Source organism: Pelodiscus sinensis, chromosome 1, assembly GCF_052426305.1.
Source record: "Pelodiscus sinensis isolate ZL-2025 chromosome 1, ASM5242630v1, whole genome shotgun sequence".
NCBI lineage: Eukaryota > Metazoa > Chordata > Testudines > Trionychidae > Pelodiscus > Pelodiscus sinensis.
This window is the reverse complement of record NC_143052.1, coordinates 346935373-347503249: the sequence shown is the minus strand read 5'-3', so window position 1 is coordinate 347503249 and position 567877 is coordinate 346935373. Positions and strand designations below refer to the sequence as shown.

At 54.4% G+C, this 567877-nt stretch overlaps 3 protein-coding genes and 1 long non-coding RNA gene across 5 annotated transcripts; 3 read left to right on the top strand and 1 right to left on the bottom strand.

The window, feature by feature from the left end:
- The first annotated feature begins 111493 nt into the window (after nt 1–111493).
- PDE2A (phosphodiesterase 2A) lies at nt 111494–460057 on the top strand. 2 transcript variants are annotated; one of them, XM_075919627.2, is made up of 31 exons: nt 111494–111695; nt 222037–222097; nt 344643–344732; nt 361248–361336; nt 389519–389628; nt 390538–390593; nt 401404–401463; nt 409729–409888; nt 410706–410758; nt 417770–417844; nt 418960–419001; nt 419949–420017; nt 428236–428366; nt 429605–429716; nt 434732–434771; nt 438428–438491; nt 440631–440709; nt 441591–441768; nt 444168–444280; nt 444826–444903; nt 445199–445321; nt 445817–445887; nt 447022–447144; nt 447733–447820; nt 450242–450289; nt 450716–450790; nt 451516–451615; nt 452304–452416; nt 455228–455266; nt 455757–455863; nt 459512–460057. In XM_075919627.2, exons 1-31 carry the CDS (start codon nt 111628–111630, stop codon nt 459738–459740), a joined length of 2844 nt encoding a protein of 947 aa, XP_075775742.1. In that variant the 5' UTR covers nt 111494–111627; the 3' UTR covers nt 459741–460057. The 2 variants fall into 2 exon arrangements, with proteins under 2 accessions (XP_075775742.1, XP_075775743.1); XM_075919628.2 differs by lacking the exons at nt 111494–111695; nt 222037–222097 and adding an exon at nt 224082–227915.
- On the top strand, nt 281588–288936 carry LOC149525999 (uncharacterized). Its single transcript, XM_089775807.1, has one exon. It carries the CDS (start codon nt 284764–284766, stop codon nt 285898–285900), a length of 1137 nt encoding a protein of 378 aa, XP_089631933.1. The 5' UTR covers nt 281588–284763; the 3' UTR covers nt 285901–288936.
- A 20799-nt stretch (nt 460058–480856) lies between the features above and the next one.
- ATG16L2 (autophagy related 16 like 2) lies at nt 480857–536499 on the top strand. The gene is made up of 18 exons (XM_075919626.2): nt 480857–481004; nt 492628–492712; nt 494730–494850; nt 497286–497359; nt 498913–499155; nt 500857–500922; nt 506761–506856; nt 509907–509969; nt 510139–510247; nt 513245–513350; nt 514719–514789; nt 516368–516439; nt 517284–517404; nt 519727–519832; nt 520951–521100; nt 521795–521842; nt 531261–531362; nt 533497–536499. The coding sequence occupies exons 1-18, from the start codon at nt 480893–480895 to the stop codon at nt 533582–533584; spliced, it is 1833 nt and encodes a 610-aa protein (XP_075775741.2). The 5' UTR covers nt 480857–480892; the 3' UTR covers nt 533585–536499.
- Nucleotides 536500–541034: 4535 nt separating this feature from the next.
- LOC149525998 (uncharacterized) lies at nt 541035–544732 on the bottom strand. The gene is made up of 2 exons (XR_016348577.1): nt 544555–544732; nt 541035–541255 (listed from the first exon to the last, which is right to left on the bottom strand). It is a non-coding gene; the product is annotated as an uncharacterized LOC149525998 (long non-coding RNA).
- Between the last annotated feature and the right edge of the window lie 23145 nt (nt 544733–567877).

Genomic DNA, 567877 nt, shown 5'->3' with positions numbered 1-567877 from the left:
GTTCCCAGGGGGAGAGACAAAGGGAGAGAGGTGGAGACTAACAGGAGGCTTCGGGGGATGGGGCAGTGGCTGGCTGGGGAACAGGAGGGAGTCAGCCTAAACTAAGGGCTGGAGGTCTAGGAGGGTGATGGACCCCCTAATCCAAGGGATCTGAGGCATACTGGCCCAGACTCCTGTAGCCACATCACATCTATGCTGTGCTGTATCCTGGAGGAGCAATAAACCCCCTCTATTCTCTGGCTGGCGGAGTCTGTTCTTGCTGCTAGGGGGCTGCAGGATTTGGGGGAACCCCGACTTGGAGTCACAGCATCCCTCAGCTGGGCAGGGTCACACAAGCAGGGGACTTAGGGGGGGCGTCACTCCTTCCTCTGAAGCAGCCAGCACTGGCTGCTGGTGTAGACAGGGTGCCAGCGTAAACTGGCTATTGCCTTGTTCCGGCAGGACCACGCTGCAGAGTCAAGCTGGAATGTCAATTACTTTCCCGCAGTGACCAGGGCATGAAGGTTTCTCAGAGAACAGAGGATTTACCAGCAATCCGGACCTGGCAGGAGGCTCATCTGCCTTCAGAGCCCTGCCAGCCTCACGTTTCGGTGGCCACTGCACAGTGATTTCCAGAGACGTGGCTCATCCAGTCCAGCACAACCCCCAGGCGAGCCTCCCCACTGGGCCCAGAAGCACTCGCAAGCTTCCTGACGGACCTGAGCCGTGTTTCCTGGGAAACGGGCCCTGTCTTGTGTTCTGTGGCAAACGCTGGTGCAGAGCCGGGTTTGACGGCCCTCAGGCATCACGGGCTACGGCTACACGGCCGCTTTTTTGCAGAAGAGGAGATGCAAATCGCGCTCGTATTTGCATCTCTTCTTCTGGCTCTTTTTGAGGACACTGTTTTGCTGATAAAAAGCCCTGTGTAGATGGGGCCATTTGTCAGAACCCGCCTCCTCTTCCACAAGATCCCTTATGGCTCCCAAGTCGAGGTTTACAGGATCGTGCAAAAGAGGAGTTTGTCTGACCAATGGCCCCGTCTACACGGGGCTTTTTATCAGCAAAACCTCTTCTGCAAAAAGAACCGGAAGACGATATGCAAATGCGAGCGTGATTTGCATATCCTCTTCTGCAAAAAAGCCACTGTGTAGCCATAGCCACAGTATTAGAGCAGGGCAGGAGCACTCTAGGGAGCGGCTGCTAGTTTTCCTAGCAGCAGGCACTTAACATAAGGTGATATGACCCCCCTGTGACGGACCGGGCCAGGTCTGGGCGCAGCTGAGGGCATCCGCTCAGGGCAAATTGCTCAAATTCGGGGATTCTTACAGCCCCCAGGCTGGAGGCCTTTCCAAATAGGCCACAGACCAGTCCCACAGAGTGGTTCAGCCACCTGCCTGAAGCCTCACGAGCAAAACCCCTCTGACACTCCAGCAATATCCGTGCCCCAGATGGCCCCGGGCCTCATACACAGGTGGGGGGTCCTAGCACCCAATCCCACCTACCCCGAACAAGTTCTGTCCGGTTCCAAGAAACCAGCTACAGTTCCCAGGTCAATTTACACTTTGTATCTTACCCACAAATCACGCTGGGCCAATCCTTTAGAATCTATATCTAAAGGTTTATTACTACAAGGAAGAAAAACCTGAGAGTAAGGTTGTTAAAGTATCACACATTACATCGTCGACTCTCCCAGTTCTAGATGCAGGCTCTAGCAGAGATGTTATAGCTGCTGGCTTAAAAGTCCTTGGTGCACATCCTATTCCAGGATGGGTCCACAGTTCTTCCTGGCTCGTGAATCCCTGGGAGGCTGCATCTGGGGTCAGGAGCAGACCAACATGGAGTCGACCACATGGCATATTTATCCCTCCTTCCTGGTTTCTTTCAAGCTGGCTAGAGTCACATGGCCAGTGGCCAGGCGTGTCTTTGGCCTCCAGAGAGCCATTGTTCCCTGGAGACTTGCTCATTAGCATGTCCATAGGCCAACATTCCCGGCCCATTACTCAACCACATATAGAGAAACTTCCAGTCTCCATACAGAGTACATATTCATAACTCCATGCACAGGCATTATACAGAAATATGAAGAGCATATACAGAACCAGTAGAAAGCAAGCTTTTTTTTGACACCTGTCACGTTGCTGAATTGGAGGGAAGCAGCCAGATCGCTGCTGCACCCCTAGGTGGGGATGTTGGCCCCAGAAATTGGTATGGGGGGAGCCATGTGGGGTATTGAATGGGAGATTATTGTTTGTTAATCTTATGTACACTATTTATGTGAGTATAGAATGTCTGGGTGTGTAGGTAGGAATCTGTAATCTGTGTAGAAGCTGAATATTTCTGTGAATGTGGTTAAGCATGGCTATGGACAGGCTGAGTAGCAAAGCCCTGTGGAACAACGGCTCTCAATAGGCTATGGACACACCCAAAGAATGGGATTTGTCACCTGAGGGCAGCCAGCAGGAAACATAGAGTTTGGCCTCTGACCAGGTGACTTGCTGCATACAAGAAGAGGCCAGGAAGGGAATAAAAGGGGCCATGTGGTCGAGGCCATTTTGTTCTCAGCTCAGCACTTCATCCCAGAGGCAGCACTGCAGGGATTGAAGAGCCCGGAAGACCTGTGAACCCATCCTGATCGTAGGATGTGCAATAAGGACTTTTAACCAGCAGCTGCAACATCTCTGCTAGAGCCTGCATCGAGGACTGGGAGATTCGGTGCATGTAACGTACTGTACTTTAATAACCTTACTCTCATGCTTTTCTTTCTTGTGTTAATAAACCTTTAGTTTTAGATTCTAAAGGATTGGCCCAGCGTGATTTGTGGTAAGGTCCAGAGGGTAAATTGACCAGGGATCTGTGGCTGGTTTCTTGGAACCGGACAGAACTTGTTCGGGGTAGGTGGGATTGGGTGCTAGGACCCCCCACCTGTGTATAGGCCCGGGGCCATCTGGGGCACGGATATTGCTGGGGTGTCGGAGGGGTTTTGCTCGGGAGGCTTCAGGCAGGCTGCTGAAGCGCTCTGTGAGACTGGTTTGTGGCCTGTTTGGAGAGGTCGCCAGTCAGGGGGACTGTAAAGAGCCCCGGATTTGAGCAATTCGCCCTGAGCGGACGCCCTAAGCTGTGCCCAGACACGGCCCGGTCCGTCACAGTGGCGTAGTCGGCAGGATCCACAGATCTTGGTCAATTGAGCTTTGGGATCAGGACCCCACGCTGTCTAAATTTGATTTTTGGTGTTGAGAGTTTGGTTGATTAAAGAGCCGCTGCGATGATCCCGGAATTATATGAGAGTCTGAGCAAAAGTGCTCTGAAGGATTTGTGCTTGGGGAGAGGCATTGCCTTTAGGAAAAGGGCCTCTAAACTAGATCTGGTAGTGTTGTTACTAACCAGAGATGTGGATGAAAGGGATCAGAAGCAAGCCAAGGAAGCTGCTGAAAGAAGGCAGAAGGCAGATGAAGAAATTGCTAAGAGACAGAAGGAGCTGGATCGGGAACTTGAGATGAGAAAAGCAGAACTTGAGGAGAAAAAGGCAGAATATGCTGAGAGACAGCGGAGGGAAGAGGTAGAGCATGCAAAGAAGATGGCCCTAGCCAAGGAGGAAAATGCTAGACTTGACCTCCAGCTTAAGAGACTAAAAGAACAAGAGAGACTGTATCCTCCTGAAGGTTCAATGTGTAACTCTGTGGGTATGCGGTGTGCTTATGATATGGCAGACGTATTTTACCCAGCTGATGTGATGACCCAACCCCAAAGCATGTGTGAATGCAAACCTTTTGTGTTACCTGTAGCTAACGGGGAGGTTTGGGAAGGGGGTGCATGTGGGTATGGAAAGTTTCCTGGAGCTGGTCAGACTCCCTGTAACCAAGGGGAAAGTGTCTCTATATGTGAGCCTGTGGGTGAGGGCCCGTCTGATGCCTCAGAGGTGAGGCTGGAATCAGAACCAGGGCAGGAAGAGCCCAGAAGTCAGGGAAATGTTTCTCTGGGGCAGCCTGGAGTGGCTGGCCAGAGTGAAGTTTTAGTTGAGGAGTTGGTGGCTGGTGAGGTCTGTGGAATCGAACCTGCACAAGCTGAAATTGAGTCGTGTGAAGCACAGTGTGTGCAAGCTGGCAATTTGGCTGGTGGAAGTAGCAGTGGGGCAGTGAAGGAAGCTGTCCCAGTGGCTAGCAGTATGCCTGAAATTAGCCAGGAGTGTGGGGACAAGGGAGAAACTGTCTCTGGTTGTCTGTCTGTGTGTGGGGAAGAGTTTCTTCCTTTGTCTGAGGAAAGTGCCCCACAGCCTGTGAAGGCTGAGAGCAGTGTTGTTGTCCCAGAGTTGGGTCTGGATATGGCTAAGGCCCAGGAAGGGGGTGGCCCAAGGTTTGTGTCTGCTGGGGAGAGGGATGAGGTGACTCAGGTAGAGACAGTAAGTGTTTTACCAGAACCCCAGAGACCAGACAGTGGTGACCCTGATATTGTGCCTGATGCTGCTGTGTTGCTGGCAGAGGGGGGAGCTACTCGGTGGGAGCAGGGAGACCCCTTAGCCCGGGCACAAGGAGAGAATGAGGGTGTGTTAACTCTGGTGCCTAATGATGGTGTGGACGTTTACAGCCATCTAGAGAGCTGCACAGGGAGTGAAGATGCCTCTGACCCTGTCTCTTGTGGGTCTGTCTGTGTGCCTGAGAGGGGATTATCTGTGAATCCACCTGAGGGGCCAGAGATAACTCAGGGAGTAAGGGAAGTGCAGGAGGAATTGGTTGGGGCTCAGCAGGGCAATGCTACTGCAGAGCCAGGGAAGGGTGAACTGCTGCTTAAGGAAGCTCATAGGGAGGAGAGTCCTGGCAGTGCTTGTAGCAAGCAGTTTGCTGTGACTGAGGGAGGTGACAGGGCCTTGCTGGGAGAAGGCATTCAGGAGAAAGCTCTGCCTGTAAAAGGCAGCAGCTTGTTGTGTGAAGCACTTGTTTTGGTGCCTGACAGACAGAAGTTGTCTGTTAACAGTGACTCCACTGACTTGGGTTTAGGGAAACCCAGTGTGGATGGTGGTGGAGAGGTCTCAGAGGGACTGAGGGTTGTTCCAGATGAGGCAGGAACATCCAGAGAACTGGAGCAGGCTGCTAACCCAGTGACTGTGTGTGACCAGCTTGCTGGGAAGTCAGTGTGTGTGGGACAGGATTGTTCCCAGGTGGATGAGGAGAGTGGGAAGTTAGTGTCTCAGATTCAGGAGAAGGGCTGGGTAGCCAAGTATGCAGAGCAGAACAGCTGTGTGGTCACTCTCACTAGGATGCAGGAGATGGCAGTTATGCTCCCATCTCTGGACACTGTGGACACTCATAATCAATCAGGGAGGTTGATATCTGGTTCCATGTGGAAACAGAGGTTAGAGAGGGACAGAGGAGAGACTTGGGAGTCTACAGCTCACTGCTGTTACCCCACTGAGTGGGGGAAGGAGGAGAATTCCAGGGCCATTGTGAGCCAGGGAGTCACACCCAGCCAGCCCATTGTCTTGGTCTGGCCAGAGGTTTCAGGCCTGGAGCCCAGAGGACAAGAGGGAGGGGCAGGACTTGCTTTGGCCAAGAAGATTTGCAGTTTAAACCTGAAGGGCCAAAACTGCAATGGTGTGGGGCCAGAGAAGGGGCCTGACGGAGAATTTCAGTATACACCTGAGATAGGATTGTTCTTGTTACTGATGTTAATTCTTGTAACCAATGTATTATTGTTGCAGAGAATTGTAACGGTATACAGTGTGCATGAGCTTATGAAAATACCATGTGATCTGTCTGGAGATGTACCAAACGACAGACGGTATGTAAGGGGACATTGTGATGTTACTATTTCGTGGTTAACACTTGTAACTGGTCTTGGAACTTCTTACAGGACAAAAAGGGTTCCAGCCAGAAGGTCCTGTGTAAGAAGGGAAACTGAGGCACGCCACCATTTTGTTGGGGGAGGCCTGTGATGCCCTCAGTGATGTTACTGGCATCACTTCCTGCATCAATTTTGCGTTGGGGGTGTCACGTTGCTGAATTGGAGGGAAGCAGCCAGATCGCTGCTGCACCCCTAGGTGGGGATGTTGGCCCCAGAAATTGGTATGGGGGGAGCCATGTGGGGTATTGAATGGGAGATTATTGTTTGTTAATCTTATGTACACTATTTATGTGAGTATAGAATGTCTGGGTGTGTAGGTAGGAATCTGTAATCTGTGTAGAAGCTGAATATTTCTGTGAATGTGGTTAAGCATGGCTATGGACAGGCTGAGTAGCAAAGCCCTGTGGAACAACGGCTCTCAATAGGCTATGGACACACCCAAAGAATGGGATTTGTCACCTGAGGGCAGCCAGCAGGAAACATAGAGTTTGGCCTCTGACCAGGTGACTTGCTGCATACAAGAAGAGGCCAGGAAGGGAATAAAAGGGGCCATGTGGTCGAGGCCATTTTGTTCTCAGCTCAGCACTTCATCCCAGAGGCAGCACTGCAGGGATTGAAGAGCCCGGAAGACCTGTGAACCCATCCTGATCGTAGGATGTGCAATAAGGACTTTTAACCAGCAGCTGCAACATCTCTGCTAGAGCCTGCATCGAGGACTGGGAGATTCGGTGCATGTAACGTACTGTACTTTAATAACCTTACTCTCATGCTTTTCTTTCTTGTGTTAATAAACCTTTAGTTTTAGATTCTAAAGGATTGGCCCAGCGTGATTTGTGGTAAGGTCCAGAGGGTAAATTGACCAGGGATCTGTGGCTGGTTTCTTGGAACCGGACAGAACTTGTTCGGGGTAGGTGGGATTGGGTGCTAGGACCCCCCACCTGTGTATAGGCCCGGGGCCATCTGGGGCACGGATATTGCTGGGGTGTCGGAGGGGTTTTGCTCGGGAGGCTTCAGGCAGGCTGCTGAAGCGCTCTGTGAGACTGGTTTGTGGCCTGTTTGGAGAGGTCGCCAGTCAGGGGGACTGTAAAGAGCCCCGGATTTGAGCAATTCGCCCTGAGCGGACGCCCTAAGCTGTGCCCAGACACGGCCCGGTCCGTCACAACACCTCACATGGCCCCCTTTGTACCAACTTTTGGGGCAAACACCCCCCCCCATGGGTGCAGCAGTGACCTGGCTGCTCCCCTCAAAATCCAATAATGTGACACCCCCCCCCACACACTGGATGGAGGGTTTACTAAAGACTGAGAGATGATGCCTGGTTTCTGCAGTCGTGATGGAGCTGGTGCTGCACAGATACAGACACCAGGGTCCATCAGTGGAAATGGAACCTGGGACCTTCAGTACTAAAAACTCCACTGGGAGGGCCTCGATTCGGTGACGGGAGCAGTAGGCGCTCTCTGCAACTGTGGGGCCAGCCACCAGGGGGAGACACATGCACGTCGATCTCAGGGACAAATTCTGATGAGGCAACCCCCCATCCGTAATAGACACAGGCATCAAGGCCAAGGCCGGCACCGTGAGCAAAGGCCTCCTAGATACCAGGACACCCCAAGGGGAGCCTTGATTGTCCTGATGGCGCCTGACCAGACCACCCTGCGATCTCCTGGGTGGCTCGCCGGGGGCTGTGCTCAGTTACCCACATCGGGCCAGGGGGCACTTTTCTGGGAGCGGCACGGGGCCTGGTGATGTACGGCACGTTCCCAGCACACGAGGCAGCTCCCTTCCCAGATGGGCGGCAGAGAAAGCCAGAACTCAGGCCACGCCGACACGGCACCTTCCTTACACCTGCAGCAGCCCCCATCAATGCAGTGCTGCCTGCAGAGCCAGTGCCGAGGCCCCCGAGCTCTGCTGATTGCGGTCACGCCCTGTTACCACCTCCAGGCTCCTCGCCCAGCCCTGCCCAGGGCTCCTCAAGCCCGACCTGCAGTCCCCCCAGGCCTGTCCTAGCCCATTCACCTCAGCCCCACTATTGCTGATCCAGCTAAACCCTGCTCCACGGCTCTCACCCATGGGCTCCCCTCACAGTGCTGCCTAGGCCCCTCAGTCCTGCCCCTAGTCCCCTGCTCTACCAGCCTCTCCCCGCCCCCCCGCCGCCACTGCTCTGCTGATGTCCTCAGTCCCGACCCACAGCACCCTGCTCTGCCAGCCCTTCCCCTTACGGTCCTGCCGATGCCCCCTTGCTCCTGACCCACAGCCTCGGGCTAGGCCAGCCCTGGGCTTCCCCTTACGGCCCTGCCAATGCCCCCTCAGTCCCAGCCCTGGGCATCCCCTTACGGCCCTGCCAATGCCCCCTCAGTCCCAGCCCAGGGCTTCCCCTTACGGCCCTGCCAATGCCCCCTCAGTTCCAGCCCTGGGCTTCCCCTTACGGTCCTGCCAATGCCCCCTCAGTCCCAGCCCTGGGCTTCCCCTTACGGCCCTGCCAATGCCCCCTCAGTTCCAGCCCTGGGCTTCCCCTTACGGTCCTGCCAATGCCCCCTCAGTCCCAGCCCAGGGCTTCCCCTTATGGCCCTGCCGATGCCCCTTCAGTCCTGACCCACAGTCTCAGGCTCTGCCAGCTCAGGGCTTCCCCTTACAGACCTGCCAATGCCCTCTTGGTCCCAGCCCAGGGCTTCCCCTTATGGCCCTGCCAATGCCCTCTTGGTCCCAGCCCAGGGCTTCCCCTTACAGCTCTTCCAACACATCCCAGGGCTTCTTACTGGAAAGGGCTATTAAACATTTACATCCCAGTAGCCAAGCTGTGACAGACCGGGCCTTGTCTGGGCACAGCTGAGTGCGTCCGCTCAGGGCGAATTGCTCAAATCCGGGGTTCCTTACAGCCCCCGACTGGCGACCTCTCCACACAGGCCAAAAACCAGTCTCACAGAGCGCTTCAGCAGCCTGCCTGAAGCCTCCCGAGCAAAACCCCTCTGACACCCCAGCAATATCCGTGCCCCAGATGGCCCCGGGCCTATACACAGGTGGGGGGTCCTAGCACCCAATCCCACCTACCCCGAACAAGTCCTGTCCGGTTCCAAGAAACCAGCCACAGATCCCTGGTCAATTTACCCTCTGGATCTTACCCACAACTCACGCTGGGCCAATCCTTTAGAATCTAAAACTAAAGGTTTATTAACACAAGAAAGAAAATCATGAGAGTAAGGTTATTAAAGTACAGTACGTTACATGCACCGAATCTCCCAGTTCTCGATGCAGGCTCTAGCAGAGATGTTACAGCTGCTGGTTTAAAAGTTCTTATTGCACATCCTGAGATCAGGATGGGTTCACAGGTCTTCCGGGCTCTTCAATCCCTGCAGTGCTGCCTCTGGGATGAAGTGCTGAGCTGAGAACCAAATGGCCTCGACCACATGGCCCCTTTATACTCCTTCCTGGCCTCTTCTTGTATGCAGCCAGTCACCTGGTCAGAGGCCAATCTCTATGTTTCCTGCTGGCTGCCCTCAGGTGACAAATCCCATTCTTTGGGTGTGTCCATAGCCTATTGAGAGTCATTGTTCCACAGGGCTTTGCTACTCAGCCTGTCCATAGCCATGCTTAACCACATTCACAGAAATATTCAGCTTCTACACAGATTACAGATCTACACACACAGACATTATATATTCACATAAACAGTGTACACAGGATCAGAAAACAACAAGCTCCCATTCAATACCCCACATGGCTCCCTTTCATACAGATTTCTGGGGCCAACACCCCCACCTAGGGGTGCAGCAGCGATCTGGCTGCTTCCCTCCAATTTGGTAATGTGACACCCCCAACGCAAAATTGATGCAGGAAGTGATGCCAGTAACATCACTGAGGGCATCACAGGCCTCCCCAACCAAAATGGTGGTGTGCCTCAGTTTCCCTTCTTACACAGGACCTTCTGGCTGGAACCCTTTTTGTCCTGTAAGAAGTTCCAAGACCAGTTACAAGTGTTAACCACGAAATAGCAACATCACAATGTCCCCTTACATACCGTCTGTCGTTTGGTACATCTCCAGACAGATTACATGGTATTTTCATAAGCTCATGCACACTGTATACCGTTACAATTCTCTGCAACAATAATCCATTGGTTACAAGAATTAACATCAGTAACAAGAACAATCCTATATCAGGTGTATACTGAAATTCTCCCTCAGGCCCCTTCTCTGGCCCCACACCATTGCAGTTTTGGCCCTTCAGGTTTAAACTGCAAATCTTCTTGGCCAAAACAAGTCCTGCCCCTCCCCCTTGTCCTCTGGGCTCCAGGCCTGAAACCTCTGGCCTGACCGAGACAAAGGGCTGGCTGGGCGTGACTCCCTGGCTCACAATGGCCCTGGAATTCTCCCCCTTCCCCCACTCAGTGGGGTAACAGCAGTAAGCTGTAGACTCCCAAGTCTCTCCTCTGTCCACCTCCAACCTCTGTTTCCACATGGAACCAGATATCAACCTCCCTGATTGAGTATGAGTGTCCACCGTGTCCAGAGATGGGAGCGTAACTGCCATCTCCTGCATCCTAGGGAGAGTGACCACACAGCTGTTCTGCTCTGCATACTTAGCTACCCAGCCCTTCTCCTGACTCTGAGACACTAACTTCCCACTCTCCTCATTCACCTGGGAACAATCCTGTCCCACACACACTGACTTCCCAGCAAGCTGGTCACCCACAGTCACTGGGTTAACCGCCTGCTCCAGTTCTCTGGCTGTTCCTGCCTCCTCTGGAACAACCCTCAGTCCCTCCTCTTCACCACCATCCACACTGGGTTTCCCTAAACCCAAGTCAGTGGAGTCACTGTTAACAGACAAGTTCTGTCTGTCAGGCACTGCAACAAGGGCCTCACACAAGAAGCTGCTGCCTTTTACAGGCAGAGCTTTCTCCTGAATGCCTTCTCCCAGCAAAGCACCGTCACCTCCCTCAGTCACAGCAAACTGCTTGCTACAAGCACTGCCAGGACTCTCCTCCCTATGAGCTTCCTTAAGCAGCAGTTCACCCTTCCCTGGCTCTGCAGTAGCATTGCCCTGCTGAGCCCCAACCAATTCCTCCTGCACTTCCCTTACTCCCTGAGTTATCTCTGGCCCCTCAGGTGGATTCACAGATAATCCCCTCTCAGGCACACAGACAGACTCACAAGAGACAGGGTCAGAGGCATCTTCACTCCCTGTGCAGCTCTCTAGATGGCTGTAAACGTCCACACCATCATTAGGCACCAGAGTTAACACACCCTCATTCTCTCCTTGTGCCCGGGCTAAGGGGTCTCCCTGCTCCCACCGAGTAGCTCCCCCCTCTGCCAGCAACACAGCAGCATCAGGCACAATATCAGGGTCACCACTGTCTGGTCTCTGGGGTTCTGGTAAAACACTGACTGACTCTACCTGAGTCACCTCATCCCTCTCCCCAGCAGACACAAACCTTGGGCCACCCCCTTCCTGGGCCTTAGCCATATCCAGACCCAACTCTGGGACAACAACACTGCTCTCAGCCTTCACAGGCTGTGGGGCACCTTCCTCAGATAAAGGAAGAAACTCTTCCCCACACACAGCCAGACAACCAGAGACAGCTTCTCCCTTGTCCCAACACCCCTGGCTAATCTCAGTCATACAGCTAGCCACTGGGACAGCTTCCTTTACTGCCCCCTTGCTACTTCCACCAGCCAAATTGCCAGCTTGCACACACTGTGCTTCTTCACACAAATCACTTTCAGCTTGTGCAGGTTCAATTCCACAAACCTCACCAGCCACCAACTCCTCAACTAAAACTTCACTCTGGCCAGCCACTCCAGGCTGCCTCAGAGAAACATTTCCCTGATTTCTGGGCTCTTCCTGCCCTGGTTCTGATTCCAGCCTCACCTCTGAGGCATCAGACGGGCCCTCACCCACAGGCTCACATATAGAGACACTTTCCCCTTGGTTACAGGGAGTCTGACCAGCTCCAGGAAACTTTCCATACCCACATGCACCCCCTTCCCAAACCTCCCTGTTAGCTACAGGTAACACAAAAGGTTTGCATTTACACATGCTTTTGGGTCGGGTCATCACATCAGCTGGGTAAAATACGTCTGCCATATCATAAGCATACCCCATACCCACAGAGTTATACATTGAACCTTCAGGAGGATACAGTCTCTCTTGTTCTTTTAGTCTCTTAAGCTGGAGGTCAAGTCTAGCATTTTCCTCCTTGGCTAGGGCCATCTTCTTTGCATGCTCTGCCTCTTCCCTCCTCTGTCTCTCAGCATATTCTGCCTTTTTCTCCTCAAGTTCCCGATCCATCTCCTTCTGTCTCTTAGCAATTTCTTCATCTGCCTTCCGCCTTCTTTCAGCAGCCTCCTTGGCTTGCTTCTGCTCCTTTTCATCCACATCTCTGGTTAATAACAACACTACCAGATCTAGTTTAGAGGCCCTTTTCCTAAAGGCAATGCCTCTCCCCAAGCACAAATCCTTCAGAGCACTTTTGCTCAGACTCTCATATAGTTCCGGGATCATCGCAGCGGCTCTTTAATCAACCAAACTCTCAACACCAAGAATCAAATTTAGACAGCATGGGGTCCTGATCCCAAAGCTCAATTGACCAAGATCTGTGGATCCTGCCGACTACGCCACTGTGACGGACCGGGCCTTGTCTGGGCACAGCTGAGTGCATCCGCTCAGGGCGAATTGCTCAAATCCGGGGTTCCTTACAGCCCCCGACTGGCGACCTCTCCACACAGGCCAAAAACCAGTCTCACAGAGCGCTTCAGCAGCCTGCCTGAAGCCTCCCGAGCAAAACCCCTCTGACACCCCAGCAATATCCGTGCCCCAGATGGCCCCGGGCCTATACACAGGTGGGGGGTCCTAGCACCCAATCCCACCTACCCCGAACAAGTCCTGTCCGGTTCCAAGAAACCAGCCACAGATCCCTGGTCAATTTACCCTCTGGATCTTACCCACAACTCACGCTGGGCCAATCCTTTAGAATCTAAAACTAAAGGTTTATTAACACAAGAAAGAAAATCATGAGAGTAAGGTTATTAAAGTACAGTACGTTACATGCACCGAATCTCCCAGTTCTCGATGCAGGCTCTAGCAGAGATGTTGCAGCTGCTGGTTTAAAAGTTCTTATTGCACATCCTGAGATCAGGATGGGTTCACAGGTCTTCCGGGCTCTTCAATCCCTGCAGTGCTGCCTCTGGGATGAAGTGCTGAGCTGAGAACCAAATGGCCTCGACCACATGGCCCCTTTATACTCCTTCCTGGCCTCTTCTTGTATGCAGCCAGTCACCTGGTCAGAGGCCAATCTCTATGTTTCCTGCTGGCTGCCCTCAGGTGACAAATCCCATTCTTTGGGTGTGTCCATAGCCTATTGAGAGTCATTGTTCCACAGGGCTTTGCTACTCAGCCTGTCCATAGCCATGCTTAACCACATTCACAGAAATATTCAGCTTCCACACAGATTACAGATTCCTACCTACACACACAGACATTATACACTCACATAAATAGTGTACATAAGATCAACAAACAATAAGCTCCCATTCAATACCCCACATGGCTCCCTTTCATACAGATTTCTGGGGCCAACACCCCCACCTAGGGGTGCAGCAGCGATCTGGCTGCTTCCCTCCAATTTGGTAATGTGACAACCTCTTGGTCCCAGCCCAGGGCTTCCCCTTACAGCTCTTCCAACACATCCCAGGGCTTCTTACTGGAAAGGGCTATTAAACATTTACATCCCAGTAGCCAAGCAAACGGCAAGGAAGCGGGCGGGGGAAGGTGTCCGTGGGGCTCTCTCTTCCCAGCAAGGAGACAGCTGCGAGAATCCACAACTGAAGTGGAAAAGCCGAGTGAGTCTCCTTCTCCTTCTCCCCGTGCTGCAGGGCAAAGCTGGCCTCGTTCTGCTCCCCTGCTGCTTTTACACCCAACAGGCTGCCGATGGCTAAGGCTCCCCTCCCCAGTTCCCGCCACAGCGCGGGAGAGTGGAATCCAGCCCAGGCGTCTGGGCCGGAAGGAGATGTGCCCAGAAGAGAGACGCGACCCTCATTTGGGGATCCATCCCGGGGCCTTCAGTGGCCCCTGACACTCATATCTCCGCACCTCATGGCACTCAGCGTATTTATCCCTCTAGCAGCCTGGAGCCCACCCCCTCACCCTGGGCTTTTCCAACCCTCTGAATCATTGGCAGCCCTCCCCAGGGGTGACTTCCACCCCCCTGCTGAGGGACAACTTAGGGAGCTGGCACCAGCATGAGCTTCAGCCCCATGAAGAGAGCTTGCAGGCTCGGATGCTTCACTGGGAGCCTGCTCGGGGGTGTGTGTGTAATGCCAAAAGGCAGACTCAAACCCAGGACCTCAGGGCATGAGCCCCTACAGCTTGAGCGCAAAGCTGCTCCCAAAGGCTACAGAGCAAACTCCTCCTTCTCTCCATACCCGGCCTCGGTGCCGCTAGCCCAGACAATGTACTGCGCCCAGCAGGCGTGTGGGTTACATACGTGCTTCTGCAACCCCACTGATAGGAACACGCCGTGTTCACAGCCCACAGACGTAGGATCGCTTCACTGGTCCCTGCTGAATGGCCCAGACACTCAGATCTTCCACTTGGCCCCTGCTCCTGCTCCAAACCCCAGGCTGCTATCCTTTGGCAGCAGCATGCATTGGTGCCATATAAGGCCTAGGACACACAGCAGAGCCGCTCGGATTCCACCCAGCAGCAGTGCGCAGGAACGGCAGGCATTCCAGTTGGATGCTGATAACACTGGCACATGAAAGACTGCCATTGGGGAGTCAGTGAACTGTTGGGAGAGCCAACCCCCCAGTGGGCAGCCAGCAGCATGGCTTTGTGTGGCTTGGAACCTACCAGGGCTACAAAAGGCCAGTGCAAGTCAGGCTCACATACCACAGTGGCAGCATGAGCTGGCTGCTCTATGAACGCTGGGCTACCAGGTGATCTGTGTGCTGGGCGCACTCTGCTTTTGTGGGTGAGCTGCTCCAGGCCGACACCCCAATAAAATAAGATGCAGGAGAAGGGGGAGGGGAAGTTTTTGGTCCCGCTCTGTGACACAAACTGCTAGGCTATGTCTACACTGGCATGATTTTCCAGAAATACTTACAACGGAACAGTTTTCTGTTATGAGTATTTCTGGAAAAAGCGTGTCTATGTAGACGCGCTTTTCTGCAAAAAAGCCCTGATCGTCATTTTCACGATCAGGGCTTTTTTGCGGAAAAGAAATCTGTGCTGTCTACACTGGCCCTTTTCTGGAACAGTTTTCCGGAAAAGGACTTTTGCCCGAATGGGAGCAGCATAGTTTTTCCGGAAAAGCACTGATGATTTTACAGTAGATCGTCAGTGCTTTTCCGGAAATTCAAGGGGCCACTGCAGACAGCTGGCAAGTTATTCCGGAAAAGCGGCTGATTGTCCGGAATAAGTGGCCAATGTAGACACAGCCCTACAGGCGTGGCAGAGAGCTCTTCCTATTCACAACAGCACCAGGCAGAATTGTTGCTGAGTTCCATCGGCTGTTGACGTCCAAGTTTTACAGTTACATCCAAGTTTACGAAACAAACCTGTGCGCAAGAAGAGAAGATGGCAGGTAGAAGAGAGGCAGGACTGCCAGTCCCTATTTGATGGTGGGGAAACCGAGGCACAGGGCAATTAATAATTTTCTGCCCTGGTCTTGGGTATTTAAACATTTTAGAGCAGTGTGTGTGTGTGTGTGTGTGTGTGTGTGTGTGTACAGCGCCTAGCACAATGGGGAGTCCTTGATCTGAGTTGGGGCTGTTGGCTGCTTGTCATGTATTCAGTGATCATGTGCTTGCGGGAGCTGGGCTCGGTTAACAAACAGGACTGGTCCATTGCTAGATTCTAGGGGTCTGAGTTGTCCCATGTCACAGCGTCCGTCATCATTTGCACCTGTGCAAAGTGCGCCTGATAGTGTCTGCGTGTGTTGTGTAAGGCACAGGGCAAGGAGCCAAAAAACTGGGTTCTAGCCCCAGCTCTGCCACCGGCTAGCTGTGTAAACACTGGCAGGTCATGATGCTGCTCTGTGCCTCAGTTTCCCTCTTGCCCATTTATGGGAAACCTTTTCTGGGTCAGGGGCCACTGACCCAAAGAAAAATCTATGAGGGGCCCAGGGTAGTAGATTTTGTGTGCTCCAGCCCCTTATGGAGCATGGGCTCCCCAGTGCTGTGGGGGGAGCCTCGAGGGCCAGATCAATGCAAGCCAGGGGCTGCATCCAGCTCCTGGGCCTTAGGTTCCCCACCTCTGCTGTAAGCTTTTGGGGGCAGAGACTGGCTCTGACAAAGTGGATGTGCACCACCTGACACCATGGAACACTGAGTCCAGCTGGACCGCTGGCTGCTACTGCCACGTGAATCACAAGCGTAATTGACAACACAAGCTCTGAGGCATAGTGCAGTGAGGACTAGCCCCTTTCTGATTCAGTGTGCACAGAAGAGGAGCCTTCCCCGTGGACTCGAGATCAGTTCAAAAGGGCAGAACTACTGGGAACCTGCCAAGCCCCATAAGAGGGTGTATTTTATTTTTTTGCCCAAAGATAGTCTTTTTTAAAGATGAAACTTTTCACCCTCAGTTGTCAACACTTAGCAACAGTATCTGCATTTCACAGTATGTTCCAAGATATTTTTATCTGAAAATTGTATTGAGAAATTGGTCCAGAAATGTTTCTTTTACCAAAAGCTTGGCGTGCAGCTTAAAAAAAATGCAGTTATGGGTGCACAAGACTGATTTAGACAAAAAGTCCACAGAAACGTCATGAATACCAGAACATAAATTCCTTTCAAACCCTCTTTAACAGAAAGGATTGTGAACTTGTTCATAAAATTCTTTGTCACAGCTTCACAGATTTTTACTAAAAAAAACAACCCTCGATCGCTTCCTCGCAGTGCCTGTAAATCATAGACCATTACATTTCCTGTAGGGTTGTCAATTAACGCACGTTAATGCCTGCAATTAAGGCAGGGAAGAATTAATGTGTTAATTTTTTTAACATGCATTAATCACAGGCATTTCCACACGGCGCTGCCCCTTTAAAACACTGCTGTGGAGTTTCAATGGGGCAGCACAAAGCTGAGACGGGGTCAGTTGGAGTCCTCAGTTGACCCTGGGCTCTATGCAGCACTACCCCTTTGAAATGCCGCTGCGGTGTTTCAAAGGAGCAGTGCGAGCGGAGCCTGGGATCAGCTGTGCAGCGCTGCCCCTTTGAAATGCCACAGCGGCGTTTCAGAGGGACAGTGCTGCATGGAGTCCAGGGTCAACTGGAGTCTTATTATTGTTTAACAGCATGATTAATGCCCGATTCATCGCAATAATTTTTTTAATCCTGTGATTAATTGCGATTCATTTTTTTTATCACTTGACAGCCCTAATTTCTCCCCTTTACATCTATATTGAAACCCAAGACTTGTGTTTGGCAAAGCTCGTATTCCAGAAAGGCCCTGAAAACATCAAATGATGGAGAAGCGATCACTTTCCTTGGTAACTTGTTCCAACAATGACTTGCCCTCAGCGTTGGAAACGTGCTCCGTGCACAATGTGTTTGAATGTCAGGTTTCAGCTTCCAGCCGCTGGAGCTGGTTGGGCCTTTCTGTGCTAGAGCCCTTTCTAGAAATTAATTTTCAACCAGCCCTAGGGGTGGAAAATTTGCCTGAATTTGATCATGCCCAACATTGGCACAGGTGGCGAGAGGTTTCCGGGCTGGGGGACTGGTTCAATCTCAATGCTGGGGAAACAAGGAATTCGGCACAGCCCGCTTTGCATTCCCATCAAGATTGCAGCAGGCCGTGCGCGATTCCAAGCTAATTGGCACCGGCATTAACTCATGGCCATCAGTGATGTTCCTCCTGGGGCTGGGTTCCTAATACTTGTTGCTGAGCTCTGAAATCCACCGGATGCAAGAAGCCGCCTGCAAATCAACTGAGAGCAGCCTCCGACCTAGCGAACGTGGCCGGGAATGAAAAGCAGATGACAATGCCCCAGCTTCATTTGGCATTTCCAATTTGCTTCTCTTGACTGGGCGCTTAGTTTTTAATTTGATTTCTGCACTTTCTGTTTATTTCCTTGGGTCCCAGAGCAGCTGTGCAGGCGTCTGATTTATGGTGGCTTTGCCCTCCCGCCCACGATGGGCCCCGACCCATTTATTGCCAGTGACAGAAAACAAGGGCATTAATAACAATCCAGGGAGACATAGCTTTCACGTGTCAATTTCAGCAGCCACCTAACATGAGAGGGGGGGTCGGTCCCTGCTGGGGAACAGGGGGAGGGGAGCTTCGCTTTTCTTCCCTGTAGTAATTTGTTCTTGTATGGATATGATCCTGCCCGGCACAAACACAGAACATGCAGTTAGAAGGTTCTGGGCAGGAGGTGGAGACCTTGCTGCTGAGTTATTGGGTGCGCTGCTGATCAGAGTGGAGCAGGTGGAAGGAGGCCTTATAAAGCACTGGACGGGTGCTGGTTTAGGCACTGGGTTATCAAGTAACCCCCTGCTTCCTCTTGCATGAGAGAAGTCTGTAAAATCATGATTGGTTGAAATGGATGGATGAGAGAGGAAATGAAATGGATGAATGGAGAAAGTGAGCAAGGAAAATTATTGACTTGTTCCCATAACACAACAACTAGGGGTCACCAAATGAAATGAATAGGCAGCAGATTTAAAACAAACAAAAGGACTTTTTTCTTCACACAGAGCACAGTCAACCTGTGGAACTCCTTGCCAGAGGATGTTGTGAAGACCAAGACATTAACAAGGTTAAAAAAAAGAACAAGATACATTTGTGGAGGTTAGGTCCATCAGTACTGATTAGCCAAGATGGGTAGGAATGGTGTTCTGAGCCTCAGTTTGTCAGGGGCTGGAAATGGGTGACGGGGGAGGGGTCACTTGATGTTTCCTCTGTTCTGTTCACTCCTTCTGGGGCACCTGGTATTGGCCACTGTCGGCAGACAGGGTACTGGGCTAGATGGACCTTTGGCCTGACCCAGTCTGGCCGTTCTTATGCACACAGAGTGAGGGAGAGACATGCACCGGGCACAGAGTGTACACTCAGCAGGTCATTTTATCCCCTGTGTTGGCTCCACTCCTGTGTACAACAGGTTGAAAGCCTCTTCCAGTGCCCTGGGAAAGGCCTAGCACAGCATAGGGCCACCCCCCTGGCTGGGGGCAAACAAAGTGGGATGAGGAAGGAGCCAGGGAGAGAGACCACTGCAGCTTGACATGGCCAGGATGGACTTTGGCCTGACTCGGGCCTCCCTGTGCGAACCCGGGGGCGTGCGGATTCTGCGGCTGGTTTGGAACAACTGACTGTGTCCCCGCAAACGCTCTGCGGGGGCAGCGCACAGGTCTCTCCTGGGACGCTGGCTGGGCTGCAGTCACTGCAGGGAGCTGCAGAGACCGACGGGGATGGCTGAATGACTGGGATCTTCATATTGAACCAAGAGAGAGAGTGAAGTGTGCTTTACAGGCTTAGCTGAGTAGCACCTGGCTCTTAGCTCATCAGGTTTTCAGTCCCCAAGGTTGCAGGTTCAATCCCCCCTGCAAATGAGTAGGCTAGATTGGTTTTACAATACCTCCAAGCCTTTTTGTACATTCCTTGAGGCAGGGAGCAGGGGGGCTTAGGAGTGGGTATTTGGGGATGGGAGGTGGGATCACAGGATCGGAAAGACCCTCTGTTCAGTCAAAATGATACAAAATGATGGGGTTTAAAAGATGTTACCATTCAAGAAAGATCTTGGAGTCAGTGTGCTTAGCTCTCTTTAAACATCCGTTCAATCTGCAGCGGCAGTCAGAAAAGCTACCAGAATATCAGGAATCATTAGGGATAGATAAGAACACAGAAAATACCATAATGCCTCTAGAGAAGTTCACGGTACGCCCACATCTTGAAATATTGCGTACAGTCCTCCTGGTCACCCCATCTCAAAACAGATACATTAGAACTGGAAAAGGGGCAGAGAAAGGCAACAAAAACGATTCAGGCTTAGGAAGAGTGTTCCTAGGGGGAGAGATTTAGATAAAATGAGGTTTTTTCAGCTGGGAAAAGGGATGACTAAAAGGTGATTGAGTTTGGAGAATGTGAGTAAGAAAGTATTATTTACTCTTTCATGTAACACAAGAACAGTGCGGGGCAGAGGGGGGTTGCCCAATGACTCATAGACTCATAGACTCTAAGGTCAGAAGGGACCATTATGATCATCTAGTCCGACCCCCTGCACAGTGCAGGCCACAGAATCTCACCCACCCCTCTTAGACTAAATGACATTAATCAGCAGTGGGTTGAAAACAAACGCAAGGAAGTACTTCACACAGTGCACGGTCAACTTGTGGAACTCCTTGCCTGGGGATGTTGGGAAGGCTAAAACTGTAATGGGGATCAAAAAAGAACTAGATGAGTCCATGGAGGACAGGTCCATCAGTGGCTATTAACCAAGATGCATTGGGATGCAATCCCATCCTTTGGTGTCTCTGACCACCCGAAGCTGGGAGTGGATGACAGGGGATGGATCACTTGGTAATTGCCCTGTTCCGGTCATTCCCTCTGGAGCCCCTGGCACTGGTCACTGTCAGAAGCCAGGACACTGGGTGAGAGGAACCATTGGTCTGACACAACTCGGCTGTTCCTATGTCCCCTGCTATTACAGGGAAAAACTAACAGGTGCCACCCATCTCTGCACTCAGTGTGTGACCCATGACCCCATGGAAGCTCTACTCCCCAAGCAGGTGACCCCTGGGGATCAGGCAGGCCTTGGGAGAAGGCGGGCGGGCTACCGTGTGCAGACAAGGAGCCCAGAGACAAATCAATGCTGGGAACGCGCTGAGAGTGCTCACTGGCTCTTAGTCATGACTAATGAGATTCTAAGCAAAACGACTTTGAGCGGCCGTGTCAGCCGGCCTCTCCAGGAAAGGAAAGAGCCCAGCATTCAGTGCCAATCAATACGCAGGCAATGCTATTATTTAATTACTGCAAGCAGGCGCCTTTGTGAACTGTGCCACTTTCCTGACGTGTCGAGGCAATTATCGGAGCCCACCCAGCCAGCACGTGAGCCTGCGTGTGGCTGGAATAATGAAAGCCGAGCCCTCCGGATGCCTTCACTGGACAACATACAAGAGACATGGATCGTCATAAACCGTGTGCCCGACTCGCGGGTCGTTACGAACCGAAATAAGTAAATGCTGGGGGGCATTGCTGCTCATCTTCGCTGGTTCCACTTAGTTGGCGTATTTGGCCCATCCCTTTCCTGCTGAGAGAACAGTGAGTTCATCAGAGCACTGAGATGGACCTGCCTTGGGCCGATGGTGGTTTATGAGACTCCGGTAGGAACTCTTTCAAGGGCTGATGACCTGCCGGGGTGCGCATGGCGTTCTGTGTTTTAAAAGCCAGGCAAAGCAGCAGCAGGCCACTCCTGCACCCAACCTCCTACCCTTAACCTGCTTCTGCACCCAACCTCCCACCCAGACCCCCACTCTCAGCCTGCTCCTGCACCCAACTTCCCAGCCAGACCCTGTCCCCACTTGGGTGGTGGTCCGTGGAGAGGTCTGTGTTGAGCGGGGTGGGCCGTGGGCCAAAATGTTTGAGAACCCTTGCTCTAGACACATGCTCTTTCTCTTCTCTCTCTGAATCCAGATGCATGTGATCTCCGGGGAGGGGGCCCTTGCACAGGCGAGTGATCAATCGCATGGGCGTGCAATAAACAAACCGATCACCTTCTTGTGCATTTTAGCACCTGCCCATGTGACCACATCACCCTGCCGCCAAGCCATTCCCCCTGGGGCTACTATTGACCTTTCTAACCCCTCCACCACTTCAAACAGCTTGACTGTAAATCAAGCAAACTCAACCTCCTGAAAGGCAAACTTCCCCAGCAAGTGGCCCTGGCGGCCTCAGACTGCCATGGCTTGAAAGCGCATGTAATCCCTGCTGGGGTGGGGAGATTGATCTCATACCTGGGGGACCTGAGAAAGTTAGTGGCTTGGCCAGCGGAATGCGAGGGTCCTTTTGATGCCAGGCACTAGAGAACGACGGGCATGTTGGGATTAATACTTCTGTTCATTGATTACACGGACGAAGTAAATGCCAAGGAATAGCCATTCATGTTCAAGGTAATGTAAAGTGAGCGCAAGTAATTGTATTACTTAATACCCGCCACTAAAAAGGACAGAGGAACCACAGGCTTCAGTGTGGTTTGGATTAGGCACTCTTTGAACAGGCTGTTAGCAAAAGCAGAAGGCAGTGCTGTCTTGTGGTTAGAGCAGAGGATCAGCTGTCAAGTCTCCTCAGTTCCATATGCAGCTCTGTCTCCCTGCTTTTTGCATCAGTTAGTCGCCGCACTGCTCTGTGCCTCAGTTTCCCCATTGGACAAATGGGGGATTAATCCTCCCTTCCCATACTGAAGGGTTCTGAGGCTTAACTGAGTTTATACAGGGCTTTGAGGTCCCTTGTAATGGGGAGGAAACAATGAAGCTGTTAAGATACAACATACTCAGTGCCTCAGTTTCCCCATCATGAGAATAACAATCCTCACCCATGTGGGGTGCCATGAGTTATAAATTCACAGATGTCTCCATGGTGCTTTGGGACCCGGCAGGTGCTGGAGGTAAAGGCTGTATTATTAGTGACTGGTCTGGGAGCTGTGCAGAAGGAGCCTGGAATAGCCTAACAGAGTCATGCCAAACTGGGTCGCATGTGGCCCGATCACATTTTTTTGCAGCCCGCAACTACATCTTTATCAATTATCTAAGTGCGGCCACCCGGTTACATTGTGTATAACAGGGGTGGCCCGCCCGCGGCTCTCGAGCCTCATGGTGGCTCTTTGATTAAGGAAATGCTCCTCCTGCAGCCCAGGTTCTGCTCACAGCCAGTCGCTCTGGGCACGCGCCCCAGCGCCTGGAGGGAGAACCATGCGGTGGCAGTGGATCTGGGACCCAGGCATTAGGTTAGAGCGGAGAGAGGAGAGGAGGGGAGGGGGAAGGCTGGGGGTGCCTGGCTCTGGGAGAAGGAGGAGATTGGGTTAGAGCAGGGAGGCTGGGAGCAGGGAGGCTCTCAATAGGCTTTGAGTTTGACATGCCTGGCCTAACATGACCCAAGAGCTCCTTCCTCTACATTACATGTGGGAAGTAGAGGGGTGTGTGTGTGTATGTGTGGTGGGGGGGGGGGGGGGGGGTGCTGCAGCACTTCCTCACACCTGGGGGCTGGTGAGGCCGCCTGAGGTCCTGCCAACCCCACACGCTGTGCTGGCCCCTGGGGTCCTGCTGCTGTGGGTTTTGCCCGGCCCACCAGTCCTTTGGGTTCTATCACCTGTAAGCCCCCACAGGCCCTGCCAACCCTCAAGATCCTGCTGCCTGCTGGCCCTGCCACGGCCTCCACAGCCCGCCGGCCCCACTAGTCCTGGGATCCTTCTGCCGGCCCAGGGCTCTGCAGCTGCCCCCCGCTGCGGCCGCAGCCTGGGCAGTGCGGGTTGCCAGCTCTCCCAGACTGGACACCATTTTTAATCATGGAGTCCGGTCCAGGAGACTTGGCAACCCGATCTCAACAGGTCTAAAGGGATGGGGGGGGGGTGCAGCTCAGCACCCGCATCCTAAAAATAGTTCCAGCGCCGCCGCCCCTTGCTCTGAGGGACCCCACGGACGCAGCCGTTGGGTTAATGAGCCCCGTGTGCGCCGCTTGCAGCCGGCGGCTCCTCCCCGCGGACGTTTAGCGCCGGAGTTCCCCGCCCCCCAGCCTGATTATGCCACTTTAATTGGCTTGCCGGCACAGAGGCGCCCCCTCAGAGAGGGAGCAGGGCAGCCGGGCCTTTGGTCCCTCGCCTGTAAGCATGGCAGCAGCCGGTGCTCCCCCTCTAAGCCCCCGCAGCCCGCGTCCCCCCGCGATTACACCAACCAAAGGGTCAGGGCGTGAGCGCCTCATGCTGCCAGAGCTTTAACGAGAAGCTGCTGAGGGAGGAGGTCCCGGCGTCCTGGAATCTGCTGCAAGGGCCCAGCTAACAGGCTGCTCCGCGGAATCCGAGCGGCCACCGTGTGAGCATCCTGCGCCCACATGGGAGTCCAGCTGATCTTCAGCCTAGCGAGGGGAGAGAGGGACTCTGCCGCACGGGCTGAAGGCAGGGAGAGAGGCTGCTGTTTGGGAAACAGCCTCTGCAAGGGGCCTTTATTCAGCCGTCTTCGCCCACAAGCAAATCGTCGGGCTTCCCCATGCAGGATCACTACGGGGGGAAGATTGCTCTTGGGATGAGTTATAAGGCCATTTGGCATTTCCCTAGCACCTCCTACCCCCAAACCCAATTCATCCTGCCAGGGAACTGTCACTGTCCCCATTGTACAGGTGGGGAAACTGAGGCACACATTGACATCACTTGTGTGGTCCTGGACAAGACAGTGAGATAATCTGGAGTCATGGGTGATGGGTGAAGATAGAGCTGGAGGAAGCAAGCCCACCCCATCCCAGCCCCATTCCTTCTGCGCAGGCCCAGCCCCAGCACCACGGGGAGGTGGAGCAGCATGTGGCCCCAGACTTCCTGGCTTTGGGGCACAGGCAGGGCAGGGAGCATAAGAACATAAGAATGGCCACACTGGGTCAGACCAAAGGTCCATCTAGCCCAGTACCCTGTCTACTGACAGTGGTCAATGCCAGATATCCCAGAGGGAGGGAATGAACAGGTACTGATCAAGCGATCTCTCTCCTGCCATCCCTCTCCACCCTCTGACAAACAGAAGCTAGGGCCACCATTCCTACCCATACAGGCTAATAATGGATGTAACCTCCATGAATGTATCTAGTTCTCTTTTAAACCCTGTTATAGTCCTGGCCTTCACAACCTCCTCAGGCAAGGAGTTCCACAGATAGACTATGCGCTGCGGCTATGTAAAGAAGAACTTCCTTTAATTTGTTCTAAACCTTCTGCCCATTAGTTTAATTTGGTGGCCCCTAGTTTCATTTGGTGGCACATGGCCCTAGCCTCTCTGTCCCCAGTAGGCATTCTAGGGGCGGAGTATGAGTGGGGCCAGGCTGGAAGTTTGGGAAGGCAGTGCCGTCCCTGCCTAGCATATCCGCTGCCCCTGTGACTGATTTTCAGGGGGAAAATTGGCACCTCCGACTCCTAGGAGATCCAGGCCTTTTTTGTCAGATTCTCTGTAGTCCAATGGGGCTTGTCCATTACAATGTCGTAGCCTCTTACCGCCAGCCAGCCGGCGAGAAAAGCGCAGAGGGGCATTACCTGGAGAGATGAATAAGGCTGCCCCCCTAGGACAGGCCATGAGAACTTTTGCTGGTACTGAGTACTTGGAAGCTGATGACCCCTTATCACTGAATTGAGGAATGGAAAATGAAGACCCAGCAAAAAGTCGCCTCAGGACCATTGTAACCAGGGTCTGGATTGTCCAGCGCTGGGCTGTTATTTGCTGCTTGAAAGGCATTCACACAAGGATGGAGCAGCACTGACTCCCCATCGCCCAGGTAGAAATCAGGCAGAGCCACAGTGAAGTCAATGGAGTAGCTACACTCTCTTAGACCCTCTGTGTTTGCTGTGACAATCAAATGGCATAAGACTCAACCCCCTAGTCATGGCCCATTGGGGCAGGAAGCTGGATTGAGAAAAAAGAGGCAAATAGGAACAGTTGGGAAGCATCTCTCAGGCTACAGGACAGAGTTTTTGTGCAAAAAAGTCGAAAGAGCGAAGGTTTTTTTGCGCAATAGGTATTCCTCGTTCTACGAGGAATTACTGCTTTTTGAGCAAGAGCTCTTGCACAAAAAGGTGTGTGTGGACGGGAAACAGGGGGGTTTTGCACAAAAAGAGGCAACCAGAAAAAGCACAGGCGCCCTGGTGGCCATTCTGTCCATAGCAATCAGTCTCCTTTCAAGAGAACGTCCATGCAGTGTGGACGTTCTCTTGCACAAAAGCACATTGCTTTTTTGATGCGCTTTTCCAGTGTGGACACGCTCTTGCGCAAGAAGCCTGCAGTCTAGACGAGGCCTCAGTGACCATGGCAGCAGGGATCACAAACACCATGGTAACCAAGCTAGCCTGTGCAACACCTACTCCCCCTATTATCATAATGATACATAATTTACTATCTGTTCAAAAGAGTTTGTCTGTGTGGTTGTCTCTCTTCAAGAACTCCTCCTAAATGGTAAGAGCTAGGACCACCAAATTCGGGAGGCAGCTTCCTCTTACCAAACCTAAAACAAGGTCGGGGTTTGATTGTGCCAGGACAATGGGACGTGCCTGGAATGGGATTGCTTCTAAGAAAACCAGACAGAAAAGAGACAGAATCACCAGGCAGGTGAAAGAGACTGGCTGGGGTCCTCCCTTGCGCCCCCTGTCCAGGACAGCTTCAGCCCTGAGCCTTCCACTTCCTCAGGTACCCTTTGGGGGGGGCGGGGGGGGGGCTGAAGCTGAGCCAGGCAATGCTAGGTAAACCTTCTCCTTAAATAAAATTAATCTTAACCTTTGCCGAGACGGCCTCACCTCGGTGCCCTAATTTCCTTCATGATAATAAGACAGCAGCTCAGAGTTAGTACCAAATAAGGCATTGCTGCTAAAGTTTCTACTCTGTCTGAGCCCATTGACTAATATATTTGGGTATCCAACGTTGCCCGGCGTATACCCCGTCATGTGCTGAGTGACGGGAGCCATCTAACACACATTGCTATGCACAAAGAACAAGGAAATGCCAGCCTCATGGGGCTGCCTGGAAGCAAGCGATCATTATTCAGAGGAGGCAGATGCATTTTCAGTTTCCTCCTTTCCTCCCTGGGAGGAACCAAAGAGTTTCTGGTGCCCACAAGCTTTCTTGCACAGGGGCTGCCACCGTTAAATGGTCCCTTCTACCACTCTTGTCATGTCGGGGGGCGTCAAAGTGGTTAACCCTCACCAACCTGAGGATACGGTGATGTGATCCCTGCTTTACAAATGGAGAAACTGAGGCTGGGAGAGGGGGATGTGGAAGTGGCTACAGCAATAGACTAGGCCTGAGAAGACCTGCATGCTAGTCCTGCTTCTGCTGCAGGCTTGCTGGGTAACCATAGTGGCATAGGCGAGTGTTGGCCCTGCTCCGTGCCTCAGTTTCCCCATCTGTGAAATGGGAATGAAAATGCTGGCCACCTTTGTAAAGTGCTTTGAGATCTGTGGATGAAAAGAGTGAGGTATGTAAGGATCACACTCCCGAGTGAAACACCACGGCATCTTTACATCATTGCCGGAGCACCATGCAGCACACTCCGTGTGGCTCTTAGGGCCAGGGTGGAGTGTGGAACCGCACCATGCGGTGCACTCTGGGCAGCTCTTAGGGCTTACTGGAGATGTGGGGGTGCTGCACAGTGCTCTGGGCAGCTCTAAGGGCTGGGGGGAGGGGAACGCCACAGTTCAGGCACTGCTGAGGGCTGGATGCCCCAGCCCCACCCCTTCTGCCTGAGGCCCTGCCCCTTCCAGGAGCATGGAGCCCCCGGGGGGCTGTTGTCTCCCGTGGGGCCACATAGAGACGTCTCTTTGTTCAGGCAATACCGCCCCGTGTTCCTGTGAACAAACAATGCCGCACATAAAGCTGGCTGCTTCCCTTGCGTGTCCCTTTGTAGTTACCCATAAGTAGCCAGGGGAAACCAAGCAGGGATATTTTTTAAAAAGTTATAGGTGTCTAACTCCCAAAGCTCAAAGGAACCATTCATGTCCCCAAAATGATTCCAAGAGCGGCACTTTTAGAAAACCAGCCCATCTTGATTTTAAAGTGGTCAGTGATGGAGAATGCGTCATGACCCTTAATACATTGTTCCAGGGGTTAATTACCCCACCGTTAAAAAAAAGGTGTGCTTTATTTCCAGTCCAAGTGTGTCTAGCGTTCACGTCCAGCCATTGGAGCCAGTTCTGCCTTTGTCTGCGAGTTCTGAAGAGCCCGTTATTAAACATGTAGATACTTACACCCCATGATCTTGTCACCCCTTCGCCTTCTCTTTGTTAAGCTAAATAGAGGGAGCTATTTGAGTTTATCGCTGGAAAGCAGGCTTTCTAATCCTTCCGTCAGACTCATGCCACTTCTCTGATCCCCTCCTACGTATCAACTTCCTGCTTGAGCTGCAGTCCCCAGATGTGGACCTGCAATTCCAGCAACGGTTGCACCAATTCCAAATTTAGAGGTGAAAGAACCTGTCCGCTCCTATTTGGGATTCCCCCGTCTATGCATCCCAGGATCGCATTTGTTCTTTTGGCCACAGCATCCCAGGGGGAGCTCTTGCTCAGCTGATTATCCACAGCAAACCCTGAAATCTTTTTTCAGAGTCTCTGCTTCCTAAGATAGCGTCCCCCAGCCTGTCAATACAGCCCGTCTTTGTTCCTAGATGCATATATTTACATTGAGCCATCTTCAAACTCATTTTCCTTGCTTGCACCCAGTGCAGGTTTCTCTGACTCATGGTGCATCTACACTGCACCCATTGGTTGAAATAATTAACGCAATTTGAGCTACACAAATTGCGTGCCTTATTTCGATCTCATTTCGAATAGCTTATTTCAAAATTTGGCGCTGTCTATACAGTGCTAAATTTCAAAATAAACTGCTATTCCGAAACATCCCTTAACCCTCGTAGAACGAGGGTTACAGGGTCGTCGGAATAGCAAGCCCATTATTTCACAATCTATTTTGAAATAATAGGCTGGTTCAAAAGACCTCCAGTATCCCGAAATAGTGCGGCAGTCTAGACATACCCCTAGTGACCTGTCTGCTTCTGATTTATGGTTTCTTCTAAGTCATTGATAAAAACGTTGAATAGCATTGCGGCAAGGACCAAGCCCAGTTCAGCCAACCTAGAACACATCCACTTAATGATGATTCACTGTTTACAATTACATTTTTGAGCTCTATCAGTTAGCAAGTTTATAATCCATTTAATGTGTGACGTGTTAATTTTGTATTGGTCTAATTTTTTAATCCAAATGTTTTGAGGTACCAAGTTACCTGCCATACAGAAGTCTAGCTATATCATGGCAACACTATTGCCTTTATGAACTAAACTTATAAACTCATCAGAAAAATATGTCATGTTAGTCTGACGGGATCTATTTTCCAAAAACCTTTATTTGATTTGCATTAATTACATTGTGCTCCTCTAATTCTTAATTAATTAATTGATTCCCATGTCAACTGCTCAATTGTTTTGCCTAGGTTCAATGTCAGGCTGATAGGTCTATAATTAACTGGGTCAACCTGTTTATACTTTTTTATACTTGGCACAACAACATTAGTGGTCTTTCTGTGTTTGGGAACTTCTCCGGTGTTCCAAGACTTATTGAAAAATCAACATTAATGGTCCCAGTGAATTCCTCAGCCAACTCTTTAAAAACTCCTGCGTGCAACGGCAAAATGTCTGAGCCTGCTTATTTAAAAATGTCTGAGTTTTATAGCTTCTGTTTAACATCCTCCAAGGACAGTAGTGGAATGGAAAGAGTGTTACCATCATTATATGATGGGACTGGATCATCTGTATTTCTCTCCTAATAGGGTGCGTCTACACAGTAGTGCATACCTTGAACTAAGCTACGCAAATTTGAGTAACGCAAATTGCGTATCTTGTTTCCAAATATCTTATTTCAAAATGTGGCGCTGTCTACACAGTGCTAATTTCAAAATAAATCGTTATTCCGGCATCTTCCTTAATCCTTGTGCAACGAGGTTTACAGGAAGCCGGAATAAGAAGCCCACTATTTTGAATGTATTTCGAAATAACAGGAATGATGTTAAGAAGTGCAGAATGCTATTTCAGAGTAACAGCCGTTATCCCGAAATAGCACCACTTTGTAGACATACCCATACAGAACATAAATATTTATTGAACATTTCAGCCTTTTCTGCATTGTAGAATCATAGAAATGCAAGTCTGATAAGGACCTTAATAGGTCATTTATTCCAGTCCCCTGTGCTGAAACAGGACTAAATATTAACTACACTACCCCTGACAGGTGTTTGTCTAACCTGTTCTTTAAAATTCTCCAGAGATGGAAATTCTACAACCTCTTTTGATAATTTGTTCTGGTGCTTAACTACCTTGATAGCTAGAAGCTTTTTCTGAAGTCCAATCTAAACCTTCCTTGATGCAGTTTAAGCCCATTGCTCCATGGATAAGAACAATTCATTGCCCGATTCTTTATAACATATCTTTTACATACTTGAAGACTGTCTTCAATCCTGTCTTGGTTTTCTCTTTTCTAGACCAAATAAGACCATTTTTTCAGTCTTCCATCGGAGGTAATGTTTTCTAGATTTTTAATCATTTTTGTTGCTTATCTCTGGACTTCTTGAAACGTGGCACCCAAAAATGGACACAATATTCCAGACGAGGCCTAATCAGCACAGAGCAGAGTGGAAGAATGACTTCTTGTGTCTTGCTTCCAATTTCACTTCTGCTAATACATCCCAGAATGACTTTTGCTTTATTTTTGCAACAGTATTACATTGCTGATTAATGTTTAGTGTGAGATCCACTAACCTCCGCCCCTCCCAGTCCTTTCTGCAGTACTCCTTCCTGGGCAGTCATTGTCCATGTTTTAGGTGTGCAACTGATTGTTCCTTCCTAAGTGGAAACTTTTGCATTTGTCCTATTTAATTCAGAGCATTTCTTCTGGTTGCCAAGTGTCCTTTGAATTCGAATCCCAGCCTTCAGCATGCTTGCAACACCTCCCAGCTTGGCATCATTTGCAAACATTGTAAGTGGTCTCTCTATGTCATTAGCTGGATCATTTTTGGAGTTATTGAACAGAATTGAGCACAGGACTGATCCCACTCGATATGCCCTTCCAGCGGGATCGTGAATCATTGCGAGTATGTCTACACTGGCGGGTTGTTGCGCCAGAAGTATGCAAATGAGGCTAAGCGTGGAATATCACGGAGCCTCATTTGCATACCTAATGAGCCGCCATTTTTGCGGAAGAGGCTTTTGCGCTAGAAGGAGCTGTCTACACTGCTCTTCTTGCGCAAGAAAAACCTTCTTGTGCAATGCTGTTATTCCCGAAAATAATCAGCATAGCGACATTGTGCAAGAGGGGTTTTCTTGTGCAAGAAGGGGCAGTGTAGACAGCTCCTTCTGGCGCAACAGCCTCTTCCACAAAAATGGGGTCTCATTAGGTATGCAAATGAGGCTCGGCGATATTTCATGCTTAGCCTCATTTGCATACTTCTGGCGCAACAGCCAGCTAGTGTAGACATAGCCTCAGAGTAGGGTTTTTCAACTCTCATGTGCACCCACCCTACAGTAGGTTAATCTGGGCTGTATCTCCCTCGTTTGCTTATGGGAAGGTCATGTGAGACAGTATCAAAAGCCTTGCTAACGCTGAGATATGCCACATCTACTATTTCCCTCTGTGATGCTGGCAGCTCGGATGCCAGCTCCTGCCACGGACCCCATGCCAGAATGGAAAGCTGACAGATGCTGAATTAGAATCAGTCTGGCTCACCCGGTTACTAATGTTGCTAAAACAGGAACTTGAATGATAAAAATGTGTTTCGTATTTACACTCGGGCAGTTGATTAATCACAGTTTACTCATGCGATTAACTCAAAAAACTAATCGCAATTTGAATTGCACTGGTAAACAACTAAAAATGTATTAATATTTTGGATGGCTTTCTACATTGTCATAGAATCATAGAATGGAAGGGACCTCAAGAGGTTATTGAATCCAGTCCCCTGCCCTCATGGCAGGACCAAGCACCATCTAGATCATCCCTGATAGATGTCTGTCCAACCTGCTCTTACATATTTCCAGTGATGGAGATTCTACAACACAATTAGGCAATTTATTCCAGTGTTTAACCCCCCTGACGGTTAGGAAGTTTTCCCTAATGTCCAATCTAAACCTCCCTTGCTGCAGTTTAAGCCCATTGCTTCTTGTCCTGTCCTCAGAGGCCAAGTGCGCATTGTATTCCGTGTTATAGTTGAACTGAAAGTGTATATTACGTTTATTACAAATATTTGCACTGTCAACATGATAAACAAAAAATGGTATTTTCCAATTCCTCTCACACATGCCAGGTAGTACAATCCCTTTGTTCTGAAAGTGCAACTGCCGTGTGTATTTTTGTTGTTGTTATGTAACGGCACTCAAAAACAAAACAATGTAAAACTTCAGAGCCGACAAGTCCACTCAGCTAATCGCAAAGACAAACACGTTTGTTTACATTTGCAGGCGATAACGCTGCCTCTTCTTATTTACAATGTCAGGAGAAAGCGAGAACAAGCGTTCACATGGTAACTGCCATTGAAAGGTATTTACAACATTCGTACGCCCCTTTCTGCTCCGGCCACCATTCAAGAGGACATGCTTCCACCTCGTTAAAAACCAATGTGCTAATTAAATGTGTGATTGAATTCCTTGGGGAAGGATTGTGTGTTTCCTGCTCTGTTTGACCCACATTGTACCATAGATTTCATGCTAACGCAGTCTCGGGTGATGCTCCAGGACATGGTCATTTTAAGAACACTTTCACTGCAGATTGGACAGACCACAAAGAAGGGACCCTGGTGAGATTTCTAAAGACAGTTCCAGCACTCGCACCAGTGTTTAAGAATCTGAAGTGCCTTCCAAAATCTGAGAGGGATGGGGTGTGGAGCATGTTTTCAGAAGTCTCAAAAAACACAAGACTCTGATGTGGAAATGGCAGAACCCGAACCACTAAAAAAGGAAAATCAAGCTGCTGGTGGCATCTGACTCAGGTGATGAAAATGAACGTGCATCAGTCCACACTGATTTGGATCGTTATTGAGCAGAACCCGTCATCCACATGGACGCCTGTCCCCTGGGATGGTGGTTGAAGCATGAAGAGACCCATGAATCTTTAGCACCTCCGACATGTCACTATCTTGCAACACCAGCTACAGCAGTGTCAGTGCCTGTTCTCACTTTCAGATGACATTGTAAACTAGAAGCAACAGCATTCTCTCCTGTAAATGGAAACAAATTTATTTGCCTGAGCAATTGGCTGGCCAAGAAGTGGGACTGAGGGAACTTTCCGGCTGTAAAATTTCACATTGTTTTGCTTTGAATGCAGGTTTTTTGGATATAATTCTACATTTGCAACTTCAGCTTTTGGGATAAAGAAATTGTACTGCAGTGTGTCTATTAAGGCAAATTGAAAAATACTAATTTTTAATATTTTTTTACAGTGCAAATACTTGCAATCAAAATAAAAGGTGAAGAGAGAATTGTACACTTTTGAGTCTCACTTGTAACTGAAATCAATGTATTTTTAATGCAGAAACCCCCCCAAATAGTTGAATAAATGATGTTCTATTATTGTTTAACTATGCAATTAATCACATGATTAATCATGATTACTTTTTAATCACTTGTCAGCCCTAGTTTACACTTTATTGAATGCTAGTGAATTGCTGTCTGCATTAATTTCTCTTCAGGGGGTTATACTGTACCCTTTTGTGACTATGGCCATGCCTACACTACAAAATGAAGTCACCTTAACTTACACGGGCATACAGCTGACACGGTGATTACACTGTCAGCCGTCACGTCCTCACCAGGAGTATCTGTATTGTGTGCACCATCAGTGGGGTCATAGGCACCAACTCTGTGTGTTCTCCAGCGCTGGAGTAGCTAAAAAAAAAAAATAGTAAGAGTTCATATTCACTAGTCACAGCTGTTCGGCTGTGCCACTGATCAGCTATTTGGCAGCTGGCAAGAAGCTCTCAAGGAGGAGGTGGAGAAGAGGCAGAAAGACACGGAGGGAGGGTGGGGTCTTGGGGAAGGGGCGGAGCAGGGGTGGGAAGAGGTGGAGCTGGGGCAGGGCCTCAAGGGAAGGGCGGGAGGTGGAGCCCTCACCAAGAAAAACAAAAGTCAGTGCCTATGAGTGGGGGACATTGTGGGACAGCTCCTGAAAACCAGCAGCTGTTGACAGAAGCAATGCAGAGCCTGCACTGATGCTGCATTGAGTTAACGGCATAAGTCTGGACTCTGTGCTGCCTGTGGAGGTGGAGTTAGGAAGTTGGTAATGCGGAGCAGTTATATCAGCAGGAGTGAAATTTAAGTGTGGGCACTTCCATAGCTAGGTCAATGTAAGCTGCTTTGCATTGAATAGCCATATAGTGTAGGCCAAGACCATGTAAATTACTAGCCAGGAGAGAGACGGTAAGGAATGTGAAGAGCTGATCTTCAGTGGAAGGTGTTACATCCTGCCCAATCAAGGAGGTTCATCAACACTGGATGGACTATTGTGGGACGATAGAGAGGACAAAAGACTTTATTGCTCTGCTCTTCCCACACAAGTCTCCCATCCACTGAGTTGTCAGCTCAGAGCACATGGCCAGGGTAGGAGATATTCTCCCCAAATAGAAGTTATTGATTATCTCTCTGCTGCTTGGACAGTGAAGGGCAAAATTTGCTAGGCCTAAGCGAGACACCCCAGGGCATAGCCTGCATGAGCCCTAACAGCCATATAGAGTTTGCTGATCATAGCCTACTTTTTAAAACTTAAAGTTGTAACTCGTTTGTGTTTATAGGTTTACCTGCTTTAACCTTGTAAATAACTCTCCTATTGCCTTTTTGTAGCTAATAAATCTTAAGATGGTTTATTATAGGACTGGTGACAGGGCCTTTGGTGTATGATCTAGGATGCAATTCACCTGGGGACTGGTGTTTTAGGATGGGGATAACATGAATATTGCTGTGATCTTTGGCATAAAGGATCATCTGTCACAAAGACAGGCTCCCCTAGGTGATGGGACAGACCAAAGGAAGTGCCCAAGGGGACTCCATGGCAGGGATGTTGTATTTCCTGAAGAGTTGACGCTTGATAACTGGTTAGTAAAACCATCATTGTAAGGGGTCTCAGATGAACAAGCCTCCCCCTTCCAGAGCTGAGTGAACTGAGTTGGGGGGAAAGGGCTTGAGCCAGCCTGCTTCATGCCTGCCAGGTGTGAGCTGTAAGACTGGTTCAACCTGCTTCTCCCCCCTGTTTTAAGGATAGCCCTAACTTAAAGCAGACTCTATCAGGAGTCTTTTTGTTATTCCAGTGAAAGCTGGAATCTTTTGCCAGCTTAGGTGGTGGCTAAAGAGTTGAAATCACTAAGAGCTGAAGTCACCAGTTTGGCCTGGAGCCAGACCCATTGCGGCCTGCAGAGTGGCTGGTTGGAGCAACCGGTGGGTGGCCGGTAGGAGCAGAGGCAGGCGGCCAGGAGAGCGGCTGGTGGGAGCAACTGGCAGGTGGCCGGTAGGGGAAGCAGCAGGCCACCAGCAGGGGGCTGGCAGGAGCAACCTGCCAGCAGGGGCATCACATCAGTCTCTATGAGGGACGTCCTCAGGGTGATGTGTCTGGGTCCGCACTGACCGGACAGAGCTGTAAGTGGGGCGTTTGAAGTGGCGTATGGAGAAAGTTTCGGTAGGTGAATGGGACCCTCACATTGTTGGATTAGTGAGCCTAAGAGGGAAAGGACATTGCTCAATTCATTTGAGCTGGAATGGTTCCTCGTGGGTTGCTTATGAACTCTGGTGATGGTATTTTCCAAAGCTAATGCCACGTGACTTCTCTTGCTCTTTCATTAAAAGTTCTTTTCTATGCTCAGACTCTGTGCTTGCGAGTGGGGAAGCATTGCCTCCCAGAGGTGCCCAAGGATGTGTGAATTTCCCAGACTACTGGGTGGGAGCTCGAGCCGGTTGTGTGTGAGATGGATGAAAAGGGACCCCTAGATATTGAACCCAGCTCTGGCTGCTGCCGGCACTACCTGGTAGAAGAGTTGCATATAGAACCTGCAGCCAGTTTGGGGATTGTGGCCTAGTTCTTAAGCAGCCTGCCCAGAAGCTGGTGCTTCCACCCCTGAGTCACTACAAGCAGCATTACACCCACCTCTCCACAAAGCCTGTTCCACTGTCCGAGGACATTCAACTGGTCGGACGCAATCTGTTCTTGACAAATCCATGTTGACTGTTGCTTAGCACCTCCTTGCTGTCTAGGTGCTGACAGATCGATTGTTTGGCTCTCTGCTTCATTATTTTTCCACCTAGTGAAGTTAAACTGCCTGGTCTATAATTCTCGGGTCGTCCTTATTCCCCTTTTCATAGCTCGATACTGTATTTGTCCTTTTCCAGTCCTTTGGGATCCTTTCCATCCTCCATGAGTCCTCAAAGGTCATCGCTAACAACTCAGCCAGTTCCTTCAGGAGGAAGTATTTTGTCTGATATCTAACTTGTCCAACTTGTTCTGTCTCTGTTTTGGCCTCAGATCTGACCCATTTGCATTGATGTTCTGGGTTAGTCGTCCGATACCGGCTGATCTTTGGTGAAAACTGAAGCACAAAGCCATTTAGCCCTTCGGCTTCTGCAGTGGTTTTCTACCCTTGCCTTTCCCTCCCCCTTATTCTTGTTCCACTCTGTGTCACTCGCTGGTTGAATCTTAGGGTACTATGTTTGCACTGCAAGGCTATTTTGGGATGCCAGAAGTATCTCGAAATAGCTACCCCGCATCTTTTAACATGTCCGCTATTGCAAAATATAGTGGACGTGCTATTTCGGCATCCCTGTAAACCTCGTTCCACGAGGGATAAGGAATGTCTCTAAATAGTGTGCTATTTCAAAATGTGGCGCAGTGTAGACATGCCACATTTTGAAATAGCCTATTTCAAAATAAGATACACAATTTGCATAGCTCAACTTGCATATCTTATTTCAAGCTAAGGGTTCAGTGTAGACACCCCCTTATTTTATGCTTTGGCCATTCTAATTTTGTCCTTGTGTTGCTTTTTATGGTCATCCTTTATCATTACCTGGTCATTCTACCTTTTCCAGCTGGCAACACATGGATTCTGATGGCTATAGGTTAGAAACTCCCAGCAGGGTGTCAGCCAGATGATCTGAGCAGCACCTAGAAGATTTAGCCAGCACCCTTGTGTTGTATGCACAGCTAGTGAGAGACTGCAACTGTTAACTTTCAAGGCAGTGGCAAAGGGGCTTCCTCAGGGAAGACAGCAGCACAGCTCAGCCTAGAACCCCAGTCTTGGGAGAAGAGAAAGGGTCCTCACTTAGCACTCTACCCACTGGTCCACACTGCCACTGCTCAGAGGCTTGCTAACCCACGCTCATCTGGATTGATGTCCCATAGCTGCACTGGGGACGGTGCCCAGTCCTGACAGAGGGGCGTGATAATGGAGCACCCCATGCAATAACCCTCACTCTAGTGCGAGCATGTGCCCAGTCTGGGGGTGGGAGCTACATTGTAATGCCAAGAGGGTGTCAGAGGAAATTGTAGGGGAGGCCTTGATAAGCCCCCACAAAGGGCTCGGTCATTGCATCACCGCTTGATGGGAGCCCTCACAATGGGAGGGTCACTCTCCTTCTGTCTGTGGGGTGTTGCTTCCATTGGCACATGAGCATGTGGGGTGCAGGCCCAGAACCTGGCATCCCCCTCCTGAGTATTTTTTTCTGCCCTGCCGCCCCAGTATGACAGCTGGGCTGGTGGCAAAGAGCCATAGGACCGTAGGACATGTGTAGGGACACAGGAGCATTCTGAGGCTGGGCGGGGCATAGGAAGGAGGGGGCGTGGCCAAGGCAGACTTGCTCATTGGCAGTCGTGCACGGCCAGAGGCCACGGAAGAAGGGATGCCAGCCAGATTCTGCGCCCACTCCCCCTCCCCTCTCCTCCATCCCGATGCTCTGCCTTCAAACACCTGCATGAGAAGGGGCATGTTCACGTTGCAAATTGCCAGCCGTGCGGAGGCTCTGAGATCAGCTGAGCTAATGGCAACCCGTAGCCCCCCTTCAATCAAGTTCATCCAGGGGGAAAAATGCACATGCCCCAGGTAAAACTGCTATTTCCCCCTGCAACATGGTAATAAACTCAGCAGCTCACTAGCGACCTAGATTGAATAGATGCACAGCCACGCTCTGGCAGACTTTAAAACAGTCATTATTTCATCAGCAGCCCCATTAAACTGTCATGTGCTTTTGCAATTGCTTTTCCCATTGCAGCAAGTTCTCCCAGGCGCCGACGCTGCCGAGTTCAGGCATGAAGCACCGGGCCACCTACGCCACGGACACAGAGCTGGTGCTAGCCTGGTGCTCGGTGCCAGGGCTCTGTTCTGGCTGGATGCACTTAGCTACTCTCTGATTGGCTTCTTTGCAGGGTGCAGCTGTTTGCAGAGCATGGCCTAGTGGTCAGCGTAGAAATCAGGCTTCCTCAGGCTGACATTCTATGAGGATTTGGACAAGTTCCGCACCCCCACACACATGCGCATGCACACACAGGCTCCGTGCCTCAGTTTCCCCACCTGTAAAATGGGGATAACACTGACCTACCTGGAATAATAAGCCTATGATGATAACGGTGGCATTCCAGTCACTTTTGAAGTTGTACTGCATAGAGAGGCAGCAAAGTCACCTCTGACAGCAAGGAAAAAGAAGGGGAGGTTGCTTTGGATTATAAGCAGTCTAGGGAATATGACACACTGTGGAGCAGGTCTGGATCTGTCCAGCCGAGGGCCGTTGTACACTTGCACACTCCTCTGAGCTTATCAAAATCTGCCTTCCTGAAATCCATTACCTCAATTGTGCTGGTCTCCCTTCTACCTTTCCTTAAGATCATGAACTCTATTATTTCATGATCACTGTCCCCCATAATGTCTTCCACTTTCAAGTTCTCAACTAGTTCCTCCCTATTTGTTAAAACCAAATCCAGAACAGCTTCTCCTCTGGTAGCTTTTTCAACCTTCTGAAACAGAAAGTTGTCTCCAATGCAGTCCAGAAACTTATTGGATAGCCTGTGCCCCGCTGTGTTAGTTTCCCAACATATGTCTGGATAGTTGAAGTCCCCCATCACCACCAAATCTTGGGCTTTGGATAGTTTTGTTAATTGTTTAAAAAAGGCCTCATCCACCTCTTCCACCTGGCTAGGTGGCCTGTAGTAGACTCCTAGCATGATATCACCCTCGTTTTTTACCCCTTTTAGCTTAACCCAGAGACTCTCTACACAGCTATCTCCTACGTTCATCTCCACTTCAGTCCAAGTGTGTACATTTTTAATATACAAGGCAACCCCTCCTCCCTTTTTTCCCTGTCTGTCCTTCCTGAGCAAGCCGTACCCTTCCATACCAACATTCCAATCATGCGTCCCATCCCACCAGGTTTGTGTAATACCAATGATATCATAGTTGTATTTATTGGTTAGCAATTCCAGTTCTTCCTGCTTATTACCTATACTTCTCGCATTTGTATATAGGCATCTAAGATACTGATTTGATCTTGCCTCTCTGTTGTGCCCTGACCCTCCTTTCTCCTTGCCATTATAGGCCGTAGTCCCCCCCATTTCCAACCCATCTCCCAGTCCCGCACATTCAGCACTTACCTGTGGGCTTTGCTCACCTGTCCCCGTCGAACCTAGTTTAAAGCCCTCCTATCCTTTTTGCGAGGCCATTTGTCAGAAAAAAACCCTTTTGCGCAAGATCCCGTATTCCTCAAAAACCGAGATTTACAGGATCTTGCACAAAAGGGTTTTTTTTCCGACAAATGGTGCCGTCTACACGGGGCTTTTTAATGGCAAAACCTCTTCCGCAAAAAGAATTGGAAGAAGATATGCAAACGATCATGCAAGATATGCAAATGAGCATGCAATTTGCATATCCTCTTCTGCAAAAAAACCCGCAGTGTGGATGGAGCCTGAGAGGAGTTCTTCCTCCAGACCTGACCCGTCCCAACCTGCAGATTCCAAACCTGGCAAAGTGTTGGTGGGGGCACTCTGGGGGCATGGGAGGCAGAATGCCACGGAGCCACTGCTGCTCTCTTTTGCCCTCCTTGCCCCAGTGTGGTCACTCCTGCTGCCCTCTGCTAACAGAACTGGAGGGAGCGGGGGACCCATACAGTAGTATGCAGCATGTGACTCTCTCCTGAACCTAGGTACCTGGTGACTTTGTTTCTGTGCTGTCCAGAAGCATTGGGAATCTCCCCTGTTCTCCTGAGATTTCTAGTCCTGATTCAGCAGGCTCAAGAGGTTTTCCCCGTCCCAAATACATTCCCCTCCAGCTCTCAGTCCCTTACCTTCTAACTGGCCTGTGCGTCAAGCGTTCTTTGGTCTCTCCATGACACTCATTGTCGCCTTCTCTCCCTGTGCATCGAAGTGGTCCGATAGCAAGCAGCATGAGATTCCTGCAGAGAAACCAGAGAGCTCTTTCTGTGGGCCATGACCCGGCCACAAACTTGCACATTAGCCCCACTGACCCTTTGGGTGTGTGACGTTGAGGGGTCTGTCCACTTTTGTGGCCCTGGATTCTGTCTGGTTTTGCATTCCCTGGTTGCTGTGCTGGGCTGTGTGTGACCCCTTGTGACGGGGCACCTTTGCCCCGCACTGCGAGTCCCGCCGAGCAGGCGCTGCTCGGCACCGGGAGGGAGGCAGCCTGGTGATGCACGGCATGTTCCCGTGCCGCACCGTGGCTTGCCGACCCGGCTGACCAGCAGGCGGTGGGCTGGGAGCACGGTGGCGGGAGCGGGGGCGACGCGGGGGGGTATTCCCCCGCCCTGTGATTCTGGTGCGGTGCGCACGCCGGCGTGGAGGCATGATAGCCTCGCCCTCCCCCTTTATTGATGACGTCAGGGAGGGTGCAAGCGGCACGGCGTTTAAAAATGCTGCCGCCATATCCTGAAGGGGGGGAAGGGAGAGTAGAGCCGGGTGGAAGGCTCAGAGACACCCCAGGGAGAGGCCCTGGGGAACAGCTGCGAAGCTGATAGGGCGCTAGGGGCCGGCGATTCCGGTTCGCTGACCCTGCTTTCTGCATCGGCAGACTGTTGGTCAAAGGCAAGGTGAGCCGTCAGGCGCCGTGAAGCCGGAGGTGGGGAAAGGAAGCAGCCCAGGGAAGAGCCCAGTTGGGCTGATGTGTTAGGGCAGGATGCCCCGTCAGCCGGACTGGATCTAGACTGATCTGCGTCCTTAGGGCCCTGGGCTGGGGCCCGTGAGTGAGGGCAGGCCCGGGCCCCCCTTTCCCCCACCCCCGCAGCCGTGGGGAAGATGCTGGCCTTTAAGCGTCAAGGAGAGTGTCGTAGCTGAGGCAGGGGGAACCGTCCTAACGACCCCCAGCAAATGCGCACAAACGATGTTAGGACCCCCCCAAACGGGGGGGGGGCATAGGGTACCGTCGGGCGAGACTGGTACACCCCTACTGCTCTATGCTAGTCTGCAGAGACTGTGCGTGTCTGTGAGCTCTGCCCAGCGGGGAGTGGTCCCTGAGGGGAGGCACGTAGGCCATGGCCTAGCAACTTCACACCTGGCCAGGGGAATGTCATGTTACTGGAATTTGAGGGAAGCAGCCAGATCATGGCTGCACCCATAGGTGGGGGTGCTGGCCCCAACAATGGTATAATAGGGGGCCATATGGGGTGCTGAATACAAGCTTATTATCTGATAATCCTCTGTAAGCTATTTATGTGGTTGTGTAATGTCTGTGTGTGTAGTTAGGAATCTGTAGTCTGTGTGGATACTGAATACTTCTCTGCAAGTGGCTGAGCAGTGGGCAGAGCCTGGCCTATGGACATGCGAATTAGCGAGGACCTGTGGGACAATGGCACTCAATGGGCCAAGGACACACCTAAAGCATGAGGGCGGACACCTAAGAGCGGCCAGCAGAGAGAGGCTGAAGGCCAGGTGACCTGCTGCATACCAGAAGAGGCCAGGAAGGGGGTATAAAGAGGCCATGTTGTCGATGCCATTTTGTTCTCAGCTCAGCACTTCATCCCAGAGGCAGCATTGCAGGGATTGAAGAGCCCGGAAGACCTGTGAACCCATCCTGACCCTAGGATGTGCAACAAGACCTTTTAAACCAGCAGCTGTAACGTCTCTGCTATAGCCTGCATTGAGGACTGGGAGATTCGGTGCATGTAACGTACTGTTCCTTTAACAGCCTTACTCTCATGCTTTTCTTTCTTGTAATAATAAACCTTTAGATATAGATGCTAAGGGATTGGCTCAGCGTGATTTGTGGGTAAGATCCAGAGTGTAAATTGACCAGGGATCTGTGGCTGGTTTCTTGGAACCGGACAGAACTTGTTCAGGGTAGGTGGGATTGGGTTCTAAGACCCCCCACCTGTGTATGAGGCCCGGGGCCATCTGGGGCACGGATATTGCTGGGGTGTCGGAGGGGTTTTGCTCATGAGGCTTCAGGCAGGCAGCTGAAGCGCTCTGAGACTGGTTTGTGGCCTGTTTGGAGAGGTCACCAGTCTGGGGGCTGTAAGGAGCCCCGGATTTGAGCAATTCACCCTGAGCGGACGCCCTCAGCTGTACCCAGACATGGCCCGGTCCGTCACAGGGAGGCAGGTCTTCCTCTGCTCCAAAGGAAGGAGCGTGGCTACCCGGGGGGAAGAGTGATCTGTGGCTGGGAGAAGGAGCAGTCTTGGCTGAGGGAAGCATGAAAGAAGCAGACTAAGTCCAGGACAGGGGAATTCAGGGGCCTGAATTTCCCCCAGGGGAATTAAGGCTGACTGCCCCGGTTCCTATGTCAACGCCGAGCCTATGCTGCGCTGTATCTCCGAGAAGCAAATAAACCGTCTATTCTACGGCCTGACTGAGAGTCACATCTGGCTGCGGATGGGGGAGCAGAATTAGGGACTCCCAGATGCATTGTCACAGGGTGGAGATGCAGCTGCTGATATGAATGTTCCTGGTCTTTCTATATAGTAACTCTGATTCCTTTTGGCTCGGGACAGGCCTACCCATCACCTGTGGGAATGTCTGACATCTGAACCCATTTTTAGCTACACATTTTGCATATGGCCTCCACAGTCATGCTGTACACTAGAATCAAAGCCCATCCAAAACAGCAGCTGATAATAAAAGTAAGCAGTCACACACTGTAGACACAAAAACAGGCTTCCACACAGCTTGAGTGCCAGCTTTGCTTCCTTTATTAACCAGGGACCATACTCTGTCTAAACTTCCAGACATAGAGCGGCTGAATCAGATACTGCGATTAAACATATAATTGCATGCCCAGATTTTATGATGAGTTGAACAAAAGCCAGAGATCCAAGCACCACCAAGACCTGGGTCATTCTAAACCCAAATCCACATTTTTTTTCCTCTTGAGCCCAATCTCTGCTACCAGTTGCAGAGTTAAATTTGAAACCTTTCAGTTTGACAATTCACGGGGGTTTCTGTTCCCCGCCCCCTGCTATTATGTTTCTCCAAAAACAAAGAGAAAATCTGTCTTTAAAATAATTGTCTTTTAGATGAAGAGGACAACACATGCAGAGAGAGCAAATGCAAAGTCTCCTGCTGTCTCACCTCCAACAGTCTGTAGGGACCAACACAACATGTCTGCGTGGCATTGCAAACAGCCGTTTCCTTAGCAATGTGAAGATGCACTATATAGAACACAATATAGAACCGACATTGCAAAGCTAAAGTCAACCTGCACAACATGGTGGTTTCGATCAGGTGTGGGGATTCTCAGGCCCCTGGCTTGCCTGGACCCAGCCCTTAAGCCTTGGGGCTTCCCACTGAGCATTTGAGTTTAGGGTTTGGTTTTTTTTTGCTTCTCACTTGTGTGCGGCCCCCGACAGATTTTTCTGTGGGGCAGTGGCCTCCGGACCCAAAAAAGCTTCTTCACCCCGATGTAGACAAATTCCCATCATCCAAAATGAAAGCAGTAAGTGTCTGAGAATTAGCCGTGCCCGTAGATGCCAGCTCCCCCTTCCATCCAGCTAACTGAGGTTTTGCATCAGTCCACAGGTATAAGGGCATAAGAACAGCCAGACGGAGTCAGACCAAAGGTCCGTCTAGCCCAGTGTCCTGTCTCCAGGTGCTCCAGAGGGAACGAACAAAACAGGGGCCGGAGTCTGTAGCATGATCACAGGCATAGAGGCAGTGCCACCTTCTGACTCACTATAATCGCTCGCTGTGTGCCCTTGAGTGGCATCTGCTCATGGCGGTACCTGCACTTACCGTTTGCTCTGCCGAGCGGGTGCAGCGATGGGAGAGCAAGCTGAATTCTGTTCTGTCACGTAGAATGCTAGGGCTGGAACAGACCTCAGGTCATTGAGTCCAGCCCCCTGCCCAAAGCAGGACCAATCCCAACTCAATCATCCCCAACCAGGGATTTGTCAAGCCAAGACTTAAAAACCTCTAGGGATGGAGATTTCACCCCCTCCCTAGGGAACCCATCCCAGTGCTTCACCACCCTCCTAGGGAAATAGTTTTTCCTAATATCCAACCTAGACCTCCCCCACTGCAACTTGAGACCATTGCTCCTTGTTCTGCCATCTGTCACCACTGAGAACAGCCTCTCTCCCTCCTCTTTGGAACCCCCCTTCAGGTAGTAGAAGGCTGCTATCAAATCCCCCCTCACTCTTCTCTTCTGCAGTCTAAACAAGCCCAAATCCCTCAGCCTCTCCTCATGCTCCAGCCCCCTAATCATTTTGGATGCATACACATCCCTTTTGTAATGGGAAGCCCAGAATTGGAGGCAATACTCCAGATGTGGCCTCATCAGTGCCGAATACAGGGGAAGGATCGCTTCCCTCGATTGGCTGGCAGTACTCTTCCTAATGCATCTACTGGCAGTGCTTCTCCTAATGCAGCCCAATAAGCCGTTAGCCTTCAATAAGCCTCTGCAGCAAGGATCGGACAAGCCGACAGGCAGTGGAATTAGAGAGCTGCACAGCGGTGGGTGCCAAGTAACGCCGAAGATGCCAGTCGGGCGATTTTGATTCGTGGCGTCTTTGTCAGCTGCTCCATAGTAAAAGTGGCAGGATGAGATCAGAAATTTGAAGGTTCATAGCCAAAGCCAGAAACAGCTGCCATCAGCACTGGCTTGGCTTCCAGCAGTAGCTTTTTTCATACGGACTTATCACCTGGGAGGAAGACGAATGACTTCCAAAGCCAAGAAGCGCCATTACACAGCAGGGGCTCGCATGGGCGCCAAAGCTCTGACTAGCTCGCCAGTGATGAGCATGGACGGAGCATCCAGACAGCCCACCTGAAGGACCTTGCTAGAGATGGGTCTTGGTGGTGTTTGGTCTGCAAGGAGCATACCTCCCTTTGGGGTTTGCTCGGATGCACTTAAGCAATGAGCAGCCCTCATCCCCAGAGTGAACCACCCGGGACACAGGACAGAATAAGAATAGCCATACCAGGTCAGACCAAAGGTCTGTCTAGCCCAGTGTCCTGTCTTCCCACAGCGGCCAATGCCAGGTGCCCCAGAGGGAGTGAACGGAACAGGGAATCAACTGATCCCTCCCCTGTCATCTATTCCCAGCCCCTGACAAATAGAAGCTCGGGACACCATTCCCACCCATCCTGGCTAATAAGTATTGATGGACCTAACCTCCATGAATTTATCTAACTCTTTTTTGAACCCTGTTAAAGTCCTGATTTTCACAACATCCTGTGGCAAGGAGTTCTACAAAGTTTGATCAGAAAAAGGTATGCAAATTGCTCTCCGCAATGTGTGTACCTTTTTCCCATAGTTTTGTCGGAAGAAGCTTTTCTGAAACTTGGCCTGTCTACACTGGGCCAAATTTCAGAAAAACCTCCTCTTTTGGAAGAGCCCTTCTTCCTCGTGGCACGAGGAAGACAGGGCTTACGAAAGAGCACATCTGCTCTTCCACAAAAAATGTTGGAAGAGCAGACGCATTCCCTGGACGCAGCAGAGTTTTTCTGGGAGGAAAAACTCCGTAGTCTAGACGTAACCTGAGTGTGTGCTGCGGGAAGAAAAACTTCCTTTTGTTTGTTTTAAACCTGCTGCCGATTCATTTCATTTAGTGGCCCCTAGTTCTTATGTTATGGGAACAAGTCAATAACTTTTCCTTATTCACTTTTTCCACGCCAGTCATGATTTTATAGACCTTTATCGTATCCCCCCTTAGTCTCCTCTTTTCTAAGCTGAAAAGTCCCAGCCTTTTAAATCTCTCTTCATATAGGACCTGTTCTAAACCCCTAATCAATGGGAATGAAGGGGAATATTGGATCGGACTGAAAACACATATGGAAATTATAGCGAACGGCTGCTCTGGCAGATGGGCCCATGGAAGAGGTACCCAGAGTAACAAGGAAAGTGCCTATTGCTGGATTGAAAGCTTCAGACCCCCTAGAGCATCCACATGTCTCTAGTAGGTCTGTAGCCATGCACCACACATGCGCCTAATGCTGCTTAGCTTGTGAGAACCACAGAGGAGCAGCACAGGAACCTAGGGTTGCACAGGGACCTAGGGTTGCTGGCTGGAAACTGAGGCTCCAGCATTGTTAATTTCAAGCCTCATTAAAGCAAAGTGGGTGGGGATCAAAATGGATTGTTTACAGGGGAATAAAAGCCACTTGGAAGCTTTTAAGAGCAAGCAACCTTGCATGTGACGCCCCTTACGAATCCACAGGCACGATTCCCCGCTCCCCCCGCCCAGTGCCATTCTCTTCTCTCCTTCTCCATTAGCCGCCCACATGTCATTTTTATTCTTTAAGAAATGCAAATTGAATGGAGTGTTGGTGAAAGGTGCCGGAGTGACAGCTCTATTTATCCCCCCCGAGCAGAAATAGCATGTAGGCCGCCCCCAGAGGGCCTTGCTTGCTGGTATGCCTCACCCTGACCCGGACTGACTCCCGCTGGGGGGTGGAAATGTACTCCCCATCGCGCCCCTCTGCCTCTCCTGATGGATTGCGGCCATGTGGGGTCGCTGGAGGGAGGCCTGTCGCCTCCTGGCACGGCAGCTGGCGGTGACTCTCTGGGACACCTACACGAGATGATTGGCAGCTCGCTTGTCACAAACGCGGCTGAGCCAGGGCCAACAAATGCCGCTGAGTTGTGCCCACGCAATTATCGTTAATTAACTGCATGACAGTAGGGTGGAAAAGGCCCCACATGTAGGGGCTGCACGTACAAGCTAGGAAGGGGTAACGCCTTTTGTGAAGCTACAGCAGCGGTTCGGGATCTAAGGCCCGATGCTGGGTGCGGCCCCCGGCTAGCTTGGATCCAGCCCCTGAGGCTCCCAGGAGGGGAGGCCCCTACTGCCCCATTGATTAGCCTGCTCCCCCTCTAGACTCTGGTGTTTTTCTCCTTCTCGTTCGGGGCCACGACAGTGAGATGGGTTTGGTTTGATTCTTTTTTGCTTCTCACATGTGTGCGGCTCCCGACAGTGACCCCCCAGACCCAAAAAAGGTTCCCCGGCCCTGGTCTAAAGAGACAGGGAAATGAAGTACAAGGATCTCAGGCCAGCTCACACAGTGGTTGAGTCAGGGCCCCAATGGCCTGATTCACAATCCAAGAGGCCCTGGCAGGAGCACTGGAATGGGGGGGCCATGGCACCACCATTTCCCCCAGCAGCAAGGGGGAGGGGCAGGTGAGGAGTGAGCTGGGAGCGGGGACTTGGAGGAAGAAGTGGGGTGGGGGCGAAGAGGCAGGGCTACGGGAAGAGGCAGCGTTGGGAGTGGAGCCTTGTGGGGAAGCGGGGGGTAGGGAGTTGGTGGCAGGGCCAAGGTCCAGGCTGCCGGTGTCCGCCCCCCACTTTTAGGGAGCTTCTGCCACTCCTGGACCATGGCCAGCAGGCGTTGAGCAGCCAGCAGCCCCGCTGCCCAGCCATTGGTCGAAGTGCATGCTGGGTAAATCCTAGAAAGCCCAGAGGGCCCGCACCCAGAGCATCATGGAAAGCAATGCATTGTGGGAGCTAGAAGGACCATCTGACTCTGTCGGCTGTGAGGCTACAGTGTGTCAGCCGAGCCACACAGTCAGCTGCCACCGTTAGGGAGCCACCGCAGGCGCGAGCCCTGTTGATAGTAACTATCTGGTCACAAGCTGAGGTGCCGACACACTGTCCGTCGCTGCTTCCCCATGGCAAGCGCTGCTGACGCAGGATTCTAGGGATCAGCCAGAATTACCCCGCACAAGCAACTGGGGTCACAGCCTTTGGGGCTAATTATCGTCAGAGTTAACCTCACAGGCCCGTCCAGCTAAATACAACCGGCGCGACTGTCCTTCTGCCAAGATGGAGCAGGTCCACTTTGCTCGAGCGCCCCATGGACTCCAACGGAGCGATGCCATGTGACACCAGCTGAGGCTGTGACCCCAACTCTTTGCAGTTGCTCGTGTCTGGGTAGTGTAGGCGGATCTCTGGAGTAAACCACAAACCTCTGGAGCATGGCACCAAGGTGGGGGCGTGGCCACGCTACACTGTACACACATACTCACTGCCTTGAGTGGGCTAGAGGTCGAGTAGCTAAGGGTAGAAATGCCAGTGGAGATGTGTGATCCATGCACTCATGACCTCTGAGCGTGATGTCTCCACTGCATGCAGAATAGACACACCTGGACAAATTCTGATCTGTCACTGCCAGGCCCTGCTCCTGACAAGCAGGCCTAGTGGTTGGAACGTGGGTCACAGCCAGGTGTCTGTAACCCTTCTGGCAGGTGGAGTCAGCAGTCAAAGGGCCGGGTTCAATATCTAGGGCTTTCTTTTAAATAATGCAATACAAAACTGGCTCGAGTCTCCAGGGGAGACTGGTGAAAAGGGGGCAGAAGGGGCCACCAGCCATGTGACCCCCCATCCTAGGGGAGGGTCAGTACAACCCCCCTCTACCCCAAGCCCCTCCTCACCGCCCTGCCTCTTCCCCCTCCCCCAAGACATGGTCCTTGGAGAAAGGAAGACTGACGTGGTGCTTGCAGATATAAATGGCTGTTTGTCAGTTCTGGGCAGCGCTAAGATGGGTGGGTATGGTGCAAAGAGCCAGGCCAAGTGCAGGGACGAGAAGAGACCCAGTGGCTTGGAGAGGCAGGCCTTTCTTTGCTTCTTTCTCTGGACCAACCTGCTTTGCAGCCCGTGGTCACCTCTGTCTTAGGGCAGCTCGTTTAGACACGTTCCAGACTCCCGGAGCCACTTTAGGGACACAGGGACCATGTCCTGATCTTTCTGACCTGGACTGCAGCCAGGTAGCAGGGCTCTGCCATCCTTGGTGCTTTGGCTCTTAGTTGTTCCTTGGCAGCAGCTGCTGCTGAGAAGTTCTTTATGCTTGGGCTCCCCTTACAGACAGCAGTCCGGCAATCAGCCAGCGCGCCAACCCCTTCCTGGCTCTCCTTCCGCTCTGCAACCCTGCCATGCTGAGCACTGCTTTCCTCTCGTCTTCACTGGGGTTATCAGGGTAACCGTTCTGCCAGGGAGCACCAGCAGCAGCTGGGGCTGGGTTCAATATCCAGGGTTCCTTTTCATCCATCCCACTAAGAGTAGGCTCAAGCCCCCATCCAGGAACCTGGGAAATCCACACACCACCACTGGGCGCCTCTGGGAGTCAATGCTCCCCCCCCCCCCGTCTGCCCCCCACCAGCACAGAGTCTGAGAGTAGAAAAGAAACTTTTAACAAAAGGAAGTAACTTGGCATTCCTTTGGGGAAACCCCACAAACAGAGCTCATAACCAAACCCGTGAGTAACAGTCCCGTCCCAAGTAGGTTCTTAAGTCCAGCAATGTAAACGTCCCTTTCACATGCCCAACTCTTCTCTGCACCCCACTCCCAGGGCTGCCCTCGGTCAGGGCAGACCCAGAGTTCACAGGTGCCTCCACAGAGTTCACCTTCCCTTCTGGGTGGGGGGGAGGTAAAGTGGCACCTTCCTCATGCCGCTGGTCACACGCCATCCGCCTGCTCGCTGCTCTCCGCCATCGTCCTGCTGGCCGCTCGGCACATCTCTCTACTGGCCACCCTGCCAGCGGTCCACTCACTGCTCCCGCCTGCTTGTGGGGGAATTGGCTGGGGGCGAAAACCCGCGGTTTTCAGCTCTTGGACCAAAGCACGATCCAGCCACAAGAAATGTCAGCATCTACTGGAGTCAATTTAAAATAATAAATGAGCCAATTTTAGCTCCATGCCTGGAGGGCGTGTAGCCTGCTGATGGAGATCCCTGCCCTCCCCTTTTATCCTCACAGAACCCTGGCCTTGGAGCCCTGGTCCATCCAAGGTCCTTAACACTGACAGTGTTTCTCTGGTTATGTTGACTTTCTCCTCAGACCCTATGCTACCCGCATTCCTAGCTGCCTTCAAGACACCACCGACTTCCTGAGGAAACGACTGAGCATCAGTCATCTTCCTGAAAACACCATCCTGGCCAGCGGGGGGGTAGAAGCGCTTTACACCAACACACCGCACAATGATGGATTACTGGCCCTCAGAAACACCATCCCTGATGCCACCACTGCACACCTGGTTACTGAGCTCTGTGACTGTGTCCTCACCCACAATGATTTCCAATTTGGAGACAATTTATACCTTCAAGTCAGCAGCACACCATTGGATACCTGCATGGCTCCACAACATGCCGACGTCTTTATGGCTGACCTCGAACGTTTCCTCAGTTAAGCCCCTTCCTCTACTTATGCTACATTGTTGACACTGACACTACAGGGATTTCAGCAACTTCCACCCCACCATCAACCTTAGCCTGGACCAGCCCACACAACAGATCCACTTCCTTGACACTACAGCAGGAGCGGCCCGAGGCCGACTGCAGCAGCTAGCGCCCTAGGCAGGGTGCCAAGTGCGGCGCCCCTGCCTGCATGACCATCAGTGGCCATGATGTCATCACAGGGTGCCCCGGCACCCCATGATGTCATCAGTGGGTGCCCTGGCCAGCGGCTCCCTATGCAGCTGCCTAGCTTGCCTAAGCTCACGGGCTGCCCCTGCACTACAGTACAATTAAATGATGGCCACATTACTACCACCCTATACCAGAAACCATATAACCATAGTCAGAGAGTTGTTGTTAACGGTGCTAAACCCTTCTGGAAAGGGATAACAAGTGGAGTTCCGCAAGGGTCTGTTTTGGGACCCGTACTGTTCAATATCTTCATCAATGATGTAGATATTGGGATAGAGAGTACGCTTATTAAGTTTGCAGATGATACCAAACTGGGTGGGGTTGCGACTTCTTTGGAGGATAGGGACATAATTCAAAATGACCTTAGCAAGTTAGAGAAATGGTCAGAGGTAAACAGGATGAGGTTTAATAAAGAGAAATGCAAAGTGCTCCACTTAGGAAGGAACAATCAGTTCCATACATACAAGATGGGAAGCGACTGTCTAGGAAGGAGCATGGCGGAAAGGGATCTAGGGGTCATAGTGGACCACAAGTTGAATATGAGGCAACAGTGTGATGCTGTTGCAAAAAAAGCAAATATGATTCTAAGTTGTATCAACAAGTGTGTTGTAAGCAAAACTCGTGAAGTCATTCTGCCGCTCTACTCTGCACTAGTTAGGCCTCAGCTGGAGTACTGTGTCCAGTTCTGGGCGCCACATTTCAAGAAAGATGTGGAGAAATTGGAAAGGGTGCAGAGAAGAGCGACAAGAATGATTAAAGGCCTAGAGAACATGACCTATGAAGCCAGGCTTCATGAACTGGGCTTGTTTAGTTTGGAAAAAAGAAGATTAAGGGGGGGACATGATAGCGGTTTTCAAATATCTAAAAGGGTGTCACAAGGAGGAAGGAGAAAATTTGTTCCTCTTGGTTACTGAGGACAGGACAAGGAGTAATGGGCTTAAAGTGCAGCAGGGGAGGTTTAGATTGGACATTAGGAAAAAATTCCTAACTGTCAGGGTGGTCAAATATTGGAATAAATTGCCAAGGGAGGTGGTGGAATCTCCCTCTCTGGAGATATTTAAGAACAGGTTAGATAGACATCTGTCAGGGATGGTGTAGACGGAGCTTGGTCCTGCCTTAAGGGTGGGGGGCTGGACTCGATGACCTCTCGAGGTCCTTTCCAGTCCTATTATTCTATGATTCTATGATTCTAGATATATTTTTGATAGGCTCTAAGGGCGTGTCTATACAGCAAAGGTATTTCAGGATAATGGCTGTTATTCTGAAATAACTATGCGAGCGTCTACACAGCAATTCTGTTATTTCAAAATAATTTCGAAATAACGGACAGCTCATTCCGACTTCTGTAAACCTCATTCTATGAAGAATAACGCCTATTCCAAAATAGCTATTTCAGAATAGGGGCTACGTAGATGCTCCACTTCTGCTATTTCAAAATAAGACTTCACCAGGGCCATTCTAAGGTATTCCTCCTGTGGCTCTAAATCGATATAGTGTGTCTACCTTAAGGAAGCCTGCCTCAGACTAATTCTGAGGCTTCCCTGCAGTGTAGACGTGCTATTTCGAAATAAGCCATTTTGGAATATCTATTCTGGAATATCTTATTCCGAAATAACTGTGCAGTGTAGACATAGTCTTAGGTGCCACAGACTCATTGTTTTTAAAATTGCAGACCAACATGGCTACCCCTCTGAGACTTCTGAACTGGGTCAAACCCAGTCTGACTTTCCTGCGTTCCCACAATAACTGCAAGCCTTGGTGATCATATTTCACAATTCCTGCATTTAGTATTAACATAATTTGTGACCCCACAACACCCAAATTGATTACAATGGGCAAAATACCCTAATACATTTGTTAGTGTTTGAAGAGCCATTGGACTCCGTGTTGTTTTTACTGTATCAGCTGAGAATCTAGCAAAGCTAAGCAAAGAGGAGGGAACTGTAGTTACAAGCCCACGTCCAGAATCTCAGTCTTTTAACTGTGAGTGTTTCCTTCTTTTGAGACAGAAGAAGGAGAGTCTTTGTTTTCAGTATTCCCTCAATAATTACAGACATTGCAATTAGTATGAACACCATTTGTGACCCAACACCAGCCACGTTGATTACAATGAACAAAACACCACTCCCTCACTGGAATATTTAATGCACCTAAGCAAAGCGGCAGCAAACTGTGTTTACACAGGGACACCCAGGGACTCTCTCTCTCCGCTTCCAGCTCACTGGAAGAGACACATTCCTTCCAATCTTGCTTATATCACTTTCCTTTGCAAGCGACTCCCCAGTCCTGCACCTTGTGCTCCGTCATACAAGGAGAGGGCTCTTTGGAGACAGGGACTGTAAGGAAAAAACAACAACCCCGAGACCTTGAGGTTTCCATGGTTCCACCATGCATCACTTGCTGTTCTCTGAACACCCAGCTTCTTGTTCAATATTAACCCTGGCTGTGCCGTAACTGTGGAGCCATCATTACTGTGTATGAGTCAGTAATCTCGAAAACATATGAAACCCAAACTGCAGACCAGCCTGGCTCCACCGATCCCACCCCATGCTCAAATCATCAGCAAAGTTTGAAGCCGCAGCCTGCAAATCTACAGGGCAGCTACCTTGACCTAAACGTTTAGTCTCCATTAAGTGGCAGGTGTAGGAGGCTATTATCTAGAGAGGACCTGGGGCCGGAAGGGGATATCACACATTCTGCTGGCACAGGTTACACTCGGTGTTTAAAAGACAAAGAGAGAGAAGACAGCCCAAAAGTCAACACATATTTTTAATGTATGTATTGGTTCATTTCCTGTGGCGTCACAGAAGTGGATTCTGGGTAATGCTGTCCCACAGACATTTCCTGTACAAAGTAACACGTTATATAGATTTACCACTAGAGGGCATTCAAAACTCTTGTGTGTCACTATTGGCTACCTCCCCTCAACTCAACAGCTCTTCAAAGAGATGACCTGTCCACACTTATTTAGTCCCACACAGAGAGGAAAGAGGGGCCCTAGGCAAAGCTTCCCATCCCATAGCACACACCTACAGCAGCAAAGTCTCCCACCCAAAGACCGAACAACCCTGATCAGGCTGAGCTTGTAGAAGCTGGGAGGCCCGTAATGCAAAGTGTTTACTCTGCTAAGCCTCCTGCTACATCCCTGGTGATTAATGTGACAGACAATGCCATGAGAGCTGAGCTATTCCAGGGGCATATTGCGGAAGCCGTTTTGTTTGGAGTGGACACTTCTGCTGGTTTTGCAGGAGTATGTACTGACCCAGAAAAGCAGGTGCTTCATTAAACGGCTTGACATAAAATCCATGCGGGTCAGGGAGAACGAAGCAGCCAACAGGCTTTGATTTGGAAAATCGTTCCACTTCAGAGGGAGGAGAGTGGCAATTATTAGGCCAAATGAAAACTCCGAATGTCGTTTCTCGTTGACATGCACACGGAAGCTGATCGCAAGCACGTGTGTGGCCCGGGGGAGGGGTGACGTGCCGCTCCCTTAGTCCCTTGTTTGGAGCTGACGGAACAAGCTGGCTTTGGTGACGGAGCCTTTTCAAAGCAAGGAGTTTCTGAAAAGCTGTTTTAAGTGAACACATGAGGATTGACAGCCTCCGATGGATCACAGATTCACAGAGCCCAAAGCCGGAGAGGCTTGCTGCGATCACGTGGGTCTGATCTCCTGTCCAAAACAGATCACAGAATTTCCCTAGAGTAATTTCTAGAGCATATATACCAGGCCTGAGTCCACTACTATTCAGTGTGTTCATTAATGGCTTGGATAATGGAGGGGAGAGGATGCTTACACAATTCGCAGATGACACCAAGCTGGGAAGGGGTTGCAAGCACTTTGGAGGACAGCATTAAAATTCAGAAGGATCTTGACAGGCTGGAGAATTGGTCTCAGTTCAACCAGATGAAAGTCAATAAAAACAAGTGCAAAGTACGTCACTTAGGAAGGAAACTATCAAAGGCACCGCTACGAACTGGGGAGCAAATGGGCAGGTGGTAGCACTTCTGAAAAGATCCCTGAGATTAGAGCGGATCTTTAACTGAACATGAGTCAACAAGTGATGCAGGTGTGGAAAAGGCCGATATAGTTCTGAGGTGTTTAACAAACGTTTACCTCTTCTTAACCTGTCATGACAGGACAAGAAGCAATGGGCTTAAACTGCAGCAAGGGAGGTTTGGGTTGGACATTAGGAAAAACGTCCCCACTGCCAGATTGGTTAAACACTGGAATAAGTTTGTCTAGGGAGGCTGTGGACTCTCCAACATGGGAGATATTTAAGAGCAGGTTGGACAAACACCTGCCAGGGATGATCTAGACCAGGGGTCTCCAAACTACGGCCCGCGGGCCGGATGCGGCCCGCGAGGCCCTCTCATCCGGCCCGTGGAGACTGTGACGGGGAAGAAACTCCCCGCACTAACAGCCCCTCCCCTGGAGAAGCGCCGAGCGGCGCAGCGCCGCGGAGCTTGGGCGGGGAAGAAACTCCCCACACTGACAGCCCCTCCCCCGGAGAAGTGCCGAGCGGCGCGGCGGAGCGGAGCCCAGGGGAAAGCCCACGGGGAGGGGAGCGCGGGCGCACAGCCGCAGGCACGCCCCGTGCGTGCCGGCTCAAAAGGGGGAGGGGCCGGAAGGACAGGGGCGGCCGGCACTCACTTTCTTTTGGGCAGGCAGCCAGGAGAGGGAAGCCGGAGGAGCCAGCGGGACGGAGGAGGGACTCTGGACCCGCGCAGCCCTTGCCCTGGGCAGCGAGACTCCCCGGCCGGGGGTGTGGGGGATCGGAGCCGCCAACGGACGGCCACACGCCCTGCAGACCGACGGCCGAGCCCGGGCTCTGCGCGTCCCTCACAGCAAGAGGGGTTGGGACTTGGCGTGGACAATTGCTCCCTATTGGCCAGTGCGTTCTTATCCTATTGGCTAGCTCTCTCATGAGGTCACTAGTGGGCTGGGCTCTATTTTGGCATCCAGGAAACAATTTCACCATTCACACTAATACAGGTGTTCATGTGTAGTGTATCAATGTGTTATTAAATAATAACTGAATAAAATAATATTAAATAAATAATTAAAAACAACATCCATGTTTTGATTGTTTTTTATTTGGACCTCAAGTGTGTAGTCGGCCCCCGAACTGCTGTTTGATAGTTAATGCGGCCCTCGGGCAGAAAAGTTTGGAGACCCCTGATCTAGACGGTGCTTGGTCCTGCTGTGAGGGCAGGGACTAGACACGATGACCTCTAGGTCCCTTCCACTTCTAGTGTTCTAGGATTCAGTGATTCTAAGTGTTGTTTATAGGACACAGGAGGTTATTGTCCTGCTCTATTCAGCACTGGTAAAGCCTCAACTGGACAAACCAGAGAGTCAGAGAAGAGCGACAAAAATGATCAAAGAATTAGGCAACCTGACCTGTGCAGAAAGGTTGAAAAAATGGGCATGTCTAGTCTTGAGATAAGACTGGTGAGGGAGAGCTGATAGCCACTTTCAGATCGGTTAAGTAGTTCAAGCAGGGACTGATAGTTCTCCATGCTCACGGAAAGCAGGACAAGAAGCAATGGGCTCCGTTAGGAACAAGGGAGATATTAGGACAAACTTTTTAACTCCCAAGGGAGTTAAGCTCTCCAAGAGGCTCCCAAGACAGCTTGTGGAACCCCATCATCGGACTCAGGACACTCCCCTGTCAGGGCTGGTCTCGGTTTACCTGGCCCTGTGCCAGTGAAGGAGCCTAGAGTAGTTGACTTCTTGAGGTCCTTTCCAGCCTGGCATTTCTTGAGGCTGCAGTGTGGTAGGTGTGGTACAGTCAGAGTAAGAGATGGTCCCTTCCCTAGCTCACATGGGGAACCTGTGATGCAGCGAGGTGTCCAGCTTCTATTACTCAAGGGCTAGTGTCAGCCAAGACCCTCCACCGAGTAGAATGTTTTTACAAAGCATATAAACACAGCCACCAGGTCAACCAGGGGTGGAGGCAAACCTGATGCTAACTAGTGAGGGAGAAGACAGTGAGGGGAAGCCCAGGCTAGTGAGTAGGCCAGGACCACATGAGTGGTCCTCCTTCATCTCATTGTCATCCCCGAGACAGTCTCCCGGGAGAGGGTAGTTTTGCTCCCTGCGCTTGTGCGCCTAGAATTTGCGGGGGGTGCTGCTTGAACCGTAGCAGCGCTATGATTGGCTGCAGAGGGAGTGCACGGCTCTCACAAAGTTGTGTGCGATCGGCACACCCCTCACTTCACGTGCCCTGGCTTTACGTGCCTGTCACTGTAGCAATGGCAGTAGGGAAAAACCTACCCCGATGAAAACCAGCAGAATCGGGAAACCCTGTGGGCCACGGCCAAAAAAGTGTCTCACGTGGGCCACACACGGTACCCCAAAGGGCCACATGTGGTCCTCAGGCCACAGGCTGCCCACCACTGGCATAGCGCCTATACCCCAGCAGGAGAGAGAGGCTTGGTCCAGGCTTTGCTTTTCAGAAGAACCCATTTCAAAGGTTTTCTGGGCATGTAATGACCCTCAAGCGATGAGCAATCGAATCAGCTGATTGTGAGTGAAGACTTTTCTGAAAGCCAATGACACCCTGGTGATTAAAATCGTTGTGACATGTCTGTATTACACAACAGGCAACATGGATACCTAACGACATTCAAATACCATGGATACCTGACGACATTCGAATACCATGGATACCCAACGACAAAGAGAAGAAGAGGGGACATGAGAGCAGTTTTCAAGTACCTAAAAGAATGTTATAAGGAGGGGGGAGAAAATTTTTCTCCTTGGCCTCTGAGGATAGGACAAGAAGCAATGGGCTTAAAATGCAGCAAGGGAGGTTTAGGTTGGACATTAGGAAAAACTTTCTGTCCGGGTGGTTAAGCACTGGAATAAGTTGCCTCCGGAAGTTGTGGAATCTCCATCACAGGAGCTATTTAAGAGCAGGTTAGATAGCTAGGGTGGGACTGGAGACAGGCTGCTAGAGGCAGAGCTGCTGACCCAGGGCTGCCCAGTACACAGACACACACGACCTCCATGCGAGTAGGCTGGCTGTGAGCCACCCAAATTGGGAGCTATAGTGGCAGGGCATTGTGAGGTACCCAGCGATACATGGCGGGTGGTGACACAGATTCTCCCTGGGCTGGATTGTACTCTGAATTGCCATCCTGGAGGGAAAGGCACTATGATAGAGATCCTGGAGGAAAGGATTTGCCTGCATGCTGGCTGACCACCTCTGTTCCAAGACCAGTGCACATAATGTACATAACCTAGCTGCAGAAAATGCCCAGACTCTGCCTCACAGATTTCTTCTTCATCAGGGAACAGACATGCGGGTCTCTGAGACCTACTGCTTGGGAAACAGGGGCCTGATATTCAATTGTGCTCCTGGGCAGTGACAAGGCTCTGGCCAGGGTCCGACTCGGTCTGTAGAGCCCAGTCCAGAAGAGGTTGCAGAAGAAGCAACCCAACAGGGATCAGTGCTCAAGGTAAGAACGAATAACAGGATATATCCTGAGAAGTGAGTTCAAGGGACATTAGTGGAGAATGAAGATAGATAAGCGGCTGCAGAGGCAAATCTTGCGGCTGCCCAAGTCTTGCCATTGTTTTTGCCAGAGTCATGATATTCCAACCCTCCCAAAGAGAAGTAGCCGTCGGCTGGCTTCAGAATCATGACATGGGATTGGTGGGAGGGCTAGGTGCCTCAGGAAAGTACGATATGTGCACAGGTGCAAACATAGCCCAAGTGAGTGGCAAAAGGATAATACTAAGGATATTTGGTGACCTGTGTCAACGAGGTTGGTGCATCTCAGCCTGGTTGCTAATATATTAGGGTAACACTCCAAAACAGTGTAACCCTCACACCTGCTGGGTGTGGGGCACTGTCCCTTTCAGTAACACTTAGAGCACATACAGCGAGCGAGAGAGAGAGAGAGTGAGTTTGCTCTACAGCCCTAGCTGAGCACCAGCTGGCTTCTATCTCTGGCAGAAGAAGTGCCTGCACTGAGTTCCAGAGGTCCCACTTTTGGTTCTGCCTGTCGGTGTTAGAATAGCAGCTGAGATCAGGCTCTCCTTATGCTAACTGCTTGGGACAGGACTATTGCATTGAAAAGCCAGGTGGCACGAGATTAAGTAGTTCCCCCGTGGAGGCTGGGGCGGAGCCAGAATTTGAGCCAACAGCTCTCCTGGGCCCAGCTGCCACCCTGACACCAGCTCATCCCTGACTGTCAGGCCAGATGTTTGACACAACTGGCAGTATGAAGAGAGAGGAATCAACAGGCCCTGGTGGTTGATAGGTCCTTGAAGTCAGAGCTGGGGTTTGCTTATGAGTGGCTAGGGGGGAGCTTTCAAGACTGCTATCCTTCTACAGCCTGGGTCTGAAGATGGGGAGAACAGCAGTCCCTCCAGCTGAGCCACGTGGAAGCGAGAGGAGAATGGGGGTGTCAAACCTGCACACCGATACAGTTGAGGGGTTTTCATGCCTGGTACATGCAGTAGGATTAACAGGGCCCCATCAGCAGTTACTACGTGGTTCGTTCTTTCTCCGCTCCTCTCTGTGGGAGCCACTTTTACCCCCACTCAACAAACCCGGGAGATGTCTCGGGCCGGGTTGTCTTTCTCCATTATAGCAATGCCGATCTGCATTAATTTTATGATAACAGAGAGCTGAAATTGACATGGAATTTTTGGTGAGCTTCAATAACCAGGGACTTAGGAAGAATGGGAAAGCCATGATCACTATTAATTGTCTGCACTATAGCAGCACCGGAAGTCTAGTGAAAACAAGCCCCCAATCATAACTGGTATTCTAGGGACACATAAGAAAAGAACAATACCTGCCCTAAAGAGCTTTCAGTCTACATAGACCAGACAGCTGAGGAAAGACCATTACCCCCCATAGAAGAAATGCAGAATTAAGGCATGGAGAGATTAAGGGACTTACCCAAGGTCACACAGAGCATCAGTTGCAGAAGCAAGAATTGACCACCCCTCTTCAAAATCCATACCCAAGTTTTAGCAATGAGACAAGACCACCTGTCTCTCGCTGGGAAAGTTTAGGTGTAGTTCCAACATCTATGGCTCAAACTTTGTTGCTATTTTCTAAGGTCATCAGCATTGCTGACTACAGCCAGGAAAGCAGAGGTAACTCACTCCCATTTGAACAGCACCTAATCTTTGTTCCCTGCTAGTGACTAGTCTACGTAAGATGTTTAGGAGTGCAGCTGGCTGGAAAATGGTTACTTCCCCCTCTCCACATAGACATTTTTGACTTTTCATCATTCATTGAAAACAAAGTTTTTAGCCAAAGTCTGAAAGTTTTGATAACTTTTGTTATCAAATGTTCCTGCAGTGCCTCATGGGAAATGTTGTTCATGTGTCTCATGCCCTCATTCTCCCTGTCATCCAGCCTGCCTGCCTGGACTACATCACCCATGAGACACCACAGTCTCTCCTCTTGCTGAGCTACCGTGTGGCAGCATCCCTGGCAGTGGTGCATCATGGGACATGTAGGCAGGCTGAGGAAGAGAATGGCACTTTGAAGCACCTGGACTAAAATTCCCACCAATGTGGCATTTCTGCATTGAATTGTTTTGTATTTTACATGTTTGATTTTTGATAACTGGACATTTTCAGCCAAAAATCAGACAGTTTGCAATATCACTGCTTAGTCATAAACCCCAATTTTCTGTCCCAAACCTGTTTAGATGGAAAATCTCTCACCAGCCATAGTTAGGAGTCTCAGACATCTCCCTACCTAATTGGCTTAGCCCTTAGCTCTGGCAAGAGACCCTGGTGGGAAAGGTCCCACATTCAATCGTCTTGTAAGCCTTGAATTCTGGTAGACTGCAGCCACGCAGGAGATGCTTTGCAAGTGGTGGAAGAGTGAGCTGCTGTCAGCCTGAGACGGATCAACAGCCCTGTCCCAGATGAAAAGGCAGAAGAGTTTACAAAGCTGGTTAAAATCTTTGCAATCCAGCTGGTGAGAGGCTACGGTGATGGATTGATATTCTATTGTGTGCTGCAGTGTGGGTTTGAATCCCACCTTTGTTGCTTGTCTAGGTTGGGGGGGAGGCATGTTGGCGGCATAGCGGTTAGCATGGCTGTCTTCCAAGTAGTCAGTCTGGGCTCAATTTACAGCCAACACTAGCTTTGACTCAACTGTTTGCATAGCAGATGAGGTGGCGAGAGGTTGCAGTAATATACTGCTAGTTTGTTGTGTAATACATGCAGGGGTTCAAATCACCTTCCCCACTTGCCTACCTTTTTTATGGTTTAGGTTGGACATTGGAAAAAACTTCCTACCTGTCAGAGTGGTTAAACACTGGAATAAATTGCCTAGGGAGGTTGTAGAAACTCCATCACTGGAGGTATCTGAGAGCAAGTTGGACAGACATCTATCAGGGATGGTGCTTGGTCCTGCCATGAGGGCAGAGGACTGGACTTGATGACCTCTCGAGGTCCCTTCCAGTGCTAGTGTTCTAGGATTCACTGCTCTGTTATGGAAATGGGCTTCTCTCTGGCAGCTGAGTGAGGAGGCTACCTATGTACGTCCTTTTGATAATAGAAAATGATGCCACAATATCGCCAGAGATTAAAGAGTGAGAAACTAAATAAAGCATAAAAGGACGAGGGAAGAGTATTGTTTGGAGGAAATTAAAAGAAGCAAAAGTGCATCCCAGGTCATAAATCACTCCCCCCCCTTAATTGGAGATGGGTGGGAAAAAAGCAGCATCAAGGTACTTTCGAAAAGCGGGGATATCTCTGTGCCCCTGACAGCTGTACAGACACCTCGGGGAGATAGAGATGCCTCGGCGGAAGCATTGCGGTGGCTCATGTTTGGCTTTCTTTCGGTCCCTTCGTTCATGAATGGCCAATCAACCATTCCACGGAGAACAAGATTGCTCACAGGATAAAATAAAGGGACAAAGATCTTATCCGCCATGCCTCAGGGCTCCAGCTGACCGCAGAGGACAGCCCATGGGGTCCTGCTGCCCCCGCTCGCCAGGTTAGGCTGAACCCAGTGCGGGATTCTTTTCAAAAGGTGCAGAGTGTGGCTGCTCCCCTTTAACTGGGATCCAATTTTGCAGGTGTTGCCAGGACAGGAGGGGTTGCAAATGCACAGCAGCAGTGAAGCAAGTGGCCAAGTGACCCAGGATGAGCAGAAGAAAGGGGGATGCATGCATAGGGTTGCCAGGTGTCTGGTATTCACCCGGACAGTCCGGTATTTTTGCCTTCTGTCTGGTAAAAAATTCAGAAGATACCTGACACCTAAGATGTCCAGTATTTTCTGATTTTTTTCCCCATCCAGGAAGTGAAAATGCCAGGCACCTGGCAACCCTACAAACACTCAGCGCCCAGCCTCCTCCTGACCCCAGGCTCCATGCTTACCTGGTTTCGCAAGGCTGCTGGGACAAAATGGCTGCCGGCAAAAAGACCAAGGAGAAGCAATAACTCCCCCGGGTCTTAGTGCTCAACTTCTCCTGGGGACATGCTGTTTTAACACAGTTTAATTTTAATTTTTTTTGCTTAATAAGTCTTGGAGGTCTTTTTTTTTTTTTTTTTTTGCTCAACAACTTTGATCTCCTCCCCTTTTTTATTCTTCAACAGAATTACAGATTTTTTTCCCGGTGGTTTTTTTTGGGGGGGGGGGGGGACAGGTGTTTGGTATTTTTGTTTCAACCATCTGGCAACCCTATCCATGCAGAAGGGATCACCAGCCAAGCAGTAAGTCCTATGATCTGGAGATGGTCAGGCTGGGAGTTCCCCAAGAAAATCTGTGTGCGGAGGTAAGGCTGCAAGCTCTGGCTATAGGCCAGGGGTGGGCAATCATTTTCACAGGGAGGCACTTAATGAATTTTGGTCTGTGGTCATGGGCTGGCTCCACCCTGGAAGGGTCGGGGCCTGGGACACAAAGGGCAGGCATGGGGACTAGCCTCCCCCCAGAGCCGCTTGGGCCAGAGGCTTTGAATTAAAAACATAGCAAATGGTTCACAGCATCCAGCCCTGCCCCTGCCGCATTGCCTGGCAGCCGCCTGGGGCTGTTGTGGCTATTTAAAGGGCTCACAGCTCCGGCCCCTGGCAGAGTAGTGCCAGACCAGGATCCAGCCTGATTCACTGCCTGGAAATTCAGTGGCACAGGCAGCAGTATGTGTCTGATTAGAAAGGAGCCAGATGCAGTACGAGGGCTGGATCAAAGTGTTAGGTGGGCCGCATCTTGTCCAGCCCTGCTATAGGCCAGGGGCCTGATTCTCTGCTTGCTGATATGTCCATCAGACAGGCAGAGCTCAGGTGAAGCCAATGGAATTACATTAGCTCCAATCTGACTTTCTGTTGAGAGGCAGTGTGGTCTAAAGGCTAGGGATTCAGGAGAGCTTGAGAGCCTGGATTTGTCTCATCCTGCTGGGTGACCTTGGACAAGTCACGGGGCCGCTCCCTGCCTCAGTTTCCCCTCTCACCCTTTGTCTATTTTGGCTGTGAACTCTTTGGGGCAGGGACTGGCCCTCACTGTGAATCTGTGTGGCATCCTGTGCAATAGGGCCCTGATTTCCCTTGGATCCTCTGTGCACTATTGTAATATAAATAGTATTTTCGGGTGATCAGCACTCAGTCCCAGCAAAACCAATGGCAAAACTCCCCTGAGCCAAGTTCTCCCCTACCTCCCACTGGCTGTCACTCCAGCTTCTGGCCTGGCTGGTAGGCAGGCTCAGAGGGGGTGGAGAGGAGAGGCCAGGGCCCAGGCCTGTCCACTTTCAAAAGTGGGAGGCCCCCCCCTTCCCCGCTGTTCTGGTGCCCCTGGCATGGATGCAGATCCTGAAGACATGGACACACTCATATGAAGAGGCACGTGTGCAAACACATGCGGGGACATGCACATGCACCAAGAGAGTGCACACATTTTCCTTCCTCTGACAGAACCAACCCAGGACAGCTCCTCGTGTCTGTTCCCCTCCCAATCAACTCTTTTGTTTCTTTCCTTTCGTTTCTTTTCACAAGGCAATGCAGCGACTCATTGTTCTGCCACATTTTCCAAACCTTGAATTAGAAAAAAAGAAAGCTGGAAAGATGAGGGATTTCATCAGAAAAGCCCTTCCCAGAGAATCACTTTGGATTGGCTACTTAGCGGCGCAGCATCCCGTAGAGAGGTTTCCATGGCTACCTGTGAGGCCTCGGCAACCAGGCCCAGTGCTGAGAGGGGAGCAGGGCTGCAGTGAGCCCCATGTATTGCAAATGTGTCAGAACCATAATAGCAATAAATCTTCACAGCACTGTAGCACCTGCTGTCTGAGCATGTGGCAGAAGGGTCGTGAATTTAGCCACTCAACCTCCATAGGGATGGGGATGCATCATTATCCCAACCAGGCCTGGGGGGAAACTGAGGCACAGAGCCAGGAAGTGGCTTGCAATCAGTGGCAGAGACTCTGTGGGGGTAGGGGGTTGCCCTTCCTCTGCAGCATGGGGCATGCCTCACTTTTTGGCTTGGATGAGACTACAGGGTGGATTCTCTGCAACTTGAAGTCTTTAAATCAAGATTTGAGGACTGCACCGGCCCTATGCTCCGTGAGATTGCCTGGTTCCTCAGATCCCTGCTCGAACCACCAGTCTATGTGTAGCACCCCCAGGCTCTTACATACAGGTGCCGTGAATCACGAGCCCGATGGAATTGGGGACCTTCAGCACTGATCAGCCAGCAGCTCTCTAGAGCCTGAGCTAAGACAGAGCTGGAGTGGATGTAAACAGGAAGCTGCTGTGACCCTGGGAGCCATCTGCGAGCTGGCAAGGTGAGCGCAGTGTCCCTCAGCCTGTTAGAGACCAGGGACTGCCTTCCCAAACTGTGTCAGGGACGTCTGAGGGACTGGCGCCAGCCCAGGGACTGGTCATTCAGAAACACGGCTCCCTTGGATGGGGGAGGACTCGAAAGACCTGAACTGGAACAGCTAGCTCAGGGAGTGGGGAGGAGAGTCAGGCGCTAGCCATGCTGGGTTCAGTGCTGGGGGACCTCATCTTTGTGCAGCAGAAGGATGCTGTGGGAAAAGCGGAGCGGCCCTTGGTGGGGAGGGGGCTTGTCATATGAAGTTCATAGACACCTCTGAAATTGCAGGGATCTGGGGATGTCTTGGGAGGGTCTGCCAGCTGGAGACAGCACCAGCCCGCAGGCCTCCTGCTCCAAGAGCTGGGAGCAGCGGTGCTAACGCAAGAGTCCTGAGTCAGGATCCATGTTCCCTCTAATCTTTTCCATCCATATGCGGCTTTTTTTCCATCCATGTGTGGAATAAAGTTTTCTACATGCACCACGATACAAACAAATGTGCACCACCAGTAGAAACAAAAAATCCAACTGTGGGCATTTTGCTAATCAGCGGGGTGCCATTTGAATCTCTCCTGGTGGTGGCCCAAGTATTCAGCTTGCAGGGAACACGAGCCATGAACTGTACACACCAGCTCCCATGCACTGCCAGCCACTGGCTCCTAGCATGGGCCAGCCACTGCTACTACCTAGCTCAGTCAATGGTGCCAGGCAGTGGGGCCGACAGCCACGGTGGGCCTTGGGACAAGGTATGTGGGGGGCCCACTCCTGCCCCCTGGAAGGGGAGGGGCTTCAGGTGGAAGGGGCGGGGCTGGGGCAGCCAGCCTTCAGCACTGCCTGGACCATGGTTCCCACTTCCCCCCAGCCCTCAGAGAGCCCTGGGCCCCTTGGAATCCCTTGAGGCAACTGGCCCCCACGTGGGCGGGCCTGGGGCCAGAAACAGTTGCTGGTGCCAGCCGCTGGAGGCAGACAGGACGGGGCTCAAGGCTGCAGGCCCCTCCACGAGCGAGTTCAGTCTGGAAGCCCACTTGGTCCTGACTCTCCAGAGGGGGGAGGGCCGGGCTGCCTTGGGGAAATGGCCTGAGGTTCCCTACACGCCGGATCCTGAGGTTCCCTACAGGCTGGATCCTGCCTAACTCCTTTCACAGAGTGCACTGGCCGGCCTGCTGCCGCATAGAGGAGATTGGGTCCAGCCCGGGCTGGATTCATGGCAGCAGCCTCGCTCTGTGTTCCCCGGCCATCCCGCCTGACCCCCCTGCAGAAGCCCAGGGTCACATGCGGAAGGGCTAGACACATGCCCAGGGACCCGCTGCAGCATGTGTCTCTCCGCAGGGCCCCGGAGGCAAGGAGCCTGGCCGAGTGCTTCACCCCTGGAAGTCGCTCTTCTCATCCCTTCCATTAGGCGGAGATTTAAAGCCAGTGAGGGGAGCTGGAGGAGTGTGGCAATCCAGGAGCACGAACTTTAATCCCCACTATGCTCCACAGCCCTGGGCAAGGTAGGAACGGAAGGAGAGTGTAGTGCTGGCTTTGTGACTCGGGCGACTTGCGTCCTCTGCCCTGCCTCAGTTTCCCCATTTTTCGGATGAAAGCTGCTGCAGCTCTCTGGGGTGCAAAAAATCCAGGCATGAGCCCCATGAAGTGGGGAGCTACTAACAGACAGGTTGATTCATCAGTTAGCAATGGGAAGGCTGCAGGGGAAGGCGGAAGGGTCACATTGCCGCTGCCAGTTTAACTCCGGATCCGTGGAGACAGAGCATAGCCCTTCACATGAGGGGATCCCCAAGCACATCTCCACCAAGGGGCACCATTTCAGAATTTGGTGGGAGGCGGGGACTGACTGTGCATTCCCTGAGGGGAGGGTGAAGAGAGTGAGAGTATGGAGGGAGGGGGTAGACTGTGGACAGCGGCTTCAGCAGTGTTACTAAGCATGCTCAGTACAAGCCAACCAGCAAATTGCAGGGGAGAGAGGGGAAAAATTCCATTCACCTTCCCCCCCACATACCTATCACCTCTTCTAGGGCTACTAACACCTCTAGGGCAGATATCTTAGCAAATAGCTGACAGGAGCACTGTACCTAATTCCTATATGAAAGAAAGAAAACGTAAATAACTATAAGACCCAGTCAGCTCTAATATTAAGATGCTGACAACTTGTGGCAAAACACTTAAGAGACATTTTGGTTAGCCTTAAAATTTTAATATATATTCTTACCAATTGCAGAGAGAGTGAGAGAGAGAGAGAGAGAGAAGCTGAAAAGCCCCTGTCTGGTTAATTGCTCCTCATATGGAAGCTGTTCTTTACCCCTAATCATTTTGGTTGCCCTTTCTGCACCTTTTCCAAATTCATTAGATCTTTTTTTTTTTAGATGGGGTGACCAAATCTGCACACAGTAATCAAGAGGTGGGCATACAATGACTTTAGATAGAGACAATATGATATTCTCTGTCTTATCTATTCCTTTCCTAATGATTCCCAATATTGTTAGTGTTTTCATTTTTAGGCTGCTACTGCACATTGAACAGATGTTTTTGGGCAACTGTCCACAAGGATTCCAAGATCTCTTTCTTGAATTGGAACAGCTATTTTAGACCCCATAATTTGTGTATGAATAGTTGGGATGATATTTTTCCACGTGCATTACTTTGCACTTATCAGCACTGAATTCCATCTGCCCTTGTGTTGCCCACTCACCCAGTTTTGTGAGATCCCTTTGTAGCTCTTTTGCAGTCAGCTTTGGACTTAACTATTTTGAGTAATTTTGTAGTATCTGGAAATGTTGCCACCTCACTATTTACCCCTTTTTCAAGAACATTTATAAGTTTAACATTTATAAGTCCAAATTGCTTCAAGAAAAGTGTCAGGAGCAAACCCTATCTCTGGACATAGCTTTTATTGATATAACTAAAGCCTTTGGGTATGTCTACACTACAAGTTTTCTTGGTAAAAAATATGCAAATGAGGGACTCATTTGCATGAGTCGCGATCTCATTTACATATTTTCTGCCGATACGTTTTTGTGCTCGGGGTTTTTGTACAACAACAAGCAGTGTGGACATTTCCTTTTTGCACAAAAACCCCTTTTTCCGCAAGATTGGTACACCTTTTTTGGGGAATAAGTATCTTGGGAAAAAAGGGTTTTTTGCATAAAAAGAAAACATCCACACTGCTTGTTTTTGTGCAAAAACCCCTAGTGCAAAAACGGATCGGCAGAAAATATGCAAATGAGATTGTGACTCTTACAAATGAGTCCCTCATTTGCATAATTTTGCCACAAAAACTCGTAATGTAGACATAGCCTAAGACTCAGAGAATTTCGGGGCTCTTTGGACTGTACTTTCGAAGATGGGATGTCCTGATAAATACATCAGTGTCCTCAAGTTGCTTCATGACAACATGAAAGTGACTGTTCTGAGCAGCACTGGGTCCCAGAGTGAACCTTTCAAAATACAAACAGGAGTCAAAGGCTACATCTACATTGCATCTACATTGTCGAGGATCTCAAAATAGCTATCCCGCCTCTTCACATCAAGTCCGTTATTTCGAAATCTAATGGGCTCGCTATTCTGGCCTCCCTGTAACCCTCATTCCACAAGGAGTCAGGGACGTTTTGGTATAGCGGGTTATTTCGAAATTTGGCTCTGTGTAGACAGTGCCAAATGACAAAATAAGCTATTTTGAAATAAGATACACCATTTGCGTAGCTCAAATTGCGTATCTTATTTCGAGCTATGGTGCAGTGTAGACACACCCAAATGAGGCTGTATCATCGCCCTAACCATGTTCGTGGTCTTTATTGCCGTCCTTTTTTACTGAACTGCTGAGAAGCTCCCAGCTGGTGCTGAAAACCTCTACAGAATGGATGGGAAGCTGTTCAGGCTTAGCAGGTCTATCGTGGAATTTCAGTATGCTGATGACAATGCAGTTTTTGCCCATTCTGAGAAAGATCTTCAAACTATCTTGAATGTGTTTGTTGGTGCTTACACATGTCTTTGTCTCACCCTCAATATCAAGAAGACCAAAGTGCTTCATCAGCCCTCTCCAAAAGAGGTACCACATACCGCATGTATAAAAATCAACAGAGAGGCCCTGGGGAATGTTGATAATTTTCTCTACTTTAGATGTTATCATTCATCCAAGGCAGATATCGATATAGAAATCCAACATTGTCTGAACTATTCCAGAGCAGCCTTTGCTCATTCATGGCACAGGGTTTGGGAAGATCCCAACATTCGAACAGACGTCAAGCTACTTGTCTATCAAACTGTCATTCCCCCAACACTATTGCATGGGTATGAAACCTGGACAACCTACAGGAACCACCTAGAAGTCCTTGAAATATATCACTCACACTGCCTCTGCCAGTTCTTGAAGATCAAATGGGGAGACAGGCTCACTAACATCAATGTTCTGGAAGCGGTAAAGACCACCAGTATTGAGACAATGATCAACTGTTAGCGACTTCACTGGACTGGTCACGTTGTTCGGATGCCAGACCTTCGCCTCCCAAAACAGGTCCTGTTTTCTCAGCTACCTAACTGCTGGGAAGCTCCCAGCTGGTGCTGAAATCCTCTACAAAATGGATGGGAAGCGTGGGAGGACAACAGAAGCATTCTAAGGACTTGCTGAAGAAGCACAACATTAACATTGATACTTGGGAGACGCTCGCTCAAAATGGAGACCAGTCCCACGTGATGGCTCCCTGCGTTTCGAACTTGCCTGCCGACACGCTGAGGAGAAGAAGAGGTGCAGGAGGAAGGGGAGACTGGCGTCTAGTCATGGTCAACGGCCTCCTGCTGTAAACATCTGTCCTCGCTGTAACAGAACTTGTGGTTCAAGGATCGGCCTTATCAGCCACCTGAGGGTCTACAACTCCCATGGAAGATGACGCAAGGCTCTAGTACAATCCAAGGCCCTGGAACTGACATGCTGGGATACATCCAAGGGCTTGGTTGGAGATGATTTCAGAGTGCAGGTTTCCCAAGCTGCTGTCCAGCGAGTGCAGCGGCTGGGAGGACGGAGCTGTCACGTTGCCCCGTGGGGACAGCCAGCTGGTCGGTGTTGTTACGGCCCTGCCTTCCCAGCAGGGAGGGAATATGGATCTGAATGTGTTGCCATGGCAGAGAAAATAACGAGGCCATTAGAAGGCAGGCGCTGCTGGGCTCCCCTCCCTCGCGGCACAACGGGTAAGGCCAAGAGATGCACAAACGAAGCCGGCTGGGCTAGGAAGGACCATGGGGGGCTCAGCCCTGCCTAGCCACCCTCACCACCCTATTCGTTCCCACCCCTCACTGCTCCTTAGACTGGGATTGGGGCAGGGACTGCTCCTTGAAGGTCTGGACAGGGGTCTTGGCACCACCCTCCAGGAATAGGTGCCCATCGCCTGCTGATCCCTCCTGACTGCTGCCCCCGTGGTATTGGGCAGGAGGGGTGGGGCTTCTGCCCACGCTATGTGCCAGCAGCACCCATCCGCTGTCCTCTGCAATGGATGGAGGAGTGCTCGGCGTAAGGCCCGGAGGGTCCCACTTCGCCCCTTTTGCTCATGCTGATTAGGGCCGTACCCCCTGTGTCATCCCCCGGGGAAGGCAAGACAGCCCCAGTTCTGGGATCTGAGCTGCCCATTGGAAAGCTGGTTTACATGGCTACTTGTGAACGCCTTCCGTGTATCCCGCGTGGCACTGTATCCGCTACAAGCCACGCCCTCTTCCTGCCAATGCTGGGTCCAGGGGTGTGGCTAGTGAAAAGAGGGCATGGCCTGAATGCCTTTGCAGTCTAGCTCTTCTGACCTGCTGAAAGGACTCCTTTGTGGCAAGGTGGCTAGGAACAAATGAATGCCCAGGGGCCACTGGGTCTGACACTGGGCCACGTGTGTGTGGATGCAGATTAGGTCTTGGCCACTCCCAGAAATCTGTGGGGCTGCAACCCTTCCTCCCCGACACAAGCTGTGCCATTGAATCAAACCAGGGTGCAAGCTTTCTTTCTTCCGTTCTTGTAATGTCACTTTCCTCTCCGAACTCATTGGAGACCCCAGACCCAGTGCTGCCGGCTCTCCCCATGCCCTTCCTGTCCCATGACAGACTGGGGAGAGAGCAGGGCAGCTGCCAGGGCTGGAGAAACAAGCACGTCACCCCGGTGTCAGGCGTGATGAACTGCGGACTTCCCTGCCGCGAGTGACTGACAGCTGCACTGGGCTCTCCTGGGCAGGCAGATTGCGGCAGGCAATCCTCAAGCAACGTGCAGCTCTCTGGGAAGGCAGCATCCATGGCTGGGGGTGTCACCACTGTCCTGCCCCTGTACCAGACGCGGCCAGGCTGCGGAGCTTGCCAATACACACTCAAGTGTGTGTTCATTGTGATCCTTTATGGCTCTGCCACGCCTGGCTGGGGTTCTTTCGATAAGAAGGCACTTCACGCACAGGGACACCTAGCACAGAACAGTGCCATTCCAATTCCATCTGCCCCGTAAAGTTCTGCACGCCTGCTCTGGACGGTGTTTACATGGTTACGCTGCCTTTGAAGTTCAGCACGGGTCTGTCTGTTCAGCATCACTGCATTATGCTGGTTTTCTCACTAGACGACCTGAATTTGTAATGACTTGGTCCTCAGGCTGCTCCAACAGCTGCAATGACGGGGTGCTTGGAACGTCGTCTCGTTCTGCATCCACCGACAGGTGAGCCTGGGCCACGGATGGGTCCTTCTGCAGAGCAAAGTGTCAACGCCGACAGCTTCTGTTCCACCCCCCGTGGTCCATCAACCTAGGACGTGAGTGCTGGGTATGTTTTCTTCTACCAGCGCTGCTGCCGTTCGTCTCCTTTCTCCGTGCCATTTGCCATGGACACAGTCACCAGGTTCTAGAGCTGGCTGTTCTCTGAGGCTATGTCTACACTACGGGGTTTTTCCGGGATACTGGAGGTACCCCAGAAAAACCCCACCACATCCAGGAAACGTGCTCTTTCGGGGAGCTCTGTATTCCACGAGGAATAAGGGCTCCTCTGAAAGAGGAGGCTTTGCCAAAATTTGGCCCAGTTCAGATGGAGCAAATTTCGGAAAAGCCTCTTCCGAAAAAAAAAATCGGAAAAAGCTATGCAAAATGCAGAGCACCTTTTGGGTAGCGTTTTCCAAAAAAGGGGGGCAGGGTAGACGTAGCCTGAGTGACATCTGTTGTGAAAGGGCTCGTCAGGTCCTTTAGCTTTTTCACCCAGTTTGGCAACTCTGTTTGTAGAACCACAGAAGATGATAGTTCGGAGATGCCTCAGGAGACCATCTAGTCCCACCCCTGCCCAAAGCAGGACCAGCCCCAACTCAATCATCCCAGCCAGGGCTTTGTCAAGCCAGGACTTAAAAAAACTTCTAGGGATGGAGATTCCACCCCCTCCCTAGGGAACCCATCCCAGTGTTTCACCACCCTGCTAGGGAAATAGTTTTTCCTAATATCCAACCTAGACCTCCCCAAATGCAACTTGAGACCGTTGCTCCTCATTCTGTCATCCGTCACCTCTGATCCATCCTCACAGCCTCTCTCCATCCTCTTTGGAACCCCCTTCAGGTAGTTGAAGGCTGCTATTAAAAATCCCCTCTAGCTCTTCTATTCTGTAGACTTAAATAAGTCCAAGTCCCTCAGCCTCTCCTTGTAAGTCACATTTTAACGACCCTCCACTGGACTCTCTTCAACGTGTCCACATCCATTCACATCTGGCCACTTCGGAGACAGGTTCTTTTCTAAACAGGAAGAGTAATTCTGAGCAGTGTTTTCTGTGAGCTAAGCAGTTGGGTGGCCAGACAGAAGAGATTCCAGTGCTGCCCAGCTGATTGGCAGAGTGCCCACAGCCTTCCACAGCTGGCTGCATGTGTTTCTATTTGTGGTGCACATCTGCACATGCCTGGGTGCACATCACAAAATTTATTCCACATATGGGTGGACAAAATTAGAGGGAATTGGTTCTGAGTTGTCTTCCCATCAGGAAGTTGTGCTGGACTCTATCCAGTAGCTGCTACTGATGTTGCGCTATAACTCAGCAAAGCCAGGAATGGCTCGTCTAGTTGAAGGATTTTCTGGGCTGTTTGCATAGCTCTCTCAGCCTCCTCATTCCCTTGTGGGCAACTTAGCTTGTCAAAATGATACGGCTCGGAGAAGGACTTAAATTCTGCAGCAGTGAATTGCAGTCCATTGTCCATCACTCTGAAGGCAAGCCGCAGAGCCGAAGGTGCATTTGCAATATGATCCTGCTATTCCCCAGGCGTGTTAAAATACAAGATGATTATCTGAGCTGCTCATGTAGCGCATCGTCTAATCACTTCCACACAAGAGCCGCCTTTGCTGGCTGGCATTGATTTCATACAAATCCATTACTGCCTTTTGCACATCTCCTTGATGGCTGCTCGTGGCGTCAGCGCTACATTCTTTTGTGCAAGGCCACACAAAAGAACAACTTGGTAATTCTGCTAATTTCAGAGAGACTCTGTCTGGCTGGTTGGGTTTTTTTTCCTTTCTAGTTCTTTTTGGCGGCCCATGGTCTGATGAGCCCATTAGTGTTTGCTTCATTGCACATGGCATATTAGACCTCTAACAACTCTGTAATTGCAAAGTAACATGAAACCATGGAAGTGTCCTGCCTTTAGTGTGGCTGTAGGTTTAGACAAACCCCAGTGACATGCTATGCCTCAGAATGGTAGCCTGTAACCCCCCATATCATCATTCATATGTGCTATTTCATACAGTGCATGCCCTGTAAGGTATCATATCAAAGGCTACGATCTGCTGAAACCTGCTGTTTGGACCAAATATGTGTATCCTTATACCAGGTCGATACTAGACCCGGAAGGTCAGCTTACAGTACACAACTCCAGTTATGCTAATAACGTAGCTGGAGTCAACGTATCTTAAGCAAGTTTGGCCACCACGGGAGGTTGACAGAAGTAAATACTCTTGTCCTCTTCCCTTATGCCTCATGAATCAAGGAGTACTGATGCCTATGGGGACGCATCTCTGAGTTCGATTTAGCAGGTCCTTACTAGACCTGCTAAATCGAACACCAGAAGATTGTTCTGCAGCACGGCAAGTGGAGACATGGCTTTAGTGTGTATGAAGTCATGAGATTTTGCTGTATGAGTGTTACTGAAATGCACTGTAGTGCAGGGACATTATAACCAAGGGTATGTCTACACTACCACCCTAGTTTGAACTAGGGTGGTAATGTAGGCAACCGGAGTTGCAAATGAAACCCGGGATTTGAATTTCCCGGGCTTCATTTGCATGTTGCTGGGTGCCGCCATTTTTAAATGTCCGCTAGTTCGGACTCTGTGCCCGCGGCTACACGCGGAACGAACTAGGTAGTTCGGATTAGGCTTCCTATTCCGAACTACCTGTACACCTCGTTCCACAAAGGTCCATCTAGCCCAGTATCCTGACAAAGGTCCATCTAGCCCAGTATCCTGTCTACCGACAGTGGCCAATACCAGATGCCCCAAAGGAGGGAACACAACAGGTAGTCCTCATGTGACCCCTACCCTGTCACCCATTTCCAGAGAAATAGAGACTAGGGATACCATTCCTACCCATCCTGGCTAATAGCCATTAATGGACCTAACCTCCATGAATCTATCAAGCTCTTTTTTTTTTTTTGAACCCTGTTAAAGTCCTAGCCTTCACCGCATCCTCTGGCAAGGAGTTCCACAAGTTGCCTGTGCGCGGAGTGAAGAAAAACTTCCCTTTGTTTGTTTTAAACCTGCTGCCTATTAATTTCATTTGGTGACCCCAATGTAATTTGGAATCCAAGATCTCTTTGAGCGGTTACAGTTAATTTAGACCCATCCGTTTATACATATAGTTGGGAGTATGTTTTCCAGTGCACCTTACTTTGCCTAACCCTCCAAATGCTAGAAGTGGGGAATGGATCACTTGAAATTCCCTCTGATGGGTCTGTCAGTACCCACTGTCAGCAGACAGGATATTGGTCTCAGGAGCCCATTGGTCTGGCCGAGTGTGGCCGTTCTTATGTGATTTTTTTTATACTCAATTTGGTCCTTTTGGAACTGCATCCATTGATTAAATTTAGCTAGAATCTCTCCTATCTTCCCATCTTGGACTCTCCTTCTCTTTGCTTACAGAAGGCGAGTCCATTCCTCATGGCTCCATGTGTTTGGCCTGCAGGGGTGGGAGAGCCTAGAAAGCAAAAAGGAAGAGCTTATTATTGTCTGACTATGATAAAAAATAATCACATTTTCCACTCTATCAAAGGGGCTGCTTTCATTCAAAGTCAAACAATTATACTTTGGAGTCACACACACAAGCTCTCTCAGGGGAAGAATGAGGATTAGAACCTACTTCTCCCAAAACAGAGCTCTTGGCCTGAGCTGGAAATTGAATCCAGGCCCCCCCTGAGTGCTAGGTATGGGCCCCAACTATTCCTCTTTTCTCAACATTGCATCACATAGACACCCCAAAAATCACTGCCCTGGGTCTGCTGCACCATGTGTAGACTTAGCAAAGGAGAGTCCCACTGCAGTTTTGATTGGAGAAATCATTCCTCACTTTTACTCCTAAAAATTGCTTCTTAGCATGGCTGGCATGTTCCGCCCCAGAGGTGGCTGCATTTTGGTACAGGGCAAGTGATCTCTATGCAACACACTGAACCAAGATGCTGCAGACCTCTCCCCCTCATCATGGAGCGATCAAAAAGCCAGCCTGAGGGGGAATGAAAAAAATCAACACATGGTCTGGTAGCACCTTAGAGACTAACAAAACATGTAGATGGGATCATGAGCTTTCGTGGGCACAGCCCACTTCTTCAGATGACCGGAGTTATGAGTTTGGGATGTGAACACTTGAAATAAATAGGAAAGGGGAAGGGGGGGGGGGGAGAATAAAGGAAGGGAGACAGAGCATCAGTAAGTATCTGGAGAATGGGTACTTAAACCTCAGCAGATAAGAATCAAAGTCAATAGATGGATTCCTAAGACAGGAAGGATACTACTCAGAGAGCTGTTAGCACCTTCAGTGGCTGTTAAATTGGTAACGTTCCAACAACCCATCTGGCCAGGACACTGGTTAACGGTGGCACGTGGCAAGCCCTCAGACAGTCACTAACACAATGACTTTTCTCTAGGTTGGCTTTTAATTTTCAGAGCCTTTGTATCTTTTCCCAGTGACTGAAATTCAAGGCGTCCTGGAGCTGGCAGGACAAATCCTTGACTGGCTGCAGTGAAGGTGAGTTCCAGAAATGCTCCTCTCTTGGCCCCTGGGCCCACGGCTCCGTAGAATTGCTGTTCAGGGAGAAAGGAAGTCGGGGGACAAAGTTTGTTCTGTAGGGAATGTCAGGGCGTCAAATCCACAATTCTCCTGATTTGTGCCCAGATCTGCAGGGAGCCCATGGAGATTAACGACCTCACAGGCACCGACTGCCTCGCTTCCACATGAGGTGCTGTGCCCCCTGCTCCACCCCAGACCCGGCACCTCTCCAGCCCTTCCCTCAAGCTCCATCCTGCCCTACTTCTTCCCACTTCCATTCCACCGCATCCCAATACTCTCTCAATACACCCCTTCCTCCTAGACCCCACCCCTGCTCCCCTGCCTCGTTCCACCCCTTCCCACAGAGTGCTGGGAGGGAGGGCCAGAAATGAATTGTTGGGACTGTGGGTAGACTAGAGGCGCTGGGGGATGGGGGAGGGACTTGGCTGCAGGCGATGTTCAGCTGAAGATCCACTATGACCCCCAAATCTTTTTTCAGCATCGCTGCTTCCCAAGACAGAGTTCCCTCGTCCTGGAAGTGTGGCCTACCGATGTACAAAATTGTTCACTAGTGCAAGGCCAAGAATCAATCGATCCCTGCAGGACCCACCTCCCCCGGAGCCATTCCTGATGATGATGATTCGGTTTACAAATTCCATTCTGAGACCTGTCAGTCAGCCAGTTTTCGATCCGTTTAACGTGCACCGTGCTGATTTTATATCGTTCTAGCGTTTTAATCAAAATGTCTTGTGCTCCCATGTCAAACGCCATGCAGAAATCTAACTATATTACATCCACGCTATTAGCTTCATCAATCAAACTTGGAATCTCATAAAAAATGTCAAGTAAGTCTGATAAGATGTGTTTTCTATAAACCCCTCTTGATTTGCATTAATTACATTACCCTCCATTCATTTTTTATTAATGGAGTCCTGTTTCAGCCTCTCCATTATCTAGTCCAGGGTTGTCGGTGATGGGCAACAGTATAAAACCTTAAGATCATAGAATCATAGAACTGAAGGGACATCGAGAGTTCGAGTCCTGTCCCCTGCCCTCATGGCAGGACCAAACACCATCTAGAGCATCCCTGACAGGTGTGTATCGAACCTGGTCTTAAATATCTCCAATGATGGAGATTCTACAACCCCCCCTAGGCAATTTATTCCAGTGTTTAACCACCCTGTCAGGTAGGAAGTTTTTCCTAATGTCCAACCTAAACCTCACTTGCTGCAAATTAAGCCCATCGCGTCTTGTTCTATCCTCAGAGGCCAAGGAGAACAATTTTTCTCCCTCCTCAGCGTAACACCTTTTGAGATACTTGAAAACTGCTGCTATGTCCCCTCTCAGTCTTTTTTCCAAACTAAACAAGCCCAATTCCTTCAGTCTTCCCTCAGCTCATGTTTTCTAGAACTTTAATCTTTTTTGTTGTGCTTCTTTGGACCTTCTCCAATTTTTCCACATCTTTCTTGAAATGTGGCAACCAGAACCGGACAGAATACTTCAGTTGAGGCCTAATCAGAACAGAGTAGAGTGGAAGAATGGCTTCTCGTGTCTTGCTCCCAACAGTCCTGTTAGTACACCCCAGATGGAACAATTTTCTGGCCTGCAGTACAAAAGAGGTCAGACTAGATGATCGCAGTGGTCCCTTCTGGTCTTAGATTTTCTGAACATAGGTTTTGGCTTTGCTCCCAGTCCATGCCAGGGAGGCTTAGAGCACTGCATGAACAAACACTGAGCAGAGAGAAGATAGTGATACATTTCACACTAACAGGGTGCAATAAACTCTGGGGCCATCTAGGACTGTACAATAGTCTTTTTGCTGCACAATTTGAATGTAGAATGCTCCAGAGCACAAATATCTGACACTTGAGCAACAGGAGAATCCCCATTGGGTCTTGACAGTCTGGGGCATAGGATACACACAGTGTTGCCAACTGCAAATATTCAGGAGTCATGAGTGAGGCCTTCTGAAATTATAAGAATGAGTTAGAAAGCAGGAGATTTTGTAAAAATGAATATCTTTTGGATCCTTCTGGTGGTTAACCTGTAGAGTGCTCTTGGGTCACATTTTCTCTTGCAAAAGGATGAGAACTAGAAATTCACTTGATGAAAAGGAAAGCTGACAGCCTCGTGTTTTCTCAGGAATGTGGGAGCTGGAGCTTTAATATTTGCCAAGAGTTAGCAACACTGCATACAGTAGAGCAGTTCAGACTCTACCCGGCAGAGGATAGTTGTGTACACACACACACAACCTCAACTCATCTCACAGATACAAAATACACATACATAATAGAGGATAGTTGTGTACACACACACACACACACAAGAACATAAGAATGGCGGTACTGGGTCAGACCAAAGGTCCATCTAGCCCAGTATCCTGTCTGCTGACAGTGGCCAGCACCAGGTGCCCCAGAGAGGGTGGACTGAAGACAATGATCAAGCGATTTGTCTCCTGCCATCCCTCTCCAGCCTCTGACAAACAGAGGCCAAGGACACCATTTTATCCCCTGGCTAATAACCTTTTATGGAGCTAACCTCCATGAATGTATCCAGCTTCTCTTTAAACTCTATTATAGTCCTAGCCTTCACAGCTTCCTCTGGCAAGGAGTTCCACAGGTTGACTACGCGCTGTGTGAAGAAGAACTTTCTTTTATTAGTTTTAAACCTGCTACCCATTAATTTCATTTGGTGTCCTCTAGTTCTTCTATTATGGGAACTAATAAATAACTTTTCTTTATCAGCCCTCTCCACACCACTCATGATTTTATAGACCTCTATCATATCCCCCCTCAGTCTCCTCTTTTCTAAACTGAAAAGTCCCAGTCTCTTTAACCTCTCCTCATATGGGACCCGTTCCAAACCCCTCATCATTTTAGTTGCCCTTTTCTGAACCCTTTCCAAGGCCAAAATATCTTTTTTGAGGTGAGGAGACCACATCTGTACACAGTATTCAAGATGTGGGCGTACCATAGTTTTATACAGGGGCAGTAAGATATTCTGGGTCTTATTTTCTATCCCTTTCCTAATAATTCTTGGAGGACGTGTCAGATGTATCCGGGCCATCCCGGCATTGGCTGTGCATTCGAAGCCTGTTTGGACAAGGCAGCAGCCCTCCTTCAAGCATGGTGGGGCACCTCCAAGGCTAGCGAGTGACGGATTTCATGGCGGCTCACGACGCTGTGGTTGGAGATGCTGAGGGAACTGAATGGGAGTGGGGCCATTCGCTGCAGAAGGGTGTTAAAATCAGTTCAGCTCCCTGCTTCCCTTCCTCCTGGAAGCCAATTGCTATAGAGCCCACAGCTGGATTGCAGCATCTCAATGCTTTGTCTCTTTAATGATGCAGCCCCACTTAATCTGCAGAACATCCATTATAGGGACAGGCGTCCAAATGGCCCGGAATGATGCATGGCTTATAAAATTAACTCCAGCCATGTTGCCTCTTGTTCAGGAGTGTCCCCTGCGGGGCAGCAGAGACGCACACAGCTGCAATCAATGCACAGGGGATTCTTTAGGGCGGCTGTTGTGATTCTTCCTGACTCTGGACAGATGCAGTCCCGGCCCTGGCTCCCCTCTGCCTCAGTTCCCCCCCTGTGGACAATGTGCTTCCCTCCCACGTGGTTTAGATGGCAAGTTCTTTGGGCCAGGGCTGCCTGATTTCTAGCCCTGATTTTGTTGCTGTGTTATAGGACAGTGCCCCGAAGAGCTTATTGTTGGAATAGACACAAGTGGGAGGAAAAACAGATGCAGAGAAAAGGGAAATGACAGATCTGAGGTCACACAGGAAGAGCTGGGACTAGACTGCAGGTCCCCTGTCTTCCAGGCCAGTACACCTCCCACTAGACCACACTGTCTCCTGATGAAAAGCCCACTGGGGCATGTGCAGTCATACTCACCACAAGCTGTGCAGGGTCTGACATGAGACACCCAGCCCAAGCTGTAACCCCCCCAGAGAAGGCAGCAGCAAGGAGGCTGGGAGATTAAACATCAGGACTTCAGTTTGAAAGGACCACCCGGAGCAGAGGGGGAAATCGGAGGCTTTCTGCAGGCGCCTGTCTTGACAAGACAGCTGAGTCTAGTTAGGTGCAAGGGGGCTGGGAGAAAACAGCTGGGGTTTATCTGCAAGGGGAAAGGCGTAAGAGGACTCATTGAGTACTGCCAGCTCAATGCCAAGGTCCCCACACAAATACCGAGATGGAAGCCATTGGGTGCTAAGCAGGTATTAGATTTCTAAGAATGTGGTCGGTGTTTAGGCTTGATTGACTGCCTGTGAGTTGCTGCCCACTTTCATCTGACTTACGGCCTCTGGAAGCCCTACTGCCAGGTAATGTCTGAGCAGCTGTCCAGGAAGCCTCTGTGGCTGCGTCAGTCGCGGACAGGGGAGAGCCAGGGACGGGGGTGAAGTGCAGCTCCGCAAGCCAAGGTGTCACGTCCTGCCCCACAAGAGAAGTCCATGATGGGTGGACTGTGATGGGAGGATGAAGAGGACAAAAGACATTTGCTGTTTTGTCCTTCCCTCGTCAGATGGATTCCTTCTGCCAGCTGAGCTTGCAGCCCTGCAAGGGAGCAGGTGAAGAAAACCCCTTAGCGAGAAAGACAACGGATCTTTGGGCTGCTTGGACTCTGGGGGAGGGGGGACAAGAGTGGAGGACAAGTTTGCTAGGCATAAGCAAGGAATCTCCAGTTGCTTGCCTTGACTTAGCCCTAACCATCACACTTATTGCAGAAGCTCCTATAGCATCTCCAAAACCCGGGACTCTTTGGTCCGGCAACATCCATGGTCTGGCAAGGACCCGGATGTTGTTGGCCAGAGAGTACTGGCAGCTGGGAATAGGGCCTGCTGGGAGCCTAGTAGCAGGAGGACTGGTGGGTCAGCTGCAGCAGGGCCAGTGCCAGGGGGCTGGGAAGCCCTGGCCCAAGGTGGCTGTGGAGGGGCTGGGGCTGAACGGGCTGCGGAGGGAGCAGCGGTGGCTGGGAAGTCCTGGGCCGAATCAGCTGCAGGGGAGCCCCAGTCAGGCCAGCGGCTGCGGGGTGGGGGGGAAGGGGCAAGGTGGGAAGCTGCAGCCGGGAGCCTGGCCAAGCTGGAAGGTGCAACCCCAGTGGAGGAAAAGGGAAGGCAACGGCCGTGAGCCCTGCTGAACAGGGGTGGAGCCCACAGCAGGACTGACAGCCAGCAGGGGAGATCTGACCTCTCCTGGTCCCACAAACTCTGGTTCAGAATCACTCCGGTCGTGAGGGTGCCGGGCCAGGGAGGTCCAACCTATAGTAGCTTTTTGTAACTCACCTGTGTATCTATCTGTACCCGCTTTCACCTTGGCAATAACCCCTTTGTTTCCTTTTCTGATTTAATAAATCTGCATACAGTTTCTTATATGGGTTGGCTACCAGTACTGCTTCTGGTGTGAGATCCAAGGTGCAATGGACCTGGGTTAAGTGATTGGCCCCTTGGGACTGGAAGTAACCTGAATATAGCTGTGATCGTTGGTATAAAAGACTATCCAGGACAAAGGCAGCTTTACCGGGTGATGGGGCACCCTAGAGGATGGTGTGTGACTCCGTGGCAAGGCTGGGCCCGAGGAGTTTACACAGGGCAACGGGTTGGCGAAAGCTACGTACAGAATTTACAGCCAGTTTCGGGGGCGGGTTCCCATGCTCTCGACTTCGCTGTTGGTACCAAACCTCTGAAAACCCAAGCGCTGCCCTGCTAACCCTCCGCTGGTGTCAGTGGGCCCTGCAGTCAGTGGAACGGAGCTGATTCAGTCCAGCTTTTGACCTGGGCTAGTGGGTTTTTTAGGAGTATAAACTCGTCCAGCTGCAGGCCAGGCATGCGGCCAGAGATGCCAAGCAGATGCTTTCGCGCTGACATTTCCAGCCAAGATGCTGAGGAGGTGGCAGCCTGTGCTCATTTCATAATCACCGGGGCAAGGAGAATTGGCAGTAGCTTAATCACATTCTCCTGCTCCGGGATGTCAGATTAATTGGACCCGATTCTGCTTTCGAGCCTTAAGTTAGGTGTAAACCAGGAATAACGGCCTGGGAAGCAAATGTCAAGTTGTGACTCCTGGCTCAGGGGACCTATTCTGGGGTTGCTCTGGCATTGCTCAGAGCAGCCTTGGGGCTGCTCTAAAATCTGCTGGCTGACTGTGGTCCCCAATGTGCCAGCTGAGGCTAGCCAGGGTCTTGTAAGTGAGCTATCCTCGCAGGCCCTGAGCACACCGGTTCTATTCCAGCTGGGGACTCTATGGCTCCAGTAGGATAGATACCGAGACGCTTACATTTGATGTGGGGGTGATCTTACTGTTCTCAGATGGTCTCTCCCATGGACTGGCAAGGACTTCTGGATGAGGGACTCTCCAGCAGATCATGAGTCCTGGGCTCATGAGTGAGCACCTGTGTGACAAAGTGCCTACCACAGGAAACATTCTCCTTTGTGCTGACACCTTCCCTCGTTAGTTGGGGGTATTTTGTTGAAATGTAAATGGTGTGTGTTTGCCTTTGACAACAGAACGCCCAAGCATTTCCAGCTGGAGGGAGTTGTCAAATGATCATTTGAAGCTTAAAAAAAAAAGGGAAAATTCCAACCCGCTGGCTGTGTCTACATTGGCATCCCTTTCCGGAAAAGGGATGCTAATGAGACACTTCGGAATTGCAAATCCGCGGGGGATTTAAATATCCCCCGCGGCATTTGCATTTACATGGCTGTCGCTTTTTTCCGGCTCGGGGTTTTTGCCGGAGAAAAGCGCCCGTCTAGACGCGATTTTCCGGAAAATAAGCCCTTTTCCGGAAGATCCCTTATTCCTACTTTCAAGTAGGATCTTCCTGAAAATAAGGGATCTTCCAGAAAAGGGCTTATTTTCCGGAAAATCACGTCTAGATGGGCGCTTTTCTCCAGAAAAAAGCGGCAGCCATGTAAATGCAAATGCCGCAGGGGATATTTAAATTCCCCGCGGATTTGCAATTCCGAAGTGTCTCATTAGCATCCCTTTTCCGGAAAGGGATGCCAATGTAGACGCAGCCGCTGTGACTAGAAAGGCTAATTAGCTTGTTGGGGTCATTAGGCTTGAGGAGTCTGGCTCCAATGATTCTCCCCACCCCGGCTGACACACCTGCAGGGCTGTTCCCCACCTACACCCTGACCCGAACTGTGCTCCATGCAGCCCCCTCCTGCAAATCCAGCCCGTGCTGAGCTGAGCCCATCGGGGCCAGTGGGATGGTCAGGGTGGGGGTGATCCCCAATCCGCTGTGCTCTCTGTCCCCCACACACAGAGCCTGCCATCCCCAGAAGAAGCAGCCACCTGCAGCAGGCCCAGATCACCCGGCAACTCCTGGCAGCTAGCACATGCTGGAATTGAGCCGGGTTGCTCAGGCTGCCCTGGGGAGGGCCAGGCAGTAGCCAGCTCAGGCCAGGGCTGGACTGGACCGGACTGGACCATGCTCCCGCCTGCCAGGCACTGGGCACTGTGAGATGCCACCCGGAGAGCGCAGACCTCACCCAGCCAGCAGTGAGCTCGCATCCCTGCCGAGGCTCGTCCCACACTGGCCGGCCACCCAGCCCGATCTGGGCCCCGGCTCTGCATCTGGCCCCTGTGCACCTTGGGAGTTCACCTTCCCACTTGGCCTGGACAGCATCAGCTGACCCAGCAGACCATGACCCAGGAAGGAGGGAAAGTTCTTTCTGGGCCAGCTGATCACCTCTGCTGCTGGTGGATTCCGGAAGACAAGAGAGGTTGCTAGGAAGGGCCCGGACAGGTGTCCGCATCATGCTGAGCTTTCTTGGCAGCCAAAACTTGAGTGAAGCTCGTCTGGGCTGGAGGCGACTGTCTGCAGCAAAGCCGCTGGAATGGGGGCAAAGCCGAGAGTGCACACAGAGTTGTAGACTTTTTTTTTTTAATCGAGTCTGACCGCTTGTGCATAGCCACGACACACGGCCTGAAGCAGGCATAAGGCCGGGCCTGGAACACAACCGAGGGTTTCACTGAACCCTGGGGGCATCCTCAAGGGGGGCGGACCCCTTCTCTCATCCTTACTGTCTCCTCCTCCACATCCCAGGGAGAATGGCTTGCCATGCTACAGCCAGGAAGGTCCTAGAAATACCCTGACGGGTAGGTTCATTGATTCCAAGGCCAGCAGGCAAGTGATGATCCAATCAGACCTGCATAACACCGGCCCCAAATTCCAGATTGAGCAAAACCAGCCCGTCTTGATTTAAAAACGGCCAGCGATGGAGAATCCGCCAGGAGTTGCTCCCCCTGTTAAAATGTTATGCCTCATTTCCAGGTGGCATTTGTCTAGCTTTAGTTAGGTCAAACTCACAGAGCCCAGTCCTCAGCCTGCAGGATCAAACCTGGGACCTCCGGAGCCTCTGCTACATGAGCTAGAAGCCACATGGCCCTTAGCTCAGGCTGCAGCTGATGCCTCAATTTTTCACTGGTCTGGGTGCGATGAAAGGGGGACAGAGCATCACACCCGGGCGGTGTGTGTGTTACAGAGACTCAAGATCATCTCTCCCGCTCCCCCACCCCGCTGCCATACACTTTCCCTTCCAGATACCGGTAGGACTGCCTGGATTCTTCCTTCCTCTGTGCAGACATCCAGGGAGTCCACGGAGGTTCCTTTAAGAGGGTTCCTGAGCCTGGGCCTTGAGGTGCCAAGGGATATCTACCCTGGTCTGTAGGGCCTGGGCTCGTGCCCTTGGCGTCTGAGCATCCACATTGCATTGCAAGCCTGGGATTACAGCGGCTGAACCCAGGTCCCACAGCCATGGGCGGCAGATGAAGGCCCAGCTGGGGAAGTCAAGCCCCACCTCTTCTGTTTGAGGCCCTGCCCTTGGGGCCAAGCCCCGCCCACCCCAGCCCGATCCTTCCTGGCCACCTGGAAGGCTGGGGCTGCTATGTGGAGGCACCAGCCCTCCCCAATGGTTGGGGAAGCCGGGCTGCCATGCCTCAACCCCAGCCTTCCTGGTGGCCAGGGTGGGTAGGCAATTTGGGGACGGCTGTGCCTCCCCTTGCCTCCATCACTGGCCTCCCATGCTTACAGCCGTGATAGCGCGTCCACATTGCACTGTGCAGACCTGCTGGCTCCTGCCTGTGGCTTGGGCAGAGCCCATGCTGCAAAATGCCCAGGCTCGGAGGACTCGAGTGTGTGATGGGGACCGACCCGTCTTCTAGACCTGAAGACGTTCCTAAGCCTTCCCCGATCCTGTCGGATTCTTTGTGTGTGCGGTCCAGCTGAGTGGCTTTTTTTCCCGGGGGGCGGGGAGGGGGGACTATTTTCCTTCCTGCGTGCCCAGAAGCTGAGCTCATATGAACATGGCTTCTGTCCTCCAGCTCCTGTTTGAGCTGATGGGAGCGCTGCCTTTCTAGCTTCCGTTTGCCCCCGGCCCAGCTGCATCCATTTTTGGCTGCATACAGGGCCGGCTTCTCCTCCCACTGCTGCAGCCCTGGTGCCCTCTGTGAACGTGGCTGGACCCTGCCGTTGTTTCTGTTGCTGGCCGGATCCTATGAGAAAAGTTCTCCTCTCTGCTGGCTTTCCCCCGGGACAGCAGAAGAGTTATGCGAACTATGTGGCCTGGCTGCTTTCTGCGAAACTTAGCAGATGGTGCCTTGCTCATCTGGCCCCAGCTTCCGCTCTGCATCCCTCACCCAAACTAGGCCACCGGCAACCAGCCAGGACTGACCCCAAACTGCCGAATCGCCACTCGCTTGAAACGAGTGTCCAAGGGTGGAAAGTGTAACCCGCAAGCTGGGTGTCAGTCCCACTGTGACTTTTTGGGGTGCAGGGAGGGGCAAGCAGGGTGTCCCTAGCTGCTGTGCTAGAAGCTGGGAACAGCCGACAGGGACTGGATCATCTGATAGTTCCTTGTTCTGTTCACTCCCTCTGCGGCACCTGGCATTGGTCACTGTGGGCAGACAGGACACTGGGCTAGGGAGACTGTCGGTCTGACCCAGTGTGGCTGTTCTTATGGCCACCCTGCAGCTCTGGGTGTCTTCAGTGCTGTGCTCCTACGGTTCACAGTCCGGACACCAGCAGACAAGCATGCAGGGCTTTCCGGGTCCCGTTACTGTGTGCTGAGCACCCCCCGCCTGGAATCCCCCCCCACACACTCTCCTGCAGTGTCCTGCCACACTCCCCAAAGTGAGTGAGTCCGTGGCGCTGTGAAAGAGGCAGAAGCAGCTGCGTGTTAACGGGACGGGCATGACCCGTCCCTTCTGTTCAATCGCAGCACTGGGACGGTTGAGATCAAAAGTAAAACCAGGGTATTTAATGGCAAAGAGCGAAGCTGGAAGTGAGGCAAGCCCAGGGTACAAGCGTAGGAAAGGCTGCCAATGAATCAAAGCGAAAATACACTTCCCAATGGCTAAGACCTAACCCAACCAGGCATGGTCTGTCCAAGGGAGGTTCCTCACCAATCTTTCCTAGACCGGCTTTTAGTCCAGGTCGCCGCAGTGTCCCCAGTGCTGGTTTTCCTTGTCCCCTCAGGTGAAGGGCAACTTAGGGGTTGTCTATCTCTCTTCTTACCACCCAGTGAACTTTTCAAATCTCACTCTCCAAGATACTTGACTCTGCTCCAAGAGGCAGGAAGGCTTCCTGGGGTGCTGCCTCCAGGCCCCACAGAGATGATGAAGTGATCGCTTTCCCCCACTTGCTCTCTTGATGGCTTTGTTTGCCTGCTATGCAAATGGGCTTTTCTTTGGCGTGGACTCTGTTCACATGGGAGACACATTCAAGCAAACGAGAATTGCTGTTCCTCGTCTGGAAAAGAAAAGTTTTGATCAGCTGTGCCGGCATGCCTGGATTGGCCACCATTCCAGAGTTTTGCTACCATCTGTGACGTAGTGGGGGGTAACTTGCTAACTCTCTGGCTGCTGTCTGTAGCACCACCGAGCAGACAAGCGATGAGTCACTATGCAAAGAGGGTATCCCAACTGGTTTGGCCAGCTGACCCCCATGGAGAGGAACAAAGGAATGCTGCCCTGGCTGGGGGGCAGGGCTGGAGGAGAGTGAGTGAGTTCGTGGCTGGAAAGCAGGGAAGAAGGAACTGGGGAGGGGGCTGGGATCCCCCCATCTCAAGAGGGCACTGAGGCCTCTTAGCCCCAGTTCCTGTAACCAGATTACATCTGTGCTATGCTGTATCCTGGAGGAGCAATAAACCACCCTCAAGTCTACTGGCTGGTGGAGTCTGTTTGTGCCATCTTGGGGTGCAGGAGACAGGGGACCCCCAACGCGCCGTCACACCATCCTCTGTGCGTTGACTGTGCATACATCTTGCAAGAATATTAAGGATCAGCAAGTGACTTGTCCAATGGCATATTGCACAACACCTTTTAGATACAGATAATAACAACGAGGGGGGGGGGGGCTGATTTGGTCAGTCCTCCTGCCACTCACTGCCTTTTGCCTATTGACACAGGGATGTTGTTAGAAAAGGGTGGGCAAGATACGGCCCATGGGCCACATCTGGCCCGCCAAGCCGTTTGATCTGGCCCACAGTCCAACCTGCCACACCCCCGCTCCCAGGCCAATGGAGATCCAGGAGCAGAGAAGCATGTGAAGACTCCTTCCTGCAGCGGGGCAGGTTCAAAACAGCTGGCGGTTCCCTCTGGATGCTGCATGGCCCTGGCAGGAGTGGGGCCATGGGTGAGAGACCTCACATGCTTCCCTGCCCCATGGGGGAGTGCAGCAAAGTCTTCCCCCCTGCCTGGGACATGCCCCTTCTGCCTGAAACCCCACCCCTTCTGCCTAAGGCCCCGACCCTTCCGGGGTCAGCCCAAAATCAGCTCCACGTCTCTGCTTGACTCTGACTTGGACCCACACCCCTAGCAGGGTCGTACAATGTAACTTCTGAGTGCATGCTGACCTGAGTCTGAGTTGTGTGTGGACAGAAGCAGGATTTGGGTTCCAGTTCGAGCCAGAGCCTGGGCTTAGCGTGCAGTGTAGACATACTGGAGGGGCCCTTTTCTCCAGCTGTTCGGCTCGGGGTGGGATTGGCCTTCCGATTCGCAATCCGAGACACGGCTGCAGGGAAGGGGTCCCACGGGAGAGCCAGATCCAGCTGCGGTTGTGTTGGGAACCACTCCTGGGACGTAAAACACAAGGCAGAGAGCGAACACTCCTGCTGTGAAGAGCTGCACACACCCCTCTCATTTCTGCTGTTAGGAGAAGGGACAGGGTTGTGCTGCAGAGAAAGTGTCGTATTTACCCAGCAGTTGCTGGGAGCCAGCGTGGCTGCTTGCGGCGAAAGGGGAGGAATGAATCAAAAGGCAATTGTTCCCTCCTCACTGCACTCTGGACTGGTGGCTTTTCATTACTAAATGCAGGCTGGTTAGTAGCTCCTGGTGAGTTTTGTTTTAATTTCCTTCACTATCTGCTTAAAGGATCTTTTCATTAGCAGCTTCCTCCAAGGGCTGCCAACCCTCTTCTTCCTCCAGCTCCCAAACATGTTAATTACCTGCCAAGGATAAAGAGCAATAAAACACTCAACGTGTTATTTACTGTCTGGGTTCTCCCTCTGCTCATAGGAAATGCCTGTGCAGGAGCAGGCCATGTAATTTCCAACTCAGGTAGATGAATGTGCACCAGCTGTGATTGATTTAACAGGACAGGGATCCGTTCTGGGGCCAGTTCTGTTCAATATCTTCATCAGTGATTTAGATAATGGTGTAGAGAGTACCCGGATAAAATTGGTGGATGATACCAAGCTGGGAAGGGTTGCAACTGCTTTGGAGGACAGGGCTGAAATTCAAAATGATCTGGACACACTGGAGAAACGGTTTGAACGAAACATAATGAAGTTAAATAAGGACAAATGCAAAGTTCCTCTACTTAGGGAGAGGAACAATCCATTTCACACCTACAGAATGGGAAGTGACTGTCTAGGAAGAACAGCAGAAAGGGATCTAGGGGTTATAGTGGACCACAAGCTAAATACCAGTCAACAGTGTGACACTGTTGCAAAAAAGAGCAAACATGATTCTGGGAGGCATTAACAGGAGTGTTATGAGCAAGGCATGAGAAGTAATTTTTTGCTCTGCTGCGCACTGATTAGGCAGAATAGTGTGTCCAGTCCCGGGTTTCACATTTCAGGAAAGTTGTGAAGAAACTGGAAAAAGCCCAAAGAAGAGCAATGAAAACGATTAAAAGTCTAGAAAACGTGAGCTATGGGGGAAGATTATAAAAACTGGATTTGTTTTTTAATGTGAAGAAAAGAAAACTGTGAGGATAGAATAACAGTTTTCAAGTACATAAAAGGTTGTTATAAGGAGGAGAGGAAAAATTATTCTCCTTAACTTCCGAGGATAGGACAAAAAGCAATGGGCTAAAACTGCAGCAGGGGAGCTTTAGGTTGGATATAAGAAAAATGTTCCTGTCAGGGTGGTTAAGCATGGGAATAAATTGCCTTGGGAAGTTGTGGAATCTCCATCACTGAAGATTTTTAAGAGCAGTTAGACAAACCCCTGTCAGGGATGGTTAAGATAAGGTCCCTTCCAATCCTATGAGTCTATGCTAAAAATTGCCCAGTAGCCCTGGCGTGGGATGGGCTAGCAGTCCAAGACCATGTACTTGGGACAGATGTCCCATCCGGCCACCTGTGCTGCCGCACTGCAATTTTTAGTGCGCTATCTCAGATATGTTGGCCCTGCTAGAAATTACATCTGAGGGCTGAGGGCATGTTCTTTTGGATAATGGATGATCTTCTGGTTAAGGCAGCTGCCTAATTCTTAGGAGCCCTGGGTTCAGTTCCCACCTTTGCTACAGATTTCCTTTGTAGCCTTAGGAAAGGTACTTAATGTAGCCAGTGCTTCAGTTTCTCTTCTGTAGAAAGGTCAAACTAACATTTCTTTAACTTATAGGGATATTGCAAGTGTAAATGCACTAATCTCTGTTTTGTGTACACTTATGGTCACATCATTTCAGAGATCATTCTCACACATTTATCCTCACAGGACTCCTATAAGTTGCTCTTGTCCCCATTGAACAAAATGAAGACACAGAAAGACCACAGTGGCTAAGTGACTTACCCAAGGCCACACAGGAAGTATGTAGCAGAGCAAAGAATTGTATATGGGTTTCTCAAGTCATAGGCTGGTAGCCTAACCACTGGACATCCCTGAATGCAAGGCGCTCAGGTCCTATGGTGTTGGGATCCCAGATATAAAACAAGATGGAGTTCTCCATATCTCGTCCACACTGCCATTAAAATTGTCCTAACCACAGCCTGGAAACATAGTTTTCCTGATCACCTAGGCATTGATTTTGTTTTTGAGAACAGTGTTGGACCAATCATGTTATAAAGGCCATGCTCTGGCTTTCTCTGTGGGTGGTTTTATAGCAGAGATGGGCAGGGAAGGATTTTTATTCCCATAACACATTTGATAAAAACTGAAGCTTTTCTTTTTCACCACATTTTTTTTCCTGCAAAAATGTTGAGGTTTTGCTAGAATCTCCACCCCTCTCTCAGTCTTCAGTTTCTGGTAATAAAAACATCCAAAAAGTTTAATGAAAGTGGACGTTTCCCACAGAAATTTCCTTTATGACAAAAATAAAAATGTGTTTCGAAAAAAAAAAGTCCAATGCAGAATTTTGAGACTTGACCAGTTCTGAGTTTTTTTAACCCATTCTCACGAAAAGCAGTCTATTGAGGCCGCTGGCGGAATGCACCTTGCTGAGAGATCGCTGTTGCTACCATGGTTCTAGCTGTCACATAAAGCAGGCCAAAAAGTGGAGTAAGATTTTGGCTACCTGGGGGCTTCCCCCTTTGTTTCGGGCTGGCAGAGCTGTCGGATCCAGGATCTACCTCGTCCATACACCTGTTGGAAGATCTCTGCTTAGACTGTAGCCATGTCTAACTGCCCCACCTGCTGGGGAAAGCCATTCATGGTCTGACTTTCGCAACAAAGCATCGGAATGATGGAAACACTAAAGAAGCTGCAGGCTGGATCCCTCTGTGTGAGTGGGGGCGGGGGAGAGGGGGTGTTTGTCTGTGCATTCTCGGTGCATGGTTATCTGTGTCTCCATCACATAAAGTTGCACAGTTTCAAGCTCCTGGATGCTGAGGCTCTCCAGGGTAGCAGATGAGGCCAAGAGCACAGCCATATGAGTGCTGCTGCATGCACATGTCGCATGTCTATATGCAACTTTGGTGGCCTCCTATTTCTCTCCTAGCTAGTGGCATTCCTGGCCCCAGAGCCCCTGTGAGATTTACCTCCAGGCTGGGTATTACCGGCAGTAGAGGCTGCCCTGGAAAAGAGTGTGTCTGTGGCTCTCATGTCTGCTGGGTGTATTCTGTAAATGACCTGGCTGCTGTATATGTTTCCACTGCCCTCTAGTGGATGGAGTCGGAGTTGCTCAGCTGTGTTTCATAGGCCCTGTACTTCTAGCTTGTGTCCTGCCTGGGAAAAGTAATCCAAGCCAAAGGCTAGACGCTTCCCTTCTGAGTACACAGAGTGTATCCCCAGCTAGTGTCCCCTCCTGGGATGATGCAGAGGAGGTCAGGATATTTGGGGAAGCAGGGTCATCTACAGACCATGCATGTCATGGTCCTTCCACTGGAGCCTAGAGCGGTTGCTCATGTACCCCAGCGGCCAGTGAGCAGGTGTTAATGGGTCTGATCCACAGAGGGTCTAGACAACCATTAGCTATGTCACCTGGCCCTGGAGGTCAGTGCTCACTCCCAAGATGGTGGCTGTTCCATGTGCTGGGGGCAAAAAGGGCTCAGGAGACAGACAGAGGGGGGAGGACAGGAGAGGAGAGGGAGGCAAATACTGAGCAATACCTCCCCACGCTATACTCCGTGCAGGAAGCCTACCAGCAATGTCTCACTCACCCGGAAAGGGCTTGGCTCCGTCACATTTTTTCCGACAGACCATTTAGCTTTGGTTACTTGGTAAGCGTGGGAGAGTCCTGGACAAACCACGTAAGCAAGGCAGGGAGGTGGCATTTCCTTGGCAGACAACCAGATTGAAGGCAAACTGGCGCCAGTGCCAAACAACAGGAGAGAGCTCCCACATGCCCCTTTTAGCTGCTTGCTGTTGCATTTGCTTCACCAGGAGCTGTGTTCATTTGCCTCCCTAGAGCAGAAATGCTCCCCCCCAGGCAAGGGTGAATTTCAGCCCTCGTGAATCCCAGCTAACGCCAGGAATTAATTTCCTACTATCACATGCATGATGACAAACCTCTGCTTGCCTGATTGCTCCCCAAAAGTGCATTGGAGGCAGAAATTGCTCCAGACTCCTAGTTCTGTGCTGGGGTTCTGTTCCTGCCACTGACCGTCTCTGTGACCTTGGGCAAATCACTTTGCCCTTTGTTTTTCTTCCTACCCTGTGTCACTCTTGTCTACTTAATTTGTAAGCTCTCCAGATCAGAGAGATGGGTCTGAGCAGCACTTTGCACAGTGGGGGTCCAGTTTTGAGTGGGACTTTTAGGAACGATTATTATACACAGAAATATACCCCTCTTGTAAATCTTTGAATAATTTCCCCACTAGCTGGCTAGCTCAAAAGCAGCATTTTAAAAATTTATATATACATGATATTCCATGATCGAGGGCTGTATGGACCAGCTGATGGATGCGAGGCTGACTTCACACTTGGCTGAGAGATGTGTATTTGGGGAATGACTTGATTCCTCAGGAAAAGAAAGGTCAATATGGGGAGTGGGGCATGACCACGTGAAGTGCCACAGAGTGCTGTCTGCACCGGAATTCAAGTCAGAGGCATTTGTACAGCCAGTGAAACTGGGCTGATACAGAGGGGGTCTGAGACTCCAGCAGAGACTACTGATCTGGTTGCCCAAAGCAGAGGTAAAATCTGACCAGCAAAGTTTCTCAGGCCGAAGGGCCTTGATTCAGCAAAGCACTTAAGCATGTGCTTCCCTTCAAGCCTGTGAACCATCCCAGGACTACTCGCGCTTAACGTTAAGCACATGCATCAAGTCCGAGGGGGGAGATTGGATCGGATGCGGCGGAGATCACGAAGCGAGCACGTGCCTGGCATCTGTGAGCAATATGAGAAAATAAGTTGTTTTCCGAAGGCATGTGGCAGCAGGGAGCCAAGCGCGCCCAGGCGCTCCGAGAACGGCCAGGCAGCGATGCGGATCTCTTTGTAAGCACAGCGGCTGCAGAACAAATTGCCTCCCCTCCGCAAACATCTCTCCATTCATAATGGAATTGATATCCCGGGCGCTGGCTGTTCAAAATTCAGACCCTAAGAGCCGCTGCAGAACTCGGGGTGCCATAGTCAGGATGCAGAACCCCAGCCGCACTTAACCTTCCCCATGGGAAATACGGGTGGACAGGCCGGGGTCACACGGAACGCACCAGGTACTGCACGTGGACAAAAGAAGCATGTTTGCTCTCTGTGATGGGTGGGGAATGGGGGCAGAGTCCTGAACTCAGAGGGGCAGGAGGTAGAGCGGTTTTAAGCTCCCTTTGACCTCTCACACTCTCCAGCTGTCCTGTGTGTAACATACATCAGGCTCTGCAGTGTGATGTGCCATAGCTCCACTTCGATGCTCTCCATGCACCCGGGCTCGTCAAACGCCTGGCGCAGCTGTCTTCCACGGAGACGGTCTGGCTGAATCCTCCCCCCGTTACCCTGGCTTTGAGGCGTGTGTTATCCCAGAAGGCGAGCAAGCTAATGGCAGCCAAACTATGTGCAATCAGTCACCACGAATTCATAAACCAGAGCACCGCCTTGTCAAGGTTTAGGCTGGACAAGCAGGGCTTTCAGAGAAAAGATCAAATGCTAGCTAGCGGCAGGCTTGCAGTGTCTGCGAATCAGAAAGGGAGGAGGGGAAAAAAGATTCAACACAGCATGAGACTGAAAGGAAAGAAGAGGGTGGAGACCTGGAGTTTGGGCTAGGGATGTTAAATAGCGGTTAATTGAATAGCTGATTAACCTCATGAATTCTCATCGGTTTCTTGGGGAATTCTTATAGTACTCGGGGGTGGGGCCAGCAGCAGCGTGGGGTGCCAGGCAGGAGCTAGTCCGCCAAGGGAGTCAGTTAAAAAAACAGCTCCCCTCACAAACTGCCTGTCTCCTTGCGCTGCTGCCTCTGATACAGAGGCAGCAGTATGGGGTGGCAGCAGCCCCTGTCTGGGGCGGGGAGGCAGATGTCTGAGCTCCAGACCCAGCGCAAGCCAGAACTGAGCTAGGCTGCCTGCCCACCCAGCTCCCAATATGCTTTAAATGCAGAGCCACAGCAGTTAGGTCCCAGACCCATTGCAAGCCAGGACTGAGCCGCACTGCTGGCCAGCCTGCTGAAAAGTGTACTGGCGGAGGGAGGAGAGAAATGTGTGTAGTCTGTAGCAGTCTATAAAGTAACTATTTTTAAAAAAATTATAAGTACCCGCTTTAAAAAAATAAGTACCCCCAGTACCAACAGTTTTCAGATTCATGATTTTTTTTCTACCATTGCAACACATTTGTTTGAACAACTTAATTGTGGCCAGGCGGGCGATGAAATTTTTGGGTATAAAAAGTACAAAAATAATAAAGCGCTGTAAAGCTTAAAACAAAAAATCAGTTTTCTCCAAATTTCAGTTGTGTTGATGTTCCTTCCAAACTTCTCTCAAGTACCCTTGAGGGTACTCGTACGACTGGTTGAGTAACACTGGTCTATAGCATTAACCTAGACGCTTTTGCTTATGGGTTAATCGGTTAATTGACTACACTATTACACCCCTCGTTTGGGCACCTTTGGCAGAGGGGTTTATTGCGGCTCGGCTTGTTCGGCAGGCCTGTTGATAAGAAGTCGATTGAAGTTAGGAGAGGTGACGACCCAGCAGGGGTCACTATGAGCCGTGTGTTTTGTGAAAATTCATTCTGAAAAGACTACGTAGTAGAGTGTACGAGGCAGCTGTTCTCTGAAGCTGTCCTGAGAGTTGTTTCCCTGGCAGGGAAGCGGGGAAGGGGACACCCTTCTCCCTGGCGGGGGCCAGCAACCAATCACTCCAGGCCATTGCAGATTTTAGATCAGTGCTTGGGAAGTTCTAACCCAGGGGTTTTCGAACTTCACTGTGCCATGTTCCCTCTTCTACCAACAAAAGCTACGACAAGATCCCAGGAGGGGAGGATGAAGCCAGAGCTCACCTGAGTCCTGCACCCTACCCCGGGGGCCAAAAATGAACCTCGGTGAGGAAGGGATCTAACCTGAACCCTGCTGCCTAGGGCTGAAGCCCTTGTGTTTTGGTCCGGAGGAAGTGGGACTCTGTCTTTGGACCTGGGCCCCAGCCAGTCTAACACCAGTCCTGGCAACCCCACTCAAATGGTCTCTCCCTATTGCTTGTGTTCGTGCTTCAATGTAGGAAGCAATAGGTTTAGATAAGAGCACGCTGACACGTGTCAACCCTTCATCAACCGGAAGAGCTGGGTCCCCACTGATGTATTCCATCTGGCGTGTCTAAGGTCATCTGTACAGAGCACACCCACCCCTGGGACAGCGAGTCTCGGAGTCTCAACTGACGCAGGCTGGCGCTACAAAGCTAAAAACAGCAGGGGAAACGTTCAGGGGCCAAGTTCCTCTCCGCACTGCCCAGGAGCCTGCCTGAACGTCTACACTGCTGTTTTAATCCAGTTCAGGTGACCCCAAATCTGAGCTTCATCACCAGGGGCCTTCCATTGTCGCTTGTCTGTGTGGAGGTAAAAGACCCACTGCACAAGCTAAGAACTGCAGCACTGGGGCTCTGAATTCCTGTTTGGAGGAAGGTCTGTGACCCCTGGCCTGAATGTCAGCACTACAGTGTGCAGCCTTGTAGCTCATGTCCCCGGGACAGGACTCTGAGACACAGGGCTGTGGGCTTTTGGTGCAGTGTAGATGCACTCTTAGGGTATGTCTAAACTACATGCTTTCGTCGACGGAGGCATGTAGATTAGACAGATCGGCAGAGGGAAATGAAGCCGCGATTAAAATAATCGCGGCTTCATTTAAATTTAAATGGCTGCCCCGCTCTGCCGATCTGCTGTTTGTCGGCAGATCGGGGCAGTCTGGACGCGCCGCGTCAACAAAGAAGCCTTTCTTCATCGGCACAGGTATGCCTCGTGAAACCAGGTTTACCTGTGCCGATCAAGAAAGGCTTCTTTGTCGACGCGGCGCGTCCAGACTGCCCCGATCTGCAGACAAACAGCTGATCGGCAGAGCGGGACAGCCATTTAAATTTAAATGAAGCCGCGATTATTCTAATCGCGGCTTCATTTCCCTCTGCCGATCTGTCTAATCTACATGCCTCGGTCGACGGAGGCATGTAGTCTAGACACACCCTTAGTGATTTGCTCCAGGTCACGCGAAGAGGTGATGAAAGAGATGGCAATTGAACCTGCACTTCTGAGTCTTTGGCCAGCAGATTAACCACTAGGCCACACTGCCCTCTCTTGCTCCAGTGCAAGAGTTACTCATTTTTTGCTCATGGCACAGGCCACATCTTAGTGCAGAGAGTGTCTCGTGCCCATGCCCCCTCCCATTCAACATCACAAAACTGCCCCCGGATGCTGACAGCCACAGCTAGGGTGGGCTGGGCTGGGCCCCCAGAGAACCAGACACTGGGTAGTGGTATGACCCCATCCCTGCAGGTTATGCCGCACAGAGGGTGCCCACGTGAGCTGGTGTGATCAGACTGGTGCGCTCCTCGGAATAGCAAACGTCATGTGTGGGTGCAGACCAAACAACGGCTGGTTTTGTCTCCAGGCCGCACAGCAGACAAAACTTAGAGCTGTCCGGCCCTAGGATAGTTCAGAGCAGCTCCCCTTCCCCCCCACACCCTACACTTTGGGGGTCTCCATGGCAGCTGCCCCCCCCCCCCCATCTTATGAATGGGATGGTCCTTCATTTTGAGCTTCGGAGGAGCAGGGTTTCTCCATAGCGAGGTTAGCCTGCAAGCCCCAGGGCAGCCTCGGGGATGACCTGTGGGGTGGGGGCAAAGCTGGAGAGGGGCTTGGAGGAAGAGGTGGATGGGGACAAGGTGGGAGCAAAGCAGGGGCAGGAAGTGGGGGGCGGGGCCTAGGGCAGGAGGGTGTTTCTCCAACCCTCTCCCCACAATAAAACCACATAAAAGAGAACCGCTCAGCTTCAGAGTAGGCGATTGGACTGCCACCCCACAGCCCACACAGAAAAACAAGGCTAGGGAAGAACTAAGTGCATTTGAGCTGGCGTGTTGTGCAGTCGATTAACTGGAAACGAGGCGAAGGGGCCCAGGACATGTGACTAGCCAGCCGTTCATGCAGTTGGACCCCTGAGTCCCAGCTGCCCGGCTCAGAAAGGATGAAGTGGGGTTATAGCCCTAAACATCTGGGAGGGGTTTAGATATGATGCGAGTGGGAGCTATCGGAGAACGTGGAGAGAATGCTTTGCCCTCTAAGAAATGGAAAGTGGTCACCTAACTTGCCAAGGGATGGAAGAAAGGTTCTTACATCATTGTCACTCTTCTGTTTTCTGCCACTGATGAAAGCTCAAAGACAAGAGCAGGGCAAACACCCTCCACAGAGGCTGATAACATGGGAGTACCCAGCCCCTAACCAAGAGAAAACTCACTTAATCCAGGATATCATATTACATGGACACAGCAATCTGGAAAAGCAAGGAGTTACTGGAGAGGCAGCACCAGCAAGAGGCTGCATTGGTGTGACGGTTGCACCAAAAAGCCAAATAAAGTATAGATATGCATTGATCATGGGAATTTAAATAGAGTCGTTAAATGGGAACATTGTATTATGAAAACTGCTGAAGCAGCAGCTAAGCGCTCCGAAGCAAAAAATTATTCTCTGTATTAGATGCAGGACATGAATTCTAGCAAGTAAAGGTGGCTGAGTTAACTCTAAGCTAATGACTTAATACACCATTTGGATATTATGAATGTAAGAGAATGCAGTTTGGTGTTAGCTCTGCTCCCAAGGCATTTCAACACATAATTGCACAGACCTTTGAGGGATTACAAGATGTTGAATTTATAATGGATGAGGTTTTAATCCAGGCTAAGGACCTTAAACAACATAATGAATTGCATAGGCAAGTGTTAGCAGAGAACAAGAGAGAGGCACTTAATTCCAAACTTAAGAGTCCAAAATTGGCTTATCAGAAGTTATCTCTGTGGGTCATAAACCTACAGTTCAGTTGCTGAGGCAGGTTGAACAAAGCCAAGGCCTGGAATTCCCATCTTCCAGTGAAAAGTAGAGCCAGAGGACAAGCCAGCTATCCAGCAAAATCCCTTCTATGGTCACAATTGCTGGAAAATGCCGTGGTGGACATTGAGAAAATGGACAGACACAGGCATCTGAGCAGTCATTTTGCACCACCCATCTTAACATGGGATTGTTCAACAAAGTCAAATGCTTTCTCGGTGCACCTTCTACAGGGCTGCATGCATTTTATGGGAATGAATTCCAGGAAGTCCAATGGACTGTGCTACAAATTCCAAGGCCAGAAGGTCTCAGAGGGGTAGCCGTGTTAGTCTGTAACTTTAAAAATAATAGTAATCCCGTGGCACCTTAGAGACTAACAAAAATATAAACAGGTTGAACCTCTCTAGTCCAGCACAATCGAGACTTGACCGGTTCCGAACGAGAGAATTTTCCAGACCACGGGAGGTCAATATTATCCAGCAGCATTACCAAGACTTCCACTACTTACTGGGCTTTTAGAGAACATGGAGGGCTAAATTAGAACTAACTAACAGCTCAGAATACTGAGAGCTGGGACTGGTGGCTGTAAACAAACTTTATGGGACTGTGGGAAACTTGGCCACACCCATGAAAAGTGGACATCCGGCTAACTCGAATCATTCCAGACAATGGTTGTTTCTGGACCAGAGAGTTCTGGACTAGAGAGGTTCAGCCTGTAGTATCAAGAGCTTTTATGGGCAAAACTCTCCCATTACTTCTTGTGCTACCTTCGGTGGACATGGAGAACAATTGATCATTGTCCTCTTCAGAACAGTCCTTCACTCATGGATTTTGCCCATGACAGCTCATGATACTATATAGTTTTGTTAGTCTCTAAGGTGTCACTGGACTACTCATTTTTAAGGCAAGAAGGGACCATTGTAAACAGCTAATCTTTCAGGAGCTCAGACTAGATCACAATCGTTCTGCATTGCCTAATCTATGAATCTATGAGCTGATTGTATGGGTGGGAACATTTATTTAGAGAGCCCTGACCAAGACATAAAGAAACTATTCCAAGATGTAGAAGGGTACTAAGAGGCTTGTGGATCATTTGAGCATTATTTTGATGCATAAGTCTGTGCTGACTTTCTGTAGTGGGTTTCACTTTGATTGAAAAGAAGGTGCTTGGTTAACTCAAGTAACACACGCACGCACACCCAGCTCACAGACACGTATGCCTGGAATGGACTGCAAGAGGTCATCTACTCCAGCCTCCTGTGCTGAAGCAAGGCCAAGTAAATCCAGACCAGTCCTGACAGATGTTTGTCCAGCACAGCCTCTCTTGGAAGGCTGTTCCAGAGCTTCACGAGGCTTAGAGTTCGAAAGTTTTCCCCAATATCTAATCTAATTCCCCCTTGTTGGTGATCAAGACCATTACTACCTGTGCTACCTTGAGAGGACATGGAGAACAATTGATCATTGTCCTCTTTAGAACAGCCCTTTACTTTGCAGACTCTTTTCTCAAGACTGAACATGACCAGGTATTTTTAAATCTTTCCTCAGAGGTCAGATTTTCTAAACTTCTGATCACTTTTGTTGGCTCTCCTCTGGACTCTCGCCAATTATTCCACACCTTTCCGAAAGTGCCGCACCTAGAACTGGACACAGACCCCAGCTGGGACCTCACCAGGGCTTAGTAGAGAAGGACAATTATCTTCTAACATATGACACTCTGATTAACACACCTACTCCTCGGGGAATTCTGCATCACTGTGCAATAAGGAATTTGTGCAGAATTAATGTTCTGCACAGAATTTCCCTTTCCCCACAGAACTTGGCGCAGCAGAGCTGCTAGCTGCCACGAGGGGCTGCTGGACCCAGCAGAACCCAGCTCCTCAGCTTGCAAGTAAAAGATGTTTGGGAGGGAGATGAGTTGGAGGGTTCCTAGCAGCTGCAGTTGCCAGAATCTCAGCACACTCTGTAGGAAGCAGGCAGTGTGCACTGCAGGAAACTCCATACAAGCTCGGGACCCAGCATTAAACTATTTCTCTCTCTCTCTCTGGTCCCTAGATGAGGTGAGGGGGAGGGACACAAGTGTCTGGGCTGGGAGGTGTCCCATATCTGGGCTCTGGGAGGACTAGGAAGTGTGGGGTGTCCTGGCTGGGGTGCTACACGTCTGGGAGAGAGGGTGTCAGTGTTTGGTCCCCTGGCTGGGCTGGGCTGGGAGGGGAAGGAGGCAGAGAAAGAGGAACTGGGTTGCCATAGGGGTTTCTTTACCTCTCTTTAGGGATTTTTTTTTGCTTGTTACAGTAATAGAGTTTGTAATAGGTATTTTGAAATCAATTTCCAAAACAATTGAAACTAGCATGAATATGTAGTACTATTTTGACAAATAAAATCTGCAGAATTGTGTGGCATTTTAAAATATTGTGTGCAGAATTTTTTAAATTTTTGTGGTGCAGAATTCCCCCAGAGGACATGCCCCAGAATGAGATTTGTCTTTTTCACAATGGCCTTCGGATTGTTGATTCATATGCAATTTGTGATCACCTGTAACTCCCACACCCTCTCCAGGAGTACGGTAGGACCTCCAAGAGAGGTAGGAACTGACCAGTCAACCACATAACCTCAATTGGAACTGGAAGGACACACTCTGGAAGCAGCAGAGAGAAATCCATGTGACTAACAAATGCGTTAAATGTAAGCTACTAACAAATAAAGGAAAAGGAGCTTTTTTTCTTCTGCATAGTAAAGTTTCAAAACTGTATTAAGTCAGTTGTGAACATTTGAAAGAACAGCCATAAAGTTTTGTTCAGAAATGTGAACATTTTCTCTATTATGAATAACCTCCATTTCTGAAGTGACTGTAACTCCGAGAGCCTTCTGTACCTATGTCTTGCCAGTTATTCCCCATTTTGTAGCTTTGCCTTTGTTTTCTCCTTTCTACGTGAAGTATTTTGCACTCGTCTTTTTTGAATTTCATTTTGTTGATTTCAGACCAATTCTCTACTTTGTTTTGTCAAGGACATTTTGAATTCTATTCTTGTCATTAACAAAAACAATGAATAGCTCTAGACCTAGGATTGATCACTGTGGGTACATCTACACAGAAATAACTAGCGTTATTTCGAAATAATGTTTCTGTGTAGATGTACCCACAGTGATCAATCCTAGGTCTAGAGCTATTCATTGTTTTTGTTAATGACAAGAATAGAATTCAAAATGTCCTTGACAAAACAAAGTAGAGAATTGGTCTGAAATCAACAAAATGAAATTCAAAAAAGACGAGTGCAAAATAACTAGTGTTATTTCAAAATAGTGTTGAAATACTGTCAAGCTGGAGGACTTCTTACTCCAACTCCTATAACCCTGTATGAGGAGTAAGGGAAATCGGGGGAAGAGCGCTCTATTTCTAAATAAGTGCTGTATAGACGTTCCCAATTTCAATTTCAAAATAAGCTACGCAATTGACGTAGCTCAATTTGTGTAGCTTATTTCTGTGTAGACGCACTCTGTGGGGCCATAGTAGACATGCCCTCTCTGTTTGATTGTGTACCATTGATAATCACTCTTTGGTGTTTGCATGATGAGAGCAGAAACCTGGAAACTGATCACAAACAATGCAAGAGTTTGAAAAATAAAGGCGGTGGCATTTAACTGTGCACATTAACTGATGAGCCCAGGCTCATTGGTTAACCATGTCCATGGATCCACTTTCACATCCCTAGAAGAAATCTAGGAACATAACTGCTCCCAATGCTGTTTGGAAAAAGCCCAGAGCTGCACGGATGCAATGAGTCACTAGGGAAGTAATGTAAGCCAGAATAATCAGTGTGTGCGTGAACACGCTTTTTTTGCTAGGGTAATTCCCAATTAGAGTTCATGAGGAAATACATGTCCACCCCCTCCCATATCTTACAAGACAAGGCCTTCATGTTCACTACTTCCTCGGAGGCATGATTGGATGTTTGCAAGCGTGCCAGATACAAATGTGGCTAAAGCTGGCTGAGAGTTGCTGTATATTTTGGATGAAAAGTTTTCCAAATATTTCACACCCACCAACTTTAAAAAAAAAACTCCACTGTTTTGTTTTCAAAACTTTTTCGCTGGCTGTGAATTGGGTGATTGCCCATATCAAAGAGCTGCCAAAAATGCTTTCTAGGGAGCCATGCACAGTACAGAGCTCAGTCTGTCAGAGAGGTGTCTTGATTGTGGCAGGTAAGTTCCTTCACAAGGAGAAAACAGCAGGTGCTCTCTCGTTTAGGGGAGGAAGGCATAACAAAAGCTGAAGCTAAAGCTAGGTTTTTCACAGGGTGGATAATTAATCACTGGGACAAATTACCAAGGGAAGTGGTGGAACTTCTGTCACTTTGATGTCTTCAGTTCCAGACAAGGTGTCTTTCTGGAGACATGTGTTTCCCAAACACAATTACAGGGTTCCAGAGAGGGGAAACTGGTTTGAAATTCTCTGGTCTGTGTTATGCGGGAGTTTGGACTAGAAGAGCTAATGGACCACTTGGGCCTTATAATCTATGACATTAAAACATGACAGGCATGGTCTACGGTGGGTTCTGGCTTCTGACAGCAGACTACAGGCAGTCCCCGGGTTACGTACAAGATAGGGACTGTAGGTTTGTTCTTAAGTTGAATTTGTATGTAAGTCGGAACTGGTACATATTATAGGGGAAACTCTAGCCAAACATTTCTCCAGAGCTCAGTTTTATTCTCCCACACCTCACTTCCCTCAGTCCTTTATTCTCAAGCTGAGGTGTCTGCTGAAAAAAGTCGCTCCGCGTCTCCCTGGTCTGCTGGGGGGGGGGGCACTAGCTTCGCGTCTCCCTGGTCTGCTGGGGGGAAGCAGCTAGTGCGGGGTTGCCTCACCCTGTTTGTAAGTAGGGATCCGTTGTAAGTCGGATCCATGTAACCCGGGGACTGCCTGTACTGTCGCCAGGTGGAAGATTTCAGATTCTCAACTGCAGGGCGTTGGTGCCCACAGTTCAAGAAGGATGTTGATACATTGAAGAGGGTTCAGAAAAAAGCCACAAGAATGATTAAAGATTAGATAACCTGCCATATAGTGATAGGCTCAGGCTACATGCATGCTACTGCAAAAAGTAAACCTAAGATATGCAACTCCAGCTACATGAATAACATAGCTGCAGTTGACGTACTTGAAATCAAGTTACCGTGGGGGTCTACATGGCAGGGGATCGACGTAAGAAACTCTCCCCGACTTCCCTTACTCTTCTTTTCTGGGGTACAGTAGCAGGATCAACCGGAGAGTGATCTGCGGTCAATTTGTCAGGTCTTCACTAGACCCACTACATCGACAGCTGCAGGATCGATCTCAGAACGTTGATCCCTGCAGTAGATGTAGCCTCAAGGAGCTCAATCTATTTCACTTGGCAGAGAGAAGGTTAAGGGGTGAGTTGGTTACAGTACCCACCTGGGGTACGAATATTTAACAATGGGCTAGTCAATCTAGCAGACGCAGGTCTAACCTGATCCAATGGCTTAAAGCTGAAACTAGGCAAATTTCCAGTTAGAAGCAAGGTGTGACATTTTTAACGCTGAGAGTACTTAAGTACTGGAACAGTTTAACCAAGGTGGTGGATTCTCTAGACAGGCGGATGGGGGAGTTGTCCTGTGAAAATCACAAGATTTTTATCGAGGCGAAGACCACTGGACCTTAGTAATAGGAAGGCCAGCTTCCTCATTGCAGCTGCTCAATGCGCAGATAAACCAGGCCTTTATTTCCCACCAGAACACAGCTGCTCAAACGCCAGACATTGCATGCCATGCGGACCCATGTTGTCCCACTGTTGTGCTCTCCTATGGATCCCTATCCATCTATTGACTCACGCTTTGATTGGAAGCTCTTTGGGGCAGGGGCCATCTCTTTGTTTTGGGTTTGGACAGCATCTAGCACAATGCGCTTTTGACTAGGTCTCTTAGGCACTACGGTAACTCATAAGAACTGACCACACTGGGTCAGACCAAATGCCAGTGCGGTCAGTTCTTTCAACAGTGGCCAATGCCAGGTGCCCCAGAGGGAATGAACAGAACATGGAATTATCAAGTGATACATCCCCTTTCCCAGCTTCTGGCAAACAGAGGCTTAGGGACACCATCCCTGCCCATCCTGGCTTATAGCCATTAATGGACCTACCCTCCATGAATTTATCTCACTCTTTTTTGAACCCTGTTATATTTTGGGCCTTCACAACATCCTCTGGCAAGGAGTTCCACAGATTGACTGTGTGTTACATGAAGAAATGCATCCTTTTGTTTGTTTTAAACCTGCTACCTATGAATTACATCTTATGACCCCCTAGTTCTTCTGTTATGGGAAGAAGTAAATAACTTCTTTATTCACTTTTTCCACACCAGTCATGATTGTATAGACCTCTCTAATATATCCCCCTTTATTCATCTTTTCCAAGCTGAAAAGTCCCAGTCTTATTAATCTCTCCTCATTCCAAACACCTTATCATTTCGGTTGCCCATTTCTTTTTTCCAAACAATAAGTACTAATGCCTAACCGGAGAAGAGGAGTGTGCCCAACGACAGCACAATCATTGTAGAAACAGTGCGAAGGGAGAAACTGTCAAGGTGTCCCTGTCCCCCAACATCTGTTTGACACAGCAGAGCAGTTCTGCACCATGAGGAATCTGTATCTGTACTGGCTGAATCATTAGAGGCACCAGCATACATGAGGTCACCATCACGATGAATGGGAGCATGGCTAAGGTTGCCCAAGCCCAAATCGCAGCAGGTGGAAGCCACCTGATCAGCCTAGCACTGTTGGAAGATCCAATATGGAAATTAAGTATAAATGGCCGGCCTGGAGTCCGAGCTAGCGTCTCTTGGATGAAAGGCCTTCAGGAGTGATGGTTTCAGAAACAAAAGATCTTGTTTTAGAGGAGCGAGAGGCAGGATGTCGGGTTATTACACCATTGGCGTGGCGCAGAAGGAAACGGAGGCTGCTCTTGTGGTTCTAAGCTCTCTTCGTCCAGCTCCTGGCTTCTCTACGGACAGCTCATTTCATACCTCAGTACCTTGCCTGCACCCGGTGGATAGTAGCCCCAGCTCCCACCACTTGTCAGTCCTTCTCTGGGGCAGAATCTGTTACCTGCTCAGCAGCTACAGCACAGCCAGCCCTTGTGGTTCAATTCCACACCTCCCCTGATCTTTGGTGTTCTGCGTAACATCCAGCTGCCGCCTTCAATCAACGGATTCCACGAGCATCTCAGGCAGCTTTTTTAAAGTATGTTTCTCGCCCGCATAGCTGAGGAGAAAAGTGTCAACGTGCAATTCCCTGCAGGCTCCAAAGCCAGGCGGCCAATGAAAATCTTCCAGAATGGATTGAACACACACACCCACCCCCGGGGTAAACAGCTCATGATTTTTGAATACAACACCTGGCACAACAGGACTCTGGGCTGGGGAGGTAGATGCTGCCATAGAATTAATAAATAATAATAATAATTAATAATAATAAAGGAGTGACCGTGTTAAGCCTCTGATGACTCCCCCCTGGGTAGGCCCAATGGGTGAAATACATCCCTGCACAGAAGGCCCATGGAAGGCCAGGGTACCAATGGGGGAGGGGTGGAAGGGAAGGAGCAGCTGCCCACTGATTTAAAAGGGTCTGTGGCTTGTGGCCGCCACCACTGTTACCTTGGCAGTGGCAGTGACTGGAGCCTCAGGCAGCTCACGCCAGGCACCTCTGAAGGGCTGGCTGCGGGAGGGCAGCCCCAGCCCCGCCTCTCCCACTTGAAGCCACGCCCCTTCTGGGCCCTCTCATACCTTGCCCAGGGTCCTGGCATGATGACCCTTGTGCAAGACTCGCATTAGAATGGATACATCCAGGAGCCTGAGCAGACTTGGGCTGAGCCGCGTGCTTCCGGGGACGATAGCGCTGGCAAACCGAGTTCCAGCACCGACACTGGGCACAGCAGGCTGGCTCCTCAGATCCTGCAAACTGGAAAGGCCCCCTGGCTGCGATCTCAGCTGCTTATAATATACCAGCAGGTGCTGGCTGCTTCGCGCCACTCCCGTTAACTTTCAGGGAGACAGGTTTCAAAGTGCCTGTCTAGTTCCCTTAGCTCTTGCAACACTGAACGGAGGACAAATAAATACCAGGCACTAGACTCTCCGGCCTAGATTCCCCAAGGTATTTAGGCACTGCGAAAAGTCTGAGGACCCGTGCCTCAGTTTCCCACCTGGCCAACGGGGACAATAGCAGTGTCCCACCTGCCAGGACTATTGTGGGGTGTGACGGACCGGGCCGTGTCTGGGCACAGCTGAGGGCGTCCGCTCAGGGCGAATAGCTCAAATCTGGGGTTCCTTACTGCCCCCAGACTGGTGACCTCTCCAAACAGGCCACAAACCAGTCCCACAGAGCGCTTCAGCAGCCTGCCTGAAGCCTCATGAGTAAAACCCCTCCGACACCCCAGCCATATCCGTGCCCCAGATGGCCCCGGGCCTATACACAGGTGGGGGGGTCCTATCACCCAAGCCCACCTACCCCGAACAAGTTCTGTCCAGTCCCAAGAAACCAGCCACAGATCCCTGGTCAATTTACCCTCTGGATCTTACCCACAAATCACGCTGGGCCAATCCTTTAGAATCTACATCTAAAGGTTTATTATCACAAGAAAGAAAAGCATGAGGGTAAGGTTGTTAAAGGAATAGTACGTTACATGCATCGAATCTCCCAGTCCTCGATGCAGGCTCTAGCAGAGATGTTACAGCTGCTGGTTTAAAAGTTCTTGTTGCACATCCTAGCATCAGGATGGGTTCACACGTCTTCCGGGCTCTTCGATCCCTGCAATGCTGCCTCTGGGATGAAGTGCTGAGCTGAGAACCAAAATGGCATCGACCACATGGCCTCTTTATACCTCCTCCCTGGCCTCTTCTTGTATGCAGCAGGTCACCTGGTCCTCAGCCTCTCTCTGCTGGCAGCTCTTAGGTCTCCGCCCTCATGCTTTAGGTGTGTCCTTGGCCCATCAAGTGCCATTGTCCCACAGGGCCTGGCTAGTCAGCCTGTCCATAGCAATGCTCAATCACATTCAGAGAAATATTCAGCTTCCACACAGATTACAGATTCCTACCTACACACACAGACATTATACACTCACATAAATAGCGTACACAGGATCAGCAAACAATAAGCTCCCATTCAATACCTCACATGGCCCCCTTCTATACCATTTTTGGGGCCAACACCCCCACCTATGGGTGCAGCAGCGATCTGGCTGCTCCCCTCAAATTTGGTAACATGACATGGGGATAAATGCATTCAAGATTGTAAGGGGCTGAGACACTACAGGGAGTGGGGTGGATAAGAACCATGGATGGGGAACAGAGCAGGACTATGTCACATGACAGAGGCCGATCCGGACACAGCAAGGTGTTTAAGCAGATGTGCAGTGCCCGGTAATGTCTTACGCCGGGGCAGCTGCAGTGGGCCAGATCTGTGGCTGTCCCTGGACGTTAATGGAGCGACATTGATCGGCACCAGCTGGGTGTCTGGCTCGGGGACAGCCAGGCCCGAAGTCGGAGGCGCCTTTGCTTTGTCTGACACTTTTTGCTGATGCTTTCCTAGCTACTCCCTCCCACCCTCTCTGCTTGTAAGTTACACTGGCTTTACGCGCCAGATCGGAAGTGAAACGCCCCTCCCACCGGCTTTCTTTGACCAGCTGCCATGCAATGAAAGGGGCAAAGAGTGGGAGGTGACATCTTGATTGGACTGACTTCTGCTGGGGACAGAGACAAGCTCTCAAGTGCCAGGAGCACTTCTTCAGATCTTCTGAGGCGCTCAGATTCTTCAGCCATGAGTCCTATATAAGAAATGCCCTCCTCCACCTTGCATGTCTTATAACCGGAGACCCACACGGCTACACCACCACCGTGCGGGACACAAGAAGCCGTCGGAACCGGGTGCAGCCACGCCAAAAACAAAGAATCTCAATGGTCGTTTACACCGAGCTGCCCTAATACCATTCTGGCAGGGCAAAGGGGCTTTCGTGGGCATTCGGAATCAAGCCCAAGGAGCAAAGAAAAAAAAGTCACTAAAACGGCTCAGCGAGTGACTCCAGTCACCACTACAATCATTAGAAGATGTCAGTCTCTATTTCACAGGTGTAAATCTGAAGTGACTCAGCTAAAGTCAATGGGCCAAAAACCTCAGCTGGTGCAAATCATTGTGATGCCACAGAGCTGCCTTGATTTACATCAACTAAGGAGCAGGCCTGGTGGATTTTACGCTGGTTTTCACCCGTCTCATGGGAGAGCAGAATCTTGTTTACCCTCCCCTAGATTAATGGTTCTCAAGCAGGGAACACGTGTACCCCTGGGGGTATGCAGAGATCTTCTAGGGCATGGGTTCCCAAACTGGGGGGGGGGGAATGAAGAAATTCCACGGGGGGGGGGGCATGAGGTGACCCCTTCCCCATCAAGTTTTGCTGCCCTGGTCAGTTCCTTTTTTTTGGCTCCACAAATTTTGCTGCTATAGTTTTGCTGCTATTTTTTGGAGGGGTGGGGGCGTAAGGGTTTTTCAAAAATCAAAAAGAGGGCGTGATACCGAAAATTTTGGGAACCACTTTTCTAGGGGAACATCAGCTCATGTATTTACCTAATGTTACAACAGGTTTTGTAAAGAGCACTAGCGAAGTGAGTACAAACTAAACTTTCCTACAGACGACTTGTTTATACTGCTCTCTTGCTGATCTGCTGCCACATAAGTATAATATTTATATTCCCATTGATTGATTATAGAACTAGATGGTAAAAATGTAAAAGGCAGCAATTTTTCCGTAACTGTCTGCTGTGACCCCTTTTGCATTATGATGTCTGGTTTTGTAAGCATAAGAACATAAGAACATAAGAACGGCCGTACTGGGTCAGACCAAAGGTCCTTCTAGCCCAGTATCCTGTCTGCCGACAGTGGCCAGCACCAGGTGCCCCAGAGAGGGTTGACCAAAGACACAATCAAGCGATTTGTCTTCTGCCATCCCTCTTCAGCCTCTGACAAACAGAGGCCAAGGACACCATTTTATCCCTTGGCTAATAGCCTTTTATGGTCCTAACCTCCATGAAATTATCCAGCTTCTCTTTAAACTCTATTATAGTCCTAGCCTTCACAGCCTCCTCTGGCAAGGAGTTCCACAGGTTGTTTTTAAGCGAGGTGAAACTTGGGGTGCAAGGAGAGTACAGAGTGAACCTCTCTAGTCCGACACTCTCTGCTCCAGCAATATCTGGGGTCTGGAATGATTTGATTTAGCCGGATGTCCACTTATCTGGGTGTGGCCAAGTTTTCCGCAGTCCCATAAAGTTTGTTTACAGCCCCCAGTTCTGGCTCTCGGTGTTCTGTGCTGTTATTTAGCTCTAATTTCCCCCTAATGTCTTCTAAGAGCCCAGTGGAAGTCGTGGTGATGCTGCTAGGCAATACTGTCCTCCGGTGGTATGGCAAACTCTCTGGTTCAGCTCTGATCATGTCCCAAGAGGTTCAAGCTGTACACTGGACGTATCAGACTCCAGAAAGGGGCACCGCAGTCTGGAAGAGAACCACTGTCCTAGACTACCAATGGCAAATTACCACATCCATGACTGTGGTTTAATATTTAGATGATGGTCTTGCCTAGAGGCCAGTCAGGTCAAACCCTTTTGCGCTAGGTGCTGTACATAACTATAGTCACTGGCAGGGCCAGCCCCAGAGAGCTGGCAGTCAAAGGTGTGTCTACATGGGGATCAGAAGTGTGCCTGCAGCACATGCAGACACACCCAGACTAGCCATGACCTAGCTAGCATGAGGAACAACAGCATGATGCCGTGGCGGCACGGCTAGACACTTGAGAATGTCGGGCGGGGGCGAGGGGAAGCACAGGAAGCCCCAGTAGGAGGTCGGCACCATTCTGCAAAGGCACTTGGGTGACTTGGCACTAGCACAGCTCAGTGCCGGGCAGGGGGCCCAGGTTTGATGATGGAGGCCCGTGTCTGCCCCAAAGCCGGGCCCCACATGAAGTTGTTCACCTAGCCTTTCTGGCTTTCTCTCCCCTTGGCAGGTGGACGGACAAGAGATGAGGAAGCAGTCAGATGAGATCATGGCCATTCTCAAGATGCGGATCGCTGGCTCGGCCAGCGGCACCCAGGTTGCTGGCCTGGCCACCCGTGGGCAAGGCTGGGCACGGGGCAGGGAGGGGGAGAGAGTGGAGTAGGTCTCCCCTGCACACGCTCGCTCGGGTCTAAGATGTCTCTTTGGAGCTCCACTGAGAAGCTGAGCCCTGCGGAGGCGGCTTGCAGTGCTGCCACACACATGGTGCAGCGGCGCTCTGTGTGTTGGTGCACCGGGGCAGTTTGCACAGGTGCCTCCCTTGCACGTGTCACACCCGCTGGCTAGATCGCAGCTAGCTGGTGTGTCTGCCTGTGCTGCAAACACCCCTCTGACTGCGGCGGAGCCATATGCTGTCAGACACAGCATGGCAGATGGAGGAGACGAACAGCAGGATGTGTGCGTGTGGGAGAAGGGGTAACAGCACTAGTAGGACATACACTATTCTTAGCCCGTCAGGACCACTGATCACAAATCCACCAGGGGGAAGCCAGTGGAGGGTTAATTGGGCTCCAGGGTGCTAAGTATAAAGCTATGCATGCACACCAGCCAGGCAGGGTAGATGGCTGGAGGCTGGGCCTGCTCCAACTGGGGGGGGAGGGGGAGGGTGTGACCAAAGAGGCAGAGGATGGCTCAGTTTGGGCCTCCCAGCCCCGCAGTGACCGCAGCCCCGCACTGCATGCACAGAGATGACACGCCCAGCCTGCTGTAACAATGCAGCCAGGCTCCCCAAACCACATGGATTACATTACTCACATGCACCCGGCTAATAATAGCAGGAGCGATCTCAGTGGCAGAAGAGCAGCGCCCGTATCGACTGGCTCGCGCCTGACTGCCATCCAGGGCGCTCGGAGGCTGGCCAGAGCCGGGCCCAAAGCAGAGGGCGAGACACTGCTTGTGGGGAGCTCTTGGGCTGGGTTCCAGCATCACCCCACTGGAGTCTGTGGTCCAGCGCCCCCTCCCCTGACCTACGCAGGCTGGGATCCTCCAGCCCAAGCAATGTGTGTAGATTTTACACTAACAGCCGTGTGTGTGTGTGTGTGTGTGTGTGTGTGTGTGTGTGTAGATCTCTCACACACTGACAGCTGCATACGATCTGGCCCAGAGTGTGAGTCTGGATTTTATTTTTACATACACACATACACACACAAACCTAGGATCTGCCTTCCCCCGCCCCCTTGGCCCAGTATGTGGGTTTTACTTTTACACACACACATACCAGCCTAGGATCTCTCTCTCTCACACACACACACACACCCTGCTTGCCACCCTCACAACCTAGACTCACCCCCCCCGCTTGCCACACACACAGAGCCTAGACACACACACACACACACAGCCTAGACACACACACTTGCCACATGCGCACGCACACACAGCCTAGACTCACACACACTCCAGACTCACACACACATAGCCTAGACTCACACACACCCCAGACTCACACACACATACCCCTCTTGCCACACACACACACACCCCAGACTCACACCCCCCTCTTGCCACATACACACACACAGTCTAGACTCACACACACCCCTCTTGTCACACACACACACCCCAGACTCACACACACACCCCTCTTGCAACACACACACACACACAGCCTAGACTTACACCCCCCAGACTCACACACTCCTCTTGCCACACACACACACACACACAGCCTAGACTCACACACACACACACACAGACTCACACACACACACACACACACAGCCTAGATTCACCCCCCCCCCCCGCGCTTGCCCCAGTTCAACCAAGGCGCCTCCTCCCCGCCCCTGCCGCCCCCCGCGGCCTCGCACCTGGCCAGCCCCCCGGGGCGCTGCTGCAGCGGCTGCGGGCGCGGCGCGGGGCAGCCCGAGCGGGCGCGTCTCTCGCTCCCTCCCTGCGCCCGCCCACCCCGCGTGCTCCAGCGAGCGGCGCTCGGCTCCGCTCCGCACTCCCGCCCCGAGCCAGAGCCCGCGCGGTGGCCGCCGCAGCCCGGGCCGGCCGGGGGAGAAGGGCGCCGGGAGCTCCGGCCAGCAGCCCCCGCCCTCGCCGCTCCTCCTGGCCGGGCGGGCGAGAGGATGAGGCGCGATGGGCCAGGCTTGCGGCCACTCCATCCTGTGCCGGAGCCAGCCCTACCAGCCGGCCGCGTCTGACCTGTGAGTGCGGCGCCGGCCGGTCGGGGGGACGGGCGCACGGAGCATGGACCGGGGGGGGGGGGGATCTTCCTGCCCCAGAGCCGAGGAAGAAGGGGGAGAGACGCCCCCGGGCACCTGTCCTAGCTGGAGCGGTGGCTGCTACCCCCTGGGTGCCAGGGCTTGGTCCTCCAGCGCTGCCCTCGGACATTTCCCCAGCGCCGCGCTGAGCGGGTGGCAACAGGCGACTGGGCAGATCCAGGGGAGAGCTGGCTTCCCGGGCTGCCCGCTCAGGCCTGCAGGCAGCAACTGAGGCACCCAGCGGGGCAGCAGGTCCGGTTGCCCCTTGCCTCAGTTTCCCTTGAATGGCGTTAGCCTTGCGGTTTGCAGCTCAGCCTTGTGGGGAAGGCGGGGAAGCCGGGTTATGCCAGGCTGGCACAGGGGAGTCGTTGCCCAGGGAGCAGCTAGAGAAAGGTCAGGCTCATTTTGTAAAGGGCTCTGTGTGTGTGTGTGTGTGTGTGTGTGTGTATTTTGCACAACTCTTATTCTATCGCCAGCATGGGACACATTGTCGTTTCCAAGCAGTAAGAAGGTTGATGCTGGCACGGTTGTACCTGTCAGGTCCCACCCTGGGAGGGGCTGTGTTCTGCGTCTGGATTCAGGTCACCCCTCCTGTGACTCCCCCGATGGTACCGCAGGGTGCACTTGGCCGGGTGTGGGGAGTGTTTCCCAGAAGGGAGGCTCAGGCGCTGTGCCGGTCGGCTGTACCCGAACTGTTTGCAATCTTAGCAAAGGTGCAACGTGCCTCATTTGGCATGTGACCAGGGGTTGTCACTGAATTTGGTTGGAGCGTTAGCCTGGGCCAGGCAGTGACGTGGTGTGCGGTGGAACTGGAGGTTGCAAAGCTGCTCCTGTCAAACCAGGGAGGAGGCGGAGGGCTGTAAATTGCTTGCTGCCTGCTTCACACTGCCATCACTGGGCAGGGTCAGCGGAGGGCCTGCCGGATCCTCGGGCAGTCTCTCCGCGGCCCTGTGCCAGGAGAAGGCGGCGAGCATCCCACATGGTGCCAAGGGGAGGCAGGGACACTGTGGTGTTTGGCTTCCTTTGTTTGCCCGTGGAAGTCACCCGTGTTCAGACAACAGTTGAACAGTGTCGGCCCGGGCAGCCAGGCCCGCTCAAGAGCTGCTTGTTACCAGGCAGCAGCATCTTGCTTGGAAGCGGTTGCCCCGAACATCCCCCTCTCCGAGTGAAATCCCTTTGGCCAGCTGCCGCTGGCTCCAGCCCTGCTTTTAACCCCGCTGGCTCTGGGGGAGGCGGGGTGTCATTTGTCCAGCCGGTCCCCTGATGCCCTGGTCGCCGGGTGTTTCCTGCCCACCCACAAGTGCGCCCGGGGGAGAGGACCGTTGCTAGGTCTCACCGATGTTGCAAGTGGGAGGAAACGGAGAAGGGAAACCACCGCATGTGGCAGGAAGCTGCCCGGCTCCCCTCTTTCCCCCCCGATCTGATCTGCATCTGAAAGCGAGCGGCTGCGGCGGGGTGCTGCTCCCAGTGAGCCCGGCTCTTGGAGCAGCGCCCGGCGAGCTGTGGGCTCCGAGGTGTGGTTTTCGTACAGGGGACGGACGCACAAAGCAGCTCTCCTCCGGCCCTGCCGCTGTGTGCAGCAGGTGAGCCCTTTCACTGTCCTTTCCACCCGGGCAGCAGCTCCAGCTGTAGCGAGTCCAGGAAATGAGGGGCACCCTCCAAGGCAGCCTGCAGCAGCGGGGGGTCTGGGTTCAGCTGCTTCTCCAGCAGGGAAGGCCGTCCTGGTGAGATCCCTGGCTACTGCTGGGGGATGGCTGGTGAGCTGCCTGCCCTGGCCAGGAGCACAGCCCTCCCTTTAGGAGGCAACAGGGGCTTGCTCCGTGCCCCGCTGGCCCATCCCATTCACCCCCAGCCTGTCAGGTGGAGCAGAGGCTGGGATCCAGGGATCCGGTCAGCTCCTGGTGCAGCAGGGCGACGGGCAAGGCTAGGGGGCAGAGCACTGGGAGCACCCCTCGTTGGGCAGCACAAAGTACGGTGAGTGCCCTGGTGGGGCCTGTGAATATACGGACATGGCCTGCCCCACCCATAGCCAGCCCTAGGCTCTATTGCAGGTGACTCTCCTTCCACATGGACAGGCAATGGTGCCCGCGCACCTGCTCCCACCCCACAGGCGCACTGGGCATGGGTGAGTGGCTTAAGAGCTGACACTTTCCCTCCTGATCCCTGCAGGAAAAGGAGCAACCCCACTAACTTTCATCCCACAACCTCAAACAGAAGCAAGTGTCAACACCCCTGTGCTAGTGATGGGGAAACGGAGGCACGGGGCATGAAGTGCCCTGCCCTAGGTTGCTCAGCAGAGCTAGGACCAGAGCTCATGTCTCCTGTCCGGGACCTTCTCCCTACACTCCAACCATGGGCACAGGCACTGGGTTGGGGCTGGGTCATGGGGTGCCACCAGGCGTCATGGGGGCACCTCAGTGGCATGATGTGCTGACCGACAGAGAGTTGCTTTGGGCTTGGACCACAGGCCCAGACATCAGGGCTCCTGGGTCTGGCCTGGGGTAAGTCAAAATGATCACAAAGTGGCTCCTGATTTGTGGATGTTCAACCTGAGACACTTTGGGTCTAGTTTTTCGAGGGGCTGGTTCCCACTGATGCCAGCCAATGCTGGGTGCACTCAGTGCCCTCAAACGTCAGGCATTTGAAACCGGGCATTGTCCTGAGCAATCCTGCTTGAGAACACAGGCCTCAGTTTCCCTGTGCCTCTGGATCACCAGGACGGTGCTGCTGGCCTTCCTGCAGGGATGAGGAGGGCTTAGTAAGTCTAGTAATGGGAGTACCGTGAGCCTCTTACTTGGGGGTGTTATGGAAGGCTTGTTAGTGCTGGCAGAAGGGGTCCCACAGAGAAGCTTTATATGATGGAGCCAATGCAGGGCAGAGAAACGGGGGCAGAAAAAAGGAGGCTTAAGTGTATTAATGTTCCTCGATGCAAACAGGGCTGGACTCAGGCACCGCGGTCATAGATACACAGTTCCAGGGCTAGCATTAAGAATAACCCAGGGCTTTGGCTTTGTGACCTCCCTGGCTGGGGAAAATGGATGGGGAAGGATTAGAGAGGGTTAGCCATTGCCTCAGAGCATTCGCTCCGCACAGCCTTATGGCACTGGTAGGGAAACTGAGGCAAAGAAGCGAAGTGACTTGCTCAAGGCGGCCCAGTGAGGCGGTGGCGGAATCTGGGGGAGAGCTCAGTTCTCTTGGCTTCCAAACCCAGCTTCATGTATTCGGAAGGCGCAGGGCCAGACACCAGGGGGAGCCCACCGACGGAACAGAGTCGGAGCTTTTTAAGGCAAAAGTACATTGTGCCCTCTGCTCTGACCCCTGCACAGCCACGGGCCAGACACCATCGCACCAGCCCGGGGTTGGGCACAACAGCTTCTGGCTCAGAGCTAACGGGAAATCTTGATTTACAGTCTGCCTGGGAGGGAGACTCAGCCATGCCCCTGAGGGCGCAGTTAGTCTCCAGCTGTGGCACAAGGACCCTCTGAAGGACAAATGATTTGGGGGGGGGAGGTTCTGTTTAGGAAAGCAGCCTCCCTTCTCTGGTCTCAGGGCAGTGAGCCTGACTTCCCCCGTTGCCTGGCACTTTGGACCGGGCAGTGTCACCGTTCTGATGAGGGTAAGTGATCACACCAGACTCTGCCACCTGTCTCTGGAGAAGTCTAGCTGCGGTTCAGGTAAGACAGTGTGGCTGGTGCTATGCTGTTATTAAAGGGAGGTTGTTATGTTTGGTCTCACTGACAAGTAGACACATTTAGATGAGGCTGTTCGTTACAGCCCATCTATGCTACTTGCATGGGCCTGACCAACACCTCACAGTCTGTAATGTCTTTATCCTCACCCCACCTCCCCAACCGGGAGGCAGGGTTCTTATCCCCATTGCACAGAGAGGAAACTGAGGCACAGAGCCATTCAGTGATTTGCCTAATATCATGCAGGAAGCATGTGGCAAAGCCCTGAATGCAGGTCTCCCAAGTCCTAGGCAAGTGCTCTAACCACTGTACAATTCTGCCTCTCTGAGAGCGAGGCCCAGTGGGGGACTTTCATTCCCGGAGAGATGATACAGCCTCTGCTGTCATTTGTCCTTGTGCCGATCCGGAGTCCCACCATTGTGTTCAGTGGAGTTACAGTGCACGGGCATCGAAGATGCAAAGCCCAGGCTGGCCCTGTGGATCTAGAATTAAAACTGCAGTGGAAAACTATGTTTCCCCCTCGTGGAGTTTTTCGGGCTCCTCCCGGGAGCGCTGAAGAGCAGACACGGAATAACTAACGGCGCAGAGAATGCCCCAAGCTTTGGAGTTGAAACACAAAGGCTGTGTCAACAAAATACTTCCACCTCAACGAGCAGCATCCGCATTGTCGGGCAGCATTTGTGGTGTCGGCAGGAGTGACAACCGTGCTGCTCACACGGGCACTTGTTGCTGCAAAATGTTCATCTTTCAGCAGGGAAGGGAAGGGCTAACCCCTCGGAATGACAACCGTTTTGTCATTCGATTACCAGAGGAGACAGACCCAAAGTGCGTCAGGAGCAGCTTGGGATTAGGATGCTCAAGGCCCGGTTCTTCTCCGCTCTGCACCAGGTGCGGGCGTTTACACTCGGGCTAAAGGACTGCCCTGTACTCCAGATCCCAGTGCCTTCATGCAGTTTCCTATTGCAGACACCTCCAACTGTCCCCAGGGCCGCGGGGGAGGGGGACCTGTCAGTCGAGAGCTGTGCACACACCACAGCATGACTGGCACATCTAGCCCTCCATGTCGCAAGGGGTTTTTAGAAAAGCCCAGCGTGCAAATCCGCTGCAGGCCAGTGGGAAAAAGCTGCAGCATTTCCTGGAACTGAACCAGCCCTCTTCCCTCTGGGCAAACCTTTCCAGTCTGGGTGGCATGAGCGAGCCAGACATATCCGGGCAGCGTAGAGCTCAGGGGGCCCTGTCCATTAACTCAGAACGTGGCAGAGAACTCAGCTTACCCTGCAAGCCAAGCTTTCCTCTCTCCTGTGCTGGGCGAGACATCCTGTGATGTAGTGGGGGGTGCCTTGCTGGTTGTTATGCTGGGCAGTGGGCTGTGAGTGACCTCCGCTGTCTGCTGGCTGTAGCACGGCCCAGCAGGGCAGGGGATGAGTCATTATGCAAGGGGGCTCTGAACCTGTCCGACCAGTTATCTCCCAGGGAGCGGAACATGGGAAGAAGGCGGAGTGGAGCCCTGGCTGGGAGGCAGGGCTGGAAGAGAGTGGTAGTTTCAGTCTGGGAAGCAGGGGAGAAGGAGCTAGGGAGGGGGGCTGGGATTGTAGGGCCCAGCCACCCCCCATCTCAAGGGGGGCTTCCTAGCCCAGTTCCTGTAACCAGATTACATCTGTGCTGTGCTGTATCCTGAAGAAGCAATAAACTCCCTCTATTCTACTGGCTGGTGGAGTCTGTTTGTGCCACGATGGGGGTGCAGGAAGATGGGGGACCCCGACGCACCACCATAAATCCCAAATCGACCTCCGCTCTGAGACCCTTTGCAGAGAAACCCTAGGCAGAGCCCTCTCCCCCGCCACATCCCTGCCAGGGCAGGGGTGGCCCAGTGGGGCTTCTTGCAGGACTTAGAGCAGTCAGTTTGGGAACGTCTCATCCCATCATTCTGTGCTGCTTGCCTCAGCTGAAAGGCGGGAGGGGACAGCTGCTCAGCTGTACCCCTGCCCCAGAGTCTATACATTCCCTTCTCAAACCCCGGAGCTGCCGGGGGATGATCCAGCCTCTGGTAAACTTAAAAAACAACACATGGTCTGGTAGCACTTTAAAGACTAACAAACATGTAGATGGGATCGTGAGCTTTCATGGGCACAGCCCACTTCTTCAGGTGTGTGTTAGAGCAGCCTCGGGGGTATTCTAACTGATGCTGGCTGGTAAAGGCTACTTCTGATTTGTCACCACCCTGTGGGGCTAGGAATGAGAGCTGATACCACTAGATAAGGGAACTGTCCATCTTTCCAGAGTCACAGTGCTTGCTTCCTGCTCTGGATGCAGCCAGATTTAAAGTCTCTTCTGCCTAGGAAAGCTACGCTGGGTGGGTGCTTTCTCAGATTCTTCAGGGCTGGCCACAGGGATCCAGCTAGATATGTGGCATCACTTCTGTCTCCCCCACCATCCTGAGCACAGAGTTGGCGCCTGGCAAATGACTGGAGAGTCAGAAGAATGATCAAATGTAGGACGTTAAAGGAATTAATCCCATTGCGTCTGCCGGCTGCAGGCCAGACGCTACAGCAGATGCTGTCGGTTAGTCCGGGCTCTGCTCCATCGGCCATGATTACATCCTGCAGCCAGCACTCAATCAGGGAGGGAAACTTTAGCACCTGAGCCAAAAAAGGCCCTTCCTCTGGATAACCTGGTAAGAAATATGCTAAAACTGGACACGGCTTCCCCACACAGGGCAGCATCCGTGGTGTAAGCATAACATAAAGGCAAAGTGCATTGTTATGTGCCCCAGCTAAGAGCTGTTCCAGAGGAGAACAGCTTACTACGGCTGGTTGCCGAGGGAGCTGCTTCGTTGGCTTAAGCGGTGGAGGGCAATGCGTTCATGCGGGGAATCCAAACCTTGCTGCTGACTTTTGCTGGGAACTGGTTTGTGAGCACATGGCTGAGGAGGCCAAAGTCTCCCAGGGGAATTTTTCTTGGGAAGCGATGCAAGATCTAAATGCATTTCCAGGAATGCCCGCTGTTTCTCAAGCCAATCTCTCCCTCGCCTCTCGCTCTTTCGCTATTGCTAGACTTTCGCCTCTTTCCCGGCTCCCACGTGGCTTGCTGATAGCTGTGCTGGTCGTCAGCCAGAAACATGGGCATGCCATAGCATGAAGGAGGAAGCTGTCCTGGGACTCTGTAGCAGTCTGGCTCTCCCCTGCAAAGGGCTGAGCTGTGCTACTTAATGGACGGGGCTGCTAAAAGATGGGGGAAGGAGCGAACTCTGAGGATCGCTTTTCCCACCAGGGCTGGGACTGGCCATGCTGCTACATCCACAGAGGAAACAGAAGCGCGTCCCTTCACCCAAGCAAAGCAAGGACTGGGTCACTTCAAGAGAGACCAGAGAAAACACTGGACGGGATGCCCCAGATCACAGCACCCTCGCTCTGTGGGAATCAGAGGCGGAAATAGGAATGCCCCTCCCTCCATTACATTGTGGGGTTCTTTGTTCTCCTTCCAGACAACAGCATCTTAATTTAGAACAGGCTGACCCAAAGCCCAGGACCTAGGTCTGTTGGGGTGTTTGAAATCCAGATCCAAAATTTTGCCCCTTGAGCTCATGTTTAAACAACGTGGCGCCTGTGTCTTCCCTAGATAAAACACACTCACATACACACACTCTGTCTCTTATGGGAAGCAGGGCCGGGCACCAGCTGAGGAAGTAGGAGGCCTGCGGGTAAGGAAGGCTAGTGGATGCAAATTGACTAGAGCCACATGTGTCCTACAACACACCCACCTAGTTCTCACTAGAGAACGCATGACGGCTGCAGAAGAGGTAAAGCCAGCTCTGGAAAACCATCCGGGCTACAGCTGCAATGCCACCACCTGTGCATGTAGCAGCCTGTGGTGGATCTGTACTTCAAATGTCCCCGTGATTTCAGACCTCACCTCTCACCCGAAAGCTGGCGTTGTTCTGGATGGTTTAAACCAGGGTGGCTATGGGACAAAGCATAGAATGAGTAGGTGGAGAGAAACGGTTCATGCCCCTGTGGATCTCAGCTTTCCACTACCACTCGTTTCTGTCTCTCTAGATTTTCATATTGGCATCCCTTGCTGTGGTGTCTCATCCTAAAGACACAAGAAGCAAACACCACACTCGGGTTCTGTCTTTCACTCTGACCCGGTGGGTGACTTTGGGCAAACCATCGCCCTACCCTGTGCCTCAGTTTCCCCTTTAGCTTATCTGATGAGACTGCAAGCTCCTTTGGGCAGGGGCTATCTTTTATTAAGGGCTTGTCTCCCCAGGAAACACTAGGGCTATGTCTATACTGCGCTCTCGTGCACAAGAAAATATGCAAATGAGGCGAAGCGGTGAATATCATGGTGCCTCATTTGCATACTTAATGAGCCACCATTTTGCGCAAGGGGCTTTTGCGCAAAAAGGAGCTGTCTTGCCTCTTGCGCAAAAATGGTGGCTCATTAAGTATGCAAACGAGGCACAGCGATATTCACCGCTTTGCCTCATTTGCATATTTTCTTGCGCAAGAGAGCGCAGTATAGACGTAGCCTAGGTGCTCACTGTGGTGATGGAAGGGGCTCTTCTGTTGATCTAGCAGCGTTTTCTTTGGGTGTAGGTCGGCTTCCCTAGGTCGCACAGGGCAGGATGTTTTTCACAGCCCAGAGCGACACGGTCGTGTCGACTAGACCTGTACGTCCGTGTCTCGCATGCTGGGGCCCTGAGCGGAGCTGCAGCCTCTAGGTGCTATTGCAATATCTGTAATAATAGCCAATCTTATCACATCACCCTCCCCACCCCACTCAAGCGGAGGACTTCTCAAGCAAGTACAGTGCAGCCAAATAGCAACGCGCCCTAAACAGTCCGTTATTAGCCTGCACTTTTCAGCTGGGTGACTCAGAAGACACCAGGGAGTTATTTATAATGAACAGCTGAAATGCTAAGAACTGCTTAAGAGTTTTATTTTTCTGGGGCTGTTATAAGCGACAGGCCAAATTCTGCTGCACTGACTCCTACCCAGGCTGAATTTGGTGCTACGATGACTTTCTCGTGCACATAATAGCCCCTTTCATCCAGAGAGCACCACGTGCTCTACAGAGGAGGTAGCTCATTAGCCCCATGTTGCAGCTAGAGAAACTAGCTCACCCGGCAGCGAGTGGCCAAGCCAGGAATAAAACCATCAGTGTCCTGAGTCCTACCCTGGTACACTAGCCACTAGCTGTACATGCCGAAAGAGTGGCCTCTGCACCTGATCTGGATCCCAGTATTCCTCTTAAAATCCGTGGTTTTCCAGCCAAGGTCCCCCACTGGCTTTGCTTGGAGTTAGAAAGCAACGTGGGGATGGGGTTAGAAAGCAGCATGAGGACAGGGCAACGGGGCCAGGCTGGCAGGGAGATGCTGCAGTTTGAGACTATCCCACTGCTTCAAATGGATCAAAGGAAGTGTACAGAACCCCCTCCTTGTCCTCTGGAACTCACTGCCACAAGATATCACTGAGGCCAAGAGCTTAGTAAGAGTAAAAAAAAGGATTGAATGTTGTTGTGGATAATCCAAACACCCACAGCGGTGTTAGCCAGGTGTACAAAACAGCTGGAAGGGTAGAAACCTTAAAGTGTCAGTGAATACAGTAGGGATGTTAGATAGCAGGTAATAGAATAGTCGAGTAACTGTATGAGTTCTTATCAGTTACGTGACTATTCTATAGTGCCTGAGGGCGGGGCTGGCAGCCAGTGAGCTCCCGGCCCCAATCCCGGGGAGCCCCCTGCCACTCCACGCTGCTGCCTCTGTGCCAGGCGGGAGCCAGTTTGCGAGGGGATCCGGTTTAAAAACCAGCTTCCCAAAGACAGAGCCTGTTGTAGGGAAGGGAGGGAGAGGGAAGGGGTGGAGGGAAACAGCCTCTGTCCGTGGCAGCCTGGGCTGGTTGCGGACAGAGGCTGGTCCAGTAGCAGCCCATCCGTGGGGGGTCTGAGCTCCCTGTGGACAGAGGCTGCTCTAGCCTGTCCATGGGGAACTCAGACCCCCCACAGACAGGGACTCCTACCACAAAGCTGCCTCTTCCTGCAGCCGGCCTAGTCTCGCCGTGAACAGAGGCTGCTCCACAGGATGCAGGGGCAGCCTCTGTCCACGGGGAGCTCGGACTGCCGTGGGCAGAGGCTGCTTCGCAGCAGCCTTCTCTTCCCCCCGCCACGCTGCTATCTCTGGGTATGTCTACACTAGCTCGTTAATTCGAGCTAGGTAGGCAAATCAGGCAACCGGAGTTGCAAATGAAGCCCGGGATTTAAATATCCCGGGCTTTATTTGCATATTCCTGTCTGGCCGCCATTTTTAAACCCCCTTAGTTCGAACCAACTGCCCGCGGCTACACAGGCGGTTTAAAGTTAATCCGAATTAAGTCCTTAGTTCAGATTAACTGTTACTCCTCGTGGAATGAGGTGTAACAGTTAATCCGAACTAAGGACTTAGTTCGGATTAACTTTAAACCGCCTGTGTAGCTGCGGGCAGTTGGTTTGAACTAAGGGGGGGTTTAAAAATGGCGGCCGGCCGGGAACATGCAAATAAAGCCCGGGATATTTAAATCCCGGGCTCATTTGCAACTCTAGTTGCCTGATTTGCCTACCTAGCTCGAATTAACGAGCTAGTGTAGACATACCCTCTGATAGAGGCAGCAGTGTGGGGGGAGGGGTAAGGTGGCACCATGGAGCAGGTGCTGGGGGGAACAGGCTGTTAAGTCGGCTCCCCACCAGCACCGATTCCTGCTTCCCCTGCTTGCTGCCTCTGACACAGAGGCAGCAAGGAGGGGGAATGCAAGCAGTCATGAAGAATAAGCAATAAGCCTCGGCTGATCGGTTAATCTTATACTTGACTACTCATTTACATCTCTAGTATAAAACATCCTCTGATTGCTGGGGGGGGGGGGGGGTCACAAGGGTCACAGGGCTGGTGTTCTTGACCCTTGGTGCCAGCCTTCTTGGGGTCACACTGTCACTAGGGCAAGCCCCTCAGCTGTGCCACTTCCTGGGACCCAACCTCAGGGCCCACAGTACAGCCTGAGCTGTCAGCCGCAAAGCCACCTGGATTGGGCACCCGAGGGAGACGTGTAGCCGCAAAGGGAGCAGTGCAGCCCCACCCTCCTCAGTCTGGAGTGACTCTCAGCCAGCAGTGTAAAGGAAGGGGGGTTGTTAGATGTCTTCGGCCCGGCGCTTCGGGGTCAGTCCCTCTGAGCCCCTCTTTAGCCTGTGTCTCTGCCTCCAGCAGCTCACGCTTACCCACCCCACATGCCCCCTCCCCTGCCCTTTGTGCTCCAGCTGGGCACACCCACCTGGCTTCCCCTGGGGGATGTGCAGTTAAGGGTCTGCTGTTGCCAGGTGCCAAATGTCCGGGCAGTTGGATTGGCCATTGAGTTCAGGGCATCTCCATGGGTATGGGCCCCCAGGCAACTAGGTTTCCACCGTCTGAGTCGCCATGAGCGAACAACCCTTTCACCAAGTGGGGAAACTGAGGCACACGCTCTTCATACAAAATACTCTTCCCCTTTTTCACATGGGGTTCGGGAGATACCACCCCATGGGCAGGTGCCTGTCACGGATCGCTAAGGGGCTGCTGGTGCTTTTCGTTGACGCGCCTGGGACAGAGCACCACCCTGACAGGCCCTGCATCATGGGCGGTGGGTGCAGGCCCCGCTGGGGAAGGCAAGCCCCAAGCCCGCCCCCTTCCGCACAAGGCCCCGCCCCTTCAGCAACCTTCCAGTGCCCCTCCCACTCATGGAGCCAAGCCCCGCCCACCCCTAGCCTGATCCATCCTGGCCACCTGAAGGGACGGGGCTGCTGTGTCGCAGCCCCAGCCTTCTCCGCTGGCTGGGGAGCCGGGCTGCCATGCTGCAGCCACAGACCTCTCCAGCGGCCAAGGAGCCGGGCTGCTGGGTCATGGCCGCAGCCTCTCCCGGCAGGCGGGGAGCGTAGGCAGTTTTGGGAAGGCAATGCCTCCCCTTGCCTGCATTCCCTGCCGCCCTGTCCTGCAATGACCAATGCATCGGCCCTCCGGGGAGATAGGACCTCCCTAGCTCTGCTGCAGTCAGGGGGCACACAGATCACGCTGGCTACGGTGTCAGCCCTCCTTAGCAGACTGTTCCGCCTCCTGACAGCCCTCACCATTAGGCAGTGCTTCCTTTAGAGACAGGGCCCTGAGCTGTGAGGTCCACATCAAAGATCCCCACCTTCTGCCTGTTGGCAGTCAGACCCATGGGCCAGAGTGGTCTCTCGCCAAGCTTTCTGTTGCTCTGGCAGTACTCAGAGCACTCCTCCCCCCCCCCACCCCGACTCGCCCCCCTGCCCAGAGCAATGCCCCTTCTTCCCTGCCGCTGCCTCCCTCTGCCCGCCCCGTGTCGATGCCTATCAGAACCACCCCCCCCCCCATGGAGGCCAACCCGTTGAATTTAAACAACAGCGCAGCATCAGCGTGTTTGCCGCCCCGGCCCAAGGCAAGAGAAACGCAAGGATTAGATCAAGGAAATGAGGCCAGTTGCAAACAAACTGCTCACATGGGATTAGTCATGGGGCTTGTCGCAGAATTACCGTTTCGAGGCCCGTGGACGCAGGCAGGAGACGGTGGGAGGAGAGGGGGAAGGGTGATGGGTTTGGGGGACACACAAGCCTGACAGCTAAAGGGGAGCTGGCAGGATGGTTGTATGGAGCAGGCTGGGTCATAGGCCAGCTGGATTGAATTCCTGGCTCTTCTGCTTATCGGAGAGCTGACTAGTCACTGACATCCCGAGGTGTCCCTGGCCTCTGTTTGTCAGAGGCTGGGAGTGGGTGACAGGAGAGGGGTCGCTTGAGGATTCCCTGTTCTGTTCCCTCCCTCTGGGGCATGTGGCACTGGCCACTATCGGAAGACAGGACAGTGGGCTAGATGGAACTTTGATCGACCAAGTCTGGTCGTTCTTATTCGAGGGCCGTCTGACACTGCAGCTGGGGCTGTAATTTCCAGCTTTAACAGACCTGTGCTCACATCGATTGAGCTGGCATCGAACCACAGTAGATGAGGGTTGGAAGAGACCTCCGGAGGCCATCTCGTCCCACCCCTTGCTCAAAGTGAGGCCAACCCCAGCGAAGTCATCCCAGCCAGGGCGTTGTGAAGCCGGAACCTAAAAACCTCTAGGGATGGAGATTCCACCACCTCCCTGGGGAACCCATCCCAGTGCTTCCCCACCCCGCTAAGGAAACAGTTTTTCCTGATATTCAATCTATAATGCTAAAAAGATCAGCAGCAAGGCCTGGCTATGCTGGGTACAGCTCTGCCTCCTGGCCCCTGGGTGTAGTGGGATGGTCAGCTCATGCAGACACGGCTACCCTGCTATTATCAGTATGCCCACCCAGCTGAGCTCGCACTGGGTACCTGCCCTTGTGCTGTGAATTATATCCCCTGCTGCAGTGTAGACATAGCCGTAGTGTCCGTGCCTCAGTTTCCCAAGTGTTCTGTGGGACAACAGCCCTTCCCAGGGAGCTGCACGTTGACATGCACGAAGGACTCCACAGCGTCGGGCATTAGCAAAGGCCGTATAGGTACCTGGAGGAAACATGAAACAGGCAGATGCCGGTGTCCGATCTTTCTGCGTGGTTGTGATGAATGTGTTTTAAACGCTATTGAAAACCTCCCGGCGGCAGCCTCCTTTTAAGTGGAAGAAGCCGGGGGGACGGAGGTTGCCTTTGCTGAAAAACTCACGGCTCGCAGGACTCCTCCGGCAGTTCAGGAGGAGGCCGACTTCAGAAAAGGCTTTCATCTCCTTGTTCATGCTGAGTGCTGACTCGTCACCTCATTAGTTGATTATCAGTCACACGAGGGGAGACATTGTGTCTGGGCACTGTCGCCGCCCGTGCGCGGCCCCGGTTCGCTGGCCTCGGTTCAGAGCCGCGGGTGCGGGTTTGCTTTGTTGGCATCATCTTCAGCGGGAGCTGAGGACCTTTCGGCATCAGACCCGCCCTCCACCTGTCCTTTGCTTGGGAGGTCGGGGGCACAGACCAGTGCCCTAGGGTGGAGACTGGCAGCAGCGGGGGCAAGTCAGACAGCTGCCCACGCTGTACCGCCCGTGAATTGTTAGCCCATGTACTCTGCCCCTCTCTGGCGGCTGCGGGGTATTTATGGAGGTGCCGGCAGGAAACCTGGAGCCTTCAGCTCCAGTACCACTGGATAGACAGCTGGCTACCCCTCTATTAGACGGCAGGATGAGACCTTATTGGGGGAAGATTGTCTCACCTCTGTCTAACAGGGGGTTTCTCTGTACCAGCTGGCACCAGTCAGTGATGGAGATGGATACGGCTCTGCTCCAGGCCCACCCTTCCTCGGAGCAGACAGGGCAGACTGGCTGGCCCACTCTTTAACCCCCCCGTAATCACGTTAGGCTTTTATCTTCTTTGCAGACCAGCCACCAGCGGGAGACAGTCACAGTCACTGGAGAAACACAGGGAGGCCCAGGCAGGCTGGGATGGGGTGTAACCCACACACCTACTGCGTGTGGGGCACTGTCCCCTGGAGTGGCACGGAGACCACTTACAGAGAGGGAGAATGAGTTTGTTCTACAGCCGGAGCTGAGCACCAGCTGGCTTTTAGCTCAGGCTCTAAATCAGTGTTTCTTAAACTTTTTAAGACCGAGAAACAACAAACAATAATTTTTTTATGAAGAACACCAAGGATTTTTTGTTGAGCAAAAAAAAAGGGGGGGGGATAAAAAAGGGGTCGGGGGGAAGTTATTGAACAAAAAAAAAGTCGCCTGCCTCTTTAAGGGCGACCATTTTCAACTCTGCTGTTCTCCGTGGCACGACTGCCTCGTAGCACACCGCTGTGCCACAGAACACAGTTTAAGAAACACTGCTATAGTGCCTCATGCACTAAGCTCCAGAGGTCCTAGGTTTGGTTCCTCCTGTTGGTGCGACAATGGCGCTGGCCTCCCACCTTTGCCACTGACTCTCTGCATGACCTCAGGCAAGTCACTTTATCTCGCTGGGCCTTGACAAGGAGTGGTGGGGTGGTGAAAAATGATTCTGTCATGTCTGTTCAGCCTGCCAGCTGTTTGGGGCAGGTACTGGCCCTCACCAGAGGTTTCTACAGCGCCTAGCACAACAGGCCAGTAGGGAGTATAAATACCTTGTATTTACATACATCAGGCCTTTCAGTGGTACTTCCCTGGCCCCCAGCACAGTCGTGGCACTGTTGTTAATGTGTTTAGCCTGACAACAGCCCTGCGAGGTGATCATGCAGGAGATCAGGGGCACAGGAAAGAATAGAAGCCAGTTCTCCCAAGTCCTAATCTAGAGCCCGAACCTTGGGCTGTCGGTCCTTGCACACCACATACCGCGGGCTGGCTCACAATTGGAGGAGGTTAGGCCAGGTCCTAGGGTCGAGGCAGTCGCCCAGTCTAGGCACAGACAGAGCTTGGAGGATGGGGGGGGCGGCAGGGCCAGGATGCGTCTTTCAGAGGGGACAGGTAGGAGCTGTGTGGACAAGCACAGGCCGGTGTGCTTTGTGTCAGGCCTGCGGAAGAGGCACAGGGGTGACTGTGAGAGAACTGCCGGGTGTGCAGGCAAAGCTGGGAGTGCCAGGGCAGCAGAGAAGAGAGGCCGGAGGGAGCAGAGGAGAAATAGGAGGGCAGTGTCCATACAGCTTTGAGGCCAGTGACAAGGAGTTTAAATCTGACGTAAGAGCAGGGAGCCGTAACGCCGAAGCTGGCTTCTGGCCTCCCTGCTGTGGGTTTGTTTCTCCCTCCTGGTGATAAAAATCTTCCATGAGCACCACCCGATAGCATCCTGCGGGGGTTGTTTTTCGTGTCACGGACCCCGCTGGCTGAGAGGTGCATGGAACTAGGATTTTGACGGGGGTTTGTCGGTGGCTGGCTGCTCCGTGCTCCTCGCTAGCTCATTCCCATTTCCGAACGATGAGCCGAACCCCGTAGAGAACCCCTCTCTATAAAATCATCACTTGGCTCCTAGCCTGCAATTTGCCGGCTAGCCCAGCAAGAGAGGCACACCCTTCCCTTGCAAGAACAAGGCCTTCGAGGGGCTAACTTGAAGATCCGTGGGACACATCGGAGGATCTCAGCCACATGCCCAGCATTGGATAGGGAGCCAGGGGGTTTGGGCTCTAGCCCTAGCTCTGTCTCTGACCTGCGGGAAGCATGTTCATTGCCTCCCCCAGGGGAAATTGATGGTTGTCCTCTGTGCCGGGGAGCTGGCCTGATTTCCCCATACTGGCTCCTGCGTGTAGTAGTGGGTTTGTCCTCCCACCACTCCCGCAAGCTAGGGGAAGGCTATTGCACGAGTTTTGCAGCTGGGGAAACTGAGGCACAGATTAACAACACATCTGGATTTTCAGACCAGCTTGCCTTCCCCTTTAAGCACCAGAAAAAGCAGCCAGATTTCAACCGCCAAAGAGTCTGGGGTAAAAGAGCCAGGCTCAGTCCAGGGCTGCAGCCACCAGGCCACAGGAAGAGGGACTGTTGCATCTAATAACGTAGGCCTGTAGTGGCTTAAATTGAGGCGTTGTGGGAGCCAGGATCAGGGCTACTAGGAAAATCCTGATCCAGATTTGAAGTCCAGCTGGTGTCTGGAGTTTGGGGCTGTTGCGTTCCAGAGCCCAGCCGGGTAAGGAGCCTTAGGAAGAAGAGGAGACAGGCTCTGGTCCTAACTTCCACGCCGCTCTAAATCAAAACACGCCTGTTCTTTCCAGCCTGCTAAGGCTGCAACTCCTCCGATGGAGCCTGACGCTGCATTAACTACCTCCGTGGTTCCCAACCGCTGGGCCGCGGACCAGTGCCGGGCCGCGAACCGCTGGCTGCCTGGCTGCGGCACGCTGCCCGGCCACGCCCGTGCCTTGATGATTGGCTTGGCGGGACTCTGGAGCAAAGCCCAGTCTGCCCAGAAACCCCCCGTCTCCTCTCCCCGGGATTTTCCCTTCTCCCTGTGCCCAGCGCTGCGTTGGCTTCTCTTCTTGGTGTGGGGGACGCTGCCCGAGCCCGGGGTGGAAGGGCCACCAGGGCCATGGGCAGGTGCACAGTGGGTTGCTCAGTAAGACCCAGTAGCAGCGGGCAGGAGCTCCGGGAGCCAGGGCTGGGCTCGTCCCCGGCAGCAGGAAGCGACTCGCAGCCGCTGCTCGTGGTGACCCTGGGGCCAGGCTCTGGGCTGGATCCCCGAGTCCTGATGGGGGCTGCTGCGGGCCCCCGTGTCCGGGCTGCAGCCGGGAGGGGGAATCTCCGGCAGGGCCAGTCCCGCTGCTCCCTCCCCAGGAGCCTCTCCCAGGGCTCTGCCCCAGGGCAGGCAGCGCTTGGGCGGCAGGTAAGAGAGATCCCCCTCCCCGCCAGGAGCAATGCCCTGGGTGCCCCGGGGCTGCAGGGGGAGGGTTTGGCCCTCAGCTGCTCTGCAATCCCTGCCTGGGGCCCAGGAAAACTGCCACCAGCTCCCAGTGTGGGTGGAAGGGGGCAGGGGGAGAAGAGCCAGCCCCGGGAGGGTCCGGAAGGGAATTGAAGGGGGTGGGGGCAGATAAGGCAGATGAGGGGGAACAAGGATGTGTGAGGTGGGGGAGGAGGGGGATACAGGAGGTACTGAAGGGAGATTGTGGGGGTTCAGGGGAGACTTATGGGGTGGATGGGAGCAGGGGTGCAATGGAGGGAAACTCTGAGGGGGGGGCCACAGGGAAAGGGGGGATGTGGGGAGATTGAGGGAGCTAGAGCAGCCTGGCTGGGGAAGGGAGAGACACAGGGGTCTGTACAGAAGGAGACAGGGGAGATACAATGGCAGCCCCCCTCCATGGGGCAGGAGTTGGGAGGGCAGAGGTGACTGGTGGTAGCACTTGGGGGCACCAGCTCCTATGCCCCTGACAACATTTCAGTTGCTAAATAGGGTGCCCCACTCCCAGCGTGCCCCCTGCCCCTGTGGGTGCCCCTCCCTCTGCAGGCCCCAGTGGCCCCTGCGGGAGGGGCTGCCCCACTCAGCAGCCGGAGGGGAATTCTTTCTGTGAAGTTTGTTAGTGCTGCAGATCTCTGCAAACTCTGATCCATTACGAGATGTATTGTGAGCGCGCACAGATGCGATACAAAATAACAGGTGACCTCTTCACATTAATTACCATATTGAATATGCAAATCAACTGTTACCAGCCCGCCAAAAGATTGTGAATGGGTTTGCCAGCCCATGGTGTCAAAAAGGTTGAGAACCGCAGAACTGCATGGTCCTTAGGGACGCAGTCTCGTCAGCTTCCATGGCATTACTTGATCACACTCGTGGCATTTCCACCCATGTCCTCTCCTCCCTTCGCTCCCCACCCACCCCTGCCGGTAACAGCTGCTTTGCCTCCGGGTACTTGGCCCCTGACCATAGAACTAAAGACTGAGCTTACGTGGGAATGGAATTCTCAGAGCAGCTGGAATGCTGGTTTTCACCTGGGGCCACTTGAAACGGGTCCTCTCCCCTCCGGCCGAGTGCCTTTGCCTGCACTGTCTCTTTAAACGCCCTTTGGGCTCCTCAGCTGAGTACTCTCCAGTGTGAAATCCTCAACTTCCCGCCCGCTGCCCCCTGTGGCGTCTCTCAGTTCAGGCCCATCTCTGAGTCTGTTTCCCCCACTCAGTAGGAGAGTGGTTGCCTCCAGGGCTTCTCCTCCTGGAGACAATGTTCTCAACAGCTTCCCCACTCTGAGCTGTCCTTGGTTCTGCCAGCCACCTGCCCCTGACCTGACCCTTCCAGGTCCAGGCTGCAACTGAGCTGCAGCTAGTCCTGCAGCTTCTTCTATAGTCCCCCCTGGCCTCTCATTGGCTGGTTTCTTCCTAGCCACTCTAGCCCCCTGGGGGACTTCTTTATGACCCTTTTGGCCTTAGGGCTTAGCCCCATTACAGGGAGCCACAGAGCTGTAATGAGTAGCCACTTAGGCTACGGCTACACTGTAGCCTTCTTCCAGAAAAGCTTATGCAAATGAAGCACGGAGTGGAATATCGCCGCACTTCATTTGCTTAATTAATTAGCAGCCGCGTTTGTGCAAGAGGCTTTTGCGTAAAAACGAGCTGTGTAGAGGGCTCCTTTTTGCGCAAAACCCCTCTCTTGCATAAGAGCCGTTCTTCCTCATTTTTTTCGAGAACGGCTCTTGCGCAAGAGGGTTTTTTTGCGCAAAAAGAAGCCGTCTACCCAGCTCCTTTTTGCGCAAAAGCCGCTTGCGCAAAAGTGGCTGCTCATTCATTATGCAAATGAAGCGTGGCGATATTCCACGCCACGCTTCATTTGCATAAGCTTTTCTGGAAGAAGGCTACAATGTAGCCGTAGCGTGTACAGAGCTCCAAGTAGCAAGGTGTGCCATCTGCCAGGGTAGCGGGCACCAGCTGTACCCGTGGAAGATGTCGATAGATCTCGTTTTGGCAAGGCTTTTGACACTGGCCTCAGGGCATTCACATAAGCAATCTAGGGAAATGCGGTCTATGTGAAATTACTATCAGGTGGGTGCCCGCCTGGTTGTCAGTGGTCACTGTCAGACTGGCATGGTGGATCCAGAGGGGTCCTTCAGGACTCATTTTGGGGTCTGGTGCTGTTCAGTATTTCCATTAAAGACTGGGCGAATGGAGTGGAGAGGCTGCTTTGCAGATGACATCAAGCTGGGAGGGGTCACAAACACATGGGGAGGACGAGGTTGGAATTCAAAAACACCTTGACAAATAGGAGAACTGGCTGGAAATCAGCCAGATGAAACTCAGTAAAGACAAGCACAACGTACTATATGTGGGAAGGAAAAATCAGAAGCACAGCGACAAACGGGTGGCCAACTGGCTAGACGGCAGTACTGCTGTAAAAGGCCTGAGGGTTACAGTGGATCTCAAACTGAACCCAAGTCAGCAAGGAAAGGAAGTTGTGGAAATGGCTTTGGGAAAGATGGGGGGAAATTGGAGAGTCCAGAGGAGAGCAACAAAGAGGATCAAAATCTGAGAAAACCTGACTGGGGGGGGAGGGGGAGTTAAAAAACCTGGGTGTGTGTAGCCTTGAGAAAAGAAGGCTAAGGGGAGACCTGCAAAAAGGCTTCAAACTTTTAAGCAGGAGTGGGGAACCTCAGGCCTGAGAGCCTGACACAACCCCCAGCTTGCCTGGATCTGGCCCCCGAGGCTCAAGGATCCCCCCACATTGGGGAACCCGTGCTGGTGCTCCAGCCCCCCTGCCACTTACCCCCAGTGGGGAGTGTCTTTTTCCTCCTCAGTCAGGGGCTTCTCACTTGTGTGCAGCCCCCGAATTATTTTTCTGTAGGTCAGAGGCCCCCGACCCAAAACAGTTCCCCATCCCTGCTTTAAAGTCTGTTCCAGAAGGGACGGGGATCAATTGTTCTCTGTGTCCACTGAAGGGAGGACAAAGAAGCAAGGGGCTTAATCTCAGCAGGGGAGATTTAGAGCAGATAGTCGGACAAACTTTCTAACTCTCAGGATAGTTAAATTCATGAGGTTTCCCATGGGGGTTGTGGAATTGGAGGCTTTAAGACCAGGTTGCACAAACCCTTATTTGGCCCTGCCTCAGCACAGGGGGCTGGATTTAGGGACCTTTCGAGGTCCCTCCAGCCCAGCATTTCACTGAGTCTATCCGATGCCAGAACCCCTGTGGCAGGCAGTGATGGAACAGCTGGTTCCTTTCCTAACCTCCTGAATTTGCCCCCATGCCGTAAAGCTTGAGGCTGAACTCCCGACCAACACCTCTGTGTGTCCATAAGAACATCCCAAGAACGGCCATCCCGGGTATGACCAAAGGTCCATCTAGCCCAGTGTCCTGTCGTCCGACAGTGGCCAATGCCAGAGGGAATGAACAGAACACGCAGTCTCTGAGTGATCCATTTCCAGTGGCTAAGGAACCCAGAGCATGGCTAACAGCCATTGATGGACCGATCTGCCATGCACTGAGCTGATTATTTTTTAAACCCTGGTGTAGTTTTGGCTTTGATGTCTTCCCCTGGAAATCAGCCCCACAGGCTGACTGTGCGCTGTGTGAAGAAATCCTTCCTTTTGTTTGCTTTAAACCTGCTGCCTATTCATTTCCTGGGGTGACCCCTGGTTCTTGTGTTATGGGAAGGAGTTAATAATTCTTCCTTATCTATTTTCACCACACCATTCACGATTTGATCATGTCCCCTTTTAGTCATTTCTTTTCCAAGCTGAAAAGTCCCTGTCTTGTTAATCTCTCCTTATATGGAAGCTTCTTCATTCCCTTAATCGTTTTTGTTGCCCGTATCTACTTTTCCCCATTCGACTGTAGAGATGCGGTGGCCAGATCTTCATGCAGTATTCCAGGTGTGGCAGACCCTGGATTTACACAGTGACATTCTGTTTTCTATCGTCTTATCTGTCCCTTGCACTGTAGTCCTGAGACATGCTGCTCTCCAGTCAGAATCTTGATGATTGGCGGCTCAGTAATATAGAAGGGGCCCCAGGTGAGATCAGGGCTTTGTCATGACTGCATAGGAAAGATGGAAAGTATGGCAGGAGAGCACTTTGGATCGACCAGGAGATCTTACATGATCAAAAAGGAGTTATAAAAAGTGGAAACTAGGTCACATGACAAAGGATGAATATAAGCAAACAACACAGGTATGCAGGGGCAAGATTAGAAAGGCAAAGGCACAAAACGAGTTAAATCTAGCTAGAGACATAAATGGTAACAAGAAGACATTCTACAAAAATATCTGAAGCAAGAGGAAGACCAAGGTCAGGGTAGACCCATTGCTCAGTAAAGAGGGAGAAAAAATAACAGGAAATTTGGAAATGGCAGAGGTGCGTAATAACTTTTCTCTTCGTTTTTACCAAGAAAATTGATGGTGACTGGATGCCTAACATAGGGAATGCTAGTGGAAATGTGTAGGTTTAGAAATTAAAATAAAAAAAAAAACAAGTTAAAAATTACTTAGAAAAGCTAGATGTCTTCCCGCTGAAATCCACCCTAGAATACTCAAGAAGCTGATAGAGGAGGTATCTGAGCCTTTAGCTATCATCTTGAAAAAGCCATGGAAGTCAGGAGAGATTCCAGAAGACTGGAAAAGGACAAATCTAGTACCCATCTATAAAAAGGGAAATAAGAACAACCCAGGAAACTACAGACCAGTCAGCTTAACTTCTGTTCCAGGGAAGATAATGGAGCAAGTAATTAAGAAATCCATCTGCAAACATCTGGAATAAGATGATAGGGAATAGCCAGCATGGATTTGTAAAGAACAAATCATGTCAAACCAATCTGATAGCTTTCTTTGATAGGATATCAAGCCTTGTAGATAAGGGAGAAGCAGTGGACGAAGTATACCTAGACTTTAGTAAGGCATTAGCTATGGTCTTGCATGACCTTCTTATCAATAAACTAGGGAAATACAACCTAGATGGGGCTACTGTAAGGTGGGTACATAATTGGCTGGATAACCATTCTTAGAGAGTAGTTATTAATGTTTCACAGTCATGCTGGAAGGGCATAACAAGTGGGGTTCTGCAGGGGTCTGTTTTGGGACTGGTTCTGTTCAGTATCTTCATCAATGATCTAGATATTGGCATAGAGAGTACGCTTATTGTTTGCAGATGATACCAAGTTGGGAGGGGTTGCAAGTGCTTTGGAGGACAGGGTCCTAATTCAAAATGATCTGGACAGACTGTAGAAATGGTTTGAGGTAACAGGATGAAGTTTAATAAGGACAAATGCAAAGTACTCCACTTAGGGAGGAACAATCTGTTTCACATCTACAGAATGGGAAGTGACTGTCTAGGAAGGAGTACTGCAGAAAGGGATCTAGGGGTCATAGTGGACCAGAAGCTAAATATGAGTCAACAGTGTGACACTGTTGCAAAAAAAAGCAAACATGATTCTGGGCTGCATTAACAGGAGTGTTGTGAGCAAGACACGAGAAGTCATTCTTCCGCTCTACTCTGCACTGAGTAGGCCTTAATTGGAATATTGTGTCCAGTTCTGGGCACCGCATTTCAAGAAAGATGTGGAGAAATTGGAGAAGGTCCAGAGAAGAGCAATAAAAATGATTAAAGATTTAGAAAACATGACCTATGAGGGAATATTGAAAGAATTGGGCTTGTTTAGTTTAGAAAAGGGAAGACAGAGAGGGGACATGATAGCGGTTTTCAAGTATCTAAAAGGATGTTACAAGGAAGAGGGAGAAAAATTGTTCTCCTTGACCTCTGAGGATAGGACAAGAAGCAATGGGCTTAAACTGCAGCAAGGGAGGTTTAGGTTGGACATTAGGAAAAAGTTCCTAACTGTCAGGGTAGTCAAACACTGGAATAAATTGCCAGGGAGGTTGTGGAATCTCCATCTCTGGAGATATTTAAGAGCAGGTTGGATAGATACCTGTTAGGGATGATCTAGACCAGTGTTTCTTAAACTGTGTTCCGTGATACACAGATGTGCTGCAAGGCAGTTGGAGGTGTGCTGTGGAGAACAACACAGTTCAAAATGGCTGCTCTTAATCGGTCAGGTAACTTTTTTTTTTTTTTTGCTCAACAAAAAATCTTTGGTGTTCCTCATTAAAAAAAATATTGTTTGGTGTTCCTCAGTGTTCAAAAGTTTAAGAAACTGATCTAGACTGTGCTTGGTATTGCCATGTGGGCAGGGGCCTGGATTCAATTATGTCTCGAGTTCCCTTCCAGTTCCAGCGTTCTATGATTCTGTGACAGGGACTGGACACACCCAGAGCGAGACAGTCTAACAACACAAAGGGTGGGAGGGGATACTGAGGCACAGAGCATGGAAGGGACTTTCCAAGGTGTCGAACAGGTCTGTGGCCGGATTGAGAATTTAGCAAGACTCCACCTGGGATTGGACATTTAGATGGTGAATATATCTAGGGTTAGAACAGCTGATGTTACCAAAATTTTTGGAGAGGCTATACCACCTCATACTCTAATTCAAGGGCAGGATGAGACCTGATTGGGGGACAGACTATCTCACCTCTGTCTAACAGGGGTTTTCTTTGAACCAGCCAGCACCAGTCAGAGTTGGAGATGGATACGGCTCTGCACCAGGCCCACCCTCCCTTGGTAGACAGGAGCAGAACACAAATCTGATTTTTAGGCAGGGGCAGACCAACTGGCCCACATTCTAACCCACCCCCTCGGTAATAAAACACGGCGTCTGAGCTTTGCAGCGTGGGGCTGTCCAGGAGGACATGCTCCTTGGATACCATGGTGCTGGCTTCTGGCTTAGCAGTGCCACCCATTCCCAGCCACACTACGACAAACTGAGACGTACCCTCTACATTCTGGGGTGGAGTGGGTGGTTGCTTTGCCTCTCATGACGGAGTGAGGTAGCCTGGTCTACATGGAGAATTTAGGCTGACATAACTGCAGAGCTCAGGGGCAATGTGCCCTCTATATTTTCCCATTTTTGTGTTGAATAATTTTTTTTCTGTGCACTAGGGCGTGGGCATAGGTGCACCACAGATAGAAACACAATCTATGGGCATTGTGGCTGCTCTGCTAATCAGCTGGGTGGCATTTGAATGTTCTTGGTGGCCACCCAAGTGCTCAGCTTACAGGGAGCACTGCCAGGGGTGTGGAAGCCACTCCTCTGAGAGCCATCACCATGCCGACCTAAGCCCTGGTATAGGCCCAACTTGGTTCGAGGATGAATCCATGAACCTTGCTGGTGATGCTCGGGGAGGCGGTGTTCCTGCAGCGATGGACAAGCCCCTTCCACGGTTGTAAGCTGCGTCTGCACTACACAGTTATGCCAGCATGGCCATGACGTCGGCACTGGGCCCCTGTAGTCCCCTCCACACATTGCTGAAAGTTGATGATGTCTCCGGTTTTGGAGAGCAGGCCCGTGTGCTGAGCTGAACTCTTCCGGGGTCTCCCTGGGTGACTAGCCATTTCCCACAGCTCCACAAATGAGTCAGTCGCTCTCGCGACCCGAGGGGGAAACGTTACAGCAGATACAGAAAGGCAGTGGCAGGGCATGTAGGACCCAGTCCGGTGAAGTGCAGAGCTCCGTCAGCACCCCCCACCAATGTCGGCTTTGCAGGAACTGCCCAGCACCCTGTGTCTAACTTCTCCCCACCTGGCGCCTCGGGGACTTTTTTCGGAGCCTCTGCCTTCTGGGACAAGCCTCCTTTCCCATTCCCCACTACCCTCCCCAGAATCCCTCACCTTTCTGGCCATCAGCCCATGTTCAGGGCCAGATGAATTTCCCAAGCTGATCCCAAGTCAGCTCAGTGCCTGCTTTTTGCTGCTTGTTACAGGAAAGGTCTGGTATGTAGGTTAACTCTGGGGGGTAGGAAGAGAGAAGGTGTTAGAAGCCCCGCGAGGCTGCATCGGAGCCTCTAAGGCTGGTGTGAATGACACACGCCCAGGCACTGGGAAACGAGAATCCAACCTTCTCCTCCTGCCCGGGAACAAAATAACTCCAGGGCCTGATCCTGCTGGGAGCTGAACATCACTAGGACATGCTCCATCTCTTCTGAGCAAGAGGCATTTCCCTGCACTTTGGTCCTCTCCGCAGGAGCTGAAGCCTTTCTTGTAACAACCCTTCCATCTCTCCATCAGCAGCCTTGTACCCAGCCCCAGGGCAGTGGTCAGCAGTCACTGATCATCACCAGGAGATGGTCTGGCCCAGCTCCTAGCAGGCAGTTCTTCCTAGCCTAGCACAAGCGCCACCAACACCTCGGGCCAGATTCTGCCCTGGCACAAGAGCAGAGAGAGCGAGCCTCTATTCAGGGTGTGTGTTTGGGCAGCTCTCAGTCACACCCGTGTTTTGGGGCTTTGCACAAGTGCAGAATCACCAGGGGGCTTGACACCCACTCACCCCTGATCTAACCATGCCTGAATGCTCACTGTATCTAGGGCTGCGTGGAGGTGATGCAGAGAAGGCACTCAGCACCCAGGCCTGCACTGCCCTGGGGGATAGCCCAGGGGAGGGGAATGATGGAGACAGGAGTGGGATGTTTCTGTCTCTTTTTCTTGCATATTTAGTTTATGAGGATGAGGCAGCATATGGTGAAACAAAATGATGATGCATTGAAACTGGAGAAAAAAAATACTTCCTCTCACCCCTGCCATCTCAGGTTAACCTGTGCAACTCACTGCTGCAGGATTTTACCCAGGTAAAGACCTGAGCAACAGCCATAGTGACCCAGGAACAGGTTTATGAATTAAAAGCGGGTGGGAAACCTTTTTTGGATCGGGGACCGCTGACCCACAGAATAAATAAACCCCACAGAAGAATGTACTGCAGGCCATAAGCTGATCACCAGCTGGAGACACAGAAGGAAGGCTCCCTTACTACGTGGCACAGTGCTACACAACTCAGTGCATGATGCAAAATTTAATGCCTTGTTCTGAAGCACCAGCTTTGGCTGCAGCCACCGACCGCCCCAGGATCCTTGCGCCGTAGGGGCTGCTGGTCACCGCTGCATTTGGCCTCTTGTCAGCCATCTCAGCAGACAGGCCAAGGACTGAGTGGCCTAGGGGGATTCAACTGGTCTGTCGCCCCTAAGGGAGGTCCCTGCAGGGCAGGGCTGAGGTGGTGTAGGGTGGGTGCAGCCTATCCAGCCAGGCGTCCTGAAGCCTGTTGCAAACTGGGGGAGGACATGAGCCGTCAGCGGCAAACAGAACCCAGATTCCGCAGCAACCCTCCCCCGAGGGAAGTTCACACTCCCCGTTCTCATTATTTGTGGGTGCCCAGCCCCGGCGGAGTCCCAAGAGATTTAGAAATGTTAGCCAAAATGATTATGTGTCTGTAAATTTGGACGGGGGAATTTCTTTGCTGTTGACCATCCTGAGGAAAGCATTTCCATCCTTATCAGGCAGCGGAGAAAATGCTATGGGTCTCGGGCAACCACGCCCATATCAGAATGTACATACTTGGTTTAAAGCAGATTCCTGTGGAACTCCTTGCCACAGGATGTTGTGAGGACCAGGACTTCAACAGGGTTCAAAAAAGAATTACATACATTCATGGAGGTTAGGTCCAGTAGGATGGATAGGAATGGTGTCCCTAGCCTCTGTTTCACAGGGCTGGGAATGGGAGACAGGGGAGGGATCACTTGAAGAGTCCCTGTTCAGTTCACTCTCTCTGGGGCACCTGGTGCTGGCCACTGTTGGCAGACAGGATACTGGGCTAGATGGGCCTTTGATCTGACCCAGTATGGCCGTTCTTATGTGCTCTGGGAGCTCCTGCCAGGGAAGTTACCACTGCAAACACTTCCATAAAGGATTTCAAATAACAAAGAGGCACAGGGGCTTCCAGGTCACAACGCCTGTGCCCCGGGTAGCATGTGCGCCTGATGCTCCAACACCGTAGCCGTTCTTCCCAGCGGGTGAACTGAGAACTTTCGGCTTCGAGGAGGACAGAGTTCAGTGAGGGAGCAATTTACTAACCAGAGCAGGGCTAAGTTCTCAGGAGATATGATTCATAATTAAAAGCCTGACCAGCTCTAAGGATTGTACGAATACTAATGCACACGAGCCCTGAAAGGGAACCGAGAGGCTTCATTAAGCTTGCGGTAGCTGTGCTGGGTTATTCTCAAGTCAAGCCACTGTGTGCTGCAGCCAGGAAAGATCTCCTGCTAGGGGAGACTAGACTGTCAGCTTCAGTGTCCTGGACGTGCTCCCATCCAGGGGCTGGTATGTAGGTTAACTCCTGGGGGGTAGGAAGAGAGAGAAGGTGTTAGAAGCCCCGCGAGGCTGCACTGGAGCCTCAAAGGCTGGTGTGAATGACACACTCCCAGGCACTGGGAAACTAGAATCCAGCCTTCTCCTGCCGGGGATCAAAATAACTCCAGGGCCTGATCCTGCCGGGAACTGAGCACCTCTTGTGATGTGCTAGGAGATTAGACCTGTGTGGCATCAGCCGCATTCCCTCCTCCTGTACGTTTCACTGACCACACCAGGCATGATCCCTAGCTGGTGAACTCCCCGGTGGAACCAGGCCAGTTGCTACCGGCTGAGCCGCATTCTCCTCTCCTGGATGGGGGGTGGGCAGACACAGTGTGCATTGGCAGATGTCTCATTTTCTTCTTTTTCCCTCCCTTTTTGTCCCTCTTTCACCATCTTGGTGGAGTGGCCGTCCCTTTGTTGGCCCTAAAAGGCTATCTGGGGGTGTTTCCCCCCCTCACACCGTATTTCAGTACTGCACACCGAGTAACGCTCCATAACGTCACAAGCAATGACAGCACATACAGCTTCACAGGATGTGAAGGGTCAGCACATCAAGACTCTTAAAATGATGCCTCAGAAAACAGGAGTGGTACAAAACGCATCATGATCATACGACAGTGGTGAACAGCGCAGGGGTCCCAAGGTGCTACATTGAATACAGAGGGTCATGTTGCCATCTCAGCTAGCACTTTGCAGTGGGAACTAGGAAACCTTGAGAGCTAAAAGCTGGAGTTACCAGCTTGAGCAGAGGAGACAGGAATCATTAATTAGTGCTGTAACAAACTCATATCCTCCACGAACTCCAGCCATACGCTACAGGTTGAACCTCTGTCGTTCGGCACTCTCTGGTCTGGAACCATCCGTGGTGTGGCATGATTTTAGTTAGCCGGATGTCCACTTATCATGGGTGTGGTTAACTTTCCTACTGTCGCATTAAGTTTGTTTGCAGCCACCAGGCCTGGCTCTCAGTGTTCTGTGCTGTTATTTAGCTCTAATTTCTCCCTAAATGTCTCTAAGGCTATGTCTACACAGCACCGTTATTTCGGAATAACAGGCGTTATTCTAAAATAACATAGTGCATGTCTACACAGCAATCCCCTTATTTTGAAATAAATTCAAAATAACGGGCTTCTTACTCCAGCTTCTGTAAACCTCATTGCATGGGGAGTAAGGGAAGTTGGGGAAAGAGTGCTCTGTTTTGAAGTAGTGCTGTGTAGACAGCGCCAGAAGTCAAAATAAGCTTCTTCAACTGAAGCTAGGCAAGTAGTGTAGCTCAAGTTGCACAGCGTATTTCCAGTAGAAGTACCCTAAGGCTGTGTCTACACTACATGCCTCTGTCGGCAGAGGCATGTAGATTAGGATTGTAGGCAAAGGTAAATGAAGCCGTGATTTAAATGATCGCGGCTTCATTTACATTTACATGGCTGGTGGACATCAAAGCCCTTTGTCGGCAGCCCCGTTATTCCTCGTGGAATGAGGTTTACCGGGGCTGCCGACAAAGGGCTTTGATGTCGACAGAGGGAACGTCCAGACTAGCGGCGAGCCGACAAACAGCTGATCAGCTGTTTGTCGGTTCAGCGCGGCAGCCATGTAAATGTAAATGAAGCCGCGATCATTTAAATCGCGGCTTCATTTACCTTTGCTGAATAAACAAATCTACATGCCTCTGCCGACAGAGGCATGTAGTGTAGACGTACCCTAAGAGTCCAGCAAGCAGTGGAAGTGTTGGTAATGCTGCTGAACAATATTGACCTCCCGTGGTTTGGAAAGTTCTCTGGTTCGGCACCGGTCAGGTCCCAAGGGTGCTGGACTAGAGAGATCCCAAGGGCGCTGGACTACAGAGGTTCAACCTATAGTCATGGGTCACCTCAACCCAGCCAAGCAAAGTCTAAAGGTGACCTCAAAGATGGCAAGTGTCTCTGCAGATCAACACAACCCCTGATTCAATGGAAATGGTGCAATATTCACTGATAAAATGTACTGCTAAAATTCAAGACAATTTACTCCCCTCCCTCCATCCCGCCCTGCCTCTGACTTGGTAGTTGCCAGAGTTGCTGGCAGTTCCAAGAGAGTGAGCAAGAGAGGAGGGATAAGAAAATGCTTTTCTTAGTCAGTGATTCAATTGAAGTCCTGCAGAAAATACAGGCAGTCCCCGGGTTACGTACAAGATAGGGACTGTAGGTTTGTTCTTAAGTTGAATTTGTATGTAAGTCGGAACTGGTACATATTGTAGGGGAAACTCTAGCCAAACATTTCTCCAGAGCTCAGTTTTATTCTCTCAAACCTCACTTCCCTCAGTCCTTTATTCTCAAGCTGAGGTGTCTGCTGAGAAAAGCCGCTCCGCGTCTCCCTGGTCTGCTGGGGAGGGGGGGCGCTAGCTTCGTGTCTCCCTGGTCTGCTGAGGGGAAGCAGCTAGTGCGGGTTTGCCTCACCCCGTTTGTAAGTAGGGATCCGATGTAAGTCGGATCCATGTAACCCGGGGACTGCCTGTAAAGCAAGACTGGGTCAAACTCTCAGCTCTCGCTTCCTTTTCCTCTTTCAATTTGCTGCCCCTTCATGAACTGGATGGACTAAGATGTTCAATGCAGGGACTGTATCCATTTCAATCCGTGCATAATGTCTGTCCCTTTATACTCCCCTGTACTGAAAGTACAGCAACGGAGCAGGTCAAGGCACAAGGTGGTAGAAACCACTACAATGGGGGGGGGGGTATACGGAAAGAGCCTCATTCTCTATGACTTTAAAGGTACGTCTACACACCACATCATTTCAAAATAACTAGTGCTATTCCGAAATAACTGTGACGGCGTGTTGGGTTTTTCCTGTCTTCTGCACCCCCATAATGGCATGGACAGACTCCACCAGCCAGTAGAACAGAGGGAGTTTATTGCTTCTCCAGGATACAGCACAGCACAGATGTAATCTGGTTACAGGGCAGGCCTAGGATGCCTCAGCCCCCCTTGAGATGGGGGAGACTGGGCCCCTAAATCCCAGCCCCTCTCCTCCATGCTCCCAGACAGAAACTAACCAACTCTCTTCCAGCCCTGTCCCCCAGCCAGGGGCAGCATTCCACCTTTCTTTGTTTCTCTCCCTGGGGGGTAGCTGGTCGGGCAGGTTGAGAGACTCTTTTTGCATAATGACTCGTCCCCTGCCCTGCTGGGCCGTGCTACAGACAGCAGCCAGTGGAGGTCACTCACAACCCACGGCCCCAGCATAGCAACCAGCAAGATACCCCCCACTAAGTCACGATAACGTAGTCCATGTCTACACTACAAGCAGCTATTTTGAAATAACATTGCAATACTGTCAAGCTGGAGGACGTTTTACTCCAACTCCTGTAACCCGCATTGCACGAGGAGTAAGGGAAGTCAGAGGAAGAGGGCTCGATTTCGAAATAAGTGCTGTGTAGATGCTCCCAATTTCTCCCAGCCCTCCCCATCAGTTCCTTTTTTTTTTCTCAACAAGTATTTTTTTTGGGGGGGGGGGGAGTGAGAAGCGTGATGCTGAAAAGTTTGGGAACCACTGAGCTATGCCATTGACGTAGCTCAATTTGCATCGCTTATTTCGAGTAGACGCACCCCAAGAGATATTTCTATGGAACCTCTTAAGTGTCAACCCTCTTGTATTCCAGAGAGCTCTCCCTCCCGTGAAAGCCACCAATGGAGCTGATCAGCTGAGAGCTCAAGGAGCCAATGGGCTGTGGCGAGACAGCATGACCGCATCACAGGGCAGGAGCACAGGGGGAAGGCACTGGCCCTGGAGAGGCGGCACACAGTGGGCTGTGGAGGGAGCCAGCTGGCTCCTGTCACGTGGGTGTGTCTGATTTCAGGGGTGGGCTGTAGTTCAAGGGCACCATCTTCATGCACAAGACGGAAACTGCTCCCTTGCATTCTCCAGCCCCCCGGCTTCAGGCCACAGGCGGGCGTCGGCGGTGACACTTTTGATGTGTCGGTTTCACATCTTCAAAACGAAGGATGCTAACGAGAGAGGCTGCACGCCGGCATCAGGACAGGCGCTTGTGTCTCGTGTTGAGAGCTATTGGCCTCAAAGCACAGAGCGATCAGTGGCATATTAAACCCTGGACTCCAATTCGCTACCTGATGTTGCAAGCGTCCGCCTCCTGGCCATGCTGTGCACATGAGATGACTTCCTGGCACAGCCGGGTTACCCCGGCACAAGCATAGCCCGCGCCTCCTCTCCAGCATGGCCTGACTCCCCTGCGGGTGGAATGTCTGGCTTATGGGACATCCCTGCCCTTTCGCCAGCTGTTGTGTTTGCGTGACACCGTTGCACTGCAGTGACGGCATTGGGGAGCGGATTAGAGATCTGGCCCTAGAGCCACGAAGGGAGATTCTCCCCTTGCTCAAGCAACAGGGATGCGGAAAAGAAGCATCGTGCTCCCCCATGGCTACCAAGTCCATGCAGCAGAGCTGCTTTGTGCCAGTCTGAGAGCAGGAGGGACTCTGGCTTTGCAGCGTGGGTGAAAACGTGCCTTGGAAGGCTTCCTGAATCATTGGGACACCATGGCTGCTCTGAAGGAGCTGGGCAGAGGGTAGGATGTGCACCAGTGATCCCGCTCATCTTCCATCCACACAGAGATGTTTCCATACCTGTGCAGAATAATTGTTGTGCACCACTTCTAGGACAGCATATGAATCTCTCCTGACCAGCTGTACAGGCACCCAGCTTACAGGGAATGCTGGTGTGCACCCCATGAACCTAATTGCACTGAAGCTGACCCAATGCCATTCTACAGGGTCAGGTCCAGCCAGCAGCTTTCTGTTCTCCCTAGTGGGAATCCGCCAGGATACAATGGCTGCGGGTGCTTATTTCAATTGAGCAATGGCCTATTGGTCCTGCACCAAAAGGTCCCAGGTTTGGTTCCACCTCTTGGCTCTACAAAAACATCACTGAGCTGTGCTACTTCAGTGAGGTTGAAAGTATGTTTGGACTTTGGCGTCTCAGCTTGTAGTGATGATGTTAATAAGAATTATGTGGCCATCACTGGAGGGCTGCATCTACACTGGCGTTATTTTGCGCAAATACTTTTAACAGAAGTTTTTGCATTAAACGTATTTGCGCAAAAGAGCATCTACACTGGCATGGATGCTTTTGTGCAAAAAGTGCTTTGGCGCAAAAGCATCCATGCCAGTGTAGACGCTCTCTTGCGCAAGAAAGCTCCGGCGGCCATTTTCGCCATCGAGGCTTTCTTGGGCAAGAAATTCCTGTCCCTGTCTACACTGCCCTCTTGTGCAAGAAGACTTGCGCAAGTGGGTTTTTTCCCGAACGGGAGCATCAGTGTTCTTGTGCAAGAACTCGTGGCCAGTTTAGACAGCTGGCAAGATTTTGCCAGTCTAGATGCACCCAATGGCTGTGTCTACACTGGCCACTTATTCTGGAAAATCAGCCGCTTTTCCGGAATAACTTGCCAACTGTCTACACTGGCCCCTTGAATTTCCAGAAAAGCACTGACGATCTACTGTAAGAAATCAGCTGCTTTTCCGGAAATACTATGCTGCTCCCGTTTGGGCAAAAGTCTTTTTTCCGGAAATCTGTTCCAGAAAAGGGCCAGTGTAAACAGCACAGTAGTGTTTTCCGCAAAAAAGCCCCGATCGCGAAAATGACGATCGGGGCTTTTTTGCGGAAAAGCGCGTCTACATTAGCACGGACGCTTTTTCGCAAAAAGTGCTTTTCCGGAAAAGCATCCTGCCAATGTAGACGCGCTTTTTCCAGAAATACTTATAATGGAAAACTTCCGTTGTAGGCATTTCCGGAAAATCATGCCAGTGTAGACGTAGCCAAGGTGTTTAGCAATAGGTTGGTCCTGCCTGGGCAGGTCTTGGTTAATTGGCCTTGCCTCAATGCAGGGACGTGAGTGGCATGACTGCTCGTGGCCTCTTCCTGCCCCACATCTCTGTCTTTCTAGCAGGTGCTAGGCTATTCACACAACCCTGTCACTGGATGGAAATGGAGCCACTTCCGTGACGTCATCTGGATATTTCTGAAACCATTATTTTTTTCGAAATGCCATTTGGGGGACAGAGGAGCTGGAACAATTTTTAGGGTGGGGGTGCTGCTGAGCTGTGCTCCCCTCCCCCCGCTTTGCCCCATCCACAGCCTCTTTGTCCCAGGCTGGGGCAACAGCTGGTGGCGGCTGCAGAGGCCCTGGCCTGGGGCTTGGGGCTTGCAGTGGAGTCCCTGAGCCCAATGGCTAGGACCCCGGGCAGCAGTGCAGCCTGCAGGGCTGGCACCTGGGGCACCTAGAGGCAGTGGGGTCGAGGCACATTTTGGTTCTTTTCTGCGCCGAGGCAGGATGAAAGGAAAGGGGAAATGTTGGACTTTCCTGTGGAACAGAAGCTCCAAGTTTTGCCCAGCTCTGCTTAGAGCTCCAGCCAGCCGCCTGCTTTTCATATCAAAGCCCCGAAGCTCGTGAGCTGAGTGAGGGGAAGAGTCACCGGCCTAATCCTGTTCTTATGCCCAGGGCATGTTGCCTAGTGGTTATAGCATGGAACTCAGAATCAGCAACGCTGCTACTGAATTACTGTGCTCTCTGGAGCAAGTCGGTTAACTTTTCAGTGCCTCAGTTTCCCGTGCCTGCCAGCATCTCCAAACAAACCCCCAGCAGATTGTATTTTACATACATTTGCTAAATGCATTAATTCCCTCATGAGTCACTCGTTTGTCCTACTCACCCCCGCCCCGTCAATTCACTCCACCCCTGCCTCGACTGCATGCTCATTATGCACGGCTCCCTCCCCCGCCTCGTGCCCCACGTGCCCTTCCTTCCCCGCTCCCTCTGTGTTCACACGCCCACACTCTGAACCCGTCTGCACAGCCGTGCCGATGCTTCCAGGCCTGGCTCCCTGAGCCAGGACACAAAGGAAAGCACCTCCAACTCCCCAGCACCCACACACCCACGCCACCCCCCTTCTCAGCTCTCCCAGGCAGCTTTTCCTTCCCCCCCCTCCCCTCCCCCAGAAAGTCTCTGGTCTCTTCCAGTGAGCTCAGTGGTAGGGATAAGGTCCCCAAGTCCTTATCCGAGGGGACCCCCCTGCTGAGCCCCCGCTACCCTGTGCGCCTCTGCCCCACAGTGCCTCCATGTGCCCATGACCCAACCCTCGCTCCTGCCCCATGTGCCCAGCCGGCCCTGCAGTCCAGGGGCTCTGTGCCTCACTAGCTCAGCGGTTGGCTCGCCTCGTTGGGAGCCAGGAGTCCGAATATTGCCTGATATGACCGAGTGCCCCATAGCCAGTGTAGCAGCTCTCATTGGCTCATCCTCCCCCGGAGGCGGGTCCATGGGAAAAGACACCCCATCAGGTATGGGGGGGTTCTCCATAGATCCTTAGCAGTGATGAATGGGGAAAGCACTGGAAGGTTTATTTCCTCCCTCCAGAAAAGGGAGTTAACGATCTGAACTGACCTGCCCAGAGGTTGGAGAAGGTTAAACCATCGTGACTTAGGAAATCACCACAGCTGGCCCTGAGCTGCCAGAGTCACGCCCAGCATAAGTGGTCGGATCTTTGGGGAAGCCAGATCCAGGCGGGTGAAGAGGGTCTGGAGAATGCCGTCACGGGAACCAGCCACCAAAGGTGCATGGCATCCTAGAACAGGGGTTACTGGGCGTTCCTAAGGAGACGTCAGAAGAGAAGGGACTTTAATTCTGCTTTGGGAATGCAGCAGGCCCATGGGAGCCCAGTATTTTTGGCTGAAATCGGTGCCACTTCCTGGGGGCTGACAGGGCTGCGGATTCAGCCAGGAGCGCCGTTGGCTCCCCCTGGTTGGAGACCACGACTTTGCAAGTGAAACACTGGGCTCGGCTTGACAAGATGTGTTTTTAACCAGAGAAGTGTGGCTCTTGTGATGTAGTGGGGGGTACCTTGCTGGTTGCTATGCTGGACAGTGGGTTGTGAGTGACCTCCGCTGGCTGCTGTCTGCAGCTCGGCCCAGCAGGGCAGGGGATGAGTCATTATGCAAGGGGGCTCCGAACCTGTCTGACGAGTTATCTCCCAGGGAACGGAACAATGGGAAGAAGGGGAGTGGAACTCTGGCTGGGGGCAGGGCTGGGAGTGAGTTAGTTTCTATCTGGGATCATGGAGGAAGCAGCCTAGGCAACGGGTTGGGATTTTGGGGCCCAGGCTCCCCCATCTCAAGGGGGGCTGAGGCATCCTAGGCCTGCCCTGTAACCAGATGACATCTGTGCTGTGCTGTATCCCGGAGAAGTAATAAACTCCCTCTGTTCTACTTGCTGGTGGAGTCTGTCCGTGCCATTATGGGGGTGCAGGAGACGGGAAAACCCCAACGCGCCGTCACAGCTCTAAATGACTCTCATTTTAACGAGCCGCCGAAGGCCAGGAGTCTTTTCACTCAGGCGCTCTCTTGCGAATAATAATCATCTTCGGAGTTCGCATTCACATGGCGCACTTTTTTTGGATCTGGACTTCTAATACTCTGATCATCTGAAGAAGTGGAAAGCTCATGATCCCGTCTACATGTTTTGTTAGTCTGTAAAGTGCTACCAGACTATTTGTTGCTTTTTAAGTTTTTCTTCCCAACAGACGGTAACGAGTGGGGCAGGCAATATAGAGCGCGCTCCGCAGCGCCACTGAAATGCAGCCACTTCTGGAGTGGATCCACCAAGAGTCTCTTTGTTGTCCATAGTAGGGTGGCGCTGGAAGGCCTCAGACAGCAGGCTGGGTGCTGCACATGAGACAGTCCATGCTCCAAGGAGAAAGATGAATCACTGGAGCATTGACTTCTAGAGGCGCAGGAGCAAGCCCTAAGCTAGTGGTTCTCAAACGTTTTCTTTTTATGACCCAGTTGAAGAAAATCGTTGGTGCCTGCGACCCAGCATCATTTGATTGGTGCACAGGCTCCGGGATGGGGCTAAGGAGGAGAGCTGTGGGGTGCAGGAAGAGGTTTTGGCTTTGTGGGGGTCAGGGCTGGGACAGGAGGGGCTTACCTCAAGAGGCTCTCGGTCAGAGGTGCAGCGGGGGGCTTCCTGCCTCTCCTGGCATGCAGACCATGCTGTGCCCCAGAAGCAGCCGGCAGTCAGTTCCCAGCCAATGGGAGTACAGGGCTAGTGCTCGGGGTAGGGGCAGTGCACAGAGCCCGGTGTGGTCCCCCCTGCCCAATCTAGGAGCCAGGCCTGCTGTGCAGCCTGCAGTGCCAGACAGGCAGGGAGCTGCCTTAGCGCCCCCACAGGTCACCTGCTCCCCCTGCGGCAAAGAGGCCCAGCGCCCGACATTCCACGCCCAGTCCTGGGTTGCACCCCGTCACTTGAAAACCGCTGGCCTAAGCGATCTCTGTCAAGCCCCATGGAGAGTCTGTGGCAGATCCAAGAACTGAATTCGTATCGTCGGATCCCTGCCCAGTGCTTTCATTACAAGATCTCCACCCTCTCTTCAACAAGAGGCATATGGAACCAGGACTGTAGGGCAAAAGCCCACGTGTGCCAATCACGCCACTGGGTCACTGCTGCAGCCACGTGTGCCTGCCACCTTCTGGACTGACCCCACGAGAACAGAACCAGGGACCCCCCGAGCGAAAAATGACAGGTAGTGTCAAAGACCCGGGGCCGTAACAGCTCTGCGCGGCCTCCAAGCAGCACGTGGGTTACGTGTGCCTGAGCAAACCTCATTTTTTAAGCTCACAGCGTTTAGGGTGATTATTCCATGCTCCGAAACATACACTAGAACAACAGAGTCTGATGCAGGGACTTAGTCCAGCTCTCCTGACAGCTAACAAACCCTCCTCTTTTTCCCTCCCAGCCCATAAGTCGTCTTGAGTAGAGCAGGTGAAGACAAATCTTAACCCCAATGGGGTTGTAGCTCAGGGAGGAACCAGGCTGAAAGAAGGGAAGGGGAGAGCCGCGGGCGAAGCAGGAGAGACTTTGTATACGGCGGCCGAAGAACAAAGAAGCCGAAAGATAAAGAAGGAACATGTAACCAAATGCCCTCTTCCTCATTAGAAAACAAATCCATTAATTGAAAGACGAGCTGGCAATTTTTTAATGCTGTATTTATTAAACCACAACACCCAGCAGGGAGGGGAAGATTAAAGTTAATCATGCGTCTCCATTATCCCTCCGTGAGTCCTTCATTATGCCTGCCTGCTGCATATTTCTCTCACACCAGCGGAAAGTCGTGGCTCTTTTCTTTCCCCCGCTTGTATTTATATATTTATTTCAGCGCCTTCATTCAAATGAATCAAAGGTGGTTAAGTCCCCCCCCCCCCATTTAATTCCTTTCATCCCCACAGCTCTGTTTTGAATTGTCCTTCTGGAGAGGGGGTGGGTGAATAGCATTACAGCTCCAGGAGGCTGAGATCTCAGGCCATGGCCGCCTGAATGGCAGTGCTTTGTTAGCATCAAGCAGCCAACGAATCAAGCATAAGTTAATTTAGCCTCTAGTGTCTAGAGTGCCCCGGGCTACTCTGCCTTTCAGGAAGTGTGTCATTTTTGAGATGCCTTTTAGTTGTGCTAGACATTGGCACTGTGCGTGTTAATCCTTCTCTACTGGCTGGGCTTTTAGAGGCTAACAACCTACTACGGGTGGCAGCTAATGGAATTCCTCCCGTAGCTCAGCTAGCAGAGCTCAGTGCTGCAGGCTTTGGGCCATTGTGTTATCAGGGGCAGAGATGGGGAATTAGAGAGGGGACCAGGGAGCTACATCCATGCTCCCTCGCCTTTGTTGTGGGTGTTTTATCTGCCCTGGGCAAGCGAAGCGTTCACACTGTGCTCAGGCTTTCCCCAGAAGCAGAGCAGTGCCTGGCAAGGGTGCCCTGGATTCACCACCCCAAGCACTGCGAGCAGGTTTAGTGTCTCTGGGGCTGTGCAGGGCTAGAGTCGTCTTAACCTCATACCTGGGGCGGTGAGCTCAGGTGTCCCAAATCAAGCAGGCTCCAGTGAGGCCGGTACTAGGATGGGAGACCGGACACCTCTCTGGATCAGTGCTCCCAACCCGCACCCCCACCTGCTATATGCCCCCGGGATGGATTCCCTCTGGTGCAAGGGAGAGGCGGAACTAGCCCCAGCTGCTATTGTTCTCTCTGTTATGGTGGGGCACCAGGGTCCTCAGCAGAGCCCCATTGTGCAGGGGGCTGTACAAGACGCAAACCCTGCTTTGAAACTGTACCATGTAATAACACTCTAGGGACACGCACCAGTTCAATGGGGTGGGGACAGAACTGGTGGGAAACTAATGGAAAATTACAGCCAACAGAAAACACCGATTTGTTGGGATCTAAATATTCTGTCAGGTCAAGGCTCAGAATCGGGGCTCCCACAGTCCCCAGCAATGTTCTTGCCAATCTTTTCCAACCGTGGGAAGATTTGTTTCCACCCATGTGTGGAATAAAAATGTTGTGTGCACCAAGGCATGGGCCAATGTGCACCACCAACAGAAACACAAAATGCCGCTGTGGGCACTCTGCTAATCAGGGTGGCACTGGAATCTCTCCTGAGTAGCCACACGTGCTCCACTTACAGGGGACGCTGGTCCCCAGCTTTGTGGCACCTTGCCTGGTGGACTGTCCCCGAGTGAATGCTCCCATGCACCCTGGGTCCTCAGGCAGGAATGTTTTGGAAAGATCCAAGCCTCATTTTAATGTCCTCCTGCCCCCCCATGAATTTTGGAATTCGCATGCCGAGCGACACTTTTAAATGTCATTGTTTAGCCCTGGGATGGCCAACCCATTACAAAGAGCCAAAATAGTGGTGGATACAGCGCAAAGAGCCAAGGAGAAAAAGTTGTTGAGAAAAAAAAAACCCGGCTGCCATTTGGTTGAGCAAAAAAAAATGGGAAGGCGGAGGTTGGCTGCAGGGCCAAATTCTCAGCTGACATAGAACCACTGACAGCAGAGATGACAGAACTTTCCTGGGACTTCAGAAAAGGGGGTTCAATTCCCAATACTGCTATGTGTTTTCTGTAGATCCTTGGGCAAGTCACCTAATCTAGCTGTACCTCAGTTTTCCATCTGTGAAATGGGGCCCGGGATTTGTGAAGATACATACAGTAGCCTGAGAGGCTCAGGTACTTTGGTGATGGGGTCCAGAAAAAAAAAGCACCTTAATATGCAAGCAAAACACAGTCCTTCAGTGCAGTCACCAAGGAAGGTGATGACAACCCTCCCAGAGCCACCAACAATTCTCTAGTCCCGGCCAATGAAATTTCACACCAATAATTGGTGCTATCATCAGGAAACATCTCCAAATTAAATCCCAGCCCTTCGTTCCCTCGCCAGGAGCCCCCAGCCCCACTTCTTCAAAGCCACGGCTTGCTTTCAGCAACATCCCTGCACCAAGGCCCAGCCCCCACGCCTTCAGAATTAAACAGTGAGAAAGGGCTGGCAATTAACACAACCCTTGCAGTTTGTCCCTCAGATTGACACAGCATAAATCAACTGGTTTCTGGCTCCGTAATGGAGGGAAACAGGCGCTTTTCTTTCACTGCCTGTGGCAGAACAAAATCAAACACATCTCCCCAGAAATCAGCACGCAGAGTTTTTTTTCCAGATCCCTTTTGCCGTTGGTCGCTGGGCTTCTGCCGAGGTTGTCTTCAGGGATTTCAGGAGCCTGTTGTCACATTGCCCCCCCCCCCCCCCATCTCACACTTTGTGGAGCTACGTCTGCTTCTGTGTTATGCCCCTTAGAATCATCAGGTTGGCAGTGACCGCAGGAGGCCATCGAGTCCAACCCCCGGCTCAAAGCAGGACCAACCCCAACTCAATCATCCCAGCCAGGGCTTTGTCAAGCTGAGACTTAAAAACCTCTCGGGGTGGAGAGTCCACCGCTGCTTATTTAAATGGGAAACGCTTTAGGGGAAGGACTATTTGCTATTCTGGATTTACACAGAGTCAAGCACAACCGGGCCCTGTAACCGTGTGGCTTGCCGCAGGGTCTGGAGGGCCTGGGACCAAGCCAGCACTTGGGTTGAACCAGCTGGTCCCTGGATAAAAACAGCAGGAAGATACAGCAAAGGGGGTGAAATCTAGCAGGGTTGGATTTACACCTTATGTGCTTCCTGCCCCTACATTTGACCTTTGTGTAGCATATAGTTTTAGAGACAACGAGCAGTCCTGTGGCACCTTAAAGACTCACAAAAATATATAGAATCATGATCTTTCATGGGTAAAACCCACTTCATTAGATGAATTGGAGTGGACATAACAGAAAACAAGATATATATGACAGCAAAAGAAGTACCTGTCAATTGCAGGAACCGTGTTAATGTGGCTAATTAAGTGGGCTGGATGGGTCCTATTCATAGCTTTTGATGTGAAAATGTGGATGTTAGAGGCAGGGAAAATTGGCTTTGTAATGCACCAACCAGTTAATGTCTTTATTCAAGCCCAGGGTAACAGTGTCAAATTTGAAGATGAATTCCCGTTCTGCAGACACTCTCTGTAAGGGTGCATCTACACAGCACCCTAAACTTGAAATAAGTACGCATGCAATTTGCATGATGCAAATGGCATATCTTATTTCGATTGTATTTTGAAATAGTTTATTTAGAAATTTGGCGCATCTTCACAGCGCCAAATTTCAAAATAATGCGCTATTTTGACACATCCCTTAGCCCTCATGGAATGAGGGTTACAGAGATGCCAAAAATAGTGCACCCCTTATTTCAAAAATATTTAGAAATAACAGACGCATTTAAAAGACGTGGGGTAGCAGGTTTAAAACAAACAAAAGGAAGTTTGTCTTCACGCAGTGCACAGTCAACCTGCGGAACTCCTTGCCAAAGGATGTTGTGAAGACCGGGACTTTAACAGGGTTCAAAAGAGAGCTAGATAAATCTCACGGAGGTTAGGTCCATCAATGGCTATTAGACTGGATAGGTATGAACGGTGTACCTCTGATTATCAGAGGCTGGAAATGGGTGACAGGGGAGGGATCACTTGATGATACCTGTTCTGTTCACTCCTTCTGGGGCATTTGGTATTGGCCACTGCTGGCAGACAGGATACTGGGCTGGATGGACCTTTGGTCTGACCCAGTATGGCCGTTTTTACGTTCTTATGCCTTTGGCACCACAACCTCAGCTGCTGGAGCAAGAGAAGTATCTCCTTTAAATAGTAGCTTTTCTCCTTTTCCATAGAATAGCTATTAGAGGGGAGCAAACCCCACGGCGCTTGTACCGGTTACATATAGCCCCCTAAGCTGTTCCCTTCAATTCAGTATCACTCAGATTCCACCACAGGATCATTGGTCCTAATCCTACAGCCCTTCCTCATGTCCAGAGTAGCTCCATCAAAATCAGCGCTACTCTAGTGAGACAGCATTACTCGGGGGAGTAAGCATTGTGGGATGGGGTTCCCTGCTTTTGCTCAGAGTAGCAGTGGTAGGAAGGGGATGCGTACAGCGCTGACTTCATGATTCCCATAAGTCACTAGAGCATGTACGCGTATGGGCCACACTAAGTGCTGTAATTACAGCTAAGCTTTAATTAACATAATTACATTTCTGCGCAAATAAAACATTCAGCGTAGTAATTCCTAGCCTGCAAATTCAAACTGGCAGGTTTTCCTCCAACTCTAGCGCTACCGGCATTCCCCGAGCAAAACACATCTTGTCACGGGGCGCCAGTGAATGAAACGGACCTGCTCTGTGCCCCCACCTGCCCTCTAGTGGATTGAACTGGAGCTGCAGGTCATAAGCCCTATACTGCTGGAAGTCATCCTGCTTTAGCCCAGGCAGGAGGGACATGAGTTTCCGGGGTCTTTATCTCACCCCCATCATGATTGTATCTGAGCACCTCAGGTGCCACCATCACATCTGGCAGCAGGGCAATTTGCCCACAAGAGCACCCTGGAGTTCTCTGCTGTGCAGAGGTAAAATCAAGGAAGCCATCACCGTTATCATAGCTTTGTCAATATTGCATAGACCACAGATCCATCGTGGGCCTCACACCTGTGACCCCCGGGGTGGAATAAACCCAGGGCATTTGTGCCAAGAAGCCACAGGTCAGGAGTGACAGTGGATCAAATTCTCAGTCGCTCTTCTTCCCCTGGAACCTGTCCCAGGAAGGTCTTGGTGCTGCGCTCTGTGTTTATTGCCTCTGCTGCGCTTGGAGGAAGAGTTGCACCACAGTGGCTCGGCGGGGTCGTGTGCACACCCTGTTGTATTTCACAGGCTTTCCTTGTACCACTGACACGGAGCAGGCAGCGGGAATAGCGCACTGGTGCGGCCTCGCCCTCACTCGCTGCAAAATGTGTCTGCGGTGGCAAGGCCGGCGCCTGAGGATGGTGCCTCGGGTGGTGGAGCAAGTGCAGGATGAGGCATGAAACGGCCATGCTGGGCAGACAGATGCAGCTTCCACCGTCTGGGGCTTGTCATCTTAACACAGCACACCGGGGGGGTGCCCAAGCCTCAGCCTCTACACTGAGGTCTGGTAGCCCCAGCCCTGCGAGCCAAGTCAGGTGACCCAACCTCTGAGATTCAGTGCTGTGAGGTTTTCTATAGGCGCTCCCTGGGTAATTCCTGAGGACAGGCGGGCGCAGCTGTTTACTCCAGCCAGTCCCTCCTGGTGGGTAGGAGAGGGGGCGGTGGCACAGCTGTTGGCATGGCAACTCTGGGCCTAGCTGCTGCTGCTCCCGGCTAGTGGTGGGGTAGCCAGGAAAAGCTGCCTTTGAAAACTCAGCACCTCCAATGGCTGCCTAGGTGCCCTGCCCCTAACAGCAGCCCTGCCCCTGTCCTTGGCCCCTGGGTCACAGTGTTCCCTGTAAACTGAGCGCTTGGGCGGCCAGCAGAAGAGATTCAAATGCTGCCCAGAGCCAACAGCATGTTTCTACTGGTGGTGCACAGGCCTCAGTGCAGATAAGAAAAATTATTCTGCACACAGGCAGAAAAAAATAGAGGGAATATTGGTCAAGAGTACCAGCAAGTTCCTTGTGGGTACTTCTTGAACTGTGAACCCCTTTGCCCACCAGTCCAGCTCCTGGGGGAATCTCCTGAAGCCACCCAGGAGTGGGTGGGCAGCTGCATCTAGGTACCTTGCTGCCTCTAGTGGACACAACTCAAGAAAGTGGAAGATTAGTCAGACTAAAAAGCCTTTAGAATTCAGCATTATATCTCTTCCTCCCCCTGCCCTTTGAATGAATGTGTTTTGATTTGCTTTGCATATCAGGTCTTGGCACAAGATTTATCTCCTCCAGAGCACCAGCAACTCTGGTTCTTGTATTCTCCAGGAAAAAACCCAATCACATGCCACCAGGCGCCCTAGTGCTCGAAGGCTGGGCTGTCCTGTTATCACATATTAAAAGGCTTTTCTGGGATGTGTGCACAGGTTACGGGAGAAAATAGATGGAGTTTGCCACCTCTTGCTCTCTTCCTCGCCGCTGTGTCTGCCATTAGGGGAGTGTTTCTGTTGTCAGAGTGACTGGCGCTGATGCTCTCCCCAACCAAAGGCCAGCCACACCTCTGCCAAGGCCCCAAGGAGCACGTTGTCATAGCAGGGAGTAGGTTGTTACCACCCACCTCTTCCACTTAGGAAGGAACAATCAGTTGCACACATACAGAATGGGAAGCGACTGTCTAGGAAGGAGTAGGGCAGAAAGGAATCTAGGGGTTAGAGTGGACCACAAGCTGAATATGAGTCAGCAGTGTGATGCTGTTGCAAAAAAAAGCAAACATGATTCTGGGACGCATTAACAGGTGTGTTATGAGCAAGACACGCGAAGTCATTCTTCCGCTCTACTCAGCGCTGGTTAGGCCTCAGTTGGAGTATTGTGTCCAATCCTGGGCACCGCCTTTCAAGAAAGATGTGGAGAAATTGGAGAGGGTCCAGAGAAGACTGAAAAAAACTGTTTCGGAAAAAAGCAGCGGCCATGTTTATGCTAATGTAGCACAGGGTATTTAAATCCCTGCTTCATTAGCAATTTCTATGTGCTTGATTTGCATCCCTCTGTTGGTAGAGGGATGCAGTCTAGATGTAGCCCCAGTATGCACCACATGGCAACACCACTCACTCAAATTTGGCCCAGATGCCTCTCCATCATGGCCCAATTAGTGTGGCATGGAGAGCCTGTGCGAAAGGTTGCCAGGCCACCCACTCAAATATGGCCCAGCTTGCTGCTGTGTCTTTTTCCCCGTCCATAGACTGATACAAGCCATTGCTGGACCAGGGAGGTGGTTGGTCACGAGGGGTGTCAAACATGGAAGTTCCTTGCAGTGCCATGCGCTGGTACCAGGGCACTACGGTGGGGAGTGCAAGGGTTACGTTCAGACAGCTCTCAGGAGAGCGAGGGGTGAATGGCACCTGAGAAATCTTCCCCAAGGAGTCCTGGAGGGTTCGCTGTCTCCCGCGGGCCAAGACAAGGCCTCTGAGAAGGTTCAGCCTGTCCTCGTTAAGCACCCGACAGGCGATGTTGGAGTGGAAGGATGGTGCCATGCCTAAGGGGCCCCATCATGGGATTTAGTCCCTGCTCTTCTACTGATAAGTCATTTAGTCTGTGTGCTTCCATTCCCAGCCGTCCTATGGGGATAACAGCACGGCCCTGCCTCATAAGGCATTGTGAAGATCAGTCAGAGGCTGGCTGCCACCCCCAGTTTTCCAGTTCATCCCTCTTTGTTCTTGTGCCAACATTTGTCCTATCCCATCAATAGCTCTTCTCCTTCCCCCGTTTTCACCCCCTTTTCTAGAGAAGTTAGAAGGTTTCTAACTATCTGAAGAGAGGGGTTTGGGACCAGCCTCCCAGTAGCGGGGTAAGAAGCATGATAAATTTGTGACGGTTTTTCTGGGCTTTTCCACGAGGCCCCTATGTTCTTAAATGGACATTTACATGAAAAGTTTGTTTCCTTTCTAAGTTGCAGATAGAGCAAACACTTTAATTTCCATTCCTATTTTTCCTTGTTTGGCTTTTCCTCTCTCCCCTCCCTCCCTTCTGCCCCCACCCTTTATGTGGACAAGAAGCAGGAAATCCCTCCCAAAGAAAACCAAGGTGTGCATTTTTTAATTTTTTTATATTTGAGTGGAAGCAAAATGAAAATGTTCACTTCAGCATGAAACACACGCTGCATTCCATCAAAGCTCACCTTTGTTACAAACTTTTCCTGGGAACTGCTTGCCAGTTTTGAACCAGCCTTTGATTTAACATTCCCCAGGGAGCGAGAGGGGCAAAGATGGACATGGGCTATGATGAGGCCACAGTTAATTAATTTAGGACAATGTAAGTCTGAGTGGGTCAAATGTCACTTTTAATGTTTTTTTAATTGTGTATTTTTTGTGGGCATCACTGCAGGAGTGGGACTTCGTGATCAGAGTGCAGGGAACCAATGCACAAACCCCTGTACATCTTATGCCAGCGGTATTCAAACTTTTTTTCTCGTGACCCGATTGTGACATAGTGTGGGTATCTTGCTAGTTGCTAGGCTTGGGTTGTGAGTGACCTCCAACTGGCTGCTGTCTGCAGCACGGCCCAGCAGGGCAGGAGATGAGTCATTATGCAAGGGGGCTTTGAACCTGTCTGACCAGTTATCTCCCATGGAGCGGAACAATGGGAAGAAGGGGAGTGGAGCCCTGGCTGGGGGCAGGGCTGGAAGTGAGGGAGTGGGGTTTCTGGCTGGTATCATGGAGGAAGCAGCCTAGGCAACGGGCTGGGATTTAGGGGCCCAGGCTCCCCCATCTCAAGGGGGGCTGAGGCATCCTAGACCTGCCCTGTAACCAGATTACATCTGTGCTGTGCTGTATCCTGGAGAAGCAATAAACTCCCTCTGTTCTACTGGCTGGTGGAGTCTGTCCGTGCCACTACCGGGGTGCAGGAGACGGGAAAACCCCAATGCGCTGTCACACTGGTTGAAGAAAATCATTGGTGCCTGCAACCCAACATAATTTGACCGGGGTGGGGCTGAGGAGGAGAGCTTTGGGGTGCAGGAGGGGGCTTTGGCTTTGGGGGTGGGTAAGGGCTGGGGCTGAAAGGGCTTAGCTTAAGCAGCTCCCGGTCAGGGGTGCAGCAGGGAGCTAAGGCAGCTTCCTGCTTCTTGTGGCCCCGCAGGCCATGCTGCGCCCCAGAAGCAGCCGGCAGCAGGTTCCCAGCTAATGGGAGTAAGGAGCTAGAGCTCGGGGCAGGAGCAGCGTGTAGAGCCCAGTGCTCTTTCCTCTCCCACCCAGGAACTGGGCCTGCTGTCGGCTGCTTCTGGGGTGCAGCACAGTTTGTGGTGCGAGGACAGGCAGAGAGCTGCCTTAGCTCCCCTGCTGCTCATCTGATCCCCCTGCAGCAACGTGGCCCCGTACCCGATTTTCCACCACACAGTCCTGGGTCATGACCCGTCGTTTGAAAACCACCTGTTACCCCAAAGGAGAGGGATCTGTTTGCCGCCACTACTAAAATGCAGCCACCTTGGGTGTGGAGCGCAGCCAGCTGGTTGACCGCACTTGGGAACACCCTGCAGCAGTTTAAGACAGAAAACAAAGACTGTCGCAATGAGACCAGGCAATGGTGTCAATTATTGGCCTTTGGAAGGCATCGCAGAGTATTGGTCAAGGGGCTGTCGAGTGAAATTATTATTGCAGTCGTGCATAAAAGCCCTAGTCAGGATCAGGGCGCTGCTGCGCTAGATGCTGACCATGCCAAGGTCATCCCAGTCTCAGTGTGAGACAAGAGGGCACAAGCAGCTGTAACAGACAGGGCGGGCACCAGGGAGTGAAGTGATAGTGATTAGTGTAATAAGCAGTGGTCGCAGCACCCCGCTGCCTAGCTACTGATGACTGGGTTCTGTAGACCACATGGGAGAGGTGGATTCACACGAGAACAGTGAGGTGCCCTTGCCGGTATTTACAGGAGGACTTGATTCCCAGGCAAAGAAAAGCAGTATGGCTGAAAAAACAGAGGTGGAGTAAACACTTGATCTGTCACAGATTTGCTATCCTCTCTCCAGTGTGGCTAATACAAGTTGAACCTCTCTAGTCCAGCACTCTTTGGTCTGGCAACATCCATGGTCCGGCATGATTTTGGTTTGCCAGCTGTCCACTTATCATGGGTGTGGCCAAGTTTCCTGTGGTCCCATCAAGTTTGTTTACAGGCTCTCGGTCTTCTGTGCTGTTACTTAGCTCTAATTTACCCCTAAATGTCTTCTCAGAGCCCAGTAAGCAGTGGAAAGTGTTGGTCATGCTGCTAGACAATAGTGACCTCCCATAGTTCGGCAAATTCTCTCGTTCGGCACCGGTCAGGTCTGAAGGGTGCCAGATTAGAGAGGTTCAACCTGTCCCAGATCCTTTAGAGACAGTAGGTCCTCTCTCATGGCTCCAACGTACCCAGGTAATTTATACAATGCTGTTGGTATGGGCGACTTCCTGGTTCTTAGTGTATGAGCAAGGTTTTAGTATTGAAAGAAAATGCTGTGTTGATTGGCTTTTGATGCAGGTTCTTTGGGGTAGCTGTGGCATGCAACAAGAGGCTTGGGATTCTGTTTCAGCCTCTATCTTCTCTGCTAAGCAGTTCTTGGAACAGAGTTGATCTCGGGGACCCAAGCATTGCTAAAAAAGGGGATTGCCTGGGTACCTTTAGACACATTGTTTCAGGATAGCAGTTGAGAGCACAGAATAAACTCATTGCACTAAGAATATACCCAAAAACTGTGCTGGATTCCTCTCACAGTGGGAAACCAACCTGCAGAACTGTGACATCTGCTGTTACTTGGCACGGGGACAACATTATGTACCCAAGGAAATAAATTCCTTCCTGACCTCAGCAGCGATCACCAAAGCCACTCCTGGAGCATGAGATCTGGCTAGCCCTTACCTTTGCCAGAGTAACTTCAAGTCAAAGGCTATGTCTACACTGCACAGCTATTTTGCAATAAGCTATTCCGGCATAGTTATTCCAAAATAGCTTATTTTGAAATAGCACGTCTACACTGCAGGGAAGCCTCAAAATTAGTCTGAGGCAGGCTTCCCTAGTGTAGACACGCTATCTCGATGTAGAGCCCCAGGAGGAATAATTTAGAATGGCCCTGGTGAGGGGCTATTTCAAAACCGCAGAAGTGGAACATCTACACACACCTTATTTCGAAATAGCTATTTTGGAATAGGCATCATTCTTCATAGAATGAGGTTTACAGATATCGGAATAAGCTGTCTGTTATTTTGAAATTATTTTGAAATAATGGAATTGCTGTGGAGACACTTGCATAGTTATTTTGGAATAACGGCTATTATTCCGAAATAAATTTGCTATGTAGATGCACCAGAGTCATCAGCAAACTCAGCATCCCTTGTTCTAGCCAGTGGATCAGACAGAGCAGTCAGCACTGAGCCCTCGTTCCAAAAAACATTAACTCTCAGTCAAATAAAAGTTGGGGAAATGTGTAATTATGATTTTAATTTAGAATTTCCTAAATGTCCTTTTTCCTTTCGTAGCTCCTTTTCTCGCTAGTGCTGAATATTGAAGCAATTATGTAACTAGCAGTCAATTGCTTAAAAGGGATGACTCATTAGAGCAAGTACAGAGAAGTCACGGCATATTTTTGGATCTCACACACACACTACACCCTATCTGGTGTTAACCCTTGAGTGGGAATGGGAGGCATTGCTTAGATATAGCCTGGTCTGGCGTGTTTTCCCATGCCTTCACTCCATGCATCCAATAGTCAATAGGGCCCCCCTTTCTCCCTTCCCCTCAATAGTGCAGGGCAGAGCTGGGAGGATGGGGGGGGTCCTGGGATTTGGTGGGAGCTTTCTAGATATGCAAAAGGGATGGTCCATGCCCCTGGAATCTCCCAGTCTAAAGATGGACGGCCAGACAAGCAGACAGAGTTCAGGGAAAGGAAACAACAGCAGGGATCTGAATCAACCAGATTCATCCTGGACAGCATGGCAGAAGTGGAATTAAAAAGGGCCCAGGAGAGGGGCCCAGGGGTGAGCCATGAAGAGGGTGCTGGGAAGGAGACTGCTCGGGAGAGACAAACTGACAGCAGAAAGTCTGGCAGAGTGGAGGGGGAGAAGATGTCTGGCACCTAGGCAGGAGAGGTGGTGTGTGTGGGGGGGGGAGGAGGAGGTGCTGAATGTGTCACGCACCCAGGCAGGGGAGGTAGGTAGGCCCATCCTATCTGGCCACGGCACTCTTACTGAAGGAATATCTGGTCTCGTTGAAACCACCCTCCAACCACTCACCACCCGAAGGTCCAGCTTCCTGCAGGACACAAACTTCCTTCCCAAACTCCAACAAATAGCCTCCCTCAGAACCCCATCCTCACTGCCAGGGATATCCCCTCCCCAGACACCAGCACCCCTTCGCAATGCCAGAATTGCTGCCTGCCAACCAATATTTTCAAGACAACGGGCAAGCCTCACAGATCTACCCCAAGCTCATAGAATCATAGAACATTAGAACTGGAAGGGACACTGAGAGGTCATCAAATCCAGTCCCCTGCCCTCATGGCAGGACCAAGCACTGTCTAGATCATCCCTGGCAGGTGTCTGTCCAGCCTGCTCTTAAATATCTCCAGTGATGGAGATTCCACAACCTCCCTAGGCAATTGATTCCAGTGCTTAACCACCCTGATAATTAGGAAGTTTAACCTAAACCTCCCTTGCTGCAATTTAAGCCCATTGCTTCTTGTCCTGTTCTCTCGCTGTGTCTAGACTACATCCCTCTGTCGGCAGAGGGATGTAAATGAGGCACTTCAAAAGTGCAAATGAAGCGGGGATTTAAATATCCTGTGCTTCATTTGCATAATCGAGTCAAAGCGCTTTTTCAAAAAAGCGCCATTTTGAAAGTAAAACCGTGGTCTAGACACGGTTCTTTCGAAAATGGCAGGCTTTTTTGAAAGATCCTGTAAACCCGGAAAAACTCTGTCGTCTAAATGTAGCCTGTGTGCGCGCTAAGGGAAGAAAAACTTCCGTTTGTTTGTTTTAAACCTGCTGCCTATTAATTTCATTTGGGGGCCCCTTCGTTCTTATGTTATGGGAACAAATAAATAATTTTTCCTTTTTCACTTTTTCTATATCAGTCATGATTTTACAGACCTCTGTCATATCCCTGCTTAGTCTCCTCTTTTCTAAGCTGAAAAGTCCCAGTCTTTTTAATCTCTTCATATGGGACCCATTTCAAACCCCTTATCATTTTTGTTGCCCTTTTCTGAACCTTTTCCAATGTCGATGTATCTTTTTTGAGAGGAGCCGACCCCATCTGAACACAGTATTCAAGAGGCAATTTATATTTATGTAGAGGCAATAAGATAGTCTCTGACTTATTCTCGATCCCTTTTTTAATGATTCCCAGCATTCTGTTTGCTTCCTTGACTGCGGCTGCACATCTAGTGGATGTTTTCAGCTGGTCTCCCTAGGGCAAGGTCCCTTGATTTAACATGTGCCAGCGAAGGAAAATCCAGCATGGGAAATTGTTCCACGGGTTAATTACCCGCCTTGTGCTTTATTTCTAGTCTGAGTCTGTCTAGCTTCATCTCCCAGCCGCTGGACTGTGTTAGCTCTTTCTCTGCTAGACTGAAGACGCTGTAATCAAATATTAGCTCTCCTTGTAGGAACTTATCCTGTGCATTTAAACGCATACTGGGGCAGATCGCCTTGGCTTCGGTGACGCTAGGCTGGTTTACACCCGTGGGGGTTCAGAATGCACCGTGCCAAGAATTGATCCTAAGGGAGGAAATCTTTGCTTTGATACTGACTTTCCTTCGGAGCTGGGCTCATTCTACCAGCTCAGAAGGAAGAAAACGGTTTGTCAGTCTAATAGACTCAGCACTCCTGCAGTGGCCCAGATCCTTGGCTTGAGTTGTGTTTTGCTCACTGTCACTTTAGCCATTTGAACTAATTAAACATGGGCCCAGGCTAGTGCTTCCCTGGACAGGAGCTGACGTGGGTTGTTTTGCTGCACCAAGAAATCCTGGTGAATTAATGCAGACATACAAACGATGAACCAGTTAATTGAAGTGTGTGTGGGGGGGGGGGGGGGGGGAAATGATCCAGTTTTAATCTAGGTGAAATTAGCCCGCGAATGCAGTGGGGTGGAGGAGGAGGGAATGCGGGGAAGGAATTAGAGCTTGCAGCTACTCATGTGGCATAGGACCCGCACGCACAGCCCAGCGCGGTTGCTGTGCTGCAGAAGAAGGAAGTGGCTAGAGGCGAGTGGAACTAGAAGTTTGCCCGAAGGGGGAAACGTGCTGGAGAGAGCAAGCGTTTAGGTGTTCAAGTGCCAGAGAGACAGGGCCGTCCCTATGCTTTTGGTGCCCTATGTGGCCTGAGCACCTGCACCCTCCACCCCCCTCCTGAGGGGCGGCTACTCCATGGGGCAGGGCTGTCCTCAGGGCTGTGGGGGCAGGAGCTGGGGAGGGTAGGGAGGCTGGGGAGGGGAACAGGCAGACTGAGTGGCAGGCAGAGCAGGCGGACGAGGAAGCAGTGCAGCCTGATGGAGCTGTGGGCTGGCAAGTGGGGGGAAGGATTGGGGTGGGGAGACCGGGGGCTGGGGGATTGGGTCTGGCAGGGCTGGGAGGTGGAGCAGGGGCTGAGGGACTGGGTCTGGCAGGGCCAGGAGGTGAAGTGTGAGGCTGGGGGATTGGGAACAACAGGGCTGGGAGGCGGGGAGGGGGACCTAAGGGATTGGGGCCAACAGGCCTGGGAGGTGGAGCAGGAGGTGGGGGGGCAGAGGATCGGGGCTGGAGGTGGAGCAGGGCTGACAGGTCTGGGCTGACGGGGCTGGAGCTGGAGCAGGGGGTGAGGGGCCAGGTGATTGGGGCTGACGGGGCTGGAGGCAGAGCAGAGGATGGGGGAATAGGGGTTTGATGCCGCCAGAGCCAGTGCTGCTTGAGGCCGGTGGCGGCCCTAGGCCCACACAGCACAGGGCACTACTAACTCTGGAGCACCACCGGTGCCTTTAATGGAGTGGCGCCCTACACAGCATCATATGCCCGAGGACGGCCCTGCAGAGGATTGCTGGGGCGCTGCCTTGTCCCATATCCGAGCCCTAGGAGTGCGCAATGCCCGGTGTGGGCATTCAAGCAGCCGGGGGGATTAGTTACTCAGAGTATCCAAGGAATGTGCAGAGGTCCCAGCACGGACACAGAGCGTGAGAGCGTCCCCCTCCAGGGAGGACGGACATACGGATTTATTAGCTGGAAAGCTGTGAACAGGCCTGAAGAGTTTCCCAGATTTCTTTGCCCAGGTCAGGGGTTATTGTCAGAGAGCCTGGGTCTGTGGAGGGAGAGGTATGGGCTTCCTTGCAATGCAAGTGGCTAGCATTGGCCCACGGCACGTCCCTGACCACTGTCCATCCCTCCCCGGGCCACTGCACCAGCCCAGCAGTTTTCAAACTTTTTTCCTCATGATCCAGTTGAAGAAAATCGTTGATGCCGCGACCCAGCATCATTGGACTGGAGCACGAGCTCCAGGGTGGGGCTGAAGGTGAGAGCTCAAAGGTACAGGAGGGGCGTCTCCCAGTCAGGGGTGCACTGTGGGGGGGCTAAGGCAGGCTCCTGCCACCTCAGACCAGGCTGCACCCCAGAAGCAGCCAGCAGAAGGCTCTGAGCCAATGGGAGTACGGATCGCCCCTGATCGCCCTGCAGCAATGAGGCCCAGTGCCCGACATTCCACAGCTGGCACTGGGCTGCGTCCTATCGCTGGAGAATCACTGGCCTAGATCAGCCCGCTTCTCCAGGCTGCCTTAGGTCTCTTCCGTTCTCATCCTACTGCTGGTGTTGCCTTTGATGTGATTCCTTCGAAGGGGGTGGCTTTAGTCTGGGGCAGCCAGGGTGACTTGGCAGCGGGCACTATACTAGAAAGACCTAGGGCATAAGCAATGCCCCTTTGTCCCAGCTCTCCCCGCTGCGTCCTTTGATTGTAGGCAGATGGCGAAAGGTTACAGCCTCGCCGGCTGTTAATGATCTTGCCGTGATTCATACGGCCCCGGATGGTGACTCACAGGCATGGTGATGAGACCCTGGCTCAACTGCCGCTCAGGGCTCGTTAGCAAGCTCAGAAATGAGCCGGCAGCTGGAGGCCTTGTGGGTTTTGTACTTCAGGTTGGAGACCTGCTCTGGTGCTTAGCGAGGGCACGGCGTGGCCGTGTCAGTGCTGTGTGGCAGGGTGCTCTCAGTCACGTCCTTCGTAGCAACACTTGCCCCTTACCTTTTAGACCTCGTCTTGTGGAGGAAACGTGGTTGAGTTTAATAACAGCTTGTACCTCAGTCAAGCTCAAGGCTCTTTAAAAAGGAGGGAAGTGCCCTTCCCCCCATTTTACTGATGGGCAAACTGAGGCACAGAACCACCCAGTGACTTGCTCACGGTCACCCAGAAGCAGAGGAGGGACTGAAGGCAGAAGCTATCATCCTCAGCAGAGACCAGGCCCAGAATGAGCTGGCGCAGTTGGGTTGAACGCTCCCCTTCCCTTACGGGCGGGGCAGCAAGGGGGAAGATTGCACTGCCCCAGGTGGTACTTTGCCAGCTCTGGGGGTCAGTGGCGAGCTGGAAGAGTCGCTGGCCTAGATCAGCACAGATCCCTTGGCATCAGGGGAGCCTGGGCAACTAGCCCCCGGACTCCAGGGCTGACAGCGAGCGGGGAAAGGAGGGTGATGTTATAAGAAGTGGAATCTTGCTTGCTCTGTTCCTCTGGTCGCCCCATTTTCACGGTGTGTTCTGAGCGGTAGTGTGGGCTAGTGGCAGGACCTGGAAATTCCCTGCTCTGCTCCTGGGCTTCTGGGTCAACTTGAGTAAGTCCTGTAGCATTAGATAGTCAAAAGCACTTACGTGCTTAAATACCTTCGAGGATCTGGGCCATTAACTGCCCCATGCCTCGGTTTCCCCATCTGTACTATGGGGCTAGTGATCCTTTGTAAAGTGCTTTGAGATCTACAAATAGGTGGGATTATTGCTGCCCTCGTGTACTCACGCCCCAGCAGGGTAAGCACTGACATCGGAGCTGGCTGGGCTGGCCAAGCAAACCCCCAGCCCTGTGGAAGATTTTCTTCCAGGCACCAGGGCAGCGTCAATCAATCTAATGAAGCGAGGTGCCCACACAATGCACACAATAGATTGCCACGAGCCCATTGATCAGCAGGGTGACTGCCGCAGTGGGCAGTCTATGGCATGCCGGCAACAAAAGGCAATGAACAGGCTGCCAGCTGACCTGCCATTGAAGAAGTCCCAGAGAGTCTATCTCGTCAGAGGCCGCAGAGAAGGGAGAGATACCGCAGAGAAGGGAGCCCTGTTTTGTTTACAGACTTGGTGAATGCCACGGGCTTGGGATTAGCCATGTGCTCAAATTGAAGCCCCCACGGACGGGCTTTGCTGGATCGGGGCCAAGACGGAGCCGACTGTGTGCAGATACGGGGAAGCCTTTCTGAGCAAGGATGCCCGACTCTCGAGGTGCTGCTTGGGAGGGGCCTGCTCCAGAAGGGAAGGGGCCAGACGGTTTCCTAAAAACGCTGCTCTAGGAATGGTTTGGGGCAGGTTTCTGGCCGGTGCTAGGCAGAAGGTCAGACTAGACGGTGGACCACCAGTGTCCCTGCCGGCCATGGAGTTTGATAAACTCGTGTGTGTCAGAGCAAAATTGAATTCAAGGGGCAAGCAGGGATTTCACCGATATCTGACCTGATAAAAGGCATGCAGCCACCATGGCTGCCCTGCTCAATCATAGAACCATAGAGCTGGAAGAGACCTCAGGAAGTCATCAAGTCCAGCCCCCTGCTCTAGGCAGGACCAATCCCAACTAAATCAACCCGGCCAGGGCTTTGTCAAGCCGAGACTTAAAAACCTCTCGGGATGGAGATTCCACCACCTCCCTAGGTAACTCATTCCAGTGCTTCACCACCCTCCTAGTAAAATAGTTTTTCCTAATATCCAAATTAGACCTCTCCCACTGTAACTTGAGACCATTGCTCCTTGTTCTGCCATCTGTCACTACTGTGAACAGCCTCTCTCCATCCTCTTTGGAACCTCCCTTCAGGAAGTTGAAGGCCGCTATCCAATCCCCCCTCACTCTTTGTTTCTGCAGACTAAACAGACCCAACTCCCTCAGCCTCTCCTCGTAGGTCATGTGCTCCATCCCCCTAATCATTTTGATCGCCCTCCGCTGGACCCTTTCCAATGCGTCCACAACCTTTCTATAGTGAAGGCCCCAGAACTGGACACAATATTCCAGATGTGGCCTCACCAGAGGCGAATAAAGGAGAATAATCAGTTCTCTAGATCTGCCAGCAATGCTCCTCCTAATGCACCCTAATATGCCAGTAGCCTTCTTGGCTACAAGGGCACCCTGTTGACTCATATCCAGCTTCTCATCCACTGTAACCCCCAGGTCCTTTTCTGAAGAACTGCTATTTAGCCAGTCGGTCCCCAGCCTGTAACAATGGTTGGGATTCTTCCGTCTCAAGTGCAGGACTCTATACTTGGCCCAATCCACTAATCTGTCCAGGTCACTCTGGACCCTATCCCTGTCCTCCAACATATCTACCTCTCCCCCTAGCTTAGTGTCATCTGCGAACGTGCAATCCATCCCCTCATCCAGGTCATTAATAAATATGTTGAAAAAAACCGGTCCTAGAACAGATCCTTGGAGCACTTCGCTAGAAACCAACCGCCGACCTGACATCGAGCCGTGGATCACTACCCGTTGGGCCCGACAGTCTAGTCAGCTTTCTATCCTCCTTACAGTCCATTTATCCAAGCCATATTCCCTTAACTTGCTGGCAAGAATATTATGGGCGACTGTATCAAAAGCCTTGCTAAAGTCAAGGTATATAACATCTGCCATCACCCTAACCTGAGCCTCCCCTAGGCCTAATGGGTTTATTTCCATGACACCCCTGGAAAGCAGGGTGGCGTCTCCTTTTTTACATTGAAGGCCAGGGAAAATTGCAGCGTGTCATATAGGACAGTGGTTCTAAGCAGGGATCCGGGACCCTTGGGGGGGCCGGCAGCAGGTTTCAGGGGGGCTACCAAGCCAGGGTCAGTGTTCGACACATTGGGGCACCGAGCAGAAAGCCACAGCTCTGCAGTACAGGGCTGAAGCCCAGTGCTCCAAACTCTGAAGCCAAAGCTCTAGCATCTGAGTTTCACAGGGCCTTGGCGCTTGCCTGGTTTGCTGTCCCCTACCGCCAGCCCTGGCTGTGAGATGCAGAAACCAGCCACCCATGGACTAGGGAGTTTTATAGCATGTGGGGGAGGAGGGGTGAGCTCAGAAAGCAAAAGTTTGAAAAGCTCTGAGGCCTGAAGCAGCCTGTTGAGCTGAGTGTGAGTGTCCCTAAATCCAAGCCCGCTAGGACTGCCCCCATGGCCTCCTTCCCCGGGTAGACTGGGTGAAACGTTGCCCCTGACACTTAGTGGCACGCAATGCAATATCGGTGACACCACCGCATTTTGCAAATCAGTGTCGGTCTCCCCCGATTGGTTCAACAGCAGGGAGGGGGGAAACCACTGAAAAAATTCAAACCCGTCATTCCTAAAGGGGAAAAGAATGATCGGTTTGAAAATGTTTAACAATGCTTAGAATCCAAGCCAAGTAGTATTTGGGGTCAAACCAAATGTTTCGTGTGACCCAACATGAACTTCTGCGACTTTGGGATCTTGCAAAATGTTTCCAAGTATTTCATTTTCAACTTGCCCTCAAAACAATTTTCCCCACCCCCCAACTTTCTGGAATTATGATTTATTATTTGTAGCCAGGGAACCAAATCTATTATTTGCAGAGCCATTTTCGACCAGAGATAGCAATGGCTGTCATGCCTTGCATCTCCAAACCCATGTATCTTCTTATGGGAGTTCTGCTGGTTTGGTGCAAAGCCAGCCTGCTGATCTGTGGCAGCAAGACTGTCTCGTCTCCTAAAATGCTTTCTCCCCATTATTTCTCTCACCCTCGAAAATGGTTTGTAGCTATTCCCTGGGGATGTTCTTTATCTATATAATTCCATTCAGGCCTTGTATCTTTTCTTGGTTTGATGCATTTGTTCCCAAGTTGTCTCTGGACACAGGCAACCGATGTAATTAGAGTTTAAATTATTTGTGCTATCACTAATGCTATAATGACTTGCATAAGTACCTCTGGAAGAACATAGCCCAGCTGGCTGACTTGCATATCTAATTTATACTTCATGTATAACTCGCTAGAGGGGAATTTACATTAAAAAAATAACAGTGAAGTTCATGTCTGGTGTTATCCCATTGGGACCAGTGGCACGGCACTAGAGATGGATTTGGCCCATTTTGTTTTAGCACAGTTGTTCCTAAATGATGGGAGTGTAAATTAGCTAGTGCCACTCAAGAGAGAGATCTTGAAGTCAGTGTGGAGAGTTCTCGGAAAACATCCACTCCATGTGCAGCAGCTGTCAAAAAAGCAAACAGAATGTTAGGCGCCACTAAGAAAGGAATAGAAAATACAACAGAAAATACCATCATGCCCTTATATATATCCATGGAGTGCCCACACCTTGGATACTGCATGCAGCACTGTCTCAAAAAAGAGATATTAGGATGGGAAAAGGTTCTGATAAGGGCAACAAAAATTATTAGGGTTATGGACCAGTGTCCATCCAAGGAGAGATTAAGAAGACCATTTGGAAAAGAGAAGGCGCAGGGGAGATATGAAATTGCTCTATAAAACCTATGAATGATGGAGAGAAAGTGTATATGTGTTGGTTTTCCCTTCACATAACCAGGAGTCTCCCAATGACAGTATCAGGCAGCAGGTTTAAAACAAACATGTGGAAGTGTTACGCAAATTGTGTATCTTATTTCGAATCTATTTCAAAATAGCTTTTTTGGAAATTTGGCGCGTCTACACAGCACCAAATTTTGAAGTCACGCGCTATTTTGGGCCATCCCTCATTCCTCGTGCACCGAGGTTTACCAGGATGGTGAAATAGCGTGTCCGTTATTTCGAAAAATATTTCAAAATACCAGGCAGCTTGTGTAGACGTGGGGTAGCTATTTTGGGATGCCTCTGGTATCCCGAAATAGCCGTGCAATGTAGACGTACCCCAAAAGTATAACCAGGTTAAAAAAAGAGCTAGATAAGTTGGAGGACAGGTGCATCAGTGGCTATTAGCTAAGATGTTCCATGTGGCAATCCCTTGCTCTGGGTGACTTTAAGCCTCAGTCTGGCAGATGCTGGGACCAGACAATAGGGTAATTCGATAATTACCTCTTTTTGAACCACCTGGCATTGTCCACTGTTGATGACTGGGTACTGACTTAGTTGGATCACTGGGCTGACCCAGTGTGGCCGTTCCTGTGTTATTAAGTGATGGCTGCAATAGAAAAGATCAGCTGGCCTTCAGTTTTTGTACTTACTCTTCCATAACACAGTGGACAAGGACTGCCAATGGGTGTAAAAAAGCAGCACATTTAACACTAATAAAAGCAGCTTCTGTTTTATGTAACGTGCTTTGCCTGTGGAACTCACTGCTACTACGTATCATGGAGGTGGGGAGCTTAGTGGGATTCAGCATAATGGAATGCTGGGTCAGCCCAGAACAGGGGATTCTGGGAAGTGTAGTTCCCAGCAGGGGCTGATGGAAGCCATAGGCTGGCACAGCAAGAAATGCTGGGAAGGAGCACTGAGATATAAGCAACCCCTTCTGAAGATGCTGGGGGAAGAGGGAGCATGAGGCAGATAGCTGGAGAAGGTGCCAGGAAGAGGGGGTGTTTTAACTAGAGAGCCAGTTCATCTGTGGGAATGGATCGAGTGGAGGAGGTGGCCTTGGGGGAAGAGAAGCCGGGTGTAAGCATGATGGCACTTGACACCCACTTTATTGTGCAGAGCTCAAGGGCTGGAGCTGTGGGGAGAGGGAGGATGTGAGCTCCCACTGGACTATAAGGGACCAGCAGGGGGGCACTTGCTATCCCCTGGTGAGGGGCAAAACTGACTTGGAGGCCCAGGTCCAATTCCCTGCTCTGCCACAGACTCCTTATATGACCTTGGGCCCATCATCTGATACCTGTGACTCATTCTGCAGCCGTGCAATGCAGATACCAGCGCTGCCCTGAGAATAAACCCACACTACAGAGATGGGCTGCCTGAGCACCACACAGATGGACCCACGAGGCAGGGACCTGGCCTAAGGGAGAGGCAGAAAGTTTGGGGGGGGGGGGGTTCAGTTGGGTTTGAGGTTTCAGTTAAGCTGCCCAGCCTGCAAGGGGCGAGCTGAGACAGGAAAGCCATTTTAACAGCAGAACTGTGGACATGTCTCCTGCCACAGAGACATGCAAGAGACTGAACTACACAGACCCTGCCCTAGAAAATATCCTTCAGATGCCACTGGAGGCTGGGGCTGGACTGGTGGGAGCCTAGCAGGACTGTTCTAGCTCTCAGTCTCACCCCTTGTCTCAAGCTTCAAATGAATTATGTAATGTATGGAGCTATACCTATCTCATAGAGCTGGAAGGGACCTTGAAAGGGCATTGAGTCCAGTTGCCTGTTTTCACAGCAGGACCAAGTACTATCCCTGACAGATTTGCCCTAGACCCCTGAATAGCCCCCTTAAGGATTGAACTCACAACTTTCAGTTTAGCAGGCTGATGCTCAAACCACTGAGCTATCCCTCCCCCCGATTAAGGGCTCAATTCTCCTTTCCCTGACACCCATGCAACCCTTCTTGGCTCCCGATGTGCAAGGATGTAACCCTTGTGCTAGGGGGTCAGGCTGCGTGTGTGTGTGGAGGAAGAGGGGGGAAGTGCCAGGTATCATAAGGCCAGGAGAAAATGATTAAGTCAGGCAGAGGAGACCTTTGTTTGCCCTACTTCTTTGTGGATCTGGGCTATTTAATCTACCCCTGCTGTCTCCCCTGCCCATCCTGTCTGGAGCCGTGGGCACGTTACAGATGGCCATTCGGATGCCTGTGCTCCTGCTCTGGAATCTTTCCTGCCTCTCTCCCTAGAGGAGGGCGTCTCCAGCCGGGCAGATGGACCAATTGATTATTTTTATCCTTTCATTAAGCAGCCAGAGAGGCTGCTGTGAGGTTGACCTTACAGTCGCCCCAGCTGCCAAGAGCATCCATCTGCCTGGCCTGGGCATGTTCAGTGTGGATCTGCGTGGCTGCTGGCAAGACGTATGCCGGAGTCAGGGGGGTGCGAAGGCCACATGGGTTGCATCTCTGTCCCTGCCCATTGGCAGCTGGTCCTGACGCACCGAGCGTGTGACCAGCTCCCCCAGACTGGGAACACGTCTTCCATCTGCTTCCCTGCACTCTGCTTCGTTGAGGACTTGGTTTCGTGCCAAACTTAGGGACGTGCTGGAGAGACCAGTTCTTCCAAGGCAAGTGTCATTTCTCAGCCGGAAAGTCAACAGTCTTGCTTCTACCATTGCTCCTGATGGCCCAAACTGAGGTCCACAGTGCCTGGTGCCGGCTGCCAGATGTGCACCCGCTGCGATCTGCAGGGAGCTTGCAATATAGCTAGACAAAGCAGAGGAAGAAAGGATTATTGCTGCTGCTTTATAGGTGGGGGTGCAGGCACAGAAGACCCCTTGGGGGTGCTTCCCAGTGAGCTCACAAAACCACTGACACTCTCCTCTTTGCTCTCGGGGGCACCCTGTCCTGCTGGGCCAGCTCCCTGGTCTCTCTCAGCCAAGGCTCAGAGCTGAGATCAACCCCCCGCAAAGAGCAATACGGACACAGAATTACTTCAGATCTGAAGAGAATGCAGTTTCAGGCCCAGCATCCAAGAAACCCCCATGCCCCACATGGGCCTGGAACTGCAAATAAATCATTCGGGCAAGCCCCCTTTAACAGTGAAAGGAGGATGTGCACGCTCATTGCTCCCCCGGGTCACAATTATTTGCGCTGGGCTTGAGAGTAAATACAAGTGATTTTATGAAGCACAAGCAGTAGGATTTAAGTGGCTGCAAGTGAAAATCGGCAGAGCAAAGTGAATTACACATTTAAAATAAACAGAAAGTGCAGCGCTAGCTCCAACCCATTAGAGTTTATTGCAAACTTACCTTAAAACTGTTCTAGTTTCAGCTAAACCTCCAAGGCAGGGAAGAACTTTTTTCCCGGGGTCTCTGGTTTATTCTCTTGTGAGTCTCAGACCAGCCAAAGACAAAGAGCTTGAAAATTTTGCATCTTAAATAGACTTCCTTTTTACATTCCCTCCTTCCATGGAAGGTTACCTGCTCAGACCCTGCCAGCTGAGGTGGTCGCTGCTTGGACTTAAAGGACAGTGGAGGCTGTTTCCAGGTGATTGCCCAGACATTGAGGTGTTCCAGCACTGGAAACGCCCTTGGGGGCTTTCATTTGCACATTTAAAACCCCAGGGAACAGCTGAGCAGACACCAAGCAGCCCCTGTCCCCACTTTAGCCCTTCCCCTGGGCTGGTGCTGCGGCCAGGGCAGGCCTTGTGGTGACTGCCAGAGCTGGAGCCAGGGCTATGGTGCAGCTACTCGTGGGGCCAGGGCCTCTGTAACACTGTTCCCTCCTCTTCCCCCCTCACTGCCCTTTGGCTCTCAGAGCCCCCTACCCCCTTCAGCCCCTTGCCGGGTCTCCTCCTCTGGCTCCTCACAGGTTGCTTTCCCACCCCCAACCCCCCACTGCCTGAAAACACTAGGTGCTGGCAGCAGCTTCCCTCTGCCCCGGGCTAGACTCGCAGCCAGCCCCGCAGGGAGCAGCCCCTGCCCTGCACTCAGGCTGCCCTGTGATCAGCATTTCTTGGGGGGTTCCAGCCTCACCTTCTCCCCACAAGACAGGGGCGTTGCTGCCTGGCAGCAGCGCTTGGGGTCCCAGCAAGGGGGGGGGGGCTGGGGCCTCTGTGCAGGGAGAGACTCTGAGGGTACGTCTACACTACAGCGCTAGTTCGAACTAACTTAGTTCGAATTAGTTAATTCGAACTAAGCTAGTTCGAACTAACGCATCTAGAACTAAAAACTAGTTCGAACTAGCGTTTTGCTAGTTCGAACTAGTAAGTCCACATTGAGTGGACTCTGAACAGGGCTTAATGATGGCCGGAAGCAGTGCCGGCAGGGCATAAAAGGAGGACTTAGAGCGTGGAGATACTGTCTCAGGCTAGCCGAGGGCTGCGCTTAAAGGGTCCCGACCCCCACCCCGGACACACAGTTCTAAGGGGTGCCCCGCTTGCAAAGAAGTTCTGGCTTGGAGTGCCCTGAGTGCCCACACTGGGCACATCACACCACTCGGCCATCAGCCCGGCTGCACTTGCCGCAGGCTGCCATCTGGGGAGAGGGAGTAATTGGGGGGCTGCAGGAGAGCTTCCACCCCCAGAAGCCCGCAGAGCCAGCCCAGTCCTCCCCATCGGGGGCTCGTGCCCCATTCCTCCCTCACCTTCTTCCACTTGCCCTTCCCTAGCCCCCCTTCTTATTGATGTACAAAATAAAGATAACGTTTCTTCCAACATTGACTCTGTCTTTATTGAAAAAAACTGGGGGAGACTGGGAAAAGGAGGTGGGAGAGGGGAAGAGAAAGGCTGGGAGAGGGGAGGGCAACTAACATGATCAGGGGTTGGGAACAGGTCCCAGATGAAGAGAGGCTACAGAGACTGGGACTGTTCAGCTTAGAAAAGAGGAGACGGAGGGGGGACAGGATAGAGGTCTCTAAAAGCAGGGGTTGGGTGGAGAGGGTGCATTCAGAAAAGTTCTTCATGAGTTCCCATAAAGAAGGACTAGAGGACACCAAAGGAAAGGAATGGGTAGCAGGCTTGAAACTAGTAAGAGAAAGTTGTTCTTCTTCCCAAAGCAAATAGTTAACCTGTGGAACTCCTTGCTGCAGGAGGCTGTGAAGGCTAGAACTAGAACAGAGTTTAAAGGGAAGTGAGATCAAGTGATGGAGGTTGGGTCCATGGAGTCCTATTAGCCAGAGGGTAGGAGTGGTGTCCCTGCCCAAAGTTTGTGGAAGGCTGGAGAGGGATGGCACGAGACAAATGGCTTGGTCATTGTCTTCGGTCCATCCCCTCCAGGGTCCCTAGGGTTGGCCGCTGTTGGCAGAGAGGCTACTGGGCTAGATGGACCTTTGGTCTGACCCAGGACGGCCATTGTAAGCTCAGGGCTCAGGGTCGGGGGTCTCAGTGGACCCCCTTGATTTTCATGCACACCTGCTCCTGGGTGGCCAGGCTGGCAGCTCTCCTGCCCTAGACGGCCACTTTCCTGTGCCTAGTGCGGAGATCGTGGACGAGGTCCACGATGTCCGCACTAGCCCAGGAAGGTGCCCGCCTCTTGCGGTCCAGGGCAAGCTCCCGGGAGCCGCCAGCCTGGTCCCGGCAAGAGGGGGTGGGCTGGGAGGCATCGGGTGGGTGGCTCTGTGCCGTGCCAGGTGCAGGGTCTGCTAGCTGGGTGCTGGCAGGCTTGCACCTGGCACGGGCACCGTAGCCAGCCCGTGCCCCTTTAAGGGGTCCGGGGCCGGGAGGGGGGCATAGAGTTTCCCTGGTGTTGGCCAGAGTGGCCACCAGGGAAACCTGGGGAGGGCTAGCCTCCCACTAGTTCGAACTAAAGGGCTACACAGCCCTTAGTTCGAACTAGCTAGTTCGAACTAGGCGTTAGTCCTCGTAAAATGAGGTTTTCCTAGTTCGAACTAAGCGCTCCGCTAGTTCGATTCAAATTCGAACTAGCGGAGCGCTAGTGTAGCGCATAGGAAAGTTAGTTCGAACTAACGTCCGTTAGTTCGAACTAACTTTCTAGTGTAGACATACCCTTAGGGAGCAGTGCCAGTGGTGGGTGGCACGGCGGCACATCCGAACAAGCGCACTTGACCTCATTATTGGTGCACAAGACGCAACTCACTCCACTCATGGCTGGAAGCTTCTGAGAGGAACACTGCTCCCAGCCCATGCGTGGGGCTTGCACTGTGTGCACACAGAAAAAACCCCAGGCTTGGATCCACAGCCTGTCTCAGGCTCTGCCCCACCCCTAGGACCGGAGTCAGACAGATTTGTGTGTGGACAGAACAGGGCTCCAACCTGAGTCAGCACACAGGTTGTGGGCAAGGCAGACACACCGGATGAGGGCCAGGCAGCCTGCTCCTTTCTAATCGTTCAACAGGACTGATTTGGTGTGTGGCATTCAGCACCCTGGAGAGCTCCTTCAACCCAGGCGCTGCTGATGTTTTGCCTCTGGCTAGCTAGGAATTGACAGGCTAGCTCAGTGGTTCTCAACCAGGGGTACATGGACCCCCTGGGGGTTCACAGGGGTCTTGCTGGAGGCACCTCAACTCATCTAGAGATTTGCCTCGTGCTACAACAGGCTGCATAAAAAGCACTAGTGAAGTCAGGACCAACTGCATTGCCATGCTAGGGCTTGTGTCTATGGCTGTCATAGGCGATCCACAGAAATGTAAGTCCAATAGTTGTATTCCCATTGATTGGTTTTGTAACTAGATGGTGGGAAAGGCCACCATGCCTCAGTACGACCGGGCTGTGGCACTTGTCTTTTGAAGTCTGATGTGGGAAGCAAGTGGATTTTAAGTGCGGTGACACTTGGGGTGCGCAAGACAAATCAGGCTCCTGAAAAGGGCCCAGACGTCTGGAAAACTGGAGAGCCACTGGGCTCGCTCAGACTTGAGGGCTACCTACTCCAGTCCTAGAAGCACCAGGCGAAAGTATCAGAGACCCCAGATCTGCCGCTACAGGATATCTACCCTACGCTGGGGTCTCGGCCTGGTCTCTAAAAAGTCAGAGATTGTCTTATGTCCCAGAGCATGAGGTTTAATATCCCGGCCAAAATTGTTGTGGTCATTAATTATGAGCCCTCTGGATATTTTTACCCGTAGCATATGCCTTTCTGAGTCTCACTTGGTGTTGGGCTCCGGGGCTTTGTGGGGCGGTGACTGTCGGGTGATTGTATTTTGTTTCATGAATTATAGGTGGATGTTTCCATGTTGTTTTCCCCTCATTGTTATGCTAAAACAAGAGGGAGGCCCTGTGATTCCTTCTTGCTGAGCCCTGAGGCACTGGTTGTTGGGATTAATATTTTCCATTATATCTCCGGATTGTCACCTTAGCCAGAGAAGCTAGGTGTGGTCAAAGGGGGGTTTTAGCTTATGAGCAGGTGCCCATTTTGCCCAGCGGGAGAAGCAAGTGCTCCTTGGTCCTCCCGTCAGTCCTGAACAGTGACGCTCGTTCTGTCTGGGTGGGGAAAGGTCTGTCTGTCTGTCGGCTGGTGGGTGTGAGAACAGATGTGGCTTTTCATAGAGCCCTGTCCACGTTCGGCCTGAGACAGATGCCTGGGTCAGGCATGCTGATTTTACCATCTGGGGCAAGTGACTCAGGCTACCCTTTCAAACTGGATTCAGCCGTCTGGTTTTGGGCACCAGGGTTGTCAAATGTTGGTGCCTCAGTTTCCCCAACTGGAAAATAGGACCTTGCCTTCACGGTGCACATTGCCTCACATGCTGGTGTTATTAACAAATGTGCACACGATGGGAACACCATGACTGGAGTTGGGGGACTGGGCCCTTGGCTTTTGCCTTCCTGAGGGACTGCCCTCACCACTGCACCATTCTCTGACTGTTCCCAGGGACTCTTCCATTGTAGCTAAATACTGGTCAGAGAAAAAGCAGGAAATGACTCTGCAGCCCAGCGTGACCAGGGAGCAGGCCTCCTGCTCCAATGACTCTCCCAGGAAACAGCTTTGAGAAGAGAGCCCCCTGTCAGAATATCCCCTAATGCTGTCGCCAGAGTGCTCACCTGAGCGGTGGAAGATCCCTTCAAACCAGGCAAAGAATGGGGAATTGTACCTGGATCGCCCATGTCCTAGGTGCCACTCTAGCCACTAGGCTAAAAGCTCGGCAATGCCTCCTCCTCTGGTTGGCAAGACACACGCCCCTGATTCATCCCGGTGTGGGCGCTTACGGTGCCTGACTCCAGCAGAGACGTTCCCTCCTGGGTGTCTGCCTGCGGCCTTGACGTTAGAACCTAACTCAGGCAGGGGGGGAGGGGGGCGAGGTAGCCCCTGTGATCTGCCTCTCCCATTGGCTTAGGCAGCTCCCTGCTTTGCTGGCTGGCTTTGGAGGATCCCATTCCCAGCTACTGCCCTTTCCCAGGCCTTGCAGAGGGGTGGTGTGAGGAGGGGCAGGGAGGCCTCTCTCATGCTTTGGGAATCCATGATGTTCCTGTGATTTTCTGGGTGCCCCCATGCTCAGTGTTGCAACATCAAAGTCTGCTTCTGGACCCAGGCCTAAATGACATGCCCAAGGTCACACATGGAGTCTGTGGCAGAGCCAAGAATATCACTGAGCACGTTAGTGTCTCACTTCAGTGCCTTAGTCATCAATAGCACCCAAAAGTTCCCTGAGGTGAGAGACAGATTCAACCTGAGACTGAAAAGCCAGGAGCGCATCTCCCAATCAGAGCAAGGAAGACACATTAGCTCCACAATCAGTGCATCCTTGAATCTCTAGGCCTGATTCCTCACCCCTGCATAACAAGTTTGGTGCTTCAATCAACACCCGTGCAACCTGGCATTCAAGTCAGAGTGCCTGGTAGCAGGAATTACTTTTCAGAGGGCTCAGCTGTCTGGATTGAAAACCAGTGTGGCTGAAATGGCAGAAGCTGCCTGCCAGCCGCCAGGACAAACTCCAACAGAAAAAGAAAGGTGATAACAAGACGAGATTTTTTTCTGCCACCAGCTTCTGGGGAACCAGGAAAAGAGAAATAATCTCCTGGCAATCGGAGAGAAACCCACCTTCCACTCCCTCTCCCTCATTAATTTGACTCACCCAATGCTACTTTGGGATAAAGCATTTGTCAAGTTTCCCTTCCCCTCCTGCTGCTGCTGCTAACTTGTACATACACCAGCCTGCCTCCAGAGAGTCAGTTAGGGCTACATGACTTATTCATCGGCTAGTGGCACAATACTGGAGTTCACTCAGCCAGTCCCGTTTCCCAGTTACAAATAAAAACAGCCGTGTAGGGGAGGGAAGAGAGGCGGGCCGGGCATCACAGGCCCAGCTAGCCTCGCCCCACTTGACCTGCAGCCAATGCCAGGCCTGGAGACAAGATAAAAGGAAAGAGCCTGCTCACTTATGGGCTGACCAAGGAGGAGACAGGAGCATGGTTGTGCAGGACAGGAACCAAAGCCTGTCCACAGGAACAAGTAAGCCTCCAACTCCACCCCCGGGACAAAGGGAAGAATCTGGACTTGTAAGGCCATACCCCAAACTTAAGGACTATACTCATAGGCTACGTCTAGACTGGCATGATTTTCCGCAAATGCTTTTAACAGAAAAGTTTTTCCATTAAGCATTTGCGGAAAAGAGCCTCTAGATTGGCACGGATGCTTTTCCGTAAAAGCACTTTTTGCAGAAAAGCGTCTGTGCCAATCCAGACGCGGTTTTGCTCGAGAAAGCCCCAATCGCCATTTTCGCGATCGGGGTTTTTTTGTGCCAAACAATACTGCGTTGTCTACACTGGCCCTCTTGCGCAAAAGCATTCGCGCAAGAGGGGTTTTGCCCGAACGGGAGCAGCATGGCATTTCCGCAAGAACACTGACAATCTTACAGGAGATCGTCAGTGTTCTTGCGGAAATTCAAGCGGCCAGTGTAGACAGCTGGCAAGTTTTTCCGCAAAAGCAGCTGCTTTTGCAGAAAAACTTGCCAGTCTAGATGCAGCCAACGGCTACATCTACACTATGAGTTCTTGGCAAAAAATATGCTAATGAGGGACTAATTTGCATGAGTTGTGATTTCATTTGCATAATTTCTGCCAATCTGTTTTTGCACTGGGGTTTTTGCGCAAAACCAAGGAGTGTGGACATTTTCTGCAAGAATGGTACACCTCCTTTTTTGGGGCATAAGGATCTTGCAGAAAAAGGGGGTTTTGCATGAAAAGAAAATGTCTATGCTGCTTGTTTTTGTGCAAAAACGGATTGGCAGGATCCCTCAGTAGCATATCTTTTGCCGAGAAAACTTGTAGAGTAGAGGTAGCCATACAGTGGGTGGGAGTTTCTAGGCTGGGGCTCCAGCGTCAGGGATCTGCCCCCCTTCTCTGCTGGCTAATTCTGGAACCTAACCATTAGGCCACCCTGCTACTGGCCACAAGCTGTTTTCTTAGGAAAGAAGAAGTTTGCAGTGAGTTCGATCCTGGTGATTGACAGGGGAGGGAGCACTTGTTGGTTCCCTGTTCTGTTCATTTCCTCTGAAATGTCTGGCCTTGGCCACTCTGGCAGACAGGACGCTGGGCTAGATGGGCCTTTGGTCTGAGCCAGTAGGGCTGTATGATGTCCTGGCGAGTGATGCCCTCTGCCAAGCAGTGTGGCCTGCTGATTGGAGGACAGGCCTGGTAGGCAGGACACCTGGGTTCCTTATGGCCACTGGACCGTTGTGTGAGCCTGGGAAAACAGCTTCCCTTCGCTCTCCGTTTCCTCCTGTATAAAATGGTTTTAATGCCACTGACCAGCCTTTGCAAAGTGCCTTGGGCACATCAGTGCTGTACATGCGCTGTTTTGCTTACCCCCGGCAGGGCCTGCGGGTCATTCCTGTTCCGTGCCCCGTGCAGAAGCCTGGCACTGCCCATTGCGATTTGCCGCCTGGCAATAGGAAGTCGGATGAACGGAGTGCGTCAGTGTCTGACCTTGCCCTGCTCCTTCACTTCTGCCTCAGAGCTTCCCCCTCCCGGCGCCTCTGCTCCATGCCTGGCCGAGGAGAGCTCTGTCTCCCCAGGGCTTGTTTCCCTGTGCCGCTGGCTGCGAGGAAACGGGGTATGTGAGTGGATCTGGCAGCCCAGTGCCGGCTGAGGAGGGGCGAGGCTCAGGCGCCCGGATCCAGCCGCTTTTTAATTCAGCTGGCTGAGTGCATGTGAAAGGATCCATGGTCTGGGGAGGTAATTGGGCCCCTGGAGGGAACACAATGGCAAGTAAGGGACTCTGTGCTTGGAAGGCCCCTCCCACTTTGTATTGCTGTGAGCTAAACCTGGGGGGGAGAGCCCGCCCCTTTGTCCCCATCCCCGTCCGGAACGCAGCGCTCAGATGCTGCCGTGTGGCAAGGCGCAGCAGGTGGCTTGTGCCGAGTGAGGCACAGAGACGCTTGGGCAAAGTCAGCAGGACACAGCAGGAGGCAAGTGTGTTAGAGCAGCGAAGCAGGTGGCTGGGTCCTGATCCTGCCTCTGCCACGTGTCCGAGACATGGCCCTTCCCACCCCATTGCGGTTTGGGCAGAGAGCGCTTTCTCAACACAGCGTCTAGAGCGCTGCTCTTGGCAGGGTCCTCTAGGCCCTACAATAATAGATAGGGCAGTAATGAGCGCAAGGGTGCCTGGGTTCTCTTCCTGGCTTGGCCTCCGTGCCTCGGTTTCCCCACTTGTGAAATGGGGACACTCGTACCCACCTCCCTGAGGTGCCTCTCCTTTACAGTGGGCTTGGAGATCTTCTGGTGTGGCCCCTGGGACAGGCGTGTTTGCTGCTGTTTCCCTTTGCCCCTCTCACCCCATTGTCTCAAGCCCTCACTGGGGGGCATTGCCCTGACAGGCAGCTGGCGGGGGGCCTGAAGCTGTGAGGAGAAGCAAGTCACTGCCGCTTTGATCTTCGGAAGCAGCTTGGAGCTGGAGCGCACGCGGAGGGCATCAGAAGACGCTTCCCGCATGGGCTGACGTCAAGCCAGGCCCATCCGCCAGCTGCACCGTGGCAGGGCCAACTTCTGGCTGGCATGCTTCCCCTCCCCCAAAGCTTCTCCACCACGAGATCCCTCTGCCCTCACCAGTGGGGGGAAGTAGGAACAGGAGAAGGATCCTTATCCAGGCTGGGTTCATTATTCTGCCGGGCAGAGCTGGGAATATTCATATTTGCCCCTGGGCCGGTGCCAGACACACAGAATGAGTCTCACCCATGCCAGCGGAACTCCCTTGACTGCAGTGACTTACCCTGGCAGGGGCAAGGGGAATCTTTCCATTGCCCTGGGAGGTGTTGGAGCCGCCACAGAGGTGTTCTCGGTGTGTGAATCTCCGCGGGTAGGGCATGCACCGTGAGGGGCCGGCTCATCCCTGCACCCACGTTGAACTCATTGCAAATATCCATCTGGAGACACAAGACCACCTGAGAGAACTCTAGGCTTTGAACCGCCAGGCTCACCTCGTCCAAACCTCTGCCTGTCTGGACATTAGAGCAACCCCAAGGCTGCTCTAACTTGCCAGTGTAAAGCCACAGACCAGCTGCAAAACGTCGTTTCAAACAGGATTCCTTGGGTTCAGGCCCTTTCTGTACAGCCTCGTTCACCAAAATAACTGAGTGCATAAACCACTGTGCCCCTGACATTCTCACTGGGAAATTCCCTGTATAGATTGGTCCTCCATCATCTGGCACCCGAGGGGTCCTGAACCAGGGAGTTTGCTGAACCAGGGGAGGTCAATGCTCCCCTAGTGGCTGCCCCACTCTCCAACGTCTCTCTCCTTGGGGATCAAGGCTGGGGCTCCCCCTCACTGCCCACTCACTGCTGCCAGAGTTCCCCAGGGTTCTGACTGGGACCACCTGGCTGGTGACTGCCTTGCTCGGACACTGCCAGCCCCACTGCCGCTGGGTTTCCCCAGGGCTTCCCAGCCAAGGCTCCCTTGCACTGCCTGGCCCCACTACTGTTGGAGGTTCCCTTGCTGGGGCTGTCCATTGGGTATTCCCTAGGTTTCCTGGCTAGGGCTCCCTGGCCCCACTGCCACTAGGGATCCACGGAATTCCTCAGTCCAGAGCCATCTGGCCCCCACTGACCCAACTGCTGGGGCCAGTCCTGCTCCCATCAGGGGTTCCCCAGCCCCTCAGGACTGCTCAGCCGCCACCTGGCTCTGCTGATGCCCCGGCCAGGTTGGGGCTCCCCACCTACCGCTGCTGACCCTGGGGATTCCCTAATCTGCCCAGGGCTCTGCAGCTTCCGCCTGGCCCAGCCACTGCTGGCCGAGCCAGGGCTGCCCAGCCCTGTGGTCTCCCAGCTGGCTCCTGGCCTCTCAGTTTCATTGGTCCAGCAACATCCGTGGCCCGTGGTCAGACCAGAGAGTCCCGGATTTGGGAGGTTCATCCTGGACTCCAGGCAAGGGGATCAGCAGCCAGATGAAAGGCATCCCCTGCTCTAACCGTCCCCTCTTTTCAGCACTGGGCCAGGTGCTGGTGAAATTGACAAGGCAGGCAGGTGCTCAAGCCATGAGCACAGTATAATGGTCTAAATTACTCACCGCAGCGAGGTGCTCACCTGGGCGGGGGGAGCCGCGGGCCCATTCCTCCTGGGAAATGAATGAAGTTGAAGAGTCTTCACATGACTCCTTGCCTCCTTGTCGGTGTCATAAAGCATCAGTCCCCAAGCAAGGCTCCGACGGGCAGCGAGTGTTTGCACTCGCGCCCCAAAAGACGGGTGCCTGGTGAAGGCAATGAAAGTTACTGGGGGTGAAAGGCGGAGGCGCTTGTTCTTGAGCTAGTCCTCCGAAAGGGATCGGCTCGGGAGAGCTCACTGCAAAGCTTTGGGCTGGCTGCTGGGCTGTGCCCCTGAGATGCCGGCCTGTTCGCTCGCCCAGCTGTAATAAAGACAAACCTGCAATTTCAGATTGTTCCTGCGTATGCTCGAGGGGTGACCCTGGGCGGCCCGTTAATGAGGTTTTGCAAAAAGCAGGTAATTTGGGCATCACGTTATTATGAATGGAGATTTATGGGGCTTTTCTTTCACATCACTCGGAGCACATTTCTGCTCCACTTTTGCTCACTGGCCACTTCTGTTAAGCAAATGCTTCTTGATGGGCCCTTGAGTTTAATTTTATTCCATCTCTTCTCTGCGATTGCAGGTCCATTGAATTCGAAGGGGGAAGCGTTGGCCTATGATTTACATGTGTTTCTGTAGGGCCTGCTCCCAGGAATGGAACCAAAAGGTGGGTCCTACCCCAGAGTGCTTACTGTTGTCTAAAAGCAAGGATGTTGTACCCACGAGGGCAGAAACTGGTGGCAGTCAGAGGCTGGAAGCCTACTCTGTGTGAATGCACTGGGGTAAGACTCTGGTGATGTGTGTTCCGTTCTCAGCTCCGTCACTGATTCTCTGCATGACCTTGGGCAAGTCCTTTACACCCAGGTTGCCAAAAGTATTTAGGCTCCCAGTGGGAGTTCAATATCTTTGACAAGCTGGGACTTTTGGTTCAAAGGGGAGTGCTCATCCACCCCTGCCCTGGTCATTTAGACCAGCAGTTCTCAACCTATTTACCACTGTGGGCTGCGTCTGCTGCTCGTGGTGTGTTTGTGAGCCGCAACCACACAATCTCCATATAACTTGTGTGGCCCTGAGGCTGTCACCCGGCCCGGACAGCGCATGTGCTGATTGGGCTGCAGATGGTGAACCACCGGTTTAGACTAAGCCGCTGGTCACCAACCAGTAGATTGAGATCTACAGGTAGATCTTGGAGCCTCTGACAGGTGATCCTGACTGGTTTGGCCAAGAGGCTATCAAGGGCCGGCAGGTCAGCTGCTCCTCTCCCCACTGCTGCACATCTCCTGCCCTTTGCCTTGGAGCTGTCCCCTCAGGAGTCTGCTGCTTGCTGTGCAGGATGGGGAGGGAGATGAGGGGGGCTGATGTCAAAGTGCCCCCTCTCCCACCCAGTATCCTATCTCCACCGAGCAGAGAGGAGGCACAACAGGGCTTGGGACGGCGTTTTCTGGATGCTTTTGGGAGTGGTGCAGGGCCAGGACAAGGGTGAACCTCCCTTAGCTCCACTGCACCCCCACCCAGAAGCCACCTGAGTTAAACAGTGCCCAGCTGGAGCCCGAACTCGTACCCCGGTCATGAATCCCCTCCTGATCCCCAAGTCCCTGTTTTAGCCCCGAGCACCCCTGTATCCAAACACCCACCCAGAGCCTGCACCTAGAACCCCCTCCGGCACCCCAACTGCCTGCCCCAGGCTCAGCTCAGAGCCCCTCTCGCACTCCAGATCCCTTCCTCCAAGACCAGAGCCTGCAGCCCAACCCTCTGCCCCAGCCTGGTGAAAGTGAAGGAGGATGGGGGAAGGAGGAAGGATGGAGTGAGCAGAGATGGGGCCTCAGAAGGGGTAAAAGGAGGCAGGACAAGGGTATTTGGGTTTGAGGTAGATCCTGGATTGCACTTCAATTCAAAAAGCGATCTCGTGCTTAAAAAGGTTGGAGACCCCTGGACTAAGCTCTTAAGGAGGAGAGCTGCCTCTTGTCAGGTGTTTGTACAGCACCTGACACAAAGGAGCCCTGATCACAGATGAGTTTCCAAGAACCAGGCCTGCTGACAGAGGGACGGGGCAAACGCCCTGGGGCCCAGCGATTCAAAAGGGCCTGGAGCTCCTGAAGGCTGGAGCCCTGGGCCCTTTAAACCGCTACCAGATCCCAAGCTGTGTGCTCCGGCGGCTCTAAGGGCTGGCTGCGGGGAGGCGTGGTGCGGTTCAGGCAATGCTGAAAGCTGGCTGCCCAATCCCCATCTCTTGGAGCCAGTTCCCCGCTCCATGTTGCGCAGCCCCCCTAAGAATTCCCAGAAAGCTGCTCCTCATGTCACACCCACGTTTGCATGCGGCAGGTAGCGATCCCGCCCACAGGGAGACGAAGCATTGACGTTAGCAGAAGAAATTTCCCATTTCCAGCTTCTTCCCCTGTGGACTGTCTTCCAACACGTCCTTTAGGGAGTGAGTTTCCCTCCATTGCAGGGCAGAGGCTGGTACACCTCTCCTGTTCCATCATACGTCCGGGGCCTTAGCAAATCTTGTTCTCATTTCCCAGGCCAAGAATTTTAATGGATTTGAGCACCACTGTCTCCCCAGTGATTCTATTTCATTAACTCCCAGGCAAAGCCCCTTAGCTGGGGTCAATTTAGATTTCAACAAGTGATTAGTGTCTTATTTCCCTCTGGAATGAGCCCTCTTGAATAACTTCCTGCAACCCATTATTTTCCCACTGCAGACACCAAGGGCAGGAGGTTGAATTTTGATTTGACAACATCGTGTCGGGCTCGCGAGTTGGGTTTATGCATTTTCTTCCCATGATTAAACCTCCAGATCCAGGTGGCTTGTATCTGTGTCAGAGAAAAGCAGCACTGCTACATGTGTAACCCGCACACCTGCTGGCTACGGGGCACGGTCCCATCTAGTGGCACCGAGACCTCTTACAGAGAGAATACCGAGTCAGCTCTAAGTCTTAGCTGCCAGCCAGCTGGCTTTTAGCTCCTGCAGTTCATGTACTAGACTCCCAGGAGTCCCAAGTTCAATTCTGTCCGCAGAAAACTGGGCTATGTCTACACTGGCGCGATCTTGCGCCAGAGATATGCAAATGAGGCTAAGCGTGGAATATCGCCAAGCCTCATTTGCATATCTAATGAGCCGCCATTTTTGCAGAAGAGGCTCTTGCGCCAGAAGGAGCTGTCTACACGGCCCCTTCTTGCGCAAGAAAAACCCTCTTGCGCAATGCCCTTATTCCTGAAAATAATCAGCGTAGCGGCATTACGCAAGAGGGTTTTTCTTGCGCAAGAAGGGGCAGTGTAGACAGCTCCTTCTGGCGCAAGAGTCTCTTCCGCAAAAATGGCGTCTCATTAGATATGCAAATGAGGCTCGGCGATATTCCACGCTTAGCCTCATTTACAAATCACTGGCGCAAGATCGCGCCAGTGTTGACATAGCCCAGTTGTCTGTCGGTGTTACACCTGCATCAGGTCCTACCAAATTTGCAGTTGTGCATAACATAGCATGGACTGTGAAATCTGGTGTCCTTCCGTGAAATCTGGCCATTGTAGTAAAATATAGTAAAAACTATGTGTGCTTCTTCCCCTTTCCATTACTTAAGCTTGAAACAGTACGTGTCATTTAGCCGATTGCGCATGTTTTAGAAGCTGTAGAGGAACTAGCTGTTTAGACCCATTTCTCAAGGACTGAAGTACACGTATTACTTGAGTTAGGGGAATTTGCTAATTGCTATTGCTTAAGTAAGCTATACTGGTGGTTGTTACTGAATGGAATAGAGTTGAAATATGCTAACCAATAACGTGACAACACGAAGCTAAGGTAACAAATCAAGACGTGCCAAGTTAGATAAGAAAGTTAAAGAAAGTATAAAAAAGGATGCTTAGCCAACGCCCAGGGTCAGCTTTGCTTTGAGCAATAGCTCCTTGGCTGACCATTGCTTGCAAACAATAAAGTGGAGTTGGACCCAGCCTGAAAGTGTGACTCTCTTCTGTGGGCAAATTAGACTAGCCTCCAGGGGACGAACCTTGCAATTTATGCAACACCTTGTGTGCTTTTACCCGATGCTACACAGATTTCACGGGGGAGACTAGTGTTGCTCAAATTGGGGGTCCTGAACCAAAAGGGAGTTTTGGGGGAGGTCCAAAGTTAGTTTAAGGAGGGTCACGGTATTGCCACCCATACTTCTGCGCTGCCGTCAGAGCTGGGCAACGGGAGAGCGGTGGATGTAATACTGGACGGGAGCCTAGCTCTGAAGGCAGCACCCCCACCAGCAGCAGCACGGAAGTAAGGGTGGCAAAGCCATACCCATGTTGCCCTTACCTCTGTGATGCTGCTTTCAGCACTGGGGAGCTGGATTGTGGCGACTGCTGACTTACAGCTCAGCTCTGCAGAAGGGTGGTAATGCCATACCATGCCATTCTTTCTTCTGTGCTGCTGCTGGCAGTATCTCTGCCTTCAGGGCTGGGCAGTTGGAGAGCGGCAGCTGCTGGCCAGGGATCCAGCTCTGAAGGCAATGTTGCTGCCAGCGTCAGCACAGAAGTAAGGGAGGCAGTACCACAACCCCCATACAATAGCCTTGTGACACCACACAGCTCCTTTTTGGTTCTGGGCCCCTACAATTACAACAGCATGACATTGCAGATTTAAATAGCTGAAAGCATGACATTCAGCACATTTAAAATCCTATCACTGTGGAATTTACCAAAATGGGCCATGGATTTGGTAGGGCCCAACACCTGTGTAACACCGCCAGGCAGAATCAAACCCGAGGCCTCGGGAGCTTAGACCATGAGCCTTTACCACAAGAGCTAAAAGCCAGCTGCTGATGAGCTAAGGCAGTAAGAGCAGACTCCTTATGCTCTCTCTCTGTGGGTGGTCTCAGTGCCCCTAAAGGGGACAGTGCACCACCTCCAGCAGGCATGGGTTACACATGCACCACAGGGATCTGGAAAATCTGGGTTCAAACCCCAGTTGCATCACAAGCTCCTCAATGTGACAAGGGGGAGTGGTTTACTCCTGCTAGGCCTTGGCTCACTATTAAACGGCATGAGTAGTACGACTTGTCACCTGACATAGCAAGATCTTTGATGCAGGGGCTGTCATGCTCTGTACATACAGCCGTGATGTGTGTTCACTGGGTAGCTTTTACATTGCCCCTTCTTGGCATTTAATCACACTCAAGATGGGGCTTGGATACTTCTGGGGGAGTCACCCCAACCATACATATTGCTGCTTTTGAAATCTGATGGCGTTCTGGGGTCCTCAGGACAAACTGGGAAAGAGCATTTGGATGCCGAGTTATGCCCAGTAATCCCCAACTCTTTTCATTGCTCTGCCTTCATGGTCAAGGGCTTCCTTTCCACCAAGTGCCCAGAAAGGAAAGCACAACCCAATGTCCTTTTTGAAGTCCCTCCCATAAATCAGTCAGACTTTTCTACCCCTCTTATTTCAGCAAGCTCCCAGGCAAGAACAGCTGATTACATCTAAAGCCAAAAAAAAATTATAAAATCACTAAAGTCTTCCAGGATGGCCAGCTGCCAGTTCCAATTAGCAGATCTGACAGGCCACATCACAAGCATTTTCATCTACTGCAGCACCATCCCCAAAGTTGGCTTTGTGACAGATTTATCTTCACTGAATTGCTTGACCCTCCCTGGTGATGATGTACCCTTCTCTCGGCCTCTTCAGCTTTTCCCTGTGGTGTGACGTCATTCATCTCCAGCCTTGCCACACTCAGGGTGTGGGTGCGCTGCTTCTAGCAATGACGGTGCCACTGAAGCCTTGTGTTTAATCAGGTCTTTCATGGAGGTATTCTCCAAAGATTCAGCCACTTTGTAATAAATTAACATAATTAATTACGTTGTGTGACTGTGTGAGTACTGTTTGCAGATGGATTCCAGTAATGCCTGGCTGGAGGCTGATGTCTTAACCAGTCCCTCATTACAACTCTTTTGGCATAAGAAACCAAGCTAATAGTCAATATCACGGCGCAGCTTCCTTGGCGCCAATCATGGCAAATCAGCTTGAAACACTCCTTCCATGGATAATAATCTGTGACATTAACAAAATGAATCGGGTCTCCTGTTGTGAGCATTCACTGCTACCCTAGGGCCCTACCAAATTCATGACCGTGTCTGTGAAATCTGATCTCCCCTGTGAATCTGGCTGTGTAGGGGAAGAGCAGGGTTGGATGCACCCCAGCTGGGAGTTCCTACCATAGGCCGGGTTCCAGATGTTAGTCCCCGCTGGGTAGGAAGAGGCAGGATTTCCTTTTCCCCTGCAAGGGCTGCTTTTGGGGCCAGGTCAGACCCGCCTCTGGGAACCTTCCCCAGCTTCAGGAATCCCTGCAGATGCTGTCTGAAAGCCCAGCTCTGAAGGTAGCACAGCAGCAAGGGTGGCACCCGGAGACCATCCCTTCTGCGCTGCTACTGTCGGTAGAGCTGGTTTCAGTGCTGGATGTCTGGCCAGCAGCCGCTGCTCTTCACACACGCAGCTCTGAAGGCCGAAGTCCCGTTAGCAGCAGCGCAGAAGTGAAGGGGGCGTTCCCACAATGCCCCTACAATAGCTCTGTGACGCCCCCCTTGGTTACAACCCCTGAATGCCACATGTAAACATGTGAAATGGTGAAACTGACTGTTTAAAAAAATCCCAACTTTGAAACTGATGAAAATGGAGCATGAATTGTTAGAACTGCACATTTCACATGCCTGTGTTTTAAAATTTCAACATTTTTTACATTTATGCTTGTGACGGACTGGGCCAGGTCTGGGCACCACTGAGGGCATCCGCTTAGGGCGAATTGTTCAAATTTGGGGCTCTTTACAGCTCCCAGATTGGAGACCTTCCCGAATAGGCCACAAACCAGTCCCACAGAGCACTTCAGCTGCCTGCCTGAAGCCTCACGAGCAAAACGCCTCCGACACTCCAGCAATATCCGTGCCCCAGATGGCCCCTGGCCTCATACACCGGTGGGGGGTCTTAGAGCCCACTCTCACCTACCCCGAACAAGTTCTGTCCGGTTCCAAGAAACCAGCCACAGATCCCCGGTCAATTTACACTCTGGATCTTACCCACAAATCACGCTGGGCCAATCCTTTAGAATCTAAAATCTAAAGGTTTATTACTACAAGAAAGAAAAGCCTGAGCGTAAGGTTGTTAAAGTGTCGTACATTACATGCATCGAATCTCCCAGTTATCGATGCAGGTTTGCAGCAGAGATGTTATAACTGCTGGCTTAAAAGTCTTTGTTGTACATCCTACGTCAGGATGGGTCCACAGTTCTTTCCGGCTCTTCGATCCCTGCACTGCTGCCTCTGGGATGAAGGGCTGAGCTGAGCAGGAAGGAGTCGGCCACATGGCATATTTATACCCACTCCTGGCTTCTTCCAAGCTGGAGGAAGTCACATGGCCAGTAGCCAGGTGTGTCTTTGGCCTCCAGAGGTCCATTGTTCCCTGCAGCGTTGCTCATTAGCATGTCCATGGGCAAACATTCCTGGCCCATTACTCAACCACATACAGAGAAACTGCCAGTCTCCATATAGAGTACATATTCATAAATCCACACACAGGCATTATACAGATATATGAAGAGCATATACAGAACCAGTAGAAAGCAAGCTTTTGTTTGACACCTCACATGGCCCCCTTTGTACCAACTTTTGGGGCAAACATGCCCCCACAGATGCAGCAGTCATATGGCTGCTCCCCTCAAAATCCAGTAAAGTGACAATACTGTATCATTTTCTCCAGTCTAAGGCTAAATAGTTGTTCAGAGTTGGCCACGTTCCGTGCCATTGTGTCCATGGAAGAATGGGCTTTGGAATGACAAACCTCAACCTATTTCCAGTGACATTGTGATACAAGTTGAACCTCTCTAGTCCAGACCTCTCTGGTCTGGAAACAGCCATGGTCTGGCATCAGGGCCGGACCGAGCCATTCCAGCGCCCTGGGCAGACAGGTTAATTGCGCCCCAGAGTGGGGGAGGGCACATGCATGGCCCCGCCCCTGCGCTGGCAAGTGGAAGAGGGTGTATGTGCGGCTCCGCCCCCGTCCGGCATGTGGGAGAGGGTGTGCGGAGCTTGCGACGGCAGGACGCATGTGCCCGGCCCAGCCCAGCCTGGCTAGTGCTGCTGGTGCACAGCTCGGGGCCGTCCGGGGCAGGCTGAGCCTGGCTATGCAGGGTCCCGTGGCCGCAGGGGGAAGGGCGCTGCTGGCCGGCGCTGCGGGGGTTAACGCGGCCCCGGGCAGCCGCTGCAGGGTGGCCGCTAGGAGCTGCTGCAGCCCGCGATACAGGATACAGGGTGCTGCACACCCCTTACGGTTGCCATCAGGTGCCCCCCATAGGTTGGCGCCCCGGGCAGCTTCCCGGCTAGCCCATGCCTTAATCCAGCCCTGTCTGGCATGATTTGAGTTAGCCACTTTTCATGGGTGTGATGGACTTTCCTGCAGTCCCGAACAATTTGTTTACAGCCACCAGTCCTGGCTCGCAGTGTTCTGTGCTGTTCTTTAGCTCTAATTTACCCCTAAATGTCTTCTAAGAGCCCAGGAAGCAGTGGAAGTGTTGGTGATGCTTCTAGACAATACTGACCTCCGTGGTCTGGCAAGTTCTCTGGCTTGGCACTAGTCAGGTCCCCAGGGTGCCGGACTAGAGAGGTTCAACCTGTACCGCCATTTCCACCAACCGGAAGACCGGGAGCGGAGAAGCCGAGGGCAGCAAGTTCCCTGTGTCATGCTGCAGCCGATGACCCAATTGAAATGATGAGCCTGTCGATTGTTACGACACCAGTGACATCTCCCGTCCGTTTCTACCATTAACTTGCCCAGGCAATGCCACATGCTTCTAGGCAGACTGTCAGAGCCGGGAGCGGAACACCAAGGTCTGATGCATTTATCTGTGCTAATTCCCGGGTGGGGCCCATAATTTTGCACTGGGCAATTAAATGATTATTGAATGAGAGGGATGAAAGGATTAGAGAACAGGCCTATTGACCGACTCAAGGAGCTGGTCTCTTGAGCGGATCAAAGCGAAGGTGAAGGGGTGACGTGTTCACAGTCTGTAAGTACCTTCTGGGGAGCACATATTTGATAATCGGCTCTTCAGGCTGGCAGAGAAGGATAGAACGGTGGCTGGAAGCGGCAGCTAGACAAATTCAGGCTAGAAATAAGGTAGACATTTTTCACAGGGAGGGTAATTAAGCACTGGAACGATTTACCAGGGGTTGTCGTAGATTCTCCAGAATTGGCCGTTTTTCAATCCAGTCTGGCTATTTGTCTAAAAGAGCTGCCCTAGGAGTTCTGGGAGGACGTTCTCTGGGCTTTGCTATAAAGGAGGTTGGACTAGATGATCACAATAGTCCATGTGAGCGTGGTATTTATGAATTAACTGTGGGCATTTATGAATTAACTGGGCATTTATGAATTAACTGTGGTATTTATGAATTAACTGGGGGCCCAGCTCAGGGGCGAGATAGGAAGAAGCCACACGTGGGGAAGAAGGTGGAAGGAGCGTGTGTGGGGGGAGAGATTGAAGGTGATTCCCACACAAAAGCGCTGAGAAGTGAGAGGAAGTGATGGGGAGGCAGGGAGGGGATGTGCATGAGGTTGCTTTGCAGATCCTAGGCAGGAAGCCATCAGAGGAGGAATAGACGGACAGATGGATTGCCCATTTACAGCAACATCCGGGATGCATATGTGAGTCATGGGCTTTGGAGCATCCACTTCAGCTCCCGACATCCAAGGAAGCCCTGTTTGATCCCAGCGGAGGAAAGGCAGCCATAACCCTGACTTCCTAATGTCTCCATCAGCCATCAATTGTCTATTTTTGCCCAGGCAGCAAAGAGATAAGCAGCCAGCTCTTCAGAAAAAGCCAGTCAGCAAGTGTCACGAAAGGCTCTTTGGGGTCAGGAGCTGTTGAACATTGTATTGCATCCTAAAGCAAAAAAAAATCTCATTCTCCTACCCCCCTTTCCCTCATGCACTCCATGGCCCTTCAAGGGCAAAGATAAACTTTCCATCGGGGGCGGGTTAAGACTGGGCTGGACAACCCCTGTCAGAGCTGGTGGAGGTTTATTTGGTCCTGTCTCAGCACCAGGGGCTGGACTAGATGACTTCTGAAGTCTCTTCCGGCCCAACATTTCTCTGATTCTGTGCCTGTCTGTATGGCATCCACTCAGAACGTAGTGCCTTACGAGGGCTCACTATGGTCCATTAACAAAGAGTAAAATACCAGCATTACACACGCTTATGGTTGTCTTGCATTGTGGCTGGGCTGCAGAGAGGATAACAACCTTACTATTGCTACCAGCTGAGAGAGTTGCTCCTTTAGCTCAGGTGCTAATCAGCTGTTCTTCCATGTTAGGCATGCCAGGGCCAAACCCTATTGATGATGATGTCCGTCAGGTTTCGGGGTTCGTTCTGATGGGTTCCTGACAGGTCCTCTACTCGGTTGAAGACGTTAAACTTTCAGCTGCGTGCAGGCATGCGTTTGTTCCCCTGTCTAGCATATTAACCATGCGCAATTAGTTAACACAAGACTCCCGAGAGAGTCCCCAGAGACCACAAATCAGATAAGGATCGAAATCACATGAGCAGGTTTATTGCCAAACGACATACACTAATAGCTGTCAGTGAACAGAGGTGCCACTGTGCCCCTACACCTTATGTAAGCCGTGGCAATGTGCTAACACCCATTAAGCACCATGCAATGACCTTCCCCCTCCCCCGGTCAGCTGGTGATCAACCTTCGAGGTGCACTTTTATACCTAGGTACAAACATGCCACACATCACTGACATATCAGGTTGCTACCCTCTGTTACCTGGTTACCTCGTAGATGGGGGATTTAGTTACTATTCATCTTACTATCAACTTACTATCCATCATGCTGTCAACTTCGACCCTGGCCTGAACCTAGGTCAGTATGTACTTTATCTGTGGGAGGCGGTTGGTACCAAGCTGTTTCTCAGTGAGGCGTTTGTGACGTGGGGTATTTTGTCCACTCTTGTTCTTTTTGCATTCACTGTTTGCTTTGTTGTGCTTTATGTGATTCCTACTGTCCTATGTTGCTCTGCAGTGACTCTGTGTGTGTGTGCGCACACGCAGTGCCCAGCGGGAATGAGATCTCTCAGGGAGAACTCCTGAGGGGAGGCACCTAGGCAGTAGCCCAGGCCTGCCTGTCACCTGAGCTAGGTGGAGGATTCAGTCGGGTGACACTGCCTGGGAATCTGAACAAAAGAGGGGGCGTGGCTGCCAGGTCTGAGGTAGTTTTTCCACTGACTGAGGGAGAAAGGAGCGGGCCAGGGCAGCCCCTTTCCCAAGACGGGCTGTACTTAATGCTCCTGGTTCCTGTAGCAAGAAGTCTGAGCTATGCTGTGTCCCTGTGAACCATTACTTGCTGGCTGAGACTCACCTGTAGCTGTGGATGGGGGCGCAGGGCCCGGTGACTCCCCCTCACTCCGTTTCAGTGATCTGTTACAATCCCTCTGGAATGTGCTTGGTGCCTGTGCCTGGTACCGTTTGGTGTTCTTTATGCTTGACCTCTCTTTAGCCAAGCCTCTTTCCTGCCGGCGGTTTCCCCGAGCCATAGTCTTGCTCACTAGATTTCAGGCCTGCTGGTTTTATGTGACCGACCCTCAACTTACTGCAGATGACTGAGGTGGGGGGCGTTACAAGTGTGTGACTTATGGGGGCCTGTCCCTAATGATGCTAAGGTGGGCACCAGGAGCGAGGGACTTTCTAGACAGAGGTGGGTTGTCTGAGCATCCCTAGAAGCCTGGGTGTGCACTATCCTGCATGGTATCGCCTCCCGCCATCCCTCTTGCAGGAAGTGTGCACGTGTAACCCGTACACCTGCTGGGTTGTTGTCCTATGGAGCAGCACTTGGACCACTTACAGGGAGAGAGGCTGAGTTTGCTCTACAGCCTGAGCTGAGAGCCAGAAGTCCCAGGTTCAATTCTCCTGTTGGTGCTACACTTGCATCTGCTTAGCCAGCGTGAAAGGTGCACGCAGAGGGAATGCCTGGTAGAAAGGATGTTCTCCGGGAGGCCTAGCTGAGTGTATGGACGGACCAGTCCTCTCACCCAGCATGGTCTGTTCCGTGTGTTCTCTCCTTACAACAGAAGGCAGTTCCCTCGGAGGACTGTAGCAGGAGAGGGGCTAGCAAAGATTTCTCTTGCTGAGGCTGTACAGAAAGGTTGAACTGCTGTGTTACTATCGATATGGCTGACCTGTCTCTGCCCCCCTCTCTCCCGGGGGGTTAGAGCCCAAGTGAAATGGGTTTGGGTGGGTGGATTGGTGGGGATCTATGGATGCATAATTGTGCATAGGCAGGGGTGTGTTTTGCATGTGTGTCTATGCGTACATGCATGTGGCTCTATGGTTGTGTGACTCTCTGTGTGTGTATCCATGAATAAGTGTAAATATCCTGGTGTGGTTTTTTGTGGATCTCTCTGCTCTGGAGGCTGTTCTTCAACCTATCAACTCTCAGCATTAGGTAACATTCCCGAGATTCACTGTTCATCACTGGAAAGCCAGACGGCTGGGCAAACAGAGCCGATGGCTCTGGTCCATAGACATTCTAGTGGGAGAAAGACACCAGGGCTACATCTACACCAGCAGCTTCTTGTGCAAAAACTCTTCCACAAGAGCACGTCTACACTGCCACGTGCTTTTGCGCAAGAGTTGTGCTTTTGCACAAGAGCATCCATGCCAGTGTAAATGCTCTCTTGTGCAAGAAAGCTCTGATGGCCATTTTAACCACAGGGGCTTCTTGTGCAAGATATTCATGTTGCCTTTCTACACTGGCCTCTTCTGGAAGAGCTCTTGCGCAAGAGGGCTTATTCCTCGTGGGGAAAGGAATAACTCTTCCGGAAGAAGCCCTGTTTTACAATGCTTTACTGTAAATTTACTTCTGGAAGAACGCTCGTGCAGTGTAGACAGCCGGCAAGTTTTTGCAGAAGAACAGCTGTTCTTGCGCAAGAAGCTGCCAGTGTAGACATATCCCTGGGGAGTCGTGGGCAGACGACCCTTTGCAAAAGTGCAGCCCCAGTGTCTGATTAGAAGCTTCAGGGGGTAGCCAAGTTAGTCTGGTACAGAAAAAACAACAAAGGGTCTGGTAGCACTTTATAGACTAACAAAACATGTCGATGGGATCATGAGCTTTTTGGGGCTCAGCCCACTTCTTCAGCCCATGATCCCATCTACATGTTTTGTTAGTCTATAAAGTGGTACCAGACCATTTGTTGTTTTTTCAGTGTCTGATTGCTGCTCGCTGAATCCCTGGTGTGGCTCAGCCCTGGTCACATGGGCCTGTGTTTTGGCTTATCCACATCCGTCTCGCCACCTGTGTCTCACCTGTTACCTGCCTCTCCCAGGCAGAACTGCATCCCTCCCTGCATCAGCCAGGATCTCGCTCAGCGTTAGAGAACCCTCTGCCATACAAGGTCCATCTGCCACCGTTCCTGAGTTCTGCCTGCCCCCCTTTGCAAAGGGACCATGGCAAGGCATGCTCTCCTTGGATCCCTTTGGCTAGTCAGGGGCTGAGAATCCAGACCTGGCTGTTCCAGGCTCAGACAAGCAGCCTTTATTAGGTAAAGGAGTCAGGCATGGCAGGTATCTTGCACCGTTGCTCTCACCTGGCTGTGCTCACACTTGGGTGGGAGCGTTCACTGTACCTGACTCCACCTCCCATAGGGGTGTGGCATTGCCTGACTCCTCCCCAAGGGGGTGGAGTTACAGGGCCCAGCTTCTTTATCATTAGAGTAGAGCTTCTGCCCCAACCAACCTCCCCTTCCTCCTTTTGTGAGGAATAAGGGTTCTTGCGCAAAAGGGGGATTTTGCACAAAATGGCCCCGTCTACACTGTGTTTTTTCCCGCAAGAATTCGTCCTCAAAAAGGATCAGAAGAGAATATGCAAATGAGAGCACGAGGCATGCTAATGAGCACTTCAGTTGCATTTCCTCTTCCGGAAAAATGATACAGTGTAGACAGAGCCTAGGTATGTGGGTTACACTCACACTGTGGCTTTCAGCTCTCTCCTGGTTAGTGTGGCCAACTCTTGCAATTTGATTATAAATTGTATGGGGAATTTCAGCTTTACATTTTTTTTTAAAAAGTAGGTTTCTGGCCCTTGTGACTGGAGCAAAGTATTTGAAAACACATGCCTCCCAAGGGCTCAAACACAAGGAGACAATAAACAGATCCCTGAATGCATTGCTTAAAAAAACCTGTCTTGTCCTGCCTTTCCTTTTTGCACCTGCAATTTTCCAGCTCCATTGTTTGGAGGGCACAAATACCAGAGGCAGGTGTTTATAAAAGAAATTTGGGCTGTTGACTTCATGTGGGCTGGAAATAGCTTCTGTGTTTCATGGTGTCTTAATTTCCTTGTGACCACCTGGCTGTCTGATTTAGTCCAGTGTTCACTGCTTTTGCGGTTAGTTTGACAGTCAGTTCCTCCAGGTGCTTTGTCTTTTTTACAGCTGTGGATTATAGCGTTGCCACTTCATGCTGAGCTGAAACGGCTTCCTAAAGCAGGATTTGGTTGGAGGAGAACTTGGTTGGGAGATTTCTAGGAAAAACTGGTGTTAATGACATGGGAGGTGGCTCAGTCCTGCTCTAACGCTCGGGCACAGTGGTAGGGATGCAGTGGTCCTGGCCTTATAGTCTTCAAATGGGACCACAATGTGAAGTCTTTAGATGAGTGTCTATCTGTTGCATGATGATCATCAGTTAAAACTCCAGAGAAGCCAGCTGATCCCAATAGCCCATGCAAATTCCAGCTGTCCTTCCCTATTTCCCTCCCTCCAGAGAGACAATGTAGTTACTAATTTCCTACTCTTTATTATTATTATCATTTTATTATTATTAGTGTAGGGCCTGTGGTCTCTACTCAGGGCCTCCTTGAGCCAGGCACCATACAAACTTTTTATGAAATGGATTAACTGACTTCACCTCCAAGGGGGTGTGGCATTGCCTGACTCCTCCCCAAACAGGGTGGAGTTACAGGGCTCAGCTTCCTTTATTATTAGAGAAGCGCTCTAATCATAGCTGTTACAGTTGTTGTGTTCTGCCCAGAAGTGGTCGCATTTCAGTGCTGGGATCGCATTTGAGACATACAGCCTGGACAATCCTTTGCAAAGCCATTTGGGAGCCCAGCTTGGTGTAAACATGAAGCCGGGTTTATTTTCTTTGCTACAAAATCTCTCCTCCCCTCCCCCCCCCCCCATAAGAAATCCAAACAGCCTCTCCTTAAGCATGATCCTGGGGACTCTGTCTCTGGTGCCCCTTTGCTGTTTGCTGAATTTGGGTGCAGACTTGGGGCTAGGAAGGAAGCTGTTTTACTGGGGAGGGTTCCCTGGCCGACAATGGATGAGATTAGAGCGAAGGGCCCAATGCAAAGGCTTGGAACCGATTAGAGGAAAGGTACAAGGCAAAGGTTTATAGAGGCTGTCTGATGTCCTATTAAGCATGGAGCTAACATTTGAGCTACCACTGGCAGCAGGCGACAGAAATGCATCAATCCAGCGATAAACTCTGGGCAGCTTCCGAGTGGCAGCAGAAGCACTGTGTAAGCTACGGGCTTAGCACAAGTGCTCTGTCCCACAGCCCCAGGAGAGTCAGCCCAGCCAGAGGCTGATTTCTGGGGATGACGCCGGCTCTGGCAGGATTAACCGGTAGCCTCTCGCTTGCATGGCCAGGGCTACCGCGAGCCGGATTCTCCCTCCCAGAAGGATGGGTAGGGAGACACGTTGTTGAAATCAGTGGCAATCCTCTAGCTAAACTCAATATGAGAGCAGAAACTGCCGCTCCTGGGAGGGGAGAGTCCACAGAGGCACCGTGGCTGGCAGTGCTGATACAGCACCTCAGTCCGGTGCTGGCGGATGTCTTCAGTTCCGGCAGAAACCAGAGGTCCTGCCCAGTTGGGATCAGTAAAGAACTTGCAGCAAGAGCTGGTATGCTAACTTGGTATTTGGCCAGTGGGCCTGTATTTGTTAGTGCATTCAGCCTGCTGACTCAGCCCTCCTATTCCAGCTGGCTATGGGGTTTCTTCTGCACCTCCTGGCCCAAACTGGCATGTAGCACTGCTGTCAGCAAGCTTCCCCCTTCCTCCTCAGAGCTGGCTGCATTTCAGAGTGCTTCGCCATGCATCTCTTCCGTGCCGTCCATTCCATTAGTCACACAGCTCCTTGCCAGCCATGCGTTCCCTCTGGGAGCCGCTTTCTCCGGCTGCAAGTGCTTTGCGCTCATTACAGTTAATCACAGGAGGGTGGAGAGAGGGGGGTTTCGACACTAAGTAGAGAACTCAGCCACACAACTCCCACAGAAATCAGTGTCTCCATTCTGAGCTGCACTGGGGCTGGATGGAAACACCATTCTTCACCCACAGCTGTGTGAGCCATTCACATCCGCCCCTACGCAGTGCTTTGCATCAGCAGCTCACAGGGCACTGCCAAAAACTCATTTGACAGAGAGGGAAACCGAGGCCCAGAACACGGAAGCGACTTGCCCAAGCTCACCCAGTAGCAGAACCGGGACTAGAACCCAGCTCCCTGAGGGTTACTCCACTGCTTTGTCCTCTAGAGGGAGGTTGGCTTGGGTGAGCTGCTGCTTACAGCCTGGTGACACGGATGGTGACAAAGACAGCGTGTCGTTGCATCACATTGCAGGCCTCAGCCTTTACGGCCTCTTCGCCAACAGCTGCACCAAAAATCTCCCCTCTGCTGGCGATTTCAGTTCACAGCCCGGGGGAGCAAATGAACAGCTGGGCACAGCTCGGATTTTTAAAGTGGCCTGACCCAAAACTCTTTGGGAAAGTTCTGAATAGGGTGCAAACGTCGCAGCTGCTGGCTCCTTTCACAGGCTGAGCCAAAACTCTGGATCCGAATGTAGGACAACGGGCTACACTTGCTGGAATCCTGCGATAGCGCAGCTACTGGACGCCTGTAGTTTTAGTGCCAATGGACACAGGCGTACACCAGGAATCCCCCCTGAGCTGCAATTTAGACTCACCTCAACGTTTGCCCAGACAGCTGAGTTTTGAGCCTGTGGTACACTCATTATGCACAGCTTCTAGTTTTGCTGCTCGGTTCCAATCGACAGCCGCTGCTAGTCCTTTCGGTCTGGCCTCCAAAAAGTGGGACCTCCCGCAGGGTGGTTACAGAGGCTCAGATGCTAAGGTGACAGGTGCCAACAGGAGAACCGAGATCGCTAGATGGACAGTGACAGCAGTGGGGCCGTTGCTTGTGATTTTTGATGTTTTTTTCTTTGTTTCTGAGGCCTGGTTCCTGGCACTTGAATTTTGACACTGACGCTTTGTCTAGGGTTCCTGCAGGGCTGCTGTTGCTGTCTAGGGCCTGGTGCCCTATGCCAAGTATCTCCAAAAGAAGGGCTGTTTGCTGTAGGGTTTCTGTGGTGATGGTTCTGGGATGAGTGAGTCTTTAAAGGGAGGGGGACTATATTTCCTAAAGAGAAAATGGGACACCATGTGGGGCAAAACTGGGAACCTCTCTGTGACGTAGTGTGGGTACCTTGCTGGTTGCTAGGCTTGGGTTGTGAGTGACCTCCACTGGCTGCTGGCTGCAGGCTGCAGCAAGGCCCAGCAGGGCTGGGGATGAGTCATTATGGAAGGGGGCTAAGAACCTGTCTGACGAGTTATCTCCCAGGGAGTGGAACAATGGGAAGAAGGGGAGTGGAGCCCTGGATGGGGGCAGGGCTGGAAGTGAGGGAGTGGGGTTTTGGCTGGTATCATGGAGGAAGCAGCCTAGGCAATGGGCTGGGATTTAGGGGCCCAGGCTCCCCCATCTCAAGGGGGGCTGAGGCATCCTAGGCCTGCCCTGTGACCAGATTACATCTGTGCTGAGCTGTATCCTGGAGAAGCAATAAACTCCCTCTGTTCTACTGGCTAGTGGAGTTTGCCCGTGCCACTACAGGGGTGCAGGAGACGGGAAAACCCCAATGCGCTACCACAGTCTCCCATTTACTCTTTCCAACTCATCAGTTGTTAGCAAGAGTAAATGAGACAAATGACCAACTCGCCCCCCACCCGCAAATCAGGGTGCCCAGGACAGTGCTTAAAAGGGGGACGGTCCCAGCCAAAATGGGACACATGGTCACCCTACTTAAAGGCGACCCACTACGAGAAAAATAATTGGACAAGTGGCTCTTTTTGCTACTTTTTGAGGAATAAGAAAGTCCTGCAATATTTTGTTTCTTTTCAAGAGGGTGATTATTTTACACTAGAAATTGAAAGGTGTGTTTTTCCTGGTTTTCTTGGAAGCGTCTATGGGGAATCTAGATTCTGATACGATATGTGCCAAGGAAGTGAGACCTCAGCAATTGAAATGGGACAGGGATGATTAAATGTTAGATTGAGAGATGGCTTGGTCCCATGGTGGTTCCTATTTAACTCAAATGCCCAAAAACCATAAGGAGGAAAGACCTCTTTGTTAAAGATCCGTTCCCACCTTCCACTTTCAGCAGACAGCTGACACAATCTCCAGTTCTCCATTCCTCCCGGGAGACCTCCTAAGGAACCGCAAAGATGAGGCTTGGTATTTCTACTGCAAAAATCAAAAAAGGCACGAGCATTTTTTTTAAACATTCACAAGGAACACGACTCCATTTTATTCACTTGGCCGGTCTCTGTAACTGGGCAGGAATCCTCTTGCCACGGGAAAGGGATGTTGGTTTCTCTGCGCCTGAAGAATTAGCCAGGTTACACAGAACGAGCCTCTTAGCCCAAGATGTATTGATCACGCCCCTCCTGAGCAGCCTGTAGCTAAGCAACGGAGGCTCCTAATGGTTCTGATGCCAGGTCGGCATGTTATTGCTATAGAGCTAGTGAGTGAAGGCACGAACCCTCGTGTAGCTGCTGGAAGTGCTACAGGAGGCAAATCGCTGACTTTCATAGACATAGTGAGGGCCATTATCTATCCCTGGTGTGATTTCACTGCTCCTTTGGAGTCACGCTGTTTCACGTTCGTTGTGCTATGCCCCAGAGCTGGCTGCATTCCTGCCTGGTGAAATCATCCCCCTTGTTTACGATGATTGAATCCCTCCAGAGAGCAGGTCTCCTTTCCGTAGGACCTATTAGGAAGACGGTCAAACATCCTTCAACCCAACTGCGCCCCTGCCGCATGCGGACTGGCACTAATGCATTGCTGTGTTTCTCCACCAGCGGCAAAATGGATATTGATTTGCAGCTGTCTCCACCTTGCCTGGAAAGAGCCGAGATCCCAATCTCTGTAATTCCCTGCAGGGTGGAGGGAGCCTCTCAATCAGAGCCACGGCCCCGCTGCCCTTGTTCATCCGCTGCTGTGAGCGCCGAAGAAAGCAGCCACTCTCTACTGCACTCCTCTGGCCAGGGGAAGGGATTGGCAGGTGCGCCGGGGAACAGATGGATTTATTCCCGACTGAATTCAGGGCTGGCAGAATGTGCCAGGGTCACATTTCCGGAGAAATGCCACCTTTATCCACCCCTCATAAGAGCATGAGAATGGCCAGACTGGGTGAGACCAAGGTCCATCTAGCCCGGTGTCCTGTCTGCCAACTGTGGCCAAAGCCAGATGTCCCAGAGGGAGTGAACAGAACAGGGAATCATCAAGTAATCCCTCCCCTGTCACCCATTCCCAGCCTCTGACAAACAGAGGCTAGGGACACCATTCCTAACCATCCTGGCAAATAAGCATTGATGGACCTAACCTCCATGAATGTATCTAGCTCTTTTTTGAACTCTTTTATAGTCTTGGACTTCACAACATCCTCTGGCAGGGAGTTCCACAGGTTGACTGTGTATTATTGCATCAAGAAAAGCTTCCTTTGGTTTGTTTAAAACCTGCTCCCTATTCATTTCATTTTGGTAAAACTTTTCCTTATTCACTTTCTCCATGCCTGTCATGGTTTTATAGACCTCTAGATGCACCCCTGGCTGCTGGCCCTTCCTTAGCAATGCACCAGGGGTGGGAATTCCACATCTGTGGGCCATTCTTCTGAGGCATTCAAAGCAGGGGCCCATAGGTGGGTGTGGAGGGGTCACAGATCAAGGGGAGCGGTGCTACGCCCCACTTTTCAACAGCCCCTTGGTGGAACCCTGCAGTGGGCCAAAGCCCCAAGGGGGTCCTACTCTTCCAACAGAGTTGGCCACATTGCCTCCCCACCACCAAAGCGTTGCACCATGAACTCTGCCCAGTGAGTCCAACCGAGAGAGACTCCTGGGCAGAGACGTTTTGCCCCTCGCCAGGGATCAAAGTATGTGAAACCCGGCAGCCTTTCGAGAGCAGAGGGGGGTTTCTTCGTCACCTGGAACACAGCATCGGGGGAGCCTCCGGTTAGGCTACGGAAGCAAAACCCTGCGAACAGCTGCTGCCGGCACCTTGCCAGTTTCCTCTGGAGCAGCAGGTGTTTCATAGCATCAGGGATGCTATTGATGGGAAAGACCAGGTGGCTCTGCCGGCTCATTTCCAGGGGCCCCGCCGCTCCTCGCGGCCCATTGGCTCTCCCAGCTTAGACAGCCCCAGTCCCAAGGCCTCCCTGCTCCGCTTGGGAGACGGGAGAGCCCCCTTTGATCGATTTCATCCCCTCACGCCTACTTACAGCCAGAACCCAGGGAGGCTCCGCTCCCACTGCCCATTTTATCCCGGTCCACAGCCCCCTGACATCAGTGGGAGTCCTCTGGGCACAGGAGGGGGGATCTGGCTGGGGAAAGTGAGATCAGAGTGGTCGGCCCTTGGCCTCCCCTCTGTGGCACTCACACCTCTGTCCTGCTTCGGGGCTACGCCGTGGGCACCGCTGAGAGCAGCACCCCAGCTGGCGAGCCCGTTGCTGGCTGTGTCCCCTGCGCTGCCGCTGGGCTGCCCCTGACTTAATGCAGCTTCACTGATCCGACATGATTTACACGGACATTGCCAGGGCTGGTAATTGCTGTGCCATGTTCCATTTGCATCCCTCCTCTTTTGCCAAGCCTGCTCTGCGCTAGGCTGCCCGTTTCCATGTGCCAAGCACAATGGCGACGCTCTGGCTCCTCCAGAGGGGCAGCTGGCAAAGCAAAGCTACAGCAGCCGTCTCTGTGATGCGTTTGCAGTAATGGAAATTATAGTTGCTCTATCAGGAGAGGTTTCGTGGGCTAAAGCCCATCTCTAATAGGGCACCCTGCTGTCTGAAAGCCAAACGTCTATCCGGGAGTGAGAAAATTGTATGTTTGGCTTTTTGGCTACTTTCTGGGGTAGAGAAGGGCTGAAAGTATATTTCTTTCTGCTTCTTTTATTAACTTTAGACAGTCTAGTCTAGCTTTGCTGGATAACTCACAGGTGGTATCAGTGATTCTGCTGTGAGTGTTTGCTGCCTTCTGCAGAAGTAATGGGGAGAGATATTTAACACAGACAACTTCTCTCTCCGGTGTGTGCAAGGCCTTTGAGTTAAATGAGGGTCTGGAAAAGAGCACTCGGTGGTAGGAAGGAACGTCACTCCCCCAGCCAATTACAAAATGTACTCGGTGCCTTCAACATTGTGATGGTATAGTTTGTCCCTTTGCAGGTAAAGGCTTGATAGCACTCCCGTTCCCTGCTGTACCTGCCAGCGAAGCTGCATCAGTGCAACACGTTTAAGGGTGTAGCAGTGACCCTGGAAACACTGGGACTGATTCTCAGGGCAGGTTCCTTCATTCGACTCTGGGAACAGGTGCTGTGCAGGGACCTAGCCCACGAAGGCCTGCAATATTGTGTTTGTTTTCAAGAGGCTGATTATTTTACGCTAGAAATTGAAATCGTGGCTTTCCCGGTTTTCTTGGAAGTGTCTATGGGGAATCTGATCCAATATGCGCCATGGAAATGAAACCTCAGCAATTGAAATGGGGCAGGGATGATTAAATGCTAGCTTGTTTGAGAGATGGCTTTGTCCCATGGTGGTTCCTATTTAACTCAAATGCCCAAAAACCATAAGGAGGAAAGACCTCTTTGTTAAAGATTCATTCTCCCTGTGATGTCGCATTGGGGTTTTCCCATCTCCTGCACCCCCGTAGTGGCACGGACAGACTCCACCACCAGTAGAATAGAGGGAGTTTATTGCTTCTGCAGGATACAGCACAGCACAGATGTAATCTGGTTACAGGAACTGGGGCTAGGAGGGCTCAGTGCCCCCCCCTTGAGATGCGGGGTAGCTGGGACCTACAATCCCAGCCCCCCTCCCTAGCTACTTCTCCCCTGCTTCCCAGACAGAAACCTCACTCCCTCACTCCCAGCCCTGCCCCCAGCCAGGGCTCCACTCTCCTTCTTCCCATTGTTCCACTCCCTCGGAGATAACTGGTCAGACAGGTTTGAAGCCCCCTTGCGTAATGACTCACCCCTGCCCTGCTGGGCCGTGCTGCAGACAGCAGCCAATGGAGGTCACTCACAACCCACTGCCCAGCATAGCAACCAGCAAGGTACCCCCCACTACGTCATACCCCCCAACACTCTGCCTGGGCCCTGCTCCAGCCCCTGGCCTCTGGCAGTGAATTGGGGGGCAGAATACATCGCATGATGTCTTGGCTCTGCAGCAAGTTGGAAAGACCAGGAAAGCAAAGGCAGTTTATAGCCCATCCCTCCCTGTCCCTGATCCAGTGTGGAGGGAAGTAACTGTGAATTGGCCCATTGAAGCTGCCCCCATGCCCAGGGCCTTGGAGGGCCACCCCGCTGTGCCCCAGCTCCTCAGGCAGCAGTAATATGCTTCAGCCATATCAGAGGTAGCAGTGCAGGGCAACAGGCAACTGGTCCGCGAGGGAATCCGGTTTTTAAACTGGTTTCCCTCTCAGACCAGCTCCATGCGTGTGCATGCAGCCCAGGGGAGTTTTGCAGCCCAGCCCCGGGAGGAGCGCAGGGCAGAGCCTGGTGTGCAGAGTGGATCTCACGCCCCTGCTTGAAAGGGGGCAGGGCTAGGCACAGCGGCTCCTTGGCCTCCCTGTTGAAGTGTGTAGTTCTGTCATCTCCTCTTCAGCCCCCTTTCCTGGGCGGCCGTGATTCCTTAATGCCCAGGATGGAACCAGCCGGCAATAAGCCGACAATGACCCTACAAGGTCCATTAGAGGAGGAGTCGGGGTGGAGGAGGTGTGCACTGTTAACACTGGATAACAGTTTACTACTGCTACCAGCTGGCAAAGCTGCTTTTCCAGCTCCTGTGGGAGGTGTCCAAGCCATGGTGCAGAAGCTCTTGAGGTCACGGCCTCCGTGGAGGGGTCGCTACAGTTTTTCAGCCCTCGCTCAGGCAAAACTGACGGAAACTGTCTTGGCTCTGCGGCGCGTCTCCGTTTCCCGAGGGCTGCCCAGCCAGTCCGAGGGGAGGCGCCCGGTGGTAAGCCCCAGGCTCCCACTCCGAGGGGAGCCATTTCCAGGCCAGTGAGCGATGGGAGATTGGGGAGCGCTCATCCCATGTCCCAGGTGCTCCACTGCTCTCAACACCAGTAGCCCGAGTGCCTGGCACAGGGTGACTGGCCCTTTAAGGGGAGTCCCCCATGACAGCCCCCCATAATCCCCTTCGCTCACCTGCCCAGGTAGGACAGAGTAGCCAGGGGCCAGGCAGGCGCTCTGGGAACGGGGCGAGTAGATCAAAGCGGGGGGCGAGAAGGGAGAATCCAGAAGCCACTTAAGAAGCTGTGTGGAGAGCCAGCAGCGACTCACAGAATGAGATCAGTCCCGGGAGGGGACCAACTATAGCAGGTGGCTGTGGGGGTGTCTCCTTATAAGCTAGGAAAGGGGCGAAGAAGCTGACAGGAAGGGCCGCGCCCTGCTCAGACTGGGGTGGGAGACGCCCTGGTGCTCGGTTTGCACTAGGCAGCAGTGGATTTCTCGTCGTGAATGACTTAGCTGGAAGCCCTCGTCCCTGCACCTGGTGGGGGAGCTAGGCAGAGTGGGGGAAACCGAGGCAGCCGCTAGCCTGAGGGTGGACGGGAGAGGTGGTGCCGCAACCCTGTCCCCGGCCTCACTGGGAAACTCGGCAGCGGGGCCAAGGAAGAGCCAGGCCTTGGGGACTGAACACTCCCCTCAGCACGGTCCCAGCAGGGCATGATGGCAGCGGGGAGCTCACGCCAGAGACGGCCCCAGCCCCGGAGCAGTCAAGGCAGCTCCTTCCAGCTCCGCCATTGTTCTCCCCTGCAGAGCTGCCCTGGAAAGCTCTTTACACGGCCCCTTTCCATTGTCACCCCAGCCAGCACAAGGCCCCTTCTGTTCCCTAGGACCAGCTCCAAGCAGGGCAAGGCGCATGGCACCGCCAGGCCTGCCCCTCGTCGCACGGCCCCCGAGCTGCGTCAGCCGCCGGCCGGCCGCTCCGGCCTGAGCGTTTCCGTTTGTGCTCAGCTAACGGGCGCATGCTGTGCAGGGGGGCAGGCCTCTACCATGGCCCGGTCCCTGTGGCAAGGCCCTCGCTTTGGCTGGGCGACCGCCTGGCCGGGAAAGCCATCAGGCCTTGAATCAGAGACCCAGCGCGCCGGCTGAGGTAATTCATCACCCCCCTCCAGGCTGGGCGTTGGTGCCTTCGCCTGCTGCCGCCTGGAGTTTGCTCACCCCCCCCACTGGCGTTTGCTCCCCCCCCCACTGGCGGGCCTAATCCGTAACTTGGTGCTCAGGGCGGGAAGCAAGCTGGGCTCCGAAGCTGGCACTGCAGGCCCCGGGAGGGCGTCTGGGTCAGCTGTTGGCAGAGCAGGGTGGAACGGGGATTGCGGGGCAGAGCTGGGGTGGAGCTGCAGATGGCGTGAGGGGGGTACAGTTTAGGATGGTGCATTCCCACAGCTGGGGCCGGCTCCCAGGCTTGGCAGAGGCAGGGGCTGTAGGTCAGATCTGAGGTGTAGGCCGAGTCCGGGGTCTGCATGTGCAACCTGCACAGGTGCCCTGGCCTGGCTACTGGCACCTTGGCCCCTGACTGAGGGAATAACGAGGCTGCTCTGCAGCCGGCTGGGATTTTTGCTCATGCACTGAGCACCAGAGGTCCCAGGTTCGGTTCCGCCTATCGGCGTCACCCTTTCGCTCGAACTTGTTAATCGAATTGCCTGGGCAGAGCTGTGCAGCAGCCACAGGTTGGAGTGAGCGGAGGGGAGAAGCCAACCAGCCCAGCCCCAAAGAACCACTTGGCGCTGGGATGCACCGTGCTCAGCCCCCATCCAACCCGCCCTCGCGCCTCAGTTGTCTCATGAGGTGGATGAATAGCCTTCCATGCACCCTGAGCGTCAGGGGCCAGGCCTGTTGGCAAGCCCTGCTCCCTCAGTGCAGCCTGAAAGCCCCCAGCTGGGGGCGGGAGCAGGGGGATGGAGACGCTCCCCCACCCTTGTCATAAGACTGGGGTAGCTACAGGCCTGGTAGTTGGAGGGGGCCAGCGCCCCCTACTGGGCTCTTGCTGCTTCCACCGGTCAGACGGGTGTCACTAGCCGGCTGAATTCATAGGTCAGCATTTATATCAAAGACAGGCAAGGTGGGCCAGTGAGTGGGCTGCGTGCGTGGGCCCTCCTCTAGCTCAGTGGGACGCAATATTCCATCACCAAGACAGGCTGCCGGGAGCGGCTCGTTCTGCTAATTGCGCTTCAGTCTCTAGCATTTGCTGGGGGGGGGCGGCCCTGAACCGTAGCAGCGCTTTGATTGGCTGCAGAGGGAGCGCATGGCTCTCAGGGTCAGCGCTGGGTGCAGTCAGCCTTCCCCTCGCTTCCCGGGCCCTTGCTTTACGTGGGTGTCCCTTAGTAACACCGGGAGGAAACAACTTTGTGGAAGGAAACCAGCGGAATCTAACGCAGTGCGTGGGCAGCGGTCAACACACTGTCTCGTGGGCCTCACCCCAATGGGCCGCCCGTCGCCCACCACTGCTTTATATGCCTCCTGCGCTGGGGGGTGATTCCTGAGCTGCCCTTGGCGCCAGCTCTCCAGCGAGGGGCTACCGCATCTGCTCCGGCCCCAAGCAAAGCGGGAGGGGCAGCCAGGCTGGGTTCCTGAGAGTGCTGCTTCTCGCTCTGGGGGGCAGACCACGTCCTGGCCTCTTCACGTGCCCCCTGAAGGCTGTTGACTCATTGCGCCTGGTGCGGACAAGAGCCACCGGCCTGGGTAAAGGGTTAGCCCCCTACCTGACGGGGAGAGGTTTTAAAAGCGCAATCTCCTCAGCTTAGCCGGGAGAAGGTTTGGAGGGGACTGGCACACTGTCTCTAGGTGCCCAGGTGAGGAACAAAAAGTTACCAGTGGGCGGTTCGGTCTAGCAGACAAAGGGCTAACGCGGTCCGATAACAGCAGGTGGAAGGAAATAGGATGTCAATTTTTAATGGTGAGGGTAATTAACCAGTGGGACGATTTACCCGGGGCTGCGGGGGATTCTCCATCACTGACACTTTCTAGATCACGCCTGGCTGTGTTTCTAACAGCTCTGCTCCAGGAATGACTGTGAGGCCGTTGGCTGGCCTGGGCCGTGCAGGCGTCTGGCCGGTTCCTCTATCGCCGAACGTGCCGTGGTTGGATCCAGGCTGGTGCTTCTCAGCCGTGGGCCAGCAGGTTTTCCCAGGGTGTGTTTGTCCCGGGTTGGAGGGCGTCCCATCCCCCTTGAGCGCCTTGTCCCACACAGCTGCTTTCTACGACAGATCCAGGCACTCCAGGGACAAGAGGCCTGTGGGGGGCAGGCTGCAGGACCTGGGGGGTTGTGTCCCTCCTCAGGACTTGTTGCCAGGGATTGTTCAATTGACACCGGCACTTTTACTCTTGATGGTCCCCCTTTGTGTGGGGGAGTGGGTTGAATGACCCTTCTTGCCCCTCCTTTGTCTCTCCCGCTCATTATTCCAACTCCCAGGAGGTCTCCCAGGCTCAGCGGGGCACAGCCAGGCCGCTTGCCGGGTGGCAGACTTGAAAGGGAAAAGTTAAGGGCTGCAGGAAATGGTGGGGGTGTCCTGCAGAGCGCAAAGGGGTGCGGTGCCGCATGGAACACTGGGGCGGACTCAGCAGGGGGCGCTGTCCCTTATGTACATCCCTTTGTGTGGCACCAATGCCCCAGCGTGGCGCTAGGGGGCGCCGTGCTGCAGGAGGGGCCGACGCTCGACTCAGATGTAAACCTTAGACCCTGCCCTCAGGGGGTCATGGTGGGACCCCAGGGCCTCTCAAAGGGACAGGCCCCGTGGGATCCCCACACCTCCGAATGTTGGCACTTTGCTTCCGAGCCCAGCTTCGGCAGCCCTTGCCCCCCCGCTGCCTGGGAAAGGTGCTGCCTAAATGGCTCACTAACGATAATTAATACTAATTTCCGTGTACCCTTTCCCGCACGCCCACAGTACATTACGCCTGTAACCATCACAACGGGGCCTTTATCCCTCGTGTAGGAGCTGGCTGTGAAGGCGGCTGTGCTGCGGGGGACTAAAAATATCTAACAATTATATTATTAAACAAAGAACCTACTCAGGCTGCAGTCCTACCCCCTCCCAGCCTGCTCCAGATTCGTTCTTCCCAGCCCTGATTTCCCTGCAAATCGCTGGGGCTGCTCCCGCAGAGCTCCTGCCTGGGGCTTGCCTGTAGGAGCTTCTGCCTTGGTGGGAGACACAGGGCTTGGTTGAAGCCTACACACAGGACGCTGGATACTGAGGCTGCTGCCTGTAAGCAGACCTTGTTTTGGGTGGGTCTGATTCCCATCTTGTGCTGCTGTAGGGTGTCTCTAAATCCTGGCCTGGACTCAGGAGTCAGAGAAGGGCCAGGTGACCACAGAGCAACTCTCAGGGTAGGTTACAATGAGAATCCCACGTTTCTTCTTCCCAGCGTGGGAACTCCAGATTCAGCTGGGGTGCATAAAACCTACTAAAACCCTAACACGAGGGTCTAACTCTCAGCCTTTGTCTCCCACTGACTCCCCACCCCAAGCGGGCCCCATCCCATGCGCGTCCCATGCCTGCACCCTCGTCAGAATTCTTCTCCTAGCCCAGAACCATCTGCTGGTCCCAGAGGATCTGCCAGTCCCCTGGGGGAAGGGGCCAGGTGGTGAGGTCACTGAGACCAGAGGACCCACGTAGCTGGCCGCTGGTCGTATTGCCTTGTGCTTGGCGATGGGCAGGATGGCTCAGTCCGTGGAGAGGAGGAGGACCAGGCTGGATGCCGGTGATTTAACACCCGGCTGCTGCAGAGGATGGGATGTGCCAGACACACCGATTTTCTTCACTAGTCGTGGGATAATGCCCCTAGTGCAGGAGGGGGTCTGTGCCCGATGGCTGCAGTCCCTGCTGGCATACTGGCCTGTCCTGGCCGCCAACTTTGCAGGGGACTTTCCAGGAGTTTGCCCTGCTGTCCTGGCTGAATCTCAGCTGGGAGCGTTACATTCTGGGGCGGTCAGTGTGTACCAAACAGCAGTCACAACGCCTGGCAGCCTGTGAGGAGGCAGGGGGATAGGAAGAAGGGGTGTGTGGTTTCTAGGCTCACCTCTCTCTGCGTGGAATTGGGAGTGGGAGGGGCGCAACCCTGGGGCGGTGAATCCCCCTCTGGCCAGCAGGGGTCGCTCTCCCCCGTGCAACACTGGAGACAGTAGCACTAAAACGTCCTTGGAACAATAACTCAAGAATTCTGCTCCCTGCCTGTCTCCACCACCAGGGCCCCAGCTCTGAGCACCCCCCTGGCACCGGCGCTGTGTGCAGCCTAGATTGACATCTTGCTTTTGCAGCATCTGTCTTGCAGCTTGCAAGCAGCTCCGGGTACTTATCCCAGATCACCATAGTAACAAGCCCTGGCGATGTGCGTCGCAGCAGCTGGGTCTGAACCCGCAACCTCTGGTGCGGCTCCCAAGCAAAGCCCTCGGGAACAGCAGGAGGGATGGAGGGAGACAGGCTGTGGCTAGTGATGGCAACACACACCTCCATGAATCTGGCCTCAGAACACTGTAGAAGGTAGAGGAGGAGGCAGTATTGCCCAGTGAATAGACCATGGGATGGAGGCCTGGAGTCTATTCCCAGTGCTGTCACTGGCCTACTGAGTAACCTCGGTGAGTCAGTTCACTTTCCTGTGCCTCTATTTCTCCGTCTGTAAAACGGGTGTGTGAAGTGTCTTGAGATCTGCTGATGAAACCTCTAGACACAAGCAGGATATTATTGTTTTATAGAGGGGAAACTGAGGCTCAGAGTGATTAAGTAACTTGTCAAAGGTCGCACCAGGAGCCTGAGCAGAGCCAGGATGTAAACGCTGCTCTCCCGAGACCCGTTCCAGGGACTCAACCACTAGACCATCCTTCCACTTCTCTCCCTGGCCTAGCCCTCTAGCTTTCTCGCTCTGCTGCGCTGCCGACCCCTGCAGGTCATCAGGGTCTGCGCAGTGCTTTGAGATCCTCAGGCAGGGGGTGCTAATCAAACACCCCTTGTGGCCAGTGTGTGGCTGGCGATGGATGCTCACAGGAGCCGATGGCAGTTTGCTCTCTCCCTTTTGTGCCAACCAGCTGTAGCGGCGGAACGCAATAACCTGCAACTGAATTACCATTGCCGGAGATTAAAGCAAATGTCAGCGCAGATAATGAGATGTGACTTGGTAAATGGTAACTGCATGGGGGGGGGGGGAGACTTTTGCATACAACAGAATAAATTAAGGGGACTGTGAAATCCACCAGAGACATAAAAGCCCGTCTGACAAGCCTCAAAACCAGGGAGGAACAAAGGAAGCTGAGCTCCGATGCGGGGTGGGAGTGACTTTTATGTTGGCTATTTCAGCCTGATCCTGTTCGTGTGCTGCATCCAGGGAGTGTTGTGAGTGGCACAGAAGAAGCCATGAACTTCCAAGGGCTGGTAACGCAGCAGCTTAGCACTGGAAATGAAAGAGACTCTAGCCTGTTGCAGGGGGGAAGGGAGGAGAAATGCACTGCTAGCACAGGGGTCACCAACCAGTCGATCGGGATCTACTGGTAGATCTTGGAGCCTTTGACAGGTGACCCTGAGAGGTTTGTCTGGGAGGCTATCAAGTGCTGACACTTCATCTGCCCCTCTTAGCACTGCCCTGCTGCTCCTGCCCTCTGCCTTGGAGCTGCCCCCCACCCATGGGAGCCTCCTGCTTGCTGTGCAGAGCATGGGAAGATGAGGAAGGGAAGGTACTGATCTCAGGGTGCCCCTCCTCCCATCCTGTACCCCAGCTCCACAGAGCAGAGGGGGCAGAGATGGAGGGAGTTTGCTGGTTGCTTTTGGGAGTGGTGCAGGGCCAAGGCAGGGGTGAGTCTGCCTTAGCCCCCTGCACCCCCACCCAGAAGCCACTGTGGTAAGTGGTGCCCAGCTGGAGCCTACATTCCGAATGCTGGCCCCAGTCCTGAATCCCTCCTGCACCCCAAATTCCTGCCCCCAGTCTGATAAAAGAGGGTGATGATGGGGGAGGGAGGATGGAGTCAGCAGGGGCAGGGCCTCGGAGAAGGAGCAGGAAGGAAGCAGGGCAGGGGTATTTGGGTTTGAGCTAGATCCTGGATTGCACTTAAATTAAAAAAGTGATCTTGTGCTTAAAAAGGTCGGAGACTCCTGCGCTAGCAGTATGCCTCGTGGCCATGCTGCGGCTGAGCCACTAGGGGGCAGCAGCACACTCCCGTACAACACAAAGCCAGTTTGGGAAGGAATCGGGTTGGATTTGTCCAGCGCTGGAAGCAGGGTCTGCTCCATTTGCCAGCCCTCAGGTTGTGGCCAGACCCCACTAGGAGCAATGGAGGGGGCAATACGCTAACTGGCTTTAAGATGGATCTTACACATTTATGACAGGGATTCTCTGATGGGCTGTCTGTGATAGCAGGGGCCTGGCCTCTGGATTATAGAAGGTATCTCCTGGACCAGTGTGTCCTACGGTGGGACAGCAGGGCTCTGGGGGTCAGTGAGTGTGGCTAGCTGAGCTCCTGCAGAGTAAAGAGATGACCTAAAAGGGTACCAGGTGGAGGAGAGAGAAAAATTGTTCTCCTTGGCCTCTGAGGATAGAACAAGAAGCAATGGGCTTAAACTGCAGCAAGGGAGGTTTAGGTTGGACATTAGGAAAAAGTTCCTAACCATCAGGGTGGTTAAACACTGGAATAAATTGCCTAGGGAGGTTGTGGAATCTCCATCACTGGAGAGATTTAAGAGCAGGCTACATAGGCATCTATCAGGGATGGTCAAGATCAGTGTTTCTCAACCTTTTTATATAAAGTACCCCCTTTTTTAAAAAAATTATAAGTAGCCCCAATACCTACAGTTTTCAGACACACAAAAAAATGTTCTACCATTGCAATACATTTGTTTAAACAACTTAATCGTAGCTGGGTAGGCAATGACATTTTTGAGTGTAAAAAGTTCAAAAATATGGTTGCCCTTGAGGCAGGATACAGGACCAGCGATCTGGTCTGGTTCCAAGAATAATACTGAGAGATGCTGGTTAATGTTTATGCATGCCACTGCCCTCTGTGGGTGGAATTGGAATCAATCAGCTGTGTGTCATAGGCGCTATAGGGCCCACGGCGATTCTCCTTTAGCTCCAGTGGCAAGGGCCTGTGGTTCTGAGCAAGAAGAGCTGGGTCTCATTTCTTGTTGTCAGGAGCTCTTGGACTCAGCGATTCCAAGGCCAGACAGGACGACTGTGATCTTATAATCTGACGTCCTGTGTAGCACAAGCCATAAAAAAATTAACCCCCCCCCCCTCCCGCCGCTACTGATGTGTTACCATCCAGTGCCCTCCTCCAGAGCCTTTTTCGCCAGGCGAGGCACCAGGATGCTTGTTAATTAAGCATCAAAGCCTCCTTGAAAGGAAGATGAGTCGAATGCCTGTCCCACCGAGGACTTTAGGAGCAGCAGGATCCGGCAAAGCCTGAAGGAGATTGTCTTGGGTTTGACTCCGGTCTCCAGTTGCCCTGTGATTCCTGCAGCCTCCACGATGCTGCTTCCCAGCTGAGACACCACGCCGGGTTGGCCTGGTGCTTTAATAACAAGATCACCTTTTAATTGGGAGCAGCAGGTGAATGGAGGGCTAATGGGGTCTCAGTGTGCTCAGGGTCCCAAGCCAGGGCTTCATAGATGCTGTTCCAGGAGAGCATCAGACCCGCTCGGTGGGCACAGCTGGAGCGTCAGAACTTCAAACTGCCCTCCCCCTGGCATAGGAGAGGGGCGAGGGGGTGGAGGTGGGCAGCCTATTTGCGGGAGGAGCGGGGGGGCTATTGCCAGTGCTTGAGGATAGCTAGGGGCTGTTGGAAACACCCTGCATAAGCCAACCAGGTTCCCCCTGCAGCCCACGCCATGGTTGGTTCTGCTGGATCTCAAAGCATGTGGCAGAGGTTAACCCCTGGAGAGCTGGCTCCATGTTACCCAGGGACTGGGGGGGAAACTGAGGCACAGCTGGAGTAAGGACCCCTGAGAGGGGCTGAGTACTGAATGTGGAGAGAGAGGGGCTGCACCGCTGCGGGCTGCCCTAGAGCCCAGCTCCCCAACTCTAACCACTAGCTGGTACTGCCGCAGTCTAGCCAGGCCTGGAGCTGATGACCCCAGAGTCTACCCAGCCCCAGAGCGGGCTCGGCTCCAGTGCCTTGCAGTGATGTGACTGGCCCAGGCGAATCCCTGCCTGGAATTTGTGCGGAGGGTTAAGCGGCTGGGGGGCCGGGGTGTAGCACAAAAGCCGCTGCAGGCAGGATCTGGATTCCCATGGGCTAACCAGACAGAAGGCTGGCGGACGGGTGGGGACACCCCCTGCAAGGCAGGCCAGCCACGGGCAGCAGCTGCTGTGTCCAGCCAAAGCCAGTGCGACTAGGATGTACTGCACGTGGAGCTGGTGACAGCGCTGGAGCCGCCGTGGGAAACTTTCTTCCTGAGCGCAGGAGAGTGTGACGAGCTTTTCCCACCCTGCGCCACCTTCTCCCCCTCCCCCGCTGCGTCCCCACACTGTCCGCATCAGCTGGGACCAGCCCCTTGCTCGGCTTGGCTGGTGTGCGCCCACCCTTTGGGACTGAGCTGGGTGGAGCGGATGGATGCTCAGCAGGGGAAATCTACTGCAAGGGGGGAGGCTTTCTGGGCTTGCAGCTGGGGAGGGAAGGCTAGAGGATCTGGGAAGGAGGCGCCTCCTTCCTTCTGATCCCCCAATGCGCTAAAGGAGCGGATGTCTCCCACCCACACCGAGCCCTGACTGCGGTGTCCGGCAGCACCCCGCAGGGCGCGGTGTGACACGGCTCACCTCTGTCGCCCGTGGGGGAGACCCGCGCGCGCAGCCTTGTCTCGCCGTGTACCCCCGTGTTTGGTAGGGGCAGAAATGCCCCTGTCCCTCGGAGCGGAAGGCGGGGAGCTTTGGGGCGGGCCCCAGTTCCTGGGGGAGTTTATTTGGGACCAGCCCCCAGGGCTGGCCCAAAGCAGTTCTGCTCCCGGAGCGCACAGCCCTTTTAGGGCGCCTGGCCTCTGCGCCCCTCGACTGCAAGGACGGGCCCCTTGAGCTCAGCCGTGGCCGGTTGTGTGGCCGAGTTTGCTCGGAGTGGTGCAACACGCGCTGCGCGTCTGCTTCCCGGGCGCGCCTTTGTGCACGTCGATACATAAACAAGCAGGGTTGATAACCCCTCCGCGGCAGCACATGGGGAGCACAGAATGGACCCCCCCCCCCCCCCGGTGCTTGAAGGCTGCTGCCACGATCTCGTTCTGCAGACTTCTGGGACGCAGCGCTCCCCCGGCAAGCGACCCCCCTCCCGCAGACGGGGAGCTCAGCAATCCGTCCCGCACACCCCGGGCGTGCCAGCCGCTGTCGCTCCCGGCGCCGCGTGGTCAGATCCCCATGCAAATGGAGATGGCTCGGTGGGCGCGGTGCGCATCCGCTCTCCAGGCCGGGAGCAGCTGGTCGCCGCGCGGCCCGGGCGCTGTCGCTCGGTGCATGGGATGCAGGGGAAGAGTTCAGGACGCTGTGTAGCCGGGGCTTGGGGCAGCCTTCTGTTCTCCGTCCTCCTGCGGAATGGGGCGCGGCAGCACCCACAGCGCTGCTGACTCGGAGGGGGCTGCTTGGAGGGCGGGAGAATGTGTGTGGGGGGCAGAGAGGATGATGGGATGGTCAGAGCAGGCAGCAGCGTGGCCCAATGCAACGAGCACGAGCCTTTCCTCTCGCTTCGTGAGCTTGGGCCAGCCCTCGCCCGTGCCTCAGTTTCCCCCACCTTGCCCACAGACGCCCGCTGCTGCATAACGGGAGACCCGCTTTCCTGAAGCACTTGCAGTCGGAGCAGAGAAGGCGAAGGACACATCGCCAGAGCCTGGCACATTGTGTTGCTCCTGCGAGCAGAGCGGCCCCCCAACAAGAGACACCAGCCTAGGTAGCTGCTACCGGCGACCTGTGCAGAGAAGGTGCCAGAGAAGCCCTTCCATGAGCCTGATTCTTCTTTCCCTAGGCAGCTTTTCTCCTTTTTCGGCTTTTCGTGGCAGCTGTGAGGGGTCTGGCCGCAGCTGCAGGGAGCAGCCCTGGGTCGTTTGGGGCTGACTGGCTGCAGCATGAGTGGATGACACACACAGAGAGCAGCAGCCACGGAGTTCAGGGGGAAACCTGGCTTTGCTCAGCCAGTGCTGCCAAACAGAGGCCCAGGGAGATAAGTGACTTGGCCAAGGTTATTGTAACACCCAGGAGCAGAGTGACCAGGTGTCCCGATTTTAAAGGAACAGTCCCAACATTCAGGGCTTCATACCCCCTCTCCTGCTGTTTCACACGTGCTGTCTGGTCACCTTCCCAGGAGTCAGAGGGTTAAGGGGCAGTCCCCACCAAGGGTCATAGTTCACCGCAGAGATCCAGCTGCTGGGAGATACAGTCTAAGGGGAGGGTGTGATGAGGTGATTGGCAGGACCAGGCAGGTCCAAGCAGAAACCAGCAGGCAGTGGCTAGACAAGGCCAGCATAGAGGCAGGAAATTATATTGGACGTGGCCAGTGATCAGGGCCATGCATGGCCAATCAGGAAGCAGGTGGTGATGCCCCGGAAACTGGCTAACCCAAGTCTGTGAATTCCGTGGTCACCTAATGCAGAAGTGTGACAGGCTGCTTGCCCAAACCCCCTGGGTCAGAAGGGATGCTGAGGCAGAGTTTGGAACTGAATCCAAAACTCTAGGCTCCCAACTGTAATGAAATGCCCCTCCCTGCCCCAGAGCTGCCTCTGTGACCATTCAGGTCATTACTTGGAGAGACAAGTTTCCCGCTTTTTCTAAACTTCTGTCCCCACCAAATACTGAAATCCAACGAATCGGGGCCCAGATGTTGCTTGGTGCCAGTTTCCATACCAATGAGCCGTCGTGGGCCCTAGTGGCGTAGTGAGAGCAGAGGGGGTGGGGTAGGGACAGTTGCCCACTGGCACCACACTAGGGGGGCACCAATTTAGTTCCCCTCTGCTCTTCCTGTCATCCCTCCGCTCACTTGCTTCTCCTCTGGCCACCTCCTCCCTGCCTTTCTGCCCCCAGCCTGACCCTCCTCCATCTCCGCTGGCAGGTTAGTGTGTGCGGGGGCCTGGCCCCAAAATGGAGGAAGCGGGGGAAGATGTAGTACACCTCCCCCCCCCCGGGTCGGGCTCAGCCGTTGCCAGGTTCGAGGCCCTGCCGCGCCGCGGTGGGAGAACGCAAATTTTGCCTTTGTCCCCGGGCTCATAACACCCTCGCTACGCCTCTGGTAGGCCTAAAGTGAGGGGGCAAGGGTATAGCTGCCTATAAAAGCCACTGAGCAAATGTGGGGGAGTAATTGGATCCCATTCTTTGCCTATAGTAATAGCATTCCCAGACCTCATGGGGGTGTTGTGAGGATGGTCATTGTCTTTGGTCACATCTCCCTCTAGTGGCTGCCAATAGCAATTACAATAGCCCACTAGATCAAGGACGAGGCCCATGACTTTAAAGACAAAACAGATTTATCTGGGTGTAAGCTTTCGTGGGTAAAGCCCACTTCATCAGACGCATTGGAGGGGAACTCAGAAAGGTAGGGCTCTAGAGGTGTGCTAGCCTATGCTATGCTAGTATAACTATTTGTGCGTGTGTGTGGAGAACAGGCCCCAGGGTGGGCTAGGGGGAAGAGAACAGGCCTTGGATGGGTGGGAAGGGCCTGGAAGGAGGCAGAGAACATGCCTGGCCCCCAGCCTCCTGCACCCCCACCCACATCCCCCCCTCTGTGCTTTCCACTCCATGCATCTGACGAAGTGATTTCTACCCACAAAAGCTTCTGCCCAGGCAAATTTGTTAGTCTGTAGGGTACCACAAGACTCCTCATTGTTTCTGCAGCTACAAACTAACACAGCAACCCCTCTGAGACTAGCGGCTTACAGCGAAAGGGGTTATTCCTTTCGGTCAAGGCTTTGACTTGAGCACTGGAGTTCACTGGCCCTCTGGTCTGGATGCGACTAACCGTAGGGCTGTTGCTCAGAGTTTTGTGGATCAAAACTGTATCGTGTAGTAGGCAGACGATAAAGCAATGGCTTGTGGGATAATTGGGAGTCAGCACACATCCTAGAGCCTGGTAACTCCATCCATATTTCAAAGCCAAACAGCTGCTGGAGGCGAAGAGCGATTCACCTGAAATCAAACCCTCCTTCCGCTGATTTATTTATTGATTGACTCCTTTGCTCGGCCTGCCCGGGGCTTTTGCCAGGGACGCAGATCACTTTATTAAAACATACGCATGGCAGCTCTTTGAACGTTTTGCTGCTCCTGTGCCCCGGTGGTCCCCGTGTCGGGGGCAATCTTGTCAGAGGAGAGGAAGGACAGATGCTATTAAACTTCTCAAACACGCACAAAGGGCCCCGGCAGCAGAAAGGCAGAATTGAGGATTCTCTTTTGGCCTGGAGTTTTTCTGCTAAAGCACTATGATTTGGAAGGCAAAGTTATTGGTAGGAGGATCTTTCATATCAGGCTGGTGGATTTTTCAGGCCGATTCAGCGGTACAGCGGTCGCTGAGGGTGTGTCGGGACCCAGGTGTTTCTAATCATGGGAGTTCAAACGGCAGACAACCTTCTAGTTCAACGGCTTCCATCAGTATTTCACTGGTGCCATCGGTGTCCAACTGATGCCAGGGCTCAATTGTGTGTGATGCTGTACATGTGCCTAGCGACAGCCATTGCCCCTAGGAGCTGACAGCCAAAGCAGACAGAGGGCGGGGACGGGAAGGCATGTTGCGGAGGGGAGGCTGTGGTGTGGGGATCTGAGCTGAAGGGGATGAGGGGTTTTGCTTTGTAGGGTGAGAGCTAAGGTGATCAAGAGGTGGGCATCTAACTGGTCAGTTCTGAGAGCCCCCCATCCCATGCTCTCTCCCCATGTCGATGACTCAGGGGAGCTTTTAGCCTCGCAGGGCCCCTGGGCAAGGTGGGAGGGTGGCCGGGCTCTGTGTTCCCAGAAGGGGGAGGGCCTCGGGTGGTAGGGATGGGGATGGGGCCGGGGCAGCCAACCCTCAGTGCGGCCCAGACTGCAGTGTGTCCCCCTGCCCAGCCCTCAAAGCTTCCTGGAGCACATCACACTGGGCTCCAGCGGCAATTTAAAGGGCCCAGGGCTCCGGGCACCACCCCCACTGAAGAAGTGGTGGCAGTGGCTGAGCGTTCCAGACCCTTTTGAATCGCCCCTTCCAGCAGGCCTGGGATGACCCTGGCCGGAGGCCTGCAGTCCCAGCCTGCCCTTCTCCCCACTGATAGTTGGCAGTGCTGGGAGAAGGGCAACGTTAGCTCTGGCATTTGCTCAGGGCTTCTGCAAACCTCAGCCTCCTGGCTGGGTGCAAATCAACAGAGAGATATTAGAGGTGGCAGGTGCCTGAGCAGCTGCAGGGGCTAGTTTCTTGGCCCAGATCTGCCCTTGCGTGGCTTGTTCACAGGCGAACAGGAAAGGGAGAGAATTCCCCTTCCCTCCAGCTCCCGTGTGTTGCTTGTGGCAGGGAGTTCCGGAGGCCAATTGTCTTTACCAACTCCCTGGGGGGGAGTGGTGCTGCTGGAGTCCAGGGGCTGCTCGCCTGAGTACGTGGAGCCCTTAGCTAGGTTCACTCATGGGCGCACCCTTGGGCCCTGCACGCTGGGTGGGGTAAAAGTCCAAGGCTCCTGGCTGCTCTGCTGCTGCCCTAAGCACCCATGGCCCAGCAAGGCCCTTCTGGCTGATGCCCTACGGCTTTGCAGAGAGAGCCTCAAGCAAAGCTGCAGATCCCCAAGGCGGGGCAAGTCGCCCTTAGTGGCTTGGGGGTCTCTCAGCCTTCCCCATTGCCACACAGATCCCCTGCAAGGCCCTGCTGCTCCCTGAGGCGGGAGAAGAGGAAGGCTGGTGGTGTGGTGAGGGCACCGGACTGGGCCTGAGAGTGGGGTTCAATTCCTAGCTCTGCTACAGACTCTGTTGATGAGCGGGGAAAGTCTTTTCATGGCTCCGTGCCTCAGTTTCCCAGCGGCCTACTTTGTAGCTCATGCAGCACCCGGCGCCATAGGGCCCCAGCCTTTTAGCGGGAGCCCAGTCAAACTGTGATTGCAGGGCAAGGTCATGGCTGCCAGCAGGTGTTCCTGGTGCCCCCTAAGAGCTGGGGTAAAGCGGCCTGATCTTTGAGGGGTCTCTCCCTTGGCTGGCGAGCTGAGCTTTTGGGCACTGCTCCCCACTCCCTCAGAAGAGCCTAGGACTGCTGGGGGGGTCCTTCTGCAGCTGGAGAGCCCGGAGAACGGAGACATGAGGGAGCAGGGGTCGAAGCCCGGGTGCTCTCAGGCCCCAGTGCGGGGCTGTGGGTGTCCTGGCCTGGCTGGATCCCGCCCCCCTCAGGGGCACGCCCTGGCCGGGAGGTTGAAGGCTCGAACTCCGGGCCGGCGCTGGCCTGGCTCCCTCCTGCCGGTCTTAGGACCCAGAGGGCCCCTCTCCTTGCTCTCCCCTTGCCGCTGCCTGCAGCCGCTCCGGCGCCCGGCGCTCCCTGCCCCGCTGGCGGCCCGGGCACGCTGGGGAGCAGGTGCGGCGGCGAAGCCAAGCCCCAGGCGAAGGGGAGGGGCCGGGCGGGGAGCGGAGCAGCCCGTGCGGCGGAGCCGGCCAGCGAGCAGCATGGTCCTGATCCTGCCCCACATACTCATCGCGGCCCTTCGGTTTTTCAGACGGGGCCAGCAGGTTTTCCTGAAGGCGGAGGAGGCGCTGCCCAGCTGCGAGGCGCTACAGGTAGGAGCCCAGCGCGGTGCTGGGGAGGGGGGTGTCCTCGGGGGGACGGGCCGGCCTGGGATGGGGCGGGAGGGAGTCTTGCCTCCAGCCTGCACCGGGATCGTCCTCCTCTGCTCCCCCCCCCAGTCGCTGCTTCTTTCTCTGTCCTCTTCCAGCCTCTCCTCTTCTCCCCTCCTCTTCCGCGCCCCTGCCCCCTCTCGCGTGTTCCCCTTTCCCCGCTTTCCCTTTTCTTCCCCTCGCCCCGCTTTCCCTTTTCTTCCCCTCTCCCCGCTTTCCCTTTTCTTCCCCTCTCCCCGCTTTCCCTTTTCTTCCCCTCTCCCCTCGCCCCGCTTTCTCTGGCGCGCTCCCTTCCTCTCTCTCTCCTTCTCTCCGTCCTTCCAGCCTTCTCCCTCGCTCAGTTCCTCTCCCCTCTGTCCTTTATTCTCCTCGTTCAGCCCTTTCCTCCTGCTCCCCTTTCAGTCTGTTTCTTTCTCACGCTCCCCCTCCCCCCCCCCCCAGCCGGGCCTTCTTTAGAACCCCCCCCCCCCCATCTGCTTCCTCGCAAGTTCTTCCACCTGCCCCGCTTCGGTCTAACCCCCCCCCCCCCCCCCCCCCCCCCCCCCCCTTTGCTGTCGGCGGTCGGGGCTCCCCGGGGAAGGAGAGTCCGGGTGGGAGCGGCTCATGGGAGGGCCGGAGCCCTGTCCGCCTGATCGGGGTGAACTTTCCGTGGCTTCCTGCGGAGGTCCCGGCTCCCGCGAGCTGCGGCCGGCGGGTGGGGCCGGCAGGGGCAGGGGGCGCTGGGCGGAGCCCCCCTGGAGCAGGGGCAAGGCGGCCCCCGCCGCGGCTCTCCCTCCTTGGGAAGCCAGGTCGTGCTGGGGCACGGGGCTGGCCCGGGCTGCCCGCGGAGTTTGCTCGGGGGCACAGGGGAGCGGCCCCGCGGAAACTCCGCGCAAACTTTCCACCCGCTCCCCGCCGCGGGCCGGGTTCCCTCGCTGCGCCGGCCTGGGGTGGGCAGGAAAAGCTGCGCGTGGGGGGGGGGGGGGATCAAACTCGTAGCCCGCCCCTCCCCGCTCGCTCGTCCTTGGGTGCCAGCTGGTGTGGGGGGGTCACATTCCAACTGCCGGGGATCGCCAAGGCGCCCCCTGCTGGGTTCTACCCATCCCGCCCAGCCATCACCAGCCCGTCGGCGGCTCGGGACACAAAGCAGGGCAAGTCCAGCCTCTTCATTTTGAACCAGCATTTTTCTTGCCCTCCTGAGTGCCAGGGAGGCCTTGGGGACCCCACAGACAGGGAGGAAGTCGGTGGCGGACCATGCAGTGACCCTAGAGCTGCCTGTGTGATTGCCTAGTGCTTGAATCTCTGCACCTCTCTCCTGCCCTACTGGCACCTTCTTTCCTCTAGTAGTTTCTGGCTCTCACTCAGTATGAGACCTCCTGGCAGAGGGCAAGGCAGGGCAATCCTGGGGTGAAGCCACAGGGCTCTGTTCTAGTCCCTTCTCTGACACAGACTCCTCATAAGACCTTGGGACAGACACTTAATGCCCTCCATGCCTCCGTTTTGCCATCTGTAAAATGGGGGTAAGAAACTCACCAGACAGGCTAGGAGGCTTAATTTATTAATTCAGGAGTGACGTGGGAAGGGGTCATTGTGCTCACTGTAGCAAGATGTCCTGGGGCAGCAATTTTCCCCCTGTTGCAGTTTGTAGAAGGGATGGATGCGGGGAGTGTAGGCCTCAGAGGACATTGCTCTGGACAAAGCATGAAATCCTTATTTGTATAACCAGAGCACTTAGCTGACAGGACTGAGCCCAGAGTCCCAGCACTGTGTAAACACAGTCAGAGACAGGCCCTGCCCCAAACCACTTGTAATCTAAATAAACCCGCTGGGCAAAGGAAAGCTCCTTATCTCCATTTTGCATATGAGAAACCGAGGCACAGAGAGGCTACAATCCAGATCCTCAAAGGCACGTGGGTACCTAACCTGTGGGGATTTGGGCTGAAGGACATCTGTGGAAATGTTAACCCCAACCTCCTGAGCCAAGCACCTGAACCCAATAAGATACTGGGGAAGCCAAACATCACAGCTTTATGGTACAGGTTGAACGTCTGTAATCCGGCACTGTCTGTGATCTGGCAACATCTGTAGTCCAGCATGATGTTAGTGAGCCGGATGTCCACTTCTCATGGGGATAGCCAAGTTCCCCATGGTCCCATCAAGTTTGTTTACAGCCACCAGGCCTGGCTCTCAGTGTTCTGTGCTGTTATTTAGCTCTGATTTCCCCCTAAATGTTGTCTTAGGAGCCCAGGAAATGTTGCTAATGCTGCTAGGCAATACTGGCCCCCTGTGGTCCAGCAAACTCTCTAGTTCAGTGCCGATCAGGGCCCCAGGGTGCTGGACTAGAGGGTTCAGCATGTACTGCTTGAGAACCTGGAACTGAAACTGACTAAATGTGCACCTGAAACTGACCATGCCAATTTTGCTGTCCTTGCTGAGGGGGAGGCAAAGGGCAAGCACAGAGCGACCCTACCTTGGATTGGAACTGAATCTAGTCAGCTTTTAAAAGCTCGACTATTGCTAATATCGTACAGCCTGGGAATTCTTTCAATACTCCCCTAAGGGGGGTGTGTGTGTGTGTGGCGGGGAGTTGATACAAGATGCTTCTGATGCTCTCAGAATAGGACTCAGATGGGGCATAGTAGGTCTCTTATAGGGGAATTCCACCCTCCAAATTGTATCTGGACATTGTCCCTTCGCTGCCCTGCTTCCTCAGCCATGACACTGGGCATGTTAGCCAAAGCCTTGCTCCGGGCCCAAATGCTCTGCATGACTTTTCCGCACACAGGGGAGGACCTGGCAGTGTTCATCGGGTGCCCATGAAGGGGAATGAGCTGAAAGGCAATAAGCAGAGACAAAAGTGGTCTGCAAAGAGCTGAGGGCAATGGCAGATTCATTTGGGACCATGTTTGTTTCCCTCCTAATAAGAAATGTTTTGGGATGGGGCAGTTAGCATAATCCACCTGTATAATGCACCCATGGGGCAAATCACAGTCTAGGGGCTGTCATAGGGAGGACGCTACAGCTAAGGAAGGGCCGTGTGTCTCTTCCCTACAAGGTCGATGAAGGAACTGCATCCTTCGTCCTTGTGGGCCGCAGGGGGAGTGGCAGCCGGCCCTCATTGCTGGATGGGAGGCAGAAGCTCCGAGAGGGAAGAAAGTCAGGGTAGGTGGGAGGAGGGATGATCCCACGGTTTGGGTGGGAATCTGCCACGTAGGACACCTGGGGTTTAATCCCTGTGTGACCTTAGGCAAGGAATTGAGTTGCTCTGCGCCTCAGTTTCCCACCTTTTCAAAGGGGACAATTAGGGATGTAACATCCTGTTCCATTAATTAACTGGTTAAACGTGATGTTTAACCAGCTAACTGATTAAATGGAGGTGGACGGGCTGGAGCAGCCTCCACACCACAGGCAGGGGCTACTCCAGCCCGGTTGCTTCTGCTCCCACTGGGCTACCAACGCTCAGACTGGGAGCCCACACAGGCGGGGAGCCGGCAGCCCACCCCCCTCCAGCGGCTGCTTCCGGCCCCGAGCAAGGCTGCTCATCTGGGAGCTAGCTGCCCCACAAGGCTGGAACAGCCCTCCACCCATGGTGAGCTGTTGGCAGGGGGTAAGGGTTAACCTTTAACCAGAAACCCATTCACATCCCTCGGGACCATAGCAGGGCCCTGCCTGGGGGAGGCTCCGGGCTCCGTGAGATAGTGTGAGGTGTTGAGATACTGCAATAAAGAAGGGCCATAAAAGTACCAGAGAGAGCAATAAAGAGGAAAAAACCAGGATCCTGGATCACGCTCCTCATAGACATCCTGGTCCCATCCGAGTCAATGGCAAAGCTGCTCAGAGCTCAGTGGGCCTGGGGATTGGCCCTGTCTGCCCAAACTCTTGCTTGTGCCTGGGCTTGTCTGCTGCGTCCTCCCCGCACCGAGGCGGAGTTCGTGGGATGGCCCCGCAGCAGCGCCGGGGGGCTGGGAATCTCCACCCTATCTTGGCGCCAGACCCTGCCAGCCTGAGCCCAGTGGAGGAGCCAGTCCTTCCTCCGGCTGACGCCCAGGGCTGGTGGGAGCCAGGGGGCAGGATCTCGCCCTCGGCACAGTGTAGCAGCCTGTTGCCAGCAGCAGGAACTCAGCAGCGGGGCTGGGGCGGTGGGCACTGGGAGGCAGTGTGGAGCTGCAGATTTACCGTCACTTACTTTCCCTGGGGCTTGGTGGCAAATGGGACTTCGGAGCCTCAGGGGGAAGAGCCAGACCACGATCCCGCATCGCCCTGGACTCCCGATGCTGGCAGAGCTTAGCAAACACTGGCAGGTGCTGCACTTCCCGGCCTGGGAGCCTACGGAGTGGGTGATAGTCAGGAACTCTCTGCCGGCTGGGAAGAATTGGCCGGCTGGGGCCCACGCGAGTCTATGCGAAGGATGTACTTTAAAGCAGCGTTATCCCACCAGGCTCAAACCCTGGGACGTTCACACAGGCTCCGGGGGAAGGCAGCGAATGTAGACCACAGGATGGGACCCAGCGGGCCTGATCCAAAGGCTATTAAAGTGGGTGGAAAAGCTTCAGCTGATTTCAGTGACTTTTGGCTCTGGTCTTTAATGGGTCACGGCCGATCCCGCTGTGCCCTGGCTACTCCTGCAAGCAGAGGTTACTCGCGGGAGCAAGGCTCAGAAATTGAATTTGCAGTGGCTAGCCCGGCCCCTGGGAGAATGGGGTGGATTTCACTCCAATGATTATAGGGGTCCTGTCCAATGTTCCCTCTAATCTTTTCCATCCACGTGCAGATTTTTCCATTCATGTGCGGAATACCTTTTTTATGTGCACCAAGGCACAGGTGAATGTGCACCACCTGCAGAAACAAAAGCCTAGCTGTGGGTGCCCTGCTAGTCAGCTGGGCGGTATTTGAATTTCTGAGCGGCCGCAGAAGCGCCCAGCTCACAGGGAACACTGGGCATGCCTGTACTGCTGTTGCTTGGCATTGCTGCACTACCTGGTTGGCGGGTAGAGGAATGGCAGATCCCTGCTGGCGCCGTGTCGCTGCACCCAGGCCTGAGGAAGAGGGGGGGCCCCGCCCTGCAAGCCCTCGCTCACACAGACCTGTCTGTAGCAGCTGATGCGAGGAAGGACAGTAAACCTGCATGCCTGGTAGCTCTGCCATTGTCGGGATGGCACAGCTCAGCCCCACTGGCCCCCAGTCAGCTGGGAAAGGTCAGTGCCAGCATGGCGAGTCAATCACGGGATTTACGTGGCCTCCGTCCGCTCCTGGGAGAGACAAACACTCCTGCAGCCTGTGGGTAGAAGGAGCGTCCCAGGGTAGGCCGGACAGTAACACACTGGCACGGCCTAGGTTGCCCCCAAGGGGAGGGTCAGAGGAGTAAAACTGAAACCCGGAGCCCCGCTCAGCAGCTGCTCTGGCCGCAGCTGGGAAGGGATATGATGGGGGAGGGGCTGTGGCTGCAAACAGCGAGCTCCCTCGCATGTCGTTTGCTTGCTAGACCGTGCGGGGTGGGTGTCACTCTGGTGTAGTCGTCCCCCGCCCCTTCGCCGTGTGGCTCCCGTGCGCTCCGGCCTCCGATCGGCCGGCGAGTGACAGCACAGCCACTTGGAACAGCCTGTGTCTGAGGGCACCCGGGGCTGCCGGGCAGCGAAATTCCTGCAGGGCACGAGAGGAAAGGGGCAGGACCACCCCTTCTCCTGCAGCCTCGCCCAGCCCCGGCAAGCTGCCCTGTCCGGAGATTCCTGCCACCGCCTCGGGCTGGTGATGGGCTTGGAAGATGGAGAGCATCCAGGACAGCGTAAGAGCAAACCCCTTCAGTTTTTGTAATTAATGCTGAGGGCAGCTCCGGCGCCTGTCCTGAAATTCCTAGTCCCGTCTCGTTCCTCTCTCCCTTTGGACTAACCTGGATCTTCAGTTCCCAGCTTTCTTTCTTTTTCTTTTTCTTCTATTTCCTCCTCCTCTCTTTCCTCTGTTCTTTCTCTCAGCCTGGGGCAGATGATTGTCAGTTGTGTCCTGGAGGCTGCTTTTTTCCAGTTCTTCCCCTCCCTTCCCCCCGCCCTGCTGTGGGTTTGTGTGAGCGTGTGTGTATCTCAGGCACCCCTTCCATGTTGCGCGGCCGGTAGGTGTTTGTGGGAGTGTCCATCAGGGAATCTTCTGCAGGTTTCCTTGGAAACTTTGGAGGCAGATGTAAATGTCAATGCTGGTGTAAGTCAGCATGGAAAGGGAGTCCTGCCGATTTACACCAGCTGAGGATTTGGTCTTTTCCGCCCAGCAGGGGCCTTGTGTTGCCTTTAGGCTATTTCAGCTCAGGCGTGTGTCGAAAGGATGGGGCTGTGTTTAAATTGTGATGGTTTGAATGTACCCGAGATTCCCCCGAGTGAGTGCTGCAGCTGCAGGATCTGAGTTGCCAGGCCCTGGTGCCAGAGCAGAGCTGGCGGCGGGTGGGAGCTGGCAGGGGATGGGGGCGGAAGGGTCCCGGGGTTATGGGAGGCAATCAGATCTCATGCGTCAGGCTGCGAGCTGGTCGGGGTGGGGTCAGGCAGGGATTCCCCGCTGCACCCTTGGGCTGCTGGCTAGGGATGATCGGGGTGGGAAGGCCACTTTCCTAAGCCACGCTGGGGTTGGTCACGGCTGGGCGCTGCTCTGGTCTGTTGCATTCTCCGTTGAGCCTGGTGCCGGAGTCCAGGGACCAGACTTGAGAAGTTGTCTGCGCTGAAACCGGCGAGGGCCCGATCCTGCTCCCGGCCACACCCCAGTGTGAGCAGGGCCTTACACTTCCAGCGTCTCTGCTCCCTAAGACTCGCCAAAGGCCCTTCCCGGCCTGCCTGCTGCCAGCTCGCTGAATCTTTCTCCCAGGGGTGCTGGAAGACTTCGTAGTGGGGGTGTTGAAAGCTCTCTGTCCGTGCCCCTCCCACCTGCTGAGGCTGGGAGCAGGGCTCTGTATCCGGGAAGGGGGAACCCAGACAAGGGAAATGGAGGGAGGCCACAGTTGGGGCCAGGAGTGGAGCCCTGGGCAGGGGCCAGCAGCCAGAAACCCACATGCAGGACCAAGAGAAAAACCCTGGCTGTGGGCCCAGGTGCGGACCCCAAGGAGAGGAGCCCTGGGAGGAGTGCCCAGGCACAGGGCTCTGGGCACAGAGCCAGAAGTGGGGCAAGCCGTGGGAGTGGGGGATGAGACTGAACGCGGGGCCAACAGTCAGTACCCGAGCCCCAGGTGAGATGAGGGGATGTGGGGTGGGGCATGTGTGGAGGGCGGGGGAACCCCCCCAATTTTATGTGCAGCTCAGAGTGTGGGGCACAGCCCCACTTAACACCTGCAGCACCCCTGCACCCCAACTTCCTGCGAGGATGCCTTCCCCCTGCCTGCCCCGCAAGGAAAGGCACCATCGAGGTGGCTTGCTCCTGCGCTCACCCCCCCTCCAGCCTGCCAGGCCCCTGAAAGGCAGGACTGAAATTTCCCCCGAGCACCTTAGCTTGCGTGGAACCTTCGTCCGTAAATACAAGACGGTCTGAGGCCTATTCCCAGGCCCGGCTTTTGCAGGGAGATTAGCTCCCCTGCCTCAAAGTGCAGCCCCTGCTGGTTGGTAACCCTCTGCTGTTGCCTGAGGCTTGTAGTCTGGGGGGCAATGCTGCCCCTCGCCCTCAAATTATGCCTGTTAAAAGTGGGGACTTCTGCCTCCCGTTGCCCGGGCTTCTATTCCAGCTCTGCCAGGGAACTGTTGAGTGACCTTGGGCGAGTCACTTCATCTCCCTGTGCCTCAGTTTCCCCTCCCAACCTGTGTTTGTCTTGTCCATGTAGCTTTGGGAATGCAGGGCTAGCCAGGGTTCGGCCAGCACCCCTATGTAAACCACTAGGGACCCGGCTGTTGCTAGCTGATTGGACATGGCTGACGCTGATGTCCGTATATCGGGGAGCATCAGAGTTGCCAGACTGGATCAGTCCCAAGGTCCCATCCAGCCCAGCCTTTGGTTGCTGCCTGGACAGTGCCAGATGCTTCAGAGGAAGGAGCAAGAAAATTGCAGAGCAGGCAGATGTGGGATTATCTGCTTCCCCTGAAAAACTCATTCTAATCCCTGGCAGTTAGAGATCCATGTAAAGCCTTGAAGCAGGAGACGTTATCTCCCTTCCAATACCTCCCCTCCCCTTTTTTAGCATGAACTCTAATGCTGGCTATTCTTGTGATCCGTATCCATGTTCAGTCTCTCTTTGAATCCAGCTCAGTTCTTGGCCTCTGTGACATCCTGTGGCCGTGAGTTCCACAGGTCAATTGCAAGACTGCGTTTTGTTTGCTCACATTTTGATTTTGCCGCCTTTCTGTTTCATTGTTCTTGTGTTGGAGACAGAAGAGAGGCATGGGATTGTGCTGTGTTTGTGCAGTGCCTAGCACCCTGGGCGATGACTCATACGCGTTCCTGCAATCGAATTAATAATAATATAGTGACGTACAATAGTTAATGCATGTAGCTAGGTCAGAAAGGAAGGAATAAGTGGGAAAGAGGGAGTGAAAGAGCTTTTTCATAGCGCACTCCTGTGCAGGATTACCGGTGCATACTCAGTATCTATTGATTGGATTTTTTTTTCTTTGTATTTGTGTGTTGCCAAGAGAGGGGAAGGAAGATAGTACACAAGAAATAACTGAGAACTGCTCTCAGGGGAAAGAGGAAATGAGTCCAAAAGCCGCTACTGTACAGAAGCAAACAATGCCAGCCACGCTGATATCCTTCAGATAACGAAACCTGGCCAGCGCTCTGCCTCGTGGAGATGTAAATTTGCTTGCAGGCACCATGGTCTGCAGGCTGCAGTGTACCATGGGCAGAAAGAAGAGGAAGTAAAGGAGCTAAGGGCCATGGATCAAGGTGTGACAGACCGGGCCGTGTCTGGGCACAGTTGAGGGCGTCCGCTCAGGGCGAATTGCTCAAATCCGGGGCTCCTTACAGCCCCCAGACTGGTGACCTCTCCAAACAGGCCACAAACCAGTCCCACAGAGCGCTTCAGCTGCCTGCCTGAAGCCTCATGAGCAAAACCCCTCCGACACCCCAGCAATATCCGTGCCCCAGATGTCCCCGGGCCTCATACGCAGGTGGGGGGTCCTAGCACCCAATCCCACCTACCCCGAACAAGTTCTGTCCGGTTCCAAGAAACCAGCCACAGATCCCTGGTCAATTTACCCTCTGGACCTTACCCACAAATCACGCTGGGCCAATCCTTTAGAATCTATATCTAAAGGTTTATTATCACAAGAAAGAAAAGCCTGAGAGTAAGGTTGTTAAAGAATAGTACGTTACATGCACCGAATCTCCCAGTCCTCGATGCAGGCTCTAGCAGAGATGTTACAGCTGCTGGTTTAAAAGTCCTTGTTGCACATCCTAGCATCAGGATGGGTTCACAGGTCTTCCGGGCTCTTCGATCTCTGCAATGCTGCCTCTGGGATGAAGTGCTGAGCTGAGAACAAAAATGGCATCGACCACATGGCCTCTTTATACCCCCTTCCTGGCCTCTTCTTGTATGCAGCAGGTCACCTGGTCAGAGGCCAATCTCTGTGTTTCCTGCTGGCTGCTCTCAGGTGACAGCCCCCATTGTTTGGGTGTGTCCTTGGCCCATCAAGTGCCATTGTCCTACAGGGCCTGGCTAATCAGCCTGTCCATAGCAATGCTTAACCACATTCAGAGAAATATTCAGCTTCCACACAGATTACAGATTCCTACCTACACACACAGACATTATACACTCACGTAAATAGCATACATAAGATCAGCAAACAATAAGCTCCCATTCAATACCCCACATGGCTCCCTTTTATACCAATTTCTGGGGCCAACACCCCCACCTAGGGGTGCAGCAGCGATCTGGCTGCTTCCCTCCAATTCGGTAATGTGACACAAGGCAGCAGCACTTCTGATTTCTTAATGATCGCGCCGGCGGGTGTCTGGAAGACATGGTGCTCTGCTGGGGAGCGGGGCGGCCTGAGGAGGAGGTGAGGGGGCATATATGTAGAAGAGGGGGGCCCATTTGGGGTGTGTCTACACAGCACCTTTACCTCGAAATAGCTTTGTTCAACATTTTGACATAAAGCACTGATCCAACAAGTCCCATAACCCGTGTGGAGTGAGGGTTACAGGGATGCTGGCACAGCGCGCCCGCTATTTTGAAATAGATTTTGAAATAACGGGCACGTTTAAAGACGCGGGATTGCTATTTCGGGATACTTCTGGTACCCTGAAATAGCCCTGCTGCTTGGACAGCGCCTTAGTTGAAACCGACCAGCCTCGGTCTCAGCACCAGCATTGAAATCGACTAGCCTGTGCCACCTGTGGAAAAAGCTTATGAATCTGTGTCCAACCAGTCGCCTGGTAGCTGGCTCCCAAGAGAAAGCAGCAGGATGGAGCAAATGTATTTTGTGGCCCTGACGGACAGCGATGGAGTTCCGGTGGCTCCCACAACTGTTCACCTGGCTCAAGGCTGTGTCCCCGGATAGCATGTCCTGCTGACAAGAGATGGGAGATCCAGGCCTCTGACTACGTTCCCTCTCAGGACCAAAGGGGGGAGGTGGGATGCGACGTAGCAGGCTCCTAGAAAATGCTCTTTGCTGGCGATAATTTGGTTTTGTTCTTGAAGAACAAGCCAAAGTTTGGCTCAGTGCTGGGTCCGGTGTGTGTGGCTAGACATAGGGAAGGGGAGGTGAGGCAGCAAAAACACCTTGGGCATCGCCCTTATTTCAGGGTGGAGAGGTGGGATTCATGCGTTTCCAAGCCTAGAGCTACCGTGAGGAGCCCTGTGGGAAGCGATCTTGGTGGCAGGGAAGGGAACTGGCCGTGTCGAGGGGTGCTCCCCAAAACATGGGCTGGGAAATCACCCCGGTCTTGCGGTCGGCGTGGTGCTGGAACGTGAACGAGAGACGCTCAAATGCATCCTGCTCCAGCTAGCGGTGCCTCCGATGGGCTAAATCCTGAGCTAGTGTCTCCGCTGCAGCCCCTTTGACTTCAGTGTAAGCGCAACACCCCTCCGCAGGGCGGCAGCAAGGCCTGCCCCTGGGCTTCTCAACCCTGGCCCCTCGCCACTTGAGCAGACAGCGCGACTCCGCTGGCGAGTGCCAGGGATGGGCCCTTCGGCGCCCCAGCTGCGCGTGGGACACATCACAACTTAGCCCGCGTGAGCTGCGTCCGGGCTGAATGCACGCCGGGAAGGGCGTCGCTCCCGATCCAGCCCCGGCCACTAGCATTAATAGAGGCCCCTGGCCTCTTTCGCATCCGCCTGCATGGCGGAGTGGGGGGGAGGGCTGCAGGAGCAGAGTGAGGATGCTGGGAGCTGCATGACCCCAAAGGCAGGTAACGAGGCGGGAGTCGCAGCATCTCTGCTTAGTTCTACACCAGCAACAGCCCCTGTTGTTCTAATCAAAGTCCCAGGCCAAGCATTGGCCGGGCTCACACTGGGAGGCTTGGTGCCAGGAGGCAGGGTCAGGGCAGGGCCGCAGCCTGGGGTGTTGCCCAGTGCATAGGGCACCATCAGGCTGTGACAGGACAAGCAGCTGTGAGAGGCCTGGGGTGGCCAGCGCTGCCATCCCTGGCTAAGCACCATGTTTCCTGCTTTATGCGCCTGAGAGCTCTGTGCTGCCAAAGCTATGTCAGCAAGGAGGGGAAACTGAGGCACGAGGCAGCGACTTGCCCAAGTGAGTCCAGCAGCGGCGCTGGAATAGAAGCCGGCCGGGCTGACACCCCAGGCAGCGCCCTGTCCGCCGCACCTGCTGCCTCTGACTTGGCAGCGTAACAGTCTTTGGCATGAAAGGCATGCTAGCCTGATATTAATACTCCTGCTGCATGGGTGCCTGGCTGCAGCTCGACATGGGATATGGTCCCGGGGCGGGGGCAGGGAAAATTCTTCCTGGGCTGCCTCTCAGGGATTCTTGCAGAAGTAGCCCTTGGCCTCGCGACTGTCTAACGCCATCGAGGAATCCGCGACAGCCCTTGGCTCTGTCTAGAGTGGCACAACGCAGGGCAGGGTGTAAGCTGCCAGGCTCTTAGGAGTCCTTTTCTGCGGTGCATTTTGCCAGAGGATCGGCCAGCCAGCCTTTGCCCAAGCAGATGCCTCGGAGGACTGATTCCCTCCCAGAAGCAGAGCTAAGGCCTTTCCCCATTGATCCGCCCCCTGCTCGGTCCCGTCCGTCGCCAAGGCGCTATGGCAGTCTTCGCTCTTCCAGGCAGAACCACCCTTCTGCCCCCGGCGCTGAATCTGAGGCTGCTGCGGCAAGACACTTGTTGCAGCTGGGCCCCGTCCCATCCCTTCTTCCTCCCTCCAAAACATCAGCTCCGCCCGGTCCCGCTTGGCCCCCGCTTGCAGCCCCTTTGCAAGGACCAGCGGACATGGCAATCGATCAGAACCTAGTGGGGTGGGAGGGAGAGGAAAGGGGATGCAGGAACTAGTCTAATAGGGGGTAGCATTGCTGCTCCTGCCACAGTGTCCGTCTGTCTGGATGACAGCTGGTGGTAGAGGGGTCAATACACACTCCTCTCCTGGCCTGGATCTTCCCGTTTCCCAGGGCCTGGCCTGTTTCCAGTGGGTGGGAGAAAGTCGAGGCAGCATGTTCTAGAGGATGCTGCTCACTCGCTCCCCCTCTGCCACGGCGACTTGACTTTCGATAGAATCAGAGACGTGCAGGGCGGGAAGGGACCCCGGCAGGCCCTTAGCCCAGCCCTCGGTGCCACATGCCCCCAGCTTAGCCCTGGAGGTGTGTGTCCAGCCTGGTGTGAAAACTTCCAGTGATGGGGATTTTACAGCCTCCCTGTACCGGAGCTTCCTGCCCTTAGCGTCAGAAAGTTTTTCCTAATATCTGACCCCAGTCTCCTCTGCTGCAGATGAAGCCCCTTGCATCTTGTCCTACCGCCGGTGGGCCCGGAGAGCAATTGATCAATCTCGGTCCAACAGCCCGGACTGGATTGGACAGACTGGCCTCAGTTCCTTCCCCCCCCCCCCCCCCCAATCTTGCCTCAGGGTTAGACATGCCCAGTGGTTTGATCTTCTCTCAGCTCAGGCTTGCCAACCCTGTGAGCATTTTGGGGGCTCTCCTCTGGACTCTCTCCCGTGTTCCCAGAAGCGGATACAGGTCCCCAGGCCTGAGCGGAGGAGAAGGACCTCCCGCGTCTGACACCCCAGAACGCTTTCCGCCTCTTTCCTGGCTCGTGTACACACCAGCGTTCATCCAAGAGCTAGATGCGTTCATAGAGAGTGGGGCCGGGATGGCCGGGGAGGGTGTCCCAAGCCGCTGTTCGTCAGAAACTGGGAATGGACGACAAGGGAGGGATCGCTTGAGGATTCCCTGTTCTGTTCACTCCCTCTGGGGCACCTGGCATTGGCCACTGTCGGCAGACGGGAGCCTGGGCTGGATGCACCTTTGCTCTGACCCACTGTGGCCATTCTTATGTTCTTATATTTGATTTGTGATCTAACATAACCCCCTGGCTCCTTGTCAGCAGTGCAACCGCCTGGCTGGGGCAGTTTCCTACTTTGCTGCTTCTCTTACATCTAGAGTGCGTCACTAGCTCGTAAGGTCTTTGGGGGCAGGGGAGGATTAATCCTGAGTCTGTACAGCGCCCAGCGCAGGGGTGGCCGAAACACGGCCTGCGTGTCGGATCGGGCATCCTGCAGCTCAGCTGTTCCCCCGACCCTCCTGCTGGCTGTGTGTGGGAGGGAGGTTGGGGGGAAGCCAGGGTGCCCCCCCGGCCCTCATCTCTGCAGAGCTGGGGTTGGGGAGAGGGAGCTATACAATGGAGCTGCGCCAGTGGTGAGAGACTGAGATTGGTGCCTGTCTTCAGAGGCAGCACCGTGGCTGTAAGATTTCTCCAGCAGCCAGCGCTCATTCTCTCTTGCACTCACTCACACACACTCACGCTCTCTCTCCTCTCTGCCCCCCATATGCCCCACCTCTGCTTGCGTGCACACACACACACAGACACACACACACAGACACACACACAATCCTCTCTGCTCCCCCTCCCCGCCCCCGTGCCCCACCTCTGCAGAGTGGGGGAGAGGGGAGACGACAGAGCCGGACAGCTTTCCCTGGCTTAAAGAGACAGCGTCTCTCAGAAACTGACCCCGCGGCGGCCAGTGCGCACACTACCACACACCCGCACACTAGTCTGTTTGCCACACACATTTCCTCGTCTCTGGGCCCCACACACAATCTGTGTCACAAAGTCACTGTCTCTCGCACACCGAGAGTCTCTCTCTAGCCCCCAGCCCTGCCCCCTTTCTAGGGGCCCAGAGCCGATCCCTGATGATTTACCAAAATTTGTGGAGGGCCCCTCCTGCAAAAATCACTACCCGCCCCTGGCCTAACACAACGTGGGCTTAGGCCCTGCCTGGAACTCGAGGCCCTCCTGCACTGCTAACTGGAAGATCAGAGGGAAGGCGCACGCTTGCTCTTTGTGGAGGGGAAATCGTACAGAATCCGGACAGGGCCTCTCCTCCCTCAGTTCAGGGCTCACCCCTCGGCCCCGCTGCCTGCCAGGATAAGGAGCCCTAGTGTCCTAGTGCCTGAGCGTGGCAAACACGCCATCACTGTCTCTTTGGGATAGCGCCCGTCTGCCCACACCTGGCGAGCCCCCAGCGCTGGGCGGCTCAGAGCACCCTGAAAGCCATTTCAAGGCCCCAAATGTTACTCCGGACTAGAACACCTGCCTCTGCCTACGTCACAGGCCTAGGGGCCAAGCAGGTTTGCCCTGGGATGCTTCGGGCAGCAGAGTTTTCCAAAGGGAAGGAGGATGTAGCCAGTGGGGAAAGAGACTGGGAAACAGGGCTCCCAGAGAGAGCTAGCATTGGGAGGGAGTGTGGTTCAGTGGTCAGAGCAAGGGGCTGGGGGTGGGGATTCCTGGGTACCAGCCCTGGCATTGGGAAGGAGTGTGGTCCAGTGGTCAGAGCAAGAGGCTGGGGGTGGGGACTCCTGGGTACCAGCCCTGGCATTGGGAGGAAGTGTGGTCCAGTGGTCAGAGCAGGAGGCTGGGGGTGGGGGCTACTGGGTACCAGCCCTGGCATTGGCAGGAAGTGTGGTCCAGTGGTCAGAGCAGGGGGCTAGGGGTGGGGACTCCTGGCTTCGCCTCCCGGCTCTGGTTCTCCCCCTTCCCCGGTTCAGAAGCACGCGCCCTTTTGGCCTGCGGCGGGCGAGCCCTCCCGGGAGGCGCGTACACCCGGCTGTACCCAGCTCTCCTGGCCGCTGTGCCCCACTGTGTTTGCATAACAGATTATCCACCCGGCCTTATCTCCAGCCACGCTCCTTATCTCTCCGGAGGTATGTGCAGCAGGGCCGCCCCTGGCAGTCACTCCCCAGCTGGCCGGCACGCAGGATCACATGCCAGCTGGCTCCTGTACGCAGTCTGGCCTAGCTGCCACCCGGCATCGCCAGCTCACCCAAGCCTGGGGCAGGGGCCAGGAGAGGGAGCTGCCCTTTCCGTAGCGGGGTGGAGGCTGCATTCACCTCTGTTACACCCCCCCTCACCCCAGGGACTTCCAAGCCAGGAGAGCAGAGTTTGGCCCCTTGGTGCTGCTATGTGGGGTGTTCTGGCCCCCCCATTGGGGAGCCCTGCTGTGTAAGGCGCTGCACGCACTGATAAAGAGCGAGCGAGAGGCCCTGCCCCCTGTGTACAACTTAAAGGGGAAACTGAGGCACAGAGTGATTCACCCCTGTAGGTCACTGGTGGAGGTGGCTCCCGAGTCACTGCTGTGTGGCCTGGAGGCCACGTTGCCTGCTTTGAGGGAGGGGGGCTGTTTCTCTGCGTCTCTGGGAAGAGGTCATCCCAGCTGGTGTTCTAGAGCTAGGCCATTCTCCCTGGCAGGGGCTGTTCCCCTTCCTGGGCAGGCCTGGAGGTAGCCCTGGGAATTCTCCCGCTGTCCGTCCCGGGGGGCTCCAGTCCTGGGGAGCAATTCTGCAAAGGCACGGCCCCCTGACAGCAGCCAGGCGCTGAGCAGCGTCCCTGCATGGCAACCTTCTGAGGCCGGATCTTGGGTAGGGAGGGGCTCTACCCAGCTCAGACAGGATTGGTCTCCGGGCAGGAGCGAGCCCAGCTGGGGTGTCAGGAAGGCTGGACCCTCCCCACCCCCTGCATCTGTACCATAGCAGACCATGAATCATAGAATACTAGGACTGGAAGGGACCTCGAGGGGTCATCAAGTCCAGTCCCCTGCCCTCACGGCAGGACCCAGCTCCGTCTACACCATCCCCGACAGGTGTCTGTCCAACCTGCTCTTAAATACTCCAGTGTTGGAGATTCCACAACCTCCCTAGGCAATTTATTCCAGTGTTTAACCACCCTGACAGGTAGGAAGTTTTTCCTAATGTCCAACCCAAACCTCCTTTGCTGCAGTTTAAGCCCATTGCTGCTTCTCCTATCCTCAGAGGCCAAGGAGAAGTTTTTCTCCCTCCTCCTCGTGACACCCTTTTAAATACTTGAAATCCGCCATTATGTCCCCTCTCAATCTTCTCTTTTCCAAACTAAACAAGCCCAATTCTTTCCTCCTTCCCTCATGGGTCACTTTTTCTAGACCTTTGATCATTGTACCTCCCGAACTTCAAATGCAGGATGCAGCGTGAGGCACGCTGGGAAGCATGCTGGGACCACGGACCCAGGACCCAGCCGCTGGTGGGGTACATAAGGGATGGCCGGCTGCCCATGCGGGGGACAGAAAGGAATTCCTTCTGGAGACCCTCACTCGCTGTGCCTAGAACAGATCTGTGCTTTAGAGGTAGAACTGAGCCCCTCGCCGCTCCGCCGTGCCTCAGTTTCCCTGTGGAGCCAGCCCCGTCTCTTTCTTCCCGGGGGTGTTGTAAAGGGCTCTCTCCTGTTTTTTCTACCTTGGTGCTTTAGAGGGAGGCCTCCTAGTGGGGGCTGAGAGTTCCTGAGCATTTGGAGAGGCCGGGGGACTGTCGGGTTGCCGGAGACTCATTTGTCTTTGCGACGGCCTCACTTCCTCCCTGCGACACACAGCCGTCAGCAGGGTAATAAAGGAGAGGAAGGGCCCGGGAGTGCCGCCGCACACAATGCACCGCTCGGAAGCTGGCCGGGGTCGCTTCTTTCCATTGTGCTGGAGAGGCAACTGCCTTCCTCCCCCAGCCGAAGGGAAACGGGTCACTCCAGGGTGATCTCGGCAAAGGGGAGATAGGTGCCTGGCCAGCCAGCATCCTCGCTTCAGTGTATGGGGTTAAATTGGCCTGTCTGTCTAAGACTGGGAAGGCTGGCCTAGTGGTTAAGGCTGTGACGCAGGAGACCTGCCTCCAATTCCCAGTTCTGCCACTGCCCCCTGTGGGACCTTGGTCATGTCATTTCACCTCTGTGTGCCGCAGTCTCCCCCTCCTCCTCCAACCCCGTGTAGCCCTCCTGTTGGCTGTTAGCTCCCCTGGCAGAGCCTGTCTTTCTGTTTGGGTCTGAAAAGCACAGTCAGGGTCTGATCCTGCTCCAGTCCCAGGAACGCGGCCCTCAGCCCAGCTGTTTGCAGACAGGTGTAAGCGGGCGCCCACTGGGCTGGGGGGCGCACGGAGGCAGCCGGGCCTGTCTGAATTGAGCATGGAGCCACGTCTGCCAGTAGCTCCAGTCTGCAAAAGCAAAGAGGATGGAGCCAGGATCCCCTGGGACAGGCCGTATGCCAGGCCTCCCCGGGACTGGATGGCTCCTGAGCTAGCTGGTCACCAGAGAGCACCGGAGGAACTGGGGGCACCCTCTGGGGGGAGGCTCACCCAAGAGTGTCCAGCGGAAACAGAGACTCGGCCTTGGTATTGCTGGAGAGCTGGTCGAGGGAGGCGCTCGGAGCCAATGAGCTGTCCGCGGGGGGCAGAGAGCACCCCTGTCTCCTAGCATGGGAACAGAGGCACAGAGAGGGCTGCTCAGCTCTCACAGCAGCTTGTGGCAGAGAACCCAGGAGTCCAGGAGCTCTCTCCCCACCCCCTCGCACGGTGCTGGCTTGACCTGGGAGCTTGGCCTCCCCTGGGTCCAGGAGGGGCACGGTGTGGTGCTGTGTCAGGAATGTCCAGTTCCACGCAAGGTGAAAACTGGGCCCCCACGGGGGTTCTTGGGGACTCGGGGTGCCTGCAAAATGGGCCACGTTCACCCTGCGCATTTACACCCGTCCAGGGGATAGGAACCTGCCCCAGGGAATTTCCACCTCTGTCAGGCCAAGGCCAGCCAGCTTGGACACAGTAGTGGCGGCTGCCATCTTGGCTCGGTCCAGTTGGTCTGTGCCTCCCAGCGCTGAAGGGCGCAGATTGGAGAGAGGGCTCAGGAGGGCTGTGCATGGGGAGAGAAGGGAGGTGAATGCCTAAGGGGAAGGACAGAGTCCCAGGTAGGAAGAGGTATCCAGCTGGGATGAGGTGGAGGATGCTGAGGGGTAGGGGCTGGGGAGCCTGAAGGCAAGAAGGAGCTGGCAAAGAGATCTGTGATAGGGCTGTGCTGCTTGCTGCCATGTCCTCATCGGCAGAGATGCTGCAAGGGGGCCATATGAATGAGGAGGGGTCCAACTTTGGGGTATGAGGGTTCAGGCTGCCGAGGTTGGAGTCTTGGGCTATAGGGGTGGCTTTGCGATGTCCCACAAGATATGGAAGGGAAGAAAGCAAGCAAGCACGTAAGTACACCAGCATGCATGCAAGCAAACAAGCACACACGCACATAAGCAAACAAGCACACACGTAAGCACGCAAGCAAGCACACAAGCATGCATGCAAGCAAACAAGCATGCACACAAGCAAGCAAGCACGCATTGGATCTCTAGGCCACCTTTGTCTCTGGTGGGAATCAGTAGCGCTCCATAAAGAGAGGACCATGGCCCTCCGTGCCCAAGCTGTGCACAGATCCAGTCTCTCCCGGGTGGCAGCCTTCACCCATAGGAGACTCTTGCCTTGTGCTCCTTTGGGCACGACAGGGCTAGGGTTGGGCCACTGGAGAACAGGACTGGGTATCTTAGGGGGACCGAGGCATGGTCGGCCTGTCTTGGGAAACAGCCTCTCCTGCAGAATCCTGTGCTGTTTGCACCTGGCGCCAGAACTCCGAAGTCTGACTCTGCCTCAGCTGCCGAGGATCCAGATGGCAAAAATTCAGGCTGCTTCTTGTGTCAACCACGATGCAGAAAGAGCCACATTTACCTCCTCCCTTTAAGCCATCCTGAGACATCGGCATCTGACTCCTGGGACCGTTGGCTCAGGCCTTTGGAGCCAGCGCAGGATTGTTCTGGGTGGCACATTCACTCAAGTTTTGCTCCATCCTGTTTTCACTCTAAGTGGCTGAGAACTTTGTCCCCCACCAGCTGGCCAGAGCCTGGGTGTAACAATCTCCAGAACACTGCCAGCTCTGCTGTGCTTCTTCTCATCCCCCTTCTCCTGGAGCCGAGCCCGAGTGCAAACCTCCAGGGTGCGGGGCTGTTCAGAAAACCGCAGACTGCGGCTCCAGCCGCCAAAGGGACGGTACCCTGCCCGTCACTGGGACTACGTCAGCCGTCCCCTGGCTGCCCTGATCATGAGCGTCATAGACTTCTGTACGTCTCCTCTCCTGGGCGAGTTCCCTGTCTCCCCAGCCCTGCCAACTCCCCTGGGATCTGAAACCCAAGCAGGGTTTTTAAACTTCTCCCGTGCCCCTTGGCTGGGTAAGACAGGCGAGAGGCCGACTGTTTCTCCTAATGCAGCAAGGGCTCAGCAGGGCGAACGGGGCTCAGCTTTGGCGAACAGGATCTACCAGAGGCTGGATTCTGATCTCCGAGACATCGGGGCGAATCTGGAGGGCACCTGTGGATTTACTCCTGGGAATGGGCCGATAACAGCTGTGGGTGGGGAGTTCTGGCCGCCGGGTGTCTGCTGGCGTGGAGGAACTCGTCCACCGCTGGGATCGGTGGGGCTGTTGTACAAGGCAACGCGCCTCAGCCCAGCCTGGGAACTGTGTTTGGCCTGGGAGCACCTTGGCCAGCACCTCCTCTTTGCTCGTCTGTAGAGCCCCCATTGCAGCCAGCGGGGTCACGCCACAGGGGCAGCGCCGAGCCTGGGAAATCCCTCCGGGACGGCTCTTTTTGTAGCACCGAGACATTTCCCGCATCGCCGCTGGCACGCAGACGCCAAACCCACGTGGGCCGGGCACAATGGGCCCATTCAGCTTGCACACAGCCCCGTGGCCTCGGCGGGGGAGCGGCTCCCACGTTGGCAGCCCGATCCTCCAGCTGTGGCCAGCCGGGCGACTAAGGCAGGCAGGACGGCCGCCACGCAGCATCCCTCATCCCTGAGAAAGGAGCACCAGGGCTGGGCTCTGACCCCTAGCCGGGTGCCAATCCGGAGGGGATCCCTTGAAGCCAGCAGCATCCCTGCCGCCTGGTGGGAGACTCGGTGACTGCTCAGCTGGAATCTCTCTGTGTTCCAGGGGGCCTGATTCAGAGCAGCGGTGGGAGGGGGTCTTTCCACTTGGTTTAGCCCCAGGCCCAGAGATGCCGGGGAAGGGATGCCCAGGAGGCAGCGGCTAACGCATAAGATGCTCTACGTACTGTCTCCATATCGGAAGGAATGGTGCACCCGGAGAGACAGACAGGAGGGAAAAGGCCCCCTCCTCACCCTTGGATCTGCACACCCCCTCCCCAAGCCAGCTTTGGAACCACCCAGCACCCCCGCCGTGACAGCTGCCCCCTCCCTCTCCGCTGACAGAGGCGCCCGGGGTCAGCCCAGTGCAGCCTGCCATGCAATTTCTCTATCAAGCGCTGACACCCTAATGAAACGGCCGCCGCTCGCTCTGACAGTTGCTTGAAAGCTGCCGACCTCCATCTGACAGGGGAGTTATGCTCTTCCTCCCTCCCCTCCCCTGCCCTCTCCACAGCCACCGCAGCGACAGAAAGGCCGGGGAGATGCCAAAGCTGCAAAGCTCAGTCTGTCCGAAGTGCTCGGAGCAGGCAGGATGGGCCAGTGGCAGAGATGCTGGGCTGGGATGGAGGAGACCTGCTCTGGGTGACCTTGGGGAGGTCCCGCCCCTTTTCTGTGCCTCAGTTTCCCCTGCTGTAGAAGAGGGGGTGATGCTGCCACTTTCCTCACAGGGCTGTGCGGGGGTATGTTCAGGATGTCTGGGGGGAGGGAGGCTCAGACACTACAATGATGTGTGTGGGGGGGAGGAGGGAATAGATAAGCAGAGAGAAAATCTGGTGCATGGTATTTTCCACCCAAAGGGCTCTTCAGAGGATGCTCCTGTCTCGCCTGGCTGCAGAGGAGACTGCACAGCCCTGATGTGGTCCCACTGGTGAAATACGGTCAGAGAAACACAGAGAAAAAGGTGTGACAAAACGGGAATTTTCGCTAATATTTTTATGACACAGCCGCGTGACTCAGTTTCCCCTGAGAACAAAAGAGGGAATGCTTGCTCTCAGGGCAGGCTAGAAGACAAGGGTTTGGATACTGCTGAGTGTCTGGCCTTGGTCCCCCTATGTAGGGAGCATCTGAGAAGACCGTGACAAATCCAGTCACTGGCACGTGGCCGTTGGGGACCGGGAGAGAGATGGGGTCCCCCATCTTGGCAGGGAGGGAGAACAAAGGACCGGAGAGGTGTGAGGTGGGCAGATTAGAGCCGGCTGCTAGGAGGAGTCAGGGCTGTCATCAGATGGACAGACAGACAGACGCAGGGGTCACTGAGGCTTGACTGGGCTTTTAACCTGCACAGGGCTTCGCAGGTCAGGGCTTCGCAGGCTGCGTGCCAGCCGTTCAGACAGCGCTCTCTGGGGTCACCGCGGAGGCTCGGGGAGATGCGGAAACCCCGGGGGAGCACGCAGGTCTCCCTCAGAGGCCGGACTTGGGTGGACGCACTGACCGGCGCTCCCGGGGGGAAGCAGGGCAGTTGAATTCCCAGGGGTCCAGTCTCAGGAGGAGGAGAAGCCGATCCTGTGGGTCCGTGACCTACAGTGCTTTGTTGCCTGGACAAACACCCATCCATGCCTCTTTCGTGCATCGTGCTTTGTAATCGGCTTGGGGAGCTGCAGGTCTGAGCGCTGCTCCTGAATTAGCCTCGTTGGGCCACAAAGTCATACTGCAGGGGGCGGGCTTGGGTCTGAGTCTCATCTTTCCAGATCTACGTGAGTGCAACTTCCCTGACTTGGGTGGGATTTCTCCTGATTGATGCCGGGCGGCGGGCGCTCAGCCTCAGGCCTGGTCGCGGCCACGCTGTTCACGGCTGTGTCTTGGAGCACAAAGGGTCCCCTGCAGGGCCCAATTCTCTGTTTATTTTTACTGCCATAAGGCCCAGACCAACCACCGGCGCCATTAGGAAGGCAGGAGAAGGGATGCCCTGAAGGTAGGGAGGTGGGGTGAGTTCTGGAGTGGGGTAGGGCATTGGCTTGGGGACCCCAGGGTTGTGCGTTCGAGCCCCGCCCTCCCCAGTTTCCTCAGGGATGGAGCTGGCTCCCCCACTAGGATAAGGGGCGCCCTGAAGGCAGGGAGGTTGGGCTTGCCCTGAGAAGCAGGGCTCGGCTACTCCATGGGGACCGTTGGAGGAGTGGCCTCGCCATCAGGCCGTCACCTGCCTCTGTGGTGCTGCCACAGCTGTGCCCAGTGACGGGCTGGCACGACACGGCTCTGTGGAAGAAATGGCCTGTACGTAATGCGCTGCTGTCAGCCTGCAGCTCGCAGTGTCTGGGCAGGCTCCACCGACCGTGGGTCAAGGCCTGAATGATAAACACGTACCCTGCCGGAGCGCTCTGCCTGGGCCCTTTGTGCTCGGGAGTGGGGACACCTGCCTGATCCTCGGCTGGGGTAAAGCAGCAGCGTCCCCTTGAAGCCCGCGGAGGCGGCCAAGTTAGAATCTGGAGCGAGCTCCCCTTCCGTCCAGCGCCCTCCTGGCCCCGGCTCCTCCCTGGAACCTCGGGACCTCGCATCCGCCTGGTCAGGATTCTCCTGGGACCCTTACTGCTGCTCCTCCCCTCCCCGCTCCCCCTCCTGTCCGTCTGAAACCCCACCGCTCCAACCACCTGCTGAGCGTGCCGCCTCCAGCTGTACCGCTCGCCCCAGCGTCCTACCACCGTCACCTTCACCGCCGGCCTCATTTCCAAGATTCGAACCACCCCGTACCTGGGAAAAACCTGCCCCTGGCATCTTCAACGTCCATCCATTGGTTCTTGTGCTGCCTTTCCTTGATGCCTTAAGGGCCCTCTCCTATCAGAAATCTTCTCCCCTCCTCGGTACGTACAGGCTGGTTGCTCCATATCCTGCTCTTCCTTAGACTTCCAGCTTGCCGGGAGCTGGGATTGGACGACGAGGGTCGGATCACTTGATAATTGTCCTCTTCCGTTCATTCCTGCTAATGCGCCAGGCCCTGGTCACCCTCAGAGACAGGACCCTGGGCTGGAAGGACCATTGGCTTGACCCGATCCGGCCGTCCTTGTCACCTGATTGAGGGTCTCCCATGGAAGGCAGGGCTTTCCAACCTGGCGTGGTTTGCTGAGTCTCGCCCTCGATGGGATTTCCCACCTCTCCATCCAGATGTGGGTGTGACTTGGTGGGGGGGCTGTCTGCTCTCTAACCCGGGGTTCCCCTGCGCTGTGATGTGGGATTCCTACTGACTCACCCACATGTGGATTGGCCCGGACACGTAGTCCCAGCCTGGGCAGTTAGCAAAGCTCTTCCCAGGGGAGAGACAAAGGGAGGGAGATGGAGACGAACACCTGACTGGGGGCAGGGCCTGGGAGGGAGGCAGTTTCTGGCTGGAAACATGGAGGGAACAGACTAAGCTGAGTACTGAGGGGGTGATGGACCCCTAACCCAAGGGGTCCCAGGCTGCCTGGCCTTGACTCTTATAACCATATCACGTCTGTGCTGTGTTGTATCCTGGAGAAGCAATAAACCCTCTGTATTCTACTGGCTGGCGGAGTCTCTTCTGGCTGCGACGGGGGTGCAGGATTGGGGGGAACCCCAATGCGCCATCACAGTAGGGGAGAGGGCCCCAGGTTTTGGTGATACCTGGATGGCCCTGCGAGCCCAGGGAGCTGCCTGGCTGTTGGGGAGCTGCCGCAGCTGACCCCCACAGCTTGCAGTGAAGAACAGCTGCTTTTGTTATGAGTGAATGTATGCAGCTTGCCAGGCCTGGAGTTCAGAGAGCATCTTCGTTGCCCTACCCGATACTGGCAGCTCCGGTGGGGTCTGCCTTCAAGGCCCATTCCATGGGGAGACAGTCTTCTTTCTTTTTCCACCCATGTGCAGAATAAATTTTGTTGTGTGCACCAATGCATGTGCATATGTGCACCACCAGTAGAAACCCACGCAGTGGGCTGTGGGCACTCTGCTAATCAGCTGAATCGCTTGACTCTCTCCTGGGTGGCTGCCCAAGTGCTCAGATTACAGGGAACACAGCTTGGAGAACCCTGTTCTTAGTGATAACTTTAGCCTCGAACTCAGCATGGTCACCTAGGGTCCCATCCCAGCGCCCCATCCCTCATCATGGCTAGGGACAGTCTCCAACAGATCATGCATTCTGCTTTCGGGGAAGGCGTTAGAATAGGGCGATGGGTTCTGGGCTCGGTGCTCATTGCTGATGGAGCAGAGGGCTGGTCAGGGGCACTGGGTGGGTGGCTAGCCCAGAGCATGCTGACTCCAGGGCCCATCCCGGAGAGCCAGGACAAGGAGGAATCTGTTGTGGCCATGAGGAAGATGTTGATGGGCGTTCGACTGGTCTGGGCTTCGGTGATATCCACTCAATTCCTGCTCGGGAGGGGCAGACGGCTGCTTAGTGATGCAGTGGAAGGAGTTTTTCTGGCTCATTTTGCATCTTGGGTTGGGGCGAGGGTCTGGGTCAGTTCTGGGGGGAATTCACAGTCCGTTTGCCTCCACCCGGGATGGATACGGGTCCCCCGGGAGTTGTAGGGCCAGCCGCCAGCACACGGCAGGGCAGCCTGCGCGGGAGCTCTGGAAGGAAAGGGAACGCAATAGGCCGAGGACTCCCAGAACTTCTGGAGCAAAGGGAGGCCTCCGGCCGAGCACACAGCGCTCTCCCACCCCAGCTAGAACTGGGACGCAGCCCTGCAGAGGGTGGAGGGACACCCGTTATCTCCGGGAGGGATTACCCAGCTCCTGTGCATCTTGCAATCCTCCTCCTTAGACTGTCCCCAAAGGGAGGCAGCAGGGCCTAGTGGTTAGAGAAGGAGGGACTGGTTGGCAGGAGACCTGGGTCCTGTTCTCTGACACTGAGTTATCAGAGGACCTCGAGTAGCCATCACAGTCCTTAACCACCTGCTCGTGTCTTTGCTGGATCAGGGCATCCCCGTGCTTCAGTCCCCCGCCTGCCGTGTGGGGTAGTGCCTGGAAGCCCAGAGGTTCTTCCCTGGTGGATGCTGTGGCTTGGATGTCGCACTTGCTCTGCAGTCTCAGCCCAGCCACCCTGCATGTCACAGAGCCCAGCGGGCAGGACTGGGTGGTGACTGAGAGGGACCCTCCTCACTGGCGTAACTCCACTGACAGCAGCAACCTACACCAGAGGGGAGTCTGGTCCACTGGACACACAGGCCAGATCCTAGGCCCCTGTCCCAGCTGCTTTGTCCCATAGAAACCCAGCTTCCTCAGCCAGTAGGCAGGGGGGCAATAGGCAGATCCACCAAGCCATTCCTCCTGGCATGGGAACACTGCGGGAGCCAGCAGTTCCCTGCCCTCTGGCTGGCAGACCAAGCCTGGGACTGCCGCCATCCGGCAAAGAGGGGAGCAGCCTCAGTCTTGGACCCACACAGATGCCCTGTTGTGTCTGGCAGGGCAGGCGCTGCCCGTTCCAGGGTGCCACAAAGGGTGGTGAATGGCCTTCCTTCCCCAAAGTGCTGCTGCCAGAAGTGGGGGGCTGGGAGCCCCACAGATGCCGGAGGGTTTGATCCCGGTGCATTTACACCCCCTCGTCCCAACAGTGGTGGCCCGGGCAGGAAGTCGGACGTGTTCTTTTTGTCCCTTGCAGCCACACGCCTTGGGAGAGGCACAGGCCGCCTCCGGGGAGGGCTCTGCCCCGTTAGTGGTGGAAAATGCAGTAGAAGCACTGGCCCCGGGTCAGACTGAGCATCAGGTTTTTGACTGTGTGTGTGTGGCTGTGGCTGTGGGTCAGACTGAGCATCAGGTTTTTGACTGTGTGTGTGTGTGTGTGTGTGTGTGTGTGTGTGTGTGTGTGTGTGTGTGTGTGTCAGACTGAGCATCAGGTTTTTGACTCTGTGTGTGTGGCTGTGGCTGTGTGTCAGACTGAGCATCAGGTTTTTGACTCTGTGTGTGTGGCTGTGGCTGTGGGTCAGACTGAGCATCAGGTTTTTGACTCTGTGTGTGTGTGTGTGGGTGGGTGGGTGGGTCAGACTGAGTATCAGGTTTTTGACTTTGTGTGTGTGTGTGTGTGTGTGTGTGTGTGTGTGTGTGTGTGTGTGGTCAGACTGAGCATCAGGTTTTTGACTGTGTGTGTGTGTGTGTGTGTGTGTGCGGTCAGACTGAGCATCAGGTTTTTGACTCTGTGTGTGTGGCTGTGGCTGTGGGTCAGACTGAGCATCAGGTTTTTGACTGTGTGTGTGTGTGTGTGTCAGAGTCAGACTGAGCATCAGGTTTTTGACTCTGTGTGTGTGTGTGTGTGTGTGGGTGGGTGGGTGGGTCAGACAGACTGAGTATCAGGTTTTTGACTTTGTGTGTGTGTGTGTGTGTGTGTGTGCGCGTGCGTGCGTTGGGTTGAGGACACAAAGTTCTGAAGGAGGAAGGGCCCAGTAGTGGTTAGTGGAGACTGTGTGTGAAGGGAAGATTTTGATCCAAAACTCAGAGCAGCGAACCCGGGAAACGCGCAGGGAAGATCTATGGCCTCAGAGCAGGCAGGGAGAGATTGGCCAACAGGCCATTCGTGACAGTGTGGGTCTTTATCTGTGGCATGTAACCCTCTGCCCACGCTTGCCATCTCTGGGTGTGAGGTGTGTGCATGCACATTTGGCCTATCTGTGTGTGTATGTCTGCATGTGTGTGCACGCACGTTTGCATGTGTGTTCTGTGCAGCGGCCAGCCCTGAAGGGCGTGTGCGCTGTATTTATTCCAGACAATGGGTCACACTTGTGTGTGTGTTTGTGTCCATCCCATGGCATCATGAATACAGTAGTGTGTGGCGGGGGGATGCATGTCATTTGTGTGCAAGCATAACGTGGCTGTGGGCCACACGTACCAGCTGCGTGTACGTCTTACCTGCCCCTGCACATGCCATGGCAAGCCAGTGTGCTGTCCTGGGCCGTTGTCACTTCCTGCCCATAGGCATCGTGCGTCAGCTGCCAGAAGGGCTGCAGGTCGGCGGTGGGTGACGTTGCTGTGGCTGGCGTTTGCACATGGCCTTGTAACCCCCGCACACTGTCACCAGCCCCCAGCCTTGCAAGGGATCAGCGTTTGCTTCCCCTCACCCTGAACAAACAGGCCCTGCCATGCGCACCAGCAATAGATTCCACCAGGCCTTGGTTCTCGGCTGGGCTGCTTCCCCATCCCTCTCCCTCCTGCCTCCTCTGCCTGACAAAAGGAAGCGCCTCACACACACCCCGCCCCGCCGGCTCTGCTGCCTGACCTCCGCCCTGCTCCCGGCTGACAGAGGAGCTCGTTTCCTAGTGAGAAGGGGGTGTCAGTCAGCCCCACACTGACTCTGACCCCACCCGAGCCAGGATTCACACCAGCTTTCCCCAGTGCCCTTCTTTGCCACGCACGGAGCAGGGAAAGGCTGTAGTAGCCGGGGTAGTGTGGCCTAGTGAAAGGACTGTAGGCTCTTGTAGCAGCGTGTGAGAGTTCAAATCCTGGTTCTGCCCATGATTTGTGCCATGGCTTTGTGGGGCGTGCCTCAGTTTCCCCATTTACACAATAGGGGCATTACTGTTCCCTGGGCAAGGCTGCCGCAGAGATTCATGAGTTGCCATTTGGAAAGTGTGTGGCTGCTATGAAGTGCACGGTGCTGTACGATCAATGAACACCTTTCTCTTCTAAGGCCCCTTTTCCCCGCTGATGTCAAAGGGGGAACTGAGGCTGTGTGATTGCTCCAAGGCAGGGTGGGGAACCTAAGGCCAGGGGGCTGGATTCAGCCCCTAAGACTCAGGGCTCCCCCCCCCATCATTGGGGAGCCTATGCTGGCGCTCCATTCCCCTGCTGTCCCCCCAAAGGGCTGGCGCACACAAAATCTACTAGAGAGCATCTACACAGCAAAAGCGCATTGAAAAAGCGATCTGCTTTTTTGAAAGATAGCGTCCACACTGAGGCTGCGTCTAGACTACATGCCTCTGTCGGCAGAGACATGTAGATTAGACAGATCAGCAAAGGCAAAAGAAGCCGCGATTTAAATGATCGCGGCTTCATTTACATTTACATGGCTGCCGCACTGAGCCGACAAACAGCTGATCAGCTGTTTGTCGGCTCGCGCGCTAGTCTGGACGTTCCCCCCGTTGACATCAAAGCCCTTTGTCGGCAGCCCCGGTAAACCTCATTCTTTGGAAGATCTCTTCCGGAAAAGCTTCTTCTGAAAGAACCTTGCCAACTAGACATAGCCTTTGAGGCTGAGAGTATGTCTACCTTAAAATTAAACAGCCCTGCAGCCCAGTTCAGTTGGCATGGGCCAGCTAGAGTTTTGAACAGTGTGGTAGACCCATCCTTCGTGAACTTTGCTAATTCTTTTATGATTCCAGGGATAGTTTGGGTCTTCATTACATCCCCTGGCATAGAGTTCCACAGGTTAACTGTGCATTATGTGATTAAATCCTTCCTTTCTTTTGTTGTTGTTGTTGTTTTTTGTTGTTGTAAACCAGCTGCCTGTTAATTTCATTGGGTGCCTCCTGGTTCTTGTGTTAACTGATGGGGTAAATAACACTTCCTTAGTCACTTTCTCCACACGTGTCTTAGTTTTATAGATCTGTATCATGTTCCTCCTTAGCCATCTTTTTTCCAAGCTGAACAATCCCAGTCTTTTTTAATCTCTCTTCAGATAGAAGCTGTTCCAGACCCTTAATCATTTCTGTTTCCCTTCCTTGTACCTTTTCTGATTCTAAAGTACCTTTTTTGGTGATGTCGTGGTCATGTTCAAAGTGTGGGCGTTCTATGGATTTATGTAGTGACAATATGATATTTTCTCTCTTATTATCTATCCTTTTCCTAATAGCACCTAGCATTTGGGTAGCTTTTTTTTTTTTTTTTTTGCTTGCTGCTGCACATCGAACAGGTGTTTTCAGAGAGCTGTCCACAATGATTCCAAGATCTCTTTCTTGAGCGGTAACAGCTAATTAAGAACCCATCGTTCAGTCTGTATAGCTGGGATAATGTTTCCCAATGTGCATCATTTTGCGCTTTGCAGCATTGAATGTCATCGACGATTCTGTTGCTCAGTTGCCCAGTTTAGTGAGGCCCCTTTGTAACTCTTTGCTGTCTGCTTTGGGCTGCGCTATCTTGAGACATTTCCAATCACCGGCAAACTTTGCCACCTTGCAAGTGTTTACGCCTTTTTCCAGATCTTTTATGAAGATGTTGAAGAGCACTGATCCTAGTGCAGAGCCTGGGGGGGACTCTGCTATTTACCTCTCTCCATTCTGAAAATGACCATTTATTCCTACCCTTTGTTTCTTGCCTTTTAACCAGTTACTGATCCATGGGAGAACCTTCCTGCTTATCCCATCTCTGCTAATTTGGCTTAGGAGCCTTTGGTGAGTGACCTTGTTCAAGGCTTTCTGAAAGCCCATGTCCACTATCTGCTCTAGATCAGTGGGGCTGCCGGGCGCCCGGGGGCAGGGCCGCACATGTGCCACACACCCGGGGGCAGCACCACGCACGCGCTACTGAATGCCCTGGGCACCTGAGGCCCGGGGCACAAGAATGACTCAGGCCAGCCCTGGTCACTAGGCGGGCGCACATAAATGCCCCAGCGGGCACCATGGCACCCGCGGGCACCGTGTTGGGGAACACTGCTCTAGATCAGTGGTCCCCAACCTTTTGGGGCTGCCAGGTGCCCAAGGGCAGGGCCTCTCACGTGCTGCATGTCCGGGGGTGGGGCCACCTATGCACCACCTGCCCGAGGGCGGGGCCACCCATGTGCCACGTGCCCAGAGTCGGTACCGCGCATGCGCTGCACGCCCGGGGCAGGGCCGGCTCCGATCGCTTGGCGGGCGCACATAAATGCCCCAGCAGGTGCCATGGAGCCCGCAGGCACCACATTGGGCACCACTGCTCTAGATCCCCCTTATCCACATGCTTGTTGACACCCTCAAAGAACTCTAGTTCATTGGTGGTGCCTGATTTCCCCTCGCAAAAGCAATGTTGTCTCTTCCCCATCATCTGCTGGGTGTCTATGTGTCTGGTAATTCGGTTCTTTACCTGAGGGTATGTCTACACTTGCACCTATTTCGGAATAGGGCTACAAATGGAGGCATTCAGAATTGCAAATCAAGCCCAGAATTGAATATCCCGCGCTTGATTTGCATCTTCCCGGCCCGATGCCATTTTTTGAAATTTACAAGCCCGGAATAACTGCCCGCGTCTACACGCGGCAGTGAAACGGGTGTTCGAAATAAAGCCCTATTTCGAACTACCTGTTATTCCTCCTGCAATGCGGTTGAACAGGTAGTTCGAAATAGGGCTTTATTTTGAACGCCCATTTCACTGCCGCGTGTAGGAAGTGCCTTCTCCCTTGGGCCCACTCGCGCTGGTAAAGCCTAGTCTGGGAGCTGTGTGCTCCTGAGCGTCGTTATGCTCTGGGAGGTGGGACTCCACACAGGCATTGGCAGCCTCATAGACATTAAAGCCAGAAGGCACCATTGTGAGCATCTAGTCTGACCTCCTGCACGTTGCAGGCCCCAGAACCGCCCCCGCCCGCTCCTGCGATAGACCCCTCGCCTCTGGCTGAGTCGCGGACGCCCTCAGACCATGGTTAGAGACTTCAAGTGACAGAGAAGGCACCATTTACACTAGTTCAAGCCGACACGTGACCCACGCACCATGCCGCAGAGGAAGGCGAAACGGCACCCAGGGTCTCTGCCAGTGCGACTTGAAAGGAATTCCTTCCCAGCTCCATATACAGGGGTGAGTGAGGCCCTGAGCATGTGGGCAGGGGAGTCAACAGTCTCTGTGGGACTCTGTGTGTGTGTGTGTGGGGGGGGGGTGCTCTGTGCTCCCAGAGCACGGAGGGCCCCCTCAGAACCACACAGAGCATACCCCCCGCCCAGCCCTCAGAGCTGCTCGGAGCGTGCAGTGCAGTACTCTGGCAGTGATTTAAAGGACCCAAGCCTGTGGCAGTGGCAGAGACTATGACCCTCGGGCCCTTTGAATCGCCGGGCTCTGGGGCAGTGGTCTCTCCCCTCCCCCCTCCCCGGTGGCAGGCCTGCATGTGAGCAAGACCCACCCGCCAGATCCCTGGGAGAGAATTCTTTGCAGTAACTCAACCCTCCCCCACATGTAATGTCCCCTCACTAGCCATTGGGGATATTTGCTGCCAGCAGTTGCTGGTCAGCTGCCTGCTTTGCGAGGCGACCTCTTCAAACCATCCCCTCTACAAGCCCAGTCATGGAGCCAGCTGAGTGTTTTGCCCCCCACTTTTCCCCCTGGGAGGCTGTTCCTTGCATGGCTTGTGCCTCTCAACAGCAGGCCCAGGCAGGAAGAAGTTAATTCCTTCTCCCTCTCACAATGCCCTTGAAAACACAACTGCCGCGGATGAACCATTTCTCATATTCCTGTAATTTCCATTATGTGAGTCTTATAATCACTGTGATTAAACCCCCGACCAAGAGCCAGAGCCAAAAAAAATTAACTGCGGAACATTGTTACATTTCCTGGACCTTGCGTCGCTGTGTCACAAACACAGCAATAACATGAAGCAATAACTGTGTAATTCTGTATCGCCAGTTATTCCCAAAGGGCTTCGCAGGTGTACAAAGGTTCTTTCCCCCACCACTGAGATGCAGCTACCTCTGGGGTGGAATGTACCAGGGTATTAGAACTGGGAGCACAACAGTGTTTAGGAGAGGCAGGAAAGACACCTGCATCCTGTGATGGTTAGAAGCTATGAAAACTGGGCATTTCAAAGGACTAAGGGACCTGAATGGCACCGACATTCAGTGGGAATTGAACACACGAAATAGTTTGGAGCCATTGAAAACCCCAGCCATGAGTAACTTGTGCAGAGCAGCTGGATCCAAGGAATGTGATCCTTACTTGGAGGCAGAACAGACCAGAGTGGGCATATGCTCACAAGCTTAAAATATTGCACCGCATCTCTCTTTGAGCATTTCTCGAAGGTCTCTCTCCTCTCCGTTCAGTTTAATAGAATTTGAAATGCCATCTGCAATGGTACTACCCGATGGCTGCCAGGAATTTTACGAATCCAGTTGAAACTGCAAGGGGCAGAGGTTAGGAAGGCAAAATATATGGAGCTTAACTGGTGTGGTCAACAGCTAGTCAGGATCTTGGTTTATGTCTTATCTAAAAGACAATATCCTTTAGCAGTTCAGTGCCCCCTCCCATCTTAAGGGTCTGGTTCCCATTGATTTGTAGGCTTGGCAAAATGTGCTATTTTATTTTATTTTATCATGTAAATTTTTCATTGTTTATTTTTCAGCATTGTTATTATTATTGAATTAATTTTTCAGCATTGCAAGAAACTATAGGAGGGTCGGAGAATGGGAGAAGGGAACAGACAATAATTATTTAATGACAGCCACTAGTGTGATTCAAAAAGGGAAAGTTTTCATTTGACCACCAATTGTCAAGGTCAAATGTCAAAAATGCACCAAGTCAAATAACTGCAACTCAGCCTCTAATAAGTTCTCAGGCAGCATTTTTCTTATTTGCCTCTCAGTCTATTTTGATGATTATCTGTGGAAATATTGCATTGTCAGTTTGTGTGCGTGTGTACTGTGAAACTGATGTTTACTGATAAAAACCTAGTCCTTCCCAGCCTGTTTGTGGAGCACTGTAAGCTGCTTTCATCTTCAGACGTTAACCTTGGCACTTTTAGGGTACGGTGCAAGATGCATCGCTCTGTCTAGGCTCTCTCCTAATGAGAGAGGTTGGACTGCTCTCAGCAATGGGCTTCAGGCCAACGTGTTACCTGGTATTATTAGTTAATTGTATCACCCGGGCACCTAGGAGCCCTGGTCATGGCCTGGGACCCCGTGGTGCTAGGCACTGTACAAACAGACAGTCCCTGCTCCGCGAGGTAACAGATGGAAACGGACTGGTGGAAGAGTTCAAGGAAATAATGAGACCGTATTGGTCAGCGTGATAGTGGAGGTCGTAGCGCACCAGCAGCCTGATGCTTGCAGGCATTTCCTGTGGTCAGTTTTAAACGCACTGCCTTTCTGTGCCCCTCGCGTCACTGCCCAGTTCTGTGGTTTTGAGGCCCTGGGGCTGGTGAGGTGTCAGTAGCTTGCAGTGCTTGGGAGTGGACAGGGGACTCACGAGGGGTGTGTCTAGACTACTGAGTTTTGTCGACAAAAGTGGAGTTTTGTCGACAAAAGTGGACTTTTGTCGACAAAACTATACCAGCGTCTACACTACCGCTGAGTTCTGTCGACATAACGTGTTATTGCCTGTAGGGTTGCGTCTAGACTACAGGGTTCTGTCGACAAAGCAGCTTGCTTTGTCGACAGAACTCAATGTGTCTGGACGCTCTTTGTCGACAGAAGTTTTGTCGACAGATACTGTCGACAAAACTTCTGTCGACAAAACGCGGTAGTCTAGACGTACCCTAGGACTGTTTTGGCTGTGGGAGGTCTCTTGTCTCAGTTCTGGGCCTCCCCTTGCTCTGTTGAAGTGTCCTCAGGAGTCTCTATTGTATGAGTCTGATCCTGTGCAGAAGACTTGTTGGATGGGACCAGAAGGGTTTGGTCCGGAGGATTGTTGACTTAACCTTCGTGAGCTGCTAATTCATTAGCTTGGCATGGCTCCGGTTGATGCCTGTGCCAGGATCAAGGATGCAGTCCAACCTGGGGACAGTTCCGGTGGCTCCCTGTAGCCTGTTAATGGCCAGCTTGGCTTTGAAGCCCCCTCTGGGCTCATCCTCCCGGCGGAGCATGAATCCTTCCCACACACACGACCCCCGGCTGAATTCAGGTGGCCCCTTGCCACCTTGAGGGTTATATCCCAGCGTGGCCGAGCTAGGCTGGTGGAAGAGGAGAGACCTGTAGCTGCAAAGCCAGTGGGGGACGTCCCTCAGGCACACGCCCAGCTGTGGACGAGCCAGTTATAGACACGTGATGGGTGTTCACTCTGGTCCGTTCATCCCCTGGCCCCTGTGCTGCTGCGGCTCCCAATGGGACAGTTTGTCCACCTAGCCTCATAGGCAGTAGGTTAATGAAGGCAAGGGAAGGTGTCGCCTTCTCAAAACTGCCTGTGCTCCCAGCCACCTGGAAGGGCTGGTGCTGCAGAGCGTCAGACCCAGCCCTCCGGCTGGCCGAGGAGATTCGGGCTTCATGGCTGGGGTTGAGAGGGGCTTGGCTCCACGGTGGGAGGGGCAGGTTGCTGAAGGGGCGGGGTCATGGTGGAAGGGGTGGGGCCTCAGGCAAAAGGGGAGGGGCTGAGTCGTGCCTTCTCCAGCTGGGCCTCCATCCGCCGCCCATACCTCGCCTCTCCTTTGGACTTCCAGCCTTGGAGCCCGTCTTGCGGCTTGTGGTGGGGGATGGCTTCTGCCCTCTGGACATCCCCAGCCCAACAAGAGGCAGGCTGAGACCTCCCCGACTCGCTTCTCCCTGCTCTGTCCAAGCACTGGCTTGTTTTTCAACAATACAACCCTCACTGCCAGGTATTCCCGTTGCCACCGCGGGAAGACGCCCCTCCGCTGCCTGCCCACCAAGCGCAAATAAAACCCAGCCCCTTTGGCGAGACAACGGGTGGAGTTTCACAGCGCACAGGATTCGGGGGGCTCGCCCCCGCCCCCTTTTCACAAGGCAGGTGTTGCTATTTCTAGCTGAAAATTGCTTTTCCCAGGAGGGACTTTTGTGAGTTCTCTGGCTGCCATCAACGAGCAGCCTGTATGTGTCAGCTGTCAGCAGAGAGTCCAGGGCTGGAAATTAGAGAAAAAAGAGGCCCAGTGGGTTTCATTCATAGCAGGCATCTTCTCCTCCTAACCCTTACCTTTCTTTCTTTCTTTCTTTCTTTCTTTCTTTCTTTCTTTCTTTCTTTCTTTCTTTCTTTCTTTCTTTCTTTCTTTCTTTTTTCTTTCTTTCTTTCTTTCTTTCTTTCTTTCTTTCTTTCTTTCTTTCTTTCTTCTCTCGGGGGTGTGTCTATACTGCGGGGTTTTCCCGGGTTACCTCCGGTATTCCAGAAAAACTCTGCTGTGTCCAGGGAACACGTTTGCTCTTCCGCTTTTTTTTCCGGAATTGCAAACACGCTCTTTCGGAATCTCTGTCTTCCTCCTCCCATGAGGATGAAGGGATCTTCCAAAAGAGGGGGGGATTTTCCAAAATTTGGCCCGGTGTAGGTGTGCCAAACTTTGGAAAAGCCTCTTCCGAAAAAAGATTGGAAAAAGGTATGCAGAGTGCATTTTGCGTAGCTTTTTCCGAAAAAAAGCTGTAGTATAGACCTAGCCTCAGGGCAGTTAAACACTGGAATAAATTGCCTAGGGAGGTTGTGGAATCTCCGTCTCTGGAGCTATCTCAGAGCAGGTTAGACGGACACCTGTCAGGGATGGTCTAGATGGTGCTTGGTCCTGCCATGAGGGCAGGGGATGGCTTGAGGACCTCTCGAGGTCCCTTCCAGTTCTAGTGTTCTCTGATTCTTTCTCTTGCTCCCTCTTTTCTTTTCCCGCCATGGAGAACTGGAATCACCTCGGAATAAGCATCGCTGAGGTTCGATTTCCCCAGGCTGTTCTCGGGGGAATGCCGTCTATTATGGGACCTTCTAGAGCAGGGCTCCATTGTGTTAGGTGCTGCACATGCTCCTGCTGCCCTGTAGGGCTTCCAGAATCCAGGCAAAAGGGAGGATTCTTGCCCCCATATTGGCTGGGACACAGAATAGCCAAGGATACCGCTACCCGGCAATCACTCTTCGACCTCTTTCACTTGGCTCCTGGAGGAAAGCCGTGGCAGCACGTGCCGTCCAAGCCCACCTGGGGCCAGACTGCGCCGATGCTGGAGATAGCTGGATCAAAGCTAACTCAGGTCTGTTGTCACCTGCCGCAATCTCACCTCCAGGGTAGACAGACCCTCAGCTCACAGCGCCGGAGACAGGAACTGAACCCATGCTAACATCACAGCCTGATGACCATCTTTCCGTTAGCTGTTGCCAGCCCAGCTCAGCCCAGTGGCCGATTGGCTAGTAGCCCCCTCTTCCCCCCACCACTGCTGGCGATTTTGCCTGCTGTAGCCTTAGCCAGGTGCCAATTGATAGCCCCAGAGCTCTTCTCCGCGCCTGTCCCGGAGTAGATGGAGATCCTAGCAACCAGGTTCTCTAGCCGTGGCCACAACAGGCTGTTAATTATTATTTTTTTAATAAAGGCAAATGAATCTAGATTTTTGTTGGCTCCATCCAGTTTCTCTCCTGTGAAGCCTCCTTCCCTTCTGCCCCATGTATTCTCTCCTCAGCCCTGTCCGGGGATGGAGCACAGGCAGGTGTGTGAGGCATCAGGGTGGAAGGTCCCAAGCCCAAGCTTCAGTAGGAGACCGTGGCCAAATCCATGCCCTGTTCTGTGCCTCAGTTTCCCCAGCTGTATGATGGCACTGATTCTCCTTTGGGAGCTCCTTCTGGTCTAAAAGAGCAGGCCCCTCCCACTGGAGCGAAAGGAGATTTGCCAATCACTCTTGGCAGTATAGGGGCCAGGATGCACAGTGGGGCAGTTCTGAGTCCATCCTGCAGAGGGCAGTGATGTGCAGAGGGGGCGGAGCCATGGGTCAGATCATAGCAAGCGCTGGATGTGGGGCAAGGCGGAGTTTAGCTGGGAGCTTTCATGGCTGGCAAAGGAGGGATCACTTGACGGGGAGTATCTGGGAGATTGGTCGCTGGCAAAGGGAGAGGTCATGGCTAGAGGACAGTCGGAAGGCTGGGCCGTGCTCCACTTTCTAGGCGTTAGCTGGGGTCCCGGAGGAATGACTCCCCCCATGCGATTGCCATGGAGGATTATGTGGAAGGCCTCCCTGGAAGATCTGGCATGGGCCCTTTTGGGACCTCGATGGGCCGGATCTGCAATTAGTTATCACACTCATCGCCTGCCTTCCCTAAACCCTGGCAGCCTCGTGCCTGCGGAGCTGAGCTGGCCGACCTTGGCCAGGCCCCACTAAGCCAAGAGCAAATGTCTAGGAAAAGCTCTCAGGCGCGCCGAGGGCGTTAGCTTGGCCCCCAGCACACGGCGACAGGAAGGAGAGTGCTGTCCAGGAACACGCTGTCCTGCACAAAAGGTCTGCACCAGGGCTTTCTGTCTCATTACTCAAGGAGGGGGAGAGACGCCTCTTCTCTCCGGGTTCTTCATGCGGAAGCTGCCTTCCCGTTATCAGCCTGAGCTGGGACCCCACCCCTGAATGAAACTCAGCCCCCAGCTGCACCCCACCCCAGAAGTGGCTGCACACCAATGCTGAGAGAAAGCTCCACGTGCCATGTGACCATGTGCTATTAAACAGCTGCCCAAGGGGGGTGAATTTTTCTCCCAGGGCATCACCACATTAGGGATCTCCGTACCTACACGGATGATGCAGCTGCCTCTGGGGTGGAATGCAGCAGCTACGCTAGGTCAGAAATCATTCTTCGTATTAAAGTAGTGCAAGTGTTTCCTTGCCTCCCCCTCTTCCTAGTGGTCCCACCTCCTGTGTTTGGGGAGTGGGTTAGCGTCCAAGGGCTGTTAGTGCATGACTTTTGCCAAGGTTCCCTGGCCTCTGATTGGACCCAGATTCTAGTTCCAGCTTTGCACAGACTCCTTGGTTGACTTTTGGCTGGTCATGTGGCCTCTTTCTTCCTCGACTCCCCCCCAGTATAATGGGGATCATAATTCTCTCTGGCTTGTCTATTTATTCAGTCAGCTCCTTGGGGCAGGACCCGTCTTGTCATGATGATAGAGCATGTGTCTAGGAGGAACTCAGCGGAGAGCACGCACTCATTGCTGACTTGCGTTGGATTTGAACCTGCCACCTTAGCCTCACAGCCGTTTCTTGCCGTCCTAAGGGCTCCGCTGCTCACAAATCGCCAGGCGATGGAGACTGCGCCACAGGGCCGAGGGAGGTGTGCAGAGAGGCCTGGTCTATCACGCCAGGTTAAAGAGGAGATGATTTAGGGAACAGCGTGTTATAGAGAAACTGCCTCTTGCTCCATCCCTCTCCCTGAGCTAATCAGCGCTCTGTCCTCAGCCATAACCAAGTGACCTTTCCGCGCCGGGTTTCTCACTCAGCTGTTACTTGTTACTCTGCCTCCTCCCACTTTCCCCGGCCGCTGGGGCTGGTGAAACTGCCGAGTGATTGTCCTGATTCTGCTAATGCAGTGCCACGGGGCGTTCTCAGGAGCAGACCACAGAAACATGGGCTAGGTGAAATTATAGTAATGTGGGGCGTACATGTACGGGGAGCGGTCAGAGGAGATCCCTTGCAGGCTGCTTCCTGGAGTGCTGACAAAGCCGCTGACACTCTCCTCCTGGCTCTCTGGGGCATCTCACCACCCAGTCCTGCTGGGCCAGATCTCCTGGTCTCCCCCAGCCAAGGCTCCAAGCTGAGACCAATTTGCCCCACTCCCAAAGAGCAATGCAGACACTGAAACACTTTAGGACTGAGGAGAATGCAGTTTGGGGCCCAGTTTCCAGGAACCCCACTCCCCAAAAGGGATCGGAACCCCAAATAAATCATTCGGGCAAGCCCCCTTTTACAATAAAAGGAGGATGCGCGCACTGATTGCTTCCCAAAGGAACAATTATTTACACCGGGCTTGAGAGTAAATAAAAGTGCTTTTATGAAGCACAAGCAGTAGGATTTAAGTGGTTGCAAGTGAAAAGGGGCATAGCAAAGTGAATTACACATTTAAGATAACAGGAAACGCCTTGCTAGTTCTAATACCCTAAAGCTTATTACAAACTTACTCTAAAACTGTTCTTATTCAGCTAACCCTCCGAGCCAAGGAAGATCTTTTTCCCCTGGGGTTGCTGGTTATCCTCCTGGGGGTGACCTGCCAGCCAAAGGCAGAGTCTGAATACTTTGCATTTAGATAGACTTCCTTTTGGGCGGGAATTCTGTTTCTACATTCCCCCCCTTGCATGGAAAGTTATCTGGTCAGACCCTACCAGATGGGGTGGTCACAAGACTTCCTAAGGCCAGCCACTGCTTAGACGTAAAGGACAAAGGAGTCTGCTTACAGGTGTTTGCCCAGCCATTGAGGGAAACACCCTTGATGGCTTTTATTTGCACATGTAAAACCATAAAGCATATCCTACCAAATATCTCTCACTTTACACACAAGAGTGATACACACACCAAAATAAAATATGCAGATCCAGCAGACTGTGACATTCAAATTGGTAGTTTCCATGAGGTATTTAGTCCAAAGCATCTTCGAGCTATGTATATTTGCAGGGCTCGCTGAGCGGCGGCGAGTCCCGCTCGCCAGCCGTGCGGTTCTGCGCTCTGCGCACGCACAGATTGTTCTGCACATGTGCAGATCACGCCGCGCCAGCTCTTCCGGGGTATAATCTACTTGCCCCGGGCGAGTAGATTACACTATTTGTCAAGCCCTGTATATCTGTAGCAATGGGTGCTGTTGCAAGGGGATATGGATTGCAACTGCTTTAAACACTAAGGAGAGGGGATCACCACACAGGAATGTAAAGGGTGTGTTTATTCATTTAGAACTGGGAAGGGAGGGGAAATCTCACTCATACACTCAACCACACTGACAGTCCCAGGCAGGATGATAAGGCGAGCAGAAGGCAGGTCATGTTGTTTGATCTTCCCAAGTTGACTACTAAGCTAGTCCCCTGGCCAGGCGATCCGAGCAGAGGGCATTCTGGGACGCTCCACTTGATGGTCAACCAACCGTGTCTCTGTCGCTCTCTCCTTTAAGGATCAGCCACATGCAGCTTCTGAGTCTCTGGGCCTCTTGGGGCTGTGTGCGCTCCCTGATGGGGCCATGTGCACTGTTGTTTACTCCTGCTGTTTACCTCCGAGTTTTCCCACCTCTGGTGTCTACCTCAGACATTCTTCTGCACTCACTCAGGGAAGGGATAGGGGGTTAACAGACACCACTTCAAGGCTGTGTCTACACTGGGCCACTTATTCTGGAAAATCAGCCGCTTTTCCGGAATAAGCTGCGAGCTGTCTACACTGGCCCTTGAATTTCCGGAAAAGCAACGATGCTCTATTGTACAAAAGCAGCCGCTATTCTGGAAAAACTATTCTGCTCCCGCTTGGGCATAAGTCCTTTTTCCAGAAAACTGTTCTGGAAAAGGGCCAGTGTAGACAGCCCAGTAGTCTTTTCCGGAAAAAAGCCCCGATCGCGAAAATGGCCATCGGGGCTTTTTTCCAGAAAAGCGCATCTACATTGGCCACAGACGCTTTTCCGGAAAAAGGGCTTTTCTGGAAAAGCAGCCTGCCAATGTAGACGCTCCTTTTCCGGAAAAACTGAAAACGGAATAGTATTCCGTTTTAAGCAGTTCAGGAAATTCATGCCAGTGTAGACGTAGCCCAACAGTTTAGGGAACCAAATAACATCACTAGCAGGTGAGAGAGAGAACAACAGCCATCCTAACTCTTTCCGTGCTCCTCCTCTGCTTCCAACAGGTGCGTCTCCACAGCAGGGCTAAAGTCGGAATAAGCAATGCAACTTCAGCTACGTCACTCGTGTAGCCGAAGTCGAAATAGCTTAAGTTGGCTTTTGGCACTGTCGACACATCCGGAAGTCGAAGGAAGTGCACTCTTCCTCCAACTTCCCCTACTCCTTGTAAAATGAGGGTTAACCTTTGATTAAAGATACAGCAAGGGAGGGGAGACGGTTCCGTGCTGGAAATGCAAAGCACTAAGTAAGGCGTTCGTTTGAGCTAGATGTCTTGTTTCCCTCCCCTTTAGCAGGACGGCGTTTTAGAAGGGACAGCCCCTTGTTCGACAACTCTTAGATCAGGGGTGGGCAATCATTTTTGGTGGGGGGCACTCCAAGAATTTGGAAAGTGGTCGAGGGCCGCATTCTTCCATGTTATTAATGGAGGAGGTGCGTGGTCTGGAGTAGAAGTTGGGTGCAGAAGGGAGCTTGAGATAAGAGAGGGAGTTTGGGTGAAGGAGGCAGTTGTGACCTGGGGCACTGGACTGGAGTGCAGGGGGTTGGATTGTGACCTAGGGCAGGGAATTGGGGCCCAGGGATTTGGGTTGTAAGCTAGGGCAGGAGGGGACTGTGATCTAGGGCAGCGGATTGAGGTGTCAGATCTGGACGGGGATATGGGCACAGGAGGGGGCAGATGATTTGGGTATATGGAGTAGGGGGCAGGAGTGGGAAGCAGAGGGTTGGGGAAAGGAGGGACTGGGGTGCCAGAGATAGGTTCTGCCAAGAGATTTACCAGCCTGCAGCTCATTCCCGAATCAGCCTCTGCCTACACTGCCCCCACACAGGCTGCAGCCATCTGCTCTGGAGCCCCTTGTGCTTCGTGGCTGCCTGTTATTGAAACCAGCCAGAAACCGGCCAATGAGATCGTGCTGGGGGTGGGAGCAGCTCCTAAAACTTTCCCCCCTCCCCTCTGGACTGTCAGTTTTTAAAGAAAAACCACCCCGCAGCACATTTCTGAGCAACGTGCGAGCGGGGCGAGGCAAGCGTGGAGCCTGCCTGAGGCTCCCTGCGGCGTCCGCGGGTGGCTTGGCAGGCCAGATCCAGCCCACGGGCCATATTTTGCCCAGGCCTATCTTAGATGATAGTACAGAGGGTAATAACTGGGCGGGGGGGCGGGAGGAGCTGGTGCTGTTGCTCTTGCAGCTGTTGTTGGTCCTTTCGTCTCAGGTGCTGTTTGGGATTCAGCTGGCTCTGTTAGGGGTGGTAATGTCACCTGGGTCCTACTCTCTGGCCCAGACTGCTCAGGACATGGCTCAGGATTAGGATGGAAAAGGTCCAAGGCCCAGCGGACAGTGGGGGTGTCAGCCATGATGGTGACGCTAACTCCAGCAGCCTGTTCGTTTTCCGTGCATGTTTTTTTTCCCTTTTTTGTTGTTCTCTCCCTCACCCTCCCCAAATCTCTTTCCTGTCAGGAGCCAGAAAGGGCGTGAGGGGTGGAACAGACTCATCCCCTCATTATGTTGTGTACTAATTAGGCCCAAACGCCGACCTGCCACTTTGGGTTTATTCACTTCCAGCTCCTCCTCCTCCTTAGTTTTTAACAAGCAGGACTGGAACAGTCTTTGAATGTGGCCATTGTGGCCTTTTCACTTGAAATTACTCCAGTTTCTCAGACTAGCTGGTTTGCACCTATTTTTGTCACTGGGGGTTATTATGGGTGAGCGTGACAGCTTTTGTGTTTTTACTCACTCCTTGCAATTAAACTCATCATTAGGATAAATGTGTAGGCTCTATTATTAGCCGGGGCTGCTGGGCTTGACTGGAACAGAAATGACAATAGAGATCCCGCCGGATGGAAAGGTGACAAGCCGGACATGTAGCACCCTCGGGCACTGTGCTTGTCGGGTGGGGGGGCCTGTCCTACGGAGCACACGTGTCTCTGGGACGCACCCTGGCTGATTGACAGGCCGGTCTGTCATAGAGCTCAGGGATGCGGCGCGTGCGAAAATCTAACTCTGCTTGGGTGAGACGACTGGAACAATCTTGCCTCCCGCTGGTAGTTGGCTAGCGCCACACCGGGATACAACGTCCCAGCACGAAGCACATCGGTGAAACCGCCTTTCCCAAGGAGACAGGCAGGGGCAGTGGACCGGATCGGGGAAGCAACATTAGAGCTAATAAACTGCAGCACGTATATCACCAAATCACAGGTTCACAGGCACATGGTGATCCTTTTGATTAGCTCCTGTTCTTCATGGATTTCAAGGTCAGAAGGGAGCAATGCAATCATCTCGTCTGACTTGCGGCATAGCACAGGCCAGAGATTTGCTCACACTCATTCCCAGAGCAGATCTAGAAAACCAGCCAGACCTGATTTTAAAATGGTCATTGACAGAGCACAGGAAGTTGCTAGAGACTGGACTCTGCTGTTTTCTGGACCATGCTCCCCACCATTCACTCCCCTGCCTTCCCATGAGCATGCTGATGCTCCCTGCTGCCGTCTGAGCGTTGCAGAGGAGAGATTTCCTGCCACGGTGTGGGAGGTGATGGCTGCGATAGCCTGCTAAGTGCGGGCCATTCCTGAGCAGTAAATAAAAGGGATTTTATACAGCGCTGGGGTCAGTCTCAACTGTTTCTCATGTAGAACCACTTGCATGTGTGCACCCGCCCACACACACACACTGGCACAGCGAGCAGAGTTGTTTATTAATTGTGACTTAATCACAACTTGTGGAACTCCTTGCCAGAGGATGTTGTGAAAGCCAAGAGTACAACAGGGTTTTAAAAAGGACTAGTTAAATTCATGGAGAATAAAAGGGAGAATAAAATAGTCAATGACTATTAGACAGGATTAGGGATGTAAAATCCCATTTAATCAGTTAACCAACAGTTAACATTTCACTGGTTAGCCAACGAAGCAGGATCCGGGGTGGGGGACCACTCCAGCCCCACTGGAGCAGCCCTTAGCCAACAGGGCTCCCTCTTCCAGACCCATGCAGGACTCCTGGCTCCCAGGCTGCTGCTTCCGTCCCAATGCGGGGGCCCAGCAGGAGACCCGGTGGGGCTAAAGCAGCCCTCCTCCTACCGCAGGCTGGGGGCAGGGGGTTGATCCCAGGCACCGGTTAACTGTTACCCAGTAAACATCACTCACATCCCTACCCAGAACAGGTAGGAATGGTGTTCGTAGCCTCTGTCAGAGGCTGGAAATGGGCAACGGGGGGATCACTCGATGATTCCCTGTTGTGTTCACTCCCTCTGGGGCACCTGGCATTGGCCGCTGTTGGAAGACAGGATAGTGGGTTAGGTGACCTTTGGTCTGACCCAGTGCGGCCATTCTCATGTTCTTATGATTTTTTTTTAAAGGGTACTTTATAAAAAAAGGTTGAGAAACCCTGCTCTAGCGGAGACATAATGAACAACACCTGAACAGGTCTGATTCCATCCAGCAGGGGGCGGGGTTGCCGCTGGAGGCAGCAGATGGTGCTAAATGGAGCCGAGGCGCGGTAGTGACTGGCCAGTCAATTGGCTGTCGAGGGGGGCTCTGCCTGAACTGGGAGGAATGAAAAAGAAGCAGGTGCGCCATGCTGCACTGCTCTGGCAAGGGCTGGTTGAGCGGCGGCAGAAGCCAGCTGGGTGCTATTGGGGGCCCCGGGCTGCAATAGGACAGCACCCGTAAGAAATGTTAAGTTCCTTTCACTCTTGCCTGCTTCCCAGCTTGGAGCTGCGTCTTCCCTGCATCTTTCTTCTGGCCAAGCTAGAATAAAGACCCCAGCGCCCCGGCCTCACTGCAGCTTCTCCCTGGCTCTCTGAACTCCTGCTATGGCAGCTAGCGTCCTCTGCGTGCTTCCTGTCTGAGCAGAGAGGGAGGGGCAGGCAGGGAGATCAGACCCGGGGGTGTGGGAGTTGCTCTGCCGTTGGCTTTATGGGCTGCAGCCCTGGACTGTCCCCTGCCTTGACAACAGGGCCTTGATGAGAACGGTTCCCCTACGGCTCAAGGCTGTTGCCCGCAGCATCCCTCGGCTCTTTTTATGTGACTGCCCGGCTGTTGGGCGAGGTGCCTTTCAGAGAGGCCCGGCGTGACGGACGGCTCCTCATTTAGCTCAGGAACAGAAGGGCAGCCGGTTCAAGTCTCCGCCCAGAAACGCCGGCGCTGGAATTACAGCCGCTGCTTTGTGCTCCCGTCTCTTAACTCTTCCCCAGCTCCGGCGCTTTCGTTGGCATTTACAGTCCCCTGTCCTCGTCCTGCCACGCACACTGCCTGCTGCTCCGGATACTGCCCAGGGAGCTCCCCCCGTCCCCTCTTTCTCCTTTACTCTGGGCAGGAGCAGAGAGTACAAGGGTGAGGGCACTAGTCAAGAAGCTGGGACCCTGCTGTGCCACAGACTTCCCAGGTGCCCTTGGGAGAGTCCTTTAACCTCTCCGTGTCTCAGTTCCCCATCTGTAGCTGCCCTACCCCAGAGGGGGCTGTGGGACTAAATGTTATTGTCTGCTGGGTGGCAAACTCTGGGAGACTGCAGCTGCCGTACTGAATACACGGGGCACCTCTGGGTAAACAGAACCTGCTCTGCACGCACCAGAGAGAAGGCACTCAGATGCTGCCATGCTACGGCATGTCCAGGAAGCACGTGCCACCCACTGCGGCTCGCTGTGCCAGCCCGAGGGCACCGCCTGGGCCATGGGGCTCTGCCAGACACAGCATACCTTCTGGGCAGTGGCTGGGCAGGACAGTCCAAGGAGGGGGCCCATCCGGGGAGACTGTGGCTGCTAGGCTGCCCGTCATGCCACGTCCCTCCCCGGTGGGGACCTTGCAGGCTTGGGGCCTGACCTAGACCTCTGCAGCTCAACCCACGGGGTGACGAAGTGGGGATGGTATTCACTCTGTTCGCTGTGTTCTGTTGCATGTGATTTCTGCTGTCGTGTAGCAAACCTGTGCTCGTGCCTCAGTTTCCCTGGGCACTGCCCCAATAGCGAGACAGTGATGAGAATTTCCGTGTGGGTGTCCCTCTCACATACACCATGGCTGAGGCTTTCTGTGGCCTGAGCCTGGGAGGGGGGTGGAACCAGGTGGACCTTTTGCCCGGGGAAGCTGGATGAAGGCTGGAGATGGGGATGGCTGCAGGGCTGGGGAAGGCTTCTGAGAGTGTGAGTGAGTCTCGCTGGCTTAGGGAGCAGAGATGGGGGGCAGGGCCCTTGGCGCTGAGCCCCCCTCTCCCCAGGATGGGTTGTCCTGGCTGCTCCTGGTTCCTGGGCTGACCAAGTCTGTTCTACGCTGAGTCCCTGTTCTGCCTGCTGGCAGAATCACTTCTGGCTGCGGACGGAGGTGCAGAGCCCGGTGGCTCCTGGAACTCCAGAAAACCTCAGTCAGCCTCAGTCAATGGAGCAACAGCAAGGATCTGACCCTCTAGGCCCAGCCAGTGGTAAGGGGCCAGGGGCCAATGCCCCGAGATGCTTTCCGTGTCCTGTTCCCTATGCTCTAAGGAGTTTTCTCTGCTGCTACTCAGACCCCGCTCCCCAGCACCCCGCGCTCCCCCCTCATTGTCAAAACAAGCCAGCCGGAGCCGTGTTTTCCCATCTTCCTCACACGGAGGAGAAAGGAGCAAGGTCGGGGGATCCTGTGGTGGAAATGCGCCTCGGTTGCTAGTTTCGGCAAAATCCACAGGGAAATCGTTCAATCAGCACCAGTGTGATGGGTGGGATTCATTTTCTGAATGGAGGCAGGGTCCAGTAGTGCCAGAACCTGGGAGAGCCAAGCATTATTGGATTCTAATGAGAACATGCAAAACGTTGTTATATGTTTGCACCAAACCTTGTGCAGCATGGGCCAAGGGAAAGGTGTATAGAACAGTGTTTAAAGAGGGCCCTGGGGATTCCCCCATCTTCTGTCTGGTCATCAAGCATGTCTTCATTCCTGTCTTCTTTCCCACTCATCACTTCAGGAGCATCTTGCTACGAACTGAGCCTGACAACGGAATGAAGATACAATCGACAGCCAGACTGAAGACAAAGATGGGGGAATCTCTAGGGCCCTCTCTATACCCTTGCCCATGTGGAGGGAATCCCATTGTTCCCCCTGTGTGGAAAAAGTGAATACAGAAAAGTGATTTTCTTATTCCCACAATATAAGAACTAGGGGTCACCAAATGAAATGAATAGCAGCAGGTTTAAAACAAACAAAAGGAATTTTATCTTCACTCAGGGCACAGTCAACCTGTGGAACTCTTTGCCAGAGGATGTAGTGAAGACTAGGACTTTAACAGGGTTCAAAAAAGAGCTAGATAAATTCACAGAGGTTAGGTCCATCAATGGCTATTAGCCAGGATGGGTAGGAATGGTGTCCCTAGCTCTGTTTGTCTGGAAATGGGTGACAGGGGAGAGATCACATGATGATTACCTGTTGTGTTCCCTCCCTCTGGGGCATCTGATATTGGCCATTGTTGGCAGACAGGATACTGGGCTAGATGGACCTTTAGTCTGACCTAGTATGACCGTTCTTATGTTCTTGGGTGAAAGTCAGCCCCAGGTGGAGTTTGTCCCACAGGCAAGTCCCCTGGCCATGCATGACTCAGTCCTTGTTCGGCGAGCAGCCATTGCCTTCAGGCTGGTCTGCATGTGCACAGCCAAGTTCCCCAGATGTGGATTGGCACCACTTCAGCAGCATTGTCAGTGAAGTGCTGCTATTCACTCGCCAAGCCGCCCTTCCACAACAGGAAGCCTGTTTCTGTCTCCCAGAAGCAAACGCTTGAGGTACAAGTACAAAGCTTATAACTTCACATACAAAGGTTATACATGCACATGAGCAATGCAAAGAGAGTTAGCAAATCGCCTGCTTTCTGCAGACACCTCACTTGGGCTACTCTGCACCAGATTTGGTGCAAACATGTAACACGGGTCGCACCACGGTTGTGCATGTTCCCATCAGAATCCAGTAGCGCCACACCTGGGTTTGTTTAGTCTAGGGAGGAGAAGAGGGGACACAATAACAGTCTTCAAGCCTGTAAAAGTTGCTCATAAAGAATAGGCTGATAAATTGTTCTCCTTAGCCACTGAGGACTGGAGAAGAAGGAAGGGGATTAAATTGCAGCAAGGGAGAATTGGGTTAGATGGTGGGAAATTAGGTTAGCCATTGCTAACTGTCAGGGTGGGTAAGCGCTGGAACAAATTGCCTGGGAAGGTTGCGGGATTTCCGTCACTGGAGATTATGAAGGCCAAGTTAGACAAACATTTGCCAGGGATGGTCTAGATCTGTGGTTCTCAAGCAGTGGGGCAGGACCCCAAAGTGAGTCATGGGGTTGCCAGGGCTAGCATCAGTCTTGCCGGGGTCTGGGCAGAAGCTGGAAGCTGAGCTCCTGCACCCAGTGCCAAAGCCTGAGCTGGGGGGTGGCAGGACTCTGGTTTTGGCTTTGACCCCCATCCTGGGGTGGCGGGGCTTGAGCAGGCTCAGACTTCAGCGCCTCCCCCATCCTTCTGGGGTCCTGTAATAATTGTTGTCAGACAATGACCTTTGAGAACTGCTGCTCTAGATACAACTGAGTCCTGCCTCAGCGTGGGGGGCAAAGCCCATCGCTATTGTAATACATAGAAGCCAAGACGGCCACCGAGTCACTTCACTCCAGCAGCTGGGGCTTTAAGAAAGGCAGCCAAAGCCACAAGACACTACCACGTTGTAGGTCAAGAGGGGTCATGTCCAGCCAGGGCCTGTGTGACAATCAGAAGAGGGGCCGGAGCGGTGGTGGAGGATTCTCCAGGAGTTTCCGGCCTTGCCGAAGGAATCCCAGATGGAATTGACATGCCCTGTGGGTGGAGTCGGGCACATCCCATCCCAGCGTCTGGCTGTTACGGGGCAGAATTCCCAGCTCTTGTGGACCGTGGCAGTGAGATGGGATGAAATACAGTGAAGACCTGCTGCCCGCTCCGTTCACTAACGGGCGACGAAACAATGTCAGCTAATTGACAAAATGTTTCTTCCATTCTTTGTGCACTGAGGTCTTCTTTGTTATTGTAGGGTTGCTCATGAGCATTAGGCACCACACGTGCCTATCTATGCTGTAAGGTTGCTCCTGTTGAGTAGGGAACTGATTTGTTATTGTAGGGTTGTTCCTCAATATGGGGTATAACACACTGTTTTGTTAGTGTAGGGCTGTTAATGAGGGCAGGGCTGTGTGTGTTGGGTTTGTGCTGTAGGGTCATAGAATCATAGAACACTAGAACTGGAAGGGACCTCAAGAAGTTGAGTCCAGTCCCCTGCCCTCATGGCAGGACCAAGCACTGTCTAGATCATCCCTGATAAGTGTCTATCCAATCTGCTCTTAAATATCTCCAGTGATGGAGGTTCCACAACCCCCCTAGGCAATTTATTCCAGTGCTTAAGCACCCTGACAGTCAGGAAGTTTTTCCTTATCTCCTGCCTAAACCTCCCTTGTTGCAGATTAAGCCCGTTGCTTCCTGTTCTATCCTCACAGGCCAAGATGAATGCATTTTCTCCCTCCTCCTTGTACTACTCTTTTAGGTCGTTGGGTCACTAGTGAGCCCTGAGCTGTGCCCACTGCTTTGCTCTTGCTGGGTTCTTTCTGAGCACTGAGCTAGACACGTGGCTTCCCTGCGGAGTGCAGGCTGGGCCCTGCCCCCATATGTTCCTGTCGGGTGACTGGGGTGCACTTTGTTGCTGTGTGTGCTGCGGCTTTGCAAACCGATGAGTAAGGGGAAAGGCGGAGCCCAAACACCAGGTCTACCCAAGTGGGAGTGGACCCTTTTAAAGCGTCCCTTTTGTTCCCCAGTTAGAAACACTTTGTCTCCTCCACAATGGAGCCGCGCAGGCATTTCCCTCGGCCACGCCGCTATTCCTGATTCATGAGTAATCGGCTGTTGACAGATGCGCAGGGCGGCACAGGCTACCGGAGACGCGTGCGCCTGTGGCTCTGGGAGTTGCCAGGTTGTTCAAGCCTGGAAGCTGTGAAACACACTCTGCGGAAGCCGGCTGTCGACGAGTCCTCCGTGGCGTTTGAAACAGACCATAACCCGGCGTGCTGAGGGCTCGAGGCTAAATCCGGCAGTAACGAGCTGGAGAGAACAGCCAGGAGTGGCCGAAATGTCCTCCCGTCTCCACCCGGGGGAACTGGCAACAGACTTGGGGCATAGGGGCTCGGGCTGGGAAGTGAGCCGTTGGCTAAGAGCTGTGGGATTGGCTTCAACCCATGAGCATGAAATGTAGCATGTTCCCAGGAGCTGAGGGGCAGCCATTGCCGTTCGGGCTGGAGGAGCTGGAGAAACAGCTGCCGGGATGGCACGGATGCAGAGCTGGGGAGGGGCACAACTCCCCCCCCCCCATGCCTAGCAGTGCCATCTTGTGGGCTGCACCAGGCCCTCAGGTTCTAACTCAGTGCATCTGGAAGGGAGTAAAGAGAGACAGAGCCCAGGAATTACCGTGTTGGATTAGAACACGGGTCCCTCTGTCATTCTCCTCCAGCCAGCTGTTCCATTCCAAGACCCCCACCTGCTCCGGCCGGAGCCCCCTTACAATATAGACAGTCCAGGGTGCTTGCAACTCCCTGACACCTGTTTGTGACCTCGCTGGGAGTGGGAATGTCACAACCCCAAAGGTGAGAACCCAGGGTATGTCTACATTACAGCGCTAATTCGAACTAATTTAACTAGTAAATTCGAACTAGGCTTAATCCTCGTGGAATGAGGATTACCTAGTTCGAACTAAGCGCTCCGTTAGTTCGAATTAAATTCGAACTAACGGAGCACTAGTGTAGCGCCTATGAAAGTTAGTTCGAACTAACGTCCGTTAGTTCGAACTAACTTTGTAGTGTAGACATACCCCCAGGCTCTAGTGCAATGAGCACTTCTGTCTCTGGCTATCGCCTGGCTCAGCTCATTCCCCTTCATGGGCACCCAATGAACTTTGCAAAGTCCTCCCCTGTGTGTGGAAAAGCCACCCAGAGCGCTTGGGCCTGGAGCAAATCCCTGGCTAATAAGCCCAGTCACGGCCCAGTGTCACGGCTGAAGAAGCAGGGCAGCGAAGGGACAATGTTCAGTTACAGTTTGGAGGGTGGAATTCCCCTGTAGGAGACCTATGAGCCATTCTGAGAAGCATCTTGTATCAACCCCTCTCCCCCACCTTAGGGACGTTTTGAAAGAATTCCCGGGCTGGACGATATTAGCAATAGCCAAGCCTTTAAAAGCTGGCTGGATTTGGTTGCTCTTCGCCTGCCCTTTGCCTCTCCCTCAGCAAACAGAACTAGAATGGTCAGTTTCAGTTGCACATTTAGTCAGTTTCACTTCCAGGTTCTCAGGTGGTGCAGGCTGAACCCTCTAGTCCCGCACCCTCAGGCCCTGACCAGTGCCAAACTAGAGAAGCTGCCAGACCACAGGAGGTCAATATTGCCTAGCAGCATTACCAACACTTCCACTGCTCCCTGGACTGTGCGAAGGAGGGAAATTAGAGTTAAATAACAGCACAGAACACAGAGCCAAGACTGGTGGCTGTAAACAAACTTTATGAGCTCACGGGAAACTTGGCTACACCCATGATAAGGGGACATCCAGCTCACTAACATCGTGCTGGACCACGGATGTGGCCGGACCAGAGTGGCAGACCAGAGAGGTTCAACCAGTGCTGGTTTTCAGGTTCCTCCATCTCTCTGTGCTTCTGTAGAAGGGCTCCAAGCCCATTGGCACTCCTTTGCCTGTTTAGGGAGGTCTCACAGTGGGTGTGTGCCGCTGCCAGCGCAATGCAGCCGTAATACGAATGATGCCAAATGGGTCACAGCCTTTCCCAGGGGACAGGTGGAAATACAGCCTGACCAAACTTTCCTAGTGCGGACAGGGCATCTTCACGCCTCTCCCTCAGAAACTGCCGAAACGTAGAGCCATCCATTCTAGCAATGTGGCCAGCGTGTGCTGGGGGTGGGAGGTGGGAGCTGACAGCCAGACTCGTTTGACTGCTCCTGCAATTTGTTGACCACTTGCATAACAACTTCCTCTCCCTGCCTTTGTGAAGCCGCTTTAACCCCCCCCCCCCCCCCCCCCGATCACCCCCCATGTGGCCTCGTCCCTTTCAGCTTCTTCCTTATCAGCAGCTCATGAGGAGCAAATGCTTTTGTCAGCCCTGTTCCAAGAGGAGCATGATGTTCCGGGCAAGGGGAAATCCTTGAAGGAGATGGCCTGCTTCCAGGACACGGTTTGTCCTGCCTGGCAATAGAACATCAACAGGAAGGGGCCTTGACATCGGCTTCGCTTGCTCAGCCTGCCCGGCGTTGTGCAGGACGAAAGCTCTTTGAGGCAAGAGAGGGGGCTCCCAGAGGCGTGGGAGGAGGGTAACTGGTCGCGGGAGCGGGGCGGCAGTTTCTGCCTGGATGAGAACCATGCTTGGCCCATCCACTACTCAGGTGTTTGCTGGCGGACTCAGGGATTCTGGGCTCCATCCCAGTGTCTGGAGGGAAGTGTGGTCTAGTGGGCACAGACTCTTTTGCTTGTTCCCCACCTCCAGGCTTGACCGTTTCTTCCCAGTCCTGTCTCTTCCCCATCCCACTCTTTGACCCAGTCCTATTCTCCTGGCCTACCCAGATCCAGTCTCTGCTGTCCCACTTCCCCTGAACTCTCCCGCAGCATCCAGTCCTAGACTCACTGTTCTAATCTGCTCCCATCCCTCTGCCCTGGGCTGGCATCTGTCCCCTGGGCATTTGAATCAGGTGGCTTCCTCCTCCACGCTGCCTCACGCAACTGGAGAGAATTCCAGTGGCCGGCCCTACTCTGGCTTGTAGCACATGGCAGCAGCAATTCCAGGGGAAGTCTGGCTTTGCCCTACCCCCTGGTCTGTCACGTCCTTGGGGATGGGGCATGTGCCGTCTGGGCCATGCTAGGAGCTGTGAGATTTTCCTGGGGGAGGCTTCAGCAGCTGAGAGTGGAGAAGTCACCACTGAGGCTGTGTCTAGACTACATGCCTCTGTCGGCAGAGACATGTAGATTAGACAGATCAGCAAAGGCAAATGAAGCCGCGATTTAAATGATCGCGGCTTCATTTACATTTACATGTCTGCCGCGCTGAGCCGACAAACAGCTGATCAGCTGTTTGTCGGCTCGCCGCTAGTCTGGACGTTCCCCCTGTCGACATCAAAGCCCTTTGTCGGCAGCCTCATTATTCCTCGTGGAATGAGGTTTACCGGGGCTGCCGACAAAGGGCTTTGATGTCGACAGGGGGAGCGTCCAGACTAGCGGCGAGCCGACAAACAGCTGATCAGCTGTTTGTCGGCTCAGCGCGGCAGCCATGGAAATGTAAATGAAGCCGCGATCATTTAAATCACGGCTTCATTTACCTTTGCTGAACAAACAAATCTACATGCCTCTGCCGATAGAGGCATGTAGTTTAGACATACCCTGAGTGTATGCAAGCTGCAGTTTTTCAAAGGCTTAGACCTTGGCCAAACATGGGTGGATTTTCCCAGAGATGGCCCAGATACAAAGCCCACCCCCTTGCCACACTTCACCCCCTGCTCTGATCCAAGTGGGTGGCAGAGCTGTTCAAAGGAAAGGTCACCAGAATGGTTTAACCGGGGCGAAAAACTTCTTTTTCCTTTGCCTCACACTTCAGTCTGGATTTCTCCTTCCCCCTTCCCCCTCAACCGAATGTCAGCCTGAGGCAGAGGCGCAGCGTGGAGTATTTCAGTCTGAACGGTGAAAGCATGGCAAAGTCACAGGCATCTGAAAAAAGGGCCTTGGAATGGGAAGGATCAGGCAACCTCAAAAAAGGGTGGCGTTACTAGCCTCGCCTGGAATAATGGTTGTTTGGGATAGCCCATGATAGGGAGCCAGCACAGCCTGCTCTTCTCTGCTGGGCTAAGCTGTGATTACATTAAACTCTCATCATCTGAGGGACACATAATGCATCGACAGCACCTGAGATTGTGGCTGAAGTGCTTGTTGGGGAGAATCGACTGTTTGTGCTGCTGTCTGGGCCTAGTAGGTGGTGTTGGTCTGAGGCGTTCCTGCTTGATGTGTTGGTATTTGTCAATAGAAGAGTCAATACAGCCACCATCAGTCTCATGCTTCAGGCCTTCAGCACCTTGGCAGTTGTGGTCAGGAAGAATTTCCCTCGTGTTATAAAACAGCACAAAACCTGGCGATGCTACAGCTTTCATTTCACCACGTTCATGATAATGCCCCCCCATCACGCCTGAGCACTGGTGGCACAGGGAATGGAACTTGCTTCTTGCGCAGCCAAAGCAAGTAGCCCGAAAACTGGCCCGTCGTCTTTACCGACTCAGTTGGCCTCTCTGCCCAGTGATGCAGTCCTGCACTAGTTGGCCTGCTGATTTGTCCTGCTGTGACGGGCCCATTTTGCCAGTGACCGGCCACGGCACCCAGGCTTAGCTTTGAGTCTCTGGTTTGTTTACTGATATAGAACACCAGGCCACATATCCCCACGAGACTAAAATTGCCCCCGGAACGTTGGCTTCCCAGGGATGGTCTACGGAAGACAGTGTAATTAAGAGCAGTACTGTGGGCTACAGACGATTGCAGCCTGATTCGATGCCATTTGCCAGCACAGGTACCGCTGTGAACACATGACTGCAGGCTCTGAGCCTCTTGTCTGCATACACAACCCAGAGAGCTTGGTCAAGGGGAATTTGGAGTGCTGGCCCTTTTCTGTGATAAATTCTGGGTTCCTGTTATTTCCACCCCAGCTCATCTGAGGAAGTGGATTTTTCCCACAAAAGCTCATGGTACTATAGATCTCTCTCTCTCTCTCTCTCTCTATATATATATATATATATTTTGACTGGAGTGTTGGTCATCCTAAGAAGTGGGCTGTGCCCACAGAAGCTCATGATCCCATCTACATCTTTTGTTAGTCTCAAAGGTGCTGCAAGACTATTTGTTGTTTTTGTCGTTTTTCCTGTTACAGACTAACTTGGCTGCCCCTCTGAAGCTATATCTGTTTTGTTAGTCTCTGGGGGTATGTCTACACTACCCCGCTAGTTCGAACTAGCGGGGTAATGTATGCATACCGCACTTGCTAATGAAGCCCGGGATTTGAATTTCCCGGGCTTCATTAGCATAAGCGGGGAGCCGCCATTTTTAAATCCCCGCTGCTTCGAACCCCGTGTAGCGCGGCTACACGGGGCTCGAACTAGGTAGTTCGGACTAGGGTCCTATTCCGAACTACCGGTACTCCTCGTGAAACGAGGTGTACCGGTAGTTCGGAATAGGCACCCTAGTCCGAACTACCTAGTTCGAGCCCCGTGTAGCCGCGCTACACGGGGTTCGAAGCAGCGGGGATTTAAAAATGGCCGCTCCCCGCTTATGCTAATGAAGCCCGGGAAATTCAAATCCCGGGCTTCATTAGCAAGTGCGGTATGCATACATTACCCCGCTAGTTCGAACTAGCGGGGTAGTGTAGACATACCCTAAGGGTATGTCTACACTACAGCGCTAATTCAAACTAAATTAGTTAATTCGAACTAAGCTAATTCGAATTAGCGCATCTAGACCTAAAAACTAGTTCGAATTAGCATTTTGCTAGTTCGAACTAGCATGTCCACACAGAGTGGACCCTGAACTGAGGTTAAGGATGGCCGGAAGCAGTGCCAGCAGGGCATCAGATGAGGACTTAGAGCGTGGAGCTGCTGTCTCAGGCTAGCCGAGAGCTGTGCTTAAAGGGACCCGACCCCCACCCCGGACAGACAGTTCTCAGGGTTCCCCGCTTGCAAAGCAGTCCTGGCTTGGAGTGCCCTGAGTGCCCACACTGGGCACATCACAGCACCTGGCCATCAGCCCGGCTGCACTTGCCGCAGGCTGCCATCCGGGGAGAGGGGACAATCGGGGGGCTGCAGGAGAACTTCCACCCCGAGCAGCCCACAGAGCCAGCCCAGTCCTCCCCATCGGGGGCTCGTACCCCATTCCTCCCTCACCTCCTTCCACTTACCCCTCCCTAGCCCCCCTTCCTGATGTACAAAATAAAGGACACGTGTTCAAAAATAGAATCTCTCTTTATTGAACAAAACTGGGGGAGACTGGGAAAAGGAGGTGGGAGAGGGGAAGAGAGAGGCTGGGAAAGGGGAGGGCAACTAAAATGATCAGGGGTTGGGAACAGGTCCCATATGAAGAAAGGCTAAAAAGACTGGGACTTTTCAGCTTAGAGAAGAGGAGATGGAGGGGGGATATGTTAGAGGTCTCTAAGGGTACATCTAGACTACAGGGTTTTGTCGACAGAAGTTTTGTCAACAGATACTGTTGACAAAGCTTCTGTCAACAAGGAGCATCTAGACTACATCCAGTTCTGTCGACAAAGCAAGTCGCTTTGTCGACATAACAGTGTGGACGCAAAGGACAGTGTAGATGCAATAATGCCTTCTATCGACAGAACTCTGTCAACAAAAGGCGTTATTCCTCGTAGAATGAGGTTTACATACGTCGACAAAGCTGCTGAGTTTTGTCGACGTTATGTCGACCTAACTCAAAGGCAGTGTGGACGCAGGTATAGTTTTGTCGACAAAAGTCCACCTTTGTCGACAAAACTCTGTAGTCTAGACACACCCTAAAAGTATGAGTGGTGTGGAGAGGGTGCATAAAGAAAAGTTCTCCATTAGTTCCCATAATAGAAGGACTAGAGGACACCAAAGGAAAGGAATGGGTAGCAGGCTTCAAACTAGTAACAGAAAGTTCTTCTTCACAAAGCAAATAGTCAACCTGTGGAACTCCTTGCTGCAGGAGGCTGTGAAGGCTAGAACTAGAACAGAGTTTAAAGAGAAGTTAGATCAATTCATGGAGTGCTATTAGCCAGGGGGTAGGAATGGTGTCCCTGGCCTCTGTTTGTGGAAGGCTGGAGAGGGATGGCACGAGACAAATGGCTTGGTCACTGTCTTTGGTCCATCCCCTCCAGGGTACCTAGGGTTGGCTGCTGTCAGCAGACAGGCTACTGGACTAGATGGACCTTTGGTCTGACCCAGGACGGCCATTCTAAGCTCAGGGCTCAGGGTCGGGGGTCTCAGTGGACCACCTTGATTTTCATGCAAACCTGCTCCTGGGTGGCCAGGCTGGCAGCTCTCCTGCCCTAGACGGCCGCTTTCCTGTGCCTAGTGTGGAGGTGGTGGACGAGGTCCACGATGTCTGCACTGGACCAGGCGGGTGCCTGCCTCTTACGGACCTGGGCAGGCTCCCGGGAGCCGCCAACCTGGTCCCGGGAAGAGGGGGAGGGCTGGGGGGCATCGGGTGGCTGGCTCGAGCCATGCCAGGTGCAGGGTCTGCTGGCTGGGTGCTGGCAGGCTTGCACCTGGCATGGGCACCGTAGCCAGCCCGTGCCCCTTTAAGAGGTCCGGGGCCGGGAGGGGGGCATATGAGTTTTCCTGGTGGTGCCCAGAGTGGCCACCAGGGAAAGCTGGGGAGGGCTAGCCTCCCACTAGTTCGAATTAAGGGGCTACACAGCCCTTAATTCGAACTAGCTAGTTCGAACTAGGCTTAGTCCTCGTGCAATGAGGTTTACCTAGTTCGAACTAAACGCTCCGCTAGTTTGAATTAATTTCGAACTAGCGGAGCGCTAGTGTAGCGCCTATCAAAGTTAATTCGAACTAACGTCCGTTAGTTCGAATTAACTTTGTAGTGTAGACATACCCTAAGGTGCCACAGGACGACTCGCTGTTTTTAAAGTTACAGACCAACCCGGCGATCCCTCGGAGACTTACATTCGCTGTGTATTTCCCCGCGCTGACAGGCTGCCCACAGACACCAGCCTGCTTTCTCTTCAGAGAGGGATTCCTGAGGCGATAAGGCACCACAGAGCACTTTCTCAAAGGCCCCCAGAACCTTGGCTGGGAAGTTGAACTTGCCACAGCTGAGGTGGGGGGGATGGGGCGGGAGTGCCCAGAGCTGCCCTGGCCGCAGGTGGGCTCTGAGAACCAGATAGGGACAGGGTTCACTTTCTCCCAGGCCAGCATCACCCGTCACCTCCCAGTTACTTTCCTTCACTGCACCCAACTCTGGTGGCAGCTGAGCCCTGGTGCTGCCAGTTTTGTAGGGCTGCCAGGTGTCCGGTATTCTACTGGGCAGTCTGGTATTTGCGCTCTTTGTCTGGTAAAAAAATCAGAGAACACCGGACATGTGCAATGTCCAGTATTCTCTGATTTTTCCGGCTGCGCACCGGATGGAACCTGGCGTGGGCGGGGGGAGCGGTTGGAAGGTGAGGCCACGATGGGCGCTGGGAGCCTGTGATTCCACAGAAGCCTGGCGGGGGTGGGAGGAGTGGCTGGGACTGCCCCCCCCCCAGGCTTATGCACAATCACAGGCTCCCAGCGCTGATCGCTGCCCCGCCTCCCAGCTGGACCCCCAGGTTGGGAGGCGGGGCCGCGATTACCACACTTGGCGCATCAGAAGCCTAGCAGGGGTGGGGGGCAGTGGCTGGGAGTCATCCCCACCCCCCTCCACTTCTGACGCGCCCAGAGCGGCGATCATGGCCCCGCCGTTCTGGATGGATCAGAAACCTAGCAGGGGCGGGAGAGTGGCTGGGAGAGGCAGTACTTATTATCCTGCACTCTTTTTATTATTATTATTTTTGCTTGACAAATATTTTTAGCCCACGTTGGGATTTTTTTTTTTTTTTGTGCTTGACCTAAATATAGTGTGTCCAGTATTTTGGGGGGACCATTTGGTAACACTATTTGCAAGCCAGGCCTCTCTGGGCCTGGTGGACTGAGAAATACCCAGAGCAGATTTCAGAGCCCACGCAGAATGGAGTCTGGTCTGGGGGGGCTGAGATTAGCTGCCACCCCTGCTGCCGAGTGGGGAGGGAGCCCCAGCCGGGGGTCTGCAGACACCACCAGGGCACTCCCCAAAGCGGGAGGCTTCACAGCCAGCCCTGGATTGCCCCTGCCTTGCCTTGACCTGTCTTGTGTCAGCCTCTGAGTTCCGGACACTCCGGTGCTGCCGAGCCCGAAATGCAGCCGGGTTCGGCTTGGCCCGGGAGGGGGCTGGATCCACTGCAGCGGGGATGGTGTGACATAGTGGGGGGGCTGTCTGCTCTGTAAGCCGGGGTTCCCCTGTGCTGTGCTGTGTGATGCCCACTGACTCACCCACATGTGGATTGGCCCAGACACCTAGTCCCAGCCTGGGCAGTTAGCAAAGCTCTTCCCGGGGGGAGAGACAAAGGAAGGGAGGTGGAGACGGCCACCTTGCTGGGGGGCAGGGCCCGGGGGCTGGGCAGTCTTGGCTGGGAAAACATGAAGAGAAGAGACTAAGCTGAATACTGGAGGCTCAAGGGCCTGTGGGCCCCTCTCCCAAGGGGTCTGAGGCTGACTGCCCCCTCACCTGCTGCAGACGGGGTGCAAGATCGGGGGGTACCCACTGTGCCGCCACAGCTGGACTCCATCTGCCTTCTCCTGGCAGGCTCCGTGCTTAGCGCCGGGCGTTCCCCGAGTGTGGCACCAAGAAGCTGGTGTTTATAAACCAACTCTGGGGAGCTTGGAACCAAAGGCAGCTCCCTTACCCCTGTTTCGCCGACCCTGTTCTCTTGTACTGTGTCACCTACAGCTTGGGTGGCTGGTAACGGCGCGACGGGCTGTGCACACGGGTTTGTTACTCCAGAATCCTAGAACACTAGAACGGGATGAGACCTGGAGTGGTCATCGAGTCCAGTCCCCCGCCCTCACAGCAGGACCCAGCACTGTCTAGATCAGTGGTTCCCAAACTTTTCAGCACCACGCCCCCTTTTTGATTTTTGAAAAACCCCTCACGCCCCACCCCCCCAACAGCAAAACTTGTTGAGCAAAAAAAAAAAAGGAACTGACCGGGGCAGCAAAACTTGATGGGGGGGGGGGGGGCTGGGTTGCCTCACGCCCCCCCCCCCTGGAATTTCTTCACGCCTCCCCAGGCGAGCACGCCCCCCAGTTTGGGAACCCATGGTCTAGATCATCCCTGATAGGTGTCTGTCCAACCTGCTCTCAAATATCCCCAGAGATGGAGATTCCACAACCCCCCTAGGCAACTTATTCCAGTGTTTAACCACCCTGCCAGGCAGGAAGTTTCTCCTGATGTCCAACCTAAACCTCCCTTGCTGCAGGGCAAGCCCAGGATTGCAGGGTTACTCCTCGGCAGGGGGCTGTGGGGACTTGCTTGTTATGGTCGGGTTGCTTCCAAGTGCTGGGCTGTTTGCCCAGGTTTGTTATTGTAGGGTCAGGTGTGAGCGCAGGACTGCATGTGCTACTGTGTTATTCCAGGGATGCTTGTGAGCGCTAGGCGGCACGCAGATGTTTGTTATTGTAGGGCTGCCGCTCCGCGCTGGGCTGCCCGCAGTGGTTTGTTGTGGTGGGGTTGTACGGAGGAGCTGGACTGCTGGCACAGATCCTTCCCCTGCATTTCCAGCCCTGTGGTCTTGCGGCTGTGCGGGGAGGGGAGCAGCCAAACCCAGTGAAAGACTGGATCTTGTCCCTTCCTGAGCACGTCACGGTGCCCTGCCTTCCCAGCCCCACAGCTGCAGCCTCCGGGCGCCTTTTCGCTCTGCAACGTCCTGCTGCAGGGACAGGTGGGTGCAGCGGCATCTCGGCATCAGGGCTGGGATGAGTCACAGCCCAGGTGTATTTTTAGCACGGCTCCAGATTGCTCTCCAAATGGTCCAGAGCGAGAGAGCCGAGGGTTGGAGACTGGCCTACTTTAGGCCCCCCTGGGACTGAGAGCGGCAGGCAAGCCAACCTCCCCGGGGAGTGCCACGGAGGACTCTTCAAGTGCTGTGTGCCTTGCAGCGCGTGGCGGAGTCTTTCCTCTCTCGCTCCCAGCCTCTGCCTCCCCCCGTGGCCATTCTTAGCGTGACAGGTACTGGGCGCCCCGCTACACAAACCCACGCTATGGGTCAGCCCTCACGCCAAGGCTCTTACAATCCTCACAGACCAGACAGAGGCGGGGGAAACTGAGGCACGAAACAGGGACAGGACCTGCTCACGATCATCCAGCAGGAGCCAGGTGCCCCGAAGCTTGCTCCCACAGGACCGTGTGGCCTCACTTGTGGGGAGCTGCCCGGTCTCGGGCCGCCTTCCTTCTATGCCTGGGGCTTCCAGCTCCACGCCAGCTGCACCGTTGGACAGATCGCCAGGATCTCTGCCCGATGGACATCAGTGGTGCTTCCCCCGTTTGCAGAAGCTGGCCATTTGGCTCAATGCTTCTGGAGGCCAGTTCTTCCCTCTCCCCCGGCAGCCCCATTGGCCTGGGCCTGCCACAGTCACATCCTGCTGGAAGCTTTCGGCAGGCCTGCCCCAGACAAGTCGGTTCCTCTCCCTGTAAAATAGCCCCCTGCCGTGTGGCCTTTGTTCCCCCCAAGCTCAGATCTGCAGCTGGGACGGGCTGGGGCTGCCTGCCTGGGACCCCCCTGCGGTCGTGAGTTCCACGTGGCTCGTCTGGGGGGGACACGCTTTGGTTTCACTTTATGCGCCCCACGATGCCCCTGCTTAACCCCGTCTCTCACCGGGAACTCCAGGCAGCTCTTCCCTGCCGTGCGAGCCCCAGGCCGGACCCGCCTCACTCCCTGGGAATCTGCCTCGGCTCCACCAGCAGCAACCGAGCCTCACCCGGCCCGCGTGCGAGAGCGAGAGCCGCAGGTCCACGGAGCGTGGCCTCGTCCGCGGGGCGATGGCTGGCGCGGGAGGCTGTCGTGCCAGCCGTTGGCTTTCCCCGGAGGACCGGAGGCGGAGCTATCCCACACCGGGAGGGTTTCTCGGAGGGACCCGTTCCCCCCAAGAGACACAGTCTCAAGCCCCACAGCTTGCACGTCTGCACTGCCCTCAGAGCCCCGTGGCATGCACACAGCGGGCTGGGCCAGGCCAGGCCACCTTGGGCTCAGGGCTTGGGGCTGAACGCTGCCACGTAGACATTCGGGATGGAGCCTGGGCTCTGAGATCCCGTGAGGTGGCTGGGTCTCATAGCCCCAGCTTCTTGTGGAGACCAGGCCCTGCCATGCCCGCCGATGGGGGAGGGGGCCCACCACTGCTACTGCTGCAGTGGTGGTGACTGGAGCCCTGGGCCCTTTCAATCACCGCCGGAGCACCAGGCTGGGGACTCCAGGCGGCTCTGAGGGGCTGGGGGACAGGGGCACAGAGCTGCCCCCCCCCCGACCTTGCCCATAGAAGCTATCGGTACCCTGGGCCCTGCCACTGCATGTGTTTTATTGCCACGTAGACCAACCCTCTAAGGGCAAGAGAGCTTGTAGCCAGGTTGGCAGGCACAGAACATGGGAGGGGCGCCGGAGGCGAGCCACAAAGAGCGTTTTGGGACAAACCCTTCGCATTTGACACATGGCTCAGGGTCTTATAGACCCGCTCGCCCCCCCCCCCCCGCCATGTCTTACCCTTCTCTTCAATACTCTGGCCAGACTCAGCTTCTTCAGTGTCTCCGGACCCTGAAAAGCCCTTGTAGCCCTTTTCTGAGCCTTTTCCATGGGGGCAGCATCCTTTGGGACATGTGGACCCCAGATCGGAATGTGGTATCCAGTACTGGGCCCTCCAGTGCTCAGGAGAGGGGCAATGCCGCTTCCCTAATTCCACTTGCTATTCCCCTTCACATACTTCCAAAGATCACCTTCCCCCTCTCCGCCACGGCATGGCACCGGGGGCCCCGGTCAGCTGGTTACCTCCCATGACCCTGAAATACTATGGTGAGATGCTGCTTTCCAGGATACAGTGCAAGTGTGACCAGCACGCACATGCTTCTATGGATCATACACATGCACCGACAGATCACACACGTGCACTGAAAGATCACGCACGCACACCAGTAGATCACACACGTGCACTGACAGATCACATATGCGCACCGACAGATCACGCACGCACACCAATAGATCACACACGTGCACTGACAGATCACAACACGCACCGACAGATCACGCACGCACACCAATAGATCACACACGTGCACTGACAGATCACAACGCGCACCGACAGATCACGCACGCACACCAATAGATCACACACGTGCACTGACAGATCACATACGCGCACCAACAGATAACGCACGCACACCAATAGATCACGCATGTGCACTGACAGATCACATACGCGCACTGATAGATCACGCATGCACACCAATAGATCACACACATGCACTGACAAATCACATTCGCACACCGACAGATCATGTACGCACACCAATAGATCACACACGTGCACTGACAGATCACATACGCGCACCGACAGATCACGCACGCACACCAATAGATCACACACATGCACTGACAGATCACATACGCGCACCGACAGATCACGCAAGCACACCAATAGATCACACACGTGCACTGACAGATCACATTCACGCACCAACAGATCACGCACGCACACCAATAGATCACACACGTGCACTGACAGATCACATCCACGCACCGACAGATCACGCACGCACACCAATAGATCACACACGTGCACTGACAGATCACATCTGCACACCGACAGATCACACACGCACACCAATAGATCACACACGTGCACCAACAGATCACATCTGTGCACTGACAGATTACGCATGCACACCAATAGATCACACACGCGCACTGACAGATCACATCCGCGCACCGACAGATCACGCACGCACACCAATAGATCACACACGTGCACTGACAAATCACATTCGCACACTGACAGATCACGCACGCACACCAATAGATCACACACGTGCACTGACAGATCACGCACGCACACCAATAGATCACACATGTTCACTGACAGATCACATACACCCACCGACAGATCACGCACGCACACCAATAAATCACACACATGCACTGACAGATCACATCCATGCACCAACAGATCACGCACGCACACCAATAGATCACACACGTGCACTGACAGATCACATCCGCGCACCGACAGATCACGCACGCACACCAATAGATCACACACATGCACTGACAGATCACATACGCTCACCAACAGATCACGCACACACACCAATAGATCACACACACGCACTGACAGATCACATACGCTCACCGACAGATCACGCACGCACACCAATAGATCACACACGTGCACCGACAGATCACATCTGCGCACCGACAGATCACGCACGCACACCAATAGATCACACACGTGCACTGACAGATCACATCCGCGCACCGACAGATCACATATATGCACCTACGGATGCATGAAAGAAGCTTACGAAAGAAGATGAGGACCACCTAGATAAATAGCAATAAAGCCAGATTACTGCCAGCCGGCCACTTAGCTTTGCTTTATGCAAGGCAAAAGGGAATCCCCAGCCACGCTTGTTCCTCCAGCTGGAAGAAACAAATTCCTCTTGACAAATGGAAGCAAACAAATTCCATTAAGGGGAGTGTAAAGTGGCAGCTCCTAAATGGAAGCATAAACACGAGGCCAGCTTGGGCCCTGGCCGTTTAATTTCCGACTCAGCGCTTTCCTTCTGTCGTTTTCCAGGAAGCGGCAGGCTGGGACGCTAACAGAGCTGGGAGCGGCTGTGACTGTTGGGAGTTTCCCGTGCCATGTGAGCTCCTCTCTAACTCACCCTTGTTATCCTGCCTCCTTTCAACCTGACTTGACTGCTGGTGAAATGTCCCCAGGGACAGGGCGCCTTACTGTCAGAACAAGGATGGCTTAGGGGCCCCATCCAGTCCAGCTTCTCCACTGGCATGGCTCTGTACAGGACCATGAAAAGTACATCATGAACCATAAAATCTGATCTCCCCCATGAAATGTGTTTGTGTGTGTGCACTTGTAGCCTGTACTATTCCGATTTTACGGGGGAGATAAGCATTTCTCAAGCTGGGAGTCTGTTTCAAGGTTATTTTAGGTGAGGGGAGGGGGTCATGATAGTGCCAACTTGGCTTTTACTCTGCATTCAGCAGCACGGAAGTAAGGTTGGCTATACCGTACCATGCCATCCTTACTTCTGCACTGCTGCCTTCAGAGCTGGATGGCTGGAGCATTGTGGCAGCTGACTGAGGACCCAGCTTTGAAGACAGTAGTGCAGAAGTAAGGGTGGCAACACCATGCTATGCAGTCCTTACTTCTGTACTGCTGGCAGCCGCTGCTCTCTGGCTACCAACCAGCTCTGACCAGCAGCAGCAGCAGAAGCAGCAGCAGCAGCAGCAGCAGCAGCAGCAGCACAGAATTAAGGGTGGCAGTACTTCCAACTCCCTTACAATAATCTTACCCCTCTCTCCCTGAATACACACACAACCCCTGTTTGGATCAGTATCCATACAGTTGCAAGTAGGGATGTAAGAGTTTAACCAATTAACTGATCAGCATCCGCATATTGTTTCTGGCTGTAGTTAAACTCTTCTGCTGGTGCGTGCCACACTGCAGGCTCTGCAGTATAAAGCTTACATCACAGAGCCCTCCGCACAGCTGGCTCCCTGGGAGCAGGACTGGCAGCTGGGACCCAGTGTGCGTAAATTGGCTCCTGGTGTACACCGGCTGCAACTGCCGGTCCCGCTTCCGGGGAGCCGGCTGCACTGGGGGCTCTGTAATACAAGCCTTATACTGCAGAGCCTGCAGAGTATGAAATGATATCACCACTAGGATTTTTAATGGTTTCACGGTTACTTTTTTAAAACGTTTTTTACATCCCTCGTTGCAGCACCATGAAAGTTCAGCTTTAAATGACTGAAATTGACCATAATGGACCGTGAATTTGGTAGGATCCTACTCATTTTATTGTCTCTATATCAGGGGTCTCCAACCTTTTTAAGCACGAGATCACTTTCTGAATTTAAATGCAATCTAGGATCTACCTCAAACACAAATACCCTGGCCCCGCCTCCCTTGTGCTCCTTCTCTGAGGCTCCACCCCCTGCTCACTCCATCCTTCCTCCTTCCCACCAGTCCGGGGCAGCAGGCTGGGGTCCAGGCTTTGATCTTGGATTAAGAGATTTGGAGTGTGAGAGGGGCTCTGAGCTGAGCTTGGGGCAGGCCATTGGGGTGCCAGAGGGGGTTCTAGGTACAGTCTCTGGGAGGGTGGATGGATGCAGGGGTGCTCGGGGCTAGGGCAGGGGCTTGGGGTGCAAGAGGGGGTCCATGACCGGGATAGAGTTTTGTGATGTGGGCACCAGTTGGGCCCTGCTTACCTCAGATGGCTCTTGGGTGGGGGTACAGTGGGGCTAACACAGGCTCCCCCTTACCCTGGCCCTGCACCACTCCCTAAAGCAGCCAGCAAACTCCATCCCATGTCCTGCTGTGCCCCCTCTCTGCTCTGTGGAGATAGGATTCAGGATGGGAGAGGGGGCACCTTGACATCAGCACCCCTCCTGTGTCTCCCCTACCCTACACAGAAAGCAGAGGCTCCTGAGGTGGCAGCTCCAAGGCAAAAGGTAGGAGGTGTGTAGCAGTCGGAGGTGGGGGGCCATTGAAGTGGTGGGCTTGATAACCTCTTGGCCAAACCAGTCAGGATCACCTGTCAGAGGTTCCAAGATCCCGATCTACTGGTTGGTGACCCCTGCTCTGTATGAACCCCCCCTTTGGAGCCTCCAGGAGCGCCGTTACTTTGTGATGCTCAGACGGCTTGTTTCCTCTTCACTTGGTTTGGGGGCAGTTTGTTCTCCGCCCCCCCCCCCCCCCTGCACCCCTCCCTGGGAAAGATAAGCTCACTTTCAGGATTGGGATATTAGACAGTTTTGGCTTCGTGAGCACCGGGCTCCGGCTCGGGGGTCCACGCTTCCAAAAAGATGTTGACAATTCGGAGCAGGTACGAAGGAGTGCGACACCGGTCATTCCAGCTCTGACGAGCCAGCCTTCTGGTTGCAAGACAAAGAAGTGCAATCGATTTGTTTGCGCAAGAGAGGACGGAAAGGCATGTCTCGATTAGGTTGCAATTAGGTAGGGAAGAGATTTCTGAGAGCAGAGGGCTCTCTTCTGTCTAGGAGATAAAGGCAGAGCGAAAGCTGGAGATTGGAACTGGAAGCGAGACAGATTTCAAACTAGAAGGAAGATTGTGCTCTGTTTTTAACTCCGAGGGAATATGCAGCAGCAGCAGTCAAAAAAGCAAACAGAATGTTGGGAATCGTTAAGAAAGGGATGGAGACTAAGAGTACGTCTACACTTGCTCCCTATCTTGAGCTAGGGATGCAAATGTAGAGTACCGAAATTGCTAATGAAGCGCGGGATTTAAATATCCCACGCTTAATTAGCATAATTGTGTCCGGGTGCCATTTTGAAATCGCGTTATTGCGAAATAAAATGCCCCATGTAGCAGGGGAGTCTGAGGAGTAACAGTTATTTCGAGAGAAGGGTTTTCTTTTGAAATAACGCTGCTACATGGGGCGTTTTATTTCACAATAACACGATTTCAAATGGCGCCCGGAAGCAATTATGCTAATTAAGCACGGGATATTTAAATCCCGTGCTTCATTAGCAACTTCGGTACACTACATTTGCATCCCTATCTCGAGATAGGAAACAAGTGTAGACGTTCCCTTAGACAGAGAATATTTTATTGTCTCCATATAATTCCATGGTACGCCCATATCTTGAATACTGCATACGGATGGGGTTGCCTCATCTCCAAAAAGATATATTGGCATTGGAAAAGGTTCAGAAAAGGGCAACAAAAATAATTAAGGGTTTGGAATTGATTCCACATGAAGAGAGATGAAAAAGATTAGGACTTTTCAGCTTAGAAAAGAGGAGTCTAAGGGGGTATATGATAGATAGATAGCTGTCTATAAAATCATGACAGGTAAGGAAAAAAGTGAACAAGAAGTTATTTACTTGTTCTCATAACATAAGAACTAGGGGGTCACCAAATGAAATGAATAGGTAGCAAGTTTAAAACAAACAAAAGGAAGTATTTCTTAATGCAACACACAGCCAACCTGTGGAACTCCTTGCCAGAGGATGTTGTGAAGACCAGGACTATAACAAGGTTCAAAAAAAAGGTAGACAAATTCATAGAGGTTAGGTCCATCAGTACTTATTAGCCAGGATGGGTAGGAATGGTGTCCCTAGCCTCTGTTTGTCAGGGGCTGGAAATGGGTGACGGGGGAGGGATCACTTGATGATTGCCTGTTCTGTTCCCTCCCTCTGGGGTATCTGGCATTGGCCGCTGTTGGCAGACAGGATCCTGGGCTAGATGGACCTTTGGTCTGATGCAGTGTGGCCGTTCTTATGGGAAGTGACCATTGGAACAACTTGCCTAGGGTGGATTCTGGGTCGCTTGGAATGTTCCAATCAAGGTGGGTATCTGTTTCTAAACTGTATGCACTAGCTCCAAATATGGCCCTGATGTAGGAATTGTGGAAGGAGGGGGGCTGTATCGCTGGTGCGGGGCAGGCGGTCAGCACCCCAAATCTGTAAAGCAATGGAACTGGGGAGGAGAAGGGACCAGGTAGACAGAGCACTGGGCTGGGGCACAGGGAACATGCCTTGTCATTCCTGGTTGTGCTGCTGGCCTTCTGGGTGGCTTTGGACAGGTCGCAGCCCAGCTCCGTGCCTCGGTTTCCCCATCTGTAAAAGTGGGGAGAACGACCCTGACTTTCTGTGGGAAAGTACTTTGAGATCCATGGATGACAAGCAGTAGGCACCATTATTACCTTCTGCTGAGGCAAGTCTCCTTTAACTCAAGTCCTAGAGGCCTGTGATTTGTAGTGTGTGGACACCAGGCCTCTAGTCTTTGCTCTCCATGATGTACCGATAACGATGTCCTTTCCTGGAGGCACGCGGCTCATGGCATGCCCTCTCCAGCTTTCCAGTCCCATTTAAAGGGATGCCACCTTTCTGGTCCTGTCCTGCTGACAGCTTCCCTTCAGAAGCCCAGCTCTTTGAATTGAGGTTGTAACCCCATTTGGCGCCTGCTGCTTTATTGTGTCACCAGATTAAGCCGCACATGTTTCTTATCTCCCCGGCAAAGCGACTCAGCATCTTAATAACAGTCCGTGCCAAGCCGAGTCTGTGGCTGGATTACAATGTGTCTGTCCCAGGCTCTGACAGGAGCACAAACGGATGGAGATTTAGGCTGGCAGCGTTCGATCGTGGCGCCTCTTTGAGCGACTCCTTCACTAAGCTGGTAAATCCATCCGGCACATTATCCCCTACTTAGTTAGAGACGAGCCCTCCTCTTGGAATAATGACCGGGGATGGGAAAGCCGGCATCTTGGGCCCCGCCGAGAAAATCACCCGCTGTGGATTGGCAGCTCAGAGCTGCCGCTTCCTCTCTGCCTGCCAAAGTGACACTGAGCCCCTGCCGTGGAAAAGGGAGGAAGGCCCAAGATGGTCATGTCTGTCCCTCTGTTCTCCCGCGAGCCGTGCTGGATGGAGCCGTCCTTGGATCTAGCACCCGCTCACTCTGCGCACCAGGTGCTCATTTGGTGCTGACCAGCAGCGCTCGAGGGAGTGACCCGGATTCACACCACCGGAGGATTTGATCGTGGCTCCCCTCTCCCTAAACCCACGGCTCTGCAGCGAGCGCCTCTGGGAATCAATTTGGGATCCAGGAGAGGGTCTCTTCCCTCTGCAGGATAAAAAGTTGGAGAGCCACTGACTGGCGGAGTGACAACTCCCATCTAGGGCGCTTTGCAGCAGCTTGTGATAGTGATTCCGTGGTAAGGAAGCTCACCCCAGCAAGCAAGAAAGAGGCTACACTAGACCCCTGAATTCCAGCCCGGGGCTAGACTAGACCCCTGAATTCTACCAGGTGACACAGTTACGTCAATCTTCATTTTTCAGTGTAGATCAGGCAGATGAAATTCAATGTTGATTAATGCAAAGTAATGCACACTGGAAAACATAATCTTCACTACCCCTACAAACAGATAGGGTCTAAATATGCTGTTACCACTCATAAGCGAGATCTTGGAGTCATAGTGGCTAGCTCTCTGAAAACCCACTCTGTGCACAGTGGCAGTCACAGTCACAAAAGCAAGGGCTTAACTCGAATAAGCTATGCAAATTGAGCTACATCAATTGCGTAGCTTATTTCAAAATGGCTTATTTCGAAATTGGGCACGTCTACACAGCACTTATTTCAAAATAGAACCCTCTTTCTCTGACTTCCCTTAGTCCTCGTACAATGAGGGTTGCAGGAGTCGGAGTAAGCAGTCCTCCAGCTTGACAGTATTTCGACATCATTTCAAAATAGCTGCCTGCTGTGTAGATGTGGACTAAGTTATTCCAGAAGAGTGCTAGTTATTTTGAAATTGTTTTGCAGACACAAGAAAGGGATAGATCAGACGTACCCTAAGGAAGGGATAGATAAGAGACAGAAAATATCACATTGCCTTTGTATAAACCCACTCTTCGCCCACACCTTGAATCCTGGGTGCATATGTGGTCGCCTCAACACAGGGGGCAAAAAATTAGATTTGGAAAAGGTTCAGAAAAAGGCAAGAAAAATGAGGAGGGGTTTGGAACAGCTGCTATGCCTGGAGAGATTAATCCCACTGGGACTGTTCAGCTTGGAGAAGAGGTGACTGAGGGGCGAGATGATAGAAATCTATCACACTAGGACTGGGGTGGAGAAAGTAAATAAGGAAGTCTTTACCATTCGGGTAACAAAAGGTGGTGTCCCTAGTCTCTGTCAGAGATCAGGGAGGGATCACATGAGGATTCCCTGTTTTGTTCATTGCTTCTGGCACACCTGGGCTAGATGGACCTTGGGTTTGACCCAGTATGGCTGTTTACCTCACCACCCTGGCTCTCCAGCTGTGGAATCTGGATGCTGATTCTTCCATTGCCAGATTGGATTGGGAGTGCTTAGAGGAGAGATCTTTCTCTATGGGGCTGCCTATCAGAAGGAATCTGTGAAGCAAATTATGGTGGGCAGCGGCTGTAACACCAACAGGCAGAACAGAACCTGGGACCTCCGTGCAGGAGCCTCTACAGCTTGAGCTCAAAGCCAGCTGGTGCTCAGCTCCAGCTGTAGAGCAAACTCTCTGTCTGTAAGGGGTCTGAGGGCCACTCCAGGTGACAGTGCCCCACACCCAGTAGGCGTGTGGGTTACACAGCCACGGAGTGTGCGGGAAGGGAGAAAGCGCCTTGTCTGGTTTACGTGCAGGCACTCAGTTATTACAGCAGTGAGGCATATTAGTACCTAAAGCGCATCCGACCTCCCCCCTTGTTTGCATTGGCTTTGCTTCACCTGAGCCCTGTTTAAAACCAGCTGCCCCTGAGGAGATGCTGAAGCCCTTTGCTCCCTTAGGGTGTGTGTCCCAAGAGGAAACAGGCCAGGTGATTTACATGTGCCATAACCATTCAGATAAGCCGGGCAAGGACAGAGCCAGGATTGATTGCACTCTCTCCAGACTCAGCCGTGGGCTTCCCGGCTCTGGCCTAGACCCGGTGCAGAGAGATGGGTGGCTTGATTATTTTTTTCCAACCTTGGAAATAAGCCGAAGTGGGCGAGGAAGGCCAGTCGGGCAAACAATGGGGGGTATTTTACTTGTGTTTACCAGCTGTCGAGCCCACGGGGGCCCCGAGGGCTGATGTGGAGCCTGGTCTTGACTCTGGAGGCGCCGTTGCCAGCAGAGATGGGTGGGGGGAGATGCAACGTCAGGCGACAGGGTTCGTGGGGGCAGCGGGCATGTGGTGGCCCTGACTGGAGGAAGAGATGCTGTTTCCCCGTGCCAGCTGGTGCCTGTTTCTCAGAGCCCTTTCCAGGCTGCCGGGGCAGGGAGAGCCCCACTGCCAAGTCCCAGCCAGAGACAAACCCGTCAGCCCCCAGGAGGTGCTAAGATGTCCCCTGACCATTCTCCTCCTAGCACGTGGCCCCCTGGCCATCCCTCCCAGGCAGCGGGCTGGCAGTCGGGCCCTGGAATGAGCCCCTGCAGCCGGACAGCTTGAGTTCGTATTGTTGCTCCGTGGCACAAAAGGCCTTTGTGCAGCCCGGCAAACAGACAGGAGCAAACAGCCACATGCAAAGCATGGCCAGGTGAAAGCCATTTGCATGGGGCCCCGTCCTCTGATCTTTGCATAGTTCCTGGAAAGGCCAGGGCAGGCACTGCATCCCGTGCCAGGCGCCCGTTGAACTGCCCTGGAAACTGAAACACCTGCGAGGGGGTCACCGCCTTCATCTGTCACTGCAACAACGAGGCTCCTGTGGCACCTTAAAGACAAACAGATTTAGCTGGGCCAAAGCTGTCGTGAGTAAAAACCCACTTTGTCAGATGCCGCCGATTTACTGAGAGCCCTTTGTTATCCTTTGCAGGCAGCTTTGGGCTTAAATAGTCATTCAATAGTCATTTCGTATTGTCTGTGCGTGTTGTGGTCACTTCCTTTCCATTTCTGTATCTACTGAGCAGCACACGCCCCCGCCCAGATCTTGGGGACCCTGCTGTTTCCCTTTCTTCACTGTGAAAACCAGCCATTTATTCCTACCCCTCTCAACAAATTACGGAGCCGCAAGGAGACCTTCCCTCTTGTCTCAGGACTGCTGCGTTTGCTTACGAGCCTGCGGCTCTGAAAGTCCAAGCACCCTGCATTGATCCAGTCCCCCTAGTCCACCTGCTTGTTACCCCCCAAGGTTTCTAGTAGATCGGTGAGGCACCTGAGGAAGTGGGCGTTACCCACAAAAGCTTATGCTTGGCACCTGAAGCGGCCGCCTCAGTTCACCTCATGGTAAAGCCAGCCCAGCCTGGGCTCTCCTGAGTCCCAGATTGGATCTGCTGGGTCGTGCTGCCTGTGTCTGAGGGCAGGCAGGGTGGTCTGTTGTGCGGGCTGGGCTGTGACTGTAGCCGGGGGCCAGCTCGTGGCATGAGGGCCTGGGCTAAGGCCAGCGATGTGTCTCACGCCAGAGCCAGCATGCAGCTGTCGGAGCGCAATCGCGTCTCGTCTCTGCCATCCTGCCCCGGCGAGCTAGGGGGAAGTGCTCCCAGGACTGTGCCTCCGTCTCCCAGGTGCGAGCGCTCTGGCTGGCCACTGCCTGCTCAGTGGCTATGGCTGTCCAGCAGGAGGTGCTCACATAGCAGACAGGCCTCTCCCTTCCGCCCACCCACTGGGAGCCATCCTGCCCTTGGTGCTGCGCCAGATGGACCCTGGCTCGGGATGCAGGGGGCCCACAGCAGACCTGTCTCCCTAAGAGCGTGGGCAGCAGGCTGCCTCGGCTCCCCTGGCCCCGAAGCCAATACAGCCAATGAGTTTAAATGGCAGCAGGACAGAGAGAAAGGGGGCAGTGATGTGGCTGGGCGGGGGGGGGGGGAGGGGCTGGTGCAGGATGGGGGGCAGGACTTAGAGAACAGGTGATCGAGGCTTTTCGGTTCTTCCTTGACGCATCCTGACACCGTTTGAAAATGGATCCGTTGCTGTCGGTGTGTGTGTGTGTGTGTGTGTGTGTGTGTGTGTGTGTGTGTAACATGGGGGTGCTGAGAGCCATAGGACCAAACTTTGGACCTTGCATATAATGGAAGCCACTGCCGGCCAGGGGGTGCGGCAGCCCCCTCGCACCCATAGTTCCACACTGCCACACCTCCTGCCTCTGCCACCCTTGCCTGGCAGCAAGGGCTGGGGAGGGGGGGCGGAGAGGGGAGGCAAGAGCTCAGCTTCTCATTCCTCCCAGCACCTGTGCCCAGAGGGTCGCAGCCTCTCCCGTGGCACACAAGAGCTTAGCCTCCCAAGGGCTGTGAGGCTCTGTCCTAATCCAGGGAACTGGGTGTGAGGCAGGATCCGGTGGGCCCCTGCTGCCCTCCCTCTCTGGGACCCATCTGGCTCGTGGAGGGCACCAAACCATCTCTCACGTCTAGCAGCCCTGCCACCCCAGCTGGCCAGCCCAGGGCCGGCCCACAACATTTTGGCATCTGAGGCGGGGAGCTCAAATGACACCCCCATGTCCCCTCGCTTGGGCCAAAACTTTGAAAGGTCTTGTGCCTTCCTTCCTCCAGCACAGCACTCCCCCATCTCTGTGCATCTAGAGCAGAGAGGGTACATCCGCACCAGCAGCAGACACAATTTCCTACACTCTGGGTGCTAGTAGCGTCCGTCCCCCCAGTCTGGCATCTGGGCAGCTGCCTCAGTTTGCCTCATGGTAAGGCCAGCCCTGGACCAGCCACAGGCTGGAGTGTTCCAACCGCCTCCCTGGGAGGTTGGAGCCTGCTTGAAATAGGCTTTTCTCCTGTGGGAGGTTCAGTGAGCCCCCTGGCACTGAGTCCATGAGTGCTTTGGGGAGCAACCCATGGAAAAACCCCCACACCTCCAGCACCTGCATGAAGTATTAGAAGGGTGGGGATCCCGTGGATTTATGGAATGGCATTATGGTTTGGGTCCTATTTTCTATCTACTTCCTAATCATCCCTAACCGTTGGGTCGCTTTTCTGACAGCAGCTGCACATTGAGTGGATGTTTTCAGAGAACTCTCCACACTGACTCCAAGATCTTTTTTGAATGATAACAGCTAATTTGATCTTCACCATTTTATATGCCTCGCTGTGGTTACCTTTTCCAAGGCACATTCCTTTGCAATTATCGACAGTGAATCAAATCGCTCATTGTGGCGCCCAGTCACCTAATATACTGAGATCCCTTTGTAATGCTCTGCAGGCTGCTTTGGACTTAAATATCTCGAGTTGTTTTGTATCGTCTTTGCATTTTGCCACCTGCCTGGTCGCTTCCTTTTCCAGATCATTTCTGAATCTACTGAACAGCACACACCGCAGGATAGATCTTGGGGTGTCATGTTATTGGATTTTGAGGGGAGCAGCTGGGTCACTGCTGCACCCATGGGGGCGCGGGTATTCACCACCAGGGTCGGTACGGGGGGGCCATGTGGGGTGTCAGATAGAAGCTTGCTTTCTTCTGATTCGGTATGTGCTATTAGTGTAATTCTGTGATGTCTGTGTGTGAAGTTGTGAGCATGTACTTTGTGTGGATACCAAATGTTTCTCTGGGTGTGGTTGAACTATGGGCAAAGCAGCTCAGCCTATGGACATGCTGATGTGTGAAGCTCTGGAACAATAGCCCTCAATAGGCCAAGGACACACCTCAAGAATGGTGACTCATACCTAGGGTCTACCAGCAGGGGGGACAGGGATAAGCCATAGGCCAGGTGGCCTGCTGCAGCCAAGAAGAGACCAGGAAGGAGGTATAAAGATGCCATGTGGCCGACTCCATCTTGGTCTTCAGCTCTGCTTCTGACCCCAGATGCGGCCTCGCAGGGAATCACGAGCCAGGAAGACCTGTGAACCCATCCTGATGCTAGGATGTGCACCAAGGACTTTTAAGCCAGCAGCTATAACATCTCTGCTAGAGCCTGGATCGAGAACTGGGAGAGTCGATGATGTAATGTATGAGGGGTGGTTGAGATTCTGTGGCCTGCACTGTGCAGGGGGTCTGACTAGATGATCAGAATGGTCCCTTCTGACCTTAAAGTCTATGAATTCTTTAACAACCTGACTCTCAGGCTTTTCTTTCTTGTAGTAATAAACCTTTAGATTGTAGATTCTAACAGAGTGGCTCAGCATGATCTTGTGGGTAAGGTCCAGAATGTAAATTGACCTGGGAACTGTGGCTGGTTTCTTGGAACCGGACAGAACTTGTTCGGGGTAGGTGAGATTGGGTGCTAAGACCCCCCCACCGGTGTATGAGGCCCGGGGCCATCTGGAGCATGGATAGTGCTGGGGTGTCAGAGGGGTTTTGCTTGTGAGGCTCCAGGCAGGTGGCTGAAGCGCTCTGTGGGACTGGTTTGTGGCCTATTTGGAAAGATCTCCAGTCAGGGGGCTAGAGAGAGCCCCGAATTTGAGCAATTTGCCCTGAGCGTACGCCCTCACCTGTGTCCAGACCCGGCCCGGTCCGTCACATGGGGACCCTGCTGTTTCCTTCTCTTTGCTGGGAAAATGCATCCCCTTGTTTGCACGCTTACCAAAGTACTGATCCCTGAGAGGCCCTTCCCTCTTCTCCTAGGGCTACTGAGTTTGCATAAAAGCCCTGGACTCTGAAAGTCCTAGCACCCTGCACCAATCAGCCACCTTTGTCCGCTTGCTTGTGACCTGCAGAGAATTCTAGTAGATTGGTGAGGCATGATTTCCCTTTACAAACATCGTGTTGACTCTTCCTCGACATACTCTGTTCATCTGTGTGGCAATTCTGTTCTTTCCTGTGCTTTCAACCAATTTGCCTGGTAACTGAAGTTACCGGCTGGTGATTACCAGGGTCACCTATGGATCCTTTTTTTGAAACATTGGCATCACATTGGCTACCCTCCCACTCATCTGGTACAGAGGGTGATTTAAGCGATCGGTTACACATCACAGCTAGTTCTGCAATTCCTTCATAACTCTATAGGCTGAATCCCATCTGGTCCTGGTGACTTAGCTCTTATTGACACCTCAGGCTAGGACAGTTCCTTGCATGTGTTCCCGAGAATGAATGGCTCCAGTGTGGAAATCCCTATCCCTCCCACCCAGCCTCTTCAACAGATGCAAATGATTCATCCAGCCTTCCAAAGGTGGAAGGTGTCAGAGGGGCAGCTGTGTTAGTCTGGATCTGCAAAAGCGACAAGGCGTCCTGTGGCACCTTATAGACTAACAGATGTATTGGAGCATAAGCTTTCATGGGCAAAGACCCACTTTGTCTGATGCATGTAGCGGAAATTTCCAGAGGCAGGTATAAATATACAGGCCAGAATAAGGCTAGAGGTGGAAGGTGGAAGGGTTTCTCTGGGAAGGTTTTCAGCATGTCCTTCTGAAACAATTGATACCAGGCTGTTGTGAGACAGGATCCTGGGCTAGATGGACCCAATGAAAGCTGCCTGTTCCAATGCTTCTCCGTGTCAGGGGTGGGAGGGCACAGGGCAGGTGGGAAAACAAGAACTCTGTTGTGAGAAAAATGTCAAGGGTTCAACATTTGTTTTCATTTGGCATCAGAACAAAAACTAGATCTGCAGAAAGATCTTTAATAGGAAGCTGGTTTAAAACAAACTAAAGAAAGTCTTTCTTCATGCAACGCACAGTCAACCTGTGGAACTCCATGCCAGAGGATGTTGTGAAGACCAGGACTTTAACAGGGTTAAAAAAAGAACTAGTTAAATTCTTGGAGGTTAGGTCCAGCAATACTTATTAGCCAGGATGGGTAGGAATGATGTCCCTCACCTCTGTCTGTCGGTGGGTGGAAATAGATGACAGGAGAGGCATCACTCGTTAATTTCCTGTTCTGTTCACTCCCTCTGGGGCATCTGGTATGGGCCACTGTGGGCAGACAGGATACTGGACTAGATGGAACTTTCGTCTCACCCAGTCTGGACGTTCTTATGTTCTTAAATATCTCAAGAAAAAAACATGGCAGCTGGACTCTACAATGGCCTGGTGCCACCAGGCTGTGGGAAGCCCAAGTTCTAGACTTCACTGGGCCTGATTCGAAGCTGGCGAGGGCCCAACTTTTTAGACTATAGAGACAAGTCCCTGATACAAAATCAGGTACAGGGAGAACTCAAAGGAGGGTCTCAAATAAGGATGTGAAGGTCTAACCAGTAAATGAGGCTTACAGGTTAAGGTTAACTGGTAAGGGCAGGAGCAGCTCCCCACCTGGCCCCCTTTAACCGATTAAACAGTCTGTTTCACTGGTTAGCCCATTTTACACCCTGAGTCTTAAACACATAAAGCGTGGGCCCTCGCTACTGCTCCTTGGTTTCCATGGGAAATCCCATCCCTGCGCCACAAATCCTGTGGGACGAATGGCTCCTCGAAAGCAACGCATCACTACAAGAAGTAGCCGCGTTTGCCCATGAAAAGCCACGTTGTCGAAAAAATTCCAGCCTGCTCCCTGCCAGCCTTTGGGGCTGGTCCGAGCTAGCTGAGACGCAGAGACTCCTGCCTGGCGTGCATGGGGCTAGACACGGTCAGACCGTGCGGCTGAGTTCCCAGCCTTGCGGGTGCTCTTTGGGGATGTGATGCTTTGGCTTTGCCTGCTGGCTGGGCTGGAGGGGCGGGGGTGAGGCAGCGCTGCAGAGATGCGGGTTTGTTTATTCCCCCCTTTGTTCTGTTTTTCTCTCGGAGGCTCTGGAGGGCTCCTGCTGGGAGGCAGGAGATTATTTTGCAAGGCGGGGAAGGGAAGCTTCCATTTTTGCTGTTGTGGAGGAATTTCTATAGCTGCTTAATAGAGGTCTGGCCCTTGTGAAATCAGGTCAAGCTGCATCCATTTCCCTTCCCGCCCGGGCTCTGCAGATAAACGCGGCACAATGGCCAGAGCGCCGCCTCCATAAAGCCTCTCGTCTTTGCTTATTTTTTCATTAAAAAAACCCTGCACTGACACCTCATTTCACATGCTCTCCAGCTTCCTGGTGGAATCCCACTGGCACCGAGAGCCTTCCTAGCAGCTGCCCCCCACCCTCGGGGAGTGAAACACACTGGAGCTGTCTGCCCACCCACACTTCATGCTGCATTCGCACTGCTAATTGATTCACCCTCCCGCCCTGCCTTTGAAGTAACTCCAGATTAGTGGCACCCCTGCGGGGAAACTGAGTCACAGAAGGTACTTCCCCACTGTCTTCAAACATGAGTGTCCAAGATTTCCTCCTGCTTCCGGGCATAGGCTAACTTCTCACAAATGGGGGCAGGAAGGAACTGTGCTTGGGGGCAGATTACTGCCTCTCTGCCCACTGCAGAGTTACCTGTCCCTGTGTGGAATCACCTGGGGCCAGGCACCATCAGAGGTGGGATACAGGAATGGATGGACCACTGGGCTTATCGCGCATAACAATTCCTGTGCTCCCTCACCTACAGCTAGACTGCTCGTGAGGGACCTGACTTTGAGAGGTGCTGAACCTTCACAGCTTCCATTCGCTTCAGTGGCATCCTGAGGGGGAGGAGAGCTTTGATCTAGGTGGTGCATCCAAGGCCAAGTGCAATGAACTGGAGTCAGCTTGAGGTCTGGAATTTAGTTTCCTATCTTGTGGTTGAACCATTAGCTCCTGCATGCTTTGGATATGGCTAGCTGTATTTTAATGGCTTTATAGAGCACTGCAAATGGACCTCACATTGATAGCAATGCCTGGCTTCCTGAACAGCACTTCCACCAGTGGCTCTCCAAGTGGGGAAACTGAGGCACAGTTGGGGAAACTGAGGCACAGAGCGATGCAAAGTGATGTCCCCAAGGTGGCCCGGTTCACGTAAGTGGCAGGTCAGTGTTTTTATCACTAGGCAACACTGCCCCTCTCTTGATTGGAAAGTCCTGAGGCGCAAACTTGCGAGCATTCAGCATGGAGCTTGACTCCCGGGGTCGGACAGAGCTGGGGCGGGTGCGTAGTGTGCACCGACCAGCAGTTCTGTCAGCAGCACTCGTTGTGTGGCAGCAGCCTCCCTGGCCTGGTCCATGCTATTTCCCAGGACCAGCGAGCATGTGGACCTGCTGCTGCGGGGGAGGGGGACTGTCCGTCCGTGAGGGCAGAGAGATCTGAGAGGGCAGTGATGAGTCTAGGTGGTCCAGCGGGCGGGGGCAGTGCCCATGCATTGGGACACTGGAGAGCAGTAGAGCAGTCGGAGGTTAGTGAGCGAGGGAGCGAATGGAAAGAAATCTCCATTCTGGGAAGCCAGAGCATCATCTGGGCAGCTTAGATGGGAAAGTTCTGGAGACAGGGCCTGTGCGTCGCGACTCCATCTCCTCGACTGGCTTGGAGGGTTCAGCGGAGGCAGGGAAAAGCTGGCTGGAGAGCGACAATGTTGCCCTAGGAACAATCAAATCAACGGCTGTCCCTGTTGGCCACTCACAATGCAGCTGCAGCTGTCAGCGGGGCTTGGGCGTTGGAGGGAATCACCGGAGACTTGGGAACATTTTTCTGTCCCGAAGAGAGCACCGCGCTCAGCTCCAGGCCTGGCAGAAGGGATTTTGCTTTGGGGAGCTGATGGAGGGATTGTTTGCCCGGCAACAGGAGGGAGGTCAGACTTCCAGTGCCCAGCTCTGGGATCCCCGGCTCTGGGGCAGCCCACCAGGGAGAATGAAACCAAACTGTGAAACACTGAAATCCTCCAACAGCCAGAATGATCATTCTCCGCCCAGCTCCTGTACACACGGGCTGGAAAATCAGTTGTGCTCCCCTTCCTACCAAGCCCGTTTAGCTCAATGGATATTGCCCACTTCCTCTGATGGATGGAATCAAAACAGCTCAGCTATGTGTCATAGGCCCTCTACTGCTGGCAGTTAACAGAGACTCTCCTTGAGTTCAGATGGCCTGGGCCAGAGCTTCTGGAGCAGGAGCAGGAAGTGGATGAGTGGCTGTGGTCACCACTGTTGCTGTGAAGTGGCATGTGACCGTGGCACCCAGAAAATGTGACCCACTGCGGAGTTCTAGGGGGCCACAGAGATATTCAGAATAGCCATCAGGGCTTGCTCCTCCTGCAGTCCTGGGCTGAGCTCTCTGAGCCATGGAAGTTCTGCCAACCCTGGGGTCAGTATCTCCCGGACGGGCCAGCAGGGAAGCCTTTATGGATATAGCTAAATACTGAACCACTGAGCAGGACATGTGGAATGTTGTGACCAGGAACGATGGATCCACCATTCTACAGCAGAGCAGCGACCCATCCAGCTCAGGCTCCTGTCTCCCGCAATGGCCAGGCGCTCCACAGGAAGGTGCATAGAAACCCTAGTGGGCAGCGGGAATAGCCCGGTGGGGAAATGTGTTCCTGATTGGTTAGTAGTGGGTTTAGCTGGGTTGCGATTGGCAAGATGCAGTCATAAACTGTCCTGTGATTGGTGGGGTGCCAACATTTCCTCCGCTGTGATTGGCCACGTGGGTTGCACTTCGGTATTATTTCTCAATAATGGCCATTATTCCGAAATGACAATGCGAGCATCTCCACCGCAATTCTGTTATTTCAAAATAAATTTGAAATAACGGATGGCGTATTCCAACTTCTGTATACCTCATTCCACAAGGAATAACGCCTATTCCGAAACAAAATAGCTCCTCCCCAGGGCCATTCAAAGTAATTACTCCCCAGTGCCTTCTGGGGCTCTAAATTGAGGTAGCGCATCCACATTAGGGAAGCCTGCCTCGGCCTAATTTTGAGGCTTCCCTGTAGTGTACGCCTGCTATTTCGAAATAAGCTATTTTGGAATATTTCTTCCGGAATAGCTTATTTCGAAATAAGCATGCCGTGTAGACGTACCCAGAATGGCTTTTGCTTGGGTAGGCTGGATACTGTCATGGGCTTGACTCAGATTGGTGCATTTCACTCATGCAAGTCCCAGAGAGTTGGGGAGGAATGTTGGAGCAATGCGCAGAAATGGGATGGTCTAAGTTCTACTACAGTAACCTCTTAATGGGCCTTGGTCCCTCAATAAAGAGCTGGCTATTTAGAAGCATTTAATTCTGCTATCCCTAACTGTGCCTAATGACAAATATTCCCTTAAAAACCTGTAACCACAACAGAACAACAAGGGCATCTAACAAAGCCCCTTTGAAAGGCTTGTCCTGACATTTCCAAAGGCCGTAACTGATGACTTCATTTAATAGCGGCTTGTGGCAGGAATATTACCCCAGATCACAGCAGTGCCTGTCGTTTAGATAGAGATATTTCAATTTAATGTCCCATAGGTTGGAAAAATAGCATTGAGCCGCAGAGTGACAGGGGCCACTCATCAGTGTCAGAGAACCCAAAGGGGAGGAGGAGGGGAAATGGCTTAAAATAGCATTGAAAAATACAGCCCTGGTTGGACACTATTATTTGGACAGCGGCTAGAGCCAAGCGCTGAGATTAGCATCCCATTGGGCTAGGCGCTGTGAAGTCACATGGTAAAATACAGTCCTGGCCAAAGACCGTATCATCTTAGTACAGGTTGAACCTCCCTAGACTGGCACCATGGCCTGAGTGGTACCGAACCAGAGAGTTTGCCAAAGCACGGGAGGTCAGTATTGTCTGGCAGCATTCCCAACACTTCCACTCTTACTGGGCTCTTAGAGGACATTTGGGGGAAAGGCTGTAAACAAACTTTATTGGGCCCCAGGAAACTTGGCCCCACCCATGTTAAATGGACATCTGGTTAACTAACATCAATCCGGACCATGGATGTTGCCAGACCAGAGAGTGCCAGGCTAGAGAGGTTCAAACTGTAGGCAACACAGACAAAGGAAGGGCCATTATCCCCGTATTGCACAGGAGAGACTGAGGCTATGTCTAGACTGCAGGATTCTTTCGGAAGAACCTTTTTTCGGAAGAGATCTTCTGAAAAAAACACCTTCCGAAAGAAAGCATCCACACACAAAAGCCCATCGAAAAAGCGATCTGCTTTTTCGAAAGAGAGTGTCCACACTGAATGGACACTATCCCGCATTTAAGCTGTGATTACTATGGACAGAGTTGTCACTAGAGCGCTTGTGCTTTTTCCTCTTTCCTCTTCTTCCGAAAGAACTCCCTCTTCCCAGTCCATACACGCCTTTTCCCAAAAATGCTCTTTCGGGAAAAGGCTTCTTCCTCGTAGAAAGAGGATTACCAATGCCGGAAAACCCCTCTGTTCTTTCCATTTACTTTCAGAAGAACGCGATTGCAGTGTGGACATAACTCAGGTTTTGTCGAAAAAACGGCTGTTTTTCCGACAAAACTCTGTAGTGTAGACATATCCTGAGACCCAGAAACGAGGTGACTTTCCAAAGGTCACCTGAGGGGTCAGGGGCAGGATGGGAAGCTGACCCCAGAACATTGTCTCAGCCACTTTCCCTTCCTATAGGATAGTTCCACTTTTTAGCTGCTCAGTCTTTGGAGGATGTGAAACATGGGGCGGCTTTAGGAAGGAGAGGCGCCCCGGCCTGCGCACACTCAGACTGATCCCTGCGTGCCTTGGACTTCTCTTCCAAATTCTCACTGCCTGGCCCAAGTGGAAGGTTCCCGTGCAACCCATCCTCGACGCAGATCAGTGGCAGGGTGCGAAGCTGGGCCCTTTCCCACCTGAACTAGAGGAACGCTGTTCCCTGGCAGCAGTGGTAAGCTATTACCCATGCTGTGAGTTAGCTGTGAGAGGGGGGAATGATACTCTCGGATATTTTCCAAACTATTTATTTTTTCAGTCTCATGATTTTGGGGGCCTGGCTCGTTGAGCTTGGCCGTGCTGCAGGCTGTTGAGCGTTGCTAAGAAAAGGACTCAAATGAGAGAGCGGAAGGGGTCTGTTTCAATGAAGCAGCGACCACAAAAGCCTGCCTCCTGTGGGGCTTGAATGGAGGCTTTTCCCTTGTCCTCAGTTGGCTCTGGAGCAAGCCCTTAGTCCATGTGTCATGGAGGTGTGGGGGCGATGCCCTGGATCGGCTCCATATGAAGCCAGGCCAGACTCTGGGTTAGCACCTTCCCTCCGAGCACAAGGTCACCAGGCAGTGCCGTAACTAGCTAATTTTGTGCCCGAGGCAAGGATAGAAAATTGCACCCCCTCATGTGTAGTTATTCATAGTAGTTATTTCATAGAAAGAGGGAAAATACATAAATAACAACAATAATAACGCAACATTTATTTATTATAGTTATGAGATCTGCATAAACAATCTATTCATACATATATACATATAACTCTAAAATATCACCATCTCAGGTACTATTAGGTAGGTGTTTATAATTGTACTTTGCGCACTTTTAATGAGGCAAATTCATCAATAATTGCGTTGAAATGAATATTATTTGCCACCTCGTGTTCTGTTGATAAGATGGACGTATTTTATCGTCTCTCCTGACCCGTGGATGCTCAAAGGTCGTCCTTAATTCATTTTACTTTACAAAAAACTTCTTTCGCAAGAAGCCATGGTCACTGCCTGGTCCCCTGGGTTTTGTCGCACATTCAAAGCACCTGACCCAGGCGGCTCAGCAGCATGGGCTCCAGTTTTTGGAGGGGAAACCATGACTCCAACAGGCTAAGGGCTTGGACCCTGACCCATAGAACCCAGGGATCGTAGCTCCCAGACCCCCAGCTCTAATCACATACCCCTAAGATCTAAACCACTCCCCTGGCAGAGATGAGACAAGACCCAGGAGTCCTGGCTCCCAGCCTGTCACCCCCACCTCTCCACCTGCACCTCTGCCCTTGTGCAGGGCAATCTGAGCCCCTTCTCCCTCAGCCCCACACCCTGTGCCCAGGAACTGTGCTAGGGCAGCTTAAGGTGGCGCTTGGAGTGGCTCAGCCGGTGCCTGGCCTCCCGTGCTGCTCGAAAGCAGCTGATGCGCTGGGCAGCCACCAGGGCTAGTGACTGTTGGATCACGGAGCAGCAATGTGCAGCCTGACATGTAAACTGCGGACCAGCCGATGCTAATGGGTGGGGGAGGAAGCGGAGCTGTCTTAAAATAATTAGTTTTCTATATTATTTTTCTGCGCCCCCTGTGCTAGGCGCCCGAGGCAAGTGCCTCACTCGTCTCGCCCTTGTTACGGCCCTGTCACCAGGGCAAGACGCTTACACAGCTTTGATCTGACCTCAGAGCATTCGGTATCCCCGTCTGCACCTGCGCCAGATCCACCCGGCCATGGTTCTTGGGAAATCCCCCAAAGCCGCAGTCACCAGTGACTCTCAACCGGCGTAAAATGGAACAGGAACACGTTGGAGAACAGAGCTTGTTAGCACAGAAATCAAACACTTTCCACCAAGTCCATCTCGGGGCAGGGGAGGAAAGACTCTGGGTCGGATGCCCTGGACTCCCCCCTCTCTGAGTTCCAAAACACTGACTTTCAGCACCCAGCAACCACACCTGTGCCACATCTGTGCTCCTCCACCTGGTCTGTGTCTCATTTCCCGTGTCACCTGGTTGCATCCCCTCCTCCTGGGGCTCAGATCATGAAGGGCCATAGCATACATACACGCACGCAGTTTGAGCCGAGATATCTCCGCAAAAGTCACACAGCCTTATCCCCTTATCTGATGCCAGGGCATTGGTGCAATGCACAGGGAAACTGAGGCACACACAGCATTCTTGCAAAACAGTAAGACTCACCCACCACATAACAAAGGCAAGTCCCCATTTAGTCACACTGTGTTTGGTCTTAGACCGTTTAGACGGATTTGAGATTTTGGCTGTGTTACCTAGTGGTTGGGGGTTAGTGACTGGACACCTGAACACTTGGAGTCTACTCCCCGATTGGCTGGGTTCTGTTGGGGAGAGGGGGCTCAGGGAGCTGGGCTGGCTCCTGAGTCCTGGGATGAGTTTTTGGCTAGATTTCTACTGCCCAAATGGGTGTGGTTTTATAATGCGTGAGGGATTGTCCTCTCAGTGTAAAACCCTCAAGGAGGCCGGGTACAGGCGCTGTTCAAGACTATCCACCCCCCACTCCTGCCCTGGTTTGAGCTCACCTAGGATACGTCTAGACAGCAGAGCTATTTCGGTATACTCCCGGTATGTCGAAATAGCTCTTCCGCATCTTTTAATCAAGCCTCTTCTTTCGAAATATAATGGGCTCACTATTCCGACGTCCCGGTAAACTTCATTCCACGAAGAGTAAGGGACGTTTCGGAATGGCGTTTTATTTCTAAATTAACTTGAAATAAGCGATGCCATTTTTGTAGCTCAAATTGCGTAGCTGAGTTCGCGCTAGGGGTGCAGAGTAGACACACCCCTAGGACAGCTCCCATGGGAAAAGCACTAAGAACGGACAGTGATGCAGCGTGGAGGGGGAGACCCGGTTGGGTTCAGGCTGGCAGTGACTGGATCTGTGCCTGTCTACCCAGCAAGCCCTATGCAACCACCATGGAAATGAGAGACCCGCCCCTTCAAAGGGCTGCACTCCCATTGGACACCAGTGATATTGTTCGCAGGGAAGCAGCCAATGGGCGGCTTCCTGTGTTGCTTGTTTGAACTTAGATGGTGGCGCGGAGGAATGTGTCACCCCCAGGGCCTGGCAACTGGGATGTGTATTTCGGGGTTCAGTCAGTAACTGCAGCCCCGCATACATCCCCCTCCCCGTGTTAAATGGGAGGGGGCATCGTGGCTCATTTCCAAACCTAGCTGCCAATGGTGGCTTGCATCTTCCTCCCACCCCCTGGTACCCCACCCCAAAGCAAGGAGGAGGAAATAGCTTTCGGCCTACAAATAGCTCCCGTTCCAGAGCAGTAACTAATTCAATCGGCGTTGCTAAGGAACCACAATCCGCTGGTGGCAACAGAAACTCTATCGACTCGGCTAGGATAGTCCCCTCTTTCCAAGGGCTTAGCTCATGCATGTGGCACGGGGGAGCCACAGCTGAATGCGGAGACACCTGTTCCTCCCAGAGGGGAGAGGCTGCTTGAGTGGGGAGGAATGGGATTTTTGCAGTGAGGAGCAAGGGCATCTGTCCCGGCTGTGTGAAAATGGGCAAGTCCCTTCCCCTCTCTGTGCCTCTGTTTCCCTTCCCACCCTGAGTCTGCAATGTTTGTGCAGCACCTTACACTCAGGAATAGGGGCTGTGGGAAGGAATGGGCTTTCCTGTCTCCATCATCTCTGATTAGAACCGTGAACTTTGCCAGGCTGTGGGACAGAGGAGAAATGCTGCCACTCCTCACTTGTCTGCTCAGAGCTGTTCATATTGTGGGGTACAATTGTAAGTGGTGTGTCATACGCCCTATACTGCGAGTGGAGATGCTCCTGTAAGTTAGGTGCCAGGGACCTGCAGTTTGGAAGCATATTGCCCCAGGAGGGAGTGTAGGTAAAGGAGTGTTGTTTCTCCTGCCACTCTAGCTCTGCTGAACTGGCATGTTCCAGGTCTTTTCTTGGGAGACATCTCCTTTCCATCCACAGCAGTGAACTGGGGTGTGGGTCGTCCTTCCATCTCTAGATGGCTGGGGCAGGAGTCCAGCACCGATGGTGGGTATGTACTACCATTGCCCTCTACTGGACAGAACCAGAGCGGTGTCCCCTCACCTGCCCTGCTAATGGAGAGTTTTCTTTCTTCCCACTGGGAACCTGGAAAAAGCAATGGATGGCCAACATGTGCCCGCTTTACAAGCTGGCCTTAAAGTGCCAGGGACCCTTTAAGAGTCATGAGCTATCTCAGCTAAGAATGCAGCCTTCCGGCTGTGAAACAACCTTCCTGCTTAACCTACCAAGAGCCCATCTCAGAAGATGCTAACGGCACCCAGCGCAAGGGACCTTTCAGGTAAAGAATAAGGCTGCCTTTGTGGAATTTAAGGCTGCTTTGGTCTCCAGATGGCCCTGGGGTGGTTCAGGAGCAAAAGCACAGCTAGATATGCCAGGCTGTCAGTACCCCGCCTTACAGCCAGCAGCAGGGCAGCTGATCCTGTGTCAGAACAGCATTTGGGATTGTTAGCCTGAAAGGGGCTGGGGGAGGGAGACAGAGCGGGGGTGGTGTATCCGTGACACCCCCGTGAGAGTCTATGCAGGGAGGGCTGCACAACGAAGGGGTGCAGATCGGCAGGTGCATGCGATTGTATGAGTCAGCGTACGGAGACAGGAGTGGGCAGAGGTGTTTGTGCAAGTCTGCGCCTGTGAGACACCCACACGCACACCAAGCCAGGATGCTTCGAGCCATAGAAATACCTCCTCAGGGTGCAACTGGAGCGGCATTGCTGTTATTAATTAACACTTCGTTATAGTCCTGCAGGCGGGCCTGGCGCTATGGCCCACGATGCTTCTCCATCACCCTGTCCTGTTGTCTACCACGCCGGGCAAAGCGAGCCTCGTATGTTGCAACATCTGAACTATCCACTCGTGTAAACCAGTGTGGCATTTCATCCCCATTGGGCACAGCTACTACTAGTATTTATGCCACAGAACTGGACCACCTACAGGGCACAACCGAGACCGGGGACCCTCTGTGCTGGGCACTGTATGTACAGAGGCCTGGTTCCTGTCCTGAATTGCTTATTGACAGACAAGATGGAAAAAGGGTGGGAGGCAGAGAGAGGGGAAGTGACTTTTCCCAAGGTCACCCAGCAGTTCTAGGAATAGAGCCCAGCTCCTTGACTCTATTAGGGAAGAGATAGAAAGCGAGAGATTCTGGGTGCCCATCTCAAAAGGGATCTGGCGGGACGGGGAAAGGTGCAGAGAAGGGCAAGACCGCGGATCAAGGGTTTGGAACATGCGAGAAGAGGCTAAAAAGATTTGGGATGTTCAGCACAAGGAAGAGACGACTAAGGGGGGGCGGTATGATAGAGGTCTATAAAATCACGAACGATGTGGAGAAAGTGAATGGAACCATGTTATTGACCCTTCCGCGCAACACAAAAAACAAGGGTCACCCAGGAAATTAAAAGTCAGCAGGTTTATTACAAACAAGTAGGAGTATTTTTTTCCACATCGCAAACCACTAACCTTGCGGAGTTCTTTGCCGGGGATGTTGTGATGGCCAAAAGTTTAACTGGATGAGTTTAGGGAGGTTAGGACCATCAGTGGCTGTTCGCAAACCTGGTCAGGGTTGCAGGCAATCATAGGCATGCGCAGCACATTTCATTAGGGTGTGCACCCAAAGAATTTTTTAAAAATGTACTTTGACCCCCATTGGCCACACCCCTGACCCATGTTAACCACGCCTCTGACCCCCATTGGCCACACCCCCTGACTCTCACTGGCCACACCTCTGGAGGTAACACTCTAGGGCAAGATGGGCACATAACCAGAATTAAAAGGTGTCATGTGACCCCCCCTGCCCCTTTAAGGACTTTTCCCACCATCCTCCTACCAACAGGGATTAATTTGGCCCTCACCAAACCCCACTCATGCAACTATCCTGCAGTTGCATTAACCCAATGTGTGTGACATTAACTCGGGGGCGGAGAGGCTGGGGGAAGTGTTCCCTCAGAGTTTCCTCCCATGAGCAGACTGACTTTTGTGTTGTGCACCAGCACTGAGTTCATGTGGCTTGTTTGGGTGTGCCACTGTGGTACCCAAGTTATTAATAAATATCTCATAAAACTCTACCCTTTCCCTCTGCTGCCATGTCTCTTCCCCTTGCTCCATCAGCTCCTCTGGTGCATGCTGCCCCCCAACCCCTTACCTGCCTCTGCTGTCCTGACTCCTGCCCTTCTCGCTGCCCTCAGCCTTCCTGAGACCTGCCCCCCTCCACCAGCCCTTCTCTCCCCCCTGTGCCCACTCCTCCAGTAGCCCCACTCTGATCATGTGAGCTACCGCTCCTCATCCCCTCTCCTAACACTTCCCTCTACACCGTGCCCTGCCTCTCTCCTCTGGTTCTGGTCCCTCCCCTGCAGGTGTCTGCCCTTCTGCTCCACCCCCAGAATCCCTTGGCACCTGCACCTTCCCTTAGCCCTGTGTCCTCCTGATGCCTCCCCCTTCCCTCACTACCCCGGCCCCTTTTTTCCCTCGTGCCCACCCCCTCACCACCCTCTGCTCCCATTCCCCTCATGCCCATGCCCTCACACATGCCTTGCTCCATCTCTGACATCCTCATGCCCACCCCTTCTTTCAAGCCTTCTCCCAGCACCTCTCCCTTCCCCTCTGGCCTCCAATGTCCTTACCCTCTCCTCTCCCAGCATCACCCTGTCCCCCCTCCCACTGACACCTCCACTCCTGCCCTTTTCCTCATTGTCTCCACTTGGCCCCCTGGCATTTGTCTCTCCTGCACCCCTGTCCCTTGGTGCCTTCTCCTTTCTTCTCCTGACCTGCCCCCTCCCCTCAGCACAAGCCCCTTCCTCTCCCACCCCTTCATCTTATTTTTCCCCCTTCCCCTCCCATCCCCTCCATTACCTTACCTTCGGCTTCTGCATTCCTATTTGTGGGGCTGGAGTGAGAGCTGGCCCAAGCTACAGGCCGGTTGGGCCCTCGCCTAGGGCTCCTCAGGGCACCACGCCATGCTGCCGGGCTGGGAGGGGGCGCTCCCGGGAGCCTCAAGAGTGCTGTGCGGTGCTGCTGTGCTGGGCGGGGGCGCTCTTGGGCACCTCAAGGGCACCGCGCCATACTGCCGTGCTAGGAGGGGGTGTCCCCGGGCGCCGTGTTGTGCTGCTGGGCCGCGTGGTGCTGCTGGGCAGGGTGGGACCCAGGGCGCAAAAATGGCTCGGGCTAGCCGGCCCGAGACATTAGGGTGTGCCTGGGCACACCCGGCACACCCCGTGCGCACACCTATGCAGGCAGTGCTTGGGGTGAACCTAAACCTCTGACTATCAGATGCTGGGAATGGAAGACAGGAGTGGTTCATTCCAGAATTGCCCTGTTCACTTCCCCTGGTGCTTTGGTACTGGCCAGGAGACAAGATACTGGACAGGATGGAACATGGTCTGACCCCATCCAGCAGCTCTTATGTTCTGATGTCTCCAGACTTATGAGCCGGAGAGTCCTAGATTTCAGGCCAAAAGGGACCGTTAGACTGACCTGCAGAGCATAGGCCATAGAATGTCACCTTGTAATTCCTGTTTCTAATCCATAACTTCTGCCTGAGCGACAGCATCTCCTCAAGGAAGACATTCAAAGCCTTCAAGTGACTGAGTCTCTAGAAATTGCCCCTTATTTGTGGTTTGAATTTGTCTAGCATCAGCCTGTGGTCACTGGATTTTGTTCTGCCTTTGCTAGACTAAGGATCTCTCTCTCTCAGAGATCAGCTCCCTCCCATCAGTACTGATCAAGTCACCTCCTAACTTCCTCTCTTCCTCTGGAATACTGTGTACAGTTGTGGTGACCCATGTTCCAAACCCCCTGGCTTCAGAGTGGAAGCGGTCCAGAGAAGGGCTGCTAGGATGGTCCGGAGAATGGAGGAGCCTGTCTTACGAGAGATGGCAAGAGCTTGCCTCGCTTAGCAGGTTAAATGAATGCTGAGAAGGGATACGATGAATCCCTGTCAGTCTATCTCCAGGGGAAACTGCAGGGAGGGAGAAGAGCTGCTGAAGCTAAAGGCCAATGTTGGCACAAGAACAAATGAGGATAAATTGACCGGGAATAAATGGAGCCTGGAAACTACAAAGCAGACGTTCCAGACCTCGCCTCATTCAAGCACCTCTTTTCTGAGCCCTTTCCAGACTTCCGGCATGGCCAGTGCTCTAGCCACTGGACTGCACTGCCTCGGCAGGGGCGAGCCAGGGCCTCCTGCTCTCAAATGCTGCAGAGGCCGCTCTTGCCCATTACTATGGGATCCTACAGGGAGTGCTCGGCCTCCTCCTGAGGACACAGACCAACCCCAAGGTCACTGAGGGGTGATGGCCATCTGCCGACAGGGCCAGCACCAGGTGCCCCATAGGGGGTGGACCGAAGACAATGATCAAGCGATTTGTCTCATGTCATCCATCTCCAGCCTTTGACAAACAGAGGCCAGGGACACCATTTCTATCCCCTGGCTAATAGCCTTTTATGGACCTAACCTCCATGAAATTATCTAGCTTCTCTTTAAACTCTGTTATAGTCCTAGCCTTCACAGCCTCCTCTGGCAAGGAGTTCCACAGGTTGGCTATACACTGTGTGAAGAACACACAGCACCCAGGGCAGCTGGTGGGGTGACCCTGGAAGGGAGTGACAGACCAGAGCACCCTGGGCAGGGGTGGTATCTGGAGGAGCACACACGGGGAGTCTCAGTGCTTGCCCTGGGGCCTAGGGGCACCAGCCAGGGCTGTGAGCGGGGTATTTCCTAGGAGAAGTTTGCAGGTAACGAACGTGGCTCTGGCTGCCATTTACCATGGAGTTGGGCTCTTCAGCCCTCCGGCCTGCACTGCCCTCTCCAGGCCAGTCGTCTGATGGAAGCAGAGAGAAGGTGGCAGCTTCCCTGGCCACAGCATGTGTCTTATTGGGGCCCCTTTGCAGGGCTCCCTGCTGCCCCCCGCATGCTGCCCACACTTGGATCAGCTGCAGTGTCTGGGGTTGGTGCCTGCTCCTGCTGTGGCTGGACACACAGCTCCCAGGCCCTTCCCCCAGCACCCAGCTTCTCTGCTGCTCCCAGCTGGGCATGCGGCTGCTGCTTCCCCACAGGATTTCCTGACTCCTGGGGTCTTTCTGACCCCTCCCCTCCTGGCCAGGAGAAGGGGCTGCATCCTTCCCAGTGGGTCATAGATCAGCAGGGAGGAGCTGTGTGAAGGGCAGCTTCCTGTTGCGCAGATTCGGGGCAGACCAGTGGCTTACGTCCGGCTTGGGGTGACCTGGATTAAGATAAAGGCTGCAGCCTTGCTGCTCACGGGCATTGCAGCCAGGAGCAGGAAGGAAGGACTCGAGTGGCGGGCAGTGGCCTGGCAGACCGGCTCAGGAGGGGCGGGGAAGGTAGGGGAGGGAGGTGGAAGGTGGGGTTAGAAGAGAAGGGGGCATGGAGGCTGGAATAGCTGGCAGAGCAGGGCGCATCGGGGGGCCACGGTGGGAAATTAGGCAGCTTGCGTCAGCGGGACTAAGTGACGAGGGACCTGGGGGGCGAGGCCACATTATCTGTAGGTCAGAACCGAGCAGTTAGCCAAAGGTGGGGCTCCAGTGAGTCGCACCTGCTGGGGGGAGGAATTGAGGCAAGAGGCTGGTACCATTGATGCAATCCTGGTTCATTGCAAAGAGTGGGCCAAGTCCTGGTCCCCTGAACACAGGAGGAATCAAAGAGCAGGAAAGAGTCTCTTTGAGTGCTACTCCAAGCCCCCTTCCAGCCAGCACGCTGCCCCAAAAGTGCGCCCTCTCTCTTTTCTCAGGGAGCGCTCCCACGCTGTTCCTGGTGCCACCTATTTTCCTTCTCTCTCCACTTCTCTGGTCTTTCTCCTGTTTCTCTCCCAGACAAGCAACCCTACATGTGCCTGTGTCTGGGGTGGAGCCGTGCCTCGTTCAGCTCCCTGCTCCCATAACAGTGCTGCGTGGTGTTTTACAGCTATCTTAAATGAAGGGGAGGGCTTAACAAAAAATGAGGAATAAGGGGTCTGGCACAAAAGGGTTTTTTTACGCAAAAAGGACCCATCTACGCTGCAGTTTTTTGGCGCAAAAACCTCTTCTGCAAAAAGCATCGGAAGAGGACATGCAAATGACAGCGTGACGTATGCTAATGAGCGCTCTATTTGCATTTCCCAAGAGGGAAGCAGTGTAGACGTAGCGTAAGGAGCCCAGGACTGGGGGCCTGCAGATTAGCTCTTCAAGGGGCTGGAGCAGCGCTCTGCAGAGCCCCAGGACTGGGCAGCAGGGAGTGAGATCCTTGGCAGGGGTGCGTGAGAGCCTTAGGCTGGCTGGGATTGGGGTGCATTGCAGCTCCGTCGAGAACAGTGAGGGGCAGCAGCAGCGCGGGGTGGGGGGCCGGGGAAGGGCTGGAACGGAGGTTGGGAGGGAAGGCCATTGGCAGGGCACTGTCAGGTGCTGTCTCCACCTGCCAACGCAGGTACAGCCGGCCCATCGGTCACTGCCAGCTTTTTTATGATTTGCAGCCTCTCTTCTTCCCTCGGCTGCATGGCTGGCTGCTTTGTAGTCCTGGGCATGATTCACTCGTGTGTCCTTTCAGGCCCCGCGTTGCTGGTACTCCGGGTTGAGATGCCGGGAAGCCGGACTGATGGCTGCTGATTAGATTGTTTGATGTCAAGGGCTGATAAAGTTAACTGCCAGCAGGCTGCTCCATGCTCCGTGGGCCGGGGGAGTGGGGCTGAATAGCAATGGGTTGCCAGGCACTGGTGCAAGAGATACACTTGGCGCATTTTGCTCCAGTGGGACCGATCCTGGGGAAAGCAACTGATGCCGGTAGGTGTCATTAGCAGCCCCGTGGGGCCAGCCGACCGCTTCCAGAGGTGGACTTGGCAGTTGAGAGACTGTCTGGCTGAGCGGGAAGGGGCCCAGTCCTGACGATGACCTGCAAATCTGATTCTTTCCTCTCCAGCTGCAAATAGAAGCGGGACCTGGTGGGTCTGGCCCTGGGATGAGGAACCAGGAACCCTGGTTTAATTCCTGTCTCTACCACAGACTTCTTGTGTGCCCCAGGGCAAGTCATTTCATGTCTTAGTGCCTCAGTTGCCCACCTGTAAAATGGGGATAGTGAAACTTGCTCCTCCGCTTTATCCGCTCTGTGTAGTTAGCGCGCTAGCTTCGTGGGGGAGAGGCGCTCTCTCGCTGTGTCTGTACAGCACCTAGTGTAACAGGGCAGTGATCTTGCATGGCACCTCCAGGCATTACTGGAATGCCAGCCGTGCGGGGAGATGGTTGCATGTCTGGCTCGTCGCCCTTCTGAGATGCCGAGTTTCCTTTCCCCATTAACAACACCCCCCACCTCTGCACCTTCCAGTTGAAATCCCCAGCATGCGTAGCGCTTCCCCCGGGGAAAGCAGGGACTCAGCCCCCTCTCTCTGCATCGGGTGCCACTGTGCTTGGCCAATGGCGTTAGCCGAAAGCACGTCAGGGTCCTCCCGCGCGGATGCTGCCTTTGTGCCAGCGGCAGAGAAGAAATCAGATAGAAGGTTATTAAAGGAAATTATCCGCCTTTCACTGGCGCCCAGCGGAATCCAGCTATTGTTGTTCTCCTGCTGCCCACAAAGCTGGGAGGCGTCTCCGGAGATCTCCAAGTGTCCTTGGTGCCTGGGAAGCAGAGAAACCCCACGGGTCCTGTCTTTTGTGACGTCAGGAATGTGCCCTAACTGGGGCTCAAGTTGTGCTCAGTGCTGTATGCACAGCAGGAGAGCCAGCACCTACCCAGCCCAGAGAAGTGAACTCGCCTCATCCCCACAGAGAGAACGAGTCAGTAAAGAGAAGTCCATGCAGAGCTCCTGCATCTGAACTAGGGATGTTAAAATGCATTTAATTAAGTAACTGTGAAATTTTCCACGAGGAGTAACGGTAGTTCGAACTAGGAAGCCTAGTTCGAACTACCTAGTTCGTGCCCCGTGTAGCCGCGTTGCACGGGGTTCGAACGAGCGGGGTTTTAAAAATGGCGGCGCCCCGCTTATGCAAATGAAGCCCAGGAAATTCAAATCCCGGGCTTCATTTGCAAGTGCGGTACGCCTACATTACCCCGCTAGTTCGAACTAGGAGGGTAGTGTAGACATACCCTGAGAGCCGGCGCTGGGCTGGCAGAGAAAGCTGGATTCTGTTCCCAGCTCTGCCACCGACTTCCTGTCAGTCCTTGGGCATCTCACTGAATCTGTGCTCAGTTATCCCCGCTTTACAGAGGGAGAACTGAAAGGGCTGGCTACTCGCATGGAGGCCGTAGATGGTAATGATTACCCTGGTCCAGACTTCAGAGGTGGGCCCATCACCAGCTAACAGTGGGCCAGCCAGGGCCTCCCTGCTGTCTCTGAGTATTGGCAGCATTCTGGGACTAAGCTTCTGAGCTGCAGCCTTGGTTGACTTCAGGTGTCCCAGCTGACAAAGAATTCTAACGGGGCTGTTGCTCGATATAACAATTGTCTATATAGCAACTGGAATCCCCAGTGTCCCAGTCGGTGGCTAGGCAAGTCCTGCCATAGGATCATAGTAGAGTTACCCGGATGAGAACCCCAATGGGCCCATAGAGACCCCCATGCTTAGGAAAGGCCTTTGGGCTTTGTAAGACTCTATTAGCACAGCTGGCAAAGCCAACCCAGCCAAGAAGGTGGAGGTGACATAAAAGGAGTGGGACACACCCACACCAGCCTTTGCAGGAAAATCCCCACGTGTCAATCATCCCCGTGACCCTCATCCTCACCCTCCTGATAATCGCCAGAGGTTGTCACCCTGGATCTGCTGTGACGGACCGGGCCGGGTCTGGGCACAGCTGAGGGCGTCCACTCAGGGCAAATTGCTCAACTTCGGAGCTCCTTACAGCCCCCAGGCTGGTGACCTCTCCAAACAGGCCACAAACCAGTCCCACAGAGCGTTTCAGCAGCCTGCCTGAAGCCTCACGAGCAAAACCCTTCCGACACCCCAGCAATATCCGTGCCCCAGATGGCCCCGGGCCTCATACACAGGTGGGGGGTCCTAGCACCCAATCCCACCTACCCCGAACAAGTTCTGTCCAGTTCCAAGAAACCAGCCATAGATCCCTGGTCAATTTACCCTTTGCACCTTACCCATAAATCACGCTGGGCCAATCCTTTAGCATCTAACATCTAAAGGTTTATTATTACAATAAAGAAAGGCATGAGAGTAAGGTTGTTAAAGAATAGTACGTTACATGCATCGAATCTCCCAGTTCTCGATGCAGGCTCTAGCAGAGATTTTACAGCTGCTGGTTTAAAAGTACTTATTGCGCATCCTAGGATCAGGATGGGTCCACACGTCTTTCTGGCTCTTCGATCCCTGCATTGCTGCCTCTGGGATGAAGTGCTGAGCTGAAGACCAAGATGGCGTCCACCACATGGCCTATTTATCCCTCCTTCCTGGTCTCTTCTTGGCTACAGCAGGTCACCTGGCCCATGGCTTATTCCTGTGTCCCCTGCTGGTAGCCCTTAGGTATGAGTCACCACTCATTCTTTAAGTGTGTCCTTGGCCCATTGAGTGCCATTGTCCCACAGGGCCTCGTTAATTAGCATGTCCATAGGCTGGGCTCTGCCCAATGCTCAACCACATGCAGAGCAATATTCAGTATCCATACAAGTACATGCTTATAATTTCACACACAAGTATTATACAATCACATGACTAGTGTACATAGGATTATCAGACAGTAAGCTACTATTCAACACCTCACATGGCCCCCTTTTATACCATTTTTGGGACCAACATCCCCCCATGGGTGCAGCAGTGTTCTGGCTGCTCCCCTCAAAATCCAGTAATGTGACATCTGCCAAGGCATGTGGGTCGGGGGACAGCGTTTATAGAATCTTACGCCGATGCCCCCTATGCCCCATAGTCAGCAGAGGGCTCAGCCCTGTTTCCTGATCTGTATTTCTTCACCCCTCCCCCATAGATTACTAGGTCTTTTGCCTCAACCTTATTAGCACCTATGTCAATTAGTCACCCTGGTGTTCTTGGAGTTGGACATTGGCTAATGTTCATAAGAACGGCCACACTGGGTCAGACCAAAGGTCCATCTAGCCCAGTATCCTGTCTGCCGACAGTGGCCAATGCCAGGTGCCTCAGAGGAATGAACAGAACAGGGAATCCTCAAGTGATCCCTTTCCTTTGACAAACAGAGGCTAGGGCACCATTCCCACCCATCCTGGCTAATAGCCATTGATGGACCTAACCTCCATACATTTATCTAGTTCTTTTTTGAACCCTGTTAAAGTCCTGATCTTCACAACATCCTTTGGCAAGGAGTTCCACAGGTTGACTGTGTGCTGCATGAAGAAAAACTTCCCTGTGTTTGTTTTAAACCTGCGACTTATTAATTTCATGTGGTGACCCCTAGTTCTTGAATGATGGGAAGAAATAAATAACTTCCTTATTCACTTTCTCCATTCCTGTCATGATTTCATAGAGCTCTGTCATATCTCCCCTAACTGAACATACTGAAAGCTGGTGTATCCGCTGGTTTCTAATGGTTACCTCGTTAGCAACCATTCCTGACAGCATCACTCCATCCTGTGACACCTTGTGACAGGGAGTCATGTATGGGCTAGCTACTGAAGTCAGTTCTTTTGGCCTTGGGCTGCTGTCTGTTGGGCCAAGCCTTCATCCACACCGATATCACGCCTGCCTAGAGCTATAGGCTGCTGGTCAAAGCCAGCTGCTGAGCCGTTAGAAGTTGCTGTGACTGTGTCAGGCCCCATTCATCCAGGGTCTCAGCATCCTGTGTGTCTGGCTGGGAAAGAGGGAGGGAATTGCATGGGTGCCATGGCCCGGCATGGCCAAGGCAATCTCAAGCATGGGGCAGAGGGCGTGGGGGGACGAGAGGGTGTGACGGTGAGTTGGAGTTTCCCCGATCCGGCACCCCCGTAGCAGCCAGAACAGTCTCCATCAGCCAGTAGAATAGAGAGGGGTTTATTGATTTTCCAGAATACAGCACAGCACAGACATGATGTGGCTACCGGGGGCAGGGCCAGGATGGCTCAGGCCCCTAGGGTTAGGGTCCACCACCCCTAGCCTCCAGCTTAGCCCCCATGCTTCCCAGACAGCAACTGCCTCCCCCCAAGGCCCTGCCCCCCAGCCAGGTGCTGGTCTCCGCCTTCCTCCCTTTGTCTCTCCCTGGGCGGCTGAGCCTGGGTGTCTGGGTGTGACATAGTGGGGGTACCTGGCTAGTTTCTATGCTGCTGGCTCTGGGGTAACCCCCACTGGCTGCCGTGGGTACCACGACCCAGCAAAACAGGATGAGTCACTATGCAAACCAGTATGGCCAGACACCCCCCATGGAGAGGAACAAAGGAAGGTGGAATGCTGCCCTGGCTGGGGGGCAGGGCTGGAAGGGAGGTAGTTAGTTGCTGGCTGGAAGCATGGAGGAGACAGCCTAGGGAAAGGAGCTGGAGTTTAGGGGCCCAGTCTCCCCCATCTCAAGGGGGCCTGAGGCAGCCTAGCCCAGTTCTGTGACCAGACTACATCTGTGCTGTGCTGTAACCTGGAGAGGCAATAAACTTCCTCTATTCCACCGGCTGGGGCAGTCTGTTTGTGCCATTTCGGGGTGCAGGAGACGGGGGACACTGAGTTACAGAGCAGACAGCCCCCCCACTACGTCACATCGGGCACGGAGCGGCCTCCAGAAGGAAGGCAAAGGAAGGAGGAGGCGGGCGGGAGCAGAGAGCAGAGCTGTAACCTGCTCCTGGAGGGCAAGACAAGGCCTTGAACTGGGGGGGGGGGGAGGTGCTGAGGCTGATGCAGGGTGAGGCCGGAAGCCAGGATGAGGTTTTAAGTGCTGTAAGTCTCCACTAGTAGCTGGACAGTCTGCCTAGGAGTCAGGGCTCCTGGGTTCTGATCCCAGCTGTGACTGGGACAAAAGGCTCCATGGACGTGCTCCAGCTCATGGGGAAGCCTGCGGGAGGGCAGTCTTTCCATTCCCCCCTTGGGAAAGGAGCCTAGTGCCTCAGAAGTGACCCCACTGAGGGAGGTGGCACTGCGTAGGCCAGCACTGGTACGGTGCTAGCCTGGGACACCGGAGACCTGCTTTCAATTCCTTGCTCCTTAGGCAGGTCACTTAACCCCTCCGTGACTCAGTTTCCCCACTGGTGCAGTGGGGAGAATGGCTGCCCAGCTGGTGTAGTGAGAACTATATTACTGTGTGGGTTATGGCCATGTGCTGTAGCAAGGGGGCCGTCTCCAAGCCTAGTGATCAGAGTACAGTCCTGTGCTCCCCCGTCCCATTTGAATCCTCCTTAAACATTTGTATCTCTGGCTCTAGGGCAAGGGGGGATTCCACTGGCTGGCTGCACAGTCAATGCCCTGACCCTCCCCCTCCCAGGCTGAGACACGCAAAGAGGTGCTCTCTCTCAGATGGGGAAACTGAGGCACAGGCCAGCTAAGTGGCTTGTGCTGGATGTCAGCAGAGCAGTTGGGACCTGAACCCCCAGCTCTCTGGCTCCCAGTCCCTGGTGGGGAGGCTCTGTCTCACAGGCACAAGCTGGCTGCCCCCAGCCTGCCCGTGCGGAGGGTGATCATTCTTATTAAAGCGCAGGGCGGCAGATTGATGACTTCCTAGCAGCAGCTGTCAGCGCAGCGGCACCCGGCGCGGCCGTTTGTTATGCACCAATCGCTGTGACCTTTTCCCTCCGTGATGGGCTCAATGAAGGGGAAAACACCTGGCAGGGATCTGACATGCTTGGGATGGATCGGCGGCTCCAGAGAGAGGCGGGATTAAAGCGATTGCGGGAGGGAGGGAGGACGGCGGCACGGGGCACTGGCCTTTTGAAAAGGCACAGCCTTGGGTCGGCAGCAAAGCAAACAACTCCCCCCATGGCTGATCAAGGCTGGAACATCCCTAGGTCTGAGCCCTGAAGTGGCAGGAATGGCATTGATTCACTAGCTTGACGCTGAGTCTATCCTCCGCCCAGGCACTCCCTTCCTCTCCTGGCCTTGAGGTTGCAAATGGTCTTTAAACTCCCTCTGGCTCCCCCCATAGGTGTGGCCTGAGCTCCAGGGGCTTTTAAAGATTGTTCTGTACCCCACACCCATCCACTCCCCGGCCCTTGCCAGAGAAGACTTCCCCAGATCCCGCTGTGCAATGCTGGGTGTGTTCCCAGCTAGGGGGATTCCTTCTGGGTCCCTGCCCAAACCGCGAGCGCTGTGCGAGCCCGCCTAACGAGCCGAGGGCACTAGGGCCCCACCAAACTCACGGCCACGGACAACACCGCGTGGACCATGAAATCGGCCGCCGTCCTATGACCTCTGGTCTCTTGTGTGCGTTTACCCCACTGGACCATGTCACGGAGGAGAGCCGCATTGCCTAGATGGGGGGGCCTGACCCAAAAGGCAGTTGCAGGGGGATCGCAAGGTTATTTTAGGGGGGCTGCTGGGAGCACTGAGTCTTGCTGCCTCTATGCCCAGCAGCAGACTGGCTCCTTATACCACTGCGTGGGCTGAGTAGAGACTTGAGCAGGGAGATGGTGTTCACTTGGCCTGCCTGGAGCTGTGATCCCGGCTCTGTTCAAGTCTGTGTGCTCAGGCAAAGGGCCTGGTGAGGGCTCAGCATTCTAGGCTGGAGAGGGTGTGACGGACCGGGCCGGGTCTGGGCCCGGCTGAGGGCGTCCGCCCAGGGCGAATTGCTCAAACTCGGGGCTCCTTACAGCCGCAGACCGGGGACCTTCCCAGTTAGGCCACAAACCAGTCGCACCGAGCACTTCAGCTGCCAATCTGGCCAGGCAGAAGCCTCACGAGCAAAACCTCTCTGACACCCCAGCTCTCCCTGTGCCCCAATCAGCCCCGGTCCTAGCACACAGGTGAGGGGTTATAGAACCCAACCTCACATACCCCAAACGGGTTCTTCCGGTCCCAAGAAACCAGCCACAGGTCCCAGTCAATTTACACTCTGGATCTTACCAACAAGACCATGCTGAGCCAATCCGTTAGAATCTAAACTCTAAAGCTTTATTACTACAAGAAAGAAGAGCACGAGAGTAAGGTTGTTAAAGAAAATACATGACATGCATCGAATCAGCCAGTTCTCGATACAGGCTCCTAGCAGAGATGTTATAAACTGCTGTCTTAAAAGTCTCTGATGTACATCCTATGTCAGGACGGGTCCACAGTTCTTTCCGGCTTCTTGTTCCCTGCAAGGCTGCATCTGGGATCAGGAGCTGAACTGAAGACAAGATGGAGAGTGCCACATGGCACTTCTATATCTCCCCTGGCATCTTCCTGGCCAGAGAAGGTCACATGGTCCAACGACCTATCCCTGTGTCCCATGCTGGCAGCCCTTCGGCCCTGGCTGGTTTGCAGGTATCAGTCACATTCCTGAGGTGTGGATTGGCAACTAGAGTTTCACTGTCTCCTTGAGCGGCGAGGAGTCCTGGGGCACCTTATAGACTAACTGAAGTGTAGGAGCATAAGCTTTCGTGGGCAAAGACCCACTTCGTCAGATGCATGTAGTGGAAATTTCCAGAGGCAGGTATAAATATGCAGGCCAGGATCAGGCTGGAGATGACGAGGTGGATCCAATCAAGGAGGATGAGGCCCACTTCTAGCAGCTGATCTGGAGGTGTGAATTCCAAGAGAGGAGAAGCTGCTTTTGTAGTTAGCAAAACTCCTTGCTGTATCCTTGCTAATTCGCATAGCCATTGGCTGAGCATTCCTGTCCCATTGCTCAGCCACAGACAGAGAATTGTCCAGCATCCCTACAGAGTCCATGTTTCTAACTCCATGTACGGATATCATACACGTACATGAATGGCATATACTGAATCAGTAGAAGACAAGCTTTCATGTGACTCCTCACATGGCCCCCTTTGTATACACTTTGGGGCAAACACCCCCCTCATGGGTGCAGCAGTGAGCCAGCTGCTCCCCTTAAAATCCAGTAACGTGACAGAGAGGCTACCGGAGGGGGAAGGGAGGTGGGGAGAGGGCCTGGTTCAGAAGGAGTGAAATACTGGCCACAGGAGCCAGAGTTGGCAAGGCCCATGGGAGAGCTGGTTATGAGGACACAAGCAAAGAGGCCACCACCAGCCACCCCTCTCCATTCCCCGTGGGTGCCGTGTCCAGCGGGTCTTTGAATGGGCTGGGAACATCCATCGTCTTCCCTCCCTGCGGGGTCTCGGCCCTGCAAAGTGTGTGGGGGCTGGGTAGGGTCCCCAGAGCCCCCCATTTCGGGCATCCTCAAAAGCGTGCTCCAAGGAAGGCCGGGGTTTGCGAAGGAGCCCCAGGCGGTGGTTAGCCAGGTGGGGGTGCATCGACCGAGGGCACAGAGGCTGCGTAGGGCGGGGCAGGCGGGCCTCATGCCCACGCGACTCTTCGCCGAGAGGCCTGGCTGTATTCTACAGTGCATGTGTCTCCAGTGTTACTAAGCAACTGGAGAGACAGCCCTGTTGGAATAACAGCCAGAGCCACTGTCTTCAGCGGAGGCCCCCTGGCTTGGACTCCCCCATGGCCAGCCCTGCCGAGATGGGACCGGCGCGTGGTCCAGATGCTCTTTGCCCCCAGCTCTGTGCTCCGTGTGGGGCCGTGGGGAACCTCCCACCAGCCTCCTGCCCGGGGCTCCAGGCCAGCCACGGTGGCTCCTTCCTCCGCGTGTGCGTCTGCTGAGCCCAGTGCCTTGGGAGGTTCGCCAGACTGTGAATAGCCCAGCCTCGTCCCGGCGCCGGGGACGGGCTCATTCGTCTCCAAGGGCACTGCAGGCCGGCTGGCTGGGCCCCAGAAAGCGCGCGCGCTGTTTGGCCATCGCGCGACGTACAAGTCAAATGCGCCTGTTGGCCTCCTGCTTTGGGCTCCTTTCCGGGGCACGTTCTCTGCCTCCTCTCCTCAGTCCACCGGGAACAGGCTTTCCTTTTGTAAAGGGGAACCGGAGATACCGGGGAAGTCACGTGACTCTGGGCCGGGAGAAACCGAACGACACAGATCGGGTCAGCCAGAACCACAAGCTGGTTTAATTCTGTGGGGGTGGGAGTTCTTCAAACAGCCCTCCCCCCCCACCTGTGTGTTGGGGAGTGGAGCCAATCATGCACTGGTTGTAGCATTCCTGGGCTTCCCCTCTACACGGCCTAGGTGCAAGTGGGCCACCTGTTGTCCTGTTGTCGTAGGCTGCCTTGTCATGTGTCTGCATCATGTGGGTTGTCCTCTGTTGGTAGGTCACTCGGGGGCTGGGTTTGCCGCATGCGGTGACTCTTCACTCAGAGAATGCAGGGTTAGGAAACATTTCCCAGTCTGGACAAAGCTCTGGAGAATGGCCCGTCAAGGTCAGCCCCACGCTGGCCCCAGGGACAACATCAGGATGGGACCTAGGGGCTTTTTCCTGGTTAATAAATTCTTCCCCGCTCCCCCACCCCAGCACCATCATGGCTCCCACAGGTCAACTCTATATCAGGAGCAGCTGGTGCATGACCCCTACTGGATGGAATCAGAACTGCTCTACCATCAATCCTGGGCCTATACTGCTGCCCACTAGAGGAGATTCTCCTTTAGCGCCAGTGTCCCCCATTTGCATGGTCTCCTAGCTGGGGCCAGGGTGTGTGGTGGCCATGACGCTCAAGGTGTTAATAAATTTGCTACAACATCCAGCGCTTTTAGTCCCCCAGACTTCCTGACTGGTTGCAGTCAGCTGAACAGAGAGGGGTGATACTTGGTTCCCAGGGATAGCTGCTGCCTTACCCTTTTGTAAGGCTCCTGCCCTCCTGCCGGGATGCATGCATACTACAAAGAGAAGCCACTGTGCTTTGCCTCTTTCAGTGGCCTGGACATGGGCTATTATCTCCAAAAGGCCAGCAAAGCCTCCCGAAGGGAAGCTATTCTCGGAGCAGGGGCAGATGGTCCCTGGAAGGCAGCAGGTAGAGGAATGAAGGTGTTTGCCTACCCCCACGCTGGGCTATAAATACTGCCTGGGTATAAAGTGGTATAAAGAAGAGGGAGAGGGGCAGTAGTCATGGGGTAGCCTAGCCGGGCTGACTGCTGGCCTGATTGGTAGGTACGGAACTACTTGCCTAGAGCACGGTCAGGTTGTTTATGGCTGTGCTCCACCATCAAATTAATTGTGCCACCAGCCTCCCAGCCCCCGATGAGCTAGGCCAAGAATAAGCCATGCCCCCCCTCCTTCCACCATCGCAGGTGGTCAAGTGGTTGTGTGATGTACCCAAGGTCACACAGGAAGGCAGTGGCAGGCCTGAGACCCAGTCTGTCACTCACGTGGTGTTGCTGCCTTTGTACACCCAATGGACTGATGTCCCCGTGATGGGAGTGGATCCTGCCTCGGCCCAGAGGCTGAGTGAGCTGCTGGCTTGGACATCCCATGTGCTGGGCCACGAGCGGTCGAGTCGGCCGGCCCTGAGGCACCGTTCGTAGGCTCAGACAGCTCCATGCCTTTTGGCTGGGGGCAAGGCCCAGGGGAGAGGCCACTGGTGCAGAAGCTTCTCCTGCATTCCTGGCTCTTTACTCGTCCTGCATGAGCCACGGCAGGCAGATCCTTGCTTCTGCCTTCACCCTGTGAGTTCACTGAGGCAGGGGCTGTGCCATCCTACAGCATGGTGGGGGGTGCTGCTAGCAATGTGAGACGGAGGCTGGTCTTCAGGAGAGCTGTGGTCATGTCCCTCCTCTGCCACAGACTCATTGTGTGACCTTGGGCACATCACTTCACTTCCTGCCTGTGTGTGAACACTAGACACAATGGGAACGTGGAGCCTAGCTCATATCGATGGGTCTGTTTATTTCGTGTATTGTGGGCGACTGCTAAGGGGCCCAGGGTGATTTTTACTGACATTGAGTAAAAAATCGGGCTAAATCCTCTGTGAGTGTCCAGCACCCAGCACTGGTGGCCCTAGGGTCAGCCAGGGTCTGGGCAGTGCCCCACATTATCACAGAATCACAGAACACTAGAACTGGAAGGGACCTCGAGAGGTCATTGAGTCCAGTCCCCAGCCCTCATGGCAGGACCAAATACTGTCCAGACCCGTGGGCATTTATGTGCGCCCGCCTAGTCTACATTAGGCACACCCTAATGCAGGGGTGGACTGGCCCGGTGGGACAGAGCCACCGGCCTCTGCACTTCTGCACTGGAGCCGGTAGGGCTGCTGCTGGCACTTGCGGCCCTGCCAGAAGACCCCACTGGGCCGAGGGACTCCGACGAGGAGGTTCGGCAAGCTAACCCTGGCCGGGGAAGGTACTGGGCCAGAGGAAGGAAAAGCGGGCATGGCTGCAAGAGGCGCAAGCATGCACCGTCAACCCGGGTGAAGCCAAGGAGGGGGTGGTGCCACATTGGTGTGGCATTGCGGCACCGTTTTTTAAAACGGCCAGCTGTGGATCGGGGAAGGAGGAGGAAGCAGATGTGCCGAGTGGGGCGTGGGGAGCAGAGCCTGGCTAGAGGCGGGACGGCGGTGAGCACACCTGGTGGGGTGGTCGTGTTGTTTTCATTTAATATGAAAATAGCAAATTCACATGGTAAGGTGAAAGAGTAACTGCCGAATAATGTAATGAATACCTTTTTCATGTAAAATTACCTTTTTTATCTTATGGATTCATATATTAAATATGATGTTTTTCGTATTATTTAATGTACAAATACAAAATAAGCCTTGAAAAATTGTTGGTGCCCACCACACTCTTCTGAAAACATGAATGTGCTATTGGCCACAAAAAGGTTGGGGACCACTGATCTAAACCATCCCTGATAGACATTTATCTAACCTGCTCTTAAATATCTCCAGAGATGGGGATTCCACAACCTCCCTGGGCAATTTATTCCAGTGTTTAACCACCCTAACGGTTACAAACTTTTTCCTGCTGTCCAACCTAAACCTCCCTTGCTGCAGTTTAAGCCCATTGCTTCTTGTTCTATCCTCAGGGGCCAAAATGAACAAGTTTTCTCCCTCTTTCTTGTCACACCCTTTTAGATATCTGAAAACGGCTATCATGTCCCCCCTCAGTCTTCTCTTTTCTAAACTAAACAAATCCAATTTTTTCAGCCTTCCTTCATAGGTCATGTTCTCTAGATCTTTAATCATTCTTGTTGCTCTTCTCTGGCCCCTCTCCAATCTCTCCACATCTTTCTTGAAATGCCGTGCCCAGAACTGGACACAATACTCCAACTGAGGCCTAACCAGTGCAGAGTAGAGCGGAAGAATGACTTCTCGTGTCTTGCTCACAACACTCCTGTTAATGCAGCCCAGAATCATATTTGCTTTTTTTACAACAGCATCACACTGCTGACTCATATTGAGCTTGTGGTCCACTGTAACCCCTAGATCCCTTTCTGCCATGCTCCTTCCTAGGCAGTCGCTTCCCATTCTGTATGTGTGAAACTGAATGTTCCTTCCTAAGTGGAGCCTGCCAAGCTGCCCTGCAGTGGCTTCCTAACCTCAAGCCGAGGTGCCAACCTCAGAGCAATGTTAGGAAGGTAGGCACAAACCCCAGATTGGCTGCAAACCTGTATTTAAAGGTCAAAGGTCCCCTAGACACTGTAACAACCTCACCACAGAGTCACAGACCATCCCATGGGTACGCTGATCTGTCATGCTAGCCTGGCGAGCCTGCCTTTGTGACGGACGGTCCGTAACACCAAAAATCACAGTATTCAAGGTGCTTCCTGTCCCAAAGGGCCAGTTGCTTTTCCCTGTTTAATTGCACCTGATGACACTTGAAGCCAATCCGATAACAAACCATCGAGGGATTTGTTAGCTAGGAAAGGGAACCGAGAGGGTTATTTCCAAGGCTAAAGCAAATAAACGTAGCTACACAAATGAGCTGCCATCTTTCCAAAGGGAATAGAAGTTGTTCTGATAAGCAAACAGTATGCATCTATTGGGGTAAGCCAGGCTAAGTACTGGGATCTCGTGCTTATGCCTAGAAACCCTGGCCTTCCTAGAGTTCAAGCAGCATAAACATACAGTTTCCTCTTGTTAGGGATTTCCCGCTTCTGTGCTTCTCAGCTGATGGGAGGAATTCACTGGAAGGCTCATCTCCTGGGGGAAAGAATAGCAAGTGGTTACGGTCCCATGCTGGTCCATGTGCCACGGAGGTGCCGGCTGTGCTGGGCAGGACTCAACAACAGCATGTCTCCCTAGAAAGGCTTTTCTCTGGGTCAGGGATGTCGACATGTACACCGGGTGACCTTGCAACACCTGAGTATTAGCTCACAACGTAGGATGTGCAGGTTATAAGAGAGATCAATGGTGGCAGCAACTGACCAGTGTTTTAGCCAAACGCTCGCCACCTTGGTGTCATTCTCATGCCTGCGTTAGCAACTCTGACCCCAGGGGAGCCAGCCTGAGTCCAGCTCCACATGGTCAGTGATCGGATGAGACACAAAGGCGTTGGCCCTACCAGTGTGACAGGGCCCCGATCCCCATGGGGGTCTGGGCAGTGCCTGATGTATCAGGGGTCCTGAGGACAGCCAGGGACCTGGCAGCACTGCTCAGTCAGGGTCTGTGTGAAGTCTGGACCATGGGCTACCATGATCTTGGTGGGGGTCTGTGCAGCATGGTGTCACAGGAGACTGATGAAATGACTCAAGTTAGTTACATCCAGTGCTTTTTTTGTAAAAAAAAAAAAAAAGGGGGGGGGGTGCTGGTACTCCAGGGGAAAACTTGTTGAGCAAAAAAAAAAAAAAAACGCGGAGTGGGGCCAGCATTGCTCTTTTAAGACACCCGGCCCCTTTAAGACACACGGCAGAGCCGACTGTTGGACATTTGCATACAGAGATGCCGGTACGCTCCATTCTTTCCAGGTAAGCTCTGACTGGAGATGCCTGTACTGTGTACCGGGCAGTACCATCACAAAAAAATCACTGGTTGCATCTAAAGCTAACCATGAAGAGGTTACAGAGGGGACCTCACTCAACTAGGTGACCGGGCGAGAAAAACAAATGGCCCATCACACCAGTTTTACACAAAAAGTGATGGGCCCTAATTAGTGGATGCCAGCCCAGAAGGAGACCTTGGAGCCGTTGTGGAGAGGTCTCTGAAAACATCTGTCCCACACGCAGCAGCTGTCAAAAAGCTGCCAGAGTTAGGAACCACTAGGAAAGGGCTGGATAACAAGGCAGAAAATATCACAATGCCGCTATAGAAATCCAAGCTGTGGCTGTACTTGGAAGACCGTGTGACTGGTGTGGAGGAAGTGAATAGAAAACGTTACTTACTCCTTCCCATAGCACAAGAACTAGGGAGTCACCTTATGACATGCCCAGCAGGTTTCAAAGGAACGAAAGGAAGGACTCCTTCACGCTGAACGGTCCCCAAAATGGGCAGGGATTCAATCCCATGTCCTGGGTGTCCCTAGACCTCCGGCTGCCAGAAGCCTGGCCAAGAGGACATTGGATGGATCATCCAATAATTACCCTCTTCTGTTCGTTCCCTCTGAAGCACCTGGCATTGGCCACTGTCCTTTGCTCTGACTCAGTGTGGCTGTTCTTATGTGTTGCCAAGTCCCGCCCCCCCTATGCGCACACACACACACACACACACACACACACACACACACACACCCTGGAGATACACAGTTGTGTGATGCTGTTATACCATCCTGGAGAGTGTCTTGCAGGAGCCGTTCATGGTGCTGCAAAGCTGTGGATTGTGGGGCAGTCCCCTGGTGCAGGAAGGGGGGCTGCAAATGCACACTCAGTGGCTTGCTTTGCAGCACACCTGGCTGCTCCCTGCCTTGGTTTGTCTCCCAGCCTGCTTTGCAAGTCCTCAGGTGGTATAATTGGCTAATAGGTGACCGGGGCAGGAGATCACCCCGCTGGAGACCCAAGTGTTGCGGTTTGCTCTGACTGTTACTTTTTTGGGGGGGGGACACATTTTTACAGGCACTGCTGTGTGTCGGGCTCCACCAAGCCCTGGTAGGCTGTTGGGTTCCTCTGCACAAGCACTTAGCTCCTGGCTGCCTGCCCAGTGTTCTCGCCTGCAGCCAGACGCACTTGAACGCTGGCTGACTTCTCCCTTTCCTGCCTCGAAGGCTCCCGGGTTATCCACAGCTACTGTGTAATTGTTAACCCATGGGCCGGCTTTGGGGTGCCTCGGCAGGGATACATGAGTGCACAGGTCCCCACTTCACTGCCTGAGTCTGCAGATGGACGCTCGGGCACTATGGTAGAGCAGCCTCAAGGCTGCTCTAATTTACGCTTGGGCGGAAAAGACACAGGAGGCCAAGAATAGATGCTGCACTAGGGTATAGTGGCCACATCCCCCTTGGCCTGTAGCATGGCCACAGTGACTTGTCATGAGCCCTTAGGCAAGCCTTATGCCAGAAAAGGATCTGTTGTGCTCCATGAGCTGGTTAAACCAGCTTGCAGCCAGGTTAACGACTCTATCCGCAGTGAGACAGGAGAGCGTTATTTACACCATTTTATGGATGGGGAAACTGAGGCTCAGACAAGCCTGCATGACTCACACAGAGAGTCTATAGCTGGCCTGTGAACCAAACACGGTTTCAGTAAGGCCAGTCAAGGGCCTTAACCACTAGGCCATCTTTCCGTTCCTGATTACATTGCCGGGGGCAGGAAGGAAGCGGGTGTGACAGACACAAACAAGTAAAGGACACGGTGCTGTTTTTAGTAGTTTTACCTCCATGAAGAGCAGGCGCCGCTGAAATCTCTGGGCTTGTCTGGAAGCGTCTCTGGTGCTTTTGGGGAGAGAGGACGTTCCTCAGACTTTTTCCTGTGCCTCCCGCTGGCTAAAGTGTCACTTGGTGCCCAAGAGGCAGCATTAGAGACCTGTTTTTTAAAGCTAGGCCGTGGGTTTGGCTGAAGGGGGCAGTGGACTGTACCTCCCCCTGTGGGTGCCAATCGGGGATGCTTTCCGCTCTGGAACAGGCTTCTGTCCTAAACCAAAAAAGAAAATTGAGCTTCAAATAGGCAGCGGCGTTGTTCTCGGGAGGCAGAAAATTCCCTTCCCATTGTATCATGAAAGCTCCTTCCCTTCAGAGAGACTGTGCAGTAGCCACGGGTGAGGCACACTCCCTCCTACTGGCTCTCCTTTGGACCGGCTCCTTGAGGTGGCTAGCCAGGATGTGCCAGGACTCCTGGGTTCTCCTGCTGCCTCTGCTTCAGCCTAATCTTAGGCAAGTCCCTCAGGGGAGAAGTTTCCAAACCCCTTTGATTTCAGAGCCTAGAGCAGGGGTGTTGGAGCAACACCCGGAGAAGTTGTGCCCTGCCAGCCAGCAGTGACCAGTGCCAGGGGCTTGAGAGGGAATGAACAGAACAGGCAGTTGGCGAGTGATCCATCCCCTGTCATCCAGTCCCAGGTGCTGGCAGTCAGAAGCTTAGGGATTCCAGAGTATGGGATTATATCCCTGCTTATATTGGTTAATAGCCATTAATGGACCTAACCTCTGTGACCTTCTCTAATTCTTTTTTTGAGTCCCATTCACAACATCCCCTGGCAAGGAGTTCCACTGGTTAACTCTATGTTGTGTGAAGAACTACATCCTTGTGTTTGTTTTTCAGAGGCTGTCTGTTCATTCATTGAGTGGCCCCTGGTTTTTGTGTTATGTGAAAGGGTAAATAACCCTTCCTTAACCACTTTCTCCACACCAGTCATGGTTTTGTACTCTGCTCTCGTATCTGCACATAGTCACCACTTTTCTAAGCTCCACAATCCCAGTGGTTTTAATGGGTCCTCATTTAGAAGCTGTCCCATGCCCCTAATAGTTTTTGTTGCCCTTCTCTGTGCCTTTTCCAATTCAAATGTATCTTCTTTGAAACGGACAACCAGACCTCCACCCTGTATTCAGGGTATGGGAGTACCATGGGTTTGTACAAATCCATGTGATATTGTCTGCCTTGTTCTCTATCCCTTTCCTAACAATTCCCAACATTTTGTTAACTTTTTTGACTGCCGCTGCTCACTGAGCAAATGTTTTCAGAGAACTAGGCACAATGACTCCAACATCTCCTTCTTGAGTGCTAAGAGAGAGCTCTTTTAGACCCCACCCTTTTATATCGGTAACTGGGATTATGCTTTCCAATGTGCATCATTTTGCACTTTGCAACATCAAATTTCATCTACTATTTTGTTGCTCAGTCGCCCAGTTTTGTGAGGCCCCTTTGTAACTCTTTGCAGTCTGCTTTGTACTTAACTATCTTGAGAAATTTAAAATCCTCTGCAAACTTTGCCACCTCACTGTTTACCCCTTTCCCCAGATCCTGTATGAATACATTGAATAGATCTGGTCCAAAACAGACCCTAGGGGACACCTCTAGTTACCTCTCTCCATTCTGTATGTGGCATTGGTAAAGAGAGGACTGGCAAACCAGGAGTTTGCCTGGGATTCATCCAAGAGGAACCAACACTTAGTAATTCACCCCCCAGCCAACAACCCAGCCCTCCTAATGCATGAGGCTCCCTTCCCGTGAGTGGGAGCCTGGGTGGCTTGTAGTGTTTGCCAATGTGCTGTGTTTTCCCCCAGCTGGATCCTGCTGCTGCTAGGGTCTCTGGTCTCAGAGGCCTGCATCTTAGGGATGTGATGGGGTGGGGCATGGGTAAAGAGCAAGAAGGAAAAGGGGTTTAGGATTCAGTGCAAAGAGATGCCATGTGATCGCACTTGGGGAGCTCAGCGGGAGCTGGGATGTGAAAGGATAACTGGTAAGTCGGTTAACCTGCAAGCATCACCCTTAATGGTTCCAGTTAACCGCTGAGGGCCAGAGCAGCCTCTGCGGTGGGAGGCAGGGGGCTGCAGGCAGGTGCTGCCCCAGCCAGACTGGAGAAGCCCCTGCCTACAGCAGGAGGGGTGCTGCTCCATCCCAGTGGGGAAGGAGGGGCGGGGGGGGGCGATCCCCCTTTAATGGGTTAACCTTTAATTGGTTAACAGGATAAAAAATATGTTTAACCTGTTAACCAATTAAACAGGATTTTACACCCCTAGTCCGGAGCAGGCTGCCCCTTCCGCCAAGCCCTTGGCACCACAAAAGATCAGGCCCTTCCAGGCAGTGGTACTCTCCGTGGTGCTGAACTGTGAAGCCTGATCTAAAGCTGGGTGGACAGAGCGAAGCCTGCTGTGTCCAACAGGCTCTGAGCTAGCCGCTCCAACTCTGTAAACAGCTGACGGAATGGGGGTGGACAGAGACACCCCCTGGAATTCCTGGGATGCCCTTGTGATGCTGGCAGGCCAGGTGGCAGCTCATGTCAAGACCCTTAGGCCTTGGTGAACGTGACAATCCACAGCTGGCAATCTGTCTGGCTCACCTGTGTGTGAGCATTGGTAAACAGCTGTTACATCCATGCAAATGTGTTGAGTGTTTAAGCCTTATGAGTAGATCGGAGGATGCTGCAGGGTGAAGACTGAGAGGAGACATGATAGCAGTTTTCAAGTAAACAATGGGCTTAAACTGCAGCAAGGGAGGTTTAGGTTGGACATTAGGAAAAACTTCTTAACTGCCAGGGTGGTTAAACTCTGGAATAAATTTCCTAAGGATGTTGTGGAATCTCCATTCCTGGAGATATTTAAGATCAAGTTGGACAGACACCTGTCAGGGATGGTCTAGATGGTGCTTAGTCCTGGGGACTGGACTCAATGACCTCTCGAGGTCCCTTCCAGTTTCTATGATTCTATGATTCTACATTTAGTCTGCCCTATCTGTACGCAAGCTACTGAACCAGAGCAATGTTTGCATTGTAAACCCCATGACGGTGAAACTTACAAACCAGGAAAAGGCTTTAATGTAGTGCGGAGAATCAGGCCTGTAAACCAAGAAGGGATACTGAAATCAAATGAGCCACTGGATAACGTAGAAGAGGAAAGACCTTATTTCACGAGGAGCGTGGTGAAGCTTTGGAATGGGTCATCACAGGAGTGGGTGGAATCTCCACCCCGAGAGGTTTTTAAGTTTCAGCTTGACAAAGCCCTGGCTGGGATGCTTGAGTTGAGATTGGTCCTGCTTTGGGCAGGGGCTGGACTCGATGACTCCCGAAGTCTCTTCCAGTCCTAGGATTCTAGGATTCTAATTGCCCTCATCACTCACTCACATGAAGAGGAGACAGGTGCCAACACTTGGGTCTCTGGGGGAAGGGAATAAAAATTCCCAACTAGAAGAAACTTCCTTCCTCTGCTGCTTGAATTGCAATGGGTGAATGGTTTCTAAGCATAAGCAAGGAGTCCCCAGCTATTTAGCTTGTGTTTGCCCTAAAGGAGATACTACATTAGAGCAGGTACTTTCTTCTTTTGGAACCTGAGACTGTATGTCATTTGTATGTGGATCTGTCCCTGCTTTTTCCTTGTCAATAACGCTCGTGTTGCATTTTCCTGATTAATGAAGCTGTAGTCGATTTGTTACAGGATGAGCTCCAAGTATTGTCTTTGGAGAGAGACCTAGGGTGCAATTGACCTGGGATGAGTGACTGGTCTTTTGGGAGTAAGATGAAGCGGAATAGTGGTGTGATTTGGGGTGTAAGGGACTGTGTATCACAAAGGCAGGATAGGCTGGGTGCCAGGAATGACCAGAGTGCCCCGAGAAGAGTCTAATGCTTTGTTCTTCTTCATGCTGTCTGCCTTGAAGTTGACATTCAGTCACGAGCCACGCCAGAGAGTCTGGCTGTCCCAACTCAGCCCTTACTGGACTCCAGCGGGTCCCGGCTGTCATGTGGCATGAGGCCAGGCTGGCGGCTGTGGATTCTAACCCTGTGATTTAGGACTGGGTACGCTGTCCTCTCATCTGGCAAAGCTGGAGCAATGGAGCCGGTAAGACTGAGTCTGCTGGCTGCCGGCCTCGGGGCGGCTCTGCCTCTCTGCAGCGAGCACACACGCAGGCACCTCCTTGCCAGGGAGCTGTCAGCGGAGACTAGCTGCCAGGCAGAGCTATTCAAAGGAGGGCGTTGATGGGATGCTAAACTTCAATTCCACCCCAGGAGCCTCTGTTTTACCTGACAGCCAACAGCAGGGAGTGAATAATGAGCTCAAGGAAGTAGGAGTTTGGCGGGCGCAAAATCTCAGTCCCCGGCCGGCATGACAAAGGGATCGGGGACGCGGGAAGGGGCTTACCTGCCCACTGCATTTACTGCTGGTGCCAGAGGCCCACACTGCTTTGTTCCCACATAGTCCCCACAGCTTCTCCTCCCTCACTGTGGGGAGAGATGTTGTTTGTCACTGCAGGACCCAAGGGCTTCCCCAGGGCTAGGGCCCCATTGTGTTAGGCACCGTGCAGACACAGAGTCAGTCCCTGCCTCAGAGAGCTAAGCAGACAAGACAGACAAAAGGGAAGGGGAAACTGAGGCACAGAGCAATGACACAACTTGCCCAAGGTTGCCCAGCAGATCTTCTGACTCCCAGGCCAGTGCTCTGGACCACATTTCCTGTGTGTGTTTGTGTAGGTGTGGGTGTGTTTGTGGGTGGGTGTGTTTGTGGGGGTGGGGGTGTGTTTGTGAGGTTTGTGGGGGGATGTGTATTTGTGGGGGATATTTGTGGGGGGGTGTTTGTGGCATGTGCGTGTGTTTGTGGTGCGTGTGTGTGTGTGTTTGGGGGGGGGTCGTTTGGCAGACCTTCCAATCTGCCTCTGAACTTCCAGTCGCCTGCTCCTCCCCCCCAGCATTGGCGCCGGGAGCATCCTCACTCACCGGTGCCATTCCCTTTGAAAGGGCGAGCAGCCAGGACCCGAGGCCCACTGAGGTGAAACTCTGGGAACACACTCCTGGCTTGAGAGATCCCTCGTCCCAGCCAGCTGCCGTGAGCGAACCAGGGATGGTGCAAGCGAAGGGAGCGCGGGGGACAGCGGCTGGGCCACCCTGAGGGGCGGGTCTGGTGTGGGGCTGCGCAGCCCTGCAGTGGAAGGACCCTGCCGCTAGGGGTTGCTCAGTGTGCCTGGCCCCGGCCTGCTCAGCCCACCGAGAAGGGAGCCGGTCAATGAGCAGCGCGCCTTTGTGGCTTCCGCTGCGGCGCACACGGAGGTGGGGCGCAAAGGGAGGGGTGTGTGGCTCAGGAGTGGCTGGGCCTGTGTGGGATGGGGGAGAGAGCCCCGTCTCCAAGCCAGGACCAGATGGCCCCTCCTCCTCAGTGCCCCCATCCTCTGCCCAGGGTCCAGCTTTAAACTAGCCCTGGGAAACCGGGACGTGGCTCTCCAGCACCGCTCACGTATTTCTCAATTTGGGGCCAAACTCAGCTCTCAGAGACGGGGGGTAAGTCCACCGACATTGTGGGGGGCGCTGGAGTGACACCAGTGCAATTAAGAGCCAGATGTGCCCCGGGGAGGGGAGGGGCACTTTATTGTCTTTCCTAAAGAAAGTCTGATCCATGGAGATTATGCTGCTAGCAACCCATCACTGGCTGGAGAGCCCCGTCCAATGTAACCCACACGCCCGGGTGTGGGGCACGGTCCCATCTAGTGGCACCGCACCCACTAACAGAGAGAATAATGAGTCTGTTCTACAGTCTGCACTGAGAGCCAGCTGGCTTCGTAGCTCAAGCAGTAGCGGCTCCTACATTAAGCTCCAGAAGGTCCACATTTGATTCTACCTGTCGGCATTACACCTGTGGCTTGACTAGGGTGCTGTAGGTGTTTCCTGGACCAAGGGAGAGCTACCACTAGATGGCTGATGAGCCCAGCCCTTATCTCTCCCCCTCCTCCTGTTAGAAGGTATGATCTTTGCTAGCCCTAGTGAACTGATCTAGAGTGGTGGAAGATCTAGCCTGGTATAATTAGTGCATGCTCCAGGGACTTCCTGCACCTGGACTGGTGAGCTCTCCAGGCCAACCTTAGCCTGCTGCTGCTTTTTGGGTTGCCCCAGAGCTGTAAGATCAAGGTTTCCATGAGGTAGCGCAGCTCAGGGCTGTATGGCTAATTCTGCTGCTTAGAGAATTTCCTCCCCTCCAGCCCGCTCCTCTGAGATGCAGAAACCTACATGCATGTGAGTCAGCGCTTGGGTCAGTTTGACGAACCTTTAACGCACCAGCCAGGAGGTGGCGGCTTTTGGGCCCGCCTGCCTGTCTGATCTGCAAATATCAACGCGATAAAATCTCCCCCTCCTTGGCCCAGCCCGAGCCAGCAGGGCCCAGGCGGCGGGTGTGCCACTTTCTGTCTAGGTCATCTTGGCTTGATATTTTCTAAGAGCTCTTGAAATTCATTAAAATCCAGCCCAGGCCTCGGTAGCAAGAACACCTGGCTGGTCCGTGAACCCTTCTTGGTCTGCGATTCCCACCTCTCTCTATCTCCTTTCCCCCACCTGCTGCTTCTGGCTTCTCTCTTTAGCGAACGCCATTGCAGGAAGGGAAGAGACTCCCTTGTAGCAGAGGAAGGCTGGCATAAACCAACGGGCACCTGGGAGTGTCACCAGAGTGTGGTCTGGATGTGGCAAGCCTAGACAGGACTTCTGCCTCCACTTGCCCATCCGTTAGGCATTTCAGAGTTGCTCGCCAGCTTCCAGCTGACGGCAGACCTCTCCAGTGCAGGGCACAGGCTCCGGGAGGAGCTTGCGTTGAGTCTTTCTGTCAAGCCAGACTGAAAGGGACTCTGGGTCCATTTGAAAGAGCCGGGATTTAACACAGCAAGCCGGTTCCAGCTCAACGAGCTGCGTGTTTTCTTATGTGCCTGTGCGCTCGGGGCCCCCGAAGGCAGCTGCCCGCAAAGGGCGTCATGAGTAATACAAAGGAATTGGCAGCGAGGCAAAGGGGTAAATAAATCAAGCACAGGTCGATGCATGAATCCCAGCTCAGTAAGTCTGGCGGCTAAGTGGCCGGAGACACTGCTTCCTGTGAGCTCTGCTGTCAGTGCAGGCAGTAAATTAGCAGTGCTTAGAAGATCAGACTACACAGTGGAGGCAACATGCAGGCTAATCAGGCCCGGGGGATGTAGGTGGAACTAGGTAGAATACTGTGTATTATTTAAGCAGGCCATTTCCATTTACTAGGTAAAATCCAAATGGCTTTGCTGTGTGTCATAGGCCTTCTACTGCCAATTGCTAATGGTGATTCTCCTTTAAAGAGTGGGGCTTCTACTGATTTTCTAGCAGTAGGATCTGAGTTCTTTCCCTGCAGTGGCTATTGAGTTCAGAGTGGCTGTCATGTGCCACATAACAGCACCTGTGAACTAAGAGAGAGCCATGGGTTTGTTACTAGAAATGTGGCAGACCATGTGAATGTACAGCATGCTGACTTTCAGTGGGCTCTCAAAGTAAAATTCATGGGGCTCATGTATCCCTTGGGTAGCTCCATTGATTGTTTCCAGCCAGCGGAAGGCTATGATTGCTCTGTCATTACATTTGCTTAAGCTCACTCTCATGCTTCCGGGCACGAGCAGGTTAGCGCAGGGGTCAGGTAGGAATTTCGGTCCCTCATGCGCAGCATTGTAGACGTACTGAAACACATTTTTAGAGACTTTCCTTCTTCTGTTGTACTGCAAGTTCTTGTGAGCCACCCGTCTGAACTGCTTTGGCACTGCAGAGTTTGTGTTCACCCACGTGTGTGATTTTCAGAGTGAGTTGGCGTCCATCAGGTGGGATTGGTGTGGAGAAGAGATGCCATCTCGAGATTGGTGGTGTAGCACTCGGTGTTTGGATGACTCGCCGATCAGGGCAGGCTGTGAGGGGCTCAGCCGTTGCTGTCCAATACCCGCGGGACAATTGTAGCCCAGAGTGAGGCTATCAGAGAGAGACAGACAGACAGACAGACACAGAGTTTCAGAACTGGGCAGAGAACTAATTGACTGGAACAAGCTGATCCAACAGCCCCCATAGGAGAGAGATGTTTTTTCCAGCCACTTACAGCAAAGGACACACCTACACCCCACCAATCAGAGCAGAGGACAGAGATGTCCCACCAATCAAAGGAGAGGACACCCAACATTCCACCAGTTAGAACAGAGGATGCCCACCCCATCCACCAACCAGAGCAGAGGGCCTTAAAGAATGTCACCAATCACGTAATTGGTCACTCCCACATTCTGACTCCTTACTCCTCCCACCCTCACAATGTCAAGCACGGAAAGTCATCCGTCCAATCACAGCACAGGAAAATCCAACAACCATCCTATCGCAACAGAGGGCACCCAGAGGTCCTAAGGTACCTCTTCTCATCTCCAGTGCATTGGCATCCATGCCATCGGTGCAAGCCCGGGACATATGCCAACTTTCCATCAATCGCAGCCAAAGACATGCCTGCACCCCACCAATCAAAGGCAGTTCTGAAGCCACCCAATGGGAGAGAGTCACACACACACTCCTACCTGCACTTGGGTTTGTTTTGCAAAAGCAAATCTGATTGGGCGTGGGCATATGTGCACGCCTGCAATTGGATGGCCTCAGGACTGTGTTTTGGGAGCTTTATACTGTCGGGAGAAATGAATGAGCAGAGATTCTCCTTTCCATTGGCAAAGGCGTGTGCGTCTGCGGCAGGGCCAGCTCCTTCCCTGCTGCCCACCACTGTGCTCTGGAGGGGCATAGTGCAGAGCTTAGTGATCGCAGTCATGTTTTCTCACTGCATGGTGTCTGTGCCAAAGCAGGCGCTGAGGATGCTATGCGCTTGCCACTGCTCATGGCTGGTGTGCTGACAGGGGCGGTTGCTACTGATCTAGACCGGAGCTCCGTCCCTCCTGGGTTTTGTTCCCAGTGGAGGAGCCTGAAGGGCGAGGCAGGGTGTGATGGCGCGTTGGGGTTTTCCCGTCTCCTGCACCCCCGTAGTGGCATGGACAGACTCCACCAGCCAGTAGAACAGAGGGAGTTTATTGCTTCTCCAGGGCACAGCACAGATGTCAGCTGGTTACAGGGCAGGCCTAGGATGCCTCAGCCCCCCTTGAGATGGGTAGCCTGGGTCCCTAAATCCCAGCCCGTTGCCTAGGCTGCTTCCTCCATGATACCAGCCAGAAACCTAACTCACTCACTTCCAGCCCTGCCCCCAGCCAGGGCTCCAATCCCCTTCTTCCTATTGCTCCACTCCCTCTGAGATAACTGGTCAGACAGGTTCAAAGCCCCCTTGCATAATGACTCATCCCCTGCCCTGCTGGGCTGTGCTACAGACAGCAGCCAGTGGAGGTCACTCACAACCCACTGCCCAGCATAGCAACCAGCAAGGTACCCCCCACTACGTCACACAGGGGAAGCAAAGAAGTCACACTTATATAAACTCTTAGCGATGGGCCAATGCCCCTGAGTGGAATCTCCCCTCGTTCTGATTTTGCACCATTGATCTCAGTGTCGGGGGGAGTTTTGCCTGGACAGAAGCTGTGTAATGATTTCAGGGGGTGCCAAATATACACAGGGCAAGCTATTGCTTCACAAAATGTGTGGTGTGCCCCTGAAGAGATTGCGGGGGGGACACAGGCCTCTTGGTTGGTCTCCAGACTGTTAGCTTTTATTACAAGGAACGAGGGAATTGCTCACTGTTCCAGTTTCAGGGAAATCCTTTTGATTGTGACCCACGTGTAACTGAGGCGGCACTGCCTGCCGGAGTCTGCAGAGAGCCTGAAACAGTAGCTCTTTGGTGTGTGTCGCCCTGTGCATTTCACTGGGCGCTAACGCAGACAGTAATGACGCATGAAATGTCAGCGTTAACTGTTAAACTTCAGGGCCTAAGGCTTGTCGCACAATGGGGTGTAGGGGACTCAGCTTGTAAAAGTTTGGGGTGGGTTTCTGGTCTCACTGCTGTCATTACAACAGGCCCGGGGGTCCATGAGCAGCGGGAATGCCAGGAGGGGGAAGGCTTTGCCTTCCCAAATCACTAGCCTGGCCCCGTCCACCCCTCTCCCAGGATGTCTACTGTAGGCGTACTGGGGGCGGAGTGTTGCTGCGCCCAAGCACCCGCTCTCCCTGTGTTCCGGGCCGGGAAAGCTTGGGTTGTGTGCAGCCCACCCTCCCCATGATGGGGGCATGGCCTGAGCAGAAGGGGCGAGGTTGGGGGCTTGTCTTCCCCAGCCCTACCTTCCCCAGCTGCCCATGAGGGATGGGGTTGGTGGGGGACTTGGGTGCCATTCGCTTGCAGCTCCGCTTTGTTCCCACCTGGAGGTCACATGGCAGACTATGGCTTGGAACCTGCTCTCACATTCTCTGGTGCAAACCAGGAGTAGCCCTGTTGGCTGGAATGCAGCCAAGCTGCTGAGAGTGGAGCACAGCAGGTGCTGGTGCTGGGGAATTCCAGGAGACAGTTGCCCTCACCTGGCTCCCCCGTTAGAGATGCGCCTGGATCCATGTTGTAGAGGGAGTGTGGATCCAGGTCTGTAGCTGGTGGCTTTGGCTCGCTGCTGGGACAGACGTGTCACGTGAAGGCTAACCAGCCACCCAGCATCTGCCATGCCAGAGGAGACCCTGCTAGCCCCCCATGGTCATGCTCTGCCACTGACCTCCTGGCCAAGGGAGTGGACTTTCCGCAGCTCCCTGATGTGTCCAGTTCAGCCACACTAGGGGCAAAGGCCTTTTTTTGTGTGCTCTAGAAGGGAGAGGCTTCCTGGGAGGCCGGGTTAGCTCAGGGAGACCTGTGTTGAGTGCCGAGCTCCGACACCAATTCACTGTGTAGCTTTGGGTGCATCCCAGGTCTGCTCCATGCCTCAGTTTCCCAGCACTTAAATACACAGCAGTTTTCATCCCATAATCTCACAGCATTGCATAACACTGCCTCAGCTTGCTCCCCTGTACACTTCAGGGTAAGTCATCTAGACTGTTTCATAATCAGTGTACTGGCTCTTTGCATTCTGGGCTAGGCAGGCGCCACCTTTGCCAGTACCTGTGAGCTGGCCATATTTGTCCCTGGGACAACTCCACTGGCATCCCTGGAGCTACCCTGGGCTGAATTCAGCCCAATAGGGTTGGGGGGTGTTTCCAATTAAATTAGAATCCACTTGCTCCAGCAGCTCCTGTAATGGACAGGAGGAGTTCTGGCCAGCACCCGGTGACTAAGGGGTTAAACTCAGGTAGCTAGCAAGGGGGTTGGCACAGGGTCAGAGGAACCAATCAAGATAGAGGGATAAAATTTGAATTGTGTAAGGTACCTTGCCTGCTTTCTTTGTGGGGGACAGTTAAACCAGGCGTTGAGAGAGACAGAATGATTGAAACCCAGGCAGGACTACCATGCCTCCAAGGAATCTGGGGCATGAAAGTGGCCTGAACCAAGAGAAGATCGTGAGTAAATAAAGGGGGGGAAGTGAATCTAGTTGTGATCAGGTTATTTTCTTTATTCTGTGGTTTGATTTGATCTGCTCTGTGTGACTCTATGCCTCCCCTCCCCATGTACCATCTAAGAATTGTTCCCAGAGATTTTCTGTGTTTTAATTTGTTTTCCTTAGTTGTGCTGTAACATCTAGCAACCAAGTCTGCTTTCTCAAGAATATCTTTTGTTTTGTAAAAAAAATCACTTTTTAAAGGTTATTTGATTCATGGGTCCTGGAAAGTACAGGAGGTCTGTCTGTGTGTGTGCATGTGCATGCCTCAGACTGAGGGGTCAACTACCAGAGACTGCAGCTTGTTTTTCTTTTCTTTTCTTTTTTTCAAGCTTTCTTGTGGCAAAAGAGCTTGGGGCCCCCCCTGGGGGTAGGTTAAGTGTTCACCCCTGATTTCAGGGATACAATCACTTGATGGTGGCAGCTACCCACCCCCAAAGTCAGTGAATCTGTGACTCTGGGGGAGTTTTTATCACCAGAGCCTGTAGAGGCAAGGGATATTTAAAGTCTTTATGGGCTCCCACCTTCAGCACTCAGAGTGCCAGAGTGGGGAACAGGCCGGACAGCTCTGGAAAGCAGCAGACTCCAGGCTGAGGCAAGTTCCCCTCTGAGCCCAGGAGGGCTTCGAGGCAGCTGACAGGCACGCCCCATCTCCTCATCGCTAACAAGGCTGGAAGAAAGGCGTGGAGCCCGGGAGCAGGCGTTCCAACCATCCAGCTTGCCGAGGCTGCACTGCAAGCCCACAGGAGGGCCACTGAGGGGGTGAATCAGGCAGTAAATTGTGCCTGGCGACTGACTGACTTGCAGGTGCCCAGCCTGGACAGGAGTGAGGAAGAGGAGGCCCCGGGGCAGGGAGAGAGCTGGAGCTTAGTGGAGCTGATGGGAATCTTTATTCTGGGACAGCCGGCTCCTAATGAAGGGCAGGTTGGCCTTGGGCTTACGGTGACCCTGGGCCTGATGACCATTTGGGGCCACAGACCTGCCTGTGGAACTGGCCTCGGTTCTGGGCTTCATAAAGGCCCCGACTCTACGTGTGCTACATGCGCTCTGGGGTTGGAGCCCCCATGGGGAAAAATAGCGGCAGCTCGGCACTGCTCAGCTGATTGGCAGGAGGGGGAGGGGCAGTGCCTGAGGGCAGAGCAGGAGCGGGAAGAGACAGGACAAGGATGGGGCCTTGGGAAAGGGGGGGGGGCTCAGGCAGAGCAGCTTGGAGCACCCACCTGGAGACAAGAAAGTCGGTGCTTCCTTCGGCTCTAACAGGACAATGGTGTTTCTGTCATTTGGCTGCAAGCGCCTGTGTGCATGTGCAGCACCGGCATGCAGGCCCCTGCCTCTAGGAGCCTCTGCAATGCAAATAATACAGGGTGGCAACTCCGCCTGCAGACCACAGCAGCTGAGCCTGCCCCATATATTTGGCACAAAAATAATCATCTGGCATCTTTCTCTGTCTGGAGAAGGTGGCAGAGATTGACCAAGGGGGTGCGTGGGAATGAGACCTGGCCAAAGGGCTAAGAATCACTAATAATGCCTCGTTGTGCTCTAGCACTTTTAATCAGCAGCTCTCCAGGCATGTTACACAGGGCCTCAGTTTCACCCTCCTCATTTTACAGATGGGGAAACCGAGGCACAGAAACTTGTCCTAAAAATCACCTAGTAGTGGAACCAGGATTAGAACCCAAGTCTCTTGGGTACTTAGCCTGCACATTACCTACTAGGTCACACTGCCTTGCTTGTGGCATTGCCCTTTAGGCCAGTGAGCCCTCTAACCGTTTTTGCGTCTTGTGGCCGTGAGTTCCACAGCCCAGGTCTGGCTCCGCTGAACATTCCGTCTGCCCCCTTTGGTCTAGACGCTCAGTCTAAAGGGAGGGCTCGGAGGAGCTGAGGGAAGCCCACCGCCTGTGCTTTACAAACCCCACCCCTGGAAAGGATGTACAATTTTGGCACAATCCCTCAGGTCCAGATTCAGGGATTTTATGGCCAGAAAGGACCATTACGAGCATGTAGTCTGACCCACTTAGTGCTGGCCAGAGACCCCCCTAGAGATCCCTGCTCAGTTTCTGTCTGTCTCGGGGCTGTCTGCAGTGCCCGGCACCAGGATTTCGAAGCCATGCCTGCCCAGTAGACGTCTGACGTTTCCATTAACCCAGGGCTTTTCTCTTCTTTCCCAGGATGCCTTACTGAGTCTGGGCTCCGTGATTGATGTCACCTGCCTCCGAGAAGCCATCAAAGATGCCATCGTGTCTGTGCTCCCCAAAGTGGTACGTATAGAGGCGGGTTCTGGGTAGGGCGGGATGCTCTGGCACTGCGGCGTGATCCTGCGGGCGGGGGTGCTGGCGTGGTTGGGTTCTAACTCCCACTGTGCTACTGACTTCCCTTGAGGCCTTGGGCAAGTCACTGGGTTGCTCCATGCCTCAGTTTCCCTGTTGGTATCACAGCCTTAGCAGAACACAGCACCAAGTATGCCACAGGCAACAGTCCTCTGTGCCCGGGAGGGACAGATCGAAACACTTGGGATGCCTCTCTGACATTTAACCTAGGCCTGAGCCATCGGCTCAGAAATCACAGAGAAGAGGGGTCTGTCTGGACAGGACCTCATGAGTTGTCTACTCTGTGCCCTGGCCCCATTGCAGGACATGCTTGCCCTGCCTGATATTTTGCCAGTGATCTGAGGAAGGTGGGGGGCAGGATTTCTTGTTCTGAATGTGCAAAGCAGACAGGAGGGCAGGGGAGATGGGCCCTCAAGCAGAGAGCCAGGCCTCAGCCCTGGTCGTTCGGGCTGGCACTGGTGTCCTGTCTCCCAGGGTGAGGTCTATATCCCCATCGGACAATGGGCCAGGATCTGACCTCGGTGCCCTTCTGCCGGGGCCTTGAGGCGCTCACAGAACCGGAGCTGGCTGCGTGCTCGGGGGGGGGTGATGCGTTCCCATGCTGTGGGTGCCAGGCCGCAGCCGTGTTGGGACGGGGCCGTCCATTCTAGAACAAGAAAACTCCAGGGGCAACCCAACGGGCGACACAGGCCCTGGAGAGAGCCATGCTGTTGTCATGCCGACAGGCAGAACCCAACGAGGGACCTCTTGAGCTCAGTGCAGGGGCCTGTTGAGCTAAAAGCCACTGGCGCTCAGCTCAGGCTGCACAGCAAACGCCTTCTCTCTGTCTGCAAGTGGTGTCAGTGCCACTCCAGGGGACAGTGCCCCATGCCCAGCTGGTGTGTGGGTTACACTGTGTCTTGGGGTGCCGGCTGTTAGCGTCCGAGGCCTGGGTCCCCACTCACTTGCTCTGCTTGCAAAAGGGGGCCCTGCCTGCATGGGGACTTGCCAGTCCTCAGGGCTGCGCTGCACTCCACAGCTTGCCCCCCGATTTGTTTCCATCCGATCCAGTGCTGCAGTGAGATCCCCTCCCCGAGCGGCTGAGTTCAGTGCAGCACCTGTGCGTGCCCTGTGCCAGCTCTCCCATGGCTGTCCCACACCACTCCGTTCCCTGGGACCGTGTGTACACGGCACCGCCAGGGGTCACAGAGACCAGAAGCACCCCACCCTCTCACCCATTTGCCAATGGCCCAGCCCGGCAGCACACCTAGCAGCCCCCCTCATTGCGTGCGGCTGCCCAGCCACCACTGTGCACCCTCGGCAGGAGGAGCAGCTCAGTTGCTCCCGCTGTGGTCCAGGCTTTGTTGTGCTGGGTGGACCCCCAGCGGGAGCCAGCCCCTGCCTGAAGAATGCACAATATAGACAGACCAAAAGCAGCCTACAAATCATTTGCCTGCAGCAGAGATGGGACTAGAACCTAGCACCCCTCACGCTCAAGGTAGAGCGACCCTGCCTGTAGTGCCCCCCCACCTTGGGGGAAATACTCTCTTCTGCTTCTGCTGTGCGGCAGCTGCTCAGAGGCCCCACCTGCCTTCTAGACCGTGGTGGGGATGGGAGAGGCCAGTTCAGAGCCTGCTCGCTGGTTTCTGTCCCGGCTCTATGTTAGCTGAGCCTGCGACCCCCTTTAATTTCCTGTCTCTGCCAGCCACTGGGGATAAAGCACCCAGCTGCTGTTGTCCTCACGTCGTTTGCAGCCTGAAATGGTTCCTGGCCTGACATGGCTAATCGCATTCTCCCGCCTGCTCGCCCGAGCGGAGCGCCCGGTGGGCCACTGCGAAATCCCCTCCGCTCCCGGAGGCCATTGTGTTCCTAATCTCCCGGCATTATGGCCTTAGCGGTGGGGATGATCCCTGTGTGTTCTCCGCGCCGCGCTTTGTCTCTTAGCCCCGGTAACGGCAGCGCATTCTGCTCTAGCAGGAGTGGGGGGCATGGTGCTGGAGGGGAGGGAGCCACTCTCCAAGGGCAGCAGATAATGCGCAACACGCTGGAGCTGCTGCAGTTCTTCACCTGGGCAGCCCCACTTGAGAGTCCTGTGAGTGTGAGTCCCGCTGAAGGCCCAGGTAAGGGGCACAGCGGGGGACTAACCCAGAATCCTGCATGGGCAATGCCCTGGGGCATCATGCGCCTGTTTTTCTGCAGGGGCGGGTGCTTATACTTAGCACTCGCTGGGGAGAGGGAAGCATTCTCATCCCATTCTCCATCGGGGAAACTGAGGCATGGGGGAGAGGTCTTGGGCAAGATCACAAAGCAGGGAATGGAGCTTTGCTCTCCTGAACCCCAGGCTGGCTTGAGCCACAAGACCAGACACCCTCTCTAAGGATTTCAGACCTCCGCTCTTTACACCCAGGCCCTCAACCAGTTTTGGAGCTGGATTTAAGTCAGGGGCATTGCAGTTTCATGCCTTCCAGCCCAGCAGCTGCCCAGCTGGCAGAGCTAATGCACCTCCCAGCAAGGGGGAAGGGAAAGCGATTCCCTGGTTAGCAGACCTGCCCCACACCAGGTTTTGGGACTCATTAGAATGCCAGTGCCCTGGTGGAGTCCAAGTGTGTCTGAATTCTGGGCCACAGACTCAGAGCCACCCTACTTGACGCCTGCCGGGGATCTGCCTTGCAATCCCACGCGCTCTGGCTTAGGAGCTGGTTCTAACACTTCCAAGGGCAGGATGAGGTCCTGTCCTTAAGGGTGGGACCCCTGTGGGTATGTCTACACTACCCCGCTAGTTCGAACTAGTGGGGTAATGTAGGCATACCGCACTTGCAAATGAAGCCCAGGATTTGAATTTCCCAGGCTTCATTTGCATAAGCGGGGAGCCGCCATTTTTAAAACCCCACTGGTTCGAACCCCGTGCAGCGCGGCTACACGGGGCACGAACTAGGTAGTTCAAACTAGGCTTCCTAGTTCGAACTACCGTTACGCCTCATTTCACGAGGAGTAACGGTAGCTCGAACTAGGAAGCCTAGTTCAAACTACCTAGTTCGTGCCCCGTGTAGCCGCGCTGCACGGGGTTCGAACCAGCGGGGTTTTAAAAATGGCGGCTCCCCGCTTATGCAAATGAAGCCCGAGAAATTCAAATCCCGGGCTTCATTTGCAAGTGCGGTATGCCTACATTACCCCGCTAGTTCGAACTAGGAGGCTAGTGTAGACATACCCTGTGTCCTTTGCACGGGGCTGCCTGCTTTATTCATGTGCGGTATAGAAGCTCCAATAGCAGGGGTGGGCAAAGGGGCCTCTACAGGCCGGATCTGGCCCGTTGAGCTGATGGATCCAGCCCCCGGCTGCCTGGCTGCTCCCACACCTCCAAGGGGTGGCGTTTCTCTCTAGCCGCCACGCGCCCATGGCAGGGTGGGGACAGGGGGAGAGACTTTGAGCTCCCCAACCCCACTTTCAGGCTCTGGTTGGCCGGGGGGGAACACAAGGTCTCCTCCCACTGCGGCATCTGAAGGGAACCCCCAGCTGTTTTAAAACAGCTGGTGATTCTCGGGGGTGGGGGCGCAAAGACTTCATGTGGGGAAGGAGCTCGAGAAGTCTCCTGGCCCTGCCCCTTCCACCTGAGGCCCCGCTCCTTCCGGGGAGGCCGGGGGCCACTTCCGAAATTCATGAAGTGGCCCCCTTTTAAAAATTGTCGCCCACCTCCGAACAATAGGGTGTCACAGAACCCCACTAAGATCCTGCTCATGTTAGCACCGGTGTCACTGACAACGGTCCCCATTGACAATGGCCGATTTGGACCAGTGTTTCTAAGAGCGGGCTCGGGCCCTGCTCTCCTCCCCTGAGCAAAGGGAGCCCAACGTGGCCCCTTCTGCTTTATCCATCAGCAGTGGCGGAAAGGGCGGATTGCTCAGCCTGATGGAATGTATTCTTTGCATGCCTTTGCTGCGGTGTCAGCAATTGAATCTGTTTTCACACAATACAATTATTCCAGTGAACGGTTAGCAAGGGGCCTGTCGAGAGCAGGGCTTTTTTTTTAATTAGTTCTTTTCAGTTGCCTGGGGTGTGAGCACACATTACTCCTTTGTTAACCAGCGCTCCCTTTCTCACGACGATAATGCAACTCGTTCGCCGGCGCCTTGCTGCATAGGAAACGAGGGATAATTGACAGTGGTTTTAAAATCAAATAATGGGGGTGTATTTACACCAGGCCCATGGTCCATGACTTGTTTGTATAGCCCAGGTGCTGTAATATGCACACGTCGAGGATAATAACCTACTACTGCTGTCAGACTATGTGGGTGTTCCTTTGCCACAACTGGTAGAGGTCCGTGGTTTGGTGCTGGTGGCCCCACATTCAAGCCCTCAAAAAGCTACGGTTGAAATTGGCCCAGGTTCTCTTTGCTTGTAAAGAAGTCAGAGGAAAGCTGGGTGCTCTGTTGCCCTTTCCCCTCAGGATCTGCCTTAAACAGACCTACCCACCAACAACCTCTGCGATGGCTGTTGAGCATTTCCCACAAAGAAAAACATCCCATGCCGGCATGCTGCCTCAGTTTCCCTGTCCAACTCAGCCCTGCTCTACCTCCCTCCGCTGCTGTGAAACTGAATTACTGCTTGTAACAATCAGGCTTTGTGATCCAGATTCCCAGCCCTGTCACCTATCCACTAGGCCACACTGCCTCTCAGAGCCCATGGGAAATCAGCTCGGGGACATATTAGTATGTCTTTACTTGTCCGCCCAATGCACTAGCCCTCACTGAGTAACCATGTTGTCTTATTGCTTAGCCCCCAATCTTCCTCCCTCCCTTCCTCGTCCTCCCTCCTGGGGTCTAATCCCCCTTTTCCACCGTGCCTGTCTTGAGGCTGTACATTGTGCATTGCAAGGCATCTGCCATGCTCTGGAGCTCCGCAAGACCTGCATGGACCTGAGCCATGACCCCGGATCCATCCTGGAGTCAGGCTGGTTCCAGTTGCTCCAGTCCTTGATTGGCCGCTGGATGCAGGGGTGACCGGCCATGGGAGTTTGGCCAGAGACCAGCTGCTGCTGAAGCCGATGATGGTATGTTTGGGGCTGGGGAGCGGGAGGTGGATGCCCGTCCATCTCCTAGCTGCATGGTTGACTGCTGTGTGCCTCTCTGGGCTGTCTAGGAAAGCTCCCTCCCAGCTGCCTAGGCGTTGCCCTGGCTCCCTACACACTCCTGGGATGCAAATCCGCCAGGGCCCGGGAGTGATCCGAGAGGCAAGGAAGGAGTTAACGTGCCCTCGGGCAACTGTATCCCGGTGGCTTCACACACCCGCCTCCAGCTCCTGTTGTGCTGAAATCAGCTGGAACTCAGGGGCATAGTGAAGGCGGGCAGGGGGGGGGCAGTTGCCCCCGGGCGCCGTTGCCCCCGGGCGCCACGCTAGGGCGCGCGCAAGAAGAACGGCCCGGGAGGGTCTGACATGGCCACGGCTGCTGTGGTGGGGCTGGGCAGTCCCAGACCTGCCCACGCTATTCTCCCTGCGCTCACCCTAGTGTGGCCCCCGGGGGCAACTACCCCCCCCCCCCGCCGCTTCCCCCTCCCTACGCCACTGCTGGAGCTACAGGGCTGGGCCCCTCTTCGCATCCAGCCCCAAGTTCCGTAGCTGCTCACCCTTGCTAGGGTGAATGCTCCATGTGCCAACTCTGCTCCAGTGACGGCTTGGGAGGCTGATCCCCTCTGGGTATCCCTGGGATACGGCAAACTCCCCCCACAACATCCCCCCCTGCGGGCCAGGTCCCATTGAGCCCTCCGGCCCTCTGCAGAGGCCGTCCACCAAGGTGTCAGCTGGCCTGGCGTCTTCTTGGGAGAACGCCTCTCCACTGGCCTCCGAGCCCAGCAACTCGCCTCCAGGAAGCAGCCAGCTGGGGGAGCCTTCCAGGTGTTCCTGGGTAGTGGGAACATGGACAGCCCTGCCAATTCCTATCCCACTAGAGCCCAGCCCCCACGTGGGCCGCTGTCCCCTGCCCTGCGGCCCCACCCTTCCCCCAACATTGTGGCTGCTGGTCCCTGCCCAAAGCCAGTGCCTCCCTCCCCAGGGCACCAAGCAGCCCCAGCTCCGCCCTCCCCGGTGGCTGGGTCAGCAGGGCACTCCCAGCTTCCCCCTGGCCTGGCCCCTGGCCCCCCGGAGAAGCTGGGCTGCCCAGACTCCACGCATCTGCATGGCTCTGGGCACAGCCAGGCCAGCATGCCACAGCCCGAGCCTTCCCGACTGGCCAGGCATCATGGGCAGGGCTACCCTGACTGTTTTGGGAAGGCAATGCCTACCCAGGCCTAGGTTACCCACCGCCCATGCAGTCACTCTGACTCGTAACAGCACCTGGAGTGAGATGTGGGCCCCACTGTGCCAGGTACTGCGCATACACGGCGTCAGACAGTCCCTTCAGTGACTGGACAAGACAGAGGGAGAAGGGCTGTATTTCTGGCAGAACGGCCCTTCTGAACCAGACAGCAAGGGGTGAGCCAGCAGAGGCAGGACCCGAAACCAAGCGGACTCAATTGAGCTTCTCCAACAGAAGGCTACGAGGTGACTTGGTTGCAGTATCTAAGTCCTTTATGACGAGATTTCTGCTAGTTGCAGGCTCTTCAGCTGAGCAGACACAGGTAGCAGGATCCGAGGGCTGGAAGCAGGAGCTGGACACATCTGGTGTGGAAAGAAGATGCAATTTGTATACAGGACGGGGAGTTTAACCATGGTGCAGCTTAGCCGGAGGCGCGGTGGAGTCTCCATCGTGAGACGTCAGCACATCAAGACTGGCTGTCTTTCTTAAAGATCGAAGCCAACTCAGCCAGAAGTTACGGGCCGGGGGTAGAGTTTATTGGGGGAGGGTCTATGACCCATTGTGGCACAGTTGGGGGCTGTCTGCTCTGTAACCCGGGGTCTCCCTGCACAGTGGTTCCCACTGACTCACCCACATGTGGATTAACCCAGACACCTAAGCTCAGCCTGAGGAGATAACAAGGGATTCCCAGGGGAAGAGACAAAGGGAGAGAGGTGGAGACCAACAAAAGGTTTCGGGGGAAGGGTCAGTTGCAGGCTGGGGAACATGAAGGAGTGAGCCTAAACTGAGGGCTGGAGGTCTAGGAGGGCGATGGACCCCCTAACCCAAGGGATCTGAGGCATCCTGGCTCAGACTCCTGTAGCCACATCACATCTATGCTGTGCTGTATCCTGGAGGAGCAATAAACCCCCTCTATTCTACTGTCTGGCGGAGTCTGTTCTTGCTGCATACGGGGCTGCAAGATTTGGGGGAACCCCGAAACGGCGTCACACCGATGTCATGCCGGAGTTCAGGCTAGGTCATCAGAATGGCCCTGTCCGGATGTCACATCACAGCATCTTTCTATCCTTGTGGCTCTCCACTCCATGCACCCTCCATCCCTCTTTCATTGAAAGCCAACGAGGCGTCCTTGACACGAGTCAATTACCGACTGCCCGACAAGACGCTGCGTCTGTTTAAGCCCTGAGCTGACTCGCTGGGAAGGCATTTTTTGTGCTTGGCAGCTGGACCAGGGAGAATGCCACGTCGATCTCCCGGTGTAATATAATTAGATATTCACATTGGTTGCCTGCGTGGTGGGAAGGAAGGGGCATGTGCTTTCTAGAGACAAGAAGTCAAAGCACAACGCCATTCAGCCGGCTTGATTTTCACCACTTTGGTCCAGTCTCCAGGAGACAGTTCATACAGAGTGCACCACCAGGCGGAAGGGCGGCCTCTAAGCTAGAGAGGGGCACAGGGCAATGAACGGGACTTTAAGAGAGTGCTAGTGTTCTGCCTTAGGACTTTTTCCATCTACCCTTCCCTGTAATGTCTGAGTGCCTTCACCAAGTAACACTGGGGAAATAGCATAGTTCCCTGCAGATTTATAGCTTCAAAGGTCCGAAAGGACAACTGTGATCATCGGTAAAGCCCTGCGCAGATACAAAATTTGTATCTTCATCTGTGTCTGTATCCGCAAAAATGAGCCGTGGATATCTGCGTTCATAACTGCGGATGTCATTACCCACGGATAGAATGCAGACACCAATTGAAATGAATAGGCAGCAGGTTTAAAACAAACAAAAGGAAGTTTTTCTTCGCTTGGCACACAGTCAACCTGTGGAACTCCTTGCCAGATGATGTGGTGAAAGCTAGGACTTTATTAGGGTTCAAAAAAGAGCTAGATAAATTCATGGAGGTTAGGTCCATCAATGGATGGGTAGGAATGGTGTCCCTAGCCCCTGTTTGTATGGAAAAGGGTGACAGGGGAGGGATCATGTGATGATTACCTGTTGTGTTCCCTCCCTCTAGGGCATCTGGTATTGGCCACTGTCAGCAGACAGGATATTGGGTTGGGTGGACCATTGATCTGACCCAGTCTGGCCATTCTTATGTTCTAATCATCTGGTCCAGTGGCTCAACTTTTCCAGACTCTTGTACCTTCTGATTTGTCTTGTGTGCCCCCAACTTTCACCTCCTTAAAAATGACTTGCTTACAACATCAGACATCAACATATGGACGTGTTCCAGAACAATGTGCCGACTTTCTTATTTTTAGTGTCTAGTCATAAAATACAGCGACTGGAATATAAACGTTGTACTTCTGTTCCAGTGTGTGGTCTGTAGAGCTGTATAAACAAGCCATTGTCTGTGTGAAAGTGTAGTTTGTATTGACTGTGCTAGTGCTTTCTAGGCAGCCTGTTGTAGCTGCCTATGAGCTGATGGAAAGACATCTGTGTCCCCCCAAGGGTCCGGGCCGGGTATGGTGCGGGAGAGGATTCTGAGCTGGAGGAGGGGTGCAGGAGGAAGTGCAGAGTCTGGGAAGGGGTTGTGACCTGGGACAAGAGTGCAGGAGGGGGTGCAGGGATCTGGTTGTAACTAGGGGTAGGGAATTAGGGGGCAAGGTCTGGGTGGGAGTTGACCTGGGGTGGTGGGGCAGAAGATTTGTGTGCAGGGGCTGGGAAGAGATAAGGTGGCAGGTTCGGGGAGTGGGTAAGGAGAAGGGCTGGGGTGCTAGAGGCTGCCTTTGGCCAGGAGGCGCTTACCTGGCAGCTCCCAGCCAGCAGGTTCCTCAGCCAGGCTCCCTGCCTTCCATGCTCCTGCAGGCCGCTCAGAGCAGCTGACTACAGGGGCCACATGTGGCTCTGAACGCTGCAAGCCCAGAAGGGGCGGGATACTTCACGCACTGCCTATCTTGCAAACAGGCCCCTCCCATTGGCTGGAAACCAGCCAGTGGGAGCTGCTAGGTTGTGCTGGGGGTGGGGCAGCACGCAAAGCCTCTCTCCCCTCCCTGTGGCTCGCAGCATTCAGAGAGCTGCTTTGAGCAGGGGGCGGGGCAGGCATGGGCTGGATCCGGCAGCCTGGTGGGCTGGATTTGGCCCACAGGCCATATTTTTCCAGCCCCTGTATTAGCCCTTTCTCTGCTCGACTGAAAACCCCATTAATAAATTGGTTCCCAACGTCAGTACCTGTAAACGGATCCGATCACCCCCGAACCGTCTCTCTGTGCTGCTCAATAGACTCAGCTCCCCGAGTCTATCGCTGTCAGGTGGGTTTTTTGATCGAGTGTGTCTCGCAGCTCTTCGCTGAATCTCTCCAGTGTATCAACAGCTGGAGCGTCCCCTGTTTTTGCGTCCCAGGATCTTCGTCGCTCTTTTGACCACAGGGAAGCCCTAGGTGGGAACACTTTCTTAAAGGGATCAAAGGGAGTAGAATGATCTGGCTATCCCCCGGCTACCAGTGGAGAAACTGAGGCACAGAGAGGCTGAGGGTATGCTTAAGCCGACTGAAGTGAACGTGAAAACTCCTGTTGATTTCAGTGAGCTTTGTATGTGGCCCTAAGAGTCACCCAGCAGATCTTTGGCAGGCGTTAGAACTGAGCACCTGTCGCCAGAGTCCAGTGCCTTGAACACAAGACCCACCTCCACCCCCTGCCCCCGGGGGCAGGCGACCGTGTCCCCATAATGAGCTTGATTGAGCATGAAATTGGAGGAAGCCCTCGCCTGCCCCCTGATAAATCAATCGGTTTGACAAACCGCGACGAGGCAGCAGCTGGCTCGGCTGTGAACTCGGGCTGCCGCGATCAGGGATTCAGGCAGACCAGCCCACACAGGCTCAGCTGCTGCCCTGCAGAGAGCATCTCTGTCGCGCCAGGGAGCCCTGGGCTGCCCTGGCTGAAATGTGCATTTCCCAGGTGCCCCCCAGCGTGGGCAAGTGTCGGCCCAGCCCCCCGCCGCAGCCTGCCCTCCGGGAACCCCAGTGCAGCATCCGATGCGGGCCAGGCCCAACGGCAAGCTTGGGTTATGCTGAATTGCTCAGGGAGCAGGAGGGGGTGGAGCAAGTAGGAGATGCCCCGTGGGCTCCTGGCTGGGGTAGCTGGGGCAGGCAGAGGTGCCATCTCCCTAACCACAGGCTCAGCTTCCTGCCCACCTGACATTTCAGAGGCCTGCCCATGCCCGTTGCCCGAACCCCGCAGGTTTTCTGGGTGTTCCTGGCTGGCGCACTCGCTTAGCACGCCCCGAATGCGGGGAGGGGACCTCTGTCCACACCCAGCTTCTGGCAGAGGGCACTTCTGTTGGCTATGGCCTGAGCAAAGACCTGAACCAGGGACACGTCTACACTGGGGAGTTATTTGGAAATAACAAGGCGAACTGCCACGCCTGCCATTTCGAAATAACCATGCCTGCTTGTGAAGAGGAATAGCGCTATTTCAGGAGTGATGATTTCCTAAGAACCTGGTAGTGTGGCCATCACCTGGATAGCCCATTAGGAAACCTGCTTTCCTTGCTTTCAACACCCAGTTGGCATCACAAGCCAAGTATGAGACACTTCCCACCCACTTAATCAGCCTCATTAGCACCGGCCCTCCCCCCCCCCCCCCCCCCCCCCCCCCCCCCCCCCCCCCCCCCCCATCCTTTTCCTGTTATAAATTGTGAGGGTCCTCCCTTTTCTCTCCACTCTGCTCATCTGAGGAAGTGGGTTTGGCCCCAAAAAGCTCATGATACTATATTTTTTCAGGAAGAACGGCTCTTGTGCAAGAGGGGGGTTTTGCGCAAAAAGGAGCCATCTACACAGCTCCTTTTTGCGCAAAAGCCTCTCACACAAAAGCAGCTGCTCATTAATGATGCCACTAGGCCACGCTTCCCATTCTCACAGGCCACTTTATATCTGTCCAGTGGTGGGACGGGGGGCGACTTGCAGTCACCATCGAGCGGGGCTGGCTCTGAAGCCATGGCCTCCACGGCCGAGGTCTGATTCTGCTCCGTTACAGCCGGCAGAGGCAGGAGAAACTCGGCTCATGTGTGCGAACTCCCAGGCGAACTCTCTCGGGGGCGTGACAGCTGTTTACAACACTCTAAGGCTACGTCTACACTGGCCCCTTTTCCAAAAGGGGCATGCTAATTTGACAGGTCGTAATAGGGAAATCCGCGGGGGATTTAAATATCCCCCGCGGCATTTAAATAAAAATGTCCGCCGCTTTTTTCCGGCTTTTAGAAAAGCCGGAAAAAAACGTCTACACTGGCCCCGATCCTCCGGAAAAAAGCCCTTTTCCGGAGATCTCTTATTCCTACTTCAAAGTATTCCTACTGAAGTAGGAATAAGAGATCTCCGGAAAAGGGCTTTTTTCCGGAGGATCGGGGCCAGTGTAGACGCAGCCTAAGTGAGAGCAGATTCAGGCTCAGGGGTGTAAATTTGGAGGGTGTCTCAGAATCGGGGCTGCACTGGCTTGCGTTGATGCCTGATGCTCCCCCGGCCTTCCAAAGAAGGAGCATTAACAATCGTTTAATCAACCTCCCTGACTCTGCTCAGACAGGCCCCTGCTGTTGGCTCAGCCCCCGCGCTACACCCGTGTGCTTTGGCATGGGGCCGGGAGGCGTCTCTGAGCCAGAAGCGCTGGGCTGGGTCTGACAAACGCGTGTGCTTCATTCCCTCGAAAGGCTGCTTGGCTCCTTTCCCCGGGCCGGCGGACCCATCGCCTCCACTAGGAAATCACGCCCCTCGCTGGAACCCTCTGGCCTTGGAGACCGGAGTGGGGCAGTGGAGATGGGACCTGTCGGATTTGCAGGTCCCCAGGAAATCGGCAGGTGGCAACGGCACCCATTCGTTCGGGGCTGGGGGGCCTGCCAGTGGCTGTGAGTTCAGGGGTGTCCGTCAGTGCCGCCTTGTGGCGATTACTCCTCTGTGTGCTCGGCTTTGGCGAGCCTGGCGGGGAGATCTCGCCGTCCCGGCTGCTCGAAGGCGCCCTGTTTCCCAGGGAGGCTGGAGTTCGTCTTCCCCAGCTGGCGTGGCATGAAAAGCTCCTTCTTCCCGGATGGGGAGTCGCAAGGGGGGATTTGCCCCAGCCATATTATCACTGATGCGCCAGGTGCCCGGGGGAGATTACGGGGAGGGGCTTGGCGGGGTCTCCCTCCTGCCGCCTGTGCAGCCCGTGGCCCTGGTGCATCCAGCCGGCAGGGACTGGGATCCGCAGGGGGTCAGTGGAGGAGCGCAGCTGAGGGCCCCGCAGGAGGCAGAGCGCAGATAGCAAGGTGGGAAGGGGCAGGGAGGGAGGTTATGTTGCTTTTCTGCCCCTCCAAGGTGTCCACGTGGTAAGGGCCAAGTCCTGCCGTCCTTCCTCACTCCACTGACCCTAATTAGCACAACTCCCGGGGCTCGGTTCTAGGGACTGCTGGGCGGTTCAGGGCTCGGCTCCCATCCCTGCCCTGCCCTTCACTCCAGCGGTTTGGGGGCAGATCATTAAGGGCCAAATGTGTAACGGTGTTTAGTAGGTGCCCAGTGAAGTTTTGCAAAGCACCAGCCTCAGTTTCCCATCTGTAGAATGGGGATACCAGCCCAGCCCTCGGTAAATCCATTCCAGACCAAGGTAAAGGGCCCCTAGAAACCCCATTGGTTGCGTAAGCACACTGCACAGGGCAGGCTGGTAAGAGCCAGGCATGACTCCGAGCGAGGCTGAGTTCTGTACTTTGCTTTCACCGACCAGTTCCAAGTGGAAACGCCTGTGGAGTCCCAGGCAGCCCCCGGGGGTGCCCCGATCTGTCTCCCTGGTGCACCTCCCTTGGGATAGGCTGCGGTTGAGAAACCCTCCCAGAATCTCCAGGGGAAGGGTGTGTTGGCTTATGACAGAGAGGGGTTTAATGAGGCACCAGGGGAGGAAATAACGTCACCCTCATGGGCTTGGCCCAGCCCGTCGCTCTCGGGAGGGGGACAATGGAAAAAGACCTTCCAGGCTAACGAACAGCCACGGAAATGGAAGCAGCTGCCCAGCCTTGGAGCTGTTTGAAATGCCGGCTGTAACTTTGCCTTGCCATTTCCTTTTGGATCTGCAGGGTTTCAGATGGTGTGAGTGAGTGTGTGTGCAATCCCAATCCAGATGCAATCAGGGGGTGCATTTCACACCTGCAGCCCCAGTGGGGGTCCCCGGCTCAGGAAAGCACCCCGCAGCCATGAGGCCTGAGCAGGGCCTGACACACCGGCTTGAAGCAGGGCTGTCGGGCCCGAGGGCTGATGACAGGGAATTGTTCGAAAAGTCCCGACTCCTAAAGCAGATGCCGTCGTGGGGGAGTATATTGGCTGTGAATGAATTGGTCTCAATGGGCCAGGGGTAAACTGAGGCAGGAAATCAGAAGGATTCAAGCCATCAGTGGAGGGAGGTTCTAGAGTCGCCTTCCATGGCTTTGGCAGAGGGTACTGAGTATTGTGAATTCCACTCGGCTTAACACTTACCGGACGCTATAAAATACTGTGGGTGCATTCAGTGCCCCTGCCATGCTGCGGGATGCGCCGGGCTCACCCTGGGTCCAGTTACCTGCCATGCTGCGGGATGCGCCGGGCTCACCCTGGGTACAGTGCCCTGCCATGCTGCGGGATGCGCCGGGCTCACCCTGGGTACAGTGCCCTGCCATGCTGCGGGATGCGCCGGGCTCACCCTGGGTACAGTGCCCTGCCATGCTGCCAGACGCGCCGGGCTCACCCTGGGTACTGTGCCCTGCCATGCTGCCGGATGCACCGTGCTCACCCTGGGTACTGTGCTCTGCCATGCTGCGGGATGCGCCGGGCTCACCCTGGGTACAGTGCCCTGCCATGCTGCCGGATGCACCGTGCTCACCCTGGGTACTGTGCCCTGCCATGCTGCCGGACGGGCCAGGCTCACCCTGGGTACAGTGCCCTGCCATGCTGCGGGATGCACCAGGTTCACCCTGGGTACAGTGCCCTGCCGTGCTGCGGGATGCGCCGGGCTCCCCCTGGGTACAGTGCCCTGCCATGCTGCCGAACGTGCTGGGGTCACCCTGGGTACAGTGCCCTGCCATGCTGCCGGATGCGCAGGGCTCACCCTGGGTACAGTGCCCTGCCATGCTGCCGGATGCACCATGCTCACCCTGGGTACTGTGCCCTGCCATGCTGCCGGATGCACCGTGCTCACCCTGGGTACTGTGCTCTGCCATGCTGCGGGATGCGCCGGGCTCACCCTGGGTACAGTGCCCTGCCATGCTGCCGGATGCACCGTGCTCACCCTGGGTACTGTGCCCTGCCATGCTGCCGGACGGGCCAGGCTCACCCTGGGTACAGTGCCCTGCCATGCTGCGGGATGCACCAGGTTCACCCTGGGTACAGTGCCCTGCCGTGCTGCGGGATGCGCCGGGCTCCCCCTGGGTACAGTGCCCTGCCATGCTGCCGAATGTGCCGGGGTCACCCTGGGTACAGTGCCCTGCCATGCTGCCGGATGCGCCGGGGTCACCCTGGGTACAGTGCCCTGCCATGCTGCCGAATGTGCCGGGGTCACCCTGGGTACAGTGCCCTGCCATGCTGCCGGATGCACCGGGGTCACCCTGGGTACAGTTACCTGCCATGCTGCCGGATGCACCGTGCTCACCCTGGGTACTGTGCCCTGCCATGCTGCCGGATGCGCCAGGCTCAACCTGGGTACAGTGCCCTGCCATGCTGCGTGATGCACTGGGTTCACCCTAGGTACAATGCCCTGCCATGCTGCCGGATGCACCGGGCTCACCCTAGATACAGTGCCCTGCCATGCTGCCGGATGCACCGTGCTCACCCTGGGTACAGTGCCCTGCCATGCTGCCGGACGGGCCAGGCTCACCCTGGGTACAGTGCCCTGCCATGCTGCCGGACGGGCCAGGCTCACCCTGGGTACAGTGCCATGCCATGCTGCCGGATGCGCCAGGCTCAACCTGGGTACAGTGCCCTGCCATGCTGTGGGATGCGCCGGGCTCACCCTGGGTACTGTACCCTGCCATGCTGCGGGACGCACCGGGCTCACCCTGGGTACTGTGCCCTGCCATGCTGCGGGACGCACTGGGCTCCCCCTGGGTACAGTGCCCTGCCATGCTGCGGGACGCACCGGGCTCACCCTGGGTACTGTGCCCTGCCATGCCTCGGGATGCACCAGGCTCACCCTGGGTACTGTGCCCTGCCATGCTGCGGGACGCACCGGGCTCACCCTGGGTACAGTTCCCTTTCATGCCTCGGGATGCACCGGGCTCACCCTGAGGCGAGGCCCAGGCCCAGCAGTTCTTCAGAAGTCACTAAGGGTATGTCTACACTACCCCGCAAGTTCGAACTAGCGGGGTAATGTATGCATACCGCACTTGCTAATGAAGCCCGGGATTTGAATTTCCCGGGCTTCATTAGCATAAAGCCGGCTCCGCCATTTTTAAAAGCCGGCTAGTGCGAACCCCATGCCGCGCGGCTACACACGGCACGGGCTAGATAGTTCGAACTACGTAGCCATTCCGATCTATCTGTACACCTCGTTCCACGAGGCGTACAGATAGTTCGGAATAACTACGTAGTTCGAACTATCTAGCCCGTGCCGCGTGTAGCCGCGCGGCATGGGGTTCGCACTAGCCGGCTTTTAAAAATGGCGGAGCCGGCTTTATGCTAATGAAGCCCGGGAAATTCAAATCCCGGGCTTCATTAGCAAGTGCGGTATGTATACATTACCCCGCTAGTTCGAACTTGCGGGGTAGTGTAGACATACCCTAATGGTTTTGGAGCGTCCATAAAGGGGCCTGGGAAATGTTTTGTACCCACCCTTGGACAGTCAGGCCAGAATCACTAATCAGGTGCCCAGAATCACTAATCCCCTCCCCCATCTCTCACCCCAGCTCTGACCGGGTATCTGTCCACTTACGGGTATCTGTCCCCCCATCACAGCATGGGGGCGCCTCCCCCACTGCCCTTATCACAACCCAAGGGCGGCAAGCTCCGTCCCAGAGGAGGCAAGAGGGGGGTGAAGAGACCTGTCCAAAGGCGACACACAGAGCCACTGCCTGGCCAGGACTGGAACCCAGATCTCCTGGGTCCCCGTTCGGTGCCCCGTCGGCTGGGCTCCTTCCTACCCGGAGCCGGGGGATGTTCTAGCTCAGAGCTGCGTCTGCAGGCCTGTTGGCAATGTCTGCTCGCCAGGGGGAGGCCTGGGACGCGAGCCCTCGAGACTGAGCATGACGCCTTCTTCCCCTTAGGAGCACGTGTACCTCTATCTGCTGGACGGAGAAGCCAGGCTGATCTGCGAGGACCCTCTGCACGAGCTGCCCTCCGAGGGAAAGCTCAGGTAAGCCCAGCTCTGTGTCCAATTGCACAATAACCCTTCACCGAGCCCTTTGCTGCATTGTGCCTCTAAGCAATTAGCTGCTAACGAGAGCCGGTCGGAATATCTCCCCTCCCCCTCCTGCTTCTCTCCCCCCACATCTTGAACATGGGTCTCTGCTGTGCCAGGCTGCCCTCTTGGCTGTAAAGTCACAGTAGCCCCCTGTCCCTGCTCGATCTGGTCAAAATACGCTGTGTCAGCGAAGCCGAACCATTTGTGTACGTGACATAGAATGTTTTCAGCAGGGGCGCAGGGCAGAGCCCACCCTGTCTCCCCAGCTGGGCACCCCGGGAGCTGCCCTGAGCCAACCAGCTTTGAGGATGATGCCAGCTGTCGCTACCGTTGAGCCTGAGATGCGCCCTCCATTCCAGCCCTCTTTATTATAATGGCTCCGCGTTTTCCTGAAGGCTAAAATTTCCCAGGCTCGGTCTGAGCCCGAAGCTGAACTTGGCGGGAAAGGTTTGGGCCCCGTCGTGTCGGCTGCTTTTTGCGCTTCAGTTTTTTTCAGCTGAGCGCTCTGGGCTTCTTTGGCGGCACGGGAATTCGGAGACTCCCTTGAGAACTTCAGGCTTATTGGGCCAAAGACTGGTTTGTGGTGTGGGGGTTTTCTGATGAAAGGAAGAGTCGGGGCTTGTGTAAGTTAACAACACGATGGTAGGAACTTCCAGGGGCCGCTGTGGTAGCCGTGGTCTGGGAACGGTGTGAGCCAGTGAAGGTGGCAATGTTATACAAAGCCGTGTGATTTCCATGCTTTCTAGTGGTTTAACAGCCCGCAGGACTGGAGCAACTTATCTAAGGTCCTGGTGGATTTGTCGTCCCTTGCTGTCTTTAAGTCCAGAGTGGGCACCTTTCTGGAAGAGATGGTGTTGCTCAAACGGAAGGCCTGGGCTTGATACACAGCTTACGGGTGCGATTCCCTGCTCTGGGCTAAGCAGTAGGTCAGATGAGATGGTCCTACTGGCTATTTCTATGAATCTAATGGAACAGGGATTTCTCTCTATGTGATTTTTCCCTTGGCAAGTCCACTGCTGCATGGCCCCAGAGCAGAGATAGTGGAAGTGATAGGGACTTTTTTTCTCTGTGTGTATTATTCATCACCTTCTACTGGGTGGAATCAGCACTGTGCATCAGTGTGTCATAAGCCCTATACTGTTGCCAGCTACTGAAGATCCTCCTACGGCAGAGGGCCAGGTTTCTTTCTGAGCAGGAGGACCTTCTGCTGCTCTGTAGCTGCAATAAGCAGTGATGCAAAGTGTAACGATCAGCATGGAATCCCCAGAGCCCTGGGGTTTGTTATGAGACGTCCTCGCTTCCTCTAGCGATTTGGTTCTCTAGAATAAATCAGCATCGTTTCTCCCGGGCCTCGTCTGCTTCAGAGCTGCTGCAGCCTGGGCGAGAGTTTGTTAGGAAGCAACCAGCTTGCTGAGTAGCCCATTAGCCAGCGATCAATGGAGTCGGAACAAAGCTGCGTTTAGGCATTTTAATTCCTCTCGCTCACCCCGCTGCCGACCGCCTGTAGCATGAAATCCCTCGCGAGCCGATCCAATGGAGCAGGGGCAGAGTTACAGACACAGCACTTGCCCCCCCATTTGCCTGTCACCGGGAATTGTTTGTTTGATTGATTTTTCCATCTGCAAGGGAATTTACAGCTAATGGGAGTGAAGGCTGAGGCAGCGCCCTAGGGACAGTGAGTGAGCACTGGACAAACTTCCCGCACGGCCCAGCCAGTGCCTCTCAGGCCTGGCCTTCAGCTCCACCCTCTCCTATTCCAGGCCTGGCCATCACAGGGGCCCGATGAACAGCTGTTCGCTAATCCACAGCCTCCTGCAGGATTCCTGCTCGGTGGGTCCTTTTCCAGCTGCTGGCAGCCCTTGGTAAATCTGAGGCTCCCATCAGCGGGGGATCTGAACAGCGCTCAGACTCTGTAACGTCAGTCCGTAGTACTGCTCTCCCCTTTTTAACAGACAGGGAAACTGAGGCCCGGAGAAGGGATGTGACTTACCCAAAACTCACGCACTAGAGCTGGAGTAGAACCCAGCAAGGGGGGCAGAGTTTGCCCCATGCAGGGCCAGATTAAGGAGGGGGCTAGCCAGGCAGCTGCCGGGGCGCCAAGCTATGGGGGGGGCGCCCGATGGCAGATGTTAGGGGCGCCGCATGCCCGATTGCAGCTAAAAGGCGTTCAGCATGTCGGGGGCGGGGCCATGCATGCATCATGCGCCTACTGCCCGGGGTGCAGGAATGGCTCGAGCCGGCCCTGGCCCCATGTGTACAAGTTTCACTTCACCCACCACTGAAAGGCAACCACCTCTGGGGTGCAGCGTGGCAGCTGATTTTCCTGGAAGGGAAAGACCGCCCCCTGTAGGGCAGCACTGGATTTTCCATTAATTCTTTAGCCCTGCTAAAGATCTCTGCATCGCAGACAGCTTGGGAAAACATTCCAGTGCCTGGGTGTGCCAGTCATGCCCATCCTAAATATGGCATGGACAGATGGATGGAGAGCAGGGACAGAAAGGGGGCCGTGCCCTGGATTTTTTATTTACTATGTGCATCGGCAGGAGCATGGAAACAGGCGCCTTGTTGCTTAGGCATCCTAGTCCTCTGCTTTTTGTGACCTCGTTGTCTCTGTGGCAACAAATTGTGATGCCAAAACAAAGAATTGTGGCCCCCACAGGGTGGGGAGGGGAGAGGGGATTAAAATGCCCAGGGGATGCTGGTTCAGTGGAAGAGCAGGCTAGGGAGAAATGCAGTTTGTTCCGTTCTGAAAGCAGCAGAGCTAGTGCCGAACAGATGGCCTGCTGTCCCCATGTGCAGCTAGAATTAGCTGGGCAGCATGTCGGGGACATGCCGTGCCACTGCTTCAGCTCTGCTCTGCAAGATCTTCAGACCCCCCGCACCTTTTGCTGACACTAAAACCTACATCATAAGAACGGCCACACTGGGTCAGACCAAAGCTTCATCTAGCCCAGTATCCTGTCTGCCAACAGTGGCCAATGCCAGATGCCCCAGAGGGAGTGAACAGAACAGGTACCAGGTGATACCTCTTCTGTCTCCCATTCCCAGCCTCTGACAAACAGAGGCTAGAGACACCATTCCTGCCCAACTTGGCTAATAAGTATTGATGGACCTAACCTCTAAGAATTTTTCTAATTCTTTTTTGAACCCTGTTAAATTCCTGGTCTTCACAACATCCTCTGGCAAGGAGTTCCATAGGTTGGCTGTGCACTGTGTAAAGAAAAACTTATTTTTGTTTGTTTTAAACCTGATACTTATTATTTCATTTGTTGACCACTAGTTCTTATGTAATGGGAACAATATCTTTTCCTTAATCACTTTCTCCTCACCAGTCATGATTTTAGAGACTTCTGTCATATCCCCTCGTGGTCTCCTCTTTTCTAAGCTGAAAAGTCCCAATCTTTTTAATCTTTCTTTGTATGGCACTTATTCCAAACCCCTAATCAGGTTTGTTGCCTTTTCTGAACCTTTTCTGATGCCAATACATCCTCCTGCCCCAGAAGCACAAGCTCCTTCATCATGCAGTAGAGGAGAATCTCCAGCAGCTGCCCACAGTACAAGATCTATGACACACAGCTGGGCAGTTCCCATCCTACCCAGCAGAGGACAGGGCTGACATAGAGTCAATAGACCATTCATCCCAATACTCGCATAACCCAACTTTGGCAGTGTGAGTTCTTCCCATTCCCTGACTCTAGTGCTAACTATGTTTGCTCTTTACGGCTCCCAGGGAAGGAGAGGGCTCCATTAAGCAATAAGCCGAGAGAGAAGAAGGCAGAAATTAAATTGTTCCATTCAGTGACTCAGTGCCCCCTCCTTTAATTTCTTCGCTGCCATTTATCTCCAGTTGGCACCGGCTACGTGAAACGCTGTCACCATATTAATAAAGTCAGGGAATTTTATAGCTCTGAGTTGCTGGGTTTTAACCTTGGTTTTCTGGTGATTTCCGGGACGGCACTGGGGAGGTGGAGTGATAAATGCATGAAGATTGGAAGGCACTCAGATGTCAGAGGAATGGAGCTGTATAAATTCAGTATGAGAGACTGGTAACTGAAGATAAGTACCTCAGGGTTGGCAGTGTAATGATAAGAGAAAAACTATTGCAAGCTCTAACCTCTGCAGCACATTGTTCGAGTTTCCCAAGTAAGGAGCCTTGTTTCTATGCAACGCACCAGTAGCTGTGGAACTCCCTGCATCAGGAAATCACTGTGGCAAATCATGAGAATACCACATGATAAGAGCAGAGTCAGAAAGACTTTTCATTCTTAGGCCTGATCTTCATGCAGATTTTGTACTCGTCTAACCATGCCAACCAAGGAGGTGATAGTTATTTTTTTACTGATATCCTAAAACTGGTACAATGCCTCTTGTGAGTGCAGTTCCAGGGTCTACTCTGTGCTCTCTAGGGAATGGGCCTCATCCCTCTGCCTAGACATGGGCTCTTCATGCTGGTCTCATGGTGAGCAATGCAAGGTGGTGTGTTCTGTGCACGCCCGGTCATGAGTTCTGGTTGCTGAGACGTTGTCTGAGCACAGCTCGCTGCCCCTGGCTTGGATCTTGACTAGGGATATAATAGTGTAGTCAGTCAAATGTTTAACCGATAAGCAAAAGCTTATCAGTTAATACTACCAACTCCATGCATCCTCCCTCAGCTCTGCCAGTGCATTTTTAGAGGGCTGGCCAGCAGCCTGGCTCAGTCCCAGCTCACACCAAGTCCTAAGGGCTACCCCGGCTGCGGCTCTGCATTAATAGTATTTTAGGAGCTGGCAGGCAGGCATCCCAGCTCAGTCCCAGCTTGCGCCGGGTCCTGGCAGCTATGCCCCGTTGTGGCTCTGAAATAAAACTTTCCTTGCAGAGCCTCCCGGGACCTAGCACAAGCCAGGACTGAGCCAGGCTGCCTGCCCGCCAGCTCCTAAAATACTCTGAGTACAGCGGGGTAATTGCTGGACATGGGATGAGCCGGGACTGACGGCTTGCGGCGCTCTCCCTTAGTGAATCATGGGGTCAACAAAACTGTTGCCGACTACAGGATGGACAAATGACACATCTCTTAACATCCCTTAATCGTCACCCACTCCACGTATTGCTGAGCACAGCCCTGCTCACCTTGTACATTTCAGTCGCCCTTCGGCTGCTTGCTCCCTGGCTGGCAGGGGCTGGCATGGAGCGGGCCCTCCCAAATGCCAATCCAAGAGACTTTTCAGGCAGAATGAACTGCCCTGGAGATGCCTATGGACGAGGTGTGGCAGGCGCAGCAGCAAGCCCTATGGAAGGGCTACAGTCCAGCCCTGGAGTGAGGGACGAAGAGTGAAGGGATGCCTCTGTCTCCCCTGGGTCTCTCTGCCAGCATTATCTCAGCCCCAGCTGTGGGCGGCTCTAACGGGCACAGACAAGGGCTGAGCATGTTGCTCCTTGTGGGGGCGGGGGTGACAGTCAGCGCTGGAGACAGGACCTCAGATGGGGATGGACCATCGGCCTGGCTTGCTCATCGGTCCCTGTGGGTGCACCTCCGGTCTGGGAATACTTGGGCCCCTGCTCACAGCGAGTGCCAGATAACAAAAGGGGAAACCTCTGTCTAGTTCGCCCCTGCTGGGACTGCCACGGCAGGCTCCATCTTTCAGACAGCCTGTGCTGCGGCTGTCCTGTGCCTCACCCCGCTGGGTTAGCAGGGAGCTGCACGTAGCACGCTGCCCACTGGCATCTCATTGGTTCCTGGGGCTCCCCCCACGCTGTCTGCATCCATCAAGTTGGTCTCAAGTTGCAGTGGGGGAGGTCTAGGTTGGATATTAGAGAAAACTAGGAGGGTGGTGAAGCACTGGGCTGGGTTCCCTAGGGAGGGGGTGGAATCTCCATCCCGAGAGGTTTTTAAGTCCTGGCTTGACAAAGCCCTGGCTGGGTTGATTGAGTTGGGGTTGGTCCTGCCTTGGGCAGGGGGCTGGATTTGGTGACTCCTGAGGTCTCTTCCAGCCCTAGGATTCTATGATCAGCTGTCTCTCAGCTTCCGTTCAGCTCTTCCAGGCAGGCACCGCCCGTTAGTTCAGTGTTTGTAGGGTGCTCTGTACAATGGGTCCCTGATCCCTTGACAAAGCCCAGGCTGGGATGATTTAGTTGGGGTTGGTCCTGCTTTGGGCAGGGGGCTGGACTTGATGACTCCTGAGGTCTCTTCCAGCCCTAAGATTCTATGATCCAGGATCTGGGCCCCGGGGGCTACTCCAATGTAAATAGTGCTTAGGAATATTCATGCATTCAGAGCCTGGCTTTCCCGAGGTGCTGAGTGCCCCTGTGATGGGGTGGACCAGGCCCTGAGACCAGAAAAGGGCCATAGAGAAGTCCTCCAAGGAGGCTAGAGTGGCTGCAGAGAAACCAGCCAATCAGGGGCCAGACAAGCTTATAAGAAGAAGCTGCAGGACCCGCTTCAGATCAGCGTGCGTTTGGAGCCTTGAGGAGGTGTAGACCATGGCTGGCTGGCTGAGAGAGCAGCACCACCGCTATGGAGAGCTCCATGCGGAGAGCTGAGGTACGGGTGTAGCCAGTGGGGAAACAAGACTGAGAGCAGCAGAGGGGCACTAGCAGAGGGCCCCAGTTGGAGGTGTACCCTGGAAGGGGTTGTATTTCACACGGGCTGTGACTTGGCCAGAGGGCTGAGTAGCCACAAAGGCTGAAGCACAGGTGGTGCAGGCACAGGCCCTTGGCCAGACAAGGGTGCTCGTGGGTGGTGAGTGACACCCTGTTACAGCCCCTCACTCCAGCAGGTGCCCACTGCAGCTCTGGCTGCTCAGCAGCTTTGCAAACCAAGCCTTTGCAAGGCTGCATTAAAGCTGCCTCCATCCTCATCCTGTGTCCCTAGCTCTTACCTAGCTCTCTGCACCCGCCGCTCCCAAAGCACTTAACACAGGGAGTGGGGGCATCCTCTTCATGTCACAGATGGGGAAACTGAGGCACGGAGGGCTCAATCAGCAAGGCAGTGATAGAGCCAAGGTCTTGGTCTTCCTGAAACTCATTGATTCTCCCAGCTGCCCTAGCTTGTCCCACATTCCTGGGCAGGGCAGGGAATGCCTCGGTTGCTCTAAAGTCCTGTCCGGGCACATGGAAGGGAACACTCCAGGGTGTTCACATCCATCACCAGATCTCTGTGGCACCAGATATTGTGGGGCAATGAATAAAGCCTGGGACAGGGAGGCAAGAGACTCTGCTGTTGTCACTGCCTCGCCGTGTAACCTTGGGCAAGTCTCGTCCCGATCCGTGCCTCGGTTTCCCTACCTGTGAAGTGTGTGTGTGTGGGGGGGGGGGGAGGGTGACACCAGGAATCTATGCATGGGGAGCACTGGTTGTAAATGTGAGTCTCCTACGTGGGCTGATTTTCCTTGGTACTTAAAACAACTGGATTGTGGAGCTGATTCAATTGACGTTCCGACCCGGCGACTGATCCTTGTGGTTAATGGCCCGTTTTGCTGCATCATCGGGAGACGGTGACCTGAATGTTCCCGCGCCGGGAGCGCCACGAGCCGCCAGGCCGGGTTTAATTAAACTTTTAAATGACATCTGTGTGAAAATGCTGCTGTGGCCTCGGGGAGCGGCTCCTGGCTTTACTGAGACGCGCGGTACTCTGATGGGATTATGGATAAATTATTCAGGCCCTGGTGGGGAGGGAAGCTGCACCACACGGCCGCGCCAGAGGAACAGAGCCATTCCTGGCCAGGATAGATCCACCCAGCCGGGCGCTGTTCATACCCAGGGCCTTGCTCCTCCAGCCAATGGCTGCCGGCATGTGGGGCACCCGTAACTGTGGGACCCGGCTTATGGAGCCCTCCCCACGACTCTGATCCCCAGGAACGGCGCCCGGCGTTGCTGGAGTTTCAGCCTTTGCACCCACCCTCAAGGCAGGACCAAGCACTGTTTAGATCAGCGGTTCCCAAACTTTTTGGCATCACGCCCCCTTTTTGATTTTGAGAAACCCTCGCCCCCCCCCCCCCCCCCAATAGCAACAAAACTTGTTGAGCAAAAAAAAAAAAGGAACTGACCAGGGCTGCAAAACAAAAATAGCAGCAACATTTAGGGGGAGAGGATGGACAGGGGGGTGTGGGGAGGGAACTGGGTTGCCTCGCGCCCCCCCTGGAATTTCTTCACGTCCCCCCAGGGGGCACACCCCCCAGTTTGGGAACCCATGATTTAGATCATCCCAACCCCCACACCCAGGGTGGGAGGTGTTACCCCCATTTTACAGATTAGGGAAACAGAGGCATAAAATGACTAGACACAAGGAGGCTGTGGCCATGCTAGGTCTCCATCCCAGGGAATCCAGCTGCCGATCCAGTCTCTTCACTGCCACCTAACCCTATTCCCCGTACAGCCTCCCTCGACCTGCCCTGACTTGGAGGGAGCAGCTGACGGGGTGTTCAGCGCTTACCTCTGTGACGGCGCGTTGGGGGTTCCCCGTCTCCTGCACCCCGAAATGGCACAAACAGACTGCACCAGCCAGTGGAATTGAGGGTGGTTTATTGCTCCTCCAGCACAGCGCAGCACAGATGTAGTCTGGTCACAGGAACTGGGCTAGGATGCCTCAGGCCCCCTTGAGATGGGGGAGACTGGGCCCCTAAACTCCAGCCCCTTCTCCTAGGCTCTCCTCCATGCCCTCCGACAGCCAGCAACCAACTCCCTCACTTCCAGCCCTGCCCCCCAGCCAAGGCAGCATTCCACCTTCCTTTGTTCCTCTCCATGGGGGGTGTCTGGCCACTGGTTTGCCTAATGACTCATCCTGTTTTGCTGGGTCGTGGTACCCACGGCAGCCAGTGGGGGATCCCCCAGAGCCAGCAGCATAGAAACCAGCCAGGTACCCCCACTACGTCACAGTTCTCCCCCCTCCGAGAGCGAACTGAGCAGGGTCACTCCGCTCGTGACCTAGGGAAGTTCGGGTCCTCTGCGTGGGAACCCGCCCTGGGGACATGGGTGCTCCCCTTGACTCGGGCCGGCCGTGGCGAGGCCCCACATGAATTGGCTTCCCTCTGTCCACTCGCCGTCCCGCTCCAGGGCGACTGGCACAGGCCTGTCCTCGGGGGTCACACCCACCCTTCCGCTGGCCTTGATCTCTGCCCAGGGTCTCTCGGGCTGGGGCCATGAGCCCAGCGAGCCTTCTCTGGACAGCCAGGGCGGCTTCCACCCCCGATGCTCCATCCAGGGATGACTTCCCCTCCCATAACTCTCTCAGCAAGCCCAGAGGGTCTATCTGGGGTAGAGACCCCCAAGCCGCTTTCCTCCTGTCTTGGGCCTTCCCGCCCCTCTGGCAGGAGTCACAGGACCGGCAGTACCGCTGCACGGCTGTAAAGATTCCCGGCCAATAGAAGTGCTGGAGCAGCTTCAGCCGGGTGCTCCGGATCCCCCGGTGGCCCCCAACGGGGACATCGTGGGCCAAATACAGCAGCTTGAGGCGATACTTTCGGGGGACGACCAGCTGCCGCTGGACCCCCCATGCCCTCGCCTTCCTGGGGGGGAGCCACTCACGGAACAGGAGCCCACGCTCCCGCAGGAATCTCTCCTGGCCACCTCTCCCCCGGGGCTGAGCTGCATGGAGGCCAGCCTGGTCCCTTAGCCTCTGCAAGGAGGGGTCTGCCTGCACCTCAGCCTGGAATTCAGCTGCTGAGGCAGGGATCGGGACCTGTCCCCCACCTCTGCCTAGGTCCGGAGTCCCAGCCTGGCTGGACCCCGTGTCCACTGGGATGGGACCCTGAGGACGCTGCCAGGAGTCCTTCCCTGGACCCACGTTGTCAGCCCCCCACTGGCTCTGGCTCTGGGTAGTGACTAGAGCCCGCTGGGATTCATGGGGCCACTCCTCTAGGTCATTCCCCATCAGCACCTCGGTGGGCAAGTGCGGGTGCACCCCCACTTCCTTGAGGCCTTCCTTCGCCCCCCATTTCAGATGCACCCTGGCTACAGGCACCTTAAACGGGGACCCGTCTATGCCCTTCAGGGTCAGCTGCGCGTGGGGTAGTATCCGCTCCGGGGCCACTATGTCGGATCGGGCCAGAGTCACCTCTGCCCCCGTGTCCCAGAAGCCCGTCACCTTCCTACCATCCACCTCCAGGGGTATGAGGCACTCGCTCCGCAGGGGCCGTCCTGCCCCCACCCGGTACACGGAGAAATCCGCCTCCTGAGAATCAGACCTCCCAGGGGAGGTGCACTGAGCATCCTTCCCCTCTCTCTGAGCTGAGGTTTGCCTGCCAGCCCCTGCCTCTGGGGCAGCCTGCCCTTCCTCCCGCCCCAGCCAGTTAACCCTGGAAAGTCCCCGGTCCTGGGACCTGGTGCACTGAGCCCTCTTGTGGCCTTTTTGCCCACAGCGATGGCAAGTTAGGCTTTGGGCTGTCTCTGTCCAGGCCCTGGCTGGTTCTCTGGGGCGCAGACGACCTGTTCCTTGGTCTCGCCCCGTAGTTGACTCCCTCCGTCGCTCAGCCGAGATCCGATCTCTGCGCGGTTCCCTCTCTCTCCGGGACTCCCGTTCACACCCGGACCGGCTCTCCGTGAACTCATCCGCCAGTCTCCCGGCCTCCTGGGGGTTCTCTGGTCTCCGGTCCTTGAGCCACAGCCTCAGTTTGGGTGGGCACGCTTCATAGAACTGCTCCATCATGACCAGCTTGAGCAGCTCCTCTGCGGTCTGGGCTCCGGCTCCAGACACCCACTTGCGGCAGTATTGCGCCAGGCGGGAGGCCAGGTCCACATAGGTCTCCCGTGGCCCTTTCTGTACCCCCCGGAACTTCTTCCTGTACATCTCGGGGGTCAGCCCGAACTTGTGCAGCAGGGCCTCCTTGACTCGGTTGTAATCCCCTGGCTGTAGGTCCTCCAGCTGACTGAGCACTCCGGCCGCCTCCTGGTTCAGTGCGGGGATGAGCTCCTGCAGCCAGTCAGCTGGGGGGACCCGTTGCAGTCCACAGGCCCTCTCAAAGGCACTGAGGAACCCGTCTATGTCACCCATGTCCTTCAGTTGGGCCACCACGAGCCTCTCCAAGCATCTGGCAGTCCTGGGACCCTGGGGCCCATCCGCACTTGGCGCAGCCGGTGCCCCGCCGGTTCTCCGCTCTGCCATGGCCAGCTCATGCTGCCGCTGCCTCTCTCGATCTTGGCGCTCCTTCTCTCGATCTTGGCGCTCCTTCTCTCGATCTTGGCGCTCCCTCTCTCGGTCCTCTACTTCCAATTCCCTGATCCGCAGCTGGATCTCCAGGCGCCGCAGCTCCGCTGGGCTGGCCCCTGCCCTAGATGGGCTACTTGCAGGCCTCCCGGGAGACGCTGTCTCATCTCTCCGTTGGGTTCCAGCGCTCCTCCCCCTCTCTGAGCCTGACACACTCTCAGGGGGGGTCTGGCTGCTTCCCCTGGGGACAAGATCCTGGCCCTGTGGCTGGTCATTATCTTCCAGCTGGGCAATCAGCTGGGCCTTGGTTGCTTTCTGCACAGGCAAGCCCCTCTCTCTGCACAGCCCCACCAGCTCTGCCTTCAAGAGTCGGGCGTAGGCCATCTGCCCGCTGGGCCCCTCGGTGCAGACTCACCAGTCTAGTGCTGCAGCGCCCCACGATTCCCAGGAACCGCTTCGCTCTGTCTCCAGCACGCCTGGCTCCAGGGCTCTTGCTTCTACTGCGCCTTGTCGCTTGCTGCTGGAAGCTCCATCCACGGGGTGCAGTGCATCCCACTTCTGACACCAGTGTGACGGTGCGTTGGGGGTTCCCCGTCTCCTGCACCCCGAAATGGCACAAACAGACTGCACCAGCCAGTGGAATTGAGGGTGGTTTATTGCTCCTCCAGCACAGCGCAGCACAGATGTAATCTGGTTACAGGAACTGGGGCTAAGAGGCCTCAGTGCCCCCCTTGAGATGGGGGAGACTGGGCCCCTAAACTCCAGCCCCTTCTCCTAGGCTCTCCTCCATGCCCTCCGACAGCCAGCAACCAACTCCCTCACTTCCAGCCCTGCCCCCCAGCCAAGGCAGCATTCCACCTTCCTTTGTTCCTCTCCATGGGGGGTGTCTGGCCACTGGTTTGCCTAATGACTCATCCTGTTTTGCTGGGTCGTGGTACCCACGGCAGCCAGTGGGGGATCCCCCAGAGCCAGCAGCATAGAAACCAGCCAGGTACCCCCACTACGTCACAACCTCCCCTTCATGCCTTGTGCTCACTAAAACCACCGGAGGGGAAAATATGCTCAGGCTGGAAATCTGAGCTCTCAGGGGGCAGCAGCTGCTGTGCATGGAATTTCCACGTCCGGCAGTTTCCCGATGCGGTAAGGGACTCAGCGGCATCCCCAGAGTGAGCGATCTGCCCATTCGGAGTCAGCCTTTCTCTGGGATCGCTGCACCAGATGGCGCCTGGTCGCTCTCCCCCCGTTCTGAACGGCGCACGCTCCCGCACAGTCTGGCTGCTCTCTGCCACAGAGGGCTGCACCCTAGGGAACAGTCTCCATCTTCGCCTTCGGGCATAGGGGGCGAAACTGACCTAAGCACTGCTATCGGCTCTAGTTTGACCCCTGGACCTTGTGCTGGCTCACGCCCAGGGGTGACTCCAACCCGGCATGCATCTCCTGTGCAACGTGTGAAACAGATCCGCGCTGGCGTGATGCAAGATCCAGAAAAGTGAAATGAAAGGGCGGGTTGACAAGCAGGTCTGAGGAAGCAAAGGAATGGCGGGCGAGCCATGGAAGCAAAAGTCACTAAGCTGTGCCGTGCCTCAGTTTACCTATCTAACCTGGGGATCGGAAGGGTGCTTCAGAAGGCACGAGTATGTACTGTATTGCCTGCCTTGCTGTTCTGCTTGCCCGGTGCTGCAGAAACCTAGGTCTGGGCCAGATCTGAGCTTAGCGGTGTAAATGCAGGCAGGGCTACGAAATGCTCTGAAATCCATCGGTGGGCTGGAAGGGTGCATCTCAAAAAGGGGTCAGTTCCTGTCCCCTGGGGACTGTGAATTAGGGGGACTCCAGTTGTGCTCCGGGGGATGGAAAGCTGGAGAGCAAGCCCGTTCCTCACTCGCCCTGCTGGCCCTCGGGGCTGGCTCCCTGCTCCGGGCTGCTGGCTCTCACCACAGCATCATGTGATGCCTCTGCCCGCATGCAGGAGGGGCACGCCCCTTGGGTGGCCTGCCCCGAACTGGGATGTGGCGGCCCAATTACAGATCTGGGTGTGGTGCCCTGGTAACAGCCAGCTGCCCATTTCAGCCTCTCCGGACTCACACCAGTGCAGCCAAGGTCAGAAGCTGGCCTAGAACGGCGTATCCAGGCTGCTGCACGCTAGCCTCGATCTCCGCGGCTCAGCGGGGCTACTCCGGATCCCCCCAGGGCACTGAGAGACGGGCCCACCCCTTCCAGTTCCCTGTCAGAGAGCCAGCTAAGAGCCAGCATTTTTGTAGGTCCCTCTCTCTGCTTCAGGGCAGTTTCCTTCCTCTAGCAGCGGCATACGGTGGCAGGACTGGAGAGGAACAACCACCGGGCCCCTCTGGACAAACAGCACTGGCTGAGGAGCAGGGCTGAATCCAGGATTAACCCTTTCCTCATGGATGCTCCCAATGCCAGATCCTGCTCTGCTGCCCTGGTGTGAGTCCGGCGGTAACGCCATGGAAGGAACAGTGACCCGCAGCTACGGGCCCTGTAAATCCATCCATCTCTGGTCCAGGTCTGGCCATAGCATTGGAGCAGCTTAGCCTTTGAGCATATGTATCCTCACATCCTCCCCTTCCCCATTGCAGAGAAGGGAAACTGAGGCACGGCAAAGCTAAGTGACATGCCTGCAGTCACGCAGGAAGTCTGTGGCAGAGCCAGGGAGCAGAAACGGAGCCTCCAGCTTCTTAATCGTTTGGCGTAACCACTGGGCTGGGTTCCTGAACCCCTAGATCAGTCTCCTGACTTGCTGCACCCTCTTGCCCGGAAGGACTCTGTCCCTGAGTTGCTCCATAGGCTGGGCAGAGCTTTTCCAGCTCTCTGAAAGGGGACTCCTCTTCCTACCAGTCTTGCCAGGTCAGTCAGTGCCCAGTCTCTCTACAGCCCTGCGTGGGGGGCTGTGAGGCAAACGAAGAGCTACCCCTGTGAATATAACAGGGTGGGCACCCGACTGGGCTGGGCTGGGCTCTGCTTTGTTGGCCTCCTGCCTGCCCTTGATAATTCGGTTAGCGGGGGATTAACCCAGCACGCCGTGCTGGCTGGGAAGCAGCTGAGGGCATGAGAGGGGCAGCTGGCTCGTTGCATTGCCCCCAAACTTCCGCTCCACTGAGCGCATTATCCAGATTTTGGCCTCCCCTGCATGGGAGCGGGGCGTCCAGGGCCTGCCAGAGCCTGCGATTTGGGTTCTTGGGATGTCAGGACACCCAGCGGCCCTGCTGGAGCTTTCAGTGCTGTGCCAGGTGCTGCAGGCGCACCCAGTGAGGGAGTTCACAGCCTCCCTGGACAGGACGGACGGAGGGAGCCTCCTCAGCCCTGTTCTGCAGGGCCAGGGCGGCTGGTTAGTCACACCCGCGTGAGCCGCCAGGTAGCCAGCTTGGCACACGTTCCTTGTCACGCGTCTGTCCTTAATGGTTGTTTGTTCTGCTCCGAATTACCTCCGATCTGGTGACAACCCTGCGGTAAGAGGGCGCGCCCAGAGGTGGCCACGCTATTCGTGTGCGGCCTCGCCGGGACCATCACGCACGCCATGCTGGCTCTCTGACGTGGGACCCGGCACGGCGCCTTGTTTACTTGCTCGGGGTTACAGGAGATTGTCAGGCAATGTCCCAGCTTCCCCGCCACAGCGGCGCTAAAAGCCCTTGGGCAAACAGTCATAAAAGGGCGGGTGTCGTAGAAGGTCCCTAGACACACACCCAAGGTGTATCTCTTGTGTACACCAAGCCATAAACCACTTTTCCGCACAACCAGGATCCTGCTGTGCAAACAGCCATAAAGGAGATAAGTGGCCACCCGGCAGGTCTCCAGTAAACCTCTCGCTCTCGTGCCCTGCCGTCGGTGCTTGCTGGCTGGATGAGCCAAGAAGCCAAGGCCTCCTTCGGGAAGAGGGGCCCAAGACCATGCCCCCGACTTGCCCACCATATCGAATTCCCCACGTCGTACCCACCCTACACCCAGCACAGTGTCCCGGAGCAAAGCTGCTCTCCTGGGTTGGCCCACGAGCTGCCGGCAGCATGGGACGGGGACCTGGCAGCCTCCATGTGACAGCAAAGGAATTTTCTCTCTGGCTGAGATGGCACAAAATCAGTAGGAGTAAACAGCCAGTCCCAGCTGCTGGCTTATTGACAGCAGGTGATAGCTGGGGGAGAAAGGGGGAGGCAGAGACAGGCTGGGTGGGTGTGAGTCTGCTGCCTTGTCTCACCTACATACAGTTTGCCAGCAATGTTCTAGCCAATGTTTTTTTCGTCCATGTGTGGAATAAATGTTCTGTACACCTGTGGCGGAGGAGAAGCTGGAGTGTCTAAGAGGGTTGCTTGGGAGGCCCATGGTTGGGTGCCTTATAGAGGTAGCCCTGGATCTGAGCACTTTACCCTGATTTGATCTCTGTGCCCCCAGAACCTGCTACGTGGGGTCTCGTCTGTCTTTTCATCGCTACCTGTGTCTGCACTGCCCACGGCTCTGCTGAGAGGGTGCGTTGTCAGACCCCTGTGCCAGCAAACCGTGCCCACGTAGACCAGGGCTGAGCCTGAGCTGTCCATGGGCCCAACGAGACAGGCAGGCTGTTTACCCAGGCATCTGGGGATGGATTGAAAGGGACCCATCAGCGTTCGTACCCAGAGACGTCCGTGCCCCTTGCCTGGTGGGTTGACTCTTCCATCCTCTTATCTAACTTCCTAGGGCCACCCTTCCACACAGTGTCCTCCCCAGGGCACAGCAGGTCTGGCTGTGCCCTGCACTCCGCACGCCTCCACCAAAGCACCCTTGCATCCCTCCCCACTCCGCTGAGAGCCAGTGGTGCACCAGGGTGATGCCGCTGGGACACTCGGCCACCAGGGGCTGACTTGAGACCCGAGCCAGGGGCCGACCTGCAGCCCATTGCCGGCGGCCCTGTGAGCAGAAGGCCAGGCTGCCTTGGAAAAGGGCTTTGCTCACAGTGTAGCCATGCTGTGTGAAACGGCTTTGCAAACCGGGTCAGAGCCTCCAGATCGCCCCTGCCGCTGCCTGTCCTGCAGAGTGAGTCGAGGCACCTCCGCTCCGGGGCTCCCCTTTGCCCTGCGGCAGGGAGAGCAGAGGGCACCAACGGGGCTGTGACCCCGCTGGTGCTGTGCTCACTCGTCCGTGGTGCTGCAGGGTCCAGCATTGCCTGAGCCAAGCCGTTCTCGGAGCACTGCTCCCCGCTCCGGGCAGGACCCAGCCCTGAGAAATCCAGGGCCCGGGGCCCGGCCCCTAACGCAGACCCCAGAGCAGAGCTTTGCCACGACTGGGGCCAGTGTCCCCTTCAAACGTCTGCCAGGGCTTAAAACTGGAGCCGGAGCCTGACTTTGGCAGGGAGGGGTCTGCAAGGCCAATCAAAGGGGGACGTGGGTCGTTAAGGGCAGGGCACTAATTGGAGAGGAAGGCAGGGCTTGGGGGTCAGGCACAGGGCTGCACGTGGGAGATCTGTACCCAGGACCAGGCTTCCCAACGGCTTTAGGCACCAAAGCTGCAGCTCGGCCCCACGTAGGTTTTTCACAAGCCGAAGCCACTTTAGGCAACAAAGTGCCATTGAGCAGCGATCCCGGGGCCCAGCCTTTATCTGTCCTCTCTGCAGCTACAGCGCAGAATCTGGCTGGCCCTGGTCTCCCTGAGCGATCTTGGGCCACTCCCTTGATCCAGCCATGCCTCAGTTTCCCCTCTGGACAGAGGGACGATGACCCTTCCAGCGCCACTCACGTCTGGCCACGCTGGTGTTGCTCTGCTGAGCCCTCCACTGTCTAATCCTGGGCAGGCCACTGCCTGGTGGAACACACATCCCTGTGCCTGGCACCCACAGAACGCTTGGTCCTTGGAAGCCAACACCTCGAGGAATAAGGGATCTTTTGGAAAAGGCTTTATTTTCCGAAAGATCCCCGTCTAGACTGGCGCTTTTTTCCGGCAAAGCTCTGAGCTGGAAAAAAGCGGCAGCCATGTTTATGCAAATGAAGCAGGGGGGATTTAAATCCCTGCTTCATTTGCAACTGCAATGTGTCTAATTTGCATCCCTTTTACGGAAAAGGGATGCAGTCTAGACACAGCCAGGGAGTTTATTGCTTCTCCAGGATACAGCAGAGCACAGATGTAATCTGGTTACAGGGCAGGGCTAGGATGCCTCAGCCCCACTTGAGACTGGGCCCCTAAATCCCAGCCCCTTGCTTAGGCTGCTTCCTCCATGATACAAGACAGAAACTGACTCTCTTCCAGCCCTGCCCCCCCAGACAGGGGTTGGTCTCCGCCTTCCTCCCTTTGTCTCTCTCCCTGGGAGGCGACCTGTCGGACAGGTTGGGAGACCCTTGCCTAGTGACTCATCCGCTGTCCTGTTGGGCCGTGCTACAAATAGCCACCAGTGGAGGTCACCACTGCCCAAGCCCAGCAACCAGCAAGGCACCACCATACCACACTGGCTTATAGAGCAGACAGCACGCCCCCACTGCGTCACAATTACTATCAGCAGAACTGACTTAAATGGGGCCTGTGTGGTGTGTAGTCTTGCCTTAATCTTTGTATTCAGGTCCGTCAGTATGAAAAGCTATTTGCATACATTTGCATGTATACGCAACCACACTTATGTTGCGGCCCTCAGCATGTGCTGTGAGTATCATTGTGGCCCTCGGGACTTTCAAAGTTGAGTAACCCTGGTCTAGGTGATGCTTGGTCCTGCCGTGAGGGCAAGGGACTGGACTTGATGACCTTGCGTGGTCCCTTCCAGTTCAAGTGTTCTGTGATTTTTACTGATGAGGCCTCAGCTGGAGAACTGTCTCCAGTTTGGGAAAGATGCAGACAAGCTGCAGAGAGTCCAAAGAAGAATAAGAAAAATGATCCAAGGTGGAGAGAACCTGGTTTATTAGGGAAGATTAAAACAGCTGGTTAGTCTTGGGAACAGAAGCTTGGAGGGGGGAGACCTGATAACCGTCATCAAACACTTGAAGGGCTGTTATAGAAAGGGCAGGGATTAATTGTTCTCCGCGACCACCGAAGGGAGGACAAGAAGCAATGGGCTTAGTTTATAGCTGGGGAGGTTTAGGTCAGATATTAGGAAAAACTTGGTCACTCTCGGGAATTCTCTCAACAGGTTTCCCACGGAGGTTGGGGAATCCCCATCACTGGAGGTTTTAAGACCAGGCTGGACAAACATCTACCAGGGCTGGCCTAGGTTTTCTTGGTCCTGCCTCAGCAGACAGGACCTCTCAGGGTCCCCACCAGCCTGACCGTTCTCTGATCCATATGTCTGTGCTGCACCTGGCACAATGGGGGCGTGAGCTTGGCTCATTTAACAAAATAATTTCTATTATTCCCACAGTCCTTCTTGTCATATTAAATTATCCCCATGGAAACTAGTGACCCCTCTCTCCCTGGCAAATGCCTCTTCATTTCCTTTTCCCCGCGCAGGGATAAGAAGCGGATGCCAACGAAAGCCCCAGTAATGACAGTAAATTAAAAACCCAGATTTTAATTTGTTCTCTCGACTTCAGGGGAGCAGGGACAAAGCGACTCCGCATCTGACAGCTCATCGAGGTCTCCACGTGAACGAGCGGGACCTTGTTGAAATTCACAGGCGCCGCATGCGTGGCTGTCGACTGACCCGTGCAGCTATGTGGGTCTAAAAGGGGAAAAAAACCAAGGAAATGACAATGGCTTGAGAAAATATCAGAGCCCGCTTCTATTGATCCGCCTGCTTCATTCGCCCGTTGGCTCCGTCTGGGCTTCTTTCATCTCGTTTACATCCTCAATGAGCCGCTGTTAATTGCATAAACAAAGCAGATCTGAGGAACCGGAGACAAATTGAAACTTGCCATGGAAAGGAACGAATCCCACCCCAAATGCCTTTGCAGTTTGGGTCTCTCCCATCCCCCCCACAGCCCCACAAGTGCCACAGTGGAAAACAAAGCCACCGCACATGGCGTCTGGAGAGGCAGCTTGGCTTTAATCTCTCTTTGCGACGCCCTCGGCGCCTGGCGCGGCCAGCTGGAGGGTGCAGGGCTGGGGGGAGTTTACTGGATCGGTTGCAACTACAGACTTGAGGCAGGGTGTCCCATGCAACCTGTGGGCCTCAGCGAGTCCTTACCCAGCCCCTAGCTCTTTACAGGTGGCTTTAGTGCCACATGGAGAAGCTCGAGAAACTCAAGGGCAGATTGGGGTGGGGGGTGGGTGCAGCCACAGTGCAGGGTGACCCCACTGGCCTGCTCCCTAAAGCCAGGAGAGGGATGGTCCTTGAAGTCTGGTTCAGAGTTGGTCCATTCTGCTGAGATTTCAATGAATGGGACCAGTGGCAGTGGCAGTGGGGAGGTGACACTAGGGAGTGGTCCGCCAGGGGTAAGCATCTACTGCTGCTACTGGCTGATGGAAAGGACCTTGCAGAGATGAAAGATGGGTGGGCAGTTGCTAGAATGAAACTTTGGAGACTTGAATCCAAATCCTTGCTGTGCCCCAGGCTCCCTGTGTCCCCCTGGGCAAGTTGGTTAGATGCTCCGTGCCTCAGTTTCCCATCTGTAAAACGGAGATACCAGCGCTGTCCTGCCTCGCGGGAGGTAGGCATTCAAGGCTATGAAGCGCTCCACTACTGGTAATCGGAGGCTGGCCAAGTGCCTATGCTGAAGATGGAGGAATTTAAGGATTGTGAGCGTGACTCCGTGCCCTAAAGGCATGAGATGCTTTTAATACCAAAGGTCCTGGGTTCAGAGCCAGGCAGGGAATGAAGAGGTGGACATCTGCCTGTTAGGAGTGGGACTGAGACCTCTCACAGCTCATATCAGGAAGCAACTGGATGTCGCTTTTCAAAGCGAGTTATTCTCCATCCACTGGCCATGTGCTCCCCAGCACGGGAATGTGATTTCGCAGCCACACACTGCAACGGCGCCTCCCCTGGGCCAAGGGTGCAGTGAAGTCAGGATCCAGGCCTGCCAGCTAACAAGCTGGGGGAACAAGCATAAACGAATACAGGCAGAGGGAATCCGGGTGTGGGCTGTGGCAGGGGTCTGGCATGGTTCATTTCCACAGAGCATTAACCACCGTGGCAGCTGGGTCTGGGATGGCCCTGAAACTTACTTTCCAATATGCCCTGCCTCTACCCCAGAGCCTGCAGGCACTGGACCTCCGCTGCAACATTGCTCCAGTTTTGCAAACACCAGGAGATCGAGGAGCTGTTCCCAGCTCTGCCACAGCCTGCCTGCTTAGCCTTGGGTAAGTCCCTTCATCCCCATCTGGCTCATTCCTCCACTTGTAGCAAGGGGGCTCAGACTGGCCTGTCTCACATGGGGCATGCTGCAGTCTGTACATGAATGGTTCTGCAGCCTTGGATAGAAGGTAATGAGGGACCTAGAATTGCCTATAAATAAACCACACACAAAACGTGCCCCCTAGAGCAAGAACAAGATGGCACCTGGAAATTAAGAAGGCAAGAGATCCAAATACAAGGAAATGCTTCTGTGTTTATTATTATTTATTTGTGTTACTCTAGCATCCAGGAGCTCCAGCCATGGAACAGGCCTCTGCTGTGCTCAGTCACCAAACAAAAACACAGCTTCTGCCTCAAAGAGTTTACAGACTAATTTGCTGTGAACTGATGGAACTCCCTGCTGCATGATATTTATTCCCTCACTTAGGACGCTATAACAACACGAGTAACACAATAACAGATTAGGTGGACTATTTGCCTCATCTGGGATGGTGATTCCTGTGCTCCCAATATTGCATTTAGGTGCAGTGTATTTCCAGGTGTGCTGGGCCTGCTGCAAGGGAGCTGTATTTTAGCAGACTGAGTGAAGGGCTGGGTCCCTGGAACCCTAGATTCATCACTGGCCTGTGCAATGAGGGTATCAGCGCCATCTCCCACTTTGCAGAGTGTTCGGTGGATAACAAAGTGCCAGAAAGCTGCCACCAGCTTCCCCAGGGCCAGCCCAGGCAGAGATACTTTCGCTGTAACACCACAGCCCTTGCTGCATAGCTGACATGAACTCTCTCTCTCCTTATAAAATGCACATGGGATCTTTTTCAGGAGACCAGACCGTACACCTCATTTACTGAAAATACAACATGAAAAGCAGCGTGTGGATACACACACACACACACACACACACACACACACACACACACACACACACACAAAATACAACATGAAAAGCAGCGTGTGGATATACTTGCACACACACACACACACACACACACAATGGTTCTATTTACCAGTCTGTCATAGCTCAGGTCAATCTAATGGCCAGTTAGATTGAACACGAGTAAGGAACTAGGCTCAGCTGACTGTAATTCAATGCTCCGTGTTGCTGCAGAATTGAACCCAGAGTTCAATGGCAAAACGCCTCCTCCTTTACACTTGTATGTTCCCATTGGGGTCTATGGATTTTGCAATGTCGCTCTGCAATTGCTAATCCTTAAGTGGCGTTACATCTCGGAATTTCCCGCAGTGATCCTTTGATCCTTATTGTCATCTTGATCGCTCGTGTGGCAGCTCATTCTGGGAGGCATCCGAGGTTGTCAGTTCTGCTAACTCTGTTAGCAGCAGACACAGTGGATGTTTTCTGACTGTCTCCAAATCTCTCCCTTCTTTTTGAGCATCTGGACATTTCGTAATGTCTTCCACACTTCTCCTTAACGACTCGCAGTCTCCACTCCCACCAACCCATTTTACAGAGACTTTCTGACAGGACTGCATTTTAGAAAGGCTGAACAAGTGGCTAAAGAGGTTACAAAAGAATCTCACACAGCTTCATTTGCAATTCAGGCAAGGGACACAACTTAAATTACAATGCACACAGGAGGCAAGTTCGTCCAGCAAACCCTGTAATATAACCTTGTCCTAAGGTAAAAGAAATTACTGTGGTAATTTAACTGCACAGCCACAAATGTGATCTAAGCCAGCAATGCCCAGCTGCCACGTATATTGGCCAAACTGGATAGTGTCTATGGGAAAGAATTAATGGACACAAATCAGATAATCCAAACAAGCAACACACATTGGAGAGCACTTTAACCTGCCCGGACACTCATTAATGGATCTCCAAGTCACCCTGTTGTTTCAGGCCAATTCCACAAGCCAAATACACAGGGAAGGGTTGGAACTTAACTTCATTCACAAGTTTGATTCCTATCAGAGAGGAATGAATAAAGACATTGCCTGGCTCCCACACTACCTGTTACATCCTAATTACTTAACCAGCCGAACAATGGGTACTTAAAGAGGTGCAAATTGTTCTCATCAACTTCTTGGAACTTGAACAGTCTACTTCACTATTTTTTTCTTCCCCTCCCCCTCCTTTCCGCCCCCTTCCCTTATTTATTCTTGGAGCTGGACTTTTAATACTCCGGTCATCTGGAGAAGGGGGTTGTGCCCACAAAAGCTCACGATCCCATCTATGTGTTTTGTTAGTCTATAACAGTGGTCCTCAACGCGGTGCCCACGGGTGCCATGGCACCCGCCGGGGCATTTATGTGAACCCGCCTAGTGACCAGGGTCGGCCCGAGCCATTCTTGTGCCCCGGGCGCCCAGCAGCCTTAAAATGTTGGGAACCACTGGTCTATAAGATGCTGCTGGACTATTTGTTGCCCTGGCCGTGCAGACGGGGAGATGTCCCTGGGAAGCTCCCATGGGCCGTCCCCTCCTTGCTCCCAGGGCTGGCAAGGCAGTAGCTGCTGGGGAGCTGGGAAGGGGTTGGTGATGGCAGACTGCTGCCAGGAGAGCGAGACGGTGCCAGCTCACTGTGGTCCAGTGTGAAGACACGGAATCGCAGGATGGCCAGGCCCAGGCGGCGTACGAGTCTCCCTTTGGCTGCCCGGGCTGGAGCTCTCTCAGTTCAGCAGGGAGATGCTTGTGCTGCCGGGGCAGAAGGCCCGGGGTCTGTGCCTGGCTCTGTGCCTGGCTATCTGAGCGGAGCTAGCGGGGATGCAGGTCTGCAGACTGGTGAGCCGCCGCGATGCTCGCTCCGCAACCAGCCAAGTTTGGCTCTGTCATTTTAAAAAAACAACCCTCCTAGAAACAACTCTTTCAGTTTTGAAAACTCACTTACAAAGCCCCGGCCCCGCCTTTGAATTTCCAGCCATCTGGCCCCCCAGACGGTGCCGGCTTGCTCCTCCCATTGGAATCGGCACAGCAGTGGGGGGGCAATCCGGGGACCAGTCTGGCCCGTTGGATGGCCACAGGCTTGTCGCCACCCGAGGCTGCGCTGGCGGGCGCTGATTGGCTGCATGGAAAGCTGGCTCCAGGAGCAGGCGAAGGGGTGTGATAAACAGCAGCTTGTCAGGCTGCTGCGAGGTGGGTGGTTGTGACGATTCTGCTTGTATTTCAGCAGCCCCGCAGTCTGCGGCGAGCGGGGTGTTGGGGACCGGTGCACAGGGTCTGTGCATTGGGAACCCATGGCTGCGGGACCCGGGTTTCCAAGCCATCCTTGCGCAGCCTCACTGCACTGGAAACCTGGGCTCCCTGTGGCTGGAGCCGCTGCGCTAGCCTGAGCTGTGTCCACACTGCGGAATACCAGGGCTTGGACCCCAGTGCCAGTGGGACTCGGGCACTGACTGCCCCCTGGCAGGGCCCCGGCTCCGGAGCGCTTGCTGACCGGAGTCAGACTGAGGTGTGTGTGGACAGAAAACAGGGGCTCAAACCAGGCTTAGAGCACAGTGCAGAGACTTCCATAGTCAGAGACAGCCCTGCTCCACAGAGCTTACACTCTGCTGGAGGGGAAACTGAGGCAGGGAATTGCCCACGGTCACCCACCAGCTGAGGTGGGAAGAACACCCCGATCTCCTGACAGCCAGTCTGGTGCCCAACCCACTAGTCCCACCTGCCCTCCGGGCTGGGTTTAGTGATGGGACAGGCCCCCATGGGCTGGGGTGGCAGCCTTGACACGTGGCGTGTTTCCCACTGGGCAGAAGTTGGGCAAGGAGCCTCTTTTGGGCCTGTCATGTTATTGGGTTTTATAATGAGCAGACAGATCACGGCTGCGCCCACAGGGGCGTGTTTGCCCCAACGTCTGTACAAAGGGGGCCATGTGGGGTGTCAAATGAAAGCTTGTGTCCTACTCAGTCTATGTATGCTGCTCATGTACTTGCGTGGTGTTTGGATGGGGAGTTATGAATATGGACTCTGTGCTGGTGCTGTGAACGTTCTCCGTCTGAGAAAGGAACGTCCAACGAAGGACTATGCTAATCAGCACGGCTTCGGGGACGATGGCTCTCAGAGAGGCCAATTCACACCTGAGGGATGCGTCTGGAAACCTGCAAACCAGCCAGGGCAAAAAGGCTGCTGGCATGTGGAACAGAGGCAGGTCACTGCCCATGTGCCCTGCTCCAGCTTGGGAGGTACCAGGAATGGATATAAAATGCCATGGGGTGGTCTCCTCCCCAGATGCAGCCTTGCTAGGGACAAAGCCGGGAAGGATTTGCTGACCCGTCCTGACACAGGATGTACACCAGAGACTTCTAAGCTAGCAGTTTGTAACGTCTCTGCTAAGAACCTGCTTCGAGAACTGGGTGACTGGTGCATGTGATGTATTCTCCTTAACAACCTTATTCTCACCCTTTTCTTTCTTTTGTTAATAAACCTTTAGGCTGTGTCTACATTGGCCACTTATTCCGGAAAATCAGCCGCTTTTCCGGAATAACTTGCCAGCTGTCTACACTGGCCCCTTGAATTTCCGGAAAAGCACTGATGATCTAATGTAAAATCATCAGTGCTTTTCCGGAAATACTATGCTGCTCCCATTCGGGCAAAAGTCCTTTTCCGGAAAACTGTTCAGGAAAAGGGCCAGTGTAGACAGCACAGTAGTCTTTTCCGCGAAAAAGCCCCGATTGCGAAAATGACGATCAGGGCTTTTTTGTGGAAAAGCGCGTCTAGATTGGTCACGGACGCTTTTCCGCAAAAAGTACTTTTCCGGAAAAGCATCCTGCCAATGTAGACGTGCTTTTTCCAAAAATGCTTATAACGGAAAAGTTTTCCGTTATAAGCATTTCCGGAAAATCATGCCAGTGTAGACGTAGCCTTATCTTGTGGGTAAGATAAAGTATAAATTGACTGGGAATCTGTGGCTGGTTCTTTGGGACCGGGAGAACCCGTTCGGGGTAGGGGAGATCGGGTTCTATAACCCCTCACCTGTGTATTAGGCCCGGGGGCTGGTTGTGGCACAGGGAGAGCTGGGGTGCCTGAGGGGTTTTGCTCGTGAGGCTTCCTGCTGGCTGGATTGGCAGCTGGAGTGTTCGGTGTGACTGGTTTGTGGCCTGGTTTGAGAGAGGTCTCCAGTCTAGGGCTGTAAGGAGCCCTGGTGTTGAGCAATTCGCCCTGAGCAGACTCCCTCAGCGGTGCCCAGACTCGACCCGATCGGTCCCAAGGGCCCTGGAACCAGATGCCCTTGAAAGTCTCGTCTCTCTCTGGCTTCCAGATCAAACAGCCTAAATAACAGTGAATGGTGATGGCTCCCAGCCATAGGGGCAGGGGTGCTGCAGCACCTTCAGGTTTTGCACCCAGTTTCCCACACTTGGAGACTGGCCCCGCTACCAGCTTCTCCGCCCTGGGTCCCGGCCTCCAGACAGCCTCTGTGGGGTCCTGCCAGCCCTGCCATGGGCTCCACAGCCCGCCGGTCCTGCTAGCCCTGGGGTCCTCTCCCCGGGTGTGACGGTCAAGACTTTGGGATGGAATGAAAGACAATGACTTATTTCTCTTAGCAGAGAAAAGCAAAGCCCATATGCCTGTCTAAGGTGTGACCGCCCGCCTGCGTAAAGGACACCGCATCTCTCATTGTTAAAAGCTTGCGTCTAAACTACTTCCAATTTCGAAAGCTCTGCTTCCGAAAGTGAGATCGGAAGAAGATATGCAAATTCCCGTGGAATTTGCATATCCTCTTTCGAATCTTCCCCGTAGTCTAGACATAGCCCAAGAGCAGGCAGGGTGAGCGAATTCCTCCAGCATGCAGTAATTCATCCTTCCCACTAGGGGCAGCACATGCCGGGGCCACCTTTGGCAGATTCCGTGGAGGAATGCGCTGAGGGAGGGTGCCCTCTGCAGGTGAGGAGGACTGGAAAGTCAGCAGCAGCGCAGCATGGGAGTGGCTCTTTGGACGGTGCTATTTAAAGGGCTGTACCGTCTGCCTGCAGACATGAGCCACATCTGAGTGGATCTGTCTGTGTGAGCAGCCCCTGAGATCAGCACGGCTGGCGCCTGGTTGCTGCTTGCCAGCCCCGAGGGGCGGCCGCGTTGAACAGGGATGTGAAATTTCGATGAATCAGCTAATCGAGTAGTTGATGGAATTTCCAATGACTACTCGATTAGTCGGTAAGGGGTGAGATGCTCGCTATCCCGGCTGAGCCTCCGCCCATGGCTCTTACTACATTTCAAAGGCAGAGGCGCAGCTGGGAGCCCGGGGGGAGCGGGGACTGCATTAGTCCCCTGTGGGGCTCTTGCTACATTTCAAAGGCAAAGGCACAGCAGTCGGACTGGCGCGGGGTGGGGGGGACTGCTTCCTGCTGTGCTTCTGCCTCCTCTGCCCCCCCCCCACCTCCCCTGAAGTGATGGTGATGGGGGGGAACCGGCGTTTAAGCTGGCTCCCCCAGCACTGGCTCCTGCTCCCCCCTTGCTGCCTCTGACACAGAGGCAGCAAGGGGGGCGGGGAATGCCTAGTTGAGTAGTGACTCGACTACCCGATAAGCCTATGCTTATGGCCATTTATCACACAGTCCAGTTTGTCTGAGTGGCCAGCTAGGGACTGGGGCTGTCTGGGACACCCAGGAAAGCTTGGGAGAGTGACCCAGGCAGGCAGACTTGTTCCAGGCTTGGTGCGATCTAATTGCAGAACGCACCGCCACCGTGTGGCCTCTGCCCTGGGTTCTGACAGCCTGCCCTGCGGTCGGCATTCAGGGTCGTGAGCCGCTCTCAGGAGTGTGGCGCTACCGGCGTGACCTGTACCTAGCAGAGACACTGCACCTGAGCTCCTCCGAGACTCTACGGTGCCCAGCCCCATCAGTCTGCGTTTGCAGGCGATGCTGCCTCTGCAGCTCCTCTAGGAGCCCCGGCACCGCCGCTGGTTCACTGGCCAGCTGCTTGGCCAACACTCCTGTTCACCACGGGAGGGAGGTTGTTACGCAGAAAGGCTCCGGGTGAAGGGCCAGCAAGGAGGAGGAGCAAAGACAGGCAGGGCTCCAAGCAAGGAAAAGAAACGCCTGCTCCTGCGACTCTAAACTCGGGGTAACCTAGAGGTCTTGGTTAAGAGAGTTTCCCAACTTCCAGCTGGGATTCACCCTTCTCTCATCAACACTCAGCTCTCCTTGTGCGCACTCAAGAGCAGGGCAGTGCAAATGTGTCAGGTTCTGGGCCGAGACCCGGGAAGGCTTCCTGCTCTTCTTCACTTCCTGGAGACTTCCCCTGCCCCTGCTGATGCCTAGGAAATGGGGGCTCTCATATTGCAATTCCAGCAGCTTACTTTATACCGGAGGCCCTGGGACAGATCTGTCTGTCGGCCTGGCTCCCTTTGGTGGCTACAGCCTTGAAAGCCTCCCGGAGGATGAGGCCAGGCTGACCTTCGGCAGCGGGACGGCTCAGGCTCACGTTGTACGCTGGGATGGTAGAGGAACGCGGGATACAATCAGCCGATTGGGGTTCAGGCCCCCTGCGTTCCTCTGGGGGTGTCTGATTGTCCCAGGGATGCTCAGAACCGGGGCCTTGGCCGAGCCCTCGGTCGAAACTCACATCCGGGTTTGTGGCTGAATTGCAGTCCCAGCCTGGGCGAGATTCAGCCTGGGTGGGACCTTTGGCCTCTTTGTAGTACCGGGCTCCGAGACTAAACTCGTTAGCCCCGTGCCGCCCATGAGCGTCAGTGCAATGACACCCACTCGCCCCCTGGTCACTCGGCCGGTGGGCACTAGCTGAGCCCTGCCAGGGGGCCAGTCAGCCTGCCTATCTCCCGGGCTGGGGCAGGCTGTTTTCCTCATCTCCCGGAGCCTGGGCCCCCCGCGCTGCATCTCCTTGGCCAGTGGGCTCAGGACGGTGCCCTCTGCTCTTGTGCTTCCAGAGATGCCGTCCTCCGGCAGAAGCGGGTGGAATGCAGCGGGCTGCTCCCCTCCGAGCTCCCGGGCAAGCAGATGGGCAGCCTGGCGGCACCTTTGCCTCCTGATAAGCAAGGTAGGAAGAGGCTGGGATGGGACGTCGCTAGGTGGGCGGGGGGGGGGAGGGGAGCAGTCTCCGTCTCTGCGTTTCGGAAAGGCCGGTGCTCAGTTACTGCAGTGAGGCACGCAGGGCACAGATGGATTGAGCAGCAGCCCTGTGCCGGGGCACCTGGCAGAGACAGAGCATGAGGCACATGGCAGAGATCAATGGATGGGAGGGAGGGAAGGGTGAAGAGGGGTAAATGGGGTGGGTGGATGGATGGAAAGAGGGGTACACGGGGTGGAGGGGTGGGTGAAAAGGGGGGTACACGGGGTGGGTGGGTGGATGGATGGAAAGGGGGGTACACGGGGTGGGTGGGTGGGTGGATGGATGGAAAGGGGGGTACACGGGGTGGGTGGGTGGATGGAAAGGGGGGTACACGGGGTGGGTGGGTGGATGGAAAGGGGGGTACACGGGGTGGGTGGGTGGATGGATGGATGGAAAGGCGGGTACACGGGGTGGGTGGGTGGATGGAAAGGGGGGTACATGGGGTGAGTAGATGGATGGAAAGGGGGTACATGGGGTGAGTAGATGGATGGAAAGGGGGGTACACGGGGTGGGTGGGTAGATGGATGGAGGAGAGTACATACCATGGATAGATGGAGAAGGTGGTACATATGGTGCATGGAAGGGAGAGATGGATGGATGGATGGATGGGGAGGAGGGTACATGGGGTGCATTGGATTGATGGATGGATGGATGGGGAAAAGATACATGGGGAGGATGAAGTGGGAGGTGTATGGATTGATAGCGACCGATCTGTGGTGTCTCCTCAGACACCACCAAGTCTGCACGTGCCAGCATGCGTCCCCACCCTGCTTCCCTGTCATCGCCTCCTGCGGTGTCTCCTCTGCACCAGGCTGACTTTGCCATCTTGCTTTGCAGTGCTGATAAACCCGCTGGTGGACAAGGACGCGGGGGGCGTGGTCGCTGTCATCCTGGTGAGTGAATGGGAGCTGGTGGGAAGGGGAGAAAGCTGGAAAGGGGAGGGCAGAGGAACTGAGTGGCCAGGACTCGCTTGGGGTCCGGCCGTTGTACGCAGAGGTGTCTGCTCAGAAGTACTGCACAGCCCTTCGCAGAGGGGGTCCCACCTGCCCCACCCGCTCCCCTTCGACGCAGAAAGCACCGCAGCGCAGTGCACCAGCTGCTCAGCCCCACACAACACCAGCACACTGGCTTAGTGCAGGTGAGCCTGTCTCAGCTCCTGCCGTTTGCTCCCTGGGCCAGCCCCTGAGGGAGATGGGGGGCAGAGCATACCCAGCCATGGTGCATTCGGTTACTGACAAGTACCTCCCTTGACTGTTCAGGCAGGACACCAGGTGACCGACGGGGCCACTTCTCCCTGTGCCCATGAGGGGAGGCAGAGCTTGGCTCTGATCGGCACGCGGGGCGTGCACACTGAGAAGCTCTGGGGGGGGGGCAGGGAGACGGCAGCCTCCATATATGGGTGCTCAGGGCTGTCCGCTTGCTAAGGCTGCCTCTTGGCACGGGCGCCAGGCCCTGAGCAGGGCTAGGGCGGCTCTCCCAGTCTGGCTGCGCGAAGCGTTCGCGGGGGGGAGTCTCGTCCCCCAGCTTTCCACCCCTCTGCGGGCTGCCCAGCACGTCCTTCATCACCATTCTGCTGAGCCATGGCCAGCCTGGGGGTCAGCCGGCCCGCGGGAAGGGCAGCTCGCTGGCGCCCTCTGGAGGTGAAGCTGGAGGACGGCGGGTGCGGCTCCCAGCATCGCCCTGCGGGTGGAAGGGTGGGGCTGAGGAGGGGCTGGTGAGTTTTCTTCTATTAAATAGCGCCCCAGTGGAGCAGCCCCCTGTGGGGCTAGGACCCGTCAGCCTGAATGCCCTGTCCTGGCTGAGATGGGGGGGCGGGCAGCAAAGCTCGTCAGTGATCGCTGGATTCCCCCCACCCCGGCCGCAACAGAGAGCCCTCAGCTCAGGCTCCCATAACCCCTCACTGCTGCATCCCCCCTCTCCCCACGGCGCCACCTGCTGGCTCGCGCGTGTGTCTCCACTGCCCCCTATGGGGCAGACAGGGAGCTGCACCAGGCCTAACCCGCAGCAGGAGAGGGCAGGTGTGCGCCTTTGGAGCAGAGGGCCGTGGCTTGGATTCCTGCTTCCGGCCGTGGAAACCTGCCTGGCCGCAGGGCAGCTGTGGAGCAGAATGAATTCGGTGTGAATTGCTCCGTAGGGTGGAGGGGCACGCAGCAGTAGCTCAGGGCGCTGCAGGGCTGGCTGGTAGAGGAATGCAGGAGCCGGCTGCTTTTGGGGGTGACTTGGCAAATAGCCCCGTGCCAATTCGGCTGCTGCGATGGGCCTGGCAGGGGCAGGCGCCCGGCACAAACGAGCTCTCCTGGAAGCTCGCCTTGGTGCAGCCGCCCCCGGCCAGAGGCGAGCGCACAGGGAGGAGTGAGCCATGCACAGCCTGCCTGGGCCCGGCCCTGGAAAGCCGCTGACGCCACCAGGGAGCCCGGCTCCCGCGCCTCGGCCCAAGGAGCCGGGATTGCGGGGGCTTTAAGTGGATTAAGGAACGAGATGAGCAGCAAGAGATTTTCTCCAGCGCTTAATTAAAAAGGAATTAAAACGATGGAGGAGCGCTGACCTTTCTCAAACTCGCCTGTTGGCCCCGGTGCTGGGGAGCGCGCCCCACCCCAGCAGGAGAGCCCTGCTTCCTCTCATGCCCACGTGCGTTCACGTGAATGCCCTGGGCTTGCACAGATGTGTCATGCACACACTCGGCAGATGTGTGCCCAGCTGTAGTAGGGCTCGCATGTTTTCACAGGCACAAGGCAACCACCTGGTCCCACGTATGTGACATGCACATGTGCCCCTTCACACATGCTGTTTGGTTCAGACACGCTAGCCAGGCACCGCTAAGGCGTGGAAAAGAGACACATGCCCCAGGTGTCTGTCCCAGGCTGGAAAGGGCCTCGCCACATCTGGGAGCTGGTCCCAGGGAGCAGCATCCAATCCTGGATTGATGGCCAGTTACAGGCTACTTTTGAAAGGGCGCTCCAGTCCGACAGGGTTGCCTGCAATAGCAGGGGACCTGGGAGGTGATGGGCAGTCCTGTTCTCATGGCATAAAGCCAGCTACGCTGTCATATACCTGCACTTCCATACACACAGCACTCTTGCGCCCTTTCACATCCGTAAATCCCTTCCCCTCTGCCCCCTTCTCCCTCTCACAAGGCAGGTGAGATCTAGTGCCAGACAGGCTGCAGGGGCAGCGCCGTGGCTCTCCATCCAATTTCAGCTCCCTGGGGCCGGTGCTAGGTCCTGTCCCGTGTCTCATTTTTTCCCATTCGTGTGCAGAATACATTTTGTTCCGTGCACCGAGGCATGTGCAGATGTGCAACACCAGTAGAAACACACGCTGCCACCTGTGGGAGGCTGTGGGCGCTCTGCTAATCACCTGGGTGGCCTTGGAGCCTCTCCTGGGAGGCCGCCCAAGCGCTCAGCTTTCCGGGAACGCTGGTCCTGTCCCTTGTCTGTCCGGCTCGTTCACGCCACGGGCACAGTGGAAGTGCAGCCATTGCATTCTGCGGCCGGCCCGCCGCTAAGAGTCGAACCAGTATCACTACGCTGATCCGGCGTAACGTAATGGAGACACTTCAACGGCTGTCCTCAGGGCTTGACGCCGGTGCCAATCCGGGTAGGATCTGGGCACCTTCTGCGAAACACAAGTTCTCCTTCCTTCTCTGCCTGGGATGTTTGCACATTTGCTTTCCCTAGGTTATGTAGTCCCTTCCCAAGCCCCCAGAGGAGGCCAGCTCCATAGCAAAGGCTGCCAATCCCAGCCACTCACTCGTTTGGCAAGTCTCCCGCACCTCCTCCCGCAAACAGAGCACGCTTCACTAATGCCACGTCTCCCGGGCAGAGAGCCCCCCTGAAAGCAGGCGGGGGTGCTAGCTAATGGCTGATTGAGGAGCGCAAACAGCCCACTAACTCCCCGGTGCTGCCTAATTTCTGGGAGCCGAAGGGGGACACGTCCTGTGGACAGCGCCTGGCTCCAATTCAGCTCCCTGAACAGTGAAGTGGAAGGAGTCTCGCTTTGCCATTCTTGGCCCAGCTTGTCGGCCTCCAGGCAGTTGCTAAGAGGAAAGTGCTAATTAATTGGAGACAATCACATGAGCTGGGAGATTCACGTGCACCCAGCACTGAGAGAGGGGGAAGCATATTGGAATCTAGAAGCAAAGAAAATACCCACAGGCTCTCTGTGCAACACCAGTGTTCTACCCCACACATGCCTATGTGGTCTAGCACACGCGCGCTGTGACACACAGGAGTGCATGTGCTAACACACACACACTGTGACACACAAGTACATGCTCTAGCACGTGCTGTGACACACGGGACTACATGCTTTAACACGTGTGGTAGCATACGACTACGTGCTCTAATGCACAGGGTGTGACACACACATGCTGTAGCATACAGGGGTACATGATATCATTGGTATTACAGAAACCTGGTGGGATGGGACACATGATTGGAATGTTGGTATGGAAGGGTACGGCTTGCTCAGGAAGGACAGACAGGGAAAAAAGGGAGGAGGGGTTGCCTTGTATATTAAAAATGTACACACTTGGACTGAAGTGGAGATGAACGTAGGAGATAGCCGTGTAGAGAGTCTCTGGGTTAAGCTAAAAGGAGTAAAAAACGAGGGTGATATCATGCTAGGAGTCTACTACAGGCCACCTAGCCAGGTGGAAGAGGTGGATGAGGCCTTTTTTAAACAATTAACAAAACTATCCAAAGCCCAAGATTTGGTGGTGATGGGGGACTTCAACTATCCAGACATATGTTGGGAAACTAACACAGCGGGGCACAGGCTATCCAATAAGTTTCTGGACTGCATTGGAGACAACTTTCTGTTTCAGAAGGTTGAAAAAGCTACCAGAGGAGAAGCTGTTCTGGATTTGATTTTAACAAATAGGGAGGAACTAGTTGAGAACTTGAAAGTGGAAGACAGTATAGGGGACAGTGATCACGAAATAATAGAGTTCATGATCTTAAGGAAAGGTAGAAGGGAGACCAGCACAATTGAGGTAATGGATTTCAGGAAGGCAGATTTTGATAAGCTCAGAGAACTTGTAGGTAAGGTCCCATGGGAAGCAAGACTGAAGGGAAAAACAACTGAGGAGAGTTGGAAGTATTTCAAAGGGACGTTGTTAAGGGCCCAAAAGCAAACAATTCCGCTGTGTAGGAAAGACAGAAAATATGGCAAAAGACCAGCTTGGCTTAACAAGGAGATCTTGCATGATCTCAAAATAAAAAAGGAGTCATATAAAAAATGGAAACTAGGACAACTAACAAAGGATGAATATAAGCAAGCAACACGGGAATGCAGGGGCAAGATTAGAAAGGCAAAGGCACAAAATGAGATCAAACTAGCTACAGGCATAAAGGGAAACAAGAAGACCTTTTATAAATACATTAAAAGCAAGAGGAAGACCAAGGACAGGGTAGGCCCACTGCTTAGTGAGGAGGGAGAAGCAGTAACAGGGAACTTGGAAATGGCGGAGATGCTCAATGACTTCTTTGTTTCGGTCTTCACCGAGAAGTCTGGAGGTGTGCCTAACGTAGTGAATACAAGCAGAGAGAGGGTAAGTTTAGAAGATAGGATACACAAAGAACAAGTTAAAAAATCACTTAGGAAAGTTAGATGTCAGCAAGTCACCAGGTCCTGATGAAATGCATCCCAGGATACTCAAGGAGCTGATAGAGGAGGTATCTGAGCCTTTAGCTATGATCTTTGAAAAATCATGGCAGACAGGGGAGATTCCAGAAGACTGGAAAAGGGCAAATATTGTACCCATCTATAAAAAGGGGAATAAGAACAACCCAGGAAACTACAGACCGGTCAGTTTAACGTCTGTCCCAGGGAAGATAATGGAGCAGGTAATTAAGGAAATCATATGCAAACACTTGGAAGGTAATAAAGTGATAGGGAATAGCCAGCATGGGTTTATGAAGAACAAGTCATGCCAAACTAATCTGATAGCTTTCTTTGATAAGATAACGAGCCTTGTGGATAAGGGAGAAGCGGTGGATGTCATATACCTAGACTTTAGTAAGGCATTTGATACGGTCTCGCATGCTATTCTTATTGATAAACTAGGCAAATATAACTTAGATAGGGCCACGATAAGGTGGGTGCATAATTGGCTGGATAACCGTAGTCAGAGAGTTGTTGTTAACGGTTCTAAATCCTGCTGGAAAGGGATAACAAGTGGAGTTCCTCAAGGGTCTGTTTTGGGACCCGTACTGTTCAATATCTTCATCAATGATGTAGATATTGGGATAGAGAGTACGCTTATTAAGTTTGCAGATGATACCAAACTGGGTGGGGTTGCAACTTCTTTGGAGGATAGGGACATAATTCAAAATGACCTTAGAAAGTTAGAGAAATGGTCAGAGGTAAACAGGATGAGGTTTAATAAAGAGAAATGCAAAGTGCTCCACTTAGGAAGGAACAATCAGTTCCATACATACAAGATGGGAAGTGTGACGGCGCGTTGGGGGTTCCCCGTCTCCTGCACCCCGAAATGGCACAAACAGACTGCACCAGCCGGTGGAATAGAGGAAGTTTATTGCCTCTCCAGGATACAGCCCAGCACAGATGTAGTCTGGCCACAGAGCTGGGCTAGGATGCCTCAGGCCCCCTTGAGATGGGGGAGACTGGGCCCCTAAACTCCAGTCCCTTCTCCTAGGCTCTCCTCCATGCTCTCCCACCGTCTAACTAAATTCCCTTCCAGCCCTGCCCCCGCAGTCAGGGCAGCATTCCACCTTCCTTTGTTCCTCTCCATGGGGGGTGTCTGGCCACTGGTTCAACCAGTTTGGCCTTACCTCTGCCTAGCGAGGTTTTCCCTGCTGGGTCTTGCTCCAGACAGCAGGGGTCACCACAGCCCAGCAAGTACCCCCACTACGTCACAGTTCTCCCCCCTCCGAGAGCGAACTGAGCAGGGTCACTCCGCTCGTGACCTAGGGAAGGTCGGGTCCTCTGCGTGGGAACCCGCCCTGGGGACATGGGTGCTCCCCTTGACTCAGGCTGGCCGTGGCAAGGCCCCACATGAGCTGGCTTCCCTCTGTCCACTCGCCGCCCCGCTCCAGGGCAACTGGCACAGGCCTGTCCTCGGGGGTCACACCCACCCTTCTGCTGGCCTTGATCTCTGGCCAGGGTCTCTCGGGCCGGGGCCATGAGCCCAGTGAGCCTTCTCTGGACAACCAGGGCGGCTTCCACCCCCGAAGCTCCATCCAGGGAGGTCTTCCCCTCCCATAACTCTCTCAGCAAGCCCAGAGGGTCTATCTGGGGTAGAGACCCCCAAGCCGCTTTCCTCCTGTCTTGGGCCTTCCCGCCCCTCTGGCAGGAGTCACAGGACCGGCAGTACAGCTGCACGGCTGTAAAGATTCCCGGCCAATAGAAGTGCTGGAGCAGCTTCAGCCGGGTGCTCCGGATCCCCCGGTGGCCCCCAACGGGGACATCGTGGGCCAAATACAGCAGCTTGAGGCGATACTTTCGGGGGACGACCAGCTGCTGCTGGACACCCCATGCCCTCGCCTTCCTGGGGGGGAGCCACTCACGGAACAGGAGCCCACGCTCCCGCAGGAATCTCTCCTGGCCACCTCTCCCCCGGGGCTGAGCTGCACGGAGGCCAGCCTGGTCCCTCAGCCTCTGCAAGGAGGGGTCTGCCTGCACCTCAGCCTGGAATTCAGCTGCTGAGGCAGGGATCGGGACCTGTTCCCCACCTTTGTCTAGGTCCGGAGTCCCAGCCTGGCTGGACCCCGTGTCCACTGGGATGGGACCCTGAGGACGCTGCCAGGAATCCTTCCCTGGACCCACGTTGTCAGCCCCCCGCTGGCTCTGGCTCCGGGTAGTGACTAGAGCCCGCTGGGATTCATGGGGCCACTCCTCTAGGTCATTCCCCATCAGCACCTCGGTGGGCAAGTGCGGGTGCACCCCCACTTCCTTGAGGCCCTCCTTGGCCCCCCATTTCAGATGCACCCTGGCTACAGGCACCTTAAACGGGGACCCGTCTATGCCCTTCAGGGTCAGCTGCGCGTGGGGTAGTATCCGCTCCTGGGCCACTATGTCGGATCGGGCCAGAGTCACCTCCGCCCCCGTGTCCCAGAAGCCCGTCACCTTCCTACCATCCACCTCCAGGGGTATGAGGCACTCGCTCCGCAGGGGCCGTCCTGCCCCCACCCGGTACACGGAGAAATCCGCCTCCTGAGAATCAGACCTCCCAGGGGAGGTGCACTGAGCATCCTTCCCCTCTCTCTGAGCTGAGGTTTGCCTGCCAGCCCCTGCCTCTGGGGCAGCCTGCCCTTCCCCCCGCCCCAGCCAGTTAACCCTGGAAAGTCCCCGGTCCTGGGACCTGGTGCACTGAGCCCTCTTGTGGCCTTTTTGCCCACAGCGCTGGCAAGTTAGGCTTTGGGCTGTCTCTGTCCAGGCCCTGGCTGGTTCTCTGGGGCGCAGATGACCTGTTCCTTGGTCTCGCCCCGTAGTTGACTCCCTCCGTCGCTCAGCCGAGATCCGGTCTCTGCGCGGTTCCCTTTCTCTCCGGGACTCCCGTTCACACCCGGACCGGCTCTCCGTGAACTCATCCGCCAGTCTCCCGGCCTCCTGGGGGTTCTCTGGTCTCCGGTCCTTGAGCCACAGCCTCAGTTTGGGTGGGCACGCTTCATAGAACTGCTCCATCATGACCAGCTTGAGCAGCTCCTCTGCGGTCTGGGCTCCGACTCCAGACACCCACTTGCGGCAGTATTGCGCCAGGCGGGAGGCCAGGTCCACATAGGTCTCCCGTGGCCCTCTCTGTACCCCCCGGAACTTCTTCCTGTACATCTCGGGGGTCAGCCCGAACTTGTGCAGCAGGGCCTCCTTGACTCGGTTGTAATCCCCTGGCTGTAGGTCCTCCAGCTGACTGAGCACTCCGGCCGCCTCCTGGCTCAGTGCGGGGATGAGCTCCTGCATCCAGTCAGCTGGGGGAACCCGTTGCAGTCCACAGGCCCTCTCAAAGGAGCTGAGGAACCCGTCTATGTCGCCCATGTCCTTCAATTGGGCCACCACGAGCCTCTCCAAGCGCCTGGCAGTCCTGGGACCCTGGGGCCCATCCGCACTTGGCGCAGCCGGTGCCCCGCCGGTTCTCCGCTCTGCCATGGCCAGCTCATGCTGCCGCTGCCTCTCTCGGTCCTGGCGCTCCTTCTCTCGGTCCTCTACTTCCAATTCCCTGATCCGCAGCTGGATCTCCAGCCGCCGCAGCTCCGCTGGGCTGGCCCCTGCCCTAGATGGGCTACGGCTTGCAGGCCTCCCGGGAGACGCTGTCTCATCTCTCCGGTGGGTTCCAGCGCTCCTCCCCCACTCTGAGCCTGACACACTCTCAGGGGGGGTCTGGCTGCTTCCCCTGGGGACAAGATCCTGGCCCTGTGGCTGGTCGTTCTCTTCTAGCTGAGCAATCAGCTGGGCCTTGGTTGCTTTCCGCACAGGCAAGCCCCTCTCTCTGCACAGCCCCACCAGCTCTGCCTTCAAGAGTCGGGCGTAGGCCATCTGCCCGCTGGGCCCCTCGGTGCAGACTCACCAGTCTAGTGCTGCAGCGCCCCACGATTCCCAGGAACCGCTTCGCTCTGTCTCCAGCACGCCTGGCTCCAGGGCTCTTGCTTCTACTGCGCCTTGTCGCTCGCCGCTGGAAGCTTCATCCACGGGGTGCAGTGGATCCCACTTCTGACACCAGTGTGACGGCGCGTTGGGGGTTCCCCGTCTCCTGCACCCCGAAATGGCACAAACAGACTGCACCAGCCGGTGGAATAGAGGAAGTTTATTGCCTCTCCAGGATACAGCCCAGCACAGATGTAGTCTGGCCACAGAGCTGGGCTAGGATGCCTCAGGCCCCCTTGAGATGGGGGAGACTGGGCCCCTAAACTCCAGTCCCTTCTCCTAGGCTCTCCTCCATGCTCTCCCACCGTCTAACTAAATTCCCTTCCAGCCCTGCCCCCGCAGTCAGGGCAGCATTCCACCTTCCTTTGTTCCTCTCCATGGGGGGTGTCTGGCCACTGGTTCAACAAGTTTGGCCTTACCTCTGCCTAGCGAGGTTTTCCCTGCTGGGTCTTGCTCCAGACAGCAGGGGTCACCACAGCCCAGCAAGTACCCCCACTACGTCACAGGAAGCGACTGTCTAGGAAGGAGCATGGCGGAAAGGGATCTAGGGGTCATAGTGGACCACAAGTTGAATATGAGTCAACAGTGTGATGCTGTTGGAAAGAAAGCAAATATGATTCTAGGTTGTATCAACAGGTGTGTTGTAAGCAAAACTCATGAAGTCATTCTGCCACTCTACTCTGCACTAGTTAGGCCTCAGCTGGAGTACTGTGTCCAGTTCTGGGCGCCACATTTCAAGAAAGATGTGGAGAAATTGGAAAGGGTACAGAGAAGAGCGACAAGAATGATTAAAGGTCTAGAGAACATGACCTATGAAGCCAGGCTTCATGAACTGGGCTTGTTTAGTTTGGAAAAAAGAAGATTAAGGGGGGACATGATAGCGGTTTTCAAATATCTAAAAGGGTGTCACAAGGAGGAAGGCGAAAATTTGTTCCTCTTGGTTTCTGAGGACAGGACAAGGAGTAATGGTCTTAAAGTGCAGCAGGGGAGGTTTAGATTGGACATTAGGAAAAAATTCCTAACTGTCAGGGTGGTCAAATATTGGAATAAATTGCCAAGGGTGGTGGTGGAATCTCCCTCTCTGGAGATATTTAAGAACAGGTTAGATAGACATCTGTCAGGGATGGTGTAGACGGAGCTTGATCCTGCCTTGAGGGCGGGGGGCTGGACTCGATGACCTCTCGAGGTCCCTTCCAGTCCTATTATTCTATGATTCTATGATCTAATGCCAACCCTCTGTGAGCACAGAACCCCCCTCCCCTGGCCAGCAGGCAGCTGGGTGCACAGTGCCTGCCAGCAGGGGACGGAGCTGTGCACGTCCTTTTCCATTGCTTTGGACTGGCTTTTGGTTTGCCTCTACAAGTCTGTCCCTGGGGCGGGAGGCGGTATTCCCTGAGCGCTGCGTGGCGCGGGGCTGGCAGAGGGAGGCTGCCCCTGGGGCGGGAGGCGGTATTCCCTGAGCGCTGCGTGGTGCGGGGCCTGGAGAGCAAGGCTGCCCCTGGGGTGGGAGGCGGTATGCCCTGAGCGCTGCGTGGCGTGGGGCTGGCAGAGGGAGGCTGCCCCTGGGGCGGGAGGTGGTATTCCCTGAGCGCTGCGTGGTGCGGGGCCTGGAGAGCAAGGCTGCCCCTGGGGTGGGAGGCGGTATTCCCTGAGCGCTGCGTGGTGCGGGGCCTGGAGAGCAAGGCTGCCCCTGGGGTGGGAGGCGGTATTCCCTGAGCGCTGCGTGGCGCGGGGCTGGCAGAGGGAGGCTGCCCCTGGGGCGGGAGGCGGTATTCCCTGAGCGCTGCGTGGTGCGGGGCCTGGAGAGCAAGGCTGCCCCTGGGGTGGGAGGCGGTATTCCCTGAGCGCTGCGTGGCGCGGGGCTGGCAGAGGGAGGCTGCTCCTGGGGTGGGAGGTGGTATTCCCTGAGCGCTGCGTGGCGCGGGGCTGGCAGAGGGAGGCTGCTGCGGGGCCTCAGCAGCTCGGGGGGCAGGAGTAGGACTGGATGGCCAGGGGGCTGCTGGTCAGCACTAAGGACCATCCATCGAGCTGGTGGTGGGGAGCCCAGAGCTGGCTGTTGCCTTGGGGTGCCCCTGTCCTCACCGTCTCTCCTCGCCCCACCAGGTGCACTGCGGGCGACTGAACGAGTCGGACGAGCGGAACCTGCGTGCGCTGGAGAAGCACGTGAGTTAACGCCTGCGCTCCCTGCGCTGCGCCTCCCCCAGCCCCTGTGAGATCAGCCATGCTCTGCCCAGTGCCCCTGCTGCCCACGGCCCCAGGGCAACTCGCCCCAGCAGCCAGGCCTTCCCCTGCGTGCCAAAGGGAATGGGCTGGGCGAGGCTTAGAGAGGTGCTGGCCGGTCAGGAACCAAGAGACTCAGTGACACCCCCATTGTGTGTGTGTGTCCATGCACACCTACAGGGGATCTGGGTGTGCCCACACGCGTGCGGGGGGGTCTGTGTGTGTGCACATGTAACCCACACAGCTAGTGTGGTTCACTGTCCCTTGTAGTGGCACTTAGACCACGTACAGAGAGAGATAAGAACAAGGGAGCTCTACAGCCTAAGCTGAGAACCAGCTGGCTTTGTAGCTCAGGCTGTAGTGGCTCCTATGTTAAGCTCCTGAGGTCTGAGGTTCAAGTCCCTGTGGTGGGGGTTATACACACCTGTGCAGGGGGTCTGTAGGTAGGTGTGATCTGTGGGGGTAGGGGTTTTCTAGCAGCAGGCCTGTGTGCAAAGGGGCTCTTGAGGTGGAAGCGGGAGAGTGAGATGTGCATACACTCACTGGTGTCTCTTTGCTGACCCCGGGCTGGAAGGCTTCCCTTTGCTGCCACTAGAGTGAGAGTCATGTGGGGCGGGGAGGCGATGGGAACCAGCCAACCTATGGGGGAGGGTGAGCATGGAGATGGCACAGACAAGCTCCCTGTGGCTCAACAGAACAGGGGCTGGAGGCCTTCCTTTGCTGGGTCCCCTGTGCGCCTTCCTCAGCCTGGAGCAGCGCTGCCCCCTGCTGGTTACAGCAGTAAAGCCAGCATGAGCAGGATCTGATCCCCCCCCCTCCCCTTCCAGGTTCTGTGGATGGAGAATTCACCCCCATGGGGCACGCTGGACTCTCCCTCCCTGGCTGGGTTTCAGTCAAGACAGGCTGGCTCTGCAGCAGCTCTGCTCCAGGGATTACTGGGGGGTAGGTCTCTGGCCTGGATGGAGGCAGGATCACACACATCCCTTCTGGCTCTGGACTCTACAGACCCTGGGGGAGTCTGGCGCCGGAGCCAGATGCCCTGGCTCAGCATCTGGCTCCACTTGATTCAGGGTTTGCTCCTGTGGCTCTCCTGGGCGCTCTCCTGGCAGGCGAGCGAGGTGCCTACCTGAGGCTCCCAGAGGCTCCCAGAGGGCCTGCTGCCGGCCACGCAAACCCATTGGGGTTCCCTCATGTCGGGGAATGGCCGTTCCCGCGTCCACGCTGTGAGCTCATAGAGATGAGGAGGCCCAGGTCCAAAAGGTGCCGCCATTCGTGGGAATCATTTCCCACTGATTTCACTGGGCTGCGGTGTTGGCCCTGGCTAGAGGGCCGGCACCTGTAACACCATTCTGCTGCGCTGGCCCAGAAGGGCCTCTCCATCCCCCACCTGGCCTCTGCTAACCCCCCCCCTGTAGCATTGCTCATGGCTGGGGAGTGAGGACGCCTCCTCCAGAACAGAAAGGGGGTTGAAGCTTCCTAGTTTCACCACTTCAATGCCAAGCAAGGAGCCGCACCTGCTCTGAAACGGAGGGGAGGCTACTTTGTCGGCCTGCAGGACCAAAGGTCCCATGTATATGGAAGATACATTCATTATAACTCCCTTGCTCCTCCCTACTCCCTTCCATCCGGGGATCTCCAAGCACTTTCACGGCATTAATTAAAGAAGTTAATACAGGCCCCAGCGGAGATGGGTCAGGTTGTGCCAGGTGGTGCACAGACACACCATGAGAGGTGGGCCCTGCCCCACACAGCTTGCAGTTTAACATAGATACGGGTGCCCAAAGAGTGGGGGAGAGACTACATTACTGTCCCCAGAAGCACAGAGAGGGGAAGAGACGGCATTTTTAGGCCAATTTTTCACTCTTCCCCAATTCTTTTTGATGAAACCCAGAAAAAAAAAACCCTTTTGGGTTCCCCGTCCCCTTCCCTCTCGCCCTCTGTTGTCAGTGGCAAAGGGGACAAGGGGGAAGGACGTGGAGGGGGAGGGATGGAAAAAGGGGGTGGAGAATAAACACCGGTGAAATGACCGGGGCTCACCCCAGTTTGGGAATAAACAACACACGCGGAGCAAAGCTCCTTCTGAAGTTTGATGCACGCGGGCGCGAGCCCTTTGCAGCCAGCACGACTGCTGGCAGTGACTGCCCTGCAAGCCCGGGGCCAGAGCCTGGGCACGAGCAGAGTTCGAGGGTGGTGTCTAAGGGGGCACAGGGTTTTCTCAGCCTTCTTTGCGAGGGAGGAAAGCCGGAGGAAAGCAGCGGCGTTATTGGGTTCAGGAGCCAACGCCTCCTCCGCTCCGAGACCCACCGGGATCATAGGAAAATCCATACGGGCTTGTCAAGGCAATTAAGGCAGCTGAATGAGTGCGGGAGAGACATTGCCAGGTTCAATGCCAACGGAGCTAGCGGGAGGCCAGCTACATCTGTGTCAGTGCACTGCTGCCCTCTGCTGCATCCCGGGGGAACTGCTCCCTTCCATGCCACCGGAGTGCCCCACAACCTGCAATACGCTTATCCCCACATGCCCCTCGGGGTCATGCTCTGATCTGCTTTGTGAGAAACTGAGGCGCAGGGAGGCTAAGTGACTCACCCAAGGCCCCACAACCTGTCCACAGCAGAGCCGGGAACTGAACCCAAATCTCTGCTCCCTGCCTGCTGGAGTGGGGCAGTGACCCTTCCTTTGGCTGCTCGGCGTGAGCTCTTCTGGGCGAGGGCTGTGTTGGATCGAGGCAGGTGCAGACGGTTCCCCAGCGGGCGTTTGACTGCTGCTATCTGCTTCTTCGGCTGGCTGAGAAGAGAACGTCGTAGAACTGGGGCCTGTTTTTTCACCATGCTCCTTTTTCCCAGCCTGCAAATTCCTCTGCAGTTGTGAGGCCCCAGTTGCACCATGAGCACAGTTGTACTGGACCAGCAGACCAGGGCTGTGACAGCTCCCCCTTTCCTGTTCAACTCACCGGCCACCTCTCGTTTGCTTCCGCACTTACTGCCACGTCCCACCTCTACCGTACCTCGTGCCTGCCCCTGAGGTCCCCTACTCCCAGGGGGACAACAGAAATCTATCTTCTGCAACTCTATGCTTCCTATAGAAACACCTTCCAGGAGGCCAGGCGAGCGCGAGCCACGCCCCCACATTGCTTTGGTCCTGAAAGGCAGTGAATCTTCAAGCATCTCTCTCCTGGTACTAACTTACTGCAAGATGGGATGCCCTACAACACTGCTCTCTGAGCCCTGGCGGGTCATTTTAATTCTCTGCTCAGTGCTGTTGTAGGTCCTGTTCCAGTGCAGGGATACCTCACGATGCTCCTGACCTCTGCATTACGTCGCTCGAGAGCAACCTGTGAACTGGCCACTTTTGCAACTGAAACCACCAGGAATCTAATTGTCAGGAAGACGACCAGTTCTGTGAACCCTGAATGATTCCTTGTGATAAAAAGCCTCAGCTTGGAGAGAACCGTAGAAACCACCCAACACCGCCCATAGATCGCACCATCCACCATCCTGGACCCAGCACCAAATGTCTCCCAGCTTGCGGAGGTGAATACAATCTGATACCAGTCTGCAACCTGCAAAGCTCCTAAGTCCATCTCTACAAAGTCTACCTCCATGTGCCTTTGCCCTCCTACACCTCCTGTTGCTACTGTTGCGGTGACCCTAGTAACACAACTGATTTCCAAGAGTGCCCTGCCGAGGAATCAGTATGCAACCAAAATGGATGCTTTGCCGAAGTCTGGAAGTCTGCTGTCGATGTTGTTTTTGGAGTTCTTACAGACCAGGACGATGGCAAACGGAATCCCAACGGGGTTCTGGTTGTGACAGGAGATCACACCCATGATGGCCAAAGGTGAGCCAGGACATTTGCCAATTCTGGTTCTCCATTCACTGTAATTTGACACTGTGCTTTCCACTAGCTCCTAAGCTGAATAGCATCCTCTCAACATCTAACCCGAGTATGGTGGATCTAATCATCCCCATCAGCTGCCCCCAAGTACAGAGACTGTAATATCTAAAGGGAAAATCTATGAAGCCCAAAAAGGAGTTTCTATTTTAGGAGGGATTCATCAAAAGGGTCGTCAGAGGGTATTGGATTCCCAATAGCACAGAACCTGTCCTGCAAACTGAGGATCGGCCACTACCAGGAATGGTTTCTGACATTGTTAGAGTGTTAGGTTCTACCCAAACAGTAGTGAAACACTGCTCAGTGCTCGCTTTGAAGGAGGCATGAGTCTTTATGACTCTTGATTTGTCATGCTGTGAGGTTTGTTCCAATTTCAGCAGATGCCATTTGGGTTCACCTCTGCAGTGACCTTATTCCAGAGGACGATGTATGGCATTTTTGGAGAGAGAAGTTACTTTCTTTCCATCCCTTAATCCAGCCGAGTCTAGCATGTCATCCTAAAAAGGTTCAGAGACATGGACTTACTGTCAGCAGGAAGAAATGTCAATTCCATACTGTCTCAGTGACGCATACAGGATAGACAATTTCTTGGAGTGGTATATAACCAAATGTAGTAAAAGTCATTCGTGACACACAAGAGTCTAAAAACAAGCGCAAACTTCAGTCCTTCTTGGGATTGTACGAGTGCTATTCAAAGTTTGTACAGCAGTTTGCTACGAAAATAGATTGTTTTGCGCCATCTCCTGGAAAAGGATGCAAAGTTTGAGTGGCACGTAGTGTGTAAAAATAGCTTTGCCAATTAAATCATGCAATCTCCAGCCGCCCAGCTCATAGAAGCAAACAATTGTTGCAACAGATGCTTGTGAGTTCTTGATTCTGTCTTGACTCAGCTAAAAAAATGGATAACACGTTGCTACTGCATTTGATTCCAGAGCCCTGGCGGATCCAGAAAAAATCGTATTCCTTCTTTGAGCAAGAAGCTCTGGCGTGTTTCTGGGCAGTAAGACATTTCAGAACCTCTCTGCGGGGGATGAGATGTAGCTTAAGATCTGATCACAACCCTCTTTCAGCTCTATTCCCCATGAAAGGCTCTGGATGAATAATTCCAATAATTGCCAGATGGGCCATGTAACTAATGGACTTTGATTTCCAAACAGTGAGTCTTTCAGGAGCCACGCACATCATTGCAGACTGTCTGTCTCACCTGCCCTTATCAAGAGAGAAAGTCAATGAAGAGTTTGCCATTGCACCTAGCTCTGTTACAACTCGAGGAATGAGCACAGTCTCGGAGTGGGCCAGAGCCAGGAGGGATGATAAGGTACATTAGGACCTAAAGAGTCTCATAGTCATTGGATGGCCTTACCAGAGGATGCCATCCGCACTCTTGCCACTATGTTGAGATGTACCACTTGAGCTGTCCCTTGTCAATGAGTGCAAGCTGAGACTTGACCGTTTCCTTTTGCCTACGGTTCTGATGGAACAATTGCTGCATTAGGGTCATGAAGGACATGTGGGGAGGAGTCTAGCCAACAATTTGACAAGACTTCCAATGCACGGGGAGGAACAAGCAAGTTAACATAAGAACGGCCACACTGGGTCCGACCAAAGGTCCATCTAGCCCAGTATCCTGTCTTCCAACAGGTGCTCCAGAGGGAATGAACAGAACAGGGAACCATCAAGAGATCCCTCCCCTGTCACCCAGTCCCAGCCTCTGACAAACAGAGGCCAGGGACACCATTCCTGCTCATTCTGGTTAGTAGCCATGGTGGACCTGTCTTCCATGAATTTATCTGGCTTATTTTTGAATCTTGTTCCAGTTCTGGCCTTCATAACATCCTCTGGCAAGGAGTTCCCCAAGTTGAAGAGTTAATCCAAAAGGTCATGGTTTGTGCTGCCAGTGAAAAGTCAGAGAAAATCTTCAACATGCCTCTTGTCCCAGTTGACTATCTCAACACTCCATGGGAGAAACTGGCTCTCAACACAATGGGACCATTTTGAAGATCAGCCTGGTACACCATGGTTTCTCCTAGTCCTGGAAAACTATCATTCAAAGTGGCTGGACGTTCCATTCACTGGAAAGGTGACCTCTGAAACCTTGATTAAGTTCATGCCACCAGTTTCACCCAAGAAGGATTTCGCAAGGAGTTGACAACTGATAATCAAATGCAATTGACATCTGCTGAAATTCAACCCTGGCTCCCCAGCAATGGTATCAAGCACAAAAAGGTTTCTTTTTGTCACCTCAGAGTTAATGGTCTAGAGCAGTGTTTCTCAACTTTTTTTTTTTTAAAGTACCCCCTTTACAAAAAATAATAAAAGTCCCCACAGTACCTACAGTTTTCAGACACACAAAATGTTTTTCTACCATTGCCACACATTTGTTTAAACAACTTAATCGCAGCCGGGCGGGTGATTAAATGTTTGGGTGTAAAAAGTACAAAAATAATAAAATGCTGTAAAACGTAAAACAAAAATTCAGTGTTCTCCAAATTTCACTTGTGTTGACGTAACCCCCCAGACTTCTCTCGAGTACCTCTAGAACCACTCGTCTAGTGGAGGGAATGAACGGACTAGTGAAAGGAAGTTTGCAACTTGGTTGTAAGTGAGACCCTGATAAGGACCAACAACCGAGTATCGCTCTTTGAACTGTTAAGGGGATGCAAAGGCAATGCATAACTTACTGCCTGTGAAGGGCCTGCATGCTTCTCCCCCCCCCCACCCCCCCAATCAAATCCTGCAATGCAACTATTCGTGACTGTGTTGAGAAAGCACAGGAGAACTGCAGACTCCGTGGGGCTCAGACGAACGGTGCTACGCCATTTCAGACCAGCGGGTTCTGTTTATGCAAAGCTGTCGTTCGGAGTCAGAAGAAGGACTTTGGGGAGGTTCGTGTCCTTTGCAGATAACAGAAACCCGAGCGGACTCTGCTGGATTAAGGGATGGAAAGAAATGGGACATTTCAAGGTTGTCTGCCACTCCCCCGCCAGCCGCTGGAGAAGAGAATGCTGATTTCCACCTCGGAGCAGAGAGCACCAATGCCACCAATAGTGATGGTGGACAAGCTACTGCATCTGGGACTTGCCCCACTGCCCGTTTTCGTTCCGGCGTCTCCATGCATGAGAAATGTAAGGCAAAGGCAGCTGCCTAAAAGATTTGGAAACCCTACAGTTGGACTCAAGTCACAGTTTGGAAACGATTGTCTGAACTTTGACTGTGGTTATTTTGTTGGGGAAGGGTGGGTTGTATTTAGCTAGGAGCAGGTAATCACCCCCGTTGGCAAGTCTGCTTCTGGGTGGTTCCTGTAACTCTGAGTCCAGGAATGACAATGCTCAGGATGCCCCAGTGGAGAGCAACGGGCGGGTGGAGAAGGAGGAGAAGACGAATGTGAGCTCTGTGAAAGAGATGGCAATAAACGTGATCTTTGGTGGTTGTTTAGCTTCCCGAGTCTTCTGAGTTCCAGACCAAAAAACATCTCTTCTTCTGTGTGTGTGTGTGTGTGTGTGTGTGTGTGTGTGTGTGTGTGTGTGTGTGTGTGTGTGTCTGTCTGTCTGTCTGTCTGTCTCTGACTCCTAGCACAGTAAGGCTTGCTTTTGGTTGTGGACTCCAGGTGCTTCTTTGATAATGGTGGGTGTATTACAACAACAATTCAAGGAAGGAGACAACTGCCTTGGCTTATTATTTAAAAGGCACAATAGTAAAAAAAACTTGAAGGAGACTTTCTCTGTTTCCTTGGGCTATTTTCTCGTACGGGTTTTAATTCTCAGACCTGGCACAGCGCTTCCTGGCAAGGGGAATTCATCTCTCAGTCTCTGATCTAATTTTTAAGCTAAAGTGCCTCTGAGCTTGGTAGTATGTACACAGCACCTGTCCGTTCCTGGATCCCCAAAAGCTGGTTAACTTTTTGTGCCAGCTGCCTGGCTCTTTGGAAGGAGTCCATCCCTAGCCTCTTCCTCTTCCAAGTCCTCCAGACTGAGACCTGGAAGTTCCCCCAGGAGCTGGTTCTAGGTGGGTGCCGTGGCCTGAAACATGGACTTGTCCATGTGCAGGCTGATGGGCATGTGAATGGGACCTGTGCCGCGGGCAGGGAGGGGAAGGCTTACAAGGGGTCTGGGTCTTGACGCTGTTCTCTCTCCCGCTCCTTGTGACTAGGAAAGAGAACAGCTGGACCAAGCTCTGTCCGTAACCAGCTGTGCCTGGTGTGTGGTGCGCGGCATAGACCGCCTCGAGAATGGGAGGGAGGCAGAGTTATAGGAGAACGAGAAACCCCCTCTGCTGCTCCTACTGACCCTTGCCTGCCCCTTGGCATGTGCCGTGCAGATCCTGGTGGCGTACCGGCGTGTCCAAGCCCTCCAGAAGCTGCAGCCCTGGCCCCAGGTCAGCCTGTCCACCAGCTCTTCCCAGAATTCCCTGGCCAAGACCGAAAGGGCGGCGGATGGCGGCTACAGCGACCTGGACCGCAAGATACTGCAGCTGTGCGGTAAGGGGGGGGGGGCTCTCCCGAGCCCGAGAGGGGCCTCAGGGCAGATGGGGGCCAGCAGGCCATGCAGAATGGGACCCCCATATACGGGATCGTTGCCATTGGCACATGCTCCATCCAGGGACCCTGGAGCTATAGACAGGAACAAGGGCAGGCCCAGAGGAGTCACTGGAGCTGGTCTGGCCCAGCCCCTTTGTGCTATTCAGCCTCTAGAATAGGCAGGAAGGGGGAGGGAGGATGGACAGATGAAGTCCCAGAGACCTTTGCCCCATGGCACTTTCCCACCAGGGGCTGTCAGGTGGTTGGAGGCCCAGTCCAGCTCTGGGCCCTGCTTCCTGGCTCTGCCCCTGTGACTGGGAGACAGCAGGCGAGTTTTTGTCTCACTCTGTGCCTCAGTTTCCCCACATGTAAATGGGGACCCTGCCACTGAGCTGTCTCCTGGGGCAGAGGGGAGAATGAACGAAGATGTGCCCGGCTCTCTGTGGGGAAGCCTGACTCGGACTGGCAGCTCCCACCCTGGCACATGTAGGAGGACCAAGAACTGCCCAGCCTCTGGCCAGTGGGAGATGAATGATCGGGGAAGGGGGGGTGTCACCAGCAAGAGGAGGAGGAAGATGTACAGTGCAGGGGTTTCCGGACGAACTGACCTCCCAGGACAGCCTGTTCCCAGCCTGGTGAGCTGGCTCTGGCTGGGTTAGCTGCATTGCTACCTGGCCTCTGGAGCAGGCGCGGTGGGGTCTGTGTATTAGGAGCTGTTACTACCTCCCTCCCGCCAGCCCATCGCACCCGCTAACGCGCTCCCTTGTGGCTCTTGCAGGGGAGCTGTACGACCTCGACGCGGCCTCGCTCCAGCTCAAAGTCATTAACTATGTGAGTATCTGGGCCCTTTGCTTTGCCTTCCGGGGAGGGACTGTTCTGCCCACTCTGCCTCGCAGGGAAACCCAAGGCAGCCTTGCCCTCAGCCTCGCTGGGCCTGTGATAGGGACGTAACAGTGTAGTCGATTAACCGATAAGCAAGAGCTTATAGGTCAATGCTGTAGACTACATGCATTTCCCTCCCCCCCAGCCCTTGCCAGTAAATTTTTTAGCAGGCTGGCCAGCAGCCCGGCTCAGTCCTGGCTTGCGTCGGATCTCGGACCTACCCCTGCATTTCAATTGTATTAGGAGCCGGGCGGGCAGGCAGGCAGCTCAACTCAGTTCCAGCTCACACCAGGTCCAGGAGCTCAGACCCCCTGCCTAGACGGGGGCTGCTGCCACCCAATGCTGCTGCCTCTGTATCAGAGGCAGCAGCATGTGACAACAAGCAGCCGGTCCATGAGGGGAGCTGCTTTTTTTAAACTGGCTGCCCTTGCGGACCAGCAGGGCCGTAACAAGGGTGAGGCGAGTGAGGCACTTGCCTCGGGCACATAGCTGAGGGGGCACAGAAAAATAATATAGAAAACTAATTATTTTAAGACCGCGCCGCTTCCCTCCCCCACCCATTAGCATCGGCCGGCCCGCAGTTTACATGTCAGGCTGCATGTTGCCGCTCCGCGATCCAATAGTCACCAGCCCTGGCGGCCGCCCAGCACATCAGCTGCTTCCAAGCAGTGCAGGAGGCTGGACAACGGCTGAGCCACACCAAGTGCTGCCTTAAGCTGCCCTAGCGCAGTTCCCAGGCATGGGGTGCGGGGCTGGGAGAGAAGGGGTCAGATTGCCCTGCACAGAGGCAGAGGTGCAGGTGGAGAGGTGGAGGTGTCAGGCTGGGAGCCAAGACTTCTGGGTCTTGTCTCACCTTTGCCAGGGGAGTGGCTTAGCTCTTAGGGTATGTGATTAGAGCTGGGGGTCTGGGAGCTACGATCCCTGGGTTCCATGGGTCAGGGTCCAGGCCCTTAGCCTGTTGGAGTCACGGTTTCCCCTCCAAAAACTGGAGCCCATGCTGCTGAGCCGCCTGGGCCAGGTGCTTTGAATGTGCGACACAAACCCAGGGGACCAGGCAGTGACTGCGGCTTCTTGTGAAAGAAATTTGCATAAAGTAAAATGAATTAGGAACGACCTTCGAGCATCCAGGGGTCAGGAGAGACGATCCAATACGTCCATCTTATCAATAGAACACGAGGTGGCGAATCATATTCATTTCAATGCAATTATTGATGAGTTTGCCTCATTAAAAGCGCGCAAAGTACAATTATAAACACCTACCTAATAGGACCTGACACGAGGGGGCGCAATTTTATAGTCTTGCCTCAGGCGCAGAATTAGCTAGTTACGGCACCGCAGACCTGCTCCCGCCTGACACCCTGCGCTGCTGCCTCTGATCCAGAGGCATCCCCATGGAATGGCAGGGGGCTCCACAGGAGTGGGGCTGGCACAAACTGGCTGCCGACCCTGCCCCCAGGGACTACAGTCGATTAACTGATAAGAATTCATGAGCTTATTCGACTGGTCAATTAACCGCTATTTAACATCTCTAGCCCATGACTTAGCATCACCTGACTGTTCCTAGCGCTGTGCGGATGTTAGCCGTTCCCTGCAGAGCGTCTTGCACACAGGTGGGCTCTGCTGGGGCTGGACCGAGCAGGGGCGGTCGCAGCACAGCAGAATAAGCAGGAAGAGACAGTGGGGATGTTTTATTTATCCATGTTTCTACTGTGCTTATTGCCCTAGCGAAGGGCTGGGGTTGAGTGCCCAGGCCAGTCTCAGCAGCTTTGTTTAATTTACCGCCCCCCGGATCCCTGTTCTCACTCTTTTGTTTGCAAAGAAACCTCCCGGACAATGTCTGAAGTGGCATCACTAGGCTTCAGAGTGAACAAGCACAGCTCACACCTGTCTCTTCCCCTAGAAGGATTTAGTTCATGTGTGGGCACATTCTGAAGTTTTTCTTTGCTGAAGGGGCCTGCAGCTGTCTGACTTCGGTGCAGGGAGCTCGAGAGAGCTCTCACAAGCTGTCAGTTGGGGCCAGGCTGGGAGCAGCTGGGTGCTGGTGGCTGGAGCACTGGCAGTTTGTGGAGCAGAGCAGCTGGCATGCTGCTGGGGGCTGCTGGGTTGTGTACAGGGGCCCGGCACAGCGATGGCAGGGAGCTGCTTTGGTATTTGGGGGGGCCATGCTGCCCTGGAGAGGAATGAGGAGCTGGTTTAGCATTGGAGGACAATGTGTCAGGCACAGGGACCTGGCACAGTGGCTGGGAGGATGCCATATTGGGTTCAGGGAGCCCCTATGGCATTGGGAGCCACTGGGGGTATAGGGACCTGGCATGGTGTCTGGGGATGGGAGTGAGCCGGCCTGGCATTCGGACCAAGCTGGGTGCTAATGATGCTGAAGATAAATACCAATAACCCCCTGGTTATTCATGAACCTATCCAGCTCAGAGTGTCTCCTCCTGCTCCCCTAGATGCTCTCAGGAGATCTGGGGCCCTTTACTGTGCCTCGTAGCCATTACGTGGTGTTGCTGGGAGCTGTTTAACAGTGGCCAGGCTGCGCCCCAGAGGCAGCTGCATTCTTATGGTGTCGGGAGCCCACCCAGGACAAGGAGTGGTTGTCTCCACACTGCCGATGCCAGTCACGGCTGCCAGAAGTCAGCATGCAAACGGCTTCTGGGCTTGAACGAAAGGAGCAGGCCAGATGGCTCTGCAGGCACGGCTGGGGTCAGGCAAGGAGTGGAGCAGGTGGTGAGAGGCTGTGATTTGCCACAGGGGCTGCCCTAGGCCTGCGCTTGCCAGTTTCTTCCTTTGCAGTCGGAACCGATACTGTTGCAGGCTGCCCTGTAGTCACTGGCCAGCGTGAACTGGTGCAAAACAGGCTTCAGGGACAGAAAGAAGGGAAGCCAGTTACCACATTTGCAATGTGACATTTGAAGTGCGGCTGTTGTTTTAACGCCTCCCTCGGCCCTTCTTCGCTTTCGCTGAAGCGAGTGGTTCGAAGAATCCCCTGTGTGAGTCTCGGGGCTGGTGGCTGTTGTTAGGCAAGTCTGATCCCATTTCCTAAGAGACAAACCTGCAGCAAAGGGCGAGAGCAAAGAACAGCACCGAGAGAAAATGCAGCATCTGATGCGGGTGTTGACTTTTACTGCTGGAAAAACACAGGCCTGGCACATAGTCGTATCAGCCTCTCGGAGACCTGGCAGACTTGGCCCAGCATTGTGCTCTGGGGTGTTGCTTTTAGCTGCCTCTTTCTGGTCATAGGCTTGTAAACAGGATATAAACTACAGTAAAACTCCAATAGTCCGGCATCCAATTATACTGCACTCCTGATAGTCCGGTATCAAAATGGCAAGAGTCTAGTGAGTGAGCTTCGGCAAAAAATGGGTCACAAGACAACAGCGGCAGCAGCTGAACCGAGTGAAAAGGGTAAAAAAGGGTTAAAAAAACTATAACGTCACAGTATACTGTATATGGTATGTACAATAAAAAGGGTTAAGAACACTTTATATACGTATATAATGTATACAGTATATATATAATCTTATAGTACCTCCTGATAGTCCGGCATATCTGATAATCTGGCACCACCTAGGTCCCAAAGGTTCCGGATTATCGGAAGTCTACTGTACTAGCAAATTTACCCAGGCTGTGTCGAGACTGCAGGCTTCTTTCGGAAGAAGCTTTTCTGGAAGAGATCTTCCGGAAAAACTTCTTCTGAAAGAGAGCGTCTACACAGCAAAAGCGCAACAAAAAAGCGATCTGCTTTTTCGACAGATAGCGTCCACACTGAACGGACACACTCACATTTTAGCAGTTATTTACTGTGGATTGAATGGCCACTAGGGCACCTGTGCTTTTTCCTCTTTCCTCTTCTTTCGAAAGAACTCCCTCTTCCCCGTCCACACAAGCCTTTTCCCAAAAGAGCTTTTTCAGAAAAAGGCTTCTTCCTCATAGAATGAGGATTACCAATGTCGGGAAAACCCCTCTGTTCTTTCGATTTCCTTTTGAAAGAATGCAGTGTGGACGTAACTCAAGTTTTTCGGAAAAACTGCCATTTTTCTGAAAAAACTCTGTCATGTAGACATACCCTCAGCGTTGCTCGGGTCCTTAACTCAACTAAGGGTTGTTTTTTAAAATAGAAGGAAAATGTACATGCTTTGTACACAATTACATTTTTCAAAAATGCAGTGTTCTTTTTATGACGTTAATGTGTATTTGGGATTTCTTAAAAAAAGGGATTGTTAAAACTCTCCCATTTTTTTAATCATTTTTTAAAATCATAATTCCATCAAGTATATTTTTTTCTCTATCCCTATAAATGCTGATCACTCGCTATGTTTTAACAAAAAAGGGCTCTAGTCAATTTGGTTCCCAATAACATTTTCTTTTATTTTTCAAACCGTAAGCATTGATTTAGCTATGCCAAAACACAGCACTACTCCAAATTTCACCATTTCATCCCATTTCTATAAGGCATATTGAGACGTAATCCTATTCCAAATTCATCCTATTTTTCTGGCTCATCTTGATTCAACATTCACTTAGCTCTTTCAGAATTCACTCAATTATGTCAGTTTTGAGGACTGTACCTGCTTTGGGGATTCTGTCTCTCTTCTATTTGGTTTTCTGAGAAGCAATCCCATTCCTGGCACATCCCATTTTCCTGGCACAATCAAACCTCGACTTTGCTTTAAGTTATGATAAGAGGAAGCTGTAGACTGAATTTGGTGGTCCTAGCTCTTACCATGTAGGAGTTCTTGATCAAACAGACAAACTCTCTGAAATATATCGTAGATACAGTGTTGGCTGACTAAGCCACGCTGTGATTAGTCAGGAGGAAAAAGGAGGAGGAAAGAGGGACATCCCAGGGAAAGAAAATTGACTATAATAACAATGAGAACTTGTGAGTGGGAGGGAGTGATAGCTAAGGGTTAGAGCAAGGTGTGTTGGGAAGGGGGATTTGTATGTTCCCTCCCTTGCTCTGGGAGGAAGAACAGCCTAGGGGTTAGAGCAGGGATCAGGATTCCTGGGTTCTCATTCCTGGCCAAGTCACTGCTCTGTGCCTCAGTTTCTCCAGGCATACAATGGGCATAACAGTAGCACCCAGGGATGCCCTGAAGACGAGCTAGTGTCTGTGAGATTGTGGCTGGCATGTGTTACTAAGCGTGGATCCAGGAGCCAGATGGGAAAAAGGCTCTGAGCAGTGTCGGATTTCTGCATAAACTACAGCTGAGGACCTCACATTATGAGAGGCTTCCAAAAACAAAAAAATTACTAGTTTTTAGTTGCATCCTAGCCTATGTACCGGTCTAGATGCAAATGTAAAGTTTTATTATTTCTCTTTTCGTTGTCCTTTCCGTTAGAATAAACCACCTTTTTTTGGTAATGCTCTGCTAGATAAATTCATGGAGGTTAAGTCCATAAATGGCTATTAGCCAGGATGGGTAAGGAATGGTGGCCCTAGCCTCTGTTTGCCAGAGGGTGGAGAGGGATGGCAGGAGAGAGGTCGCTTGATCATTCCCTGTTCGATTCACTCCCTCTGGGGCATCTGGCACTGGCCACTGTCGGCAGACAGGACACTGGGCTGGATGGACCTTTGGTCTGACCCAGTGTGGTCGTTCTTCTGCGTGGGCGGCAAAGCGGTATGATCATTACACCCAGGCCGACGAGCCCCCGGGCCCAGGGAGCAAGGCTGGGGAGCACTAGCAGGAGGGGAAAAGAGAAACAGGCTCTGGGCAGGGGGGATTAGGGAGTAAAACCAGCGGTCAGACTAGGAGGGCCAGGCAGGCTCTTGCAGTAAAATCAGGGAGCGGCTGCTGCTCGTCTGTGTTTTGCCCTCTACCTCTGGATCCTCCCAGCACGCAGTTGGTGCTGGAAAAGCAGCCGGCAGGCGAACTGTTCCCTGGCAGGCTGCTGGCGCGTGTGCGCTGCTGGGTTAGCAGGGACATTGAAACCAGAGCCATGAGGGCTGGGCCAGCCGACAGCCCCAGCCTGGCTTCCAAGGGTAAGGTAGGAATGGTCAGAGTGAGCGTGGTGGCAGTGAAGGCTAGTGGGTAGAGCACTGAACCACCAGATAGGAGACCTGGGTTCTGCTCCCTGCTGGGTGCCTTGGGAAAGTCCGGTGCCTCAGTTTCCCCTCCCATGCTGGGTTTTTAGATTGCAGGCTCTTTGGGGCAGGGACAGTCTCCCACTATGTGTGTGTCCAGCACCAGGCACCATCCCACAGTGCTACTATAGTACCCTTAATAAGAAGGGCTGCGACGTGTCCCGGGCCTGTCCACGCAGACAAGTGCCACATGATCCCCTGCCCAGGGCCTCCCACGAGTTGACCTGGCAGACGGCCCGAGCGCTGAGACCGGTTCCCTGCTTCCAGCCCAGGCTGGCTGCTCAGAGAGCCCCATCCCCCACTGGGAGGAGGGCAGGCCCCTGGCAAGAGAGGGAGGCTCCAGCCATGGGGAAGGGGAGATGGGACCCAGTGCAGAGCGATCGAGCTGGGCTGCGTGGGCTCTCCGTTGGCACTAGAGTCAGAAGAGAAGCAGGGGCCGGTCCTGCTGTTGCCTGCATAGAGTGTGGAAAAGAGAATGAAAAAAAACACTTTCTGGCATCCTCGGCCCCTTTTTCTCTTGCTGTACGGGCCCAGCGCCTCGCCGCAGCCAGGCACAGCCCTTCTGGGGAACCAGGGTTCTGGGTTCTCGTCCACCCTCTGCCACTGACTCCCTGCCTGCCCGTGGGCAAGGCCCACAGCATGCCGTGCCTCAGTTTCCCCACCTGTAGCCAGTAAGTGGGGGAAGCCCCCCCCTCACCGGCTGCCTTTGTAAGTGCAAGTGCCAGGCCGTGCTGAGTTTGGCTGAGCTGAGCTGCGGGGAGCCGGCTGGGGGCAGGTCTGAGCGGGGCAGGCTGGCAGGTGGATCCCAGGGCTTGCTGCCTGCTCTAAATGGGGCCACTCGGCATCACTCACCACTGCCCCCCTCTCTCGCCCAGCTGAAGCAGGAGACCCAGTCCCCCTGCTGCTGCCTCCTGCTGGTCTCGGAGGACAACCACCAGCTCTTCTGCCAGGTGGGTGGTGCTGCATCCCCACGCGGACTGGGCCAGTTCCTGGGGGAGTCCGGGGGTCTCCCTAGGAACAGCCGCGGTGCAAGGAGACCCGGCTGCCCTGCATCCATTCATCCGCCCGCCCCTGTCCATGCTGCTCTGCTGACTGCAGCTTTCCTTCCCCTGCACTCCCAGCCTCCCTGTCACGTGGGGGCCGGATCCAGCAAGGCGCTCCCCTGCTGTCCCTGGGGTCAGTGCTCAGCACCCACAGCACTGGGTCTGCAGGGTCTCTCCGGGGAAGGGGCCTGACTGCCCCTCACACCTGTGTGGTACAGGAGGAGTGGAGGGGGGGCATGCTGGTGACCCTGGCAGAGGCACTGTGGAGCCACGCTGGTTTGAGTGGGAGGGGACCCAGGCCGGGTCCCCTGGCCGGTGACTTAGCCCGGTTCCCAGGGCACCTGAGATGCGCCTGACTCAGGGGAACAGAGCCAGCCAAAAACCAGCCCTTCCCACCCGTGACAAATTTTGAAATCAAAGAAAAAAAAGTCTCCTAAGGAGGGAGGGAGGGAAGGAAGGAAAGAAATGTGTTTGGGGGGAAGACAGAAATGTTTGGCTGGCTCCCCGGGCGCTGGGAGCTGGCTGCCCGATTTCACAGAGACAACTGCCCAGGGAGCCAGGGAGATGGGTAGCCCAGCGTGCCAGGAAGCGACAGAGTCTGTAGCCCCGGCTCTGCCTGCCAGGTGAGCTGGGGAGAAGCTGGGATCCCAAAAGGCGGCAGAAGGTGGAAGAGGTTCCCAACTGGAGTTTGCCAGGATCTGTCGACCCTGGTGTTGAAACTGACACGTTCCTGGTTTTGAAGACCTGGCCTTTCCGGATGGAAAACTGCCAGGAATTGCCAGGAATCCAGCTTCCTCCGCCCCACGGGTCCCGAGCTACAGGAAAGGTCCAAGTCAGAGTCCCAGCTCGGGGACACATTAATCAGCAGCCAAGCTCTGTCCTGCCCTGCACCTTGCTGCCTTTCCCTTGTGCCTTCCCTCCCTCACTGGCTCTCCCCCGTGCTCCTCTTCCGTGGGCTGGTTTTCCAGCGCGCCAGTTCCTCTGCTCCCTGGCCCTCACCGCTGTGTTTCTTGTTTCCTCAGGTCGTGGGAGATAAAGTACTGGATGAGGAGATCAGCTTCCCTGTAAGTCCTTACACGGGCTCTGTCCAGCAGCAAAGCTCGGCTCTGGAAATCCAGGCCCTCTGGGATTTGACTCAGCCCTGCTCCGGAGAGGGAGCTAGTGCACACCGTGACAGTCCTCATGCTTCTAGGCATGGCCAGCGCCCCAGCTGGGGTCAGGCAGGAATTCCCAGCATAGGGTGGCACATTTACAATGGGGAGGGGAGGGCGATGAGGACCCAGACACCACCCAGTGTGGACGTAGCTCCAGAGCTGAGGTCGGGCATTCGGCTCAGCCCCATCCTGAGCTGGGAGTCTACAAGCATTTTAGCCTTGGCCCTTCAATCTGACCCCAGCGGAGCCATTGGCTTCTCCAGCGAGGGCATCCCTGTGGCTTCTCACCAGAGACATGAGCCAGGGCCACTGACTGCCCCTGTTCTCGCTTGTTGATTGGTGGCATCCAGCGACACCAGCCAGCCAGTGAAAACATCCAGGGAGGAAGCACGTGCTGGTCTCCCAGGAGAGCAGCTGCAGTCAGGGGTGGGAGGGGCTGGATCCTGCTCCCCTCCTGGGCCACACGCAGGGAAGCCAAAACTCAGGCTGAGGTGAACCTGGGCCTGCCTCCGTCCTCGCCTTGTGAGTCTGGGACGACCCCTCCTCTTTCTCCAAGGTTTCCTTCAGGCAGACCCATTTTAAAGCCAGTCAGAACACATCTGGCGAACAGCCGGCAGCTACCATCCAGCTGCTGGGGAACACACATCGCCAGATGTTACAGTCCAGATGTTCAGCCCCAGTGTCAATGGAGCTGCCTCATAAATTGTCCTTTTGGCCTTGCCGCCACCCTAGACATCCAGCCAACAGGCAGAACCATCCTGTCCTGGGAATATCCCTTCTTGTTCCCCAAGGGGAGGGGGGCAATCAATCGGGCTAGCCAAAAAGGAGGCTCCTGATGCGCGTCTCTTTGCCTGCAGCTGACGTTTGGGCGTCTGGGGAAGGTGGTGGAGGAGAAGAAATCCATCACCCTACAGGACATCAGCATGGTACGTACCTGGGGTTGCCCCAGGCTTGGGGCCCAAGCGCAAAGGCCCCAATGGGAGCCTCGAGCGGACACGCGGGAGGATATACTCCGTCGTTAAGGCAGGGGTGGGCAATTATGGCCCGTGGATCCCAAGCCTTTGAATCTGGCCCCTCCCGCCCCTGTGGGCTCGGAGCAACTCCATGCCACTCAAAGCAGCTGGATGCTCCATGTGACTCTCTGCACGGTGCATGGGTGGGAGAGTTTGCACACTGTTCCTGCCCCCAGCACAATCTCTCCGCTTCTATAGGCTGGAAAGTGGCCAATGGGAGCTGAGAAATTGTGCCGGGGGTGGGGCAGCGCTCAAAGCCTCCCGCCTTGCCCTCGCAGTGCAGGGAGCCACATGGAACAGCCCACTGCTCTGAGCGGTCTGGGATTGCTGGCAGGCAGGGAAGTCTGCCTGAGGGTCCTGCTGGGCTGCTGGCTGGGAGCTGCTTAGGTAAGAGCCTCATGATCTGAGCCTGCCTCTGGCACCCCACCCTCTCCTGTGCCCCATCTCCCTCCCAGACCCTTCACCTGCTCCTACGTCCCTCCCCCAGGCCAGAATCCTCTCCTGCATCCACACCCGCTCCCGGACCCTGCACCCCAGTCCCTTACCCCAAGCTCCCTTCTGCACCCAACCTCCACCCCAAGCCCTGCACCTGCTCCATAGAAAAGTGCAGCCCTTGACCACGTACCAAAAACTTGGAGTGGCCCTCCGTCAAAACTTATTGCCCAGCCCTGCTCTAGGGCAGCCGCTCTTGGATGCTGCCATGCTGGGCCCAGTATCAATGCAAGTGACCAACAGATCCTGGCATTGTCACTGCGGAGTCTGAGCCCTGGGGGGGGATAGGAGAGGGCTGAGCATGTAGGAACCTCTCTCTCAGCCGCCGGCCAGTCTCCAGAGCCTGCCTTGTCCTCACTCAATAGCTGATCATGTGCGGGTGCTCCGACACCAGGGTGAGGAGCACAGCGTAAGGAGCAGGATAGCAGCCAGGCCAGTGGTAGAGAAGTGGCAGAATTTTCCCATGCAGGCCTGAGCCACATAATGGTCACTTTGCGGCACATGGCTTGGTGCCTGGCCCTGGCTGCCGGGCTGTCCAAGGACATGCTGCTGCCGGGGTGGAAGGAACAGTTGGAGGCCCTGGATTAGCTCCGTCACTGCCGGAATAGCTCAGAGATAGCTGGATGGAGGGGCCCGTGTGTTCCTCTCTTCTGTCGGAGGGCTCAGCAGAACCACAGCTGCAGAGAGATTGTCACCGACCCTCACATGTTGTTATAGTGACACCATCGGAGCAGTTCTCCCAACACCCCCACTGGGTAGGAGTGTCAGACGATCACCCAGAAAGTGTGTGTGTCCAGGGCCAGGTCTGCAGAGCATGCCAGGCAGCTGCGTCACAGGGGCTCAGTCTAGCGGTACCTTCCAGCAGGACACACACGTTTTTTAGTATCCCTGCCCTGCACTAAGTGAGTCAAAGGACCAGCTGATGAGGGGATGCCACTGTCTTCTATTGGGTGGAATCGGAACTGCCCCATACAGCTAACAGCTAAAGGTGAGTCTCTTGGCTCAAGTGAAAGGGTCCTGCTTTTGGAGCAGGGAGATCTAAGCGGTGTCTCCGAGTTGTCCTGAGCAGCTGTGGTGCACCTCAAAGCAATAACAGTGCACCACTAGGGGAGCGTGGTATTGTTCCAGAATCAACACAGTTATCCTAGTTGGGCAAACTGAGGCATGGGGAGGGGAGATGATTTGCCCAAGATGATACAGAGACTCAGTGACCGATCTGGGCACAGATCCCAGGCACCCTGACTCTCAGTTCAGCGCCCCATCTTCCAGACCATGCTGTAATCAGGGAGGCATCTCTGAGCAGGTATGTTTCTAGTGGGGTCCCACAGGGACTGGAGCGTGGTTCAGTATTTTTCTCGGTGACCTAGAGAAAAATAAAAAAATAATCATTGATAGGATTTGCCGATGACTTGGAGGGGGAAGGGGAAATTTCGAACAGGACAGATCACTAAGGCAGAATGACCTGGGCCCCTTGATAATCTGGGTGCAAGCAAACCACATGCATTTCTGTGCGACCCAAGAGAGTTATACACCTGAGTACTGGCTTAGTACTTGTATTTCAAAGGGTGGCTCCTGGAGTAACAGCCACACAAGAGCCAGCCAGCATGTCTGGGAAAGGTCAGCCAGGTGGATGGGCCCACCAAAAAATATTCAACAGACAAGGAAGCATGGGAGGTACCAACTACGCTGAATGGACCTTCCTGCCAATCTTCAATCTGGCATCCACGAGCAAAGAACCAAGTCATGCATGGTCAGGAGACTCGCTCATGCGACACCAAACTCCATCTTGGAATAGGCCAATGAGAACAATGGGATTCTCTCCACGTGGCCGAGGGTCTAGAAATCCTGCTTCTTCTCTGGGGAGGATCTTTGCTATGTACTGAAACTTGGACCAAAGGACCGATGGCCCATGCTAACAACAAAGATACTCCAGACTCTTGACTTACACCAGCAGTTTATTTCATCCCTGCTACAAGCCTGCACCAAGAACTTGGCAGCTGGTGTATATATTTTGAGAGCTTCAACAGTTCGATTTCTTTTATTTCTTTCTTTTTATGAATATATTTTTAGATGTTAGATTTTAAAGGTAGGGTTGCCAGATAGTTTCACCAAAAATACCAAACACGGCGGGGAAAAATTGGTTGAGCAAAAAACAGGGACCAAAGTTGTTGAGCAAAAAGAAAAAAAAATCCTTTAAATTCTTCCACACTCTGGAAGAATGTCCCAAGCAGCCTTCTGGCCAAGTACATGCCCAGTATTTTCTGGGTTTTTTTGTTTTGTTTTGTTTTGTTTTTTTACCAGACAGAGACCGCAAATACCGGCCTAACCAGTCCAATACCAGACACCTGACAGCCCTATCTAAAGGTCTGGCCATCAGCGTGATTTCTGGGTAAGGTCTACATTACAAATTGACCTGGAAATGTGGCTGGTCTTTTGGGATCAGAACAACTTATTTGGTAAGATTGTTTTTCACAACTTCTCCTCCTAAGGAGTGGTGCTGGTGGTGGCCCAAGAGAACTGGAGGCTGTGTCTAGACTGGCAAGTTTTTCCGCAAAATCATGTGATTTTGCGGAAAAACTTGCCAGCTGTCTACACTGGCCATTTGAATTTCTGCAAGAACACTGACGATCTCATGGAAGATCGTCAGTGTTCTTGCGGAAATACTGTGCTGCTCCCGTTCGGGCAAAAGCCCTCTTGCGCAAATCATTTGCGCAAGAGGGCCAATGTAAACAGCACAGTACTATTTTCCGCAAAAAAGCCCCCATCGCGAAAATGGCGATCGGGACTTTTTTGCGGAAAAGCGTCCGTGGCCAATCTAGACGCGGTTTTCCAAAAATGCTTTTAACGGAAAACTTTTCCGTTAAAAGCATTTTCGGAAAATCATGCCAGTGTAGACGTAGCCGTAGTGTCTCAGGGAATTGCTTGTCTGGCTGCTGGATAGCCAGCATGGTGCTCTTTGCGGCAGGTTTGGTGCCTTATAGTGGAGCGCCCCCAGTGTTGAACTTTCAGTAGCCCAGTCTTTAAGCAGTTGGCCCTGGATTGATGCTCCTCGATAGTGTCTCCTTAGCCACATTCCCAAGTCAATGTATAGCTTACAGTCTTACCCCGAAATCACGCCATCGACAGTCCTTTAGAATCTAATAGTGGTTCCCAAACTTTTTGGCATCACCACCACCCCCCAAAACTTGTTGAGCAAAAACTTGGGGGGCAATTGATGGGGAAGCCTGAGTATCTCATGTCCCCCCTGGAATTTCTTCATGCCTCCCAGGGGGGCACACCCCCCAATTTGGGAACCCATGATCTAAGAGAAACCTGGTAACTGGCCGCTCCGGTGTGTTTCATTTACCAGCTCCCTGGCCATGGAGCCTTGTGGCTCCCATTCACTCCGGTTCGCTGCTTGAAGCCAAGGGGAGCCATGGGATGGGATGGGCTGCTGCTTCCCGCGGCTCCCCTTGGCTGCAAACGGCAAACCGGAGCCAATGGGAGTCGCGAGGCTCCGTAGCCACAGCACCAGTAAGTAAACACACCGGAGCGGCCAGTTAGCAAGTTTCTCAAAGTGGCTTCGCGGACCCCTTGGAGACACACTGGTCTCAGGGGTTATTTAGAAAAAGAAAGGGAAGAGTTAACACTGTTAAAGGGATCCAACCCAGACAACGATTGCTGAGGTCTCGGTGCAGGATGTCGCAGTGATGGAACCAACTGCTGGCTCAAGCCAAGTCTTTGGGGTACCTCCGTGGCTGGGATGGGTCGTTCAGTCGTGAGAATGGCCAGGGAAGGAACAGAAACAGGGAATCAACAAGTGATTCCCCCTCCCCTCCCGTCGCCCATTCCCAGCTTCTGGCAAACAGAGGCCAGGGACACGCTGGCTATTAGCCATTGGTGGACTCCCCCTCCAGTCCTTTGTTTAGCGCGTCAGCGTGTAGCAAAGTTCCTCCAGAGGGGAGAAGCAAATGGGAGGGTTTCCAGGGCCTTTTATATCTTCTGCCATGTAGAGGGAAGCCCCTTGTTCTTGCTATGGAACACAGCAACAAGATGGAGTTTGGAGTCCCCTGGGCAAGTCATATGTCCATGAACAACTCCTCTCTTTACAGTGTGGCAAGGGCCCCTCCTACCCAGCCACCACTGGGCAGGCCTCTCACACCTAACCCCAGAGTTTGGGTTTTGCAGCAGGTCTCTGTGGTAGGGAGCTATGTCTCCTCAGACTCCCTCCCTCGCTAGCTACCTCCGCCTAACGCTGTTACAGAACGTTCTCTCAAACGTCTTCCTCTCTGTCTCCCCACCACCTCCCTTCCATCCTCTCACCCTTCTCCCCAGCTTCCAACTGCTGAGGCTTTTAAAGGCCCTCAGCCAGCCAGCAGAGAAGTCAGCTGGCCCCAGTCTGCCTAAGCCCGCTCCCTCCCAGCTGCGTCTAATTGGCCTGCAGTTCTCTGCTTCTACTTAGTTTTTTTTTACCCTTTTGGGCTGCCTTTTTCCCTCTCTGCAGCAGCTCCCTGGCCTGACCCTACCACAACAGGTCCAAGCCAATGCCCCCAGGGTTGTCTAAACGCTCCGGCTGTGTCTACATTGGCAAATCTTGCCATCTGTCTACACTGGCTGCGAGTATTTGCACAAGAACACTGACGTTCTACTGTATGAAATACTTGCGCAAATACTCTGACGCTCCTGCTCAGGGATAAGTCCACTTGCGCAAGTGTTCTTGCGCAAGAGGCCAGTGTAGACAGGTAACATCAATTTCTTGCACAAGAAAGCCCAATGGCTAAAATGGCCATCGGAGCTTTCTTACGCAAGAGAGCGTCTACACTGGCCCGAATGCTTTTGCGCAAAGGCACATGCCAGTATAGACGCTCTCTTACTCAAATACTCTAACACAAAAACCCTTGCATTTAGAGTATTTACACTAAACCTTGCCACTCTAGACGTAGCCTCCCAGGAAAGCCCATCAGATGTGGACTGGCACTTCCCCAGGTCCAGTGTCAGTCAAGTACTTCTGCCGACTGGAATAGACGCTTCTCCATACGTTGGCCGGAGCGCCCTCCTCTTAGTGCTTCCCAAAAGCAAACGTCTGAAATCCAAGCACAGAGCCAGTCCTCATCACTCCATATCCACCTGGGAAACATGCATTCCGGTGGCATAATCACACCCAGCAAATGACACGCTCCTCCTTGACCCCTGTAGTGTATGCGATTAGCTTCACACATGCAAACACGGCTGATTTGTAGGTTCCTCTTCCAGTCAAATCACGTCGCACCTGCCTGGTCCTCCTGCTCTCTGTTCAGTACGGAAGGGCTTGGCGTCTTTGGGTGTTTTAAAGACTAGAATCAGCAATGCCCGTCCCCTCTTGGGCAGGGCCAGTCACGTGCTGCGCCTCGCGGGCTCTGGCACGGCCAAGATAAGCATTTGGTTTCTGCCCTCGGCAGCCCCCGCAGTGCTGGAGCTAAGCAATTCTAAACAGAAAGGCCATGTGGTCCAGCAGTTGCAGAGGGTAAAACAGCTGTTTGGATTGACTCCCAGCAGTAAATCCTACAGAAGGTGATGGAGTAACAGGCTGTGGAAAGTTTGCTCCCCAGACGCCTTTCTCATTGCTCCTCTTTCTCCTTGAGAAGCCATTTGTGACAGATCTACGTTGCAGGACCTCCCCATGGCAGCAGCACCGGGAACAGACTGTTCCTCTCGTCCCCATGACCCAGACACTCCGAGCGAGGCTAGAGATGGGGATCAGAGGCAGCTGCCGCCGCCTGGCTGTTATCATCGGGTGGCGGCTCAGCCATCTATGTGGGTTGAATTAATAATGTTAATGCCTAGCTCTTGCCTAGAGCACCGTCCTCCACAGAACGCAAAAGGCTTTAGTAGCATCACCGCTGTTCTAGAGATGGGGAAACTGAGGCACGGGGCAGGGAGGTGACTTGCCGAGGGTCACCCGGCCAGTCAGTGTCCCCAGTGCAGTGCTGTGTCCTCCAGGCCACGCTGCCTTCCAGTTAGGGCATCGGTTCTCAAACTGGGCTTGTAATCAGGGGTCATAACATCCCGGATCCTTTCCCTGTTGCTAACTGGGCAGGTGATTCCCGCCGGACGGGGGGAGACACAGTCACACGTGTAGCTAGTGTGTTGCCATGGCTGTGGTTCATAGCACCTAACTCCTGCACCTTTCCTCAGCTTGTGCTCAGCTGCAGTGGGAGGGGCGGGCAGCCGGGCAGGTTAGAGGGGGACATGCCTCCCCTTCTGGAGCTCCCTGAGCCTCCCCCACTGCCATTTCGGAGGGCGGGGGGCTGCAGCCGCACACACTGGGTCCCTCTTGCTTTTCCTGCTTCCTGATTTCAGTGACTAGGGAGTGATGGAAACAAGCCCAGCCCGCCACATCCCTCCTCTGCCCTCCCCTGGGCAGCCCGGAGCGAGTGAATGCAGCAGGGTGGCACTTTCTCCTCCCTCCCTAGTCAGAGGAAGCAGGAAACGCAACAAGGACCAGGTATGGGCGGCTGCAGCCTCCCTGGCCCCCAAAATGGAGGCCTTGACCCCCGCACTTGCCCCTACACTCCCCAGGCCCCTGCCCCAAGCTCCCTTCCCTGAATCCTGCATCCCCAATCCCCCTGGCTCTGAGTCCCCCCACACTCCCAACCCTCTGCCCTAAGCCCATCCTCATACTCCCCAACCCTGGCTCCTGCACCCCAAGCCCCCTGCCCTAACTCCTGCATCCCCCACACCACAACCCTTTGCCCTGAGGCTCCCGCACCCCACCCCACACTTACATTTCTTACAGCTAGTGTAGCGCAGCTCCCACCGCCCCGCGCTAAGGCCCTCCCCAAGGAGGGGCAGGTTGTGATGGGACAGGACCTGTTCGAAATATCAGCTCCTTCTACTGAGGAGCAGAGGGGTTATTTGAACTCAGAGTGGGGCACTGGGGCGACCGCTGCTGGAATCCTGGGCCAGGTCCGCCCCACACAATTCAAGACGGAGGTTGATAAATTAGAGAAGTGGTCTCATCTGGCCATGGGATCGCTCCATAAATCCAGTGCCCTCCCGCTCCCCATGTCCCACCATCACCCTGTGAGACCCTCCCACACCCCACGTCACGACCAGCACCCTCTGAGACCCTCCCCTGCCCCACAGCCCAACCATCACCCTGTGAGACCCTCCCACGCCCCACGTCATGACCAGCACCCTCTGAGACCCTCCCCTGCCCCACAGTCCAACCATCACCCTGTGAGACCCTCCCACGCCCCATATCACGACCAGCAACCTGTGAGACCCTCCCCTGCCCCACATCCCAACCATCACCCTCTGAGATCCTCCCCTGCCCCACATCCCGACCAGCACCCTGTGAGCCCCTCCCGCACCCCACGTCCCGACGAGCTCCCTGTGAGACCCTCCCACACCCCACATCCCAACCATCACCCTGTGAGACCCTCCCACACCCCACATCCCGACCAGCACCCTGTGAGACCCTCCTACACCCCACATCCCAACCAGCACCCTGTGAGACCCTCCTACACCCCACATCCCAACCAGCACCCTGTGAGACCCTCCCCTGCTCCACAGCCTGACTCTCACCCCCTCCTGTGGCCCAGGTCCCAACCTTCACCCCCATATGCCCCTCCTGTGCCCCACATCCTGACCCTCACCCCGTCTGATTGTCTCTCCCCAGGAGGAACACAAGCAGCTTCACAACATGCTGGGATTCGAGGTGACCTCCATGCTGTGCGTGCCGGTCATTAGCCGGGCCACCTCCCAGGTGGTGGCCTTAGCCTGCGCGTTCAACAAGCTGGGAGGAGAGAGGTGAGTCGGCAGCTCGGGCACGCAGCTCCCTGGGCACTAGCCCTGCACTGACGGTGCCTCTGCTCCTCCCGGCTGGGCTGGGGCCTGTGGCTTTGCCTTTGCTCCATTTGGAATAGTGTTGTGTTGAGCTGCCTGTGCCAGTAACCACCCAAGGGGAAGGAATCATGCCCAGGGCCTTTACTGCCTGGTGCTTGGCACTAACAGTCCCTCTCGTTTTTAATATCCATGTGCAGAATAATGTTTGTTCCATGCACCAAAGCAGGGGCAGGTGTGCACCACCCACAGAAACACACGCTGCCGGCTGTGGGCATTCTGGGAGCTCTGCTAATCTGCTGGGCGGCATTTGAATCTCTCCTGCGCAGCCGCCCAAATGCTCAGCTTCCAGGGAACACTGCGTGGCCCCAGGTGGGTGTAGGAAGGGGGAAGGGCTCTGCTGATGATCTAAGCCTGCAGCGTCCCTGCAAGGGCCGAGCCAGGTGCCCGCTCCCATTAAAGGCGCAGGGAAGCACCTCCCTAACCCACAGGTGCAGATGCCCCTCGCTGGGTAATTCACATCGTGAGACTCGGATTCGGAGCTGAATACGAACAGAGTAAAGTCCCACCCTCGCCGCTGGGCTGGCTGGCCCTGTGCCCAGCTCGCCCGACCTTTGCCAGCCTCCTATTCAGCTGCCCTGAACTCTCCTTTCCTGAGCCCCCCAGTATCCCACTGACGTTCCCTGGATGCATTCGGCATCACTGCTGGAGACGGCGTGTGGAGGCCGGGATTGTGGGAAGGGGGCAGGGCAGATGAGGGCAAATCCCAGCTGACCTGGGGCCTGGCAGAACATATGGGACATCCTCGAGGTACCTGGGCTGGGCAGAACCAGCCTGCAACAGCGAGGGAAGGGCTGGGGGGCTTTGGTCCCGGCCCTGCATTCTGCCGCATAGTAATCTTCCCCCCCACCCGGCTGCAAGATGGGTCAGTAGCCTCACTCCTGGTCAACACATGGGGAAACTGAGGCATGGCCGCAGGGAGAGCAGGCACACATGCCAGTGTCTCTGGCGATTGGTGCCCGGATCACATCACATATAAGGGACCTGCCGGCGCCTTCACCCAGAGCAGAGGCTGCACAGGGATGGCCTGGCCTTGGAGCAGCACGTTGCATAGGCCCCCTGGGACACAGCGGCCACGTCCCACCCCAGAGGTGGCTGCATGTCAGCAAGGTGGAGCTGACCGCGCCGTTCCTCTCGCTTCTCAGCTACACGGAGGCCGACGAGCACAGGATCCAGCACTGCTTCTGCTACACCTCCACCGTCCTGACCAGCACGCTGGCCTTCCAGAAGGAGCAGAAATTGAAGTGCGAGTGCCAGGTAAGGGGGCCGCTCAGCTGCAGGGTGGAACGGGCTGTGCCAGGCGCAGGTTGGGGCGGGGCTGGGATGAGCATCCACGCTTCACAGAGCATCGCGCGGCAGTCCTGGATCACCCCAGCACTGAGAGACAGGATGGGGCAAGACAGACATTGGAAAGGAGGTTGAACAGCCCGCAGCAGGCTGGGCCCCTACCCTCCGCCCCCTGCCAGCACAGGCTGGACCCACAGAGCAGGCCTCGCCAACTTCAATGAAGGGAGTAACTCCGCCGGCTGGTAGCAGTAGCTGGTTGTTACCCGCCACGGGGGCCCACTCCGAGAGGGGGATGTGACCGGCACTGCCAGCCTGCTACACTGAGGAGGGCTGTCTGAACACAGGGTCCCCTCTGTGAACCCCCCCCCCCAGGTGGAAAGGGCTGTCGGGCTGTCTCTGGCATTGTCATGGGGCAGGGCCTGTAGTGTGCCCCCCCATCCCCACCTGGAGGCCAGGGAGAAGAGCGAGTCACTGGGTCGTCGGGAGAACGTTTCACGCGTCTCGGTGTAAACTCAAGGCTGATCGGCCAGGAAAGGCAGGGGCAGTCCCATGTTTCAGGGGATCCCCATCCTGACAGTTGGGAGCTACCAAGGCTGGACCTGTGGGATTACCCACGTTGGGTACCCCAGTTATCTGTACACTGCCCTTGGCTGTAAGCACCTTGCAGACACAAATAGCTTAAAGTTCCCAGCCCCCCTGTGAGGTAGGGAAACCTCAGCCCAGTTTACAGCTGAGGAAACTGAGGCACAGAGGAAGAGGCAACTTGCCCTGCATGCCTTTAGGGTAGATCCAGCCCCTCTCTGATCCACCCTCTCTGACCTGTCCCTCGGCCAGATCTCTGGGCTGTGCCCTCGGCCTGTCAGCCAGGCGACTTGGCTTTTTCCTCCGCTGGTGTCACCCTCCCCGTCCACATCCCGATCCATCCAGCTCTGACCTGGCTTGGCACCCATAGGAGATGAGTCAGTACCACGCTGTGTAGCCCTGCCGCCCCTCCCCCCTCATGGGGCCCGACACACCACTAATTACATCGCCTGTCGTTCAGCCCCCGAGCCCGCCCCAGCCTGCTGCTCTGACAATGCTAATCAGGCTGGGAGGGACGAGTCCAGAGCCCAAGCTGCCATGCCTGGCTAAATGGGCCACGTGGATCTGAATCGCCAGGGCCCTGGGAGGTGACACTGAGCTGGCAGGGGCAGGACAGGCAGCAGGGGCCTCGCTCCGCCCACAGGGTGCAGAGAAGCTGGGGGATGCCCTGGCAACACCATTGTCTGCTTACTGTCCGCAGGAGGCCCTTGGCGCTGGGGTAGGCTCACAATAGCTCACTGGTCCCGTGCCAGGGGTGCAGGCCCCTGGGCACCTGTGGCATCCTGCGCAGGCAGTAAAACACAGACCTGCCAGCGAGAGCCAGACGTGAATCACCCGCTCTTAGTGCAGGTGGTGGGGCTAGGCCTCTGCTCAGGACACCAGCCACTAAAGAACGACCTGTCCTAGTCACAGCAATAGAAAGCAGGAGTCCATACACACAACGGCACCATCCAGTAGGGGGCAGCACTCTATACACACAATGGCACCATCCAGTAGGGGGCAGTAGTCCATACACACAACGGCACCATCCAGCAGGGGGAAGCAGTCCATACACATAATGGCACCATCCAGCAGGGGGCAGCAGTCCATACGCACATCAGCACCATCCAGCATGGGGCAGCAGTCCATACACATAATGGCACCATCCAGTAGGGGGCAGTAGTCCATACACACAATGGCACCATCCAGTAGGGGGCAGTAGTCCATACACACAATGGCACCATCCAGCAGGGGACAGCAGTCCATACACACAACGGCACCATCCAGTAGGGGGCAGTAGTCCATACACACAATGGCACCATCCAGCAGGGGGCAGCAGTCCATACACATAATGGCAGCAGTCCATACACACAATGGCACCATCCAGTAGGGGGCAGCAGTCCATACACATAATGGCAGCAGTATGGCAGCAGTCCATACACACAATGGCACCATCCAGCAGGGGGCAGCAGTCCATACACATAATGGCAGCAGTCCATACACACAATGGCACCATCCAGCAGGGGGAAGCAGTCCATACACATAATGGCAGCAGTCCATATGCATATCAGCACCATCCAGCAGGGGGCAGCAGGCCATATACAGAGTGGCACCATGCAGCAGGGGCAGCAGTCCATATGCACATTGGCACCATCCAGCAGGGGGCAGCCGTCCATACACACAGGGGGCAAGCAGTCCATACGCACAATGGCACCATCCAGGAGCAGGCAGCAGCCTATATGCACATTGGCACCAGCCAGCAGGGGGCAGCCGTCCATTGACACATCAGCAGGAACGTCTCACGAGGCTTAAAGCTGCCAAGACGCTCCAAAGCATCAGGCCACGCTGTTTGACGTTAGTGCCAAGCTGGTTTTTTGCCAGTATTTTCCCAGGGAGGCTGAGCTGGGCACGGTGACCCCCTAGAAGGGCTCAGAGCTAGTGCTTAGTCCTGAGTCCTTCTGGGCACCATCCTGCTCCTGGGCCAGGGCATAGGTGGGGGAGGGAAGCGAGGAGTAGGGGTTTCTGCTGGAAGCAGATCCAAGGGACAGCAGCCCAGAACAGACTGGGTCCCCACTGTGCCAGGCGCTGCTTGGACACACTTTGAGTGACAGTCCCTGCCCGCAGGGGCTGACTATAATTAGACACGACAATCATCAGCCCCGGTTTACGGATGGGAAACTGAGGCATGGAAATAAAGTGACTTGTGTCTGGTCATTTAGGGAGTCAGTAGCAGAGTCAGGCATTAAACTCAGATCTTTGGTAACCTAGTCCAGTGCCTTAACCACTAGGCAATGCTTCCCCTCATGGGGCTGCTGCTGCACAGCCTGCTGGGAAGCGGGTGCTTATTCTGCATGGAGGCAGATTGTGTCATGAGCGCCCTATGCTGGCCATTGTACAATGCGCCCTGTGCATGGGCACCCTGGCCAGGATGTAATTCACCTCCCCCAGCCCTGATGGCACCTGTTCATACTTCCGCTTCCCCCAGGCAGAGGGGTTCAATAATAACACCGGCCTCAGTGATTCCTGGGGAGAGAGAGGGTGGGTACAGCATCCCCCGAAGGGGATGGGAGGAGGCTGGGTTCTAGTCTCAGTTTGGCTGGTGCTGGGGAGTAGCCACTTGTCCCCATCTATAACAAACTTCCAAAGCCTGAGTTCTAGGAGGGTCACAGGCTGTATGCGGAGCGCTGCCCCCTAGTGGGTAGCTTTCGTCCTAGCCTGCTCCGGGAGCCAGCTGGTCAGGACCTTTTTGACAAAAGGGGTTTTTTTTACAAAAAGAGGCTGATTTATTGAACTCCTTCAGAAACGGGCTCTGTGTTAGCCAATCTCCCAACTGGAAGCAAGTTTGAAAAAAAAAGTTTGGAAACAACCCAAACGGCCCCGTTTACCAGCTTTTTGCTCTGAGGCTGAAGCTCATTCACAGGAGGAAAGGTGACAGACAGCACCATGGCAATCCCCAAGAAATGTTTCCTTTCTGCTTCATGAACGGAGCCGTTGGGACTGGCCGAAGCCGAAACATTTTTGGTTTTGCGATTTGCAAGAGCGCTTGGTTTTGACTTTTTGTCCAAAGTCAGTGAAAATTTGCCAACTCTTCACGATATTTGCAGGATGGGAAAAACTGTTTCCCGCCCTGCTTCCTGGGGGCTTGGACCTGCTGCTGCTCAGGGTTAGTGAACACACCCCGGCACACTCGTGCATGCACACGCACGTGCTGGGTCACGCACACTTACTGCACCTTTCCTCTCACACTATTGCATGCCACGGCACATGGCTGCACCTGCCACCACGGGTGCACCCAGGCAAACACCAGCCTGCCAGCGGTGAGGTGCTGCCTCGCACGCGCGGATACCCTCGTGGGCTTGCACACTAACGCACCTGGAGATCTCGCACAGTCGCACAGGCCGGCTCTGGCTTTGGTTGCACACACTGGCCCGCTCTTCTTCACACACTCAGCCAGGCCGACACCTGTCGCCTGGTGCATCCATCCCGCTTCGTGGCAGTGTCAGAAGTGGATTGCTTGCCCTGCCCCCGCAGCTCTGCCACACACATGCCATGCTCAGGGCTCCCTCCAGCGGCACTATGGGGCGTAGCATCGGCAGGCAGGACCTGATGCCTGACAGAGGAGCATCTCCCAGCCAGGAATGATTCCTGCCCCGAGGGATGGCTGCTGCTCCCAGGGAGAGAGGGGGAGGGGGAGGGGGAGGGTGCGTGAGGGGGGATTAATGGGATGCCAGAAATGTCCAGTATCCATTTGATAGGAGGAACGGGGCTGGTTCAGGCAGGGACTTCTCTGAACGACAGCACACCAAGCTTATCCTCTGGGACAGCATCCTTGTCCCTTCACCGCCCGACGGCCCTCGGTGCATTTCTTGTGTGCTCCTCGGAACGCCCAGCAGGGGAGGCAGTGAGGCCTAGCGGCTAAAGCATTGGATCAGGGAATGGGGGCCAGGAGACCTGGGTTCCATTTCCAGCTTTGCCACAGACTGGTCCTGCGCCATGCCTCAGTTTCCCCTCCCACCCTTTGCACAGACTGACAGATCCCCGGGACAGGCACCGGCTCACATTCCTTATGTGCAGCGCCTGGCCCCGTAGGGCCCCGATCTCCACTTCTGCCCTAACGCCGTGGCGGAAGAGCTCGCTTGTCAGGCATCTGTGCACCTGCTCCGTCTCTGGCCCTGCTGCCATCACGCGCTGCGAGCTGGCATGTCGCCGCCCCTGAGACGGGGGGGGCTCAGGTGCTCAGGGAAGATCATGAGGGCTAATTAGGCAGAACCATGGGGATTTAGAGGAGGCTGCGTAGGTCACAGGCAGGAAGCCGGAGGGGAGCTTGGCTTGAGCCCAGGCGGATGGCGGGGGGAGGGGAGCGGATTTGTCTAATTAACTCCGGTCCTGAACTCAGATAACCAGATTTCCCTTCTCCCCCCCAGGCGCTCCTGCAAGTGGCTAAGAACCTGTTTACGCACTTGGGTAGGTGGCTTTTTCTGTTCCTACAGGCCATGGAGTCTGTGAGCGCCCGACTCCCAGATGGGACGGCTGGGACACGGGGCATGGGGCATGGAGCCATTCTCCTCCAGGTCTGGGCCTTCATCTGGCCCAGGTTTGGTGGTGCCAGGCTGGGGCCCTCTAAACAGCCACAATCCTAGTGGACTGGCCAGGGGACCATGACAAATGCAAGGCTGCCGCTCTGCAGGCATTAGACAGGCAAGGCTCCTTGGGCCCAGAACTCTGGCTTCTGCGCTCCGACATCCAGCTCCCAGCACTGGAGCTACGGCAGCTCGAGCTGGGAGCAAGAGTGTTCCCTGTCCTCTCTGCAGAGCAGTCACTACAGGGCAGCATCTCCCTCTCACGCCCTGAGATGGATCCCCTGCACACACATGTGCACACGGATCCCCTGCACACACATGTGCACACGGATCCCTGCACACGCATGTGCACACTGATCCCTTGCACACACATGCATATACACATGGATATCCTGCTCACACATACACATACAGATATCCTTCACATGCAGGCACATACACATACAAATCCCCTGCACACATGCATGCATATGCACACAGATATCCTGCACACACACGCATATGCACATGGATATCCTGCACACACATGCATATACACATGGCTATCCCGCACACACATGCATACATGGATCCCCTGCACATGCACACACACACAGATTCCATGCACACGCATGTACACACATAGAGATCCCCTACACGTGTGCAGACACTGATTCCCTGTGCACATACACACGCATGCGCACACAGATCCCTGCACTCATGCACTTAAAGTCATAGAATCCTAGGGCTGGAAGAGACCTCAGAGGTCATCGAGTCCAGCCCCCTGCCCAAAGCAGACCAATCCCAACTAAATCAACTCAGCCAGGGCTTTGTCAAGGGATGTGAGATGTCAATTAACTGAATAATCATGTAACCGCATCAAATTTTAGCGGTTATACGACTATTCAGTAGCCCCTGGAGGCGGGGCCACCGGCCAGTGTGCTCCTGGCCCTATTCCCGGGGAGCCCCTTGCCATCCTGCACTACTGCCTCTCTATGGGTATGTCTGCACTAGCCCCCTAGTTTGAAGTAGGGTGGCTAATTTAGTCATTCGAATTTGCAAATGAAGCCCGGGATTTAAATATCCCAGGCTTTATTTGCATGTTCCCAGGCACCACTATTTTTAAATGCCCGGTAGTTCGAACCCCTTGCACACAGCACGGACTAGGTAGTTCGAATTAAAGCTCCTAGTTCGAACTACTGTTACTCCTCATTGCCTCTGTATCACAGGCAGCAAGGGATGGGGGAGTGCGTGCTGTCGATAGGGTTAACGGATAAACTGTGTCGACTACACGTTGACATCCCTATTAAACACCTCTAGGGATGGAGATTCCACCGCCACCCTGGGGAACCCATCCCAGTGCTTCCCCACCCGCCTAGGGAAACAGTTTTTCCTAATATCAAACCTCGAGCTTCCCCACTGTAACTTGATACCATTGCTCATCGTGCTGCCCGCCGCCCCCCCCCCCCCCACCACCACTACCACTGAAAACCTCTCCAGCCTCTTTGGAACCCCCTTCAGGAAGTTGAAGGCTGTTCCCAAATCCCAAATCTCTCAGCCTCTCCTCGTAGATCATGTACTCCAGCCGAGTCATTTTGTTGCCCTCTGCGGGACCCTCTCCAATGCGTCCACATCATTTCTGTGCACACACATATTCCCTGCACACACACATTCCCTGCACACACACACACATGCATACACACCTGATTGCCTATACACACACACACACACACACACACACAGTTCCCCTCCACACATAGATCCCCTGTGCATACACACACACACGTGTACACACCATCTACCTCCCCCACTACGGCACATCACGGAGACCCAGCCCTGACCCCGAAAATGTCCCTGACCAACTTGCCTTCCGTCTGCCCCAGAGAGCGTCAGTGCTGCCCCACACTGGGATCTTGGGCCTTTTGGAGGCACCTGCCACTGTGAGCGCCAGCCCACAGCCTCGGGGAAAGGGGTCGTGGCAGGGGCAGCGCCCGGTGCAGGCCGGGCTGAGAACCCCTCCCTTGTTTCCCACGGGGCCACCAGCACCCATTGCATGCGGGTGTTTTCCTGTGGGCTTAAGGCACGGGGCTGGCTGGGCTTGAGTTTATCCACTAAGGGGCCGCATGGTAGCAGTCTCTGTGCAGGGACGCCCCTCTCTAGCTGGGCCCTGAGCCCCCATTCAGCCATATGGGGCCAGGATCACAACCCCTTGACACCTGTTCCTGGCTCTCGGCTCTAAGGCTGTACAGCTATTGGGGGCGGGGCTGGACCTGGCTCTCTGGGTTCCCTGGGCCGGGCGATCCGGGTCCCCTCTGGCACCGGGCCAGCATGTCCAGCTGGGAGGAGTCTGCATCGGCTGAGCTCAGCCCCATCTGTGCCAGGCCATGAACCACCCCCTGGCTCTGAACATCCAGGGAGGGGTGGGTCGGTTCTGCCCTGCTTCTGACTGCTCGGCCAGCTCCCGCCCCTGCCCCTGCCCCTGCCCCTGCCCCTGCTCTTCACAGCTCAGGCCCCATCCCCAGCCGAAGGGAGAAGAGGGTGATGCGACAGGCCCTCTGGAGCCCCGCTCAGCAGCAGAAAGACGATCCTCCAGCCGACCAGGGATTGGACGGGGAACCTTTGCTCCTGGCATGCCCAGCCTAGGGTTGTTCTCATACAGCAGTGCCCTGCCCAGGCTCCAGGCACAATCATTATCCCCATTTCACAGAGGGGAAACTGAGGCGGGAAGCAATGACGTAGTGAAACAACTTGCCCTACATGACAGAGTCCGCAGAGAATTCCCCTCAGGTCTCAGGCTGTGTCTAACCACTAGGCATCTCATCCTCTGGCTACCACGCTGCTTAGCTGGCTGGTGTCCTTCCCCAGCTCCTGCATGGCTGCCCCAAGTTGGCTGCATGCTCCCAGATGTCTTCACTCTGCTCTAGTCAGCCTCGGGGGCGGCGAAGAGCCACGCCCGTGTGCCCAGAGGATGGAATTGGGGCATCAGGGCCATGTAGCGACGCTAAAGGCTCACTTCTGCTCTCAGTGACCCCATGAGGCTACCAGTGATGCCCTTCCAGCTTTGCCCTGGTGTTACCATGAGCAGTCTGGCCATCACACTGTTTACATAGCCCCTCCACGATCCCCTGAGCATCTCACCAAGTTTCCCTGCGGAGTAGGTCCGCAGCCCTGTCCCCCTGTCCCGATGGGGAAACTGAGGCAGGGGCCAGGCAGTGACTCGCTGTGGAGGAAACTGGCATTAGAGCTGGGATTAGAACCCTGGTGTGTTCAGACCATAAAGCCACAGCCTGGCATCCTAGAGATGCACTCGGTATGGGGCTGGTGGCCAGGGCCATGGCCTAGCCCCAGAGCTCCAGCTTCAGGGTGATGTGGGTGCCCCTGTGCCAAGTCCCCAGGTCACTCCCAGCTCTGGTCCCAGGGCTGTCCCTTGGGGAGGCCTTGTGCTCAGGGGCAGGGGGCTCAGGCCTAGAGGTGGGCGGCTCCGTGTGCTCTCGCTGGTCCCCCTGCCCACGCTGCCTGGGCCTGGTCTGAGCTGCCAAACCATCCGCTTCTCCCCCGCAGACGATGTGTCGGTGCTGCTCCAGGAGATCATCACGGAAGCCCGGAATCTCAGCAACGCCGAAATGTGAGCCGGGGGCTGCTCTGCATGGGGTGTTACCGGGGAGGGCGGGAGTTGCCTTGGGTGCCCCCTGCACCGAAGGAGCCATGGGTGCATGCACGCCGGGGTTACGGTCCTGGGTCTCTGCTGTGGCTGGGACGTGCTCCGGGAACCGCTGCTCCTGTAAGGCAGCAAACCTGCCAACTTCCTGAGCGTGGCGACGGGGCCTGGTTCTCCTCTCAGATCCCCCTGTCTGAAGCAGAGCCGGGCTGGCAGAGCTGCTGTGCTAGGCTCCCCCCGGCTCAGGAGGAGCCGGGCCCTGATCTCTTTGATCAGGGCGGCTCTCTCTTGGGTCTGGCCTGGGACAGATCCTACTCCGGGCAGGGGCCGCACTTAGAACGCCGCTGCCCAGCTGCCCGCTCCCTCCAGCGCGTTGCATAGACCAAGGAGAGGATCACAGCTGAGCTCCCTGTCACCCTGTGGCCTGGAGAAGCAGCGAAGTCAGCCCCAAGGGGCACGGGGGGTCCTGTCACCAGCCAGATCACCCACCTGCTGCACAGCTGCACAGAGGCCCCCGCCTGAGATCCCCAACCCCACAAAGGTACAAACACAGGGCTTCCCAAGGCTGGTCATCAGAGGGCCTGATTCACACGAAATACAGGCAGAGACTAGAGCTGAGCAAAACTCAGCCCCATGCAGCCTACGCAGGGCTCAGGGGACACATGTTTTCTTTGGCTCCTGCCTCATGCAGCGTTGGGTCCCAGAGAGAGGCTCCTATGGTGCCACAGAACAGCTGATGTGTGACTAAAGACTGCAGCAGAATGATACAGCTGCACAAGGACTAGGGGTAACGTGAAAGGTTTGTGTCTCAAGGGGCAGAGTTAAGGTTACACATTTACAATCTTATATTTTCCCCTTGTCAAGTGTCTGCATTTGTAAATATAACAGGAAGTGCAGTTTTTATGTTTTAATTTCCCTAGTTTTTTTGGGGGAGACAGGAGGGCTAGATCACCCCCCATCCACGAGAAAAGCCACAGGAGAGGACCAGACTAGAGGAACATGCCGTTCACAAATGTATATGTATAATGCTGCTGTTGGCAAACCCGTTGATGTAACGCGGACAGGTGGAACCGAACCTGGGACCTCTGGACTATGTCTACAGTCACAGCTTCTTGCGTGAGAAATGTGCAAATGAGGCTAAGCGTGGAATATCGCTGAGCCTCATTTACATACCTAATGAGCCGCTATTTTTGCAGAAGAGGCTCTTGCACCAGAAGGAGCTGTCTACACGGCCCCTTCTTGCGCAAGAAAAACCCTCTTGCACAATGCCGTTATTCCTGAAAATAATCAGCGTAGTGACATTGCGCAAGAGGGTTTTTCTTGAGCGAGAAGGGGCCATGTAGACAGCTCCTTCTGGCGCAAGAGCCTCTTCTGCAAAAATGGCGGCTCATTAAGTATGCAAATGAGGTTCGGCGATATTCCACGCTTCGCCTCATTTGCATATTTCTTGCGCAAGAAGCCCCGAGTGTAGACATAGCCCTGGAGCTTAGTGCATGAGCCTCTACAGCTTGAGCTAAAAGCCAGCTAGCGCTCAGCTCCGGCTGTAGAGCAAGCTCAGTCTTTCGCTCTCTGTAAGTGGTTTAAGTGCCACCACATGGGACAGTGAACCAGACCCAATAGGAGTGTGGGTTACACTAATTGTATCTCACATGGCCGCGAAGTGTTTCACGTCTGTGCAAAGGGGTCACTGTCCACCACAGAAATGCAGCCGCCTCTGGGACAGAGCGTGGCAGCTGCTTCTCAGTGTAGTTTAGGGCAGGAAGAACAGCCAAATGAAGAACAGCTTGCCTGGAAGGGACATCGGGGAAACTGAGGAAAGCCGAACGTTGTTCCCCAGCTGTAATGTGGCCAGGCCTGTGGAGCCCACCACCAGAGAGCAGGATGAAGGGAGCCCCGAGAGTCCTGGGACTGGCTCAAAGAATCCAACAGGAGCTGTGCTAACCAGAGGCTGTGGGCTTGGTCTAAAGCTGAGGGAAGTCAATGGGGGTTGTTTGTCAGCCTTCCACGGGCTTTGCCCTGTGACTAGAGGGGTTGCGTCGCCATGGATGCCTGGTTGCTGTGGCGATCTGACTGAGCTGCCGCGGTGGGGCTGGTTGTCTCTTGCAGATGCTCAGTTTTCCTGCTGGACAGGTTCAGCCATGAGCTGGTGGCCAAGGTGTTTGACGGGGGCGTGGTGGATGATGAGGTAAATCCTCCCCAGAGGCAGCTGTGGGGACGTCATGGGGACGGTAGTATAGGCAGGCCCAGGAGGATGGAGTGGCACAAGGACGAGGTGAGGCCCAAGGGGCCAGCTGGAGCCAGGGCTGGCTGGTCACGAGGAGGAGAGCAGGGGCCGGCGGCCAGGCTGAGGTACTGCTGTGTGAAGGCCAGGAGTGACACAGCTGGGACCAGGAGGCTGGACGAGGGTTGGAGACAAAGGTGGGGAGGGACAGGGTCCAAGATACACAGTGGGACTGAATCCCAGGAGCTGGGATTAGTCTCTGGAAAAGAGGAGACTAAGGGGGGATATGAGAGAGGTCTATAAAATCATGAGTGGTGTGGAGAAAGTGAATAAGGAAAAGGTATTTCCTTGTGCCCATAGTATAAGAAGTAGGGGCTACCAAGTGAAACTAATGGGCAGCAGGTTTAAAACAAATAAAATGAAGTTCTTCTTCACACAGCGCACAGTCAACCTGTGGAACTCCTTGCCTGAGGAGGTTGTGAAGGCTAGGACTATAACAGGGGTTAAAAGAGAACTAGATACATTCATGGAGGTTAAGTCCATCAATGGCTGTTAGCCAGGATGGGTGAGGAATGGTGGCCCTAGCCTCTGTTTGTCAGAGGGTGGAGCGGGATGGCAGGAGAAAGGTCGTTTGATCATTACCTGTTCGGTTCACTCCCTCTGGGGCACCGGGCATTGGCCGCTGTCGGCAGACAGGACACTGGGCTGGATGGACCTTTGGTCTGACCCAGTCTGGCCATTCTTATATTCTTATGGGATTGTACGGGGATGGGCGTGTAGGGGGCCTGGGCCAGGGGAGGGCTGGACAGTGTGGGACCCACATCTCTGTCAATCCCGCCCCTCAGAGCTACGAAATCCGCATCCCGGCGGATCAGGGCATCGCGGGTCACGTGGCCACGACAGGGAAGATCCTGAACATCAAGGACGCCTATTCCCATCCGCTCTTCTACCGGGGGGTGGACGACAGCACCGGCTTCCGGACCCGCAACATCCTCTGCTTCCCCATCAAGAACGAGAACCATGGTGAGAGCCCGGGCGGTGCTGGGCCGTGGTTCCCTGGATGCTGCCACGGCACGTGGGCAAAGCTCCCTCAGTGCGGCGGGCACAGAGGCTGTGCAAGAGCAAAGACCGCGAGGATCCTGTCTGGGTCGCCACAGTGTGGCTCCTGACCACATATGGCCTGGGGCAGCCTCCCTCAGGCTCTATGCAGCCTCCTCATCCACGTCTGCAGCTGCCTCCCCCCGGTTCTTGGTTCCTCATTTCCGAGAGGAGCCTGGCGACCGGTCAGAGCAGCTGCAGATGAGAAGCAGCCCCGGCCGCCTCACACTGCCCTGGCCCGCCGCTGGGAGGTACCCGCGTGCTGCCGACAGAGGGCAGAGGGACTCCGTTGTCAGAGACACAAAAGGTCGAGAGTGAGATTGTTACAGAGAATCCATCACAGACGTCGATCACCCAGTTCTTGGTGCAGGCTCAGCAGAGATGGTACAAACTGCCGGCGTACAAGTCTCTGGAGTCCATCCTATGGTAGGATGGGTCAGCAGGGCCCTCCGTCCTTCCCCGTGGTGCCTCTGGAGCCAAGGGCAGGATTGAAGACAAGGCGCAGGCAGCCTCAGGATACTTTTATCACCTTGCCCAGGCGGAGGGAAAACCCATTCTCCTGGGTGCTGGTGCCTCCCAAACTGGGCTGGTCACGTGACCCACAAACCAGTTTCTGTCCTTTCTAGGCAAGGATCCCCGGAGCCCCCAGGTGTGTCCTTGTCAGGCAAGGGGCCATTGGGTGCTGCGCAGGTCTCAACTGGCAGCCTTTGTCCATGTGGCATGGAGTAACCACCCCTCCCAGCCCAGACAGAGCACATGTGGCATAGCAATCCAAAGCCCTGGGCGTAACTCTGCACACCCACATCGTACACGTACACAAGCAGCCTAGACCGGTGGTTACGGTCCCCTTTTCAATGTAGTAAAATTTCACGGAGACCGCCTCCCCTCCCGCCCCCCATGGGAAAAAAGAAAAGAAAGAAGCAAGGATCACGATGGGCCTGATCCAAACATTTCAGACTTCCCTCGGACCCCCTGAAGTACCGTCGCGGACCACAGGTTGGGAACCACTGGCCAAGACAGAGTCAGCCGAGCATGAGTTTTCATTGGACACCTCACCGGCAGGGTTCCCGCTAAGATTTTCCATCCGTGAGTGGAGGGAGTTTGGGCTTGTGCACCAAGATAGAGGCATGTGCACGGGTTTGGATGTGCCACGGTGGCACCCTATTTATTAGCACACATGTTCCCAGCTGCCGGAGCAGAATCCCCCCCCACCACCACCATGTGGCAGGTCCCATTCCCATCCACTGGAGCAGACCCCCCCCAGCCATGCAGCAGGTCCTATTCCTGGCTGCTGAAGCAGACCCCACTCCCCTCAGCCATGCAGCAGGTCCCATTCCCAGCCCCAGCCTCCAGAGCAGGCCCCCCCCTGCCCCACCATGCGGCCCCAGCAGCTCCCTCCCCACACCGTCTCAGCCGACCCCGCCCGCCGGAGCAGCCACCTGCCGCGCCAGTGCTGCTGTGCGGCTCTCCAGAGGAGGTGGGCGGGGGAAGAATGTTTTGCAGACGCTCACCTTCGCAGGAACCATGCTCACCTGGCCCACTTTGCACAGAATTTGAGGCAACCGCACACTAGGGGGTGCAACAGTGATCTGCCAGCTCACGTAAAAACCCTGATAACGTGGCACCCTGTATGCCTGGCCAGCCGCCCTGCGGTGGGACCACACTGTGGCCCCCCACAACAGCCACGCCACCGGGACCCTTCCCTTGCAGCACTGGTGCGCTGCCATGGGCTCTGGCACTGATGAGTCAAGCCGCCCGCTGCCATGCAACGCCCCCTCCACCAGTACTACAAACAGCTGATCCAGCCCTGCCATGTGTCCGGTAGTCCCAAACCTGCGGGCACTCACCCTCTAGTGGTCAATTCCGCTATGGCAGGCTGGTGTGACTAGGTGGTATGGGAGTAGCAGGTGCTGAAGGTCGTAGGTTCAAGTCCCACTGTGGAGTGTCTGCACGCTGCCCGGGGAGTAAACCCCTCCTCCTGGTTCCTGTTCCCTTTCCTGGCCTCCCCTTCACTGTGCGCCACCTGGGGACACACACCCCCACTCCTTGCCCTCTGGGCAGCCCATTGCTGGCCTCACGTGGGGCTTCAACCTTTTCTCCCAGTGCTGGAGATTGCGGGTCACTGGAGAGTCACCAACATGGAGGGGCAGGTGGGATCGGCTCCCTGTCCCAGTCTGGATCAGCGCCCGGGTCAGACCCAGACCCTGTGTGGCTGGGTCCCCATGGATCTGGGGCAGTGGGGTTTCAAACCCCAATGCAGGGGGCTTGTACGGCCTCTCCCCCCCGGCTGGCACTGGTACACTGAGCTCTTGCTGGTTTTCCAGAGGTCATCGGGGTGGCCGAGCTTGTCAACAAGATCAACGGGCCTTGGTTCAGCAAGTTCGACGAGGACCTGGCCACGGCTTTCTCCATCTACTGCGGGATCAGCATCGCCCATGTAAGCAGGGCTGCCCTGGAGGGGGGAGGGGTCAAAGGTCTGGGGCAGGAGGGGTGGATTCCTGTGTCCTGTCTGCCTAACTTCTCCCTGCGCCTGGACACGAGACTCTCTTTCCTTCCTGCCCCGAGCTGTTGCAAGGCTGCGCCCTGTCTAGGGGGTTCCTCCCCTGAGCCAGCCGCATTTAGCGGTAGAGAAGGGAGGGGGAATGTGGAGATAAGCAGGGAGCAGAGATGTAACTGGAGCTGGGCCATGTGAGTCTGGTCGCCACTCGGTGCCTAGGAGGGGTGGAAGGCGATGCCTGGCCATGTGCGCGGGAGTTCAGCTTAGGGGATTGGGGGCAGGGGAGCTCAGGCGCAGCCCAGCATGTAGGCAGAGCTGGCTAGAGGCCGGGGAGGAACCGGGAGGCCCAAGGAGACTGAAGGGCCTGAGTTCATGGAAAGACTCGTGCTGAGCACAGCAAGCCGGGGCTCAGGGCCCGGCAGTGCCAAGGGCAGTAGGAGCAAGCCTGCCCAGGGCCCTGATTGCCTTCTCCTTGCCTCCTCCAGTCGCTGCTCTACAAGAAGGTCCACGAAGCCCAGTACCGAAGCCACTTGGCCAACGAAATGATGATGTACCACATGAAGGTCAGGGGCAGGGGGCTCCCAGGGGGGCAATGGAGCTGCACTGAGCCATGGGTAGGGGTGGGGGTGGGGGACCCTGTGGCTCTCTGGCTAATCCTCCCTCCCGGCCTCCTGCCTGGGTTGCTGTGCTTCACCCCAGAGGTGGCTGCATTCTCAGGGCAAGCCTAGGGCTGTCCACTTGGTGGCACTCTGGGTTTACCCCCAGTGTAACAGGGAGCAGACTCTGGGTCAGCAGCTCATGGACTGCCCCAGTGGCACTAACTGCCCCCCTGCCATGTTGGTGTGGCTTGGCGTGCAGGTCTCGGACGATGAATACAAGAAGCTGCTCAGCGACGGGATCTGCCCCGTGGAAGACATCGATTATCGCTTCGCCGATTTCACCTACACGCCGCGCTCGCTGCCCGAGGACGACACGCCCATGGTCAGTGCCCACGGGGCCGGGCGGCCGGGGTCCTGCCCGGGGCAGTGGGCAGCTGGGTGCCCGAGAGGGCGATGGGCCAGGGCTTAGGGGCTAGCCTAGGGCCCTGAGATGTGGGACTCTGCCTCTGCCCACGTGGGCGCATCGCTCGGGGCCTCGGCCCCATCTCTAGCACTGTCCCGCCTCCGAGGGGTGCCAGGAGGAATCCAGGAGGTGCCCGATGCTACGGTGATGGGCGTAGGTAAGTACCTGAGACAGCCTTGGCTCGGAGCTGGCCCTAATGTAGCGTGAGGCTTCCGTCCACCGCGGGGCTGCGCTGGCCTTTGTTTAATACGAGTGCCCCACGCTCCAGTCCCAAAGCGGGGAGGAGAGTCCCCGGCGTGACCCGCGGGCGGGGCCCTCACAGACACCAAGGCAGCGGTGCAGGGGGTTATCTCCGTACCCAGCCTGGCCCCCTCCAGCCTCTCAGCCAGCTGCCCGCTCCCTTTCCCTCGGCAGGCCATCCTGAGCATGCTGCAGGACATGAACTTCATCAACAACTACAAAATGGATCGCCAGACGCTAGCCAGGTGGGCTCGCTCGCTCGCGGCTCGGCGAGGGTGCTTGGCTGGGCTGGGGGCCCAGTGTCTGGGGCGGGGGAGAGTTTGTGACCAGCAGGGGGCGCTCTTGCCCAGCACGTTGGTCCCGGGCAGGTACCTGAATGGAGGCATCGCCTTGTGCAGCCAGAGGGCGCTTGGCCCAGCAGGCCCAGCTCAGGAGGTGTAAGCGTGTTATAGAGACTAAGGGGGCCGTGCAGGGCAGGGGAGTGCTGCACCTCGCACGCAAGTTACAAAGAGCGGTGGGGGGGAGCAGGCAGAGGTGGGCAGCCCACCAACTAGCAAGCACTTGGAATGCCAGGCCATAGGGGTCAGGGCCAGGAAGTACCAGACTCACACACTTACCCACACACCTGAGGGCATGCACACTCACATGTGCACAGATACGCAGGTCCATGCACACTCACATGTGCACAGATACGCAGGTCCATGCACACTCACATGTGCATGGATACGCAGGTCCATGCACACACACGTGCACAGATACGCAGGTCCATGCACACGCACATGTGCATAGATACGCAGGTCCATGCACACACACGTGCACAGATACGCAGGTCCATGCACACGCACATGTGCACAGATACGCAGGTCTATGCACACGCACATGTGCATAGATACTCAGGTCCATGCACACACACGTGCACAGATACGCAGGTCTTTGCACACTCACGTGCACAGATACGCAAATCCCTACACACTCACACATGCACCGATACGCAAGTCCCTATACACTCACACATGCACAGATAAGCAGGTCTGAACACACTCACACATGCACCAATACGCAAGTCCCTACACGCTCACACGTGCACAGATAAGCAGATCCATATACACTCATGCAGCAGGTCCATACACACTCACACGTGCACTGATACGCAGGTACGTGAACATGCATGTGCACATGGACTCATGTGCATGTGACATGGCAGGGAGTTGCTGAGGCCCCGGCCTCGTGAGCCCAGCAGGGTCTATGGTGACAAGGCGGCTCCAGGGTGGGAGCGCCCTGCCGTGCAGCCTGCCAGGTGCTCTCTGGCTGCACCTCTCTGCCCAGTGCCAGCTTCCCGGGGCGCTGCCTTCTCATGCCCTTTCCCTCGCTCCGGCCAGGTTCTGCCTGATGGTGAGGAAGGGCTACCGGGACCCTCCCTATCACAACTGGATGCACGCCTTCTCCGTCTCCCACTTCTGCTACCTGCTCTACAAGAACCTGGAGCTGGTCAACTACCTGGAGTAGGTGGAGGTTACGGCTCCTGCCGAGACCCAGCGTCCCCCCGCCCCGCTCACCCGGGCTGCCTCTCCACACCCGCCCACACCCACCCACCCTGCCCCAGCTGATTCTGCAGGTCCCCCCTCCAGGGGGCGCTGTGCTAAACAGGGACCTTGCCGCTTGCCCACGGCAGGGAGCACAAGTTGGGGGCTGGCCCTGGACTGTCCACGCTGCCATGCTGAATTCCCACAATGCACTGCTCCTCACCTCCTCTCCCAAACCCTACGGTTTCTGTGAGCAGCTGCGGCGTTCCGGCCCAGCCGCGGGTGCATGACGCGATCCCTGCCCCATCGGGCCGGGCATGGGCAGGTCCATTGAGCTCAATGGGGCACACACACACACACTGGCCGTTGTCGGTGGTGGCGGAATCTGGCTGCCTGCCTCGGGCCGCAGCAGTGAGGGTAGTTCCCATGGCCCCTGTGCTGTCAGCAGGGACAGGTCACCACAGAGTGGGCTGAGCTCCCCCCTCCCCCCCCCGCAAGACAGGGGCGTGGGCCCCGCAGCCCCTCCCGTCCCTCGCCCCCCGATTCAGTGGCTGCTTTTCTCCACAGCGACATCGAGATCTTCGCCTTGTTCATCTCCTGCATGTGTCACGACCTGGACCACAGAGGCACCAATAACTCCTTCCAGGTGGCCTCGGTAAGGCTGGGAGGCTCCAGGAGAACCACTGGGAAAGGCAGGAGGTTCCAGGAGATCCGACAGGAAGGCCGGGGTTACAGGAGATCCCTCTGTGAGACCAGGGGGTGACAATCTGTGCTAGTCAGGGGATTACAGAAGATGTACTGATGAGGCCAGCAATTACAGGGGAGTTGCTGGTGAGGCCAGGGGATCTTTCAGCAAATGTGGGGGGATTACAGGAGATCTGCCAGCGAGACCAGGAGATTCATCAAGGAGGCTGGGGGAGTACAGGAGATCAGAGATGAAGGGGAATTACTGGACAGGTCAGGGTGTTACAGGAGATCAGAGGGCGAGGCTGGAGGGGTTACAGGAGAGGCAGGGTGTTACAGGAAATCTGACGGTGAGGCAGGGGGGATGACAGAGAACAAGTCATCCGTTGGTGAGGCCAGGGATCACAGGAGATCTGAGATGAAGGGGAATTACTGGAGATCAGAGGGCGAGGCCGGGGTGTTACCAGAGATCTGATGATTGGCTGGAGGAGTTACAGGAAATGAGAGAGTGAGGCCGGGGGATCACAGAGATCAGGCGATGAGGGGGGATCACAGAGACCGGAGGGCGAGGGGGGATCACAGATCAGGGGGCGAGGGGGGATCACAGAGATTGGAAGGCGGAGGGGGATCACCGAGACCGGAGGGCGAGGGGGGATCACAGATATCAGGGGGCGAGGGGGGATCACAGAGACCGGAGGGCAAGGGGGGATCACAGAGACCGGAGGGCGAGGGGGGATCACAGATCAGGGGGCGAGGGGGGATCACAGAGATTGGAAGGCGGAGGGGGATCACCGAGACCGGAGGGCGAGGGGGGATCACAGAGATCAGGGGGCGAGGGGGGATCACAGAGATGAGAGAGCGAGGGGGGATCACAGAGATCAGAGAGTGAGAGGGGGTCACAGGGATTGGAGGGCGAAGGGGGATCACAGAGATCGGAGGGTGAGGGGGATCACAGGGATCAGGAGGCAAGGGGGGATCACAGATCAGGGGGTGAGGGGGATCACAGCGATTAGAAGGCAAGGGGGGATCACAGAGATCAGAGGGCGAGGGGGGATCACAGATCAAGGGGTGAGGGGGGATCACAGGGATCAGGGGGCGAGGGGGGATCACAGGGATCAGGGGGTGAGGGGGATCACAGATCAGAGGGCGAAGGGGGATCACAGAGATTAGAGGGCAAGGGGAGATCACAGAGATCGGAGGGCGAGGGGGGATCACAGAGACCGGAGGGCGAGGGGGGATCACAGATCAGGGGGCGAGGGGGGATCACAGAGATTGGAAGGTGGAGGGGGATCACCGAGACCGGAGGGCGAGGGGGGATCACAGAGATCAGGGGGCGAGGGGGGATCACAGAGACTGGAGGGCGAGGGGGGATCACCGAGACCGGAGGGCGAGGGGGGATCACAGAGATCAGGGGGCGAGGGGGGATCACAGAGATCGGAAGGCGAAGGGGGATCACAGAGACCGGAGGGAGAGGGGGGATCACAGGCAATCAGAGAGTGAGGCCGGGGATTATGGGAGATGCGCCGGGCGCCAGAGCCTTGGCTCCCTGCTGGGGCTGGAGATGAAGCCGACCTCGCTGTGGGGTACAAAGCCCCGGGACCTGGCTCTGGACACAAGCAAAGGAAAAGGCAGCGACGAGAGGTGACGCGACCCTCGCAGCCCCTCCGAGCAGGGCAGAGCCTGACCTGGGGCACGCTGCCACCGCCGTGGGCCAGTGTTCAAATGGCTTCATCCGTCCCTAGGCCCCGCCAGCTGCCCCAGACCTTTATCCAAACGCCATCCTGCCCCAGCTCGGGCCTGAGCGTGGGGGCGTTTTCGCCTGCTTGTGTTTCCTTCTCCCTCCCCTGCGAGCTTCCAGCGCCCGTGCGGCAGGGGGCTGGGAACGCTGCAGCCTTCGGGCCCAGGCTGAGGTCACTTGGGCGGGTTCGAGGAGGTGCTCCTACATCGCAGGGGGCGACTGCTCGGGGGGGGGAGCCCCTGCAGCCCCCGCGACGCAAGAGCCAGCACCTCTGCCGGACACTCGTGTTCTCTGGGAAGGGCCCTGCTGCAGAGAGGCCTGGACACAGCAAAGTTGGGGCTGAGAGCAGAGAGACAGCTCGGGGGTGGAGCAGGGGATATGCAGCCCGTGGGCCTAGCGACGGAACGTGCCCCCCTCAGCCGCCGTGTCACACGGGCTGCCAGTCTCAGCCTGAACTGTAGATGAGCTCCAGGCTCCAAACCTCACCAGCGCTGGCTCCCTCCTTGCTCCGGGCTGGGAGGCTGACAGAGCCATGGTGGCGGGGGGAGGAGCCTGCCCCACTGCTGCCCCCCACTCACCTGGTAGCTCCAGCAAGATAGATGCCCTCCCCCGTCCCTGGCCGGCCTCCCCACTCACTGCCTCCCTGTCTTCCAGAAATCTGTCCTGGCGGCGCTGTACAGCTCCGAGGGCTCCGTCATGGAGGTAAGACGCCTTCCCCCCTCGCTCGCCACCCTTCCTGTGCCTGCTGCTCTCCGGCGCCCGGTTGCCTGGCGCCCCTCTGCCACCGCTGCGTCAGTTCTCAGCCACGGGGTGTCTCTGCAGCTCCTCACGGGCAGGGGGGCTGGCACAGGCGTGGGGCCCTGGAGAGATGGGCATGGAGTCCCCCATTTAGGGGACAAGGAGAGAGGGCACATCAGGGAAAGCCCAGGGCCTGGGAGTGGAATATCGGGGATCCCTCCCTGTTCCCCACAGCCCAGCCCTGTGGCCATCTGCCACAGCCATAAGGAGCAGAGTTCTGTCCCGCTTGCCCCGGGCGGGGCGGGTACATGCACTAATGGGGAAGCTGCCCATGGTGGCAGCCTCTCACTAACACAGTCCTCCCTGCCGTGCCTCGGTTTCCCCCTGCAGAGACACCACTTCGCCCAGGCCATCGCCATCCTGAACACCCACGGCTGCAACATCTTCGACCACTTCTCCCGCAAGGTGAGCGGGGACTCGCTGCCGGCACCCCTCGCTCCTGAGGGGCAGCCCCCGCATTCGTCCAGCCCTGGGCCCCTTGCCCCGTCTGTCGATGCACCTTGCGCCTGACCCGAAGCAGCCCCGGCTAGTCCCATCTTTGCTGTGTCCAAAGCCCCTGACTCCCGACCCCCCGGCACTCCAGCCAGGCCACGCTCTACCAGGTTACATGTTCTCCATGGACTCCAGGCATGGGCTGAGTCCATTTCCCTTTCGGGCGGGGGAACCTCGGGATTGGAGCCCTGCCCTCTCAGTGTGAAAAGCCAGCCAAGTGCGGCACCTCACTGACACCCCGTCCCAGAGGGGTGAGCCGGCCTGGGTTTCCCTGCTGGGTTCCTTCAGCCACTCACCCGTCCAGAGGCAGAGAGCTCTGTTGCGCCAGATTCGAACAAGCTGCGCCTCCCTCCTCCGGGATCCGAGCAGCCTTGGGTTTCTGCTTCCTGGGGAAACTCGCACTGATTAAACAAAGCCTCCAATCCAGCCGCAGGCGCTGCTGGATAGAAGGACCGTGCGGTGGAAGGAAGCACGGACTAGTGGTTAGAACAGGCAACGGGGATGTGGGGCCCGTTCACCATCCACTGCGTTCTTTGGTGACCTTGGCGGAGTCCCTTGACCGTTCTGAGTGGATCAGGCTGCCGGGGTAGGGTCACGAGGCGCTGGGCACTCAGCCGCGGTGCGATTGGCCCTTGCAGGATTACCAAAGGATGCTGGATCTGATGCGGGACATTATTCTGGCCACGGATCTTGCTCACCATTTGCGCATCTTCAAGGACCTGCAGAAGATGGCGGAAGGTAAAGGCCCCGGCGCACGGGCGGCCGGAGAGGGCACGTGCTATGTGAAACCAACGCTAGCCAATGCTCCCAGATCCTGGCCCCGGGAGTCTGGCCCAGGGAGGGCGGCAGCAGCCGTCCGAGGGCTCCTGTGGGATTCACAGCGAGACGAGGAAAAGGTGCCGGGGTCTGTGCTTAGAGACAGCAGCACGCGTCCCTAAGGCGTGGAGTGCGGAGGTCTGGCCAGGACAGCTGCAGGTTGTTGTGCTCCTGTCTGACCACTGGGGGCAGCACCGCTCACTCCTTGGCTCCCTCGCTGTGCCCCAACGCCCCGGGGGCAAACGCTGGGGGCTGCTGATTCCTGGGAGGCCACTGACTCCAGCTCCACCTTGTTCCCAGTCTGGCAGATGCTGGGAGCAGCGCACCCCCCCCCCCAGTGTAGGGCCCATCAGCCTCAAAGGCTCCTAACTCCCCTTAGCACCCAGGGGCGTTAGGCTCCTGAAGCCCTTTGAGAATCTGGGCAGGAGCAGTTTTTCCGTCGCTGAGCACGCTGGGCTCCCCGGCAACGGGCAACGGGCAGCCGCTCTGCTGCATCCGGGGCAGGCTGGGGAGAGGGGCCGCCGGCCCCAGGGCTGGGACTGGGAGCGTGGCCCCACATCTGGCCCACTGGCGCCCAACCACTCAGCACTTGTCCCGCTTCCTTCCCTAGTCGGCTACGACCCGAAGAACAAGCAGCACCACAGCCTGCTGCTCTGCCTGCTCATGACCTCCTGCGACCTCTCGGACCAGACCAAGGGGTGGAAAACCACCAGGAAGATCGCTGTGAGTTCTGGCAGGGCCCGCCTGGCCCCCCCTCTGCCGCAGGAATGGCTGGGCCCAACCTGGGGGGGCTCAAGCCCCTTCCATGGGGCCATATGCTGCCTCTGTGCCCCCAGCCATGCTCAAACGTGGTACCGGAGTCCAGCGCCCTCTGGTGGAGCAGAGGCGGGAGGCCCCCTGGTAGAACAGAGGCAGGAGGCCCCCTGGTGGCGCAGAGGCGGAAGGCCCCCTGGTGGCACAGAGGCGGGAGGCCCCCTGGTGGAGCAGAGGCGGGAGGCCCCCTGGTGGAGCAGAGGCGGGAGGCCCCCTGGTAGAACAGAGGCGGGAGGCCCCCTGGTGGAGCAGAGGCGGGAGGCCCCCTGGTGGAGAAGAGGCGGGAGGCCCCCTGGTGGCACAGAGGCGGGAGGCCCCCTGGTGGCACAGAGGCGGGAGGCCCCCTGGTGGCGCAGAGGCGGGAGGCCCCCTGGTGGAGCAGAGGCGGGAGGCCCCCTGGTAGAGCAGAGGCGGAAGGCCCCCTGGTAGAGCAGAGGCGGGAGGCCCCCTGGTGGAGCAGAGGCGGGAGGCCCCCTGGTGGAGCAGAGGCGGGAGGCCCCCTGGTAGAGCAGAGGCGGAAGGCCCCCTGGTGGAGCAGAGGCGGGAGGCCCCCTGGTGGAGAAGAGGCGGGAGGCCCCCTGGTAGAGCAGAGGCGGGAGGCCCCCTGGTGGAGAAGAGGCGGGAGGCCCCCTGGTAGAGCAGAGGCGGGAGGCCCCCTGGTGGAGCAGAGGCAGGAGGCCCCCTGGTGGAGCAGAGGCGGGAGGCCCCCTGGTGGCACAGAGGCGGGAGGCCCCCTGGTAGAACAGAGGCAGGAGGCCCCCTGGTGGAGCAGAGGCGGGAGGCCCCCTGGTGGAGCAGAGGCGGGAGGTCCCCTGGTGGAGCAGAGGCGGAAGGCCCCCTGGTGGAGCAGAGGCGGGAGGCCCCCTGGTGGAGCAGAGGCGGGAGGCCCTCTGGTGGAGCAGAGGCGGAAGGCCCCCTGGTGGAGCAGAGGCAGAAGGTCCCCTGGTGGAGCAGAGGCGGAAGGCCCCCTGGTGGAGCAGAGGCGGGAGGCCCCCTGGTGGAGCAGAGGCGGGAGGCCCTCTGGTGGAGCAGAGGCGGAAGGCCCCCTGGTGGCGCAGAGGCGGGAGGCCCCCTGGTGGCGCAGAGGCGGGAGACCCCCTGGTGGCGCAGAGGCGGGAGGCCCCCTGGTGGCGCAGAGGCGGGAGGCCCCCTGGTGGAGCAGAGGCAGGAGGCCCCCTGGTGGAGCAGAGGCGGGAGGCCCCCTGGTGGAGCAGAGGCGGGAGGCCCCCTGGTGGAGCAGAGGCGGGAGGCCCCCTGGTGGAGCAGAGGCGGAAGGCCCCCTGGTGGCGCAGAGGCGGGAGGCCCCCTGGTGGCGCAGAGGCGGGAGGCCCCCTGGTGGCGCAGAGGCGGAAGGCCCCCTGGTGGAGCAGAGGCGGGAGGCCCCCTGGTGGAGCAGAGGCGGGAGGCCCCCTGGTGGAGCAGAGGCGGGAGGCCCCCTGGTGGCGCAGAGGCGGGAGGCCCCCTGGTGGCGCAGAGGCGGAAGGCCCCCTAGTGGAGCAGAGGCGGGAGGCCCCCTGGTGGAGCAGAGGCGGGAGGCCCCCTGGTGGAACAGAGGCGGGAGGCCCCCTGGTGGAGCAGAGGCGGGAGGCCCCCTGGTGGCGCAGAGGCGGAAGGCCCCCTAGTGGAGCAGAGGCGGGAGGCCCCCTGGTGGAGCAGAGGCGGGAGGCCCCCTGGTGGAACAGAGGCGGGAGGCCCCCTGGTGGAGCAGAGGCGGGAGGCCCCCTGGTGGAACAGAGGCGGGAGGCCCCCTGGTGGAACAGAGGCGGGAGGCCCCCTGGTGGAGCAGAGGCGGGAGGCCCCCTGGTGGAGCAGAGGCGGGAGGCTGTGCTCATAGGCAGGAGCCGCCACCTACAGCCAGGGGCATATGGACTTCTGTGCTAATATCCCACTTTAGGTCAGGGGTGGGCAAGATACGGCTCATGGGCTGGATTCGGCCCACAGCCCACCCTGCTGCTCCCCCGCCCGCAGACCAGTTGAGACCCACGGTCGGGGAAGTGCACAAAGTCATTCAAAGCAGCTGACAGCTCCCTCCCCCCTCCATGGGCTTGCAGTGCCTAGAGGGAGCCACCAGCCATTTCGACAGCGAATGACTTCATGCATGCTCCTGCTCTGATTGTCCTGGGGGCAGGGGAGCACGCGAGGTCTCCTCCCCCTGCTAGGGGCATGCACCACCTAGTGGGAACCGTCTCTTTCCACCTGAGACCCCGCCTCTTCCTCCTGAGGCCCCACCCCTTTTGGGACCACCTGCCAAAGTTTGTGAAGTGGCCCCCCTGCAAAAATTATTGCTCATCCCTGCTTTGGGTCCATCTGCTACAGTACAGCTCCCTCAGTGGCTAGTGTGTGCCACTAACGAGACAGGCAAAGCTAGTCCCACCATTAGCCTAACCAGCCGTGCAATGTCTGCTCCAAGCATGAGGGCTGCCTGCCTTATCAGTGGGCAGAGCATTAGCAGGCCAAAGTCGGACACCGGGAGCTTCCGGCAGCAGTGAGTTCCCCAGGTCCAGCCTGTATTGCAGAGCGAAAAGTCTCCCTTGGCTTGCTCTGCATCTGCTGCCCTGTGATGCCCCTGAATGCACTGGGACAGGGAGGTGGGCCACACAGCAGAGACTCTTGCCTCACGGGAAGTGCCCGGTGCTGCACTGGCAGATGAGCCTCTGTAACCAGGAGCTAGTGGGCAGCGATTGTCAGAGGCCCGTGTGACCCCCGGACTTTCCTTTGCAGGAGCTGATCTACAAGGAGTTCTTCTCCCAGGGAGATCTGGTACGTAACCCCCCCTGCCCTGGGTCTGTCTCGGCTTCCATGCATTTGATCCCAGGCCACCCCACGCTGTGGGCCAGGGGCTGCCTTTCCAGCCACAGCCGTGAGGTTGTCCAGCGGAGGGAGCCAGCGTTTCAGTCGGGGGGAGAGTCAGCATCGCTGAGCCCACCCCAAGGGGCAGTTTGTCCCGGCTGGGAACAGGGAAGTGTCCAGAGATCCACCCCCCACCCCCACCCCCATCCCTCAATCACCCACCAGCCTCTCCCTCCAACGCCCCCCCAGGAGGCACCGGACACAGGCCGGGTAGAGGCAGAGCCCAGGCCTGCGGCTGGCCCTCTGCACCTCCATCCGTGGGGCTGTGTGCACCCAGAGGAGACTATTCCTGCCCTGTGCTGTGGGCTGGGATCGCTGGCTAGGAGGCAGGAGGGAGCCGGGCCGGGAGGCGTCAAGCCAGGGATTGCAGGGTCACGGCCCCTCTGCCTGCTGTCTGCAGGAAAAAGCCATGGGCAACCGCCCCATGGAGATGATGGACCGGGAGAAGGCCTACATCCCCGAGCTGCAGATCAGCTTCATGGAGCACATCGCCATGCCCATCTACAAGTGAGTCCTGGGGGCTGGGGGGCCAGGGGTCAGCCCAGGAACAGCAGGGACAAAGGTACTGGCTGCATGGAGCTCAGCAACGGTGCACGTGTGCACACATGCACACACAGACACATGCACGCTCACATGTACAGGCACACAGACACATGCACACACAGACACACACGTACACAGACACACGTACTCACAGACAAGTGCACAGACACAGGGGCACACATGGACACATGCACACTCACACGTATAGGTACATAGACATACATGCACACGGATATACACAGACACACATCCATACCCAGACACATGCACAGACACGCACACGTGCACAGGCACATGCATGCACACAGACACACATATGCACATACACACACATGTGTGTAACCTTGGGCTAGACTTCACTACCCTCCTCCGGTGTCTAAAAAATACCTCCCACTCCCACAGCAGTACTAGAGACCCAGAGTTCAGTCTGTAAGAAACTTCAGCAAGATTGCCCAGTGTCAGCCTCCCTACATTGAAGTTCCAAAAGAAACTAAAGAAATGAATTTACCGTAATTAAAAATAACTTTATAAAAATCTTATACAAAACAATCTAATTCTTACAAGAGAACCCAGCTATTTTATAACCCACAGATAATGTCCATAGTTACCCTAAAAGTAAAATTTGAACAGTTCTGTCCACACAAACACAGTAAGAAAAGTTCTGGGAGGTCCTAAAAACTTAGATTTAGTTCACCAAAATCTCAGTTTGTGCCTCTGATCAGCAAATCTGCATCATATGCTGAGTCTGAATGATCTCTCCACTTGCTTGTAGGCAGGGCCGGATTAAGGGGGGGCTAGCCAGGCAGGTGCCTGGGGCGCCAGCAAATGGGGAGCGCCTGATTGAAGTGGTAAGGGGCGCCGCGCGCCCGCTGCCCGGGACACAACTATGGCTCGGTCCGGCACTGCTTTGTAGGGAATCCTCAGTTGGAGTCCAGGCAGACTCTTCCTCTGCGATGGTCACTGCTAGGCAGCCAGCTCACTGATTAGCTCACAAGTGAACAGGCTTAAAGAAAACCCTATTACAAGAAAACACAAAAACTGGCTACATCTAGATTGGCATGATTTTCCGTTAAAAGCATTTGCGGAAAAGAGCGTCTAGATTGGCACGGATGCTTTTCCGCAAAAGCACTTTTTGCAGAAAAGCGTCTGTGCCAATCTAGATGCGCTTTTGCACAAAAAAGCCCCGATCGCCATTTTCATGATCGGGGCTTTTTTGCGCAGAACCAGGGGCGGATGAGAGTGCCGCGGGGCCCCGGGCAGCAAAATTTCGCGGGGCCCCCCCTTTGACACAGCGCATGCGCCGTGGTGCCAAGGCACATGCGCGGGGCCTTGGGAAGCGCGGGGCCCGGGGCAGGCGCCCCGCTCGCCCTGCCCTAAATCCACCGCTGCGCAGAACAAATCTGAGCTGTCGACACTGGCCCTTTTGCGCAAAAGCTTTGCACGAAAGGACTTTTGCCCGAACGGGAGCAGCATAGTATTTCTGCAAGAAGCACTGATTTCTTACATGAGATCGTCAGTGTTCTTGCAGAAATTCAAGCGGCCAGTGAAGACAGCTGGCAAGTTTTTCCGCAAAAGCACCTGCTTTTGCGGAAAAACTTGCCAGTCTAGACACAGCCACTGAGAATAACAAAGTAGAAATGACTTTTTCCCCATTGCTACATTTACAGAAGGACTGAAGAATCACATGGAGGATGTGTCTAGAATGCAGGCTTTTTTCGAAAAAACTTTACCTGCGTCTAGACTGCTGCCGAGTTCTTTCAAAAGTAAATCGAAAGAACACGGCAGTTTTTTCGACCTCGGTAAACCTCGTTTTATGAGGAAGAACGCCTTTTTCTGAAAGTACTCTTTTGAAAAAAGGCGCTCTGTAATGCAAGCTGTGCTTTTTCGAAAGAGAGCATCCAGACTGCCTGGGTGCTCTCTTTCAAAAAAGCGGCTTGTTTTTTCGAAAGTACTGGTTGTAATCTAGACACTCTTTTCGAAAGAGGCTTACAGTCTAGATGTAGCCTGACTGAGAAAGTGAACTTGAACAGCTTGGGTATGTCTAGATTACAGGTTTTTGTCGACAGAGGCCATGTCGACAGATACTGTCGACAAAGCCTCTGTCAACAAAGAGCATCTAGACTACAGCCAGTTCTGTCGACAAAGCAAGCCGCTTTTTCCATAGAGTCTAGACAGTGTGAATGCAATAGCGCCTTTGGTCAACAGAACTCTGTCAACAAAAGGCCATAGAATGAGGTTTACCGACGTCGACAAAACTGCTGCGTTCTGTCGACTTACCGTCGACAGAACTCGGCGGTAGTGTAGACGCAGGTATAGTTTTGTCGGCAAAAGTCCACTTTTGTTGACAAAACCCTGTAGTCTAGACACACCCTTTGGCTAAAACAAAACAGCATTGAAAGCAGATAATTAACACAGAAGGTATTTCCCCTCCCAGTTCCCCTAGCTCTAAGTAGCATTGCCTGTGATCCCTGGTGGAGGGTTAACGACAGCACTACCTGCAGAGTGCTGCAGAGTGAGGAACAGCAGCCAGTTCTCTGCTCTGGCTTAGCTTCCTCCAGCTCACGCAGGACTTAGAAAAGCAGCTGCCCTGCCTGCCTGCTCATGAAATCTGATCTCAGACTACCACCCCCAACTCCAGAAGTCTGGGTGGAGTGCTGAGTCTGCCCAGCAACAGTAACACTCAACTCACGCCTACCTCCCCCACAGGGTCTCTGAAAGAGATAGCTCCCTATTAAGTGCATGGGTTACACGCACGCCCACGCCCACGCCCACGCCCACGCATGGACTCAGACACACACTTCGGCATCAGATGCTGTTTGACCAACCCCCGCCCCCCCTCTCCCTCGTAATCCCTCCCACCACCCCGGACATCAGATCCTGTGTAACCAGCTCCGCACACGTACACATACACAGCTCTGGGCATCGGGTCTGTTTCACCAGTAACCCCTCCCCTTGCTGCACACAGACACACACACACACACATAGCCCCGGACAACGGATCCTGTTTAAAGGACACTCCCTTCCCCCTCCTCCTCGCCGTTGCACAGTCGCCTGCGTGCAAGAGAGTGCCTCGGTTGCAGCAGGGCAGGCCGGGCACCCAGGCCCCCCGGAGCTGGGAGCTCGCCTGGGAAGGGGAATCTCCCTCGGGCTCGCTTCCAGTACCAGATGCTGCCCCTCTGCTTTTTAAATGTGTTAAGAGCCTGCCAGCCCTTAATACATTTAAAAAGCAGAGGTGCAGCAGGGGGATCTGGTGTGAGCCAGAACAGCTGATTCCCAGCTCACGCCAGGTTCCCCCCACTGCGCTCCAGCCTTTGAAATGTACTAAAAGCCAGCAGGCTCTTCATACATTCAAAAGGCAGAGCCGCAGCGGGGTTAGCTCTTGTGGCCGGGAGCTAATTCCGCTGCGGCTCCCCCACTTATTGACTAATCCACTAGTCAATGGAAAATCCATCGACTAGTCAATTAGTTGATTGAACAAAATTTAACATCCGTACCCCTGTGGTGAGCGTGCTCCGTGAGGTGCCTGGCTCACACCAGCCCGTGTCAGTGTGAGTGCCGGCACACCCTCCCCACCCACTGCCACTGCATGACAGGCGTTCTCCTTGCTCCCAGGCTGCTCCAGGAGCTGTTCCCGAAAGCCACCGAGCTGTACGAGAGGGTGGCCAGCAACCGGGAGCAGTGGACCAAAGTGTCTCATAAATTCACCATCAGGGGCCTCCCCAGCAACAACTCGCTGGACTTCCTGGACGAGGAGTACGACCTGCAGGGCATAGGCCCGGGGAGCGCCAAGATGAACGGCTGCCTGGACATGGAGGGGCACATGGAGTCAGTGGCGCAGTGAGGGTCCCGCCGTATCTGGAGGGCAGGGAGGGGGAGTGGTGGAGAGACAAGCCCGGGCAACCTTTGGCCTCGTTCCTCCTGGATCCAATGGAAAGGGGAAGCCGGCTTTGAGAAATCCGGCCTCCAGTGTGTTCTCTGCAGTCCCGGCATCTTGCGCCCAGGCCCGGCTGAGCCCCGCGGGTGGGACGGCCGCTCTCTGTGACACCGGGGTCGCTATTCCGGACTCTCCCCCCATCCCTGCTCTTTCAGATGCTGGGGGATTATTCCTCGGACTCCTTTCGCTGTACATTGAAATGAACCCGCTTCCCCCATCCCCTTCTACGTGGGCTCCGTAGCTTCGATCGGCTGCCCGGGCTCGGTATCCAGTCTAGGGACGGCCGGCCGCTAGCCAGGTCGGGGGAGAGCAGGATGCTGCCCTTCCCCCAAGCATGGTGCCTCTCTTCCCAGGCCAGCTTCCCGTGCTGGATGCACCCAAGGCCAGTTCCCTCCCATGCATGCATATCCCTCGGGCCAGTCAGGTGGACGCGTTTAGCCCTGGCTGCTTGCGGGGGGGAGGAGGGGTTTTCCCACGGGCTGATCTGCGAAGACTGGCTATTGAATCGAGGAGGCCGGTGGCCGGGGAGACAGGAGAGGCTGCATCACATCTCGCTACCCAGCCAGCGAGTGGAGGGGGCCAGTTGCCGACTGGAAATAATCCCTAGGGATAGAGAGATGGGACAGCAGGTGTGAGTTGGCCCCGTCCGCATCCCTGCAGGTGCTGTGCCTGGAGGCCCTGCAGAGCAGTAGGGCTGGTAGGGGTCTGGCTGGCAGCACTAGCAGGGCTCCGAACGGGCACGCAGGCATGACTGGTCCCATCCTCCCAAACTCTGGCTCACTCCTGCTCTCCTCCCTGCGCTCGCATCCAGGGCCAGACGCCGCCTCCTGGAGATGAGGTCCTGCCTGAGGTCCACAGGCACATGGCCACCAACATTAGCGCCGGGCACTGCGCTGCCCGTGTGCTGCTCTGGATCCAGCCCATGGGAACGGCAGCTCCCAGCCAGCCATGCATCTTAGCCCACGTGGAGCTTGGCATGCTGGGACTCCTCATGGGCCGGTCCCTAGTAAGGATGAAGGCAGGTGTGGGCCACCAATGTTCCCTCTCATTTTTTCCACCCAGGTGTGGAATACATTTTGTGTTGTGCACCGAGGCATGTGCAGATGTGCACCACCAGTAGGAACCCATGCTGCTGGCTGTGGGCAGCTGTGCTGGGCGGCACCTGAATTTCTCCTGGGCAGCCGCCCAAGCGCTCAGCTTACAGGGATCAGTAGCCACCAGGTCATTTGGTTAGCCCCAGGAGCATTTTCCCCAGTGGCCACCTCTTGGCCCATTTCTGACTTTGTCATAGGAACCTCGTCTTCTGAGATGTGCCCTGCGAATACCCAGCCGCACTCAGGTGCCCTGAGCCTGCAGCAGACCATGCAGACTGGCCCTGGCCGTCCCTGAACGGGATGCCGCTTCCAGCAGGCAGAGACAGCGCAGGTCCTGAAATCCTTCCCCAGACGCACAGGCTGCTGCGCCTTGTCCAGCCGGGCCAGCTCAGAGATGAGCTGGATGCCTAGATTGGACATACGCCGTGTGCCACACGTGCCATTGGCAATCCCCTGGGGCCAGCGTTTCCTGGAGGGGTTTTGCTCCACCTTCGGGCCTTGTACTAACACGCTCGCCGATCCCTTGTCCGCTGCACCCGCGGTGCCCGGGGTGTGGGGCCGACGGGTCAAACTGATGTAGGAGATGGTGGAGACGCGTGGAGCGGGCAATGCACCAGCCAGGGAGCATCCAGCGGGCTAGCGCCAGACCAGGTGTCGCACACACAGATGCTGACTTGGTGTTTTCCCCATTAACTGCCTTCAGTTTGGGTTGAATCCACCTTGCCCACAAGGCCTGGGGCCCGGGCGTGGCAGCGCCGTGGCAGAGCCTTGGGCTGACTGTCAGGAAGGAAACGTTCCCCTCCAGGCCAGTGCTGGGTGCCGTGGCCAGTGTGTCCTGGCTTCCTGAGCGCTCTCAGGGACAAATCGTCCTCTGGTGCAAACTGGCACCGCTGGGGTGGAGCTGCTCTGGATTACGCCAGGGGAGCATTTAGCCCCGAGCCTTGTCCAGGTTTCACCTCGGCGTTCCCGCCCTCTTCTCGCCTGGCCCCACATTCGGCTGCTCTCAGCGGAGCCGCCTCGGAGGCGTCCCACAAAGCCTTCACGCTGACGCCCCTGGAGCGTGCCGTGGGCTCGGCCCGGTGCTGGGTGAGCTCTGAGCCACGGGAAGGGCCGTGCTTTCAGGTGGATGGAACACAGCATCAGAGCCAAGGAGTGAGAGCCAGGTACTGCAACCCCCCCACTTAGAGCCCCCAGGATCAGGCAGCCGGCGTCACGAGAGGGTGGATCTCCCAGCCTTTGGGGAACCAGATGGTGGTTATTAGAGACAGATCCGAGACCTGTCTCCTGCCCTGCCTGGTTCCGCGCTCTCACTAACGAGCACAAGGGGGGCTGAAGCACTTGCAGGTTTCATTGGCTGCTGATCAGAGGACAGGCCGGCTTGTGGAGTGTGCACGGGCCTTTAAATCCTTCCCTATCCCTTGCCAGTCACAGCAGTCACTAGGGCAAACAGCCCCAGGGACTGCTCGCCTGGACAGCCCGGCCTGGAGTCCTGGCTCCACTGAAATCGGTGGGATTGTGCCGTTGACATCAGTAGGGCCCGGGTTTCTCCCCAGCGGTCCCCGCCGGGATATTGCCAGCTGCTCCTTTCTTCTGCGTGCTCCACCTGGCTCTTTCTCACAAGGGGCCTCTGCATGGAATCAGGGACTTGGGGCTCTGAGGCCGTGTGCTCCTGGGTCTCCCAGCTGAAGGCATAAATAGCTCTGTGCCGCGGTGGCACAATCGCCGCCACTATTGGTGCAGTAGGGCCATGAGCCGAGGGCGAGGAACTGAGACGAGAGGCAGGAGCAGAAGGTCACTGGCATCCCCGGTGGAAGACGGTGTCTCGCCTCTGGAGAGAGCTGGACTCGGCGAACTGATAGGACTTTCTCTCTCTGACCCCTGTACTAGAGGTGGCCCCAGGCTGAACGCCCTCCACTGAATAGCTCCAACCATTAGGAAAGTTCAGAGCTGGCTCTGGGCTTATGAGTTTTCCACAGCACCGTGAGGCAGACCCGAAGCCCAGATCCGAGATCTCCCTCAGCTCTGCCCCTTGCCGGCCTAGGCCCCTGCAGGCTAACTGCTGCCCTTCTGTGCCTGTGCCCCGCAGTCCCTCCAGATAAACAGAGGGAAGGGACGAACTCCAGGATCTAGAGGCAGAAGAGTCTCCAAAGAGAACGTGGCCAGTTGGTGTCGGTTTTGTAGCAAGTCCAGAGAGCCAGGCTCTTCCCCCTGGCAGTGAATGCTGCCAAGCACGGACGTAGGCCGGAGGGGTCCCCGACATGGCAAACTGCATTGGTCAAAATGAGCCAACGCTGGCTGTGCCTAGGGAGTGAAATTCACCCTGTTTGGAGCACTGCCCTGAGTCCCAGAGAACGCCCATTTGGAAGGCAGAAGCAGGCCACAGGCCTGGCATTAGCTTGCTGCACGGGGGGGTGTTGCACAGAAACTGGCCCCTTTGCGTTGCTCAAGAGGCACCTTTTGAAACAGCAGGCTTGGCCAAGCTCAGCCACAGCCATCCCAGACCTACGTGGTAGAAGGACTCTCTGCCCACTGGGGTGGGGAAACAGAGGTGGGAGGAATTATATATATATATAAATCTTTGTGGACGGGGGGGGGGTGCCTTGCTATGGCTGAATGCCTAATCCAGCCCCAGACAAGATGCTAAGTGTGTCAAGAGACAGTGGGCACCAAAAGCAAAAGATCAGAAGCCATGGGTACAATGGTCCGGTTTGGGCTTAAAACACGTGGCTGGTGATTGGCAGGAGCTGCTGTATGTGTCTAATCTGAGACAGTTTGAAGCCACAGTGCTGTAAAATGAGGAAAAATCCCTCTAATTTTTTTCCATCCATGTGCAGAATAAATTTTCTGTGCACCGAGGCAAGTGTAGATGTGCACCACAAATAGACACACATCCGGTGGGTGCTCTGCTAATCAGCTGGGCGGCACCTGAATCTCCTCTGGGCGGCCGCCCAAGGGCTTAGCTCACAAGGAACTCTGGACACGGCTGGGAAATGCAGCAGAGGGGGTATCAAGTCCTGGAGAGCGTGCTACTGGTTTCCATCCCACAGCAGCGCTCGGCATGGAGAGAGAGAGGGAGCTGGTGGGTTTTAGGGCAGCAGATTGTGTCCTAAATGAGGAGGCGGTTCTTGGCTTTGCCACTGACTCTCTGTGTGACCTCAGGCAAATCACGTAATCTCGTTCTGTGCCTCAGTTTCCCCCTCCATGACTCCCTTCTCTCACAGGAGCTGCTCTGAGGCTGAGAACCATTATTCAGGCTTTGAGAGCCTTGAATGGAAAGGGCTACCAAAGTGCATCAGTGTCAGCAGCAGCTGGGTTATTTAACTGGGGAGGAAGAGCAGGGTAGTCTGGAGACTGTGAGAGGATGAGCACTGGTGTGTGTCAACGTAGGAACATCATGTCTTCAGTGCACACTGGTGCCGTCCCTACCTCCCCTGGGCAGCAGCCAGCAACCAAACATGGGCTCACACTGCGGGTATGGATTCCTTGTGAATTGGGGCTACATACAAGCAGTTTTCCTCGGGGTTTTCTTTTTTTTTAATTGTATGTTTCTTTGAATAAATGTTGTGTGTGCTGATGTGTATGGGGAAACTCTGATGACAAAAAATGCTAACCGAAAACATGTATTCATTTGCCTTACCTATTCGGAGTTGCCTTTAGAAAGATGCTTTGTATAAAACACTCTGTAGGACCTTGCGTAGTTACTCCCTGTGAATGTTGCCTGATAGCTTTGTATAGGAGTGTATCTCTTTCTTAGAATCCCTCTTAGAACAACTGTAAGTATTTACAGAGGGAAGATAGCAAAGAAATTGAAAAAATTTTAAAAAAAAACCAAAAGGAAAAAAAAAAGCCACCCAACCCTGAAAACAAAGCTTCCTCAGATTGTTGCGCTCCTGTCTGTTTTATCTGGAAGCGCTTGTAATTAATTTCTAACCACCCCCATTGTATTATAGGCATTGTTTGTGAATGGGATATTATTTATCAGCACTCCAGCTTCTGCTGGGGGAAGAACGTTTATGGTGTATGTAAACTCGCAGTACTATGGCTTTAATAGTTTCTAAGACCTGGCCTACACTAATGGGGAAAGTTGACTTAAGATACTCAACTCCTGTTCCGTTGATTACGTAGCTAGAGTCGACGTATCTTAAATTGTGTTTCCGCGCTGCCTGCACAGCGGGAAGTTGGCAGGAGCCAACGCTCCTGTCAGCTTCCCTTATTCCTTGCAAGGTGCAGGACTACCGGCGCCGATGGGGGAGCCCTTTCCGTTTGAAAATAGCGGGTCTTCACTAAAGCGAACCCTGGAAGATCGACTGCAGCAGCATCGATCTTCTCTGTAGTGTAGACCTGCCCAAAGGGTCTGACGTATCCATTGGTAGCAGGATGGAAAAGGGTGCATCGCATGGGGAAAAAAATCGTGGATCAAATTTGCCTCTTTTGTCTCCACGGAAGATGCGCAAGAAAAAACAGCAGGTGAAATTCACCCTGTGTATGGCTGATGCAGAACTAAGTTTCGTTGAAGCACTAATTTGGAGACTCGGGGGGCACATAAAACTTGTGCTGGCCTGATTTGAGAATGCCATCTCTGCTAGCTTACCCATGTACATGAGCGTGTTTTCCTGCAGCCTGGTCCTTTTCTGTTTGAAACTTTCCCGCAAACGAAGCCAGCGCGGTCAGCAAACACGCGCAAGGCGGCGTCATCCTTCCATTCACTTGCGAGCACAAAAGAGTGAGGAAGGAAGGGTCGCGTAGGAGGGCCAGTATCTCCACCCCACTGCGTCGATGCCACACCCGATCCCCCTGGCGCTGTATAAAAGCAGCGACGCCGAAACCAAACCAAAATGTGAAGTGGCCGTTTCAAAGTTGTGGCCGTGTTTTGCGCCCCTGCTGGTTTAACTGTTGCTGTGACCGTATGTGTGGTTCATTTCCTCTTTCTCCCTTGTACATAGCCACCTGTAGATACTGTAAAGCACGGCCGGTTTGTAGGGGTTCTTACCTAGCGTGTGTGTGTGTGTATGTGTGTGTGAAATATTTTCCAGCTTTTCTGTCTTCTTATTACATTGGTTGTTCTGGGGGTTAATTTTTTTTCCCTCCCTTGAATAGTTGTGAAGGGGGGAAAATGGAGAATTTTTTTCCTAATAAATTTCATACGCCGATCTCCAACGTCTGGTTTTTATTTTGCATGGGGACTAGGCAGCCTTTGCCGGGTGTTTCGATCACAAGGCCCAGGGTTTGATGGTTTCAGGTAGCAGGCCTCCTAAAGAGGACCTGGCTTCTGTCTGTTCTGGGTTGTAGGCTTCCAAGGAATAACCAGAAGTGGAGGTGGTCACAAAGGAGGTCGGTGGTGACCAGTCTGGTGGTGTCGGGGGACAGCTGCCCATAGACTACAGGGGTTTGGAAAAGTCTGTCCCAGTCGCAGGTTCACTGAGCTCTCCAAGGCAGTCTACGGAGTAGTGTTTGGAATCTGTCATGTTGCTTGGTGATGGAAACGCTGACAAAGCCAGTGTCTCGTAGATCAGTGGTTCTCTAGCAGGGGGATGTGTACTCTGGGAGGCATGCAGAAGCATCTCATCTAAGCTATGTTTACACTACAAGGTTTTTGTGCAAAAACCGACAGAGTATCCACACCTCAAGTGTGTTTTTGCCCACCAAAAAATACAGGAAATTGACAGGACAGAGGGCTTTTGCTGGTAGAGTTATTCCTCTCCCCACCAGGAATAACTCTTTTTTGGCCTACAGCTCATGCAAAAAGGCAGGTATGCACGCTCCACAGAGGTTTCTTGTGCAAAAAAACCCTACTAGGAAAAGCACAGGTGCTCTGATGGCCATTCTGCGAATGGCCATGAGAGCTTTCTTGTGCAAGAGCATCCATGCAGTATGGACGCTCTCTTGTGCAAAAGCACATCACTCTTGCGATGTGCTTTTGAGGTGTGGACGTGCTTTTCCGCAAGAAGTTTTTTCGGGAATCTCTTCCGCGAAAAGCTTCTTGCGCCAAAACCCTGCAGTGTAGACAAAGCCCTAGAAATTTGCCGAATTTTACAACTCTAGGGAAGTCAGTACAAAGTAAAATGTCATCCAATGACTTGCTAGGGTTGCCAAATGTTTTAGCCAAAAATACCGAACACCTCCCCTCCCACCCCAAAAAAAGGACACCGGGGAAAAATTCTGTTGAGGGGGGAAAAAAGGGAGGGAAGCCAAAGTTGTTGAGTGCATAAATAATAAAACAGCATGGCCCCTTTCAGCGTGCCTGCACAGTCAGAATATTGATAGGAACAGGGGAGAAGTTGAGCACTAAGACCCAGGGAAGGCATTGCTTCCCCATGGTCTTTAGGCTTTTTGCCGGTGGCCATTTTGTTTTATTGATCAGACCAAAATGCAGCTTCCCTGCAGAACCAGGTAAGCAGAGAGTCCGGGGGCGGGGGGCTGGGGATGTCGGAGCCTGGGGGGGCAGGCCGGGGGCTGGGCCCAGTTGCCGAGTGTGTCCTAAGGTTGCCAGGTATCCAGTATTTTTGCCTCCTGGCCTGGAAAAAAAAATCAGAAAATACCAGACATTTTAGGTGTACCGTATTTTCTGGGTTTTTTTACTGGACAGGAGGCGAAAATACCAGACTGTCCGGGTCAGTACTGGAACCTGGCAATCTTATGACTTGCTGATACTGCTTTTTGTGCTGACATTAGGATTGCAAGATGGTTGAAACAAAAATACCAAACAACCCTCCCCCCAAAAAAACTGCAAAAAATTCTGTTGAAGGGGGAAAAAAGGGAGGGAAACCAAAATTGTTGAGCAAAAGAAAAAAAAGTCTCCAAGGACTTATTATGCCAAAAAAAAAAATTAATAAAACAGCATGTCCCCTTTAAAAGTGAGAGCAGGGATAGGAGCTGTCCAGCACTAAGACCTTTTTGGCCAGCAGCCATTTTGTGCCGACAGCCTTGGGGAACCAGGTAAGCATGGGGGCAGAGGACTGGGGGTGTTGGGAGGCGGGGCACTGAGTGTTTGTAGGGTTGCCAGGTGCCCGGCATTTTCGCCTCCTGGTTGGGGAAAAATTCAGACATTTCAGGTGTCCGGTATTCTCTGAATTTTTTACCAGACAGGAGGTGAAAATACCGGACTGTCCGGGTGAATACCGGACACCTGGCAACCCTCCCTGACATGTAAGTACAATATTTATATTCCAGTTGATTCATTTTATAATTAAATGGCACAATTGAGAAATGAAGCAACTTTTCAGTAACTGGCAGGGGGAGAGTGCAGGGCCCAGTGAGACCTCTCAGTACTGCGGCCAGGTGTCCGGTTTTGAACCGACCAGTCCAGTATTTGAGCTCTCTGTGCAGGAAACAAATCGAGCAAATAGAAATGTCGGGTATTTTCTCAGTACGATGTCATGTCAATTGTGATGGAATGTCAAGTGTGTCCAGTATTTTTGGTGAAACCATCTGGCAACCCTACCTCTCAGTGGCCCCCCCACTTTCCCCCACCAGCCAGGGGGAGAGAGCAAGGCCTGATGAGGCCTCCCCCCAGCCTCCCTCCCCAGCAGCTGGGGAAAAGAGGCTGGGGTAGGGAGGGGGCCGAATTTGCTGGGAGCGGGGAAAGAGCCTTGGAGGCAGCCTTGGACCCTCCCTGTGGCCGGGGGAGGGGGGGGGGTGAGAAGAGCCTCAGCCTGGCCCAACCCCCAGGTGGCCGAAGAGAGAGCCAGGCGAGCTGTGGCCTCCGCCCAACCTCCCAGCCACCAGAGGAAGAGAGCTGGGACACCTGTGATCTGCCCCAACCCCCTGGCAGCCAGGGGGTGGGTAGCTAGGGCTGGTCTGACTTGGGGGGAGGGGTCCAGCAGCTGGGGGGAAAGAGCTGAGGCAGGCCAGGGCTACAACACCTCAGCCTGGGTAGCTGGGAGGAGAGCCAGGGCTGTCTACCCCAGAGAGGGCGGTTGGCGAGCGTAGCGGGGGGGGGGGGGGGGGGGGGGCTCACTTTAAGATCATAAGATCTAGCCTAACCTTCTGCACATTGCAGACCGCAGAACCTCACTTCCCCCCCCCCCCACACACATACACTCTTGTAATAGACTCCTAACCTGAGTCACTGAAATCTTCAAATCATGATTTACAGACTCCAAGGGACAGAGGACTCCACCAGCTACGCTACTCAGACCCGCAAGTGACCTGTGACCCATGCTGCAGTGGAAGGTGAAATTTCTCCAGGGTCCCAGCCAATCTGATCTGGGGGAACATTCCTTCCCAACCCCAAATACGGTGGCCACTTAGACCCTGAGCACATGGGCAAGACTCACCAGGCAGACCCCTGGGGGAGAATTCTCTGTGGTAACTCGGAGCCCCGGCGCAACGTCATAGCACAGCCTGTCAGAAGCGTAGCTGCCAGCACAGAATAGGGCCCACTTGAAAAACAGGCCAACAATACAAACTGTGATGAGCTCACTGGTGTACTTGTGCATCGCGGTCCTGTAGGGGTGAAATCAGCACTGCTCCACAAGGTGTCATTGACCCAATACTGCTTGTTGCAAAATGAGATTTTCCTTTATGTCATGGTGGGCCCCTGACCTTTCAGAGCAAGGAGCTCTGCGGTCTCTCCCTGCTTTGGCTGCGGGATGGAATAGCCAGCAGGGAGGCTGGCATATGCTGGAGCTGCAAATCGTGTGGGTGAAGGGACCGGCTAGCTGCCTAGGCCGCAAGGGAGAGGATGCAAACTCACGGTGGCAGAGAGATGCAGAAGGGCCAAGCAATGAGTAGCAATTACAGCTGTTCAGAATTGCCCGACACAGGAAGAACAGACAAAGGCATCCTCCCAATTCTGTGATGGAACAATACAGAGGCCAAATCTGTCCATGTTCTGTGGCATCCCCAGGTGATATTGGTGACGGGGTCTTGTCCCCTCAATGCTTAAGTCTTTGCACTTTCGGCTGGTTCACTCAGCTTTCTGCTGCGGCAAGTGGGTTTTTCTACACTTACGTGTAATACATGAGGTCAAGTCAAACCAAACAAGTAGGCACAGTAGGGCACGCAGCTGACAGGTCTGATTCTATCCTGCAGTGGGGTAGCTGTGTTAGTTAAAAAACAACTCACAGTCCTGCAGCACCTTGGAGACTAACAAAACATGTATATGGGATCATGAGCTTTTGTGGGCACAGCCCACTTCTCCAGATGAATGTAGCTATTACAGGTCCAGTTTCTAATTAAAAAGCAGATGGGAGTGGCGGTGGGGGGGGGGGGGAGAGAACAGGGGAAAGAGAGTGGATTAGAGTGTCCACTGTACAGGAAGCTGATAGAGAAGGTGCTCATTGTTCTTAAGTACCCATTGTTTGGTTTTTATGTCATTAGGATGTGGAATGTAGCCATCCAGCCAATGTCTTTGTTCATGCCTCTGTTGAAGGACACAAACATGTAAAAGAAGTTGAGCTCTACGGCAGGGGTCTCCAACCATTTTAAACACAAGATCACTTCTTGAATTTAAATGCAATCCAGGATCTACCCCTTACCCTGCCTCCTTGGTGCCCTTTCTCCAAGGCCCTGTCCCTCCCTGCTCACTCTGTCCTCCCCACCTTCCCTCCCGCATCCTCCCTCACTTTCACCAGGCAGGGACAGAAGGCTGGAGTGCAAGCTCTGGTCTCGGATTAAGGGATTTGGAGTGAGTGGGGCTCTAAACTGAGCTTGAGGCAGGCTGTTGGGGTGCCAAGGGGGTTCTAGGTGCAGCTCTGGGAGGGTGTTTGGATGGAGGGTTGCTCAGGGTTGGGGCAGGGGTTTGGGGTGCAGGAGGGGGTTCATCACTGGGGTAGGGTTTCAGGATGTGGGCTCCGACTGGGCCCTGCTTACCTCAGGTGGCTCCTGGGTGGTGATGCAGTGGGGTTAAGGCAGGCTCCCCCCGTCCTGGCCCTGCACCACTCCCAAAAGCAGCCAGCAAACTCCATCCCAAGTCCTGTTGTGTCCCCTCTCTGCTCTGTGGAGATAGGATATAGGGTGGGAGAGGGGGCACCTTGACATAAGCCCCCCTCTTCTCCCTCCCCTGCACTGCAAGCAGGAGGCTCCGGTGGGCGGCGGAGGCGGGGGGGACAACGCCAAGGCAAAGGGCAGGAGATGAGCAGCAGTGGGAGGAGGGGCAGTTGAAGTGGTGCGCTTGATGGCCTCTTGGCCTAACCAGTCAGGATCACCTGTCAGAGTCTCCAAGATCTACTGGTGGATCCCGATCGACTAGTTGGTGACCCCTGCTCTAAGGCCTCTCTGGGTATTTGGCTTGTAGAATCTGCCTGAAACAATGGACCTTGAGATCCATTAGTGAGGGCCCAGGCAAGTTCCAATGTTCCCCATTGTATCTGTGTGTTACCTTTTCAAATATCTGATTTGTGTCCATTAATCCTTTCTCGCAGAGACTGTCCAGTTTGGCCAATATACACGGCAGCGGGGCATTGCTGGCACTTGATGGCATAGATGACATTAGTGGATGTACAGTTATATGAGCCTCTGATGTGGTGGTTTATGTGGTTAGGTCCTGTGATGATTGCCTGGGCATTCACTAATGGATCTCAAAGTCATCCTATTGTTTCAGGCCAATTTCACAAGCCAACCCCACAGGGAAGGAAGAAGTGGGTTGTGCCCACGAAAGCTCATGTTTGTTAGGGTCCGTCTACACTGCATGCTTATTTCGGAATACGCTATTCCGGAAGAAATACTCCAAAATAGCTTATTTCGAAATAGCACGTCTACACTACAGGGCAGCCTCAAAATGAGTCGGAGGCAGGCTCCCCTAATGTGGACACGCTATCTTGATTTAGAGCCAGAGGGGGCACTGAGGATTAATTAGTTTGAATGGCCCTGGGGAGGAGCTATTTTGAAATAGCAGCAATGAAGCATCCACGCTACTGCTATTTCGAAACAGGCATGAGGTTTACAGAAGCAGGAATAAGCCGTCCGTTATTTCGAAATAACTGTGCTGTGTAGATGCACCCTTAGTCTCTAAGGTGCTGCTAGATCAGTGTTTCCCAATTTTATTTGGCCATGGAACCCTTTTAAACTCGAAAGAATTTCATGGAACCCCTAATAACAGTCTTACATCTGGAGCAAGGTGTCAGGGGAAGCTGGGAATGCGGGGTCTTGGTGGGGAGAGGGAAGTGAGTGAGGGGGATTTGGGCATAGGGTCTGGGCACGAGGGGGGACGCTTACCTGGCTTGGCACCCTGCTGCAGCAAGGAAAGCCTCCAAGCAACACACTCTTGTTCCCCTAGAAGGGGGGAAGGAGATGGAGCTCAGTCCCCCCGCCATGCAGCGGGGATCTGAGCGCAGCTGCAGCACCAGCACCAGGTCAGGCTCCCTGCTGGTGGGGCGAGAGGGCGGGTGTAGGTATAGAAAGCCCCCGACCTTCCCTGCCAGACCAGACTCTGCCACTTCCCCAGCAGGGTGGGATGGGGTGCGGGGAGAGAAAGCAGCAGTGCACGGGGGGCAGTGGGCCCGAGCATGCCCCAGGTGGGGGGCGGGGAGGGGGCAGCAGAGCCCCAGCCGAGTTCTGCGCAGCCCCTGTCGGGGCGCAAGCAGCAGTTTAAAAATGCCTAGGTCGGGGAGTGGCTACGTGGCACCTCGGACCCAGCCACCCCTCCCCTCCCAACAGCAGCGGCTGCTGTTACAAGCCGCCGCCCGCACACGAGGAGGAGGAAGCTGCGTGGCACCGGAGGCCCCATGGGACAGGGGCAGTCCTGCAGGGTGAGGAGGGGGCCGCGTGGTGGTGGGGCAGCCGCAGTAGGTGGTGGAGTGGCCAGAGCCGCATGCCCCAGGAGCTCCAATGAAGCTGCCTACAGGGGGCAGGGGAGTCGATTTTTTTTGCGGAACCCTTCGTTTCACGTCACAGAACCCCAGGGTTGCGCAGAACCCCATTTGGGAAACACTGTGCTAGACTGTTCGTGGTTTTTTACATTTTTTCTGAGTATATCCATTGGGGGCATCGGTAGCTTACACGCAATGCCAGGCCTTTACAACCATACAAAGCACATTTCTCTTTGCCAAGTCACTGAAATGCAGCCACCTCTAGGGAGGACTACAACTGCTTGCTACATGGCAGTGCGCACAACCGTGGGGGAGAGCAAGGTCATGCACAGGGAGCCAATCCCAGAATTATCTTTTACGTGAGCTCACCCCAGCAGGGGCTTGCCTCCGGCACAGGAAACGGGCGCTCGAAAGAGTCGGCCTTGGCCGCTGGCAAGCCACCAAGATGCGCTCTGATCCTGCTGCCCTCTCTGACTCCTGGGGTGCCGGAGTGCGATTCGGGCCAGCGCGCTGCTCTTTCGAAGCCGTCCAGCTTGTGCGCCCAGCCTTCCAACCCGCAGCAGCCAGACACACCAGAGACAAAGGGCCAAGGGAAAAGGCCACCCCTGCCCCCATGGGCACGAGGGCACCACAACCTGCCTGTGCCGGGCTGTAAGGGAAGTCCCCGATCTGTTCTCACCCATCCCAGGCCCTGGCTGTGCTGCGGTGACATTGCAGGTCAGACCCCTGCTCCGCACTATACGCTTTCAGGCTTGAGGGGGGCGGACCCTTCTCCCTCAGCATCAGCCCTGCCACAGGGGCCGCGTTCCCCTGTCCACGGCCAGCCTTGACGGCCCTCTGGGCTGGCGATGTCGCCCCTAGGGGCCGAGCCCCTCTTGCTCTCTCTGGCTACTTACCACTCTCCGCGCCGGGGGCCTGTGGCCCCGGGTGCCCTGCTTGTGGCAGTGGGGGCTGTGCAGGCCTGTCCCACATGGTGCTCCCCAGCCCTGGCAGGGAAAGAGACGCTAGAGAGACCCCGGCGCCCTCCGCTCCTGGCCTGGGAAGCAGCTGGAGGGGGAGCTCAGCTCCCTACTGGGAAGCTGGGTGGGGCAGCCATGCCTATGGGCTCCCAGCTGGGCGGCTGTAACTGGCCCCAGGGGCACTGTGCCCCCTCGCTCAGAGGAGGCTGCAGCGGGGTGAGCAAGCCAGAAAAGGGGGGGCAGTGAAGCTGGGGGTGGAGCTGGCCCTATCCGGCTGGCCAGGAGCTGCTGGCAGGGCGCTGGGGAATGGCTGCCCTGGCCCCATTAGTTGGCGCTCTGTGGTGCTGGCTGCCTGCTCATCACCCCCCTCCTCCCCCCACACACACACATCCCTCAGACTCTGCAAACACCCCACACATACTCACCACACACCCCACTCATACACACACACACACACACACACCCCACATCCCTCAGCCTCTGCACACACCCCACATATACACACACACACTCCCCACACACCCCATCCAGACATACACACACACACACACAGCTTGCCCTGACAGCGCCAGGCTCCTTTAGCACCTGGAGATTATTAACCATTGGCCCCCATTCTCTGAGGCTGCCCTGACATGTCTGGGGGCCAGTGCTGTCCTCCCCTCCCTCACCCCGGCCTCCATCTCCCCTCTCAGGCGACTCAGTTTCCTTATGTCCTAGAGCAAACACTGGGCTAAGAAATCCCACGCGCTCCCTGCTAGTGTGGTCATGTCTCCCTCCCAGCAGTGCTGGGCCCAGGGAGCAGATCCCAGCCCCGAGGTGGGGGCCTGGGCCTTCTGCCCCCTTCTGGCCCTCCCTCAGCGGAGGGGGAGCAGCTCCTGGGCCTAGCAGCAGCCAAGTCCTCTCAGTGCCTCAATAAACCCAGCGAGCCCTTGAGGGGCACAGACCTTGGCCAAGCTGCCCTATTCCAAGACAAAGGCATGAGCGATGGGGCCAGAGAAGGGCTGCTCAGATCACGGCCTGTTTTCTCAAAAGTCTCTCTCTGGAGTCCCAGAACCAGCCAGACCAGGACGGAGAAACACTCCTCCTCCCCCCCACACCCACAGCCAGTGACAGCCCACAGCAGGCTGGGGACAGTGAGGAGCTGGTGAGAGACTCCCCAAAGAGAAGGATTCACACCCCAGCAACCTTGCAGTCTTGCTGTGCCAACACCACCTGCTGTGAGGGGAGGGATGGGCAAGGAAGGACAAACACACTCAGTCTTGGCCCCCGTTCCTGAAGCAACGGCACGCTAGCTGAGCCATGCTGTACCCCCTGCCCTAGCCGAGCTGTGCCGTACCCCGCGCTAGCTGAGCCATGCTGTACCCCGCACTAGCCGAGCCGAGCCGTACTCCGTGCTAGCCGAGCCGTGCCATGCCCTTGTGCTAGCAGAGGCATGCTGTACCCCGCACTAGCCGAGCCGTGCCATGCCCCTGTGCTAGCTGAGGCGTGCCGTACCCCACGCTAGCCGTGCCATACCCCGCTCTAGCCGAGCCGAGCCGTACCCCGTGCTAGCTGAGGCGTGCCGTACCCCATGCTAGCTGTGCCGTACCCCGCTCTAGACGAGCTGAGCTGTGCCGTACCCCGTGCTAGCCAAGCCATGCCATGCCCTCATGCTAGCAGAGGCGTGCTGTATCCCGCACTAGCCGAGCCGTGCCGTACCCCGCGCTAGCCAAGGCGTGCCGTACCCCGCGCTAGCCAAGGCGTGCCGTACCCCGCGCTAGCTGAGCTGTGCCGTACTATGCCCCCCTGCTAGCCGAGCCGTGCTAGGCCCCCACATTCTCAGGGCATGACGTATTCAGGTGAGGTGCATCCCTTCATCCTTCCCCCGCTAACTCCTCCCTGCCGGCAGCTTCCCCTAAAGATATTGGGGCCTCTCCAGGGACCATTTTTTCATCTGAACACTGATGTGGAAATAACAGGACTTGGCTTCTCTTACGGGTGCTGGCCCGGCCCTGCCCCATAGGCAGGGTCTGTAAGTGAGACAGCCATCCCTGCCTTCCCTGCAGAGCCACACAGGAGAGCCAAAGGTTAGCAAGGGATAAAGCCTCTTGTTGGATGAGCTGGCTCGGGGGACTGGTCACAGGGCAGCCAGCAACGGCTCTGGCACAGACTTCAGCAAAATGGGGCTTTGGGTCACAGTCCTTTAGAGCCTAGCAAACAAAAGCAGCATTGTCAGCGCTGTGTGCTGTGCGGGGGCAGGGGCTCAGGACTGTAATCGGACAGTTTAATCCAATAGGAAAATTCCGCTTTGAGGGAAATGTCCTTTCACTCTGCAAAATGACCCTGGACAAATGACCCGTGGTGATGGAGGCAGAGCAAATGGTGGGCACTATGGACTAGAAACCAGAATCGGAATCCCTCCCCCGCCCGTAGGTCATACCTGCTCAGCACATCCCCCAACCTGCCGCTTCCCCCACACCCCAAATAGAGCAGCTACTAGATCGACTGAGGCGGCTGTAAAATTCACAAGCACTGTGGATTGGACTAGAGGACATTGGCAAATTCTCTGGGTACGGCTACACTGCACAGCTGTTTCGGGCTACCGGAGGTATCCCAAAATAGCTACCCCACACTGACACTGACCGCCCCTTCTTTTGAAATATTTTTCGAAATAACGGGTGCGCTATTTCACCATCCCGGTAAACCTCATTGTGTAGATGCGCCAAATTTCAAATAAGCTATTTTGAAATAGATTCTAAATCAGATATGCAATTTGCGCAGTATAAATTGCATATCTTATTTGGAGTTTAGGGTGCTATGTAGACGCATCCTTAGATGCCAATGCCTGGGAAAAGACAGCTTTTCTAGTGGGATCTGGCCTGAGTTTAAGTTTATGCCCTTTGGATTAATTAGTGCAGGGGCTATTTTTCAGAGGCTTGTCAGCAAGCGGCTGCAGGGCTTTCAGGTCTTCTTCAGGGCCTATGTGCATAGCCTGGCTATTTTTAGTGATTCTTTGCAAGACCACCTGTGCCATTTGGGATCAGAATTGCAGAGGCTAAGAGGAACCAATGTCTCTGTGTCCAAATGCAAGACGGGGGCCGGGGATTTAGGACACAGGGTGGGCATGAGATTTCTTCATACTGATTCTTTAAAAGGAGAAGCTGTTTGGAATTCATCTGTCTTACCAACCAAAAAGCATAGCCAAGCCAAATTCAGCAAACTCTTTGTGGTTTGCTCTGATGCTCCCAACATTAGGTTAGTCACAGGGCTAATGCAGGTTGGAGCAAGGGACAAGAAGCCCCCCCTTAAGTAAAAAAAAAAACTTAACCCGTTCCCCCATATCAAGCTGTGCTGCCATCGAGGGAAAACATTATGCCATACTTTGGGCTATTAAACAACTCCCACCTTCGCTCTGCAATAGGAATGTAGGGGTCTAACAGCCCATGCCCCGCTGGTGTGGGTGCACCAAGCCTCAGGGATCCGTTTGAACCCTACACTGCAGTCTTGCTCTGCAGGAGCCTGACGTTAAGGAAAAGAAAATCTAGTGGTAAGAGGCCTTATTAAGAACAGTGGGACCCTGAGGGATATCCAGGAGGCACCTCTTCCTTCTCCTTTTGTGCACCGGGGTGTGAGGTGGGCAGTCCAGCTGCCAGCTCCTGCTGAGGTTCCCATGCCTCAAACGACACTGGAGGAGGGGTTGGTCTCACTCTCCCAGGTGGTATTGTTGTTAAAATAGGCATTAGAACACCAAGAATGTGCTTACAATTGGAGGGGGTGCCTGCCTTAATCTCATCTGTAACATCTCTTGCCCCTACGGCTGGGTAATATTTGAGTAGTTGTACGGGAAGCCTCTGTGTCAATCACCAGACAGGAGAGAGCCTGTGACAGGGGAGAGGTGCAGCTCTCCAGCCAGCCTGTCCTACACCTGTGCCACCAGACGGACTGTTGCGGGAGGATAGAGGATGGGAGATGACAGGACACAGCTGGAGAAGATGAGTCGTGCCAGGGGATTCCGCTACTCAGCGGAGTTGGCAGCTCGGACAGGAGGCGAGGACAAAAACCCTTAACAAGAAGGAACTGTCTCTGACTGGGGGTAAGTGCAGGGAGAGGCAGGTTTGCCAGGCATAAGCAAGAGGTCCTCTGTGCTTAGTCTGCTTTAGCCCAAAAGGACACATAGCTTGCGTATCGTGAAAGATAATTGACACTGAAGAGTGCAACTCAGTTGTGTGCATCTCTGCCTACCTGCTTTAACCTTGCAATCAACTGTTTCCTTTTCCTGTTCAATACACCTGTATGTAATTGATTACAGGATTGGCTACAAGAATTGTCTTTAGGGTCAGCAGGGGTGGCAGGTATAATAAGTGGGGGAGGCACAGCCTTCCCAAACTACCAGCCTGGCCCCACCCAGACTCCACCCCCCCAGAATACCTGCTGCAGGTGTATTGGGGGCAGAGTGTTGCTGCCCCTGAGTGCCCATGCTCCCTGGCCAGGGAGGCTGGGGCCGTGTTTTGGAGGGGAGGGGGAAGCTTGGCCCCCATGGGGGCAGGGCCTGGCCTGAGGGGGTGAGACTGGGGGGCTTAACTCCCCCCGCCCTATCTTCACCCACCACCCATCGGTGTCAGAACTTAGCTTGAGCTGTCCTAAGTGATCAGTCCTTTAGGGCTGGAAATAAGGGACCAGCTACTGCAAAGGCAGGTTTCTGCCTGGCAAGATAGATCAGAAGAACCATGGGGGCTGGGAGGCGCCATGGTTAGGCTGCTAGAGTGCCTGAGGAGTTCGATACTTGGCTGGTGAAAGCTAAGTACAGAACTCACAGCTAGTTTGGGGCTTCTGCCCTGGTTCCTAGGGGCCTGTCCTGAGGTTGGCCCCCACACTCTCCAATCGCTGTAGGAGGCCTTACCACCAGTACCTAAAAGGGTGTTACAAGGAGGAGGGAGAGAAATTGTTCTCCTTGGCCTCTGAGGATAGGACAAGCAATGGGCTTAAACTGCAGCAAGGGAGGTTTAGGTCGGACATTAGGAGAAACTTCCTACCTGTCAGGGTGGTTAAACACTGGAATAAATTGCCCAGGGAGGTTGTGGAATCCCCATCATGGGAGATATTTAAGAGCAGGCTGGATGGATCTATCAGGGATGGTTTAGGTCCTGCCGTGAGGACGGGGGCCTGGACTCCATGACCTTGCGGAAGTCCCTTCCAGTCCTAGTGTTCTGTGATTCTAATGTGGGGGGAGAGCAGGTCACTGAAGATGGGCTCCAACAGCAGAACCGGGCCCAGGGCCCAGCGGGAACCAGACGGTGGCTTTGGTTCATGGATGACAGTTCTCAGGCAGCTCCTGTCCAGCCGGAGATTTCCAACGGGCGCGCTCCTTAACCAAACGCCCCAGAGCGAGGGAGAGAAAAGCGCTCTGCAGGCTCGTGCTGTCTGGGTCTGTTGGTGAAAGGCCGGAGAGAAACCGAGCCACCGTGCTGTGGTTGCTGGAGCCGGGCCATGGCCTGGGGGTGCGCAGGGCAGAGAATGGTGCGTCTATCCCTGCTGCTCAGGCCGCAGCCTCTGCCCTTGTCAGCCCCGGAGCGGTGATGTGGGGAGCGGGGGGGGGGGGGGAGGGTTCTGTACGGATCCCTGATACAGGGGACTCTGCAGCAGAGCCGGGCCGGGAGAGCCAGAGTGTCCCCACTGCGGGTGGGCGATCTTTGCCTGTTACCTTAAGCACACAAGCGCCTGTGCTGCAGGGAGCAGGGCTCCGTGCATGGAGGGGGGCGGGCGGATACAGCCTCTCTGCTTCGGGGAGCCGGGCTCCGTGCATGGGGGGGGGGCGGATACAGCCTCTCTGCTTTGGGGAGCCGGGCTCCGTGCATGGAGGGGGGCAGGCGGATACAGCCTCTCTGCTTCGGGGAACCGTGCTCCGTGATGGGGGGGGGGCGGATACAGCCTCTCTGCTTCGGGGAACCGTGCTCCGTGATTGGGGGGGGGGCGGATACAGCCTCTCTGCTGCGGGGAGCCGGGCTCCGTGCATGGAGGGGGGCAGGCGGATACAGCCTCTCTGCTTCGGGGAGCCGGGCTCCGTGCATGGAGGGGGGCGGGCGGATACAGCTTCTCTGCTTCGGGGAGCCGGGCTCCGTGCATGGAGGGGGGGGGCGGATACAGCCTCTCTGCTTCTCTGCTTCGGGGAGCCGGGCTCCGTGCATGGGGGGGGGGGGGGGGGCGGATACAGCCTCTCTGCTGCGGGGAGCCGGGCTCCGTGCATGGAGGGGGGCGGGCGGATACAGCTTCTCTGCTTCGGGGAGCCGGGCTCCGTGCATGGAGGGGGGGGGGGGGGGCAGGATACAGCCCCTGTGCTGCGGGGAGCCGGGCTCCGTGCATGGGGGGGGGGGGGGGCGGATTTGGGGAGCCGGGCTCCGTGCATGGGGGGGGGCGGATACAGCCTCTCTGCTGCGGGGAGCCGGGCTCCGTGCATGGAGGGGGGGGGGCGGATACAGCCTCTCTGCTGCGGGGAGCCGGGCTCCGTGCATGGGGGGGGGGCGGATACAGCCTCTCTGCTTCGGGGAGCCGGGCTCCGTGCATGGGGGGGGGGGGCGGATACAGCCCCTGTGCTGCGGGGAGCCGGGCTCCGTGCATGGGGGGGGGGCAGGATACAGCCCCTGTGCTGCGGGGAGCCGGGCTCCGTGCATGGGGGGGGGGGGGGGGGCGGATACAGCCCCTGTGCTGCGGGGAGCCGGGCTCCGTGCATGGGGAGGGGGCAGGATACAGCCCCTGTGCTGCGGGGAGCCGGGCTCCGTGCATGGGGGGGGGGGGGCGGATACAGCCCCTGTGCTGCGGGGAGCCGGGCTCCGTGCATGGGGGGGGGGGGCAGGATACAGCCCCTGTGCTGCGGGGAGCCGGGCTCCGTGCATGGGGGGGGGGGGCAGGATACAGCCCCTGTGCTGCGGGGAGCCGGGCTCCGTGCATGGGGGGGGGCGGATACAGCCCCTGTGCTGCGGGGAGCCGGGCTCCGTGCATGGGGGGGGGGGCAGGATACAGCCCCTGTGCTGCGGGGAGCCGGGCTCCGTGCATGGGGGGGGGCGGATACAGCCCCTGTGCTGCGGGGAGCCGGGCTCCGTGCATGGAGGGGGGGGGCGGATACAGCCCCTGTGCTGCGGGGAGCCCCAGGGAGCGCGACACCCTGCCCTCTGCCCGGCGGAGCCGCTGGCCCCAGCAGCCCGCCCCCAGGCCTGCCCCTGCCCGCCCGGGGCTTCCCCCGCTGGTGACGTCAGGAGGTTCCCTCCCCGCGCGGCGCAGCCATGGCCGAGGCGGCGGGGAGCGGCGGCAGGTCCTGGAAGCGCCACATCGTGCGGCAGCTGCAGCTCCGGGACCGGGCGCAGAGCGGCCGCTTTCTGGACGTGGTGCAGGCCTGTGAGCGGGCGGCTGCCGCGTGCTGGGGGCAGGGGGAGTTTGATCTGAGGAGGGGGGGCTGGAATAGCTGGAGCCCACCGGAGGGGTGCTTGATCGGGGGGGGGGGGCTGGAATAGCTGGAGCCCACCGGAGGAGTGATTGATCTGGGGGGGGGGGGCTGGAATAGCTGGAGCCCACGGGAGGAGTGATTGATCTGGGGGGGGGGCTGGAATAGCTGGAGCCCACGGGAGGAGTGATTGATCTGGGGGGGGGGGGCTGGAATAGCTGGAGCCCACGGGAGGGGTGCTTGATCTGGGGGGGGGGGCTGGAATAGCTGGAGCCCACGGGAGGGGTGCTTGATCTGGGGGGGCGGGGCTGGAATAACTGGAGCCCACGGGAGGAGTGATTGATCTGGGGGGGGGGGCTGGAATAGCTGGAGCCCATCGGAGGGGTGCTTGATCGGGGGGGGGGGCTGGAATAGCTGGAGCCCACCGGAGGGGTGCTTGATCTGGGGGGGGGGGCTGGAATAGCTGGAGCCCACGGGAGGAGTGATTGATCTGGGGGGGGGGCTGGAATAGCTGGAGCCCACCGGAGGGGTGCTTGATCGGGGGGGGGGGCTGGAATAGCTGGAGCCCACGGGAGGAGTGATTGATCTGGGGGGGGGGGGCTGGAATAGCTGCAGACAGGGGGGTGAATGAGGGGGGTCAGATGGGTAGGTGTGTCCCTGGGGTGGGTGTATTTTCACAGTGATGGAAGGCAAAGGGGTGGGCACAGGCCTAGGGGTTGTAGGTGATTTGGGCACTTGCAACCCAGGGTTTGAGCAACCCCTGCCTGTGGAGATGGCTGGGACACTGGAAGTGGCTCCAAGTGAAATCAAGCAGGGAAATGAATCTTCCTTAACAACACCACACTTACTGTTACCCAACAAACTGCTGTGCGGCTGGGCCCTGGCCCTTCCCCCCCTTTCTCAGCCTCTGGTTGGATGAGTCAGTTGTTTTGTAGCTGGTTGCAGGAATTGCGGTTTGCTCCTTGTTTTGTGCCTAACTCTGCTCTTCTGTTTTGACTTGTAAAGCCCTGCTCTGACTCTGACCTTGTGCCGCCTTCCTGTCCCTTGTGCAGTCTGCATGCTGGCCCGCCTCCCTCAAATGCCCATTCTAGGAGTCTCCCCTGTGCTGAAAGAAATGAGAGATCCCACAGCGGAAAGAAAAGTTTCCATGCTGATTGTGGAAGGGGGTTGGTTAGATCAGTGTGCGGCAGGCCGTGCCCTGAACTGCCGTCAAAAATTAGACTTATTCTGCGTCTAGAAAGAGACGAACACTTTAACACAGTGATGGGCAACCTAGGTTACTGAGGAGGCTGCATGAGGGGACCTCCTCTGTCTCAGTGGGCAGCAAGATGGTTGTAACCAAGAATGTCTCTCAGGATAGGGTGGGTTTTCGGACTTTGTTTATCCACCTAGAATTAACACGGGCTGCCAATTGAACCTTAACCGCACTTTGATTGGACGTAGAGGGAGCGCACGGCACTGTAATGTGCAATCAGCATGAGCCTCATTTCGTGTGCCCTTGTTTACATGTGTGTCACTTTAGATAGGAAAAAAACTCTATGGCTGGCTGGAAGCCAGCAAAATCTAAAACCCTGCGCATGGACAAGGGTTTTAAAAAAAAAAAAAAAAAAAAAAAGGTCTCGCAGGCCACACCTAGAACTCTGATGTGCCCTCGTACTGCAGGTTGCTCACCACTGGTTTAGCATGCTAAAGGCAGGTAAAAAAAAACCCCAGAGATGAAATTAGATGAGGGGAGATCTCGTCTGCGTATTGGAGAAAACTGCCAGTTCCTTATCAATGATTTGTCTTGTGCTAGCAACAAACATCTTGGAAGGGAGATTAGGTGTCATTGTCCAAGGCTCAAACCAATATTCAACTACTAGAGGCCAAAATGAGACCTCGTGGCGGGACAGGTTTGTACATTTTCCTGTGAAGCAGCCAGTGCTGGTCACTATGAGTGACAGTATATGAGCCCAGATGGATCTCTGGACTGATTTGACCTGGCAGTCATTATGTTCCCCAATCAGGCTCTGTGTCCCATTGTGCAAGGTGCTGTACAAACACACCAATCCGAATCCTGGCCTGAAGAGCTGACATCCCAGGCATGATCCAGGAGCTCTGTTCAGATGTGCCCCGGAATCTCCATCGATACATTTGTAGGATCAGGGTCTAATTTAAGTCAAGACGCAAGATGTGAGTCGAATAAACAATATGGAGGTAGCTGAAGGTGACTGACGAAATCCAGGTGAATTGGATTGCTTTTGACCCTTCAGATGCTGTCTCCCATTGATCGCTGTGGGCTAGTATTCTTAGGGAAGTAGGTCATACCCCAGTTTTAAAAGTCCTGAAGGGAATAATCTTGCCCTGGCCCCAGGGAGAGAGATTGAAGGAGCTCTGTGCCTCAGTTTCCCCATCTGTAAATACCGATCCCCTTTGTAAATGGCTTTGAGATCTGCTGATTAAAAGTGGTATATAGGAGCCAAGCAGCATTGTTAGGGCTTTCCCTTTGCTCATGTCCTTGGCTGTATCTGCTTTATACTTTTTCAATGGGCATCCAATGTTTTTCATATCCATACCTCTGCTAAATGGCTGTTCTGGGTCAAAGGTTCCTGTAATCTTTCTCACTCGCTACATTTGTACCTTCATCTCAAAGCGCTTTCCCGGCCCTTCAGCTGCATTTCTGATCTAGTTTCACCTTCATTTCTGTGCCACACTCCAGAACCAAAGCAAAAGCATTAGTGTCGAGGCTTTGTATCCCCTGCAAGTCTGGGGAGATGGACAAGGGTCTTGGGAGAGGGCAGCTCTTTCCTTGACATGTTTGTTTTGAGATTGGCCGGAAATGCCTGTGCCTGCTTTCGATTTCTGCTCCTCAGAAATGGAGGCTGTATCAGTCTGTGCTTTCTATTTCTATTAGAGCTGATGTAGGCAGCAGATGCAGCCAAACCACACGGAAACCTGCCGTGGTTTGCGTTTGTATCTAAATCAGGCTCAACACTGGCTTGGCTCACTCTGCACGCCCGTTTTCAGCGACAGGTTACTGTGGTTATGTAGACACAGTTTTATTGTCCTTCCTGGTTTTTGCTTTGCACTCGACTCTGCGCCCTGAGGTTGAGTAAGAGAGAGCGGTCTGGGGCAAAGTAAATTGGGCATCCTTCACTCTGGGGATGGTGAAGGGCTAAAATATAGAAAAGAGCAGGGAAAACCCATTCCTAGCAAAAAACCAAGAACAAATACAGCCAGAAACACAATGGGGGAAAACCCTAGTTTATTCCCCTCTCAAACTGTTCTCCAGTCTGATAACCCTAGCAGGAGTTCTCCTTTTCTCCATTTCTGTCTCTACATCAGTGTTTCTTGAACTTTTTAAGACCGAGGAACACCAAATAATTTTTTTTATGGGGAGCACCAAGGATTTTTTTGTTGAGGGGGGACAAAAATGGTCGCGGGGGGAAAGGGGTCAGGGGGAAAGTTATTGAGGAAAAAGGGTCAGGGAGAAGTTATTGAGCAAAAAACAACGAAAAAAGGTTGCCTGCCCCTTTAAGGGCAGCCATTTTTAATTCTGTTGTTCTCCGCGGCACACCCTCGACTGCCTCGTGGCACATGGAACACAGGTTAAGAAACACTGCTCTAGATGGAGGAGAGATGGAAGAAAATCAGCGTCTCAAAGGCTGTGGGGCTGCCAGCCAGGGAATTGGAGGGCAAGGTCTCTGGGCCTGGAGGTGCTGTTTCAGGGGGCAGAGTTCCAGAAAGGAAGGATGGTGCAGTGGTTAGTGCACTAGCCTGTGACCCAGGAGCCTTGGACTGAGTTCTCTGCCCTGCTAGAGACTTCCTGCGTAATCTCAGTCAAGTCGCTTAGGCCAGGTCCTCTACAGTATTCAAGCTCCTAACAACCCATTGATTTCAAGTGGTCCCTAGTCCCTCTGTGCCTCAGTTTCTCGTGTGTAAAACAGGGCTAAGAGCAGGTGGCCCACAGGGAGTAGTGAGGGTAAATGCAACACAGGTTGTGAGCCACTCAGATACAACAGTAAAGGGGGACAGATTCCATGGCTATGTCATTGTTATAGGATTCCTGGATACATCAGCTTTCTGTGTGTCAGTTTCCACCCCTGTGAAACAGACCATATTTTCGTGGTGCAGGCATGTGCTACACTGGAGTTTTAGGCTTTGTCCATACTACTAATTGAGCAACAAAACTTTTGTCATTCACAGATGCTTAACTCCCTCCTCCCCTTTCCCTCCCCCAAGACAAAAGTTTTTCTGTGGCAAGTGGCAGCATAAATGGCTCATTGTGAATAGGAATTATCCCTTGACTGTGTGTGTGTCAGCTACTGGCTTCACAAAAGTGTGATATGAGTCAATCTCACATCTGAAGAAGTGGGTTGCGCCCACTGAAGCTCATGATTTTAGTAAAGCATTTGCTATGGTCTTGCCCAACAGTCTTATCAATAAACTAGGGAAATACAACCTAAGTGGGGCTACTATAAGGTGGGTGCATAACTGGCTGGATAGCCATTCCCAGAGAGAATAATTAATGGTTCACAGTCGTGCTGGAAGGGCAGAACAAGTAGGATTCTGCAGGGGTCTGTTTTGGGACCGGTTCTGTTCAATATCTTCATCAGTGATTTAGATATTGGTATAGAGAGTACACATATTAAGTTTGCAGAGGATACCAAGCTGGGAGGGGTTGCAAGTGCTTTGGAGGATAGGGTCATAATTCTGAATGATCTGGACAGACTGAAGAAATGGACTGAGGTAACAGGATGAAGTTTAATAAGGAAAAATGTAAAGTACTCCACTTAGGGAGGAACAATCCATTTCACATATGCAGAATGGGAAGTGACTGTTGAGGAAGGAGTACTGCAGAAAGAGATCTAGGGGTCATAGAGGACCACAAGCTAAATATGAGTCAGCAGTGTGACACTGTTGCAAAAAAAGCAAACATGATTCTGGGCTGCATTAACAGGATTGTTGTGAGCAAAGCACAAGAAGTCATTCTTCCGCTCTACTCTGCGCTGATTAGGCCTCAGTTGGAGTATTGTGTCCAGTTCTGGGCACCGCCTTTCAAGAAAGATGTGGAGAAATTGGAGAAGGTGCAGAAAAAAGCAACAAAAATGATCAAAGGTTTAGAAAACATGACCTGTGAGGGAAGACTGAAAGCATTCGACTTGTTTAGTTTGGAAAAGAGAAGACTGAGAGGGGACATGCTAGCTGTTTTCAAGTATCTCAAAGGGTGTTACAAGGAAGAGGGAGAAAAATCGTTCTCCTTGGCCTCTGAGGACAGGACAAGAAGCAATGGGCTTAAATTGCAGCAAGGGAGGTTTAGGTTGGACATTAGGAAAAACTTCCTCTCAGGATAAACACTGGAATAAGTTACCTGGGGAGGTTGTGGAATCTCCATCACTGGAGTATTTAAGAGCAAGTTAGACATCTCTCAGGGATGATCTAGATGGTGCTTGGTCCTGCTGTGAGGGACTGGACTTGATGATCTCTAGTGGTCCGTTCCAGTTCAAGTGTCCTATGAGTCTATACTATGTATATATTTTTGTTAGTCTCTAAAGGTACGTCTACACTAGCCCCCTAGATCGATCTAGGGAGGCTAATGAGGGTGACCGGAATTGCAAATCAAGCCTGGGATTTAAATATCCCGCACTTGATTTGCATGTTCCCGGCTGGTTGCCATTTTAGAAATTGACTAGCCCGAAGTAACTGCCCGTGTCTACACGTGGCAGTGAAACAGGCTTCCAGAATAAAGCCCCTAAATTGAATTAGGTGGTAAACCTCATTGCAGGAGGAATACCAGCTAATTTGAGTTAGGGCTTTAAATCGGAACCCTATTTCACTGCCGCGTGTAGACGCAGGCAGTTACTTCGGGCTAGTCAATTTCTAAAATGGCGACCGGCCGGGAACATGCAAATCAAGCGCGGGATATTTAAATCCTGGACTTGATTTGCAATTCCGGTCGCCCTCATTAGCCTCCCTAGATCGATCTAGGGGGCTAGTGTAGACGTACCTTAAGGTGCTACAGGACCACTCATGTTTTTTTTAAGTTACAGACTAACACAGCTACCCCTCTGAGACCTACATCAATGGAGAACACTTTTATCAGGCTCACGCAATTGACGGGTTGTTCAAGGGAGTGATATTTAAGTGCTGTCAGAAGACACCCTGGGGATGTCAAAGTCTGCTTTGCTCCAGAACAATACAGCCCAAAACACCTGTCCCGCTCCTCCGTCACTGCCATTACTGTCTGTATTTACTGTAGTGTCTAGGTTCGGTGCCGTAGTTGGACATTAGGGTCCTGGCGTGCCAAGCACTAGGCAAACACAGAACAAAGGCAGCCCCTGCCTCGAAGAGTTTGCAGTCACGAGATTGAAGAAGAGGCAGCAGACGGAGGCAGGCCTCTGGGAGAGTGCCAGAAAATGAGCCAGTGCTAGTCAGCGTGAGAGGCAGTGGCTTCTCAGACCAGCAGCATGGTGAAGGAGAGTTCTGAGAAGGCGCCTGGCAGCACACAGAGGTGGCTTTGTGGGTCTTGTCAGGGTGCTCCATGACTTGTTAGGAGTCCATGACTCAGCAGCATTTGAGAGATGCTGGGTGTGGACGGGCCGTGATGGACCTTGCTTCATGTGATGGAGGAGGAGGAGCCAGTAAAAGGGCTTAAGATGCCTCCCCCTGACTTGGTGGCATCACCTCACTGACTCAGAGGCGGAGTCATCCTTACCCATATGCAGAAGGTGCTGTTGCGTAGGGTACCCAAAAACTCATGGCGCCTGTGTCTTAATATCCACCCACCTGCCTTTTCCTATTGCTGTTCCGTGGCTCCACTTCCTCCAGGGAGGATCTGGTTAACTTACAAGTGACACAGCCTGCCCCAGCGTTGAGCAGACCCTGTACCTGCCAAAGAGCCATTCGAGTGGGAATGCAGCATTTCACAGACATGTGCCGACCCCAGGTCTCTGCTGCCAGTTTCTGAATTCTCTGTTACACTCACTAATGGATCCCCAAGTCACCCTGTTGTTTCAGGCCAATTCCACAAGCCAAATACACAGAGAAACCTTGGAACTTAACTTCATTTCCAAGTTTGGGAGCCATCACAAAGGTATGAATAAAGACATTAGCTGGCTAGCACACTGCCTTCCACATCCTAATGACTTAGATGCCCACTGTTTGGTTGGTTATCAGCTTCTTGTAACATGAACACTCTAATTCACTATTTTCCCCCTTCCTTTCCCTGCCTCCATCCCCTATTTATTTTGGAACTGGACTTTTAATACTCCATTCATCTGAAGAAGTGGGTTGTGCACCCAAAAGCTCATGATCCCATCTACATGTTTTGTTAGTCTTTAAGCTGCTGCTAGACTATTTGTAGTTTTTTTAAAGATTTTCCAGTTACAGACTAACACGGCTACCTCTCTGAAGCTTTTGAATTTACTGTGTTAGTCGACAGGACTTCAGTTCTAAATGCTTTAAAATATTTCATTTGTGTGTTGCTGAAAATGATAAAATCACAGCTCTAAAAAAAATTGTCCCCCCCAGTTGCTGTGGGGTATAGGGCACCAGTTTCATAGTGCTGTGTAGGGCCCCAGAAATCCTAAGGATAGTCCAGAGTGCAAGTCTATTCAGCCCTTGGGACCTTTGCTGAGACTGCCCGCATGTGGGCCAAGAGTGGCATCTTGCTACTGGAATTAACAAGGGGCCGATGAGAAAAGACGTGTACCGGGAAGATTTGCATTTCGTTCACCATCCCCTAAATAATTTGATACATTTACCAAGGCCCTGCATCAATGAGAGATCCTTCAAAGGAGTGACTGGAGAACCCACGCTGCGCTCTCCTCCCCAAAACACAGCCAATTAATGAAGTGCCCCTCAAATTTAGTCCCTAAAAATTTGGTAATAGCAGCTAACACCAGTGCAGCATGACAACCCCAGACCAGGTTCTATCAGGTGTAAGCGCCAAGGGAAGAGAGTTGGGAGTCTTCAGGAAATCGTCTAGTCCAACCTGCTCAAAGCCGATCAACCCCAACTAAATCAGCCTGCAGCCTGTTTCCGGCCCTGCCACACGGGGGTCCCAGAGCAGGCAGTGACAGCCCTCATGCAGCCAGGTGGGGGCCGGCAGCAGCAGCCCCCATACAGCCAGGTGGGGGCCAACAACAGCAGGATCTCAGCTTAATCAGTTAACTGGTTAAATGTAGTGCTTACCCGGATAACTAGTTACAGTAAAACTCCCGCGGTCCGGCATCCAATGGTCCGGCACTCCTGATGGTCCGGCACCATCTGGAACCCGGAAGTGCTCCGGGCAGCTGGACAATTGGAGCTGCTCTGCCCCCGGCTTCCTGGAGTCAGCCGCTGGTCAGTTTCAGCAGCGGCTGACTTGGGGAAGTCTGAGGCAGAGCAGCTGGGGTGCTGCTGGGTTGCGCCAAGGGGCGCATCCCCGCCACTCCACCCCAGACCCCTCATAGTCTCCCCTTCCGATAGTCTGGCATATCTGATAATCCGGCACCTCCTGGGTCCTAAAGGTGTGGGATTATCGGAAGTTTCCTGTAGTAGAGATTTACATCCGTAGTTCCCAGGGGAGTATAGAGGAGCTGGGATGGGCTTGGGGTAGGGCACCCAGCTTTTTTGCCAAGGGCTCAAGCCAGGCCCAGACTCAGATACGTCAGCTGTCAGCAGAAACGGCTACATTGCAGGCATCCCTGGGCCAGAGGGGGCTGTGCTGCTGGGGAGCTGTGAACCCATCTGCTGCTCACCTCAATTTACCGGCGGCCCCGTGACAGTCAGCCAGCTAGTTACCTTCTGCTACTCAGATTCCTCCAGCAGTCGCATTGGCCATTGGGATATTTCTTCCCTTCCTGTCCTACCCTCTCGTCGTGCTTTTGTCAGACAGCTGGCTCGTTGCATGCCGGAGGTGGCTGTCTTCCCATGATGGCGGAAAAGCTTCCCGAGCTAGTACGCTCGGGACTGGTTCATTTCCCGGGGGAGTTGATTCATGAGCGAGTGCTTGTGAATGGGCTCGGAAGGTGGATAAAGCAAGGCATCCCACCTAGGGCGAGGTATTTTCAAGCAAAGTGGTTTTCACTGGAGGATGCAGGGGCTGAAATCCATGGCTAAGGGAGGGTGCGGCAGGGCTGAGCAGGACTTGTGAGTTCCAGGAGAGGTGCTGAGGTGTTGAATCTGGCACAGGCCTTGTGAAATTCCACACCCAGAGAGGCGACACTGTGGTGTAACTATCTCTGCACCCACCCAGAGAGCCTCCCGCCTGGCTTTCTCCCCCAGCACCCGCGATTGGCTCTCGCTCCTTCACAGGTCACAAGGCAGATGGCTCATGCTGCACCGGGGCCCAAAAGATACACGTGTAAAAGTCCCGTCCTGCTGGTCTAATGCGCCCGGTTATGGCGCTTTGCAATCAGCGCATGTCCCCAGGCTCTGCTGAGGACGGAGCTCCCTGATCCTGGGCCTGTTCTGTGTCCAGGGGCTGCTTTAAAGTGCGTGGCCCAGGCAGCCGTCTTCCAGCTCGCCAGACCGAGGCGTGCTCCCACCACGCCTCCTGCCAGCCCCATCTTGGCCCTGCTGCTGGCAGCTTCGAAGGAAGCTGGTGTAGGATCCAGCTCTGGTCTCCCTTCGGGCTGCTCTCTCCAGCCTCTGCACCACTAGACCAGAGCAGAGAGGGTGGGGCTGCAGACTCGCGTCGGATCCTGGAAGCCGACCAGCCAGGCAGGCGCCTCACAGACGCTAAGCAATGAATCCCCTGCCCCTGTTTTGAGGCAGGCTACATTGTCCCTGGCTTTTCCAGAGGGGGGAATCCTGCGCCTGGCTCACAGTTCCGATTAAACCTGGCCGGTCTCCCAGTGGGTTGCTGCCCAGGATCTCGGCAGGGAGCCCTGTTTCCCCTCGGCTCTGCCTGAGCCACCCTCTCCAAACCTGGCTACTGCCCCAGGGAGCAGAGGCAATAGCAGCATGCAATTGACCAGAATGTGAGTTTTACTGCGGGTAGGCTCTGTGCTGTGCAACAGCCCACGCAGGGGTCACAGATGGGGCTGTCCCTTTGAGAATGGGGCGCTCCAGCCGGGAACCCTGCCTAGCTGCCAGTACCCCCCACTCAGCCTCTGTGTAAGCCCTCCTGGTGAGGAGATGCTCCCCCAGCATGAGGAGGATGGCCTGGACGCCCGCGGCTGGTTGGCTGAATTCCTGCGGTGGCTGTAGGTCGACTCCGATGAAGTTGCCCTAATTTGATCGTGTGGAGTAGACAAGCCCTAACTCTTGCCCTCTCTGTAAGCATCTGGGGACAGATGGACTTTGAATCCTCACCGGGTGGTTAGTCACCATGAGAGCGCAACACCTGTCGTCCTGGCCAGCAGCCTGGGGCTTTGTTTGTCTTCTCTCCAAGGCAGAGGACAGTTATTTGCCTGTCACCCGAACGACACCTGTGTAACTGGTTTGGCTGCTGCACCTTCCCCCCGCCTGTGCCGTACGTTGCCCTGTGGGTGTCCTATGGCCGGCGAGGGTGAGGGGGAATTGTTTCCGGGGTTTTCCCGGCCTGCACTGATAAACAGCATGGTCTGCAGGGACACCCGCCTCTGCCGGGTCACAGAGGTGTTGTGGGAAGAGCTGCTGGGTGATCGCACTAGCACGCTGCCTACACACTGTGACTGTACTGAGCAGTGACGGGCTGCTCTCCGAGTTGAACCTCGCTGCGGCCGTAGGAGGGGCACGCGGCCTCCCTTCTGCAAATGGGTCCAGACGGACGCAGCTCAAAATTCTTCAGAGTGGCCTCTGAGTTCAGGTTCCTCCGCTAATCCCGTTTAATTGGTTAACCGGTTACACATCATTATGTTTAACCTGTTAACTGATTAAAGGGAGGAGAACAGCCCTTCCCCCACCCTGCTGAAGCCCCCCCCCCCCCGCAGACAAGGGCTGCAGTGGGCCTCGTGGGGCTGGAGCAGCCCCCTGCCAGCAAACCAGAACCAGTAAGCCTCATGTGTTCAGGACGAGGCTGACTGGTTACCCAGTTGACCAGTTAACCAGTCACGGCCCTGCCCTCCATTTTTGGGGCTCCCACCCTGGGATGGCTGGTCCCTGAATTTCAAAGGGGCTGAGATGCCCCAGCTCCTGCCCCCTACAGCTCTGGGCACTCAGAGCTGCGGAGAACCTGAGCGTCCGGAGCCCTTTGGGGCAGGAGCGATCTCAATGTTGGTGCAGCACCAGGGCCCTGGCCGGCGACTGGCCATCGTACGCGTGACGCAAATCTGCAGAGATTCCTCACCAGGGGAATCCTCCCTCCTTGCCCCAGGCTTGACCCAGGCGGCATGTTGGTGCTTTCCTGTGGGAGCCAGGGCCCGTACCCCCCGCTGGCATAAGCAGGCCCAGTCACACTGTGTTAGAGCCATGCGTCCGCCCCTTGGGGTTCACAGCGATCGACCGGAGAGATGGAAGAAGCACCCGTAGGCCTGCTCAGCCCATTTTGCAGGGGGATACGGGAGGAGCTGGACTTCTGTTGCGTCTGATGCCCCCCAGATTTCAGAGCAGGGGCTCTGATGAGTGCCCCCCCCCCGCCCCGATCACGATGCACGTGGTCCCTAAGCCCTGGTTCTCTTTGCTTCCTCGCAGATACCAGGCTCTTGGAAAAGTCCAGCCTGATGGTGCATTTCTCAGAGAAGCTGGAGGCTGAGTCCTTTGATCGCCAGGCCCCAAGGTAAGTAGAGCGTAGCCGTCGTGGCGCAGGCAGGACAGCTTCCCGACCAGCAGCACCAGGCTGCAGCCCCGCTGCCCCTACAATGGCCGCACTGTTATCTTTGGAAGCTGATAGGCATGCGTTGCCCGTCTCCAGGGTCCCTCTCAGCGCGAAGGCTCCTGACTAGTGGTGGCTGTCGGCGCCCTGGGGAGGGGGTGGCTTTCACAATCAGACCTTTCTTCCTTCCCAACAAAAATCCACTGAGCCAGCCCGGCTCCCGGCTCCTCCGCTGCCAACTTTTTCAGAGGAGACTTTTGTGACCTGGACCATAGACCTCAAGTGACTTTTGCAAGGGGAGGGAGGGGGTGATGTCGGGGGCCTAGGCCAGCTTGCATTGTGGGTGATTACATTCTAGGGTTGCCAGATACTTTAAAAAAAAAAAGCCCACCGAACATAGTGGGGGGGAAAATTGGTTGAGGAAAAGAAAGGCACAAAAGAAAGAGACACTGTGCCTTTAAATCCCCACGCTCACCACTGCCCCCGCCAGATGTGGCAGGGGAGGGAGAGGGGAGTGTCCCAAGTGGCCTGCCGTCTGAGAAAAACAGAAAATACCGGACGTTGTACATGTCTGGTATTTTCTGGTTTTTTGCCCAACAGAGGCCGCAAATACTGGACTGTCTGGGCCGCAAATACTGGACGCCTGGCAACCCTATTACATTTAGACTTTCTAGATGCCCTCTGCAGCATCCGTTTGACAGTGTTTTGCATCTTCACATCCTGCCCCAAACTGCTGGGTGTTAAACTGCTGCCACGTTCCAGCCCAGTTGTAGCCGCACCCCACGAGGTGAACGAAGCAATGCTTCTGCCTGCGTGTGTCTCTTGCTCTCTCCCCCCACAAAAACCTGGGAGCCTGATTCTGCCACCCTTCTTCCAGCTGACCGTGGGGCAGCCACAGAAGCTGGGCTGAGCAGGCAATGGGAAAGTTGCCCAGTTAACCTTTGTAATGGCAGCTGCAATATGCAGAGACTAAGCGTCCTGCAGCCCAGTGAAGGTGGCCATGTGGTAGGGGTGCATTACTGCTTTCCGCGTTAGGGGGCAGTTTGAGGGACCAGCCTTGGTTAAATCCACCACCAACGGCAGCCTGCACAACACCGTGTCCTGTGGCAGCAGCCGCACTTGGCTCTGGCACACTGACCTTCAGCTGTTCTGTGTGCCCTCACGAGCGATGCCTGCAATATCCTGGCTAGCGCAATGCTTGTTTAAATAGCTCCCCGGTTTCACACCTCGCCGAAGGCAGCGGGGCGGGAGGGAGCGTCTTGGCCAGCGGCGGTGCGGCTCAATGGAGCAGAAACCCTCCCGGTTACACTGTGCTCTGCTGCAAAAAAGCAGAAGTGGGGCTTGTTTTCGGATGAGAGCTGCCACGGTGCCGACCGGCAGGCTCTGGTTTTGGGTTTTTCTGGGCACGAAGCAGAACGGTTCCCTGACACGCCTGCGGTCTCTTTCTCACATGCAGCCCCGGCAGCCTTTCCCCTCTGCCTCAAGGGTTGGCCGTGGGGAAGGCTGATCTTCATGACGCTTGGCTGCAGGTGTGGTGCCGACAGGCGGAACTGAACCTGGGACCTCTGGAGCTTAGTGCAGGAGCCTCTGCAGCGGGGGTGGGGAACTTAGAGCCCAAGGGCTGGATGCGGCCCCTGAGGCTTCTGGTGCTCACTGCTGGCGCTCCAGCCCCCTGCCATCCCCTTGTGGGGCTGGAGCGCATGCAATCTACTAGCTTGGGCTCCCCAGGATCTGCTGTGCGAGGGGAATGGTGGGAGTGTCTCTCCGTCTCAGTTGGGAGGTTTGGGGGTTTTTTTGCTTCCCACTTGTGTGCGGCCCCCTACCCAAAAAAGGCTCCCTACCCCTGCTCTACGCCTGGCTCTCAGCTCAGGCTGTAGCGCAAACTCTCTCTCTCTAAGCCGTCTCCGTGCCACTACATGGGGCCGTGGGAATGATACCTGCTCAGAAGTGACTTTGGGGTTTGAACCTGCTCTGTCTGCAGGCCGGGGCAGGACACTTGTGGCTCCGTGCTGGAACCGGGCCCGGGCTCCGCAGAAGGGCTGCAGACCCTGAAGAGAAAGTACCAAAGGCAGATCGCGGAGGTGAAAGACGCCAGCGGGGAGGTACGTAGGGGAGAGGGAAGCTGGGTCTGGACAGCACCTGGCACAGCGGCCGGGATTGGGGTGGGGTTGCCAGTGTTGCATCCCAAAACTATGGGACTGTTTTCCTAGCCCCCTGCGTGGGGGAGGAGGACCCTGTGCCCACGGGGGCCAGGGTGGGGTGCTCAGTATCTCAGAGCTTGGGGGGTATTTGGCGGTTGTGGAAGCCTGCAGCTGTCAGCCGGTCTTGGCTGCCGGGACACCCAGCTCTGGGTGTGAACAGGGCAGCACTGGAGGCCTGGCGTCAGCAGGGGAGCGAAAGATGCCCCCATGAGAACAGCTCCCAGCTGACTGCAGCCCTCGGGCACAGCCCTGCCTGCTTTCCCTGCATGCATGGGGGTCTCTCTGGCAGGGCTGTGTGCCCTGGAGCTGTGCTGAAGGGGCAGGCACAGAACGCGGCTCTGTCTAGCCCAGCAAGGGGGGAGGTACTGTCAGGTTGCAGCCTCCCTGCTCGCAGAATCATCTCTAGCAGAACTGCTGGTGGGTGGCTACTGCAGCAGTGGGGCAAGGAGTCTGGTCCCAGCTGAGACCACGTGCACAGAGCCCTGTCCGCGTCCTCTGCCCCCTTCCGACTCCAGCCTTTAGCATGTCTCCATCAGATCTTCCGATAACTTTATCATGCCCCCCGGCCAGTTTGGGAACCTCTGCGCCATAGGTACACGGGTCTGGTAAAACATGGGCCCGATTCTGCATCACTCCACTGTGTCATTTTACACACTTTAGACCCAAAGACTGTGCCACTGTGGAGGCTGTAGGGGAGCGAGCAGCTGGGGAACCCCATCTGCAATTCTGGCATCTAGACACTAGCTCTCTGTCTCGAAAAGCCGCTCCCAGAGTTTTTAGTTTGGTCCCACAGCTCAGAAACTAGCCTGGCTAGGAAATGGCTTGGCAATTGGAAGAACATTCTGAGTATTGTAGACAGTGGTGTCAGGCCTGGCATGTTAGAGAGACATGGTGCGGGAGGTAATATCTTCTGTTGGACCAGCTCCAATTGGTGAGACAGGAAGTTCGCTCTGCTAAAAAATAGCCTGGGTGTTGTCGTGCAAGTGAGCAACAAAAAACCTCAATCTGTCATGCTTGTATCCCACCGCACACACCACAGTCGCAGGTGAAGTATGGTTTATTAGTCGGACCAACTCGGCCTTGTAGACTCCACAGCCCTAGGTCACGTACGAGCATTTCTCATTTATAGTGTACTTAGCTTTGTCAAGGTCCCTCATCAAAGGCTCCTAAGTAAAGTGAGTTATCATGGGATAAGAGACAAGGTCCTTTCATGGACTGATAACTGGTTAAGACAGGAAACGAAGGGTAGGAATACATGCTCAGTTTTCAGAATGGAGAGAGGTAACTAGTGGGATCTCTCAAGAGTCTGTCCTGGGACCAATCCTATTCAATTTATTTATAAATGATCTGGAGAAAGGGGTAAACAATGAGGTGGCAAAATTTGCAGATGATGCCAAACTGCTCAAGATAGTTAAGACCAAAGCAGACCGTGAAGAGCTTCAGAAGGATCTCGCAAACTAGGTGATTGGACAACAAAATGGCAAATTCATTTTAATGTTGATAAATGTAAAGTAACGCACATTGGCAAAAATAATCCCAGCTATACAAACAATATGATGGGGACTCATTTAGTTACATCTCCTCGAGAGAGATCTTAGAGTCATTGTGGATACTTCTCTGAAAACATCCACACAGGGTATGTCTACACTTGCAGCCTATTTCGGAATAGGGCTGCAAATGGAGGCATTCGGAATTGTAAATCAAGCCTGGGATTTAAATATCCTGCACTTGATTTGCATCTTCCAGGCCGGGTGCCATTTTTTGAAATTTACAAGCCCGGAATAACTGCTCACATCTATGTGTAGCAGCGAAACGGGCATTCGTAATAAAGCCCTATTTCGAACTACCTGTTATTCCTCCTGCAATCAGGTTTAATAGGTCATTCAGAATAGGGCTTTATTTCGAACGCCCATTTCACTGCCACATGTAGACGTGGGCAGTAATTCCGGGCTTGTAAATTTCAAAAAAAACGTAGCGCCCAGCCGGGAAGATGCAAATCAAGTGCGGGATATTTAAATCCCAGACTTGATTTGCAATTCCGAATGCCTCCATTTGCAGCCCTATTCCGAAATAGGCTGCAAGTGTAGACATACCCTTAGCTAGGATGGTAGGAATGGTGCCCCTTGCCTTTGTTGGTCAGAGGCTGGAAATGGATAACAAGGGAGGGATCTCTTGATGATTACTTCTTTTTGTTCACTCCCTCTGGGGCATCAGGCACTGGCCACTGTCGGCAGACAGGATGCTGGGCTCAATGGACCTGTGGTCTGACCCGGTATGGCCGTTCTTATGTTCTTTGGAAGATCACCAAGCCCTTGAAATCTCTCTCTCGCTTGCAGTTGGCATATCGCATTATTGAACTGAGCAAATTACTCAAGGCCAAAGAGTGTGAACTGCAGGAGCAGAAAACAAGGTAAGGATACCCCTGAGCTCTTGGATGCCCTGACTTAACACGGCTTTCTTCCAACGCGCCTCTCCTAGGGCAATGATGGGTACCCCAGGCTGGTGAGTGGCCCTCCTTCATCTCAGTGGCTGCAAGACTGTTGTAACCAGATGATCTCGTGGGCTAAGGTCGTTTTTCTAACTGCACTTGCATACCTAGAATTTGCGGGAGGTGCGGACTGAACCGTAGCAGCGCTTTGATTGGAGGTAGAGGGAGCGCATGGCTCTTACAGTCAGTGCTTTTTTTTGCGCCGGTATGCACCTATTTTCCCAGCTACCAGAAATGAACGGCATTCCCCTTGGGCATACCGGCACCTATTGTCAGAGGAGACTTCACCGGCATTTTTTTGGGGTGGCTTGGCTCCCCATGGAAGTCCATTTGGGACCACACAGTTCTTAAAGGGGGCCGTAACCGGGGTGTTTTTTTGCTCAAGAACTTTCCCTGGAGTACTAGCACCTTTTTTCTTACCAAAAAAAAAAAAAAAAAGCACTGCCTACAGTCTGTTATGTGCAATCAGCACCCGCCTCACTTCACAGAAACATAGACCACTAGACCTGTATGTGCCCTTGGTTTACATGTGTCGCTGTAGTAAGGCCAGTAGGAAAAACACTAAGGCTATGTCTACACTCGTGGCTTCTTGCACAAGTATGGCTGTTCTTGCGCAAGAATCCACAGAGCGTCCACACTGCCCGCCCACTCTTGCACAAGGAAATTTACAGTACGGTGTGGTAAGAGAGGGCTCCTTGCACAAGAGCTACGCTCTTTTTTAACAGGTGAAAGCCCTCTTACACAGGAGCTCTTGCGCAAGAGGGCAGTGTGGACACTCGGCAGGGATTTCTTGTGCAAGAGAGCCCTATGGCTAAACTGGCCGTTGGAGCTTTCTTGTGCAAGAGAGCGTCTACACTGCCACGGGAGCTCTTGTGCAAAAGCACAGCTCGCACAAGGCAGTGTGGACGTTTTCTTGCACAAGATGTTCTTGTGCAAGAATCTGCGAGTGTAGACATAGCCCCAGTGAACAGAAACCAGCAGAATCTGGCAACCCTGCGCATGGACAGCGGTGAACAAAATGTCTGGCAGGCCACACCCACAACCCCGATGGGCTGCCTGCTTATTTAGCCAGCATGAGGGGGCAGATCTGCTCTGCAAAACTGCCCCCCTTTTCTACAGACCCCTCCCCCCCCATGCTGGAATCACTATCTGAGTGGCTCTGTTAATGGCAGTGAATGTGTCACGTTTCACTCTACGAGTGCTGCAGAGACAACCCCACGAGCTGGGCCCGTGACAGAAACCTGTACGGTGCCTGCCTGGCGCTAGCCAGTTGCTTGACGTTCAGCCAATGTGGGTTGATGCTCCAGCTCCCCGCTAAGGGATTCAGCCTTGGGCTCACACTGGAGAGACGGGCGCTCTCCACGCTGGAGGCCACAGGTTCAATCCCCGGTGCTGATCAAGATGGCGGGGGCTTGGGTGGAGGAGCTCGCTCTCAGGCCTGCTGATACACGGTGTTGTCTCTTGGCTTGTTGCAGGCTGGGGTCCCTGAGTGGGCGGCTCGCCGAGCTGGAGGCAGAGCAGCAGCAGCTGGCGGGCCAGGCGGGGGACCTGGGCTGTGGGAACGCCGCCAGGAAGGCGGAATACGACGCCCTGCGCGAGCGTTACCGGCTCCAGGAGGCCGAGCTGCGGCGAGCGGCCGAGAGGGGGGAGGAGCTGCTTCAGAGCCTGGTGCGGAAGAAGAAGGAGGCTGCCGAGCACCAGAACGAGAAGAACGAGAGGTAGGTTTGGGGGTCTGTCCCTGCCCAGCATGTTAGAGAGGTGGATGGGGGGTGCAGACCTGGGGTACCACGGAGGAGACCTGGTGGGGGGTGCGGCTGCAGAGGGAAGGGAATGTTGGCCAGCCCTCCTGCACTGCAAGGGGGGAATTGGAGCAGGAGAGGGGGGCAAAGCAGAGAACACACAAGGCTCTGCCTGCCCCTGGAGTGCCAGAGCAGAGTCCTGGAGCAGGGGGACATTGACTGGCCCCCGCTGTGCTGCAAGGGGGGAATCACTCGCTCAGGCCAGTGGGAGCTCTTGGGCAGGATGTCGCAGCTGGTATCAGTGTGCCATGAGCGTGCCCCGGACTGGCTGTTTAGTGGCTCTGCTACTGGCCCCATCACCCAAGCGCCTCCCAGTCTGTAATGACCTTATGCTCTCGGCTACCTGGGAGGCAGGGCCTTATTCCTGTTGTATAGATAGGGGAACTGAGGCACGGGGTAGTTAAGTGACTGTCCCAAGGTCACACGGGCGGGCGGTGGCAGAGCAAGGCCTTGCCCCAAAGGTTCCCATGTCTCAGGCCAGTGCCATTCTGCCTCTTGAGTTCAGCTCCCTCTGCTGACGGAATTGGGCTTGTTCTGTTGCCCGCGGTGAGGGTTTACACCCTGCCAGCCACCAGCTGTGTTGCTTTCCTATGAAGTGGACATAAGCCGCAGTGATATCCCCAGAAAAAGGGAGGTCTCTAGTTCACACAGTAGAGTGCTGCGAGGCCCAGTCAGGCCGTGCAGCCCACTGCCGGGGCTGTGGAGAAGGCCAAAACTATAACTGGGTTCTAAAGGTGACTAGATCAGTCTGTGGAGGGTAGGCCCATCGGTAGCTAGGAGCCAGGATGGGCAGGGTAGCTGGGAAAGGATGACAGGGGAGGGATCACGTGATGATCCTCTGGGGCACATGGGATTGGCCTCTGTCGGAAGACGGGATTCAGGGCTAGTCGGACCCTTGGTCTGACCCAGTCTGGCTGTTCTTAGTTTTGGAGCTGCCGGCTGAGAGGGTGTGTGTGTGTGTGTGTGTGTGTGTGTGTGTGTGTACACCCCCCTCCCCCAACACGTGTACCAAATATGGTACAAATAGACACTCATGAGCCCAGCTGTAACCTAGGCTGTGTCCAGACTCGGGTTTTTTCGAAAAAAGTAGCCTTTTTTCGAAAAAACTTCTCCTGCGTCCAGACTCAAGCCGCGTTCTTTCGAAATTAATTCGAAAGAACGCGGCTTTTCTTTCGATGGCGGTAAACCTCAATTTACGAGGAAGAACGCCTTCTTTCGAAAGTTCCTCTTTCGAAAGAAGGCGTTCTTCAATGTAAATAGGGCTTCTTCGAAAGAGAGCATCCAGACTCACTGGATGCTTTCTTTCGAAAAAGCAAGCCGCTTTTTCGAAATTTCTCCGTGCAGTCTAGACGCTCTCTTTCGAAAGAGGCTTGCAGTCTAGACATAGCCCTACAGTGGGATATGGAGCATTTCTCCTTCCCTGGGTCCGGCACTAGCGTAGGCTGGAGGCAGCTGTCCTTACCCGGGCGTTCTCCAGCCCTGGCTGTGTCCCCTACGAGCCTCCTGCCTTTGCTAGGCCTGGGGCAGCTGCTCCGTCTCTAGGCGCAGCCGGGCAAGGGACAGGCGGCTGGGAAGCAGCCGTGTCTCGCGGCCCCCTCACGCCGGGCGCTGTCCCCACAGGGTGAAGCAGGCCAGGCTGTGCCGGGAGCTGAAGAAGGCGACGAAGAGGACAGTCAGCATTGATGTGTGAGTTGCGGGGTCCAGGTGGTGGGGCAGGCCTGCGCGTGGCCGGGGTTCCCAGCAGGGCTGCTGAGAGGTGGGGACGCTGGGCAAAGGGGCCATAGCATGCCCCCAGGGAGGCCTGTCACGTGAGTGACCGTGTGGCTCGAGTATGGCTCCAGCGTGGCTCCAAGTGGCTGGGCTAGGGCTGAAGAGCGACAAGTCTCGGGCTGTGGGTGTCGCCCTCCCAAAGGTTCCCCAGCAGTTGTCTTTTCCCTGGGTGCCGTTAGCAACCAGCGCCCTCCCCTGCCTCCTCCTGGAGCGCGCCTGCTGCTTGCAGCTGATTCTCCTGAGCGCATGTCCTGACCCCAAGTTTCTCACTCGGCTTCCCCGCACCTTGGGGGATAGCCACGCTGCCAGCTTCTCCAGCCCCAGGTCCTAGCCTCCCGGCAATCCCCACAAGTCCTGCCGACCCCACACATTTTGTCAGCCCCCCCAGTCCTGCTGGTCCTTGAGGTCCTACTGCCATGGCCTCCTAAGCTATGGCCCCAGCCTGGGTAATGAGGGTTGCAGCTCTCCCGGACTGGACGGACCCGATGCTGTTTGCAACAATGAAGTCTGGTCCATCCGGTCTGGGAGAGCTGGCAGCCTGATCTCAGCAAGTCTAAATGGGGGGTGCAGCTCTGGACCCCTCCCCAAGAAGCAGTTCCTGCACCGCTGTTCTTCGCACTGGCATTCCTACGCCAGCAGTGCCAGCCGAGGCCCGTGTGGGGGCACAGGTCTCGTGGTAGAAAGGTGGCTCTGACGGTAGCCTGCATCTCAGGACGCTTAGGGGAACAAGCTCTGCTACGTTACACCCCGTTGTCCTAGGCCAACCGCCTCTGTGCCCGCCTGGTGCCACGGTCACGGCACCAGGTTCTAAACCGAGCGAGTCGGCGGGGGCCAAAACCCGCCTGCAGACAAGGCCTCAGGGAAGCTTTGGTTACCCAGTGTGGTGCTTAAACAAAGCACACGGGATCTTTTATAGGGGAAAAGGCAGTACACTGCATTTACTGAGAATATAGCAGTAGCATATGCTTTTCAATCACCCACCCACACAAACACCATGCACGCACAGTCCCGCCAGATGATGTTATAGTTACCAGTGCAGAGTCTGGATCAATCTAGTGGCCAGCCAGATCGATCACAGGGGGAGAGCTGGGCCTTTTGTCGGTCGCGATCTGATGCTCTCCTGGAGTTGGTGGCAAGATGAACCTAAAGTTCCATAGCAAAGCACCCTGCTTTTAGAATCCTTTTCTCTGTTGAAGTCTATGGATTCTGCTGTGCCAGACTGTGACCGGCGTGTTATCTTGTGGTGGTGTTGTAGATGTTGCTTGTAATTATTAGAATTGGAAGCGCTGGCTGTTGGGAATCTGGACGCACAGGACGAAACAGGAAGGAGGGGGGAGGAGATGGGCCAGGCCTGAGTGAGAGCTACAGAGGGGAGCAGCAGCAGCTTTGTGAAGAGGTTTCACCTTTGGTAAATAAAGGCCTGTTGAAGTTTGTTACTACCTTGTTTGCATGATACAACATTTTGGCGACGAGGATGGATCTTCTGCCTCTGAACCCACCTGCACCCTTTCTGCAAAGCCCAGGTGAGCCTCCAATTGCTTTTACTGCCTGGATCCATATGTTTGAGACTTATCTGCTTGCAATCAGTGCTACAGAGATTTCTGAAATAAGAAAGCCTGCTCTGCTAATCCACTGCCTTGGAGCAGAAGGGAAGTGTATATTTTACACTTTTCCCCTTGCACATGATAAATATGAGACTGCACTCACTGCTTTAAAGAACTTTTTGTGCCAAAAGTGACTGTAGTATCTAATCGCTATAGATATCGCCAGCGTGAGCAGGAACCAGGGGAGACTATAATGCAGTATGTTGCTTCTCTGAGGAGTCTGATTGTTACTTGTGACTTTGGGAATATGGCAGATGAGATGATTAGAGACCAGCTCATTGAGAAAACAACCATGCTTGGTGTAAGAGAACGCTTGCTTCTAGAACCACAACTCACCCTGGCAAAAGCAATAACCATTGCTACCCAGATTGAGTCAGCTATAGCAGAGGCCAAAATAATGAGCATGGATACAGGAGGCCCAGTCCAGGCTGTGACTCCTTTGCAGAAAAGTCCACTATTGTTGCAGACAAACAATCACAAGGGGAAAACTAATGAAAAAAACCCAGAATCAGCAACTTCAAAGCACAGCAAAAGCATGCTTTCACTGTGGATCCCCACAAAACCTTGCAAGCTACACAAGATGTCCTGCAAAAGAAGCTCAGGGCAATTATTGCAAAAAGATTGGGCATTTTGCTAAGGTATGCTGCAGTAGCCAGTCCAATCAACAGGTGGATGCAGTTACAATACCAGATGTTACTGTGCTGAGTGTGGACAAGTCACTACTGCACGTATTCCAGAACAGATAAGATGCACTATAAATGTTTCTGCCACACCCTCAGGCAAATCACATCCTATTCAGCTAGGCTGTGTCTAGACTGGCCACTTTTTCCGGAAAAGCAGCCACTTTTCTGGAAAAACTTGCCAGCGGTCTACACTGGCTGCTTGAATTTCTGCAAAAGCACTGACGATCTCATGTAAGATTGTCAGTGTTTTTGCGGAAATACTATGCTGCTCCCGTTCGGGCAAAAGTCTTTTTCCGAAAAACTTTTGCGCAAAAGGGCCAATGTAGACAGCAGAGATTTGTTTTCTGCAAAAAAGCTCCAATCACGAAAATGGCGATCGGGGCTTTTTTGCGGAAAAGTGCGTCTAGATTGGCCACGGACGCTTTTCCGCAAAAAGTGCTTTTGCAGAAAAGCGTCCTGCCAATCTAGACGCGCTTTTCCGAAAATGCTTTTAACGGAAAACTTTTCCGTTGGACACTGGTTCATCAGTATCTATACTACCTGATTCTATCTATTTGCATTACTTTAAAGATGTACTTATTAGTTCCCATAATAGAAGGACTAGAGGACACCAAAGGAAATGAATGGGTAGCAGGCTTCAAACTAATAACAGAAAGTTCTTCTTCACAAAGCAAATAGTCAACCGGTGGAACTCCTTGCTGCAGGAGGCTGTGAAGGCTAGAACTAGAACAGAGTTTAAAGAAAAGTTAGATAAAGTCATGGAGGTTAGGTCCATGGAGTGCTATTAGACAGAGGGTAGAAATGGTGTCCCTGGCCTCTGTTTGTGGAAGGCTGGAGATGGATGGCACGAGACAAATGGTTTGGTCATTGTCTTCGGTCCATCCCCTCTGGGGTAGCTGGTGTTGGCCGCTGTCGGCAGACAGGCTACTGGGCTACATGGACCTTTGATCTGACCCAGTATGGCCGTTCTTATGTTCTAAGCTCAGGGCTCAGGGTCTGGGGTCTCACTGGATCACCTTGATTTTCATGCAAACCTGCTCCTGGGTTTGCATGTGGCCTTTGGTGGCCAGGCTGGCAGCTATCCTGCCCTAGATGGCCACTTTCCTGTGCCTAGTGCGGAGGTCGTGAACGTTGGAGGCTTCCTCCCAAACCTCGATGAGGTCCACGATTTCCTCACTAGACCAGGTGGGCGCCCACCTCTTGCGGCCCCGGGCAGGCTCCTGGGAGCTGCCAGCTTGGTCCCAGGAAGAGGCGGAGGGCTGGGTGGCAGAGGGTGGCTGGCTCATGTCGTGCCAGGTACAGGGTCTGCTGGCTGGGTGCTGGCAGGCTTGCACCTGTCACAAGCACCGTAGCCAAACGGTGCCCCTTTAAGGGCTCCGGGGCTGGGAGGGGGGCAGAAGAGTTTCCCTGGTTGTGCCCAGAGTGGCCACCAGGGCATGCTGGGAAGGGCTAGCCTCCCACTAGTTCGAATTAAGTGGCTACACAGCCCTTAATTCGAACTACTTAATTCGAACTAGGCGTTAGTCCTCGTTGAATGAGGTTTACCTAGTTCGAATTAAGCACTCCACTAGTTCAAATTAAGTTTGAACTAGCGGTTTGTATGTGTAGCGCCTATCAAAGTTAATTTGAACTAACGGCTGTTAGTTTGAATTAACTTTGTAGTGTAGACATACCCTTTGATACTGCTCCAGTAGACTGTCGTTATGCCATCACTTAAATAGACTATTTCAGTAAATGGCCTGAAGTGGCGTTTACATCGCAAATTTCTTCTGCTACAGTAATTAAGTTCCTCGCTACAGTTTTTAGCGGGGAATGTAACCCCAAAGAACTGGTTTCAGACAATGGTAGTCAATTTACTTCCGTGGAATTTGAAACTTTTTTTAGCAGAGAGAAACATTTTACATAGAAGATCATCCCTGTATTACCCTCATGCCAATGGGGAAATCGAAAGGTTTAACAGAAGTTTGAAAGAGAGTTTGCAAACAGCTAAACTGGAAGGGCACTCTTGGATACCCTTCACTACTGATTTCTTGCAAGCTTACAGGCTACACGACATGCCACAACGCAAAGATCACGTGCAGAGTTACTGCATGGAAAACAGATGAATACTAAACTGAACATTGCTGGATTGTTAAAGACAAGATCTGATGCACCAAATGAGGATGCTGTGAGGAAAAACAGTTGAACAGAAGCAAGCAAAGTATAAAGCTTTCACAGACAAACGGCGGGGTGCTAAGGAACCTAAGTTTGAGTGTGGTTCCTTCGTTAGAGTAAGAAAACCTGGAATTTTACACAACAGGGACCATAAATTCACATCTCCTCTTCAAATCATAGAGAAGAAAGGACCTTACACCTATCGATTTTCTGATGGGCGGGTATGGAATGCTTCTTATCTTGCACCTGCCAGTGCACCAAGAGAAGATGATGCCAACACCCAGCCTACAGTGTATGACTTCACTGTAGCACCGACACAGCAAGACATTGCACTGGAACCGGGGTTTGAGAGACGGTCTGTCAGACCTAGACAACCACCAGTCTGGACTAGAGACTATGTTATGTCATATTTACAGTGTTTTCAGTGTCATATTTCTGCTAACAGTCTAGTGTTTTGTTCCATATTGTTGCTGTGATTAGAACAACATTTATTTTATAATTGGGAGAGCTTCGTAAGAGAGGAAGGAATGTGATGTTTTAGATGCTGCTTGTAATTATTAGAACTGGGAGCACTGGCTGTTGGGAATCTGGACGCACAGGACGAAACAGGAAGGAGGGGGGAGGAGATGGGCCAGGCCTGAGTGAGAGCTACAGAGGGGAGCAGCAGCAGCTTTGTAAAGAGGTTTCACCTCTGTTAAATAAAGGCCTGTTGAAGTTTGTTACTACCTTGCTTGCATGATCCAACACTTGTTGATGTCAATCATTCCCAAAACATCTCCAAAGGTTCATCCTGTAATCAATTGTCTATTAGGGGTGCTAGCCATCAATCTGCCAACCCGATCACTCCTTAGCTATGGGTACGCTTTGGTAGTTATTGATGGTTCTTCTGACGCCGATCAGTCTGTTTTCACCCACGCTAACCCCTCCTTCTACCTTCGCACCTTTATCTCGACACATTCATACCACTTTCACATGTAAACACTTTTACAAGGCCTCTCAAAGAAAAGCATAACACCAGTATCTCATATTGGGCAAGGCAAGAGGCATTGTAAATCAAACCATTAAAACTTCAGCCTTCAACATCCCTCCAGTCTCATTAACATAGACACAATACCAAAACTCTGTTTCTCTACTTACTAAACTCACTAAACTTTAAAACAAAAGGGCTTACTTTAATAAAATGGTAATATGTTACCTTACTTTGCTACATTATTAAACCAAAGCACAAATATAAAAGGGATAAAACTTTCAATCCCCGCACCAGCCCTCTTGGCAGGGCCCCAGGCTGACGCGTGGCTTCGTTCTCCCCACAGGGAAGCGGACGAGGGGAAACCAGCGGAGGTGAACGTGCCCGTCAGCGAGCTGGCAGAACTGGAAGGCTGCAAGAAGCTGTGGAAAAGGCCTTTCCGGTAGGAGGGTGCTGTGGGGTCGTGGCAGAGAGAGAACGTCCATGTCCAGAGATGCACGCAAGGAGTTACGGGTGGCTGGTGTATGGCCGAGCTGCTAGGTGCTCTAGCTAGTGGGAAGTGAAGGAAATTGATTTCCTCACTGTGCATGGGCTCTGGGTATTCAACCATGCCTGGAGATCCAAAGGGGCGTCTGAGGCAGTGGGGATCTAAGGGAGGTTCCTGGCCTGGTTTGTAAGGCTCAGCGGTGTCTGTGGGGCAGCCAGTGAGAGAATCTACTCATCCCGCTGACGCAGCTCCGGACTCCTCCAGGCCTGGGAGGGAGAAGGCCAAAGCGGTGAGCTGGTGGGCGAGGGGAAGGGCCGCTCTGGCGGTGGGGTGTTTGGGAAAGAGGAGACTCCCTCTTCCCCAGCCTGCAGTTAGGGTTGCCAGGGGTCCGGTATTCACCTGGACAGTCCGGTATTTTCGCCTCCTGTCCGGTAAAAAAAATTCAGAGAATACCGGACACCTGAGATGTCTGGTATTCTCTGAATTTTCCCAGCCGGGAAGCGAAAATGCCGGGCACCTGGCAACCCTACAAACACTCAACGCCCAGCCTCCCCACCCCCGGCCCCCAACACCCCCAGCCCCCTGAGCCCAGCCCCCATGTTTACCTGGTTCCCCAAGGCTGCCGGCCGAAAGACCTAGGGGAAGCAATGTTCAACAACTTTGGTCTACCCCTCTTTTTTTCCCCTTCAACAGAATTTTTTCCTGGTGTTTTTTTTTGTGGTGGGGGGCGGTGTTCGGTATTTTTGTTTCAACCCTCTGGCAGCCCTACCTGCAGTGAAGGGACTAAACCGAAAGGGACAGTCCCCGCTCAGCGCGGGAGAGGAAGTGGGAGAAAAGTCTGTGATCAAACAAGAACTGGCCTGAGCCTTCACCTCCCAAAACCCCAGTCAAACCTGAGCCATGTTGCAGGATCCCAAATGCTGAATTCACTCTTGTTTTCTTCTGAAATGGGGCTGCTGTTTTTCAGGCAGCTCCTCTGAGAATGCAGTGGCCAGAGCTCAGCACATTGCCCCAGCCGGCTCACGGCTTTCGTGAGGGAGGCTGGTTAGATCACAGAGCTGGGAGCCAGGCGTTCTAGTCCTGACACTGACTTGCTCTGTGATCTTAGTCAAGTCCCTTTGCCTTACTCTGAATCAGTTTCCCCCCTTTTGTACAACTGGGGGACAGGGACAGCTATAGAAAGCCCTCGCCTTGCCAGGGAACAAAGAGTGTTGATAACCTTGTAGGAGAGTCGGTTCTCTAGGCATTTCCAACCCGAGAGGTTTGGCTTAGATTGGGCATGGAAAACCATCCAAACAGCCTGGATTCTGCCTTCAGACCGCTAGAGCTTCGTTCATCCCTAGTGCAAAGACCAGGCCTTTCTCCAGCCCGCTGCCCTGTCAATAGTAATAACAGCCCAGCTCCTCCCTCTCCGGCACCACAGTCCTCTCCGGTGGGCTGTTTGGCTGGTCCTGCGGAAGAGACACACTGAACTGTGTGGAAAACACAGGAGTATTCCCTCCAGCTGGGAAGGAGTCCAACACTCCCTCTTGCTGGGCTGTGAACTGGTTAGAAATGGAACCTTTTGGGTCCCAGCTGCTTTGGCTAAGGGTGGACGTCTGCCGTGGTGAGTTCCTCGACACTTAAAAGCAGGCTCTGCTCGAGTGCAGCGGAAAGTCCAGCTTTGATTCTCCTGGAGGGAGGTGATGGAATCTCCATGCTGGAGGTTTCTAAGGCCCAGGTTGAGAAAGCCTTGGCTGGGTTGATTTAGTCGGGGCTGGTCCCGCTTTGAGCAGGGGGTTGGACTAGAAGACTTCCTGAGGTCTCTTCCCACCCTCATCTTGTCGGAAAAACTTAAAAAACAACAGTCTCGCAGCTCCTTTAACTCAGCTACCCCTCTGAAGCTCTCCGTCTTGTATGATGTGATGACGATGGCTGGTGGCCAAGTGGGCCTGTCCCATCTCTGGCTCCAATGGGTCTCCCTTGGGGGCCCGTGATCCTTGGTAGGGTCCATGGGCAGGATGGCCAAGATGGGGTGAGTAAGAGGAGAGAGAGAAGAGCAGTGTGAGGCCCTGGTGCTAGGACCCTTCAATCTAGGTTATCCCAAAGGGGAGAGGCAAGACACAGCTGCCAGAGGACTGGCCCAGCCCCAGCATCCGTCCTGCCCAAGCCAGTGTCAGCTGGTTCAGGGGAAGGTGTGAGACCCACAGCAGCCGACGGGGGATAATATGCCCCTCGCCCTGATCCCTAACAGCAGCTGGCTCATGCCATGGCTCAAACAGCCCCCGGGCCCTGCAGACATGAGAAGAAGGCCTCCCTCCCCAGATGGGTGGACAGTCTCCTGGGGCAGAGAACATTTGGCTGCAGCTGCTGTGAACAGAACTGGAGGGGGTTTACCAGCTACCTGGGAGAAGGAGAGTGCGATGAGACATGCAGCACCATCCGGGCTGGCGTTCGCTGCAGGAGCAGAGATCAGGGCCTTCTGACTAGACTGATTCCCCAGGTGTAGACCCCCGTGGGTACAACCCGGCTCCCCCTTTCCTGCCCCCACTCCCAGTGCCTGCCCAAGGGAGGGACAGTGATGGGAATACAGGCCGTGGCACAGAGCGGGTTGAGCGTGACTGGGTCAGCTATCAGAGAGCTGGAACGTGCTCCTGCGTGGTCCGGCCCCCCACGTGGGATCCCCAAAGAAAACCGGGCAGGAGAGTGAAACTCCTGGCCCCTCGAGATGCAGGGCAGAGTTCCCATTGGCTTCAGTGGGTCCCAGCTTGTGCCCCCGCTGGGAAAGGTGAGGGTTTCGCAACCCCCCACACCACACCCGCTGCCAGCGGCAGCTTGAGCCGACCTCTCGGCCGCGTCGGGCTTGCGGGCGGCGTTCTCCTCTGGGATGTGCTGCACCAGCTGGGAGAAGGGGGTGTTGCCCGGAGAGCTGGGTGACTGGCTCACAGGCGGTGGTTCCTGAGGTCCCTTTCCCAGCCGGGCATTGCTCATCCGTCGCCTCCTTTTCTGTTTGGTTTGCACTGCAGATCTGCCTCCGCCACATCCGTGACTCTGGCCCGGTGCATGGGCGTCTTCAAGGGGCTGCTGGAGTGAGTTTGCAGTCGTGTGTCCTGTGTCGCGGGGGGGGCGGGGATTTAGTCGGGGTCCCTCCCCTCTCCGGGCTGCGGGCGTGGCACAAGGCTCGGCTGGGCTGGCATTGGACCCTGTTTTCCCAGAGGGCCGTGTGCTTGTGTGGTGACCTGAGCCTGCTCTCGTTAGTTTCAGGCTGAAACGAGGGAACTCCATCGGCAGTGAATCGGAAGTGCACTACCGCTCCCTGCCCATCTGTCTCGTCACCTGCCTGCCGTCCCGAGTCAGCGACGTCCAGGTAAGGACTTGGAGACGCCGGGGATGTGCTGGGCGGGCAAACCCAACAGCATCTCCCATCTCCTCCCATGAGTCCATTGGGATTCCGTGTCTCTCGCATCCCCATCTCCCATCGCACCCCCCCTTCTCCCAGGTAGCTGGTCCACCCTCCAGTTCTGTTCGCAGCAGCTGCGGCCAAGTGTTCTCTGCCCCGGGAGACTGTTCACCTATCTAGGGAGGGAGGCCTTCTCTGCTGCAGCTTCTCGCCAGCACCCAACGGCTCTGTTGTTTTCTGTTCTGTGTAGCTCCTTCTACCACCGTCTTCACCATGGAACCTCAATGCCCACCCCTCCTGCATTCGGTAACGAGACTGTTGTCTGCCACATGTGTTCTCTTGTCCCTGCAGAGGGGGCAGGGTGGTGAGGAGCTGGGTTTGGTAGGTGTCAAAGCTGTTCCCCACTTTGGCACTTAGAGTGAAGGTGGGGGCCCGCAAGAGACCTTAAAAATACTTTGCCTTCTCTTTTTAAAACTCCCCAAGATCACAGAGTCCCTGACTTTGGGAGGTAGCTGCCCCCATCCAAGTGAAAAAACCCCCTTTCTTCTTGAACCCAGGAAGAAAGCACTTGGGAACCTCTTCCACAGCGGTACCGCAAGCTCTTTTACCATAAGAGAGTTGAAAAAAAAGAAAACAAACAGCAGTCTCTGATAGCTGACCTCTCAGTCTTAGCCACGCACACACACACCTCCTGCTACCTTCCAGGACACAAGAATATTCTTAAAAAGGAGATTTTATTAACAAAACCAAAAAATACACTTGGCAAAGAAGACTTGGTTGCTATGTGTTACAGAGCAACTGAGAAAAAACAGATTAAAGCACAGAGAATTGCTTCCTTGGGATTCAGCTTTGGTTACAGTGTATGGGAGGGGGGAGGCACATGGATTTAGCACAGAGAAGTTTAACCAAGCAACAAAACAAAGAAAATAACCTGATCGTGTCTAAATAAACATTCCCTATCACTTCCATATCCCTATCTTCAAGGTCCAGTCCATTTCTAGGCCAGAGTATTACTTTTCTGGGTCTGGGTATCCCTGTGATTCAATTCATCTCCTCCCTCCCTCCCCCCGCTCCTGGCTTAAAACTCCCACAAAGAAAAGCAGCAGGCAGATTCCCTTTCAGTTCACATCTCAACACTTTCTTCCTCTTGGTTTTCCTGGCTCCCTGCCAACACTTCCTAGCTCCCTGGGGTTAAGCTTTCAGTTACTGAATTCCCCACCCATCCATCACAGAAGGGTTTTAGGGCAGCTGGACTTTTAACACACCCTTTGCTCTATTTTTTTTGTTCGTGGAGGCTGGTTCACGATATGAGTCTCAGAGCAGAAAGTGGCAGATTTCGGATGGTCCTTAGTAACTGGGGGAATTTGTCAGCCACTGAGAAGAGCATGTCAATGGGGCGGGGGCATTGCTAATCATCTAGCTGGCCCGTGGTGGTCCCTTCTCACCCTCTGGTTCGGTACCTTGACCTCAATTTGCTGGCCTATGGGAAGCCAGGATAGGTGTGTGATGCTCGCCCACCCAGGCCAGACGGTCAGTGTGCCGTGCTCAGGGTATCCCGTGTTGCCAAGGAGACGTTCTGCAGCGTGCACTGCCCAGAGATCCTTCCCGCCTTTGGGCGCTGGCTGCTGAGAGCAGCCGATCTCACTAGGCCGCACATGGTACTAGCCTTCTCTGTCCCAGGCCTAGCAACGTCAAACCCGCTTAGGCTGTAGTGATGGCGCTTCCCAGCCCCAAGTATGTTTTCCTTCATAGTCTCCTCTAGCCGACCGCCTGTGCTGTGGCTGTGTCCGATTGCAGTGTCAATGTCTCCTACTGTGTGTACAGCTCCGAGCGCATAGGAACAACGGGCCTGACCGATGGTCCCAGGAGCCCAGGGTCCTGTCTCTGACAGAGATGGTACCAGATGCTTCAGAGGGAATGAACAGAACTGGGCGATTTCAGATGATCCATCCTCTCAGCCACTCCAGGCTTCTGGCATCGGAGGGTTAGGGGTTAGGGTTATGACCACCCACTGATGGGCCTGTCCTCTGGGAACAGATCTAGTTCTTTTGGAACCCTGTTATACTTTCGGCAGCATGAATTCCCCGGGGCACAGGCGCCGCAGGGTGACTGCGTGTAACCTGATGAAATCCGTCCTCATATCTGCTTTAAACCTGCTGCCTATTCGTTGTATTAGGTGACCCCTGGTTCTAATGGCAGACCCTGGGGTTTGTTGGGGGGAGCCGATGGAACATGCTGGGCCAGCTGGTGTGAGAAGACGCTGGAGACTTGGCTAACAAACACTGGCCGCATGCATCCCAACCAGCCTACAGTCATCAGCTGGAGCTGATGGGGGCGTTTCCATCAAGAGAAGCAGGGGCCCTGTCCCCTGAGTCCTTCCCACTCAACGGGAGCGGGTACCTAAGAGCTAGGGGTCACCAAATTAAATGAATAGGTAGCAGGTTTAAAACAAAAGGGAGCATTTCTTCACACAGCTCACAGTTAACCAGTGGAACTCCTGGCCAGAGGAAGTTGTGAAGTCCAAGGTTATAACAGGGTTCAAAAAAGAACTAGATAAATTCATGAAGGTTAGGTCCATGAATGGTTATTAGCCAGGATGGGTAGGAATGGTGCCGTAGCTTCTGTCAGAAGCTGGGAACGGGTCACAGGGGAGGGATCACTTGATGATTCCCTGTTTTGTTCTTTCTCTCGGGGGTATCTGGCGTTGGCCACTGTCCGCAGACAGGATACTGGGCTAGATGGACCTTCGGTTTGATCCATTCTTGTGTGGGATCTTGTCTTCGCTGGAGTCAGCTGCTGGAGGCAGAGCCAATGTCCCACTCGCAGCCATTGCCACGGAAAGGGCTGAGTTAATGTGGGGAGCCCCTGCCCTCCTCCCTAGCCAGGCCATGCACTAGTCCTGGTGACTGGTCCCTGGAGACGTTCGCCCTCCTGGTTTCATTGGCTCTCCTCTCTCTCCTCCAGGAGGCGCACTCCTCTGAGGTGAATGCCGTCAAGTTCGGTCCCAGCTCCGGCGTGCTGGCCACGGGCGGGGCCGACAAGCTCATCAGACTCTGGAACGTGGCGGGAGGTAGGGCAGTGGGCAGTTTGCCGCTCCTGGCCCGTGGCCTCGTGTACCGCAGCAGGCTGTGGGTTAATGTGGGAGCCTGGGACAGGGTAGACCGGGCCCTGAAGCCCCCTGCTGGAGGCTTGTGTCTTTGCTGCACCCTGCCCAGCAAACCATAGAGAAGTTCTCCAGGAAAGATAGAGTGGCAGAAAGGATGTGACCAATCAGGGCCCAGCAAACCAGTTAAAAGGAAGCTGTTGTGCCAGCCTGGGGTAGTTTCCCCTTAGAGCTCTAGCGGCTCAGTCAAGCCTGGGCAGCTAGGCAAGCACAGGCACTAAAAATGGGGGTGGGAGCACTCGCATGAGGTGAGTGACACCCCCTCACAGAGTGGCCGTGGGAAGTGGGAGGCCGGCTGAGCACTCACCTCCTGTCTCGGTCAAAGCCCAGCTAGCCGGGTGGTGAAGCCTTGTCCCGGTGCTTGTGGTGAGCTGAGCTGCTGACAGCCTGGGGTGGGCTGGTGAATCCTCTCACATCAGTGACTGTGCCCCTACGCCTGCAAAGCCGGCGAGTCCTTGACATGCCCCCTGTGCCCACCTGCCTCTCCATAACCACTGCAACCAAAAGCTACCTTCTGTTCTTGTTGTGCACCCCCTCTGGACACTCTCCAACGCTTCCCTGTGCTAACTGGGAGTCTCACTTTGCTGCACCAAGATGCAGCTGTGTCTGGGGTGGAACCCATCCGCTCCCAAACAGAACGCAGCAAAACGATTGAGTCCAGCTAAGAGGAGGCTCTGGATTGGCTACAGAGCACGCGAGTTGTGTCACAGGCGCTGTAGGATGTGCGTGCGCGGGTTTAACCCAGCTATGACTGGCTCAGGTCCCTGCAGAATCCAGCCCCAACACAGCTGTTGCTCTGTCAGTTGTTCTAAGACCTTTCCTTCAGTGCATCCAGAGCCTTGTCTTGGCCCCCTCCCACTGCCCAAATCTCCAGGGGGAGGAATCAGACCCTGTCCTGATGGCTGTATGCCTGCCGCTCTCCTAGGGCTTCCTTTCCTACCCACCTTTCTCTAACAGAGCTAGGGAGGAGCCAGAGCCGTGAAATTTAGACCCAGATGTGGTGTGTTTTCTGCATAGAGACATTGCTATGTAAAGAATCTATTACACAGAGGGGAAACTGAGGCACGGGGGGGCGAAGAGCTGTTTTTAAGGTGGTCTTTGACTTTGGGCACCTGCAGCTTCTTAGCTGGGGGGGCGGGTGGTCTCAGAGCTGCCGAGTGTTCCCAGCGGGTGGCACGTCGGAGATTCAGGAGTCGGAGTTATCTGGACAGTAGCTGTGCCCATCCATGCAGCCTGGGGGCTAATCACCCGCACTGTCTGTCTGCCCGCTCCCAGGGAGGCTGAAGGACATGCAGACCTTGGAAGGGGCTAACGGCACCATCACCAGCATCGAGTTCGACCCATCGGTGAGTGAGGCTTCATGAGGCCGGCCTGGTTCAGAGCTAGCCTGGGACTGTCCTGAGCCAGGATCCCAGGCCAGAGGCACCAGGGAGCAGAGACAGCCCAGTGCTCCGAGGATGGCCCATCTGCTCACTCTTCCTTTCTCTTCCCCCCTGCTCACGGCCTCTCGGCGGCGGGCGGGCAGCTCTTCCCACTGCAGCCGGTCTTGACTGCGAGGAGGGGCCTGATGAGGGCAGGAGTCATTCTTAGGGGAGAGGAGAGGTGGAGGGGGCAGGCCAGAAGCCCGCAGGGGCGTTTGCCCTGCCCGGTGAAGGCTGTGAGGAACCCATGGAGACCAATCTGTGGCAGGGCTCAGCCTAGCGTCCTGACTCCGTGCCACTCCTAGAGCCGCGGCCCGTTGGCAGCCCGTGAGAAACGGCTCCTGCAGAGCCTGGCTGTTCTCCAGGGGTCGCAGCTGTGGGGCCAGGAGCGCCACGGAGCTAGAGAGTCCTCTGCTCCCAACTGAGCAGCTCGGAAGCCCCCGAGGGGCATGGGAAGGAGACTGGGATGTGCTGGGAATTGCTGGGCAGGAGAAGGAGGCCGGAGGGGGGCGGGAGGCTGCAGCGTGAGGGGCAGGAGTAGGAGCATCAGCTGCCCAGGAAGGGGCTCTGAATAGAGGAACACCCTTCCCCCCCCCGCCCCTCCGAGTCTGTGTCTGTTTGGGATCCGCATGCAGTGGCGGTGCTGTGCAGACAGGCTGTGGACACTAGATGGCAGCAGATGGCCGTGGAGAGAAGCCGTCTCTTGGCCGTCCAGCCTAGCACATGTTCTTCAAACCTAGGTTTCCTTCTGGCCATCAGCTAGTGCTGGAGGCTTTGCTGGCAGGAGGGGGTGGGAAAGGCAGCCTGTTCCAACCACGAGTGGGGAGGGACCGGCTCCCCAGCTTTGTGAAGCTCGTCAGATGCTTTTGGGACCCATCCCTGTTGGTGACAGATAGTTGGGGGGGGTGTAGATTCCCAGGCCAGATGGGGGTCTGACCTCCTGCCTGACACAGGCCGTGCAACCCCCTGGTGCGCTCACACCCCTGCACAGGCCTCTGCAGGGGCAATGGGGAGACAGGCCAGGCCAGGCCAGGAAGGGGGCACTCTCTACATCATGGGGCGAGCCAAGGGGAAGAAGGTTGCAAGCTAGATGAGCCAGATGCGGGGAGGCAGGTCAGGAGGAAGATCCAGGCTGCTAGATGGTAGCCTGCTGTTCCGGCCACCTGCTCCAGAGGCAGGGCTGAATCCAGCCTGCCCTGGGCAAAGCGAGCGCCGCACCACAAGGAAAAGCAGAGGGCGGGCTCAGTGCGGGAGTCGTCTGTCTTGGTCTCTACTGAAACCACCTCAGACCTCACGGAGGCTGCTGGAGCAGCCAGGTGGCTGGCAGAGGGGAGTGGAAGGCTGCGGTGGGGCGTGGACCCAGCTAACCGCACACCCCGGCATCGGCAGCTCTCCGAGACCCCAGGTGCCGCGGAACCGGGGCTGTACGTGGCCGAGGGCAGGATCCCTCTCGCACTGCCCCTCCCCGGCCTGTTCCTGTCAACCCCCTCTTCCTCCTGACAGGGGCACCAGATCTTGGCGGCGTCGTACAACAAGGCCGTGCACTTGTGGCACATCAGGGACTGCAAATCCAAAGTAAGTGGCGCAGGGTCTCCCCTGCATCGCGGCCTTTCAGGGCGGGAGGGGGGTGGATGTCTCCTGCCGACCGGAGGATGATCCAGCGGCTTCGGGGGAGCTGGCAAGGACTGCAGGCCACCAGGGGTCGCCCCCGGGATGGGCTCAGCATGTCTAGTGGCGTTGACACTTCCCTTTCTCTCCTGGAAACAACTCTCCTGATGCATCCTAGGAGCGCACTAGCCCTTTCACAGCCACGTCGCACTAGTGGCTTGTGGTCACCCTGTGATGAGCCAGGGGAGGCTCTGGGTGATGCAGGAATTCTCTCCCAGGGGTCTGGCTGGTGGGTCCTGCTCACAGTCTAACTGATCCCAGTATCTGGGGTCAAGAAGGAATGTTCCCCCATGTTAGTTTAGCAGAGAGCCTGGGGGGGGGAGTTGCCTTCTGTTGCAGCAACCTCGCTGGGTTGAACTAGCGTCAATGGTGGATTCTATCACTCGGAGCCTTTCAGACATGATTTGAGGATGTCAGCAGCTCAGCCAGAGGTGGGGCGGGCGGGAGAGGGGGGTATGCAGGTCGGGCTAGAAGATCATGCTGGTCCCTTCAGACCTTAAAGTCCGAGTCTCTCTGACTTGGAATTGCCGAGAGATTCCCATTTCAGTTGCTCAGCATCTCCAGCAGGGGGCAGCACCGGGCCCTTGTATCCCAAGCCCCCAGCTGGCTGATTCCTGTAACAAGGCCCTTGTGTTGGGCATTTCCCTTGGTTTTCTGTGATGACTTTTTTTTTTTTTTAAATAAATTGTTGGGAAGGAAATAACCCCCCCACCCCAAACCTTGTAACATCCCCAGTGGTTCTGTTGTCTAGGAGACGCTCACGGGCCATGCGGACAAAGTGACAGCAGCCAAATTCCGTTCCACGCGCCATCAAGCGGTGACAGGCAGCCGGGACAGGACAGTCAAAGAGTGGGACCTGTGCAAAGGGGCCTGTAAGTAACTGCCCTGCCGGGTCTCGCCAGCGCCCTCCAGTAGGGGGCGTCAGTGTGGCATAAGCGTGTTCACTGCTCCGCAGGGCCCTGTGGGGGGGGGCTGTACAACCACGGAGCCGGGGGCAGTCCCGCCATCGAAGAGCAGACAGTCTAATGGGGGAAACTGAGGCACCGGCCGGGCAAGCGACTTGCCTAGGGTCAGGCGGCAGATCAGGGGCAGAACTGGGGATAGCAGCCAAGTCTCTAGACACCAGTCCTGTATCACCGCCGCGGCACCAGCTCTGCTCCTGCGGCAGCTTCCAGAGATGACCCTGTAGCTCGAGGCTTGCGCTTTGGAGCGGAGGGTGCTGAGGTCTAGCCTAGCTGCACCGTGTGTCTGGTTCCACCGGGACCTCGCAGAGGTCTGGCTGTGGGTCTGTTACAGCAGGTTCTTATGGCCCCTCTCTCTGGCCTCTGGGTGGAGCCTTAGGGGGCTTACTGTTATGGGCCCTCACTGTTATGGGCCCGCTGCAGAGAGAGCCGGGCTTTTGGAGGCCTCTCGGACAAGCCGGCTAAGGGTCTGTTGTTCCCCAGGGCTCTGATCCCCACTGGGCCCCGTTGTGCTGAGTGCTGCCCACACAGGCATGGGACAGGCCCTGCCCCCAAGGCCCTACAGGCTAAGAGTCAGGCCCTGGCCAGGGGAGGGGGACACACCGTCCCTCCTGTGCGTGGACATGATGGATTGGCTCGGCTCTGTGGCTAGCGGGAACGGAAAGATGGGGAAAGGAGCAGTCACGCCCCATCACCCACCTGCTCGAGACTTGAAGGGACGAAATGCCACCCAGTGGGAGGAAAAGGCTGTCTGTCTGTCTGTCTGTCTGTCTGGGTGGAACAGGCACAGGAGGGTGAGTGGTCTCGAGGGCAGGGCACAGGACTCAGTCGGGGGCCTGGGCTCAATTCCCAGTCCCGCCACCCACTGGGCAACTCATGCCACTGCCTGTTTCCCCAAGGGGAATGGCCTCCCGAGGTGCCAGTGTCCTGGGCAGTGAAACAAAGAGAGTCCCCACCCCAGGCAGTTTGCACACCAGCATGAGGACAAGATGGAGCGGGTGGATAAACAGATCAAGGCAGTTGAGGGATGGTAGCTGGGGGTATGTCTACACTACCCCCCTAGTTCGAACTAGGGGGGTAATGTATGCATACCGAACTTGCTAATGAAGCCCGGGATTTGAATTTCCCGGGCTTCATTAGCATAAAGCCGGCGCCGCCATTTTTAAAAGCCGGCTAGTGCGAACCCCGTGCCGCGCGGCTACACGCGGCATGGACTAGATAGTTCGGATTAGGAAGCCTAATCCGAACTATCTAGTCCATGCCGCATGTAGCCGCGCGGCACGGGGTTCGCACTAGCCGGCTTTTAAAAATGGCGGCGCCGGCTTTATGCTAATGAAGCCCGGGAAATTCAAATCCCGGGCTTCATTAGCAAGTTCGGTATGCATACATTACCCCCCTAGTTCGAACTAGGGGGGTAGTGTAGACATACCCTGGCTGCCTTTAGGCTCCCGTATTTGCAGAGACTGCTTGCCTCGGAGGCGGGCACTAGGAGGGGGCAGCACCCTATTGATGGACTCTGGTCCTCCAGCTGTAGCCATGGGGGAGCCAAGAAGCACTTAGCTAAACTAGGGGGATAAACATGGGGGACCCTCTTGGGAACACTGGGGAGTTGTCGGAGAGGGGCTTGTGCCGCTGTAGCACCCGCTGTCATGCCAGCCCTGGCCCCCTCTTTGCTAATGTGCCTCAGACTGGCCTCTACCCCTGCTGGGCCAGTCTTGGGACTCCCCCACAGCCTGGCAGGTGCCCCTCCCTGCTGTCTGCAGCCCCCCAGTTACGCTGGCTGCTGGTCTCTACCCCATTCTTGGAATTCAGCTCCGGCCTTTCCAGCCTCAGGGCTGGTCACTACGCTGCGCTCTCCCCATTGTGCTGGGCGCAGTGCAAACCCACAGCAGGAGCCGGTGCCTGCCCCAGAGTGCGAGAGCGCGGACGTAGCCCAGGGCGGGATCACAGTAGCCGCGCCTGGCCCGGCCTCCCTGAGCAGAGATTGCCCGTGGCAGCGAGTGGTCCCTGCTGAGAACAAACCTACCCCAGGCTGCAGCCTGCTGAGCCCATCCCAGGTGAGCTCATGGTTTGGGATGTGAACTCAGGTCTGGTGCGTGGAACTTAGCGCCAGGCCCAGGTCCCCTGCGTGGCCCCCCCCCCCATGTCGTATCACTGCCCTGCGAGCAATGGCCACAGTCTCGTCCTAGCCCTTCCCTCGCCCCGTCACTCACGGCCGTGCTGCCCCCACAGGCTATAGGACCATCAACGTCTTCTCCTACTGCAATGACGTGGTGTGCTGTGACAACGTCATCATGAGCGGCCACCACGACAAGAAAATCCGCTTCTGGGACAGCAGGTAACTCCCCTCCCAGGGAGCTGCCAGGCAAGGAGCCCTGGCTGGTTTGGCCACCGGCTGGGCTCCTGGCATCTCTGGCTGCTAATTCTCCCTGTTTCACAGATGGGGAAACTGAGGCACTGAGTGGCTAAGTGACTAGCCCAGGGGCCACAAGGGAATCAGAGTCAGGGCCGGGGTTAGAACTCTGGAGTCTCTCGGGGCCTGTGCTCTGTCTGTTAGGCCGTGCTACCCCTCAGTGGGCTGCTAAGCAGTTAACCCCATCTCCTGGGTCTTCTCAGATTGGCTTTTCTGTGGAGAACAGGTTACAGCTCTGGCCTGGAGCTTGGGAAATCAGGCTTCCTGCACAAGTTGCTCTGTGCCGTGCCTCAGTTTCCCCTCTGATCTAAGGGACACATATTCCTTGCATCCTGTGGGATCAGTTAGTGCTCAGAGACTGCCGAGTGGGTTGCCACACAAGACTGCAATCCGAGTGCCAAAGTCCCACTCAGGGACGGCTGGTCCGGGCCTGGCCTGGCTGTGTGTGTGTGAGCTTCAGGGAAGTCCCTGGTAGGACAAAGCCAGCTGGCACAGCAAGGCACGAAGAGGTCCCCTTGGCAGCCTCGGGGGGGTGGGGTGGGTCAGATGGCTGGTGTGCCCCACAGCCTGGTCACTATCCAGCGGGGCCGGGTGTCTGGTTCTCTCCTCCAGCATCCGAGCTCATCAGCCCCTGCGGAGTGGGTGTTGTTAGAATAGCCACATGCATCTGGCTGCCATTTCGGCCCTGCCCCTGGCTATTTGTGCCCGGCGCGCTCCCTGCTGGGGCTCCTAATGGCTCCGTGTGCAGCTCCGGGTGGGGAAGGCTCGTGTCCTTCCCTAGTAACGGGTCTGTCCGGGTGATTAACGCCCGTGGTTGAGCCCAGCGGTTCCTGGATTAATGGGGGCAGGACGTAATCGACAGCTCCGGCGGTGTGGGCTCTGGGGTGCGGGAGCGCAGGGGGCGTTGCAGGAGCAGGATCCGGACCGGGGGGTGGGGGGGGGGTTCTGAGCCACGTGGCCCCTAGGGAGCAGGCAGACCTGGGCGGGTCTCTGCGGGACGGTGCGGTTGCTGGCGCGCTAACCAACCCCCGCCTGCATTCCAGGGGGGCCCGGTGCACAGAGGTGATCCCGGTGGAGGGCCAGGTCACCTCCCTCCACATCAGCCAGGACCAGATGCACCTGCTGAGCTGCTCCAGGGACAACACGCTCAAGGTCATCGACCTGAAGATGAACAACGTCCGGCAGGTGTTCCAGTGAGTGGGGGAGGGGGGGGTGATCAAGACCCCCCCACCCAGCAAAGAAGCCCCTTGGCTGCCTGAGCCAGGTGTGGCCTGACTGGTTTCCCACCCCTGCCCTCCTCGGGTGTGATGCCGTCCCCTCTGCCAGGCCCAGGCCTGTTCGGTCCTCCTCCTGCACCGACCTGCGGATTGCACCAGTCCTCAGGCTGCTGGAAGGATGGCGTTCTTTGGGGGAAACTGAGGCACTGGGGGGAGTGACTTGCCCAGGGTTGCCCAACAGGCCCAGTGGCAGTCAGGAATGGAACCCAGCCCTGTGTCCTGCCCTCCCGCAGCACGAAGCACCCTCTTTTCGGCCGGCAGCTCCTCTTCAGAGCCAGGCACATTGCTCCCCTGGGAGCTGGAGGGGGTCAGCGCTGACCCTCTTCTCCATCACGGCTGAGCAAGCAGCTGCCTGAGCCAGCAGGGGGCTAGGCCCTGGTGGGTGATGCTGTCCAGTGTCCTTGCAGCCTGGCTGAGGTCCTGATGTTTCAGGGCACCTGTGTCTGCCCTCACAAGGCAGCAGCAGTCCCCGGGTGGTTGGTACTGAGCAGCGGAGTCTGCCCCAGCCCCGCTGTGGGGCTCTGAGCCTCAGTCCCGGGCGTGTCCCCTGGGGAGCCGTCACCTTCACGAGGGAACAGTTCCCGTTCACCAGGGATGTTTGTGTCTGCAGGGCCGACGGCTTCAAGTGCGGCTCGGACTGGACCAAGGCGATATTCAGGTGAGTGGGGCCGGGGGGCTGGCTGTACTTGGTGCTGTACGGATCGTGGCGCTGGCCAGGCCGGGGTGGGAAAAGGGGGGACACCCCGCAGGGGTCACCAGAAGGGCACTCCTTGCACGAGGGCACACGCTTGTGAATGGACGTGAGGATGTGCAGTGCCAAGCCCAGCCCGTCCCTTGACACAGCCCAGGGCTCAGGCAAGGGAAGGGCCCCAGAACCAACTCGCCTGACATAGAGCAGGCAGATAATGGCCAAGTGTGTTACCAGGGCGCTGCCGGTGCCCCTCACTCCTGCCCCACAGAGCCTGCTGTCCTAGTCACAGAATCACAGAAGATGAGGGTTGGGAGAGACCTCAGGAGGTATCTAGGCCCACCCCCCGCTAAAAGCAGGACCAGCCCCAGCCAAATCAAGCCAGCCAGAGCTTTGTCTAGCCAGGACTTAAACACCCCTCGGGATGGAGATTCCACCCCCTCCCTAGGGAACCCGTCCCAGTGCTTCCCCACCCTCTAGGGAAATAGCTTTCCCTAATATCCATCCTACACCTCTCCCATTGTAACTTGAGCCCATTGCTCCTTGTTCTGCAATCCGTCATTGCTGAGAACAACCTCTCTCCATCCTCTTTGGAACCCCCTTCAGGAAGTCGAAGGCTGCTCTCAAATCCCCCCTCACTCTTCTCTTCTGCAGACTAAATAACCCCAAATCCCTCAGCCTCTCCTCGTAGGTCATGCGCTCCAGCCCCTGAATCATTTTGGTCGCCCTCCGCTGGACCCTCTCCAATGCGCCCACATCCTTTCTGTAGTGGGGGGCCCAGAACTGGACGCAATACTCCAGTGGCCTCAGGTAGTGCTGGGCCTGGCCACCCACGGGTCTGCCAGTGCCCTCCGGTCCTGACCTGGACTCTGCCCCCACCCAGGTCGGTGTGTGGATCTCAGTGGGGGAAGGTGTCTCTGCTCTTGTTGCCTGGTTACCACCAACCCCTACATGAGGAAGGGGTGGGAGATGGAGGCCCAGATGGGTTGAGTACTCCCCTTCCTGGGCTGTCTGGCCCCTACCCAGCCGTTCTCCCTCCCCCACAATGCGGCCTCCTGCTCATGTCCCAGACCAGCCAGCCAGGCCCCTGGGGAGCTCCCTTGCCCCCAGCCTGGAGGAGGAATCCCAGGAGTCAGAGGACGCCTTTGGGAGCTTTCACCAGCAGCGGCTCCTTCCCAGCCCCTCCGCCAGCAGGGCCCTGGGCTCTGCTGAAACGCCCCCGGGCTGCTTCCCAGCACGTGGGCTCCTCAGCTGGGGTGCTGCTCCAGCCCCGTGCCCTTGCGAGTGCCAGCGGCGAGCTCCCCGCTTGCAGTAGCTGCCCGGCTCGGGGCCAGGGGCTGGCAGGAGCGATCAGCTCTGTCAGGCTGTGCCGCTGACCTGCTGGGCCGGATCGATGGCGGCTATCGACTCTGACATCTCGTTAGCACGGCAGCTATTCGCCCCCGAGGGACGAGTGAGTGAGCTCATGGCTGAAGGAGCGTGGTGCTAATGGGGCCCATGTGGGCGTGTGAATTTTACCTCGGCACTGTCCCTTGAGAGCCCCTCACCACGGCGTCTGAAGCCCCCCTCCCCCCGTCCACATGACGCCTCTGGAGCCGGAAGCACCAAGAGCCCATTGGCCCTTCCCTTCCTCCTCCTCGGGGCCAGGGCAGGGTCGTCCCTAATGCCTGCCCCCACACCGTCCCTGGCTACAGGCAGCCTCAGCCGGAGCAGCCCAGGGCTTAGCTGCTCTGACTCCAACAGGGGTGGCAGAGCTGTTGGGGAACCCTGTGGAGCCTGGCCGGGGGCCAGGCATCCGGCTGCGACTGCATCAAGGCCGTGCATCAGGAGCACCGTGCCCCCTTCCCACCCAGCACCCCGCAGCTGCCTATCTGGCCCGGCTGCAGTAACAAAACAGCTCCCCCGGTGCAGCCCTCGGCTACCAGGACCGGGCTGCCTGGGCTGGTCTGGAGCCACCGAGTGCCACGCGGGACGGAGTTTGGTCCAGACTGTTTGGGAGACCCCGTCCCGTGCGGGTCTCTTCCCGCCAGGATGAGGCCTTAGCTGTCCCAGGAATGGAGCTGGCTGGCTCACTTGTCAGACAGTCCCCCCCTTGTGCTCGGAGGGGCCACAGCTGGCCAGCAGGGGATGCCGCAGGGAAGGCGTGAGGAGCAGTGGGAGGGCGATAACCCCCCTCCCGCCCCTTTGCCCCAGCTCTGAGTTCCTGTCCTGGCCTTTGCAGCTGCTGGCTGGGGCTTGAGACTTGAAGGAAAAGGGACCAAACAACCAGGCATCAGGGAAACACAGGGGAGAGCCCTGCGCTGTGCCCCTCCGAATCGCTTCTGAAAAGGGCAACAGGCCGGAAGCTCTGTGTGCAATACAGCAGTTCTCAGGAGCCTTTCCCCGCCGGGCTGTGTCCGTCTGGGCCCGATCCCGTGTGCATTCCCTGGAGCCTTTCCCCCGCCGGGCTGTGTCCGTCTGGGCCCGATCCCGTGTGCATTCCCTGGAGCCTTTCCCCCGCCGGGCTGTGTCCGTCTGGGCCCGATCCCCTGTGCATTCCCTGGAGCCTTTCCCCCGCCGGGCTGTGTCTGTCTGGGCCCGATCCCCTGTGCATTCCCTGGAGCCTTTCCCCCGCTGGGCTGTGTCCGTCTGGGCCCGATCCCCTGTGCATTCCCTGGAGCCTTTCCCCCGCCGGGCTGTGTCTGTCTGGGCCCGATCCCGTGTGCATTCCCTGGAGCCTTTCCCCCGCCGGGCTGTGTCCGTCTGGGCCCGATCCCCTGTGCATTCCCTGGAGCCTTTCCCCCGCCGGGCTGTGTCTGTCTGGGCCCGATCCCGTGTGCATTCCCTGGAGCCTTTCCCCCGCCGGGCTGTGTCCGTCTGGGCCCGATCCCGTGTGCATTCCCTGGAGCCTTTCCCCCGCCGGGCTGTGTCTGTCTGGGCCCGATCCCGTGTGCATTCCCTGGAGCCTTTCCCCGCCGGGCTGTGTCCGTCTGGGCCCGATCCCCTGTGCATTCCCTGGAGCCTTTCCCCCGCCGGGCTGTATCTGTCTGGGCCCGATCCCGTGTGCATTCCCTGGAGCCTTTCCCCCGCCGGGCTGTGTCTGTCTGGGCCCGATCCCGTGTGCATTCCCTGGAGCCTTTCCCCGCCGGGCTGTGTCCGTCTGGGCCCGATCCCCTGTGCATTCCCTGGAGCCTTTCCCCCGCCGGGCTGTATCTGTCTGGGCCCGATCCCCTGTGCATTCCCTGGAGCCTTTCCCCCGCCGGGCTGTGTCCGTCGGGGCCTGATCCCCTGTGCATTCCCTGGAGCCTTTCCCCCGCCGGGCTGTGTCCGTCTGGGCCTGATCCCCTGTGCATTCCCTGGAGCCTTTCCCCCGCCGGGCTGTGTCCGTCTGGGCCCGATCCCGTGAGCATTCCCTGGAGCCTTTCCCCCGCCGGGCTGTGTCCGTCTGGGCCCGATCCCGTGTGCATTCCTTGGATCCTTTCCCCCGCCGGGCTGTGTCCGTCTGGGCCCGATCCCGTGTGCATTCCCTGGAGCCTTTCCCCCGCCGGGCTGTGTCCGTCGGGGCCCGATCCCCTGTGCATTCCCTGGAGCCTTTCCCCCGCCGGGCTGTGTCCGTCTGGGCCCGATCCCGTGTGCATTCCCTGGAGCCTTTCCCCCGCCAGGCTGTGTCCGTCTGGGCCCGATCCTCTGTGCATTCCCTGGAGCCTTTCCCCCGCCGGGCTGTGTCCGTCTGGGCCCGATCCCCTGTGCATTCCCTGGATCCTTTCCCCCGCCGGGCTGTGTCTGTCTGGGCCCGATCCCGTGTGCATTCCCTGGAGCCTTTCCCCCGCCGGGCTGTGTCCATCGGGGCCCGATCCCCTGTACATTCCCTGGTGCCTTTTCCCCACTTGGCTGTGTCGGTCTGGGCCCGATCCCGTGTGCATTCCCTGAATCCTTTCCCTTGCCGGGCTGTGTCCGTCTGGGTCCGATCCCGTGTGCATTCCCTGGAGCCTTTCCCCTGCCGGGCTGTGTCCGTCTGGGCCCGATCCCGTGTGCATTCCCTGGAGCCTTTCCCCCGCCGGGCTGTGTCCGTCGGGGCCTGATCCCCTGTGCATTCCCTGGAGCCTTTCCCCCGCCGGGCTGTGTCCGTCGGGGCCTGATCCCCTGTGCATTCCCTGGAGCCTTTCCCCTGCCGGGCTGTGTCCGTCTGGGCCCGATCCCGTGAGCATTCCCTGGAGCCTTTCCCCCGCCGGGCTGTGTCCGTCTGGGCCCGATCCCGTGTGCATTCCCTGGAGCCTTTCCCCCGCCGGGCTGTGTCCGTCTGGGCCCGATCCCCTGTGCATTCCCTGGAGCCTTTCCCCCGCCGGGCTGTGTCCGTCGGGGCCCGATCCCGTGTGCATTCCCTGGAGCCTTTCCCCCGCCGGGCTGTGTCCGTCTGGGCCCGATCCCGTGTGCATTCCCTGGAGCCTTTCCCCTGCTGGGCTGTGTCCGTCGGGGCCCGATCCCCTGTGCATTCCCTGGAGCCTTTCCCCCGCCAGGCTGTGTCCGTCTGGGCCCGATCCTCTGTGCATTCCCTGGAGCCTTTCCCCCGCCGGGCTGTGTCCGTCTGGGCCCGATCCCCTGTGCATTCCCTGGATCCTTTCCCCCGCCGGGCTGTGTCTGTCTGGGCCCGATCCCCTGTGCATTCCCTGGATCCTTTCCCCCGCCGGGCTGTGTCCGTCTGGGCCCGATCCCCTGTGCATTCCCTGGATCCTTTCCCCGCCGGGCTGTGTCCGTCTGGGCCCGATCCCCTGTGCATTCCCTGGATCCTTTCCCCCGCCGGGCTGTGTCTGTCTGGGCCCGATCCCCTGTGCATTCCCTGGATCCTTTCCCCGCCGGGCTGTGTCCGTCTGGGCCCGATCCCCTGTGCATTCCCTGGATCCTTTCCCCCGCCGGGCTGTGTCTGTCTGGGCCCGATCCCGTGTGCATTCCCTGGAGCCTTTCCCCCGCCGGGCTGTGTCCATCGGGGCCCGATCCCCTGTACATTCCCTGGAGCCTTTTCCCCACTGGGCTGTGTCCGTCTGGGCCCGATCCCGTGTGCATTCCCTGAATCCTTTCCCCTGCCGGGCTGTGTCCGTCTGGGCCCGATCCCGTGTGCATTCCCTGGAGCCTTTCCCCCGCCGGGCTGTGTCCGTCGGGGCCTGATCCCCTGTGCATTCCCTGGAGCCTTTCCCCCGCCGGGCTGTGTCCGTCGGGGCCTGATCCCCTGTGCATTCCCTGGAGCCTTTCCCCTGCCGGGCTGTGTCCGTCTGGGCCCGATCCCGTGAGCATTCCCTGGAGCCTTTCCCCCGCCGGGCTGTGTCCGTCTGGGCCCGATCCCGTGTGCATTCCCTGGAGCCTTTCCCCCGCCGGGCTGTGTCCGTCGGGGCCCGATCCCCTGTGCATTCCCTGGAGCCTTTCCCCCGCCGGGCTGTGTCCGTCTGGGCCCGATCCCGTGTGCATTCCCTGGAGCCTTTCCCCCGCCAGGCTGTGTCCGTCTGGGCCCGATCCCGTGTGCATTCCCTGGAGCCTTTCCCCCGCCGGGCTGTGTCCGTCTGGGCCCGATCCCCTGTGCATTCCCTGGAGCCTTTCCCCCGCCGGGCTGTGTCCGTCTGGGCCCGATCCCCTGTGCATTCCCTGGATCCTTTCCCCGCCGGGCTGTGTCCGTCTGGGCCCGATCCCCTGTGCATTCCCTGGATCCTTTCCCCCGCCGGGCTGTGTCTGTCTGGGCCCGATCCCGTGTGCATTCCCTGGAGCCTTTCCCCCGCCGGGCTGTGTCCATCGGGGCCCGATCCCCTGTACATTCCCTGGAGCCTTTTCCCCACTGGGCTGTGTCCGTCTGGGCCCGATCCCGTGTGCATTCCCTGAATCCTTTCCCCTGCCGGGCTGTGTCCGTCTGGGTCCGATCCCGTGTGCATTCCCTGGAGCCTTTCCCCTGCCGGGCTGTGTCTGTCTGGGTCCGATCCCGTGTGCATTCCCTGGAGCCTTTCCCCTGCCGGGCTGTGTCTGTCTGGGCCCGATCCCGTGTGCATTCCCTGGATCCTTTCCCCTGCTGGGCTGTGTCCGTCTGGGCCTGATCCCGTGTGCATTCCTTGGATCCTTTACCCCCCACTATGCAGTGGCTGGGCCCAATCCTGTAAATATGCACGATCTTTGCCCCCCCCCCCCCCCGCCCAAGCCGCGCCAGTGTGTTCCCTGCCCTCAAGTTCAGAGCCCCTGTAGGATGCTGAAGCTAGTGTCCCACGTGGCCGCTGCTCACTGAGCGGTGCTGGCTGTGTAGGGGGAGGGTTGAAGGTGTCAGTCCTGGCCTCAGACCCCCCCCCCCCAGTGGTATGGGGGTTGGGTAGCAGGAGGGTTCTGATGCCTCCAGGCAAAGTGCCCAGTGCCAGGCTGTCTGGGGCGAGGATGTTAAATCAGCCAGCTCCTGCCTCTCGTCCCCTCCCCAGTCCTGCAGCAGTGTCTGCGCTCGCTCAGGGTACGTCTACACTACAGCGCTAGTTCGAACTAACTTAGTTCGAATTAGTTAATTCGAACTAAGCTAGTTCGAACTAACGCATCTAGAACTAAAAACTAGTTCGAACTAGCATTTTGCTAGTTCGAACTAGTAAGTCCACATTGAGTGGACTCTGAACAGGGCTTAAGGATGGCCGGAAGCAGTGCCGGCAGGGCATAAAAGGAGGACTTAGAGCATGGAGATGCTGTCTCAGGCTAGCCGAGGGCTGCGCTTAAAGGGTCCCGACCCCCACCCCGGACACACAGTTCTCAGGGGTGCCCCGCTTGCAAAGAAGTTCTGGCTTGGAGTGCCCTGAGTGCCCACACTGGGCACATCACACCACTCGGCCATCAGCCCGGCTGCACTTGCCGCAGGCTGCCATCTGGGGAGAGGGAGTAATTGGGGGGCTGCAGGAGAGCTTCCACCCCCAGAAGCCCGCAGAGCCAGCCCAGTCCTCCCCATCGGGGGCTCGTACCCCATTCCTCCCTCACCTCCTTCCACTTACCCTTCCCTAGCCCCCCTTCTTATTGATGTACAAAATAAAGATAACGTTTCTTCCAACATTGACTCTGTCTTTATTGAACAAAACTGGGGGAGACTGGGAAAAGGAGGTGGGAGAGGGGAAGAGAAAGGCTGGGAGAGGGGAGGGCAACTAACATGATCAGGGGTTGGGAACAGGTCCCAGATGAAGAAAGGCTACAGAGACTGGGACTGTTCAGCTTAGAAAAGAGGAGACAGAGGGGGGACAGGATAGAGGTCTCTAAAAGCAGGGGTTGGGTGGAGAGGGTGCATTCAGAAAAGTTCTTCCTGAGTTCCCATAAAGAAGGACTAGAGGACACCAAAGGAAAGGAATGGATAGCAGGCTTGAAACTAGTAAGAGAAAGTTGTTCTTGACAAAGCAAATAGTTAACCTGTGGAACTCCTTGCTGCAGGAGGCTGTGAAGGCTACAACTAGAACAGAGTTTAAAGGGAAGTGAGATAAAGTGATGGAGGTTGGGTCCATGGAGTCCTATTAGCCAGAGGGTAGGAATGGTGTCCCTGCCCAAAGTTTGTGGAAGGCTGGAGAGGGATGGCACGAGACAAATGGCTTGGTCATTGTCTTCGGTCCATCCCCTCCAGAGTCCCTAGGGTTGGCCGCTGTTGGCAGACAGGCTACTGGGCTAGATGGACCTTTGGTCTGACCCAGGACGGCCATTGTAAGCTCAGGGCTCAGTGTCGGGGGTCTCAGTGGACCCCCTTGATTTTCATGCACACCTGGTCCTGGGTGGCCAGGCTGGCAGCTCTCCTGCCCTAGACGGCCACTTTCCTGTGCCTAGTGCGGAGATCGTGGACGAGGTCCACGATGTCCGCACTAGCCCAGGAAGGTGCCCGCCTCTTGCGGTCCAGGGCAAGCTCCCGGGAGCCGCCAGCCTGGTCCCGGCAAGAGGTGGTGGGCTGGGGGGCATCGGGTGGGTGGCTCTGTGCCGTGCCAGGTGCAGGGTCTGCTAGCTGGGTGCTGGCAGGCTTGCACCTGGCACGGGCACCGTAGCCAGCCCGTGCCCCTTTAAGGGGTCCGGGGCCGGGAGGGGGGCATAGAGTTTCCCTGGTGTTGGCCAGAGTGGCCACCAGGGAAACCTGGGGAGGGCTAGCCTCCCACTAGTTCGAACTAAAGGGCTACACAGCCCTTAGTTCGAACTAGCTAGTTCGAACTAGGCGTTAGTCCTCGTAAAATGAGGTTTACCTAGTTCGAACTAAGCGCTCCGCTAGTTCGATTCAAATTCGAACTAGCGGAGCGCTAGTGTAGCACCTATTAAAGTTAGTTCGAACTAACGTCCGTTAGTTCGAACTAACTTTGTAGTGTAGACATACCCTCAGCGACTCCATTGCGCTCTCTAGGTAGACAGCTTCTGCCTGTGGCTGTAGCTTGTCTCCTGCCCTTGAGACAGTGGCTGCTCTCCCCAGCACGTGGATCTGCCTCCAGCTGGGGCCAGTGCACAGGGCTCAGAGGAAGGCAGAACTGCTCCAGGGTGCATCTGGTCAAATTGGACAAAGCTGGACATGGAGGTGGAGGGGGAAGTTTGTGAGATTTTTGTTTTGCTGGCGCCCGTGGATGGTCAATGAACAGCCTGGAACATGGGCTGCAGCTCCTTTTATTCTGCCCTGGGCTTTGCTGTGGCCAGTAGAGACTATGAAACTCTCCAACAGCAACCTCCTGCAGCAGGGAGTTCCACAGATTTGCTGAACTCTCTAGACCAGTGGTGGGCAAAAGGGACTCTGCAGGCCGGATCCCGTCCACCAAGCCAGTTGATCCGGCCTGGGGAGGCCCTGCTGCTCTTCCTGCCCCCAGATCAATCAGGGCCTGGGAGGGTAAGCATGCAAAGTTACCTCCTGCCCTAGCCCCGCCCTGCAAGGAGTGTGCAGTGCTTAGAAGCCCCATGCACTACTGACAAAGAGGGAGGAAACTTCACGCACTCCCCCCACCCTCAAGCCCTGGATGCAGCAGGGGGGAGCACGCAAAGTCTCCTCCCACTGCCAGGGGCAGGGGTGCCTACCGAGGTTCTCTCTGGGGGGTAAAGGCTTTGCATACTCCCCCACCCCTGGACCAATCAGGGTCTGTGGGTGAGGAAGCATGGAAGTGTTCTGGCCCCGCCCCTTCTGCCTGAGGCCCCGCCCCTTCTGCCTGAGGCCCCGCCCCTTCTGCCTGAGGCCCCGCCCCTTCTGCCTGAGGCCCCACCCCTTCCAGGGTGGCCTAGGGCCACTTCAAAAATTTCTGAAGTGGCCCCCAGTCAAAGATGACTGCCCAGCCCGCCTCTAGACTCAATGTACTTGGGTTCTGTGCCTCACTGGACTGGAGTCCCTATGTCATGTGCTAGTATCAAGCAGCAGAGGCATCTCTGCATATTGAACTCACCCTCTGTTCTGTTCCTTGTCCCCCCATAGCCCTGACAAGAGTTACGCCCTGGTGGGTTCCTCCAACGGCTCCCTCTACCTCTGGAACATGGAGAGCGGGAAGCTGGAAACAGTCCTGTCCGGGGAGCACAGGTGAGTGCCGCTGGCCTTAGGGCAGGTCGCTGTCCCGAAGTTAGTTCTCTGAAAACGTCGACGCAGTGCGCAGCAGTGGTCAAAAAGGCAAATAGGATGCTAGGAATTATTAAGAAAGGGATAGAAAATAAGACCCAGAATATCTTACTGCCCCTGTATAAAACTATGGTACGCCCACATCTTGAATACTGTGTACAGATGTGGTCTCCTCACCTCAAAAAAGATATTTTGGCCTTGGAAAGGATTCAGAAAAGGGCAACTAAAATGATTAGGGGTTTGGAACGGGTCCCATATGAGGAGAGGTTTAAGCGACTGGGACTTTTCAGCTTAGAAAAGAGGAAACTGAGGGGGGATATGATAGAGGTCTATAAAAGCATGAGTGGTGTGGAGAGGGTGCATAAAGAAAAGTTATTTATTAATTCCCATAATAGAAGAACTAGAGGACACCAAATGAAGTTAATGGGTAGCAGGTTTAAAACTAATAAAAGAAAGTTCTTCACACAGCGTGTAGTCAACCTGTGGAACTCCTTGCCAGAGGAGGCTGTGAAGGCTAGGACTATAATAGAGTTTAAAGAGAAGCTAGATAATTTCATGGAGGTTAGGTCCATAAAAGGCTATTAGCCAGGGGATAAAATGGTGTCCTTGGCCTCTGTTTGTCAGAGGCTGAAGAGGGATGGCAGGAGACAAATCACTTGATCATTGTCTTCGGTCCACCCTCTCTGGGGCACCTGGTGTTGGCCACTGTCGGCAGACAGGATACTGGGCTAGAAGGACCTTTGGTCTGACCCAGTACGGCCGTTCTTATGTTCTTATGAGTGCGTTAAACCAGGATCCTGGAGATGGGCGGCCCCAGAGGGTCCGATCAGGAGGGAGGGATGCCGACTCCGGCTGCTCCTTGGGGAAGGAACGCAGAGTGCAGGACAGGCTCCCATGACACAGAGGATCAAAGGGAGGCGGAGGGGGGCTGGCCAGGGGAAGAGGCTTTAAAGAAAGGCCTGTCTAGGGCACCCTGGAAGTTCCTGGCAGGGCCACATTTTGGGGGAAAGGTGGGTGGAGCCTGCTGCAACCCCAGCCCAGCCAGAGCCCGAGAACATCGGGGCGCAGGGCTAAAGCACAGCAAGGGGGGGGTGTGGATGTTTGCACCATAGCGTGATGGGGTCCTGGCAGCCCCGGGGATCCCCCTCTCCCTGCCACGGCCCTGTCCCACAGGCCCCCCATCTTCATCTCCTTTCCACGGGTCCTTGGGGGGAGTGGAGAAGGGGGAGAGTGCAGGACCAGAGTCAGGCTGCGCTGCGTGATCCTCCCCATACCTGCATTCTTCATCCCCCACCCCAAGGCTAGGGCAGGGGCTGTGCTTGGATCCAGAGGGGTGGCCTCGCAGATGCAGGCGCTGAAGGATTGAGCTTGTGCCGCTACCTCCCAGGTAGGACAGGGCGACCCAAAGGTTAAGGGAGGTGACTGGGGCCAGGACGCCATTGCTTCTGTCCCCTCTGCTTCCACCAACTCAATATGTGATCGCTGCGTGCCTCAGTTTCCCCCCTGCATGATACTGTTCCTCACAGGGTATTTTAAGATACGCAGTAACTAGCACTTCGAGAACACTTTTCAGTCAGAGATCTCTAAGCACTTTATGAAGTACGTCAGAGTCATAGATGGGGAAACTGAGGCATGGGAGGTGAGCTGACTTGCCTGAGGTTACCCAGCAGGCTAGTGACAGAGCCAGGGCCAAAACCCCAGACTCCCCCACCCCACTCAGGTGCGCTAGACACTAGGCCACGCTGCCTCCATGGTACTCTGGGCAGATCTTCAGCTGGGATAAATCGGGGGAGCTGTGCTGGTTTACACCATTCACAGTGCTGCCCCCTCCATTGGCTGTCATATTATCCACCTCATTCCTGGGGTAACTGCCCCTCTGTCACTGATGGAGTGAATACAGGACTGGGAGCCAGGAACTCCTGAGATCTGCTCCAACCCAGGCCCTCCATGGCTTTAGCCAAGCCACTTACCTGCCTGCTGCCTCAGTTTCCCCAGTGGGATAACACCCCAGTACTGCTGGAGAGCCCTAGATGGAAAGGGCAGATCCTTAGGAGCAGCCTGTTAATTCTCCTTGCCTGTGCCCTTGTCCCCCATCCAGGGCCTCCGTGAATGCCGTGGCGTGGTGCTTCTCGGGCCAGTACGTGGTGAGCGTGGACCAGGGGAGGAAGGTGGTGCTGTGGAGATAGCGCTCAGCATGCAGCCGGACTGGGGAGGAGGAATCCAGCCCCTTCTTGACCTGCAGCCCTGCCCGGCCCCTTCCGCTACCGTTCAGCTCCCCAGGCGGACGGATGCAGACGGGTGCTGCTGTCCAGAGCCTCTGCCTCCTCTAGCAACTCCGCCCCCCACAAGCAGAGCCCGTCGGGGGACGTTCTGTCAAAGGGAGATTGTCGACAAAGGGCAGGTTTCTGGGTCCCGGCAGGAGCAGGAAGCTGCCGGCCCAGCGTCCACAGGAGCGGCCTGCCCTGCCGAGAAGGATGCTGTGTCAAGCAGGAGGAGCAGCCTGACTTGGTCGCGGGACGTGCCGTAGAGGGAGGAGCGGCGTGTGCCTGGCATTTCACCCGGAGGCGGGGGTGCTAAGCTCAGCCACACTTCTGGGCTGGGCTCAGTGCAGTGCACACCTCCCCCCCTCCTGCAAACGGTCGCCTGGACGTGGGCGGGAGGACTCGCCGTTTCCAAGCCTGTGCGTGAGTGGCCAGGCTGCCTGGAACCTGGGCTGCGGGGCTGAGGCCGGGCCTCAGGGCCGTGCTAGCGCGTCCGCCCTGCCCAACGCAGCCCGTCTGACTCGGATCTGCCGCCTGAGCTGTTTCCACAGGACTGAGGCTCTCGCCTGCCCCCGGTAGGGCCTACGACCTGAGTGCTGGCCAAGTCCAGCCAGACTCCCGTGTGTGGACGGAACTGGGGTTTGCCTGGGCTTAGCGGGAACTGCGACCGTGCCCAGGGGCTCCTAGGCCGGGTCGGTAGGGTCTGTCCCGGCACCAATAATAAACCCTGACCAATCTGTGCCTCCCACGGGCGCCTAAGGTGAACTCTGACTGAGTGAGTGAGTGCGGGGGGGAACCTGGAGCCAATGCAATCTGTGGCCAGGATGCCACTAACTGCAGGGAGGGGCTGCCCCTTTGGATGCCAGGGACCGTCCTGGCGTGGGCTGGGCCTGTGACAAAGCTGTGACTGGCATGGACGGCGGGTGAAGACCTAGCTGCCGAAGGCAAGTCCAAGCCCCACCCCTTCTGCCCAAAGCCACGCCTCTTCCCCGAGCCACGCCCCTTCAACAACACCTCTCCCCTCCCCCGCATCCAAGTCCCGCCCAACCCCAGCTGAGGACCGGGCTGCCACGGCACAGCCCGAGCCCTTCTTGGCCACCGTGGAGCCGGGCTGCTGCCCTGCGGTTCCAGCGCCTCCTGGGCAGGGTAGGCAGCTTTGCCTACACTGCACCACGCATGGTGGCTGGGCAGATGTAGTTGGGGTTGGCCCTGCTTGGAGCAGGGGGTTGGACTCGCTGCCCCCAAATTCCTTTGTCCCACTTTGAAATTCCTACTGGCTGAATCTACCTGACTTAGGTACGGTTAACCCCTTCGTTCCCAGGCTGCTGGCTAACACCATGATCATGACAGAAGGCATCAGATATGGGGCTCAGCCTGCCCCTCCACCAATGGTGGAGTAGGGCTGGAGGTCCGATGCCCTGCTTGCAGCCAGCCTGCTCTGCCATGCGAGCTGGTTGTTGCCGCAGACACGTAGAGTAATCTTTGAGTGTTTGCCTGCTGGGGCGTGGGGACTGCCCCGCGTCTGTGCGCGCGCACCTGGCTCACGGTGGGTAGGACTCAGCCACACAGCCCCCTGCTCAGGCCTTGTCCCTTAGGCCATTGGAGGACTCACCCCAACTATCCTCAGCAGCTGCTTTATCCTCCCTACCTTCAGCTGGTGCCTGCTCCGCCCCCGGGGAAGCTGGTGGGGGCTGTCCAGCTGCTCCTGAGATGGGCAGGACTTGAACCCATCACCCCCTGGCTGTGGACGCTGATGCCTTAGCTTTTAGGACCTCTCCCTATCTTGAGCCACTGTCTTTATCTTCCTACCTGCGGCAGCTGCCCGCTCCAGCTGCAGGAGAGACCCCTGCTGGGAGTGCGGGGCATGCATGCTCATCAGGCTCACGGGATGAGATGCCCCTGCCCGGGCGGCAGGTCGTTCCATGGCCATACAGCTGGGCGGGCAGTGCATGGCCTGGTGGAACACACACGCCGCAGGCTGCACCAGGCAGGACACCACCAATCCTGCTGCTGAACGTGCCCCACAGCGTGAATCCTTGGGGGAGGGGGGGGGCGGGTCCTGTGGATACAGCTTTCATAGTCTGGGCATTTAGGCTGTTTCTGTTCCCCAGGCGCGGACTCTCCTTGTGCCCAGCCCCTGTAGCAGAGGCCCGCAGTGCCACAGTCCTATCACACAGAGAGGAGTTACTCCCGCTTCTCCGAGGGGGGTCTAGTGCTCCTCAAAAGCCCTAGTTTTAGATTGGGCATAGTGAGAACGCAGCTGTCCCCCACCAATGCCCCCCAGGCCTGGCCTGGAGAGATCAGATCTCCCCGCCCTGCCGTGTGCGGGTTAGGTGCTGCGCTCCACTCCAGAGGCAGCTGCATTTTGACGGTGCCACCCATCCAATGCTTTGAGAGCTTTTGTGTGGAAGGAGCCATCGAAATCCAAGGGCTTGCTAGTAGAAGCCAGGTTTGCGAAAGAGGCTCGGGGGTGAGGGGGTCATTCATGAATCCTCTTCCCCAGTTCAAATGTCGGGCTGCACCATAAAGGTCTGTATGGGCAGAGATAAAGGGCGTGATGCTGACCGTCCCCTAGTCAGGTGAACGCCCAGGGTCTGACAGTTTGGCCCATACAAATTGCAGGCACAAAATGGTGAGCGCTTGGCACTTGTGCTGGGCACTGGCGCACTGTTTGTGAATTACTCTGTGTCAACAATGCGATTGCTAGCATCTTGCATTAGAGATGTGAATGGTTAACCCATTAACTGGTAAGCATCACCCTTAACCAGTAACGGCCCCATTTAATCGGCTAAACTTAACATTGAACCAGTTAACAAATTAAACCGGATTTTACATCCCTATCTTGCATGCTGGTGATCCTTTGGGCTGCTTGCTTTGCAACTAGAAAGTGGGGATGCTGCTGCTACAATGAATTGTGCCTGACTGCCCTCTACTGAAGAGAATCCGGAATCCCCAACTGTGTGTCATAGTCCCTATAGTGCAGTGGTCACCAACCGGTCGATGGCGGCACCCCGAGGAGTTGATTGCTGCAGGTGGCTGGAGCATGGCACAACCTCGGTGGGCTGAACACCATGGCCAGGTGGGCTGGAGCAAAGAGGGGCAGCCGCCCTCTTTGTTAACTTGCCGGCTGAGGGTGGGGGAAAGAGGTACTCCTGCGCACGTGTGCATCCCCGGCTCTTGTCTCCTGCTCCAGGAGGGGGTGGGGCTGGGCCTGTGCCACAGAGCCAGGGCTGGGCGGCCAGCACACATGCACGTTGGGGAACAGGCTACGCCGCGCTGTTCCCCGTGGGCTGTGTGTGGGGTCAGGGAGCCCCTTCCCCACCACCTGCTGCACCCGGCCAGACTGGAGCCAGCCCCAGCCTAGGAACCTCTACCTGCAGGCAACGGGCTGGGCCGGGTAGGGAAGAGACTGGCCCCCCTCCCCCCAGCGCTACTCCCTGGAGGCAGCAAATCCCACCATTGCTGCCCTGCCGGTGAGTGTGCTGGGGGCACAGGGATGTAGGGATAAAGGGAGGGGGGTGAAGGAGGATGCAGGGGCAGGCTGGGAGGGGTCGGGTTGCACTTAGGGGCAGGGGGCGATGCAGGGGGATCAGGCTGCGGGGGCAGGATGGGAGGGCTCGGGTTGCACTGAGGGGCAGTGGGCGATGCAGGGGATCAGGCTGCAGGGGCAGGATGGGAGGGGTCGGGTTGCACTGAGGGGCAGGGGGCGATGCAGAGGATCAGGCTGCAGGGGCAGGCTGGGAGGGGTCGGGTTGCACTGAGGGGCAGGGGGCGATGCAGGGGATCAGGCTGCAGGGGCAGGATGGGAGGGGTCGGGTTGCACTGAGGGGCAGGGGGCGATGCAGGGGATCAGGCTGCAGGGGCAGGATGGGAGGGGTCAGGGGTTGCACTGAGGGGCAGGGGGCGATGCAGGGGATCAGGCTGTGGGGGCAGGCTGGGAGGGGTCGGGTTGCACTGAGGGGCATGGGGCGATGCAGGGGATCAGGCTGCGGGGGCAGGCTGGGAGAGGTCGGGTTGCACTGAGGGGCAGGGGGCGATGCAGGGGATCAGGCTGTGGGGGCAGGATGGGAGGGGTCAGGAGTTGCACTGAGGGGCAGGGGGCGATGCAGGGGATCAGGCTGCAGGGGCAGGATGGGAGGGGTCAGGGGTTGCACTGAGGGGCAGGGGGCGATGCAGGGGATCAGGCTGTGGGGGCAGGATGGGAGGGGTCAGGGGTTGCACTGAGGGGCGGGGGCGATGCAGGGGATCAGGCTGGGAGGGATCATGGGGCTAAGTGGAGTGAGGCTGGTGCAGAGAGAAGATGTGGGGGGATACAATTCATATTTTACTTTACTTAAAATAAAGTTCAATAAACTAACATGCGAGAGTTAAAACATAATTTCATAATTTAAATTAAACCGTTCTCCCCAGCTGCAGCCCTAGCAAAATGGCTCGGATGTAATTATATAATTAACGGTGAGTTTCCATTAGCAACCGGCAGTCTGTGGAAAGGTTTGGGGGGGGCGGGGCCTCAGGAAAGGGGTGGGGTCTCGGGGAAGGGATGGGGTAGATCTTGGCTTGCCCTGACATTTAAAACATCATCTTGGGTGTAAAAAGGTTGGAGACCACTGCCTCGGTGTTAGTGGAGGGTCTCCTTAGCTCATCCAGTGGGGCGGGGGGGCTTGGCTGTCAGAACAGGATAGAAATTGCATCCTGGCGCTCTCTGTGTTTGTTCTGAGTAGTTGTGTGCAGCATATTGACACCCAGGCATTCCTACATGCCCTGTGGGTTTCTTACCACATTTACCTGCCTTCTCTGTAGGTCTGCTCCAGTGCTCTGTGGGTGGGACCGGGAGCCACAAATTCCTGAGCCCTCACCGCAGCTCTGACACTGGCTTTGGAAGTCAGAATGTGCCTCAGTTTCCCTCTCGGAGTATTGGGATAGTGCTCATGCTGTCCTATCTTGGAGGGCTGCGGAGAGAGCTTTATGAGAAGCACGAAGGGTGTCTGAAACCAAGGGAAGTACACTGGCGTGTGGGCCTGGCCTTGGTGGGGCCCATACCCAGCATGCAATGCTGCAGCACACTTGCCCTCCAGCTGGAAGACTGCTCATTGGCTAGAGGGTCCCAGAGCAGAGATCCTCTCCAGCTGGGTCTGCCAAGAGGCACCAGAATCTGCAGTGGAATTAACTCCTGAGTGGTCTCTCCATCCAGCCGCCAGCTCATGACCAGCGTGTGGCAATCACAGGTGAGTTGCAAGAGGCAGTGCCAAGGCTGGGGAAGCCTGTAGGACAGGCCCAACTCGGCCCTGGACAAGCCACTGCCAGTCTTTGTGCCTCAGTTTTCCTGGCTGTAAAATGGGTGTAATCCCCCCTCCCCCCAGCAAGGTTGATGGGCAACTTAATTTAGTAACCTCTTGATTGGCCCTTCACAGCCATGTGATCAGCATAGCACCTGGTCATCCCGCTCTGTGTGAAGCTCGGCTGGGTTGCAGCAGGCACCCCCGACCTGCCTGCATGCTGCATTGTATTCCCAGCGCTCCCCACGCCGGAGGCTCGCAGTGGGGAAGGAACATTGCCGCTCTTGGAGTGGGGCCAGCAGCGCAGGGTCAGGGCAGGCAGGACGCAGGCCCCTTCGGACTGACAGGCAGCCTCTGCCACTAATTCCCTTCCTCTGGACAGCGCCAGAGGCATGGGGGGAGGATTAGCCAGCGAGCCGGCTTGCTTCCAGGCCTCCTGGGTTAGCGGAGGCTGCTTGCCAACAGGGGCAGGCTGGGGGGAGCGCGCAGTGTTCTTGCTCACATAGAGAAGCGGAGGGGCGTTGGCTTTTTGGAGAGTCGGCAGAGCCGGGTTTCACCGACTCCTGACCTTCCGTCCTTGTGGAGAGAGCCAGGGAGCAGGAAAATTGCCGCGGGGAGGGAGAGTTTCAAAGAAAATGAACCTGCTCATTATATTACACTTTCTTCTGCTCCAGCCCCCTACTGCCTCCCTGTGGGGCTGGAGAAGCAAAATCTACTAGCCTGGGCCCCACTAGGCTCTGGTGTGTGAGGGGAGTATGGGGAGTGTCGTTCTTCTCAGTCAGGGGCCACCTCACTGAGGGCTTGTTTTGGTTTCAAAACAACCGATTTTTCTGTGGGTCAGCAGCCCCCGACCCAAAAAAGGTTCCCTACCCCTGGAAAAACTAGAGGGAGAGCCTTTTCATCCCTAGAGAGGCGGGTGAGGGGGTGCAAAGAGCTGGAGAGCAGATCAAGAGCGATCCTACATCCGTATCTTGAAACCAGGGCCGGCTTAGGCCGATTCCCCCGATTCCCCCGCGCCTAAAAGGGCCCTGCGCCCTAAAGCCAGACGTGTGCCGGGCGCCCTGGTGGGACTCTGCCCTATAGCTGCAGATTTAAAGGGGCTTTGAGTTGTTTCTTTGTGTGCTGGGTTGTGGGGGTTTTTTTTTTTTTTTTTTGCACTCAACCAAATATTTTGGTTCGAATTGGGCCCCTCACTTCCCAAAGCTGGTGAGTGACGATACTTTCTCCCTAGAGTTCCTTGTCCAGAGGCTGAAGAAAGTGATTTTTTTAAAGTTATTATCACGTAATTGGGGGCTCGAAGTTCGACTCATTCGGAGCCAGCATAAAGAGGAAGAGGCTACAGCAGACACCACTTAGCCGCTGAGCCCGGAGAAGAGTCCCAGCAGAAGGAAAGTGATAGAGATGTAGCCGTGTTAGTCTGGGGTAGCTGAAGCAAAATGCAGGACAATGTAGCACTTTAAAGACTAACAAGATGGTTTATTGCTGCCTGCGGAGCTGTCGGGGCCTCGAATGCTGCCGCTTTTCTGCCGTGTGTGCAGTGCTGGCACCCAGAGCCAGGCTCTGCGTGGCACAGGCATTAGGTGAACATCACAGGCCTGATGCCAGATCCCAAGCCAGGGAGAAACCTGAGTGATTTTGTCTTCATGAAATGCAACTAAGCTCTGTTAGTTACTGACGTGTTGATTGCCGCAGCCCCGTCCAACGTGCATCCCAGTGCAAGCACCAGCGAGACCCCCATTCCCTCCTCCGCCCGTGGAGTTAATTCAACTCTTTCAGCAGCAGGAGCTATGTCCACAAAAATTTGTCCAGCAGCCTTGGCACATCTCCCCCGCTCTGAGCAATGTAGCTAGGTGGAGCTCAGTTTGAAGCCAAGCCGAGGCCTGAGCCCTACCTAAGCACTTGTGATTTCACAGAAGGATGTGCATGAAAACATGACGTTTTCCAAGTTCTTCCGTCTGGCACAACGTCTCAGACGCTGCCTCACAGCATCCCTCCGAAGAGCTCACGCTGGGACCGATGTTTTCCCTTAACCTACACACACAAATACCAAATTGCAGTTCCTGTGGCACGCTCTTTGCCAGCTAATGGTCCAGACGGCAGCTGTTTCATTATTTTAATGCATGACCTTTTGCATGTTCGTACAGCAGGACGGAAAAAACAACATGTTTTGAATTCTATCGGATCCAAAAAGGTCTTCGGAGGTTTTATTCCAAGTCCCAAAGGTTGAGAGACCTTTTTCCATCCCAAATCCTGTTCTCATGAAGCTTCATTAACTTTCTGAGGAAACTTTCTTCTGCTCCAAATGTCATTCGAGTTCTGCCTTGGGAAAAGAGGAATTTAGAGGGCAATTTGAGTAATTGGACAAGGCAATTGAGTGGTGGGGGTGGGTGGGGGGGTTCTTTAGCTAAGCAACATCTTGGTCTGTGACAGATTTACGCTATCGATTACACCTCCAAGGAATGGAATCAGGACTTTTGTTTGTTTAAGGTGGTATGGAAAATGTGATTGTAGACCAGCCATCTGAGAGACAGGAGCCTGAAAGTAGGAATAAGGGATCTTCCGGAAAAGGGTTTATTTTATGCAAGATCCCGTCTAGACTGGCGCTTTTCTCCGGCAAAACCCCGAGCCGAAAAAAAGCGGCATCCATGTTCATGCAAATGCCGCGGGGGATATTTAAATCCCCCGCGGCATTTGCAATTCCGAAGTGTCTCATTAGCATCCCTTTTCCGGAATGTAGACACAGCCCAGATGTGTTAACTAGCTATTCTGGGGAGGCCCTGCTGTGTAGGCACAGAGCACATCACATATCACACCCAATTGCCTTAACCCACCAGAGTGAGCGCCTAAGTGCTTGTAGGGGTTCCGACTGCCCCTACAGTGTCGCCCGTCATCGACTTTGGGGAATTGGCTCTGCCGGCGGCGACGCTATTCGATTCGGGCCACTGTCCTCCAACAGTGCCCACACAGCCTGGGCTTTACCCCTTCCGGGGATAGTTCGGGGCGTCCGAGCGTGGGCGGAATAGTCTGGTGTCCCCTTGTTCCGCGCCCTTATCGTCGCCCCCCATGACGTGTCTATGACGTGCTTCGCCTGCTGGTTCCCGGCGGCACCAGTCTAAAAAGCCCCTTGGTTGCTTTCGTGGGCGTTTCTTTCTTAGCTGTTCCGAGGGGGGGCGAAGGGTAGAGAGGGTAGAGGGGGGCGGGGCCCTCGTCCACCCTCACTTCCAGGCCCCAGCCCAGGGACCTAAAGGACACGGACCGGGTTTGGTCCGGGTCTGGCTGACAGAGGTGTCCTGCCGAAACCTGCCTATCTGCGGGGTTTTTCTATGGCCCTGCCCTGGGCTACTTCCTCTCCGTGCTGTCTCCCCTTCCCGGCTGCTGGCTTACCCAGCCCTCCGTTGGCCAGCTGCTCTTCGCTCCAGATGACCTTCTGGACCCCGTTGCTCCACGGAGGTCCACAAAGTCCTGCCTTCCACGCCAATCCCCCGCCGTTTGTCTTCCTCCACACCCCCCTCTTCCCTGACACAGCCCGGGGTGGCGTTTAAAACTCCCGCCGTGCCCGGCGCTGGAGGGGACATCATCCTGATGTCACCAGCTGGCTCCACCCCTCTTGCAGCGTCTGTGCTGCTGCCACCGCACCTGAGGCAGTCAGCTGGTCCGCGGTGCTTCCCCGCCGTCCGAATAGGGCTTTTGCCGCGGGGGTTTTAGTGCGGGGCCCCGTCACAGTGCCCTTCCCGGCATCAGTGCCTGGCAGTAAGATGTCCCGGGAGGAAGAGATTGTCTCCAAAGTTATAAAAAGCTCCTGGCTATTGGTGAGATTGGTTGTCCTGCCTGCCTGCTGCCCATTCTCCTCTTTCTCCGTGCTGTCCTCCATGCTGCTACCCGAGTTGCATCTTGGGAGGAATCCACAGACTAGCCACAGATGCTGCTCGGTTTCCCTCCCCCCCCCAAGAATCACATGCAGTTGTTCACAGAAGTGGCATGTTTGTGGCGATGGTCACGTTTGCCTCCTTTGTCTTTTGGTAGGACGGTCTCAGCAACTTTATTTTCACATGGCACTGCTGGGCGTCCCTGGTGTGTCCTTTCTGCTCTGTGCCCTTTGTCTCTGTCTTGGCACAGAGCTCTGCCTTCCTTTTGCTGGTTTGTAGTTCTACCCGGACAGGTTCCTCTCCCCAGATGGCAACAAGGTCTCCGGGTTCTCCTGCACGCTCAATGCTGGAGCTCATCTGGGAACTCATGGTCGGGTGTGCTGCCTGCTTTGAGGTCTGCTTGCCACGCTGGCCACACAGGGAATTAAAGTCAAATTTTCCAGGGGCTTTTCCTGTTCACTTTGAGAGCAGTAGAGTTGAAAGTCCTGGCCAGAGCGGTCATTGCAGAGCACTGTGGGACACCTCCTGGGGTATGTCTAGACTACATGGCTCCGTCGACGGAGCCATGTAGATTTGTTTGTTTGGCAAAGGGAAATGAAGCCACAATTTAAATAATCGCAGCTTCATTTAAATTTAAATGGCTACCCCGCTCTGCCGATCATCTGTTTGTCAGCAGATTGGGGCAGCCTGGACACTCCCCTGCCGACATGAAAGCCCTTTATCGACCTCCCCAGTAAACCTCATCCTACCAGGCATAACAGGGAGGTCGATAAAGGGCTTTCAGGTCGGCGCGGGAGCGTCCAGACTAGTGCGCTGAGCCGAGAAACAGCTGATCAGCTGTTTGTCGGCTCAGCGCGGCAGCCATTTAAATTTAAATGAAGCCGCGATTATTTAAATCGCGGCTTCATTTCCCTCTGCCGACCAGCCTTATCGATGGAGCCATGTAGTTTAGACACACCCCTGGAGGCCAAGAACACCAACTTTCACAGCACTGCGTCTGCATCACCATAAAGTTGACTATGCAAAGTCAAATTTAGCATTACTCTTCATGAAAAGCAGGTGTACCAACATCAGTTTTAATGGCCCTTAAAGTCAATGGACTGGCTTGGTGATGTGGACTCACTGTTTAGAAAGTTGACCTAATGCGGCTAAGTTCAGCCTAAACTCCCAGCATGGACCAGACCTTACAAAAAATGGTAAATGCTGGATGTTCTGGGACACAAGTAGCTAGGAAGCCTCCAAGTTTCATACGTGCAGCAGGGAATCCCTCCAGAGTCCATGGAACAAGCTCTCTGGAGGACCAGAGTGTGGTTGTATCTTGGAAAGCGACTAAAATTTCCATGACGAGATTCTGTCCAGACAGCTCCCTGACTCCAGCTCAGACATGCTCAGTGTCGTGAGAATCACAGGTCCGATGATGAATACCCGAGGGGGGGAGAACAGAACCAGGTGGACAGTTTTATCAAGTAAAAAATATTTATTTATGACAATGGTGAATTTATAGTATTTATTCTAAGATTTTTAATAGACCGTGTTAATAATGAATTTACAGTATTTATTATATTTATTCTATGGTTTCTAGTAAAACGTGTCAGAGATATAAGGATGGGAATGGCAAGGGGAATAGTCTCTAATCTTAAAATATCCAGCTACAGTAATAAAATAACAGTGATAACTACAAACTCTTATGCACTACCCAAAAACAACTACAACGCTAAGCTTATACAACAGGAAAAAATCAAATCATACATACCAACTTACACAGCACACGAAACATTTCACAGATATCGGTTCAGTTGTGAAGGCCTTGGTTAGGCCCGAGAGTCGGGGGAGGTGGCTGGTCGGTTGATCAGGCCGGCAGCGCTTTGAAGTGTACGAGAAGGCACACGCACGGTGGTACGTGTGTTGCGAAGACCTCCTAGAGCGAACTGTGCCATGGGTATTTATCCCCAAATCTGCACATCGCTTTCCCACACTTGCATATTACCATATATGGCCCAATGGTCACCAAGTGGGGGGGGTCTGTGTCCCAGGGGTTGGGCCGAAACTGTGCAGGTTTCATGCGACCAGGTAAGCCCCGCAGCAGTTCTCACGCCAAGGTGACGGGTGGGAGAGTCTGAGGCTATTTTCCCCTTTTCACACCTTTCCTTTTTCTAAAGGCAATGGTATGCAGGAAGGGTGCGGCCGGTTTCTCTCAAGGAGTACTGCAGAACAAGAGCGGCCTGGCCAAACTTTTTTACTGGGAGGGGGCAGCTTCTTTTCTCTAACACTCAGCTTACAGGGGATATAGGCTGGGATTTCCAAAGCAGCCTAGAGGACTTAAACATGTCTTCCAAGATGTATCTAAATCCCCTCAGCGCCTTTGAAAGCCTGTCTTCTTTGGGTTTTGAGCCACCAGCCCCATGCCCCCTGCTTGGATCTGGGAGTCACGCTGAGGTTTTCTGGCTAACACATCCCTGCTTCTGCTGATCCTGCCCCCTCTCCCAGTCCTGCAGCTCCACTTCCTTCAACTGTGTTCTAAAGGATTAAGTTTCTCTCTCTCTAAACTTCCTTGTCACCATATACACACGGGTGGCCAAAAATGTATTTCCTCTGAGGGGGATAGAAATTCACAGCTAGGCCAGGTCAGAAAAATGAGGCTTGAGAACTTCTTAGAGTTTGAGGCTATTTCATGCGTATGCTTTGATGTGCGACATGGGCAGTTTGTGTTTTAATGGGGATATTGCTGGAAATTTTTGAACCTCAAGGTCTACAGCCACGCAAGTATTACTGTCTGGCCCTCCCCCATCGTCCCCTGCAACTATGAAAAAATCTAAATTGCAACTGTCAGAGGGGTAGCCGTGTTAGTCTGGATCTGCAAAAGCGACGAGGAGTCCTGTGGCACCTTATAGACTAACAGATTTATTGGAGCATAAGCTTTCATGGGCAAAGACCCACTTTGTCAGATGCATGTAGTGGAAATTCCAGGGGCAGGTATAAATATACAGGCATAAGAAAAGAGTACCAATCAAGAGTAAGGCTGGAGATAACGAGATCAATTCAGTCAGGGAGGATGAGGCCCACTTCTAGCAGCTGATGTTGAGGTGTGAACACCAAGAGAGGAGAAACTGCTTTTGTAGTTGGCTAGCCAGTCAGAGTCTTTGTTTAATCCTAAGGTGATGGTGTCAAATTTGCAGATGAACTGTAGCTCAGCAAAAGTGGCGAGGAGTCCTGTGACACCTTATAGACTAACTGAAGTGTAGGAGCATAAGCTTTCGTGGGCAAAGACCCACCTCGTGAGATGCATGTAATGGAAATTATTTCTACTACATGCATCTGACGAAGTGGGTCTTTGACAACGAAAGCTTATGCTCCTACACTTCGGCTAGTCTATAAGGTGCCACAGGACTCCTCGCCACTTTTGCAGATTCAGACTAACACGGCTGCCCCTCTGATACTTGTAGCTCAGCAGTTTCTCTTTGAAGTCTTGTCTTGACGTTTTTTTGTTGCATGACGGCTACCTTTAAATCTTCCACTGTATGTCCAGGCAGATTGAAGTGTTCTCCTACAGGTTTTTGTATATTACCATTCCTGATATCTGATTTGTGTCCGTTTATTCTTTTACGTAAGGACTGTCCAGATTGGCCGATGTGTATAGCAGAGGGGCATTGCTGGCACATGATGGTGTGTATTACATTGGTAGATGTGCAGGTGAATGAACCCGTGATGGTGTGGCTGATCTGGTTAGGTCCTGGGATGGTGTCGCTGGTGTAGACACGTGGGCAGAGTTGGCACCGAGGTTTGGTGCATGGATTGGTTCCTGAGTTAGAGTTACTGTGGTGTAAATTGCAACTGGTTCATCCGCTAACAATTGTGTTCCCCTGCTTGTTTGCTGGCAGGGACATGGCTCTGCAAAGGGCAACTAGGCCTAAAACATTTGTCCCTACATCCCGCTCAACACCTCCCCCGACTTTACCCCCCAGAGAACAACTCCAGCCCCTGCAAATGAAAACATCAAACGCGTGTGACAGTCACCACTGGTTCCCCTCCCCACGCCTGCCTCCAGCTCCGTGGAGTTACTAGGTTCCAACGTTCTAAGGAGTGAGGCCGAGATTCTCAGGGGCCATAAATCCCATTAACCAGTGAGCCTGGGGCAGATGTTCATTTTGACTCCCTGTATCCTGCTTAGCTGGGATATGGGAGGCAGTTGCCATCTAGATCCTTGTTTAGCTGCTTCGTGGAAACACACAGCAGTTCCTGAAGGCAGACATTAGCATTATCTCCACTCCCAGAGAGGTAATCTCTTTACATGGATTTGAAATGGGAAGCATTTGTGAAAAGCCAAACCAGGCCTTTGACACATTCATTAGATCCATTTGCTCCAATTTCATGCTAAAAGCAGGCAATTGAACTACATTTGCCAGCTGCAACAGTGGAGGAAGAGAAGGAAGATTTGAGCACCACAGAAATACACTGTCCGCTGGTTGTGACAGCTGGTTGTGCTTACATTGGTGAAGAGAATCTTTCAACCAGGAAGGATTCACAGAGTGTAATTAACTCGGGACTCCAGAGGAATGACTGGGCTGGAGGGGTTAGGGGGGAGAAACAGGTATCCTTCATTTTACATCTACGGAGCAGAAAACCAGCAGGAGTCTCTCCAGTGGCTACATGTCTCGTCGCTTTCTTGTGCTTCCTTCTCCTTTATGGCAAATGCCCAAGTCCATGTAGCAATCTCTGTGCCACACCAGGTCGTTTACCAAGAATTTATCTGGAGAAGATCTGAGTGGCTGGCGAACATGAGGCATTTCTTAGGGAACAATGGCTATGAGCCAGGACAGACAGGGAATGGGCGACGGGAGGGGATCACTTGATGATGCCTGGTTCTGTTCACTCCCTCTGGGGCACCTGGCATTGGCCACTATCGGAGAAAGGAAACTAGGCTAGATGCACCTTTGCTCTGACCAATATGGTTGTTCTTATATTCTGACAAGATGAATTGACTCATCATGATCCACCTGTAAACAGCTGCCTTGAAGAATTCAGATGGGAAGAAGAGTTGAGCACAACCCTACGAGAGAACAAGGAATTAACGGACTGATCACTCCCTAGGGATGATTAGGCTGTAACGTTGGCGCTAGGACCTTGGTGACAGACAGCACCGTGGCGGAGATGGTCACACGGAGCATTGACTGGTACAGAACAGGGGCGAACATTAGTTGGAAGGTGTTTCTCGGGCCTTGCAAGTTAAGGTAGGGGAATGGGAAATCAAGGTTCTGGCTTTTCTTGGGCCACTTTGGGCATCACAGAAATACACTGACCACACAGAATGGCTGGTTGTGAATCCTTCCTGCCTGAGAGAAGCTCCCTCCGTGCCAACCAGTTTCATCCATGCCATCTGCCTAGCTGTAAGTCGTCACCCTCTCCTGTCATGTCCTACGTGGCTTAGGCCTGGCTAATCTGAATGGCTGTCCCTTCTCTGAGTAGGGCACTGCCAGAGCTGTGATCTGCACACGGGCTGGACTGGGCGGTGTCCCTCTTTAGGCAAGAGGTGACGGCTGGCTGGGCGTTCCCAAGTGCTTTCAGACACCCATCGGTGAGGCCGTCCTGCACCAGGAGAGCAAGGTTTGCTCTGTCGATGGAGAGCCCAGCTACAGAGCTTCCTGCTCCACTGGAACTGATCATTTTCACGGGCTCTTCCTTGCTGACTGCAGTCGAATCCTGAAGGGCACTGAGGCCTGCAGCCACCAGCTGAGTCAGCTGTGGTGTGAAGAGCCAGGTCTCGGTTACATGTCAGAGACTAGGTGTCTGGCTCCACACCTCGGGAAGGCCTGGCACTGAATGGGCGGTAATGCCAGACTCAGTAAACGCATGGCTCTGAAAGGAGGCAGCCTAACACGCCCAGGAACCGGTGTGTCTAAGTAGAACAAGCCCAACAAGCTCAGGTGGCCGCAGTGGGTTAGCTGGTGGCTGGTGGCTTTCCCCAGGTCTTTTTTCCCATCTGAGCTGTTGGCCCTGCAGAGCTCATCCCAGGCTCCTTCCCCAGACTCTAGGGCATCAGTGAAATCCCAGCAGACGATTGTTAAAGAGCCGTCCTGGGAGCGTGAAAGCCGGGAGGAAATGGCGCCGAGTAGGACAGGAGAGATGATATGAAGAGTGGAACATCTGAAGGACATTGGCCCAGATCCCTGGCGTTCAGAAGCCAGGCTGGGAGCATCAGCAAATGTAACCCACACACCTAGTGTGGGTCACTGTCCCATGGAGTGGCACTTAGACCACTTACAGCAGAGCTAAGAACAAAGGAGGTCTACAGCCTAAGCTGAGCGTCAGCTGTCTTTATAGCGCAAACTGTAGCAGCTCCCACACAAAGCTACATAGGTCCCAGGTTCAAATCTGCTTGGTGGTGGTTACACAAAGATGCTGGGAACTGAGCAAGATGAGTTCACTGCCCCTTCCAGCAGGTCCTCCTATCGAAGCCATGTTAGAGCACCCACAGATCTGGCTCCTGTGCCCTAGAAGGTATCTCAAGTTGAGCTCCCACAAACCTCTTAATTGCTTGTCAAAATTTTGCACTTAAGTCTTTAATGTTCCTGCCTAAGGACAGGTCCCTTGCCTACCCCGATGCTCCTGCTACTGTGAGAGGTCACGTCTGGGAACAAGGCCTGGCAAGCAGGGACTCTGCAAAAGATTTGGGGGTCATGGCGGCTAGTCAGCTGGACAGGAGCTCCCAGTGTGATGCTGCAGTGGCTAAAAGGGCTAGGGCGGTGCTTGGATGGGTAAACAGGAATCTCAAACGGGAGCAGAGGGGCTGTTTTACCCCTGTCTTTGGCACTGGTGCGGCAGCTGCAGGAATTCCGTGTCTGGTTCTGGCTCTCCACTCCAGAAGGATGGCGGTCCAGTGGGGAGGGTCAGAGAAGAGAATGACTGTAGGATTCGAAGGCCTGACTCGTGTCAGGGAGCTCAGTCTGTTTTGCTTAACAAGGAGAAGGTTAAGGGGTAACAGCCTGGGAACAGCTATTTCATAACGAGCTCTCCGATCTATCAGAGAAAGATCTAGCATGAGCCAATGCCTGGCAGTCGAAGCTAGACACATTCATTCTGGAAGTCAGGCATAAATGTTTAACCGTGGGGATAATTAATCACTGGAACAATTTACCAAGGATGGTGGTGGATTCTCTATCACTGGCCATTTTTAAATCAAGACTTGACTTTTTTTATATGATCTGCTGTAGTCCAGTGCAACCTTCCCAGACTCCTGTACCCCTTTCAGGAGTCTAAATTGTCTTGTGTACCCCCCAGGCTCACTTCACTTCAAAATGGCTTGCTTGCAGCATCCAACGTCAAAATGCAAAAGAGTCACAGCCCCGCAGTTACTGAACAATTGCTTACGTTCTCCTCTTGCCATAAAATAAGCCAGTTCAAATATACCTATTGTCCTTACAGTTCTGTGTGTAACATAGGGAGCAGTGAAAACAGATCATTGTCTATGACGTTTTAGCTTGTATGAATTTTGCTGCTGCTTTTCATGCAGTCTATTGTAACACCAGGCAAATATGCAGATGAATTGATGTGTACCTCTGACCTGTGTGACCCAGGAGATACTAGATGATCACAAGGATTCCTTCTGGCTTTGAAATCTACTAGTGTAAACCTTCCCTTACTCTGCTTCCAACCTGCCCTAGGGATCATATAGCATTCAGGCTCCTGATATTTTTAAGAGTGCCAGTGATAAGGAATGACTAATAAAGCAGCTAATGATTAACTAACCCTTTGCACAATTTTGGCAGTTATGTATAATTAAATCAACATTAATTTTCCATTCTATTCACAAGATTGCTCTAATCAGGGCAGCCTATAATTGTCGTCTAGAATAATGACACTTCCCCCCTGCGTCTCATCCCAAGGTTAACAGCTGTGCTGGAGCGGGGCCTTGGCTTAGAGAGGCGTGATTATTTTTACAAAATACGCTACTGGGCACTTACATATATACCATGAAGTGCCCTCAAGAATTCTCCCTGGGTCTGGGCTAGCTTGCATTGAAGGAAAGGGGTAGGAGCTTCTAAAGTCCTAGGTTCCAGTCCTGATTCTGCAAGGAGAGCCTTGGGTAACTTAATACCTCTGTCCCTTGGTTTCCCACTGTAAATGACTTGGCATTGTCAGATGGCTGGTGCTATGGAAACAAAGTATTATCACTCTCCTAAAGAACAATAAACCCCGAGCTCATGCTGCTGTGGTCAGCTAAGCCTACACTTATGGCAGAGCACAGAGTCCAGGCAGGCCCTAGGTAGCTACACATAGCCGTGGGGAAAGCCGTAGGCGGAAAGCAGCCAATAGTATGTTTCTAAAAACAATAGATGTGGGAGGCACTGCTTGGGTAGAAAGCTGCATAAAGTACAGATCCTAAACCATACTACAACATCCCCTGGCAAGGAGTTCCACAGGTTGACTGTGCATTTTGTGTGATGGGGTCTGCGTCACCTCATGTGAGCACCCCCGCCTGGCCAAGTGCATTCCTGCACTCTGTCTCAGTTTGATGCCAAAAATCTCTTCCTCAGCTCAACCCTCCTGCCAAGTCACTCTTAGTCACTCTTCAACCCTTCCCAGAGTACACCTTTAGCAGAGGTCCATCCCAGGGCCCTCTGTAGAGTGTCTCTGAGTCTGTTTCTCAGTCTGTTGCCCCACTCTGTACGGGAGTGGTGTCCCCAGGATTTTCCTTCCTGGAGACAACTTCTTTGCCTTTAGCTCAGGGCTTTATCTTCCTGTTCATGGCCTCTAAGCAGCTCTCCCCACAGAGCTGTTCATAGTAGTAGTAGTAGTAGTAGTAGTAGTAGTGCTGCTGCTGCTGCCTCAGTCCAGTCCTCTCTCCCTCAGGTCTAGGCTGCAACTGCTCTGATTCCAGTGCTGCAGCTTTTTATGTAGTTCTTCCTGACCCCTGATTGGCTGGTTTATTCTAGCCTCTCTAGCCAATCTGGAGGACTTCTCTATGGCCCTTTCTAGCTGCAGGGCCTGATCCGTCCCATTACAAGCTGCTACTGATTTACATGTCTGCAAAGGGAGATCAGATCCTGGCCACTATGGTATTACATTGTCCACTGTCCTAGTGCCTTGCCCTGGCCGGGTGCAGGATATGGGGCTGTCAGGACCGGTTTGGCAGGGCCCTACTTCGTTAGAGTTCAGTCTGGGGCTAACGCTAACCAGCTCTGCCGCCTTTCGCTGTCTGAGATTGTCTGTGCTGAGGTCAAACCGTGATTAAGTTTGTTGCTAATGGTTGCAAAGGGGTCTGAGCTGCTTGACGCACAAAGGCTGGGGCAAAAAAGTAAGTCACCTGACACAGCGGGGAGGGGGCCAATGCGTCAGTATGGGTGTACTATTTAAAACCTGTTCAACGTACTGCTAGCCCCGTGCCTCCGGTCACATTCCTGAGCCCTGATGTTTCTCCCGCACTCGAGTGGAGGTGCCAAGAGTTCGTCGCATTCCTGTTTGCTGCTCTGAACTGCTGACGCCGCGCGAATGCTTGTGTCCCCAGCCGCTGGACTCCCACGGAGCTTCTAGGAGCTGGAGGGAAGAAGGGAGTGGGAGGGGAAGGACTCTTCCTGATTTATGAGGCGGTGACCAGGCTCCTGAGTGGAGCGAAGAGGAGGCAAAAAGCCATTTGACTTGTCCCAGTGAGGACACTGGAGGATTGGCTCATGTAGGGCCGAGATGGCTTTTAGGTGCTGCTGAATCCCTCTTTCCTGTCCAGAGGCATAGCGAGGGTGTTATGTGCCCGGAGACAAAGGCATAATTGTGTCCCGCCCCTCCCCCCCCCGAACCTGGCACATGGCTGAGCTGGACCCTGGGAGGAATGGGGAAGCATGTACCAAATCTTCCCCTGCCCCCTCCAGTTTGGGGCTGGGCCCCCGCACTCTAACCCACTGGCAGAGATGGAGGAGGGCCAGGCTGGGGGCACAGAGGTGGGGAGGAGGCTCCAGCTGCCGCCGGCCGGCAGAGGGGGAGCAGGCGAGCTGAGGGGGAGCAGAGGGGGACTAAATTGGCGCCCCCCCAAGCGTGGCAACTGCCCCCCCTCCACTCTTGCCTCGCTGCGCCACTGGTCCTGTCGGTCTGTGGTGCACTGGGCTCAGCCCTTCAGCTCAGAAGGAAAATGAAGGCAGATGAAGTGGGGTCACCTGGGTATCCCCGTCACAAGGTTTTCTGCTCATAGCTGGGGCGCCTCCTTGTGGCCAGGTCTGGGGAATACTCCAGCCGCTCGGACACCCCCTTCTGCGCCTGGCGTTCCCCCTCACGCTCAGGGAGTGGCAGCGCGCCTTCTTTGCGGCTCTGCCCTCTGGCCAGGTCACTATCATTTTCCCCTCTCGGCGACCACAGGCTGGCTGACGGACGGGGTATTGCCACGTCTCCCCGTGACTGGTCGTGGAACCTGGACTCACCAACTACATTGGATTCCAGCCCAGGGACCCTATAACCAACAGCCTGGATCTGTCCTGTCCCAGACCTCGCTCCTATTTCCCTGACTTGCTTCGTACTCCATCTCTACCAGGCTTCCTTATCCACCACCCTTCCCTCAGGACCAGGCTCCCAGAGCCCTGCTCTTCCCTGGGTCTCCTCCTCTCAAGTGCTAGGCCCCAAGAGCGACTCCCGGCGCTTTCTGCTGCGTGTTGCCTGGCTTTTTCTACCAGCCTGGCCTGCTCCTGCTCAGCTGGGCTCCATCCTCAGTGAACACCCGCTCACCAACCCCCTTCGGAGCCACACGAACCCTTCACGGGCGAGCATTGGGGGTGAACACCTCCTTGCCCACCCAGAAAGTGCTACAGTCCATTGCTCTTCTAGCTTAGGCTGCCCCCCGGGGCTAACTGGACAGAGGGTGGTTTCCAAGGCGAAGGCCGGGTGTAGGTGCAGGTGTGTACAGGTGGAATTATGCCGGTGAGGGCTGTGAGGCGTTTACCAGTCGAGTTCTTCCAGAACAACCTGGAGCGCGGCTGCAGTTGCGCTGGCCTAGCTATGCCCATACGGGATAGGGAATAGCTAGACTGGTACAACTGTCTTCACGAACGGGGGTGGCATTGCTATGGCGGTGTGCTACCAACCCCGCCACTGACTCATGACAAGGCCTAAGTCATGAGAGCCAGTCCCAGTCCTGAGTGCAATCCCTGGCACCGCCACAGGTTTGCTGTGTGACCTCGGGCACATCACTTAACCCCTCTCTTGCCTGATCTCCAGTCTCCAGCCAGAGCACATTGAAACTTACAGTCTGTTAGGTTGCAAAGGGCAGGGACTGGCTCTGGTGGGCCCGGCACAGCAGTGGATCAGAGCTAAGATCCTGGATCCAGGGCAGGGCCTTCAGGGGCTACGGACAAAGCTCTCCAGAAAGGCCCCATCTGATGTGCATGGCAGCAGGGGTCATGTGCGCTGCCTGCTCCAGCAGAGGGCAGGAGGCTCAGCAGTTGCAGAATCCCTTGGCCTGGAAGCCGCTGGGAGGAAGAACTTTGCCAGCCCTTGGTGAGATGAGAGGTGGGAAATGGAGGGGGCAGAGGATCCAGAGAGGATGAGAAAAAGGAAGGTCTCGGACCAGGGCGTGAGGTCTGTGCAGGACCAGGTGAAACGCTAAGTGGCAGAGGCAAGAGAAATGTACAGGGAAGTAGAGGCATAAATGCCTAAGCAGACGGGAGAGGATGGGGTAGGGTGGCGGGGAACCAGAACCGTGTCCGTGTTTGCTGGACAGCCAGCCCGGAAGGGAGGGCTAGATGGTACTGGCTAGCTGATGAGCAGGTAGGGTCTGATCTCTGGCTTGGCCAGAGTCCTCATGAGCCCAGCCGGTGTCCCTCGACACTGGCTCCGCTGCGCTCCACAGTACGCCAGCCTTCCTCCCACCCACTCGCCCTCCCCCTACCCGTCCTGTGCTGCTGCGTGCCTGCCACGCCAGCCTTGCTTGCTGCTCCTGATCCCCAGCAAGTCCAGCCTCCCGGCCAGCAGGGCCACCAGCCTGGCACACCCCACTCCCCCTCCCCTGGCCTGGGCTTGCGGCATGTTGGCCGGAGCACAGCCATGACCTCTCTGATCCGAACAGCAGCACAGTGGTGCTGCTCGACCTCATGGGTAGCCGGTGATGGAGTCAAGGGGAGGCACAGCCTTCCCAAAATTGCCTACACGCCCTGGCCGCTGGGAAGGCTGGGGCTGGGGCTGTGGCATGGCAGCCCGGCTCCCCCAGCCTCCAAGGAAAGCTGGGGCAATGGCATGGTGGAGATAGTGCCCTCTAGTGGTGCACTGCAAAGGGTAAGGGTCCTACTACTACTGGCAGCTAAAGGAGCGCTCCTTTACCACCAGCTTAAGAGCTGTGGTTCTAGCTGTGTGCGTCATAGGGAAACGGATAGAACAGTCTGTCTGCAGCTGACAGGCTCCTCACTTCACGCTCACTTGGCACCACAGGGGCACCGGTGCCCAGATTCGCTGGCTGCTGGGGGCTGACCCTGCCGGGCTCGCAGCACAAGGGCAGGAAGGAGGACAGCTACCTGGGGGACCGGGCTGCCAAGCTGTTTGCCTTTCAAGCACCAGCCCAAATCCAGCCTTTGTAAGTGCCTGGCCTGTACGAAAGGAGACTTAACTCACAGGCTGCCCCTTTCCTCCCCCCAGTTTCTAGCCCCCACGGCTTGTCTGCTGCTGCTTCGTGGTGGATGGACCTGGTCCACTCACCCCAGCAGGAGAGGCTCATGTGCTTAGTACCACAGGCCCTGACTTCAGCCCTCCCGTCCCCCGTCCCCTTGTAACCAGACATTGAGCTAGCCTGTACACCAGACACCTGGGACTCAGTGAGGCTTGAGGGCTGTACTAGAAGGGGACCTCCAGGAGGAGGAGGGGAGGGTCTAATAACTTATTGCCCTGCTCTGGGGTGGTCTATCCAGTGCCTTTCCCCTGTACGTGGGTCCTACCCAAGATGAGCGTAGGGAATGGGTGTGCGCCACCACAGGTCTCTGGGGCTCTCATGGAGATAATCTCTCTGTCGGGTAACACAAAGAAAAGGGGCCCGGGCTGGAGCAAAGTCCTCCTGGAAACAGGCAACAGCCCTAATTTGGCAGAAACAGCATTTGCAGTCAGATCTTCACGCTTCTGGAAACTTGCTTCTCTGCCCCTCCCACGCCCGACCCCTGGGCTGAAATCAGCGAGGATTAGGGTCTAAGGCAGGGCTACTCGACACGCAGCCCGTTTGTTTGTGGCCCACGGTGCGGTTTGGGTTTACGCGGGGCTCAACATGCAGCCCGCAGGTGGGATCCACTGGGAACACGCTCCACAGTGTCTCCCAGGCGGGGTGAGCACTGAAAGACGCAAGCGGACAGGCTGGCCGGAACAGACGGGTACAGCATGTCGGCGTTTCTAACCCCCAGGGAGGAGGTGCCTGGAGCGCCAGGGCACTGTGTTAAAGAAGCTATTTGCATATATTTGCATATATATTTGCATGTATATGCAACCACAGTTACGTTGCGGCCCTCAGCATGTGCTGTGAGTATCATTGTGGCCCCTGGGGCTTCCAAAGTTGAGTGGCCCGGTCTAAGGTGATGTTAGCGTCCCTTGGGCCAGCCTGTTAATTATGCTGCTCTTGTCACTGAGGTGTAATTTACAGCCTCTTCTGCGTTGCTTGTGATCTTTTCTAAGGGCCGGGGGCAGACGCGCGTAGGGGAGCAGGGAAGACTGCAGAGGTAGAAGACAGCCCTCTCTCTTGGCCCAGCACGCTGTTACTCCTTTCACTTCCCTGACGCCCACTTGCGGCCGTGGTTTGCAGATCACCTGGGTCAGCGCCCATGTGCAGAGCACAAGGGTTTATCACTGGGGATGCAGCTGGCTCCTAATGCACAAACCCAAACCCACATACATCCACCCCCACCGTGCGCTCAGTGGCTGCAGACCGCTCCCCCTACCCTCTATCCTGTTGCTACCCAGCTTTCTGTGGCTACAACACACCAGGGACTGCAGTTGCATTGTGTTTCCCACCCACGCTCTCTCAGCTTAGAGTGAGTCATCTCCAGCCTCTTGGCTTTTGTTTAACAATCACAGCCGCGAAGGAAAGCAACCCGGCCCTGGATACTAGTTATTCAAGGTCTGTCTCTCTGCCTGCAAATGTAGCATTGCCTGGGTGTTTCAATGCGAATGGGCTTGGGGGTTATTTTCTTTTTAAATGTAATCTGCCAATGGCAGGTTTCATTCCTGTCACTTATCCCCAGGGGCTGGGAACAGACAATTACCTTGAGAATGGTGTTCTGGCAATGACACGTTAAAGGAAAGACAGTTTGAAAAGTTTGGAGAGGAGATTTCAGCCCCGCTTCCAGTTGTGCCTGGAGATTTCTTACCGCATGGCGACTCAGAAGCGTAGCAAGAGGCGCGTAACGTCTGGCGGTGACGTCTCTTAAAATCCCCAGCTCTCAGAGTCCTGAGAGCGGGTGCGACTTCCAGCTTTCATTTGAAAGAAGTATATTGTGACAGGGTCAGGCCTCGGGGTACAAGAGAATGATTTTTTTTTTTAATTTTCCAGAAAACCAAATAATTACTTGGGACAAATAAAGAGAAAACAGGGTGGATGTGAGGGTCAAAGGGCTAAAACAAGGGAACTGGATGGGGACACCAAGCAGAGAACCCCAGATGGTGTCCACTGCCCCTCGGAGGTCTCGAGAGAGCCAGCGGGCGCTGCCCACTGGAACTCTGCTCGGATGTGTGAGTGGATGCAGGAACGGAAATAGGCCCCTCGGTCGCAGGCCCCTCCCTCGGCCAACCTCTGCCGCCTGGTTTTATAAATGACCATCTTGGCGATAGCCAAGAGGAGGTTGACCAAGAGGTCCCGTGACTTTGTGGGGCTACAGATGGGGTGTGCATAGTAGGTGAGGGGAGACGTGCAGCCAGAACCTCAACAAGAGATTCTGGAGGAGCCGAAAAAGGGGCTGTAACCTGGCGCATGCGAGGTGGACATGTGCCAGGGTCTCCCTCTCACCATAGAAAGGGTAAGTGTCAGGAACGGGGTACAAGTGAGTGATAGAAGAGAGGTATATTAGCTCCAGATTGAGTACGTCTCTGTTTCCAGGGCAAACCAACAAGGGCTAGTTCAGAACCAGCAGGAACTTGCCAGAATCAATCAGGGCAATTAAGCACCTGGAGCCAATTAAGAGTCAAGTGAGCCAGGCTACTTGGAACACCTGGGACCAATTGAGAACCAGTTCAGAGTTAAAATGAGGTCCTCTGCAGGTAGTTCAGCACAGGAGGTGCTGAGGAGACAGAAGGAGCAGTGATGGGTTGAGGAGGAGCAAACACAAGTGGGTACCAGGAGGATGAGCCTGTGAGAAGGATGATGCTGGGGAAGGTGTGGGGAAGTAGCCCAGGGGTTTATAGCTGTCACACTGCTGGTGGTGGAGACATTTATAGACAGCTGCTTTTACAGGGCCCTGGGCTGCAACCCGGAGCAGAGGGTGGGTCTGGGTTCCCCACCTCACCCACTTCCACTCAGTGAAAAGTCTGGCTGTGAAAAGAAAGGGGGTTTATTCAGCCCTGAATCATTTGGAGAGTTCACCGAGACTGTGGTGTTTGGTTTCCCTCTGTTCCTTATGCTGGCCAGAGATGAGAGTAGTTCAACAAGTTGATGCCCTAGGAATGGTGCCTAAATTGAGTGTTTGCCTCAGAGGCTTCCAGCAGCAATCTTCCACAAAGCGCAGAACCCACCAAGGTCGGGTTGGAGCGTTGTCACAGTGTGATTGCAAGTGAACCCTGAAAGCCTCAAGCACAGGCCAATAAAAAGACCAGCCGCTCTACCTTCTTTAAATCTCATGATGATTTTTTTTAAATGCCACTTTCACAAACTCTGATACAGCAGAGCTGATCACCTGTAAGTGCGTCTACACAGCAGGGCTTAACTTGAAATAAGCTATGCAAATTGAGCTACATCAATTGCTTAGCCTATTTTGAAATACCTTATTTTGAATTTGGGTGTGTCTACACAGCACTTATTTCGAAATAGAGCCCTCTTCCTCCGACTTCCCTTACTCCTCCTACAATGAGGGTTACAGGAGTCTGAGTAAGAAGTCCTCCAGCTTGACAGTATTTTGAAATAATTGCCCGCTGTGTAGACGCAGGCTAAGTTATTTTGAAATAGCACTAATTATTTTGAAATAATGTTGCTGTGTAGATGTACCCTAAGACAGGATAACATCCCAGGTCTGCAGTGACTGAACAGTATGACTATCTGGGGATTATAAGATCCTAAATGCATTGAGGTTGCATCTCGATCTAGTTCTTGATGATCAAGTGTCCGTATCTTTATAACCAGCAGGAGCTGCAAGGCTCCGTATTCCCCTAGGTAGCTAACCTTCTGAAGACCCCTTAATGGAGGTGGTCTAGACAGCCCTGCGCTCTACTTACAGGTGAGGACAAAACCTATTTTTGTCCTGCGCTTGCATTATATCTCGCTGTTGCAGACGCTAATGGTTAGGTTTATGGCTTTCAACCCACTCTAGCTTCATGGAAAAACTGAAATAGCAAAAGGGTCTTGTTTCAAAGTGTTCAGACTTGCCCCATTTTTTTTTTTTCAAAATTTCTAGTGAGTTTCTTTGTCTTTTTTTACAAATATGTTTTGGGAATGTGTATTCAAAACCCACATTGTCACAAAAATGAAGTGCCAGACAGTTTTTTAGGGAGTTTGGGGGAAGGCACTTGCTGGTTGAAATGTGTTTTGTCAAAAAATCGGTGGATGGAGGTGTCTCCTGGAAGTGCTCTAGCCAGTCACTTGATGGCACTGTGATGTAGTGTCTTTCATATGGGAGAGGGTTCCTGGTAAACAAAGGAGACCAGGTTGGCACTAGCCAAAGAAACAGCTTGCAGCTGGGTACAATAAGACTGTAAAGTAAGGAGGGGCAAAATACGGTCTGCAGGCCGGATCTGGTCCACCAGATCTGGCCTGCGAGAGTTTCAGCCAGGCTCCTTGCCTGCCCTGCCCCCCCCCCCTCCAAATTGCTCAGAGCAGCTCTCTGAATGCTGCAAGCCTGGGGACAAGGAGAAGAGGCTTTCACTTCGGCTCCCACTGGCCAGTTTCCTGTCTCAACCCTCTCCCAAACTTTGGATTCCTTCCTGCGCCCCTCCTCCAAGTCAGAATCTTCTCCCGCACCTGGATCCCCTCCCAGATCCTACACCCCCTTCTGCACCTCAATCCTTACCCTATGCTTTCTTCTGCACCCAACCTCCATCCCAGAGCCTGCACCTCCTCTGTTAATAGCATGGAAAAGTGCAGCCCTTGACCACTTTCCAAAGTCTTGGAGTGGCCTCCATCAAAAATGATTGCCCACCCCTGCTGGAAAGTCTCTGGAGCAGGGACCCATGGTAAAAGGGGAGGCAGTGTGAGGGCAGTGGTGATATGATACTGGTACACAGGGTAAAAATGTGTCCAACTGGCTGGCTCCAGAGCCTCTGAATGGTTTTCTCTCTTATAACATTGGGTTCCCCACCTGCCATTCCACTCAGCCATTGCTCAGTGGCTGATTCTCGTGGGAGTTACCACAGACACAGATCTCCCAGAAGACTGGGATCAGCTCCCTGTTTCTCTCTCCCTGGCTTTTAGGCCTTACTTAGAACCGGTGTAAAGACATTGACAGAGCTACCCTAGTGCAGCTCCCTGAAGTAGCAGAATCTCTGAAATGACCCCAGAGTGTCTCCGTGTTTGCAAGGTGACTGTGGGGGAATTGTATGCAGGACACTGGACCATAAGTGAACATTTTGTGGCAGTTTGGACTCTCACCTAAGGCACTGGGGTGGGACCCAGAAGATACCATTACATCCCTAGCTCTATCACGCTCTCAGGGTGACCTAGGCCAATGCTGAGTCCTGCAATGCTCGGTTAGGCCGATCCGACCCCATCAAGCAGAGGGCACCATCTGGAACTGCCCATGCACAGAGGCGTCAGGTCTCTGCAATAACATCTTCCCCCTTGTAGAACTGGGGGGGACGGGGACCTTTTTTGGATTGGTGGCCACTGACCCACAGAAAAATCAGTCGGGAGCTGCACAAAAGTGAGAAGCCAAAAAACTCTCAAAACAAAAACCCACCTTCACTGATGCGGCCCCTGACTGAGAAGCAGAAAGACACTCCCCACATTCCCCTCGCACACCAGAGCTTAGGGGGGCCTTGGCTAGTAGATTTTGTAGCCTCCCTAGACTCTGGGGTGGGGCCAAAATGGGGTTCAGTGTGTGGGAGGGGGTTGCCAGGAAGCAGGCTTTAGGTGTGGGGGGGTTGGTGGATCTGAGAGGATGAGAGGCCGCAGGAGCATTCTGGGGTAGGAAGGCTGGGCAGGGGGTAGGGTACAGGAGCAGAGAGGGGGTGCAGCAGCAGCGTGGGGGGGGGGGTCTGCAGGGTTGGAGTGCCAGTACCTGCTCTGTGGGCGGAGGGGGTGGGGGAGCCCTGAGCCTCAGGGGCCAGATTCAGGCAAGCCGGGGGCTGGATCCGGCCCCAGGGCCGTAGGTTCTCCACCCCTGTGTAGATGAATAAACTGAGGCCTAGCAAGGGTCAGCGGAGAGAGCAGTGTGAGCTCCCACGGCAACGTGCCTGTGCCGGGAACACAGCCCAACAACCGTGACTCACAAGACTTCCACTCTTTGAAGGCACCACAGCCCCGAGTCCTCCCAAAGTGGAATGGAGATTCCAGCAACCTCCCTGCTGCAGCTGGCAGGAAAGGAATTGAGCTCAGAGAGCTCGTCCTCCAGTATGTGCCATAAAGGCAAAGGCCCTTCCCTGATTTCTCCCCTTCACGGGGGCAATTTCCTCCCAGGCTGCCATTGCTGCTCACGCTACGGCTCCAATGCTGGGCTCTTGAAATGGGCCGGAAAATAGACGCGTCCTACGGCCGCCCCTACAGCGACCCTGGGAAGTCGCCCTGTCAGGAATGGCTTCCTTCAGAACCGGGTGCGGGGCTGTGCAGGGGGAAGAGATAATAGGAGCCCGCAGGGCTGCTCGTTAGTGGGGGAACAGCAGGGCAGGGAAGCTGCAAATGGCTTCTCTCTGAAAAGGCGGCTTCATTTGCTTCTGCATAATGATGTTCCCTGAGGCTGGAGGGCTAGTGTGAACGGGGAGAAGTCACTGCTCTTTTATTGCAGGCCTCATTGAGATGGGGGCCTTGTTGTGCTGGCTGTTGCCTAGGCATCCAGAGAGAGGGAATAGTTGGGAGGCTCCCTAGGGTGAGTTGGGAAAAGGATGTGGGGGTTGAGGTCAGGGGCAGAGAACTGGCCTCCGGATCATGCTGCCTCAGCACGCTCAGTATTGGCTACGTCTGACAGCCTGCAGTCACCCGGGGGCGGATGAGAGACGCGAGATTGTATCCAAGCGGTAGGCACCTTGGAACGTGGCTGTTGGCACCACGTCCCCTGGCACGGCTGCTCAGAGTGCCAGCCCCTCCGGCTTCATGTGCACCGGGCCCTGGTCTGTAAGCTAGAGCAGGATCTCTGTTTGCAGGGCACAGAGACACCAACAGGGAGTGAGTCCAGACCGCCGAAGGGCTCAGAGGCGTGGGCACACACAGCCGCGTCTGGCACATGGTGTGCCTCTGTGCCCGGCTCGCTGCCCGTTTGCTTACCGCAAGCAACAGGAGTCTGTGACTTAGCCACAATCTCAGCCCGCTTTACAGCAGCGCTGCCCGCCCTAGCTCTTACAGCCATGGGGCACAGGATATTTTTAGGCACACCAAAAGGCCAGTCTGTTGCTGTAGGGATGGAAAAGCTTGCGAGACCAGCAGTCTCACCCATGCCTCTGCCAGTGCAGGACTGGGTCTCCACTGCCCCTTTTCTGCGCTCTCTTCTCAGGGTAACCTGGTGTCTCAAATGAAGGGAGTTCCAGCCATCTCCCAGGGACTGATCCTAAGCCAAAGTCATCTTCCTTCTATCAAATCCCCCCCTTAGTTCTTTTCCAAGCAGAAAAGTCACAGGCTTATTTCTCTTTCCTCATACGGCCCCCCTTCCAAACCCCTAATCATTTTTGTTGCCCTTTTCTGAACCTTTTCCAATGCCAATATATCTTTTTTGAGATAAGGTAACCACATCCCCACGCAGTGTTCAAGTGGCGTACTGTGGATTTATAACGCGTACTGTGGATTTATATAGAGGCAATAAGATCTTCTCTGTGGGTACGTTTACGCTACAGAGGAAGATCGAAGCTGCCACTGTCGATCTTCCAGGGTTGAATGAGTGGGTCTAGTTAAGACGACTAATTCAAATTGAGAGGGTGCTCCGGTTGATGCTGGTAATCCTGCTTCCATGAGGAGTAAGGGAAGTCAAAGGGAGAGTGTTCTCCCTTCAGCTGCCTGCAGTGTAGACAGCGCCAAAAGCCAAGTTAAGGTACTTTGACTTCAGCTACACAATTAACATAGCTTGAAGTTGTGTATCTTAATTCAACTTTGTCCCGTAGTGCAGATGTTCTCTGTCTTATTCTCCATCCCTTTCTTAATGATTCCCAACATTCTGTTTGCTTTTTTGACTGTCAGTACACACTGAGAGGATGTTTTCAGAGAACTAGCCACAAGGACCCCGAGATCTCTCTCTTGAGGTGTAACAGCTAATCGAGAGTCTGTTGTTTCATGTGTATAGCTGGGATTATGTTATCCAATGTGCTTTACTTTGCATTTATCATCATTGTATTTCATCTGTCATTTTGTTGCCCAGTTTTGTGAGATTCCTTTGAAGGTCTTCACAGTCTGCTTTGGACTTAGCTATCTTGAGCAGGAGCTTCAGGGGGTAGCCGAGTTAGCCTATTACAGAAAAAAACAACAAATGGTCTGGTAGCACTTTATAGACTAACAAAACGTGTAGATGGTATCATGAGCTTTTGTAGGCATAGCCCACTTCTTCAGATAATTCTGGTCATCTGAAGAAGTGGGCTGTGCCCATGAAAGCTCATGATCCCATCTACATGTTTTGTTAGGTCTGGTAGCACTCTATAGACAATCTTGAGCAGTAATCTGGCATAATAGGATGATCCTGGGGTCTATTGCACTGTGATGTACTTAAAATGCCAAATGAAAGGACCAGTGACTGGTCTTCATCCCAGAACTATCCCAGTCACTTGCATTGTCAGCTGGCTACTGGCCCCCTTGTCCAGTGCAGCCCAAGGAGGCGGAAGGAGTGGATTCCAATGGTGGAGAGATTGGGGCAGAGTTCTGCTGTGGCTTTGGGGGGAGGAAAGAAGGTTGGATGTAGCCCCAGGTCGGATGACTCTATAGAAGGAGGGAGCTGGTGTTTGACATGGTGACAATGTGTTGGCTCCTCTCTGGCCACTTGTGTTTCTCACACTGGGATTTCACGCCCAGAGCAGCTGGTCCTGCTGTGAAGTGTATGGCTGGCCTGGGGGGAAGGGACTGCTGGCTGTTCTAGGAGATCAAACGCTTCAGAGGGGTAGCTGAGTTAGTCGGTGTGGGGCCCAGAAAAACAAGGCCTGGTCAACATTATGCTAAGGAAAGTTAACAAAGGCTAATTTCATAGGCCTCTGAGTATTCTTGACCAGAACCAGGAAAGCTGTTCAGACAGAGGCGCGCCCTCCATGCTGGCTTAGGTTATAAAAGTAAGAAGTGATAAATTACATATTTGTACCTACTGCGGCTTGCTTTGGGAACTGGTCAGAAGCTCCCTGTTTTTGTTCCCCTTCACTAATCTTACCTCCCTATTTTTTGCCCTTGGTTTGTACCCGACTCTTTTGTCTCCTTGTTCCTGGTACCTGCCTTTTGTGATTGATAAGAAAGTTGCTGATGCATTCTGAAGCGCTTCTGGCCACAATGTATGGTTGGCTAAGATATGCATAGATATTAAAAGTTTCTAGAAAGGGGGGTAAGTGGCTTGGGTGAAGAGCTTATGACGCAACGGAACTATCTTTATAAGCCTACCTGTCACTAGAATCGGGGCTGCTTCTCTTTGGAGACGGGCCGCTCTCTATTGTTGTGTGCACTCTTCAATAAAGAGCTTGTGATTGGACTTTGCTGGTGTTGCCTGTCTCTTTGCGGTCAGACAACGAACCGAGTCATCTGGGCTAGAGTCCCTGACATCGGTAACTGGAAAAACTTAAAAAACGATCATCTAGCAGCACCTTAAAAAGACTAACAAAACATGTAGACGGTATCATGAGCTTTTGTGGGTACAACCCACTTCTTCAGATGACTGGAGTATTAAAAGCCCAGATCCAAGAATAAATAAGGGAAGGCGGAGGGACAGGAAGGCGGAGGGAAAAAGGGGAAAAAAAGAGAAAATAAAGTAGTGAATTAGATCAAGTTACAAGAGGCTAATTGCTCTTATCAGCCTCGTGTAACTTGAACAATCTAATTCACTACTTTTTTTTATTTATTTTTCTTTCTCCTCCTCCTTTTCCTCCACCCTCCCTCTCACCGCCCCCCCCCCCACACACACCTTCCCTTTTTTATTCTTGGATCTGGACTTTTAATACTCCAGCCATCTGAAGAAGTGGGTTGAACCCACGAAAGCTCAGATGCCAGCTACATGTTTTGTTAGTCTTTTTAAGGTGCTGCTAGACTATTCGTTGTTTTAGGAGAGTAAGTTTCCTTTTTTTCTGCAGCACAGTAGTAAAGGGAGGAAAAGGGCCCAAATAAAGGAGCATTTGAAAACTTGGAGTTGGGGGGGAGAGCTGCCGCCAAGGCATTTACATTTTGGCTTTGGCCTACGTAAGACATGAAGACCCCGTGTAAAGACACAATGGCCATTTCAAACCTAAGCTCTACATGCTCTAGGAGAGCTTGGCTCTAGAACCGAGCTCTGGGGCCTGAGCCACAAGCTCGCATGTGCAAACGCTCCATGATGCAGGTTGCTAAGGCTACGGGGTGATGGAGCAGGCCTGGGCCTTGGCAGCTGCAGAGCTTGCTCCACCAGCTGGAGGACTTGCTGAGGAGGGGATGGGTCAGGCTGAGGCAGCAAGGAGAGGCTGTCAGCGGATAGGAAGCCAGTCAATAGCTTCTGGGAGAGAGGAATCCCATGGAGGCCCTGGATTGTGGGTGTGTCCAGACCATGGGCCCACGGGTGTGATTCCTTTTCTGGGGCGACATGTAGGGGGGCATGAGGGTCATGTGCCTCAAAGCTATGGGTGCGAGAGACAAGGAGCTGGTCAGCACTTGAGGCAGAGTAGCAGGGGGCCTGATCCTGGAGCAGGGCTCTGCCCTCACCCCCGGACTCAATGGCAGTAGGGGGAAGTGGAGCAAAGTGGACCTAGCTCGCTCTGCTCCTCCAGTTGTCACATCAGAGAGGGACGAGAAGGCCCCCGCGCTCGCTCTTGGGAAGAGACAACGTGGTCGGAGGAGCACAGCGAGCCGGGGCCATATTGCTCCACTTCCCCCAGTGCGGGGGGGGAGACCCCTGCTGCTGGCATTGCCCCCAGCCAAGCTATTCCCCCAGAGCCGCCTCGACTGAAGGAAGAGGTGGGGCGGAGGCAGAGCAAGGGCCAGGAAGAGGCAGGGAGAGGGCGGAGCAAGAGTCAGAAGGGGGTGAAGCTTAGGTGGGGAGAGGCAGGGCTTGGAACAATGGGGGGTTGTCCCAGTCCTTCCCCAGGCTGCGGGGGGAGGTGTCACATGAACAGTGGACCCTGGATTCCCCTTCACTGCTCGCCCCGTCTTTTTCCCCTCCCATTCCCCCTGACAAAGGGGAATCGCTGGGCACTAGGGTGGGGGCGGGGAAGCTGTTTTTCTGAGTGGCTGAGACAGCTTCAGCAGCCCTCCATGAGTGTCTGACCATGCCCCAAAATGAGGGGAGACGAGGAGAGGTAGGAAGTGACCAAGGGGAGGCTGGTCTGTGAGACCCTCCTTCCACCTTGGGTGCTGGGCTGGGACCTATTGGAGAGGGAGGGCCAAGATCTCCCTCCGGCCTTTGTCTGACCAGGGGAACCTGGAGAAGGACAGACTGTAACTTGGCCACCAGCCCCTCGGATTGCCTGATAAGCCCACCCCAGGATTTGGGGGACTGCTGAGCCCTGGCCTGCCCACTAGGCCTGCTGGTCCCTAAGTGAACCCTGCCCTTCTTCTTCGTCTCTCCAGCCCTTTCACTCTGCACATCATAGAGGGCGACCCAGGAGTTGTGGATCCCATCCTCTGCCACAGCCTCCTTGTGTGACCTTTGTCAAGTCACTGTCTCTCTGCACCTGGGGTCGCCAGCTACACAATGAGGACATTTCCTTCCTGCTGCCCTTTTGGGTTGTCAGTTCTCAGTGGAAAGGGACAATGTATTTGTGTGAGCCCAGAGGTATCTTGTTCTGAGCGACTATAATCCCAGGTGATGGATACAGGGAGCTCATTTTTGCATCTCTTGAGGCAGCCATCTGATTTGAAGACAACCTGGATGGGGTAAGTGGGGACACGGAGCATCTTCTCCCTCTCTCTGTCTCTCTCTGGCCAGTTCTTGTTGCTGTGCTCAGGGTCTCATTTGTAGCCCTGGGTGGGGTCTGGAAGGAACATGGCCACAGATCTTTGGGGTGTTTTTTTTTTCTCATTCCTCTGCAGCTTGTGGGGGCAGGTCACCCACTACATCCCCTGGGTAAATCTCAGTGAGTCATTTCCCCACCACTGCAGGGTGCTTGGGCTTTGGTGTCTTGTGTTCTCTGCCTGCGGCATGGCCCAGTCTCCTGTGGGCTGCAGTCCCTTTGTCTGATGTGGGTGGCTACTGGGCGGCGATACACAGAAGGTCGGACTGGGTGGCTTAGTGGTTCCCCCTCCTCTTTTCCACTGACTCGCAAAGGCATACTGAGCTTGTTCTGGTCAGAAGTGGGCCATCGTGCATCACTGCAGTTTGGAGCTTATCTAACGGACTCATGTGGCTGCATCCACACTCACCAGTCCGTGCTCCCCCCTCGGCCTCCCCAGACCACGAAACAGCTGGGCGTAGTCAGTGAACAAACTGACACCATGGCCGGCTGCTCTCACTGGAAGGGGACGTGACAGGAGTACATTCCAGTGTGGCTCCAGGGAATCTCTGTGCTGCAGCCGAACTAGACCTCAGTGCTGGTTACTGTTAGAATCATAGAATCATAGGACTTGGAAGAGACCTCAGATGGTCATCAAGTCCAGCTTCCTGCCCAAAGCAGGACCAATCCCAACTCAATCAACCCAGCCA

Coding starts and splice junctions, on each gene's coding strand:
- PDE2A (XM_075919627.2), top strand. CDS start 111,628: ATGGGCCAGGCTTGCGGCCACTCCATCCTGTGCCGGAGCCAGCCCTAC. Junction 401,464..409,728: donor TGCGTGCGCTGGAGAAGCAC/GTGAGTTAACGC, acceptor TGTGCCGTGCAG/ATCCTGGTGGCGTACCGGCG. Junction 434,772..438,427: donor GAACCTGTTTACGCACTTGG/GTAGGTGGCTTT, acceptor TCTCCCCCGCAG/ACGATGTGTCGGTGCTGCTC.
- ATG16L2 (XM_075919626.2), top strand. CDS start 480,893: ATGGCCGAGGCGGCGGGGAGCGGCGGCAGGTCCTGGAAGCGCCACATC. Junction 510,248..513,244: donor CCCGAGTCAGCGACGTCCAG/GTAAGGACTTGG, acceptor TCTCTCCTCCAG/GAGGCGCACTCCTCTGAGGT. Junction 516,440..517,283: donor TCAGGGACTGCAAATCCAAA/GTAAGTGGCGCA, acceptor TCTGTTGTCTAG/GAGACGCTCACGGGCCATGC.
- LOC149525999 (XM_089775807.1), top strand. CDS start 284,764: ATGTGCACTGACAGATCACATACGCGCACTGATAGATCACGCATGCAC.